The sequence below is a fragment of the Stigmatopora argus genome, chromosome 9 (genome assembly GCF_051989625.1).
Source record: "Stigmatopora argus isolate UIUO_Sarg chromosome 9, RoL_Sarg_1.0, whole genome shotgun sequence".
Classification (NCBI taxonomy): Eukaryota; Metazoa; Chordata; class Actinopteri; order Syngnathiformes; family Syngnathidae; genus Stigmatopora; species Stigmatopora argus.
The window spans coordinates 8900869-9412472 of record NC_135395.1 but is presented as its reverse complement, the minus strand read 5'-3'; the positions used below and the strand labels follow the sequence as shown (position 1 = coordinate 9412472).

The following is a 511604-nucleotide window of genomic DNA, read 5'->3' as shown; positions in this document are numbered from 1 at the left end:
TATTGTCACATATGTACGTGTGCGCTGCCAATTTTTTTAATGTGGTGCTTCCACTGTAGCTGCCAGGGTCCTTATTAACAGACACTTTTTTTTAGTTAGAAAATTATTGATTGATAAAAATGGATTGATGCATAAAATTGGAAGCTAAACTATCCATTCAAATAGGAAAATAGTTGGATTTCAATGTTTAAGGAGTGGAAAGTCCCTTGCAACCAAATGCCCGGTGGAGTATTTTATGTGAAGATATGGAATATAGCATCCTTAAATCAGAAAAAAAAGATGTGCATAAAATTATATTAAACACTATATTACACATTTAATTATATTACATAAACGAATGTGAATACTACTGGAGGATGTGTGGTGGGGGTTTATGACGAAAATATCAAATGTATATTGTGCATTTTTTTGTTTTTAGGAACAGATAGCTCTGAACAAATGGTTGCTTATTAACGCCCAACAAAACTACAAGAAAGGGATCATATATACTTACTTTTAGTCGACCCTGTACATGCTTGGGGTCAAAATGGTTGACACCTGATCTAAAAATTGTGCATAGACAGTAATGTTTGGTTGTTTATGTAATGAAGCTAGTTTACCTATTGCCCAGTCAGCTGGGAGTTGATCGTGCTCATGACCTACGATGAATAGAGCAGAAAATGGCTGGAAAAAATATGAACCTGATTTATTTTCACTGACATCTATCCTACATTTATAGCGAAATAAAATGGACATCATTTTTGTGTATATTTATGGTCTCATTTCACCATTCCAATTAATCATTATAATGAACAGCTTACTGCACTGTTTAACTGAAACGCCCTGCCAATTAACATCAAAACCTTAATGCATCGATGCCCAAAATATTATTTTACACTCATTAGAGAAGCTTGATATATTGAGTTAAAATTCACCCCTTGACTCCGAATTGTGGTGTCGAAGTAAAGAAGCTCAGATTGATTTATTGCTGTATAAAATTGACTGTCTGCTACTGGCCGGGTGACAGTGAACATTGTCTATTAGGCATTGCTTGATTTCATATGCACAAGCATGCCTGTGCAATTACAAAGTAAGCTCATAAATTAGCGGCAGAATCTGTTTTCAATCATGTGGGAACGCGTCAAACACTATCTCTCCCCATTCCAGACTTGTCTGTAATACAATAGTAGGCACTGATAGCTCTGAAAACCCTCAGGGTGGAGAACAAGAAGAAAAGAACTGAATTTTACAGTTTCCATCAGTGATTTGTCTTGCTGCTTCTCTGGACTCTCTCTCCTGTAATTAATAGATCCCCATCCTTAATCAGCATACCTGATTAGGCCCTGAATGTGAAGTTCATGATATAGAGGCTTCTAGACCCGCCGATGTATTGTGGAAATGTGGAGACAAAATGTGACAAAAGCCAAGTAGGATGAATTTCAAAGGGCCTCGTAAAAGCCTGTCAGATAAAGTGATACGATTTCAGCCTGTTCGACTTGTTCAGATCAGCCGCATAGCACACATGCTTTATCCCGTAACATCTTACATAAAAAGGGCATGCCCCGGTTTAATGGCATGCGCGTTAAGTTTTAACGAGGAGTATAAAAGAAATCCAGAGGTACAGGAAAATGGTCCTAGATATTAATATGGCAGCATACTTTTGACCACGGCCCAACAGAGCAGCTCTTTATTAATGCCAGAGCCTAATCTCTTCAGAAAGGAGATGGTAGCATGAGCCTTTTTTTTCATCTTGATATCTCCTGGGAGGACTTCCATTTTCTTACAAACATTCCCCCATACGCAGGTGCACATGCACCGGGGTGCTTTATAGGTCTGCGGCATGGCAAGGACAGAGGAATTAGCCTGATCCACATTCATTAACCTCGATCTCATTCTCCACGGCAACAGTGCTCTCTCGCTATCTGTCACAGCGGTACAAAAATGATGAATTGGTAATCAGTTGAGAGCTGTCAAGAGTGGCCCAGGAATACAAAATTTACACACTTGTTTGCCCTTGCATTAACCATTTGTAATCAAATCATTATTTATCGCGGGGTCGGTCAGGCATGTTTTATGGCCGCATGTTGCCATACAGTCGTAGGGATTAACGCTTGCTGCCAACGTTGAACTCTGGAATCTGGTGGGAGTGGTCCAATGTACATTTTGTAATGAGTTGACTATCTCAGAGGCTCCGAATGCAGAAACATTTCACGTTGCTGTAGTCAGGAGTGTTAACAAGTATAAAAATGCACTAAATACCGAGAACATATGGTTCAATTTTCGGTGAGTATTTTGTATGCGATGCATTTTTGTAGAAAAGACGCAACCATTTCAGGATGTACCCCGCCAACTGCCCATATTTAGCTGGAACAGGCTCCAGAAGTATGTATATGCTTCACTCCCAATTAAAGTGGAATCCGTTACGTCAATCAAACGATAATGTTTTAAAAGATACAGATTTGTAGTTGTGGATGAATATCAATCACTTATTTCATCCCAACTATTGAGCTTTAACATTCCAACGCAGTGGGAGGTTATATCCGAGCCACGGGCTAGTCTACCAACCTGTTGTCAATGGTTCGCTTTTTAAAAGTTAATGAGAGAGAGTTAAAAGCAGTATTAGCTAAAGGCTAGGAGGAGTTGAGCTATCTGGATTAACTTTTCATTACCTTCTCATTAGGTGGGCCTGGGGATTAAAGCGAGGCCCACCGTATGAAATCAAGCATGAATATATCCAAATGGGCCCTCGTGAAGCCGGTACGGAGTTAAGAGAACGTGGAGGACTTAGTTTAAGTGATTGAGCTTTTAGCCTCTCGCGTTCCTTTGAATTACTGAGAATCCCTCTTCAGTTAAAATGACACAACTTGCTCTTTTCTTGCCAATGAGAAGCTCGTCAGGGCATGAGGAAGTCTACCTGTTCCTGAGGAGGTGACTTTGAGAAGTGAACTGCTTCATTAAAAGTAGAATGAGAAGGCCATTATAATTCTAACACCGAAGTTGCCATTTGTTTCCATTGCCAGGTCCCCAGCGTACCAGTTAAATGTCACTTGCCAACTTTTAAGGGCAGTAAAGTTAAAGAAGGCGGCCAGAGCTGATTAGTGGATTTGACAGAAAAACTGTTCATATTCAAATCGAATACAAAGGAATGGACGCTCCCATAATTGTTGTTGGACAGTAAAAAGTGGGACACATACAGGTGGCTTCATTGCCGTAATAAAAAAATGGACATAAAACTACAGTGAAAGATATTGTGTGCCGTAAAAGGAGCTGCACAACAAGAGTAGACTGAGCAAAACCTATAAAGTTAGACAACTTAGAACAATGGCGGATAAGATCTGTGTTTTAGGGTTTTATGACTTTTTTTTTTACTTCTATTCAACTCAATCTGATGCTAGTGTATATGCCAAATCTGTTTTTACTTACTAGGTTTTAGTGAACAAGTAGTTTCAAAGCAGATACTCTAAAAACATAGTTATTAATCTAACAGGTAATTTAAATGGACGTTAACTGCTATTAACATAACTTAGTAAAAATTCTGAGTACACTTAAAACATTAATGGAAAATCTAAAAGACCATTGCGAAGCAACCGCAACATCACTGCATTAAACATACCTCAATATATTGTGCCTGGGGACACTGCAGTATTTTGAATGATGGATGAATGGTGACCACGGCGTCTTCCAGCTATGAGATAAAGGGTTCAATCCCAGGCTCCGATTTCCTCTTTGGATGTTCTCCCAGAGGTGTAGTATACTGTGTATTACCACAAAAAAAGGCTCAGTGATTTGCACATACTCACTCCTGTAGTCTGTGTGATGCGTGTACGTCCTACATTTACTAGAATTTGAATTTTCTGTACATCCACTTGATTCATTAGCATACGAGACAACATTTTAATACAGTGATTAATTCATTCAGCAAATCCAGACTGTGTTCACATCATGTTTGTATTTGTGACTAATCACTCATTTCATATTTGCCACTATAAATGGGCTCAATCAATTATTAAAGTCAAATTATAGATTAACATTGTCCAAAAGCATTTTTTTAATTTACACAATTTGTAGAGATGTCATTTACCAGAATTCACATGGACTGATATTTAAATTCTGTAGAGCAATGAAGCACTATCTAAATTTAATACTTCAAGCCATTTTAAATAAAATACCCACTGTCATAAAAATATATATGTTAATGGAGACTGAAGACTGATGCCAGATATCTGCTTTCTTAATAAGAAAAATGTTTAACCAGTTAGTTTTAAGCAATAGCCAGGCGTAGAACAATAAGCTGATGTGTTTTTGGAGATATACCATAGTCAACACATTTATCCTTCCACATGGAATCTATCCAGTGGATTTGTGATTGCTGTTACTGTGACTAGACACACACAAATAAAAAAAAAGTGTGAAAGGAAGTGAGAGGTGTGAATGTAATCTGAATTAATGAGGCAATATTACATGAGGGTAAGCATCTGAACTGACTGTCGGTGAATTCAAATCACTTGGGTAATTATGACGAATATAGTGTTGACATTTACCACACCTATGAGTGGAACGCTTATCATAATTGACATAAATGTGGGCCTGTGAGATTGTGTTTATGACTAAGAGCTGGTCTTATTGTATGTCATGCTGTTAGTGTTATTACAGCATCAAATGAATAGCAGCTGTTGACTATTTTTTGCTTCCTTCTCAGTGCATTGATGAAATTGTGACCTTTTGTTATCATATAAACATGTTAGCAATGTGCTAGGCTCTGGCTATATGATATAAAGCAGTGTCTATTATAAACATGGGCACACATTTGAAGATGTTGGACACTAGCATTGATAAGTTGCTCTTACCACTCGGTTACTACGGTAGAAGACCGAGTGCGACGCCATCTTAGTGGCTGATTTCCCTTGCCGGCCAATTAAGGAGTGATCTAAGAAAAGATGGTCATTGTACTCTTGTTTTCTTTCCAGTAGTAAAAGGGCATTATCGTTCTTTGAGCGACCACATCCAACAAACCTGTATGTTTTATACCCTGTGATTAGCAAATTTGCTCATGATATCTAAATAAGGGCGGCCCAGTGGATGAGTGGTTAGCGTGTCGGCTTCACAGTGGGAGACCTGGGTTCAAATCCAGGTTGGTCCAACTGTGTGGAGTTTGCATATTCTCCCTTGGGCCTGCGTGGGTTTTCTGCAGGTACTTCGATTTATTCCCCCTGATAGGACACTCTAAATTGCCCTTAGGTATGAGTGTGAGAGTAAATGGTTGTTTGTCTCCTTGTCCCTTGCGATTGGCTGGCCACCAACTCAGGGTGTCCCCTGCCTCTGGCCCGAAGTCAGCTGGGATAGGCTCTGGCACCCCCCACGATCTTAGTGAGGATGAATCATTTCAGAAAATGAGATGAGAGATATCTATATGACAAAAATGTCAGACAGCCTATTTACTAAAAATTAGACACTATACTATATTCACTTAAAGACTTAAATACACTTTTTTCATTAGCGGTAAAAATGTCCTGCTAAAAACAGCACAAGATACCAATCAATTATCTATATCCCCCACAAGTGTTATATATGGCACATTTGAAAGCCTGAGGCAAAATAAATGCAAGTGTTATATGGACATGATTGCAGTCTTGACATCAGTCAATCATTCCATTAGAGGCCGTCCGGAACTCTGTATCAACATGGCCGGTGGCAATGTAGAGCCTGAAGCTCGCAGAGCTAATTAGAAGATTACCCTGTGGAATTTTAACCATCACGTCCAATCAGGCCTGGCCTTTTTCTTCCAATTGTCAACCAAGTGTTGACAGTATCTTCTCTCTCTTCCTTGCTCTCTCAAAATCTTTTTTAAAATATTTAGTAGAGGTTAAGTAAGGTTACATGTTTTGTTTCTGTGGGGTAAAAAATGTGTGCAATTTGGATTTGGTCTCCAACCAATATTCTTTGCAGTAATCAATAGGGAAAATAAACTATATCTTACTTTTCCCAAATGGGGGCCTGAGAAACAACAAATGTAAGTTGTCCGATTTGATAGCACTCCTCCATTTCTCACGAAACTCATTTTTTACCCTTGTGTAAAAATAATCAGTGGTGGCATAAGATGTCAAAGTTGCTGACAGATTTGCCACGGCAGCCACCATTAACAGCACAATGCCCATAAAAAAAGCTAAGACCTTTGTGAAGGTGACATATACATACATATATATATATATTTATATGACTTTTAAGCACACAATAATTGAGAATGATGAAAACCTTGGCAGAATAATTTATAGAAAATAATGTGTCTGCCTACATATGTCTGGTAAAGCCTGAAATAAGATGGATGCCCCTGACCACTATGACTAGAAAAAGAAATATTGCATTCATCAAAGCCATGCCTGTTATATTTTGGAGCAGGAGAAAATTAACCCATTTGTATTTTTTTTCTCAAGCAAGAGTAATCAATAAATAATTTAGTAGCACTGAAAGTGTGTATATTTACAATGTGCTAAGAAGTGATGTACACTATATTGGATAGTGCTGGTATTGAACATGTATGCATGTCTTTCATTTGTCAGACATAAACACAGAGTGACAATTGCAGACACAGACAGACATTAAGACATTCACAAAGAACACTGAAAGGAAATAGAATAAAAACAGGAAATAGTTATATTTAGACTATGTGACATGAGTTGTTTCTGTCAGTGTCAGGTCTGTAGGCATCCTCTGGGGTTTGAGGATGCTTCTGTACACTTGCCAAAGATGGATAATTGGTTATTTTAAGTAATTTTTTGAACAAAGCTCAGCTGCTGCAGCTCAAGCTCAATAAAGAGCACACCTTGGGAATTGCCTCTGTTCAGCTGGTTTGCGTCTGCACATTCCTGTCGGCATGCATGTTTTTGTCTGCCAGATGTAAGGAGCAGGGCTAACCCTTTTAGCCTTGACAGAGCTATTTTGATTCCCTCTGATCTGCACGTTCAGATCAATGCAAATGCAGATTAGTACTAAAACAATTACATGGGAAAGCATCTATTCTGCATTCACGCTATTGCAGGACAGTGTCGATTAATTTACATTGACGGCATCCTGTATAAAAATACAGACAAGATAGTGGAGGGAAGTTATTCTTAGCGCGCAATTAATAGTGCAGAGCATAGATTAAATTTGGCATTTTACTCTATATTTTCAAAACCAGTCTATTTTGGAATCTGGAGAAGTTTACCAAAAAGTGCTTTTTAGAATATTACCGAACTGTATAACCAAAGTCTGAAAGTCTGAACAATATTTTTTATGTTTAGCCAACTATAGAGTTATAAGTGACAACAATGACTATTTCATCATTAACAAAATAATTTATCTCTGAAATGCCAATGACGCCCAACCCTCCAGTATTCCAACAAATTTCCCAACTTTCCCCAGGTAATCAACACCCATTTACTCAAGTGACATAAATTATAAGAACAGTTTTTGGGGCTTTTAAAGACGGTTTCTGCCTGATTCAGAGTCCCCATAATGTAATTGTTCAGGGCAAATGTTGTCTGAAAGAAAGCCTACTATTTTTCCAGTAACCATTCATGCCGTTTCTAAAGCCCTCATTCATACGAGGGTCACAATGGCAAGGCTGCTTGCAGAACTAGCGTCCGTACTTTATTGAGGGAGCTTCAAATTAACTGAGCCTGGAGCACATCCAAAGGGAAGGATGCACGGGGAAGACATAGAGTACTCAAGACACTTCTTTCTGGCTCTCGATTCTTTGGCTAAGCAACAGTTCAGCGGTAACAAGGCCCTACTGACTTGCTCAAGTCTTCTTCTTGTTATTTGGACGAAAGATGGCTGCCCTGTGGAGGAGAATCATGTCCTTCATTTCTAGCAGATCTTGTCTGGGTAAGAGAGTCGGACATAAATGTCTAGACAGGAGGTGTAGATTCAGAGCTGTGGACAGGGAATTTTAACAATAAAATGTAAGGGTTCACACGGATGAATTGAACTGTTTTTGTTTTGCATGTTCAGCTCACTTGCGTACCATTTTAGTTATGTTTTATGCATTTTTTTCCTATTAAATATTATTACAACTGTGGTAGGACCTATGTGCTCTGCACGGAACATAAGTCATGGGACATTAAATTTCAAACACTGTTGAAAGCGAGAAACCTCAGCTGATCTCATTATGGGAAATACTTCCCCATTAAAGTTTTCAATGAACAAATGCAAGTGAATAACTCTCAGGTGACCTCCAAGGAGATTGTGTATATGCTATAGAAACTACGGCTAACATGTTAGCACACTTAAACTGGCACCGTGTGACAGTGACTGTTGCATCTACTTTTTATTTGATTGAAATGACATTGAACTTACAAAGTCTAAGATATCCGAAGCATTAGCCTGAGTACCGAAATGTCTAAACACATTATGACACAGATGGAACCAGCTTAAAAATTCTCAGCACATCCGCACACGCAAATTAAAAGTGTTAAAAATCGGACTTTCTTGCAGCAGAGCTCGAGTCTTCTCCACCTGTGTGATTTGGCAAGGAACACGAGACAATTGGCAGCAAGATAAGAGCAATCATCTGTCATATGTGATATATTGTGTGTCTGCTCAAGTCTCGGCTCTTCACCTCCTTCCATTTGCACTTAGTCTAGATACGGCTCCACCCAGGGGAACTACGTTCTTAAAACATATCACAGTGGGAAAACACTGGTGAAATATCCTAGAAACCATAGTCCCACGTCGGGGGAAAGCATCTTTTCTGGAACTCCTACTGGCCATATTGTGACAGCTAATTAAAAGGATGATGAGTGCTACTTTACTCTGATGTGATACTGAGAAATTAAAGATAAAGAAGAAAAATGATGTTGCTATTTTTGAACGTTGCTCTTTTCTCACCTCTCGTCTCACACTAGTTATCAGTTATGAAGAAAGACAGCATAGTTGTAAACTAGATGCACAGTGATCATTTCACATTAGGTGTCACTTATTAGCATGTTATTATAAATGCAGTAATACCTCGTGGATTGCGGTCAATAGATTCCAAGACATCCCGCAGTAGGTGAATAACTATGATGGAGGGACAGTGGTTTTGTGGAGGCTATATCATAATATTTGGACGTTCTTCCAAAGGTAGACGGTCCTCTAGAGGCCAATGAAATAATATCCAATTGTGACATGCTTTTTTCCCCTATTTCATGTTTGTATTATTAGAATTTGTTTTTTATAACTTTCCATGTATATTTGCCGGATACTAGCCACAATTTGGTGAATCTGCGATAGTCGATCTGCGAAGTGGCATGGTTACGGTACACCACGTGTCAAAGTGGCGGCCCGGGGGCCAAATCTGGCCCGCCGCATCATTTTGTGTGGCCCGGGAAAGTAAATCATGAGTGCTGATTTTCTGTTTTAGGATCAAATTAAAATGAAGAGTATAGATGTATATTAAATTTCCCGATTTTGCCCCTTTTAAATCAATAATTGTAATTTTTTAATCAATTTTTTCAGCGTTTATAGTTCAAAAATCATTTTGTAAAATCTACAAATATATAAAAAAAGCTAAAAAAAACTTTTTTTAGATCCATAAAAAACGGAATATTCAGGGCTTTTAATCCAGTTCTTTTAATCCATTTATTGAAAAGAATCTAAATATTATATCTAAAATGGTCCGGCCCACATGAAATCGAGTTGACGTTAACGCGGCACGCAAACCAACCCGAGTCTGACACCCCTGCGGTACACCTCAAAACTATGCCTGGCTTTCCAAATCTTTATTTGTGCTAGGTTGCAAAGTTCTGTGGCAAAACAAAATACACAAGTAGCGGATTGTTTAGCGTGTGGATGCAGGAGTAGTTTGATATTTTCGTTCTGATTCTTTCCAGTGCACCCACACAAAACAATGTGCTTGTCATGTGTGGGCGCTTGGCGATATGTCATCTTTGAAATGAGCATGGCGGCAATGGAAGCAGCAGACCCAGTCACCCGTGGTATGTGAGCCGCATATCCGCAAAGCTGCCCGACCTTCATGTAAAGGACGGCCTCTGTAAATGTTTGCCTTAGTGACTGATTGAGATTTTGGCCCTGTGCCCGCGCATGATTGAGGTGTAATATTACGTTGTAATTAGTGTTCAAATTATAGGGAAAGAAAACACTCTGGTTTGTTTAAAATCACAGTCATCACACAAGTCAATCACTGACATGTTGCTTCCATTACGAAAAGCTCCGATTGCTCTTTGAGGCAAAACCACAGAGTTTAGTGAAATGGAAGACTGGGAAACTAACTGTGGTTAACACGTTCATACTTATTTAAAGACACCTTCTGGGAATGTCAGTGGCTCTGGACGTGACCGTGATTAATTTTTCAGGCCTGTTTTTTCCAGATAAATCTGAAGCCAGTGATAGAAAAAGGAGCTGTAGGGAGAAGAAAAATCTGAAAATCATTTCCATTCAAAATGCTGATTGACTAATTTAGCAGTTCTATTCTTTTGTCCTCTGTCGCAAAGACAACTTAGTTGTGTGGGAATGGACTGATTTTCCAACATGGACTCAAATGTAATCGGTAAAGAGGGTAGGGGGTTGCCCTTGGGTGCAATTTATCCTCCAAAGTAATTTCAGCATTTATGTGATTCACCTTCAAAATATAATGTGACACGCAGGCAAGGAAATATATAAAAAGAGAAAGTCCATGAGCGAAAAAGAAAATAGAATCCAATGAGGTTGTCGTGAAGTAATCTCTGCGGGCTACCAAATGAGCTAAAATCCTGCCACTGCCCTGTGCAGTCTCGTCAAAGCTAGGTTTGAATGCTTATAGGGTTGAACACAAATACCTTCTTCTCGGGCTTGTCTATACAATATAGAAATTTCATTCCATATGTATCTTATAAAACATAGCATCTGTTCACAGACTATAGTAAATTGTGTGCAAAGAGAAGCAGACTCCTGGGGCACATAAAGTAGGTTTGTCAGATTTACATTTCAGCAGGTAGCAGCAAGACTCGGACTGTCAACGGGTTTTGCTACTGTGCGAACCTAATGGTGGGTGACTGGGAGGCGGGGAGAAAGTCGGCCGTGAGAAGAGATGCGATTTTCCACTTGTCCAAACTGTTTTTTTTCTTCTTTTTTGTGTGTGAAATCACACAGGTCTGCTTACCTTCTTTTAGGAGAAATGCATTGCTGTGAAGCTACTGTGTGCAATGGAGGTAAAATATACCACCTTATTTATTTTACCAGTTTCAAAAAAATGCTAGAATTAAATTATTTTCTTAATACAGCAAGCATTCTCACCATTTCTAGCAGTATTCATTTAACTATGTATTAGATTCATTTAAAAAAAAACAGTCATACTTTAAAAAGACAGATTTATGCTGCCAACATTGTTGTCAGAAATAGCAGCTTATGTGTCGAATAAACAGTTGTTGGTAAGCACTTCACAACACCCAGAATTTTTTTTTTTGCCCGGCAGCTGATCAGAATTCTTGGCGAGTCTGGCTTTTCCTTCAAAAATGCTTTTTAAGGATTGCACCCCTTCTGAGCGAGTATTGTACCAGTGCCACTGTGCTAATCAATCACATATCGCGCTTTGTGCGGTCTGGTGCGTGTCTCCCGTATGTTTAGGAAGCCATGTTTAGCGGATATCGGGGTGATTATGAATAACTAAAAACGTCAAGGCTATTGCCAAATTACCCTTAAAATTGAAATGCGTTGTTCACTAAAATATGGCGCTGTCCATCATTTGAGGCTATAGTGCTCATGCCAGGATGCAGGATTATTTGTAGCTTGCAGGGTTGCGGCAGCTGCAAGCTTAGAGATAGACATAGCTCAAACGGGGGTGCATCTTCTCCATTATGTTGCCAGTCATGGAGACCAAGGGAGCCGTGCAGGGTAGGGGGGCTGTTATACCTATAAGCTTAGAGAAATTCCTTTTGGCACCCAAGTAAATAAAGTACTTAAAATTGAAACTGTGTTTACCTGGAGAAAGCTGTTGCTTTTGTCTACGTTTTTTTTCGCCAATCAAAATTAGATTGAAGAGAAATGTGATTCAAAATGGCCTGAGAAGGTGCACGCATGGAGATAGGGATGTTTGAGGGACCCGTTCTATTTATTCTTGGGCCTAGAGAGCTTCTTTTAATGCTAATTTCAAATTTACTACACCTTTAAAAGTAAAAAGTGATCCTAATGAGGTGTCTGTCAACCCTCAATTTGTTTCCTCGTTGCTTGCCTGCCTGCCTGAAATTTACTCCTTCAAATGTTATTGTTCGGAGACAAGAATTGAGCGGATAAACTCAATAAACACCGAGATGAAATTTGATTACTGGATATAATTTAAATTGATGTCAAATCTCAAAAAAGCCAAATCACAGCTTTGTAAAATGATGGATGAAACTGCCAACAATAATTAAATAAGCACGAGGCATGTCATAAAAGCATCACTTTCAAAAAGACAAAAAGTCCAAATCATGACATTATTATTATTATTCGAGTCTCATCCTTCTCTTCTTGTACAATTATTATCATGGAGCCGACCAATCAATGCAAACACATTTTATAGAACTATTGACAGTGGTGATATTTACTTTCTATCAAATGCTTGACTTTTTATGCGGGTTGAACAAAAGAAATAGGGAAAAAAACACAAAGTAATGATATGCATGTTGCTGTGAGACATTTGAGTGTTGCTTGAAAAAAAGAAAACTAAGAACAGTATTATTTCACCATAGCATAGTGAAGCATTGTACATGGACGAGGAGTTGGAATTACTGACCCTTATCTTGGAGAAAGAAAGAAGAAAACGAGTAAAGAGAGTAGAGAGAGAAATAAATGGTTCAAGATAAATTCTCGATCCGTGAGATGTCATTTGCAGCTTCATTTTTAGAAGTCTGCACAAACCCAAAGGGCCAAAATATATTACAAGCCATGTCTAATCATTTTAATGTATGCCCCTTTTTTCCCCACATTAGTTTGTTAGGAGGTGCCCTGTATGTCGCCGCAACGATGCATTATTCATTTCCCTCTAAAATGTGTGGAATAAAATTGCTCGAGATTCATAATCTCATTCATCATTATCAATTTAACCATGTTAGAAAAACTTGCACAAGAAAAATAGAAATCAAATATTGAAGTTTTGCTAAGGGTGGAGAAAAAACAACAACATTACTTTTCTGTGATATATATATATATATATATATATATATATATATATATATATATATATATATATATATATATACATATATATACACACACATACACAAATGTATATATATACATATTGTTTTCTTACTATAATTAATTTTAGAATGAAGCTGTAAATAGAGAAGCCTCCCCTTAACTTCAGAATACTTAATGGTATGGTGGTGTCATCCTACATCTAGTCATTTCTAACATGACTGACTAGTGAACAAAAGAGTCCTATAGTCTAAATAAATATCTAAATATGGTCCATGTCCCCTAAAAAAGACAGCAATTTAAATGCATGTGTTTTAAAATCTCATCACCAACCACTTTTTACATGTCAGCAAATGAGGCCAACACAATCAGCCATGACAGATTGAGAGCATGTTACAATCCCTGTTTGTCACAGACTGTACCTGTCACTAAACTACGCCCAGCCACAGAGGGAAGGAAAGGAAAGTGATAAAGGATTGGGGGCATGCTGTCATTTGCCTTTTGACTATCTTTAGGTAACCGAAGAAGAACAATTTCCACAATGCCCTGGGACTTCAATGGTGACCCATTTAAAAAGTTCAGAGCTTGATGGTTTTCTTTCTCTTTACTGTGTTTATTTGGAAATGCTCAAGGTACAGTATATGAATTATTTTTCACACAACTGCATCTACCCTCTATTATTATTATTGCATAGCTAGGTGGTCGTCCAATCATTTCAGTGATTTTGACCCAATGTAGTCCAGTCGTGAGCGCTCGCTAGAGCTTTTGCCTGCTTGGTGTGAGCAGACATGGATTGGCTCAGCGGGTGGCGAGATTGGTGTGTGGATGCTTCAAATGAGCAGTTTTAGAAACAAATGTATCACATCAACTTTCACCGGCAAGAACGATAATATTTGCTAGCTTCGAGCGCACAACGTAGAGCGTTTCATAAAACATGGGGCATCACTCTTTTAAATGGCACTCTTGTTGTCATTATTTGACCTTGACTCTAAATGAACAAGTCAAGTCGATACATATTTGATTGGAATGAAAGTACAAAGAATACATTATTTCAATTGCGAGTTGTCAATTCGCCTCGATGCTGGCGTTTTGACAGACTTAATGCATGGTGGATTAATGAGTGATTTGCAGCTCCTTATCAATTGTAGGACCAGCCGATGAATTTGTGACATGTAAGACATTTTTCACAAGTTTTTGTCCAACTTTACGTCTTTTTGAGTCTATCCGTTTTTGCTACCGAAACTCGTAGCTCATTTTGTGTTTTTGCTGCTTTTCTGTCTTAATGATTTGGTGATTCTTAATGATCCCATTGACTTTGATTTGCTTTGTACTTTGTGCTTTTTGCTTTGTTATTCTGCGGCCTTTTACTGTCTAACTTATAACTATGCCTTTTCTTGCTACTGTCACAATGAAATTTCCCGAATACGGGATGAATAAAGTTATCCAATCCCATCCAATCCAATTCCAGTGAGGCAGGGTGAAGTTGCATTTTCAAAACTCTATCCCTCTTTAAGTGGACAGTATACAAAGTGGATAGTATTACTTGTCTATCTGCACTTGTTGCTCTTTGGGGGAGAATTAGATGCAGATAAAGGGGACATTAATAGTGCACATTCCAATATTATTATTTAGAAGAATTAATATATTTAAACCCACAATATATACACCCTTTTAAGAAAAGATTGTGTGAACTGGAAAGCAAGCACTTCCACGATTTCCATTCCCGATGATAAGGGTCCATGTACTTGTCTCTATTTGTCCTTTTGCTGTGAATTGAAAATAGTTTTTCACGAGTAAACCATTTGAGAAGGTCGGGCTGGCAGCGAATGAACGCAAAATTTGTTCATTCTCTGCCGGTTGAAATGTATCTATCGTGGTGGTCAATAAGTAAATGTCAATTTCTACCATCTCTGCATCTCTCATACTTAAAAAGACCTCCCCGAATGGTGTGGAGAAGGCAATAGAGCAAGTCCACATAATCAGCTGCCACCAGATTAGCTCAGGAGCTGTCTCTAGGTGCTAAATGTGATAGCCAATGGCCCCAGCTGTCCCTTTCAACCATTTGGACAAGGCACTGCTGAGTACACCTCACCATCCAAGAGCCTGTCAGACAGGGTTCTACCAATTTGTTGATTTATTTCAAGTTCATCTATTACACTTTTAATGTGCTTATTTGACCCATCTGTTACCTAAAAATAATGAATCCACATCTTTTTTATTGTAATTAATGTTATTTGATACTGATAACAAATGTATGTATTTATTCAATTAGAAAGAACACGTAAGGTGGTTTTCCACCAACATTTAAACTTGCAGTTTGTTGTCCAGTGCGGTTTATTTATGGTTTTTCACAGATTAATAAGATGTCTGTCTTTGCCAAAAGTGCCTTATGGTCTTAAAATTACAATATATACCACAATTGGGTACTGGTTCTAGTGCAACTGAATATAACCAAGCATTTCAGTGCCTGACTAGATTTAGAAAAAACAAATCAATAAAAGCTGGGGTTGTAATCTTATTGCTATCACCAGATACGCTGATTCAGGTATTAGGATTGGATGAGAGGTAAAAGAATATGGATCGAAAAGCATCTCTAACTGAAAGTATATCATAATATTCAGTGGTTTATATATAACCAGAAAGGGTTTAATTGAGCTGCTGACAGGTCTTAACAGACAAAAATGAAGAAAGACATTTAGACAGTTTGAGGTCATTGAGTGTGAAAATATAGTGAAACCGACAGCGTCTTGTTTATTGTTTTTGACTTTTAACGAATGAGACAAGACAGATAAAAGGTTGATCAAGCATGTGCAGAGACAGAGTCCAGGCCATTGTCCTGCTGACATATATTTGTTAAAATCCATCAGTGTTACAAAAACATTATCCTTATTGATCTGTGTTTAATTCTAGAGGTCTGCCTCCAACACTCCGTCAGGAATTTCTAAAATAAATTGATTGCCCGCTCTATGAATATGCAGGGTAAATGTTTAAATCCCACAGTCAAAAAAAGACATATGTATATCGATCTCAGATCAAGCATGAAAGATAATGATTCCAACACCTCGCAATCCCGATAATCTCCGTGTATTGGTGGAGAAAGATTCAAAGAAAACCAGGGTGTCCTGCTGCTTATCTCCCAAGTGTGGTACACACACACACAGATCAAAAGCGAAGGACACAGGTGGAGACCTGGAACAGTGTCATCAATGCACAAATGAAAGGAAACTCTGGCCTTTTATTACAAGTTGGATTAGGCCGATGTGGCAAATGCCAGCCAAAAGCCTTTTGCTCTTTTTGATTGTGTGTGTCCATTACAAAACAATGCCAGGGGCCATCGTGCAGATGGGGTCGAGGACTAATATATTGGGGTTGGCAAGCCTGACAAATGGAAGGAAAATGTACTTAGCCACCTGCGGACGAACTGGAGAAGGCAAAAGTACTGCGAGTCTCTGCTGGTAAGGAAAATGGCAGCAGTCACAAACCTTGTAAGGATAAACAGAATGGATATACATTCATTCATTATCTGTACCACTTATCCTCACAACAGTCGAACATGCAAACTGAAAAAAACTGAGATCGAAGCCTCAATCTTAGAGCTATCAGGCCGACGCGCTAACCACTCGACTACCGGGCCGCAGAATGGATATTAATTTGCATATTTACTTAGATATATATGTAGAGTATTATGTATATCTGGTTCGCAGAATGAATCTGTTATTGATTAAATTAGCACTGATCAATATCAACACGTAGCATGTGGTGAATTTGTGGTACATATACTCTACATATATAAAGGTAGAGTATTACGCTCAAACAATTCTGTCAAAACATTCAGTTTCAATCACTAATAGAACATTCATTTTAACTCGCTATATGCAATTATCCGCTCCGCAGTGCCACAGATTCACCACATGCTACGTGTTGACATTGATCAGTGCTAATTGAATCAATAACAGATTCATTCTGCGAACCAGAGGCTACGGAAATCTTTTAGTAACTGATGGCTTATTTAATTGTGCACATTGTAAAAATAAAAGGCTAACGCATGCCACGAGGGATGGTAACAAACAAGCAACTGATTTGAACTAAAAACTAAAAAGGTGAAGAAAAGTAACACGACTGTCATTTTTGCCATTCTCAACCTTCCCACGAGAGCTAACTCAGAAATGCCTTTTTGCCTCGTTAATACTGGTTGAGCTTTGATTGTGTTCTGATATTCTGCAGTCCATTATTCTATAGCGAAAAGTCTCAAGAGAAACCTCTAATAGGGAGGACATTATAGTCAGTCCCCTCTGCTCCAATAAGTAAAGAGTAAAGATAATTAGGTCCCGATTAACAAGCGTAGATTCAAATTTTCACCCTTGGTGTACCTTGAAAATAATTTGCTCCCCGAGGGCTTAACATGCTTGGGCATCATCACCATGGATATCAAAGGCCATTTAAATGGTCATCTTCTGCTCATATTGGTTGACATTTCCACACTGATGGAGGTATAATCCTTTGGTTATTGCATACCATGTGCAACACCAACCGGCATGCACCGACAAATGCCTTCCCCTGTAATATTTGTGCAAGGTATAACGATAGGTAGGTCATTTGTTTCATCATTCCTCATGTTCCATCGGTCTTGAATACAGTAAATAGTTTAAAAGTTAGTATCCAGGACAAGTCTCTGCATTTTGGGGAAGTGGGAAATGCTTTAATACAAAAGCAAACTTTTTTTCAAGAGATCTTTATAAAACCAATAATGGTAATAATTTCCTCTTTTCTGACTGGCTCAAAATGTCTACAATGATGTGTATTGTTAAAAGAATTGGAGTCTGAAGAATACTGGACAAAATAGTGAAGGTGCACTATATACCATTGATAACCAAAATGACAGCAATGAAGATGCTCACATAATTTCCTGTGTGAAGAATGTCAAAGTAAAAGGTTGTTCCAGCTGGTGCCAATCTACACAACATTTGGACAGGGGAAAAAAGGTACACACTGCCGCAAGGTGCTGGCACATGTTGAAGTGGACTTGGCAGCATGGCTTGTGAACAGATGTTAATCCTGGACAGGTAATAACATCACTGAGTGAGCAGACATTTTCACACTTAATTCCAGTCTTTTAAAAAGTCTGACTTGTCCCTGAGGACAGAGAGAGTTGGCATTGGACCCAGCCCAATGAAACCCAGTCCAGGTTTTGATTGCTGGGTGTCAGTAGGATCTCATTAATTGTATTTTTTAATTATGACAATGGTATTTCGGGGAAAGGCAAGAGAATGGCCTGAAATTCATGAGACACATTCAGTTTTGCAGTTTCTCTAATCCTGTTTGCCATGCTTTACTGAACAAAGTATTACTTGAAGAAATCTTGTGACATGCCACCAAACAGAAATACTGAAATGACGATCTTGTCTCAATTTTCTCACAAATAGGCCGACACACTGTGACACCTGCTCCTGTTTGATTGAACACAAAGCTGCTATATACTCACAGGATGACATGACTCACTCGTATTGTGAACGGCAAAAAGAGAGAACACAGGTTTGATTTAACTACATTCATCTAAAGGCATCTTTCTTTTCTGCCTTTTACGATGCATTGGATAGATGAACATGGAAAAGTGTATTTGTAATGAATGTATACTACATAAATCCCTAGGGTGACCATACAACTGGATTTAGGCCAGCCTTATTTGCCCTCCTTTTGGAGTTGCACTGGAACGCAATTCTGCATAAGGGGATAATCTGCAGTTTTCCTCATACAGAGCTGATTTAGTCTCATGATGGTCCAAACAGCGGTGGGTTAAGTGCAGCGGGCTTCCCTCAGGTCTGAGGACCCTCGTTTGTGTGCTAACAGCTTTCTGGCAACTTTAAACTGTCGGTGTACTAAGTTCAATTTGTGTCATATTTTTCTATTCATCACTGACAACATTGCCTTTTAGCCAGTGCCATATTTTTATTGAAGGAATAGACTTTTTAGTGCTTCATAAGATATATATTCAGTAATGGCTGGTTTATCTGAATGTATTTATTTGAATAAGAAGTATAACATGAATTCTAATTAAATCTAGGTGGCTGAAAGGCCGCCATAGAAAATGAAGTGTGCAGAATGGAGGGGTGTTGAATTTCCAAAGAGCACTTTCTCATTGATTAGAGGAACATCTTGCTTTTAAATTCTTTAGGAAATGCCCAGGTTCTCTATTGATTTACTTATCTGTGGGCGGTTGAGAAAAATTGTGATTATTTTCATAATTTATGTTCTGTTTCTTTTTTATTGGCCTCCCTAATTTCACTTTTCTTTACTTTGGAATTGTTTTCCCTGTGTATGGAGTGACTACATATTAAGTATTTGTGCAATAACAAAATAGTAATTTAATGTAAAGTCATGTGAAGACTGCCACTCCTCCCTCAAAAACTCCTCTCCAACATGATACAACTACTGTATGGGTTGGAAAGCCCGTCAAGGAGATGGAAAATGAATCTCGGCAATTCAAAATGAGTGTATATCCTTTGCTGGCAGGGTCTCATTGGGAATTCTGATATGCTCCATGTGTTTGATCACTCATCAGGGAGCAGAGATGATAGGAGCCTGGAGCCGACTCATTTTACTATGCTGCTATGTATGCTGAAAAAAGTCAGAGAGGAGCAAATATAAAGTACATGCAGGAGACCCAATGATATGGAAGGGTGGACAATGTAAGCTTCAGGTAAGAACAGAGGATTTATTCCTCATCCTTGCGTTCTCTGTTTCTCATAAGACTACTAACCTGAGCAGCAACAATCATCAAATACAGGGATGTCAAGCAATCTGCTAGTGTTATGAAGGATTTTTTTTTAATGTGCAATATCAGATCACACACAGATTAGGTATCCACTTAGCTTTACACTTAGCCAACATATTTCTTGTACGGTAGAAGAAACAGGCTACCCTGGTGTAAGAGGCAGGCCAGGCCAATCAGGGGCCACTCAGGTCAGAAGAATGTAAAATGATTAGTCAATTTCAATTAACACCTGCCCCAAAAGTCAGGCAAAATACAACAGTTTGCCAACATTGTTTTCATTCATTCATCTCAAGTATGTTCAAAGCAACAATGCGCCTTCCACCTTTAATTGAGGGCGACCCGCAAATTGTTTTCACGCCGCCAGAGCATTTCAAATGCACACCACGGAGCAATCATCGATGAACTTCCTCGGGCTATCTTAAATGGAGGATCATCTGATCCTCTGCAGATGCATTACTCACTGGTGATGCCAAGCAAAGACGACATCTTTGAGAGAGGATTTAGTCTCATTTCTACAAGCATATGAGTCTCCTCCTGCCTAGCTCCTCCATCAATATATTCATCTCCTCGATGGAATTTCTGGTGGGAGGGGCCAGCATGTAAACAAAGGAGAGGAACTGCAAGAAAGGAATCTCATAGTGTCTGCCATATTTCATGTTTATCTCACATTCATTTCAAAAGGGATGACTGAGAGCACTGTTTAAAAGGATCCTCAGTATTGACAAAAAGGTTGTTTTACTCTTGAGAGGATGATGAGGAGGCATTATTATGCCACAGCAGATTGTAACGAGATGAATACTACAGCTCTTGAGCAAATATTTGCAGTACTGAAGTACTGAAGCAGGTGCTTCACATGGGGAAATGAGTAGTTCTAAAGCATGTGTACAAAATGATTTTTCTCAGTAACAAGTAACTGATTTACAGGTATACTTGCATGATTACAAGTAAAAACAGCATTTGCCAAAAAGTTGTGCTTTATGCCGACTTGGTCCAAAGTCGATCCTTCCGTGAGTGCTTTAAATTTTGTCAGAAAAGGCTTCAAATGGGTAGAAGACACAATCAAGCTTAATTTGAAGAGAACATACAGTAGTTTGCAGTTTGGATTTCCTCTCACTACACTTAATTGAACTTTTGAAACACTTTACAAAACGACATCCTGTTTTTGTGGGTCATTATTTAGGTTCAAGTGCATTAAAAGTTACAATGTTCAGATGGAACTCATTTTCCCCTCAAACTTGACATTTAATCTGTTTTTGTTGAATGCTACTTATCTAACATTGATTTCTTTTGACAGTTGACAAAAGAGCGTGACCTTTTAAGGACCCTGCCAACCCACAAAATATATGAAATGCTCATATCATATGTGATCCATAAAAAAGTGCAAAAGGTTTTTATTGTGAACCATCATTCACCGCTATGCAAAGACCAATTAATGAAAAATAAAAGCTTCTGTCTGCCATCAGGGTTCCAATCAACCCTTCACTGGAGCCTAACAGTTTAATCATCATAACTCTAGAGCGCAAGGCCAGTCCCCTAGTCGATTATTGCAATTCAATTTAGCGTATTAATTATAGCCATTGCCAAAGGGTATCTTCTTCCTCCCAACTCACGGTGAGCCATGTTCTCTTCCCCCAATATGTTTGCACATCTTTAGCCTCATTGTGTTTTAATGTGTATTAATTTACATCCCAGCGCTGCCCAATGGCATTGATAAGTATTGGACAACTCCCCAACGGTTAGGTTTCATTCATCACTGGGGACCACTTATTAGGAGCTACTCTGCTTAACATGAGGGCGCACTGTAGACGTGACTCTTGGTGGGAATGGAGAAGGTGATGGAAAGGCTTATCCTCACGAGTGTCACGAGGTTCTCGAGCGTATATAAAAGAGCAGACGGTGTACACAAGTGGTTGCCAGCCACCTTACAAGATGTAAAGGCTGCACTACGGTGTTCAGGTTATCCCTGTTCAGCTCAGCTTAGTAAAGCACCATGGCTGGTTTTGAGCACTGCTGGTGGCCTGTCGTCAGGAGCAGACCGCCCAGAGCTGTGATAAGGAGCTGGACGCCATTTTAGATAAAAGAGAGAACTGCATTTTTTTTAAATAGATTGAGAAAATGCTTTGTGTTGTTCTCGGCATTTGATGCCTGATGACCTGTTTTGTATACACATCTAAAAAACTAACATGCCCAGAGGCTAGTTCGTCCTTTCCAGCTTGCACTACAGCAACTTGTGTTATGAGGCCACGCCTGTTGTTGCTCTTTCCTCATTTAGGGAAGAGTGACAACCCCCCACCGTGACAACTTTCAAATAATCTGCCCTCTTGCGCCTGCTCCACTGTCCCTGAGCTCACAGTTCTCCCCAGGCTGCTGTCACATGCCAGCGAAGAGGCCGGTGGGCTTAGATTTACAGATACCTCACCTCTGACCTTAGTATCGGCTCGCATTCATTATTCATCTTCACGGAAGTGAGTAGCTGGAGAAGGTTACGAGCACAAAGAAAAGGAGGGCTAGTACAAGGTGGGGCAGCGGGTATGTACGTACTTTTCTCGTCAATCTGCCAGTTCACCACAGAATCCCAATTTTCCACAGTCCTCCATCCCATAACGAAGGCTTTCACTTAAAATAACGTCAAATTATTGTTTTGCTTCATCACCGATAGCTAACCTCAGTTGTTTATTAGATGCTTTAGTTTAGTATTTGTTTGATTATGGCTTCATCCACTGTCAAACAATAATAAAGATTTTACAATTTACTGAGTGACTATGGGGTATATGGGGTTCTGTGTTTTTTTTTCTTAATTCTCTAATGGAATTGAATACACAAACAACAAAATCAACCAAATTGTGATTCTCTTTGCAGACTACTTTTATAAAAAAATACATAAAGGAAAACTAATGTTGTAAATAACAAACCAATAGCTCGCAGTCAATTTCTAAGATGCAATATAATTGGGGGGTAAAATGTCATGACTCTTAAAGGCTAATCTTGTATTATATTCATGTTGGCGCACTAATCAACTTAGATTCAGCCATCAAACTTCCTCTGATCATTAGGAAGCAATTTTCATTGTGCTGAAGAGTCCATTAGTTGCTTGAGAAACATTAGACTCCAAATTGATGTTCTCAAATTGCACCGGACTGAATTCCAAACGAGCTGAGAAAATGGCATGCAAATTCATCCCATAGATTTGAAAGCCCATTGTCGTTTGCAATGAGCACTAACATCTTTGCATTACCATTACCTTTGTGAACGCATTCACTGCACCTTTCATTGTGTTTATGGTGTCTTGGGGCATACTTCCTCTAATGGTCATGGATGGAAATAGTGACAAGTGCACCTTGGTGAGAACAACACGACTCCCGGCCACCTCCACAAGGTGGGCAGAACAGAGGGGGACAGGCCGTCACATCCATGCCACGGTTCACTTGAGTGCAAGGCGCCACACAGGAAAACACGATCCTGCCAAGTGGCCGGGGAATTCAGCACAGCGGGACTCGCAGGGGAGTGGTTGCCTCATGAATTACTACTAATTACAGCTTCTATTGAGCTGCGATCCAGTCGACTCCGACCCACAATTCCACTAAGGTGCAAGAGAGACTTCTCTCCTACATACTTAAAAATCACTATCCACAAGCTGCACTGGGAGTATTAACAGCTTTTGGATAAGCATTTAATTGAGTTTTCAGTATTTGCGTGCAATGTATATATAAATCAAGCTGCAGAATATTTGGAATTTTCAATTGAGTCCACCATATGATTCAAAATTTTCTTGCAAATCATGACAAACTATGTTTTTTTTTTCCACAGGGACTAGCTGACTATTTTTGCAATCCACCTAGCCCGGTCTCTTTAAATGGAGGTGAAACAGTACTGTATTTCAAACCATGTTTGAATTGTTCAGATTGAACAAACACCACAATCTGACAGTCATTGTGTCCAGCTGATTGCTGCTCTTTCAGAGGCAATCTCCAAGGAAACCATTGTTACCATGGACACAAATAAAGCACTCCCACTTTCCCAGCATGGGATATTTTCATTTTCAAAAAAGGGGTTAAAAAAATAAATAAATCACTACGATTTCCACCAGCACCTCCTGCCCTTAGGGTCATGTAAAAACTGCCCAACGTAAAGGCCACAGAAACTCGCCGTGAGAACTGATAGCGCTGCCGCGGTGGCAGATGTTGGCTGCTGGAGGCGAACGCGGATTCCAATCTTCTCAGCCAGGGTGGCAGACCGAGCACACATTAACACCTGGGAGACTGGTAAGCCAGAGCTTTGGCAAAGCCTCTTAGAGCAGGCTTGTGTCATCCATTTCCTGTGGCACAAGGGCGATTCTACACTGCAGCTTGGCTCCTGCGTTGCACAGGGTTTGCTACATGCTCAGTAGCACTCCTTCTCTCCGATTATCTTCACTACCGTTTCGCTTGCTTTCGCGAATCAAAAAACGTTCAAAGCCATACAACATCAAGGGACTCGCAGTGCGGCTTGGGCGATGTTTAGTTTGATTATTATTATTAAACCATCTTGCAAATTAGGCCGGCTTTAACTATTAGCTCTCGTTTGCAGTCGTTAAAAACTTCCTCAGACTTTTAGAGAAGATGTTGACACTCAAATGACTGGTCTATTCTGAAACAGACTGAGATAAATTTATACAAACCCAGCATGAATTTGACATCCCTATCCGTAATAAAACTACTTTGTAAATACACTTCTAATCACAACTCTAAATGAAACTCCCCACAGTGACATGTCAAAGTGATACCTTCATCACGGTGCTTGTTGTTTTCGAACAAGAAGAAAAATAGCCCCCTGTGGTTTTTCCTTTAAAAAAAATCCATATTTTTTCCTTAACATGCAATATAAAAATGATCCAAATAAAATTTAAGCTTGGCCTACAGCGTATGGCTGGTTAGCACTCAAATGTTCACTTGCTGAAACATATGGCCTTTTTAAAGGGTATTGCTGGCAGTCTTAGCTGAACGACAATGGGCCAATAACATTGTGGTAGTGCTGACAGCTCTCGTAATGTATACGACGGTTACAGCGGCAGCAGCCGTGGTTCTGCAAAGCGAAGGTGAGGAAATATAAAATGGGAGGTGTGCGCGTGTAATTCCAAGGAACATACATGCCAATTTCGTTTGATCCAGTCACGAATAATGGTGTAGCAATTTTAATTATACTTTTAATTAATGCAGTTAAACATTTCTTAAACAAAAACTAAAAATCGGACTATGTGGAACAATGCACATGCATCCCTAGAATATACATAGCATATTTTATTGTGACCTGTCCATGAATAACGGAGTCACAATGTTATGTTAAAAGTGTGAAGAACAGAAGTCACACAGGGATATTTACAGTATTTTTCAAATTCACAGCACACATAAGGTGCTCCACATTATTTTGACATTTAAGGTGTGCCCTATAGTGGGCAAAATACAGTAAATATAATAGCAATTGTTATAAGAAATTGCAAGGTCATGCAACCCGGTAACTGCTGCACTGTCTCCTAAATGTGTGGGAGTGAAGAGCAATTCCTTGTCGATAATCCTTCAATACAAATAAACGGACTCCCTGGGCACGGTCCCTTTAGTGCCAGAAGGAAGTCTGTACTAATTAGTGAAGGAGCAGTGCAGGAGAAATTAGTGTTTGAGCTACAAACTCTGGCCTATACAGTACACCTTCTCTCACCACAAGAACAAGAGTCTAATCCATCCATTCCATTAGACAATCTGCAAGCATACGAGGCTTTGTGCACACGCATTTCTCTAAGAGCTTGTGTGAAGTCGGCACCAGATTGAAAAGGGGAGAGTACAGTTAATGCTTGAATAGGGTTATTATGGGGAAAGGATTCTGGAGAAAAGGTCCAATGCACAATGATGGTTGGACTGAGACGTTCGGGAAACACATCAGGCTAAAGTGTTTGAAAAAACACGGCATGTGTGTGGACAACGCGTGGCTGCAATTGTTTAGTGGTCATTATGATAGAATGGGCTTTGATTGATCGCCTGAGCCAGCGAGACCTCTAAAGCACCTCTTTGCCGTGAACCAGATTTGCGGTGGCGCTCATTGTAGACCTCAGCTGCATTTTCCACAGCATAATGTGCACGCATCTGCACTCTCTGCTGACCCTTACGGGCACACAGCTCGAAGCAGGAGGTACAGCTCCAATCCGGTGCCCTTGCCGCAATTACCCAGAGGAAGAAGCAAAGACCAACCGCTGGATCTACCGCCGCCTGGCCTCGTGCACTCTCCGGAATTCCACAGCGTCTCCGCGTGGAATCTTCTCACCGCATATCAACAAGGGGCAGACAAGCCAAAGGAATGTGATCTTCCTTGGATCTTGATGCAAAGACACACACTGCCACAGGCTTTTCCAGCAGGAGTTTACACTGAGGCCAATCTGATTTTGGCTTGAATGCCATAAGTAAAGTGATGCACTTAGTATGTATTTGACCACCGCCTCTGCCGAGAGCATCTTGCATATTTGATCAGGGCTCCGTTTTTTTGTACAAGCTTTTAAAATGTAGTCTATATTTATTTCATGGGGACAGAATGCATGAAAAGCCGTGATAAGTTTACCCTGTTGCACGCCGCCTCTTCTCTAGCACATTCATATTGAGAAGCACTTAGAAACAGAATACATTTTTGTTTTTGCCCCAAGTCACTGTAGGCAACTCTATCCTCAAGGGAAAATAAATAAATAGAAGGTTCTGGGCGGGAAGACAAAGCTAAGTGTTAGGTTTGGAGAAAGTACAGACTGCCAGAGCTAGTTCTACAAGTAGAAAATGCATAGAGTTTAATTACTAAATGAATTATTTAGGACTATCTTTTGTAAACTTTAAATTCATGGATGCAAAAATGTCACAACAATTTTTGAAAATATTGCGTCATGAGATTCAATTTCCCTTCAACATACTCAAAACAGCTTTCTCTATTGTGGAATGAATAAAAATGCTATTAATCTGTTCCAACTGCACAATATACAGTGGGTGCCCCTTTTTCACAGTAATGGGGATCAGAATCCACCGGGAAAAGTGAAAAGAATGCCAAGTAGGATTTGCAAAAATAAGACTTGAAAATAGCTGTCTTTCATGTTCATAAAAGGCTGTCTAATGGCTTCCAAAGGGACGAGGGGACCTTCTCGTCAAACAGACCTTTCAGCTGCCCGCAGGCTGAACTGAAAAAGCCAGGGGAAAAAAATCAAGTCAAGGAGAGATGGAGAAATGGGAAAAAAAACTGGAAGACATACAGGAGGAAGACAGAAAGGAAAGGAGAGGTGTTGTAGAGGAAGAACGGATGTCTTCATCGAGAGTGGAATAGAAATGATGGCCCCACTGAGGTCTATTAGTGAGCAAGTAACCCAATATTCGGGTGGTCCAGGAAACCATATTGTCTGGCAGATCTCCCACTTGTCACCTCGGCTCGGCGATTTTGCTACAATTATATAATACAACATTTCACAGCATTACTACCTTTTTACAATGGGCATGGTATATCATTTAGTTATAAAATTGTAATCAACTAATTTTGGGCTGAATCTTTGATCCCCAAAACCTTTCTGTCCTGCTGCTTAGACACAGTACTAATAATCACATAGTAGAACACCAAACTCGTAAAACAGTATACCTCTACCATTGCTTTTTAGAAATGTTTTTGTCACGAACATTAAAGAAGTCTAAAATCCCAGGATACAATTATTTTTATAACACCACCTTGCATTGTCATTGTAAGCCAGCTGTATACTCATCTATCATACGTACATTTTGGTTCCTCAGCATAAATAGAATGGTGGGTCGAGCTGTCTGATTAGATATGGCAGTACTGACTGTCACAAAGACACTTTGCTGTGACTAACTGAGCCCTTTCCATTGACTTTGCCCAACTTGCGAAAACTTTGAAGACACCCTGACATTATAACACAGCGGTCTGATTAATTGCAACTAAATGAATATTAACGTGATCGTTCATCACTGGTGACACTGCTCGTGAGGTTCTGACACCTCTATGAATTGGCTAACGCGTGACATGCCACACTTTGTGTAACCCAGTATACCCACATCAACAGAGACAGCATTTTTGCACAATTTAACTGGCGCCAACACAACTAACATTTTCAATTATGGCTGTTGCCACGGCACGTACATGTATCACGGAGATTTAAATTTCGTTCAATTAAGCCAAATATAATTTCAGCATCTGTGGCCAGTTTGTTGCTACTGTGACATTTATGCAGATATCCTGGGCCATATGTTACAACAGACTCTACATTGCAAGGCAATTGCGGTAAAGCTCGAATCATCTTAAAAAAAGTCTTAATCAAAAAAGAATGCACAATTTCTTGACAGATGTCCAGAGGCACAGACATGTCCACACGGAGGCCAATTGTGACAAAGCTTTAGGCAAGAACATTCAACTTTCTGTCCCGTTGACAATAGTCTGCGAATTAAATCTCAACTCCGCTTATCAGCCTTTAAAACTGCATCGGAAGGTCCCATTTATACTCATTAGCTTGATTGTCAGATCATGTTGATTGGACAGATGACAATATCTATGTCATAGAAAGATAGTTAACTGCCAGAGCCAATCCTCGCCATCAATTGCTCGACTTGATCATATGTCATAGAGCGAAAGCGGACAAATTAAGGTGCAGACTAATTAAATGAGCTTGCTCATAAATTATATGACAGAGAGTTTGAAGGTGTGGGCTAGGGTGAACTATACATCATTGTCATCAATCACTGTACAGCTAAACCTCTCATTTCCCATCACACAAAGTGTGTGAGTGCTAAAGTGAATCAAGGCAGGCCTGATTCTTTCCAACCCTACTGAAGTATTTTTCGCACTATAAGTCGCAGTAGCCAAATAATTCACCATGAAAACAAACCAACATATTGTCACACTGGTGTACAAGTTGTATTTTGGGGGTGGTTGCTTAATTTATCAGAAACAGAACAAACACTGGATGTTAATGTAAAAACTAACAAAACAAAAAACACTGGAAATTAACCCTCCCTGTAAATACATTTCCGCAAAACAACACTATGATCATTATTCTCCCCCTGTAAGATGTGAAAGCCATTTTTGTATCATTTATAACCTGAGTAGGCCATCCTCGTAGCTTGATTCTATATAACCTGTTCAGATTTGCCTCTAAGCAATCCGTGGCAGTCATGCATTGCAAGTGCAGTATCCTGAAGCTCCACAGGCTAGTTTACTCACACAAAAATAATGACTCAATTTCTGAAAAATACATTCAGCAAAACCTGTCAGTCATAAATGCAATCAATAAAAGCCTCATATTTGCTACCTTGATCTGCATCATCAAAAAGACTGGCATCATGGAGTTATTGATGGATTATTTACGAGTTGCCGCCAGACGTCCACTAAAGCCTCCAACTCTACGATCCTCCCACAGTTGAAATCAACAACCACGATAATCAAATGAATGTCACAAATTGGCTATTTGGCTGTAGCCAGACTCCAACATACTATAGTACAATACAGGCGAGTAAGGCGACTATCTGCAAATAATATCTCTTGGTATTCTTTAACTGTATTCTGTTTGTATTATCGACAATCATTATCATCACTAGATATTGCAGCAATCTGTTAGTGTGACTATAAAACACATTTAAGTGTCACCCAGCACACATTAAAGCTCATTAGGCAGTTTAGTCACTCTCTGAAACCGTCGCCGTTTGACGGAGTGTACGGCGAGATGACCCATTTAAATCTTAAAATGAAGCACATTAGTATAAAAAGTGGAGTCAATTGTCCTAAAAAAAGCATGTTCAACAGTCAGAGAAGAAAACAATGACATTTCATCATGAACCACAAATTCAATCAGTGACTCAGAGTGGAGCCATTCTTTTGGGAGCAAATTTTGCAATATTACATTATGTGGAAGAAAAATCTTTATATATTTAGTTTACGGCAATTTACAAGAAAATATATTTCGTATGTAAGACTCGGTTGAATATATATATATTTTTAAATTAAGTCTCAAGGCTTAATCACTAGTGTGAATATGTTGCTGCAAGCAAGCAACACAGTTAAATTTAATAAATACCACTTGTCCTTCAAAACTGCTATAATTTGTCAAAAGTAGCCCAAAATTAATCGACACGCCCCAAAGTATTTCCCAAGGCTTGAATGGGCAGGAATCCACCCTATCTGGCAACACTGGCTGAAATGTTTAGCCTGTTCATGCACATCTGCGAACACTGTGCTTTGTTCAAATACTTCTTATGATAGTTTCAACACACTAACAAATATATACTTGAGGCAATGTCAAATTTGAATCTAAAGTCACATAAAGCATAAAATGACACTTAATGACATCAATGAATGAATACAATATACAGTATAAAGCAACAGAAATAAGAGTAACTCACCAGGTTGAAAACCCACGTGTTGATGCTTGAGGGGGTTACGTTGATTGTGTCTGTGGTGATTTGGGGGGGGTGTTCAGGTGAACAGCTGGACTGTGGAGTACTTGGCGGGCAGTGACTACAAGGCACAGCTGGCTTTTAAGAGGAAGCGATCCCCAGGAGCCTGTAGCGGGTCACGCCCTGCTAGGCCGTGAAGCACTGTGGAAAGGCAGAGGGTCTGTGCCACTGCACGCAGATGTTCCAGCAGTTCTGCTGGCGGTCCTCAAAACACATTGCCATACACAATGTGCAAAATTATCCTGATGAAAGTCTTCCAAAAGGGTGCATTTCCCAAATTGACTTTGTCCTGCAAAGCAAAAGGTACCACCACTCTTGAGTGGTATGAACAATGGATACTCAAATGATATCCCCTAAATCTAAAAGCAACAGCAATAGATGATTGTGGAATTTGCATTTATTGTTCTTAAAAAGACAGAGAATGTACCCAAAGTGGTCCTCGAGAGCTGCAGCGGGTGTAGATTTCAATTCCAATTGATTAAGACGATACGTTTTCATGTATCTGGTGTCTTAAAAGTGTAATCAGTTGATTGCAGTCAGGTGCTGCTTGTTTCAGAAGAAATCTATTTGGTCAAACTGTCTATGCTGGATCTGTTGGAACAAAAAACTTTTGTAAAATAGTTTGGATACCAAGCAGGGAATTTTAAAAAAGAGAAAAAATATATACGCCCACACCACTTAATCTGTAGGAAAATATCAACAATTCCTGTCGCTTTGTTATATAAAATGAGTCCCGCACGACACGTCACAAAATAGTCTAATTGTTGATTTGTGTGTACTTTTTCACGCTTGGGTTCGAGTCCCACTTTGGATGCATGAGTTTTTATTTCAAAACAATGCTGACATATTTTATTGCAGAGGATTGGATACAGCAAGTAAGACATTGTTGTTTTTGTTCTTGCATTCAATCAGAAGCAAGTTATCTTACACATGATTTAGAAAAATGTTTTTATTTTTCAAAATACCCTGCTACATGTGGACATGGCCTTGGAGACTGCCGCTCTGTTCGAACAAAGGCATCCATGGAGTAGCAAATGTACAACGTGATGGAATGGCCATCACAGTTTTCAGACCTCAAGCCAATCACAGGGAACTTATAAACAAACAAGCATTTTTTTATCACAGTGATGTGGTTCATAATCAATATATATCACAGCACATGTTCTTTTTTAGTAATCCTAGGCCATTGTATTATGTGATCTGGGTGGGCGTTGGTGTGATGTGGATTAAGTGTGGTCTTTTGCAATGTGCTGACAAAACATTTAAGACCTTGACATTACGCAGGCAAGGAGTTTTATTTAGAACAGAACGCACGGCAGGAGAGATGGTACAATATAGGAGCAGCGGCAGTCATCAGACGCCCACATCAGCGCTTTGTTGACAGTGACGAGAAGGGAAAACGACAGTATGAGTGGCAGGTCCCTAGCGTATGACGGTATGGAGCTTTGCAGCATCCTCCCTCTGGTCTGGACCGTCTGTCCGAGCCTACAAACACGGCTCAACCCAGGGGACAAATTCAGTGGACAAGCACATCTGGCGGGCTGAGTTTTCCCAGTGGTAGAAGCAATCAGCCGCTTGATATTCAATGCTAAGTTGCGCACTCTGGCTGTAGATGGGTGCACTGGGTGCATGCAAGTACAGCAAAACCAATATAGAGCAGCCCAATTAGCAGTACAATAGCCAGGTAGGTGCATTCTGACATTGGCAGTGTTATTGTGATCTGGTGACCTGGTACACGGTCGATTGGTCGCCGGTCTTTTGGTCGCCGATCTTTTGGTCGCCGGTCTTTTGGTCGCCGGTCTTTTGGTCGCCCGGAAGGTAAGTGATTACCATTTAAATTGTTGCTCAAATTCCCTAAATACAAACTGCAAATTACTATTTAGTCATACTTAATGCCCCAGTAATTATTAGGCTAAAGAAAAGCTCCAAATTCCCCGGACTTTTATTGTTTTTTGTTGGAGAACTTGTTAAGACCCTGACTGACGTAGCTTCTTAAAGGGACAACGCATGTACATACAAACTCTTATACACTCACACGTCGGCTCAGTGAAACTGCTCATGGCCATTGTTGGCTTTTATTGATGCGTAGACCGTGTTGTTTTACCTTGTTTTGTCGCCGGTCTTTTGGTCGTCGGTCTTTTGGTCGCCGGTCTTTTGGTCGCCCGTTGTCGCGGTCGGGGCAATCAAAAGACCGCGACCAAAAGACCGCCGACCAATCGACCACACACAGGTGACCGCTACGCGGTCGATTAGTGACCTTATTGAAATAAGCATACCATAATGCTTGTATTATTTTGGTGAAATCTGTTTTCCTGACTATGTTGATAAATTTGTCATGTTTTTACACAACAATTGTGTGAAATTGTACTAAATTGTGTTCCTAATTGTTTTATTTCTTCATTGTCAACCGATGTAATCCAAGTCAATCAAAACAGTTATATACAAAACAAAATTGAATAGCATGACATGACGAGGTCAACCACAGTTAGCTCAAAATAAGGACCACACATTTACTTACATCTCTATTTTGTATACTCCCAGAATTTCACATTTTAACTTGTAAAGCTATTGAGCAGATACTAGCCTCTGGCTATAATTAGTGGTTTTGTTGAAAATTAAATATGGATAAATCCCGCTCACTCGCTGCAGATTCAATTGTGTTAACAAATATGTTTGGTTAAAAAAAAACAATTTAAATTTAATAATTCATCAAAAGTAGGGAGAAACCATTCACTATGGGCCTTACCAAGCTCCAGCTGTCAGGGATCATGTCTTCGCCCTGACACTGCATGCAAAGTGTGCAAGCTCGTTCATGCATTATTGAAAGCACATTTTGAGAGATTGGTGAAAACAAGTGCGGGGAATGATCCTCATGATGTATCGGAATGACCTGTCAAAGAAGAGACCGATACATAATAGGGGAAAAAAAGCATGTTCAATGTAGTCAAACATTCACTTAAAAGACAAGCAATCTGTTAAATTTTAAAGATCAACACAGGAAAAAAAACTAACACATAAAATGGATGAATTAATACAGGGATATACTGCAAAGGCTCAAGAGGTTAAAATCTCTTAGTGCCACAAGGTTGGAAGCTTCCCAATGGACTCAATCATTAGTCAACTGCCTCTTGTAGGTCATAAATCTAACCATAACATATTCGTTATTTGTCACTTTGAGCTGCGAGGAGGCTGGGAACATTGGCAATAACAACCTTAACCTGCAACATCCGCGGCCTTTGACCACTTTGTCAGCCCTCGGGGACAGAGCTTGACTTGACACTCTGTTAGCAATGGCATAGGCATCGTGGCCCGGACAGGAAGTGGTGACTGAAAGGCGTGACGGAGTGGAGAAGGCGACATGTAGAGTCAGGTGCATTGGGATTGGGAAGGGGGCTGTTTTGGATTTAAGAGCGGTGGAATGTTCACCTTGCAGCTGGCTGTCCACAGGTCAGCCACTCCAGCCAGACTCCATTAACAGATCGCCCTGTGCCACTTTACGCTCCAGTGCATGTGCCACGACTGGGACAACGTTACTCTCTAGAAGAAAGAGTAATTCCCCCGTCCAAACACCAAGAACAAAGAAACATTTGTTCAATAAAAGGCAGGGTCAAAGAAAAGTCACTACGAAGTGTGCTCCTGTCATGCAAAAACTTATATACACTATATATATATATATATATATATATATATATATATATATATATATATATATATATATATATATATATATATATATATATATATATATATATATATATATATATATATATATATATATATATATATATATATATATATATATATATATATATATATATATATATATATATATATATATATATATATATATATATAAAATATTTTTTAAGTTGAACTTTATCATCCAAATGCTGGTTGTGTGCCTCAAAGCAAGAGGATAGGCACAGACATCATTGTGTTCATGTGTTTTATGGCTGGGCAGCTGCCACACGCACATTGTTTTATGTGCTTTACAAAGCGGCACAGCACAGCCACCTGCTTGGCAGAATACCCTCACTGCTACACTGGCTTTTAAGTGCATGCCCCTGAACCAAAAATCACAAATGAAACCTCTCTGATGCTCTCATGATTATTCCTGCAAGCAACCTCCCACTGCTAGAGTACAAAAGGAAGCATTAATGCTATGGACGATAAACCACCCTCAAATGATTTTATTTATTTATATTACCAGTTGTCTAGGTTTTTATCATTGTCGAAATGATGGAACCTCGAAATAATGGAATTTTCCATTGACAATCCCATTTGTCAAGATGTTGTGAATTCAGGGTTGTTTACTTGAAAAAAAAAAAAGTTATAAAGCAAAGGTTAAAAAAATGTATTTACCGCAAAACCTTCCAGCTCTGCATAGTTTGGTTTAGAAAAGACGGCAGTTCCCTTTACATTCACAGCCAATCAGAGACAAACAATGACGCATGTGACACTGAAAGCTCAGTAGCATTCAAGCTTGGCAATGCATTGCTTTCCTCCGGGTATTGTTCGGGTCGCTCTTTTTGACGACTCTGTTTGAGAAGCTCCAGATGGCCCGCTGACTATCCGGCGACCCCTTCATGGAGCCGCAGTCACTGGGTGGGATTCGCAGATGATCACCCCAAGGATGCACAGAAGGGAGGTTGACTTGAAGGCTGCAAAGAGGAAAGAAGTCGAGTGGCACTTGACCACCTGCTCTCGAAATAAACACGTTCATGTTCTCCAAAGACACCAAAATGGGTTTTTGAGAGAATCCAGCATGTCATCTCTCGCTTTGCTTCTCATTGGAGCTCACAAAATACAAGCGGCAGAACAAAATGACTCCCCGCCAGTGAATAATAAGGACGTTCACGAATCGTGACAAATGGATGAAGCTCTCTGCGTGAAGCACCAATGAGAGAGGCATCCTAGCATGGTAAATTCAACGTCTCAATACCAACAATAACCTCCTGATGGCCCAGAAGGATGGGGGAAGATCGATAAAAAAGATATTTATTCATTACAAGGAGCCAAGCGGGGGCCTGTGAGCAATCTGACTCATGTGTCACTGTCCCCCGTGCTATGAGTCATAGTTGAGAAAATGACTTAGTGAGGCTGTGAACATGCAAAAATACTAAAATAGTCCAAAAACCACTGAAAGAAAACATGAATATGATTCCATACTAGTTGTGTCTGTTGTCAAGGTTTTGGTGTTAACAACACAATTCATAAAAGTTTCTCAAAGGTAAAAAAATAAAATACAACAGAGTGGTAAATAAGTACTACTGAATGCCGTGACCGGACGTTTGGTCGCCCGGGTGAATAGAATTTTGAGAGCTGGTTTCAACAGTAGATATTTAGATATTAAACTCTCTCTCTAATGAATATAATTTTGAGAGCTGGTTTCAACAGTAAACTCTCTGTCATGTTGTCAAACGTCCGGCGACCAAACGTCCGGGCGACCAAATGTCCGGGCGACCAAACGTCAGGGGGACCAAACGTCCGGGCGACCAAACGTCCGGGCGACCAAACGTCCGGGCAACCAAACGTCTGGGCGACCGAACGTCCGGGCGACCAAACGTCCGGCGACCAAATGTCCGGCGACCAAACGTCCGAGTACCACTGAATGCTGTATGTTGTTTGTTAACCTGTAACTTCTTCTCAAGACCCTAAAAGTGTAAACTAATGATATGAGGGGAGATTTGTCTTAAGAATGTTTACGCAAATATGTGATTCACAGGTGTTAAACATTATTGCAAGCTGTCCCAATTTATAATTGTTTAATAAATTGAACTTTTGCTGCAGTTTGCCGTCTCGCATCAGTTTCATGTCCAATTTGCTACAGCCTCCAGTCAGTCAACTAATACAATGAGAAAGAAAAAAAATAGACTGCACGGCTGACCGAGAAAGGTCCCTCATGTGAGAAATCGCACTTTTCACTCTCGCCATTAACTTTGATGGCCATTACTTCTCTTCTTCTTCTTGCTAGCCTGTGTTGTATTTTTGCCCCCAGCACGTCAACCATGCACATTAAGACAGGCGGCCGATAAGCAAATTGCTGGTAGAGTTCAACGCTTCAATTTTTCATGAATATTTCTGCGTGCTTGTTGTGTTTATATGTGTAGCGGGCTGTATGCGGGTTTGTGTGGTCAAAACCCTTATACTTGTCTGTCAGGAAAGAGCATTTGAGTGCTTTCCCCTTGTTTTCTTCCACGGGGACATTTTTGGTAGAGAGCAGAGAAACTCTGAAGAAGCTTTTAAGTACTTTGGTGCTAAAACCATCTTAGGAAGTGCTTTCTTGAATAAAAAGATGCTTTCATTCAGAAATTTCAAATAAGAAGAGCACTTACTCTCTAACCCACCGTTTCTTTTACTTGTTTTTTTTTTGTTCATGTTGTGCTTTGGGCAAAGACTATGAACTTAGTATAGTAGAGCCATGAATCAGCTGTCTATTTTCTGGCACTGTTGTTAACAAAACAGAAACATTAAAAGCCAATGATCATTTTTATGACTTAAGCTTCCATTTTTGACATTGATCATTTTTAAGAGATGACAAAATAGTCGTTTAGTCACTAAGCTGTCAGGTGAACCTGACCTCACAAAGTTTTGGTGGGAGAAATCATTCCTCCAGTGTTCATTTGACATTTTAGCTCCAAGTTTATAATAAATAAATGAAAAAAAAACATCATTGTTTGGGTTGATACTTTCACTATCTTGTCCAAATGAGGCCTCAGACTTCAGAAACAAAGGCTTTCTCAGTGATCTGCTTCAAACGTCAAAAAAATAGAAGAAATGAGAGGGAGAAGACTGATGGGTGCCAGGGAATGAGCACAGCGGTTAACAGAGGCTTGAAGGGCAAGATGCTTTCCCCCCATTTTTGCGTGGGTTTGACAGGTTGAAGTCTCCTTGGAGTGGACCATCTCCCAGTTGGGAGCAAAGTCTGTGGAACGAGACAAGCCTCCGTATCCAAGTTGGGTGCAGCCTCAAAGACTAGCTAGCTCAGTGGTACTGAAATTGTGTTACTTTACTTTGTGGAGACAGAAAATATTTCAATCTGGCAGCAAAAAAAATAAAAACATTACAAAAAACAATACAGGCCGTCAGTGATCAGCGGGAAAGATACGAACAAAAAACACAAAAATAAGTCACACTTGATTATGTGAAGCTTATGGTCCAGTGTGGTTTGTATATTAACAATTCCAGTTTTCTTGTCAAATTTGGTGAGTCTTATTGTCCTGAAATTGCATTGATTGACAGTGAATAATTCAGTGTCAATACATGGGTCTCGAATATGTGAAATCTTAAACCAATGTTGGTGGTTCTGGTTGGTCTTTATGTGTGAATAAATTGCACTAAAAATCCAGCAATAAACCCCCAAATTATCCCACGGGGGCTTTTGGTTATATGTCACTTTTAGAGTGCAGTGGCAAAATGTTAACGGCCAATTCATTTGGTGACATATACACTGTATCACACTCGTGTTCTGGCTTCTAAACATCATAAAGAAAATATGTGGCATGCAGGGAAATACCAAAAGGGAGCTTGACTAAATGCCGGCGTCTTATCTTGGAAGTGCAGCGTCTCTAAGCGAATATTCCCATTATTTGACACACTTTGATGCAGACAACAACAACACGGAGCCATTTATAGCATAGACAAACTCACACAGAGTATGCATGTTCTTTGAGCACATAGCTACAGAGACACCCTGAACTCATCTGTATATATCTATCTACATATATTAATATAGACAAAAAAAACTGAAATAAGCATAATTGTGAGGTGTGACTCATCTGTCAAAGGGTGCATTAGAGTCACACACTGGGTGAAAAGAAGCGGAGGTTATGTGTGGGCCTGGCTTATCTGTCAGCCTTGTGGCAGGGCCACTTATACGTAGAGCGAGCTCGCACCGGTGGAAACAGAATAAAACAAATGTGTGCTATATACACGCACGAGTGCATCCCTAAGCTCATTAGACAAGAGCGTCTTTGCAATTGCTCAACCAGATCATTGCAAAGCGCAGCAATGGCCTGACCCTGCGAATGCATCTTTTTTTTTTAATAGCACTAAATCACATGGCAAGTCAAGAAAACCTCGAGGAAGTTCTTTATAGTTACAAAGCAGGTGCCTTGTAAGGAAGTAGGTTGGCCTCCTTTGCTGTGTTTACTCTCAGCCAAGTACTAATTAACCTCAGAAGATCAACAAACTAAAATTAGGGTGCTGGATCGCATTTTATGGGGAGATGAAGCACCATGTGTTCGGATGAATGGAGGCACAGTCATTTTACTCAATGGGAAGAGATGTATTACAAATTCTCCCGGTAGCAAATAAATTGATGCTCAATTTTGGTCGGTTGTTATTGTGCTTTTTTGGTCATTGGTAAGCCTGGCATACACATTCATCGAATGGGGGGTCTTTGAAGTTTAGTATTTGTCGTCTACAGCCTTTGAATACTTTCTAAGCTATCAAACCTAAATTGATGCTGCATAAAATTGACTTTATTAGTCATGATTTTGTTGCAACAAGTCAAAATAGAAAATTGACAGGGGGCTGCCATCAGAAGGAAGTAAGTCCCGGAAAACACAATTCTTTAACCATTAGGGTTCAAACCGCCATAACACACACCTTACGAGCCAGATATTCCTAATAAAATGTCCAATGAATGGAGGGCATGGAACACAACAACGCAGAGACAAAGCATGACTTTCATGAATCAATTTATAAAACAAAGTGGTTATTATTTAGTATCATATTCCACGACATAGTCAGCGGAAAGAAAGGGTCCACAACATCCTTCTGTTTTACTCTACTTTGTCCCGTCCATGTTGTGAAGGATACAAATGGAAGGCTTGTACAGACAATCAAATCAACAAAGTCACAGACGACAAAGGTAGGCAGGCCAAGTGACATGTGCAGCAGCTTTATGACTAAGTCGCCACTAAACAAAATATGCCATATCTGGTTTGAGTGACAAACCAGGCGATGCGAGGCAGCTGGGAAGTGCTTGCCAATAAGAGTATTTCAGCAAAATCGTTAGCAGTGGGAACAGGAAGTTAGAGTTAGCTAAGCCTTTGACTTGCGAGGTTAAGTGATGCCAAACCACTCCTTATTCATTTTATGTATTGTTTTTTTTTTTTAAATTAAAGTGCTGGCCACCCAACATTCACGAAATGACTCTCCCAATGGCACATATTCTTTAAATCTTGGTGCTTCATTCACAAATTATACCAAATATAACTCCCATTAGTAATCACATAAAAGTTTCCAACCCTACAATGAATAATTAAAGAGTATGCAACTATTTCCGTCACACAATGAATGCAATAGAAAAAAGGAGTTAAAATCTGTGCATTATTTGCCAAACTGGAACTCATAAAAAGTTGTGCTGCTCATTCAAAATATAAACAGATTGAAGGATTTTGACATAGCGTAGATGTTTTGAATCAAATTTTAATTGGCACATTCAGAAAGACAACATTGCTGAAATGAAATGAAACAAACCTTTTATATCTGGGGTATTTTTTAAGAGGGCAATATGAAAGCCACACTTAAAAGAAAAAAAAAACAAATAATATCACGAGAATAAACATGCAGATTTACAAAAAAAAGTAATATCCCATTAAATAAAATAACTACGAAGAGAAAAAAAAAGTCACAATTGCATTGCATAAACATCTACCTTTGGTATCAGTTTAACAAACAATGCAATAGTCAATGTTTACGTAAATGAACACCATCCTCAGTATGCTGTTTTAAAGTGTTTGTGCAAATAGATTATTCCTTAATGTTCCAAGTTTACTCTTGTAATTGTATGCATTCCCCCTGAGAAAATAGTATTTATTTTCTTTAGCGTGGCCCTAATACTTTTGCTCAAGCGTTTTTTTTAATCTGGTGCTCAAAAATTCCTACTGTTTTTCCCCACCCAATTTAGGGTGTCGTCCGTCATTTGCTGGATTATGTTCCAGCACCCTACGACCCTGACCAGGATAAGCATTGTTGACAATATTAGACAGTGCACTGTGGATTTGTTGTGTCTTGAACTGCACAACTATCTAAAACGGCTTTACCAAAACACTCAAACCAACCATTTAGATCAGGGAACCCCAAAGTAGTCCTCAGCCTGTTGCTCCTGGTTTTTCTTACAACCGATCTACCACAGACATCTTAACCAATAGGGTTTCTGCTCAAAAAAGCAGCACCTGATTGCAATCAACTGAGTACTCACCAGATAGGTGAAAAAGTGCCGTCTCGTTGGGTTGGAATGAAATACTGCACGCACGAGGGCCTCTTGTAGAATAGTTCGGAGACCCCTGATTTAGACTTTCATTTCTAATCTCAACCTACACAGCCTGCAAAGTCAGGGAAATGCATCACAATCCAGATTTTTATTTGAGTCAAATATGATTGAGATTTAGCCAATCTATACTGAAAGCCAATATTTAAAATTAAGACTTGAAAAATTGCATGAACAACTCAAAGGTTTGATGACAGGATTCAGGAACTACGAAATAACAATGTAAATATTTAGTCTCGTGTGGTCACACCTTGATGTACACTCAAATTTAAATGTAAAATACCCATTTATTCGGGTTTACCTGATCTAATTTTTGGCTGATTTAATCAGTGGCAACTCCAGTGAGTGCGTGGTTGTTTGAAAGCTCACTGGCTAAGACAAACAGCATCTTGACTTTGGCCACGGAGTCATTGCTTGTTTTTCGCAGCATCTGCTTACGGTTGAGGGCTGCGAACGAGTATACGGCGCCACCCGAGGCATGAATATATGAATAAGCAGTGGAGGCTCCGTTTTCAAACTGCAACCACAAAGCTTGGGGCGACTTCTCCACCGATTCGAACACGAACAAGCATCAGACGTGTGTTTGTTTGAATGTTTAAAACTTCATTAGCTGGGAGATGCTACTGAGAAGCAGCAGCCACCAAGAGCCCACAAGGGAAGGTTAGCACTGATTTGCTGTCACAGACGCATTTTTCCTTAGTAGATTTTGCATACTTTATGTATTTGTCATGTTTTTAATTTATGCATAAAATATGACTTGCGGCTCACTGACGCCGAAAAACGGCGCATTTTGTTCAGTGGTATAAAATGCATTATATTCAAAGGCTGAATTACTGCCAGTTTTTGTTTCAATTTGATATTCCAATGGCCACAATGAGTGGGCATTGGTTTCAAATAAAAATATTACATAATAATAAAGGTTATACCTTACGGCCCTAATCGTCTAAAACTGCAATGGCACTGGCCACGTTTATTTTTTTTTGATGCAATAAAAGTTGTACAAAGTAGTACTAGGAGATTAAAATGATAATATTACAAAAGAAAAGTGATAATAGTATGAGATTATTGTCATTTTATTACTTATTTTTACTGGAAGTTGTTTGTTTCCACGAACTTTGACTGATGTCCGTGTGAACACAAAACTGCTGGTGATGTGCAAGGTGTTTTTGCGTGACAGTTTAACCCTGGCTGAATGCACCGTAATCATGTTTGAAAGGATTCCATCAAAATAAATAAAAATGTCAAAATAAAACCTCCCAAACAAACCACAAAGCCACTCTTGTCTGACACAATCTGACATTCTGGTTTTGGCCAAAATAAACTTTGTACTTAGTCCTATTATTTAGTCCAAGTAACTTTCGCAACATTATCATTTTAGCATTTGAGCAGGTAAAACACTGTCAGCATTTTTCTCACCTGACCACATAAATTAGACAATAGCCCACTTTATCAATAACCGTTTGTTATTGTTCTACTCATAATTGGCTAAACAACACAATGCTTATTCAAAGATTCATCATTGCATTGAAATTACCTATAATTTAAAAACTGCAATCCACACCCACCAGCTTTGACAAGAAACCTGCTTTTGTTCAGATATAGCCCAGACTACAAACCACATATTTCCATACTGTATTACTGCACAATAACAGAAAAAAATACAAGCAGTTAATTAGCTTATCAAAAATAAAATCCTTAAATTATAAGCACTGGACTAAAAGCCGTAAATTTCGAAGCAGTGGTTTATAGTCTGAACATTATGGTAAATGCAAAGAGAAAAGGCAGGGGAATTCATTTGCCCTCTTAGAAGAAACCAAAATAGTGTCAGAATAATCGATAAGGAATAATTGTGAAAAAAATAAGTTGTAAGTGTGGAAAGGAAAAACATTGAAAAGTGCTTCTTTTAAATGGTCGGTATTTTATATTTTGACTTACCACAGATGGGTCTCCAGAGTAAACGGATTGACGGGATTCAAATTTGTGACGTCAGAGCATTTTCCTAGCACCAGAGAGAAGCAAGCAGGTACGGTCTATTGGAAAATGAGGTTTTTCCAAACAATCACCCTCATTCGGCAGACTACTGCTTTTAGTCAAGAGCCTCACATAAATACTACATAAAACTGATCTGAAAAAGGATAGTGGAGAGGAATGTGTCAACCTAAAATGAAGATAGCACAGTAACAAAAAACAAAACAATGCATGGCATCAAACATAAATGATGAATCACAAGCAATGAAGTATCGATATGGACAGTTGCCAGCTCTCTGTTAGCTTTGCATAATACCTCAGGTATACACCTTCAAAAGACCGCCAGGATCTTGACTTTGCCTTTCACCAGCCTCTTTCACTGTTGCACAGTCAGATTTCTGCAATTTTCTCCAAAATACAGTCATTCCTAAATGGAGATGCTCCTGCCCTTAGTGGAAGTGTTTTCATCAGCCTATAAAACATCCTTGTGATTTAAAAGAGGTAAAAATGTAAGAATAACTGAACATATTTCAGGCATGAATGACATGATTTTTCCTTTTTTTTTTTTTTCTTTCTTCTTTTTAAAATTCTCCATGCGCGTGTGTTCAACACAATGAAAAGGATGGTCGGGTAGTCTTCCCGGTCGGTGGCCTTTAGCGCTCATCGGGCAAGCATCATCGCGCTTGATGGCTTGTGTTGTGGCGTGAGCGGGATCGTTCGAGGACTGCACGCCGGTTGTCTACCGGGAGGAAGAAGAAAAACAACAAATCAGAATCAGATAAAGTGTTGAAAGTGGTCAAAACGTGGAATAACCATTTTTCCTCAAACACTCCAAAACACAAGCAAATGCAAAGTGATGGCAGACAAGCAAATCAAAGCCATTCCCATCCAAATAGCTTACATATATAAACTTTGGAGCTTAAATATTTAGGAGATTAAGAAGCTTCAGTGTTGTTTTGCCTTGCAGTTGCATTTCATACACAATTAAACATCACTTGTGTTGTCGAGGAGACATGAAGATGGATTGATGAAGAAATTAAAAGTGGCCATAATGAACAAGGCTGTAAACTGATGTGGATGAATTGGGACTATAAAATGCAAAGTTGACATAAGAGTAGCACTATGTATAGAAAAGCTGTGAGAATAAACTTGCAGGTCCTTCTTGGATATGAATGCAGTTAGATTAGGATATAGCACGCAGTACACATTACATTCATGTTTCAATGTTTTGTAGTCCAGTTCAAGAAGTAATAATTCAAACTGTTCGTCCTTCCAAACAGAAAACTGGTTATTTTTCTTAGCACATTTACGGATATTTTTTTTTTTACTTTTAAGGTTGCTTCACTTTGGACACACATTAGAATAAATAATATAATTATTATCAGATAAAGGTTGAAATGAATCATCTTAGTAGGTGGTATCAGTCTCTGTGGAGGCAATTAATCATCTACTGAGTTAACTGTTGAATATCACAAAAAAATATATATTGCCAACTCCACAGTGTATGCACACATTTTATTCAATCTGGTAGTAAAAATTTATGAATGAGCCAAAGGCAAACATGGTATGAGGCATGCATTTTAGAGAAAATGTCAGGAACCCACAAAAAACACACAAAAAAAATGTGGCCGGCCGAAATAAGGAATGCCAGTCTGACTATGAGCCTATCTTTAAACTGTCAATAGCAGACATTTTGTGTTTGTTGGAGTAGATGTGAATAGCTTAACAAAAAAAGGTAAGCAAATCTATGAGACTATCATAAAATATTATTCTTCAAGTTGCATTGCAGAGACAAACTCCATTGGACACTCAAAGAACACTGTGCTATTCATATTAACACAAAGGAGAAAAAAGCACTCTCTTCAAAGTCAAGCTACTTCTACAATATATTGGGGTGCTTGTTTTCCGATATTTCCTGACACCTTTTGATATCTCCTTAACCTGCTTTCACGTAGAAGTTACCAAAGAAAAGTGAGTATGTTTCCTGTACTCGGGTTATCTTGCACTATATTAGGTTAGAATTCCAAATGATAATACAAGTAATTTATCAATTATCCTTTGGAAATAATCAACTACAGGGCATACTATAGAACCCTTTTTAATAGGCTTTTTAGGTCTCAACCTAAATAGCAATGCTGCAGAATATTAAGCGTTATCACCCAATGAATAAAAAAGATACATTATTTATTGTATTTTTTTCAGGGAGTTGGCAGACCTACACAAGGAGGACTGGAATAATATATAACAAAGACCATGGGACCCTTCCAACATAACTACAGCACCCCTGTGTATAACAGCAATTTTAAGTCTGCCGGCAAAGCCAAAACATTCTTGAGAGGTGAAGCAAGGTGTCATGAAATTGGTCCATACTATTCAAATAAACATAGCCAGATCATCAAAAGATTCTGTAGAAACTGTGTTTTGAAATGTAACTTCTGACTTCAGTGTTTGGATCAGCCCAATGTTTAAACCACACTTAACATTTTGGAACTCAGCTTTGTCAGGAAATGTAAAGACGAGGTTGGCAGTATATGTTAAACTTGAAACACAAAAGTAAATACAGGCAACACACAATTTGGAATTGTGTATTTAGATTCTGCGTGTAAATGGGGTGGCTTCGCACACAAGAGACAAACTCTCCCTGCATTGCTTTGAGAAAACGGCAAACATTGTGTTACGAGCACACGAGCGTATCCTCGCGTGTATATCATGATGATCCGTGCCACAAAGGAGAGGCTCTGAATAAGACAGGGGTAATAGAAGGAGGGGAGGATGCCGAGATTACTAAACAGGCAAGGCAAGAGCCTTAAGACGGCATAGTCAACCCGCAATGCTCTCAGGCCCCTTTTGAGACGTCATTTCATGTTACGACGGACCGTATCGAATCCCCGCCGGGCTGCCCCCTTCCATCACGCTGTCTTTTTTTTTGGGTCCCGTCATCTATGGCTAATTGCAAAGAGTTACATCATGATAAAACACTTTCATCTGTAAAACACGAGCTGGCACTCGTCCATTAAATGCTTTGAGCGTGGAATACCTAGTGGGATTACCCTTTAGTGGTCAGCATAAACAGGGAGACTTTGAAAAAGGATGATGTTGTGTTTATTTAAACATTATCTGGATAGTGTTTGGATATGGACTCCCAACATCACACTAACATGATTAGGAAACTGCTATACTATACTAAGAAGTGGGGGGGAAAAAAAAAAATATATATATATATATATATATATATATATATATATATATATATATATATATATATATATATATATATATATATATATATATATATATATATATACACATAGTATATATTTACATAAATATCATAATCAGTCAAAGCAAATTGTACGTGATTGCCCCTTTCCCAAATAAAGCCTGATAAAAAGAAATTGAAGGGCAGAGTGTAGGTGTTGCAGAATAAATGTACCACTTTCTGATAAAAAATTAAGGACATGATTTCGCTGTCACTTCCTTCCTATTTCTGACTCCCTCTCTTCCTCTCTCTCCCTCTCTCACCCTACTCTTCCCACTCTGATGAGGTGAAACATCATAAATTTGATTAAATCTAAGGCCTGACACGCTGTGTTTTGGCTCGCTGTCAAAAAGAAGAGAGCATCTCTAGCAACAGCAAGAGCCGTAACCTTCTATCGCCGCTTTTCATCTCCCTCGCACCTTTCCTCCTCCCCTCCCCGAGTTTCTGAGTAATGGAACTCCCTACATGGAGACAAGATACGGCGTATAAATGGGATGCAGGAGGAGAGGAGCTATTTCTTCCCAGAGAAAGTTATGGCCCGGGTATCGCAAAGCTACTGTTGCGGCAAACATAGCTACTGATTCGGTGGCGAGAGTAATCACTCCCAACAAGTATCGGGGATGGAAAATAGTTCAACTTGGGCTAAAAAAGGTCTGCAAAAGTGGTCTTTTTCCCTCTGGTATTTTTGTACTGCTGTGATTCATAGAGCCAAACCAGAATATGAGAAAAAAATATACAACACTGATACATATAGTTCATATGTTACTGTTGTCCTGATGATTCCAAATAAATACATTCATAAGGGGAATTTTAAAGTATTTAATCATCAAATTATCATGGCATATTTTTTGAAGGTTCCCAAACAAAGAAATCAAATTTTAGGAAACTGAGACATTGGTTGTGAATTGGGAATTAAATTAATGCATTAAGTTAGTAAGATTGAAAATCCATATTTTTAAAGGTGGTTGCAATTCAAATTAAAAAGCTGAGTCTTAAATAGCTACTTAAGCAGACTCAATTAAAAATAATATGAAAGTTTAATCCAAATTGAATATTACAATTGCAATTTACACAACTCTACATAAGGCATTATCAACATTATCAAGGATATTAATCTGAATATATATATATATATATATATATATATATATATATATATATATATATATATATATATATATATATATATATATGTATATGTATGTTTATGTGTGTGTATGTGTATGTGTGAATGTGCATATGCATATGCATATGCATATATATATATATATATATATATATATATATATATATATATATATATATATATATATATATATATATATATATATATACATATATATATATATATATATATATATATATATATAGAGAGAGAGAGAGAGAGAGACACTTTTTCCTACATAACTGAATTTCAGTTTAAACATGCACCAGTGTATTCTTAATTATGTAACGTTTGCTGACTAGCCTAGACATATTAGTTCATTATGCAGGGAGTGGTTTAAGATCCATTTTGAATGGCCATCTGTAAAAACGGATGAATGGTTTTTCAAGCTTTGTTGGCGCTCTCATCCCATCAAACCTTCTCCATTGGTAAATTTTCTTTTAATGCTAAAGTCATAAAAAAACATTTGCATGCGAGCAAGTGTTGTGATTCTATACAAGGCTTAGAAGTCAGCTGAAATTACCTTCAAAGCATGCTCCCTTTTCTCAATAAGTCTGTTGAGCGAGCACGTTGTACTGTGCAGCCCCGTTGCAGAAGTAGGCTGCATTTTTGCACATTGAGTCTGGCCATTTGCAAGAAAGGAAGCAAAAATTTGCCCTGACGTGACACTTTTTGAGTGGCAGTTCTCAGCCTAGTTTTTGACAAAAGCAACCTGGAACTCAAATGGAATCCAGGAGAGAGTCGGCCGTGAGATGCTGTTGTTGCGGATATGGGTTGGGGGGTTATAATGGCGGTGTTCACTAACTAGGTCAGTCAAAAGCATTGCCAGGCAAGCACATAACGGCACCAAGTGAGATAGAGTGGTGATAGAGACACGAAGAGATTAACCACATCCCCGCGCTGTCAAAAATGATTGCATGTGTTATGGTCACCGTGCTGGCTGCTTATCACCGTTTATCTCAACACGCTGTCAGCTAAACTCTGCTTGCCCCTTAGATGTGTGTACACAGTGTCAAAATGGGAACATGCATGCCAAGCCTCAATACTGGGATATTTTGTGCTTGTGTCCACTTCAAGTTAAATTTGTGTTGTTAGGGTTTTTATTGCTTTCTGTTCCCACTGTGTGGGCTTTTCAAATCACGGGAGGCCAGCATTTTTGGAGTAAACATTGGAGATAATGTCAGGACCAAGGGGGAGGTTAGGAGTAGGAAAAATACTTATTGGGGGGATGAAAGAAAAGGAAGCGGACAAAATGCAGGGCACCAAATGCCGAAAGGAGAGTGGGTGCATTTCAGTATCTTGCCTCAGCATGTTTATGCAGTCCTGTCTTACCTCTGACATGCCACTAGAACGCATCACACTCAAGGATTGCAGCCCCCACACTTAGTCGTCCTCTGGCATTCGTACACACCCTTAATATGTATAAGCAACAAAAACTGGCAGTAAACAACCACAATCCAAACGGAGGTGTTGCAGTAAGTGTAGTGCTAGCATACTTGAGCAGAACCACAAAAGACAGGATGGAAGGATGGATAGAAATGTCCAAATGTAAATTTTAGGCCAATTATGAACATGCACGTTTGTTATTCTACAATGAAATGTGGTATCTTTCAATGTTCCGAGTTTGTTTTTGTACATCAATACGAAGGGAAGGACCCCACGTGGATGTGTGTTTTGTATTTCAATTTATTTACCCAGATACTTTGAAGAATGGCTTTGCTTTCTGATATTGCAATGATAAAGGCTGAAAAAAAAAGATTTAGTATTTTGTTTTTCAAACGTTATGGATGTGACTATACACGACCGTAATCCCACGCATTCCACTAATATGATTCTTGTAAGTTATATTACAGGGGAGTTTTGCTGAGCAGCCAGTCAAGTCAGAGTCAGTTAAAGCTGTTTAAAGAGATATACACAGGCAATTTGGGTGACTGCCTTTGTGTTTAGTCAATAATTACATACATAGATTGGGCATTTATCACTTGGAAAGTACATTGCTGGCCTTTGATGCAAGACTGATTCATCAACCTTAAACTCAAAATACTAAAATCAGACTAGCCAAATTCATAATAGCCTAGCAAAGGAAGCAACATAGTAAATCAAATCTTATTGTCGTGCAATCTACCCACAATAGGTCAGTGATCTATTGGTAGATTGCAATTGACGTATGAAGAACCTCTGCCTTAGAGCTTTCCAGACCTAAGGAATACACATAGATGCTGCTGGTATTGAGGAAAATATTGTGTATGTTACTTGGGCAGATGCCTATATGAAAGACTTTCTGTGCAAAAAAAGGTTTTCTGGGCAGTCTGAAAGAACCTAACGATTCTATTTGAAGCATCAACACTACTCCTGTTGATGTTTGAAGAAAGAAAAAAAAAAGTCCCTGAACTCTCTTCACTTAACTGAGTCGAACCTCTTGGTATTCTGAGAGGGAGCAGAGGTACACATGGCCCAAGAAAGCATTATATAAAAACAATTTTGCAATCCATCAGTGCCAAAGGCAAAACTCCCATCCCGACCATCACGCTCAATGTTGTTATTTCAGGAGGTCGACTCCAAACTAAGAAACATAAAAGAGTTCAATAATCTGAATCGGAACTCCCCTCGCACCCCCCACAACCACTTTTGTTTTTCTCGACCTTTGGAGAGATTCTCCAGTATTGACTTGACTAGCAAATACAATGACAAGCTTGAACAAGAAACTGTAATTGTGCACATTAAAGCATCTTATAGATTCCACTTTGTTGGGAGGCTTTGGCGGCTGCCCGAACCAACGTATGACCACAAGGCACGGATAAGGCACGGACAGATACACAGATGGAGTGAGGCGCCAGAGCCTGCTTTTCTCTGACCTGAGCCAGGAAGAGAGAGTCATCCATCAGGCCAAGGAACACTGGTGCCTAGGGGGGGCTAGTCACTGATCCTCTAAGACTGATTGGGCCTCTGTGGGAGGCCAGGGCCCCTGACTACATTGACATCAGTGTCTGGCTTGCTCCATTGGGGCTTGAACTGCACTGCACAGAGCCAAAGCGGTGACCTGCTTCCGTTTGGATACTGCGAGGGAGCCATTTAGATTGCTGATAAGATAGCACTCTGCATGTGAAAGGGAACATGGAATAACACACACTGAACTCATAACTTCACAAAAAGTCACTTTTTTTTATATTCCTAACCTTAATACATGTAGCTTGCTGCTCAGAGTAAACTAGTAAAGTATGCTCTTGAGATCCAATTCAACATAACTGTTTGTTTGGATCGATGATAACCAAAATGCAATTTGGCAATGTTGAAATAATTGGGTTTTCGGCTTTGGCCCTGTATGTTCATTTTGGTGAGTTCCAACTGGAAATCTTTACATCTCATCCATCTCATCTCATCTCATCTCATCTCATTTTCTAAACCGCTTCATCCTCACTAAGGTCGCTGGGGGTGCTGGAGCATATCCCATAACCCAGCTGACTTCAGACCAGAGGCGGTGGATACCCTGAATTGGTGTCCAGCCAATCGCAGGGCACAAGGAGACAAACAACCATTCACACTCACACTCATACCTAGGGGCAATTTAGAGTGTTCAATCAGCCTACCATGCATGTCTTTGGAATGTGGGAGAAAACCGTGGTACCCGGAGAAAACCCACACAGGCAGAACATGCAAACTCCACACAGGTGGACCAACCTCAATGTGAATTCAGGTCCCGACGCGCTAACCACTCAGCTGCCGGGCCGCCTGGAAATCTTTACATGTAGTATACATCTAATACATTTTAATAGTATACTAAATGTGGCAAGATTGATTGGTCAGGCTGAGTGATGGGACCTATTGAAGTGTATTTTAGTCTTTGCAGCAAGGTAAACATTTAATGAAGGGTAAAGCGAAATAGGACTTGATGACTTCATCCCCAAGTGGCCCAACGCAACAGAGGCCAGCCGCATGATTGACAGGTGAGGGCATAGAGACAGCGCTTGTTCGACAAATGAAAAACAAGATATAGTTTGACAGACAGATGGGTGTCTAAATGGCTGGTTGGGCACGGTGATAAGGTAAATTGGCTGATGTATCACCAAGCCAATACGGGAGGAGGAAGGAAGGAAGAAAAAAACAAACTGAAGAAAAGCAAAAAGCCAAAGCAAAAAGCCAGCAGACAACAAATGATTGGCTGATAAACACAGATGGATTGTGATGTTACACGGAGAGGGGGTGTAACATCCATTGATTGTTTTTTTCTTTCTTTCTATTTGGGCTTGACCTAGTGGCGATATGATGGTGTCGCTATCAGCGCAATCTGTTTGTGATGCAGATGGCAAGATAGTGACACATCTCAATCCCAGAGGAGATTTGTTGTTGTTACCTCATCACCTTCAAGAAACTCAATGGGATTCAACTTGTGAGGAATCATACGAGCATTTTGTACTGACAAAAATCAGCCTTTTTTTGCTTAATTTTTGTCAGGATCACAACACTGATCATGTGAAGAATAACACATTACAGTGCATTCACATTTATCTTTACAACTATAAAAAAATAAAACGAAAAAAATAAAAGAAAGAAAACAAAACCCCTAAATTTCTATTTTTTTCTTAGTGTAGCTGTTTTGGGCTTAGCAACATTGGCAAATATAAACCTTGTTTTTTTTGCTACACTAAGTAATTTGTGAAATTAATACACTGCAGCTAGCAGTTTCAATTACTGTAGCTTAGCTAAGGAAGGAAGTAGTATTTGCTATAATCTTTTCAAAAATTGCCCCCATGCCCACATAGGACTGCACTTTTTAAAATGATGGCAAATACATACTATATTGTACATATACAATACATATCACATTATGTCTCAGACAACATACCCATGACTTGCTTACATGCTGTCTTTAGAGAAGAAAAAAAATCACAGTACCTTGTTTACAGGGAAAACCTGAAATCTAAGAAATAACATGCCTTAACTACTTAAGACATTTTCTGAGAAAATCTAAATTTAAGTCGAAACGGATTTAGGGATAATGACTGAGTGTTTTTAAAAGAAATTCTAGAATTCTTTTTCTGACAATCTGGTCCCTCATTATTACTGCTGTTGTTTATTTCAACAAAAAGGAAGAGAAGACTATTTGATATTACAGGTGTTATTGTTGAGTATGGGGCGCCGCTCACTGTGTCGGAAATACGGCTTCTCTTGGCGGATGCTTGAAGGATACGCGGGGGTGGTTGTCAAGCCCCCAATGAGTGCGGTGGTGCTTATAATAGACAGGAAAGGCTCAAAAAGAGCACCCTTTTGACAGCTTACAGGGCCTCGCCTTCACAATGACACCTTCACCGGCAGGAGGATGACAAACAAACACAAAACATACACTTGATCCTCTGCAACACAAATAAGTCTGCCAGCTCGTTTTAAAAATGCCCCACCACACACACACACACACACACACACACACACCTACACACAAACACCCCATTAAACATATACACCGACTCTAATCCGTTCGGGTAGGAAGACGATATACGACAGATGGAATCTTAGCATCAAGTTGACAGTATTAATACCAATAAAAAAAAGCTGGCTATAAAAAAAAAACATGCTGCATTCCATCCAAGAATATGTGTTAAGACCATGAAGTAGTTGCTCACAGTGAAAAAAAATGGTGCATCCTACATCTCTACAAATAGTATTGGATTTCTGTCAAAAAGTGTGTGCCAGTTAAATAAGATTGGGAAGCACACGTGTTGCTTTTGAAGATTGTGCTGCATGTGGCAATCCAGTGGAAAAAGATCAGTATACCTGTCCCACACACGTTGACATTTTTCACAAGCAAGTGAGGTTTCTAAATAAAGTCGAATCTTGTGAAGATGCAAATACTTCATATGCCAAACATGAGAGGCTTTCTACATGTCTCTTTTATCCACCCATCCCTTCTATTCATGTTTTTTCTTCCTCAGGTTGCAAGAAGCTGGAGCCATGACTGCAACAAATTGTTGTTTTTTTTATGGTAGATTGAGTGACAGTAAATGAGTGTACTTAAATAGCGAACCAATATGAAAGTGAAAAGCATACACACACACATTAAACAAAATGTGCACATTATAATTCTGTATATCCTAAGTCAAGGGTGTCAAACTCGGGTTGGTTCGCGAGCCGCATTAATGTCAACACCATTTCATGTGGGCCAGACCATTTTCGATCTAATATCTATATATATATATATATTTTTTTTTTTAATTGGATTAAAATAACTGGATCAAAAGCCCTAAATAGTCTGTTTTTATAGATCTAAAACAATGTTTATTTGAGCTTTTTTTCTTAGTAATGGATTTTTTAAATGTTTTTAATTTCAAATGGAAACAAAATATATTTTTAATGATGTTCAATATTAAAGTGGAAAACGGAAAATATTTGTATATTTATTTTTAGATTTTACAAAATGCTTTTTTAACTAAAAACACAAAAGAAAAAAAAAATGGAATAAAAAATTGTAATGATTGATTTTAAAAAGGGGAAAATCAGGAAATGTAATGTACATCTATCATCATTTGAATTTGATCCTAAAACAAAAAGTCAGCTCTCATGATTTACTTTCTCGGGCCGCACAAAATGATGCGGCGGACCAGATTTGGCCCCCGGGCCGGCACTTTGACACCTGTGCCCTAAGTGATATTTCAGGAAATCAGTATTTTCCTTTCACAAACATCACTTTCAACATAATACTACCCTACAAAATAATCCTACAAAAAAGAAGATTAAATCCCCCCAAATTGCCTGGAAATTCATGTATTTATTAATTACGCAGGTGTCGGGAAGGCAGCTGACGGATAAAAGGGGTGTTGGTAACTAATGAGGGAACCTCTCAACACTTTAGCAGTCAGCAATCAACTGGCATGGACTGGTAATTGAGCTGAAATCATGTGAAAACCATACTACTCTGCACAGATCATGTACTTTATTTGATCTAATTAAATTGCTATTAAAAGGATAGTGAATGATTATGAGAGAGAAAATACTACAAACAATAGGAAAGTAGGAAGAAGTCATTGAATTGAGGCATCAAAATGTAGAACAACGTGGCTGAACAAAGACTGGTGGATGAAAAATGAAGTACATAAGCAAATTCTAATAATTCCATTGAAGTAAAACACAAGCGTTATACGGTTTAGGGATTTGTCAATGGATAGCGATGATAAGCTTGTATACCAACTTTTGTATTAGGAACACTAATGCAACATAATGCAAAATCAAATCAGTACTGATATAAGTGATTTTGACTAATCCTTACCGGAGAACAAATTTAGCTAATAATTAAAAAAATACACGATCACAAAGCTGGTTGGCCAATGCTCCCTAATCAAATATTGATGAGGACACTTAGTTATTCTTATTAGCATCAGGTGTGACTGGTCTGCATGGTGGTCTTTACTGTTGTGACAACAATGGATTTCTATTACTGAAGCTCCAATCATCCCAACTCAAGATACTCTTGGACCACTTGCCAGTAAAGATTTACTCGTCTTAATAAAACATGTTGTTTTTTTCATTTATTTATTATCCTGCTTTTTGATGTCTCCCAGGGTGCACTGTGAGTGGTGGTGAGAATCATAGCGGGCGTACAGACGCACTCCTCACCATCAGACCCATTTGGCCAAGTGAGGACGCTCCCTTCTGTTCGCAAGGGACTTGCAATGCACGATGGGGCTCTCCAGAAAGACTTTTTCATTTTCTCGTCTCATTGCATATGAATCATTCATGGCCAGAGATGCTCCCACATGTACATAAAAAACGACACCCATCCTGTGATGGGCTACACTTTGCTACCTTCATGTTTTTGCTTGTGTGTCGCCTGGAAAGCTGTCAACACGACTTCTGGTCTACAAGGGTTCAAACAATAGTGCAAGACGCTGACTAAAACGACACCTGTAACCTCCAAATTTAAGACTTGACAGTTTTCACATTCACTTTTTGTCTAAATGTTCTTCTGATGTTTAACATCTCAATGGTTAAATAAAACAAACCCCTATATGATTCATACAGAACACTGAACGTGGGTCCATTATCCAATCAAATTTGCCAATGTATATAGTCCATCTCTTGAGTGCTATTGCATTGCCATCTTGCCTACCCAAATAAAAAATGATTAGCGCTAGTTTTGATTGTCTAATATAAACTTATAAACTATTTCTGGACAATAAGTCACTATTTATGTTCACTGACGAAGGGATTTTGTCATTTTGGGACTTTAGCGTAGCACCATGGAGAGCGACGATAAAAGCACCATGGATAGCGACAATAAAAGCACAATGTCACGCCATGACCTGTACATGGGGAGGCGACATTTTCGGTCAGAGCCGTGTGAACCGGTCTTTTGACACATAAATAAGTTAACTTACTTAAGATACCGATCGTTAACGTGTTCCTTACTATGAAATACATTCAACCAAGTTCACCAGTGTCAATATTGTAGGTGTTTTGTAGATGTGGAAAAACTAAAAAAAATATAAGATCATAAATAATTTAAATATTGCTTCTTAAAAACAGTTGTCGTGTATTGATATGTCACCATTTCTTTGTCAGAACTGTTATGAGTTTTTTTTTTTTTTTTTTTTAACTTGAGGATTGTGAGTTAGCCTAAATGCCACTGGTATTGTTTGACATTTTTTGCCATTGTCCAGAAAATATGTGACAGTGTCTTTTTTAGTACTGGACGGCAGCTCCAGTTGAAAGAAAAATATGCAGAGAAACTCAGAGCTCTGAGTACCTCGAGATACGAGCTTAATCCGTTCCGGAACTGAGCTCGTATGACGAGATTCTCGTAACTCGAGCGGACGTTTTCCATTGAAATGAATGGAAAACAAATTAGTTTGTTCCATTCGTTTTTTCTGTTTGCTGTTGTATTGCCTTCAAAATATTCCCAAAATGATGCACACAAATGTCCTCACAATAGGATAACGCACGACCACTTGCCAACGAGAAATAGTCTTTAAAGAACGATCACGGGAGCTTCTTTCCTTAGAAAGAAAAACAGGAAATACAATAGTTGAGCTTACCCACGTATTGATTGTGGGTAATGAAGTTTTATTCTGAGAAAGGTTGCCATTGCCTATGGGTGTTGTGTGCACGACTGTACTTCATTACCCAGAAAGCCCTCTTTTTGCATGCGCGTTGCGAGTTTCCTGGTCTTAGGAGAAACTCGTCTGAATTAATCGTTCCGTGCTCGTAAATATTGTTATACACGAAAGATATGCAAAAAAGACCTGGCTTGGTCGCATCACAAAATTTTGATCGCATGACGGGCGAATTATTCGATCGAAATTTCCGCCGTAAAACGAGAATTTTGTATGACGAGCGGTCGTATAACGAGGTACCACTGTATATGTATATAAATACGGTTAGGGTTGTAGGTTCATTTTAGTCCCCTGCAGCTTGACAACACCATGCCACAGAGCAGACATATGAGGCGACAATGGATTCTGTTGGAATGAAAAATTAATCCGTGGCCTTCACTTATTCATCAAGGAAGATGTTTTTTTTATTTAAGGAAGAGATGCCCTCTAGAGACATGACAGTCACATGCTAGGCAGTCCACCACTGCTACTCTGCCTACAAGCCTTTCAATAAAACAAGCAAACTGCACAATTCCAACACATATAAATAAATAAGCTGCAAATTAAGTGCTGCACGCAGACTACCTAAGTGAGGTCATTCATCACACTTTAAAAGGGAATAGAGTTAAGGAGTGCTATTCAAAGTGAAACGCCATCTATCCCTATCATTATTTTTCCCCACTATCTGTAAATATCCTGTTTGGACTAATTCAATGGGGCCGTCCGTGTTTGGAGACATACATTCATTCACCTGGCTCTGCATATCACCTCCTTTGTGAGTATGATATTTGGAAATATTCGTGGGTCTAATCCTCATATAGTACGTATCATGAAGTTTGAAATATGGAGACCCAGACTATTGAACAGCAGCTAAAGATGTGCATCAATCAAGAAAGGAACTTAATTCCACCTACCAAAAAATTAAAATGGGTCATTCATTGAGGGTGCGCCTTATAATACAGTGTGCCTTATAATACGGTGCGCCTTATAGTCGTGAAAATTCGGTAGTCTTCAGAGCCAAACATTTTCTGAATGTTGTTAAAGAAAAGATGAAACACAATGGCAAACTTGCCCCAGTTCCAGCTCTTTTAGAACATTTTTTAGCCATAGAACTTTAATTAAATGATTATTATAAAAACGAAAAAAAATGTTTGTCGAGTACTGTAAATATGATCTTAATGTGATTTGCACATCATTGTATTCTATTAGTTCTTATATTTAACACATCTGAATTTTATAGGAATTGGAGTTGTATATTGATTCAAATAAGGTTCTGAATTTAACAAATCAAAGGTTATTCCTCCAGGGTGCTATTTGGCTGCAATGTCCTCTTCGATTTTTTGTCCTCAGACTGGTGCAAACACAAGCTAACAACTATGCACTGAAAAACGTGTGCTGATTAGAAAAAAGTGGGTCGCTAGTGTCCTGCCCGATGGCATTTCCAACCATGGCCCTATGAACCCTTTTGTTACCCAGCATCCCTTGGTGTCCATAGCAGAGCAAGAACCTGGGGCAAGACACCTGTGTCCACAATACTGCACTGGGATCAATTAGCATAAAAGTTTCACAGTGTCTCTTCACACGCATGGAAACAATGAACACTTGGAGACGTGACAGCAGGGGGACTGAAAAACTGGAGAGGAAGCAAAAAAGGCGTGAAAGAAAAGTGTATATATGTAAGCAGTTGAGATGGCAGACAGAGAATCAAAAAGTCACGTCTGTCACTTATGCAAGAGAAATTAAATTCCTGATTAGATGCGAAAAGTCACAGAAATTTGCCTTAGAAGGGTGGCTCAGTAAAGAAAATATCCAATGCAGCATATTCATTATGCCATGGACATTTATTAGGACATAATATGAACATAATAGTCATAATAAAATGATAATGAGGATGGAATTGCCAGGGAACAGGCTAGAGGTCGACCTAGGAAAAGATACATGGATATAGCGAGGAAGGACATAAATGTGGCTGGTATAGGGAAGGATGATGCAATGGACAGGGCGAAGTAGACAAGACGGAAATGTATGCACGAGGTATCGTAAAAATGTGAATAGCTATATTTTATCATAAAAGAAATAATTATTTTTAAACTAGTAGCACAAATATTAAACAAGAAAATCCATGAAGTCTGGCTCACAAATTCCAGATACAGGTACACCTTTCTCCTAAGATTTCTTCATAATGGTTTTGTCAAGATTATTATCATTTTTTAAAGTACAATAGGAAGACTGCCAACTGCAACATGTGTGTGTTTGAGCATACTGTTTGAAGTGTGTGAATATGCTGCACATCTGGCTCACTCCATGCCAATACACGATCAAGAAGTAGGCAAAATTCTTTGTTTGATAATGACTCCCCAACACTCAGGCTTTTCTACTTGTCAGGACTTTCCTGTCTACCCTGTGTGTCACTTTATGGAAAACCTGGACATGTCCATGTGTGCATGTGCCAAAAAGGTAAAAGAGCACTGAGGGCAGATGTACCTGTGCTGCCTTGTGGTTGTCTCTTGACAGTGCCCTTCACATCACAGCATGGCCCGAGACATTAGATCTGACACAAATGACCTCCATGCCACATCACCCCCACCATCCACAACACAGCAGAGACATATTGGCACAAAAACATGCACCAGCACACACAATGAACCTTGGAAGTAACTCCCTGCCACGTAAAAGGATAGACACCTAAAGGACCACATACTGTATACTGTACAGTTGATTTTCAGAACTCAAACTCACATTATGGATTATAGACAAACTGTGCACTATATTTCACAGATTATCAGGATTAACCACTTTTCTGATTGACTATGTGACTAAAAAATCCAACCTGGCTTTTCTTGTTTAAAGATAGCAGTGTTACCATGTTAGCTTCCACAGATCCTTCCTCCCATCAGCTGTCAGGCTCTTTAACAAAACAAATGGCTGAGTGGTAAGACCTACCGTATGCATGCATGTGCATCTATGTGTATGTATGTATATGTCTATGTATGTATGTATGTATGTATATATATATATATATATATATATATATATATATATATATATATATATTAGACATAAGTAGATAGGTAATAAGTAAGTTAATAAATAAATAAATGAATGAATATATAAATAAATAAGCGTGTTGCTGAAAACAAATATATATATATATATATTCAGCAACATGCTTATTAATTTATATATTTATTCATGTATTTATTTATTAACTTACTTATCATCTATCTATTTATGTCTAAAATGTCTTTTGCTGTGTCTGTATTCTCACCCTCTTGCTACTGTGACAACGAAATTTCCCGAATACGGGATGAATAAAGTTATCCAATCCAATCTTATTAGCGTTAAAATAGAGAATAAACCATAAAACAATATAAATATTTTTTCTTGTATTCAGACACTGACAAAACATTGGATTGCTTTTTGAGACTCATTGAAGTCATGTAGTCAAGCTGAAGTTAATTACAAATCTAACTTTTGGCAGGTTCGCACGCTTTCATTGTTTTATTCAAACCCGTAAGTAAGTGATCACTCGTGACCTCGTATACATTTCAAGATGAGCAGATATATGCTTTTATGTTATAGTTATGTGAATTGTATAGTTTGCTTTGACACACGTATTGGGAAATATTTTCAATATTTTTTTTTTTTGGCTTTTCCCTAGGGACAAACAAATAAACTCGAGAGAGAAAGCGGTATGTTCTAATTGAAGTTCAAACCGAGATGTTCTTACGTTGTGGAAAATATGCCATTAACTTGTCAGGCTGCCGTAATGCTCGAACTTTGATTGTACACCCACACACTGCACGCCACTGAGCCACCTCTTGTGCTGCAGCCACAGCGATCAACGAGGCTTCCAGCGGAGCAACAGTCAGAAATGAGATTCTGTTCTTCTTTCGTAGAGGGGAAAAATCATTATCGAGCAATTTGTGACTCATTTTCAGGCGCTTTGAGTGGGAAGTTCTGTTGACACATACTGTGTTGAGACGGGGGAGATTGAGATGAAGCGAATGGGATTTTGGTGCGGGACTTTGACGTCCATATTTACAACACCAGGCTTGTTGTTCCTGGCGAAGCTGTTATTCTGTGGAATTGTTGACTGATCAGGAATTATTGCTGCATATGTCAACAGGAAGCAATAATTGATGGGATTCGGTGGTGAACAATTCACTCAGATTGATGGGGAGTGCTGCAAGTACTGAAGCCTTGCATTTTTCTCCTGCTGTAAATAACAAGAAATGCACAGGGGGTTTTGCTACGTTGCGCGAAATTCGGTTCGATGATTATATAGTTAGACATCTCTTTCCCAAACACTTCAATCAATACTGAGGTGAAATAGCCACTGATTAGCCTTATCTTACGCCCTATAAACATAACATCTTAACAAGCTAATCCATTTTCTCTGCAGCATTTTTCACTTGAGATAGCTACCTGGCCATCCCTTAGGCTTAATTGAAATTAAGTTAGGTGACCTTTGGGGTGCCCAGAAAGACCTGTGTGTTCTCCGACCCCCTTAACATATTTCATCCGTAAGAACCCCATAAATCAACTTGTTAAATTGGGTCGTAATGATGTTCTCGACCTTTCTCATGACATTTCCAAATGGCCACATCCACCACCTAGGATCATGGAATGATGAAAGGCACCCAACCATGCTGGATGACAAGGAGTCCACTACACCAGCATCGGGGAATGACCTACCAGTTTTCGTTTACAATTTTTGTTGACTTGTAGATGACTTATTTAGAGTAAACCTCATTGAAAACTTCCGAAAAAAAAGTATTTGTTCCAATTTTCTGCAGTAAATTGGGAACGATGGAGACAAATTTCAAGTCCAGCCTTGTTCTGAATAGACTATTTCAGTATGTGCGATGGATTGCGCAGACCGCAGGGAGAGAAATAAAGGTCCTCTTGTGACATGCCTAGTGGGAATTGAAACATCTGGTGGACCAGCTGCTCCTCTGGTTAACATGCTCATCCTCAGTGGCCCCCAAATGACACGCATCTTTTTTTTTCAAGTACTACAGCCACATGCACCTGTACAGGTATTTTAACGGCACGTCAGGTACATAACCATACGGTACCTGTGGATATCATGTACGTAAATCAAAGTTGTTATGATTAGAAAAATAAAATAAAATGGGGGGCTATAGTCCGTATTTTGCACACCCACACACACTCAAACAAATGAATTTTCAGGTTTTATCCAGTGTCTACCCCAAAAAAGGCACAAACCCAGACCTGGCTATTAATCAAGACACGACTCTAAAACTAACCACGACACCAAAATAGAAAGTGACAAATAGAATGCAGGGACACACAACTCATCTCCCGCTTGTCTTCAGCTTGTTATATCTATCTCAGAATCAAAACACTCAATGACCATGTCAGCTTGAAAAAACCCTTAGCTGAGCCTTGGCAGCCTACTTCACCACTTAAGATAATTAATGAACTTAGGACAATTGCAGAGTAGTCGCAACTTGTATAAATAGGTTATTTGGGGCCTAATGTCTACAGATTACATTAGAAAACACGGATGTTTAATGCGACTTGAGAAAGCACGTGGTTACTACTAGTGTTTGAAAAACAAAATATAACTGATTGGTGAAACTAAAACAGCAGCGAAAAAATAAAAACATTTTACAAAATAGCGCAGATGTGAAAACACCACTTCAGACTTATTGACTGGTGGGTTTTTTTCTCTTCTCATGGCAAAGATGGAGTGTATATTGATTTTGCTATTCAAGGAAAAACAAATCCTAAAACGAGAGGGACACAAATAAATACAATAAATGCAGAAAATCTTACACACATGGGAAATGTCGGTTAGATATATTGGTCTGATGTTGTGTGCAGAAAAATTAAACACATGAAGAATCATCCAAATATAATAAAATACACAAGGAAGGGATGGGGCATATAGATTGCACATTTGAAATGCTTCTGAAGAACAGAACATTTTTGTCCCACAAAAAAGGCAATTTAAATCCATCGAAATAATGACTTTTGTGAAAATGTTTGATCATTCTGGCTAAGTTTATTTATAAGGTGGTAATTTTAGTGCTGATTTTTAATAGGTTTCATCAATTTAAAAAATAATTTTAAATTAACTTCAAAAAGTGGTCCAGCTAACTGCAGTAATCGAACTGGGATATGTTTTGATAGAAAATGAAATGAAATAAAAAGAGTGATGGGAGGAATTCATTATTTTGCCAAATAGCAGTTGCTGAATGATTACAAATGACAGCATTGTTTCACATAGAGGTGGAATCACATACCATACTGGTACTTGCTGACACAGACTTTGACCTCAACTGATGAGGATGACAAAAGGAGGGGATGTGTTATGTTGGGGTGGAGGGGAAAGCAGTATGGAGGAGAATGAAGAAGACTGAGCATATGTTTGCTTGGTACGATGGAGGCCAGGAAAGGAGGAGGAAGACTGGGGTGGGTGGTGTGCTTAGAGGGGTGGGGGTAGGCATGCGACAAAGGACCGTGACTAGTGCTGCAGAACAAACCGGTGGTGACTCATGGGATCCTTCATTCACTAGTGAGATCAGATCCAGGAGGACAGCCCACCATATGGGATGGCACAACTTATTCATCCAATCACTTGGACTGCAAACAGGACCAGACGAGGACAAGGAAGGAGTGTGCGACTGTCTGTCGCTATATGTTGAACGCACAGGGCAAAGGCACGCTTCAGCAAGATGACAGACAATGAAAGGGGAAGTGAGGGGTGTGCTATATTGAGAATATTTAAGAAGAACAACCGTTTATGACAAATAAATATCATCTATGAGATGCCAGCAGCTTTTGCGCCCATTCACGTTTTGTTTGTGGGAAATTCTGACCATTGATCAGTTCAAATAAATGCCAGATTTTCTAATTCAGGGTAACGTGTGATTCAGTCAAAACAAACAAACAAAAAGACAAATATGGCTTGTAAACTGAGCCAGTACAAGACATTTTATCAGATGATCTTTCCCACAAAGGGCGTCTTTAGATGTTGATTGCAGCGAAATGTAAACAATGTAATGTTATTTGATTCCATCGTATGCACACCCACCCATTGAAGTGCCACGTGGTACCTGCCAAACTGAATTGACCGTGAATTGTCTGTAATTGAAGGACTAACAAGTGAAAAAGTCACCGGTTTAGAAAGGAGGATCTAAGAATAGAGAAGAGCCTGTGGCAAAGGGCAGCCGGAACACAATGGTGGCAAGATTGGCTGTGAATAGGACTCGCTGACAATGTGATAACGTTGGAACTAAACCTCTCGGGATGTGTAATGCGCTCATTTTCTATTAGCTAATGTTACCCTCTTGTCATTTCCACAGAACTGACTGTCACACTCACTATTTCATCACACACTCATATTTCAATACTTTACAAGAGGGTACCCAGACAATGGCCTAGAACAGGGGTGGCCAACCCGCGGCTCTAGAGCCGCATGCGGCTCTTTGGCTGATTTCATGCGGCTCTTTAAGCGATATTCTGGCGTAAGGCGTAAGTGTAAACCATGGTCAAACACACCGTAACAACCCCATTCAAGAGATTAATTTACCCGACCGCTAGATTCACGAGATCCACCAACTTCAGCAAATACCGCACTATCGCCACATACGGCGCTGTACGGAGCCACTGTCCGACCGCAAACGCCACTATTAGCCACAAATAATGCTCAGAATTGCACCAAACTTCATCAATAGTACACACAGGGTCCCAGCACGTAGACAGATATGCAACGCTGATTGAAAACTTGCACGAAAGCTTTGTGACCCGCTTCCGTGATCTACAACTGAAAAGACCACAGATTACGTTCCTTGTCGACCCATTTAATGTGGAGATGGACTGTTTGAAAATCCCGCTCGTCACAGATGAGGCTGCGGCGGAGTTGGAGATGATTGATCTTTGTGAGGAGGATCAACTGAAAGCTGTTTTCAGGGAAGGGACCATTGAGTTCTGGAAACGTGTTCCGATGGAAAAATACCCCAACATCAAACGAGCTGCGCTAAAGATCCTGTCGATGTTTGGGTCAACGTACGTCTGTGAGTCTGTGTTTTCCACCCTGAAACATGTGAAATCAAAGCATCGATCTGTTTTGACTGACACTCATGTGAAAGAGTTGCTTCGAGTGGCAACAACGGAATACAAGCCAGATTTGAGGAGGATTGTTCAGGACAAGGAATGCCAGAAGTCCCACTAAGCAGCATAGTAAGAGAAAAATGTCATTGAAAATTGTTATATTTTTGTTTGTGGACTTGCTTTAACTGAGAGTTTATGTGTGTGTGTGTGACAGTGCACACAATGTTAACTGTTGAAAAAAATAACTGTCATTATCTTGCTGTGGGTCATTTTCAATAAATCTGGCTGAGCAGAGGTCTGTGTGTGCCCATGTATGATGTGGCTCTTTGCAGTAACACAGTAAAAAAAGTGGCTCTTAGTCTCTGACTGGTTGGCCACCCCTGGCCTAGAACATCTCATAATACAAAATTTGGATGACATAATGGGACGACATGCAATGGGTATCCTGTTGAGAGCTGCTAAAATTAGTCCTCACACATGTAACACAATAAAGATCTTTTCAATTCAGCTCACCACACTCAAAAAGTGGAATTCTCAAGAGTTTCTTTTTAAAATCATTCATTGGGTCCTTAAGGCTACATTATTCTCCATCAGTGTCATAACCTTTGCACTAAAATACTCAACAACATTTTCTCATTGCATCCCAACAGTAGGCTTGACACGATCATGTTAATGATTTTACTTAACCTAGCAATACATTCATTAGTTTGCAAGAAAGAGAAAAGATTATGTGATTATATGTGGAATGACAGCATAAATCCCCCTATTTAACTACATGCATGCAGTTCCTATATGTAAACGCTGCCTGAAGCCTATCAACTTACCTTATTTAGGGCAGCAACATTTGATGAGGTTTGACAGTACTAAAAGACTGACCACGCCAAGAATAAAAATGATGGGAGATAATAAATGTTGACATTCTAGGTGAATAATAGTGTCTATAATGAAATCAATGCAGCAGAAAGGAGTCTTTCATTTCTTCATGCAGTGCCCCTTGTGTTTTGTGTATCATATTATTCACAATGTTCACACTGCTGATAACTATTCCATTTGCATCTGAATCATGGCTGCCTCAGTAACGAAGAAATTTATTGAAGTGGGTAAACTGATTAATATGACCAACAAAAACTAAAATGTATGTCACATCCTCTAGGACTGGACATAATATTGTGTGTGCCGCTTTAGCGATTGAGATGCCGACATACTTTTGCTTATTCTTGCCTTCCTGCATGAGTATAATGCTATTTTTTTCTCTATAATGAGCGTTTTCTTTCAATTTCCCCCTTCAAGGACCACATATCATTATTCAAATATAAAAATAAAGGTTTTGATCTAAAAGTAAAGCATGATGTACCACTACCTCCTGCCTCTAGTAGCTGGGGATTAGCGTCTCAAATGTGCGTCAGGTGGACAAACAAGTAGCTGTGCACCAGCAGTGACAAAACGTCTGTTTAGCCAGCAAAAAAGTAATTTCATATCACCAGACAATGTGTTAGGTACAACGCTAAAAAATGCATGAAGTATGTTTAAATATGAATGGAAGGAAAGCACAGAAATGGCAAAGTTCTTTCTAAAGCTCTAGGGTAATGCTGTTAATCAAGTTTGTTCGCATCATGTGCAAATGAACAAAGCGTGTTAAGTCACCACAAAGCAATATGTTTGGAATACATCATTGAATATTATATATTTATTCATGTATTTATTTATCAACTTACTTATTATCTATCTATTTATGTATAAAATGTCTTTCCTATTTCTGCATCCTCACCCTCTTGCTACTGTGAAAACAAAATTTCCCGAATACGGGTTGAATAAAGTTATCCAATCCAATCCAATCCAATCCAATCCAATAGCCTTACCTAAATGTTTACACTCACTTGGGTTTCTCATCTCTCATTTTCTGAACCGCTTTATCCTCAAATGCAAACTGGACGTGGCCTGGATTTGAACCCAGGGCCCCAGAGCTGTGAGGCCAACGCGCTAACCACTCGCCCCTCACTTGGGTCAACAAAGCAAATTTGGTAGACCTCAATTCTTACCACGACAACCATGTGAACGACATTTCACTGCTTCACTGCAAAGAGACAAAATATTGCTAAAGTATTGCTTAGCTTAGTTTAAAAGATTTACTATTTGTTGAACCACATTTACTAGTCCTGCATTCAGTCATCTGCATTTTTACAAACCAATGATTCCTTTAGTTGCAATAACACCTGCAGCGGGAGAAATTGGGATTGACCTTCAACTAACTATATACAAAAGCGATACCCTCCCCAAAAGAAGGTCAACAATTTGGTGTGACAACAAGATGCAAAGAAATGCAAATTCTTGTGAATTCATTGACGGGAGTCAAAAGGGTGGAACTAACAGGAGGGTGTGTCTCAGGATGGCTGCAAAAATATACCCTCAGAGATCAGGGGTGGAGACTTTTGTGAGCCCTGAAGGTTTGGTGAATTAGTAGGAGGGGATGAGTGAAATACATCCGCTGCTTTTGCGCCACCTGCCAGCCAAAGCCGGTGTTTATTAAAAATATTGTTCAAACAAAAATGTTTGGCGAATGACATGGTGAGTCACAGCCTGAATTATTAATGAATTGCCCTCTATAGACAACACCTGACCGTCAGTCTGTTGAAGACTGATCTGGCACAGTACGTACCTATGCAAGGAAAGTCAGAAAGAGGATTAAATGTTTATGGGCTTTGAGGTGAAGGAACATGAAAGAGAGAAGAGCAAAAACTGACCCCAGTGATGTGTGCCTGTTGCAGTCCTAAAGCAGTGTAAGCCCTAGGACGTCCACAGAATCCTTTATCTAAGTCCCACTGGTACATTCAAAGGTTTACGTCCACTAGTCCACTTTTTTTTGTTCTCTCACAAAAGACCCGACCAGAGCTTCTCTTATAAATGGAAGGCCCGTTCAAAATCAGATTACTTCTGCTGAAGTGCCCCTTTCTCCAACTGCCAGTTAACTATGTCAATGCCATTGTGCCATCAGTGAAAAACTCTCCAGTTTGGGCATAATGGAGGCAGCATGTGTATTATTGCATTTGCTGCTATTTATTATAGCAGAGAAGAGGCACAGCCCACCCTCACGCTCCTTCCTCCTCTCCTTACATTATTTCTTTGAAGGGAAAATCTGGGCCACATGCCCCAGAGGAACGCTAAGTGCTTTAATTCATTCGCACCTTTTCTCTCCGGCTGCCATTTCCAAGGCCTCCTTTTATGCCCAGAAGTGATTTTTTTTTTTTTTTTTTTTAGGTTGGACCATCAAAGCAATTACAATGTCAGCCAGCTTCCCTAATATGAGGAGAGATGACTGACAAGACAACCATTGCGCATTGGCGGAAAGGGCACTTGGCTTTAATTTATCTGATGGCAAAACATTCAGACAACGACATCCACTTCAAATAAATTTTAAAAAATCGTAAAAAAGCCAGCATGATTGTCTCCTACGAGTGAAAATCTAACTAATTCCCAACAACTGAGTTTCACAGTAGTCAACGGAGATTGAATGCAGTGTACAAGTAACACAACACTGCAGGCATGGGAGTCAGTAATGTGTAGCAATTAATGTAATGGACAAGAAAGACAGCAGCTTCCTCGCACTAATGACAATGTCTTATATTACAGCGTAAATGCACAGAGTCGCCATGGCTCTTATCATTACGAGGCTAAAGGAAGATGGCTCGCCACAAAAGGGGATACGCCATAAATGGATAATGTCGGACAAGAGAGCATAGCATGGCGCCACTGGGCCAATGTTCCGTCCAGGGGTAATAATTCTGGCCTGAGCGACATGGGGTCATTGAAATTGATGGAGACAGGATGGAATAAGTAAAACATTTCAGGAAAATGGGGCATTAAAGAGGAGACTCAGTAAGTAAGTAGTAAATATTCTGGAAGAAGCATTAACTAAAACAGATGGATAGGCGAAACGGACCTTTTCCACCATGCTCATCAGTTCTAGTGATCCTCTCTCAAAAAAAACTATTGAGCAACAAAACGAAACAAACACAAAAATAAATATGATAGCGGTCGAAAAAGTATAACTAGCAAATTGAATGTTAACATAAGGTGATCATTTACAATTCCAAGAATGTATGCACTGAGTAAAACTCTCGGGACATTAGTAGATTAAAATATTTAGCAGGTCAACGGTTAGAGAGGGAGGGCACAAAGATGTGAGGCAGTGTTCGTACAGACAGTAATGTGGCAATATGACATATTGTCTAATCAGTCTTCCTTGCTTTCACAAGCTGTCATCTGGGCCATCAAGCCATCAAGACCTCTAGCCGCTCTATGGCTCATTGACTTATTCCCTTGTTCAATTATTCTTGCTTTATAAGCACTATCCCATCTATTTAGCTTTCAGAAACTCCAGAAAAAATAATTATGGGAATCCTTCTTCACTGATATTTGCAATCATCAAAATTTTACACAAAATCTATAACTGAGACACTGTTGCCTTGGTAAACAAAACAAATTAAATAAAGATGCTTTTCGGTGCCAGGAAAGGATCCTGTCCAACAAGAGCCACTTCAATCATAGTGTATGACATTTTAATATTAACCCTGACATATTTCCATTTTTACTCACTGAATCAGTCATTTTGTTTGCTTTAATTATCGATTAACTTCTGTTTTAAATGCTGCAGAGCTGTGAAGTCAACACAAGGCATTTTTTTCCGAAACACATACAATTCAACACAATGTAAAGAAACACAAAGAAATTAACACATGAAAATAGTAAGATAAGTGCGCTTTCCGACCAGAATATACTAAAAGAAATCTAAAAGAACAACTGGGCTGCAGTATGCCTTGATCCAGCCTAAGGCACGAGTAGCAAAAGCAACCAAAAGGAAGTAACCTGGAGAGGAAGCGGAGGGCAGAAAAAAATAGTTGAGGTAATGCACTGTGTAGCCTCATCCTTAACTTAGCTGGAAATGCCTTCAGGGGAGATGAGCAATAAAGCAAACCTAATGGACGTTAGAAGGGAACCTTGGGCAGTTAACATACACTACAAATATGGTTGATGCACCATTTGTAAGTACAAAACAATCACATGGGCATGGGCACACACTTAATATAGAATATTGATGTCCTCACGTTGTAGTGCAATACAAAATGTAGCTTTGGGAAAAAATATGAAATCCAAATATTATCAGAATATACAAACATCAACTTTCTCTCACATGATATTGACCACAGAGAAATAGAGAAATACAACGTACAATGCGGCCCCGCCTCATACTAGTGTCCCCCTCTAGCAACCATTATCAAAACAGGCATGGATGGAGCGGAAAGACAATAATATGCCAAATCATCCCCGTGACTGGCCAATGAGCAGCCCGGGTGCCGAAAGGGGCGGGACTAACTCGATGTCGCATCCTGTTCACTAGGCTACAAATCGGTTCTGAACAATGTAAATTGCTTTTTTGCCACTCAATCGATGATTTGGTCTGCAACGTCACGTCCCGATCCAACACTAAACAAATCAATAAACTAACGAAAAGGCCGTTGTCAGTCAGTGATCCGCTTTGTCAGCGATTCAATACTCTTTAATGTGGACTCCATTATGTGCTACTTAAGCATACCAAACCAACAAGTGCCAACAGCGGGAGTTTTGTGTCCGATTAAGTAGATTGGGTAATAAGTGGAAATGTGACATACCGTGAGGGAGCAATACTTTCTCATCGGTGTAAAAACAACAACAACAAGAAGAACAAAACTATGCTTCAAAGTTTCCTAACTAGCATACTTTGAACAAACGTACGAGTGGATCAAAGGTCCTCTGGAAGACCTCTAGCTAGAAATATTGGATTCCAAAGCTAATGACCTTAAATTGCACACACGGGTCCTGTTAAGGTGTGCTTGTTTCTTCAGTAGCTTACAACAGCAAATATGTCACTGGGAGAATAAACAACAATTACACTCGATCCCCCTCTAATTACATCATATGTTGGCAATACCACTAGGGTGCAAATACGTGATTCAAAGCCACACAAAAAAGTAAAACATTAATGAAAGTATATAACCAAAATCATTATATATTAAAGGCAAATAAACTGAGAGCGTGGATAAACAGTGCAAGCAGTAAGAAACCCGCATTTAGTGGACAACTACGACATGAATGCATGCTTTAATTTGGCGCCAAATAGCATCAAATAAAATGGAGAAAGACTAAGAGATAGTGAATAGATATAAAAATACATTTGAGGCAAGACAGTATAGTCTGTTAGTAAAACGGCCCATTTAACTTTTCCATTACAATGAGAGTGGTTACCTCAAATAAGGGTGACAGACTTTCCATCTAACATCAACCCTTTCAGTAGCTTCTCTATTTTGAGCAAATTGAGTTTGCCTTCATATACTAAAAGAACATCAATAATTAAAATGGCTCAAATAAACAGATAAATAAATAAAACGGGACAGTCAGCTTAGTAAACATGCATCGGTTGTTTGTTGTCTTGGTCAACTAAAAGGGTGGAGTGCAAAGGGTTGTTGTGATGTATTGTTCCAATTTTAACTTTTTACTACTCCTGCTCAATCTTTAGCTTATCCCTCAGTATCAATACTCGCTGAAGCATGTGGCATCTGCTACGATTCACCAGTGTTACCTTCTTTTTCTGAGATACAAGTCTCTGCATTCAATACTTAACTACTTACCAAAAGCCCACAACCATTGAACTCCATATCAGTAAACATATCCCTACCATGTCGTTGAGTCACAAAGCTTGACAGACTATCAACAGTAACTCATAATTGGGTTACAACTGTGACCTCCAATCTCCCTTTCTGACATACAACATTTATCTGTATTGTCATTTTACTAAATTACCTAGCTGATGTATTTTAATGAGTTTTTTTACCTGAACTCAGTTATTTAGTATTCATGATTGTAATGTTCAATTTGGAAGACAATCTTCAATTATACATTTTTCACTTCAATCTAAAAGACTATTATTCCAAGCTTCTGTAACCCTTGAGAGAAGATCACATTCATTTTCCTGTCAACAGGTTCTTGTGGATTCTTCTCCAAGCAAAGAGCATTACATACCATGTCATTTCTTTGCCATTTTTGATCGTGGCATTCCTATTTCAAATGGCTAACCTGAATTCTTTATTCTTGAATAAGAGATCTCAATAGAAACACCACTCATCACTCATCTTTTAATGTTCTGTTAGATGATTTTAAAACTTTAAATCTTGCGCCATGACATTGTGTTGTTATTTAAAGAATCCAACATGAATTTGGAAATTAAATTCAGAACGGCTACATTGTAGGAATAAAGGCTGGAGGGAGAGTGTAAGGGGATGATCGGTTTCATCATTTTTGTTGTTGAGAGCATAAAAAAAAACAGGGAGGTAAAAAAAAATCTCCAGTCGATGAGCCCCCTACCCCACTGTATTCCTAATGAGCAATGCATTAGGTTTAATTCAAACAAAGCAACTTGTTCATCTTTCAACGCTAAGTATGATAGCTCAGGCTAGATTATATTATATGAGGGCTATTTATCAGTAAATGGGACGCTCTCACTGCTCGCCCTTTTATTGGGCATTTCCTTGGCTTTAAACACTCCAAATTTATAGCTCTAATAGGAATTCATAACAGAATGAACCATATCAATTCTATTGTGTGGAGGTGCCCTGGGTAAAAATAAGATAAAACCTTCCATTATGGGACTTCCAAAGTGTATTTACCCTCTGAAATTGATCCACGATTGACAATTTACACTTTGGGTGACCTTTCATAACTGCCCCCACACTTGAGAAGCAATATTGTTAAGAGACTGAGCAAGGCAAAAAGGCCCACTGAATGCACTCCAGAATATTATTGGATATCAAAAGCTAGTAGAAGCTAGTTCATTAATGGCTCTATAAGCAGTTGGGGTGCACTAGCTTTGACATCAATGATCCACTTTGTGGCCCGGAAGAATAATCATTTTATTACCCCTGCCGAGGAGAATTGTTTTCATTAAAGACTATTTGTTAGGCAAAAAAAAATCTAATGTAGCTGATAGTTTTGTTTACCGGTTGGGCTTGCAGTGCTGTAACATATTTTCATCGTATTTCTTACTTTTTGCATGAAGCTTAATGATCAGAATTTGAATTTACAGGGTGTAGATTGAGTACATGTCACTTTTATCCCTAAGAAAACATTTAAACAAGATTGAATTAGGAGTACTAAATTTCAAAAAATATTTTTAAAAAATATATTTTTGGGTCAGTGTTATGTTTGAAGGCTTTTTCTACACCAGAGGGCATCACCTCTTGAAAGCACGGTCAAAAATGTCTGCATATCTGTCTCACCTTTCCTTATCTATAGGAAACAGGTGATAGATTTCAAACAGCAACGATTCGCTCTCATCTTTCGTATTAATATCGTAAATCTGCTAAAGCCGTCCAAGTAAAAGCATGAGGCACTGAGTCCTAGGGGGCCTCTTCATCTGCAATCATGTTATCTCCATTTCCTGCAGGACTGCCTTAAGGGTCGCTCCGATGAATAGCATCTATTAACACCTGGAGTGGACACCCAGAGGAGGCCGTAGCACTCAACTCTTAAGATTTGACACAAAACAAGTCATATACTGTATATTCTTATTAGTGTGTATGTAGCAGTGTTTGGATTGGAGCAGGTAGGGCAACTGCAACTGCCAAAAAATTCGGCCTAATAATAGAAGTCAGGTGAATGTATATTTAAGAAGAAAAAAAAATGAAACAAAAATTGGGCCAGTGCAGAAGAAGTTATTTGGAATATAAACACAGCATCAGAAAAGTATGTATTTTAAAATTGACTTTGGTAAAATAAATCCCCGACAATCGTGTGACTATCGTCAAAACCATCTTTTCCATTAGATGCTCCCTCAGGCACAATAGCTTCTTCAAATTTGAATGAAAGAAGGCAAGTTACGTTATCTTCATTCTTAAAAAAAATATCTAATGGTGGCGCTTTATTTCTCATCTGACCATGTGAATTGAATACAGGGAGATTGAAAGAGCAGAAACTTGGGGTGAATTACCAAGACCCAGTTAAGTGTAAGTATGCTACATCTCTATATGAGTACAAGTTATTCCTGACCCCTGTTCAATGTCAAATAAGTCCTTAAGAGACTTACTATATCGAACTGATTCGAGGGACATTTTGATGATGGACTGGCCTGTGAAGGTGAAGTGGGATAAGACCACAATAAGGAATAAGGACTGGAGGCCTGGTTTGGGAATGTAATGATGTTGAAAAGACAGTAAATATATAAAATTGTCTGGCTGCTCTTTGAAACCTGATAGATGTGTCTTTTGGGATGCCCCTCACTATGAACGACCCACTGAGTCTGTGGCTTTCATCCCTGACCGAAAATCGATGGAGCAGGATGTATGAGAGGCTTGTGTTTTAAATCTGCCAATCTCCTGCCAGATACCTAGGTAACTGTCTCACGCCAGGGAGAATGGAGGAAATAGAAAATGAACAGGCCAACTTCATCCCAGCGTGGGAGAAATATTGCTTACTTCACCTACACACATGAAACCGTACGTCTTCGACTCAGCCATTTCAATGAACTATGTATTTAATGCATTATTTTCCTGAAGAGAAGACTCCATCAAATCATTCATTTAGCTAGATTAGGGCTGTCTAAGGTAATTGCATAACACGCGCATGGAGCCTCCAGGGTTAGCTTTTCCATCTCTTACAAAGTGGAAACAAAGAAAAGGGAAATGCTTGCGGAATGGAGCATAATTGTGACTGGCAGTGCCAAGAATTGCACCGATCCCTTCACTGCGAGTAGTCAGCTAGAAAGGGAGTTAAGCCTTAAAGACGACGAGAAGACACTTGCTGGTTTTAAATCAACTCACGTTGACGCAAGTAGAGAGAGACACTTAGTTGCAGGGGCTGTATAAAAGGATAAGCTAATAAAGGTTTAAAGCATCGGAAGATAATATTTGCGACAAGTGGGAGCAAATACAGAAAGCGAACTCTGGACTTTCCTTGGTGTGAATACACTCAAGTAATAAAGCTTAGACTTCAGTGCTAACATCACCATATACATATAAACTGGTAGCACTCATGAAGAAGGTGATCTAATTGTCTCGGAAGCTACCAGAACCGTAAAAATAATATCAGGGAGTGCAGTGTATCACCAAACCCACATTATTTAGTTGGACAAATGGTCAAATAGTCAGACTTGTGTAAAGCCAAGAGCTCAACATCTGCAAATACAACATCAAAAGTGGACCATCCATGTCCTGACATTCCCTATGTGATTCCATTCATGGGACTTCAAAAGAGAATAAAGGAGAAAGGGCCTCTCTTCTGTGAAGGTTTTGAAAATCAAGGTAAATAAGGCTTGTCATGAATGTTGAAATTGTGCGTAATAATTTCTTTGTGGTTTGTTTTAACATAGGTTTTCTGGAAAGAAAACTTTGACACTGGCAAAATATGTTCAAGGTAAAGGTTCATAATATTTTAAGTGCTGTGTTCCAAGGACCCCTAAGTAGTTGAACTAAATACAGCTAATTACTCCGAAAATGAATATGCTTGTTCAGAGTCGATAAATGCAATTTAGCCCAAATAAACAAGTCTATTTAAGATGCACACATATTCATATAAATAAGTACTTGTTCAGATGATTTCAAGATGCGAAGAAACAGAAGATAGAGAGAGTGCTTGGCCAGGTTGTTGTCAGAGTGAAACGGAAAATGAAAGCAATTAATTTGATTAGGAATGTAGAGTAAATGTTTTTGAAGGTTGCAAATACAATTCAGAAAAATGAGTCACAGTAGATGTTATAACTAGTTAATTTGTAAGAAAAAATAGTTTTAAATTATGTAATCTAACAAGCAGAATAAAAGAATAAGTCAAGGTGAAGTGTCCATGCTATGAACATTATGACAATGACCAAAGGTGACAAGAGCTGTGCTAAAATGCAAACAAAGGCAGTGATGTTATCCTAATATTTTCCAAGCGCCCTTAGTTCAGGTACCCGTATACGTCTATATTTTGATTGCAGCATTTTAAAAGAGCAAAACTCCGTAGCAGATGCTATGTGGAGAAGTTTGTTTTGAGCAAGTGAGTTGTGCAGCTAGGATTAAAGCAGGATGCTGTTGTGTGGAGATGAAATGTAAAAAAAGGACTTAAAACCGCACACACCTAGGGTTCTGTAACCATAGTTAGCAGTCGGCCATCGAGAGCCTGGACTTGAGGGACTTTGATCACCTGTAAAAATATTTTACATGGAGTGGAGGGGGATAAAGTAAGAGGAAAGAGTAGGAGTTATGTAAAAAATAAAAATACAATTTAAAAAGAGAGAGAGAGAGAGAAAGCAGCATTAGAGCAGATTTATATTCGGCAAGAATAAAATGCCATGAAACAATCCTTAGAAGTGATAAACTGCCACACCACCAATTCAAAACCGCAAGAAAGAAAGATGGAGTCGAAACAGTGCAAGGAAAAGTTAAACATACTGAATTCCCTCAAATAGTGGCCTTCACTATACCAGGTAATAGATTTTGATGCAAATCATATATATTTATATATGTATCATAAATATACCCAAAGGCCACTGTATGATAATATACAGTTAGTTTTACTTCATAATTATATATAATTCAAACAAGAAGAAATGCATTCAATGGCTTGCCCTAAATTGTCATTAACTCATTGTCAAGTTTAAGTTTAAGTGTTTAATTGGCCAGGAGCCAGCTTGTTGTATGACAACATCAAGATAAACCATAACCAATAAAATAGCTAAAGATCATAATGAGGCATCACTACTACTGTTTGCCCGGCTGTGACAGATGTATAATTGGAATCCCACTTTTAAAATCAATAAGCAAAAACCCCAACTCCAACAAATCACTTAAAACCAGTCAGAGTTTTAAGCAGATAGGGGGTTCCAAGGTTAAACCACCATGAGAAAAACTTTTCAAAATGCAACAAGCTAACATTTATATTATGTGTAACTACAGGCCGCATGGTAGCCCCCTAATGAGACTTTTATGGTCTGCGAAGGGAAACGTCCACTGGTAATGAGGCACTGTGGACACTTGTGTATGTGTCTTTGTACCATCCATGTTTACAAGGAAAAAAACACTTTAGCCCAGTATCAACTGCAACTCATCCAAATCATCAATTATGCTATGACATCAACTTTGAAGTCAGTGAATAAACAAACTTTACATTGCTCTTATATATATCAAGCAAACCAAAAATATGTTGTGTCCTACCATTGCGTGGTGTCCGTTTTCGCCGATCACGGAAGGCTGCTCCTGATTGCAAAGCTTCCATGAGACTGTCCATCACACCAGTTTCATCTCCTTCTGTTGGTCAAAACATAAACAAACATTAATATCATGACTACAAGTCTGACTGTGTACATATATTTATGGATATGACTTTTTTGGTGCAGGCCTGGTCAATCGTTATCAATGCCAACCAGCCAAAAAACACAAAGTTAGAGTCCTGTGACTAACATAGACTGGCAAGTGAATAGATCCACACTTCTATAAAAAATGTATAATACAGTTCATCATTAATGAGAATGGGATAAAACCCTAAAAGTAATTAGAAATGCTCACATACTACACAAAACTATTCTTCAATTACGTATTAATAAACATCTGTAAATTCCAGACTTCATCGAAAAAAGTCAATTTAAAGCCCTATTCAAAATCAATCACTGATAAATATGGGGAGCTAAACTGAACGAATACTCTATTCATCTATTAATAATTTTAAAAGAAATGTGCTTTAATTTGCAGCCGCACCTGAAAGTAAAGAAAAAGCCTCTGAGTGATCATATCATTTGTCAGTAAAAACTATCAAAAGGAGTAAAGCACATTTAAAGCTTAACGACTAATACAGCCAGGAGAGCCTCGAGACGAAAGCATCTACTGATTGTCACTGACATACCTTCTTTTTTTCGTGGCTAAAGCTGGGGAGCTAAGTGCTCTTTACAAAGACTTAATGCTGTACGACTCGATGCACTAGCCTTCTATCACTGTTGAGTTAATGACACCAAAACCAGCATTCAAAAAATACACCAAAGCCTTGGAATAAATCCAACTAGTAAGTTGACAATAGCTAAAGAGACAGGTAGGGAATGCTTGGAGCACTAGGTCGCATGCAGCATGGCGCTCAACAGATTAAAAAAAAGTGTTAGCTCTATATCTGGGTCATCTATCTTTACGCCCCAATACTAATGAGTCAGAGGACCAGCCTTTTCATCATTCTGGTCCAGAACAGGCATTATTTTAGGATAGGATCATTAGGGTGACTTATAGTGGTGGCAGGGAATTCAATTCATTCGCATATACATATGAGTGCTACTGCTCGATAGTCACATCAGTTTTCTTCGCATCTTCCGAAATGGTGAATCGTCAGGTGCTTCATGATGATTCTTGTACAATTAAGACTCGACCCAGTTGTTGTATTTCGGAGCAATAACTGAAAATCTGTTCTATTAGTTCATGTGAATGTCACCTTTTTTATTCATGAGAGAAAGTCTTGCGAGAAACTGTCCAATGTGAAATAATTCATGCAAAACAGGAGACAATAAAATAAATAGATTTAAAAAGAAAAAAAAGTACTGCAAGTCTATCGCAATTCCGGTAATTGCAAATCTTCACTTGAACCAATTTTGTTCTCTGTCTACCTCGAAGCATTTTTCCCAAGGGCTGTTTTCAAACCAATGTATCTGTTTATCGGTGAGCTGTACTTAACAGCAATCCCGATTAAATCAAGTTTAATTACACCAGCTTTATCAGGCAAAAAAAGGTCTAAACGAAGTAAGTGCTTATCTCAAATTGCAGCACTACAGGCACATAGCAAGCTCATTGAATCAAAAAGAGGACACGTGTCTTTAGCTTTAGAACAATAAGGAGAAGACACAACAGAATCAACGACCAAGATCTCTAGAAGCCTGTGCTTATCGTGTGATGCTAGCGAGGACACTTCATGTGTCCGGCGATGACGGATAAACATTTATCTATAACCACCAGACACAGGAAACTTTTTGACAGCTCCATCTCTGGAGCCTTCTTTTTTTGTCAACCAGACCACGGCATCGCAAAGGGGCACCTGACACTTTGATCAATTTGTCCTACTTCTAGCCTAACTGTAGCACAATTCATCATTCGTAATGGCCAGGACTTCAGAGCCTTGGTAGGCTGGGGTTCAGGAGGAGCACTGCAGACACACATAAACTAAATGACTAAAATGGGAAACATATTCCCATGTCACCAAATGGTGCTCAATTAACGAGGTCCTGTTGGGCTCTTACTTAAAAGCAAGCAGGCTGCAGAAAATTAGGCTTCGCACTATGAACTTCATAAAAAAAATTCCATGTGGACTCAAATTAAACTATATAAATTCAGCAGACAGAGAAACTTTTCATGGTACTGCTGCCAAACAAGCCACTTTTGACTGCCTTTAGTTAGGTAAATTATGGCGCCGTCAATATAACTTGAATAAAACAATGTTATGTTGGCAGCGTGTATTACAACTGCTGTGCCGGAGTTTAACTAAACAATACTAATAACTGATTTACCTACACATTTCTCAAATTCTGAAAGCGCACTGTGCATCGAGACATTTCACATCGCTGTGACAAGTGATCAAACTTGTATTAACTCACCAGAGGGGCTGCCACAACCCTGTTTCTATATTGTCAAATTATATTACTGTTCCACCGGTCCTAAATGATCAAAATATTTTAAAAAATCCCACTGCATCCGACTGTCTGATGAATTTCAAGTGTCAGACATGAGCATCCTCGTGCACAGGAGAGATGTCGACAATCCACTATCCTCTAAATAGCCTCATACTGCATCTAATTTGCTCTGTAATGAGATCTAATGAGGGGTTACAGGCCGTGTGCTTGATGAATTGAAACCACTGGCTGAGAGTTTAAGTTCACCTCAGTCAACCTCCTCCTTGAGCAAGGAGGGGAGGATGAAGTAGTACATAGGATGAGCAAAGAGGAGAGGAAAGCTCTACTTACACTTTAAAAAAAAATAGGTATGTGTGATGTTTTTAAGCACATTTATGTCCATCTGTTCAGCCACAGAAAGTCACTTGTGCAATTAACCTAGGCCATTAGCCATGAAACAAAGGCCTCACTGGGAGGAGGAGGGGAGATACCTTATGGCCAGGTGGAGTGGCATTCTTCTAATCTCATTCTATATTCTATTCTATAGAACCACCATTCAGGCTTGGTTGCCCAACTGCATGAGTGCTAAATGTGGCCAGGCTGTTCTAGAACCACATTGCTGTCCACTCTCGTTATTGTCACCCTTTTATCTCAGTCTTTGCACACCGTCCCTCTCGCTCATCTCTTTCTAGCATTCCAGCAAAAGATTGAGGGTACAGAATTGTGGCCTCTACTCGCCTTGCCAATATCAGAGAAAGATAGGTTGGGAGCTCGGAAGGTCTGCGGGAGGTGGGTGCAAGGTGAAATGGCGTACGCTGTTTGACATGCGCCAGGTAGCGAGAGCAAGGAGGGTTGGTGCATACCCAAGGGTGATAAATAACACCTGTCATGAGGGCTAGAAAAGCCACGGAGAAAAGTTGCATGTCAACAAGGAAAAGATGAAAGTGGATTAGCCGCCGCCGCGGCGATTTGCATTTCGTGGTGGAACGAAAGCCCATGTGATGCCCCGAATAGCTGGATGCATGAATAAGTAAACAAACAAAAACAAAAATAAACCCTCCATCTGGATGGATGTTGCCAGGTCCCTAGTGGGGAACTGTAAGGGAGGGTGAAAGGAGCAAACATTGGGGGACCAGGGATGCATGCAATGTCGCAACCAAAACACTCTCCTGCCTTCACTAATTCATTTTCTCCCCCGAGTGTCCGTATTGCTATTTCCGTCTAAATTTCCATGTGCTTTCAGAAAGTTCTACCAAGTAACACCACAACGAGGCATAGGAAGGCCCCTGACAGATGTTCGTTTGACATACTTTCCGGGGTCAACATGGCATGATGCCCAGCTGAGATGAATCCAGGGCAACACATTTTCCAGAAGTGAATGTTAGAGCCTGTATCATTCTATGATAATTAAAGTAAATGAGAAGTGATAAGTCTTACAAGTATATTTTTAGTTTGACTTTTAAAGACATGGCTTGGTAAAATTGTGGATGTTCGGTTTTCAGGTGCTTTATTCTGTAAATCAAGATTAAATGTACATTTGTTGATTTCAACTGAACATTTTGTTTTTGAGATTGTCAGGACTTCCTCAAAACTAAACCAATGTTCGATAGAATTGAGGACTGCTTTGACTCATGGGGTCATGGCTAAGGATAAACCAATTAAAGCTTTAGGCATCGTGATAACGTTGTTTAAACCCTCTGTTCTACATTTTTCTTCTGCACTCTATTGAGTGCCATTCTGATTTCTGGGACATTTTATAAACCCTAATGCAAGGTTTGCAGGACTATTATTATCATAATTATGATTATGTTTTTTCTCCCTCGGGTCATGATAAGAGTCCCTGTTTATAGACATTGACCCTTCAGAGAATTATGTGACATGTGAAAAAATACTCCCTTTAAAGTGTCACTGGAGTGGCTTGCTCAAGCTACTGGAAAATGAGCAGACCAGGACAGGTAGAGAACTACTTGATCCACACTGGTAATTTGGATGAAAGCAATGTCTGAACTCATTAAACAGCCGTGAAGTCTGGCTGTTATCTCCAGGCCAGCATTCGGAATAAATGTCACGTTTGGGAAGTGAGTGCCGGCTTTTGGAATACAGATTCGGATAACATGACTGACTGAAGTCCACTTGTGTTGTTTGCATCTGCGAAAGACAGTGATGCCTCTGAAAGCTAAACAAATGTGACAATGAATTCTGTTGAACGTAATTAAGTTTGATTGACTGAAAAGTGACTGGCGAAATCTACAGGTGGAGAAATGATTAGATACTTGAACCACCCATAAATTATGGATATTCAGTTAGGATTTTCAACATAAGTTATACATTTTCTATAGGTTTTCTAAGATCAGTGGTGATATCGTGTGAGGTCACATTTCCAAGAGGAGTTTGGGTGTTCTCCTTGTGCGTGTGTGGGTTTTCATCGGGTAAAGATTTTGACAAAACTGCTTTTGGCAATGGGCCCCACGGGTGTAGGCCCGGCCACCAGGCACTCCCCATCACGCCCCTCCTCCAGGCCTGGCTCCAGAGTGGGGCCCCTGTGACCTGCATCCAATAATGTTGCTCATCATAAGAGGCCTTTTGAGTCATGCTTTGTCTGGTCCCTCACCTCAAACCAGTTAGCCATGGGTGACCCTACCAGGGCCGCAAGGCCCCAGACAACATAGCTCCAAGAATCACTGGGACACACAAACCCCACCACCACGATAAGGTGATGACTCATCGGGGGGCAATTCAAAAGCATTTTATTTAATCATATCAAGCCGTGATCTCGTCAATGCAAATTTAGCTAGTGCACCCCTGCTTGTCAGCGTTCGCCTATGATCAACTAGCATGGTTGAGGCTGTGACACAGGTGCGTGCATGATCCTACGTTCCTACCCACAGTTGTCAGAGGAGCACAAAGCCATCAATCTTAAACCTTCCACCACCGTCACAGCTGACAGGAAACCGTCAACAACAAACAGTCAGTCAGCTGCATACACATTATGGTTTTGCGTACCACAAGCAGAAAATATTGGGAATGTGGAACAAATATAGATATCCTGTAGAATACTTTAAGAAATAGACAACTCTCACAATCTTCAAGCGGAAAAAGAACAGATAGGAAAAAAGAAGCAAACTGAATGGGAAAAAATATATTTAAGCCCATGAATCGAAACTTTTTTCATTAAAATGAAATGTTCCACGATATCACAAAGAGTAATATGACCTACTCTATTATTTTCTGTTGCTGTTTTCATCTCTATTTTGGGCTCGAAGCATATTGAATCAGAATACTGTAGGCCACGAGGTTTAAATCAGACTCAAATCTACTTCTGGCTATCTTAGCAATACAATAAAAAACAGCATGAAGGAAATATTCCTTCAACAATATTTTTTTATTCTTATATGAATGGTGTGACATTGCTTTGCAGTGTTTAATACGATACTCAACCTAAAAGGTTAGTTGCGCATATTTTGCACGCCCACTGTTGAATAATTGGAAGTGTAATGTGCTTATGTCAATTTGTTATTAACACTTCAATTTACCAGTCCTAGTGACGTTCACAGTCAAGTGGCAGGGGTTGCAGAACATGCCATTTAGCATTATCCGTCAATACTACTCCATTTAAATTTCTTGAAAAGCTCATTTGAATTGTTTTTACAAATAGCGTATTTTCTTAGTTGCTAGGAGAGTGCTGTTTCGCTATGAAATGCTTCCAAAAACAAATTTTGAGCCTCCTCTGTTGTTTGTTTATTCCTATGTGCCTCATGCCAAGCTGCATTGCAGTCAAAAGTGTTTCTAGCTCCGCGGCGCTGTTCAAAGCTTAGTAGTTTCGACTGAGGTACAAAGTTGACATGCGGGTGCAGACACTTGCCCCAGACAGGGGCTGTGACCTCGCCAATGTTCGCCGAGTGTGCAGCCTAGAGGGCCTGCTGCTTCTCAGAACCTGGGCCTGAGAAAAGATGGCCCACTGGCTTGACCCCGCACAGGCTTTTGACACACGCTCCTTACGATCATATGTTGCTGCACAAAAAAATACAACAAAAAAAACAATCCAGCCAAAAGGAAAGAAAATGAATACATATATATTTTTGGCATTTTCTATGCCTCTTTCCATTTCTATGTCTCTGGATTTGTTCAGCAGTGTTTAACATGCAAGTAAAGTGATCAAGTGCATGTTGAACATCTGGTCAGTTCAAGAGAATGTGGAAATCCACTTAGTGAGAATTAAAACAAATGGGAAGAGCGTATAACGGCTTCATAAGCAATTCACTACATTAAGACTTAAATTAGTCATTTTCAGAGAGAACTGATTTAGTAGCAAGAAAAGTAGTAATTGTATTCTTGTCTTATATGGCAATCATACGTGTTAAAAAAATCCCTCAATCAAAAAGTGCTGTATAGATGCTTGAGACAACTAGTTTTATATATTTCTAATGTGAAATGAAATGAAGTTATTTTGGGTCAGTTTAAAAAAAAGACCCTTCCCCCAACCTAAAGCTTGAGTTGAAACAAAATGAAATAAGCCCTTGTTCATTAATTGCACAATTCATAAATCAGTAGCAAGTGAAGAGGATTTGGTATCAATTTGTGAAATAGCATAGCTATCCCGTCTAAAAATAAATTAATTAATTAAAAAAAACACAAATGACATCAAAAACAATTGGATGTTCTATTGGAAGGTTTTAAAGCAGCAGGTTTAAATCACAGAAACCTAATGGAAATTGTATTTAAGGTTCTTATATAGTTGCCATATGTTTATACCATATGTTCACGTGTTTTGCAAACAATGAATATAAAATACAGTCGTGGTCATAAGTGTGATAAATAGATTAAAATGGATAATTCTTTGTCGTAATCAATCGATAAATACAGCATAAAAAATGAGAAGATAAACTGCCATCCTTGCATGCTGTAATTTTTTTTTTGTGCATCTAGCTTAAGAAGCAAGGTCACACTGTTCAGGACACTGCGAAAACGTCGACATTTTTTTCATGTGTGTGCGGGGGACAGTCCTCGCATCTCCACAGGCGATGTTGTCCATGTCATCTTTATGTTTTATTCATGCGACTCATATTATGGCATTCACAAAGTCAGATCAAAATCTGCTCTGGCAGAAATATTTAATATTATAGTTGCTTCTCTACCCTTCTCCATCTGGTTAGCCCGACTAAGAAATGAGCACTCGTCAGACTCCTTCACACACATTCGCGTTGGATTATTAAAAGTGAATCTTTCAAAGAGGTCACATCTTAGGGAAGAAAAAAAAAAGAAACAGTGTTGCATGCATCAATTATCTTGGAGGATTTGTGGCATACTGAAGACTGTCTTGTCAGACTTCCCCATATGGCTGTGAGGTCACTGGTTGGAAGTTGACATTTAGTAGCGAGTGAATTGTAGAAATCCTCCAAAACAGGGACAAAAGAGCAGACTGAGTGCTCACAAAGCGCCTTCAGGCTTGAAATTCCCTCTCAATGTCATTGGCAGCGCTCGACACAAGCATCTTACTTTGCTGCTCTTATTTCTAATGTTGGAGCAACACATACTGATCAATACGCCGTTTACCAGCACTGCCTCGGGTAAGGGGAAGGGGAAGCGTATATGGGAGGGGGGCAGGGGCAAAAAGAGTAATAGAAATAAGCCACTGAAATATAGCACACTTGGGAAACTGTGGATTGGAATGTTCTTTTTGCATTGAAACTCAATGAAAAGTCGGAAATCAAGATATAATATGTTTTGCTACTGGTTAAGTTCAAACTGAAAATCACCGGTTGTTTACATGCACATATTTTGGTCGATTCCTCAGTGTTTTGTCAACTTTATCGCCTGCTGTGAGGACGTGTATCATGTCAGGGCAGGGGTGTCAGACTCGGGTTGGTTCGCGGGCCGCTTTAACGTCAACTTGATTTCACGTGGGCCGGACCATTTTAGATATAATATTTAGATATATTTTTTATAAATGGATTAAAAGAACTGGATTAAAAGCGGTGAATATTCAGTTTTTTTTTAATAGATCTAAAACAATGTTTATTTTAGCTTTAAAAAAAATATATTTTTAGATTTTACACAATGATTTTTTAAACTAAAAACTGAAAAAAATGATTAAAAAAATACAATTATTGATTTAAAAGGGGGAAAATCAGGAAATGTAATATACATATATACTCTTCATTTTAATTTGATCCTAAAACAGAAGGTCGGCACTCAGGATTTACTTTCCCGGGCCACACAAAATGATGCGGCGGGCCAGATTTGGCCCCTGGGCCGCCACTTTGACACGTGTGTTAGGGAGTAATATATATATAATGTGCAAAAGTAAATTAAAAAAATATAATGCATGATTTCCAATATGACCTACATCCCTTCTAAAGCAAGACTCCATACAAGCAAGCCCCCATGCCACCCCCCTCCTTCCCTCTGCTTCCAAACTCCCTGCATGCCCCGCCAGCATCTTTGTGGTTAAGTGACGCACCTTTGTTGATGTCAATCAGCTTCTTCTTTTTCTGCTGGCGTTCCTGCTTCTCGCGCTCGGCTTTTTCCTTCGCCAGCCTGGCTCTCTTGATCTTCTCCTCCATCTCCCTCTTTTTGTGGTTCTCCTTCACGGCTTCCTGATGAGGCAACACACACACATATAAATTCCGACTTCTGCCACCGTTCTTTGACTGTCGTTGTCAGAAGCAGCAACTTGCCATCAGCGCAAAATTTGTATTCCAAGAAGAGCTGAAGATAAACTACTGGAATAAACAATAAATCATTTCAAGTGTATGAGCACTTTTTGGGGTGTGTGCGGGGGGTGTGAATTCACGGGTATAATGTATTAAGGCATCTGTGCATATTGGGCAAAATGGAGTAGACCAAATATGCACAATAAAGCGTTGAATACATATAATTGTCACCCGATATATAAATAAACCCGGCAAAATGCTTGTTTTTGGGGGGGTAGTCAGGAACTAACTTCTAAAAGTTGGACACACACACAGACACACACACAACACACAACACAAAGCATACTGCATATGAAAGAGTAGTTCACACTTTCGTAACAGGTTTCATGATTTTTACAACTTACAAACTCTAAAATGACAATTGTTGTTTAAAAATAAACAGTGTGACATCTGCAAAACAAATAATGTTCACCTAACACGACCTCCAGTATGTTACTTTTTAGGGTGTTGATTTATTTTTTACTGTGCGCCAGTTAATTTTTAGTATTCATTTCCTAAAAACATTGCCAGCAAGTGTATAAAGCTATAAATTAATAATATAGTAAAAGATAATGGTCTTTGTTTCATAATCAGTGCACTAAGTCTGTGGAAGAGGAAAGAAAGACAGACAGCTGTTGTAGAGAGCCAAGTGGTCTCTCTGGAGTGAGAAGGAGATATCATCCTGCTGCTCCTTCGTGACCGGCCCAAATGTCAGGAAGGAGTCAGAAGCAGCCAGATAATCAACAGGAGCAATTCAGCCTTTACAAATGTGTCAGTTTGTTCATCTGCCAACATGGAGGAAGATGCAACTGCGTGACCTTTCCAGGCAAACAAGACATGTTTGTTTCTCATCACGAACCTCAGCTGCTGGAGTGCAAAAACCGCACCCATAACAGTTTACAGTTCTGTGTTTGCCCAAAAAAATGCAGACAAAATATGTTGATTAATGGTTATCTTAAAATCTTTATTATTTACTTGGTATTATAGTTTTGGTTGGGCGTATAAATTGATAATGGACTCTTTTGAGGGTTAATATTGTATATCATGTGCTTTTTTAAAACATAATGTGTAAGCGACACATGATAAACAGCATGAGTTACCAGAATAATCAAATGAGTATAATTTAACATATTATTGCTATACATATTTTTAAAAGAAACATTTCATTTGTTTTTTCTCTTGAGAAATATGGCGTGATTATGAAGGCAACATATTCTTGATCCTGAAACATATTGTTCATCTTACCAAAATAACCCTTAAGTAATATTTATTGATGAAGTGTGACACACTCAAATCACACTTCCACCTTAAGGGGTACTTTACAGAATTTGACAGATTGGGCTTCAGTGAGGCGACATGTAGTCATTTTCTTGTATTAAAATGATACAGGTAAATAAGGGAATGAGGAAAAGGTCAGACGTTGTTTAAGTATAAAAGCCAAAAGATGTGTCCCTTGCGATAACCTCCCAAAGCTGCCAAAGTGATTTGTGGTCTCATATTTCCCAGAGGCCATGTTTATGACAAGTTATGTGCCCCTAGCCCTCTGATAGAATGAAGCTAAATGAGGTGCAAGAGGGCTGAAGTCCCAATTGCTCACACATCCTACGAATGTAGATGGAGGAGTAAGTAAAAGTAGAATTAGATGCCAGTTTTACATATACACAGACACACACACGTGTGTATATTGTAGTTAAGAAATCTGCACTGTGGCACCAAAAGTTCTATCAACAAAGATCTATGTTAATGTCATTTATTTCCATAATTCATTTGCTTCCCTGACCAGAAAGGGCATTTTTTTCTTCCTACTAGTATTCTTATTTCTTCCTACCTATCATTGAGAGATTATATTTATTTCCCCCACTTCTGATCTATCAGTATCATCGCTATAGATTATTTAAATATTTACACACTTGACCGTGCCTCATCTTTAAAATGAACATATGTTCATCAGCCATCTGTTTCCTACTCTAGGAGCCATCACGGATATAGTGTATGTTTGTGGGCTGGGATGAATATGATACTGATAAAGGGTGCATTCAAACATGACAAAGTGATGAAACACCTTAGCAGATAATATGAAGGACGTATTCCTTTGATTTTGTCTCATTTTAGGGCATTTTTGTGTTGGCAAGAATAAAATATTGAAAAGTAACAAGTCAATTAAATAAAATTGACTTGACTTTGCTTGAAATGGTATTTTACCTAAACAAAAAGTATGTAAATAACAGATGTTGTTCTGTTAGGTTTGTCAAGTCCTGATTTACAACTCGTGTTGGAGTGCTTTGCAGCAAAGTAGTTGGAATTAAATTAAGCACCTCTAGAGGTCTTTATCTTTTTTTAAAAAAGGGTGGAGTTCCCTGCTCTGGTTAGGGATGGGGCTCACCCCAGAAGGGAAGTCTGGAGCATGATATCTATAGGCGGATGTGTGCAGCGTCTGCAGTGATGTGGACTCTCTATCAGTCTGCCAAGGTGAAGAATGAGCCTAGATAAGAGGCGAAGCTGTCAATTTACCGGTCCATGTACGTTCCTATCCTCACATAGGTCACGAGCTGTAGGTTGTGGCTGTAAGAACAAGATGCTGAATACAAGCAGCCCAAATGAATTTACTCTGCGGGGTCTCAAGCGTGGTCATCCAGGCGGATTCGGAGTCAAGCCACTGCTCCTCTCCATTAACAAGAGCCTTTACTTTACTGTTTAATATAGAATTTTGCCTTGTATATAAAATATTACACAAATAATTTAAACTACAATACATTAAATGCACTTTTGTAACGGTGATCATTGCAGCAAATTTGACAAATGGGAGTGGGTATTTAACCCATCTCTTGAGGTTGAAATCCCATCTGTGTTGATGTGTCGTTGACAGACTCATCTTGACCATGATCAGTAGTCTCATGATAACGTGTCATAACGTGAAGGAATTAGCCATCTTTTAAATGGACGTCTCAGCATGGAATGAGGCATGGGGTGGATACATCAAACACAAAGCTCATCATTCTAATCTGTGCAAGATGCGCAAACTTGCTACTTTGTAAGCCCACTCTGGTTCTTTTGGACTTATTAGAAAGTCACTCAATTAACAAGAAAGACTGTTCGCTCATCCCAGCCCATCTGCTGCGCTTTGATAACTCATTAATGGGAAAAATCCTCATCCCCCAATGCTCCTGGTCAGGATTACACATGCAGACCCCGCCACTGCATTTCACTCGCTTCCTGAATATGGCAGCTGCATTAAATGAACAAATTCAGACTTGTGTGCGCTCGCTAGAATCAAATATTTCTTTGGCTGCACAGAGACAGTTGAGAAAGACGATGAAACAGAAGGAAAATGAAGTGAATGGATTCCGTTAACTTTTAAATTCACTTTGGTGAGGACTGCAGTGTAAACACTGCAAAGATTCTTGTCAATCATAAGCAAATTTTAGGGCTAAAATAATATTAAAACATTGTAGATATGCACAAATTGATGGTGAGCAATTATTTCAAAATATTTATCTTCACTAAATACATGAATCCATTTCTTGGTAAGTGACACACGTTTGACCCAGAACATAACCCTGTGGCCCATTCACTCATCTCCTCCCCTTATTCATTGCAGGAAAGTTTAAATCAGTAATGAAATATTCATATACAGCTATTTGCTTGAGAGAATAATTTATTTTCTTGGGTGGATGCCTCTTTTAGAGATGTGCAACATGGGAAGCCTTGAGGGAGCAGAGTGTTGTGTGCAGTTACACTTTGAAGGTAGAAAGGCAGATTGTCCAAGGGTGGGGGATGAAAAGTTGCTCTCAGATGGGATCAGAGTAAAGAGAGGAAAAGGAGCCAGACAAGATGACCTTGGCGTTCTTAATCGGGGGTTAAGACAGAATACCTTTTGGACACCGTGGCTTGCCTTTTTTGACAATTTCGGGATGGTACCGAGGCCATTTTGGAGATCCAATATTTAGTATGTTTCACCGACTTTTCAGTCAAGGGAAATTGTATTTTTAAGTCATGTTGTCTTTTACTCTGCAATTATGTCAGGATTACCGTGTTGAAAAATACTGTACAGTCTTGGTAAAAAAAATGAGACTATTTCACATTGAATGAATGATGGAATGTGTTGAAACCCTATTAATAATAATTAGCTTCCATTAAATACAATCAAGACTATTTGATTAATTGAATATTGCCTTGAAATATTTTGCAAATAATGTTAGAATTTTCCCACTTGCTTTCATCAAAATACATTGGAATACAGAAACTATGAGTCAAAGAAAAGTACACTTTTTGATAATATTTACTTACCAAAAAGAGTATGCGGAAGTTAGACAGGTCTCCAAAGAAGTCCTCCACGGAGACGACTTGTGGGTCAAAGGCAAAATAGCTGCCTGTGTTCTCGTACAGCTTCTGCATGTTCTTGTGCATGATGGACAGTTTCTCGTACTGTTCTCGTGAATGTTTGCAGAAGCCGTGAAGGGGGACACAGTTAAGGAAAAAAGGAAAATGACAAAACAATTTCATATATCGCAAAGGCGGTTAACCCCCCCCCCCGAAATCGGTTTGAAAACACCAAACTCACAAACTCAACCAGTATATAAAAATAATTAAATTGCAATTCATACCTAAAACTAGCACAAATCTTGTGACGATCACAGGGCAACCAGAGGGTTTCTACCTAGCCTGAACCACTAGCGAGTTGACACTTGGAGCTTTTTCTCGTTAAATATGTGAACTCAAATGTTCAAAAGAGTCATTGCGGACATTTAAAAAGATAACCATCTTATGTTCATCGGATTGTAATGAGGGAACATGTTTTACATAGGAATGTTGCGTGACCTTCAACTTTACAGTATTATTGTACATTGTACAGTTGGCATCTGTGTCAAGGTCAACAGAGAAGGGGGCATATATAAATAAAGAAAGTGTGTCATAACAATCATCCCATCATCACACTTTGGACTCAATGGGACACTGAGCCAATAGCTACAGTCCTGCACCATAGGAAAGGCTGCTCTTCGACACACATGGCTGCAGCAGAAGTTGATTGGACTCATTGTTCTATTGTTTCTCTCAACAACAGAGGGGTCAGGTTGTTTTGAACCTGGCCGCTCACGCCGCACTGTGTAATTTACTGAACAGGCGCGCCACTTTTCTCCCGGTGAATGGCTATTGACAGCCAACATCAGTTAAGCATTATCGCAGCGGCCACCTGACCTCGCCTAGACTAGAGCCCGGACACTCTGGAGACTAAAAGAGTTTGGCTACAAACAATACAGTAAATGCTTGAAGATCATCCATATGATGAAGATCACGATGCAAGCAGTGAGACAATAGTGAGATTGAGTACACCAAGTGATCATTGCCTCAAAACACACTATGGACACAAAAATAAGTCACTTCTACACCTGCAGCTACATCTGGCGATAGTAGGGCTGAGATTAACTTCAATGGGAGTTGCAAAATGCTCGGATAAAAAGTAGGCATAACGTTTTAGTGTATTGAATTTTTTGTTACTTCGTCTGACTTTGGGTTAAAAAAAACATACTATTGCTCTACTATTTATGGTTCGTTTGAGTAAGGGATTTAAAAAACAGATATTAATCATTCACAAGCATGCCTGTGTTCTATCTTACATGAGCCCTGAATGGTATGTTATCTTTGTTTGTGCATGTATAAAAAGGGAGTGCAGGTGTGCTGGATTAGCATCAGTTAAGTGCCCTAGCACAGGATGGTACATTCTAGGTGAACTCCTGCTTCTCCAGACATGATTTATCATCTCAGCTACTATAAACCCCTTTTATTTCTTACTTGGTAGACCTCTCTTAACCTTCACTTGAAAAGTTAAGAACAAGCAAAGTGACAGTGAAGTGCAGTCCTATAAAAACATGGTAAAGCAAGCAGGATTGTGCGGCAGCACACTACAGAATGAAGACTGAGACAGATAGTGAACATGCCCTCAACTGGTTAGTTCATAACTTGCAGCAACAATTAGTTCATTTAAAAAATTCAGGACCGATACATATAATTAAAAAATGGGCTGTAAGATGGATATATCCTGACCCATGCTTGTTGGCTACAAAGTCAGTAGACTATAGATTCACAGATGACAGACGATTAGGACTTCAAAGTTAAGTGTTCACAAGAAAAACAACAATTTTCAGAGTGCTCAGGTGATCAGGTAGAAACCTTAAATAATGTGTGGAAAAATGAATAAATTATTGTCATCCGAGATTCTTTTAACTTTCTTACTTATCTCATTCCCTTTGTAACTATTTATTTGTGTTCCATGAGGATATTATTTCAGTATAACACATGCATTATTGAATGCCAATGGCTTTGACCATCCATGTTCAGGTCACAGATGGAGCAACAACATTGAGGCAGTGGTTAGTTTTTACCGCCTGTGGCCTCTGGCACTTTATGTTTCTTCTCCTTCTCGGAATGTTGACTACACACTCTCCTCACGCCATATGCACACATATACTTGCACACAAACACTGCTGTATGCGTCCCATGGGGATTTGACTGGACTAAGGCTGCCTCGGCTTCTTGTATTTCCACACCAAAGATATGTCATAGTGATGAGCACGGACACACACAAAAACACCCACACAGTCACACACAAACAAACCCACGCACACACATACAGATACTCATGACTGAGCTTCATTTCTTTCATAACTTCACATTAATGTCATGTATATTTCACCAATATATCATATGTACATTTATATATATTCCTGATATTTAGCCCAGCAAACCTAACCAAGGTATTGACGATAGGGCCCATTGTTAAATAAATAAATAAATAAATACAAATGATCTCGCAAAAATAATAGGTCTGCAGGGAATTCTGTAGAAACGATAACATTAGGATACAATTACTACCTATTTTTCTCAACAGCTCATTTCTGTGTCTTGTTTGTTTATTTTTCTTTTCTACATTGGACAGTGAGTAAAGATAATGTTGCGATTAATTCTCTTATAATTGTATGTAGCTGTTTCATTTGCTGCTTTTCGGAAGCTAATAGGCTGGCCAGGATAAGCGGTGATGAAAACGAATGACTTATGTAAACATTGCTGCATGTCCAAAATTCTCACTTTAAAGCCTTATTTTTAACTGGAACGTTAATGTGCCACACATGTTGAGGGAATGCAATTAAAGCTGTTCATGGCATCAAAAAGAAAAAAAAGTCCAATTTAAATGTTCAATTTCTCGTACCAATATAGTTTTCTTTGACAATGACCACCTCAGAGGAAACAAACCATGTGTTACCTATATGAATTAGCAACTGATTGAAAATGCAGCATAATTAAGCAAAAAAAAACTACGTGGGGACCGGAAGCCTCCTAAATAAATCTCCTCCAACCCAGTTCCATTAATGTTTATTTAATGCTTTTTTTCCCGTGTGCTCACTGGGCCCTCCATCCATCGCCCCACACTAAGCCTGCTTAGAGCATGGCTGCTCCCTTTAGCCTCACACCGACTGCCAAACAGCCCCTGTGGGCCAAATTACACCGAGGCTGCCCACTGGCGATGCACAGTCCAGTGACACAAGAGCATGTGAGATTTATGATGGGATGCAGGGAGACGTACGAAAAGGGGAGAAATTCCAGGTGACTCAAGAAGATGTGGTGATTGAAGCTTAAGGACAACAAAGAGAGCCATTTCATTAATACTGTGATGTTAGCCTCACGTTGATGCAGATGGGATTTGCCATGTGCGAGTGTGTGTGGTCATACAAGGGGAGCGAGGTCTGTAGGGGAGGCAGGAAAGAAGCTGACAGTGTCCAGCGTTGGGAGCACAACGTAGACACTGGAGCTGTCACAGGGAATTAGGCAAACAGCCACATTCCGGAATTTGCTGTGACCTAGCCATGGAGTGAATGGAAAGAGGTGCTGCATGCACTATAAATTGTCTTTAAAAGGCTGCATAACCTAGTTTTGTATTCAAAAAGCCGCCAGTGAGTGTGACAGTTCATCTACATTTTTTTGTTGTTGTTATTTTTAATTAATACCTATAATGTAATTTTGACAGGATTAAATCATGTTTCAGGTCTTAAATATGTGGATTTATTTTAATTAAAATGGTAAAATTAACAGCAAATAATCATTGCTATTAATTAGAAATGAAAATACATTGATTGTGTAATAAACTGACACAAACCAATTTTACTAATTGCAAACCATGGCGTAGTTTTAAAGGTGAGGAATATATTTTCAGTGTACTGCAACTTCAAGGCCGTAGTTAAAATGGTCAAAAAATAGTCCAGTTTAAGCCTTAAAAAATCATCCTGTATGATGTTCTATTTACACAAACCCTCGCTAACCGTGGATCACCTTTAATGTAATGTAACCAGACAAGTTTTAAACATAAGATTTGATTGGTCTAAATTAATAAACAGTTTAACCCTAGCGGGCTCCTTACTACAAATTACTCACCATGTGTGTGTTAAAAAATGGAGAACATTTTCAGCATGAACATGTGAGTAATCTGCGTTTCTGTTTTATGTTGCTAATACAATAATACAAAATTTGAAATGAAGCATGTACTAGGCTAGACATGATTTAATATGTACAAAACCCAAATGCCTCAGTGGGCCAATAGTCTGCAAATTGCTGGACTTTGTCCAAAGTCGTCAGAGAAACTTGGATGGCAACCAACCAGAGAGATACTCCCGTTTGGCCAACCCATCTGCACATAATACACACAGTGCTAGATTAGAGAGGGTGCCAACAGGGTGGTGGTGATTAGTTGAAGCCACCCTCTCCATGTGTTGTAATTAATGCAGAGCATCAGCGCACTCTGCGGTTTGGTCACTCAAATGCTCAATCTTTTCATCCGATTACCCTCGATTGATGCAATGATACCCTAGTAAAAATTGAGCAACACTTTTGAATAGGTATTTTCTTGCTAGATGCTGGAAGAAGTCATTACATATTTGAAATTGTAACATTTTCCAAAGTTGTTTTTACCTTTTTGCAATCACTTCACATACAGTAAGTATATAAGTGATCTAGTCTCGACATCAAAACATTGAAGATACACAGCCAAGAACATCTCTACACAGCTGGAACAGATCATATTGGGATAGTTTAATGATCAATGGATTATGCCATTATATTGTAATGTAATCTTTCTGCAAAATGACCAATACCAATCCTATTCCTATACATCTTACTTATTTGAAAGCCCTGTTCTGCAGGGGTTATGATGCAATGTTCACCTCATTTTGAACGGGTGCATGAGCAAAATAGCCAAAGAGTTTAAGGACTATGTTCCTCCACATACAGTTTCAACAAATTTGGGGATTACATCATCTATGGTCCATGATACCATCCAGAGATTCAGAAAATCTGAAGAAATCACTCCACGTAGTGGAAAGATTGAAAACAAACATCAAATGCCTTCGATAGACCTTCGATACCTCAGGCGGAACTGCATCAAAAACCAGCATTTCATTTCATGTTAAAATTCACTTTGTGCCTCAAAATCCATCCAGGGTATGAATACGTTTGGGCTTAACTGTAGCCTCATATATCGATGATTTCACTTTGATAGGAAAGTACAATATCTCAAACCCATGCATACGAAATCCAAATGACCTTGATCGACTTTTACTATCCATTGTTTCTTTCTCTAACCGGAAAACCGAGAGCAAGTTTCACAGTGTGCTCGTCAATGTATTCCGGAGCCTAAAATATTCATACCGGTTGAGAGGAAGGCCGCCTTTGCCTTAACATTCAAAGCCCCTCACAACAATGCCTGGTCGCTGCCCGAACAATTCGATAATGACTACATGTGATAAAGGGAGAGATAGTTCATCCATTAGATATAAAGGGATTACAGCTGTGGGAATGACCTGTTGAGTAGTGAATCACAAATGGAGAAAATGTGAGGGAAGTTTGGCTATAATGAACTTACACTCGAGAGTCAAAGGCACACACGAGCACACCAGCATACAAACATTTAGAATAAAATGTTCATCTTGAATGCATGGTTTCGTCCAAATCACAAGACATCTCACACATTAATTCTGTCTCTCCTCGTGCCATCTCAACATACCAACAAACAGTGTCAATATGTATGTTTACAAGTCTGAGCCTTATCAAATCTTAAAAAGGTCAAGTCTCTTGCTTCCACCAACACTGATTTATGATATAAATATCAATCTCAGCCATCCTTGTCAGGCATGAACTGAGTGCTCAAGTACCATTGTATCATTTAGTAAGTCCACCTGCTAATCTTTTATCCCATATAAAGAAATAAAGCCTATTCAGATTAATGTAAAATTCACAATAGACACATTAAAGCATTGACTCAATCAAGACATAATGCACGTAAAGCCTTGTTCATAATTAGGAGAATTATGTAGAAGATATGATCCTTTAAAAATGTCATAATGTATTCATTTGACTTTAGCTTAAAAGGTGCTACACAATAGCCAAGTCACTTAGATGGTATAACACGTTGTCATGAGGATATGGTGCCTGTGGTGTTGCCATGGCAACGGCAGATCACCTACTCCATTGGTCCATATCGCTTTTCTAATAAAGGTTAACATTTTAATGGGTGACCATAATGACCATGAACCGCTGCACTAGAACAACATATTTTTATTCTCCAACTGAATTTGAAGGCTTCCTATTTGCAATTTTCAAAGTCCTTCATAGAGTAATATTAGCGTCTTTTAAAGTCTATCCAGCGTTAGTGACTAATCGTTTCTTTTCACCAAGCCACGGCTAGATGGTGATGGAAGAAAGATGGCAATCTAAATTGATAGAGTCCCAGAAGTTATCGAAAGTATATTGATCACGTTCCAAAGTTAGATCAGTCGGCCAGCGGTGTAGCCCTATTCAATATTTTTTATCAATTCCACAGAATGCAATCATTGGGCAGGTCAGTCTACACTGTGTGCGTGCCCCCTGGTAAATACGAGGGAATTTCAGTGTGCATTGGGGGGGGGTGGACAAAAAAAATGTAGCTAATACATTTCAAACCCTGAAGCTAATGAATCCCATTATGAGACCCTTTGCAGGACATTTCTTGTTCCAGTTTCATGACGTGTCTTAAGTGTAAACTGAGAACTTAAGATTAGATGTAACACAGTTTTTAAGCAACATTGATAACATTATCAATCGACACAGTGGCCCGTGAAATGAGCTGGTGGACATTTCAGAAAAAAAACTCCAGCCTATTAAAAGAAAAAAAAATGCAGTCTCAGGAAAAAAAGCCAATCTACTTTCATATGGTTTCTTATAATTGCCAGAAAGGCAAACGCATGGTGGGGAAATTCAAACAATAAGTGATGATGGCTAAGTAATTAGACTTATTGTACAGAAGGGATACCCTTCCTCCTTTATTAGATTACACTGATGTCGGCAGCAGACAAAGATTAAGCACAGGAGGTGGAGACGAGTGGGGAAACGAATATTGGAGCCGTCTCCATTGGCAACACGCAGACACCGAGGCTATTTTTAGCCAATTAATTTAAGGCTCTAAATAATTAACTGATAATTATCTGGCAATCAGCGGTGAGATTAAGCGATCACCCTGGGTTTTTTTTTCTCTTTTTTCCTGTGGTGTGTCTCAGCAGTTTGACAGAGGGCACTGTCACAAAATCAGTTGTCTGAGATAAAATGAATTGAATCTGAATGCATTCCGTCAATGATGGGAGCCTAATGACTGACAGAAAACTGGCAACCAGAATGTGGAGGAAAGAAAATCCATGTGTGTGGCAGCCATCTTCTTACTGACATACTCTCAACTAACACATATGTAAATATAGATATTATACTTGGAAATGATTGAGCTACCATCGTGAAGGAAGTCCAATAATAGCACGGAGTAGAGTGTTTTTCCTTCTACGTCAAACTACACTTGAACAGAGAGCAATGAAGAGTTAGTATGACCCACTAAACCTCTGGATATGACGGCATAGATTGTGTTGTGCAACAAGTCAACATGTTATCACAACAAAGCGCCAGTTAGAGCATGCAATTTAAATCCATCAACAGTCTAAACGTGAATATGAAGTAGTAGTATATTAAGAAGATTGAGATGAGAAATTTAGATTAAGGCAACAACTTTACGTGATTAGTTGATTGTATGTTTCATATTGCTGTCTTTGCAAATGGACTGCTGCAAAGAATCCAAAACCTAAATTCCACTAGACACAGAACCACGGCAGCACGGTGGCTGTATCAACTACACAAGCATTATAATCAATACCAAAAAATGCATTTAAATAAAGAAAATGTCTCTCTTTGACGGATGCTGCTGCAAAAAATGCATCACGTCTTTGCAAAACAACAGCACATCTGTGTCTACAGAATAAAATATTTGGTTGATTTTCAACATAAAATGAAGTCAACAAATTAAACTGCGCTCCAGCAGATAAAGGTGAGGCCAGGGCAGTGAAATGAAAGGACCCATTCGGGACCCTTCACGGTGGTCATTTGGATGTCATCCACACTTGCAAATCAATTAACCCTTTTTAGCTTTAGAAAAAGTGCAAATATCAGAAGGAACCAAGTCGGATGAATAGATACTTTTGCTTCATGACAGCAATGCCCTTCCCAGGAACTGTTAGATAAAGTGCTGGATGTTCAGCCTTTGTGAGTAGATGGATATCCCGGTGAAATGTTCTAAAATCTTAAATGAAATCAAAGGTTAGTTGATTTCAATTTTTCACTTCACTTGTAAGTCACAAATGGAAATGAGGCCATGCTACTTTTTTAAGATCTTTGGATGGGCACAGAGACAAATAGTTTGACCACATATTGTGGTTTAGTGCAAGCTCAGGTTGACAGGCCTACCTGGCCTACCCACTGAGCAACCTTTTATAAAATCAATTCCAGCACTAAACACAACTGCCCCGCGGAGCGCCGCCTTGTTACAGCCCTTTTCCTTCCACAAGAGGAGGGAAAACACAGACATACACGTGAATTACAGCCTCTCCAAATGCCCACCTCTCTCATCTCCCCCAACCTGTCTTCTCTTAGTATAAGGACGAGACAGCAGCACTGTCAACTGATATAGAACAAAAAGACAGCAATTCCACATTTAAACTGGGCATTCTCCTGCCAATTACTGTCCCATGGACAGGAAACGTGGCACTGTGTGTGGAAATCATTGTTATTCGCTTGATGGGTCAGTGTCTGTCATGCCAAAATGTTTACCTGGCTTTTTATAAAGACCAAAATGTCATTTTAACAAGGACATTTTGGTCTTTATAAAAGACAATATTTTTTTAAGCTAAACTGCATTTTAATTTTTTCACTTGTTATTGCTTTGGCCATGTATATATAATCATTTAGCAATTTTGTTGGTGTATTTTGCATCTCAATTGCAAATTTGTTGAAGCGGATTCAGCTAAATTGCTATGTAGGAGGAAAGGGCAGGGATTAAGGATGAAGAGTTCATGATAAAAACAGAATGTAATACAGGCAAACGTCTTCAAAATGACATTCACATAGTATATTAATCAAATATCATCATTGTCCTTAAAATAACCCATTCACCTATTGTTGAGTAATTTTTCCTCTAATCATAAACCTGTTCAAAATACATTTCGCTAGTCTGATGATTCTATTGATGAATATGGCAAGAGCTCAAATTATATACCTATAACTAAAACCTATTGGTATTATCATCATCCAAAATCAATGAAGTTTATCGTCCAAGACAGCGAGACAATCCCTTAAAGGATTCCAATGCAAAATAAAGATGCCTTCATAAAGGTAATGATGTCTATTGACAGTAATTATAGATTAGTTAGTAAATACTTAAACTCGTAAGATGATTTACAAAAAAAAAAAAACAATGGGCAAGAATAACAATCTACTGCTAAATTGTAAGCTTATATCAGTTTTGATCCATCCTCTACATGCCATCATACTTCATATTTACAAACCCATCATAGTAGTAGCTGTTAGAACCCTTGGTTTCATTAATATTCACTTAGTGTTCGCTAAATTTGAAAGCTATCAATTGAATTCTGGTGGAGTATTGCAAAGGAACAGATACGACCTTAGATGTAAAGTTCAGTTTCCTTATTGAGTTGCCTGTCATTCAAAATCAATAAGCTATTCAAATGTGGGTGTAGCTATTTCAACAGCCTGTCTTTATTCAACAATGAATATCTTTTTATATCAAGGGTGGGCTTGACTTGAATAAGAATATTGTTTGAATTAAAGGGTAACAACAAAGACATTATAGAGGCTTTTGAATCTGAGAAGCACGCAACATATGTATGTATGTCCTCACGAGTAATCTCACCACCCGTTCGGATCCTGGGAAAGAATTACAGTGCGTCTAACGGGCTTAGTCATTGTGAGGGAGCAGGAGGGAGATAAGAGACTGGACAGCTGCGATGAGGGACTGACAACAAGCAATCAAAGTAAAAGATGTCAGAGGGACAACGTACGAAGCGAGGGAGATATGGGTGCCTCATCTTTTGAAAAGTAGTATCACCTCTGTGGACAAGAAGGAGATGGACATTATGACTAATTTCTATTCTGCTCAGTGAAAAGATATCAGACATTATTTTTGCTACGGCAATGACAAAATCAAAAAATTGCCCCCTATAATGAATGGTATTATTTGACACCTGCGGTAGCAATAAATGCTTTCGTAGGGGGTTTAGGAACCATACTAGGGTTAAATAGATTGATCTTCCCTCACCAGTCTTGCATCTGTGACAAAACTTGAAACAAATCTGTTTCTAATCAACCCTAAGAAAGTAAAGCTCAGTATTAGGCTTAGTATTTATTGGAGGATAGTGAACGCCTGTTTTCCGCATAGTTCACATGTAATATGATAAGAAGATATTGTTGAGGGATTAGGTTAACTTCCCGGGATCTATTAGGGGATTTGTTGCACTGGATGTCTTTTGAGTCATTAATTCACCAGCTAAACTATACACATTCTTAGCTATCAATACACACAAGGTACAGCGACATCTTAAGAAAAGATCTAGGGTGCATAATATGACACCGGGGATTTCATATGGGTGTTGTTGCTGTGACTGGGAGGGTTAATGAGTGCCTTGAATTGGTTAGATGCAACATTTGAATTAAAAGTGAAAACAAATACCACAGAGACCAATCAATCTAATGAGCAACACAGTTTCAGTCAAATTGGTTCCATCAGAATGATTTTGTTCTATTAGCAGCATACAGTAACAGAAATGGAAGGAATTAACAGGATGGAAACTGAAAAAAAACAATCTGCAGAACAACTGGTCGAAAGCCACATATTCTAGTGGTATAATTCACACATTGGCAATTGCCAGCCTATCGTACATTACACAACACCCTGTAGAGCTGTCACAATTGTATTTCTCTTTAGCAAGGGGAGAATGCCAACAAGCCAAACAGTGTTTCTGCAAAGAGCCTAAGGGCTGACCAGGTGAAACTCAATCCACTTTTTTCTGCCTCCTGTTGGAAATCTATTAGAGACCAATAAGAATGTTAGAGCGAGAAGGTCTGAGATATTTCGGGTCAGCCTGGGAGGTTAATTGTTCAGTCGCCTGTCTGGTCAGTGAGGGGATCACTGTGTGAAACCAATCCTGAAGGCAGGGGATGGACAGGGAGGCTGGATAGCATTCGGCAGATTAGAACACTTGATGAGAGAGGAAGGGGGAGGGAAGGAGGATTTGGTGGTTTGAGAGAGTGAGTAGTCTTCGCTTTTAAATTGACACTTTCACAAGACAGCCAATGCTAATTGGCTCTGGATGCACAAGGCGCCAGTTTGGCTTTGGTAATGCATTGCCAAAAAGATCATTGAGGTTCGCTGTTATAATGTGGACATTAAATTGGACTAGTTTACAAAGTGAGCACTCTTCATCTCCATGTTTTTTTTTATTCTGCCTTAAAACTTTGTATTACTTAGTATGTTTCAATGCAAAAAAAAAAAAACAGCCGCCCCCCCACCCCTTTGCCCAGTGACCATTTGCCAAGAGACATCAATGGCATTCCCTTTAGTTCATGTTCTACATTTGGGATAAAACAGACCCAAACACGTGTAAACAGACACGCATATACACACACATGAATGCATGGAAGCGACAAGAGTCCCACATACAAAATGTCCCTCGTCACCTTGCTGAGGGATGAATTACTTTGCAGCTGTCCTCAATCATTTTAATCACTTCTGTGGAAAATGTCGCTTTATGTAGTGCCTGCCAGCTATCTAACATACACACATTTGTGCAATGCCATCTCGTAAATAAAATAATAAATATCTCGAAATACAATAACCAGGCCATTCTCTCGCCAGGCACACTTCCGTTATGGAGCAGGTTTATTTATTTTTTGCTCCCTCTATTGTCGACATCAATTTGTCTTGGCTACAAACAATGAAAAAAAAAAAGTTGAAATATTCCTAAAAAAACTGGAATACATTCACACCTCAACTGGGACAAGTGACACTTGTAGTGAAAAGTCATACGTCGGCAGTTGAGGAAAATTGATGGATTTGACGATATGGAGGCTGTGGTCTAAGACACGATAATGGATACACTCTACTTAACCTGATTTAGGGCTTTTAGTTCCCAGAGAGAAGAGGGGGGACACTACATTGAAGACATCAGTCAAAACTTGACAGGTAAACAATAACCTGTACAACGAACAACCAATTTCCTGTATTTATACTGCTCATTTCATCTGACTCTGAGTATAGACATTTCATCAAAGGGGAGAGTAGAAGCAAACCCAATAACTTAAAAATTATGAACAACCACAATGGGAGTACATTAAACATTCCCTTTCTCCTTATCTAAGCAGCTAAACAGGACAGGTGGAAAAAAAGAAGTCCCTACGATTAGCCAGAACAAAAAAAAAGCCCCCAAAATTAGAAAAAAATCGAAGGCTTTCCTGCAGGGACAAAACGTACATTTTTCCACCACTTGTGCCAGCACTTTATCTCACTGTGTTGGCAAAAGAAGACTTAAAAATTCATATTTGCTTGTGCAATAAAAAAAAATGGTGTGTGGCAAAAACACAATGCATTTTGTGGCATCCTTGAATGTGTTTTTTTTTTTTCAATATCTACTCATGTGAGGATACAGTTGGACAGTTTCACTTAAATCTGCATCACACACATTGAAAAATGTATCTCATTTACATTTACACACTTGGACTTGATCCATGCTGAAATCCAAAGAATATAATGTCACTGTGTTTTCATATTACTTCCCACAAACAATACACATCATTATGGCTGATAAATATGGGTGGTCAAACAACAACAACAACAATAACAAAGGAGTCCATTAAAGAAGGAGCTCTGTGGTCTCTATAGTTTCAGTGTTCTTTGACAAGGATGGAATTCTACAAGGCATCAGGACAAAAACCTCGGGGATCAAGCATGAGGCATCATGGAAAGTCAATTCAAGGTCGGCTTCTGGAAGATATATTGTATATCGCTAGGATTTTCACCCATCTAGACACGTTGTCAATCTTCGGTCATATGAGTGTCTTGTACAGCAAAAGTCTTAGCAACATCACATGAGCTCGACAACCCACATTAATTTGACATTGGTCCAATGGAGTTTAAGTATTTTACATTTTAGTTGAATGTAGGATGTTAGTATTTATTCAGTTTAGAAGAATTTGTACTTAAAGGTTTAATTGCAAGATGTAGTCATTTGAGTTAAAACAAAAATTCAAATTGTGGTTCTTTTAGACAGCTAGACCAGGAGTTGTAACTGTATTATACTCTCCGAATAACCACCTCATTAAGCCACTTTTCTTTATCAGACTCCCGTATGTTCCACTCACTCTCCAGTGTGACAAACAAGAATAGAGGCAATATTCAAAGCATTCTGACCTTGCTTTGAAACCATGTCACTTGACGGCGTGATAATAAAGAGCACTAGTCAGCCACTCATGGCTGCAGATATGGCTGTTAGTCTTTGAATAAAGGGATGGTCCCTTAATACTACTCACAGTGCAAGTAGCTATCATTAAATGACACAGAATGGAGTTCAGATATTCTAAGTTTAAGTGGTCAGCATACAATACCCCTTGAATCCTTCAAACTGAACAATGGTTTACGGCCAATGCGTCCTGGCCTTGAAAGGCACACAATGCAAGTGAATATGTGAAATACTTTGGGAGGGAAGAAATAACTTATTTTTCAACATGTCTCTCTTTTCCTTGGATGCACAACATGCTGCTCTCCTCAAACTGGGTGGGTGACTCTGACATCCCTACGCTCAGAACCAGCCCTCCGTGTGATTGATGGTCCTCATTTAGTCAATTAATGGAGACTCCCCCGTTGACTACACTCAGACTGCTGTTTGTAATTGTTAGTCTTTCTGACTGTCACTAATTCATTTTAATTAGCAATGTAGTATTTCTAGCTTCTCCACGCTGCATTGGCAAACTCGCCAAGTTGAGTGCAAAGTGACATCCAGTGTTAGTGGCTGTCATTAATCTGTTCATAAATGGGTGACGCTAAACTGCTTCATTCGAAAAAGGCAACTCGTTTCGTTCTTATAAGTGTATCTTGTACTCAATTAGCCAATGTGAGGCAATTAATACACTTAATCTGCATAATGAAGCGCTTAATTGCTTGCAACTGTGCAAGAGCAGTCGATAAGATAGCCTTATCATGGACATGGAAGCGCAGGGTGGAAGAGGGAGAAGCCACAATCACCACCCAGTTGTCAGAACACCTGATAGTGAAAAGGAGCATTACACACAAAAAAAAAACTGATTTCCACGAGCCCCTACTCATACACATTTAAACTTCCAGAATTATTCAAACCTAAGCTTAAATACAATGTTCATTGCTTAAACCATTTCTTTTTTTCTTATTGTTAGAAGGCACTTTTACTCCAAGACATTCTTATAATACAGTAAGCACTTTGTTCCCGAAAGGAGTGGCAATCGGGGACAATAATTGTTATCGTCCCCTTAAGAATCATTCTTTTGCTATCTAAAAGAACTTAGATCGATTATTTTTGGTCACAATATGCATGGACAGCCGTGTACATCTTTTCAAGCGTCAGTGTTTGAACTATTTTGGTCCACTATTTAACTTGAACCACCCTTTACTTTCAAATCCTTAATGCCTCGTATTTACTTTACAAATAACACGAGGACGTTCTTCTCCAACTAGCCTTCAAAAGGAATAATGAGCTAACAATTCAGGGATTTTGTTTAAACATCAAATGGGAGCAAAATCATGAGGCATGACGGCGAAGAGTGAGGATGGTTGAGCAGACCGACGCGCCTGGTCTACTGCGGGATTAGACTTAAGCAACAAGTGCTCAAGGGGGGCTTTGCATCGAACCCAGGAGCCTGTGACAAATGAGGGTTGCTGGGCTTCTGCCTATTACTATCCCAATAAGCTCAGGCCCTTTGGGGAAGCAATGAGGTACGCATTGGCTTCTGATTGACTTCTGCCACTAGGTCTTTTAAGCCCCACCAGAGCAGAAATAATCATCAGTTGCCTTGGAGTCCGAGATGTGGAGTGGATGCACTCCTAGTTACTAGACTAAGGTAACATGTTTGTCATTTGCGTTACTCCAAAACAAATAAACACAATGAAGATTATATACCGTTATTTAAGTATTTATGACAGGCACGAATCACATTAGCAGTTGATTGCTGAAAATACGTTAGACCTCAAACTGGCGACACATTTTGTTATATTTATAAAGCTCCAGCAAGACTGTAACCCTAATGACGAAGATCGATAAAATGGAAACTTCTTAATTTTCATTTTCTGACATTGAAGATTTCACTGTGAAGGTAAAAATCATAATCTTATAAATTAACCTCTGGTATTACCCTGGACCAAGCATATTGACGAACAGTACCATATTGAACCACAAGGAACCCTCCAGGACTAAAAGGGCATAGCGAGGGACCCAATAAGATCTTGATTCACAAATGGGTTAACCTCTCTTATGTAAACTTTCCATGCTTCAATGCCGTACCTCCATCTACCTTGGGAGCTAGTGGCTGCAGGGCCCATAATCAGGCTTCCTCTCCTGGCTAATGGAGCTGTCACATATGGCCCAATTGCAGAGCCTAACAAGACACTCATTGGTGAACACAGGAAAATGCTTATGTGGCTAAAGAGTGATGTGACACTCATGTAGCTGTAGGTGGGTTGCACAGTAGACAAGGGAATTGTAACATTGACACAAAGTGAAGTATATGTATTATCCAAGTTGGAAAGAATGTATAGGCCAATGCAGAAGAAAAAAACAAATTCAAGGGAGGAACTGTTGCCACCATAACGTTTTTAAATCTACAAGCAGTGTTTCCACTATTATTGGAAGTAAAAAAATAAATACATGAATAAATTGGACCAACCTATCATGAATAATCATGACAATTCTATGCCACGTAAGGGAAAACACTGTGCCAAGTAAGACATTACACAATAATTCACTTCAGAATAATATGCCTTGATGTTCCAATTAAGAATACAACATGACATTGTCCGCTTATATAATCACAGAGAACAGCCAGAACTGCATCATGTATCCAGTCTAATGCAAGTCATTAGCTTAAGTGGCAGTCTTTCAAAAGAAATGGCCAGCTGACTTCAGGCGGAAGGCACAATACACCCTAGACTGGTCGCTAGTCAGCTGTAGGGCACCCAAAGAGACCATTCACACTCAGTCATACCACCATCAGCGTGAATCGAGCCTGTGCCTACATGCATGCTAGAAAAATAACACATTAAAAATGGAAAATACCGTTTTCCCCAGCAGTATCAAAGACAACAGCAAATAGAAAAAAAAAAACAAAACGTAGCAAATATCCAATCTAAGTCAAGCCGATCTTCATTACAGCACAAGAGGTAATTGAATGCACACTTTCCTGCATTATTACACACAGGTGAAAATATATAAATGGTGCACTCCAGGGAGCTAAGTGAGAAAACAAGCATCTACTTTCATGTTTTGACTCGACTCACATGCACCAATTTGTCAAGAGTGCAACAAAATTATGCAATAAGGGCCACCATTAAACTACAATAGAAAACCTCATTTTCACTCTAGAAGCAAGCAAAGAAGAAAAGTAAGCTACAGAGGTTTGAGAACAACTGAATCAAGGGGAGGTGTATTTGGACTCTTTTAGGTCACGACGACGCCCCCCGCACGCCATTACTCTCAAGGGAAGAATGCCAGACACCGAAGGACAGCCATGCTTCAGTACATCTACACCTCTCGGGTTCCTCTCAATCAAACCTTCAGTTCTCCAAAGAGAGCTGCCAAATCAATACTAACATCAAGGGTGCAAGTACACTTTCCTGCCTGACTGCTGCACTGATAGCAAAGCACCACTAGGGAGGAGCCAGGGGACTTAATTATCAAGTGTGCTTATGCATATCAGTGTAAACATACATACGAACGTTTCCAGGCACAGTAAGGAATTAAGCATTTTGGACGTGTCATGCATTCACACAGTTCTAACAAAACAATGTGATCACACAGTGAAACTAGACACAGGCCAAAGTTCAGAAATTTTAGACCGCAAACATGCCCCATTTACTTCAAGTAAGTGTCACGATTAATAAATGATAAAAGATTGGAATGCCTGGTGTAAATGTCAAAACTGGTATACGGGTATGAGTATAAAGATAAATGTTTATTTGTGCTATTTTAGTACCAATTTTGTCAATTCGGTGTCATGAGATAAATTCGGCAGGCAATGTTGTGTACTGCTTCAATCAATTTTATCATAGCTAGAAATGTTGTTGTGTTGGATATATTGAAAGAGAAGACGGTCATGCGGCTAGGTCAGGAACAGATAAATTGGTGTGAGGGTCTGGAGTCACCATTAAACAGTCCCCCAGGGGACAGCCAGCCTTGGCTGACTGTAGTAAAAATAGCTGCAGGCATGATTTCACTCAAGGGAACTGGGAAAGAAGCGAGGAAGGTGATCTGATCAACATCTCAGAGCAATGCAGCCTGATCTATTCTCTAAAAGTCCCCCGGGGGCCACCTTTCACACCAAGTGACTTGAAGTGCTTACCGGAGAGGACGCAACCACGGTGTACATAGTCTGACCTCATATTGTACATCCCATACATCTCTATTTGGACACGTAGTGTAAAAGCCACTGAAAAAGGATATTGACATTTTTTCCACAAACTTATCTTGTGGGTCATCACTTTTGGGGAAGTTCTCAATGTCGTTTTCCAGCCTGACAATTTGACGCTCCATGGTGGTCAGACTGCCTTTGAGGATTTCAGCAGACACTGTTGATAAAACAAAACAAAACACATTATTAACATATGATACAGAAAATCATATTTCCAGTAGCCAATTGGCATTGACGGGTTGTTGTGACATCAGCATTACCCATTTCTGGCCTAGCAAGTAATGCATAAGGAGTCTATTATATACAGTGTAGGGGGGTGCCCGTGTGTGTGTGTGTGTGTTGTGGCTCATTAATCTGTTTGAAATCAGCATTTGCCGAGTTGTGGAAGTATTCACAGCCTCCTTTTCAAGTAGACACTTCAAACAGCTAGTCTTAGGGGATCAGATGGAACACAAGCATGAATGCACAACCTTGTTTTGGTGGATGTTCAAGGGTTTAAGCTCATCGACACGTGTTCAGGTACACACTTCCGGATATTAAGCAAGGAGTCTTTAAAGGAAGTACACTTAGTAAATTGACATTTGTAGCACGCAATACTAATACTATATTGTGGCAATAATCAATGTAATATTCAGATAATTTACCGACTACATTATAGCTCACCTGACAATATCAAATTTCACAAATGCAAACTAAAAGCATGGTTGAATGTCTTAACATGAAATTAAAATAATGACCATCAAAATAATTTAACTGTATTTTTTTATACATTTTTCTAATTGCAAATGTCACCAGAGTATACATGATATTATGTTATAACTGTAATATTAGTGCATACATAGCTGCAGTCAGCCAACCAGCTGCAAAGTCTTATAATACAAGTGACCTTAACCTTTTTGCTTTATTGTATTTCTATACTGCCACTAAAGCCATCACAGTGTTGACTGTTACCGTGTCCAGCAAGTGTGCCTGCCTGCGTGTTATGTGTGTGTTGGAAAGACCGTCCACTTCAGTTAGTGGAGCGGCGGGATGGTGTGCACACCAGCCACAATGCTGCCATTCAATTTTATTGTGGGAAGATGAGAACAAGAGTGAATCCAAGCTCCAGAATTGATGTACAGCAGGATGTGGTTGACCCTCGTGTGACTGAGGCCACTCTGCTTGTCAGCCAGTCTTATTTCTCCTCTCCCACTTCAATTACAGTGAAGTGGCTGGGCTAACCTTGCAGATGCATGGGGGCAATGTCGGTTAAGAAACATAACTCATTGAACAGTACACATTATTGGCACTGAGTTTTACTGATTTACAGGAAAATACAAGGGGTTTTACAAGGGGTACTACCTTTGTAACATTAGTGATTAGAAATTGGTATACAATATTGTTCCCTGAACTTGAAAATAATGAGTACAAACGTACTCGAGAATGTGTTTGAGTCCCAGACGTATAGACATATCTCTCATCTCATCTCATTTTATGGACCGCTTTATCCCCATTAGGATCGCATAGACATATATTGGAATATAATCATCATGACAATCAAAACCTAGCGTTGATCTACTTGTTTGAATGAATTTAAGGTTGGTAAATACTTTTCAAAAATACCCCAATCACTAGTTCATCCTTTAGTGCTAGAATAATCCTCTGTCTGCAGAATGTGGAAGTGCAGATTCATTTGGGATACCATTAGTAAAAAATGATCACCAAAATAACAACGCTATTTTCAGGGGACAAACATGACCACACTGTTATCTTCTGAATGCACACTTCAAGGAGATCAGAGGCGGAACAGAGGGGAATAAGGGGCTGTACACTGTACACAGAAGGGGATTTCGGAGATGTGTAAAATGGTTATAATGACTGCTGTCAGAGAGACCTACCAGGGACTTTTATTGATGCAAAGAGATTTGTTTTTTTTCTTCATGAGAATCTCTTTAGGTTTCCAAAGATGAACCTAAAACATTCATAAAAAAGCTGCTCCCCCTTTTTAATTGTCTGCTCTATTATTAATTACTGTTTTTCATATGGATGTACACCCATTCATATGATAAAATGTCCACGTAATTTTCTTTAAGTGACAGGTAAGCCCCCTTAACATGTTTAAGTGTCATCTCCATAGCCATCGACATGTTACAATGTGCAACAATGACCCACCTCTACTTGACTTCAAGCTCTGCTGACATTGCTTTTTATAGATGTCAGAGGCTGAGTGTGTTTTATTCACATAAATAGTTTTACATTGATGCTTTTCTGTACAAGTCAAGTTCATTTCCCACAAAGGCTGCAGTGTGAGCTGAGGGTCATCCCGACATTCATTCATCTATTCAACTTGCGACCATGTAGAAGAACAACCAAACAGTCGATACCACTGAGTAGTTTGAGTATGTATATGGCACACATACATTTGTATGTCACTGAACATATGTGAACACTATTTTTCAAATTTTACAAACATAACCACATACAACTTGTTTCTTATTGCAATAGACAAGTTGTACAAAATTGCATTAGGAACTCCTTTTGTTTTCATCAAGCCAATTTCGATGGTGGTACCCATCCGCTTGCCAGTGCCATTTTGAGTTCTATAAAAGTGCTTCTTAACCTTCACAAAGGTGTCCTTAAAAGGTAGAAGGTTCTTGTCAGTGTTTGACGAAGTTATCTCAGGGGCCAAAAAACTTGCGAGTTCCTTGCGTTTTTCACTGCAGAGGGCAAAGACTTCCCTGGGAATAGTCATCATCACCTACAGGTCAACGTCTAAACTTTCCCATACATCCAAATATATTGTAATTGACTCCATTTGTAATTCCTCAAGAGATCTGCCAGTGGGCTTCGAGCTATGGTGGCTGCCAAAACCAATAATGTCTGGGGGACATGACCTCCATTGTACAGCTATGAGGTAAAATAGTTTTTTTTTTCTTCTTAGTGGTTAGTGGTTACATTTTTGATCATATGATTTGTCTTTTTTTTAAATCAAGCTCGATTTTTCAAAATGTAAGTACAATAATCATGTTTATTGTTAGGTATGCATTAGATTATTTCTTTTTAATAGTAATTGCATATGCTCACTTATGTATTAAAAACCCTTTTGTTATTTAATTAATGCAGCTTAACCAAAGCAGTTAGAATCGGCTATTTTCACACTGGGGGGCTACTTTCATTATTTTAAGCTTTTTCTTTTTCCATAAATGATTAAGGTAAATGCACATTAAAAGAGGAAATAGAGCAAAACTAAAACGGACTGCCAATGTAATTAAAACAGTGACAAGTGAGAAATTATATGAATTCAGGATTATTTTTCACATGGTGTGGATAACGTCCAAGTGAAACAATCCTCAAAATGAACAATAGTAATTGTCTATGTTCTTCCATTGAGTGATTGTATTTTCTATTTGTCAGTGTACTATTTTATTCCCCATAATCAGATTTGTCACTGCAAAATGGCCTCTGCGTGACAACAACCTCAGGAGTTATTAATGCCAAAAATATGTTATGAGGCTGCAGTGGTCGTGTTCTGATTGTACTGCACCTCAAACCTCCTCATTTGCCACCTTTATGTCAGCCGTTTTTAACGTCTCATAATACCAAGTAATCAGAGGAAAAATGTGGCTGCCTTGTCACAGCAACACTATCAATTTCACTCCTGCAGACGGGCGCCTTTGATTCCCGCTGAAAGGGAAACACAATGACTTGTGTTTATCCTTTTGTCTGTGTGCTCCGCTCTCCTGCCGTCTGACTCCCACATTGTCTTTGATTTACATTCAGGTGGCTCAAAGAATGAAGGAGAGTAGGTATTCTTATTAAGACAACTTGGATGAAGACAGTGTAGACAAAGACAAGATCAAATTGTGTTAACGTGGATCATGTAAATTCGGATAAAGCTAAATAAAAGACAAGGAAGAATACAGAAAGGAAAATGGCATAAGCCAATGTAAATGGCTTAAAGCCATTGCAGGGAACTATGCAAATTAAGATGTTGGGGTGAAAAGGCAATATGACGAAGAAGCTATGTGGGAGATGAGAACAGTGTTGAGGACACGGTCGCAAAACAGAAGGCGGGAGAAGACAACACTGATGAACATAAATTGAGAATTGTAAGTGTGAAAGTGGCTGCAGTTTTATGGTGGTTTTGAACACCCAAAGAAAGAAAATTATTCACAAAATTAAAGTAAATTTAAGATAAAGAGTAATTCCCAGATATTATAGTGACTAATATATTCACATGGAATTCATTGTTCCAACACCTTTTGTGTCAACCTTATACTTAAGTCAACGTCGTTGTGCTGGAAGACCATCTAACACATCATTACCCCCACCCGCTATGTGACCTTGCCACACTGCACTCCAGAATTCCGACAGTGACAAAGGTCATCCTTCCATTATTCTCTATTTGATATATACCACCAATCAGAGCGTTCTCTCTCCATATTGATGGATTATAGATGGAAATTGTACATTTCTAGAAAACAACCATGCAATTCTCTCTTGATTAGCTTTGCACTGAGCACACGCCTCTATTAAAGACCGTTACCACCTAACGTGTCGATGAACTGAATGTTCCCCCAAAAGGCACGAGTGGGAGAGGAAGTTACTATTCAATGAGCTCACTGGGTGGAAAAAGCAAAATGGCCAACAAAGCATTTGGCAAACGGCAGCCAGAATGCAATATAAATAATTCAGTCGAAGGGGAGTCTTCAATCTAAATGTTGCAAAGGTATGTTATGCCATCATCTATCCTGTGGTGCGTTCAGCGTGGCGCAGCGACGGGGCCATCCGTGTCAAACTGTCAGATGAATTACAGCTCAAGCAACCTCACAACATTAAGTGTAAATATACAGTCCCGTATTTAACCTTGAAATACTAGCAATCTATGTTGAGTGATGTGTGATTGCCAGTTTTTAGAGTTTTTTTAGGCTTGGGGGATGGAACATGCCACTCATATGTTGATGTTACTTACACCTGTAGTTGTTGAGTGTTGTTTCAAATGAATTTATCTGTTTATGCTTGGATTGTTATGCCTCAACTTATATGTAAGTGCCAAAATCTCAACTAATTTTACCCCCTCAAAAATTGAAATAAATAACAGATGTTCAGAGATTCATATTCCTTCAGAGCGGTATGAGGTCAGATCAATGATTGCAGTAAACATATTCATCTCCATTTAACAACCAGACTTCATTAGGCAAAAAAAAACGTTCACAGACTATATAGACAAAACACACTGCATCTATTAATAAGAACCCAGTCAAGAGATAATTAACAAACAATGTTATTTTCTGATATTAACATTTGACTGGAATACGAAGTACAAAAAAAACAAGATATGTATTAATTATTTGATAAAAAACCCTGAAACATCTGTTGAATTATTGGTATTGACCAAGAATGTTAATCACTTTTGGAAAAAAAGATGCAGTCAGGAAAGTTTTTTTGCATATCCAAATAAATATACATGCCACACACAATCATTAAATTATCATCAATGATTGTTTATACGTATAATCTCAGTGATACAACAATTACTTAGATCAACACCAACAGTTCATAAATGTTGTGTACCTTTAATACCAACCAAGAATACTGTGTTATGGTCTTACTGTATTCAAAACTGCATCTTTACAAATGCAGGCAAATGAAGCATAGCATCTAGAGATAAGGGGGAAATTAGTCAATTTGTAGGATGTACTACAGGGTAGAAAAAAAGAGCAGTAAAAGACAAACAGCACAAGGGTATTTATACGTACAGTAATCATGTAGCCCAAAGGAGCCGTATGTAGGGGGTATTTTTGCTTGCAGCCAATTGTAAGATTCAACAGCTCTGGGCATAATACTATTCTCTAAATGTAGGCCGCCAAAGAAAATCATATCTGCACCTTGGAAGTAGCAGCAATACAGGATGTTTGCAATATGTACTATATCCTGAGGCCGATATATTATCAGAAAAAAGTGAGTGGATGTTGAGCCAGTTCTTCCACATAAGGTTTACAATGGCTACATTGCAGCGCTTCTTTGGGATATGTTATATATAACTTTTGGTAGAAATCTTGGATTTTTTCTAGCATACAGTAAGTACATGTTAACCTAAGAGAGGAAGTGAAGTAACTCAAAAGAATATGGTGGAATAATAATCTCAATAATAATAATACTTCTGTATATATGCATACATAGATGTTGCCAGATCATATGCATAGCTAGGAAGAATATTAGTGTTATGCTAATTTAAATATGTTCGGAAAGGACTAATTACAGTGTATAGTGAGTTGCAACAACAAAAAAAGCTCTCAGCATTGTATATAACTCATTAAAAGTGAGGCCCTCCAAGTGGAGAGCAAAGGTTGAAAACAGTAATGGCCTTGACATGAAACATCATACTCACTGCCTCCATTTGTATTGACAAGCCCGCTTGAGAATGCCCTAACTGCTATTATGACTTAAGCCATCAACATGGCAACATTGCACACACAGAAAAGGCCACCTGATGATGAGCACAGCAGACAGTGTCAGAGGCTTTATCTCCTAGAAGCCTACAACAATCAATTCCTCCTTACACCTGGTTAACTTGCAGGTATAAAAAAAGACAACGGTAAAGGTACTGGTCTCAGCTGCAATACAATGTCAATGCAAGCCACAAGACTGTTTCTGTTACCTTTAAAACAATGTGTGAAATTATGTTCATTTCGGAAACAATTGCAACATCTCATGCTAGCATTTTACTCTGCATGAAGTAGTATTCCCTAGAGAAAAAAAATCTATTTTGGGGCTATAACCAGTATATCCAGTTGAAAATGCACGTCAAAGTTTGCCTTTTGTGGCAGAAGCCGACATGCGCCACAGGTGATTCTAAACAAAAGCTGTCAACTCCTCACGGCTAAAAGTGCAGCCCATTTGCCAACGCACCCACACACACCATCAATACGCTGCATGCTTATACTGCATATAATCTAACCAACATTAGAATAATATAAACTACAAATGCATATCCTACAAGCACCTATACACATTGAAAAGTGATTTAAAAAAAATGAAAACCGGAATATGAATTGAATGGGTACTATATGTACATGTATATGTTCATTATTCACATAGGTGGTCTTAAGTGGTGTAAATAAAAAATGTGACAGCGATGGTAAATGTTGCAATACAGCCAATGAGTGCCTATAAATCTTAAGACAGTGGTGAATGTAATGGCATGTGATGCCTCCCAAGGGTGCCGTGTAGCCAATTCCTGAGGGAGCAGTAAAAAAAAAAAAAAAAAAAAAATAATCCAGATGAGGAGCTGCCTCCAGGCTGTGATTTTAAATTATGTATTGATGACAACCTATGATAAAAAATGACCCAATTTACTATCCAAAGTCAATTCCCACCTGCGTCCATAAGGAAGGCTTGGCAAAAGACACCCACTTTATGAAAACATTTAAGCCGCAGACACGTTTTGCGGCAAAGTGTGGTCAATAGCAGCAGTGAGCGAGTGGAGGAAAAGGTTTGGAAACAGCAGCACTTCTGCTTCTATGGCGAAATAACAGATTGGGCATGACGCACGCGTGTGGCATTTTGTCATGCTAAGCCTTTCAAAAATATCACTCTGGTTGCTTGAAAATATATCGCTGATTACATTTTTTTTGACTGAAACTTGCATTCAACAAACAACCATTGATTATAACAGTTTGCACCAGAGGTCTCCAAACTATTCCATAACTGACAAAAAATGTGTGACATACGCAATACCAAAGAAAAAATGTCACTGCTTCCTCAAAAAAATAAATTTAGAATGTCACTACTGACTATTTGCAATGCTCTCCCAATTCAAATGGATTTAAATGTTGTCAATGGCGGCACAAGAGAAAAAATCATTTCTAGATTCTAGTATTTCTTTTTTACTTTCCTTTCAAAAAAATTAATTAGCACAGACAAAGCCAGACTAGTCAGTCATCCTTGACTAATGAAATAAAAGTGACATTTCCACTTCTGGGAATTAGGAAATAAATCAAAAGTGCTTAATGGGAGGGGTATCGGTCAATTATTGACTATTCCTGACACATTGTACCTCTATAAAAATAATGATAATAAAGAAATATGAAATATGAGAAAACCTCCTAAGTATTGTTGTTAACTTTTGACACAAGCTTATCTTAAGTTGTCAGGGATCTCCCTTATGTCCTTCTTATTTTTTAAACCATTTCTCATCATTATCTTAGTTCTTATCGGAATTACAGTGATGTCTTTCTAGGAAAGTAATTTATAACAGTCACTGACAAAAAGTCATTCAAGTGATGACTATGTTTAAAAATTGGATATCTAAATCTGTATGGCATCTGTTTTGTCTAAATATGATGAATGTGTTGTTCTGAATGCTAACCAGTGCAGTTGTAGTTCTGCAAAATCAGCAAAGAAGAATAAACCCTTGACACAGCAAGGGAAAATCTGATTAGATTCAAAATCACATTCTTAGCCATTAGGCAAAATGTTAATCGTCACTGGTACAGTTGATCACATATTTGTGATCAGATCTTCTTTAATATGGTGGAGAACATTGTGTGCTATTTGAGGAATGTGAAGAGGGTTCACTCTGCAGCATGTTGCTTTTCAGGCCAGGCAGGTGTTGTAAATGTCCAGGCGGGAGAGCAGTGAGGCACCACTTATCTTCCCTGAGCATGTTCCCAATGTAGGACAGGGTTCTACTGCGCTTGGCAACAGCAGATTTGATTAAATAGGTGGAACGCTGTGTACAAGTCGTGGCTCAACAGTGTGAGGGTAAAGTCTCAGCAATGAACCTTGCTAGTTAATGATGATGTACTACCGACTCTTACTCAAAGCGGTCATGGCATTAGTTAATCCTGACAATTTGGGGGGAGAGTATGTAAATATTTACAATGTTAAACGTTTCCTCTATGTAGAAAATGTCATAATTGTGTATTAGCCTAGAGCGCTGCTTAGTTTTACAAAAAAAATCTAATATATTTAAGGAGAAATGGAATGAAATTATGAAGAGCAGAAACAAACAGGAAAATGATGTTGTTCCCGATGTATATAGAACTATATATATACTGATCTACTATGAAGACAAGGACAGGGAAGTCATCACTCATCCCGAGCTGGTGGAAACTAGACAGCTGGGTTTCCTAATATTCCTCATGACAGACTGTCCTTTTCCATTGCTGACCTCCCAGATCCTTCTCTATTACGACTTCCAGGGTCCAGGGACGAGTATCCCTCAGACAGCCAGTGAGGAAATTGTTTCCATTTCCAACCATGGCTCTAAGGCTACAATGAGTAATGGTCAGATAGATTTGATGCTTAAATGATAGAAAAACTTTAAGCAAAGTATCCTACCTTCAATTCTATGAGGGTTTAAAGTTCATTTTTACGGTTATAACCATAAAAATACATGTGCAATATTTTGTATGTATTTTAGCTCTACAAATACACTTATTCTCATGAGATATGTACATGGGCTGGAGAAGGTGATTTTAGAAGGATGTTTATTCTATGCTCAAAATCTTATTGTACATAAGTTTGTTTCATCAAATGTCAGCAAGCCCTAGATGTGAGTCCTATAAAACATAATAACATTGAACATAATAGAAAAAAATGTGACATTGTAGTTCCTGTCTACGGTTTTTCAAATGATTTTTCTTCAATTAAAAGTTTCAAGATTACATTTGGCTCACTATCGGTGATGTTTTATCCCAAATTAAGCCTTCGGCACACGGCCATGTGTTCAATAGCTTTTCAGCTTCAACACAAGAGGAAATCATCTCAACCCAAGTTCATTGAAACAGAAAGACAAATGATCTCCTCCGCTTTCCTGCTCATCCAGAAAGGCATTTTGTCTGAGTAATACAGAGCCAAGTACATCGATGGGTTTAAATAGAAAACGGGCAATGCTTTATTATGCTACATTGCCTTGAAATGAATGTGGATAATAGATATGTTCACAGCAGTATTAATATCCTCAAAGCCCCCTCCACACACACACACACACACACACACACACACACACACACACACACTCCACATTTTCTCTCTTCCTAAAGCACTAAAGTAGTTTGCCCTTGGCTCTGCCTTATAATAAATATATTTGTGACCATGTTTATGTCATAATTTCTCTTTTTTTTGGCCTTGTCACTGTGATACACAATGCACACTTCTGCATTTGGATCCTTGGGATCCACATTCATAAACATATTCATTATGGAGTGACATTAAAGAGTCATATTGACCAATAACACTTTCTGAGATCAAGGTGATATTAAGATGGGGTATTCATACGAAAATAGGGACTCCTTAGCTCAGCATCACATGATCATGGTCTAAATGACCAAGTGTAAATTAAAGACAGCTACTTGAATGGTGCCGTGACAAGCCTTCAATCAATAAAAATGGTGTTAGCCCGTATTATTTAGTCAATGAGCAATAAAAGCTTGGCTCTCGATTAGAAACAATGGCAACGTACCTTTGCTGGCATTCTCTACATGCTCCAGTTCCTCTGGAAACCTCAAAATCTCTGGGTACGTCTCGTCACATTTCTCAGCCAGGAAATGAAGCAGCGTTGTGTTCTGGGAGAGAGATTTGGTGTCTCGGAGCTATAAAAAAAGAAATAAATATTGAATAAACAAATAAAATGACCAATGACAAATTAGTATCACATGCACACGTCAATTTGAACAGCTTTTTTTATTACGATTCTAGCAGACCGTACATTGGTTAATTTATTGTAAACTACATAACAATAATAACGTTAATAATGATAACTATCATTTTAAAAATATCCAAGGCCTTTCATATTTTCATTACACCACTATTTGTATATTATGGAAATTTGCATTTTTAGACTATTCTGTTAGCACTTCAGCCTAAAATTGTATTTTGTCATTGGAAAATCTGTCTGCACAAAAAAGGAACCGTCTCTACAAGCTTGTGAAGGGGGAAAAAAAAGTTATGCCGTAATCAATCCCCGCAGTGATTGCCAAGCTCCTCCAATGGCATGCTGTGGGAAGCTAATTAGCACCACACAGCACTTTGTTCTCACACTGAAAGTATGCATGTTCCAGGCAGCTAGAGTTGGATTTGCCCACACACACCTGGCCATGCGCACAACACAAAACAACCAAAACAACAGCAACAACCCACGCACGCACGCACAAAATTGAGCCAATTTCATGTCATCAGCGAAACATCCTCACACATCAACATGGAAATACACACCTTGATTAAGTGAGAATCAATCATATGCTCATTTCACAGGCTTAGAATTGCAATGTGTTTAGTGTCATACTCCAAACTTCCATTATCACACAAAACTACCTTATTAATTGAACTCATTTTCATATAAGTAATGAATGCATGATGCTGTTTCCTCATTGCCTCAATAGTAGGATTATGAAACAAAGGGATGACATTCTCATGACAATTCAACAGAATAAATGCCTATGTCAAGTGTGTACGTAGAATGGGGAGCAATTAAAAGCTAACTGAATCAGTTCATATATCATTAAATTCATACTATGGCTCTCATAGCACAGTTGCCAACTAAAATGCAACAACAAAGATATATTCCCTATCATCAAGAAGGCTTCTTTAACTCATTTACCGCCAGCTGTTTTCAAAGCATCCATCTATTCATCATCTTCCGCTTTTCCGCGGGGGGTTATGGGCTTCCACCTCCCTAGCAACGTCATCCAGCTCCTCCAGGGAGATCCTGAAGTTTCCCCAGGCCCGATGGGAAAGATACAGATCCATATTGTGTTCGCATCACTGCAGACAAAGCAGTGACAAGCCCGTCCATCTCCCGTTGCGTTCTTTCTTCACTTGTGAAGGGCAGATACTTAAAAATGTGTGTAGCCCAGGTGTCAGGTGTTTTGAGTTAGTTTTCAGCAAAATTAAAACTTTTTGTTTTTTAAACATTTAAAAAAAAAAAAAGTTTGAATTTTCCCGATGAACAAAACACATCATTTTGAACATACGAGACACTGACTGATGGTGGGCTTAAAATCTGTTCTGATTCAACTTGAATTGAACACAAATCTGTTCCACGTCTTTAATTATTAAGCGATGCTGGCAAATTGTTATTTAATGCCGCTTGTTATTCCCTAAGTGCACCCGGGATGTTTTTCAGTAATCGAGCAGATGTTTTCATCCATTCAGCCAATATGTTGCATGAATACTGCGCACAGTCTCTGTTCATGTCAGTAGGCCTTTTTAGACAGCTAATAGATGTCTGTATTTCACCATGAAAGTCTGACATTGTTTGCCAACAATCAAATCATATTGATAATACTATTTTACACGCTATAATGTAGTGATAATAAAGCCACATTTCATTGTACTGTCTCCACTGATGAGGAGTGTGTGGGCGTTCACAATGTTATAGGTGATCAATCTCGTTCCTGAGATATGTCCTTGTGAGAGGGGTGTGTGCATGTGTGTGTGTGTATGTGTGCGCGCACTTGCATAAATCTCATTCCCGTCATCAGCCTCCTCCTCTCTGATGAGCCCATTAGGTACCCTAGAAGTGCCACCCAGGGGTCAATTCCTCTGATTGACTAAAGTGAGGGTTTTTTTTTTGCGCAGCTTGTTCATCAATAATTGGCCAATCAGCCCCCTGGGGCTTTAACCAGACTCTACAATGAATCAGATGGCACCTAAACTGTTTGATCAAAGTAGAAGAGCACCTTTTTCGATTCATCCGCTTGTCTATTTTTTTTTTACTTTTGTACATTTAATGCAATTGTCAAACAATATCAAACAGCTTTATACGTTAAAATAATGTGTCACGTTAACTACTTGAGACGAAAATGTTTTCTGTTGTGTTATGTTAAATATACCATTGATTGTAAGACATTGCCAGTAATTAGAAGAAACTCACAAATTAATTACTGCACAAGTTGTTGTATCCAATGATGATGACGCTTCTCAAATTTGACTTACTTTGGAGAGGAAGTTTATGTTGAAACCAAACGTCTGTGCATTCCTGGAGCCGGCGTTCATGTAGTTGCCGACCAGCAGCACCAATTCAAGCAGCTTCCTGAAGCCTTCGCTCTTCTTTACCTCTTCACAGGCAAATGTCACGTTCATGATGTCGGGCCGAATGTTGTTAACCTGCTCTTCAAACGTCAGTTTGAACAGGATGCCGTTGAGACGCGGGCGCAGGAGCTTGACTGAACTCATCTAAGGACACGCATCAGATATTGAGGAATATATTATGTCCACAGCAACCAAAAAAAAGTCCTGTCGCAATGCACAACGTTGCTTATATTTCAAAGATCATTCAGAAAACCCATTAAGTAATTACTGAGTTAACAAAATTAAGTTGATTACTTGATGGCAACTTTCCTCATCCAAGTAAGATTGTTTCATTAAGAAACGCAGATGCGTCTGGATTAAATGTTTATCAAACACACACATGCACTCCCACACTTGAATGGTTTCTCATACAATAGAGTTTAACATCTCTTATTTCCCTGGAGAACTAAATAGCTGTGAAGTTCCTTCATCAGCACCAAGGTATATGATCACTACCAGACAGGAAGATCATTTGGCAAACCTGACATCCCCACCGCTTCATTACACTTGGCCAACAACTTTCATTGAGTTAGGAGAGAATTAAGGAGATGATAATATGAAGTTTATAATGTGACAATGGGCTTGGAAAGTTTCACAAACATATACATATACACCTAAACATGTTTATACTTTCCCATTTCAACATTGTTGAGAGGAACAACGTTTGTCTATTTTGTGTATAATTGTACAAATTGTCTCACAACTATCAATCAATTGGACTTACCACAATTCCAAACTGTTCAGACTCCACCAGCTCGTCATAGTCACTCTTAAGTTCCGCTAGCGACGTAAGCTGGTTCTGCTCCGGCAAGTTTTTTATCAGGTTCTGCATAGAGAAGTAGACAAACGTAGAATGTGTGAACCTAAAGTGAGTCAAAATGCAAATCTAATTTTCAGTCCATGTCATCTCAAAGACAAGCAGTTGAGTTGAGTAAGACTAACCCATTAAAACAAGTTGTATCTGCTTCTTCAGACTGCTAGATTTCACACCCTGATGATTTTCTCATAGGCTATCAACTTGTAATCTAGATTGACTTGATGTAATCGTGAAATAGTATTTATAACTTCAAATTATGACACATAGATACACACACATCCGATTTATTAGTGTTTGGAGTGATGTCACATAAAAAAATAAAAGATTGCCTAAAGAGAGAAAGGCCAAATCCTAAGAATGTTTAGCTGCTGTTCTAGGTAGAACCACATTGATATCTTAGGCCACTAATGATGACATTTCTGTTCTTCCCTTGGGGGACGGAAGAGAGAGAGAGAAAAAAAAAAGAAAGCAATAAAGCAAGGCTTTGGACATGTTCATTGTGGGGTAAGTCATCATTGCAAATGTGTTTGCTGACGCTCCAATTAGTGCCTAGATAATGAGACGAAAGATCATATCTCGAGAAGCAGATCCAATTCCCATTTAAGGGGAAAAATACCTGTATGAAATTGATTTACAATTGATTTGAAACTACAATGTAATTATATGATAACAGGCTGCACGTTTTGTCTTGTCCCCTCCAGGGTTGAGAGTAATTCATACAATGGATTAAACATAGAGCTAATATACGATAATAACTCAAACAGAGCGTGCATTCCATATACGCAACCTGATGAATACACATGAAATCCAATGGGTTTAATATTGACGGAAATAGAAAAACCTCATTATGCGTGCAAAGAAGCCAATATGTAGCCAACTCTAGGGAAAAAATGCAGACACAAATTACATCTTTCAACGTTTTTTTAACACTTAAGGGGAAATAGATGCTGAATTAGTACAAGGTAATCAAAATGTTTTGTTTGTTTTAAAGGGGGGAGAAAACACTTAACAGTATGTGTAACGTAAATGTTGTTTTAGATTTACATTTAATTTATATATAGTCAATGGACAGAACTTTTTTGGTGAACTTGGAAAAAAAACAAGTTTTAATAAAATTTAGATTGAAACAGCCCTATGTTTGTTATGGTAGTAACCAATTCAATTACAACATAATTATATTTATTATCAGATACAATTATAATAACATGCACTATAATTGTACTTTTATACAAGGCACTAGCTATTATTTAAAAACCATTTTAGATAGCGTTCAAGAAATATTAACGGGCAATTATTGATTGAAAAAATACAAAACATTATCTAATTAAAAATATATAATAACCATGTGAGGTTTTCATTCAGTTGTAAATGTATTTATGTAAATTAAACACTACGACAAACCAATACACTAATAAATACATAGTAAAATATGATATACACTATCCAAAAATTCTAACAAAGCTGCTCTAAATTCTGAGGATGCCTTTTGTTTCTTCATTTCAATTAAAGACGTAACATAGACATGCACACATGCACATTCAAAACTGTGGCTATCAGTTATGAAAAGTGGAGTAGGAACAATTAATTTAAAAAAAGAAAAGTCAGACTGCTTCAGCTGAGTGCATGTGAAGAACAAACGCAGAAAGACGGAGCAGCGAATAATCAAATCCTGTGTGAGCTCCTCAATCCATTTGTCTGTTATCTTGGTAATTATAAGGAACCCCGTAGAGCACTGCTGACACAAAGGCAGCACCATATGTGACACAAAGTGGGGGAACCAGGCGACCGTGATGGGCCAGACTGCTCACCACAGGCCTCTAGACACACAAACACGTACACACATCCATACACAGCAGCAGGAAAGACGACGGCAAGCGCAACAAATATTCACTGAGGGCCTTGGCAGAAATCGTCCACAAATACGGTGAGCAAAGCCATCAAAGAAGCAAACAGTAAACAGCACAGTTTACAAGATATTTTCTACAGGAAAAAAAATACACCGAAACAAAGCATCCAGATGAAAGTGTGTGATTGAAGTGGAACCAATTCCACATGGGAAATACAAGCCCTCTTGCAAGAAACTTGATTGTGAAAAGAAGAAATAAAAAAGTGTGAATGCATGACCATGTCCAGGGTGGACTAATAGTGCCTTTTGAAAAAGTGCAGGGGACTTATTGTTGTGTTTTGCCTTGCAAATTGTGACTTTTTATCTAATAACTGGCGTGACATTGAGGGAAAAAATAATAAGTAAGAGAGCTGTGACTTTAGTTTAGAATTATTCTTCATACTGAACAGTAAGACAAACAGAAACAAAAATTTAAAAAAAAAATTCAACAATGGAGGGTCAAGAGCGCTATGAAAATCCATAAGACATTCACTTTCTTGTCAAACTTAATTACAACATTCCCAGAAGAAATAAGGAAAAGATGAGAATGGCCGAGGATCCTTGACATGCATTTCATACACCTATTTAATCGATATGTCATTTCCCAGCGCAACACATTCTTTATTAAGTCTCCTTGGATAAACCAATCAGAAGGATCTGACATCAAAAGTAGTCTTCTGTACCCTCATTTTTTTTGTTTTTCAGAAGGGGATTAATTGTTCAATTGAGCCTAGAAACACTTTTCAGACGTAGTGTGACATCAAATGTGTCTCTTGAAAATAAAAATTTGCCTTATACGTGCACACTGAACGCCAATTCTAGGGGAGCCGTGACAGAGAATTAAGACAACCATAGGATAAATACATATACACACAACACTAGTGTAGAAAATTGTCATAAACCTCAGGTCATATTGTCATTATGATTTGTTAAGCAATTAGAAGGATTCTGTTTTTCATGTGTGATCACTCAAATGTACATGAGGGACTTTGGGTCATAGCCATAAGCTTTAAAATACATTAGATTATGACATGTGTGTATTTTTTAATATACTTCCCTTTGTCTCCTTTCCATCCCAAAGAAAAATAATGTATTTATTTAATGTTGTGTGGAAAAAAATTAGCATTTGGAGTGTGAGACTTGTGCATGGCGTCCTAAAATAAACCCCAATTATACCAAAGGCGAAGTGGATGTCTCCTTCTTCAGCACTAATCCAACAGGCCCGTTGCACAGCCAGACTTATCGCCACGGCCCACATGTGGACTTGTATATCATGCAAATGATGCCCAGCGACATGCCAAGCTGGTGCAATCACCTGTTGTTACAAATGAGAACAAAGTCTGGCACTGGTCTCGACCACAAGCCTGCAAGGCACTGACTGGCCATCTATATTTAATGATGGGAGGACACTAGAGGGGAGGGTGATGGACCCACAGGGGGCATGCATATGGATGAGCGACATCTAGATGATTGACAAGAGAGATAAACAATAACAACACGCGAGACTGTTGCAACAGGCTCCCGCGAGACCCGGTAGGAAAGGTGGTTGCCATGGTGAAGGTGAAGGGAGGAAAGGTGAGGACGTAATATGACAAGCCTATGCTGACTTTACTTGGCAGACAAACAGCGTGTTAGGACTGTGCAGTCTGCTATGTCCTCTCCTTATCTTATATGTGTATTCTATTTTTATTGGAGAAACGTACGGCTTCATCTGAATAACTAAAGACTGAATTAACTCGGACAAGCAGGGATTAGTAAAGTGGGAGGGATCGTTGGAAGACAAACTGTGATCAGCAGAAGGGTATTCTTTTGCAACTTAATATGAGATTTATGACAAGGGGTAAAAAATGTCGTGTTAATACATAATACTAAGAGGATTCTGTCAGTTGAATGGTGCTCGCTAGGGAAGTAAAACGGCAAATGCTCTCACAAATTTTATTTTTAATCTCCATCTGGCCTGAGTGGATTGTTTTCACGTCTTATATGTAATTCATGTCAATGTCAACTAAATATTTTGTAGGCAGCATTGTGAGCCAGCTGTTGTCAATGGATTTTACTGGAATGTTTCCTTGGAGACGAGGATGAGTTTAATTTAAAGTGGCACACATTTCCCCTTGCACTTGTCCAATTATCAACTCTAAACCAATTGTCACACACAGATGATGGGATAAGATAGGCACCCTTATGGAAAACAAAACAATAATAAAAGGTCCCTAATACTGAAAGCAACGATGATAAGTCAATATAATCAATATTTAATAGGCGTAGTTAGGACCTGCTACACACACAAACACGCATCTAACTTTTAAGGTTTGAGTGGGCAATAGTACAAAGCCAAGTTGCACAATTTTCACAAAAATGGCAACAAATGCAGAAACATTGAAGAAAAAATTGAAATTAAAGCATGGTCATGCATCTGGTAGGGCTATAGTTGGAGAGGGAGACCATGTAAAGCAAGCAGGTCCATGAACCATTAAGACTGTTAGTATTATTACATATATAGCGTCAGACCATCCGAATGACCCCACATTTTCCAACTTTGAAATCACAGTAAGATATGACGCTATGTATGCAAGCAATGTTATTGCTGACCTGATGCGTAAAGGTGACCCCGTCCACTTTGATGTGCATCTTGTCGAAAAATGAGATGTGAGGGGTGTGCGGGACTTAACACAAATGCCTGCCGGTTGCTCATGTGCACCAGCCTTACGCATATTTATCACTCGGATGATAAATGACACAATTTGGCAATAGGGACCAGAGGCGTAGGGCGTAATTGACACATTCGTTCTATTTGCATGTAGTGTAAATATGTTTGTATGCCGGATGGACGGGGGAGGAGGGTGACGAGGGGCGGGAGTGGCATATGTGGAATTGCTAAGATTCAAATGGCGTTTGGATGAATGGCGAGGGCCCGAGAGTCTGTCTGGCAGCATTCAGACATGGGTACATCATCTCGGGAAGCAATGATGGGCCCTAATGCAGAATAAGGAGAGCCAATCAACTTCTATCTATCCATTCTGCCATAGTGACACATTGTGGGGGTACTTCAAGGCCAATGCACTGCCACATTCTGCTGACAAATCATTACATTAGACATGTCGCCAGAGAAGGAGGATAATAAGATTGAGTTACAGAGTTTTAGATGCATTATGAACACTCCTTGCTTCCTTGATTCCTTCCATTTTGGCTATTCCTTCCATTAATCAGGTGCCCGGCTTGCTTGTCGGGGAGCTGATAGCAGCTACTCTCGTTGCAATTTTACAACAAGCAAGAGTTCTCAAATGAATTCAGAAGGGTAATCATTTATTTTGTCAGATGATTAGGTGGGGCATATTTACATTTACTTGTGTATGTACCCTGTTTTTACTTTTTTTACTTGATTGAATGTTAGTCACAGAAATCAAATGTTTTGAGCTACTCGAACTTTGTATGATGAATAATATCACAAGGTCTGGGTTGCCTGGCAACCAGTTCCGGGTGTGTCACTGCTCATGCCCATATTTATTTTGGGTAGGCTTAAGCACCCCTACAACCCTTTGGAAGGAAAAGTGGCACAGGAAATGAATTCATGTTTTTTTTCAGACTAAAAGGCACACTTGAAATCACGTATTTTTCCCCAACATGAACAGTATGCATTATGTATAAATTATGTTTGTGTTTCATAACCTTGAACATAATTTGTTGGATAACAATTGTATTATACTGTTCTGGTGAAGTGCTTAAGACACACAATCATTCATCAAACCCATTAATTAAGACAAATAAAAAATCCATTAAGAAATGAAACAAAAATTACAATATCAAAGAGAAAGTTTGAATGACAAATGCAGTAAGTACATTGATGCACTAATGTGCTTTATATATTAGGTATAAAGGTTCAAGGATTCAACACCTTGTAATCTGAAGAACACGGAATAATAATATTCGGAATGAAAATAACAACGGATGGTGGAGGTGGCTATTTAACATAGAAATTATCCTTATTTTCTGCCCAATTACCGGCATGTTAAAAGGTTATCAGAACTCAACATGAAGACCCAGTAGGTATCGTCTGCGGATGAACATAAATTATGCCTATTGACAATTGCAAGTCTGAGATGATATGCATATTTTACCTCATATGGCCCCATCTGTTTTCAGTTTGGCAAATGCCAAAAAGAGCAAAAAGAGAGCAAACTGAAGTAGCCTTCAGTGAGATCATCAATCATGCTTTAAGACAAAAGCCTAGCGGAAAAGAGGCTGCAGTCGTGGAGCTTTTGCCAAGCCATGTCCTTCATCATCTATTATCAGGCGATAAATGTGGGGTCTCCACGGTCCAACGGACAATGAGGTGACCAGCTTGTGCCAAACGCAGATCATAGCACATTTTAAATAGAGTCGGTCATCTCGTGGAGGCCAGACACCATTTATTTTCACTCTGATATGTTGCATTGCCAGGGACGTGCATTGTGCGACGAGACGAGTATTGCGATAGATGCATAAAAACCCAAATTACACAATTTGCCTGGATGTTAACAAAACATGCATGATGTGATGGAATTTGAACTGAACAGCGATTTGCAACATTGAGAAGTCAAGTTTCCATCATATGTTGCTCTTCAAGGTTTAAATGACTGTTAAATATCCATCTTACCTGAATGAGTGACTCGCTCAGTAATTCCTCGTCCACCTGAAGTACGATGTCTCGGATCTCCTCATAAGGAAGCCGGAACGAACCCAAGAAAATAGCTGTCAAATGGGGAGAACGAAAAAAGAAAAGTGCAATTTTACATTTTTGCCCGAGAATATTGATCGAAATAATTGAACAACTAGAACATTGTGTCCTTAAAAGAAATAACAAAATTCCGAGCAGTTTCAGAATGCTCTAATAGAGAAATCTGCATTTAATTTCACATTGCAGGCCTTAAATGTCAAATGTCACTGGAGGGATCAAGCATCATGTTGCTTCACAATAAGTGATGGCATTGGTAAAATAGAGCATTGTCCCAGCTGGGAATGCATGACACCTGTGTTGTCCATATGTTCGGAACATATGTCAAGGTAGTGTGTCTTAATCACACCTTGGTAATATGCCAAACAGTTTCAACTGTTGGCTGGTGGGACAAAATACACTTTATATATATTTTTACTAGCTCTACATCGGCAAAATTGTTTCTTTTTGCATAATGACAGAAGAGGAATGTGTAGGAAATACCACAGTAATGGAAAAAAGAGGCCACTGGAGATTTAAATGGCAAACACGGAGCCTCAGTTATTTTAAAATATGTATATATTTTTAAAAATGTTAAAAAGCCCTAATGCACAACCAGCATTGGGGTGACTATTAACACCTGCCAAGGAACAAGTCCCCATAGGACAACAGCAAAAAAAAAACAACCAATAGAGTTCCCCAGCATTTGATAGAAAAGACAGCAGTACAGGTTATGTTTGAAAATATGCATATGTGAACTACTTACATAGATTCTGTGCTGTCTTTGCGTCCAAAATGCGAAGCTCCTTTGCCTTCTTTTTAAACTGTGTCATTCGGTCGTCAGTTTCATCCTTAGTATCCTTCCTCACTAGTGGGGAAGAAGAAAAAGAATATATATCAAATTAATATTTTTCTACAGTATGTTTAAAAGCTTCAATATGACACAAATTGCATTTTCTCTTTATAGTATGTTTGTATACAGACAATACTTCTTTGTTTGTTTGTTTCATAGGAAATTGTTCTTGTAATTATAGGAATTTGAGGTGTACATTGCAAGGAAATGAAATGAAATTAAAGAAAGAGTTACCTATTAATGCTAGTTTCCTTTTGGAAACAATTTGCCCAACATTGTTAGGAAGTGAGTGCACTTTTGAAGAAGTAACTTTTGCATTTCACAGCAACACGTGACATTTTATAGTCCTGAAAGAGGCCTATTCTGCTTCTGGTAGTGGCAGCAGATTTTGTTGATAATCTTAACTGCTCAGAAGGAAGAGTAGGGGTCTCCTAGGAGAAGTCTCCCAAGAATTCTAGAACAAACAACTTGTTCCCCGAGCGCCACCATCTTGTGTTTGAAGAAACAATCAAAGAGGCAGTATCTCGCGGGCAGCTAGATGAAGAGGCGCTGAAGGCACCTGCCTCGCTCCAACGCCTCACTGTCAACACGTCATGTGAGGGATATTAGCATTTATACAAATCAGTTGTGTTCCAAGGAATGTACAATTATGTGTGTAATTCTGTGTATGCTACTAAAGCATTTTGTATGCAGCTTCTGAATCGGATTGCTATCCATTATTCTTGGCCCAAGTATCCCGTTCATCATCAAAATATTATGGAAAAGATAAAGTATACGATACAAAATACATGTTTAATATTTGTTGGAGAAACATTTAATGTGTTGTTTGGTAGGAACCTTGGTTTGAGTGGCTACGCAAGTCCACCTGGTTGATGGTTTTTCTATTGAACTGTAAATTCTGATGTCAATAGACACAACATGAGAGGAATACAAAATGTGCTGTTAATACTGTGGCTAAGAGTAGTGGCACTTTAATAGGTACTCTGCTTTTCATCCTTCTCAAAAACATCAATCGATTCGACCAAAACACTCAAATTTTGTTACACATGTAGAAGTTATATTGCAGCAATATTTTTTACCACAATCGTCCACTGTAATGGATCTCATACTGTCCAAAGACACAAATAAACTTCCAAACTTTCACACAAAACTTTTGGATTATCCTCCCAAATATACATGACCCTCTACTTACTGTTTTGCCAATGAGATTTCCAACGGAGATGACCAGCAACATCTGACTAATGCCATTGCCAATATTTAAACGTGTTCAACAAGTTGCCAATGGCTAAAGTATAATACTGTGAAAACAAAACCATTCTGCCTGTTCGGATTTATATTTGCACAAATAATCCCTGTTACAAATCCATACAGCGGTCACTCACCAAGGGTGATTTGTGAAGTGGACAATATTTTATCGACTCACACACACTAAAATATTAATACTGCGAGCACAACTAGTTGAGTCTCACCAAAAGTTATATTTCTAACAGCACAAAATGCAGTTTATGAATTAAACAATCTCATAAAACTCAGCAAAGCAAATTTGTCAAGGTTGAAAATTCCACTAAGGAGGTCATACCTAACTTTTTATTTTGCTTGTTTATGTTCTGAATGACCATGCACATTGGAAAAATTAAAAAAATAATAAAACAATTAGGGTAATGTCCTGGTTATTCATTGATTGCCATGTTTTTTTTTTTCCAAAATATTCACATATAACGTAAGCGGTATGAATAATTCAAAATAACCCTGACAAAAAAAGCACACAAGGAGAATTCCCTTATGAGTGTCTAAAACCTGAAACACATCCTATTAACTGGTGGGAGGTAAACACTTTCCCCCATGCCAAAACAATCACTGAATTAACAAGGATTACATTGAGGAAATAAATGAACGTGAGAGCAAAAACACATTTGGCTTATTCAGGATCAATTGGCAACCGCGTTACGCCTTGTGGGTCTTGGACTGCGATTTTCCCTCTGGAGTATGTGTGATAACATGAGTTATCCAGCACTTGAACGTTCAGCACGTTCTGCTGGCCAACACTCAGCATCCTGGTTGCCGTCCATCTCCCACAAGACGTTCATTAAAACACTGGGCATTACTAAGCTAAACAGTACCACATGTTCACTTCCGGATGCCGCTGGATACCACGAAGAAGGCGAGGAAAATAACTTATCTCAACTGGCTAGAAGCAAACCACCACATGCCTGAGCTAATCAGGTCTTCAAAATGACATTCCGGTGTCTATCAGTAGTAGCCAGTGCAGCAAAACGGTCATAGCTCAAGTCTTAAAGTTGTTCTTTTTTTGGCTTCAGACTAATTGCGAGGGATTGAGGATTGTGTTACCGGCCTCGGGTCAATCAAGTGTCTAAAGAAAATATCCCAAGGGTGGATTTCTAACATGGCGATCCCTTGGACATCTGGTCTGAATAAGGCTTGGCAAACCTCACATTACCCTGGACAGCTTGCTTAAACATGACAAAAAGGTGATTTTACCCAAATCACAGCATCAAAGTCCAACAAAATACTGTTGGGATTTGCTCAAAGATGATTGCATGATATTTGATCATGAAGATACTTGCAATAACATAAAGCTAATTAGGGTATGTCAAATAATCAAATGTGCAGGGAAACTTAATGTAATTTGAGTCTGTCAAATCATGTAGCAGAAAAAGAACAAGTGTTGTAATTATGAGTGACATGACATGGAAAAATGAGTGAATATATACTATTATACTCCTAGAACTTGTTAGATAGATGTTATTTTGAGGAAGCTGAGGAAATATGGTAGTACAAATTGGATGAGTCTGGAATATACTTTATCTACTGTAATGTTTCTGATGTATTCTCAAGTTAACAAAATGTGACTTGACACAGAGAAAGCACATTAATTCCAAAGTGAAGAAATGAGTCTTAAGGTAAAATCCAAAACAATGTCAGGAAGACAAAACAATCTATTGAATCAATAATCCTCCACATTGTCTATGACCTGGAGCTTTTAACAAGTGTATTTTAGTCTGCCCTGCATCTTAACATGCCGCTTGCATGCTGTCAGTCAGAGGCAAGGGAGTGTGGGAAGGCTCTGACTCTGCCTCTCAAATTGAACCTGCTCCCGGAGCAGCAAATGGATTGATCCCTGCAGCCAATCATTCGGAGGGAAACACACTTCACTTGTGCCAAGGCATCTCTCAGCAACCGCATTGCTCTTGAGCGCTTCTGGGAAAGAATTTCACTCACTGGCCCTGAAGGCTGCTGCTGGTGTCTGTCAAGACCCCACCATGCTTTTAAGCATTCAGCAGATAATATCGGTGCACCGTCAGGATGGGATGACAAAGACAGATTTAACCTTAGGGCTATTCCTTGGACAGATGGCTAGATTACACATGTTCCCATGATTCTTATTAGAGAATACAGTCTAAAAAAAGTGTTTGAGTTGAGGGGCAGTTCAAGGTGTCAAAATAAGATGGTGTCTTCAAGGTTATTTTCATTTATTCATTTTCACTTGTCCTGACAAGGTCACGGGGGTGCTAGAGCCTATCCCAGCAAACTATGGGCACAAGGAGACAAACCACCATTCTTGCTCACACTCGTACCAACGGAAACTTTAGAATAATTTGTGTTGGCAAGGACTAAAACAAGATCCCTGATTATGCCACAGTGTTTCTAAAGAAAAACAAGCATGATACTGTATATACACATCAATAGACTATATTTTTGTTGATGATAAAACAGAAGACATGCCATTATGAGGTCAAACATCTATTTTTTGATTGCCTGTCTGATTGTATCTATCACTTTAAGGGCTACAGATCATCTCACACACATTCTGGCATTAAAAAATGCTGGAAGAATAACTTTTTTAGGATGTCAAACATGACCTTTAGACTTAGTGACAAAAAAAAAGAAAATAAAAATACATGCCGCTTCATCTGAAAGAGTGGAATTTTGTTCTTTTTTTATTTCATCTGATTTTTTTATTTTACAGATGACAGAAAAGACTCAACTTTCGACACCACAAAGTTTCATTTCCTGCTGTGGGAAAGAGCCTACCTGATTTCCAATTTGCTGTACTGTCTATTAGTGGGGATTTAAATAGGATGATCAGTGTGAGACACACAATCAAAATTAGTGTTCATATTTGTTGGAATTGCTATGACATTATAGTAGCTGCATATTATGAATAATTGGACAAATTTACATGGAAAATTATTTCAATTGCTTAAACTCGTTAGACCCATCGTGCCTAAATGTGTACTGCATAAAATGCTGATATCCTAAATTATGGTCTTGTTCATTGTATTACAAAAAGTGTATCTTATCATGGGTGTAGATTGTATTTATGCATGGTATATATGTATTTATTTATTACGTAGTTTACTGCATTGACATATTAACTGTTCCTTCTCCTCGATGGAAGGTTAACCGATAGGTTGAGCCATTTTTTATGCCAAGGCCCAATAGGACTAAATAAATACTTCACATGTTGGAAAATGTCAAGGTTCTTGAAAGATGAAGATGAAAGAAGGGGGTAAAATAACACTTTTGTTTGTTTGTTGCAGCCATGAGCCATGCTTCCAATCAGGTTATCCTTAGAAATCTCTGTTTCTATTGAAGTAATAACATAATTTAATTTTCATTAGCTGAGTAAAATACTAACGACTTTGCAGAAGAAAAAAAACATGCTAACAAAAACTAACCTTGTGGGTTTTTTTTAACAAAACAGAAGCCAATGGATGTAATACTGCAATTGATATGGATATAGTGAACAATAAACTATTCTGTCACATAACCTTTTGGTGATTAATACTCGAAGACATGCAAAACAAGTCATGAATTTGCATTTACCTAAGCAGAGTAGCATGAATGTTTAGGATTTCAATATTTATTATTAATATGCCAAACTGCAGTTTTTTTCCCCTTAGAGCAAAAATCTCTTCAATGTAGGTGGCCTTCACTTCCTAAATTCCGTCGAAAGATTACCGACCATATTTTTATTACGGGTATCTTTATTAGTTGAGTGCCTCGGGGTCTTTGTTCATTACTTCGGGGGCAAACAAAAGGAGGCGAAGGATTCCCTCCCACCGATCTCACCAGCCCAATACCTCTCTAACTAACTCTCTTCCGATAGCACGTCTTCCCATTGCCATTCCTCATGGATTTCAATCTCTTAATTTGAACTAATTACACAAACTAATTTGTTTTTCCGCATGTATCGGCATTTCTCCCAGTTTTTTGTTGTTGTTTTCACAGCGGGCTCATAAACACTTTGGAAATGGGCTTTAATAAGGCTGCCTTATGACGGTTTGGGCCCTCTAATGGACATGGGCTAGTTTGATAAGTCTCCACTTCATCACCACCTTTATTAATTAAAGTTTATATTACATTAGAAACAAAGCTATTCACACCTCCATTAACAGGTTAATAATAACGGCACATATATGGCAAATTAATTGGCATGCTACCTAACCTTGCTGGAATTACACTATTTTGACCAAAACTATTTGAGAGTTAGCAATTAAAATCACTCAGGTCAAGGAATGAAATAATATTTGCAGTGATATTTGAAAACTCGGCTATCATTGTAAAAATATAGATGAATATGGCACACCTCACAAGGGAAATATTACCTCCTCTCGGTAGCCTTGGCAGATGTCACTGCTCTCAAAAGAGGCCATCTTAAACTCAGATTCTCATTCATTTATTTAAATGTCTTTTATACCATAGTTAATTGAAATAGTCAAGGACCACCTTTATTTTCTAAGATACCAATTATATGTTCTAGAAAAACACAGACAAAAAAAAACGTCGCTACAAGGCATTATTTATATGTTTTTATACTGTGTTAATAACACGCACACACCCATTAATAGAGTATTTGTTTATACTTATATTATTTGTACTTATATTTCTAGATCAGGGGTGTCAGACTCGAGGTGGTTCGCGGGCCGCATTAACGTTAACTTGATTTCACGTGGGCCGGACCATTTTAGATATAATATTTCGATATTTTTTTATAACTGGATTAAAAGAACTGGATTAAAAGCCCTGAATATTCAATTTTTTTATAGATCTAAAACAATGTTTATTTTAGCTTTTTTAAATATATTTTTAGATTTTACAAAATGATTTTTGAACTAAAAACACAGAAAAAATTGATTAAAAATTACAATTATTGATTTAAAAGGGGGAAAATCAGGAAATTTAATATACATCTATACTCTTCATTTTAATTTGATCCTAAAACAGAAAGTCGGCACTCATGATTTACTTTCCCGGGCCACACAATGATGCGGCGGGCCAGATTTGGCCCCCGGGCCGCCACTTTGACACGTGTTCTAGATGAACATTAGGTTTGGTTGTATCATGGATAAAGTAGTATATGTAAAAATATGTTAAAATATGAGATTTACCCAGCGGACAGAAGGGAAAAGTGAATGTGGCAGCGTTATCTCTGTTAGTTTTTGCAACAAACAACAACAATCTGAGACTAAACCTCCCGCAGACAGAAACATTTAGTCATATATTAGAAAAGTCATGAAAAATACACGCAGATGAGTCCATCAAATGTGGCCCAAGTTGATAGGAATGATGTGGAGTGCTATAATTTAGCAATCCTTCAGTTTGCAGCCTGCACTTAGCCTGGATTAAAAAACAACAAGCAGCAGCCTTGGAAGTCATGTCACCCCTGTTTACTCCTTGTCAGACACCAATGAAGAGCGAGGCACCGCTAAAATGTGCGTCTATTGTGTTTCTGTCCCCCTTTGTGTGTTTGACAAATGAAGTCTATCGCCATAGAGGGTGGGAGACCAGAATGGAAGGGGGTGTTTGGTGGCACAATGCAGCAGGTGCACGAGAACGACTAATATTTGCACACCAAATCCTAAAGCAAACAAGCAACTCTGCTTCCAGGAGGAAAAAGAGGGGTGGCAATCTTCTCATAAATGCCTCTGTTAGCGTCACATAAATCCACAGCTCACTCTGCAATCCTGCCTCCAATTTTGTTCTTTTACTACACGGAAATCCCTCAGTGTGACACAATTGCCAAGATGCATCTTGGTGACCTTGTGGAGGTCGTGACAAATCCTCTGATGTGAATGTGGCGCGTATAAATGGGTGCTATTGTGAACACTATAGCCCCCAAGTCACACTTCACATTTAGCCACAAGTTTGCACTGATGGATGTTTCAGTAAAGATTTTTTTTTTTTGGTCAAGCCTGCAGGCAAATGGATTGTGTTAACATACAATGGACAAGTAAACATAGGTCACAGAAAGGCCAACACAGTAAACCAGACCCTCTGACACTAACTTTTAACACTACAAATATTAATTGCTAAAGGTTGCTCTTCATGTTTGGTTTTAATTGGTCTCGATTTTGAAATGTAAACAAACACAGCAACAACAACAAAATATACCTAGCCGTTTTACCTCTTAAAACAATAAGAGCATTTTGGGAGAACACACATGAAGTGTCAAAATGAAAGTTGTCAGAATTGGTAGCCTCCTTTCCATCATCGACATTTGCACCAAGCATTTTACATATGGAACCAGAGAGTCAATCATAGTCACAATCATCAAAACAATAATTGCAATATATTGGGAAAATAATTGCAATTCAACTATACCAGGAGCCTCCTCAACTGTGTCTATCAAACTCACAACCCTTCTCACTGGATATGTATTCCAACATTCACGCATAAATGCAAACATCAGAAGGTGTAAAATAGTCATTAACTTTCCAAGGTATATCATCTGACGGAATGTCTGTTATTATTGAACATAATGTACAACTCATCCACATGAATGCCAGGCTGTGCAGCGGGTAATGATTTGACTTTAGCCTATGAGAATGACATACAGGCAGATGGTCGGAGACTGCGGTTAGCAGCTCAATTTAGGCTGACCTTTTCTTCCAGACTGGACATGGGATTGGAGCAGATCCATGCAGGACTGATCATAGACTGACAATCATTGGCACTGGGGTTCCCTTTGGTACAGCATGAGAGACAGACACTTGAAATTGTCTGCCACCAAGGAACACTAAATGCTAAATTTAAGCAGGACAACACAGAGGTGCACTTGCTATACAAAGAGCGCTTAAATCAATACCAGACGAGCATCTTCTAAGCCTTCACGAGACCCAAAAAAATTAAAAAAATCTATGTGATGCAGGTAGGAATTGGCAGGTGAGGGGGACCAGCTTGGTCAATACACAGGCCAATGGCCCAAAGCAACAATCTGACTCCAGCTGCGAAACAAGACCACAGGCCAGTGTTAAACTTTCACTGCGTCGGCCAATGGATCTCCCACTGCTTCCTCCGCTTGCCACTCAGCGCGACATTCACCCTTTCTTCAGTCAAACCCCCTCCCACTTGATGAAAAATCAATCCGTGAGCTGGACCGGCTGGCACGGTTGCCTGAGGCAGAAGAGACGACTGCAGTCACATTTTTTTTCTCTCCATAGAAAACTGTGCCAGGGTGAAATTTACTAACTCGACTACTTTGTTAACTTTGGCCACCCGTGCTTAAAATGAGAGTACAAAAACCGTACAATAATTATAGTATTTAAATCGAGCTGTGTTTCATATAAAATAAAATGAATAGACTGATTGCTAAACACAATGCAAATGGTAATGTAGAAAAGCTACATTATCATCTAGTGCCAGACAACATCTTTTCAGTTTATCCATTTTCTACACCCAGGTCAAGGAAAACTAAGTTGTGTCAGAATTGGCATTAGACGAGAGGTGTTTCTTAGACTGTTTTTAGGGCCCACATACAATCACGTGTAGCCACATTAACACATAATGACAATTTGGAGTCACTAACATGAACCTATGAATTCAAAAGTTTACTTTGTTAAACTGTGGCCACTGGACTATAGAACAAAAGTAAATTATTAGCCCTATAGCGACAAAAGACAAATCTACAGTCAAAAATTAACCTCGGAATAACAAATGAGGAATGGCACCCTCAGGTCTTAATTGAATATTTTCTGGACCCTTTTTGTTGACAATGATGGATGTCATCAAAATGGAGGTGTAAACAAACCATTATTCATATTTTACCAACACATGTGACTTAGTTATTGATTGATAAGATGTTTCATTGTGGAGTCACATGGTTAAAGGTTCGACACATTCTAATCATGTTTAATAAATAAAAAAATAGAGCTACAAATTGTTTAAATTAAAAAAAAAAAATCCTTTATATCCCTGCATATTCCCTAAATGTTAACAAACTTAAGCTTTACATCATCACATCGAAAATAATACCTGGACATTTCTGTTGAAAAATAATTGGATTTAATTTGAATTGATCTTTCGCCTAAAATAAGCCTTATATTAGTGCATATTTTGGCCATTTAACTTTATTCAAAGTCATTAAGCCGTACCACAGTGGGAAAACAAGGGTTTGATTCAAATAACCTCGCGCCTCCTAGCCTCTAAAAGATCCATCAATCATCATTTTCTCCCAATTAGAGTTAATCTGGAACCCATCCCATCTGACTTTGAGTAAGAGGTGGCATACACATTAAACTGTTTCTAAATTGTAAGTAAATTGTGGTGCATAAAAAGTGTCAATAGAAACAACCCTTCAGAGACACAGGGAATGTTGAATACTGAAGTGTGACCTAAAAATTACAACACCCTCCCACTAGCACCAAAAAAAGAAGAGAAAAACATCATTTAAAAGAAATAAATACAGTTATTTAAAATGTTCCCAATATATTCCAAGTGGTTCTGGTAAAGTGTGTTCGCTTTTTAAATAAAAATGTCATTCCAAACGGCTGAACAGACTTAGGAATGTGTCAGAGAACTTGTTTCAGACGCTATTCCTGTGGGCAAGCAACACTAAGCGTGTTACCAGAATAAGACGATTTGGAAGAGGAGAAGTCACTCAAGGAAATAAGTCCGATCACAATGCCTAGGAGCACTTTAAGGACGTGTCAGATATGCACAATGTGAAGCTGATCATGGTGCTCGGCAGGGCTGATCTCTTTAAAATGCTGCTCTGTGAGCGTGACTGCACCGCTCTCTGCATCCTCATTCATGGGATTAAAACGGCAAGACGTGGCGCCTTAATTCCGCAACTCTTGTCACCAGCCGTACGAACGGTGCTGGCTGAGCGGTGCGTGTGTGCGTGGGTGAAACCTACAATTTGAAATACGTGGTTCACGAGGAAGAGGTTAGCGTAGCAAGCTCCTGGAATGTTGGATCAACCTAAGGATAGATTTATCCCTGTTCTGCAAGGTGAACACAATTGCATACGAGAAGAAATCATGAGAATGAAAAGATGTAAGCATTATAGTGAGGTAAGGTGTATGGATTGCAGAAGAAAAAGCCAATGCCATCGCAGGTAAAAAAAAAAGGTCATGACACAATGAAGAGGATAGGTATAAAAGTTTCTGTTTCTCACATGGGCCGTTCAATTATTCTAACCAACATTTGGGCAGGAATATGGGAGTAATACAATTTGTAATTCTAAAAGAATCCAAAACTTTATCGACAAGTGTGCTTCTTAAATTGAACAAGAACACAAGTTTCAATCATCCACAAGATGTTGTGTAAGGCCCCAGTTGAGCTTTACATTTTGTTATGTGGTATATTATATTCAGGCATTGATAATGTTATAGTGTTTTTAATATTTGAAAATTGACTTAATAATTACTGTATCAGTCTGGGCTAATTCAGTAGTACATAATAAACACTATTTGACTCATCTCAAAACTAAACATGATGCTTCTGGAATGAAGGCAAAGGAATGGAAATGTGACTATCTTGTTTTCTTTGAACAACGAGGCCCGTGTTTTAATCTCCCCCTATTCTTTAAACTGCTGTTCACCTTGATTTGACAAAGTAAGATAAAAAAGCAACCTCATCAACTCGTCCATGGCAAGTAATGACAATAGAGCATGAATAAATATTTTCCCACATGATTGAACTTGGGGGGGGGGAACAAAAACAAAAAGTGGTGGTCACGTGTGGATGTGAATTTTGCCTGTGTGTGTGCAAGTAGAAGGTTAGATGGCTCACCGGGATAAGAATGCAGCAAAAAGCTAGTAGATTAGGAGGTGAACAAGACTTTGCAAATTCTAAAACCACAGATTAAAATGTGATTTGGCTGCTTAAGACCAGTACATCTGTGATGGTGGAGTGAAGTATAGTAATATTTTGCTTGTACATTACATATGTGGAGCATGTTGACTAGACCAGTGTATTAATAGATTATTACCCTTGGCCAGGGGTCACCAACTCCGGTTCTGGAGGCCACATATCCAGTCTGTTTTCCATATGTCCCTTCTCCAACACCCCTGAATTAAATAACCAGGGTCATTGTCGGGCTTCTGGAGAGATTGCTGAGGTGTTTATTATTTGATTCAGGTGAGTTGAGGCATTGAAAAAGACTGGATTAGTGCCCTCCAGGATTGGAGTTGATGACCCTGCCCTGGGATAATTACAAAAGGTTTATTTCCTGATGTTGTATATGCAAGTTCAATGTGAGGATTTCCAGGAATATCCACTTCAGTCTTCTCCCATGAGTTTCATAGTTGTTTTGTGTTTTTTTTAAATCCAGTATAGCATGCAGTACTGTACATTAGAGGTCTAGTATGTGATGGCATGGTTCTCCAGCAAGTGGTGTCACCCAAGCAGATGGCAACGACCGGAAACTGGTGGGCGAGTCAAGAGGAGAGCAGCACACTGAGTGTGTCGGGCCATGTCCCTGGAATCCCATTGCTTTCCACTACACTGATCCCAAACGTACACCTGCTATGCTGTCTAGGCGTCTTTCAAACCTCGCATGTAAGACAGAATTGAAGATTTAAGGATGTTGTGCCAAGAGGACAAAACATCCATCAGTGCTTGAGCCTCAATTTTGAAGGAAGTCGCTAGGCGATATTTCTTATTTTATTTTTTTCTGAAAATAACATGCTGGAGCCATTCTACTGAATGCAATGATGGTAAACACATGGCGGCTTAGGTCACAGTGGAACTCCAGGCCATCTGCCTACTCATGCTAGATTGCGGTTAGAAGACTCTGGATTTCCTGAAGGCAAGGGGCAGTTACTCAAAAAGGTGAATATACTATTTGTTTGTGTGTGTGTGCGTGCGTGCGTGCGTGTGATATTTCAATGCCTGTGCTAACAAGATAAATCAAATTTCTCACTAATGATTTTCAACAGATTTAAGTGTATGGGCTTTTTATTTTTATTGATTTATTTTTCAGATTATGTTCATAGATAAATGGAAGAAAACTAGAACGTGCCAGTCCTCCAAAAATAAAATAAAGAAGAATTCTAGGAGAAGCGTTTAATAGTCACCATAAAATGAGTTCATATGTGAAAATGTACGACTTTAACTGACAAAGACTTATTTGTTTTGTCTTGCTTGTTGAATCAGCATTCAACTCAGCCACATCTCCTGCTCACAGGTCCACAGCTTTGGGATCAATTTAGAGCTGGTGTAATTGCCTCACAACTATTGTAGCATCATTAGGCCAAGAGTTCCAAGATGGCATTTTCCGTGAAAAAAGGGCATGGCAAACAGCTTCCCTATATCTCCAAAGGTTATATTTAATCATCCAATGAGGGATCCTACACAATCCCACTTTAATTTTCACTAGTTTGAGTCAGGGAACTTGTGTATCTAGCAGAAAATGTCTCTAGTGAAGAGGTCGGGTTGCTTTTTTTTATTTTATTTTAGAAAAAGTAAGAAGTGAGATTAAAAAAAGGCAAGTGCAGACAAGACTACTGTATGACAAAATTTCCCACCAAGGCTTTCCTTCCCCTTCATTCATTGAAATTTCAGAAAGTCCTGCGCTCATAAGCGGCATAATGAAAACAATAAAATGGATATGATATGCCCGCGGGGCCTTGCAGTGACTTTCCTGATGGACATCACTACAAAGGCAGTATGGCATTGTACTATGAATACAAAATTGTAAATGAATAATAATATTTTTTTTAAATGATAGATTTCTGTATTTTCTACAAAATAAGAAGCAATAACTTAAGCGATAATTTATAAAAGCCATTGTTACTTTTTTTAGAATTATGGAGATTTGAAAGCTATGATAGATTACTTACAGGTCAATGGTTTGGAGAGGCTGAAGTTTACAGGCGTATTTTGATAAAAATACGTAAAGACTGATATTTTAAGTTATTGATGTGGGCTAGAGACCACATCCATTTGGGGCGCATATTGATCACCATTGTCGAACATCAAGCCACATTCCATTATGATGGTATTTGCAGATATCAACACAAACATATACACCCAACCCCACTGCAACCAATGTGTCCTTATTTATGTTGAAGAGACAAAATGTTAATCCATACTGTATAAATATGTAACATTAGTCACTGCAAAACGCAATTGGAATGAATATACAATCTTTGCCACAATCCTCAGGTCCTTGTAAATGTGTATACAATGTTTTATGTGGCCATGAAGAGTGATTTTTAAGAAATTCTTCAATCTTCCACAGAGCAAACTGGTATCTCCTCTAACCAGGTGCCAACAAATTTGTTGCAGTTAAGGATAAAATACAGACATTGACTTTTTGTTGAGCAAGAGTCTGCCGTGTTGACTCCCTTCTCCACATCATAATCTTTCCAAAGCACAGGTTCAAGCCCATCCAAGAAATAGCAAACAAATTCCCTAAAACGTCCTTTCACTTCAAACAGACTGATGCTGGTCTTGATTTACACCAGGTGCAAAAACAGAGCCCTGTGTGGGTGTTAAATCACTTTAAACCCCACAGTGAAATGATTTTCCCTGCGACGCTCTACCATTTTGAACCTTGGTGGACAAGCACATCTCATAGAGAGCCCCACTGGCAGCGATGATTCCCCCTCAGTAGGTGAAACGCATTGCATTGATTTGCTGTGTGTTAAGGGACAAGGCATGGTGTTCGCCCAACTAATGGAAGGATCCAAAGCGAATGACCACATGGGCAATTCCAACAGCGAGTGAATTGGAAGACTGTTCAGATGATGAAAAAGCCTTCACAAAGGTAACAGGCTTGAATGTCATGCCTTGTTGTGTAAGTGACGTGGCGATAAAATATAGCAACAGGGTGTTATTTCTATCGCGTGTATAGTGCTTGTCAATCTCAGTGGCCACATCACACCCGCAGGGTAGACAACAAAGATAATTACCTTGCAACACCCACTAACCCCACATTGGCTTTTCTGTCAGGTCAAACCAATGTTGGTAGTCGTCTGATGGTAAGAATTTCAAGAAAGCTTTTTTCAAATTTTCTCAAAACAGCAGTCATTAACAGTTATTCCAAAAAATTCCAAATGTTCGTTCAGACAGAATGTTTCCTAAAGCTGGCCATCATGGTGGATACATCTAACAAAGGTAAAGTGGTTAAAGCCCCTACCAAAAATGGAACAAAAGTAACGTGTTTGACTCCATTTTTTTGTCATTTTTCTCCCTGTCTCGTGCTTGCCATTGTAATTGGCTTTACCATGAAAGAAGGTCAACAATGCCACACACACTGATGGGCACTGCATCCGATTGGCCATGTGCATGCCCTAATTATAACATAAATAAATAAGGGGCATGCATGGCACACACACTGATCAACTGGGCTGACATATCTCCCAATGAACACACATTGATTTCAGATAAAAAGAATCCCAGAAATAACTGAAGCGTTTCCATCCCCACACACTAAGCTGGTGTCCACTCATTATGCCGGATAATGGCAGCAAACGAAATAAATTCCTTATTAAGAGAAGAGCAACCTGCCTGAGGCTTTTAATTGGGAATGTAAGCAGGTATTGGCAATGCATCAGATAGAGAGGCTTGACAATAATTTTGCGGTATGATATGAATTCCAGGGGGTCCCCTCCAGCCGCTTTGTTATGTTTATTAGTAGTCCAAACAGATACCTAATGCTATCCTAATTGGAAAAGCCAGCAAAGGACTTGGTGACCATGTTATAAAATGTTAACACAGACCAAGATTACAACGTTCCAAGATAATGAATCAAAAACATGACTTTGGACATCAGTTATATAATTGAATTGTTTTTAAATGTTAATGCTATTTTAATTAAACAGCAATTTGTTATATTGTATTGAATTTGAGTCAAGTATAATCACAATAATTGAGTATAATCGTGATAGAAACAAAACATTCCACGTTCCAGTGTGTCAAACTACATTTTACCAAATAGCATGAAGACGATTTGTCACGCTTCAAATACGTCGATTGAGTGATTAGAAGTTTGACGACACCCGTGATGCTAATTACAGAATGCACCTAGGTTGAGCTTGTTCCTATAATTAAACGATTATATTTAGATATACATCATTATACATCATTAATCCTGTGGCCTGTTTTATTGGTATTATCAAACGAAAATTGACAAATAATATGGGATTTTAAAGAGTGAATTTTCATTATTTACTTTTTAATCCACCAAGTTTACATTAAAGGCGCCATGGTTTATATTTTATAATGAATACATGGGGAAAAAAGAGTAAAACAATCACATAGACTCCGTTGAAATCCTTGAACAGAATCTCAACCCCAGGACACATCCTAGTCAGTCTATGACTAACACAATCCCACTGAGGATGTCAGCACGGCGCCTCCCCTACACTAAAACCACATGCAATCTCCGGCCTTTAGTGCAGTGCCCCCTCCTGGCACAATTGGAACCAGGACAGAATACTTTATTTATTTGTCTTACTAATAAGATAAGGTGTAGGAGTAAACAGGGGAAAATGATGATTGACAGTTGATGAAAATAATAATTACACAACTATAGATTGTGCTTTTTTTCCACCCTATATAAATTCTACAACCTAACCATTTTTAAATGCGTTGTTTGTTTTATCAATGTCCAACATGCAAAGTGGAATGTTATGTGTATACTTTTTGGGGGTATTCATAAGAATGAACAGAAAAACACACGCACTTCAACAGTTTACACCCCAAAACTAATCCTGTTTTAATCTATATATTTCTCCAATGGTTGAAGTAAACCCAGTGTTTTTGTTGTTGTTGTTTTTTCAATAGCAAACTTAACATAAATGCATTTTTTCTGTTCTACGAGTGTTAAATGACGTTGTGTATAAAAAGTTGATAGGGATACCATACCATAAGGCTTTTTAAGAGGATGTCAGCATTATGATGAAGGTATACTGAATTTTATTCTCTCTTTTCTTCTTTATAAATGTGGTGACTTTTTTTCAAAGTTATGTTTTAATGTTTCAGACTGCCTCAAAGAATGACTCATATGAGCACAAACCTTCCTTTGAGTTCCTTTGTCAATCCAAATAATTTAAAATATCTTTTTTATGACCAAGTACTCTAGAAAAATTAAGTATTAACACAATGCTAATTATATAAAAGCACTTATGAGGAAACAAGAGGATAGCATGAACAAAATATTTTTTTAGATGAGGGTAAACTGGGGGGCATTGTTGATGCTCACTTGCAAATTCGAATAATTTGGAAGCACTTTGATACAAAAGTCAATCATCGGAGACAATGAGGAGGAGCAGCGGGTGAGCAGATGGGGGATTTTGTTGATGCGGGACGCTCGTAAGCATCTAAGCGGGGCGCCTAGACACTTGGGGATGCCACCAAGACACTCTAACGTACTGTAAAAAATCTTGTACGGTGAGTTGTCCTTACCTATTTACCTACAATTTGACTGTTTATAAAATATAAATTATATATACACCAACACCCACATGAAGGAGAATGGATATAGCTTCTACAGCCGATTTGGTGCAATTTCTTTCTACCTGCCAGATTTTTGAAAAACGTGGGAGTATAAAAAAAAAAGAAAAAACTCCACCACGTCATTAGTGAAATCAATGTGACAGAGCTCTGCTTTGACAATTACAACTCACTGTCGCTCACACGCTGGTATCAGCGCCCACCTGTGTCTAAGCATGTATCACAACCCCCCAGGGGGCGCCCGCAATGGATCGTACAGTGTTCCTTCCGCTGCCACCAGTGGAGCACAAAGCGGCCCTGGCTGCTCTGTTGTGGGGCCCTCAATGCGTCTCTAATAATCTACTCAGGAAGTGTTTATCTTTGGTGGACCAGGTTGTGTGGGGGTGGTGGTCGAGAACAAGGAAGGCATAGCAAACGAGCCCACGAATGAGGAGGCTGCAAATCCAGAGGGAAAAGCAGCTTTTGTAAGACTGTCTTCGCATCAACTTGTGTGGTTTGATCATTGTGATTTGGATGATTCTGTCTTCACGAGCGAAAAATAACATCAACACCGATGTGGGTTGGACTTTCAACAGGTACACTTTTCAATCTGGGTCGACTTGTTTATCTGGAGTAAGTCATCAGGCCAAAACTGACAGTCAATAAATATGAGCTATAGTATAACTAACACAATTATTATAGACACGTGTACAGCCCAAACTGCTTAATATACCACTACATCTTGTAATGGCTTTTACAGATTTAGTTTGTCTAAGACAAGGGTGTCAGACTCGGGTTGGTTCGCGGGCCGCTTTAACGTCAACTTGATTTCACGTGGGCCAGACCATTTTAGATATAGTATTTCGATTTTTTTTTTAATAAATGGATTAAAAGAACTGGATTAAAAGCCCTGAATATGATTTTTGAACTAAAAACAGCAAAAGGATTAAAAAAATACAATTATTGATTTAAAAGGGGGAAATCAGGAAATTTAATATACATTTATACTCTTCATTTTAATTTGATCCTAAAACAGAAAGTCGGCACTCATGATTTACTTTCCCGGGCCGCACAAAATGATGCGGCGGGCCAGATTTGCCCCCCGGGCCGCCACTTTGACACACGTGGTCTAAGACTTAAGAGACAAAAACCCAACAAAACATGCCTTTGAGAAGAATGATATCAAGTCAATCATCTATTAGGGCTTGGGCTTCTCCTGCCATTTTATGAAGAGTATGCATGTTTTTTGTCATTTCTAGTGATGACTAAATTTAAAATGCACAGTACCTTGTGATGAACAACCAGTTTCCCAAATGAGCAACAAGCAAGAATTAGTACTATTAGAATTGTATATCATTAAAACATTTCAAAGCAGGTATGAGAAGCATGTCTAGTTTGTCAGTGGGAAGGCATAGTGAGTTAATTCTCGGCAAGATGATAAGTTGGTATTATCCAGTGGAAAGGAGGGAAAATTGGTATTTAAATGGTTGGCTTCTTAAAGCACTGGCCTCACTCACTGCTTAACTCCAATCAGTGCCACTTTTCCAACAGTGTCAATTTCAGAATAACTTGACTTAGTAAAAAGTCAGTAAGTTTTGCTGCTCGGTGTGATTGAAATGAAAATCAAAGCGTATCAATCCACTCAGGTTAATTGGTCTTCCACAGTACATTTGTGGAGACTTCCCAATCCAGAATACGCCTGTGGCCTGAGCAAACTTTAATTAGTGGGTTTTGCCTCAGCAAGAGACGGATTGGTGGAGAGTCGGAAAGGGTGAAAATAAAGGTCAAGGAGAGTGAGAACACTTTAATGCAAATCTGCGCATACCAAGTATGATTTGTCTAGTCTTTAAAACTGCCGGTTCCTCTACTTAACAATTGCCGGCCATGGTTGGATTGCTACATTCTACGCAGCAAATCATTTATTCATGGTCATCGACTCAGTCAGCACTTGTACAATGATCTAGGCTCATATTTCAGTGTAAATTATGACACGACGACTGGAAACCGTTGGTCAGTGGCCAGGTTAAGTGTACTCACAAAAATACCAATAGACGTCGCATGTTTACTTGCATTGACAGGTTAAAAATGTCTATTGTTTCTCTACAGACTTCCATTTTCTACATTCTGTTTGTTTATGGGGCAAAGAGCAGACCCAGAGTAGACGCAGAGTAGACAACACATCACAGCAGAAAGCTAAGAGCTATTGTTCCACCTTTAACATCAGGCTTGCCTAAAATGCCTGCCAAATAAATCCGATTTCCCAAGTGTGAGGAAATAAAGTACAATTTAAAAAAAAGACCAGACCAAAGTAGTGAAATCCAGAAGGAACAAGCGGCACAGACAGTTGAGGAACAGGAAAACTAAAAATCCTAAATGTATTTTACTTTATAACTGATAATAAAAAGAAAAGACAACAAGCACATTACCCTCGTAGACCACGGAATACAGATGCATGGGGGTCCGCAGATAGACAACAGTAATCAGGGATAAAGACAAGCAGCTGGCAGGAAGGAAGGTAGTCAACAAAGCGACAGACTGAAATAAAATCTAGGTTAAAAAAAAGACATTCAGACAGTCATAAAGAAAGAAACAAAGAAAACAAAGCTTGCAACTTGCAGCGTTGTTCCAATGGGAATGGAAGTTTGTTTATAGTGGATATAAAAAAATAAGATGGTGACAAGTTATTAGACTGTCTTCTCGCCACTCAAATCTATTTACAGAGTTTATGTAAGTATTTGTATCTGTTTATAAAATACCATTGGTTATCACCAGAAACAATTCTCTTTGAAAATAGCTCTATTGAATAACAGAAGTATATACACCTCATTTCGCTAAACAAACTTTGTAGAAGCAAAAAGTCGTGCAGCTCAAAGTTGGCGCACCCTATAATGCATCATTCAAAGCAATAACAACAGGGAATTACCATATTGCTACCTTGGCTTCATTTTGGTTACAGGACCCTACAAATGACTGTTGCGTAACATTTCTGCAACACACTGAGCAGCGACAAATTAACTAGAGATCCGGAGTTGACTTTTTCTTTTCACAGCTATTATATTGTAATCTACACTAAATACATTAAACCACAAATGAAGAATTAGAAGCAAGACCGCCTGGACTTCGCCTCTTGAGTGCACCATGATGCCTTCAGGAAGATTCGGTCCCCACCCTCCTTCATCAATCATCTACTTTATTATTATTCCATATGTGAATAGGCCAGCCGATATCAGCCCACAAGTTAACCCTATGCTGGCGACTGTGTGGCTCACACCAAAATGGATATTTCCTATGCAGCTCCACTAGGACCATCATATATAAATATATCCAGAGTAAAATAAACAAATATGCAAATTGTGTGAGAATAAATAAATATACCTACAGTACCTCCCACACACTACCTTGAAGAATTCAAGTGGATCTACAGGTTTCATGACAACAATCTACTTCACATATGCACTGACACGTTTGAAATATATAAGCCTATAAAGATGAATTTGGATTCTTCAACATACTGGAACATTTCACAATCCCAGTGTTTACGTTTTTTTTAGTCAAACTGCTGTTTGTCTATCTCACTTTTAGGCAGACAGAGTCACAATTTGCAATCACATTTGGATGTCAACCTCACTTGCCTTCTATTTTTTTTTGTCTTACCCTGCCCTGGTTGGAAAAGTCATGATTGTTCAAATTCAAGGAGACCTCATCCTGAAGACACTTGAGACTTGATTGTTTACCCAACCGGCAGGTGACGTCACAGTTGTTCTCTTCCCCGAGCAATCCTTCTGTTTATCCTTGATTCTATTACTCTCGGCACAAACCAATTCTCGCAAAGAGCCGCCACGACAAATCAAATGTAATATCCTGTAACAAACCTGGCAGACAACTTGGTTTCTCAGTCTACCTGGGTTAGCCACCAGAGGAGGAGGGTTTGGGTGCACCTGCTGAAAGGTCTGGAAGTCACAAGGCATCATGCAATGCAAATTACTGTTTTTTTTTTTTTTAAACAGTGGTCTGTGCATTTTTTAGTTTTGTTTTTGCCTGCAAAAAGTCCATTTGACTTGCAACAGAGCCATGACTTGGCAACTCCGTCAACAACTTCACTCTGCAAAATGCGTCTCTTCTGTCCATCCATCACACAAAAATGGTTAATCAGACACAACTGGCCATCCATCAAGTATTTCCTATGCAAAAGGTGCCAATGTTCAAGTACTTGTGAGCTGCATTACATATGCGCTCCATAGTCTGCTATCTGGAACTATCGAGTTTATGAAGAAGCACCGGGGCTTTTCAATATGTGAAGCGCCCGTGACATTGTTCTTTTTTTTTAACAGGCACGTCTCATAGTTAATAGGCATCAAATGTAAAAGTAGGCCACACCAAAGTGCAAATATCAGTCGCACTAGAAGAAGTATGTGGAAACACGTTGTGAATGTATCATTTTCATGTAAATATCACTTTTGAATAAAACATGACAGCTTCTGGTTATGTTCCCTTATTTTATGGTGGAATACATACAGTATCCTGACTTTATTATAAATGTCATGGGATGGTAATGGAAAGGGAAATTGGTCAAGATGTGTTTTTTGTGACTTTATAAAAAAAAAGTTGAAGACGTAGCTAAATGCTACATTTACATTTGTCCTATCAAAGAGAATGAATGAGATATTTTGATCAAGAGTGGACAAATGCAGTCCTTTTAGATTAAAAACAAGAAGGGTTAGAGATAATAGTGTTAAAACAATAATAAAAAAGGCATTTCAAAATTACCATTTGGTAATGAGGTCTGGTGCATGCATATAATAATAGAGTGCATGCAGTAACCGCTGAATTAATGGCTCCTTTCACACCTGGGTTCCATTTGTTTTATTTTTTTTCTTATTTATTGGCTAAATCGATACATTTGTCTCCTTTTTTTGTGGCGTTTGTGTTCACGAGGCAAGCCGCCTGGACCGATTAACAATGCCAACAAATGTCGTTTGCAACTACAGATATCACACGTATACTAATAGGAATGGCATCATCACTTGACGGCCATTTTGCATCAAAGTCCTTCAATAACCATTGCATTACAGTCAACAGTCTTGCTAGCCCAGGAGTCCTATACTCCACACAATGCACTTTCCTGCTGTCCTCATTTTAAATTACATTTGTCAAGCCACCAGTGCGGCATGAGCAGCTTAAAACAACACTATAAAAAGATGACACATCCAAACCAGTTTGTTAAACTGCGTCAAAAGGATCACAAAGGGAGGGAAAAAAGCACAACGCACAGGGGATGCTTATTTTTAAAGCGACATATTTTGATGACTGAATTAGGGTGAATGAACAGCAGTATAGGCACACTGGGGTTGCAGACATGGAAGGGTGTCGGCAGCAGGTATCAAAGGCAGCTAATATTCAGAGGGTTGAAGTTAAAGTGCACCGTGAAAGGCAGAATGGCTCTCATCTGAGAGGAAAAGATTAAAATCAGTGGGACATCACAGCAAGGCAATATGAAGCTGGAATTAGAACAAATCTCTCTCCCTCCCTAACACAACCGCACGTACACACAAGGTATCTGACGATAAAGCAATTACTTGTCATTAATATTTAACAGCCTAGCCCCCATTCATTTGTGAGAGGATATATATATATATATATATATATATATATATATATATATATATATATATATATATATATATATATATATATATATATATATATAGGCAAGGTTGAAAACTGGACATTGAGATAATCGTGCAAAACTGAGAAAAATGAAGATCAGGCTGCTTTGTGTTGTATTAAGACAAATGTATCCAGCCTGCACCAGTAATTAATGCTAACTCATACAAATGAGGAGAACACATCCAAGAAAGAATGATGAAAACTTAAGTTACAGAGTTACACATTTACAGTTTGGAGTCAGGGTATTCAGCCATCAAAATGGTTAAGCAAATAGAACAAGTGCTATCATTCAGCGACACTGGAAGACACTTGACAGACTGGTACGCTAGCATGACTTTCTCCATATATAAGATGCATTGCGTCTGTGGTTGGGCATGCATTTCAAAATTAATGCTAATGAGCAAAGACTGAATCCAAAAGTACCAATCAAAGGCGAATACAAATGCCCATTTTATACTTCGTTTAAGTATGGCTGATGGCTATTTGATATTAAACAAATAGTAGCTTCTGTCACATCTTGTCTGCTGTCAATGTAGTAGTTAAAAAGCATTACATGTACATTACACTATTATTTTATGACAATGTAAAGCTTCTGTTGTTGTTCATGGAAGACGGCACTTAAACAACTCATGATATTACTGAATAAAGGTTTAACAGGATGAATATATACAAGTGACTATTACCGCTGCATTTTGTGAGGAAAAGCATTTGTCAACTGACTGGTGGGCTGTTTCTTATTCGACAACCCAAATGTCAGGTTACTGAGCATCATGTGTGGGGTTCATACCACGCTTGAGTGTGTTTGATCTGGTGGCACGATTGGCCTTGATGTTAACAGAGTTATTAGGAGGCTTATTAGGCCGGGTCCGAGATCAATTTTACCCACCCCTCGAAAACCATTTCATCGTGACTGCCATTCTGGCAGGGTCATTACAGCGGTGCTAGAACAGATTGAGGATTTGCTGGTGCCACTGTTGAGGTTCAGTATGTGTTTTTTTTTTCTTTTTTAAGGGGGTGCCACTGTGAAAATAAACTCATACCATGGGGCGATGCTCGCATCAATTGTGAGTGTTAAAACACACCTGTGACGCAAGATTTTAACAGCTACAAATCAGGGTATAAAAAGATTACTGTAATATCCGGACTGAAAGTCATATTTTTGTTTTCTTTTAATGAGAAAATATGAAGTTTAAATCCATAAATAAGATGCTTTGTTAAGATCTAGGCTACAAACTGAGTGAAAAAAGTAGGAAATAAGTAACCATTATTTGCCTGTCCTTTATTCACAATTTTCCTGAATTGACTTTTTTGTGATTTACGAAGAAATGAACATGGTCACTTCCTGTTTCCATTCTAATGGCAGCCTGTTTAGACAGCAAACTAGTCACGCCTTAATTAATTGAGCTCAATATAAGATGGCCAAGTTGTGCAATCCATCACTGCAATCAAGATTCAGCCACTACACCAGCATAACCTTATTCATAGGGAATGTTTGATCACATTTGTTTTTAACGATCCAAAATGATTAGATTTATCATCGCCAACCCTAATGGCTGTAAGAGGGTAATTGTCAGAATGTGGGCTGTAAACTAAAGAGCGATAAATGTGCCAGTTCCCAAACTCAACAATGAATGAACTACATGAGGCTGTGTGAGAACACAGCTGCTTAGTGTCTGGAGAATTTACAGCTATGTGGGAGCAGATTAATGATGTTTGCAAGAAGAATGGAAGAACATAAACAGTCTGGCGGTGGCACTGTGTGGGTAGAGCTTGAGGATAAGAAGAAATACCCAACCACGGGAAAGACGGGAGCGACAACTCAGATTTGGTAACCTCTGATGAACCAACTTGTGGCAATGTCTAAAGATTTGCTTGTTTACATGACCACATTTCATGACGGACCTCCTGCAAGACCAGCAAACCAAAGCCAGTATTTCAAGCAGATGAGAAGTGATCTGACAAGGACAGTCTGGTCTCCTATATGAATTATGCAACATTTTAGGTGAAGGGAGGAGAGGATAAAATGTGCCTCGCAACATCAACGAGCCCCATAATGAAGGCTTAAAGTCTGATGGAACGTATTTATGGCTACAACCTTACCGCCATCCTTAAAAGCTTGTATGTAATCAATATTCATTATTGCCAAATAGGTATAATGAATACATGAGGCATTTCAATTCAATAGATTCAGACTAGTGTATAAGGGATCCTTTTCCATCAATAGTTGATTGTGAGGCCACGGAACGGAAGAAACGTTTTTGGGGGTCTGGAAAGTTTACCAGCATCCATCTGATTCTAAATTGAAGAGCAAAAGTTCCAGCTGAATGGATTGCCTTTCAAATGCAGTGGGCCATGGCAACATGCGTTCAATCCTGGAGTGAATCTGATTTGATCCCGAGAGGCGCACAAAGGCAAAATCCACTGATTGATAAAGCCAAGCCAAACCAGAGGGGTGTGGGGGGTTGGAGGGGTGCGGTCAATGATGAAGAAGGGTGTTAAGAAGAAAAGCAATAGTGGTTTGGAAGAAGAAAAGAATAACGAAAGCAAGTAGTGACTGAGTAGTACGACTTCAATAAGCCACGGCCTGGTTGCTCTAAAAGAACATTCCGTGTGTTGTATTCATTTTGAAAAGATGAGGGCCAAAAGAGATGTGTAGCTGTGATAATGTGTCGTAAGATTGTGGATCTTGAGCACTGAATAATGTCAAGAGTTACAAAAACAGACATTGGATTTCCCATGCTTACAAACAGAGTACCATATGGGTTAGTCTACTGAGATATGAAGTAGAAAACACAGAATGCAAAATTTTTGGAAATGCAGCATCGTTAGTGATGAAACTACATTAAATTGTGTAACGACTTGAAAAAACAACAACATATAAATAATTACCAAATGTACTGTCATGGACTTTAATGTCTAAAATAATTCCTTACGTGGTTTGCCGGTGTGCTCGAAAAATGATAGATTTTGATGGTTTAGATCAGGGGTGTCAAACCGATTCCGCCGAGGGCCGCAGTGGGTCCTGGTCTTTGGTTAAAATGTCGGCACTGGATCGGTTGGAACAATCAGGTGTCTTCTAAAAGTAGCACCTGACTTTAATTAACTGATTACACTTGCAAAAGGTATCCTCTAGTTGAGTTGGAATGAAAATCTGCACCCACTGCGGCCCTTTGAGGACCGGTTTGACACCCGTGGTTTAGATGAACAAACGGGATCACATCTGCTCATTAAATGTGAAAGACAAAAATGACATTAGTTTTATCTTTGTCAGTTTACAGACTTCTATTTCACAAGAAAGGAAGGTTGTTGTGCTTTTCTGATTCTATTGTGTTGTAACCCTTCGAAATGCGGCTTCAACAGATGCTTTTTTACACCATTAACTGGGGGCAGCTCTGACGGGAATGCATTTCCACCTGCTTGCCTCATCCTTTGCAAGACACAGCAGCCTATGATGATTGGGCATTAATGCCATCAATTTTAGGATCCAATAGGTTTTCTCACTCACTTTCTTTTGTTTTCAACTTGATTTTTATTCTATTGAATAATAAATAATCAGGTTGTTTAAAAAAAAAAAAAAAAAAAAATCCAGGCATGAGAGCTTGCTGCAGGTGTAATTGATAGGGATACAGTAAAGTATCCAGCAAAACACCCAGGGGAAATGCTGGATTGTAAATGCTTACCAAGCCAGCCGGAATATGGCCTATGTATAGAACTGCTATTTATTTATTTATTTATTTTAAAGCGCCAAGGGAGAGTTTGTGGGTTTTAATGAATAATTTAAAAAGGTAAATTAATGTAGAATTACATTAAGAAATTGAAAAATTCCCCAACTCCTTGGGTTTGTGTCAGTTTTTATGTATTTATTTTTTTCTTGTTTAAGGTTCTGTCAAAACCTTAAAAGGACTTTCAAATGAAATGGAAAAACCATATCAACATATGAAGAGTCAAGAGTCAATTGAAGAAATTGAAGAGACCTTTTTTTGTTGTTGTTGATGTCAAGTGAGGTATGACCGGTGGTCTTGTCCCTGACACCTTATTAAGCCCCGATCCACTCTTTTCACTTTTCATCTGTATTATGTCAGGAAATTACCCTGTGGGCATTGAGGCTAAATGTCTATATATTTCACAAATGTACAGGGAAAGACAGATTGGATTGGTTTGAAAACCTGGAGGCTGAAAGAACGCCTTTAGTGTATTTTGGTGTATTGCCAAGGCTAAATAAAGGATTGGGTCTAGTTATGTTCGCATAGTCTGACAAAGCTCACATTTGACTGCTCAGAACTTGACAGGGCTTGAACTTCTCTCTCCACTGGTGTTAAAATTAGTGGAATGAACTGCATACACACACAAGCACAAACACACCCCAGTGCACACAGTCAAAGGAGGAATCACACACAACATTGCAATGAGGGTAAACTCTTTCCAGATACACAATTCCATACATAGAGCGTCTCTGTAGAGTTTGTGAGTTATTCATCAGACAGTTAGGAAGCCTTGCTGAAACAAACTGGACAAGAAAAATCCAAGAATGAAAAAAAATCACTAATCCAATGGAGGAATGGTTTGGTGGACTGGAAAAGGGAAGAAACAAACCAAGCATAGCAACTCACGGGTCAAACTTTTCCCTTTTGTACACCCACACAAAACGCTGATCAGAAAAACTAGAGTTTCAGCTACAAAGAGCAAATACAATGTGCTCATTACATTAACACCATGTTGCGGGAGCATTGCGATAATTAACTGGCACAAAGGTAAGAATGAAGTGAAATCAGAGACTGCTGAAATTGATATTTCAGGAGAAGAAAGTGTCGTGAAATGTGGGAGGTTTGTCATGTTTAGGCTGAACGGTTACAGGGGGAAATAAATTAAGGAAGGGGTGTGTTGTGTATTGGGGACTGTAGGCGAGATGGTATATATTTTCTTACCTTTACTTTGTGACGAGAAACAGTGGGAGAGCTGAGCAAACATGTCGAGATTTTCAAACTTCTCCTCTTTTACTTTGATCCAGATGCAATTCTCTGCCATTTCCTGGGGCACTATCTAAAGTGACACAAGGATTCCATTATCAAGCCAATCAGAAGGCACAAGAAGTGTCACTCAAAAAGATGTTGCTAGATACTGCGTGACTCTTCTGTGTAGTCACACAGACACGCACAAATGCTCTTGTTTTATGATCTGGATTTTCAGTAGCAAAATTCAATTGATAAGTGATGTTGTTGCATTAATGCAAATTCAATTTACTACGCTGCAATGGTTTATGCAAATATTGCATATATATTGAGAACTGAAGTGATGAGTTGATAATCCATTTTTACTACCACAGTAGGGATGAAAAATAAAATGATAAATTATATTTGGACAATTATCTTAATATATATACCCTTGTCAAACATCTGTATAACAAGCTTTTATCTTACCTTATGAAATTCCCAAATATCTAAAAAATAATGTATTTCTTGCTGATAACAAAGACTGTTTGTCTTGAAAGAATGTATGTGTTAAAATGTATTCATTAAGCAGTGCAAAAACAAGAAAAATAAGTCAATATCATACCCTGACAAAAAAAGTCACAGTCCTTTTATTTCAAGGTATTTTATCTTGCTAATGTTTATGTTTTTTCCAGCATAGGTGCGCTGATACTTTTTGCCCAAAGGGTCATATCACGACGAAACTGCTCTTGAAAATATGGTGTTACAATATTGATGAAAATAGAGGCTAGTGGGAAAAACAAAAAGTGCCGAAATAGTAGTTCTTTTACTACAGAAATACACGTTAATCACAAATTTTATGAGTTTAGGTGAACATAAAAAGTCAAAAGAAATGTGTATTTATCTAAATGGCATCTGTGAAATGTCTCGGCATTACAAATGACTTTTGATGTTCAATATGACCCTCATATATTGAACTAATAAATATTCCATCCATTCCGTTAGTCACTTCAATGCTATAAAGATTAGTACATGACTCTGCTTGTACTGACTTGAATGCATTACACATTTTTGCTTCAATTCAAAATATAATTGAGCCTTGAATTGTACTTTGACCTGAAATGTTTCTCATGATATTTGTATGCTTCCTCTTAGATGTGACTGGTAAATCAGTTCCAGCGCACTGCAATTTACTGAGCCAGGATGCAAAATTGTAAATGTAAAGAAAATAAAAATAAATGCAAAAAGCAATATATTGAAGTATTTAAATAATGTGCAGTATGATGTCAGTTGCTTTGTTACTTTTACTACTGTATCTACTAATGCTGTGCAAGTGAAGAAAACTATTCTACCAACAATATAAATCTAATATGTTTGAATACACACTATTTCTGAACATAGAGTAATCATAGTGACATGATCATGTATTACTGAAACTTTATACGGGAGGATAAAAAATTGCTATTGGTCTATTTCTTTGTGCCCATAAATAACTATCCTCTTGTTAGTGTACTGTATTTATAAGCAACCGACATATATTTGCATACATATTTTTTTAAAAAGGTCAACAGAATGCAACATAGTCGGAAAAATGAGTGTCTTATACAGCGTGACACTGACCTAAAGTTGAGAACATAGAAGTAATGCCAGAGGAAGTTAACAATGGCAGAGTATCGTCAAAAAAATGGAACTTGTGACTTTTTCCTTGTAATGTTGCTTCAATCTGCCAATTTTACACCAAAAGGAGTTTTATGTTTGCTATAGTCGTTGCACAAGGCTGTCACGGCGTCCTCTGCTTTTTCCCAAACCACCTCTAAGCAGTAATGGTAAGTTTAGCTTCTTTTTATTATTTTCAATATATTTCAGTTTTTTAATAGGAAGTATTTTGACATAAGCGGGATATGTCACTAGTGCAGGAATGGAACTCATTCGCACCTTGAAGAATCCCTATGATAATAGTTATTGTAATAACATTATTTTTGCTTACAAAGTTGACCACCATCTAACTACCAAGTTGCATAGTTATTTTTTGTTAAATCTTTATAATAGCCTCAACATACCTTATTCCAGTTAACTCTCTTCATCACTGATTCAGGCTTGTAAACCTTCTTGGGCTCAAGCCCATATGGCAACTTGAGGACCGGGATCGGGGGAGGTGGCGGAGGCCCACCTGGGCCCCCGAAAAACGGCGGAGGTGGTGGTGGTCCACAACCTGGCGGGGGTGGCGGAGGTGGAGGCCCCCCTCCTGGAGGAGGAGGGGGTGGCGGAGGAGGTGGGGGACCAGCGGAATGGCCAGGTAGAGGTGGTGGAGGTGGCGGTGGACAGCCGCCCGGTGGGAGCGGTGGCGGAGGTGGTGGAGGGGGTGCCGGGGCGCCCTTAGGTTGTGGTGGAGGTGGCGCTCCGGGCACACCTGGGCCTGCTGCAATCTGTAAGAAAACATTGGTGTCCGTGATTTATTTTTTTCCAAGTTGCCAAAAATGTTCCCGTTACGTGCTCTGATGTATTATTGCGTTGCCAAAAAGATTTAAAGACTTAGATCTTTGTTTGCTTTGCCAAACGAAGCCTTTATCTCTGCCTATGTCCCCTTAAAATATACAATTACAGGACATCACTACTGCAGCTGTGACAGAGAAGAGCTAACAGTCCCTAAGCATACCTCCACTGTCACTTTCATCACACAAACACAGCTAGTCTGAGGCAAAATACCTCTAGGAAATGAAAAGAAAATGCAAATATGGCAATTATAGACACCCAAACATGGCCGTAGTGTGAGCTTCTCAGCTTATTAGACGAGTGCATTGCCCAGATCAATTCGCCCTCCTGACCGCATCACTAAGTCACCCGATTCCAATTGCTTAGAATGTGATTGGCGTCTTTTTTAAAGAGTGTGATTTATTACACCACGACTGATTGTTTACCAGAGCTAAAAGAGCTCATTTCGTTGTCAATACAGATTTGACAATTATGTGTCTGTCAATCTCAAATCCTCTGTGGCCCATTTCCCCTTTCAGTGCTAATATAGGCAAATGGAAGGAAATTAACTGGCAAATTAAGAGTGCGCCTGGTATCCATATTGATGGTGAGCTCATATAGAAGTGTTCTGGACACTGTAGATTCAATGAGGAGGTTACTGTGGCAACTAATGAACTCTGAATACTATGTAATTAAATCCTATGTTCCAATCTCATCACTGATATTCAATTCGAAGGGGACGTGATTACTTATGAAAAGTGCACTCAACAACCAGGAAAGACAAAAGCATTACAGCGTGTTAAGTCTGCCATTAAATGTAGGTTTATTGACAGCACTATTTACATCTTTAAAAAAGAGGGGGTTCAACAGTCCTCTCGTGAGAAGTTTTCCAAATGGTGCCAATAAATGTATATCCATGTGGGATAGAAAAGCAGGTTTCTTTTCCTTAGCATGCAGCATTTTTCATTTGTCAACTTATAGGACTATTTGACTTTAGGACTGAAAACCCCCATAAACCACACAGACAGACTCCATAACCATTGTTTGTTACAGCGTGTCTTTTGTTTTCTAGTTCCTGCAAAGCTAATCGGGCCATCGGACTTCAAACACACTGGGGATATTATCAAGCAAGAGTGCGGCGACTGAAGCTTGTTGCCGTTACAAAAGAACAAGTTAGTCATGAGTGGTTCCCTGTGGGCAATGCTGGGAGAGCACAGAATCATGACTTGAGGAAGAGCTGTTCTCTCGAGAAGCCACCTGTGGCACACCATCACGACAGAAGGAATATAATAACAAAATAAAAATCCAGAGTAAACTACAAAAAAATAAAAATAAACATTACCACTTCACACAATAACCTTCCTTTTTAACTTCAATCATCTTTATATCCATTCATTTGGTCTCATTACTTTCAAGCCTAGTGTTATGTTGCAGTACTAATAAAGATTTTTTTGTCAAATACCTATTAAAGGTTTTTATTATCCCAGCACTCGTTCTGTGAACAACTACGTCGACTTCTTGAGAACGCCATGCTCTTTTACTAATTCCAAACCTCCACACCTGGCTTGATTACACCGCACCTTTCCATTCTGGCTCGAAAAACGTGTGACCAATTAATCCAAGAAATTGCTAATCAGATTTAGACGCATTTTTGTGTTGATCCTGGATTTCCTCATCCTGTATTTGTGCAATCTCACCCGTGGTACATTTTCTTCAATGCATGTGTGCAAATAGGAAATCAAAGGTTGGCCATTTCTCAGATGTTTAAAAGTCACATATGCAGGGAGTACACCCACCTTGGCTTCAGATTCCCTGATGAGTCTCTGAGCCTCTTTGAGCTTGTCACTTTCTATAGTTAACTGTTGATACCCAACACACACACACACACACACACACACAAAGAAACACATAGGCCATAGGCACACCACAAACATAGGGAAGCAAAGAGACACAGTTGGAAAGGAGGGTTAGAGAGACAAAGAATGAATCGTACGCTTCATAGGAGGGGCATGTATAGGACAGCACACAGAGCAGACAAAGCGAGCAGAGCCAAAGAGTATGGGTCTTAAACAATACCAGTGTATCGCATGCCAATTTTGCCTCAATGAGGGTGTTTGATGTGCAAGAGGCAGTGTGTCCTTAGGCTTTAAAACAAGATGCAATACATCATGTCATCTATAGTACCTCAAAGGAAAATCACCCCTAAGATGCAGGCATCCACCTTCAAAACACATCTCCCATTTACTATTTTCTTCAGTTGTTTTTTTCACTTTGGAAAATGTCCATGTTCTTAGGAGACTGAAATACATTCATTCAATTAATGTACATTACTTTGTTTGAAGGTGTACACCTTAGACAGTAATGCCGAGGGATCCAACAACTAGCCTCCTGCTATGCAGGGTTGGGTGTTATGGCAGCAGATTTAAGAGCTTCAGCGGGAAAACCTAGGCTAACCTTTCTCCAGCCACTTCATCCAGGGGAACTGGAGGCTTTCCTAGGCTATCTGAGAAACAGTCTTGGCGACGTGTCCTGTGTGATCCCTAGGATGTTGTCCAAGTTGTATTGTTTAAACACACATTGGAAAAATGTATATAAATTAACCTCCTCCGGTTTTACTTTCATTTTCAGGGACGACACCGCAAGACAAGCAGCCTTTAGCAACAGATAGTCATGCAAAGGACAAGCTTCAATGCCAAATCAAAGCACACAGAAAGCAATTCTATATTTGATCACTTAAAGGAGACGAACAGAAACATGAGTCAGTGTTATAAAGACAGCTACATCCTGCCTTTAATAGGGAAAAAGGGAGCTCGGGGATTGACACCTAACTACCAAAGACGCAGGTCATTTATTTCAAGTATGGTTTCTACCGAAAGCATTTGAGGAACTTAAATTATAGTTGGACCACTTAAAACCAATTAAAAATGTTGACTTTGCAAGCGTATTCTGTTTGGAAACGAGCAACTGATGAACAAAAGAGATTCATTTAGTAAAGAGATTTTTTTTTAAGATCATGCACCATACAGATTTGTAGAAATGTACGGGGTGATGGGGGGGTTTAACCGCTGTGGACCGCCAGCTCCTCCCGGGGGCCGATTGAGGTCAACTCCGAGTCTGTCAGCTTGTTAAAAGCTATTAATGGGATGGTGCAGAATTCCGCTGCGTACCACTGCACTACTACATTATTCATTCCTGCTCCAACCCAATTGCAGTGAAAAGCTTCCTTCTCCTAAGAGCAAACGGCTCAGCGAAGGACGCACGATTCCCCCACTTGTTGTGTTTCCTGTGTCCCTTTGTTGATGTTTATAAGCATGGGCACTTCTCCACTCAATTGAGGGATAATCAAAAAGGCACATCAAACAGGCTACTTGTTACAATGCCAAAGTTCCTGGTGTACCGTTGCTCATTAAATGTGTCTGGTTGTGGCAAACAAGGAGACCCGTGCATGCATGCGTTTTAATATCTGACAGGCGCCCTCTTAGGATGAAAGGTTAGCGTTAGTGTAGATTGCACTTTATTCCTGAAAAAGAAATATATAATGAAAAATAAAACTGCCTGTGATGGTGGGCTGGCTTTGATAGAAAGAGGCAAATGTATGATTTAAATGCTGCACGCTTGCAACGTTGATGGCTTTTACCGCGCCGTGTCGGCAGCGGATGAGGCGGCAGAACACGCTTGCAATCATCAGAGAGGGTGCTGTTGTGTTCACCGCTTGAGATAGGATTAAATCCTAACCCGCAGAAGATCAAAAACGGCACTTGGTTGGCTGTTACTGCTATTGCATAATTAAACTAACTTCCAAATGAACATGGATATTTATGGACCTTTGAAGAGACATTATTTTCTTTTGCTTCCCTCATTTGAATGGATGGAGATGGTAATTTGCACAATGAAACTATACTTTTATATATATAAATGTACATTGAAGTGGAATTTGTTCACTATTAAGTTCATGGTTCCAATATCTTATTTTCCAAGCTTGTGTAGGTTTTCTCTGGGTATTAGACTTAAATTTGTGTGCTCCAAAAAGTGAGTTCAAATGTTCTTGTTGCATTTTTTTAAACTAAAAGACACATCATTGTGAAAATAAGTGAGATTGGATAATAAGACTTTCATGAACCTTGTGTTTGTTAAATCGAGAAACTTTAGATTGTAATAACATCATCACAATGAAAAGGTGGAAGGCAGTAATAATGATGTGAGAGTGCTTCGGCAATTTGGCACTATGGGTGTCATGCTTTCATCCTTCAATATTGATTTACATTATATTCCATTACTTTTTCTTTTGTTCTCTAAAGACACTCCTAAAACGTTTTCAATTGTGTTAAAATGAGAACATTTTTTTTGGCGCTCAGAATGAAAGGTTTGGCTTAGGGAGAAATGTTTTCAAAGTTGCTTAAAAAGAAATGCTATCCACCTCCAAGATGATAGAATTACAGAGGAAAAGCTTCAATAGCGGCATTCAGCCACATTAAGAGCTTCGACTTAAGAAGATTGGCCTATTATTAAATGAAATGCTCCCACATCCACTTAGAGAGCATCTGTAAGAGTTTCAAAAAGCTCCACACGGCTTGTGAGTTGTCTTTTTTTTGTAGGATTTACCTGAGACTCTAAGGTGTGGATCCTCCCCTCCAACTCTTTGATTCTCTCCTCTTTCTTTTGAGACTCAGCTTGAGCCTCCTGTCGTGCACTGAACTCTTCGTCAAACTGCAAGAAAGAGGACACAAACATGTCAACGTGTGCACAATGATCAAAACAAGGAGGCGAAGGATGGCGAACGGCGGGGCGTCTCTGGAGAGTGGCCTCGGGGCACATCAACAGACACCAAAATCCAAGGCATTCTATTCATGGTCTTCATCACCCGGGAGTCCTGTTGTCCTTTATCTTTGTTTCAGACTTTGCTTTCATACATGTTGATGGTTTTAACCTTTGCATAATACCAAGACATGTCAGTGTAATAACTTCACCAGCCCAGCAGGGTGCAAAGAACTGGGCTCTTGCAATGCAACGTCGAAGAAAATTACCCTCCCCAAAAACTAATTTAAGAGTATGCTTAACTTGTGACCTCACCTTACATTAATTCGAAATTTTCTTACAATATGGGCCAAAGTTTTATATAAGTATAAGTCACACTTTTTTCATTGTTTGCCCTCCCCAAAAAATTACATTACAGTGACAATTACTTGTTTTATCCCCTCTTCATTGTGTATTCTTTGGCCGGTCCAACTTATACTCAGGTGCAACCAATAGTTCGAAATTGGCGGTATATATTTGATGAGGATTCTTTTACTGCCTATTTTGTCACCTTTAAAGTTATTTATTATTAGCTAAAAAACATATGGATCATCAAGTTGAAGATTAAAGTGTTTTTTTGGGTATATTCTATTAAATAAAGGAGTCTGATTTGCAAATAATTGTATTCTGTTTAGAATTGATTTATTCATTTTTTTAACAGGTCCAACTTCATTTGAGCTGTAAAACAAATTGGAAGCCGTCCAATGTAACAAAACTTATTGTCGTCGATTTCTACTTTACTAGTAATGAAATGTGCATTAAGGAGGCGTCTCTCGGAGCAAAGACGCATCAAAACACCTGCACAAAATGTAAGTGCGGCTTAGTACTGTGCACAAATCAGAGCCCCGCCATTGATTCTTGTAATGCTGATACGGATCATGTAGCGTCGCAGCCAGGTATTGATTAAAGCATGGAAAATCTATAGCTTGTCTGGGAGCAGTGTGGAACAAAAAGACTTTCCTGATAGGACTTGGCCAAGCAAGGGCCCTGTTGAAGTGATTAATGCCTTACCTTTTTGGAGTACTCGGCAGCTTTCTGTTCGCTCTCTTCTACTTTGGATTTGTCCACACACTGATCTGCAAATGAGAAGTGCACACACACACACGCCCAATGAATGCCTCAAACCCTTTTTTATTGTATATCATTATTCCTTATCTGGTACCATTCTTTCTCAAATAACTTGTTGCCTTATTTATTTCTGCTTTAAATAGGTTTTCCTGTGTATCTCCAGCTTAATAATGCTAAATAAATGCTCTCTAAAAATGAAAACATGCAACGAAAAGGAAAGAATACCAATCAGATGGGTGAAGTCCACATCTAATCGTCGACTGTAGCCAAAGTCGGGGTCCATCCCGTTTCGATGGAGGACCACCTGGGATATGCATTCTTCAATCACCTTGTAGTACTGCGGCCTGAGCATAAAGAAGAACAATCATAAGCAATGTATGATAGACACCACATCGACAGGACTAATTGAGCATAAATATGTCCCCCATCCGATTTAGAGGTCACAAAATGCCAAGTTGAGGAAAAAAGGGAGAGAAAAAAAAGTGGCTTGTTAAATTTGATCACTTGCTTCACTCCCGTCATGAAATGAGCAGATAATGGGTGCGCTGAGGTTGAGGGTGTGTTTGTGTGACCATTTCAAGGTGACAGTCAGCCCTTTCGCGTAATTTGCAATCATCTTTGCCAATTAGAACAACCATTAAAAAAGATATGTAAATCTAATCAGTGTAACGTGTGTAATTGAAAGCACAATGACCGAGAAAACATGTCAGCGAGATGGTGGTTAGTACGGCTATCCAGCTGCGTGTTTGAGTCCGCACGCGGGAACGGGCCAGCAAACCTGACCTTTTTGGTGGTGAGACTATCAACTTTAATTGCTTGTGACATTTAGCAAATAGATTGCCATTTAAGACGAGATCCTAACTGAGAAATAATGATTTTCTAAGCTCGACTTTGACCCAGGAGTCCATTTTGAAGTACCTCATGCTAAAAGTTTCCTGATAAAGAATTGAAAGTGAATACAATAGGAGAGTCAGACAGACAGAATTAACTTTGCTGATTATAATGTGGGAGCACAACAGTCTGAGCCAAAGAAAAATGCAAATAAACAGAAAGGTGATCTTATAAAAAAGAAAATACAAAATGAAAGAGGCATGGAATGTCTGACATTAATGCTTGAGCTGGCAGCTTCGCCCACTCGTGATTGGATGAAGCTTGCCAGCGTCGCCTTGCTTGGCTTAAGTGCGGTGCCGCTCGGCTTACGACTGTCACCCATGTACTGCGCAGTATTATCTCAATATGTCGCCCTATTTTCCAGCCGTCCTCCATCCTCTGCCACCGTCAAGCGGACGCAGCAGCGGCGCGAGTGACCCAGAACTGTCAGGCCCCCCGTCCGGTGGGCAGCGCCGGGTTCCAAGAAAGCGTGTATATAAGTCCCACTGCATCATTGCCCACCTCCTTTATTTCTTTATTTATTTATTCTGACTCTGGCACCTTCACTTCTTCCAATTGCCGCCGCGCGCCATCCCAGCCACTTGATCCAGCAATGCTCCACATATCCACTATAATCCCCATATCGTCGGGCTCCAAAAGAGCACATCTGCTCTATATTTACAGGGCGGGTTTGATGTGCTCCCATTCATTAGGCTTGCTCTGTGAGATTAATTATCAAAAATAAACCAAGCCCGCAAGGGAAGCGCAACAGCTCACATCAATGACAGTCGACACGACACTTCAATGCTTTTGGCCCAATTTAGACAGTGTCGCCAAACACATATACAATACCTCAGTTAAGAATCAATCTGTCACGTATTTACTAACTAGCAGCACTCGCTCGCATAATCTAGTCTAAATGACACCCTGACCCAATTAATATAGTACTTGTAATGTCCGTGTGCGGTCATTTGGTCGCCGGTCTTTTGGTCGCCGGTCTTTTGGTCGCCCGGACCCAAACAACGGGCGACCAAAAGACCGGCGACAAAACAAGGTAAAACAACACGTTCTACGCATCAATAAAAGCCAACAATGGCCCTGAGCAGTTTCACTGAGCGGACGTGTGAGTGTATAAGAGTTTGTATGACCATGAGTTGTCCCCTTAGGAAGGGACGTCAGTCAGGGTCTTAACAAGTTCTCCAACAAAACACAATAAAAGTACGGGAAATTTGGAGCTTTTCTTTAGCCTAATAATTAATAGGGCATTAAGTATGACTAAATAATAATTCAGTTTGTATTCAGGGAATTTGAGCAACGATTTAAATGGTAATTATCAATAACCTTCCGGGCGACCAAAAGACCGAGTACCTGTAATGTCACACCTCTAATAAAATAAATAACAACAATAAAAACCTACTGTAGATTGCACCACTGTTTATCACAAGGGACTATTAGTAAATTCCAATCTATTCCACAGTGACTGCAGAATTCCAATCCAACCAAACAAAATGACACTTTTTCACAAATCTGGTGTAATCTGTTGATTGTAAGCAGGTGTTGCTTGTTTTAGCAGAAAACGCATTGGTTAAACTGTTTGTGCTGAATCGGTTGGAACAAAAACCAGGACCGACAGCGGCCCTGGAGACCCCTACAGTAGACCATTAAAACCAAAACATGCTTATCCTACAGCAAAACCAATATGGCACCTGTAAAGCCCGACATTTACTGTCGACTGTAAAGTGTAGGGAAAAAAGTGCTGTTGTAAGCATTTCAGTAGACATTTATTCAATGCAAGGATGAAAATAAGAATCAAAACTAGAGAGTAACATCAAAATGAATTTGAATATGATATTCTGACGTTAAAAATATAACATTCAGCGAACTAAACCAAGACCCAAATGACAGCTTTGCTATAGCATATTATTTCTTTCAGAGATCACTGTTGCAAATGACTTATTGCTTGCTTGGAGAGAGGTATACGGCCACTAACGGCGAGGTAGAAGTGGCTGTAGCTTTTTAATATGAATCCATTTTCCTCGCTTCCTTCTCATAGATGAGTGATGCATTATTTATAGAGCAACTTGTCTATGATAAATTCATCTCCCTCCTCTCATCATCTGCTCGCACCCCGACATTCTTTTTATAAGTCTGCTGTCTGCGAAAAAGGCCTGACACAGCAGTGAATTCATCAATGTCACTCGATTCGGCCCGATGATTGACACGTTTTCTCTTCAAACGTTTTAGCGACATTTAAAATTTTCATTTTGCAACCCACCCTTCCTTGCACTTCTTTTTTAGTATCCATAACTAGGTTTTACATGTTCTGCACTGGCAACATGTGGCAATATAAAACCTATTTTTTTTCTTTGCACTAGCGAAAGTGGGAACTTCTGAAGGTGGAGGAATATGTGAAACTAAAATCCATAAAAACCACTGTAAGAGAATGCAATAGTTTGCAATTGCATGTGTTTCTAGGAGGTTTATTGATGTGTGATAATAACGTCAATGATGATGTTTATTAAAAATAAGTGGGTGAAAAAATGTGATCTTTATGTAGGTCATCTATTTGAGTAGGGAATAAGCAGGTGTCTATCACCAAGCAGTTTTACTTATTAAAGTGGGCAATAAACTAGGAAATTATGAGCAGCATGGAATTTACTAGGGGGTTTTTTTGGTCGCCAAAAAAGAAGGTTGTTTTTTTTTCTATTTTAGCAGAGAGGGAAGAAGGCAATTGACTATGGTGTGAAGTATTTTTGAGTGAAATCCACTATTTCAGATGATCCAATATCTTAGCAGGTCATAAAAAGGGCCTATTTCAGTTCAAAGGTTTTTTTTTTAGTTGCTGCTATCTAGTAATTGGGACAAGGCAGTGCCGCCATTAAAATGTGATATCATGGCAGAGTTATCAGAAAAATCAGTTGTAAAATGTGTTTACCTAAATGTACGCCAACACAGTCTATTCATTAATGTGTGGTGTCCACGAGAGTGGAGGTCACTATTTGAAGAGGTAGAATATTTTAGCAAGGCTTGTCAAAATGACAGGTGTCGCTTTGAGAAGAGCCATTTACATAATGGCACTGAAGTGGACACTGAAGTAGGCAATTTATTGCAGCAAAGAGTCTATTCAAAGGAAGATTTACGGACATAGAATATCAACGGGGGTCATTGAAAAATGAAGTGAGGAAATGAGGCTGCTGTATTACTTTGGTGGACATCAAATTAGGAAGTATGAGGAATTGTCTGTATCTTGACATAGGTCACACAAATGTCCTCATTGGGTTGAGTCATAAGATTACTGCTGATGTAAGAGTGTCTGTTGAGGTTTTAAGTTTTTGCGCCAAATCAGGCAACTTACCGGATGTAGTAGTCATTTCTGATGAGGAGTAGGTGCTGAAGGATAGACAGGAAGTAGGCCTCAGACCCTGTGTCTTTCACCATGTTGGATAAGAGATGATACACCTCATTCATGTCAGTAGAGGGGGCAAAGTTAAGGGAAACAAACCAAGGAGTACAATGCTTAATTAATATATTTATAACACCGTGTTTTAAACACCATTCAAACGCTCAGCAGCCGAGTAAATGGAAGCAGTTTGAAGCATTCTCGTTTTCTCTTCACACCTCCGCTTCCTGACAGGCATCATGGAGTGAAAGCAAACACAGATGTGATTCCTCTTATCAGTTCTCTCCAGAGACCCGAAAAGCCTGATAACAACGAACATAAAGGAGAGATGGAAGTATGGAAAAGAGAATAAAACAACTCCCTCCGGTTTACCTGTCACTCTGTTTTCAAAGTAGAAACAATTAATTAGACAAAAAAAGACATTCAACATTTAAGGCAAGCATAACGGAAGGAGAAGTGAAACCTTTGCAGAACAACAATTATGCTGAGAGTCGCTTTTGTCATTGAAAGTGACACTCTTCAGCCAAGAAAAGAAAATATACAAAACTCAGGTTATAAAATTTGCAAAGGGTATTGATTATGTGTCTTCTGTCGGCTCGCCCCTGGAGGGAGCACTGTTGGCTCGGAAAGCTTAAACAGATCCGTCATGTCTCAATCACTTTCTGCATGGGATTTTTGCATATTGACCCATTGACAAGGTTACTAAATAGATGTAAAAGAGCTTTTAAAGATTTAATTTGTTCTTATCAAACTTCTAATAGCGTTTAACAAGTTAAACAGTGATGTTGAATATGATGTGAAGCCTATGTAAAGTAGTTGTTTATGCCAACGGGGTGTCATTCTATTTTGTGGGGGGAAAAGTACAATCAGCTTTTCAATCATGTTATAAATGTGCACACTGACAACATGATGGAAATCTGCCATCGCAACTAAAATATTTACAAGGAACAAAGTGATGAAATGACCTGACAGTAAATGTAGTGGCACATAATATTCTCACATCTGTTTTAAGAGAAGGAAAATGGCTTTGAAATAAGAAAAAAGACATTTTATGATGTAACAACTGCTCCGGGCCATGTAGTATGACTATTGTTGAAAGTTTAAAGACCCCATATTATGCTCGTTCACTCTCTTTAACTTAAATATATGGAATTCTAGACAAAGGGGAACCCTTTAGAAGCCAAAGAACCACAAAGAAAATTGTGACAAAGCCTTTTAGGTGGCCTCCTATTGCTTTTTCAGGCTGAGAGGTGGTAGTGTCTTAGCTTATTCCGTTTTTTTGGCATCACTACAGCCCATAAAAACTGTCTTCTACGTTGTCCAACCTCTCACTTGATGTCCATACAGTAATATATACAAGTTAAACGAGTTGTGTTGGATCATTTAAATGACCCATTTTTTCCGATTTATTTTCCAATGTGTCTTTGATTAATATTTTTTTAATCAATCCCGGGAATAGATAATTCTCTCAAGTAATGTATATGCCCCCTACCTTGTATTATCAGAGCATGACACTAGGGAGAATTAGCAGCCCTGTGAAATTCAATTATGGCCTCACTAGTGCAACATTAGAGAGGACACAAGAAGGAGCGCAGGACTTGGAAAGAATCCAAGCAGCTCTATCTATCACTAAGCTGCAGACATAGACACAACGTAGAATGCCAATCCATTCAATGACCCCTCTTCTCTACCGCCAAATCATGAATAAACATTAGTGGCAGTGGGATGTAGGCCAGTCAGTGGTAGGGTCAATCAATCACCATTCCGCAGCTGATTAATATTTATGAATGTTTCACAGTCACCTCCTGGCACCGGCACCAGAGTCAGGCAGGGACGAGTGAGGTTTGTGCGGGTCAATATTCATGGAAAAACAAGAGGCATACTCAGGTAAGAAGAACCGCCGGGCTGGTTTTATTGTGTAGGCAAAAGGGGCTGGCGAGGCATTTAGAATGATACCCTGAAGCTCTGCGATCAATACACTACATTGTCCTGGGAAACAAACATTGGGCCATCTCATTTGTGAACCCGCTCAAGCACATCATTAATCCAAGTGCTGCCGCCCTTTTTTTTAACACACAGACACACACACACACGTTTCACCTGAGTGTGTCAACACAAAGTGTCACTCACCGCGGTGCTTTGTGTCAGCAGGACAAGTGTGGGATTTGCTGCAAGGAGAGAAAAAAGGCTGTGGACATCTGCATAACAATGTCAGGTGTCTGGAATGACGCCTCCCAGTGCCACTCATTCATACATAGCCCCGGAGAAGATTAGTGAATTATTAAAGGGTTTGCCCAAGAAGTTTCTGCGCCTAGATTGAATTATTGCCTTCTTATTAACTTCCTGGTAGATACCTGTGCAGGAATGTAGGAGGGCAATAGAACAGAAGAAACCTTAATAATTTTGAGTGGAAAACTTTTAGGACACGGGAAGGGGTGTTTTCAAAATTCTCCCTGCTTAGCCTAACTAAATGATGTCGCAAAGACATTTTGGGTGCAACTGTAGCTATGAGATTAAACTCTACATCAAGGGTGTCAGACTCGGGTTGGTTCGCGGGCCGCGTTAACGTCAACTCGATTTCATGTGGGCCGGACCATTTTAGATATAATATTTAGATTTTTTTTTATAAATGGATTAAAACAACTGGATTAAAAGCCCTGAATATTCAGTTTTTTTTTATAGATCTAAAACACTGTTTATTTTAGCTTTTTTTAAATGTATTTTTAGATTTTACAAAATTATTTTTGAACTAAAAACACAGAAAAAATTGATAAAAAATTACAATTATTGATTTAAAAGGGGGAAAACCAGAAAATTTAATACACATCTATACTCTTCATTTGCATTCAGTCGGCACTCATGATTTACTTTCCCAGGCCACACAAAATGATGCAGCGGGCCAGATTTGGCCCCCGGGCCGCCACTTTGACACATGTGCTCTACATGCTACTGCCAGAATTACAAAAGTATAAGCTTTTCAGTGCTGCTATAATCTGCCTTTCCTGCTTAAAATGTGTAAATACAGAGCTACAGAATTTAGTGTTTTAAAATCTTGCAATAGTGGCAGTTACCATTGGCTGGCCTCAAAACAGAACTATGTGCTTGCTATTGACCACCATTATAAAGCACACAATTTCACTATAAAATTAAACCAGTTTAATGTCTGGTATGAATTTTAAATTTGGACGGTGTGTCTATGATTTGAGACTAGCAGTCAGGAAGAATCACGAGACACCCTAAAGAACAAAACAAACATGAAGAATTTAAAAAAAGAACGTGAGGGGGTAGATAGTGAGGAGCATGAGCCCACCCTACCCAGCTGCAGAGAGGGAGATTAATATTGTTAGAGCCTCAAATCCCTGTCTAATGAAGCAATCACGGAGGAAATTCAGTCAATCAATGTCATCACGTTGAGTCATCGCTTGCTGCTACATTAGCATTAACGGCCATTCAGGTAATTCACACAGAGGGACAAAAGGACAGTTTGGGAGGAAAAAAGGATATTCCATCTCGGCCCGGATGTCATCCAAGCGATGAGAGAGTTCAATGGAGTCCTCTTCTTTATTCTCATTGAACACCTTGAGCTGGATATCAAGCTCCTCTGTCTCTTTGAGCTCCTAGAATGAGTAAGGTGAACTAGTAAATGCATGTCCATGACCATCACATTGGTTTTTGTCATAAAATGTTGTTTAGTGGTTTCAAAAATGCTGAAGGGACTTAACAAAACCTTATGTTCATGTTTTCAAACAGATTAATCAGATTACATAAGTAAGACCTTTTAGGACAAATGGCCATGTCATGTTCTTTGATTTCTCATATCTTACTGCAATTCAACAATGCAAATTTAATTTTAAATAACGCACAAGTGAATTTTGAGTGTTTTTTTTCCTAAATTCATCGTATAGTATGTTTGATGATGTGTTGAAAATGTGCAAAGATATATATATATATATATATATATATATATATATATATATATATATATATATATATATATATATATATATATATATATATATATATATATATGTATTTCAGCAACACACTTATTTATTTATTAACTTACTTATTACCTATCTATTTATGTCTAAAATGCCTTTCCTGTATCTGCATTCTCACCCTCTTGCTACTGTGAAAATGAAATTTCCCGAATACGGGATGAATAAAGTTATCCAATCCAAAATAGATATATAGAGTTAACGTTAAGAAATGACAGGTTTGAAAAATGTACAGTATAGGGTAAAAACAAAAAAACTCAAATTGTGAAAAATGGCCATGTGTAAGATAACCGACCCTTTGACCATGTGAATACTGCAAAATCTTTAACACCTGTTCCATTCATAGTGGCTTGTGGGAGCTCTCGTTTGAAATGTCAGCGGCGGAGCTGAAAACAGGACACAGTGCCAAATGTATCCTAATTTCTGCAGGTGTACACCAGCCGGCATCATGTTTTTAAAGCCCATCTGTCTGAAGCCGAGCTGGTTCACAGGGTGAGGGCTTGATGGCTTAAGGAGATACAGTGAATAAGCAATGCCCTTTTTATCTTATACTTTTGAGCCATAACCTGAAACATTTTTTTTAAATCAACTCATTACTGTATATAGCTAATATACTGCCTTTGTTTTAAATTCATGTTGTTATTATGTCATGACGGCACAGTGGAAAACTGATACTGTATATATTTGCCCACTGAAATGGTGTACTAGATAAAAGCATGATATAACTTCAATATTTGCATGAAAGTTAACTTTTCAAACTTTTACGTCAAGCTTTGTGCTATTTTTTTAAATGTAATATTCTGCAAATTACAACATGGAATAAAGCAGAGCAGCCTTAGATAAATGGAATCGGAACTAAATTATTGAGGAGTAAACAGGCAAAAGTTTACTGATGCATTGTTAGTCTGCAACTCCACTAATCTCCCTAGCAGATGTGCTGTAGTCATGAAAAATCATGAGGATTCCTTTCAAATCAAAAACTCCATCTTGAGTTATAAAGTGAAGACATCTATAGCAAAGCTGCAAACATGACTTTTTGAAAACTCACAGGCAGGATCTTTTTGAGGCCACATCTTAGGAACTCATTTCGCAGGTGTATTCGGAAGTCCAGGTCTTCCGGAGAGGTAACCAGCGCATTGATGAGTTGCATGCAAGCAACCTGGGGGAGTACACAAAAACCGAATTTCAACAAAACAAAGAACATGTGTTTCTTCTCGCCATTGTCACGGTGACAGATTAGGGTTCCACACTTGTTGTGTTGTGTGTTTCTGTTCTCTTAATTTGATCAATGTCAGTGAAAAACAAAAGTAAGAGTGGATGGACAGTGAAACGAGGAGAAGACGGAAAGGTGAAAAGTCTGCAGCTTGGATGTGCATTATTAATGGATTTATTGGGGGAGAAAGTGTGTGTATTGGTATGCAGGGGTTACTTGGAATTCACTGATCAATTCTAATGAGCAGTAAGGTGTTTTAAGGGAAAATACCACGGATAAGACAGTTTTCCTTAGACAGCCAATCAATAGCGGGCTGAAGAATTCCCATGGATGCTGAAAGTCCTCTTTGGAAAACCTTGACCTGAACCATTGACTTAGATATGCTGTTAAATAGTCAAAACTAATGCATACACTTAGCTGATGAGATGGGCCATCTAAATGCTATAATCTGTCAGTCAATGTCAGAAATTGGCATTTTAAAAGAAAAAGTTACGTTTCAAACCACCTTACTTCACTTTGCTGGGTACATTGTATTTTAAGTAGCACACGTCAGAAGGAAAAAAAAAGATCCCTTATGTGGCATACCATATTATTAAATGCTAACCATAAAAAAATACTCTCCAAAGATTTAATCCTCACATAATTGTTTATAGCAAAATGGAAGTATTTACCAGCTTTGGATCTTTAATTCTTGTAGTAGACCCATTAACTTTAGCTTTATAGATGCTGTGTTAGCTCTGCAGGAAATGTTTGTTGTGGCTGTTGTGAACACGCAGCTGTTTCATATATCATCATTAAAGTTCAGTCCAGCTAATTAGTAGCAGTAGAAGAAGGTGTGCATTTGATCACCATTGGTCAACTATTTGGACAGCCAGTACATTGCAGCCTTTAAAAATAGTTACGTAAATTCACATTTATCTTGTTTAAATATATTAATCACTGTATTTTTCACCCAGGTGACATGCATGAATGCAAATGAAAGCCATATATTCCTTTTGGATGAGCCCATTTGGATAGAGATTGCAGCAAAATGGACCACCATAAATAAGATCAAATAAACTACTTACTCTTTGCGTGCAGGAATTTTACACTTACTCCAATACACCAGAGAATGCGTACATAAAAGAGGCTCAACCATAAAACCATCACAGAGTTCATGTGAGCGAAGAAAGCGAGCTCATAAAATATTCTGTTTCTTGCTCTAGCATACAGATCCAGGCTCAAATATTCCTTGCCCATAAGTAGTACAGTAAAGTTTAAATGGTTTGAGAGTAAAACTACTTTTGATGAGAAATATATGTGTTGATGACAAGGATCTTTATAACACATTGCAATTAAACAGATCTGCATTTGGACCTTTTAGAAAAATATGAAAGAGCTGATATTACATTCATTAATACATATATATATATATATATATATATATATATACATATATATATATATATATATATATATATATATACATATATATATATATATATATATATATATATATATATATATATATATATATATATATATATATATATATATATATATATATATATATATATATATATATATATATATATATATATATATATATATATATATATATATATATATATATATATATATATATATATATTTAACGGTCATTCTTAAAGATATCGACAAGACAACAACAACATATCTAATTTTGAGATTTAGGACCTGAAGGGAGATAAAGATACCTGGATTCAATTGTTCTTTTTTTTAATTTGAATTGAATATGACAAAACTGAGGCTGAAAACTGAAACCAATTATTATTCAATGTTTTAAAATAGTATTAGTAATATTAAAATTGATGGTGGGACTTTAAAGGAAAATGTGGCGGTCAGCAATTTGCTATAAGATCTCTCCAGCTGTGCCATTTTTAAAATGCAGTCATTCCATAAGTAATTACCCACTTTGGAAATCAAGAAATATGTATTGAGTTGGTCTGTTATTTTTGTTTTTTGTTTTTGTGCTGTTCATCCTCTTTACTTCTGTTTGTGTACACTTGTAACACACATGACAGGAGTTCTATCTTTTGTTATGGTTTCAAACAAAGGTCCTCTGAGACCTTGAGTGAGGAACAAAGTGGAAAATAACGGAAATAGTTGTAAGATGTGAGAGAAAGTCATAAAGTAAGGAAGAAGAGGAGAAAGGATTTTAAAAAGTGGGATGCACCATAAAATATAAAAGGAAGGAAAGCTCAAGAAAGTATGTGGTCTTAATTAAAGAAGCATTGCCGATAAAGCCCTCGGCCTCATCTTTAATATTACCCAGCAATCATATCTATCTCATCATGTGCTCAAGGTGTCGTGTGCTAGCTCGAGAAGTAGACTGAAGACATCACTGCTGTCATTTTCATTCGTCCCCTTAACAGTGTCCTAATGACAAAATCAAACTTGATTTGCTGAATCAATATGGTGCAAGGTTCCTGCTGCCATTTAAATGTCAGAAAAAATCATATAATGGAGAGACTAAACTGTGCTATACTCATAACGTGCCAATTATTTCACATACTTAAAAAAAGAACATTCAAAGACTGACGTTCAAACATTTTCTGGTTCAAATTTAATTGAAGTCAGAAGTACATCAAGTCTTATATTTTTGTGTCCAACCATGTATATAAAGTTTTAAATCATGATTCTAATTATGACCGATTCTTTAAAATGTTTTGAAAGATGTTTTTTGTTTGTAGATCCTTGTTTTGCTTTGCCATCTTTGTGAAAATGTTGTCCTTTTGGGTTAGGATTGGAAAAGATGCCTGTTTGGAACTGGAGTTAATTTAGTTTGAAATACTGCAGATGGAAAAGTGTATTAGGCAGCTATTGTATAGCCTTAGTATACAGTATTTATGGGAATGCTAACCTGAAGTTGCTGAGCATCATGATTCTCCAGTCCTTCCACAATTGGGGCGAATCTCTCTTTATTATTCCGCTCTGCTGCAATTGTCATGGCTGCCAGAATCTTATCCAGGCTGGAAGAAAACATATGACCAGGAAAAGGCTGTCAAAAACCACTTTGGATCATCTCACTAATGCGTCATTTGCTGACAACCTTTATGTCAAAGAACATCCATTTAAGTGGGATCCCTTTTTTTAATTACATGCAACACCTTTACTGCTATGTTCTTTTTCTAAACCAATCATGTAGCATCCAAAATACTGCGAGTATAATAAAAAAGTTATTCTAGATGCAATTTAAAAGGCATGGTATGTCAGAGGCACACAACACTGAGAAGATAAACAAAGAGAAGGAAGCCTACTGCATCATTTGTCCAAAATGAAGCAGCCGCCTCCCTTAGATGGTGAGACGGCCTACCAGAGTACAAGACAGTAGGATGAGCAAAAAGCATCCCCATTTTTCTACAAGAATTTGGAACTCTGTGGGAGACCTTGGGAGGCATTGGCAGATATTTTGCTGTTTATCCCAAATTCCGCCTCCAATTTATTGCCGCGGGAACACTCAAGAGCATGTAAACACAGCAGAGATGGACCGCATCTTCTTCAAATGTGTTTGTCAAATATAATGATTTTGAAACCTTCTGCTGCTGTGGCAGTACTGACAGAAGCATGTTTTACACTAACGTGCCAAACAACTTTCATTATAATTTCCAATTTAAAAAAAAAAAACTTGAACATTTCACAGCTGGTTTCAGCACATTTAATGACTGAGAGATCACTGACTACATGACTGTATTAAATCAACTAAAAGCAACAGTAAACCCTTGGGAAAGCAACAACTTACAGTGTAAACAAACATGGATGAAAAACAGCTCTTAATGGCATTTGCCCAGAATTCTGCTCTGAGAAACAATCCCCCCAAAAAAACAATGAATTGGTCCATTGGGCCAGAGTAAATTTTGGAAGAGGTGATGAAATGGTTCCTCAAAAACATTATGATTGTTTCTCCAATTTATTGTTTATTTTGTTTTTAAACAGAGAGACCGTTGAAGCTAGATGCTGGCATACGCTGTGCAGAAACATTCATTTCATTTTTATCTGAAGGTCTTGAGTCTTGATATCTTTAAATGCCACACTATTAAGAAGGAGAGAGTTGTATATTGTTTTCTTTAAGGTTAAAAGTTTTGTAAATTTTGTGTATGTACGTCTTTGAAGAACCGGATGGTGAGGTCACAAATTTTTAGGTTAACTGTTGACGTAACGATATGCTTTCTTGTTTTGAAATCGGGTAAAATAAATTATTATTGTGGTTATTTTTGGTGTAGATTCACTCTTGTGAACCAGTCGTTTTTTTACAGGACATGATATGCAAATAGAGAAGAGCCCAATCTAAGAAAAACCTGTTCTCTTCCATGAACACCATGGCGTCGGATAAACGTAAAAGTTCATGGCAATGTCAGACTATAGAGTGTTGTTTCTAGAAGAAAAAAGCTTGTTAAAGAAGATATTTTATTTGGATGTGAGTTTCCTCTGAGTCTCATTAGATTATATAACCCTTTCATGAAGGCACCATTGACCTAGAAAATATTCTGAGGCATTGACTTCTAAGTTTCACGTCACATGATCTTGGGAAATAATTCATTAACGATCAAGTCAGATGGGACGAGCGATCAGGTCTTACATGTTTTCTTCACCAATGATACAGAAAGCCGACAGGATCTTGACAGTCTCGGTCATCATCCCCGTCTGTTTGGGGTCGACAGATCGTGCCAGTAACAACAGACTGCGCTCATCTCCCAGGATCCTTTGCAGCCCATACTGTCAAGAGAGTGAAAACAACGAGGTGGGAAATTTCCAGTGGTGTAAATTAAGTTGAGCTTTCAAAGATGTCAACTAGAACTAGACAAAATCCTGAAGTATAGCGTCATTCAAAAGTTAGAACAACTTGGGTGTGCACAACTTGTCTTAAGTCACTGAATGTATATTACTACACATTAAGCTAAGTTATAACAAGCCATTTTAACATACTAAAACATACATTCATTTCATTCAAAAAATGTGACTGGTCTGTCAATGTTAATTCAAAATCTTTAAATTTGTACAGACGTGTCCTAACACATTTTGAAATGACTAAATTATGACTTTGACTAGTCAATATTGATGAACTGATGTGAAGAATAGTATTTATAATTCATTTAGGGCACAATTTCTACTGGGATAAAAGAAGTAATAGAATAACCTACATAAACTTCATCATTAGGAAAAAATATGGTGGATGATAAATTGACTCAATTAATGACCAAACTCGCGGGACACACTCTTTTCTTTAACCTTTTTAATCCTTTCAACACTTAAGGGTCGAGTGACCACCGATGGGAATTAGGAACAGGCATGTCAATTGGTCAGTGAGCCTTGAAATGTGTGTCTCTACATGAGAAATGAGCAATGCCTTGCCAAAATGGATAATTAATTGATACGAGAGCTTCGGGAAAAAAATGGTAAAATTAGCTTTTCTATAATAACCCGTTATCTCAGACAGCCTCGTCCTCCAAAGAAATTCAGGCCACCGAGTAAAATATATATTTCAATAGTATTGTGGTTGAAATGGAAGACCACCTGACCACCTGAACAATTTTAAAGCAATTTTGGTTTGCTTTACGTTATTTCAACTGATATTTTGCATTATTATGGACTACCTGGGGGCGCCACATAAAAAATATGCACATTGTATGGTAAGCACGGATGGGGATGGCTGTAAAATTCCTCTTAATCTTAGATCATTATTCATACAGCCACCAGCCTGCCAGTTCACAGACGCTCTGTTTAATGTGTGATCCTACTTCGGACAACCCTGTGGAGCTAGTAAATGGACAAGTGGATGCTTATATTATGGATCCCCATAATATAAGACCATCCCTATTGCAGAAATGATATAAAATAGTTTCAAATGGCTGTAAAACATGTTTGGGAAGTTTTACTGATCTGAATCATACAAACCTTGTTGTTCATGAACGCCTTCAAGCATTGTATAAGTTTATGCTGATTCCGTTTATCAATGGTTTCCTGCCTGGGAAAGAAAACAGAGAAACTATTAGAAGTATTCTTGTCAACAAATACAAAACATTTTAAAGGAGTACACTCACTGTTTCTTATCCAAAAGCTTCTCCAGGGCATCCAGAAGAAGACCAAGACCCTCATGACCAAAGTTATTAACCCAACTGTAGAGAAAATAACACCAGAAAAGATCAACTCAGTATTATTCGCACAATATATGCACTAAAAGCCATTTTAATAGGGAGAGTGGATCAAACATACAATACTGGTTCAACCCTAAAGAGAACCAGTCATTCAATCTCATGTCATGGGTTTGACACACTTTGATCAATGGATTTGTGAAGTGGGTTTTAATTCCCCACACAACCCCAGCCGCAAAACCAAGCCATGGCCTCTCTGATACTGAATAAAGTTTGAGTTTAAACTAAACCCATTTAGGAGCAAATGATCATGCATCCATCTTCACTAGACTTCCCATCACCTAGCTGTTTGTATCCAGCCATGCCTTGAAAGCCACCATGTTCATCTGTCCAAAATTGAGCAATGCAAGAAAGAAAACCCTGTAATCAATACTGGGTTGTGAGAGATAATTGCCTATAAACCGCAAAATATCAGGAGACTGTAAATGATTCAGTGCAGATGAGCCTGTTTGTACAAGAAGGCAAGCGGGGGGAGTACTTGTAGTGGTGGAGGTGCGGGAAGTCGGCTGCGTGGTCACACCTAGATGATGCCATTAGTATTGCTTGTTTCCAGGACCACGGACAGTGGATAAAGACAGAATTTGTGGCACAATTTCCCAATGTAAAGAAGTATGAGTCAATAGTTTATCCCATATTTTTGACAAACATTCTGAATACTAACGGCTGTAGTATTTAAGCCGTTTGTATTGACTGGCCAAGTCTCAAGATCCCTGCAATTAAGAGGGAGATCTTCCCAGAGGCGATTGGTTAAGTGAAAGTATTATTTTGGTTTGTGACTATATTAGCACATGCTGTAACCCTCGCACTCCCACACAAATCTGAAAGTTACAATGGAACTATTCAAGAGAACAGCATATGATTTATATTCAGGAAATTAAAGGGAACTAGAGTACCCAGAGAAAACCCACGTAGGCAAACTCCACTCAGGAAGGCGAAAACCCAGTAGGGTTTCAATCTCAGAATTGTGAAGCGAACATGGGAATGCACGGCCGCACATAGGTCTAGATAAATTGCTACTTAACTGCACGTCATTGAGTATTTGTATTTCAACACTAATAAATCATACAGTTCTGTGAAACAGTATATTATACATCAAAGTGTATCAATGGAACAAACATAAAGCGCCGGTAGATTGGTTAGTTTCATTCAACGGTTCTATATTTCCTATTAAGTGTGATTTTATCAGAAGTAGGAGTGGAGCCTTCTTATGGGAAGCTTCTCTTTATTTTGTATTATGTTTCAATTCAAGTCCTTCGATTGTCCTCCTTCGGGAATACTGAATCGTTAAGTTCCAGAGGGTTTTAACAGCAAATGGCACTATGAGATGTAGCTTGAAACCAAGCACCATCACTGTCTGCTTTAGCAATTTAGCATGTCACACATTGCTATATTATATCCTGACTAAGAATATGGTTTAATGCATAAGCTGTTGGAGTAACAGTAAATTCATGGAGACAATGCTGCGGCACCTTTAGTATTAGATGAGTAGTAGAATAAGGTGTAAAATCAGTCATTTTACCCTGATCTCCAAATCATAGACATAACGTTCCAACTTTGTTCGTTTGATTTTGATTTAATCATTGTTTAAACAATTAATACCAGATTAATGTAGCGAGCATGTAACAATCCAGATTGTCAAGATTTGTTTTTCTCACATTCAAACAGGTTTCATCAAATCATTCAGATAGTTAGTGTAGGAAATAAGACACTAGCTAATTCTTTGGTGTGGAAACCATCTGTAATACATAGTATTGAGGTTAATGTTTCTTCTTTTTTCCAAACATCATTTTTCATCATGTTTAGCAAGCGTGTTTGTTTGCCACCATTTTTCAGTCATCTTCAGCCAACGGGTACCTTGCTATTAGTGCAATTAGACAAAAAGGTAGTCTAATGTGAACTTAGAGCTAGTATCGCATTGGCTATGGTAAATGAAAAGGGAGAAAGGAATAACAGGCTTGCTAATTGTCGAGGGAAAACCAAGTGACAGACATGGCAGCAGAAGAGAAGAAACTAAAAACAGTGGGTAGCTGACGCTCCAGGCGATTTCATCTGTGGGAGGCTGTGTGTTTTCCACATGCCATACACCTGTGCAGGACAGCCTGCGAGATAAAGCCCTCAGCAAAATGGCCCCACGGCCACCTGCACGACTAAGCAGGTGTGCAGCCTCACCAGTTAAACTATTAGACAAACACAAGCCTGTGGGAGCAAATTAGCAGGCTGCCCAAACACAAAGGAACAAGAAGAAAAAGTCACAGTAAGCTGTCCAAAAGAAAAAAGAAAAAGTTTTTAACCATGTTAAAACCCAGTTCTACTTTGAAATTCCAAAGCCTTAAAATGTCTACAATTTGTAGTTTGGGTGATCAGGACGCTATGTAATTTGTCAATACTTTTCAACTGACTTCATTTCAACCAGGATTAAAGAAATAGTTTTGCATGTGGACAACATGAATTTGAAATTGTTTGAATGTTACTTCTATCTTAGAATTAAACGCACCCAATTACAGTGTACTTCTAGATGAGATATTATGATGTGGACATTTGGACACTTCATATTAAAAAATCTGACAAAATAATCAATAGAATAATCAATTACTAAAATATTATGACAAAAAGACTGAAAGCCTTATTCAAATCTATAATAGTATGTTCAAGAAGCAGGTTTCCACTCATATGTTAGGATCAGCGATGTATGTTACAACCCCAAAAAAACAAAAAAAACATTTGCATTCAGACTCCACTATGATTAACCTATATCTCGGTTGATTTTGGAATGTGGGAGGAAGACTGAGTATTCAGAAAGCCCACGCGAACACATGGAGAACATAAAAAATCCATACAAGGACTGCCAAGATTCACGCCTAATGACTGTGAGGCAGGCGTGCTGACTGCTACGGCATTTTTCTGGCAGCCATACTGAGTCTTTGTGTATATGTATACATGTATGTATATGTGTATGCATATGTATATGCATATGTATATGTCTGTATATGTATGTATATATATATATATGTATATATATATATATATATATATATATATATATATATATATATATATATATATATATATATATATATATATATATATATATATATATATATATATACATACATATATATGATTTCAATTGCCACAATCTCAAGTAGTTGTATCAAGTACCAAATACCCTGTGGGGATAGTCTTATCAGAACCAATCTTTCAGAGTCCCTCAAGAACGCCGCAGCCCGAGCTATCCACAAGAGGTGAGCCCTTTAGAAGCACAATGCCCTTACACGCTCACGGGTCATTAGAAAACACCCAGAGGAAAAGTTCACTCTTACATATAGTGTATCAACTCAGCAGCAGCCAGCCTCTCCGAGTGGGAACAATAACTTAAATACTCCAAGAGGCCTTGGAGTTTTCACTTCACTGTGCTGCCGACATTTGTTGGGGTTAATTAGGTTATCACAGTAGAATAGTATATATTGAAAGTAAGGTTGGAAATTGTTGGCATGAGACCCATTCGATATATTTAGTTACAAGGGTTGCCTATAATCATTGCAAATAATGGGATAAAATATTATAAGCATGCATGATGAACTCACCTGACAGGGTTACTTGTGAGAGAAACCCGGAGCGACTCTAGGCAATTGAGAAGCTTTTCTTCTGTGATTCCAGAACGAAGCTCATGAACATATTCCTGGGATGAGAGAGTAGATTCATGCTTGCTGTTCCTCAGTCCTCCCTAGAAGCAAAACATAAAAACATACATGATGATGCTTTAAAACAAACCCAACAACTCAAATCAAACACACTGCTACCCAGCATTTAGTCATCTTAAACACTACTACCGTCCTCGTTTTTCAGAATGGAATTTTGAACAATAGCTATAAAAGAAACTTCAGACAAGCTGCACGAATAAAATGTTTTTACTACTAAGTGACTATTTTAAGTAACATTCAGGAGGCGGTTGAGTCAAGGTATCATAGACAAAGAAACAATCCCATTAGATATGCTTGGAACAAGACTGCTTTGTAAATCATGTGCACTCTGTTGAACCCCAAACTGCCCAACAAAGGCACCTGTGCTAATAGGCACTTACAAGTGGTGAGATAGCTCATTTATTTGGGCTTAAGATATATCCCTGCTGCTCTTTGATTTGTTTTGTTTCAAAAACTGCAAACACAATGTTACTGCCAATATCCGTAGCTCACCATGTGTGATCAGAATACAATGTGTCAAATACAGCCCTTAAAAGACAACTTCATCATCTATTCACAGTAAATTAGTCAGAAACACCCCCAAATATCTGGTGCACTGTCAGACAAATAGGTTTTCTGGCTTGGTTGTCACCCAGGCAGAGGAAGAAAAAGTAGGTACACTCATTATGGGGTCCAAATCAATAAAAAGGAACCTAAATGTGCAGCATGGTGGCTCCCTGCAAGGAAAGGTCAGAGCACTTATTTTCCACCTTGGGACTCTCAATTTCTTTTATTTGTAAAAAAAACTTGGCTCAAAAAGCTTTATAGCAGGAATACCACAAAGAAATGAACACAATGAAACACAAGTTTTGATACAAATAATAATGCAAGGAATATTATTCAGAAACAAAAACTAAATTCAAGAATTGAGGCAGACTCGACGGCTACAAAGCGGGACACGAACACAAATAAAAATAAATAAAAATGTAATAGTTAATGGAATGCTCATGGTTGTCCAAGGCACTTTGTCCACAGAATGTAAAATCATAGAAAAATTAATTAAGTGTAGTGCAATTATCGTTGGCTGCCTCAAAATAATTAAAGATGACAGGTAGCCGACCACCACATGAATAAGACAGCTATTTCATCATTATATTTATTGATGTTTCTTTATTATCATGTAGAGCAAAATGCTTTAACTGAAGCAAGCAAGATAAAACATACTAGCAATGCTAATACACGTGTGCAACAAGCATTGATCATTTTTGAAAAGATTGTTTTTCCATTTTTATATCATATCAAAGATTAGTTGGAGTGAAGGTAATTTCATATTTTTAAAAGGTTTTCATCACAAAAAGTATGATGTTCAATAAATTGTTGTCTTTACTGTTTCTTTCAGTTAAGAGCAAAGCGCAATTTGGCCCTAAAAAGCAATTCTTCTGTGATGCAGCAAGTTCTACAAACTGCATTATGGCACCTTTGTGTCCAGTTTACCAAATTAACTGTAAAACACTCCAAGCAAAAAAATAAATAAATAAAAAAGGCTAACTTTCAACTACAAAAAATCCAATATATGAGCTCTTCATTCATTAAATACGCTAAGATTAAAAATATATACTTGTTTCCACTACACCCATATAGAGAAAATATGTGTATATATTGCCTCAACACCCAATAGAATTGTATTCATACTTTTGCAGTAACACGTAAGATACTGAAAAGGAAACAATTCCCATCACTTTTTCACAACCTATTTTTTCATCTGCTTCACCACAGCTTCTGCCTGACCTCCAGAAACAAACTACAGACAGTAAACCATGACCCTGTCCCACAAAAGAGTCCTGGGACCACATCAGCACTGACACTCGGGCGGCAGAAATACAATCGTAGAGGAAGGATGCTGGCTACTGGGAAAAAGTGAGTTGTGCCCTGAAGGCTCACGAAAAACGGTCATCCAAAGCTTTAAACAAAAGACACCCATGAGAGAAAGGTAACGTGAGAACAGTCAGATGGAGGCTCACAAATAGAGTATGCAATGTGGACCAATATACAAAGCATTATGAGAGTCTGAGTTCTAAACTAATGGGCACATACACAAACCACCCTGCCTTTTGACCAGAGCCGAGCGCCTCATCTCCTGTCGCTTATTGAATCCCCTATTTGTCGATAACAGTATTTCCTGCCAAAGAAAATAGTGTGGGGGGGGGGATTACTTTAGGGAGGCTGTCAATTTCATTTTGCTGGGTTAGGGCAAGATTGAGGCACATTCTATCCTCCCACATAAAGGTCTCCCTTGTGTATGGCACAGGGCGTGACAGAGAGCAGTGCTATCTCTGGAGGGCAGGGCAGAGAGACAACGCCAAAGGGACTGCACCTCAACATGTCATCTTCACCTGTAATGAGGCCATAACAAGCTGGCGACGCACTCGGTGCCCAGTGCTCGGCACATTTGGGCAGACTGATCGATGCATTATTCAGCTTCTCTGTCAGCTTGCTGGGGGGAAAAAAACAGATGGTGACAATGTGTCTCGTCTGGAAGCCGCTACAGCGGGATTTTGCCTCTTCTATTCTTAACATTCTCTCGCTTTGAAAAATATGCACTTGCACCATTTGTCGACAACAGTGATTTACTCACAATGTGTTTAGTTATTATTCAGTAATGAAATGTTATGGTCTTGAATCCGATGCGAGGATTTTAGAATTCTGAATGTCAGTGAGGGCGAGGCGACTTGTTTATTTTAAATGATACCAGCAAGGTGTAAAGCAGAAAACTTTAACTGCTCTATGTGCATAGTATAGAATTGGAGTATTCCCTGTGTTTATAACAGGAATATTAAAAACTGACAATGATGCTTGCCCTGATGTAGCCACTCCACTCCATATCCATATTTGACTACAGTATACTGGTGGATTGCCAGGTTCATGCACAGTACAAAAAACATGTATTGACTTATCTTTCCAAATAAAATAAATAAATAGAACAGCACAGTATTTTAAGGTGTTTAATCCCATTGAGCGGGCTTTAATGAGGATGACAATCCCCTCATTTCATTTGCCACCTTCCAATTGCAGGATCTGACTCACTCGGTTGGAGAGCTCATTTATGGCAGGGTGCCATTGAGGGTGACACATAATAAAATCATGATGAAATAGGTAACAAAAATCCATTTCCAATACTTACAATAATCCCATTTTAGCTATTGCTCCCTCACATTGTTGTAGCCTTAGCCTGCCCATGTTAAATAAATAAGCAATGTTTACATTTAGCCCCATCTTAAATTGGCTGGGCATTTGTGGCAGCAGTAGGAAAAGGTCAGCGGGAACACGGATCAGTTGAGATGGTGGCTGGCTGGACAATGACTTTTCCCCAGCTTTCTTACTTTAAAGGACAGAGACCTGCCACCAGAAGATAAGGCATTTCATCTCGCCACCAATGCACATGGCTCCCAGCTCAGTGGGGGGATTTCCCAACAGACCATGCACCCAAGCCCTTCTTTCACCAATCATTGCATGTTTTTTTTTCTTTCCCTCCAAGACCCTGTCATATCTGGCAGACAGTTTCTGACTATGTCCACAGTGAGGTGTTTTTTGAACCCTGGGTGACAGTAGTCTATCTAAATGTACCAGCACTTCTTTGTTCTCTTTTCAATTTTCTTTCAGTGTTTTGCAGACTGAAATAAATGACAGTGTTTTGCTGTGTTAAAGGAGGCCCACTGATAATGCCAATGCAATTAAGGTCACCCACATTTAGAAGAAAAAAAATCAGGTTGGTAGTGTTACATGACACCACCAGCCAAGTGAGTGGGAAGGAGGGGGGGAAAGTCAATTGAAAACAATGAGACTTGAGCTTAGAAACAATGCCCGGAAGACTTTATAAGCAAGTGTTTTTCTTTTTTTAATGTGTTTATTGTGCGATTCTAGGAGTGTCAACAAGCACAAAGATATTAGATATGTCCGTCACAATTTATTTCAAGAGGAAAAGTGCTATGAGTTGCTCGTAAAGACCAATCCCAGATGGGCAGGTGGATACATCTTCTATATTTGTTATAATACAATCCTACTATCTCCAAAGTGTAAACCTGAATGTTGAATTTATGTTTTGTTGATGTGAGACGAGAAGTGTTTGTCCCCAATTTACTTGGCATCTTAAAAAAGGCTACTTTGAAGCAATTTCATTTAACTGTATCCTTTCAGCGCACATAACCACAACCTGAAAGCCAAACAAAAGACAATTTATCTTTGTAAAAGACGGCATTATAAATAGAAAGCTCTATTTTGATGAAAATTGTACTTTTGAACCATCACTTCACGGTAACAATTTGTCAACGAAACAATCACAGACTTTAATATAAAGCTCTTGCTATTATTATCTTAAATAAACATGATGAATTGTACAGCATAGCATCATTTTTAAAATCACCCTCTTGCTACTGTCACAATGAAATTTCCGAATACGGGATGAATAAAGTTATCCAATCCAATCCAATCCAAAAGTATCTTAAAGTATTCAGTTTCTTTGTATTTATTATTTTATGGTATTGCAACCACATTGAAACCATTAATAAGAGAGACGAGTGATGCTAAATAGTCGAGACATTTGATGATTTGCAATAAACCATAAGATTATGAATAATTCACTGCTGCAAGGTCAAATCTTAAATAGATTAAATAACTGTTCCCTCTCAAAGGGAAATTCCCGTACGCAATTCCACTTCCCCCTGACCCACACGAGACAGTTCAAGCTTCTGGCAAAAGACACACAAGAAAAAAGCACAACAAACATGTCCAACCCGACTGGCTGCGACCCAGATGAGGAGGCCAAGGAGAGGCCATACCAATAGACCTTGTCAGCACGCTTCTCTGGTTTTAATCCCGCTCTTGGTTGACCTTCAATGCAGTAGCAGAAGCAGCACCGTTTGAAACTGACTCAAAAATGTCTTAGTAAATTTGAATACCATTATATGTTTTATTGTATGTAAAATATAGATAATGATTGACATTGCCCAACCCTACACAAGATATTAAATCCAGTGGAATTTACGTTAAGTATAGTATAAAGGCTTTGAATATGATATTATTTCGGATTTTTACACAAATTAGACCAGTGCCAAGGTCATAACCCAAAAGAAAATAATTTAAAAATATATATAAACATGGGAGGCCCAGTGGAGCGAGTGGTTAGCGCGTCAGCCTCACACTTCTGGGGTCGTGGGTTCAAATCCAGGTCACGTCCACCTGTGTGGAGTTTGCATGTTTTCTCCGGGCCTGCGTGGGTTTCCTCCGGGTACTCCGGTTTCCTCCCACAGCCCAAAAACATGCATGCTAGGCTGAATGGACACTTTAAAAATTGTTAGATCAAGTAATGTGACTTCAGTGGATTAAAACTACACACGACAACAAATTTTGTCAAAGTTAAAGTACATCATTCCCCATGTTTTATATCTGCACTGAAGTGTAAATACTGTTTTGCTTTGTTTCTATTACTGCATGTTATAATGTATATATAGGATATGTTATAAGAATATGACAAGGTGTGAAAGCGCATTAAAAAATGATTGCATTTTGTGTATATTGTGGAGATAACACAACGTAAAGGCTGCGTGGGGCTGTAACCCGGGACTGTTGACTGAAAGGAATTAATGAGCACAGAGACAACTGATGCATTGTGGGTAGAGCGGGTGTCAGGTTTTGACAGAAATAATATAAGATTAGATTTATCTCGTTCTGCCGCATTGTTTTCCATCATGATTGAGTCAAGAAATTCAATGAAAGACCAGTGGAGCGCTCGTAATATTTGTAGTGAGGCTCTCATAAGATACTGCAACAAAATGTGATAGTAAAAAATATAGGTGTGCATATAAGACGTTTTATAAACAACGGACATTAGCGCCTAATACTACGAAGTGAATGTCCAACATGAGACAATGCAAGAGCCACTATGACACATTATGAGGTTTTTGTGGACGTACATATGGGGGGCTGTGTGAGGAAGCACTTCTGGAGTACTTACTCTCACTGCTGAATTTCAATGACTCCCTATAAAAGATAGAAGCAACTCACTGTCAAGTAAGAGAGTGCAGGGGGAAGAAGTGTAAATAAAATTGAGAGCGCACTTCCTGCGGAGAAATGTGTTTATTTGTAGCAGTGTGACAAAATGAAATACTTGGGCCAACTGACTAGAGATGAAGAAAAGGAAATATTTTAATGTGAAAACGACACAACAATATGACACATAGTGGAGTCTCTGAAGTCTGATACAATTCAGTACATGATTGTGGTTTTTCACTTTGGATGTCAAGCACTAATGGTGTGTCTCCAAAATCTAAATTGCTTCACCAATTGTTCAATACATACTTTTTTTCGTAATTATTTGGGTTCAACTCCACAGTATGTATAGTATGACTGAAGGGGTTTTAACGTGATGTTTCCTGTGCCTTAACTAGACATTTAAGTGTGTTTGTTTGAGTAAAAAGAGAACAAAAGAAAACAAAGGGATAAAAAAAGGTTTGTCATTTGTAAAAAACAAAGTACCAAGAAAATGAAGGCTTTTCTCTTTGTTCTGTCAAACTTCCTCTGAAAGAGACGATCGCCTGTGGCAACTAAAACAACGCCACAGGCAAGGCAATAAAACATACATCATCCCCAATTGGGCCAGTATATGAAAAAAATATGATAAATGATTGTTCATATTATAACGTCTCAAAGAATGACGTTTAACTTTAGTTGTTTCTCTAAGTTTGTTTGATCCCAGAACACAGCTATTGTCGGTCTCATCCGACAGCAAAAAGCAGGCATCATCCAGTGTTGGAAGGAAGTTGTAGTTTTACAAATCAGAACTAAATCTGAAGTCTCGCCCCTCAAGTCCCAAGTCAAGATTGACGATGGACGATTGAGTGGCAAAAACATGTATGAATCTTTTGTGCAGCAGATAAAAAAGGCATGTTCACACTTGAACTGCCTTTTCATTTTTACAGTAGCAATGATTTTACTTTCTTCAAAGTTTAGTTTGTGTGCAATCATTATAATTGGTTGATTGGGTGGGAGGGGTGCCAAAGCTGTGGGCAAACTATAGTCAGCGTCGGTTTTTGGAAACCCAACAATGAAAAAATGGGAGATTTTTTTGCAATCTTCTTTCACTTTCCCCTCACTCTGACAGGAGATTTTGGATGTTTACATCCACAACATGAACAGCTCCTTGACATGACATATGGATTGTTCTTCTGCAGCTTCAAGCTACAAATCAGGTCTTACGTGCAATTAATATGAATCAGCACTTTCCATTGACAGATGACCGCTATCCTGAAAGATACACCAAAAGATTTTTACCTTTTGATGCAATGGAAAGTTCAATTGTTTCCTGAATTTCAAGTCAAAGCAGAGCCACCTCACCCCTCCCCAACATACTTCAAGTGTTTTGGATCCAGGGATATGAATACAAGAACTGCTGAGCAGGTTAAGTCACACAGGATCTCATTTAGGTTTTCACTTTGGTCTGAGCTACATTGATTGCAATGTGAAGGCTTAATGAACTCTCGCCTCTAGCTCTGGGAACCTGGGTATGAAATCTAAAAGCTATAACTACACACAGGAAGTTTGGAGAGGCACGATGAAGTACAGGGAAAAACAACGCTTAAGCCGAGGTTTAATGAGGATGTGTACTGGCTTCAAATTTATTAGTATATATCTTTTTGCCCTTCCTCTGCCCTTTTCATTCAGCACTGAAATCTTACAAGATACTGCAATGCAACTTTTTTTTATGATGGTCAAAGGTCCAGGGTTTAATCTCTCAAATTTCAGTTTCAGAAGATTGCTTCTTTAAGAGACCATCACTTAATCTCATTCTCCCAAAGTAACTATCACCAGTCACTGCTATTGTAGTGCCTGGTAAATGTGCTTTGCAATTAAAAAAAATAAAGAAATAAAACTACTAACTAGGATTTGTGCTCAATAGCCACTCACGGTACTTATTTCTTACAGGACCAGAAACCCAGAACCAGTAAAAAAAGTCATAGCTTGTAGCTTTAACCAATCAAACTAGCGCTAAATTGTTCGCAGTCTTTGCAGGATTTCAACAATTATCTTCTAAGATTTTTCATGTAATTAAAAAAATGATTGCATTTTGTGTACTAAATATTATGCCTGATATGATATTTACTGACAGGTGAGTACAACTTCAGATCGATCCAATGACAACTGACAAGGGTCGAATCATTTTTTTTCCTCGCAAAAACACAGTTGGCAGTAGAAGAACTGCTTGAAAATATTCCCAGCACAAACGCCGCTCCACTACAGGAGCAGACATGACAACATAAAGTCGGAGAAAGAGGAGGTCTTGCATTCAAAGAAATAACGACACCGAGGTTACCGGCGAACAGTCTTTTCGTGCTCATCCTCAGTAATTGGAGAAACGGCTGCCAAAATTGTGCAATAAATAACAAAGAGAAGGAATAAAATGCAGGGTGACTGAGGACAAAAAGGAGGCTCAGGTAAACAGGCAATGATATTAATGACGTTCCACTGTCGATCTTCTCATGAAATATGACGCAGACAAGCACGATTACGACAAGTTTGGTCCTTGAAGAATTCTGGTGAGTCTTGCCAGGAGCATAATGACTTTGTGCGGGTGCTTGTGAGTGAAGATCGAATCCACAATTTGGATTGGGAATGAGAGGAAGTAAACAAGAATGGACAGAAATGAATAAATGTGCACACACATTAATATGTACATGAAAGCCTACATTGAAAGGAGGAATTCTGTCGTCTGATGTGGCCATTAACTTTTCAGTGGTCAGTCGCCGTATGCTTCTAATGTCTGAGCTTTTATCACCGCCTATAACAATAGACACGTTTCCTCTCTTCTTGGCTGCCGGTGCAATAAATAGAGGCTCTTATTGTCTGACGCTAGACAGTCGGGAGAGAAAAAATATTATCGAATAAATCTATTCTCTTGAAAAAGCCATACTGAGAGATTAGACAGTGACTCGGATAGATCAGGGTCACAGAGGTAAGCACTTTTCAGCGCATTCCCATTTAGGTTTAAAAAAATATGATACAATAACATATCACCATCAAGAGGCGGGCAGCCTTTATGGACATGGTATCTATTTGAAAGTAGGGCTCAAGTAACAACTGCTTTTGTAATTAATTTATTTTATCTTTTGATGAACCAAATTATAGGACATTTCAGGGAAATAAGGATCTCAGAAACTTGTTTCTTTGGGTGGAGGATGCCACAATAGTGATGCCTTCCCTAACTGTCCCCTACACAATATTTGACAGGTATGACCTTTTGGCAATGCTGATGGCGACCACTAACGTCACCATACGCTAGGCCTGGATTTGTCACAATCTCTGAGGATTGTGGCATCGTGCACGGGTGCACACAGTTAGGCTTTCTTCAGCATGGCCCAAAGGCCCGCTATGAAAAATAGAGCACCTAATGCCTTAAGATAGAACCATTCATCAAAGACACGAGAAGGGCTCCTTTGCTTGGATACTTTGTGTGCTGACTTCCCTTCCAGACTCCACTCAGGATGACAATGCACAAACAACTCACTTATTGGAGTGTAATAAAAGAGAGATTGAGAGTTATATTATTACCGCTGTAAACAATTTAATTATCCTACACCTTTTCTGGAAGAGTTTCTAGCCATTTTACAACCATTCGTATACTTTAGAGCTTTCATGTTAGGACGGTGATATCACAGGCTCAACTGTTGAATACAAGCTTTGCTTACATTGGCCATCTCGTGGACGACAATTACAAAGAGACCTGTGAGAATAGCAGAATGGGGACAGAAAAATACCCTGGGAAACAGTCGCCATGCCAACCAGCCACAAAGCAGCCGGACCAGTTAACCTATTCAGTGAACTGCTACACCCTGGGGTACGGCTTGGTAATGACATATCTTCCTGCACATCTTCGGCTCCATCCCACTACTCTTCTCTGTTGATCTTTCTGGGTTACCCAGGGATGCTCAAGTTGGGCAATGCCGATCAGTGTGTACTCATGTCGAAACATTGCAGAACAAAGTGCGACTGGATTTTTTTTCACTTATTCAGATTACACCTGAGCCAGCGAGAGGAAGGCACGATACTAGGAGGAGGCTGCTAACGGAAATATCAATAGATTAAAGGTCACACATTCTGGGACAGCCACTAGAATTGGAAAAAAATGTAACATGGAAAACCTGGGAAAGCAGAGACGTTGACGTCTCACAAACAGTGTAAGAACATTGTCATGGCGAGCACTGCCAATTGCCTTACAAATTTGAAAGATCTAAAGAAACCAAAGAAAACCGAAATACCTATGCATTAGGTAGAACCGTGGCGTTTAGACCAATCGTGATGTTATTTGACCTGGCTGGTATAAATGCTGAAGCCAATATGATACTGTAGATTACACTGGAAAGGGGGGCCTAACTAGGTTTTCATCTTGTCTTCAAAAACACATGACGCCACTTCTGCAACACAAAGGCTTCAGGTGGATCTTGAGGACAAGGCCTCCCTTAATTCCAACATGTATCTACTCAAATCCATGTGTCTGATCCTCATCTTTCCCTGTTTTAGATGGCCTCAGAACTGCTCGAGCCTCTGTTATCTGACAAAGCTTGAAGACAAAAAGTCACGTGTGGAAAATAAAGCAATCATTGAACAATGCCCGGTCAGAACAGTACAACCATCCTCTCTCGTCTACGTGAATAACCTAAAAGAAGAAATCAAAGGTGCAATGAGTAATTAGAATCAACATAGCACATTGCTTTTCATGTGTCAAATGCATCCGCTTGTTTAGATGACTGAGCATTGCATCAGGCATGCAGATTGTGTTTGTGCTTTGTTGTGTGCCCATGCAGCACTGTAGTTATGCCCAAGGGCTGGAGATCTTGGAGTGGGGGGTAAAATGCCATTTGAAAACATGGTTTAGTAGCATACAGGCAGTTCTGATGTAGGTACCTCAAAGCACAAAAGTCTGTGTTTGTGTTGTTTGAATATCAAATAAAAGTTGTTTTGTTTTGGCAATATAACATTAGAGATGAAACCAACTACTTTTCATTGCATTATTACACACAAATGAACGTATGAGGATATCGGAATAAAAATGCTGTAAAATGTGAACGTCATTTCTGCTCCGATTAAGAGCCTTTTATTTTCTACTTGAACGTTAGTGTCTACATTTTATTGTCAAAAAGCAAGCAAAACCAAGAGAACAAAGAAAGTGCCGTTTCTAGCGGTATAATACGGAACAGCCTTAATCACACCCTGTCATAACAATCCCAAGATACCTCGAAAATAAAGATGACATTGGGGAATAGTAAGTGTGGGGCTTGAGGCAATATTTATATATAGTTTTGTGAAGATGTTTTAGTTCGTATTCTGACAAAAGGGTTGTGTAAGAAGTGAGTAAGCATTAAACATCACTTCTGACACTGCAGAAGATCCTACTTTTGTTACATTATATAATGCTACAAAATAAGGCCTAAAATTGATTCGATTTAATCGGGAAAGTCAGGACAAAAATAGTTGCGATAACTCTGGTTTCTACAAGAAGCATGAAAAAAGGTTAACATCTTCCAAATGTGTCTTCAAAATGCACTTTTAGCAGCTCACCATGAATGAAGATGGGCTCAAGATGTATAATTTGATCGGAAAATTACTAGTTCTGCAAATTATGTGGTGACGGAATGTAATGATTTTTGGGTAGAGAAAACTTTCTGTTCTGCCTGAAGACTGAAAATGAATAGGAGTGAAAAGAGGGAAACCGCCAAGACGCCGAGGATAGAATTTCCTCAATCAAAATACTTTACTGCTCAGAATTGGTGCTCTAAAGGATATTATGGAAAATGTGAGAGGAAAACACATCGCAACAGTTACAATCAACAGCGTAGCTCTCAAGCCAGTGGAAGTAACTTCGTAAAGAGCAATGCCACTTAGCACGGCTGTAGCTTTAGCTGGCGAAGCGATGGCAACCCAGATGTAATCAGAGGCTACTGAGCACCACCGCCCTGCTTTGAATTCATCTTTCACGGGTCACGAGCAGCACACTACACAAGCCAAGCTCAAAGTCAATATTAATGAGAGGAGACACGCTCCAAATGGAGCTGGTGACAGCAGCCTTCCTTGCCACTATCTGCCCATCAGCGGGCGAACGTGGCCGCGCCGGAGATGAGGTTTCAAACAAATGCGCCGAGCGAGTATGACTTGCCTGTCGCTGCATCTACAAATACCTCAGAGAGTTGTCACAATAATGGAATTTTTGTTTGGAGGGATAGTGGTAGAAGTGGAGGACGAAGCAGATAAACAGGAATACGGGCTAAGCTGTCAGTGCTGATATGAAATGGGGCGGAAGATTATCAAATCTAATTCTACAAATGGTGAAAAGATGTCAGTGATGCAATGATATGTTCTTTTATTGCAGATCAGGGGCAAATAATTATCAAATATTAATGTTACACTCCAATCCGATTGATTTTCTGCTTGTTTCTTGGCTGTTAGTGTGCATAAAAGAATAGGCATAAAACCAAATGCTACAGATTTTTATATTAGTTTGATGAGGAACAAGTTTGTATTTTCACATCATTTATCAGCAACATTCACATTCCGTTAACTCTGTCTGCGTGCTAAATTCACACTTAAATCTGCAGAACAATAGAAAAATGAAACATTTATTGTTGTCAACAGTTAGTTCTGCTACACTGCTTGACATTTCATAACTATAAAATATACTAACAGTATTTATGCTTTTCTCTTTCAAAAAGACTTCTGGTGGAGTTTGCTGTTTGTTTGTTTTAAATTAATTTCATTAGTTTAAGAACATTTCTAATGCCCCAGTTAAAGACTGGTTAGCACATCAACCTTACAGTTCAGAGATCAAGGGTTAATTTATGGTTATTTGCTCACTCGAACAATTAACAAGAAAAATCCTCTATTTGTCTTATAAAACTAATACCACAAGTGGGATCTACGAGTTGTATAATCAACACTTCAAAGAAAAGTGCATCCACATTCAGAATAGGAATACCATTACCTCAGTAAGCCAAAAACAATCATCATATTCAACAATAGAAGTAAGTCCTGTGGTAATGTAGACCCGTATAAGCCTCATAAAACATTCCAGATAATGCCCGCCTCCTTATTGGGCAGACATAATGATCTTTATAGCATTGTAAATGCACACACAATTGCTCGTGTTTGGTAAAATACAAACAGTGCAAGACCGTTCACTCAACGCCAAACACCGTAGGAGAATAGCCCAATTAAAGTCAAGCATCCCATCATCCTCTCCTGACCTTTTTTTAAAACTGATGAATAACAATTGGAAATTATAATCAAGACTTTGAGGAATTTCTGACATTTGAGAGCTTTACTCTATTTTCCCAACAGGAGTCAAGTGTTCCCAAGTGCAAACCACCTAAACTTCTCAGTGGCAACACCCACAATGGCAACTGTTAATCTTATGCATGGTTCCTTTTTTACGCAGAACGGGGGGAAATTACAATGGCGAATAAACAAGTGCATGAATATTAATGTCACACTTAGCAAGAGAACAGGACTTGACCTTCACAACCACAGCATTGTTTGTTGACAGAGAAGTGCGATGGATTTGTGATGAGAGGGTTGGGGTATGAATTAATGGCTTTTTAATATTGGATCACATTGTGGTGCTCATGTTGAATAATGGCCATGAAAAACGATTAAAAGGTTCAAATGAATGGTATAATGTTGGCTGAACAAAATACTTACAAAACAAAGTCTTTTCATACTGTGGAGTCAACTATTTATTTTACTGATATTATGCATTCTAGACAAATCAAGACAAATATTGGGGGGGTCAAATGTGCCGTAAATCATAAGTATGTCGACTCATATTTTGGAGACTTTGGAAGGAATATTGATCAAGTCAATAAATAGAAAAATGGAAGCCTGTTTAAATTCATGTTGCTATGCATCTCGATTAACTTTTGTCACTGGCTGAATCAGTCATTTGACAAGCTATTGATCTAAATGTCGATATAGAGCTCCAATGCAAGCCTCAAAATTGCCAGCCACTTCAAAACTTCGATATTTTTGCAATACATGCTCAGTTATGGCCTAAATTGAGCTGTAGGGCTGCAGGGGAATAAAAGCAATGCTTCCTTCCAGATTCACTAAACTATGGAATATGGTCTGAGATTTTAATTGGCACTACACAGTATAAGCTCCCATCTTGCTGCTCGATGGATACTCAATTTGTGCACAGATTCCAATTTAAGAAAACCCCAAAACCATTATGAGCTACATGGATTTGAAAAGAAGACAGGTGGCTGCAGTGTAGTAGATCTTTTGAGACTTGTCACGGTGTTCCAGTTTATGAGCTCATGACAGGCGACACACACCCATCCACATCAAAGTTTATTACACTTCATCACCTCACCACCTGCAGCATAATGACATTTAGCCAATCCTATATATTAAAAAAAAATACATCCCAAGAAGCCCGTAGGTATAAATCAATGTTTTCCCACCTCTTCAGCTGCTGCTCACATTTATTATTCACGCGGCTCCATCATAATATATGAGATGCGCGGGAGGCACAGGTATGCGGGTACCAAAACTCGAGTTTGGGAGTGCAAATAAAGGTAGAGAGGACACACACAAAGCAACATATGACCGTAACACTCACGGTTCAATGCAAGTGACACTGAGCATCGGTGCTGACAAATGCCAGAGAAGATGATTTAACGATTGGAAACAAAGTATACTTGTGGTGTATTGTAGGGTGCATTGCATATATTCATGTATGAAAATATAAGCATTAAAGATGTTGTATAGGTACAGGCATAATATGAAAAGGGTTTGATGAGTGGTTCTTCATCTGGTCAGTGACTGCCCTCTAGAGGCGAACTGCATTGAGAACAGAAATTGGAGCCTCAAGAAAAGAAAAATACAGCAGAGCCAAGAAGATTTGGAATTGCTATGAATGTGAGTGTGAGTATGTTTTTGCTTAGATATGCCCTGTTATTGGTCCAGGTTCACAAAGTGCATTAAAACATATAGTAATAATACAATTTAAGGCAAAGACATTGCAAATCCAGTTCTACTGTAAACAATGTGTGATATGGATCCCCTATTTAATAAATTACCATTATTGATTTAAAAGGGGAAAAATCAGGAAATTCAATATACATCTATACTCTTCATTTTAATTTGATCCTAAAACAGAAAGTCAACACACATTATTTACTTTCCCGGGCCACACAAAATGATGCAGCGGGCCAGATTTGGCCCCCGGGCCGCCACTTTGACACATATGCCCTAGGGGTTTGAAGTAAAAAAGAAAGGATCTGAGAAAATTATATTTTAATTGAATTTGATCAGCGCTTACACTCACAGCTACTTGCAAAATAGCTCTGAATAAACCATTATGATTTCCCCCATTGTCTTACTCCAGAAATAAATGTTAAGTGAGTGTACTGGTGATCCAACAAAATGTGTTACATAGGATATTAACTAGAATGGATTTTTGTTGTTGTGATGGAGCCTTGAAAAGTGCTTCATGAACCCAATGCATTATATCTCATTTTCAAATATGTGTTCCAATAGCAAATCAGTCAAACTCCAGGATGCTAAATCCTAACAATAATTATATCAATTTTGAAGTGGCGGCTGCCGTGTGACTGAGGTCATCATGCCGACCGACATTGCGAGGAATACGACAAATTCATAGCCAGCCATTGTTTGGCACTGGCAAAACTAAAATTGCATGTCTTTCAGCCCGAGCAATTGACTGAATTGGTCTATTTGTTGCAAGACTGCACGTAGGGAAGTCGTGAGCACAAAATGAAATTGTTGACAAACAAGGAACTCAGCTTATTGACAGCGTTGCAGAAAAGTTACGTGCACAACGCGAACGTTTCTATCACGCCGAAGATGGAGGGGAGAGAGACACACGTCTCTATTCCCAATAGGTTAAACAATAGCAGGTGAAGTGCCTTTCCTGCCACTGCATATCAAAAAAGAAAAAAGACCGCCACTGCACGAGTCTTTTGAATGAGCTCTTGAAAGAAAACAGTCTGTTTCTTGTCATGGCAAACATCGGGAAATTATTAGCATTACTCACAAGTGAGGCGGGGAACGATAAATACTTGAGGACTGCATCTAAAAGGCGAAATATGTTGCGACCCTTTGCGTGAAACTGTGTTGCAATTTTCCTGCTTGGTGAAAACTGGAAGGAAATTTGTTTTGGAGTGAAGATGGTAAGGGAAGTGCAACTTAACCATTTGTGAGTGTGCACTATATCCTACGAGCACACCATTTTCCGCCTGCCTTGGCCCTTAACATTTGTAATATGTAAGGTCAGCTAGATGCTATGGCGCTCTCTGTTCTGGTAGAAGAAAGAATCAGCTTATTAAAAATGAGCTCAAGAGGAAGCGTTGGCGGTCCACCTTCCGTTTTATCAAGCTAATTAGATAGTTGGGCCAGTAGATGGTGTCAATGGAGGGAAACAACATATTTCACCCTGTCAGCTTCTAACGTTGACCTCGGCTCAAGTTTGCAAAGTCCGTGCCCTGAAATGGCAGAGTCCAATCAGCTTCTTATGAATAACTATGAGCCGGTGTCATCAATTAGTCTTTGAGTTAGCTGATGATTCACAAAAGAGGTGACCCAAAGTGAAAACACGAGTTGAGTGGCCTACCGTAATACGATTAATATTTACAAAGTAATAGTTTGATCAAGTGTGGGCTGATATTTGACCTTTATTTTAGGGTTCCTACTCAGTCCAATTTGACAATAGTTTTACCAACACAGAAACCTTTTTTAAGTGTTGGAATTTGGAGATGTATAGTGCTGGTATTTTGCCGGATAAATCTCAAAAACTGAAAACAATGGAGTAAAAGAATGAAAATGTCCTAATACATTGCTGCATGAACTCAGTTTCACGCTGATGAAAAAATATTTCAACATGAAAACAGCAATCGTGGAAGATTCCCTTCCATTGACATTCCACATATTTCTTTCCAGATGCAATCACAGCTAACGATCGTATCTTCACTTCCCACCAAAGACGAGAAAAAGAAACTCACGTCTCCATTATAGCCTTCCATCAATGCTTGCCTTATGGGACTACATTTTGAAGTGCATGTGTATGATTATGGCATTAGGTCACTTTCGACACATTTGAATTTGCAATCAAGAAATTGGCATTAAGGATCGATATGTTGCAGCACCTCATCAGTTGACAGGGAGGGCAGCGGAGATACTGCGCAGCGTGAGGGAAGCTTAGGATCAATTAGGAAGCAACAGCCATATCCAGACACTACATTTAATCTTCTAATGCATCGGCGCTAAGGCGTAGAGAACGACGTTTGGCAGCATCAAGAAGGAATCGATCCTTTCCGTACATCACGACGCTGGGCTGTGCCTGGCCATTTTAACAGCATTGCATGTGTAATGAATGGAAGGGGCTGAGATGTGCTTAGAAAGTGAACAAGCCCTATTTGATGTCATGCCTCTCAATTTTTTTTAATTCATTACAAGACCTGGTTAATCTCTCACATGTACTACATCCGCCCTGCGTATTGCTCTGTCATGCCATTTCATTGCACTCTTCAACTTTAAATGGCTCACGTTCTAATCTAACAGTTATACACTTCAAAATAGTGGCGCAGGAAACTACACCTCATTGAATGCATCAAGACTACAAGCATATTTATGCAAATATTTATATTTAATTTACAGATCAGGGCCGCTTCAACAGACTGGCGACCAGACCAGGTCGTAGTCCGCCTTTCACCCGAAGTCAGCTGGTGTAGGCTCCGGCACCCCGTGATCCTGACATGAGTAATCGGTGTAGAAACTGAATAAATGAGCTCAGGGCCTTTGTTTCTTCTCTAGTCTGGATATGATGGACCGCAATGAAACCGAGCACAGGTAGAACACTGAACGCTAGCGTTTGGGGTTATTTCATTTCTAGCTGTGCATGCGCAGATATCAGTGTGAGACTTCTGCTTGACTAACCGTGAAATATCAACACAGTGGGATTAGCTTTTTCATGCCTCAAAACCAAGCTGTCTAGGAATTAGAAATAGTACTATGTCACAAGTAGTAATGTCAATACTAGCAGAGCAATCGGTACTATATTTGTGTTCCTTTATTGCTTCCAAGTATTGAGTGTCTTTTGAGAAAAATGAACACGGTCTAGTTTGTTCTGCAGTAAATGTTAATAAAAGTACCTCATAACTTTGTCCGATAGCAAAAACTATGGGGATCATCAAAGTGGATCTACAGAACCAGCAGTGTTGGGTGCACACGCAGCCACAGCGCCTACCAAGGAGTCTTTATCAGTCCTGTCCATGTGGCTCATTCAATTAATCAGGCATCACTTAAACCAGCAGCCTTGGTGACAGGGGACCAAATCACTGGCAGGAGAGTTGGGGGTGGGGGGGGAGCCATTCTGACGTTCCCATTCTGCGTCCCTTGCACTAATGCACTGTGGCAACATTCTAACTATCCAATTCCAAGACCCGGACCCCTACAGCTTACACAGTCCCAATGCTTCTTCGCCAGCCATCGCGCCTGAGCTTTCATTAGACCCCACACCTCTATCAAAGGAAAGAACAGAGCTGGCCACTTCGTCTCATGGCGGAAAGTTGCCTCAGAGCAACGGAGAGCCCAGGCGGATTGGGGAGGAAGAGAGAAAGGGTGTGATGGAAAAATAAATCATACATGTATGGACATACTAGGTGTGTTTTTAACAATGGGGACAAGACTGAAACAAGTGGTATCTATATTAGAATGCCACAAATCTAACAACTTTGAAGTCCAAAGTCTTCTTAACCATGACTGTCTTAACGATGAATGATATTTTTGTTCACGAATGGAATTGTTTGAGTACCACCGTATTGACAGTTTTCTACAATACACATTTTCCAGTGTGTGTACTTAGTGTGAATTCAACTTAGCCTCAGAAACTAAATGTCACCACAATGTGAGAAACTCCTAAAAGCTCAATGTACTCAATTGCCTCAATAGCTGTATTACTAAACGGCGAGCCATGCAGGTATTATATTTCCTCTGCGGGTGTGTTCAGCCATCGGTGAAAGGAAAACTGCATCCACTGACAGACTTGAAATGGGACCTGAGCAGTGAACCTGAAGAGCGACTGGCTGTGCACACAAGGAATGATGGACAAGCTTGTAGGCGAGCCCGAAGCTTGCCAACATCCTCTGCTTTCTGAACAGTGTCAGGGACCAGCATAGCTGTAAAAAATAAAAGTGCAACTGAGATGCTCTAACCAATAGTGTGGGACCAAAAAACAACACACTCACACAAGTTATGACTGTGCAATGTGATAATTATAAAATGGGAGTCAAAATGATCAATGATACTATAGAGAAGATTTGCCTAGTATTTTGGTAGAAGGTTTGTTCTATAAAGCTAACACTGAAAATAACCCAACAAAAAAAGTACAAACAAGAAAAGACGGGCCTGGTTCCCATTTTGCTGTAATAGACTTTCTTTAGTGTGTGTGGAAATGTTTGTCAGATTGGACTCTAATAAAAGAGGAAAGGGGGGCTGGAGCCTATCCCAGATCAGCCTGGAATGTGGGAGGAAAACGGAGTACCTGGAGAAAACCCACACAGGCGAACATGCAAACTCCACACAGGTGGACCGACCTGGATTTGAACCCAGGACCCCAGAGCTGTGAGGCCGATGCACTGAAATGATATTTTCCTTTTAGGGGTGGCTGAGTTAACCACTAAAAGGAAAATATCATTCTGTATTTATTTATTTACGCTTTTTCAAATTATCTAAGGGTTTGTTTTAACATGACCCAAAAATGATGGTACCAAATTCTAATTAAAGTGGGAAAGTGTGTTAATCAAAAAATCAAAACTGAATACAATAATTTGCAAATTGTGGTTAACTGTTATGAATTAAAGACTGCAAAAACAAGATATTTAATGTTCCACCTGATAAACTTGATGATTTCTTGCAAATAAGGTCATCATATACAGTTAGAATGTAATGCAATTTGTGATATGCAGGACCTATCATTTGCTACTAAACTCTCAGGGGAGCAGTTTGCAACATTTAACATTCAAAATACCCGTGGGGTGCATCGTTTAGTGGGGATATAATGGGTGAAAAGTGTGAAATGAGGGATGTGCGGTCCGTGACTGTGTGTCCAAACGTCATTGTTAGCTTGTAATTTGAGAGTGCACCGAGTGAGATACAAATAACAGTCCCTGTGTGTCCAATCTCGACCCTGGAAACCCAATTAGAGGAGTTACAGGCCAAAGACTTTCCTCTGGCAAGCTACGAGAAAGTAGTTTGCAGACCACCCTCTGAGAGGGACAGCAAGAACGTATACTGCTGAAAATTTGATCGTAACGGGGCAGCATGTAAAATGTGATTCAATTAATAGTTATAATGGCATTGGCTAGTTTTAGTTGATGAAATTGTGATAACGTAATTATCTTGAATGTTTAGATCGTACATGACATTATACATGCAAAATTGGAGAGCCACATTTACGTAGAATTGTGAAGTCATAGCATGAAAATAAACATTAAATATACGTATGACTTTGGAGGAAAGGGCTAAGAAACAAGGAGCTCTGATGAATTTGGTTTCTGTGATCATCCGTAAAAGTTAATGAAACAGTCATACTGTACAGCCTCAGGAATGTTTTTTTTTCTCCCACTGACAAGCAAAAAGAAAAGCTTTGGTGTTTTGTTTTCTAACTGCTGACTTCATTAAAAAAAGTTTCCAATACAAAAAAATACTGAGAAATGAAAAGTGCTTTAATGAAGAGTATATTCATTCATTTATTCATTTTCTGTACTGCTTATTCCAAAAAGGTCGCGGGGGCGCTGAAGCCTATCCCAGCCACCTGTAGCCAGTAGGCGGAGGACACCCTGAATTGGTTGCCAGCCAATGCCAGGGCACACACACAACCATTCACGCTCACACTCATACCTATGGTCATTTTAAAGTGTTCAACCAGCCTACAGTGCATGTTTTTGGGATGTGGGAGTACCTGGAGACCACCCACGCAAGCCCAGGGTGAAACATGCAAACACCACACCGGAAGTACAGAACACATCTCGATCTCAGAATTGTGAAGTGGACATGCTGGTTACTCGTGCACCGTGTTGCTTAAGTAGTATATGTTTAGTAAATGAATAATTAATGTAATCCTCACCCTGAATTTCACGAATGTGTTAACATTATTTTGAAATAACATTTAGAAACCAGTTTAGAGGAAATAAGACATTAAACATTTGGCAAACTAATGTGCAGATTCTAAATGCATAAACAATAATATAGTAGTTAATACTGTGGTTTCATTAACTCAACTGCAGTGAGTATTTATCACGGGTAAGAATGGCTATTTTTGCACATGGGCATTTTCTTGTGAATTATTTAGTCATTTTCATATTCCCTCCACAATAATGAATTCTTTTAGATCCATAAAAATCTTAATAGAATATATAGAGAAAATATTATATTCTATAGTGGGTATCAATGCTTCTGCCTGTCTGGGTCTACTTGAGTTGCATCGCTTATTTGTGTGAACAAAGCACCTGGCAATTAATGGGGAATGGGGCATCTATTAACATGCCGAGCTCTTGATGAAATAGTCTATGGTAATCTGTGTCTTAACAATTGCAAGCATTGTTGAGAGGAGGACTAGAACAAGTGTTTGTGTTCCTTCCGCAATCATTCTACGTGTTAATGATTAAACCGCTACTCCAATGGAAAATTCCTACTCAATCATGGCTCTGCAATGTATAATTCGATGACTGCTGCCATGTCGCTACGTGCCTCAGCATGAGGTCCGTCCGTGTGACTCTTTGCTATCTGACTGAATTTGTCAACAAGTGCTCCCCGACACACCCCATAATTAATCACTGCAGTGCATTAAATTTAGCGCCCATTCCAATTTTTATGTGCAAATGGCAATTTGACACTTGCCTTGCTTGAAATGGCAGCAGGGTGCATGGCAGGAAGTGAACTTTGCGAAAAGGCTGTTTGATCACCGTCCCTAATTAAGTACGTAAAAGTGTTCAAGTTGTTTTCCTGGGAATCGGTGGGAGAATATGCAAATAGTCCCCACTGTCGTGCATGTGAATGATGTAGCCTGGGCAGGGGATTAAAAAAGAAAAGTTCCGTGTGGTGCCTTGTTGTTTTGAATTTCAAGAATAAAGCCATTCTCTTTATAACCCGGGCATGAATTGTGCATATTACAATCAATTATAGAGATCTGAATAGAAGATTTACTGTATCTACGGAGAGAACATCTGGAAATGAGCACTTCAATGAGACTATTGTATAAAGAAAAAAAAGGCATGGGGGGCTGAGGGAGATGGTGTGGAAATGAATATTTTGTGAATGAGAGTAGAGCTAACAAACATGCAGGGTTAGGGATGCAATTAGGACAGTGTGCAGCTTCCTGGTTGATGGCAGCGGACAATTCACAAACACTGGGCTAGCAGAGGAGGTTGGGTGTCCATAACGCATCATAAACATGCTGGGAAACAATAATAACTCCAGCGTGTCCACCAGCACACTTTCACACATACACCGACTTATATAAGCACACGAAACACTACCAACAAAAAAAATAAATCCTGCTCACTTTGCTAACTTTCCTCTCCACTAAAGTTCAGACACACACTAGCAGATTTAATAAGCAGAGTTACTTTTTGTCTGATTCTCTTCAATCCTCTAGGTCGCTCCTTCCCGTGTATGAAACCCCCAAACAATGAGTTATGACTTTTCCTAGTACTTCAGAAACTCAGGAACATATGGACGGATAGAAGAGGATCAGACAACTGTATTTTGTTTTGATATCATCCCTGCTCCTTCTGCCCTTTGAGGCTCATTTGCATGTTGGTTTTCCTCTAGGGAACATCACTGTTGCTATACGGCGCTAAAGGCGAAAACAGCAAGTGACAAAGGCACTTTTATGTTGGCACACTTGCTGCCTTGGTGAGCTTCTGTTCAATAATTCAATCGACAGACTCCAGGTGGCGGCCAGGTTAGCTTTGCCTCTTATCCATCTATGTAAGTCCATGGAGACACAGACACATTGCATTAAGTCAATCTTTTAACAGCAACTGCCAAAGTGTCGTTGAACCGTTTCCCCCTAAAAACACTAATCCGAAATCTTGCTGGGTCGGCAAACACAAGTCCAGGAACACTGACTCCCTATCCCTTCGTGTTGACTCTCCAGGTGTGGTCGAGGCACCGACGCTGCTCAAGTTTACTCAGATGTGATGGAATGCTCATGAAGTAAAACAGCAGAACGACTCTGAGGGAGCGGCACCGGTGGTTGAGCTCCCAAACACAAACAAGAACATCTGTCACTGCATCTGCACCTTAAAACCACCAGATAAAGATAAATCCCGTTCAGAACCAGTGCAGTCCATTCGTTGTTAGTCATTCATAGTTGTCTATGTATTGATGAAAAGACTCAATGGTGATTAAGATGACCCAGAATTAGCACCTAAACTAATTTAAGTTCACACCGCCACCACATCCCAGTGATAAGCATGCATAAGGTGATACGTGAGGTAGTAAATGTGGTCACTTTGGGGCGTTTCCAACTTTGGGAATCTTATGCTACTGGAGCCATTTTTTCGAAGTTTCGGGGAGGTTGGAGCATGTCCGTGCCAACTATGGGAAAGCGTGAATTGGTTGCCGTGACTGGCAGTATTAAAATCTGTAATGTTCAACTGTCTGTAGCCCTGACAGTCACTGTTCCACAATTAACTACAAGTTACAAGACATCTTTACATTTCAGATGGTAAATGAGATACACAACATCTACATGCCTACAATGGCATCATGCATCCCTGCTAGCTAACATACAAATTTGCAGTCAAATCTACAGTATTGAATTGCGTGACAAGAAAAAAAACCTCAGTCATAACCAATCAAAGCTAAGTAATTTGCATTTATTGAGCAAGTAGGGCTTAAAGAATCTGTGCTCAAGTATATAACTAACATGTTCTTTCACTCACCGGCATGAAAGCAGAAGAGAACAAACCACACACTAAAAGGTATATAAATAAATAAATAAACAGCAGGGCCCGCTTGCCATCTCTCGGCAGACAGGAGGAACATTCCTGCCACATCATCTCAGAGTGCTTTTCATCTCTGTGTGACAACATGTCAGCTCCAGTCCCTGTCACTATGCCACACTGCATTGATATTCACCAACTGTGCAGCAGATTGGGACACAACACAACCAGGCCAAAAATATGACACTGGAAGAAGAACTCTCGCTACTTTCGCCGTGCCACACGCACACAGACACACAATCCGTCAGTCCAGGGGAATAAAAATTCAAAAAATAAATAATTTGGACGAACACTTGCACAGATGTGTACTAATGTGCCAAGTCTTATATCTGTGGACACAGAAGCAAATATTCAAAAGAAACACCTGCAACAAAGTGGGTGTGTGACATTTCTTCAAGTACACGATGATTTTTCCTAATTTATATGCAATTTGGCAGGATCTACCTTTAAACATCTGTTGCATAGCCAGACTGGGATGGAATATCTTAAGTGGATACACTTAAAGTCAGACAATTTTGAATTCCACTCAAATGTTCAGGAAAAATATACCATTAAAGTCAGACAAAAAATTTTAAAGCACTGCGTGAGGGGCAATTTACAGTGTTCAACGAGCCTACCATCCATTTGTTGTGAGACTGTGGTAGAAAACCAGAGTACCCGGAGAAAATCAACGCAAGCATGGGATAACAAACTCCACTAAGGAACGTCAAGAGGGATTGATCCCTTGATCTCAGAACTGTGCGACGGACGTGTCAACCACTCAATCACCATATCACCCGACTTAAAACCCGGTAAAATCCATTTTATTTACTGTAGTAAAATGTTACTGTGCACTAATCAGAAGTTGATCATTGTAAAAAAGCAATATTTCTACCATACACGCTCTGATGTCGATATACACAACACATGGTGGTGAACAAACAGAAAATGCTCTTTCATTGGCACCCTTCAACAAATTGTTAGAATTCTGAACAGGTGTGAAATGCACTCTTCGTTCTGCAAACATATGCACTACGCAGTTTGCTTCTTCCCGATGCATCAATACCAAGCAATGGATCGTGGCGGCTCTATTTTATCCCCCCGAGGCAAAGAGTGTGAGTGTTGGGTGTCGGTGTCTTTATGTGTATGTAGCATGTCAGTTGCTATAGAAAACATCATTGATGAGGCAGGGTGTTACTATGAAATGGAATCAAGTACACAGTCCAAGTCAACATATATTGGTCACGCTAGCCTGGCTGTCACGCCAACACAACTCAAGTTCTGGGCTAGAAGGATGCATCCAGTGGAGCAATTAAATGTCCTAGTTTGTGTCTGCATAGCAGCCAAACAATCAGCCAGACTCCAGGAATGCTATTGAAGAGGAGAGGAAGTGTGGATTAATCCAGCCGAGTGTCAGGGCTGGACGTCCGCTTCAGCAGCCGGGACTTCGAGGCTTGTTAAAGTTGATTTATTAGACCACTGTTTACTCTGGCTTTCCGTGGCAAGGCAAGGTCAACAATAATGGTCTTCTGAATGTGAATAAATCTCAAGTTGGCTGCATGGTGCCCGCTGTTCAAATCGGCACTAACCCTATCCCACTCTTATGCGCAAACCATCCTCCTGAGTAGGGAAGACATGGATACACTATACAATTACCTTTTTTTTCTTTGTTTATTACCTCCGTCTTTCCTGTGCCCTCACTTCTTGGAGCACTTGATGGTACATCTGTTCAAGCATGTGGGAGTCAACAACCATTAAATCAATTAAAGGCTTCATTTTTACATACCCCAAGGTAAGGAGAAATGAGAAGCCTGATTACAACAACACATTTGCCTGCTGATAAAGCATTGCATTATTTTCACATTAAAAGTAACAAAGATTGCTCTGATTGCTCATTCTAAATCACAATAGATGCAACCTGGAAGCCAACTTTTATTGTTTTACTTCATCCCTACTGTATCATTGGGGAATTGTCTTCAAATGAAGAAAGAAATGAAACCTTTCTAAACTCACGATAGACCATTCTGGCAAATAGTAAGTTTTATTCCAGGTGTACATATTTCGAACGCTAATTTCCTTCCAGTAAATTGTCAGAAAATTTTTGTCTTCATGCCGAATGAAAACAAAAACTTTGCACGTGGCAAATCGTCTTTTAAAACGGCAAAATCTCAGTAGAAGAATCTCCAAAAAACGTGTTTCTTTAATATATATTCAAATATTTAATGATTAATTGATGTATAAATATCACATTATTCTCATTTAAGATCAAATCCATTATTTCCTTCATTGTTTGTTGATGTATTAATGATTTCTACACTTGTATTACAACTGATTAAGCTGTAAACATCAAAAAAAAATATTTTAGTCCTCACTTCAGTGTCTATTTATAATATTTTAGATGATCTAAGGTGAAGCTGCCAAGTGTCTTAAGGGAGTGTCATAGTGGATGTGTGACTACTTCCAATCTTTATGAAAAGTCAAGCAGTTTTTTTTTCTTTTTTAACCGTTGCAATTGTCATTTTCACTGTAGTTAATGATGCAGAGACATCACAAAGTAAAAGAAAAAAACCTGACAAATGTATCCTAGGTGATTTGTCAAGATTGTGACATGCCAGTACAGAGCTCAGCGCCAAGCTCTTTGATATCGTTGTTAAGCTCTCTGTGAGGTGGTTTGTGAAAAACTTTAACTTTAGCACCCAAATAACCCCCACCTACTCGGCTCCATCACACAACAAAGTAATCCAGTTAATAACAAACACCACAGCTACTTAATATTCCCCCTGCAAGTGGTGAAATTTGTCTGCAATGCCTCCGAGACATACCGGTGAGATTACCATAAACCAATGTAGCAATATGCTTTGCTTAATTTTAAGAAACTAAGAGCTCCAGCTCACAGCGTTCCTCCCAGCGCAGACAAATCGCACGACGCTGCAATCTAATTCAACAGCCACCACTTGCGCTTCAATCTAAAAGCTTATTGTGTATTTAAATGCCCCTCAGAGGAGATGGCAAGAGTAAGCAAGCAAATGTAACATTTTTGCAATTATTTCATTTTCACCTGCTGAAACATTCATAACTCAGTGGAAAAACTTGTGAGGGATTTTCTATTTAAGAGTACAACAACAGAAAAGTGGGGGAAGGATTTCAGTTATTCATAGACGAAAGAGAAGTGATAAGGATAATGTTTGGTTTATCTGTTAAGTGTCGTCTCGGTAGCGTGAAACTGTTGATTAATCGTGTCTTGAGAAGGAAGAGGACTACTTGCTTGCAACCATCACAGGGGTTTCTTATTCAAGCTTTCTCAGTTTGCTGTCTAAAATGTTCAATGTTATGGCAAATGTGAGTTTAGCTACCGCCATAGAAAGTTATTGTGGTCAACAAGATCCTGAGATTGAAAAAAAAAAGCCTCAAGCGGACTTGAACGACTTGACATTCTTGTTGATGACAGTAAAATATCAATGGTATTATGTGTCAAATCAGACTCAATTTAATTAACTTATGCTGTAGTCTTTGGTCATTAAATTGTACTAAATTACAAAGCTCCTGAAGTGAGTAACTCTAAGACACCATCAAATGTGCCACTCAGTCTGCTTCTTTTTATAAAGCCTTTGATATGGCTTCATTTCATTAAGCAGTCCAAGAGATTATATTTAATATGTGGGCCAAAAAAAGCATCCTAACTAATGACACTCTCAGAGGGAGTCTTTAACAATCATCCTTGCACATTATGCAATCAGTTGTCCCCGAAAGTTTTCATCTACTCATTATGGGAATCGACACATTCATTTTCTATTTTTATTTTTGTATTTGGAATGATTAAAAATATCAAACAGTTATTTAAAAAAGAACTATAATTGTGCAACAGGGAACTTTGTTTTGGAGTTTCTCCTATCTACTCTGATTTAAAAAAATAAAAATAAAAACACATACAAACACAGGCTGAAATAGGGCTAAATCGCTAATTATATTTGCAATATATTTCCGGGATGATATAATCTGCCATTTTGCAAGAAAAAAATTAAAAACTGTGCTTAGTCTGCCTTGCAGGGTGTGCCCAATTTCCAGGAGAAAAAAAAAATGAGACCTTAAGTCAAATATCAAATATTCAGCATTTGATCTTTGTTGCAGGGTTAAGATTTAAATAAAATCATTTTTAAAACAAAAACAGGCACACTCTGTTTGAGCGGTTACTAATGAAACAAAGACTGGCAATACAAAACCTTCCACTATTGGTATAAATCTCAGAGCAAGTTTTATTAACTTCCTGACCATGATCATGAACATGATATTGACTAGAAATAAAATGGCTCAATCTTTTGCCCTATAAATTAGAAAGTTGTGGAATTCCAGGCAACTCACAGAAGTAAACGCAATGGAGAATTTGAACAACATCTGAAAATGCCTCTACCTCTACACTCCTGAAATTGTGATGTATGTAAGAGTATTTTACAATTGAAAAGTCAGATAAAAATCTTTGAACAAGACCTCCACTAGTATGCAGATGTCTGCTTGTCACCAGGAAAGTCAACGGGAAATGAGTGAGGTGACAGAAAAGGAGAAAGCGATGTAGGCGATAAAGTCGAGGAGAAGAAAACATTAAAATTGAAAGGATTACGCTTACAATAATCAAGCAGCTGCACTGCTAAAAGATCCACAGAGGAAACTGCAGCGCATTAAAAGAGAATTATGATAAGGAAGTAGCAAGATTTTCTTTTTTTTTTCTTTCCTGGGGGAGCTCAACGTGTAATTGAAATGATGTTATTGAAGCAGACAGTGAAGTATCAGTTAATCAGCTTTCCCCAAAGGAATGTTGTCTACCTACAGTATGTTGATATATGTTAGAGGATTAATTCTAAACTGCTTGATACATAACACTCGAAGTTTACTTTCTTGCCTTCTGTATATCAGCTTCGGAAAATCTTTTCCATATCAGCCACTTATTTCTAACTGGACTTGCTCTGTAATGAATATCTGGGTGAGACAGGTACAGCTATTGTAGCATAATTAATGTGCTGACTCATTTGTAGGTAAATAAATGGCATATTTACAGAGAGATCCAATCAAATTGCCAGATGAGTGCAAAACAAGCCACATTTATGCTTTCCCAGAGTACCGCATCATCCCACAATCAGCTAATTTGATGGTATCAACTGCAAGTGTATGGTATGAAATACTCCATTGGTACTATTACCGCAGTATCTAGAGAAAAACCCACATGGGCATGAGGAGAACCTGTAAACACTTTAGACTAGAAAAGCCAGAACCCAGAATTGAACCACAGATCTCTATGAGGCGGACATGGTAACCACTCATCCACCATGCTGCCAGATTGAGAATTATCCTAGAGCAAATAAACTCTTCAGGTAATGAGTAGATTTTTCTGCCACAGTGATTCCCATTTTATACATGGCTAGAAGCAAAGGAAAGCATTTAGTCTTGGAGCCATCTTTATAAGACAAAAAAATCCTTATGATCTAATTAATCCTACCCATGGCCTGGGGTGGTTTTAATTTGGTGAAAATGCCATTAAAACCCAGTGTTCTCCATATAAAACAGGTTGTTTATGTGCTCCATTTTGGGAAGAACGAAGCAAACATCAAGAGAATACACAGTGCAAATGATCTAAATTTGACTGAATGAATTTACTACAGCCTAATCTAATTGAGAGTGATCAAAAGTTAGGTTTGTCAACTATACAACACAGTTGTAGAAAGAATGGAAAGGTGTATTTAGCGCATTGCCTGCCATAGCCAATGTTCAACAATCACTACTTTTCAAACCAGGAAGATTGAACGACATGTGGCAAAAAAATGGTTCATCTTAAAAAATTGATCTGCAGCATTCAAATAATTATTTTCTCTTCCTCAATCGAGAAGAAAAACGTCAAACATGTTATTGGAAACACCAGGATAATTTTCTCTATTAAGCATCATTTTATTTATGTAAAATACAATGTGAGAGTCATCGACTATCAATATTCTTTGGACATTCCAGAAATGAGATAAATGTTTTGCAATAAATAGTATTCATACAGCTCTCGTCAGGCTTGATGCCAACGATTAATAGCACCATTCAGGGGATTCATCGATGTGCAAAACAAGAAGCAATTAGAAATATGTAATTTCGAAAAAAATAAACTTGCACATATTTTACATCTGTTCTGGATAATAAGGCAAAGTAATGTTGCTTTGTTTTCCCATAGAATCCTGACTGTATTCTTGGATATTTTACCAATCATAGCAGCAATCTGATTTATTAGCATATGCTTTTCACACTGAAGCAGTATAGTCAAATTATCTGTGTGGAAGTTGTGGTTAAACACCAAGACAGGATAATAGAATGAAAACCTAACCCAACTAACTGCATAGTTGGCTAAAGGAGCCCCGGATGCCTATTTAAAGGGTTACAAAACCAAGATGAGACAGAGTGACCTTATCCTATTAGATATTGTGTGATCTCATATGGCATGATCGGCTTCCAAATTACCCTAATTTTATTTTTATTTTACTGTGCTTTATACACAAACTGTATGCAGTGTCTGTGAAGCTGAAAAATGGAAAACCCCAGTCTTTGGTTTATTCACAGCCTCTTTTTCAAAGTGGTAGGAAAGTGCAGGGACAAAGGTAAAGCTACTACTCCTTCCCTTCGCTTCAGTTCAATGCCTCCCAAACAGCCTTTCAATGCTCTTGCCTCTTTAAACAGTCTCTCCATTTAGTACCACTTACCAACTTCAAGGTGATATAAACGGCAGAGTGTTAAGTCTACAAAGTACATGAGTTTCAGACAGTGGGCGTGCTCTTGATCGAGAGCAGTGATGATGGTGAGTAGGGGAAGGGGGAGATGACGAAAAGGCATGAGGAACACCTTCTGAAGTGTCAGAAGATAGGTTGAACTGATAAAAGAGACAAGGAAATAGGAAAGGAAGTTACGGGAAGGAGGGCAAGAGCAAGAAAGAGCACAGAGCTGATGTCACATCTGAGGCAGTTCACAGGCTTTCAAGTCTCGAACGGTGATTCGGTATTCCGTAAAGAAACCATGGAACGGGAGGACGAAGAATGTTGGTGCTTGTGTGAGCAACCAGTTTGCTTGTGTTTGTTTAAGAGAAAAATAGGGTGTTTTATTAGTTGTATTTGTTGTGTGAAAAATGGAGAGGCGTTCAATTCTTAAAACAGCAAAGCTATTTGAAATCAAATTAGTATGAGAAGCAAGTATATTTTCCCCTTTCAAATACATGGATATTAATGATAACCAAATCTTCAGTCTTGCGACTGATTAAATAATTAATTAACTGCCAAGTTCAAATGTCTACTCTGGAAAAAATAAGAACGAAAGTTGGGTTGGAAAGTGCTATTCTTGTGTTTTTGTCTCAGGGCTGATTAATAAATTGGGGACTTACGTGTGTCAGTGGGTTCCAACTTAGCCAGACGGTCGTAGTTCATTTGGAACTTGTTTCCCAGGTGTTGACTACAGGTAATTAAAACTTGACAGAGAAAAATAGATGCCCTTTTAAATTGTGTGAATCCAAACTTTATCTGAAAGGAAATAGACAGAATACCAGCGTGGGCACTAAGAAAGGCTGTGGGCACCGACAAAGCCTTGTCAATGAAGCTGTTTTCCATCAACTCTGTTCTTTAATCACCAGGTCCTAATGCGTCTCTATCCGACAGACTCATTCCCATTCCAATATATCTAGCCGTATAGCGTCTTAAACAAACATCTACCTTTCTCTCTCATTCGGTCTCAGAGAGCTGCCCTCATCCATCTAAGCCAATAGCACAGGTCTTCATTACAGAGTGTGTGATGAAAGGGTTGAGGAAATTTGTCTTTATTGATGATGTTTCTATTGTCTTGTTCTCTTGGGAGAAAAAAAAATCCACTCCCGAGTAATTACGTTTTCTGTCTGCCTACTTTGTGGTTAAATCAAAGATTCTTATGTCATTACAAAGGCAATCATCTTGACAGTATGAAAGGCCACTGGTATAATACCTAAACTAAGTTACTTGGACACAGAGATGCTCTACAGCAGGGGTAGGGAACCTAAGGCTCGGGAGCCATATGCGGCTCTTTTAATTGGTGCATCTGGCTTTCCGCTAACCTGTGAGGTAAAATAGGGAAGTGGCGTTGACATTACCTCTAGCGTGTTTTTTGTCAAAATAATTCAGAGACTTTTTCTTACTTTGAAAGTGGTGAAATGACTAAAAAATGCACACATTTTCATATATTTATACTTCTGAGTATGGCTCTTAAGAAATAATATTTTAAAATATGAATTGTTTATGGCTCTATCCGTCAGAAAGGTTCCCGACCCCTGCTCTACAGTCTACAGTATACTTTATTACAATGCCATCTTGAGAATAAGTAGTACAGAAAATGAATGAACGGATACTAACTTGATTCCGCATTCCTGTACAAATAAGGACAAACTACAAAATTTAAGTTTGATTGAACAGACATTAGAGTCATATTTTCTAAGTGGGTCTCTTGTTCCCACAACTCTGCATCTGTCAAACACCAGCTGAGCAGTTACTAGAAGTAATGCTTTGCTAAATCCCGGTTCACCGTGAGGGAGAGAGTGGTATTAGTATAGCATATTGTCGATGAGACATTTTAACACTTCAATTTCCCTCTCCCGGCTGTTTTGGTTATGAGTAGATGGCAGGAATTAGGGCCATTTTCAGGAGCAGCACATTACCAACTCTTTTATTCAGAGATGTGTTTGATTTAGTGTGTAACATTGTTCCAATCCAAATTGGCATCTCACCAGTGCTGCGTGCGAGCACACCTGAGTAGTGTCAGAGACAAGAGCGGCAGAAATCTCATCTTGGCTGAGTTAATTAGCACTAACACAGTCAGCATTCTCAGGTTGAGTTTCGTAAGGACCTAAGGGAAAGCAGATTGTTCAATGGAGAAAATGGCTGTACTCCCCGATGAGCTTCCGTCAGCCGTCAGATCCTCCTGCCGCCCTGCCTCACTTCTCAGTAATAATTTGAAAGCTCTTGGCAAATGTCATTATTTTGCTTTGGAGTGTGAATCTTGCAGAAAATTACTATACTTGGTGAAAGCAAATTACATCGCCATCAACAGATGTTTTACTCCTCATATAGTTATAATGGAGTAAAACAAAAACACCTAGTCGCAGAGTGACTGATAATGTTTACAATATATACTGCTTCAACAAATATGGTAAAGCACACAGGTTTAAAGTATACAAAAAAAAATGCAAACAAGGCCTGCAGGCATTTTGTGAAATTAGAGTTTGGCAAATTTGAAAGGCACATCATAGGAAGCTCAATTGATTTTATGTTGCAAGTACTTTTTTTGATATTATTTAAGGCTAGGGCTTGATTTCCCGCTGGTGGTGGTATGAGTGTGAATGGTCATTTGTCTCTGTGTGTTCTATTGGCGACCAGTCTAGGGTGTAGTCTGCCTTTCGCCCGAAATCAGCTGGGATAGGCTCCAGCAACCCCCGTAACCCTTATGAGTATATGCGGTATGTAACCATGAAACTGGTTATAGGCACACAGCAATAATTAAATGCAACAAAATTAAACTAAAAAAAATTAATAAACAGACAGACAGACAGCCAGATAAGATAGACATAACATTACAGCTACTAAGGGAAAACAAAGCCACATAATTGGCTGACTTCTCCCAACTGAGCCTCGTGAAGCGCAGCGTTAATAACAAACTGATGAGAAATTCATTATGGCTCCAAATAAAAACAACCTCTCCTTGATAAGAGACCCATATATTTTAATGAGAGTATGCCTCTGTGTTTTCATTATCTGGCCAAGCCCCAAAAATCTTAAGACAAGAATTGAGAGAAGAATGCGATTAAACTCGGAATATTAACAGGAACAGAAGCAAGGCAAACAATAGTATACAATAGTGTACACAAGTAGGGAAAGTACCAACCAGGCAAAAGAGTGACCTTTCCTTCCTTCTCATTTTTAAAATATTCTGCAATAGTAAATTTTTCACAAGAACGATTCATGTGTATGTAAGCAAGCTCCCATTAAAACTTTTGTGAAACCTTGGAGAAAAATACTCTAATGATAAATAAGAATTGAATTCACCATCTGACTTTTAATATCCAAAATAGAAAACAGCACGATTTTAGAGTCCACTGTAGAATTTATCCAAGGTATAGACATCGATAAAGAATTGGGTTTGCTGACACTGAACATAAGCTCAATTTTGGCTAACTTATTCAGCAAACTGCTTGCCCACACTAAAAATTTACTACTAACAAGTAAAAAAAAAACTATCAACAGCTTTCAACAACTTGAACAGATGGATGGGTAAAAAGTACAGAGGTTTGACCTCAGGGGTGGAATGGAGCTATGGGATCACATTAAACTGGACCAATAATCTTTCTCGGTGTCATTAAAATGATCAATGCAATTCTAATGAGATAACATCTGGAACAAAGAACCCTAATAGCAGACAGCTGTTGGGCAATAGAAGCTAATTAGAGAACATTATGTAATGTTAAATAATGAAATATGAAAAAGAAATCCAAGATTTGGACACTAAAATACAACATTGTTGAATATTTTATAAATGGTATCATACAGCATATTTTTGGGTTTAAAAGGCACGCCTAAAATCATTTACTTTTATATTATATGTCCTCAGTATTTTAATTCATAAACTGTTTTTTGAGTGTAAGCCAATGGCAATGCAGGTCGGGCAAAAATGACAGACAATAAGTGTCTATTTGCACAGAATTGTAATAAATAAATAAAAGTTCCTCCTCAAAACACCGAATGAGCCAAGAAACAGGATCCAATTAGTTTTGTGCTTAGAAAAAGTAAATAATGAAGAGTGAAGTAAAAGAAAACTTTATAATAGGGTTTGTACAAGTCTTTGGCCATTATGGGAATATATAATTACAACGAACAAAGAGCAGTGTGTGGTCCAACAAAAAGCATTAGTAACATATAATGGAGGAACACACAGGATGAAAATCCTTTCAGAATGTCCAATCAGTGTAGCCCTATGAATGACATGGATATAAAGCTGTATCCACTCATCTTCATTAAGCAGAATTTCTTTTATCTTCTCTTTTATTTCCAATCTTCGAATAGTAAATTAAATGATACCATGGAAGGCACAGTGGTGCGTATGGTTAATGACTGCCTAATAGTGAAGAGATTCTCAAATTAGAATCCTCAGCTTTTCTTGTGTGGATTTTGCATGTGTGGGTTAAAGGTAAAGTCAATATTTTGGTTTGTGACAATATTACAACATATCCAACTATAAAGATTCAAATTCGTGAACACAGACAACCGTCCTCGTCGTCAATCACACTGCGGCTGTGCTGGGATTGATCCCACGTCCCCAGCGCCAAAAATCCTACTTTGCAGTTTATCAATGGTCCCAACTAACCACGAAAAACTAGGGGTCATTGTAAATATTTTAAAGTGCAATCATTAAAAACAATCTGCAAAGAGTTTAATGAATGCCAGTGTCTGAATTATTATTATTTCTGCATTTGACCTCAGTCATTGGCCAAGTGTGTTTGCTTCAAGGCTAAAGTGTGCATGTATGTGTGTCTGGTCATCCAATCAGCAATAACAACATAAGCTCTTAAGACCACTCAGAACATAAAGACACGGACCGGCCACGTCAACATGATTAGATATCACCTGGCATCCTACATCTTTGGCGACCCTCAAGGGCATCACTCTTTGGAACACTATAGATTGCTCATCAATCCAGCCTCTTCAATATACTCTAATTGTCGGAAACAACTCTAAGACAAAAGCAACAACAAATTAGGTTTTTTAATTCAAAAACATGGTCATGGACCAAGTTTAATTTGACTCCACTGTAACAATCTTTCCTGCCATGTGTTAAATTAAGTCAACCAATGTAGCACATTAATGTGAGAAAAAGGAGAACAATATGACTCCTGTTTAGAGTAAGTCTCTTGATATACTGAACACAACTGACTTTGCGGTGTGTATTTCATTGGTCTTTCATTATTGTCACCTCATAATCGCTTCAGCTATGTTGTACTTAGCAGCCATGGTGAAGACCAATGAACTATGAAACAAAAAACTATTTACGGTTGTGTGGATAGCATTCTTTTTCAGCAATTACTGGTACCCCCTAGCGTGGCGGCATCCCAAAACTACGCACCAAAAAAAAAATACAAAGAATGATATGGTAATCCTCTAGCTGCCCGCTGGGCTGAAGCTTACAACGAAAAAAAAAGTTTTGACAGCTTTGCTAAAGAACTGCAAGATAGGTCCAAGTTTGGACAGATTTGGGATTGTCTTTAAGGGTGGCTCTTTTCTTTCTACCTCAATCTAGTGAATGTTAATTGTCATTACGGAAAGTTTATGACATATTCCTAATTGTAAGACTTTTATATGGCATAGGTGTATTGGAGATTGCAATTATGAATAATGCAAAGTTGCAAGTGAAATCAGCATACAGTAACAAAATGAGATAAATGTGCCTAAGCCCTTGTTAAATGAGCATAACAAATGTACTGGTGGCAAGGGATTACATTTATTTGTTTTTGTAGGTCAGTCTAATAAATAATTCAAGCATGATTGCATAAAGAATCGGTCAATAAGAGTGGTTGTGTCAATAGCAGGTAGGGCAAACAAGTGCTTGCTTACTAGCCATGATGGAGGAAGGGAAATATTCCAAGGAAAATATCAAGTGGACCCTGGTGAGGTTGTCTGTTGAGCAATGTTGAGAAAATAGGAAAGGATTCTTCTTTTCTTAAAGCTCCCTATTCAAGTGAAAGAATTGGTCGGACAATCCGAATGAATGCCTTTGATCCATCTTACAGTTATTCTCCCCTTGAATGGATTGAAATAATGTGCAGACTGAGCAACACATAACGGTCATGTGTTAGGCGTGGGGGTGCATTCGTTCAGTTCATAGCAACACCTGGCATTCAGCACTTTGCGAGGGAAAAGCTGTCAACTCGGTGAGCACCTACTGCCACCAAGTGCCAGCATACATTACTACATTACTAGTTGGAGAACAACGTGGTGGCGAGACAAAAATCTCCCGAGAAAAAAACAAACCACCCTGTAAGCAAATATTAGGAACGTGAGCTCTCGTGGTTAGTGAAAGCAAGTGGGCCAAAGTGAATAGAAAATCTGTAAATTCTTCCAATTGGTTGAATAACGCATGAAGCCAGTGGCGATTGAGGCAAAACAAATCTAAAGGGTTCGTTCTGAGTATGTTTACAGATTGATAGATGCAGTGTTTAAGGACGTTTGGCCAAACAGTGTGACTGGTGATTATTCTGACAAATTTTGTGTAAACATATCAATCATGTCTCCGATTGTGACAAGAGAAGGATTTTTGAAGGAAGGAAAGGAAGGAAAGGAAGCTGCGTGTTGATTATTCATTGGACTTTATTTGTCTCCATTGGCAGGAAGACATGATACCTTATTTGCCCTCAAGTCTCAATAAGCCTGAAAAAACTCACACTTACACTTCCTGTAAATACTTCTCTTGTGTTTATCTACCAAATCCGGCATTGTTTCGGTCAAGATTCACAAATAACAGCAAGATTTAAGTAACAAGCAGTGGCTCACTCCGACCCCATGCGATGTGGGTTCCATTTTCACATAATGTAGCAAGCGTTTGGCAAAACTACAGACAGGAGTGTGCTCTATCAAGACCACCCACTACCTCCCAGCATTGTCCGTCTAAACCTACTCAGACACATTTAGTCGGCAACACTCCGAGCGTAAGATGGAAACGTGATCAAGATTAAATATACGCCGATACTGCAAGCGATATCAAAAAGTTACAGAGGCAAATAAAGAATTTCAGAGGAGCCGTTATACATAAACCATGGGGATACACAGAAATTCACAGCTGTGTGAACAGTTAAAGCAGATGCGACGGGATGTGATGGTGGATGCATACAGAGAGGTGGGCTGTAAAAATATGCAATAAACTTTATGGCGCCTAATGCGGCCCTGCAGCAGACTCCTGCTGGGCCAAGCATGTCGACAGTGACGCTCAGTGTGTAACAGAACCGTGGGGGAGAGATGTACAACGGAGAGCATTCACAGCTTCAATCCGTGATGTGCCGAAAATGCATCAAATACAGATATACAGTAGGCTGTGCTCGGATTCACATTTTTCATATCCCTCCTTTTTTATTGGCCACCCTATCAAACACTCTGCCTGCAATAGCTGAAGCCAAGATGTAATAGGCACATCTGTTGGACCTGCATGGAGGAAAAACAAATGGGTCGCACACAAACACCCCAACACACCCCGTCATTAGATTGTGCACACACACACTGACACAAGCATAAACAAAATCTAAAGCATTGAGAGACCTCGTTCAATCCAATATTGGTGTGCGGTGACCACTTTGGCTTTTTATGATCCCCTCAACATCAAGAGAAGCAGTTCAACTGATGGAAGAGCAGCAATTGCGTATAGTACATTTGAAAAGATGTATCGCAGAGGGAAAGAGAGAAAAATAGTAGGAATAAAATTGGAAACTCCCAAAAATTCCAATGAACACCTACAGGTGATCTTAAGCAGAAACAAATTCGGAAAAAAAACAACAGCGTTGGTCCACTTCACAGCAAATATCTATCCGAGACGAATTAACACGTCGCTGGCAATATTAAAAGATCATAATTTTAATCCGAGCACTGATCGGATTAAAGAATCTTTATCATGTAAATGTTGCCACTGTCACCAGAGGTTGAAGTTCTAATAACAGCTGATCAGCTACAAAAAGTCCCCAACTATAAATATAGAGGGTTCTATTTCTGTGGATGGTGCATCTGCAGTAGTGTGAGATTGCTGGCATTATCTAATTTTTATGCTCGCTTCTTATTTGCCAGTTTGGCAAACAGGACTGCGTCATGCTGGGCCTTGCAGTGTGGTGGTGTTGTGTCCTTGAAGATGTTCCTCGCATAGGAAAATATAGTATGTAAGTCAATCTAAACTTTTGACATTGTAGATAAGAAAATCCCAATTTTTTTAACAGTATGTCAGTACAGATGTTGGTAATAGACAGTTCAACAACTAATTTGGGCGGTATTACTAAAAGTAATGGGACAATTGGTTGCTCAGCTGTTTATGGCTTGTGCATTTATGGCTACCACTGGAAATGTATACTTTGATCATGTGAGTACTTCCAAAAGCATTGGGGTAAATGGTGAAGTGTTAACGTGAGCTGCTCCCATTCTGCCAAATATTCTCATAATAGAGTTGAAGCAAAGGTCTGGCACTGTATTACTAGCGATGAAACCCAGCATACGGGATTGGCACCTCCGGCTATCATTCACTGCAAAATATTTGCAACAAATTATTATAAAGTGACTGAGTTTTGATTTGTTTTTGTTTTTTAATCTTGTGTACTATTACTTTTGACTGCAATGAAAGTCCTGGACATGACTGGAGAAGGAAACTAGCAATTATTGTGTCCAGTTTTTCAATCCCTACATTTCAACAACTGTCTGGCCTGAAGAATGCTACAAACTTTTTCAGTTTATGAATTGTACTTTCACTCAACGAAAAACATTTCGTACCCTTCCAAAACAGGTTTCCTTGATCCTGATTTAAAATACCTATAATCTATGCAGCACACTGGTGCAGGCCATGTAGAACCACACAAATGATTATTTTTTCATTGAAGCGCTTTGAAAGGACCAAGGACATGAGCAACATTAAATCTGATCAACCCTCAGCACCCTGTTAAATAGCTTGCTTGAACCAAAAGGAAGAATCCTTTTGAAATGCCGTATTTCTCATTTTCTAAAGGTACTTTGAAAACTCATTTGGACTGTGAACAAGCATGTACTTAGAATTGATTTTTCAGAAATTCATCTCCTATAAATCATGTTTATATCTATGTATATATGTATAGTGAGAAAGAGAGGGGTAGGTAGGTTCTGTGTATTCTGTTCATCCATCACTCAATCTTGAGGTGGAAAGAGCATTTGAGACTTAGAAATGTTGCACATTTGCACGCTGGTCAAACTGGATTAAATCCAATTCACAACATTCTCTATTCCTAGCTCGTTCTCTAGCGGGAGAGCAAGGAATGTCAGAGAAATTTCATGCCTGAGACAGAGGAGTTACAGTTACTCATTCCCAACAGACAATCATAGCCAGCTCTCTCCCTCCAGCATAAGTGAGAGCGCTCTATCCCAATGACACACGCTGACAGCGTGAAAATGGGAATCTGCCAGCAAAGCAGGGAGTTAACTGTGACCAACCACCAGCTAACCAGGCTAAACACTTTCAGCTTCCTTTGACTCTCATGGCCCTATTATAGAAAGAAACCCCATGGTGTATTCAACAAGGCCCGAATATTTTTCACCTGCAATATCATTGGGTTCAAATGCTAACTTTAACATTGACATGTTGTTACATGTTAAAAACATGGTTAAAAAGGATGGTTTTGTCAGAATACATAGGCTGAGCTAGGTTGCCATGAACTGTTTTACCTTAATATTATATCATATTCGGCATTAGATGCTTCAAACCATCAAAAATATTTTGTTTATAAAAGCACTGAAACCAAACTGTCTCAAACTAACATTATGCTTGTGCCAAAATGGCTCCAAAGTGCATGAACTATCTACAACACTGATGGTAAGTTCAAAAACCAATAATCAATAACCAATAACAAAAACAGAATATACACAGAAATGGAAAATAGGCATGAATATGTACCAAAATTTAACTAGTTTTTTAGGTGTCTGTACACAAGGATTAAACAATTCAAGATACGATCTTAGATTATATTTGACTGCAGGGAAAAGTTCTTTAACAGGGCTGCACGCCAACATGTCATAGTGATACTAATGTAAATACTGTGTAGACATTTGCATCCGTGAATCTTTGTGTATAATTTAACCCTCAAAAAAGTATCATCAAATTATACATTGTGTTTTGCAAATGGTGTAGATTCCACATTATTAAAAATAAATAAAAACAGAAGCCAAATAGAAATGATGGACTACTTACCGCAACTTTGCTCCCAGTTATCTGCATGCAGCAGTCAGCGGAGAAGGTTAATGTGCAAAAAGACACAAACAGCAAAGTCATAAGTAGGCCAGACAATAACACATTGAGGCATGAGCGTTAACTTGTTTGATATTACAAATTGTCCATCTTACACAATACAGCTATGAATTCTTTAAATATAATATTGGACAAGAGGACAAATATACTAATAGAAGCACATACAAAGCAAAATGTTTTTTTTGATAGCTAAATATTTCCAGATGTTTCAGTTGTTAATAGAAGCATGGGGGGAAAGCGTCAGTCAGGCAAGCTATTACAACGGGACTCTTACTATTTGCACCTTTCTTAATTTATTCCTTAGAATTTCTATCAATTAAATGGCAACAACTGTGGAAAAGAAAAAAAATCCTATTTTTAGCTGATCTGTTATATGTACACATCCGTGAACCCAAAACAGAGTTACTGCATTTCTTGAGTCAAGATAGTGAAAAATATTCTACTGAGCCAAATTAACATAGACCTCAAAATTTGCAATAAATAAGAGATGAGAATATTTTTCATACCGCATCTCTCAAGAGGAAAACATGCAGATATAAGTACAATACATCTTTACAATGACAGTTGGAGGCCTGAAAGTGTGCCTTTCCAGCAGATAATTGTATTAAAATGAAGTTTCTCTTTATTGCATCTGAGGAAATGCCTATTGATTACATATCATCATGGAACACGCTGCTGCGCCTTTAGCTTTTCATCTCCTTCTTTGTCTCCTTCTCATAGCGCCTTACTCTCTAGCGTACTCTCTTCTAATCTTATTTCCCATGTCTCACTGTGATTGTTCCTGTCGCAGGTGCCATTAAGTCCAATTTACAGTACCTGCTGTGTGACATAGCTGTTATGAATCGGTCTTTGTATGCCGCTTTCCCACATGACACTCGTCAGACCAGCAATGTAGTATTGTGCTGACTAGGCTTACTTGTAGGTAGCTAAGCTCTTTTCCACAGTTGATGCCACCAGAAATGTACAAAAACTAGAAGCATATTAAAGAAGCATACATCCTTTGAGATGCACACACCGACTTGACAAGGCACGCAAAGGTGAGGGAGGAGCTTGACGTTAAAATTATGAGCAACATAGTCATTTAAGATGGAAGGATGGCTAAGTATTACAGTGAAATAATAAATCCTTATGACATGATAGGGAGTATATAGGATAAATAAAACCATTTTCTTGAGGTATCCAACAAATCAATACAATAGTATCTGCATTGAAGTGCAATATGGATGTTGGACACGTTGTCTTTACAAGCCACTCCCAACACACACCTTAAGCTTGAGGTACAGCCGAGTTTAAAATCAAACAGGAAATCACCAGACAAGCACAATCTCAGTGAAAGGAATTAACAGGGTTACAGGAAAAGTGGTGGTTTTTTTTTAGGTTGGTGAACATTAAAAACTGCAGGAAATATTGAAAGCATGGGAAAGACATGTTCATGCAAAGCTGATGGTCAACAGTGTCCCTAAGTTTTTAAGCAGAGTGAATATTTTAATGAGTCGGTCGGTATGTGGAAATTCTGCTATGCGAAAAGAGTTTTTTTTATGTTGGTAGGTGTTATTCGCAAGACAGTTTGAAATGTTTATCAATTCTGCCGGGCAATACTGAGATAACCACCCATGAGGGGATGGAGAAAGGAATAAATAAAACATTTATTTTGAAAGACGCATTACACGAGTAAGCAAAATATTCACAGTGATATGTATAATGTAGTGGATTTTTTTAAGTTGCATAGTATTTGTTTGTCAGAATATGGCTGTAAACCTCCCCGTTATTAAATACTCAATGATTATTTGAAGCCAAATAGATGCATCGTATGAGAAATACTGTATTTTACAGCAATTAAAAATAATAAGATTCTATCAGGACGTTGAAAAGCCATCAACAACTGAGAGGAAAATGCAAAAAAGGAAAAACCAAACCCAAACTGGACATACAATCAATCACCAAGCACCAAAGCAAACCAACACAGCAACATTCCTGCATTAATGCTTTTTTAAGAAGCCACTATTGGCCCATTTTCCAATTCTAATCTGGTCAATACCCTGATTTTAAAGTCAGTAGCTGTCATATTTAGACAAATAAAATAGTATTCATTTAAATAATCCAGTTTTCTTGGGTCTATTGAAATGCACTAACTGCCCCATATTATTGATGGTATGTATTCATAATTTAATTAATTGTATTTTATTCAAACTAACTGAGTTTCAGAAAATTAATATCAGGCCAAATTTATTTTGCAAAAAAAGTGCTCCGGTTGTCATGTCATAAACTGAGATCAAAGATACTAAATTTACCAAAACTAAACTAAAGTTGCTCTAAACGCCGACTAAAGAGAATCCACATGAATAAAGGCAACACTTTTCATTGCCAGAGGGTACCCCACTTTTGGCAGCCAATGATATGTCAACACTGGCATTCAAACACCCCCTCTTCAACATCACGTCGTAATGGCGGGGTGCTGTGAGACATGTTTTGTTCTCCTCTTTTGACTCCTCACATTATGTCAGTCATTTGAATAAAATATTGTTCGCAAAAGCATAATGGGCCCAGTGAGGAGTTCAATCATCTCGGGGAAAAAAAATCATCATTATCAATAATACCGTTTAATTACCATAACAATGAGGAGTCAAATAAATGATGATGCTTCACAGGTTTGGAAAGCAGAATCTAAATAATCACTCTATCCAAGATGATGGCTGATGAGTCACTAAGATTATGTTTTGGTGGTATGAATAATGAAAAACAAGGTTTGTTTCCGCCACTGCAAATGTGGCAGTGCTGAGAAAAATTTTCAATAATATTAACAGCGAATTACAATTCAGCACAGGAATGACTGATTAAAAAAAAAACTAAATATAACATACTACTTTTATGAAAAAATACAGTGAACGTCAAATGGTAATATTAACATGGAAACACACTAAACTAACACTTTAAATCACCAATGATCAGCTCCTAGTCATAGGTTGGCCAAAAGTGAGCCGGAAATAGGTGGTTAGCCTAAATATAAAGTATGAAAGAAACAAGTAAATCTAAAAAAAAATGTTTTAAAAACACAGGCACGTGTTCAGTTATGGTTTACTTGCATGCAAAAATTGCCCTGACTTTTTAAGTTAATGTTTAGTGCAAGACTGCTGTTGTACCCACAACCCCGTTCACATCATTTCCGCAAAAGTAGATAAATTTGTCAATAAACGTTCGTGCAAGTACACAGCAACCAAAAAAAACAACAATTGAGCATGCAAGTAAACAACTAAAAAAGCACTGACCATCCACCTAAGCATTGAGTGAGTAAGTGAGCACCTACGATTACCCAGTGATGGTGGTGGTGGTAGAATGATGGGAACAAAACAATGAGGGGGATCAGAGGCATAAATCAGACAGCAATCAGAATATTCAGAGGTGTGAAGCATGAAAAGTGCAGCAATGACAGGAAATGCAAGCAAGCTATACTGCAGAAGCACGAGAATCAGGGCTGAACTCAATCTGGAGATTCACAATAAGAGTCATCACGGCACTTCAACAGACCAACTAGAGTCAATGGGGAACCGCGCTTTCTTTGTAAGAAAAAAAAAAAAGGACTGACTCACAGATTTTGCAGTGGCTGAGATATATTGGACGACCATTTCCCTTTTGGTGCTTAAATCCTTCCCGCGAAGAGGCGCCTTTCGTTCTTCATTCAGATTCATGTCCTCCTAGACAGCCAATAAAGAGGAAAGCAGTGAGTGACATTTAACAAAATGGAAAAGACAGAACGTTCAAAGACTGTAAGAAAAGATTATTTCTTTACATATTAACTAAGCTTTGTAACACAATATAGATAAATAATGAAAGAATTACTGACATTCAGTGTGATCAAATACATATTTTGCACAGGTTATCCTCATTAAGGCTGTGGATGAGATGGATATTATTTATCTGATTGGAACCAGAAGTCGTTCTATGAAGCTGAACAGAATATTTAACAACACATAATCATTGAAATTAGTTGTTGTGTGGAAAATATTGTGTACATCGTGCCTCTCATATAATTATATGACACTCAAATGTGATGCCACAATGTAGTAAAAGTGTGTGATATTACGTTGCAACTGTGGTATTGCAATTTTATGACATCTTGATTTAAAAGAGGCTCTCAATGATGAATTAATGAACAAGTTGGTTAAAAAAGTAAGAAATCAAAAGCCTTAAACTTACTGTAACATGCCAGTTAACGTGTTAATGCCATGTCTACAAGTACCTTATCAATTTCACTCTGAATCTGTTAAAAATGCTCAAATTTCAATATTAATGTCACACCACTTATTAAGTATGATTAGTTTTCTCGTGTGGCTGGAATGTTTTCATTTCATTTCCCACCCTTGGAATTAGATCAGATCATTTTACAGCGTTTCATTTCAACAGGATTTCCAAGGTAAACCAAGATGAGGGGATAAAAAGGCAGTATTCATCCTTCCTTGAATAAATAAATGTTGCACTGCTATCTCAAAATTAGAAACTGGTCGTAGAGGACAAACCAATCAAATTATTATTAAAAAGCCTTGATCGGCAAGCCTATGCACACTATTGAGGTGGAGTATGTTTTGCTATTTTCATTCACAACACTGTAAAAAAGTGCCTTGAATTTGAAAAGAGACTGGATGGAGCAAAGGCTCAGCAGAGGACTAATAGCTACACAATGACATGGTGATTAGAATGGAAGTAAATGTTTATAAAAAGCACTCTCTGTCAGAAATAAATGTCTTGGTTTCAGCAGAGAATGAAAAAAGCATGCTAAAATCTCACCAGCCATTTCCAGAGCCTTGCTGCCCTCTATTGGCACAAGAAGAATGTAGTACTACTATTGTCAATTTTGTTTGGCCTTATTTTATTCAAGACATTATTCAAAATCACTCCATTTGCTTGGAGTTTGCCCCATTCATTTAAGATTGAGGAAAATATTACATAATGTGCAATAGCTAGAAAATGTGTATATATTTTTAGATGAAATGTGCAATATAAAAAAACTAATTCTTACAGTTTGATTTTTGATTGATCTACCATATGATATCAGGGACAATTGTTATTGTAATTGGGGTCATCTATTTTGTCTATCATAAAATGGCCACTTTCTACCACTATTTGCCCATCTATATGTAATGTTTTAGGACAAATAACTTATTTATTTTGCTTTTAACCCTTGCACAATGATATACAAGGCCATGCGTGTGTAGCTATTGAACAACATAAAAACACATTTTTGTTTCAACTCATTTCAATGACTTAAAAAGCTGATATGTCGCGGGATTTGAAATATGTACGACTTTTGTGGCAGATTCATCTTGAAAGTTCAACTTTAAAAGCTCCGGAGTCTTTGATTACAATCTGAAACCTTTTCAGATGCATTTTTATGAGCAGTTCAGTGGATTTAATGTATTGCATTTTGATGAGTTGCACTGGCTTCCCACTGGGTTCATCCGGGGGAAAAAACTGAGTTTAGACAAACAAGACTTTTTTTTTTTTTAAAGCAATGATGATGGCTAATCTTTAAATACATCCCATCATCGCTCTGTAGTAGTAACTCTTAATACCGTTTTTTTTTAATGACTCCCCTAATTTTGTCTATTCCTTCATTTCCTCAGATTTCCTTCATGTCCTGTCAATTGTAACCTTTGATTTTAACCGTGTGCTCTTAAGGCTTCACGATGTGAGAGGAAAAGCACTTCCCCAAAAAGAAAATACATTTTCATTTTCACCAGGTCATTAGTGCACAGCGGGGGTCCCAACTAATATGTACTCCCCTTTGAGTCCTGCTGGGCAGCTATGGCTGCAGTATGGCGAAACAAACAATAACAAAAAGGGCTTTCAAAGAAGCGCCAACTGAATTAGTTGTATGCATGACCATAAAAGATTTAAAAGTGTATAAATGTTCCAAAAGTGGGATTTTTGACAAACAAAATGTTAACTCCATTTTAGCTACACTGTGCAAATTGATAAATGTGCAAAACAGCTACTTAAATAACGCTTCAATCTATCATGATGTGCAGAATATTTTGTGAAACTTTAGGAGCATATTAAAGCATATTAGGAGCAAATACGAGATTTTATCTTATTCTAAGAGCTGAGAGGGCTTGAAATGAATAACCCTTTTGGATTGAAATTAATTATTGCTATGCCATTTTTCTGCTCAGGAGTCTGTCAAATGTCAACTCCCACGCAAAAAAAAAATCTACCTTCTGTGTTGTCTGTCAGCAGGCAAATTTCAGCTCGGGTTTAATGTCACGCTACTGCGAGCACAAACATTGTCACTAAGAAATGAACTGAGTGACAAGGATGGGCAACCAGGCAAGGAAATTCTCAAGCCCGAACCTGATTAAAAAATAGGAGCCGCAATCATATTCAAGTAGCGCCTGGTAAAAACGGGCATTGTGTAAAAAGGGAGAAAAAGGCAGACAGAGGTTTTATTCATAACACAACCAATACAATGAAGCTATAGGAAAATGTTCCTTTGTCAGTAGTACACTGACAATGCTTTGAGCCAACTGGGGAGTTTGACAATGTGTTGGTCCTGAAATTAGATGTGTGGGGGGCTTACTTCTGTAACATAATCCAAATCCCAATACAAATGTAGTCTATTTGGGGTCAAGAATTTGTATTGTGTGAAGCAAGTGTGTCTTAAAATAATTATGATTTAATTAGTGGTATCCAACAACTTTGACTATAACACCATTTGTGCAGATTGGGATAAAGGCAAAGTTAATTCAGGTCATTTTTAGCAAAAGAAAATTATGTTCTGTGATCAAAAACATGTAAAGATTAAAACATGAATCACTACAAGGTAACAATGACATCACACTTAATAAAATTAGAGCGGGTAGAAGGTAAAAGTAAGATTACGTCTGTCCTCTAGGTTGCAATTACTTCACCCAATTATTAGAAATACTTCAAGATTATTCTGCAAATCATATTTTGGCCCCAAGTGTTGTGATAGCCTTTACATGACAAATTACTTACCGCATTTCATATTGAATTAATTAAACAGCTGCTTGTGAGCACGAAGGAAAACGTCAAAATTTAATTTGCTGAATAACTACAAACGATGAAGAGTAAGATGATTGACTTACCATCATCTTCTCAAAGAGGTCAATGATCTCCTTTTCCGAAAGGTTCATGGAGCGGTCGTCGAAAAACAGCTGAGGAATGGGTAATTCAGTCTGGTTGGAAAAGGGGTCCATCGGATGCTGAATGAGGGGCTTTTCCTTCTTCATTCCCGTCTTTCTGAAGCTGGTGATGCGATCACGCTGCAAGAAAACACAAATTGCAGAAATCACTCCCAAAATTGATGCTATATTAACTTTCTGAATGAACTATCTTCAATACCAATTCACTGTGAGACAATATTTAATAGAGTTGTGCTATACGTCAAGTTAAATTTACTAACCATCAGCGTTTATAAAAAAAAACATTAAAAGCTAATCAGGAATTAAGATACTTTTTACCAAGTTACACCAGAAAACAGGAAAATAAATAAAAATGTGACCAAAAGACAACAATTTAGAAGAAGTAAATAGTGTATAAACCTCAAGAAATGCCACTTACCACCATACCCAATGATTATACAGTAAATATGCACAATTTTCTTCACATAGTCACTGGCATTAACATTATCTTCTACATATAGTATGGACCAAGATAAAACAGGGCCCCCAACACACACACACACATATGTAACTAATTGTGAGGATTAGTATGGAATGGGATAGAATGGAATGGAGTGAATGTGCTAGATTAAAAGGACATGCACAGTGGTTTTAAAAACAGTGAATCCATCCTCATCTTTTTAATGTGTTGTTTCATTTACATGATTTCATTTGAACCAGTCAGTGGATTGGCAAAGCAAACGTATGATTTGGCGCGTTCGGCACATTTACTCTGGCAGGAAAAAAACATCACTTGCCTTCATCTTATTTTGGATCCATTTTACGGTACTTTACTATTTCTAGTTTATTGGCCTAAAAAAGTAACATATTTTTCAGACTACAGACAAGCTAGAGGAGGTCATGATGGCTTTGCCGCTTTGGATAAGTTTTTACCTTGTCGCGTGAATGCTTTTTTTAATGGGACAACACTGAGATGTAGCAGTGCTTTCTGAGTGCATTGTCGAACATTCTGTTAGCTTCAAATTCTAGCAAATTCCCGAGGGCATGCTTGAAAGGTGAGTTATTTACAGGTGCACGCTGGCTTGTTGTGAAAAAAAGACTGGCTACCAATACAGAAGAACAATTTAAGACTGACTATTGGTCATTTTTACAGATATTCTTTTTCATAGAAAGGTAAAGAAAAAAATGAATACTAACACGGCATGGGATTAGAATTTATGCATAATTTTTACTTTAATATTAGTATTTTTATTATTATTAGTAACACAATGGTCTAAGAAAGTATATAATATATTAACCCGTATAAAAACATATTTTCTTGCTTTAAAAAAAAATCCATAATCAAAATCTCTAAACAACATTATTTGACTTTGTCCTAATGAACTGACTGGTAATGCATGAATGTTATTTTCATGTAAATCAAACAACCCAAAAAATGTAAGTATAAAAACAAACCAAAAAACATGATAATCACATGCATGATGTATTCTTGCTGAATTTTTTTAATGGATCAAACAAGCAGCTGTCACACAGTCAGAGTCCTAATGAAGGATTTCACCAAAGACTTAAAAAAAACTGCATTTATCTGTTTGCCACCGAACGCATGTTTGATCCATCTGTTTATTTCAGTCACATCACATGCAGGCAGATGAGTATGAGCAAAGCAACCCAAAAAAAGAACATGCCAAAGTAAAACCCAACACCTTACCATATCATCAGCCAATGTTTTAATGTGTATGTTCTGTTGAAAGGGAGGGAGGGCAAAGTGTAAATGACAGGAAAACACACAATGACTTGAGGTGAACCGAAGCCCACATCCATCTTGAATGCACCGATAGAGGTTTTTCACCATAGATAAGTATTTATTATAGGAAATATGTCTACCAATGTGTTCCCATCAGCTACAGTTCACGTCTATGTCATAAAGTTGGAGGATTATGGGATTTTTTTCAATAGTTCAATTCAATACCCACATTGTGAAATAGCTTGATTTATTTTGTCACAATATACCTTGCAGTTAAAATTAAAAAAAATTCAACTTCATCTCAAAAAAAGCTTATTCATACAACTCCAATCGAAAATTATGGAATAATCTGTTTCAAGGCCATTCCCTCAGTTCTTTGAGCATAATCATAGATCTAACACAAAGTTTGTTTGAATCATATTGAAAGTCAATTGGTGGAAACTTAGGATAATTTATAAAGTAAATGTTATTTAAAAAGTTTAAATTCATAATAATATAATTAATAAAAATAAAACAGTGAATCCCATTGTATCATTTTATTTTAGCTCCTGGTGGTAAAAGGAAAACATTTACACGTAAAAAAAAAAGTGTTTAGTGATAGCAATAACTGTTATTCCCAACCAATTTAACTGGGCCATCTGTATGATGTCATTTTAAGTCGCACATCGTAACAATAACGATAAAGTCAGTGGCCACAGTGCTGCTTTGATTGGATTTTAGAAACAAAGTCGCATCGACTTTAATGTCCTCTAATAATAACGGCCTAGTTTTAGCTTGCATCTGTGGAACACTATGTATACTCAAACTATGTATAATGGTCCTCTCTGTAAATGAATGGCCAAAGACTCAAGATTCCCCTTCAGAACCCTCTAACATAATTTGTTCGTGTGGACTCAGGCAGAATATACAGATGCCAAAGTAGTGTACACTTTGGGTTTCTGGCATGAGAATGCCGCAAATACCAATGGAATTACCCAATTACACACTGTCTGAAGAAATCAAGTCACATATTTTTCATACTGTAGTCTGAGGTTCAGGAAGAAGGTGTACACATGAGAAAAAGCTATATTGAAAGCATGAGAAATGATTCCATCAAGGAAACCTAATTTAGAGTTTGCTTGCAATTTGTGCATATATTTTTTTTCTGAACCGCTTTATCTTCACTAGGCCCGCGGGGGTTGCTGGAGCCTATCCCAGCTGACTCCAGGCCAGGGCGGGACACCCTGAATTGGTGGCCAGTCAATTGCAGGGCACAAAAGACCAACAACCATTCACACTCACTCATACCGAGGGGCAATGTAGAGTGTCCAATCAAAAAAATATTTTGGAAGTGTATTAAATTTTAAAAAAGTTTATAAACAGACTGCAATCTAGGATGAAGCCTTCGGATTAGTGCAGTACACAGAGTAAACTATGTGTGTAGGCCAGAGTAAACAACTTGGCACATGAATGTTGCAAGTGAGCATGCAAAGGCCAAGATTAAAATAAAAAAAAACTACTGGCAAACTTGTTCTCAGCCGATTTGCATGGAAAAAAAGAAGAGCAATGAGCTATGTAGATTTTTTTATAAACACGCAGCCCAGTAATTGCTTTAAAATAATAAACATTTTCTGTCTTTTTATGCAATGCCTTTAAATGGGCATGAGTGATGGAAGCTATTCTATTATTCCAGGCAGGCATGGGTCCTGTTGGTAGTGTCCTAAAACAGCAATCATTTGGAAGCACACAAAAGGCAGCCCGGGCCAACATGTGAATGGCTTTTCACTGGGCATTGTGACCATGTGACTGCACAGCCAGCCCCTAGGGTCATATCCGTCTATGTCCTGAAAATCTCTTGTACATTTCTCCTTAATACTTGCATGTCACACAGTTATAATGAATGGAGATTGTCAACTAACAATATTTAGTGAGTGCAGTTGCATAAATTCTTGATACAGTCAGGCCCAGAAATACTGTATTGGGCAAAGAGTTTTAGGATTTTGCCTTTGGAGACTGATTAATTTACCTAGGCATACCCTAGCGAAGTCCATATTTTTGGAATGGAGACAACTTAGTGATGTCCTGCATGAGAATATGAATGAGCCTGAGAATCAGATATAAAGGGGGTTTCTTCCGTTGTGTCACAAAAGCATTCTTTACTGCTTCCTCTCTCGCCAACTTCCTGAATGCTATGAGCACACTCCCACGTGATGCATTTCCTGTCTCACATGCTTAACACTGGACCGTTTTTAACATTTCCAAGTGAGTTTATTAAGCCTTATGTGGCAGGATGGAAAGGAATGCAATATTTGAGCATTTTTATAGGGTCTTACTCGAAAAAAAATGTTTGGAAATGATTTAAATTAATTTGATGGGGGGGAAACGGTTCAAATCTTGAAAACCTTTTATTTAGATTAGATTAGATTAGATTAAAGTTTATTCATCCCATACATCTCAAAATATACCATTTTAATCACAAAGCAAAGTGGCTCTCGTAGAAGATTATGCAATATAGTTAACTTTATCTCATCTCTCATCTCATTTTCTGAACCGCTTTATCCTCACTAGGGTAACGGGGGTACGGGAGCCTATCCCAGCTGACTTCGGGCCAGAGGCGGGGGACACCCTGAATTTGTAGCCAGCCAATCGCATGGTACAGTGAGACAAAACCATTCATACTCACACTCATACCAATTCAGTGTCCAATCAGCCTACCAAGTGTTTGCAATGTGGGAGGAAACCAGAGTACCCGGAGAAAACCCACGCAGGCCCGGGCAGAAGATACAAACTCACACAGGTGGACCGACCAGGATTTGAACCCAGATCACCCACTGTGAGGCCGACATGCTAACCACTCACCCACCGGGCCGCCCTAGTTAACTTTATAGACAATAAATTTTCTACTCAATTCTTGTTAGAGCACATGTTATGATCATGCCTATAATTTAAAATGGGAGAAATCAGCCCTATATTCATACAGATCCAACGGGAATGGCTTTTCCCTCATACAGCTTGGAGTGGCATCTTTTACTGTGGTATGTGAAAAGAAAACAGTTTTTTATTCCGTCTAACCTGGTCTACTGAATTCCTCTTTAAAGGTCCTTTCGTTCTCTCACGAGTTTTTTCCCCATAACATCAACAGAAAGGCCCTTGAATCTAACATTAACTTTAGAAGTGTTATTCCAGTGTCCTTGGCTAGGTTAAATATCTACACCCGGTCTCCAGAGCGAAATGGTGTATACGTGATGTAACCCTCTCTTCGGAATCGTAAATAGGCAGCGTTCCTCGTCTACATCTAACGCTCCAGATTATTAAAATATTTGAATTGGAAGCATTTTGGCCTGGCAAAAAAGTTTGGGATAAACAAAACATGACAGTTCATCGACCCACCCACCCAGAGGTGAATGATTACTTCCTCTGAGATTTCAGCAATAACTTATGAACATTTTGAGGACTAATTCTTCGGAGCATTGGACAGGGGAAAGGAAGGGGCTATTTGACTATCGAGACCCTTCTATGGAATCAGAAACATTTGCAGGGTGAGGTTATTCAGAGTCAAGATACTTCAGAGTTGCACAGTGAAAAATCTGGAGTCACGATAATCCAGAGTTGCACAGTAATGTCAGTATTGTTTATATGTCACTTCCCACTGTGATTTCCTGTCTTTCATTCACTGTGGTGGCACGTTCTCTTTAAAAAGTTGCTGGAACACAACCAGTGGTTACAAAGCCTTTGCAACACAGTATTTGGCCCTGGTTATGGGAAAAGTTAATACCATAGCAACATTCCCAGCTTGGTATAGCATTTCAAGTCTATGGTATCAATTGCGGGTTATTACATTCATTTCAAAAATGTGGATAATCTTTGGGGGGGAAGACAATGTTGACCACTAAACAATTCAGTTTGGTGAGAAGGTCAAAAATATTTAGCACATGAAAATTCCCCCTTTTTTCCAATGTGGCAGCAATTTTTTGGAACCACAAACTTCTTCCATTTGCTGTTAATGTGTTGCACATAGCTGCTCAGACACGAAAAATGCATTTGTAGTTTTATATTTCTCCACGTGAAAGGTACAGCAGCAGACTCTAAATAACCTCACTTTGAAAGTTTTGGGTATCATTAGTCATAACAGACAATATTTACAAAATAACCAGAAATCAGTGTGCAGCCATTTGACCTTTCAGTAAGAGGCATCCTGTTGAGCTTGATTAATTTGCCCTGCCAAAGTTATTCATTTTTTAAAATAATAAAAACAATAATAAAGGAGACCAATCATGGAACTCCAATTTTTCCTGACTATTTCATGCATAGGACAGGTAAAAATTAATATCTAACCTAGTTGAGGAGTGTCATGTATGCTCTTTGTCAATTGAATGCAATTACTTTCAACCCTCTCTGCAAATTAATTTTGAATTATTTGATGTCACAGTGTTGTCACCTTATTAGACATGTACCTGCTCATTTATAAATAAAGGCATGAATGCACTTGGTACTCTGCAGTTCAGTACAGAAGCGCCTAAGCCATTTATGGAGTATGATTCAACACGTGTTGTGTTCTTCACAGGTAGGGAGGGCCACGCCACAAAAGCAATGAGTCAACAAACAGTTAAGCAACTATTTTCAACATGAGACTTCAAAACGCCGACGGCCAACTATCAAAACAAGGAGGCTGTCAGCAGTACTTTTAGAGGGAACCAGTTGACAGTATGACGATCACTTGATGCACTAAGTGCAAAGCACAGCACAAGATAAAACACTACCTCCTTAGTGCAATCCCGAAATCTATTAGCTGCACTTAAACTGAGCACATCGATAACTTCTGTAAATGCATTAAAAACCTTGTTACATACTAGTTCATATTTCTTGGTTTTTTCCATATAACTGTGAGAAGCCAATGTTAGGTGCGGGGTTGGAAGTGTTACTTTTTTTCATGTGATACTTTCTAATGAACCTACCAGCTTTTTGTTTCTGCCTTCATCCTCGCTGGATCTCTTTTTAGAAGATTTATTGGGATCATCCCCGCCGCTGGCTTGATCCATTTTGCCTGCAAAGTGGTCGTAAGTTCCCTTCTCGGATGACTTGACAAGAACTCAGCCACTACAACAACAAAAAAGTTGGCAAACTTTACTCGCCAGCCCTCGTCAACACATCGCTCGGCAACACCATCCAGGTCACTTCTTGATGTCAGTATCCATTTGGTTTAAAAAGTAAAAGATTAAAAATATACATGGAAGTAGAAGAGTGGAGAAAAGTAGTATCCAGCTGATGAGCTGTCCCTCAAAAGAGGTGTGGTGTCTGTTCAGCAGTGATTTTTTCTCCGTGGCCCTCTAAAGCAACAAAAACACATGATCTTCATTGTTTTAGTAAAATGTCAAAAATGCTTCCTTAAGACACGATTGCTGTAAAACGAGTTTTCTTAAATTCCTTAGCTATTATTCAAAGTAAACCCAAATTCCGTAAAACAAAATTCCCTGCAAGGCAACTAATATCAAGTATTGTACCCCGATCCTCATAGTATTTCCGAATCCAATTCAAATAGTAATACTATAGTTAGTGATAACATATAATAACGGACATTAACCTTTATAAAAAAATCACGGGTAACCATAGTTTAGTCGTAGTTTTCAGCGTTTACGATCGAGGCTGTTAAACACTAAGATTCAATCCGGGCGATTGGATCGATATCAATACTAACAATAGTGTAAAATCACCGTTGTTCTCTCTAGAATACTTTGAAAGCTGTACATATAGCCACGTTAGCGTACATGGGACTTCGTCGCTCTAGATCGTCAAATGGTTCATCGCTTGCAGTACAAATGAGTAGACATGATAAAACAAATAATCACAATATAAAAAATACAAAATATAGTATTGTTTCCAGTAAAACTCACATTATGCCATCCTGGTAGGCATCGTGGCAATCAAACATGATGGTCAAGCCCACACTAAGCCCCGCCTACCAGCTCCCTATTGGTTGGTGGGCAGGGCTTGGAGTAGGAATCCATGGCAGCTATTTGCCTGGACTTACTGTCCGTTAGAACGTTGGCGTGGCGTTCAGTGTGTAGAGTCAAATCTGATTTCACAGGGAGTGGATCCCTCCCATTGAAGGAAAAAAAATGGATCTATATTTGTAGGGAATTGTGCGAGATGAGTGACATCACACCGGAAGTAACGTGGGAATCATTGACCACGAAACACATAACAACGTGTCCACTGTTTTTTTGTCCACGCACACACCCCCACACGTGCTTGTATTGCGTCATGATTGTGCAACGTGGCTTTCAAGAGTAAGTACTGATTTATCTACTGCTGAAATGTTTGCTGTTTTAAAAGACCTGTTTTGTGCTTTTTCACAAGTCTGAACAATAACAGATGATGTCCGTTCGGCTATTATATTACATATATATGTTCATTAATATGTACTGTCCCTTTATTAAATACAGCAAACTAAGACAAGTATCTTAGCAGCATAACTCTGGGTTACACACATCAATCATTAATTTATTCATTCATTCATTTTCTGAAAATGCTTTATCCTCATTATAGTTGAGGGGGTGCTGGAGCCTATCCCAGCTGCCTTCAGGCCAGAGGCAGGGCACACCCTGAATCGGTGGCCAGCCAATCGCAGGCCACGAGGAGACGGACAACTATTCACTCTGACATTTATACCTAGGGGCAGTGTCCAATCAGCCTACCACGCATTCGGAATGTGGGAGGAAACCAGAGTACCCAGAGAAAACCCACGCAGGCCCGGTGAGAACATGGAAATTCCACACAGATGGACCGGATTTGAACCCAGGACCTTAGAGGTGTGTGGCCGACGTCCTAACCACTCAATCCATCGGGCCGCGTTACATACATCAAGGAACATGAATTCTAACTATAAACCAGAAGAAAACCAGTAAAAGAAAGAAAAAAAAATGAGTAGTAATACATTTGAAAGATTCTCAATTTAAAATTTACATTTCATTTCATCTGATATGCGCATCAAAGACTGCACAATGTAAGAGTTGGTTTTTTTTCCCTTTATTTTTTATCCAAAAGCAATAAAATCTAATAGCACTCTTCACAGTAGGAACAAATTGCTCAAAGTCCAATGCATTTCAATAAGCCAATTAGTTAGGCAGAATCCCCTAATATCCAGATTTTTTTAAGTTATTCACCGCTAAGGGAACTAAATAAACTCTCATTTGTCATACACGCCATGTGAAATACAAAATATGATAACTAAATGTGTTTGAATACTTAAAAGTCAATAGAAAGTACAATTTTTTATTAATAGTATTATTCTACTGCATACGCATTGCCATGTGTTATATTGGCTGTTCATTTTTGGACTTGTCCTGTTTATACTTTGGTGCATCTAATTGAAGCTTACACAGTGACTTCCAATTCTACACACACAGCCATTGTGAAAGTGGAATTTGATGGATAACATGATTTGATTTCAGAAGTTTAACTTAAAACACACATATTGCACAGATGCACTGTAGTGCTTTAATATTGTCCATGCCATCTGTCCTCATCTTGGAGATAGATGACCTGCTGAATTGGTTGTTCTGGGAGCTAAGGATCAATAAAAACAAACCATATATATAAAAACAGCAGCAGCAAGGAGCAGACACAACCATAACCTTATTATATATGTTTTAAAGCCATTATTGCTTTACCTTCTGCACATATTTTTGGCATTGTCACTTAATACATCAAAAGATGGAAAGACAGGCGAATAATGTAATATGGTTATAGTATTGTGAACCTTTTTAATGTCTATATTCTGATTTCACTCAATCATTTTCTGTACCGCTTATCCTCACAAGGTAGGATACATTTTATTCTCTTTTCTCTTTCTCACATATTTATTATTTTATTTCTATATATTTTTTAACTTTAGAAAGTATGTTTGGCAATCATTTAAATGACCGCATAGACTAAGCCTCCATTGTGTTACCTTGCAATGATCTTTTCATATCACTACTACCAGCCCTCTCCCATCATTCACCTTATTTCCTGCAAGCATACGGGATATTTTTGTCAGCTTATCAGCACGGACCATTTAAACTGCTGCTTGTTACTCTATTTGGTTTTATGGTGGAACGGGAACACTGTGGTCAGACAGTGCTGACCTCAGAGGACATGTCAGGTGGTGAAAGGTTTGACCCTGGAAGCCAGTTTGGCTTTGCACCAAAACAAAAATACTACTCAACTCGGAACTCTACAATGTATTTTCGTGTGCCCGAGAGCATCAAGAAATGGTGAGGGTTTTTGCTTAATAACTATATCACACTATGTTTGCATAATCAGAGAAAATCTCAGTCATCAAGCCATATTGACGTGTCTAAAATCTGCCGACAACTCACTGGCATGACAATCATGCTCTTCTTCACCTTTTCACCAGTTATGAAAAGACTACGCCACTTTCCGACATGTGCTGAAAGTCTTTAACCGGGTCGCACTTACGTTAGAACGCAATGTGCCGGCTCAGTTGACTTGAACGTTTCCCATAAATTTAATCGCGTCCTAGTCACAAGTCCGGAACATTCCCTGCTTGCACTTCGTCTGAACGCAGCAGGTTATGTTCTGTGTCACCAGTTGATGACCGGGCTATCACATGGCTGTAATACTTCTCTTCATTGTTCTTCACCATAAAGACACGTGTCAAAGTGGCGGCCCTGGAGCCAAATCTGGCCCGCCGCATCATTTTGTGTGGCCCGGGAAAGTAAATCAGGAGTCCTGACTTTCTGTTTTAGGATCAAATTAAAATGAAGAGTATATATGTATATTAAATTTCCTGATTTTCCCCCTTTTAAATCAATAATTGTAATTTTTTAATCAATTTTGTCTGTGTTTTTAGTTCAAAAATCATTTTGTAAAATCTAAAAATATATGAAAAAGCTAAAATAAACATTGTTTTAGATCTATAAAAAACTGAATATTCAGGGCTTTTAATCCAGTTATTTTAATCCATTTATAACAAAAAAATCTAAATATTATATCTAAAATGGTCCAGCCCACGTGAAATCAAGTTGACGTTAAAGCGGCCCGCGAACCAACCCGAGTCTGACACCCTTGCCATAAGACAAAATAATCACAGAACTAGCACGAGAATTGAACTCATTCACAATACTATTCCTGAAGCCAAATTTCTAATTATAACTATACAAACTAAACTAAACATTCCATCCTTTATGCTTTGTCCATATAATACAATGTCATTTTTATGCATCTACCCAAACGAATAGGGTTTGTATTGAAGGATTGGAGTGAGGTGGATTACTTTAGATATAAAAAATTGAAGAATAATAGAGGGAACCTTGCCTCCTTCATTTTTTCCTTTTTAGAAATAAGTCTTCATGGAAGGGCATCAACAATTTTCTACTTGTGACTACAGGGGGCCCTTCCGGATTTTTGTGCGCCACTGCTGCCATTGCCACTTCATACCCAGTCGGTACTTTTACTGACACGTACTTGCACTGATTTTGGTAGCGAGGTAGGGGTCCTCATTTTGAAATGGTTGTGCAATCACACCATTTTACCTTGGCAGTTGTTAACCACACTCCCTGGATTTCCTTCAAAGCCAGTCAGGGGGAAATGACAATGGTCAGGTTTGTCGAGTCAGAACATTGAACCAAGCTGGGAGAAATAGCTTCAACTCTCAAGCCTTTTCAAATCACCACCAAAGGCACATAAATGCCACCTTGATGAGGAAAGAGACAGGTGTCATTTTTGGGGAGTGCTGAGTTCACAGAAGGGGGGTTCATTATGCTTCCTCTTGTTACTCGCAATGGTGATGTGAAGGAACAGCTTTCGAGCAGCAGGGCAAAGCTTTTATTAAAGCTCAAATGGAAGGGCATCAACACCACCCACCACAGACTTCTTTCATGGAAGGCAATCAGAGAAAAACAAGGATGGAAAAAAACAAGAAAATCAAATGAGTCCTTGAAAAGCTCATTACAGATCTAAAACAGCAGGTAGCCAATGGGCAAAAATCTGTCCAATTTATATAACAAGCACATCTTATTTATTTAGGTATTTTATTGTATGATGTAATGTCTTTGTTTATATACTAAGCATAAAACAACAACAATTACAGTGGTACCTCTACTTTTGAAATTAATTGGTTCCAGGACTTGTTTTGCAACTTGAATTTTTCGTAAATAGGACAGAATTGTATTATTTATTTTAATCACAGTGACCCCACCAGTTGTACACATTCAAGTGTAATTGATAATTTTCCAATAAAGCTTGTCATTTCCTATCACAGTTGCTTGGCAACAAAATGTCAATTGGGGAACCAAGCCAAATGGGGGAATTTCTTAGCAAATGACAGCAAATGAGTACAAAATATAAAAAATAAATGAAATAAAATAGAAAGAAAATGTGCATACACACATTAAAATGCCAAACTATTAATTTGATCCAGGCTTTAGAAAAATCTTCATCAAAAGAGAATGGTTTGATCTACATTTAATCAGAAATTGTCCCAAAAAAAATCTACGGTGGATAATCACTAAGAATCTCTATTTTCATGCACTTCAGTCTTCAAGCACTTTGCAACAGTTTATTAAGCCCCACCATCTTTTTTGATGAACATTCTCATTATGAGATGACATGTTTTCATTTTTCTGAAGATGACAACTTAATCACAGTGTGATTCTTGCAATTGGCTCAGAAGGAATGATGGCACATGTACACACTGAATAACATAATCCATTCAAATCCACCTGCCAGTACTTCAGCTCACTCTTGATTATTTCCTCTTTGGCTGACAAGGGGTGAAATACAATGACGCTGGCAGTTAATTCCAATTTTTAATAGAAGTCGCCTTCTGAGTTTGTCCCTGAAAATAGGCGTACTATCTCTTCTCTATGCTGGGTTGTGTCGACCAAAAGGCACTTGAATCACTGTAATGTATTAAAAGTTGAGTTTTTTTTGTATTTCTTAATTTTTACTTTTCTTTCTTTTTTATTAGTTAGCAGTCAAGGTGCTTAATATAAATGGTGATAGCTTGTCTGGCACACTGTGAAGGTAACATATTTATGCCTACCTGCACCTCCATGACTCACTCATGGATCAAAACAAATGAACAAAAAAAAAAAAACTTAAAATGCACTGCCTTCTACAGTTGCACCTTTACTTATGAATTTTTCTACATATGAAATATTTTCTTTTCATGTTTTGAGAATAACATAAAAAATACAGCTATTCAATTGATGGCCTCTCTGATTCACCAAAATTGTTGGAAAAATCAAAAGGTTTGAAAGTCAAGGTTTCTCTAGATTTTGAATGATATCACACCCATAATTACTTTGGCTCTAAGCATTTGTCTTGCAACATTATTGGCCTACACCAAGGGTGTCGGGTTGGTTCGCGGGCCACGTTAACGTCAAGTCAATTTCATGTGGGCCGGATCATTTTAGATATAATATTTAGATTTTTTTTAAATAAATGGATTAAAAGAACTGGTTTAAAAGCCCTTAATATTCAGTTTTTTTATAGATCTAAAACAATGTTTATTTTAGCTTTTTTATATATTTTTAGATTTTACAAAATGATTTGTGAACTAAAAAACACGGAAAAAAATGATTAAAAATTACAATTATTGATTTAAAAGGGGGGAAATCAGGAAATTTAATATACATCTATACTCTTTATTTTAATTTGATCCTAAAACAGAAAGTCGGCACTCATGATTTACTTTCCCGGGCCACACAAAATGATGCGGCGGGCCACCTTTGGCCCCCGGGCCGCCACTTTGACATGTGGCTACACGGACGGTACCCTTGAATATTCTAGCTGTTGTGCACAGGGTGACATTACTGCTTGAGCTCAGCCATGAGGCCATGTTTATTTTTTTGCCCCCTTAGTTTGTTTAGAATTTGTCAAAAGCTGTCTGGCTCAGAGAAGGTTAAGTGATGTTTTGCTTTCAGAGGTCTTGTTAAAATATATGTTGTTGTTTTTTCCCAAGAAAAAAAGTTCCTGCTTCATCTGTTGTCTGTGCACCAATGGTTCCTTTAAAAAAAATCATTCTTAAGTGTGAAAGTGTGCGTGTAAAACTGAAGGTCATGCCATAATACTGAACTGTATATTTGTTGTACCGCAATGCCATCATGTGGTAAACCTCAACCATTCCTCCATTGGTTTAATCTAGAGGTTTACTATACAATATGCCTCACAATTATATATACAGAATGCATGACATTTAACAACAAGTATTTTAAAATATTTAAAGGTGTAAGGGGATCTAGTTTCATTTAATTTGGAAGATTATTTCATTTTTATGGGGCATAAAACTGAAAGGCAGCTTTCCGCAGTTTTGTCCTCACACTTGGAACATTTAAAATGATTACTCCATCTTCGCCCCATATTTAAAAATCTATGCTTTCATAAGGATTCAAAATTTCCCTAAGTTGTGAATCTGTATGTAAATGATTGTATTTCTACATATAATAACAGTGTCATGTGATTTTAGTTATGAGTACCCTAGCCTAAGATTCTGGAATGTTGGCTTCACATGTAAAACACAAACAAGTCTGTTGATAAAATTCCCTCACAAGCACAAACCATATATACACATAATTTCGGCAGAAAATGTGTTATTTCACTAGAGCCACTAGAGAGCAGAATAAACCTGGACCAAAATTACTGAGCCCTCAGCCTTATGCTCATCACTCACATGCATAGTATTTTCAAAAGCTATTTAAAATAATATATTTTATGTTCAAGTGAGGTCTTGAAAGAGTAAAGGTGGAATATTTATTGATGTGTTAAACAAGCATGTATAACACCTTAAATATATATATATGAATGCATTTTTTTTATTTTCTGTATCAATTATCCTCACAAAGGTGGCGGGGGGTGCTGGAGTCTATCCTAGCCAACAATGGGCGCCAGGCAGGGGACACCCTGAATGGGTGGCCAGCCAATCACAGTCACGCTTATACCCAGGTGCAACTTAGAGTGTTCAACCAGGCTACTATGCATTTTTTTAGAATGTGGGAGGAAACCGGAGTACCCGTAGAAAACCCACACAAGCCCAGGGACAACATTCAAACTGCACACAAAAATGTCGTAACCCATCTGGGATCGAACCCTCAATCTCAGACTTGTGAAATTCTGACTTTAAAACTTTAAACTTGGCAGTCAGTAAATCAAAATGAGCAATTCTTGTAAAAACAAAAATACATGTCAAATGAGCCCTTCAGGTAAACTCGTGCATTTCTGAATTGAGCTATGTTGATAAATGAAGGAAAACAAGTTGGCAGTTTGTATCCACATAAAATGTTATTCGGAAACATTGCAGTTTAGTTTGGATTTAAAAAATATAAAGAAGTAAGGTCAAGGGAGCAAAAATGAATGGACGTGAAAGTGTGGAAAGAAAATTGTATGAAGGGCAGAGGTCCACATAACAGGCAGATATAGTGTATATAGTTCTGTATAAAGAAAAGGAGAGAGGAATGGGAATTGGACCATTTGGAGGAGGATCCGAGTGACAAAACCCGTGACCTTCTTTCATTCAAATAATCTCAAATACCCTCTGGGCATAAACTGAGAGAGCTCAAAAAGAAGAGTCATTTTTTACATTTTGCTCTCCCTATTCTTCGTCTCATGCCTTTTTTTACTTCTCAAACATGTTTCTTGAGCAATATTTAGCTGGAATAAATGTTAAATTCCCTTACTTATCCAATAAATCAGTGTTTGGAATAATTTGGGGGGGATTACTTAAATCCTGTTAATAAATCCTTGATGAGACCGACTTCATAATGTGAAGATTTTAAGTTAGTGGTGTGCCTTGAGATTTTTTTCAATGCAAAAAAGTGTGCCTTAGCTCAAAAAAAGTTGGGTAACACTGCAATAAATAACCAAAACTTGACTTTAGAACCGCCAGATCCCCAGGGTCAAGTGAAGATTGCTAATCAAGCGCTCTTTGCTTCACTTTTGATATGGAAGTTATTTAATGAGAATGCCTTTTGCCACAGGGGATGCTCCAAGGTTTAAAAAATAAACAAAAAAAGATGCTGAGCTGATGTTTTTAAAGTTAACCTAGACTAGTCTTTAATACATTCAAAGGCAGTTTGTTGTTGGAAAAAATAATGTTTGTGAGGAAGAGTCAACAAACTCAAGACGACATAAACCACTAGAAGTGTATCATGATTACAGTATTACATTTCATTTATTTATTTTTTTACAAGCAGACAGCAGACGATCAATAAAGTATGCTACCAAATTACGATAGACACGATAGGATTAGAAGGGAAAATGTCTTTCCAATACAGCGAATGGTCCATTTGTTAAATCCCTGAGGAGGGTGACAAAGAACACCAGCTATTAGTGCAACATTGAATCGACCATTAAAGCAGCATGCTGCCTGCTGGTATGCTTAAAGCACAAGTTTGTCTCATCCAGTGTGGAGCACTCTTGAGAGCCAGAGGGTTGCATCATCAATATGGAAATGATTGTGATTCAAAAAAAAAAAAGCCTTGCCGCATGCTCTGCTTTTGCAACATAGCTTTTAAGTGCATCGCATTTGCCAAATTATCTTCACTGTATTGATCATTGACGCTGCCCACAAGACACGTATTAAATGGGGCAAGTTTGCAACTCTGCATTTACAGTATTCGTGTAGACTTTTAAATAGTGTACACTGTAAAACTGTAGATATTGTGCATTCATTTGAATATTAATTTGTTATTTGGGGTTGTTGATTACTATATTTTCCATTGAGTTGACCCGATGTGATCTTGTGTCTCAGCCAATCCCCTGCCTTTCATGTCACCCACCTGTTTCTTATTGTCTCGTAAACCCTTTTCTATTTAAACCCCTTGTCAGTGTCTGATCATATTTTATTTTTATTCTTTTTTTAATTTTCAAGATATATAGAGTGTCATTCTGTTCATTTGCCCTTTAGATCCTCTGTTGTTTTGCTATGGACACCAGTGTGCTGATTTTGCCCACAGTGGGGAAAAAAAAAACGCTGCCAGTAGACTTAAAGTAGAAAAAGTGCTTTCCTAAGGGCCTCACCATCTGCTGTTCAGCATCTTCATCTGATTTTAGATAAATGTCTATAGCGTAGAAACTATTTGGGTAAAATGCGAAGAATGTGTTTATCCTAATTAAAATGATGTTGCTGTATGCAAAAATTTCCGCAAGGTCACATTTATCAAGAGTTTGCCTATGTAACGTAATGCGCATCTGTTTTGTGACAATGATCAGATGAAATGAATTATTAAGTCAGCTATCTTGTGTTTAATTTAACAGTATATTTTAAATCCATCATCAATTCTGCCCATTTAACCTTATTGCCTTACCAATCAAACATGATAATAATGACATTTTGCTTCATTAAACACCGCCCAGTCTTCTCATGTTTATTAAATAGATTGGTAACCTCGTTGTTATTCGTGAGCAGCGCACCACAAATTCTCAAATGTGACAAAATGCAAAAGTACTAGAAGTTGACGAGGATAAGAAGTATTACTGTGTACAGCTATGAGACATAGTGGTGCTTAATATGCTGGCTTTGCAATCAAACATTCATAACATCAGCAACCATATGCCCTGAGGGACAGCATGCTCTCTAATCACCATGCATTTTAATTAAGTACTTGGCAATTAATGCCACAATGGAAATGTGCTGGGATAATCTCCTTACCCTGTGGTAATATAGTAAACAAATATCTGGCAGGGGATGTCCATGCAACAGGCCTGTCCTAGATGTGCTATATTATGCCATAAGTGAGATTGGATTTAAAACATTCAATCCTTCCATTTCTTATCTATACTTACCTAGATTTTCTGTCATCCGCTTTTGCGGCACAGGGCAGCTGGTATCCATTAATGCACATATGTCAAAGTGGCGGCCCAGGGGCCAAATCTGGCCCGCCGCATCATTTTGTGTGGCCCGGGAAAGTAAATCATGAGTGCCGACTTTCTGTTTTAGGATCAAATTAAAATGAAGAGTAAAGATGTATATTAAATTTTCTGATTTCCCCCCCTTTTAAATCAATAATTGTAATTTTTTAATCATTTTTTCTGTGTTTTTAGTTCAAAAATAATTTTGTAAAATCTAAAAATATATAAAAACGCTAAAAAAACATTGTTTTAGATCTATAAAAAAACTGAATATTCAGGGCTTTTAAACCAGTTCTTTTAATCCATTTATTTAAAAAAAATCTAAATATTATATCTAAAATGGTCCGGCCCACGTGAATGCATTCTGCTGCAAAAAAAACAGGGCAGTGAAAAATCACTTTTAAGTTTTCAGTAGATTTTTTTTTTTCAAGTAGAGGTGAAGAAAAATCTTGACTCATTCGGCTTTTTCTGGTGGGGAAACATTCGCTGGTTAAGTCAGAGATGGTGACATCATTTTCTGCCTTACAATCAATAGGCCCCCCTCCAAAATAAAAAATAAATAATTTTTTTTTTTTTTTTTAAACAGCCCCAGCTGCAAGGGCCGACTGTCCACCATATAAACGTGGACAAGCTTTTGGGGTCTTTGGGGACGAGGTGATGTGCCACTGGTGTTTTGATCTTTAATGCGTAACTGTCATAGGACAAATCCCTTTAAAAATGTAGCGACGGCCAGCAAATGTCCATCGCCATAATTCAAGCTCATATTGAATTATTTTTCATGTGACATAAAGACAAATATGTCTGGAGATAGAGACGGGAGAGGGAAAATATAGAGACCTCCTACCTAACTGCTCCTTCAATGTGCTTTGCTCAGCAGTGTGGAAATGAGGGATGATGGCTGTTTCAGTTGGTTCAAACTACTCTTTCCAAAGCACACTCGCCGCACGATGTGACATATTTTATAGCTGATATTTCCCAGCTCGAATCCCGGCTGAGCCTTCTCACTTGGTTTCCGGTTTGTTTCTTGTTTTTGTTTTGCTTTGTTTTCATATAACATTTAGAAGTTCCTTAGGTCAGTCGGAAGGTTTATTGAGAAATAAGTGGACGTTTGAGAATGTCTTGCCTATAGAAACACAAAACGCATACAAAAATCAGTATGTAATCAGATTCACTTGTGTTTAGTTAAGTAAAGCTCTCTTAGATTAGATCTGGTTGACAAAATGGAGTGTTTTGGCCCGTTTTTCTTATTTCGCATCCAACAACATTTGGCAGTGCTACGCAGCTAAAACGGCACATGCACTACAGCTGCACCTCAAAAACCAACAATTAAACTGTATCTTTTCCAGGCACACAGCATACTCTCAGTGAATTATTTATTTCAAACAATATGTAATGTTTAAAATAATATAGGTTAGAATGTCCGAGTTTGTGAGAGGTTATTTTCACTCTCTGAGCACATTGCTCAAACGTAGTGAGATTCCCTATCGTCTAAGAATGTAAACATACTTGTTTGTTGGAGCTAACAACACAGGATTAGAACCAGAAGTAAAATGGGAAACCCATATTTACTGCTGTCTAAATTGTATCTCCTTGATTACAGGTGTCAAAGTGGCGGCCCGGGGGCCAAATCGGGCCCGCCGCATCATTAGTAAATCATGAGTGCCGACTTTCTGTTTTAGGATCAAATTAGTATGAAGATTATAGATGTATATTAGATTTCCTGATTTTCCCCCTTTTAAATCAATAATTGTAATTTTTCAATCCATTTTTTCTTTGTGTTTTCAGTTCAAAAATCATTTTGTAAAATCTAAAAATATATAAAAATATTTTTTGCTTTCCACTTTAATATGGAACATAATTAAAGAAAAAATTGGTTTCCTTTTGCAATGAAAAACAAATGATTAAATAAATGATTTTCCCTTACTAAGAAAAAAAAGCTCAAATAAACATTGTTTTAGATCCATAAAAAACGGAATATTCAGGGCTTTTGATCCAGTTCTTTTAATCCATTTATTTCTAAAATGGTCTGGCCCACATGAAATCAAGTTAACGTTAATGCAGCCCACGAACCAACCCGAGTCTGACACCCTTGTCCTAGATGAATATATAAGGTGGCCCCTTACAGTAGATGTTAAGTTCAATTGTTCTCATCCCTGTTCCACGCTGTCATTTGGCTAAATGTCACTCTGTGGTCAATTGTTACACTGAATATGGCGACATTTTCCTGAGATATACTAATCATCCATCCTGGAAACAAACCAAACTAAGAAATGGAAGGCGGTGTATGTGCTCAGCTCTGCAGGGTAAAATCAAATAAATAGAAGCCCATTTATTACATGCAATCGACCCACAATATTTGATGGACACACTCGGAACCGGTGGTCATATACAAAGGCACAATGATGAATCACAGTGGAATGACAAGAACAGATTGACTGGTAAAAGACTAATGGTAGTGTGGCTTTGACATCCAATGAGCTGTGAGCCAATTACAGCTGGTGGGGAGGGATGTTGTGCATGATGACACAGGCTAATGGAAGGATGCTGCAATGTAGCAATGGTTTGCCAGCATCATGCAAATATTTACCTTTCCTCTTCACTGGAGCTCCACCGATCTCATTTATATCACAACAGCAGGCAGAGTGAAGGACAAAAAGAAAATCCGTTACGCACTTTTGTGTTTTGCTTTTTTAGAAAAGCCATTTACACTATAGAAAACAACATGACGATGGCTCTACTTTATATTCTACTTGCAGGGCTTCAGGCAACAAATGATTCCAAGTTTTACCCGTGGCTAAGTTTATCAAACGACGCATCAGACTATGCAAATTAGGTGTACAGACACATAAAGCAACGCTTTGAATGAGGCATCAGTCGCCGGTTTGATGGGGCAGAGTTGAAAGAAATGCACTTTTAACAGCCAAAACCTTAATGAAGTCTTGAAAAATTCATGAAGGAGATTAACATTAAGGTTGAAATCTTCACCGAGGTTAGTCCTCCAGTGTGCCTGCCTTCTCCTTCAGCCTCCATCTTATTTATTCATAGGACCACCTGCATGTTTTGACACCCAAAAAAAAAACATTTGCACACTTAGAAATTGCCACCCTCTGACAACAATTGAGGGGAGGGCAACTGGGGAGGACCTTAATTAATAAAATGACCCGAAATTAACAATCGGGCAAATAAATTTGAATGTGTTTAGAAGAGATCGCCTGAATAAAAATGAAGGTCTGTATTGCACGACAACAATTCCAGTATATTGTGTGATAGTGAACGTGCTACTATTGCAGGTGACTTCGCTAGATTTGTGTAAAAGATGAATGATGCGGTGATTTTCAGTTGTAGATAAGATACATTATCCAAAATGTTCACTTTTTCCCTTTTATTTCTGTGTAGCCCATCATAGAAATAAGTATGGTTTATTTAGCCATGAATTAACTGTCTCTAACCCTCTATTGGTATGATGCGCAGGTTAATATTTTTCCGACACGCGTCATTAACTGTCACTTTCAGTCACGCTGGAAATGTACTTCAGGATTATTGGATGAACTAAGAGAATCTTGGCAAATGGGGGGAAATGTTTATCTGACTAAATTACATGTATCTTTCATTTTTTGTGTGACAGCTATTACTTTTGCATGAGCAATTATTTTTATTTTTTTCTCCTCTTTCTCCTTTGCCAATCAGTGTTTTTTTTTTTCTTGTTGAAATATGCTGTAGCTCCACCAAAATCCAAAGTGTCAATATTTGACAGGATTTGATGCTCAGAAATCATTAGAGGGAAAAGTGCATTTAGCAAAGCATCTTGATCAATCAGAATATTTGGCTCAATTTTTGCGTAACCATAACTGGAATGTCATGGATTCTATACAAAGACATTTGTTAGTCTCTTCTCATTTCCTTCAGAAATATTTTCCTCAAAGTTGCTGTGTTCCTTCGACATTCTTCCACTGAATTAGACTGGAAAGCGAATATCAAAAGTCCTGAGAGCCACTGGCATAGAAACTCCTCTTAAACACCTTAATGGTGGAAAAGCCAAATGGAGTTTGGTCATACATGAACACACACTCAAACATGCTTCGAGTATGAGTGGCAGCCCAATAAGGCTGAAATGACACTCGGCTAGGCTTGTTAGCACACCCTCTCTGACACCCCCACACAAGCGTGACTTGGCTTTCGGTCAAAGAACATTAAAAGATTTCACTACTCGGAGGCCTTCCTCTCTCTGCTCATAATCACCCTTCCATCTCCCCTCAGGATATTTGTCAGTTCGCTTTTGCTGCTGAAACCCCCCATCAAGGGTCCGTGAGGAACTCATTTTCTTACAATAGTAACACAGTGTGGGGGGAAAAACATTAGTATTTCCCTTTTATTTGTCTTGGTTACATGAGGTCAAGGTGACTGTAGGGTTGTACTTCCTGTGGCCACCGTTAGTTAGTATTTCCCCCAACTGGGTTGCTGTACCTGAAGGCAATCAAGACTCAGAAGACTCATAAATAACTGTAGTGGCATTATATACCTCACTCTTTATAGTCTCTGGCTTCATTTATACTGCATGCTACAGCACGAGAGCTGTGACATTCTCCAGTAAAAGAAAGTGTGGTATGATAAGTGTAAGAAGAATTGGGATTGCCTTTATGAGTACCATCGGAGTTATGCTTCAGTTTAGAGACAAGAAGAGGAGTGTCATTAGGGTCATTTGAATTAAGAGTATTATGGGAGTACATTAAAATTTCAACAGATTTAAAAGTGTACGTAGGAATAATGATATTTTACTTCTATTTGTTGCGTTATTCACAAATACAGCCTCCATCCCGAAAGAAATCAAACAAAGGTTCAGAATGTGAGCACTTTGAGTAATTCACCTCAGCCTGTCAGCTTCTCAGTGGCAACCCCTGATTTCAGCCTCATTTAGAGATAGTTATCCCCTTGTCAGACTGCTGACAGCACAGTGAGTAAAGTAGGTGGGTGAGGGAGTACGATGTAAAATCTGCCTCTACCTTGAGGGAGACTGCTCGCTTAATTAATTGAACAATTGACTCTGAGCAACATCGGGATGAGACACTCCAAACATATCGATTTTCTTCTCATTCTAAGATGAACACAATGGAACGGTTCCCTTTACGTGTCTCATCTGTAACATAGCGCCTGTGCTGATTAATTTTCAAGTGAGAAAACTTTATGTGAAGTGCAACTGGAATTATTAAAGCAAAGTAATGCCAGGCAGAACACATTGCACACCCCGGACTGGTTGACAGACAATGGCACTTAATCCATTTGTCGAATTTTAATCTTTCCACCATCCCTAATCTGAAATTCCCATTTCAAACACATGCATGCTGTCAAATGTGACAGGTTCAAATTAACAAAGTGATGTGGTGCCGCTCCACTCTTAGAATGAGGAGCAATAGAGCAGGGAAAAGGTATCGGTGGAGGTGATGGTGGTCAGAAAGGTGCTTACCGTGACCCTTTCTCCGTCCCTGGAGACAATAGGCAGCATTATTCTCTCACATGTACAGATCAGCCAGGTCAAAAGTTCCCTTTTCTTTATAAAGGACTAATGCCTTCCCCCTTTGAGTAGCCCCCATGAGGGCAGAGAGTAGAAAGAGAACTCGTTAATTGGGAATCCTGAACTGAGGTGCTGCGGCGATCCACAAAGGCTTTGAAAGAGAAACTTTTAATGTGAAAGTCAGTCCCTAGAACCAAAACATTGGGAGTGTTCCAATTTAAAGCACTCTCCACTCTCTCTTCCTTTGTTTGGCTTTCCATACTAAAGATAATATATTTGTCTACAAATGTGTACAAGAGGACATACCTGAGGGACCAGTTAAAGTGATCATGGTGTGACAGTGAAGGTCACTAATGAAGAACAGACGCCAACATGATGTTGGGCAAGAAACCACAATGAAGACAGACTCCATCATCACCTGACACCTTGTGAATCTGGGCCAGTGGTTTGCCTACTGTGAACACTTTCTACAGTCATCAGCCGCTGCGCCATGGCAGAATAAGTAGGCCTTATGCTTTGAAAGGGGTAAAAAAATCATCTTTGATGAAAAATGAGGCTTGAATTGTTGTTTCTCCGCCTCCAATTACCATCAATAGAATTTGATGGTGATTTAGTTTGCTCAATGGTCCTTATTTAATTTGCTTTCTAAAATGAGTCAACTTGAGCAGTTTAGAACTGCAGGGGAGGCAGCTGGACTTTCAGCTGATTCTGGCCCAGTACCATATGATCCAGGACAGCTGGCCGTACCCAAAACAAGTCCCCAGTGTCCCCCTCTTGGACGGAGACTCTCATGATTTCTTGGCTCACTGCCCAACCATGTACCACATCTGCAATGGGAGAAATAATGAATAGTGATATGTGGGTTACCCTGTGTAGATCCATGAAAGCATTAAACAAGTATAACTGCAAAACCACAAACCACTTCAAAAAAGTCGTTACCCCTTAAAACAAAACTGTCAGTATTTTACAGTAAACCTCAGGGGGTACTTCAGTCAATTTGATAGATTGGACTTCAAAGTGTGTTTTTTATTAAGAACATATTTGTAACTGACTAATCCCATTACTCTCCTTGTTTTGTCATTTTTTTGTGATGGATTTTATTGGTGTGAATGTAAAATTGTCACTAGTTAATATAATCTGAAAACCACCAACAACATAATTTTGTCTCTTCTTTAGGTCCACAGAAAATGGCTATCTTTGGTTGCCACCAGGTGTAACACAAGTCATAGAGGAACACACACCAGCAAGCTTAAAGTCTGTCACTTGACAAAAGGTGAGAATCACAGCGGGCTGTTTACTCTTTAATCGCTTCTCAAGGACAAAGTCCTTTATCAAGACTGACCAATGGCTAGTGCCCCCCTCCCTCACCTTTCTCTCTCTCTGTATCTGAGTTATGGTGCGCGTGCTGATACTCCTTAAAAGGCAGCGGGAAAAGAGAGAGTTGCGGCGTATGCTTAACACTAATCTGACGCCTTGCGACACCCCCATCCATCACTGCCTCACCCCACGTCCCCCGGCAACTTCTTTTTTGGGACTGTGATTCCGTCAGTCACTTGGCAAAGCTACTGACCATATAGTACAAATATACTAGAGATGCTCTTGCTCTGACTGTCAATTGAGAAATAAGTCTTCCGAATTCTAGGTTATGTGGCATTTTGGGTTGCGATATATAATAGATTGAATTGAGAAAACTGATTCTAACTAATTTGGTTTGACACATGGCTTCTTCAATTAAAAAGTAGCTTTTCAAATTACCGTGGCTAACCTAGATTATTGCTATTGTGAATATTGGATTTGATACCTAATATGTTTTGATTATGTGAATCGTAGTTCACTTTACTATTTTTTTTACACTAAGAATAATGCCAGAAGGTAGGTACCAATAACATGTACCCTCCTGCTGCATTTGTGCGAAATATCTGTGTTCAACTTTTAAGTTGCAGAGTGGTAAGTAAAATTGTGAGCAAACTAAAGCACGATCATCATTTTTGCAATTTCCAATTACTCCAAAAATATTCGCCTTGGTTCAATAAAGGTATGCAAACACTTGGCACTCAACAACCATAAACACAGATAGCACACTAATTGCCCAATAGCAATTTGAAGTAGGCTCTCCAAAGGCTGAATTTAAGCAACAAAGAATCATTCAAGGTTACACAGTACATCCTGTGCACTTTGCTTCTCAAGTGTCCAGTAGAATGTTCTCAGTAATTTATTTATCGCACGCGTTGCGTGGGCTTGTGGATATTACGACTCCATTTCATTGCAGCCCTGTGTCATTGGTACGCTCGGTGGCTTGGAGTCCTCTGGTCAAATATAATTTTGTCATCAACTCGGCTGGATGTCACCGAGAGCGATTTGGAACCTATGCCATTCCAAATGAGCTGGAATTAAGGGAATTACGCAATTAGGGGATATTTATTCACCACTGCATACTGCCCAGGGATGCAATTAACTTGTTTAATGCGGCAGCGTGAGTCAGAGGTGCTGGAAACATTTAGTGAGTCTAGAGTTAGTGACAAGGTTAAAGTATAGCTTTTATGTCGCTTGGGGAATTGCTTTGAAATGCAGTCATTTTTTTTAAAGATAGTGCTAGTTGAGGAGTTTTGACATCATTTCCCCCAATGGATGGAAGCCAAACATAAGATATAATGTAGTTTGTGTACATCTTTTTTTTACTTGTTGCTGAGACACTAATCCAAATAAAAAAAGGAAAAAAAAAAACATTATTAGTTACCCACTGGGGTTTTCTTTGGCAACACAAGCTTGGTCCCAAGCTGAATTGTTGTGCCACAAACTCCAATTAAAAAGTTTTATTCACTGTGTTGTTTCCTTGGCACAATGCATCATATACTGCAAGGCAGCACAATTTAGTCACAGCATCTGATTTTTTTTTTAAAGGAGAAAAAAAAAGTTTGCATTCGTGTGATTTCCTATTTTGTTTCCCTCTAAAATTGTGTTAATAGTCAGAATTCCTGGGCCACAACAACCAAATGAGCAAAATATAAAGCATCAGTCACATGTACAGAAACAGTTGAATCGTTTGTTAACAATTTATTTTAAAAAAATGCAAAACTTTGCATACTGGGCTGCACGGAATGCCAGTTTAAAGAAATGCTTCTGAAAGATTTGTTAGCTTTTCAGTCTTGTCAGGCATCATTTTGTCCCTTGCCAGCAATCACTGCTATACTTACCAGTCAAAATGAATAGGATGTCTATTTCCCTCTATGACTGACAATGAATTAAACATCACTTTGAGAATAAAGGTAGAGTAGGGTCACCCCTACTCTGAAACAATGTATAGTTGTCTGCAGGGGGTGAACAGATGACATCATCTTGTTTATTGTTAGCTATCTCATTTTATGACCGTAAATAATGGGATCTTTGTTGGGCATTTCTCCAAACGGATGCCCTATCATGACATCCAGAAGAGCAGCATTTGAATTCAAATTATTTCATCGCAGGGTGATTACATTACAGCACCCTCCCTTCACCTGCACTTACCTTCATTTAGCTGCTGTTGATATTCTGAGCCACTTGCCAGCTGCTGTGCTCACATGCATGCAGAGCTTGATGTGGGGGGGCTGGGTCAACTTGTAACTCTGTTATATTTTTGATTGAACATTTCAGTGTTATTTGCTCTTGCTGACCTGTTGGGAAAAATATTTTAAAAACACCAATGTGGTCATATTGCCTTATAATACGGTACAGTGATTTTGTGAGCTGGCTGCTGTGACGGGGGGCTCAAAAGCCAATGGTTGCTATAGCGACAAGAATAGAAAATGATTGGTGGAACTGATGCCAGTGTTCTACTACAGTAGTCCAATGTGTTGCTTTGCCCGCTTTTATTGCCTTCGTCCCTTAACTATGAAATGTAAATATACTCGTTTACATACGTGCATACATTTTCTCTAACGCTTATCTTCACAAGGATCGTGGGGAGCGCTGGAGCCTATCCCAGTGATATGACCAGTGATATAATATCTTTAATTTTTGGAGTAATGTCTTATGGTTCATGTGTTATATGAGAGTAACTAAAATGTATTAGCGAAAATACCCATCTCTAGTAGCTTCACACGGATTCTTCCTTTTGATTTAAGTTAAATTATTCACACGCCTTCTGGATTCGCTCTTTGTAGAGGATTTTTATTGTGTGCCACCCGCATATGCTGGCTTTGTTATGTTTTGTTGGCCAACAAAACTGAAATAAAGCACAGTTCCATTTAACGGGAGGTTGCCAGACTAGGAGTCAGACTGCCAATCTTTTGGTAGGGGGTTCAAAGATGCAAGCAGCAAGTGCTCTCTGACAAAACAAAACTGCATGCTGGCATTTGGCATTCTGCTCCAGGCCTCCACGTCTTCATCGTTGAAATTCGACTTCCCCTAAGACAGTATTTCTATCATTATTCTCGGCCCAAACTATAATTTGGTCAATAACAAATCGTGAACACATTTTTAATCAGTTTCATTCAATCCAGTGTTGTGAAGGGTCGGCACATTTGTGACAGGTAAAGCTATGTGGTAATTGATTTCAACCATTTGGAGCACATGGACCTCTTTTTTTATCCAGTCACGAAAATACTTTTTAGTATTCTGATGATGTTATCTTGACTGAATTTATTTCACACCGAGCAGGAATAAAATGTGACTTCCAAATGTAACACATTCTGCAAACTAAGTCCTACATGCTGTTGGGATGCTTGCAAGTCTTTAGTAGATGTTTATTTTCGTATTTATTCCAAGAGGAACATTTCTATTTAGGGTATGTGGTTCAGTTATTAAAATGGATGCAACAAATTAGGAAATGGGAGAATAATGTAATATGTTCAGAGATATTAGTCAGTTCAGTTTAGTAGTACACCACAACATGCCCTCTATACTGAAAACCTATGTTATGCCTCCTTTAAGAATGACAAATGACATATTTTATAGTTCATTATAATGTATCATTTCCATTTGTTAAAAAAAATCTTATATCAGGACAAGCGCCACATTCCTGCGTACCTGCAGAAGAGATAACTTGAGACTTCAAAGGTTTTTCTTCATAGCACAATCATTTTAAGCCTCCATTGGAATGCTGCTGGTCCCTCTTCTATCTCGATATAGCCATCACAAAACGAAGGGGGAAAAATGTCGGGACGTTATGTCCAATTAAAGGATTAGACCAATATCCCTCGGGCACATAGAAAAGCCCCATTTATTTCTTTTCGTTGAATTTCCATTTGAGCTCTTTCGATTTTATTTAATTTTGCACTTCAATTTGTACTCATTAGGAGGGGAAGGGGGGAGAGAGTTAGGGGCATCTAAAATCACAGAGCGAGTGGTTTTCGGAGCTCTACCTCAGCATCGATCGCCACCCCCGTGTGCGCATTATCATCGTAATCTTGCCACGCTTACTCCATCAAAGTAGACAGGGTACACATCCAATATAACTCATGTAGTAGTACACAGGCCTATGATGTCCTCAACATTACGTACACAACTCGGGCTTTGTAGAGGATTTCACGCTATCATTTTTCTTTGGATTTGAGTCAGGAAGACAGTAATTTGCTTAACATAGATGATATACAATTTGTGCTGTTCAGTGTTTGGATAAAAATAACATGGCGAGCTCCAGATAGAAGAAAAATCTTCTCACTGGAGAAATTGGTGAATTTCGGCAAAGAATGCCAAGATTGCTGAGGAAAGTCGAGGGATATTGCTGAGGAGAATGTTCGAGTTGAGCCTTGTGTAAGTATCGAGAGGCATGTGGGAAAGGGGTGTTGAGGAGTGTGAGAAAAGGGTCTGCAAGACGAATGTCAGAAAATAGTTTCAGGTATTTTTATATCCTGATTGAAGGGACGGTTTTATTTCGGAACGTAAACATTTGATCACATGTGACAGAAAGACAAGTCCCAGAGGACTGTTTCCATTTTGGTGATGTAAAAAAAAATACAAAGGCCTCTTTTTGAGCTAGCAAAATCACTGATGCGATTTTTCAAAGCACACATTTGATGGTAAAAGGCATTCTATTGAATGAAACCATTTCTTAAGGCATGGACACGAGTATGGGCTACCACATGTGGTAAGTTATTATTCTAATTAGATTCAGCAGCGTATGAATACAAAAGAGAAGAGAAGCAGTTTGTACTCCCTACTCCTCTAATAACTCAACATCCCATCAGACCAATTACCATCCACACCCAGCTGTGGAACTCAATGAAGAAAGATTCTTGTATTATTGTTTTTCTGTTGTATTTGCCAGACTATATGCCACACATTTTTCATAGTTTGGGTGCGCCTGCGACTTATGTATGTATGTGTGTATGTATATTTATATATATATATATATATATATATATATATATATATATATATATATATATATATATATATATATATATATATGTATGTATATATATATATATATATATATATATATATATATATATATGTATATATATATATATATATGTATATATATATATATATATGTATATATATATATATATATGTATATATGTATATATATATATATATATATATATATATATATATATATATATATATATATATATATATATATATATATGTATATATATGTATATATATATATATGTATATGTATATATATATGTGTATATATATATATGTGTATATATATATATATATATATATATATGTATATATATATATATTTATTTTCTCTATGACAACCAATTATGTTGCTTTTTGTAGGCTACAGATACCTGATCTGTTAACAGATTAGCCTGTTGTCCATTTTACTATTGTTCCTTTAACATGTTTCTTCTTGGTCTCTGATCAAAGAAAAAATTACCTCCCAAAAATGCTGTATATTTTCCTCTTCATTATGTATTCTTTGGCCGTCGCGACTTATAGTCCAAAAAATACGGGAATTGGAGATGTTAATGTACCAATCTAACAGCTGAGCTGAATACCCCAGCACTTGAATTATTTTATTGGACCATGTTGTTTTCCATGCTATTTTGCAACCACTTTTTTAAATTGGTAAATATGTTCTTTTATCAACCACTACTTTTTCAGCCTCATTTCGCCCGCCTAATAACTACCAATACTTATTTGATGCAGTCTATGAATGAGACTGTCATTCTTAGGAATGTAAAAACAACATAAATGGGCAGTGCTTCTTGTAAGTACCTAAAAACATCACTTGTATAGGAGAGAAGGAATATTAAGGTACCTTTACACAAGGTTGCATCATAGCGCAGATGGCAGGACTCGGGTTTTCTCTTTTGTGAAGCTGACAGTTGCGAAAAGTAGCAGCATTAGCTCAGAGAGATAAACGGATCCCTGTTGCATCAATAGCATATGTGAGCAAAACAAACAAACCTGTTAGGATTCAAACATCCAAGCCTCTCTGGGCCCAATCAACTCTATGCAAATCAACTTTTTCTTTTTTTCTTGAGCTTGGTAAAATATTCAGCAGGCCATTCATAGTGCCACTTTGAGTTTAGTAACATTTGCTTTAAAGGTAAGATTAATTTTTCTTAAGTAGATTTTGAGTTATGTGTTGTGAAGATGGTGTCAAAGCAGCTGCATTTTTCATTCATTTGAATTTTAAAAATCTGGAAATATAAACTGTTATGGGACTGTTTGATTTATAGTTCAACTTGCAAAATAACTTACTCAGAAAAAGTCATTTCAAGTGCAAGATTTTATTATCGCAATAAAATAAAAATTAATGGTGTGGGGAATGTTTAAACATTTTTTAACCAATGTACGTGTATAAAAAATTTAAACAAATCGGAACTATTTGGATGAAGAAGAATGTTCCATAGCCAATTAGGTGAATTGACAAAATGCTGTGGAGGCGGTGTAATGCTCCTGATTGCCGTAAAAATGTACATTTAAGTGCACATAGTTGCAGTTTCATTTCACCATCATATCTCCTGCACAATTGTGTGGGCTGAAAATCACATAAAAGTGATCTAATTAAAAAAAAAACTTTACAGCCTGGCCAGCAATATGGTATCGGATAATCGTAAAATCATTTGCATGTAAGTTCATTAAATACTATAAAATTTCCATTGGTGTGATTCTGAGTGGAGTTGTTTGTGAGTATGTTACTTGAAAGTGAACAGCTGTGCTGGTTCCAGCTCATCCACAATAAGAGGAAGAAGCAGCACTCTCGAAAAAGGAGAGATAGAAAATTATTTTTATATCCCATCAAATTGGAGGTCAGTCAGCATCACAGATTGGATTGTTAAGAGTTTATACAAGGGGACTTTCAGTAGGTTCATTTCGCAAGATTCGTACCCTCCTACTTTGATGGCCTCATAGTATGTTGGAAAAAAAACAACAACAACAACAACAACAACAACGGCTTCTCCAGGGCAGACGGCAAAAAATTACCGGCCACTCCTGAGCACCACAACAGTTTGTCAGTAACCTTGAAACAATGTCCCTGGTGACCTTTCCCTCAGTGGCCCATTTAACTCAAGTCTCTCAGACGATATTCATGTTTGTCATTAAGTTTGACATTTGCGCCAGGGTAAACTTGTGCATGTATCTGTGCCAGCGTTTCAAATAAGTCACATACGAGGCTAAGGGTGAGCGAGCCGAGCAGTTGTTTAAAAGCATCACGACATGACCTCTTTTCTCTGACAGGGGTTACTGATACCTTCCTACAACAAATCTACAGACAGGAAGTCAATGCAGCCAATGTATTTTTAGTCCAGTTGATGGAGACACTAGTGTTTTGGTGTTGTTTTTCCGTACTCTTTTTTTCAAGCACAAAATAAGTTGTGTAGACGGTGACAGCTATCCGTGACTGGAAAAGTTTGGTCAAAAAATGTTGCTCAATCGACTGCAACTGTTTGCAGATTATGTCTACCAAGAGTATTGCTTGGTACCAAAATTTTGTATCAATTTGGTACCGTTTCCAAAGCAACTCGTGGTAAAATTTCAGTGCCTGAATTTTTTTCCATAAACAAGCACTGCGAAGAAATATTTGTCCAGTAAATTTTGTTTCAAAATGAACCATGTTACTTGAATCCATAATCATTCTGCTCTTGCTACTTCCCCACTTCAGTTAAACAAATAGACTCCTCCATTTATAGCATAAATTGATGCTAACTGTTTTTGATATTAACTCACAACAACAGACATCACGCCTTGAAAACAGAGACTATTGGCAAATTATTTAACCTGCCCAACTGTTGATATGAGAATTGATGTAAATAAATTAGAAAGACATCGATTTAGATGTTGGCCTGCACGGGAACTGGCCTCAGAGCAGAAATACCAGATTAAAGTGAATTGTCCTTAAATGGTATTGTTTTCTCGTCCTAATTTGGAATCCATAGGCTCATCTGTTTTCCACAGGTAGTTGCAGGGTTATCTTGTAAGAGCACCAGCTAAGTTAAAGAAAATCGATAGCAAGCCATCACAAAACAAAACAAAAAAAGCCACAAGACAAACTGAACCAGACAGATGTAATGACAACAACATGCTGTTATTATCATTCCTCCGTCTCTGCGCGAGCCTGGCGGCAATGACGTCCGTGCTTTGGATTCCCAAGTGACTCTCCCGCTAAGACGAATACCACAGCGAGCCAATATTGCGCTTGTGTGACATTGTAATCTTCCAATGATTTGCCTGACTGACTTATCATTTGTGCTTTACAGCAAAGCACGTCTCTCGCTGTCAAAACCTTTTCTTTTGGACGGGCTGTTTTCCTGGCAGCCTGGACGGGCGCGCAAATTGAATAGACGTTGCGCGTGAGGATGGATGCTTGGCTCGGTTAGGATTTTTTTCTCCTTCATTTTATGTATGTGCCCACTCCCAAAGGATTTGTATTCAAATATATCATTACAGCTCTCCTTTTGACCGTCCATGATCCATATCAATTTCCCACTTTGGCATAAAGTAGTTTTACTTGAAGCAAAATCATTTTTTTAAAGAGTCCAAGATTCAATCTGTGTGTTATCTGAGTATTTGGAGAAAACCCACACAAGAACTGTGAGGACATGTTGACAAAACTGTAACAGGTATTTGGATTAAAGGAGAGGAGAAGGAAGTTACTGGAATTTTATCAAACGGACCCACACAGCACCAGCACAATTCTTCTCAGTATACTTAGTTTTAAACATTTCAAGGATAATCTGCCAGGGTGATAAACAGCATGGGCCACTGCGCAAAGCTTTTTGTACATTGTCGGACAGCAGAGAGTGTAAGTAAGGAAAGGACGAAGATGCCACAGGTTAAATCTCATAGGTGAAAATTGGGATGATAGTGCTGACCAGGATAAACTATGCTCAAACTTTTTAATGATCTAAAAGGGATGCAATCTGTCCATTCATAATAAAGAACCTCAAAGAAAAGAGGAATCAAACTAAGAACATTGACCAGAAATCTTCAACATTAAACCAAAAAAAGAGTGTGAAGTAAACCCTTTAAAATCCAATTGTCCATTGGTGTGACTGTGTGGTGTGGCTTTCTACAGCTTGCCAGTGAGAAAAGAAAGGAAAAGCCGTGCAAAAATGAATACTACATGGAAAAACAATTGTTAAACATGCATGCCAGCAGTAGGATGGAGTGGAAATCTGCTGTCACCATAGCAACTGTAGCATTTGGAGCTGTGACCTTACCAGAACATGATCACATCAGCTGAATGATAAAAGAGAAAAGGCCATTTTGTATTAAGATCCTTACAAGTAGACAAAATCTATATAAATAAGTAGTATACTATAGGTCAACAGAGAAGCCAGTAAATGTGTCATCCGTGGCAAATCGATAAATCCTGGACTGAAGTTACAATTTTCTCAACCATGTCGGCTCCATTTGGCTATGAGTACAGTAGACCGGAACAATCTGAACTTCAACTGATGTTTTCTGGAAATCCGTCTCAGAAGCTAAACCAAACTCCAGGTTTGGCCAATTTCTGTCTTCATTTACTCATTGGGAAGTCACTGTAATTAAAACCATGTATCGTGCTGCTTTGGGGCCATTATATTATATTATTTTCACTTTCCAATTGGAGTTTTTTAGTCATTAAAAACAACTTTGAAGTCAACCAGAGGCCAGAAACACATTACCATGTCCACCTTTTTTAATTACCTGGCTTTATATGTTGGCAGTTTGGTGAATCTGGGACTCTTCGGATGCTTCAGCTGGATCTTTCAGTGACGAGTCAAGCCATCCTTGGAGGACCTCACTGCCTGGATTAAGGAGACAATCTCAATTCTATTTAAAACCACTGGTCGCACCAAAAATGGGGAGAAGTCTGAAAAAAGCTCAGGGCTAAAGGTTAATCTTCTGCGTCTTGCCACAATCACTAGAAAAAGGTGAGTGACTGAATCTGCCATCCAATGCTGCGTAGAAATTACCTGGCCCAAGACAGATGACTGACAGGGAAGCAATTTAATGGCCTGACCGTGAGTGATGTCACACACTGTGTTCTTCCCTAACACATACATATTGATCTATAACCTGTCTGGTAAATCTGAAAGCCTATATTCATTTATTATCCGGCAGAGCTCATGTTCTAGCCTCAAGTACACAACCACACATTACACATTTAGAACTTGAGTCACTCTAAAACCCATATTACCACAGAACCGTTAAAGGGGAATTAAACATTTGTGTCATAAGAAAAAAATGAAAATTAAATCATTGGATTGGACCTTCCAGCACTTTGCTCCACCCCTCCTTGGTTCATTACCAGCCCACTGCAATTGTCTAAACTGCGAGATCTTTGCCTCCACGCTTGTTATATTGTTTTTTTTTCTGTTTTCCAAGGCATATTTAGCCTTGGGTATGTAGTGCCGTTTTTCACGCTGACCTCCAACCACACCTCTTATTTAAGGCTACCATATTTTGCTGTTTAATACATATAATATAAATGGCGCACAAACGGGAAGGTACGATCCACTACGCACTCTTTATGCCGTGACGGGGTGCATCATTGTTTTGCAGACTAAAACGACTTACTGCTCAGGTTAAAACTACTTACTGCTGAATAAAGTCTGACTTGGAATTTGAATGAACTTAAGTATCTATAATTATGCCCCCATGAACACCATACAAATCTTGCCAAAAAAAGCTGAGTTGCCGTTTAATATACCTGGGTATATTAAACGGCAGGGGTATATTAAATGGCGCACAAACGGGAGGCTCAAAAAAGCAAAAATCATTTTATATACCCGGGTATATTAAACGGCAAAATACGGTAGTTCCTTTAAATGTGTTATGCAATGTTTTGGAGGTTCCTAATGGATTGTTGGTGAATTATTCTCTTCGGTTACTTCCAGACATTTAGCATCACCAAGCCGCTGCACACCACCGAGACGCCAAATGACTGACAGCCGGCTGTCAGCCGGCCGCGCTCGGCTTGGGTCGGCCCCCCGCCCTCTCTCCCGGAGTGCGTGTGGGAGGAGGATGAAGTTTCTCCCCTCAACCCGCAAAAGGCGCGCTCATTCTCAGACGCGCTGAGACGAGGTAGGAAAAAAAGACGATGCCAGGCGATTCTCGCTCATACTTGCCCCACGCTCGCTGGATTTGCTGATTGGTGACGTTATTCCACTTAAGTTCTTTGGCGTGGTCGTGCAGAGAGGATGCTCCCACAGGTCATCAGGATCCTTTACGTCTTGTCGTTCTGTTTTTTCCAGGGAGGCTTTATCAGGTAAAGTGTCAGCATGTGTTCTACTTTGTTTGCTTGATTATTGTGTGAACTTTTTTTTACTCATGCCATTTTATATATAATCTATATATTTTTTTAACTTGTTTAGATTCTCCGTCCGTTTTATTCTCCATCTAGGCACAAATCCACGTCTTGCCTTTAACACAGCATTCAGTAAAACAAAATGCAAATTACAATTAAAGAATTCCTTCTGAGGCATCATGATAAATTATGATTAGATAAATCATAGTACAATAATCCCTCGAATATTGTGATTAATGTAGACCAGACATGACCACGATAATCAAAAAATTGCATAGTCAACCCTATTATATTATATTTTCTTCAGTTCTGAGTCCTAGTAGCAAGAATGGGTTCCGCTTGCAAGTTTCAGCGTGGATTTTCACATTTTTATGAACTTTAATATTTTTTTAAATAATTATTAGCAGAAAAAAATCGCAAAAAAGTGAATTCAAGATAAGTGAAGTTGCGATAATCGGGGAAGACTATAATCTCTAGATGTATGCATTTTTATATTAATTGGATATGGAGTTTCACATTACATGTGTCGGGTTGCTACAGCTCTTCAGGCGTCCCATGATTTTTCCATTTCATATCAATTATTTGTGATTTGTGAACCTAAATTTTAAATAATGTGTGAACAAATGTCTTATTTGCCTGGCGACTGGTTCAGAATGGTATGGACTTGAGTTCCAAACCCAGCCTAATGAGGTCCAGCTCTATAGATAATGGATGGAATTATCTGTAAAAAATGCCTATAGAATTTTACATTGGGCTTGGATTCCATTGTAGCACTCATTATTAAAAGCTACAGGTGCACTTTTCATCCACACAAATTTATCAGAATACAGAAATGCAGCGTTAACTCCAAAAGTTTGTGTGACTTTTTCTGAGGGCCGGATTTATTGCCACAGTTTGCACGGCTTTTCCTCCCAAATCTGGGCTCAACAAGCACTCACCGCGAGATGACTTTACAGTTGTCATAGTAACAAAAGCCATAAGCCCTCTTTACACACCTGTGCTGCGTGGTGCAAGCCAAAGCACCTGCTTTGCCTGACAGAACCAATGTCGGGGGGGTCATGTAGCCCCTTTGTAGGCTTGGCACTCAGACATCTCAAGCGTGTGCAAATTGCCTAGAGATCTCTGGCGATTGGTCCTTTTCGCCACATGTTACAATGACTTACCCGCTTTCCCAGGCTTGGTTCTCCAATGCCCCTACCTTTTGAAAATGAAGTATGTGAGCAATTGTCTACATCTTTATGCACTAGCTCAAAACATTATCATATGTCAGCAAACTCCTGGCCTGAAACTTCAGCGGTGGTAAATTTAGAGGTGTTGGAGTGTGTGGGTTGAGCTCAAGTTTAAAGGCAGACCCGCGCAAGGGGTAGGCGCAATAGAGTTGGTGCGGGCACAAGCCGTGTCAAGGAGTCTTTGGCCCAGTGGTGTGTTTAGCTGTGTCTCATTTGTATTACACAGGAATACCACCTCAAAACTGGCTGATGTAATGTTTGTGTTCGTGGCTTACCTTCTCTCATCCCCAGTCTCCAAACTTGTATTTGGATTGAAGCAGTGGCCCTATTTCATGGCCTGCCAAGCCTCTCAGGTAAGAATGGCAGAGTAATTAAGAGTCACATAATCCCACTGAGGAACAGTGGGTGGGGGGCCGGAGGGTCGAGGAGGAGGACGACTTGGGCACACTGAGCCCTCAAGAGCAGTCAAGTCACAGTGGAAATGAGATGCTCGATGGTGGCAACGCATGCTGTGATGAGGCGTGGCAGAATCTGATACACTGTGATGGAGAATATCCCAATGCCAGCTAAGAGATGGAGGGTGTAATTCGATTGGCTAGAAGCACTGGGGAGAAATGTTGAAATAGGAATGAGAAGATGAGTGGGGGTGATGTTGGGAATGAAGAGTGTCATAGATTAGGGAAATCGAAAGGATGATCGTATAGCCTGATTGATAAGATGTGGACTGGATGGTCACTGACAAGAGGAAATGAGAGCATGGAATGAAGAGTTGTGATATGAAGTTACTATCACTGACTGAGGCTGTGTGTGCTTGTGTGAGAAAGAAAAAGAGAGCGGGAGTTGTTTAAAAAAATGTATTCAGCATCGCGTTGCAATAGATTAGAAGTGTGGTCACAGAAAAAAAAATAACTTGCATCTAAAGCCATCACACTATTAATCTGCACAACTCTGCTTGTAAAATATGGTATAAAAATCTGGAATATGCACCATGTGGTCATGTGATGTAGTGTATCCGACATATGACAAAGGCAAAGTGATAAAGTGAACGGCATGGATGTAAAGGTCAAAGGAGACAAGCAACGCTATTTTGTGCCTGTAGTCAAAGATATGGCTAAAACATCATTTTGCTTCGTATTGATTTATTTGACAGGTCTTGCTATCCAGCACAGCGAACAAGTTAATAAAGCCTCAAAGCATATAGCAAAGCCTATTTAATTTTTTCATCAATGGTTTAAAAAAAAAATGGAATTGTCCCTTCGTCCTCTCATTGGACTCAGAGGAAATAATCCATTCTGAAGCTAGTTCATCATTTAACCATATGGATGAGTGCCTCCACTTTATTGCTTTATGTTACACTATGTCGGATCCACACAATGGCACAGTCCAATTAAGATGACATTTACCACTGTGGTAGTTGTATTATTGTAGCAAATAAAGGCAATTGTAACATGAACGCAAACTTTCTTAGGAACATAATTGATCACTGGTACATTGAACAAAGTCAATTTATTTAAAAAAAGAATGCATGTCGACCTAGAGCAAGACTGTAAATGGTCTATAGATGTGAATGTGATTGATTCTTTTTCTGGCCTTTTGATTATTTGGAAAATGTCCAGACTGGGCTGCATTTCATGCCAAATACAGTTAGGAGAGGCTTCACGTGCAGAGAGGAAAAGACTAACAGAAATCAATAGCACAATAACATGGAACATGGCTGCTTTAACATGACACAAGGGCATTGTTCTTTTCACATTATGTGACGAAAAGGCAGTGTTACACCTTGTGAAAGTGACAAATTGGAAATAGTAAGAGCGAGCTAGTGAGGGTTAGCTTCCCATTCTTACCCTGACTTAAATACTATCTTTTTACAACCAAAGTCCCCTCAGACAGAACACAAAAATATAATACAATTATTGAAAATAAAGTACACAGTGTGTGCATGTGAAACCAAGAAACCTGCTTTTTTTTCGAGCTTTACTCTTCCGTTATCTTTATGACAAGCGACAAGACCTCCACCAATAGGACGGGGTTTTGCATTTTGTTTGTTCTCATTGGTCACAAAGCAGGAGAGGCAGAGAATACTTTTTTATGGATCTTAATTGTTTTTTTTTCAGCTTGGCTGTAACTTATATTGGGACCCGAGACTTGATTGGATCGGCCCCATCACTACAAACGGCTATTGTCATGCATTTGACTTGGTCTGAGATAAAGCAACATGGAGTAAAGATCTAGACTCCTATTGCATCTAGAATGAAAACCGCCCTTTTGACCTAAGATATTCAAATGTATTTTCCCTGTTAATGAAGGCCAAATTGACTGTGAAAGGCAAAATATGCCATCCTTGAGAAAGAAATAGCCTTCTTTACTACCGCCTGCTCCCATATGCACAAAACCATGAGCTCCTGACATGCCTCCACCACCGGCTAGAATGAAAAGCCAAGCCCATGAATTATAAATGCATGGTGAAGTGTATTGCATGTGCATCAGCTTGAAAATAAACATTTCACATGCCGTAGCTCGCTCTGCTAAAAGTATATGAGAGTGGAAATGGGAAGCTCAGAAACTGGCCAGCCTTTGATATAGATTAGCAATATCCCAACGTTAACAAGAAACCAAGCAGTGACGTCTCCTCCAATCATCATCTTTCCCACTTTAAAGAAAAAAGAGCAAACGATCAGCTTCTTGTTTCCTTTTTGTAAATGGAACGTCAGTGTGTCTCCTGGCGTCCAAGGTGACTTTGTGTTGATACAATAAAGCGTCCAGGCTTTACCGCACAAATGCAAAGAAAGGGAAAATGGCCAAATATGGTAATGAATTGCAATTTGCAAAGATCTCAATTTGCAATTTGTACTTATCGATGAGAATTGTACTTTGGCTGAAGGGCTTTATGCTGCCGCGCTTTTTGCGCTCGCTCCGTTTAGGACAATGAAGAGGGGACGCATGATGGAACATCATGTTATTAAGTCTGACCAAGCAGTTCGAGCCAATTAAACTTCACTTAGAGTGAGAGAAACATCTGGCCTCTCTATCACTCAACTGGTAATGTGTGGGGGAGATCAAGACACCCAAAAATAATTTCATTTAACCTAATCTGGGACGTATGACACATTTTTCCCAAATAAAATCCAACTCACTATGATGTAAATCACCCTTGTTGTCCTCATTGGGCTCATAAGGTAAATGAAGCATTGTAAAACATTTTTCTTAAATAATGAAATGCAAGTTCATAAATTGATTTGTCGGAATTTTTGATTTGCAGTTTTTGGTTGCATGAATAACTTTAGTAATTAAAAACAAGCACTGAATCGTCAAAGTTTTGTATATTGGGAAACAACTTCTATATTGTGTGTCCTTGAAAGAAAAGATATCCCAAGACAAGTTTTTTTTTCCAAAATGGAATATCTTAACAATAACAAAGCAGCAATTGAGGTAAAAACGTTAGTTTTTGCAAAATATATCTACAATGACAGATCTGCCAGTTGTTGTTTGTTGTCCAAATACTTTATATTCAGTGTTATCCTCTTCATTGTCCTCCCGAGAAAAATACCGCTTTTATCGTTGTTTTGGTTTCTCCCTCAGCAATTGTTAAGCAAAACTTGTGCCTGAAGTCATAATCTTAAAAGCTGGTGAAATACAACCCCCTCCACACAAAATGGATCATAAAAACTTCAAATGTTTCATAGTACTCCAACAGGTAGCCTTCCCGCCAGACTATTTTCAAATGACTAACAAGTTAAGTCTTTTAACCTTTTCTGGATGTTGCATTAGGGCTTGTAATGTTTATTCTAGGTATTTTGGTGACAGCTTTTATGTACACAGTACAAAGTTATTTCAAGGATTAAACTCTGAAGATCATATAGACTTCCGTAAATGCCTTTTTTCCTGACCTCCAGTTTGCTGGCAGTCTTTTCTCCCCACATTAGTGAGATGACTGGTTGTCCTTGACAGGCAGAGTATTAAAAATGGAGAAAAGCAGTGGACAAATAGGCCTTTTGTTTTCAGTTTGGAGTTAAAAGGTGCTGTTGCCAGGTGCAAAGATATCTTGGTTTGGTCTTTGTTGCCTTGGAATAAAAGTAGAAAATACGATTTTGATCCAATTTTGGAGAAACATTTGATATCCAAACATATTCCATTTCAAGATAGAAGCTGGAATCAAATCACTCCAGTGTAATTGAATCTACCTCACAAGGAGACCGACAGAAAGTGCAACACTGTATGTCAAACAAGATTGTGGTTTAAAGCCTGCTTGTCTTGCCTTTTTTCCCCTCCCCTGAACAAGCTCAAGGATTTATGAAGCCATCGGCCTTTTGTTTTCCTGAAAAACTGCAAGACATGCAATGCGTGTTCCGCCCCCCGGGAGGCTCTCGAGAAAGACATCACCCCAGGGGGAAAGAAGTGCACAAAGCAAATTGAGCTGTTTCAGGACTTGTCACATGAATTTCCCTCAGTGAAAAGCTCACAGATGTCACAACTGCGGCGTTTAGATCTATGACAGCACAAGTGACGGTTTTAGCCTTACAACAATATGTAAAGTGGTTAGTAAAGTGTTTTGTCCATCGTTTTCTTGTTAAGGCTTCTTTTGCCATCGTTTTCCATCGAGAGGGGAAAATGTCTTTCCCCTTCATTTGTTTTGACAGTTTTAAAACATAACACTGACATCTACCATACTTAAGTAGTCTAGTTACGTTAATATATTGTGTGAGGGCTTACATTGACTTGACCCTACTGCAGGCGATTTACCAGTAGGGAGTGAGTTGGATGCTAATTGCCTCGGAATAAATTATTATTAGGACCGAAGAGGATTAAAAAGTGGAACATCTGTTTCTATTTAGCAAACATACAGTTGCAGTTGTTAGGATTAAGTTGTGGTTTATTTAGATTGATATTATTATTCATCTGTTTGCTGGTGGTTATGTTGTTAGGGGCCAAGGTGAACACCTGCAAGCACTTACCAAATATCATACATATGGTACTTGTTCACTACTCAGAATACCTGAAATAGTAAAACGCATTCCTCCGTTGAGGACCGCTAAATCAATGATGCTTCTCGCATGGGAGTTTATGTTTTCATTTGGGTCGGTTGCTTTTGTTTGCCTGTCATGTTTGTCTTCAACAATAATATCTTTTTGACGAAACAAGACGGCTTTCTAAGTAAATCTGACAATTCTTTTCAACGTTGAACTATACGGCCGTTCAATCAATGTCCATTGAAATGCTGATCATGTCAATGGATTTAGCAGAATATTGACAGACAAACCTGATCCAATGTTGGTTTGGTTCTCCATTGTTTGACTGCTGTTTCACCGGCCAGATTCAGAAAGCTTGTAATGTTGACAATGTCCTACCCAGCTAGAATCTTGGTTCCAACTTCAGAGTCAAGGTTAAAAAGTGAATCATACACAATGCAGAAGCTGGTGTCTGTGTGACTCCTTACCCTCTGAGCAGAAATCATATATCTATCCATCCATGTTCCATACTGCTTATCCTCTACGACCGATAAACAGTCACCAGTCAATCACAGGACTGACACGTAGACGGTCATTCACACCCACGGGCAGTCTTAGACTTTGGTCACACTTGACGGGTTTAGGTCAGGTTCAAATAACTGATGCAGATGACACAGACACTGAAGTCAGAGCTAGGGAACCAAAAGTTAAAGCAAAACATGAAAAGGCACAGTTCAATGCTAATCAATGCTTTGTGACTGTTGCAGGATACAGTATGTTGATCATACAAATACATAGGCCTACCACATAAGAAGACCCCTAAAAAATCCTATCGTTCTGCCCTCAGGGCTGAAACAATGGCTCTTTTTGGTTAAAGGTGCAGGTGGAATACAATTTCCCGCTTGCCTGTTGACTAATTAAGCCAACAGTGTTATGTGTGCATTTTCTCCTCACAGATAGAATGAAAATGCCATCTTTAACCTTATTCCCTCTATAGTGTAAGTGGCAATTCCTAGCATTTAATGGAAGAACAGTGCAGCGGAAGAACAGGCAAAGGATAATGCCATATTAAAAAGGGAAAACACTATCCCATAACTAGCTTAAAGTTAACACGTGGCCAATCAACATACAAGATTGTGGCAGCTGGAAATTGGTTTGTGTGAATGGGAAAAGATCATAAATGTTCTCAGAGGTTTTGATTCACACTGAGACTCATGGAATTGGACATCTCCATCCACATCAACCTTGCTGCATGTAAAAAAGGACATTAATCAGCAAACCTAAACAGTCTACTGATTCTAATTACATGTTCAATGTCGATTTTGTGTAATCTACTTCTCTTCGGCAAACGGGAGATTTCCCAGCGGTCTTAAAATTAGAAAATGATGGGGTGGTTGGGGGTGGGGGGGGGGGGGGGGGGGGGGGGGTTAGGGTGGATAGATGTTGTTGTATTTGGACCTACACCAAAACAGGTGGATCCCAGCCGCCCATTTCTGTCATTTTGTGTCCAGAAAATTCTGAAGCAGAAACTCATTTGGATGCAGACTAAATTTAATCACCATCCGCCACTTCTCAACTTACATTATTAAATCCACAGGGGTGATTGCATTGCTGATATTTGCAGGCTATATTTTTTTAGACTGGATTTATTATATTTTTAATAGGGGTGGTGAGGTAAATTCAAGGATGTTTCCATGCAGTCAAAATTTGAGAGTCCAATAAGCTTCAACAATCTGTCAATTTGTGTCAACTGACATTGATTTTCCTGTACTCTATAGTTGGGTTTTAGGAGTTGGCTCAAGGACAAAAAAAATGCTTATTTTAAGACCTGTTATAATAAGGAATTCCCAAAAACAATTTGAAAAGCTTCTGGAAATAAGGACCGGTCAGTCATTTGAGAATACTAAAGCACTTGTTGGTCTCAATACCTCAGCCGCCACATGAGAGCTGTCCTTCACTCTCAGCCAAGTTCCTGCTTTCTGTTTTTAGAAATCTTACAATCTTTGTGTGGTTCAGGCTGACAGGAGGCAGTGTGCACTGATATCAGATGTTAGGCCTGGGTGAAATGTGGTCTGAATACAGAGAGGGTTGTTGAGACATCTGGAGGATCATTTTGTCTGAGGACGATTCATCTCCTGTAGACCTGGCTCCGGAGGTATCGTAAAGATGGCTTACCATGGCCACCATGTACAGATATTTATCTTCCTATCTTTAGTTCTTATAGATATTTGATGGTGTGTACAGTAATTAAGAGTATCAGTGCGTCCATGTGACTGCAATTTGATGAAAAGCAATAACCCGACTATTGACCTTAGTCCATATATGGCCATTCATCCATTAAAGAGTTTATGTGCTTTTTTAAACTTATAATTCAATCCATAATGCATTTTAAAGGTTACAGAGCCTAGTCAAGTATGTAGACGCATGTGCTTGACTGCCCTACATATGGGGCACTCATGGTGTAGTCATAAACCATAGTGCCTTCAGTCATTCAGGAATCTTAGCTACAAGCTATCATTCCATTCCAGGCATTCCCTCTTGATATCATTTCATAGAAATTAGCAGTCATAGACTCACGTTGTTATCGTGTTGAGATCTTTTCTAATTATGCAGTGTTCGCTGCCCCAGCAGGTAAATCACCAAAAGCCAGATATTGCTTTCCACACAAATACATCCATGGAGTTGCCAGGCTGGAAAAAAGGCAGCCATGATCAGTTAGAGTTGAGCTGGAAAAGCCTGAGGTGGGAGTTGGCACTTAGAGTAAGAAACAAGCTATTGTGACCATAAATCTGTCATTGGACTTGGCTGCGATTGCGTCTTTCCGGTTATAGAACTCGCAAACATCTCTTGTGCAGGGTTGATATCAAGCTCTGGTAAGACTGACACATATGCTTCCCACTTGTAATATTATACCTGACACGGAATTGCAATTTACCTGCGCTTTCCAAAGTAGAGATAGAATAATGAATTTTGACAAGATAATATATTTATATTGCATCGCTTTCTGTTGGCTCAACCCGAACTAATTAGTTTCTCCATAAAAATAAAAAGATCAAAATGTGTAAGGAGGACAAAAATGATTCACTGTTGGAATACATAGAGCCAACCACATGAACACCCTTTTTTCCATCGAGTCACTACTAAAATCCTCGCAATATTTCTTCTTCTATTCTATTCTTTTGACTTAAATCGCTACCATTTTTCCCCCTGTCATATCCGTTGACAGGTTCCAGATGTCTAAATCACTGCCAGCATCCCCTATTTGTCCAGAGGTCATGCCTCACTCTGTTCAGAGATAGACTTTCCACTTCATGAACTAGAGCAATATACTTCAAAACCAAAATTGAAGACGTATCGTATACCTATAATTCATCATTTCTAGAGAGACCCCTTACTTGGCTAAATACATTATCTGATTGCCTATCAATCAGAAGGCACGTATAGCAAACGATTAGCACTGTGAATTAAAACCAGGCTGGTGAAAATTAATTTTGAGTTGTTTTACGTGAATTTACTTTCAAAATTTGGGCCTCAATAGTGAATAGTTTTGTAGTTGTCAAGAAACACAGGGGCCTTGTTGTCGAAAGAAACACAGCTGCCTTCAGCGAGATTTGTCAGTCAAGACAAATGAGGGTGCTAAATTACATCGTATTTCAAACCCCTTTCCACGTTGAGCTTATTGATCAGGGACAAGGCTGCAGAAACTAATAGGTCATTACATTCGGCAACAGCGTGAAGAGAGAGGCTGTGCCAATCATTAAAGAAAAAATCATGAAACATTACGACGTAGCCATAAAACGTGCTGTGCTTGGAGGTGTAAATAAAGCTCACAAGTCAATTGTTGGTCTGTGGCAGAAAGTTGACCCTCTCTGAGATGTGGAAGTCAAGGTATATTTGATGAGCGTCAAACTGAAGAGAAAAATGGGACTCCAGACCAAAAGTGGATATACTTTATAGCTGTGTGAGACTCTTTCTAATCATGTCTTCTTCTAAAATGAACGAATGAAGCACTGCGCCTATTGACCAACACGTTTAATTTCAACTATATGAGCAGCCGGACTTCTTTTTCACTGTCCTGTGGATGAACCCAGTGTGCAAGAACCCGGCTCTAGAAAACACTTTCCAGTTGAACCAGAACGTGAAAGCTGTGGTAGAGCTAATTTACATCATCTCAATTAACAACCATCTCCTTCTCTCTGTCTTTGTTCCATCCACCTGTCAGACTGAGCTCCTGTAAGGAGGAGATAAGGCCCCCCGGTAGGGCACCACAGCTGTCGCCTTCCGACTTCCTAGACAAGCTCATGGGAAGAACATCGGGATACGATGCCCGCATCAGACCTAACTTCAAAGGTAAGCATTTGAGCCAAGGGCAGACATGGCAAGAAACCACCACGAAAAAAAACAAGAAAAAAACATGTCCATTGCCCAGACATGAGGAAACAAAGTGGATCACACTCGAACATGCGCTCTTTGAAGGCTGAGACACTGATATAAACATTAACGAGGCAGCACAAAGCTGCACTAATCGGCCATATTGCCTCCATCCATTTCCATGATACTTGTTAGGGTAATGTATGAGCTATTACAGCCTATAGCTTAATTACTTTTGCTCACAAGTATTGACTGAATGTCTGCAATTGATCTAAAAATAGACAGTATTTTTCCAGTTAAAAGTTACAGACAGTACATTTTGACATGTCTATCTAGAATTCAAATGCAAACTCTATTTCTAAAACCGTACATTTCCCCTTTCAGGCCCACCTGTGAATGTCACCTGCAATATTTTTATCAACAGCTTTGGCTCCATCACTGAAACCACTATGGTAAGAATACGCTTTGTTTCAAAACGGAAAGTCAATGCCCTCTCATTAAATTCTGCTGGACTTCATATAGGATGGCGGATTACTATCGTTTTTGGTCGCATCTTTAAATAACAAACAAAAAAAATGCTTGCTTGCTTTCTTTCTAATAATTGAAGCCAGTTGCCTCATTTTTCTGCTTCTTGAAGCATAGCCGTGCGTCGTTCCAGGACCAGTGAATGACTAGTTTGTGGATAATGAAGTGTCCACTGTGCAATTAAAATGAAACATGAGAAAATGAATGTGGATGCAGGGCAAAGGGCTACATGGTAAACCGGCTGCCCTCAGGCGTTGCATCCACAGTGATTTAGCTGCTAGTTCAGCATAAGAGAGTAGGGAACTGTCTGAACGGCTATGACAAGAAGCCTTGACCCTTGGACTTCCTGTCAAGCGACAACAACAATTCTAATGGTACCATTGCAGATCATGCCAGAACAGTTCCTATTCTATATCTGTATTTTGAATAATCCAAGCATCCATTTTCTATGGTCAAGCGAAGTGGGATTGGATTGAGATGATTAATGTGATTGAGTTTTCCCTCTTTTTTGGAAGACTTATAGTTCCATTTGAAATGAAGGTTGAACGATCTGGCCATAATTGCAAAATGAATATCATAATAATTCATATAATTCCTACTGTGGCATAGTGATGCCAATTGTATGATGACTACTGTCCCTACCTATAGGACTATAGGCTTAATGTGTTCCTGCGCCAGAAATGGAATGACCCCCGTCTTGCGTACAGCGAGTACCCGGACGACTCGCTGGATCTAGATCCATCCATGCTGGACTCCATCTGGAAGCCCGATTTATTTTTTGCCAATGAAAAGGGCGCCAACTTCCATGAGGTCACCACCGACAACAAGCTGCTGAGGATTTTCCAAGATGGCAGCGTTCTCTACAGCATCAGGTAATGGATATGTGTCAAGGAGCAGATTGAAAATTGCTTTAACATGTTTACCTTCGCAAATAGATAGGCAAACAACAAATGGACAAGGTGGAATCATTTATCACAGATACATAGACATTCTGTCAAATAGCTGCCTCAAAATACATCACCTGTGGCACCAATAGTTTCACCTTTGGTCAGCGTACCTCGACACGCAATTACATAGCTCAGGGCACGGTCCCAAATTGCTCCCTCACCTCACCTCACCAGCGTTCTCGGCATTTTGACGCCACAACAATTAAGCGGAGATGCACAGTGCAATAAGCCTTCGATATTTGCTCTTTTGTTTCCTGTAATTAAAATTGAATATCATCCTCAAGTGGTTAAAATCCTTGGGTATGGTACATTATGTATTCGGACTGTTTTAATGGAAATTTAAAAAAAGAAAAGGAAACTTTAGGGCTCTCGCTGGCGTCGCACCCCAAAATACAACATTTATATTGTTTCCAGCTCAGGTCGGCGGTTGCCACTTAATTTGTTTACAAGCATGATGAAAAGGTGCAATTAAGTAAGCCAATGGCTCGTTTCCCAGTTTTCCTTCTGATTTCTCTGACTTCCTTATTGCCTTGCACTGTCCCCTGTCGCATCTCTTTCTCCTGCTTTTCAATCTGCTTCTCCATCTTAGGCTGACTCTCATCCTGTCGTGCCCCATGGACTTGAAGAATTTCCCCATGGACATTCAGACATGCACCATGCAGCTTGAGAGCTGTGAGTTTTCATCTTCTTGTCTCCCTCCTCTCCTCTCCCTTTTTGTGTCATTTTCGTCTGTTTTCCCTCTTTTTGCTTCACATACACCATAATGTGTCCAATTAGCAGAGTTTGGGGATAACCCTGCATTGCCACAGGAGAGTACATGTATTTTGTTATTGATCTTATATTCATTTAAAGCGGTGTCGTTGATCTTTTCTTAATTGCTTCCCCTGTGTTTTGGCTATTTCTGAATTTTGTACTTGCAAAAAAGACAGAATTCTCTTTGCATTAAGTCTGTTAACTACTTTATGATAAATCCAACTGAAGAAATATAAGAAGCAGATACAATCTGCCCCATGGAGCCAATTTCCACTATATAGATAATAATTGGCACAATGAGAATTGAATTTTTGCTGGCTGTAATGAAACATGACCCTCTCGGTGCCTGGCAGTGACCCATCCATTTGTCGTAAGGACAAAAGGTGTTTGTTGTCCCCTGTGGCCACACACTCACGCCCCCCAACACACACCCATGCACTCACACGCTCACATAAAGAAACAATTCAATCTGGACGCAGCAATCTCAGCCTGCCTGTGCTTATCTGATATTACACAAGCAAAAGGTATTGTTTTGCTCCTAGCTAGTTACGTGCTTTCCATGCTGGAGACAACATGATTTATTTCAGACACATCATAAAAAATTAAAATATTTACTAGTACATTTTGTCAATACAAAATAGAAAATTAGAAAGATGCTTAATTATTCAGTAGGAATAGGGCAAAGGATGCATATTTAAAGCAATAGGTTGGAATAATTTTCTGTTTCCTTTATTCTGATATTTAGCAGACCCTAATTCAATGGTACTCGGATTTTTCGTCAAAAGACGTTTGGTCCCCGGACGTTTGGTCCCCAGACGTTTGGTCAACCGGACGTTTGGTCGACCGGACGTTTGGTAGAACGGACGTTTGGTCGCCTGGTTCGCGAGTCCCGAGGTTTGAGTCACGAGACTTTCATTTGTTTAACCCTAACCCTATTCACTCAATGTTAAATAATAGTCATTATTCACCCAATGTTAAAATATATCAATTACATGCGAACCCGTTCTACCAAACGTCCGCTCTACCAAACGTCCGGTCGACCAAACGTCCGGGGACCAAACGTCCGGGGACCAAACGTCCGGGGACCGAACGTCCGGGGACCAAACGTCCGGGGACCGAACGTCCGGGGACCAAACGTCCGGGGGCCAAACGTCTTTCGACGAAACGTCTGGTCACAAATTCAATTGATTCACCTATATTGTTCAAAACTTTGCTTAGATTAGTTGTAGTATTCCCGAGACAGAAGGGACTTGTCACCTTGGCTCGGGTTGAACATCAAGAGGACGTGAGAGGCTTCACTGCTACTACCGTCACCATGGCAACATGAAAGCGAGTGATGGGGGGGAAAAACAGTCACCGTTGTAATAACAGTCGTTACCTTTGGGTGTGTAAGAACGTGACCACCAATGTTTTTCCTTCTTGCCTCTATCATGTTGGAGGTGGGAAAGACAGATCATATACAGTATATGCAAGAAACCCCCCGCTTAGTATGTGGACCCCTTACAAATCCCCTCTATGTGGTGGACACAGGTTTTTAATCTGAAGGTGTTTTTACAACAACAACAAAAACAGCTGGTCTGACAAAACTCGTCATCATATCTTCTGTATTCTAGCCACTCTCCGGTAGCGTTTTTATTGCACCTTGAACGCTACGTCAATTACGTCCTCTGAGTTGGAGGACAGGGTGAGAGAGGATGAAAAAATCATTGATTATCTCAGGCTGGTTGCCATTCCCATCGCTTCTTTCAGGAGTGGAATGATGGAGAAGTCCTTTCATGAACAAGATATATTGGATTTTAGCGGAGTTGTTTTTCCACCCAGTTGCTACTGGCGAGGCTAGAACTACTTGAATAATTTATGTCCGGCCTTATGGGTACACGCCGACATCAGTATTATTCAAATGTGGTCGGAGTTATGCATTGTTGTTGCATGTGGCATGCATTTTTAATACATTTACTGTATAATAAGGCAACGTAGATGTAGAAGTGTTCATGTTTTGTTCAATTGCTTCAAGCACATTTTCTTTTACATTTATACACAAGGCGATCTGCTTCTCGTGTTGCACCTCACTGTTCATTAGTGTTCATCGGCAGTACTGTTGTCACTGTACCATGTGACATTAACTGTAACAAGCGCCTTGGCGGAGGTCATGTCATCTGAAGGCCAGCATGACACTCTTCACTTCCCATTTGTCCCTGCTTCTAATGAGACAAAATGTGGCCCGGGTAGTGTTTGATGCAAACATGACAACGAAACGCAATGAAATACTGGGCATTTGATTCACTTAGTGCACAGGTGTCAAAGTGGCGGCCCGGGGGCCAAATTTGGCCCGCCGCATCATTTTGTTTGGCCCGGGAAAGGAAATCATGAGTGTCGACTTTCTGTTTTAGGGTCAAATTAAAATGATAGATATAGATGTATATTATATTTCCTTATATTCCCCCTTTTAAATCAATAATTGCAATTTTTGGAAACCCTTTTTTTTCTTTGTGTTTTGAGTTCAAAAATATTTTTGTAAAATCTAAAAATATATACAAATATTTTCTGTTTTCCACTTTAAAATGGTTTCCTTTTGAAATGAAAAAGAATTGATTAAATAAATGATTTTCCGTTACTAAGAAAAAAAAGCTCAAATAAACATTGTTTTAGATCTATAAATAACGGAATATTCAGGGCTTTTAATCCAGTTCTTTTAATCCATTTATTTAAAAAAAATCTAAATATTATATCTAAAATGGTCCGGCCCACATGAAATCAAGTTAACATTAATGCGGCCCGCGAACCAACCCGAGTCTGACACTCTTGACTTAGTGTGTGGCATCTTGGCTCGTGCCATCCATCAGTTGCTATTACGTATCTGTTCCTGAGAATCATTGTCTTCCGCCTTCTCTTCCCAAAGTTGGCTACACCATGAACGACCTGATCTTTGAGTGGCTCTCGGAGAATCCCGTCCAAGTAGCCGATGACCTCACCCTGCCCCAGTTTGTGCTCAAAGATGAGATGGATTTGGGATACTGCACTAAGTATTACAACACAGGTAAGGATTTCTTTGATGAATTCAAGCGTCACGAGCGGAATCTGATAGCGCCTTGATACAATCCAGGTAAATTCACCTGTATCGAGGTAAAGTTCCACCTGGAGCGTCAGATGGGCTACTATTTGATCCAGATGTACATCCCTTCGCTGCTCATCGTTATCCTCTCGTGGGTGTCCTTCTGGATCAACATGGATGCAGCGCCTGCCAGGGTTGGCCTGGGTATTACCACCGTGCTGACCATGACCACTCAGAGCTCTGGCTCACGGGCCTCCTTACCAAAGGTACATCAACAAAAAATTACCAAATACCAAACCACCACTATCTTATATTTTTTTCCAATACTTTTGTCTGAACTCTCAACTGTTGAGGTATATTTCTCCAAATTATTATTTGAGATAATGCAGTTTATGTTATGAGGTGTCTGAATTGAATGGATAATCCATTATTTTATTTACGCACATTTGGTGTTGTTTATGGATCAGGAAATAAAAATCAATACTAATTGCCACCAGCTTCACAGTACCGAAATTGCAACTAGTGTCTAACATCCTCACAGATGGCAGGGAAAAACATTACTTCCACGCCATTGGCTGTAATCAGGGTTAGTGACCACAAACACGACGGAGACACCTGTTTCGTTCAATATGCAATGACTACATCCATTTCAATTAATCGCTGCTGGAAGTCTGCCCTGGCGCTTTTATTCTCACATCTTTTTTTTATTTGTTGTACACCAAAAAACAACTCCAGGATGAGGATGAAAAGCAGTTTACAGCTAGATTTTCAAAAAGATTTATAGGTTATTTGGCCTGAAGCTTAATTATGCAGTGAAGCAAAGTGTTTTTTTTGAATGCGCTTTTGAAACAAAAACATTTGAATAATGCCATGAATAAAAATGTGGGCATAATAAAGATGTGGATATGTATTTATGGACTCCTTGAAACATTGATGCTTGAATGGAGGTTTCTTTTATCCTTTTTAGCCTCTTTGAAGTCAAATATCATCCTGCATGATACACAGCATTTTTTTTCTTGTCAGGTCATCATAACAGTACCAGTAACATGTAAATGTGATGACGACAGCAGAACAGGAAATGTTGAATTGATGTAGGAGCAGAGATGGACGCTGAACTGGTAATATTGCAAGGATCTGTGTTTGAAAGAGAATTCCGATGGTAGAATAAATGTTGTAAATTCTTTGGATAGTGTTTTGATAGCATCGCATTTGCAGCCATACGCAATTTAGAGTTTCCTTTAATTTGTGTTTTTTAGAACTTGCATACTCCACACAGGCATCAAATTGTGTTTTCAACTCTCTTAACCAACTGCGCAAGACAGTGACTGTATGCCATTTTGTGTCTGTAACAGTCAGCAAAGGGCGGCCCCATCCGATGAAATCTATTCACTCGCGTGCTCGGTGGCCGTTGTTGATAAGCTGTGACACTTCCAGTCGTGAGCAACTCGTCTGGGGGTTCTCCTCGAGATTCAACCGCGACCTCACGGCTATATGTCGACTACCCTAGAATCCCACTGACTCATTACCATTCTAGGCCAAGATGGAGAAGTGTGTCGAGTCGCACAGAATCTCGGAAAAACACACTGATTACCTATTTGGAAGGCTCGTGGCCTTACACCCTTCTGCCTATGTATGTGTTCTGCAGGTGTCCTACGTAAAGGCCATTGACATCTGGATGGCGGTGTGCCTTCTGTTTGTGTTCGCTGCACTGCTGGAGTATGCGGCGGTCAACTTTGTCTCCAGGCAGCACAAAGAGTTCATCAGGCTGAGGAAAAAGCAACGGCAGCAAAGAATTGTGAGTGTAAATGAAGCGCCCTTTTAAAACTTCCGTAGGGGGGAAAACAATGCAAACCTCAGACTGCTTGAAAAAGTACACGCTCCATAACTTATGCTGACTGTGGCAGTGAACAGCGAGCGGTTGGACAGTGGGATATATATATACAGAAAGTGACAACATTAATTACCTTCAATGGGCCGTCATAACGCGTGAAGAGGATTTGCTCTTTTAGAGTGCTTTGTTGCCATGGTGACTAGTGACATGTAAAGGGCTTTTTCCTTCCTTTTCATTTTATAAGGAGCAGCAGCTAACCCAGATGACCCTTGAATCGATACCACAAAATTCACTATAAAACAAGAAATTGAGCTTAATGCATCCTAGTGCTTCTGCACTGCCTGCTCGGAAAAAAATATCTGAAGTCAACACTAATAACAGCGAAAAGTGGGAATTGTCCAGCAAGCTTTATATGGTTTAGGGTCACTTTTCATAATGGCTAGAAACAACACAAAAGCACAACGTGGACTCGATTTATGATAGAGAAGCAGTCAGCAGGTTTCCCTTAATAAATGAGTTTTTTTTTCAACCAAGGCCCCCTGAAACATGCACATCAATATGCTTCTATGTACGTGTTTTGCGCTCGTAACTACAAAATGAAGGCCTCTCTAGATAGGAATATTTACGGTAGTGATGAAACATACGGACGACTTTAGACATTCCGTGCAACCTTATTCAGTACTGTTTTGAGTTAGAAAGGTTTCTTCTGTATGTTAAAAAAACACAAACAAGAAAAGAAAATCATTCAAACTGTTTCAGCCTCAAAAGAAAACCTCATTTATTTCCGACTGCGAGTTTTGATCACTTTTTTTTTTACTTTGCTGGCAAACACAATCCAAACTCGAGTGACTATTAATACAAACTGATCTCTATAATGCTGAACTTTGAAGCCGTGCACGTGAGGTGCGTATAATCAACTTATTTATTTTCTCCTCCAAAGCAGTGTGCGCTGCACAGAGTAATAAATCTTGTTAAAGTATACCAAAATGTCCCTCTGCAGGTCTCGCAGGTGACACTGTAATTGTAATGGTTTTTCCATTCCTTTGATGATAAGGTGACATTCCTTGCAAATTTTATTTGCGTCATGTCTGAATTTAAGAGGGAAACTTCTAGTGCAATTTAACTGACCTACTCATTTACCAGATTTCCCCAGTGCGGTCTTACTTTGACATTCTAATTTATTCCTCTTAAAAAGAAACATGAGAATATTCCAAATAATAATTCCAACTGTGTGTCTTGGAGGATCTCGCCTGTCCGAACGAGAACGGCGAGTCATTGCAGAACGTGAACGTCACTCCCGCTAATGATACCACCTGCAGGAATGTGACTGATCACTGCAACGCCTGTATCCGGGTAAAGCGTGAACCCCGTGTGGACCTTTCAGCCCTCACTAACAGACTAATTGACTTTGTGAGGAGAAACAGTGTGGCAAGCCCGCAATTTTCTCTTAATCCGACTTTTCTCAGCCTAATGCTTATTTTGCTAACCCGATAAATGTGTGCTTTTCCCATATGATATGGGTGTGTTGCCTGTTTGTAAAGATTGCCCTCTCTCCAACGATATGTACACCTTTTTACTCATTGTTTAATAGCATTTAACAGTATCAACACAGCCTTGACTGCCAAAGGAATCATGTGTCTATTACTTTGGTACTCGGACGTTTGGTCGCCGGACATTTGGTCGCCGGACGTTTGGTCGCCGGACGTTTGACAACATGACAGAGAGTTTACTGTTGAAACCAGCTCTCAAAATTATATTCATGAGAGAGAGAGTTTAATATCTAAATATCTAATGTTGAAACCAGGTCTCAAAATTATATTCACACGGGTGACCAAATGTCTGGCGACCAAATGTCCGGGCGACCAAACCTCCGGGCGACCAAACATCCGGCAACAAAACGTCCGGCGACCAAACGTCCGAGTACGACCAAACGTCCGGTCACAATTACTTCCCCGCCCCACAAAAAAAAAATGAGATTATGATGACTAGACAAATTCACATTTATGGCTGACAAAAGCAATTTTGTCTAATTTCTTTTTTGTAAACTTTCTTCTCGACTCCGTAGGACGAAGATATGTTGCGGGAAAACCGCGGATTTTATTTCCGGGGGTATGGATTGGGCCACGGCCTTCAATCCAAAGACGCAACGGCCGTGGAGGCCCCCACGGTCTACAGGCCTCCCGTGACGGTCCACGACGGCGAGTTCTTCCACAAGCGTTTCGTGGACCGGGCCAAGCGAATCGACACTATCTCCAGAGCGGTCTTTCCGCTGAGCTTTCTCATCTTCAACATCTTTTACTGGGTCACCTACAAAGTCCTGCGACACGAGGACATCCATGCCAATTTGTGAAGGGCAGGGAGTCCAGCATTCTAGGGATTTTGCCAGGATTTGCCTCCAGTGTAGCGAGAAGATGGTTCCCCTTGGAATTGGGAATAAAAACTCGCTGAGATCGGGAGCATCACTCGGTTCTCGAGAGCGTTCGAAGCCCAGAAAAAAAATCAAAAGTTTATCAGAGTAGATTCAGGATGCAGCTATTGCTTCCAGTTGGATTGCAAAAATGGATCCTTGACGGTTTATGTCACGAAACGAGGACTGATGAGACTTGAATTTCAACACTTTGCGTCGATGAATGTGTTCCAAAATTCTAATGGTTCAATGGTGGCTTTTTTCTACAATTAGAAAAGTTCTTTGATATTTACAAATATTCAGTAAGTGTTGACTTTAGCTACTTGTAATGAGATTATATATGACAGTGTACACATTGTATCATACTAGCAAAAAAATCCGTTGGCAAAACCGCACAAAGCACAAATAGGTTTTACTTTTATTTTAAAATTTAGTTGTTTTTATCAGACAAGAAAAATGGCTGATTTGATTAATTTTGATTAAATGGTTCATATCTGAAACATATTTGGTAAAATTTTAACTACACTATAATGGTTAAAAACATGGTTGAGCATTTTTTTTAAATTTGTGGGGTTTTTTTTTAAACTCATGTATTCCTTTTTTGGGTTTTTTGTGCTTCGGCCAAAGAGAATTAAAAACACGGTACGTTTTTGTGGAATATTGGTACAGAATAATATGCATTGAAGGGCTTTATTTGGACTGAAATAGTTTGCCGTCACATAGCATCTTAATACCAAGGAATTTGTAGCCATCTGGTGGCATTTATGGGCAATTATAAAAAAACTACTTGCAGGCGATTGCTCATTTTGGGAGGGCTCATTCCTTATTCCAACAGAAGGGGTTCACTGTCATTTATGTTCTAAGGTCCGAAATTAGGATTAAGGACAAACTGTCTCTTCACAGTTTGCTTTCTTGCTAGTGCAAATAAATGCAAAAAAAAGCACTAACAATTGAACAAGGATTGATTCTTCTTTTTCTGATTATGTAATTATTATTGTTTTGTTTGCCAGCTCCAGCCCCCCCCCCCAAAAAAAACAATGAGGACCGTAAAGATGAGGTGGTCTCTTCATCAAACCATTTGGACCACTTTGTATTTTAAAGAGCTGAGTGAATTGAGCACATAGAAGAAATTGGACCAGTCGGTATGTATGATGTTGTTTTGATCAAAGCATTTCACTGAATATTGGTAAATATACCTGGCAAAATCTCCCCGGAATCATGTTCTTTGAGACTTACCTCCTCCTCCGACCCAGTTTTAACGTCCTAACCTAACTCATTGCAGGTCTCAACTGCTTTTTTTTTCAATCAGGTCAAACGCCTTCTGTCGGAATCCTTACCTTCAATTACGCCGTTAGTTTCAACTATGCAAAGGCGAACCGTCACATGAATTATTTTTATTGTTCAATATCAATTGATCTGGATCAGTGTAATCATTTATGTTTTAATTGTCTTTGAGAAGGTCCTATCACTTAGTGCAAGGGTGTCAGACTCGGGTTGGTTCGCGGGCCGCTTTAACGTCAACTTGATTTCACGTGGGCCGGACCATTTTAGATAAAATATTTAGATTTTATTTTTAATAAATGGATTAAAAGAACTGGATTAAAACCCCTGACTATTAAGTTTTTTATAGATCTAAAGCAATGTTTAGTTTAGCTTTTTATATATATTTTTAGACTTTACAAAATTATGTTTGAACTAAAAACACAGAAAAAAATTACAATTATTGATTTAAAAGGGGGAAAATCTGGAAATTTAATATACATCTATATTCTTCATTTTAATTTGATCCTAAAACAGAAAATCGGCACTCATGATTTACTTTCCCGGGCCACACAAAATTATGCGGCGGGCCAGATTTGGCCCCCGGGCCGCCACTTTGACACATGTGACTTAGTGTGTAAAAACCCAAAACAGTTGGACTTTAAGTAGCAACTTGGAAAAGTCAGGCACATGTCCCCATGTACCTCAGAAGACCCTTGAAGAGCTGCCTGATAGACCGCTGCCTGGGGGCTTGTAATCAACACCCAGCAAAGGAAAACACTATTGATCCTCTTATCTTTAATGAAGCCTAAAGAGTCTAAATTAAAAGATAATGCCCGATTGAAACTGGTGACTTAATCGCCACCAGCATCGAAAATACTGCCAATAAAGTCATCTTGTTTCATTTAATTGTGCATTCCAATGCAGTATTGTGATTATTATTTTCATACTATCTTTAAATTGGCTAAGGATTGAGCATGCGGCTGGAGCTGTACCTACCATTCGACAAGGTCAAAAGATGGTTGACTTTCAATCATGATGACCACAAGGGTGCATTGGTGACAACATAAGAGGCTTTTTTTTTTTAAATCCACCAACCATGACCGCTTTCGCAGGCCCCTCGATTTCCGACCCATCGCCTTTACTGGAAATCAGCGTAACCTGTCAGATCTTATGTATCGCCTGATGACTGATGGATTCCAATAAGGCGAGACCACTTGCTAAATGACACACAACCTCCTAGGAATGTGATGACTTAAATAGATACGTTCTTATCCATGATTTCCCAATGGAAGTAGAGAACTCTAAATACGTATTGCTACGGATTCCAGTATTAAAATGACAAGTATGACAAGTCTTTCACATCGGAGATGGTCAACATGCATCACTTGGGTCGAATGTTTATAGCCTGTAAGGTGCTTTAATGCATTGGCATTGCAATTTCAATATGTATATGTGTATAGAACGGTTATAAAATGTATATTTTAGGGAAGTTTATAATTACAATTTTAGAAAAGGAAGGGCCAAAATTTAAAAGGGAATCATACCTTCACTTCAGAGTCACCAGATTGGATTTGTGTAAGTGTGCAGACTGTGTCCTTGTCCTGTCCCTAGGGGCTAATCAAAAGACAATAAAAAACCCACCCAACCAATGTTCTCTCTAAGCTGCGCGCGTGCGCAATTGCGCACTACTCTCGTCTTTTCTGCGCACAGCAAATCATATGGAGCGCACAAAATAAAATCCCAATTTTTTATTTATTTTTATTTTATTTTTTAGCTGTGAGGCCAACGCGCGAACCACTCATCCGCCGGGCCGCCCATTCATAGATATTAATCATTACATTTTATTATCACTAAATCATTTATGTGTAGTAGACATACACCTGCTTATGGCAGGTGTGATACTGGTGTGTGCCCATAGCGAGCAATGATGATGTTGCTCACACTGGTACTCAGTGTGCTCAGGGAGGTTGTCTTTCTGCCCAGACAAACAAAAAATTTGAGGGAACATTGCACCCAACCCCCCCACTCTATGTCCCACAACTTGCAGAGTCCAAATCTGCCTTTAAGACCTGCCGATCAATAACGCTTACACTTGCAGCATGCACATCAGCACATATATTCTCAGCAGCTCATGTTTTTAAGTGCAGTTTTATGTGTGGGTGTTTATGATAAATTGTGATTTTCTTCTTATTTTGCTGCTGCTGGACATTTTCTCTTTGTTCTGCAAAGTTTGTTTCAGTCGCGTAAAAACAAATCTGAGTCATCCATCGTTCGAAGCGCCCTCATTGCACTTTTTGTACCCTCGACGGCAGCCAATAACTCTTTTCTTCTTTTAATTGATTCCGGTTCTTGCATCTTTGAATTTTTTGGAAAGTGACCCATGGAGCACAAAAGTTTGGACACCCTTATTGTAACATTTTCATGCATATCAAAAAAGCAAAGTGGAGAAGAGAGGAAAAATTGGAAGCTTTCAAGAGGAAATTCCACATTTCAAGCATCACTGAAAAACGCATCCTTGCGTAAACTGATTGAGAAAGTCATCCATACATAGATTTCCTTCCACAAATCCCTTACTGCGCTACAGCATGTTATTTTTATATTTGTAAGAGAGGCCCAACACAGCTTGGAAGGTTGCAGTCAATCTTTTTGACTAGACACTACAAGACTAAGAAGGAATTAGAAGCTTCCAAATCCCTATGTCAGACCCTTTATGAATATGAAAGGCCACTTGCTTCATTGGATTGGATAACTTTATTCATCCCATTTTTGGGAAATTTCATTGTGACAGTAGATGAGGGTGATTAGACAGAACAACAAAGCAAAAGCACAAAGTACAAAGCAATTCAAAGTTAATGGGATCATTAAGAATAGGATAGTCAGTCTTAGCTTTCTAGTTGTTTCTTGTCCAATCAAAAAGGTGGCAAAGCTCACATTACTTTATTGAGTCTAATAGTAATTAAGACGTACACTTTTCCTCCATTCAAGTTGGATTTAAAAGTGGTAAACAATCTCAATGTTTATATACGAAGCTAATTTAGAAGGATGGCACATGTTTAGGGTCAAGTCTGGTCCTCTTTCCAACTGTTCGGTTGAGTCCAAATTAGAAGCAGAAGCCTAGAAAAAATACTGTGATGCTGTCTCATCTCGGTAACGACCTCCACATGCTGTTTTCGTCGTCCATTACACAACGTCCTTTTTATGCCTACTCAAACAATTAAACAGCCTGCAACAGAAGTCCCGATAATGAGTTCTACTATGGCATACAGTTTGCTGCTTCCTTCTTATCCTTCTCTACATCGTTCTCGGCATCCATTCCTGCTGCTATTTTGGTAAACACAGGCTTTTTCTCCACCCGCCTGTCAGCTGTCCATCACACATGTGAGTCGTAGTGAGCCTAATGCCCCCGAGAGCCGCCATCCCGCCTCGATGCTTCGACTCAACCGGTGGAGACGAGCCGAGAAGGTATTGCAGGCTTCCCCCAGGAGACCATGCCAGCACGTACACATCGTTCCGGATGTTGAACAATGATTAATTCCTCCTAAAAACTGCAAGAACAACCTCCTGCAGAGTTTACCGAGCTGATGTTTTTCGAACCTCGGATTTCTCGCCTTCTCCCACCTGAGTTTGCAAAAGTTTCAACGGAAAAATCCACAGAAAAGTCCGAAGATTTACGAATCGATTTGTGGGATTTTCAAGAAGAGATAGATCAGTCATGAAAATATTTTTTTGAAGATACTTGCCGGTTTTCCCTGAAGTGCCTTCGTTTCTGACCGCGGAGTTGAGTTTTAGTGAACGGCATCTGCTAGCATATTTGGAATAATAACAAGGCCGGAATAAAAAGTCTACTCTTCAATCTTCAAATGCCATGCTGAGAGAATTGATTGGAAAAAAAAACAAGAAGACCAAAACAGAGTGTCTCAAAAAGTTCTACAAATCAATTGAAAAAAACTGTGGGATAAACATGAGGTAATGTTGATGCATAAGTGTGTACAACCTCTTTAAAACTGGGAATTTGCCTTTGTTAGGTTGGGTTCTTTAGGGTTTAAGTTTAGTTTTTAGGATAGTTTGTAACTTCAGTTTTTAGTTTAGCTTTCTTATGTGACAACTTTTGCCTCTTCTGGGAATAACAGGCTGAAAATGATTTTTTTTTTTCTATTTAGGCATTATTTTAATTACTGTTTTGTATGTGTGTGCGTTTTTGGTAAAGCCACTTCTGGCTTTATTTTTTTAAGTGATCCATAGTAGATAGTTTTCTTTCATAAATGAGTTGTATATGCTAATGTTTTAGACTTGACATTCGTACATTGCACAAAAAATAGTTTAATTAAAAACTGAAATGACCATACATTTCAAGATAGTGTCTTAGACAAAAGTCAAAATTCTGGCAATTAAAATTCCACAAGGACACATTTGTCAGATTTACCGCCCAATAATGTGTCAGGATTAGAATTAAAACTTAGTTCTTGGCTCCCATGTGACAATAAGTAATAAATTAACTTTGTGGCAATTGTGCACCAAAGGTTTGACATCCAGTATTTTTTATATTTGATGCTGGAAAAAGAAATAGGTCTGCACTAAATTCCGGATTGAATGCTTTTCTTTTAATGGGTTCAAACTAATTAATCCTTTGCCACTGGCTTCAAGTGTAACATGTAGTAATGAGCAAAGACCCTCAGGTCTGTAAACAGTGGGGTGTATTTGTAGAGGATCATGGTAATGCTGTCATGGGATCTTGTTACCATAGTGACACTGGTCATAAAATCCTACATTTTTTAACAGAGAAAAAAAAAGACTAAGTGTATGCACATGTATGTTTAAGCCTTTTAAAACATATATAAGCTCCATTGGTTGCTTACACGATATATTATTTGCTATTATGATTATATTTTATATTATTTTGCTTCTTTTTTTTCATCCAATTGTGAAATTTTCTATGATTTTTTTTTATTTGAAAATGCAAAGATGAATGTGCACTGACAAAGAAGCTACGGTTTGTCTGTGAAAATAGATCTCAAATTTGACTACGCAAGCCAGCCGTGACGTTTTCTTCCATTATGGGTTGGAGCTCAAGAAAAGGGAAGGCGATGGATCGCTGTCCGTGGTCCTGAAGACAAACGTTGTGTGTCAATATTTCACCGCTTAAAATGAAGTGCTTAAAAAGTGCTGTGTTCTTCAAAAACAGCGTAACATTTGCTTTGTTTGTTTGTTTTACAAGCGCACAACCACACGGGGAGAAATTCCAGCCATGCATCACGCGGAGGCCAATATATCAAATTGCAATGTGACATTTAGAGCCCGCATGTCTTCACTCACTAGATCTCATATGAACTATGGCAAATGACAAATTGTTTACATCGAGCCCGTCCCTGGTGGAGGCCTTTGATTGGACGACATTTGGCTGAAATGTCACATTTGGTGTTCTTTTTTTAATAAGTTTTAAGCATCCTGAGCCATGGGCTTAAGTTCATTGATCAAATGGATTCATCGCCAAACCCGTCGACGCCTTTTATTATTTAAAAAAAAAGACAATGTATAGTAAGGAATTGTATTATTTAAAAAAGACCTTGTATAATAATGAATTTTATTATTAAAAAAACATGTATAGTAAGACTTTTTGTTAAAAAATGACCATGTATATTGTATAGTAAGGAATTTTATTATTTAAAAAAAACATGTATAGTAAGACTTTTTTGTTAAAAAATGACCATGTATAGTAAGACCTTTTGCTTAAAATATGACCATGTATAGTAAGCCTTTTTTTAAATGACCATGTATAGAAAGGCTTTTTTTCTTAAAAACAACAACATAGTATAGTAAGGCTTTTTTTTCTTAAAAAACGACATATTATAGTAAGGCTTTTTTCTGAAAAAAATGACATAGTATAGTAAGGCTTTTTTTCTTAAAAAAACGACATAGTATAGTAAGGCTATATTTCTTTAAAAAACGACATAGCATATATAGTAAGGCTTTTTCCTTAAAAAATGACCATGTATAGTAAGGCTTTTTAATGACCATGTATAGTCAGGCTTTATTTTTAAATGACCATGTATAGTAAGGCTTTTTTTAAATGACCATGTATAGTAAGGCTTTTTTTAAATTACCATGTATAGTAAGGCTTTTTTAATGACCATGTATAGTCAGGCTTTATTTTTAAATGACCATGTATGGTAAGGCTTTTTTTTTAAATAACCATGTATAGTAAAGTAAGGCTTTATTTAAAAGAAAGACCACATACAGTAAGGTTTTTATTAAAATGACCATGTATAGTAATGTTTTATTTTAAAAAAAAAATGTCCACGCAAAGTGAGGTTTTTATTTAGTTTACCATGTATAGTAAGGCTTTTAAAAATAAAAAAATATGACCAGGCATAGTATAGCTGTTTTAAAAAAAACACCACGTAAAGTAAGGCTTTACAGAAAATGATATGAGACACATATTGTTTTATGGGATCAAGACCAAAAAAACGACCATACTACGTCATCTTCAAAACATAGACATTGAGTTGGGAGGAACATCATCTTCAAAACATAGACACGGTAAGCAAGCCACCATCTTTTCCACTTTCAATATGGCAGGACAATATGGGCGTGGCCTATCGTCAATGCCGCTGGGTAAATGTCGCACATGCGCGATGCCTCGTCTTCTCCAACAGCCATTTCAATGCAGACGGGCGTCTAGCATTCCAATGAGGTAAGGCGTGGAGCAATTTACTGGCGTAAGTGCATTTTTATCACGCTACCGGCAGATTTTTTAGGAATCAATTGAGCTAAAACACCAACAAATCTGTTCGTTTAATGCCAGGTTGAACACACCGTCGACAATTTAACCCACCGGCTGTGTGCCGCATGTGACAAGCTATCTTAGCATTAGCATTAGCGTCACCACAGCGCTTTCCTACTGACAACGTCAAGCGTCGTCTTGATGCAATACTAAGAGATCTAGTCCGTTTTCTCCATTGTCGAGTCGTGTAGGAAGACTATTAATTGAATCAAACAAAATATATCAGTTTGCTGGTTAAGGCTCACTCAAAAATGACATTCAAAGGCACGACTTAGTTCCCGGTTTGTTGTATATGTTCTAATAGTTTTCACTGTGAGTGCTAAACACCCGTTTCCAAATTGTAATTGTTCTGTTTTCACACTAAAATCATTTATTCAAAAAAAATGGTTAAGCCTACTTATTCCTAGCTGTTAACGTAAGTCTGTATATTTAATCGCCTTGTTTTGAAAAGGGAAAATAGCACATCAGACTCTCACTTATTTACATTCTTTAGCTTGATCGTTTGTCACATTTCTTGTAAGATTTCTCTAACTGTATTAGTTGTTTGGCAACTCCCAAATAGCTTTGTTAAATGAAGTTTTCCCTGTTTAGCATCATCTTTGGTCTTCTCGTCAAGGTAAAACTAGATTTAACAACAACAAAAAACACGTAAGCCTATCTGTTGATATATACTAACTTTTGCTTTTTTTTTGCACACGTGTCCAGGTGATCTTCCTCGCAGGTTACCCACTTGAAGATGATGTCTCTCTTGCATTATGTGGCATCCCTGCACTTTAGAGAATGCTGGCAGTCTTCTGAGAGGTATGTTTATTGTAGAATATTCAAGTATTCATTCAGATCTTTTTTATTGACTAAAGTTGCAATTTACTTCCCTTCTTAGGTGGAGTTCTCTGGCTCATGGTGACCAGATCCTCAAGGAGGATGCTTTAGAGAATGCTGGCAGTCTTCTGAGAGGTTTGTTTATTGTAGAATATTCAGATCTATTTTATTGACTAAAGTTGCAATTTACTTCCCTTCTTAGGTGGAGTTCTCTGGCTCATGGTGACCAGATCCTCAAGGTAAGGAGGATTATACTTTTTTTTTTCAGTCAGACATTTTAATAAAAGAGATTTGAGTGTCAATTGTCTTTGTTAAAACACTTGGAGAAAAAAGACCCAAGACCCTTAATGGTCTTTTTTTTTCCTTTAATTTTTGGTGTTTTATAATTTAAAAAAACTTTTTTTTGCCTAAGTATTATGTTGAAATTTTTCTAAGTCTTTTAATTGTTTAAAAATTCTAAATTGCTTAAGTTTTTTTTTTCCCTGACTAAGTGTTTTGGTGAAAATGTTCTAAGTCCTTTTTTTTAATTAAAAAAAATTGTCTTGTCTACAGGTGGAGAGGACTGGCCATGCAAATGTTTACCTTTGAATAAAAACTTTCAAATGTCAAGCTACGTGTGTTTTTTTCTTCATATAACTAGCAAAAAAGATATGCATGTGTAGATTTCAAGAACTTTTATTTGTCCACATAAGCCATCCAGTATGTAAAGATGAGGTTGTATTGCTGTTCATGGACAAAGAATCTCTTCTTGGCACTGGATGGAATTCTGGAAAATAAAAAAAGAGGGTCAACACACAATAGACTAAGTCCAACATTAAAAAAAATAGGTTTTACCAACCTCAGAAAGGGCCTTCTTTCCATGGTGCCATCTCATTTCCTCAGTCAGCAAAGCCTTCATCCCACTGCAAAAGAAGGCACACAATATTAAAACCCTAGGAAGAAAAAAATATATAAATTTTTGACACCCCCATGGTGTACTTTTTGTCCACTGCAGAAACAGGGAGACTTAAAAATGAGCTGAGTCTTTATAAGAGGGATCTCCAACTGCAGTCCTTGAGGGCCCCTGTCCAGTTTATTTTCCATGTCCTCCATCACACCTTAATCAGGATCTTGATCATTTGATTCAAATGTGGTGGGAGATATGGAAAGCATACTGGATAGGGACCCTGAGGACCAGAGTTGGAGACACCTGCTCTATAATGACAAGTACCTGAGGGGATGTTGGTGTCAAAAAGTGTGCCGTCCACCAATGTCACCCTTTTTGGGGAAGTTTGTCTGGTCATCTTTCTTCAGCGTTGATTTGGTAAACTTGGGTGGACACTGAAAAGAAGCAAGATACAAAATGAGTACATTTAGTATACATTGGGTGAAAATAATAAAATAACCTGAAACACTTGGATCTTACCTCATCCACAACTTCTGCCTTGACTTTATGGTCTTCTCATCAATTTTGGCAGCTTTCACCTTTTCCACCGTCTTCGTGGCTTTACACCTCTACAAAAGAACAACAGTGTGATTATGAAAATGGTTATTTAACCATTTGGATGCACAAATGACCCACATTCATTTCCCATGTTAGTTCTTCCTGGATGTGTTTTTCAGTCAATCATTTCAAAACTGTTTTTTCTTTTTTTATCCCAAAAAGTCCTCATTGCTTCCGTGATTCTCTTTATACATATATTTTACCATATGTTTAAACTTGAGTCAAATATGACCCCTGCACTATTGTTGAATGTCTCACTTGGGTTTTGTCAAACCAACATTTAAAATTTAAAATTAAAAGGTCCAAGCCCTGAGGTCTTCCTTTAAGAAAGTGAAGAGAAAACAAGCCCAGGGTAAATCTACATATTATATAAGTGTACTATTTAGCCACTGATTGCACTTGTGTGGGTTATACACACAGATCCTTGCTATTAAAAAATTCAACATCAGACCAGTTAGTGTGTTTTGATTCAAAATTTGAACGTATAATGAATAACAAGCCAATTGAAAAAAAAAAAAACATTGAATACTGAACGCTAGCATTTAATTATTAAACGGAGAGAAAATAGAAACTACGTATTTAAAAAAATGACTCACTTTCCTGACATGCTGCTCCTTTTTGGCCGTTTTGGCCACATTCTTGATGTTTCCCGGCAGTCTGCGCTCGTCGAGGAACTGAAACACACAATGGAATAATTTATTTTTGAACAAAGAGCTATAGGTAACGCAATGTAGCCAATTGGTTTACAAACATTTCTGTCACCATCCACGCAGGGCTACATCACGACAACGAAGCATGCTACCGTCAAAAAGCACTCATAAAAGAGACATGGGGCTTCGAAATCCCCAAATAACAACATACCAAATGCGTTGCATTGTCATGTAAGAACTTTAACAGGTCTTTCTTCGGTAAATCGTCACTTCTGAGCTGCTCTGCGGTCCACTTCCGCACTGGCGTCTGGTTCATCCGCCATTTTGAAGAATGGAGGCGGGCATTTGAACTCTGACGTCGGTCATGCGCACTAAAAATAGACACAAAAATAGTTTCATAATAACGCGTATTAAAAACAGAATAAACTAACTTTTAAAGACCATGTATAGTTAAAGCTTTTTTTTCGGGGGAAAAAGACCTTGTATAATAGGGCTTTTTTTAGGCTGAAATGCGACTGGCCATTTCAAAACAAACTCTAATGTCATTGAGTAGACTGCACGTCAATCAACGAGGAAAGACTGGATAAACCTGTCACCAGGAAATGGAGCAAAGCAAAGCAGCCCCTCAGCATTTGTGTGCGTGACAAATTAAAAGTAGATGTTCCCGAATCCTGCTGCGTGGGTGGTGGTCGTCGTGGCTTTGTGGAGCCAAGCCGGGGCTCTCGACAATGGCCTGGCCAGGACCCCAACGATGGGTTGGTTATCCTGGGAGAGGTTCATGTGTAACACCGACTGCGAAGGGGATCCGGAGAACTGCATTAGGTATGGAAATTAAGGCCTGAAAAAGGAAGATAAAATTAAAATTAACAATCAATTTCAGCCGGCGCATAATTGCCCTAACAAACCCCAAAATATAAGTGTTTCCGCCCGGTTTCGAACCGGGGACCTTTCGCGTGTGAGGCGAACGTGATAACCACTACACTACGGAAACCGATAATGGTGCTTCTGGAAATAGTCTTTATAAATATCTTCTTCTTTACTTTACAGTGAGAGTCTTTACATGGAAATGGCGGATCTGATGACAGCCGAGGGCTGGAAAGAGGCCGGCTACCAGTTCATCTGCATCGACGACTGCTGGATGGCTCCGAAACGGGATGCCGGGGGACGCCTGCAGGCCGACCCTCACAGGTTTCCTGCGGGCATCAAGAAACTGGCCGAATATGTGAGTGACAAGTGTAAACAAAAGAGTAGTGAGATGAATATCATGCAGCACATGTTAACTCCCTATTCCATGTTCTATTGGAGAATAAGTTATTCCTAAAGGTAATAAAGTAAAGTAAGTGTTACATACAGTTCAGTTGTATTTAACTATTAACCCTCACAGTGGACAGCCTTTCAAAAGTTATTACTTCAACTCATTCACCACTAATAAGCTCACAAAGTATAAAATGTAAAAGACAGACACCAATGGGAATTTGTCATCGCAACACTGCCCTCTCGTGGAAACGATGTTTGTTGCAGGTGCATTCCAAAGGGCTGAAATTGGGCATTTACGCAGATGTGGGCCGAAACACTTGTGCCGGATACCCTGGTAGTCTGGGTCACTACGACGTAGACGCCCAAACATTTGCCGAGTGGGACGTGGACCTGCTCAAATTTGATGGCTGCTCCATGGATGTGTCTTTAGTCGAGCAAGGCAAGTGTGTCCTCTTGAGATTTTTAACAAGTGCCATCCATTGTGGTTGACATCAAACCAATTTTCTTCCAAAAATAACTACAAGTCAAATTCCAACTACCACATTTCCTTACAATTGTGTAAACAGATACCAATGAAGGCAAAATAATAACTATTTTGGCCCCCGTGGTCATGGCGATCTCATGCCATATTTATTTTGTTCAGGCTACGTAAATATGTCTAGAGCCCTGAACAGAACCGGAAGGCCCATTCTATATTCCTGTGAGTGGCCTTTGCACAAGTGGCGCTCCCAAACGGTAACACCAAGTTGATTCATAACGTCACCATTACTGGTCTTTTCAAGTTCAAATTTTTGTTGCAACGCTCCTAGCCAAACTACACCGCCATTTCCCAAACGTGCAACCAGTGGCGCAACTTTGTAGACATCTACGACTCTTGGAGCAGTGTCAAGTCCATCCTGGACTGGACCGCGGCTCATCAGGACATCGTCGTCCCCTCCGCCGGCCCCGGGGGTTGGAACGACCCAGATATGGTAGGACCGCCATCGGTTTAAGCCCGGCCACCTCTTGAGGCTTGTACTTGCATCAACTTTAGCTAGTGATCGGGAACTTTGGACTCAGTGGGGATCAGCAGGAGTCCCAGATGGCACTGTGGGCCATTATGGCGGCCCCGCTGCTCATGTCTAACGACCTGAGGTCCATCTGCGGGCGCTCCAAGGAGCTGCTTCAGAACCGCCAAATCATTGCCATTAACCAGGACGAGCTGGGCAAGCAAGGCTACCGCACGGCCACGGTGGGTCCGTAAGCGCACAGCAGAAATCGTCGTTTCTACTAAACGATTTGTTCCACAGGTGGATCATTTTGAGGTGTGGGAGAGGCCTTTGTCCAACGGCAGGCTTGCAATAGCAGTACTCAACACGTTGGAGATTGGAAGCGCACGGAAGTTTTCGTCGGAAAAAGTTCCCGGCTGGAAGTTGTGCACCCCGTTTTGCAACATTACTCAAATTCTGCCCCAATATGAAGAAGTGGGGGTTCAGACGGGGTACCGGGTCTCCGTTAACCCATCAGGCACCGCCCTGCTCATCATCGAGCCCATCGGTAGCCGTGGAAAAAGATACCATGGGATTCTACAGTCAGAAAAACTGACATATCTATAGATACATAGATATTAAAATGTAGGCTAATTGTTTGGGATCTCATTTTGGGAAAACTTGGATTCAAATCAAGTAGTGGTTTTAATAGTGAGCACCACAATAAGAGTATCGGGGAGAAGCGTGGTAAATTTGAACACATTTATTGAAAATTGTGACTGTGACAACTCGACCCAGAAGAGTGAACCGCATCTTAGAACTGGATGACCTGGCCCTGTTTGGAAAACAAAACAGACATGGCTTTAAGATTCATATTCATAAGTACTAAAGTCTTGGTCATTGAAGCATGACAAATAATGTATTTTTTTAAAACCGGGGTCATTAAACTTTCAATTCCACTTTTTCTTGTTGCCTCTGTTAACTCAGCATTTTTTTAAACTTTTCCCAGTGTTATTACGCGATCTAAATCACAATGACCAATCTGAGTGTCTCGTCCGTCATACCTTTCTCTTCTTGTCTCCGCCCAACTCAAAGTGCTTGCATCGCTTGATTGCCAGCATTCTCTTGGACCTGCAGTTTGCCTCCATGCACTCCAGCCTCAGCACAATCTTCTTTGTTGTCTTAGCCTTGAAACAAGGCCATTTTAATGCGCAACCTTCACAGAAGTGCGGCGTTGCGCTCCGAACCAGAGTTCAACTTACTTTTTTACGGAAGATGGGCTTGGTCTGACCACCGTAGCCGCTCTGCTTCCTGTCGTATCTCCTCTTACCTACGTGATGTGTACAGATCAAATTGTGTCACGTTATAGCATCCCAACACTGTTCATAAATGTCAATTCAAGCACCAACAAAAAAAGCATTCATTTAGTCCAACATTATTTTTTCCCATGCACCTTATATTCATGAGGGTGCTAGATCTTATCCTGGCTCACTGTCAACCATTTCCACTAGGTATCAAAACGAATCTCATACAGACTTTTTAACCATCCGAGAATAAATCATGGCTATATATTAACTTACCCTGAGCATAAAGGGAATCCTTTCCCTTCTTGTACTGGGTGACTTTGTGGGGTTGGTGCTTCTTGCACTTCTTGCAATACGTCCTGCGGGTCTTCGGGACGTTCACCTGAAGACATCGCGACAAAACAACGTCAACAATCCGAGGCGATCATATTTATCATGTACAAGAGTATTACAATTGTGTTATGTCACTGGCATGTCAAATCACTGGCCTACTGGGAAGCAGTTCAACACGCTTGAAAAAGTAGACCCAATCCATTTAGGCGCAAGATAACCAAACAGATCAGTCAACGCAAAATGGCAAATTCATACGTTGACTTGTTCTCATTCGATTTATAATTTTGACGCGAAATGGGAATATTTTACAGTGAAGAGGCCGGTTCAGCGCGACTAGCCAATTCAGTAGCGTAGGAAAAAGGCCGTTTCTTAGCCATAATCTCAACATACGTGTCAAAAGAGTGGCACCGGTACAAATATGGAAGCATGGTATCATTATGTGAATAACCAAAATACATCGATGGTTTATTTAAGTACAAGATTAACGTAGATTCTTTGCAGTGTATCTGAGTATTAATTTCGTACCATGTTTGCGTCCCAATGCAGAGCGAAAGAGGAAGCGCAGAACCGGAAGCACTAGTTTATAGTAAAGATTGAACCTAGTAACTACACTGCCCTCTAGCGTCCAACATTAGTACGGAGGTCTTTACATTAATTACTCCTTTAAAGGACTAGAATGTGTGGTGGTGTGTTTTTATGAATATATATTTTTATGAATATATATTTGAAAAATACAAATATAATACAAAAAACGTCAACCTCTAAATAATATTTACCATCGGGCCTAATTTTCAAAATACAATTAATTAAACATAAATACACAAAAATACTAATTCCCTAAAGAATTACCAAGCAGCTTTTTTCTTCAAATAAACAACTTAAACGCACTATCCGGACAGGAATGCAACACTGTGTTAATGTTTAGCCTTTATTTGTCAGACAAAAGTGTCCACGGGGCTGATATGAAAATGAGCAGTGAGAGAGAGAAGAAATGGGGAAGTAAGTGTGAGTTCCTCTGTGAGGCCCATTTTTTTTTCTTCTTCTTGCTCCTCACATCTCGAATGATACGTGTTTTCTATAGAATGCTATAAAGCTTTAGGTCACGACACCAGCAGTTGGTCATTTGACGCCTGGGTAAGTTGGTCACTTTCAATTAATTTGTCTGGTCAATAAACTTGATTTTTTTTTCTTGATTTATTTTTCCCCAAAACATATTTGTTATAGACGGCATGTAAACTAATGTGCAATATGGATAGGTGGATTAATGTATACATTTTTTTAATGATACACTTCATTAAAGTTAACTTGATGAGTTGAGGAATTGACATTTTCTGCTTTTACTAAATTTTATTGTTGTTTAATGTGTATAATATTGAAAACAAACACGATACAGGACAGTCAATGACAATACACACACACACACATTTGCTCACTCACCACACACTTATCTGGTAGGAAGCAACAGGAAAGAAAATGGTCTGGTGTACTATGTTTATGTTTTGCCAGAAGAACATGCAACACAAAAATGAATGCTTCCTTAATAAGCTATACAATAGGTTTGACTACACAGAGCATCATAATAAATGTTTGAGAATGAATTGAATAAATGCTTAGTATAATTATTTATAATTCGTCATGGTCCGCTTTTTTCTCATTGGGTTTCAATTGATTGCAATTTGTCCTCAAGCTACTCATTGTTTTTGTGTGTACTGTGCTAGTTGCTTCATATTATGAATACATACTATATATGTGAATTCAAAATGTTGCTATGACAATCTAATTGTCCGCATGGTATAAAAATATACAATATCTACCTATACTAGCTGGATGGATCTCCAAGTATACAAGTATCATATTCTTGGTATTATAGACTGACTGCGTCATCATTTTTTTTTGTAGCCCCAACATGACAACACAAATATTAAAAGGTACAAATGCTTGATGAAGCAAAAAATGATGCACTTAGAGGTGTCGCAAAATGGGTGCAACAAGTGTGCGCGGCTATTGAAGCTCTCATGAATCAAATGCGATGTGACACGGTCATATTTCAAGACAGATTAGATCTGTGTGAAGTCAAGTGGGGCGGCAAACAGTATCGCTGCCCTGTAATCGTGATGCAACTTCCCCATCGCAGTCTGCACTTTGGAGTCATTGTGAGTCATCTGCTTTTCATTTTATATATTAAAAAAATTGTGGAAAAAAAAAATTCAAAACATGAAAACAACAAAAAAACAAAAAAATCTACAAACAAATTATTTGTGTGCATCCTGGATATGTTTTGTTTTGTTTAACAGTTTCCACCTAATTTAGAACAAGGCGTCCATTACTCTAATACTTAATAGCTTTCCAAACATTGACACACACTGTACATAAATAAATGGTAAATATGGCAAAATACATGAATAACCTTAATGGCAATGCAAGTGTAGCTAATCTTCCCTGGCAATCAATAGAATGAAGAGTGGTGTTCTTTGTGTTTGCGTGAAAGATTGTGGTAGACTGACCGCACAGATGAGCGATACAAGGAAGTGCTCAGATGAGCTGCGCGATAAAAGGCCTAGCGATTCACACGCCAAAGTCAATAGCCTCTCACAATCTAGCCAGTCATATGTTGACCATTTCTTTCAGGTTAACCTCGACCGCCGTCAATCATGTGTGATAGTATTCTGGAAGACATCTTCATAAAGCGCTCGCAGCAGAGGAGGAAAACCTCACCTTTGAACTACAAGGAGAGATGGTTCATCCTTACATGGGACAAACTCTGTTACTATGACTACGATGCTGATAAAGGGGTGAGCTGCAAGTTGTCGTTTTTTTTTTTTTTAAACAAATGATCCATATTCATCTTTACCAGTTTCAGATTGCTTCATTTTTGTCTGTGTGTGAAAACTTCAACATAGGCATAGACCAGGGGTGTCAGACTCGGGTTGGTTCACGGGCCGCGTTAACGTCAACTTGATTTCATGTGGGCCGGACCATTTTAGATATAATATTTAGATTTTTTTATAAATGGATTAAAAGAACTGTATTAAAAGCCCAGAATATTCAGTTTTGTATCAATCTAAAACAATGTTTATTTTATATATTTTTTTATATATTTTTAGATTTTACAAAATGTTTTTTGAACTAAAAGCACAGAAAAAAATACTAAAAAATTACAATTATTGATTTAAAAGGGGGAAAATCAGGAAATTTAATAAACATCTATACTCTTCATTTTAATTTGATCCTAAAACAGAAAGTTGGCACTCATGATTTACTTTCCCGGGCCACACAAAATGATGCGGTGGGCCAGATTTGGCCCCCGGGCCGCCACTTTGACACGTGGCATAGACGAATCATGCAAAATCGGGCACTGGGTAACAATTTGGTCATATAAGTGACATGGTAAAAATCAGATAATATCTGAAAATGACTTAACAGGACAAATACTGCCATTGTTTTTTTTCTGTAAATACATTTCCAAAAACTGCCATTTTCCTAATCAGCATGCACTAAATTTAAGATTCTGTAGATGTCGCGGTATGACGCTGACAACTTGAGAGTCTGGGTACATTGCTTGCTGACATGCTATATTTATATAGAGAAAATGGGAATGCGCCTGTGCATATCCTGCTTAAAGCAAGACAATATTAGCAGTCGACGATGATGTTTTCATCTGCCATCAGTGGTGAAATGGGTAAAACGAGATCAGTTTTACATTAAAAAAACGTACTTAAAAAAATTCTATACAAAAGTTGTTATATGGCGTACACAATTTGAAATGATCAAAAAACGAAAAAAGTATATGTTGGCAGGTATGTGAGGACAACACTGTTCTCCTTTTCCCCATCTGTTGCACAGAAACGAAAAGGCCTGAGGGGCTCGGTGGACTTGGAGAAGATTAAATGTGTGGAGACGGTGCAGACGGAAGCCAACTGCCCACGGGAGCGCATATATGCATTCCAGGTATTTCAGGAAGTTTGCGATATTGGGAGTCAATTGCAGTTTAAAGGGGTATCAAACTCAGGGCTGCAAGTTTGACCCCGCTGGTTTAGAGTGAATATTTTGCACAAGTGCAAGAAGTGAAAGCAGCAGGCCAGATGTGCATAGGTACTTTTTTTGTGGTTGCCGGTGTAAACTGGAATTCTCCAGTTTTACCACAAAGGAAAGCAAGAGTATGAAGCATTAGCTGAAATACAAAACGAAACCGAATAGCATTTCCCCCCCCCTCAGGTCATTTATGACGAAGGGCCGCTTTACATCTTTGCGAAAACAGAGGAAGTTCGAGCTCAATGGATAAAGAAGCTAAAAGAACGTGAGCACGCAACGCAGACTGATATCATCACCATTCTCGTCACTTTGTGCAGGAAGCGTATGTTCATGCAAATGTGCTGTTTTTGCAGTGGTGCAGACTAACAAGGATTTGATGCAAAAGTATCACCCGTGCTTCTGGATTGACGGCACGTGGTTATGTTGCCAGCAGGAAGTTAAGCAGGCGATGGGATGTAAGGTTCTCAATAAACAGAACGGTGAGCACATCAATTACTTTTTAAATTTTGACTAAATGATTGATGGCTCGATTAACCATTTTGCGCACCGAGTATGCAAATTGCTGAGTTCGTCATCTGTATGTGAGTATTTATTATACAGGAACTATGAGTTGATTTTTTTTGTTTGATGTGTGTGGTGATATTTTTTTAACAATGCGGAAAATGTATACAAGTTGCAGGACTTTGCAAGACCTAACAATATTTCCGTGTCTTGAACAGGTTTCGCGTATGGAAGGGGGTCATACAAACCGTTGCCCCCGACTCCTTCGGAGGTAAACCCCCGTACTGAATTGAAAATGAAATGAAATTTACTGACGATCAAACAACAAACATCAATGAGAAAAGTCTATCCGCTTTTTATGTTTAGCTAATGTCATGAGGCTTTTTTTTTAAAGGAGAAGTCCAGTCCGTGGTCCCCACCTCAAGTTCCCGAGTCCGACAAACACCCCTCGGGTATGAAAGTCATAGCTCAGTACAACCACCCGGCCATGATGTCCCAGGACCTGGAGCTGCAGAAGGACGAGGAGTACACCGTCCTGGATACATCCAACCCTAACTGGTGGAAAGCCAGAGACAAATACGGGTTGGTGACACTACCCCACGAGTTTAAATGCCTTAAAACGGCTTGTAAATATATTGTATTTTCCAGAAATGAGGGTTACATACCCAGTAATTATGTGGTGACAGTTGGAAATGGCTTGGACAGACATGAGTGAGTATCTACGGCTATTTAATAATCTCTTTTCTATGGTATAAGAAGAAGAAAAAACTGAAATTTTCTTGACAACTATTTGTCTCTTTTCAAAGTTGGTACTGCAAGAATACAAACCGCAGCCAGGCTGAGAAGTTACTAAAGACTGAGGTAAATATCATCAAAAGCCCCCTGAGACTGGAGAATGGTCTGAGCTTTGATTCTAGCGAAACCCTCTTAACCGTGGGGCAGATGTGCTAAACACTGACTTTACACCTTTAGAACAAAGACGGAGGCTTCATGGTGCGAGACTCCAGCAAGCCAGGGAAGTACACGGTGTCTCTGTTCACTAAAGGAGGCGGGTGAGTTTCTTTCCGTGTAACACCACACAATTAAATCCAATATCTGCTGTATCTGCTGACCAGCAAGAAGTACATTAAAACAGGAACCGTGACTGTGTCACGTGTGTAATTTGTCTATGCAAAACTCCACTCTTATTTGCCTGAGTCTATCTGTTGATAGTTAAAATCCATACAACCATGTGACCATTTCCTGCCGTCCCTTTGCCACCTGCACAGGGATTCCGGTGGCAGCTGCAAACATTACAACATTTGCACCACGCCAAATGGGATGTTCTACTTGGCAGAAAAGCACAACTTCAACACCATCCCAGAGCTCATCAATTACCATCAGCACAATTCCGCAGGTTACTACTACGTCCTAAAACGATGAATATCAAGTAGCAGTAATTTTACGATTGCCCCCAATTCTTACGAACAACATTGGTCAATCATGATCTTGATTCTCTATTTTTAGGCATGTTCAGTAGGCTTAAATATATTGTGTCCAATCGAGCACGGCCTCCATCCACAGCAGGGCTTGGCTATGGTAAGGACATTGAGCGACTTATTTGAACTCTGTTAATGGACGATATTAATTAGAAATGTATGTACCCATCGTGTTTGTGTTCTTCAGACATGTGGGAGATCGACCCCTCCTGCCTCACGTTCATCCGAGTCCTGGGTACGGGTCAGTTTGGAGTGGTACAACATGGGAAATGGAATGGTCAGCATGACGTGGCTATAAAGATGATCAAACCCGGAGCCATGTCAGAGGATGACTTCATAGAAGAAGCCAAGGTCATGATGTAAGTGCCATCAATCAGTCCGGAAAGAATATGCCTCGTTTGGCGTACATTAGCTGTGTTTCCTTCCGGTATGGTGGATTGCTAGGGTTAATGAAAATGCAGCTACTGTGGTGTACTCTGGATAATGAGCCGTCCTTTTTTCAAATTAGGATGCTCCACCATGAAAACCTGGTGCAGCTGTACGGCGTGTGTACCAAAACGAGCAGCATCTACATTGTCACCGAGTTTCTGTCCAACGGCTGCCTACTCACCTACCTCAGGGAGGGTCTCAGGCAGCATCCCACCTCCGTGCAGCTCCTGGAAATGTGCAAGGACGTCTCAGAGGGCATGGCCTATTTGGAATCCAAACAGTACATTCACCGAGATCTGGTGAGAGGGCACAAATTGCATCAGGTGACTTGTTTCAGTGGACATTTTGAATACAATGTTTTTTTTGTTGTTTTCCATCGCAGGCTGCTAGGAACTGCTGTGTCGATGGCAATGGTACTGTCAAAGTGACGGACTTTGGCCTTTCAAGGTAGTAACCTCACCAATGGCTCACACCATTAAAACCTATATTTACAGTGTAAATATAAATAAATAAATTTGGGAGATTAGGTGTAAATTTTATACCCTAATCTCCCAAATGTATTTATTAGGAATAATGCCAAATCCGTTACACCGAAAAACAATTGAGCAGCTTTTGGACAAGGTGGACAATTTGTGTTCTTGCAAATAGTCCATTACTTGTGAATTAATTTTCCGGTCCTTATTATTCAACTGTAAATTTAAATGTATTAAACATAACAGTCATTTTGTAGCTGTATTAATAGGTGGATTACTGTTACTCCACCGCAAAATGCAGAGCCTACAATAGATATCAATCATAAAAATGTGAAACTAACCTTAAATGTTCTCAGGTACGTCCTCGACGATGAGTATACAAGCTCGGCGGGTTCCAAGTTCCCCGTTCGTTGGTCGCCACCCGAAGTTCTCCTCTACTGCAGATTCAGCAGCAAGTCGGACATCTGGGCTTACGGTGTGTGGTCGTGAAGACATGAGGGTTTTAAAGAACTGTTGGCAGAGAAATGAGTCTTGCCACCTGGCATAATACCAAGACTGACCTTATTTCCAGGGGTGCTGATGTGGGAGGTTTACACACTAGGGAAGCTCCCATACGAGCAGTTGAACAACAATGACATCGTGTCTCAGGTGTCCCGGGGTTTGCGACTCTACCGTCCTCAGATGGCTTGTGAGAAGGTCCATGGCATTATGGCGTCATGTTGGCTGGACGTGAGTATACAAATGCATATCAAGATAATTAAACAGTCCAGGTTGGTGTGAATGTGTTTCCTGCCAACACTGGATGGGAAAATCTAAACTTTCTACTCCAGTAATTTAAGCATTCATTTGCTGGTTTGTTAATTTACAGTATAAATAACATCTGATTAATTTTTGCCTTTGATGGTTCCTATTTCTCTTCATTTTAGAAGGCTGATGAGAGACCCACCTTCCAAGAGCTGGCCTTCAGTGTTCAGGATTTGCTATATGAACTTCAGTAGATCACACAGTAGCAGCGGCCTGAAAAAATGAATCCACACATTCAAACATGTTTAAATATTCCATTGAATGTCACCAGTTAGAAATTGCTCATTTGGATTTCATGTGGTATCGAGTAGCATTTGTTATACTAAAATATGGGAGTGGTGTATGAATGTAAATTACCCAAATGAATTGTCATTGTCAATCAACTGGGAAAAAAATGTTTGTAAAGTCCTATATATCCTGAATTGCATATTCACATGCGAGACAGGGTATCCGTGACGTCATTTGAACGCGTCGTGTGATTTGCCCATTTGCTTCTGGTTTACACTCATAGATATCCCGTACGTAAGGCTAGATGTCTAGAGCTGAAGTCGGCAGCTTAAGTAATTAGCGGCCATCTTGGATTGATAAACTGCAGTAAAGCGAGTGATTTTGAAATAATACATAAAAAAACCAGTCTCGCGAAAAGCGAGTAAAAGTTGACCAATTTATAGATATTTCAACGCTGTATAGACAAAAGTGATATCCCGTATTTCAGTAAAGGCTCCGACGCAAAATGGCCGTCAAGTGAGCACGCTCGTCCCCATTGGCTCCCAGCGCGGAGCAAACGTTGGCTTTTATAGATTATATCTATTGTAGCGCCTATACTACATCCACGTGAAGGTCAGTATTTGTGGCATAAGGCACTCTTTTGCCGTGGGTTTTCTCGGACTACCGTTGGCGTTTAATCAAATATGGACGGAAAGAACGCGACCTCGGACCCTCAGCTCCAGCAGTTCATCGAGATCGAGTCTCAAAAGCAAAAGTTTCAACAGCTGGTGCACCAAATGACGGAAGTGTGCTGGGTAAGTGTGGCCCTCCCCGGCTTAGAGTTGACAGAGCTAGGCGAATGAACGATAGTTAGTTCATTTTACAAATAAAAATATACTTAACCAGCCATTACAGCTCCGTGATCATTCGGGCAATCAAATGAAATTTAAAATACTATTGCTAGTTTGTGACAGCTTTCATGATGATGTGTTCAAGTACCTGTTCACGCGGCAGGAATTGTGAACCCCCTTTTAACATACCTCCAAACAAGGATGAAACTTCAACTTGTGATTTTATGGCGTTTATGTTTGACCAACCTTTGCCCCTGTATCACGCAGTGTAATAATTGGAAGGGGTTCTTTGCATCTTCAGAATGGATGCCGCCATTACTAACATTACTGTAACTGCTTTTCTAACATTGTGTTGTTTTCCATACCAGGAGAAGTGCATGGACAAACCAGGGCCCAAACTGGACACAAGGACAGATGCATGTTTCATCAATTGTGTGGAGAGATTCATCGACACCAGCCAGTTCATACTTAACAGATTGGAACAGACGCAGAGGAGTCGAGGGTCTTTCTCGGACAGCATGGGAGACTAGCATTGCCACGGAAGGACACGGACTAAGCCACACCCACGTTTGAATCTGACCTGTAAACTATTTGAAAAGTGTTTTGTTAAAAGTGCCTCAGATAAATGGTGTTTTGTTTCCCCCTTTGACTTGTGAGACTGTTGTAGCTGGCTGGCTTAAAAAAAAATCAGTTCACAGACCACATGGCTGTCAACTGATTTTACAAGAACAATTCAGGGGAAGTAAAGATGCACGACATAGAGCCCGCCACCCACAAACACTGCGAGTCAGTTTCTTATTAAGAAGACATATGGAGCCAGGATGTGTGCTTAACTGTAAAATGACTTGTACATAAATAATTGTTAAATGATTAGGTCTGGTGCTTTATTTTCAAAGAGACTGTCAATAGGAGAAACTTCTTTGGTCTTATGAGGTATTACTATTAACTATTAGTACCAATATTCAAACTTGAATTACACTGTCACAATATTGGCATATAAAAGCGAGTACAAGGTTAAAAGGTCCTATACGACCATTTCAAGGTCTCTTTTAGAATGAGCCAAATAACCATGTTTAGGGACGCATTCCACTTTTAGAGCTACTGTGGAGAACAGTTTCACAAAATGATCAGTTATGACTGACAATTTACACGAGAACAATCTACCTATGAAAGGAGATGGCGGTTTTACCTTTCTCGCTCATTGGGACAATTCTTTCAGTGGCATAAGTACCCCCAGCGTAGGCTTCAGGGTCCCTTCCTGAGGTAGAGGGGCATGGAGTCCCAACTGAAAGCAGTGTCCTTGAAGGCGTGCAGAAGGAAGATTCCCAGCACGATGGTGAGGAAGCCGCTGATGGTTCCCACGACGGCGCTGGGGCTCATGCGCAGCCATTCCTTGAAGAGAATGGCGGAACACGCAATGACGGACGTGGTGAAAAACACATAGTAGATGGGCGTGACGATAGAGGTGTTGAAGATGTCGAGGGCCTTGTTGAGGTAGCTGATCTGAATACTGACGCACAAGGCCAGGCAGACCAGCAAACTCCAGAAAAGAGGCTGCTTCAGCACAGCAGTCCCGGCCACAAGTTCCTTGATGCCAATGCCTAGGCCCTTGACGCAAGACACGGACAGGGAGCCAATGGCGGAGCAAATCATGATGTAGACCAGCACGTTCTTCTGGCCGAAGCGTGGCCCCGCCACAAAGATAAGGACCAGGCTGCTCCCCACGACACACACAGCGTATGCAATGAAACCTAGAGGGTATCATTAAACGAAAACTTTTCATGTCCGGCATAAATGGGGAAAACATTTCAGTGTAGATCAGGGCTGGGGTGTCCCAACATTCATACGGTTAAGAAATTATTGGGTGGAAAAATACTTTAGAATGGTTACACAATATTTGTATGCTGTTAATTATTACTATTTATTCTATGTATCTTCGCTGAGGCGATATGTGTGGCGTACCGGGGTCTTTGAGTTTTTCAGCCATGGCGCTGAGGGACACCACTTCCTCCTCCTGGGGGGCGTGCACCACCATGACGGTGGAGCCCAACACGCACAGCAGGCAGCCCGTCTTGCCGTGAACGTTCAGGCGTTCGTTGAGGAAATAAGACGACAGCACGGCACTGTTGACACACACGCACACGCTTATAGATGACATGAATCTGGCCTGCCAACCAAACCGAGTTCAACACCCCTGGCTTAGAAGTAAAAAAAATGGCGTACCTTACGAGCACACTCAAAGCTCCCAGTGGGGTGACGAGGGTGGCCGGAGCAAACGCGTAGGCGGCAAAGTTGGCCGCCTCTCCGACTCCCACTGGAACGTCACTTTGCGTTAATATTTGGCGTGCATGACGACCTGTTTCTTGCACTTTACACTTATTCAGGAATATGTCCTGCCCATATTAAGAGGGGTTTTTTTCTTAACAATGAACACAATGTCATGATGGTTACATTTACAGCTTCCTGCAAAAGCATAAAACCTTAACCATTGTTACTTACTTGAAAAAAGTCCCGCCCACCAGAGCCATTCTTTGAGATAAGCATAGCCACCTTGACCTGGACACAAAAGACGGAGAGTTATGCAATTACAATGAACAATAACTCAGAAAAAAACTGTAATCAGGGACCCTTGTACCACCGGCTTTTTCTTAGTAAAGACTCATTTACTGTTTTTTCTCTAAAGCAATATTTTCATGTAATTGGATAAGAAACTTTAGTGGGGATTTAATTAAAAAATGCAATCATTAGAATAAAGTAAGATTTTACAATTTTAATCAATTCATCATCACATAAGTGTGTCCAACCCATTTTGAATAAGGGGGCGTGGCAGTGATGATTTGATGTGAACACTAAATGATGAGCAAATACAGCCAGGCCTTCTATTTTAAACGAATTGGGCATCTATAATTGTCAATGGTGGGCATTGAGTAATAATATTGTGGTCTGCATGACCCAAAATTATGTGGACGCCAGGTTTATTATATATACGTATATGAATGGGTCACTTATCCCACAAGGTGTTAAACATATTTCGGTTTTAATGTAAATTTCTGGAGTTTTTGATTACCTGCCCTGGTGGATCCCTTGCTGGCCAATCGCAGGAGGCCTTTCTTCTTGAGAATAAAGCTGGTGCCGATAAAAAGACTGGAAGACACGGCCAGAGAGAGGCCAATGTAGAAGTCTACACGACCTGCTTCCATCTGAGACAAAAGTCGAGAACGCGCGGTGTTAAAGTAACGATCACGCACCCATTTAAAACAACTGTTTAAGCAGAAAACACTCCCTTCCTCCACTTCGACAAACACACAAAAGCTGTGTTTCCACATCACATGACAACCAGCCCTTCTCCGGCAGGTCGAATCGACTCAAACTACTTTTAGGATGGCGACTAGAACGTCACAATTGTACTTTTTTTTAAAGTTAATATACGTACTTGTAATTTTACTAAGCAAATTAATTTACCTCGTTTGTCACGTCGTCTCCATCCGTCTTCGTCTACGTCAAGTAGCAAGTGACTTAACACAACCACGGTGCGCTACTAGTGGGTGTTTATGTGACTCGTGACAGCTGGGGTAACTAGCGTTATAAGCTAACGACTTTGTTTATTACTAATAACATTATTATTAATAACCTGCGATCTATTGTGCCAAATCGGCTAACTTAGTTCAACTATTACCGTGTTTCTGGGGATACTCTGAGAAATATTATACTACTACTTACAAAAACAGAGTTCTTTTCGAAGACGTTGAATGGTCAATATGGAGTGTCAATACATTTGTTTACGTATTTTATGCTTATGATGACTTTACATAGTCATTTACTATAGTTTTTTTTCTCTACTTAAAGAAAACTTGACTTCTTGAGTCTTAAAAGTACGATTCATCTGGGGGCCTTGAACACGTCGCAGTTTAACAAATAACATTATGATTGGTGCGTTTATGGTCACAAGACAAATCGCCTATTGATTTGATTGGACTAACGCAACGTGACAACCCGGAAGAAAACACAACCTTCATGGGGCATTTACACGCCACGATCGAGATCGAGGGGAATTTTCTTCAACATTTACACACAACGATTATACACGTTACATGTTTACGATGTATAAAATACATTTTAGCATTTAGCCAAACACTTACGCAGTGCGATCACCATTGAACATGAGGGCCCCTTTTAGCTTCATCACCAGGAGGTGTCAAACTGTTGGCTGTTGGCAACAAATCGCATATTTATCACGGGTATCAAGTAATTCCAGGGCCAATCATACAAGCAGCGATGCTTGCAAAGAGGAAAGAAGCTACTACATAACCACGCCGATCTTCTATGTCAACGCCTCACCTCATCTTGGCCACGTGTATTCCGCAGTTTTAGCTGACTGCATGCACAGATACAAGCTTCTGCAGGGATTCAAGTCAAGATTTGCAACAGGTAGTTCATGGTTCTGGGCAAACTATTCCACAAAGGGCCGCAGTATGTGCTGATTTTCATTCCAACCCATAAAGAGGACATCTTTTCACCAATCTGGTGTCTCCTTCCAGTGCAATTAGTGGATTGCAGTCAGGTGCCCCTTGTTTTCTGCAGAAATCTCATTGGTCAAAGTGTCTCTGCTGGATCGGTTGGAACAAAAACCTGCACCGACAGCAGCCCTTGAGGACTGGTTTGCCCACCCCTGTTCTAAACAATCTATTGCTGCAAGGCTGCTACTCAACCACAGATATTCCCTGGCCTTAGCCTTTAAATGTTGGGTGGTGTGTGTTTCAGGCACAGACGAGCATGGTTTAAAAATCCAACAGGCGGCCGACGCAGCAGGAGAAGACCCCCTGACCTTCTGCACGGGCATCTCCCAGAGATTCCGGTCCGTCTTCGACAGCTGTGATGTGTCCTTCACAGACTACATCAGGACCACCGAAGAAAGACATCGGAAGGCCGTGGAGCACTTCTGGTGCACTCTACGCGACAGAGGACTCATCTACAAGGGCATCTACGAGGGATGGTACTCCACACCTGACGAGAGCTTCCTGACATCGACGCAAGTAGCTGACGCCGTTGACGTGAGAGGTCAGGCCATCACCGTGTCGCTGGAGAGTGGACACAAGGTGGGTCCACAAAGATTTAAGCGGTAACAACCCAAGTTCTACGGAATAACTTGACCTTATGCAATGGTTTTCCAGGTGGAGTGGGTGAAAGAGGAAAACTACATGTTCCGTTTGTCGGCGTTTCGGACACAACTGCAGGACTGGCTCCACAAAAACCCCGGCGCAATCCAGCCCGAGCGCTTCCGTCAGGATGTTCTCCAGTGGCTCCAGGAAGAGCTTCCAGACCTTTCCGTGTCCCGCCAAAGAAGCCGTCTCCGGTGGGGGATTCCCGTCCCAGGTGATCCCAATCACACAATCTACGTGTGGCTGGACGCTTTGGTCAACTACCTCACGGTGGTCGGTTACCCCGACGGCCACGGTCATTGGTGGAGCGCGGCTCGCCATATCGTTGGCAAGGACATCTTGAAATTCCACGCCATCTACTGGCCGTCTTTCCTACTCGGGGCGGGATTGTCGCCGCCTCGGTCCATTCTCGTGCACTCACACTGGACAGTCAATGGGACCAAGATGTCTAAAAGTCTGGGCAACGTGGTGGATCCCACTGAGCGTTCGCAGGATTTCACTACCGATGGCTTGAGGTACTTTCTCCTGCGTCAAGGCGTACCCGATTCCGACTGCGACTACACGGACCACAAAGTCCTCAAAGTCCTCAACGCGGAACTAGCCGACTCCTTGGGCGGTTTACTGAACCGCTGCACCGCTCCGGCGCTTAATCCCAACCAGACGTACCCAGAGTTCTGCCCGATGTCTTTTCCCAGCGAGCGGGGCGGTAGAGCCGTTCCGGAAGACTACCGCATGTTGGATGCCGTGCAAAACCTCCCCACGTCGGTGGCGCGTCACTACGAGAGGTTGAACGTCTACAAAGCCCTGGAGGCCGTCGCGTCCTGTGTGAGACAAACCAATGGTTTCGTTCAACGGCACGCACCTTGGAAATTGAACAGGACGGACGACGGGGACCGACGCTGGCTGGACGCGGTCGTCCACGTGTCCCTGGAATGTATGAGGATTTACGGGATCCTCCTCCAGCCCGCCGTGCCGCGACTCGCCGACAAGCTGCTGTCTAGGCTCGGCGTGCGAGACGACGAACGGAAATGGAGCGACCTGGACTTTCTGCCGAGCTACCGGGGGAAAGAGTGCCCCTTCCAAGGGAGAAGTCTAGGACCAGAGACAGGAGTGCTTTTTAAACGCCTGGAAAGTGCCAGTGGAGAAAAGGAAAAGACAAATCTAATGAAAAAGCACACAAAAACAAGACAGTTGAATAAATTTACAGTACGTTGACAAACATATCTCAAGACAATTTGCATAGAGTGGGTATGGAAACACACAAAGGAAAACTATCATTGATATAATTCTGAATCTCATGAAATATGATTATGGCAAAATAATAAATATTACATACTCGTTTCCTTTTGAGCCTTTCTGAAGATTTAAGTTGTGAAGATGAATTAGTCCATGCATTCTTTCTGAAACGTGGAGGAAAAAATGATTGCTGTACAAAAGTAGTGTTTATATTGTACAATTATACTAATGTAAATACTCACGTGTGACTTTTTGCAACAGAGTCTTCACCCACCCATGAGAGAAGTAGAAGAAAATGGGGCTATTTAAGACAAGAAACCATTTTTTTTCCTCTGGATTTTTATAAAAGTTTTCATTTCACATGTCTTTTTTTTTAAATACAGAATACAGGTAGCAAACAAGACATTACAAGACATAAGAACTTGACATGATTTAATGAGAAATAAAGAAAACCCCAAAAAAATTGTACAAAGTGAAATAAAATACTGGGAGGGAGGGGTTATTATTGTTCTCCTTTTAGGATTTTTCTTTCTTTTATTTATTTTTTTAAACAGCCTTTTTTAATGGCTATCTTGCCCTCCATATTCCAACAGTGCAAAAAGTGATGCGAAGACATTTTAGCGCCGCCAGCTTCGGACCTCCTGCCAAGTTTGTGCCTCTTCACATACTTGCTAACAGCACATTAGTGGTCAGAAATATGAATTGGTGCTCTGCCCGGGTTGTGTATCTGTATCCAAACAAAAAGTTGCTTAAGACTAAGTGTGAGAGAGGCAGATGGGAGAATAGGTGAAGGAGAATGGGACTTACTTGAGAGTTGTTGTTGGAGTTGTCTGACCAGAGCGGCCGTCTGCTGCTGCTGTTGTGTCTGCTGCATGCCTTGACGTGGGAACTGATAGGTGAGCAAACACATTAAAGCTTTTTAGTCGACTGAATAAGCACTAGATTCCACTTTCAATTTAAACAACTGCTCCAAATAATATAAAAAGCCACAAGATTGACAATGAAAAGAGCAAATTCCCAGTACACATTCTAAACCCCCCCTAATTTAAAAATAAAGATTATTTTCAGTTGATTTGGGATTAAAAAGGGGGAAAAAATCTGGATGTTCAATCTGAATATATTTAGCAAATATCTATACATTTCTTTTTTTCTATTGAATTTTTTTTGCCTGCAATTAATTTCAAATATTCCATTTTTTGATAAAGGGATGGGAACTGGTATTATTGTCTACTCTAGACAACTCTTAAATGACTCAAAATGATAATCAACAAGTTAACAAACAATTGTATTTGTCCTAAAATAAAGATAGGCAAGAATAAAACTAAGATGTACTTGAGAAAAGCAAAATACAAATATTGACAGAATAAGAAGGAAAAAAAACACATTTGTGTCGAGTCTTACTGTGTTGGGTCGTACCATGGGTTGCTGTGGAGGTAACGGCTGCATGCCTAGGCCCTGGTTCTGTTGCTGCCCTGGTGGAGGCACGCCTGACACTTGCTGTTGTGGCTGCTGTTGTTGTTGCTGCTGCTGCTGCTGCTGTTGTTGTTGTTGTTGTTGTTGCTGTTGCTGCTGTTGCTGAGGAACCTGCTGCTGAGGAGGGACCTGCTGGGACTGGACCTGTTGTTGCTGCTGCTGCTGCTGCTGTTGCTGTTGTTGTACTTGTTGGGCTTGCTGCTGTTGCTGCTTGGACACAATTGCACATGCTTACTATCTCTACATGAAAACATTTTTAAAAAAAAAGCCTTAATTGGAGAGCATTTTATTGGCTACTGAAGGACAGTGTCTACCTTCGGGAGTTAAATATTAGTATACAGAAAGTTTTTAAAGTCCAAAAAATATTAAGTAGACACCATGGAATCCAGTCCACACATTGAGCTTATTTACCTATTGCGGCAGGTCTTGCAACCTATTAGCCGTGATAAACGAGGTATTACTATATTGTGGAAATGGATAAGATTCCGTAAGTTACATACTCTGAGTGCTTGTCTGATGTACTGGTGCTGTTGCTGTTGTGCTGCTGCTGCTGCGGCTGCTTGTTGCTGTTGTTGTTGCTGCTGCTGCTGCTGTTGCTGTTGTTGTTGTTGTTGCTGCTGCTGTTGCTGCTGTTGTTGTTGTTCTGTCAGCAACTGATTGGGCCTCATGCCTGGATGGGCGCCCTGGCCACCCATGTGACCAAGACCGTGCATGATGGGATTCTGCTGGATGGGCTGGTGGGTAAACCTGAGGTTGAACAGCACAGGAAGATGACTTGCGTGAACACGCTTCAAAATGGAGGCAGTTTACGAGGGAAGCGGCGTGACCTCTGTGCATTCTGCATATTATGTGTATATCCCGGTGCCTGCTGGTGAACGTAACCACTGGGCCTCTGCTGCATCTGCCTCAGAGGATCCACCACGGCCGGGTTTGCCCCTGGGTGGGAGCCCTGAAAGTTCTGGGTCCCGTAGGAGGAGGGCACGATGGCACCAGCTTGGGACGGGTGCGGCTGCATCCCCATGTGTGAGCCGTATGATGTGTAGCCCTGAGATAAGTTCTGGTAAGGAAAAAATAAAGAAATCAAGACTACAATTGAACAGACAGAATCATATATGAAGATGGATCCACGTGGCCATACATTTTAATGATACACTGTATAGTATACAGCTCATCTCTCAACAAAGTTTAGCCTCAAACTTAAACACAGACATAGGGCCAAATCATATTAGAATGATGTGATTTTTCTGGCTGATACTGTGATTTGGATAGAATGGACATTTTTCTTCCAACCAAGCTTCAGTTCAAAACTCAGGATAGCTGTATTCATATGAAACTTTAGAGGGAAAAACACTATTTGAGGAAACGCGGTGTAATAATGTTACTAATTTAGTTTGTTAGTAGAAAAAACTAACTTGAGATGGCTGCATTGAAGTGTACGGTTGGTTGGGTGCCATCTGTCGAATCTGCTGCCCCATCATGCTGTGATTCTGAAATAACATGACACTAATAGTTTCAGTGTGTCCAAAACAATTAAAAAAGTGGTTTAGACTTATGGGATTCTTAAACACAAGGGGTCATTTTAGTTTTTAGGGGGGAAAAAAGCTGTATCAAACCAATTACACATACACAGTATACCACTGCGTAAAAAAAAAAAAAATACACAGAGGGAGTGTATCCAAGCGTTTTGGGGCATTTTCTACTTCTACATGATCTTACTTACTAGAGCATTGAAAGAACTCTACCTAGTGGGGAGCAGTTTGACCTGTCAGTGGGGCCTGACTCACCAGTCTGACCTGCAGCTGGTGGCGCAACATCTGGTTCTGCTGCATGTTAGGCTGAGGCTTGTAGACCATTTGGTACTGCTTTTCCAGACCCATCATCCCGGGCATGTTCCCCTGCATGGTGGGCATCATGCCCGGATAGTTGGGCCGTGGCGTGCTCATCATCTTGTTCATTGGGGGGTTGCGGGCAGGCCTGTAGGGGGGATCTAAACCGGGCCCTCCTGCAGGAGGAGAACCCACGTAAATGCATGCCACGGGATAATGAAGCAGCCATCATATTAAGTCATCCGCTGCCATTGAGGGCGTTACGCGTCCAATCTATTTTGACAGCGAAAGATGGCTGCTAGTATTGATATGCTGGTATTAAATACTGACCGGGAGGTAGAGGCTGGTTCTGTGTGTACATGCCCATGCCCTGCTGGCCATAGGGAAGCCTACTGTAAGGATTCTGCATGAGCTCCGGTGGCATGTTGGTCCCGTAGCTCACGCCAGAAGTGCGGTTCCCATAATCCTTTAGAAGAGATGTGAAGAAAGCTCCATAACTCATTTGTTTTTTTTTAACCATAACCACTGGATCCTAACAAAAACAGAGCACGCTTTTTCAAACCTCAGTCTTGGCCGAAGGAGTTTTCTTCTTCTTGTTGGGCTTCTTTTTGTTGGAATCCGAGGGCATGGTAGGCACGTTCTTCTCCGGCTTCACCGCTTCCATCATCTTCTTCTCGGGCTCCTGCGAGATGGGTGTCAACGGCTCCTCTTCTTCGGGTGGCAGTGGGAGTGGCTCCAGGTAGTAGCTACGAGGCTTGGGCTTCAGATGCGTGTGGTAGAGCAGGAAGCGCTGCTGCTCCTCGAATTTGGTCACTTTACGGTCCATGCGTACCGTACCAAACCAGCCCCACGAGAGAGGCGCCGAATGTTTGAGTCCCTCAAAAACGTCCCACGGGGAGATCTTCTGCTTGGTCGAAACTTGAAGCCCCTAATTGAGAATATATTGAGTCACAGTCAGTGTAGTCAACCATTTTGGAGAGCTTCATTGGAATCAATTATTCATTGCTTGGGATCTTACCTCTTTTTCAAAACCAGCTATCTTGTTCCCCTTGGTGTCGATGAGGGAGCCCTGAGGTTCGCACGTGATGACATCACGTGTTTGCTTGGGTAGCGGCAGCAGCTGCCGGACCTTCTCCAAGCTTTCCAGCTGCCGATCCCCGAGCTCTTTCTATGGATGTCAATATAAATGTTAGGAAAGGTCCCATGGGTCACGATTTTGTATGGATCTATTTAGGAACTAGCTTGTAAAAGTAGCTCCCTCTAGGTCAATAATTGTACTGTTCTTTATCTTGTCTAAGCTTTTGACAGTCACCTTCCCTTCCCACCCTCGTATAATTCTAATCAATGTGTGTGCACGCTGCAGACACCACAAATAAGTCTTGTTTTTGACAAATCATTCCAAAAAATAAAATAATAAAACGAATAACTACATACAGGTGTTGTTCTTACCCTGAGCTTCTTGACTAGATTCATGTAGGCTCGCTTATTCTCTTCCATGCTGCCCTGAGATATGCTGGACATGTCGGCGGCCAGCGTGCCATTAATCAGCACGCTCAGCATGTCCAGTACGGTAGTGAAGAGTTCGCTGTTGAGCAGGTCACGTTGAGAGCGAGTTCGCACGTTATTGACGGCGTTCTGAATTGCTGATAAAGAGGCTCGGCTTACTTGTTGGACTGCATGTCCACTGTTCCGCTGCTGATGATGTCGAGCAGGAGGACGGCCCACTCGGTGGTCTGCTGGGTGCTGCGCTGCACCGTGTCGAACATGCCTCCCACCTTGGGAGCAAACGGAAAAGATACAGTTGGTCGTCAAGCAATAGTGACAAAATGGCTACGCTAATGCAAACAATGCAAAGATTCAGTCTTACACAAGTGGTGGGAATGTATAAAATTGTTCTCTTACAAGATTGAGTCGCAGCTTTAGAGCCTCGTGCATCATTTGCTTGGCTTTGCAGTCGTCCTGGTACTGGTCGTCTCGCCAGTTGGTGACGATCTGCTGAACTTGGCTGTAGAGTGAGGTGAGAAGACCCTCACGCTGCTCATCCTGACCTTTCAGGCAGGTCAGCACCAAAGACAGGAATGGTTGCTGGCTCAGCAGCGACATACTTAAATGGATTAAAAAAATGGTAGTAAGTCAAGGATGATTCAAACATTCAGCGGAAAAAAAAGAAAAAAAATGTCCGTTACCTTTTCTGCTTCTGGCGATCCCTCTCCTTTCGTGATGAAGACCCAAGGTGCTGTCCTTTCTCTAGCTCCTCCCCAGCTGCCTTGAGGACGTGACCCTGAACTGAAGTTGGAAGCTTGGCTATCAATGGAGCCACCAGCCACACACCTGACCGCTCAGAAGAACTAAAAGAGAATGCACAAAAATAAGAACTTTAAAAAGTACATCATTGTCCCATTCCTGCTCATACCTTTTCACTTACATTTATCGCTATCTATAAAACAGAGCCCTAAACAAAAAGGGGGAAGTTTACTGTAACTATTGCCAAATTTGCTACTTTTTAATAGAGCTATTTAGGGTCCTTGTAGGAGGTCATCTGTAGAAATGATTATTTGGAGTGGGCCTTTGTGAGTTTAAGAGGTGAGAAAAATGAATGAATGGCAGGAAAATGGCTCTGGAAATAATGAAAATGAGGAATTATAGTACCATAAATAATTTACAATTTTAAGTATATTGCGAAAAGCACAAGGGCTAGATTGGCCCGAGATTGGGGCAGAAAAGCTTAATGCTTTTTTTGTTGTTTATGTCATGGAGCGTGGCAGTACTGCACTTACCTTAAAATGGGTTTTATTTTGCTGCTGGTGCTGCTGCTGTTTGATGCAGAGCCGCTTTGGAGGGCTGTGCCATTCCCTGAGGGGTTATTGGAGTTCATCTCAGCTGATTTCTGAAACACCTCGATCGTTGCCTTGGCAATGTTCTCTAACAGAGAATACAGCTCCTGTAAGGAGAAATCCCAACACTTTTATTTTAACATTCTGTCCCAAGATGGTTCTAATAATTCACATCGGTTCAGTATCCAATGAGAATCACTTGCATTGTTTGTGCTCTGTTTGATCATCAGCTGGAGCTCCAGAGATGACTGCCTCATCGTCCATTGGTCCATATTCTACGAGGACAGAGTTTTAGGAAAACCAATGTAGTCACTGCTGTTCCATTAAAACGAATATGATCATTTAGTAATAAAGAAGGTGAACCTGTAAGATGCGTTTAATGCGCTGCCTCTGAGGGTTGTCTCCATCGTCGCTGTCCAGCTGTCTGTGAGGGTAGCAAATGAGCTGCAGCAGCCTCTGCGCTTGAATGTTTACCAGTACCGGGTCCTGGAGGGCACTGCTGTCTTCAGACAGAGACTTGAGGCAACGCTCTCCCACCCACTCCTGTAGAGAGGTTGACAAACATCCAATCGAATTATATCTTTTTTTCCCCCACGTCACTTGGATTAGCTTCATTTTATTTACCGCTCAACGCTGATCTTGTATTTGTTCCTGATGTTTCCATATGACTACAATTACTAATATAAGTGTTTATGAGTGATTATTGCTACTGTGACAATTCCATTTCTCCATTTATACTAAGTTGATTATCTCAGCCAAGCAAATAGCAATTAATGGATAAACAGATCAGTATTTCTTCATATATTGGCCCCTATTTGTAAGTGAGATGCAATTAAAGTCATGCATTTGATGTCTTTCAAAGAGTTAAGAGTCATATGCTCACCTGCTGGCAGATGGTCTTCAGAACATACTTGGCATACACATCCAAGCTCGCCGTTTCTATGGAGACATTGCGGCCCTCCGATAAGTCATCAAGGCCAGCCGAGTGGGACAGTCCCGAACCCCTCAGCTCAGCATCACCTGCAACGACATTGCGAGTCGTGTAAAACGTGCACGTCGGAGCTGACAACGGGACTTCCCGTTTTCCTTACCCAACATGAAGACGGCTTTGAGCACGGCAAAAACGGCTCCCACGACGATACTGTTCTGCGAGGCCGCCAGGAGGTGGCGGTCACATGACGATCGGATGCCGACGGAAGATTTATCTACAGAGCAGAGCACGGCAGGCTTCCGTTTTTCTGTTCATCACACATGAAAATAGTTTTACCGTGTTTGTAATTACCCGACTTGAGGCCGTCTTGGGGGACAGGGTTTCGCTGTGGCGTCTTAAAAAGGTGCAGCAAAATCCTGCAGGTGAGTCGAGCTCCTGGCTCGGAGTCTTGCTCACTACAGGCTAAAAAGAGGAACAAAATGAGATAATTGAAGTTGTCAGAAACTCAAAATAAACCTCTCCAAGATCCAGCCATTTAATTTTAAAACCATGGATCTTTTTTATTGAACATTTATTTTACATACTTTTTAATAATTTAAGAGTTAAATAAAACGGGTCAGGAACCAAGTTAGAGTCTGCCATTTTGCAGGGTAGCCATCATATTTAGGAAATACAGTTATGGAGAGTATACCTGCATTGAGTAGGGATGGAATGGCCACGCAGCGAACGAGGTCCTCCAGAAGAAGACACTGTCTTGCTATGAGAATAGCCACAAAGGTCGCCAGGGAGTCATGAAAGGACAAATCGCTAACCTGAGGAACACAAGCGCAATATTTGAAAAAAGTGAGAGGGGCAACGTGAATTCATTACAGGGAAAAAAAATACAGGGGAGTACAATCATTGTTGTATAGTGTGTTTTGCTTTCCTTTTCTTTTTTTGGCAGATAGAAGTATGGACCTGCTGGCCAATAAAACGAGTGGCGTCATTATGGATACTGAACCAGAGGTGGGGCATCAAAGTCTGGGTAATGCTTTATTATGGCTTCACTTACCCTTTAAAAACCAATTGAAATTCAACTTTGCCAATGAGTTTGACTTGAATGTGAACTTACATCAACATTGCAGAGCAGGTCGTTGAAGCCGCAGTTGCCGTTGTTGGAGGAGCAGCACAGCGCCTTGAGAATGCCAAGCCATTCGGCACTCAGGGAACGACAGTACGCCGTCAGTTCGGCGCACAGGATGCCAATATCGTTCACCCTTAAAAGAGAAACATCCACCTTATCTCAACCACATATTAAGGAGCATTTTAAATCCTTTGGTATGGGAACGTCTCTCAATGCTTTTATGCACAATCCCTTAAAAATGTACCTCTCAGGGTCCCTGTGGTCGACACACACGTCCATGAGCACGTTGCATACAAAGCTGTAGCGATTGGCCGGGCTGTCGTTGAGGATTTTGCCCACCATAGAGTGGTTGAAGTTGTGCGCTGAAGGGTTGGCTATGGCCTCCATCATGAACACAGGGTCCCACAGCATGTTGGAGTCCGAAGGGTCAATGTTGCAGTAAATGGAGTTCTTCACTTTGGAGCAAAACTCACTGCAAAGAAAATATACGTGTTCAGGTATTCATTGTGGATTATTTAAAAATTGACGAGAAGTAAAATTTCCCGGGACTGCAAAAACGGTTAACCGCATATTCTAGTTTAATATTTTTAAAGATTAGTATGTGCATTCAGTACCTGAAAATCTCCCCAAATTTGTTCTTCAGATGACTGCAAGAGGTGTAAAGGTCGTACAAGTAGGCCAAGATGCAGCGCTCGGCTGAACAGCAGTCGGCTGGGTTTACACCTGACTTGACAACAATGCGCAGCCTAGAATATCAAATAACAATGTCAATTTTGGAGGCTGAAAAAAAAACAATCTGTTAAATAGGCTATTTTACTACTGCACAGTGCTATGAGTTGTCATAGTCTAATTTAATGATTTCAAGGGGAGCTTTTAATGCAGAGGAAAAACTTGGAATTGCTGCTCAAAAGGCGCTTACCCATCAAAAACCTGCGCAGTCTGCTCGGGGTTCAGTATGAGGCACGAGTGGTACCTCCTGAGCACAGCAACAATGCACAAACACAGGCTGGTAGTGTAGCTTCCCACCAGGCTTGACGACTTGAGCAGAAGCTCGGCTTCCACCAGGCTGAGCTCGTTTAAAAGCTACATTAAAAAAAATGGTTCATTCACGCTCAAATTTAAAAAGGTCTTCATCATCACATTGCACTCACCTGAATAGCAAAGTCAATGAGGCCACTAATGTTGAGGGAGTATTCCATGAGGTCAAAGATGAACTGAATGTGCTGGACTAGAGGCAAGTGATAGGACATCCCTAAGGCAAAGCTGGTGATCTGTTCCAAAACATTTCGGGACACCTGCAACCAAAATAAGAAATTGATCACTAACTCTGTGGTAAAAAAAAACAAACAAAATTCACTCCATTTGGTTACACACTCATGCCACGTGCCTTCAAACAACTTATTCTAACATCCCACTCTGTTTGAGTTGCTTGCCTAAATGACAGTGAAATGTTAACTCTACAGAAAATGTCAAAGTGCGAAGGAGCCTAACCTGCGAAGTGACCTGGTGCTGGTCAAAGTGGGAAAGGTGCTGGAACTTGGAGAAGATATCTTCAGCAGTGGGAAAGGCCTCTGGCTTACTTCTCTTCCTCTTTTGTCCCTCCTCACCCCCTGTTAAAAAAAAAAGGAAGCGATGTGTCACAAGATGGAAGTTCAGGCAGGGCAAATCAATCAAGCTGATGACATTTTAATTTTCGAAGGGAAAAATTCATGAAAATGTTACTGTTACTCTGTGTTAACTGATTCTTAACCACACACGCATAAGTATATGACTGTTATACTATCCAACACAGTGAGAATAACATTTATATTGCTACTAATAACTTAATTAAACAATCTCTTCACAAAAAATACCCATGACGACTGACAGAGAAAAGACTGCTTTATAATAAGCCCTTGTCAATTAAATATTATATTGTTATACGAGTATGTTTCCTAGTTCATCATATTTAATAATAAATAAATAAATAACGTAGGAGTCATTAACATGAACTAAAAAGGCATGAGGCTGGCACATCACACTCTAAAAATATATTGTGGCATACAACTAAGTCACGTACCCGTTTCTGCAGTGCTTTTGCGGTTGAGCACCTTCAAGATATCTTTGGTTATCTTCTTGATGGTGTGTCGGGCCTCGTCCCGTAATTTGCCCACTCCGTATAAGACCACGAGTCGCTGGTTGCACTCGTGGCTGGCATTCTCCTCCTGAAGCAAGGCAAATAATTTATCGGGAAAGAGATGGCCACGATAAACCGAGTCGCGGCGAACAGCCGTCAAATTTAATCTATTTCTTTCCGACTATGGCTACATCTGATATTCCGGGCCTGGGGGAAGCTCATACTGAGTAAATAAACGCGCCAGCATAGAGTGTAAAAAATATTTATCTTGACGGGAAAATAAATAAAACTAGGAAGCTTTCGCAGTGTTTGCCAAAGATTGAAAATACTTTTGAATCGTGCCGGGATGGGAAATCTAAACCTAATGGATTTTATTCAGATATGTAGGATTGTTTTCTTTGAATTGAAGTGGTTTTCTTCTCACCTGAGGAATAGGAAAGTGGGTGGCATATTGAATGTGCCGAGGCTGCTCGTAGAGCTGGGGGAATGCGGGGTCCATGTTCTTGTCTTTGCAGGTATTCTTGCAGTCCTGCTCAGATACAGATTTTTCAGGGGAGGGGCTGCCCTTGGACTCGCAGTGCATCGGAGGAGAGAACATCTGCAAGGTGGACAGTGGACAACTGTTGTACTTGTGCACAAGATTTTGTACTCATTTTTCCTCATTGCGTATAGTAGGAGCAAATGACAGCGACCTTTTTCGAAGTCAATTTTGCTGACAATGATCTAATAACTTGGTCTATTAACTCAATGGACTTCCTAGCCTGTCAGATTTCCAAGTAGCGCACCTCGTCAAAATTGGCACTGGAGTTGTGGTCGATTTCCATCGACTCTGACAGGCCGGTGTCCTCCATTTTGATCCCGCTGCCCGCATCCTGGTCTTTGCGATCCGACTCGTCCGAGGGTTCGTCGCTGGGGGAGCGTGGGCGTGGCATGTGACCGTCGGATGACAGGTCTCCGCGGGAGATGAGCGTGCACATGTAGATGTTGTGTGAGAAAACGTCATGGCGGATGAGCTCGCAGAAGAGGAGAACCAGGTTGGAGAATTCCACTCGCTCATTCTCGTTGCCGGGCTCGGCTAAAGACAGGAGAAAAATTGGCTCTGAATAATTTAATACTAGCTTCTCTCCATGCCTAATCCGCTTTGATACATGTACTTTGGCTGAGGAAGTAAGCGGCAGGGACTCACTAAGTGTTGGGGCCTGAGTATCTAAGAACTGAAGCAGAACATCTTGAAAGACGGGAAGCGTGGCTGCGGAAAGGGAGCCTGATGACACCGAGCCCTTCTCATCCACCACCTCAGATTCACCGCAGCGCTGCCACACACGCACACACACGTACAGAAAGAAGCCTTTGAATGCTAAAGTAAACGGGCACTCTAAAATAGAAAGTAGGATGATCCATGCTCCCTTATATCCAACTTAACCTCTTTCAAGTCAAATAAAGTCATACCTCTACTTACAAATGCCTCTAGGTACGAAAATTTCAGACTACGAAACCTTTTTAAATGCAAATGAGTGGCTCAAGATACGAAAAAAGATCCAAGTTACGAAAAACGTCAATACATTTCCAATATCCGTTATTTTATTTTGAAATTTTCATGGATGCACTGCTTCTTGCTTGACAATTTCCCTACACTCTATAGGGCTCTCATTGGCTGTCTCACAAAAACCCTCCATGTTTCTTTGATTGACGTTGTCTGCTTAAACTTGTGCTTGCCTAATGTTAGCTTCGTGACACTTGTGCACATGCACTTCAACATGAATAGATTTTGCATATTTATTCATTTTAATGGCTTATTAAATTATTTTATGATCATGTTCTCTCATTTTTGTGTGTCTTCACACTTTTCCTTCAAAATTGAGACACTGAGGAATTTCAAGGGTTTATGTAGTTGGTAGTTTTGTGGGGACTGTGAAATGGATTAAAGTATTTACATATAAAGTACTGCTCTACTTATGAAATTTTCAACTTACAGTTCTGGAACCAATTAATTTCGTAAGTAGAGTTACAACTGTACTTAGGAATAGCGACAACTTTAATTCAATCCAAGTTTAAGACTCACGCAGTATCACATTAAAATGTAAACGTGACTACATCTCCATGCTTAAATGACTTCAAAAATCCGAGTGCGAGTGGAAGCTGATCCATGAACAGGGGACCAAGGTGCTGCTTACCTCAGCTTCGATTTCAGCCTGCCGCTTCTCCAGCAGCTTGGCCACCACCATTGCCCTGTGTCTACCTGACCGCTTACAGCAAACAGCCCATTCACAAAGCAGGGTCACCACCGCGTCGTCATCTGGCGACATCTGCACCAAAGCGCACTTTGTAAGCAATATAATAATAGAGCATTTTCAGATTTGCCATCACATTGAAAATATACACATATATATTGCATGCTTGAGACCAAAAAGTCAAGTACCTCATGGCCATCCTTGCTCTGGCCTGAGCCAAATATCCGGTTGTACAAAGAATCCAGCGAATTATTAAAGTCAGACTTCTCGAAACTGTGGTTGTCCAAAACCTCTAGAGTGTGCAGCACTCTCCCAATGGTGAATCCTGACCACACAGCAAAGACATTGCCGAACAACGGTCCAGTGCTCCAAAAAGAAATCACATCTTTTAAACAGAGAGTGGCAGTTTTTCCAAACCTGCTGTGGTCTCCTGGCACTTGTCAAAGGACCAGCGGAACTCCACTGCTTGCCCTCGCTCCTTCACTTGCTCCTCGATCTCTCGCAGTTTTACACGGACCTAGCGTTGAAAAAACGGAAAATGAGAGCTTGTCGGATTGCGGGCTGGCAAGGTTTATTTTTGGACGACAACTCTAGGTACCTGCTGTGTAAAAGCGGCGTTTCCCCCTGGCATTGGTAAACTGGATGGGGCAATGGGCAAGAGGTCCAAAGGAGAACCAGTTTTGTTTCTGCTGTCTGTTAGAGAGTAATGCCAGACCAGTGCACTGGGGCAACACAAAACTATGCTCTGAGGGAGGACAAAGCACATTTTAGGAGTAAGAACATGACAGAAATAGAAAGAGAAATTAAAATGATTTGTTATTCTGATCATGATTTGTTTCAATTCTCATCCAAAATTATGACTGTGCCTGGTGGTTGATCAGCGTACCTGCAACATGCAGCTGAGGCCAAAAACTAAAGGACGGTGCTGGGGGCAAATGTAGAAGTCTGTGAACGGCGTCTGGGGCTGGTTCCCTCCTGCCGGCTGGGAGGTTGGCGTCGGGGGCAGGGTGTTGCCTTGTGGTGTCAAAATGCCATGCGCCTGGTGGCCGCCGCCGGCGCCAGGGCCCGAGCTGCCGTCGCTTAGCAACAGGTTGAGGCGGCGAGTGCAGAAGTAAGCCAGCCTGCGTGACAAGTAGGCCGACTGTACAAATTCCCCCGAGTACTGTGGGAGAGGAAGCGATGCACAAAGTCAAACACAAACACCTCCCGATACGCTTGTGAAATACAGAGTTGAAAGAAACAAAATGAAAGGCTCGTTGATGGATGAAGGCACACACAGCTGCTTCATGACAAAGTTTTGAGAGGCTGAGGTCGCCGCATTGGTGTGTACCATTGTGTGTTTGGGTGTGGCGGCAGCACGGAGAATGATGCAAGGCTCGAGGCGGGGCGTGTAATTGGGCGGTCAGAGGAAGGTGCGAAAGGCCTACCTGCAGTAAAAGGGGCAGCAGGAGTCTCAGGAGCTCATCCTCCCCAGGGCGGACCTTCTCGAAACACTCCAGCACCCATGTGAGAAACTCATGTCGGTCCAGCATTCCGTCCTTCATTGAAATTAAGAAATTGAAGCATTATTTTGAGTTCCCACCTGCTGTCCAATATCAATTTCATCAAGAATGAAACCCAACCGAGCTGGAAAACGATGCATTGTACGCCACCAAGTTTTCCCTTGTAGTGCTTTTGTCTTACCAAAGCCATCCATGCGTTCAGAAATACAGAACAATTTAAACCAACTAAAGTGACAGACTCATTCACTCAGTACACACATCTGTTTTTGGAAGGAATCCTGGAGCTATTATTCGAAAACTGAACTTTGCAGGAGACATGCCAACTCTTGGACCTCCATGCGGCCCTAAAGATAACTACATGAAAGTGAAATTTTGCTGTGGGTGGTCTTTCAAGTAGGGGAGGGTAAATATAATCTAACACCCTTCACCTCTTTGAAATGGAATCAATCTCATTTCAGAGTTTTTAGCCAGCAAAAATCCCATTAAAGTAAAATGCACTGACCTGAAACATGAACATGGCCAACTTTTCGTTGTACTCCCACTGCTTGATGGCCATTTCCACATCAGCAGGGGTGGCCGGGAGAGGCGAGCTGCAGCCTTGACTGGGGAACTGTCGGTAGAACTCAGCCACCTTCTGAAGTTGCTCCCACAGATATTTTGTAATGATCTGGGTCCATTCTATCCAAACATATATTTCATTGTCAAATAAATAGTCATGTCATGAGAAGGCAAAGCGCTAGGAAAGGAATCACATTCCTTACCTATACAAGGATCAATCACATGTCTCTTCTTGACTTTTGTTTCTGTGATGGCTGCATGATAAGCGCACGTCATCTTGATCATCCACGCAGAGCGCATAACAGGGACCAAGTACTTGGCCAAGTACCCGAAAACCTCCTCCTTCTTGCTGAAAATTGGCACCTGTGAAAACAAAAAGCAAGATGAAAAAAAAGAAAACATACAAGGCTGCGTTGAAGGGAATACTGAATGATCTCTGTAGCAGATTTTATATTTTCAAGGTAGACTTGTCTATCCAGAAAAGGCTTAATAATGAAATTAGATGCTAATGAGTCTTTCTTTCTCAGCTGCCCACCCACTAAAAAATTTGCCAAGATGTCACACTCAATGAGCTGTAGAATTTTGCAATCTGCTAGGATGTGATTCTTAGACGTTCTATTCTGCGATTGCTATGTGACTGTTCTGTCATTCTGACAACTTGTATACCTAGTGATCATCAATTCTGGCTGTGATGTCACAACCAGAATTTCCTGAAAAAATGGGCGTTCCCGATGCATTGTTTTCTTCATGTAAAATGAAACTCCTGCAGTCATTTTCATTTTTACATGGTCACCATTTCATAGCATCTTAAAGATTATTACACACATTTATCTTCCTAACCAAAGGCATCCTCATCTGCTGTTGACAAAAATTAATGCAGTGAGTCATTATACAAGCAAATTGGCTCTTACATGTCCTAGCATTTATTTACTTTATTGGCCAGATGTTACTCCTGCTGAATCGGGAACAATTGAGGAAAATTTACAGAACACCAGACGCAATAGATAAAGTAGCTAAAATTTTAGTCCGAGTTTGCTGCCTCTTAAAAAGATCCCTTAATGAGAATTCCAGAGACCTCCAATTAAGTGTCAACCTACCTTTTTGGCCAGCTGTGTTAGTGGTTTTGTGCCAGCCAAATCCGTGAACCAGTTATTAACAGAGCTTTGTGACCTGGCTGTGACCAACCAGAAATTATCCTTCTGGTTGACTTGCGGCTTGCGCTTGCCCGTGTCGGGAAAAGTGTTATAGCGCAGTTTCTCGGCGATGATGCTGCTGAAGTTTGAACTGATCTGTAAAAAAAAAAGCGTAGTACACAGTAGTAATGGAAAAAAAAAAAGTGATGGTATCTTTCTGATTATTATTATAATTTTGAATTTTGGTGGTTCGCTGGAATCTCAAAGCTTTGCAAATGGCTTGTTAACCTTTTTACACTGAATGAGCTCAGTTACTTTCTAATTTGTTCCCGAATGTCTTTAATTCTCAGCCTGATGTCCACCTTTTGTCAATCTTCTGGTTACCTTCATTCACATTGTCAGGCAAGCCTTATTAAAATAATTTCTTGAGTGAGAGCAGGCAGTATTTGTCTGTGTGTGGCTAGAGTTATGATCAACCCCAGTTATAATTATGTTTTAACAGTGGGGTAATCACATTTTCATGTTAGTTGGATTATTATTTTCTGCATTAAATCTGAACATTTATTAAATGACTGCATTCAAGGAGTTTAAATTTAAAAAGCATACCTTAGAGGGGTTGAAGTTGACATTTTTGGCACTGCCATGTTCGTCACCTGACACAGCTGGCTGGTTATTAAACCCTTGTTTCACATTCAATGCAGTCAGCTCATCCTATGAGAAAAACAAAGAGGAAATATTAACAATTTTTCACTCTACTCTGTACATGGTTAATGTTTATTTCTAGTTAGAACATCCAGTATTGTCCTTCCAAGTGGTGACAGATGAACAGTTACCAGTGCACATACAACGAAACAAAACAAAATGTGCACACACCGAGAGATTAATTCTCAACAGGCACATTATTGTCATTAGCCAACGAGTCAGTCATTGAGAGGTTATTGAGCAACTCAAGAACACTGTTTTATAACAGTAGGGCAGGGACCCGTCCACGGTTTCCCTGCCTCCATTGCAATGCGGTGTGGAAAATCAATGGATGTTTCCTTTAACTCAGCGGTCCCCAACCTTTTTCTCACCGCGGACCGGTAAAGCTCTTCCCGCACCAGCTAATGGGAAGGGCGACAACCTAAGACAAAATTGTGTGGGGGTGGGGCCGGTGCACAAACGAAACCCACGACGGCATTAAAAAATCCCAAGCAAAAAAGCTATTCTTTATTATTATTATTATAACTTTTCTCATTTCAAGTGGCAGGGCGAGATTGAAAACATTAATGTTTTTACTCCGACGGACCGGCACTAAGTGGCCCGCGGACTGCTACCGGTCCACGGACCGGTGGTTGGGGACCACTCCTTTAATTCATTCACAGCCAGCCCAAGTATATGTATAGTATTCGAATGCTATATGCGGTGGTAGTTAGTAAAATCTACATTTAAAAAAAGTGATTACTGTGCAGGGAGGGGCTGTCTCCCGGCCCAGATGCATTGCTCAAAGGCATCCAAAGAGCTGTTCGAGTTGCTAATTATCTTAATCATATCTGTTGATATGTTGCAACGCGGCCGTCATCTTAACATCCAATCATGTTTGCCTTTCGCATCAACGGATAACCTAAGGGTAATAATAGATCAGGAGCTATTATGCAAGTCCTGAAAGCTAGGCCGAGCAGGCGGTCAAAGTAAATGAGTTAAACAGTACGCTTGGCTGCGCACAGTTAGACAACTAACAAGCCGATGTTTAACTTTTAAACCCCCTCGCTAAACGCAACGCATTTTATTCGCCTAACAATAACGTCACTCCCCCACAAAATGCACTGCTTTCATGACGATCTAGTGAAAGGGTGTTGTTTTAACAATCGCGTCGTTGATGTCTGCGAGGGAGTTCGGGAAGTGACAACTCTCCTGCGGTGTTGTTCATTGTTATTGCCCAGGCCCGAGTCGTCTACGGAGGGGCTAGCTGGAACGGGCTAGCCGCCGCTAACTCGGCTTAGCCTCGCAGCTAACACAGCCGCTTCTACCACGAAGTGCCGTGTCCACTTAAAAGCGAAGGCCCCGGTTAATGATCTGACCTCCTTCTGCTTGGGATCTTGCGGATAGACGTCCGGAGGCCCGAGTCGGGGCCGCTTAAGCGGCCGGTGTTCGTAACTGAGGATTCCGAAAGCAGCCATCATCCAGCGGCATCACAGCCAGTGCTTTGCTTGCCTCCTCCGTGCCGTCGGAACTCAGTACTGAGAAGGATCAATACTTCCGGCGAGATTGTGGCGTTTCAAAGTAAGAGACAGGAGTTATCGCGGTAGTACCAACAAAATAACGTCACATAACCCATTTGCACTGGGAGGGCGTGGCAGCGATCATGGACACGACGATTGACCCCCACCACCTCCGAATCCCCCCCGCTCACCATCAATGAAAGTGAATACATAACAAGATCAAAATGAACTACGAGAACCCGGCTCACTCCCTAAATGGCATTGGCCTTGAGACAGATAAACACAACAAAGACCTCTACTTGTTAACCCTAAACCCATGAATAATCCAACCCACCCAAAAACATTTTTAGAAAAATGTACAAAATCAGGATCAGCGATGTAAAAAAAGGTTAAATAAATACTTTTTGTACCAGCAAGAAACCTACTGGTGCTTTGTTATCACTACAGATGATAGTGCCATAAAAGGCATTCTCCTGAAGTTGATTATTCAACTCACTGTACATTCTCCAGATTCTTGTATCTCCTGACTAAATACAGATGACCATGTTTCTCCACAGAAGTTGAATAGTTATATGTAAATGGTATAAGAGAGCCCCTTCTAACAATTACAGATTGACATACATTAAAGTACTTATACTTTTTATTGCCAAACAAAACAATTCCTCTTAATAAAATCAACAATTTACAAAAAGTACACAAGGGAAGTTTAAACTCTCCATGTACAAAAGGCAACTTGGAAAATGCAGCAATGTAATCCAAAACATATTGCACTCGCCGTGATTGTTAAGCGCAATCATACATTATAAGGCATACGACAACAATCCTCGGCTTTTGTGAAGACACATTGACTCGGCTACAGAAAACGGCAACGTACCGATCGGTTGCCTTACAAACAATAGGTGCATAATTTAATTTCCAGCATCTAGATTACATAAGAGGAAGAATTTCAGTGTACAGTACCCACATGCAGTGTTGTAATGACACGGCTAATTGCCTCATGTACATTTGCACAACTCTAGGCACATATTAAAACAGCTAAAAAATAAAATAAAACAACATTTGAATGCCTTTAAAATGCCATCAAAAGATAATTCCTAAATATATGACCACTCTAAATAAAACAATCATTATTGACATGACCTTTTAAGGAAGGTTCCTACACAGTGACAAGAAATAAGGAGCCGTCCTCACGAAAAGAAACGCGTTGACGTGAATTTAATAAAGTGCCGTAGACGGAGCTTTCGCTCTGTTTCATTTGCAGTGAATCATTTGGCTTGCAGTTGTGGTGGAGGTCGTCCTTTGCACCATGGGATGGTGTCCAGAGAAACACGGTTGCAAGATCTTTGGTTTTTGTCGTCCGTCACGATAGCAAGGCTATTTATTCTAATGGCCTACTGGTTGTTTGTTTCAGTTATTGTCATTTTCTTTGTAACAGCATGGTACGTTGGCCAGGTTTTTATTTGCTTTGGTTTTGAGAGGCCTCGATCATGGCTCTGAATCTGGAGTTTTCGTTTGAAAGCAAGGTGCTGGGGTGGTCGAACTCCAAAATCTAGGAAATAAAACAGATTTGGAGAAAAATCATTATAACCAGCGTGCAAATACAAAGCAATTCGATTGATTCACTGTCTGAAGTAGTGATTAACAAATCTTGAGCAACAATTGAATTTGGAGATGTTCATATTTTAACATTTGACGTCATGTAAAGTTAAATAATATTTCATCAATGTCTGGCATAAACATTATACAGCATGTCCAAATTGTGTGCGGTCGATTGGTCGCCAGTCTTTTGGTCGCCCGTTGTCGTGGTCCGGGCGACCAAAAGACCGCGACCAAAAGACCGCGACCAAAAGACCGCGACCAAAAGACTGGCGACAAAACAAGGTAAAACAACTCGGTCTACGCATTAATAAAAGCCAACAATGGCCATGAGCAGTTTCACTGAGCCGACATGTGAGTGTATAAGAGTTTGTATGTACATGCGTTGTCCCTTTAAGAAGCTACGTCAGTCAGGGTCTTAACAAGTTCTCCAACAAAAAAACAATAAAAGTCCAGGAAATTTGGAGCTTTTCTTTAGCCTAATAATTAATAGGGCATCAAGTATGACTAAATAGTCATTCGCAGTTTGTATTTAGGGAATTTGAGCAACGATTTAAATGGTAATTATCAATAACCTTCCGGGCGACCAATCGACCGTGTACCGTCCAAATAGGGCAATCCTTTTTCTTAAAAAATTGTACAGCACTGCATCTACTCTGCTCTGATTTTTTTTAGTCATTCACTGAGCTGAAGGCTCAAACATGTCTCAGATTTGTTTTCCCAAAATATAATCACTGCAGCATAAAACCTCTGATGAACCTTTGAACTCAATCCACAAAATGTTTAGCATCCAGACCGAGATAGCTGCTTGATCACATCAGATGTGAAGCGTCCATTCCCATCAGGCTTGTTTTTAATGCGCTAATGGCTTTCTAAAAAGGTACCGCACCTGGCCGTTCTCCATGACCATGACCTTGCTGCAGTTCATCACGGTGTTGAGACGATGGGCGATGATGAGGCGTGTACACCTGCTGAATTCGGAGCGAATGGTCTCCTGAATGAGGATGTCGGTCTCGGTGTCGATGGATGCCGTCGCCTCGTCCAGAACGAGGATCTGTGGGAATGTGCTCAATCTTTAGAGGTAATAAAATGATTCAACCTGGACCTCAGAGTGACTGAAGTGTTGTGTAATTGGACTAAATACTAATTGGGAAAAGCTGCAGCTACAATGCCAGCCACTAGGAGCCAATGTTGTTCTAGCCTTGTCGCTCACTCAGTGTGCGAGTATTATTTATTTATTTTTAATCATGACTCTCTAAAATAAAACGGCCCCCTGACTACTTGTACCAAGCGATGGTGGAGCAATGGAAAATGGAATATAAGTGAACAATCAGCACCTTGCTATTGCGCAGCAGCGCTCTGGCCACGCAAAGAAGTTGCCGCTCGCCCACTGAGAAGTTCTCGCCGTTCTCCGTCACCTCGGATTGGAGGGAGTGAGGGAGCTGACTCACCTGAGTATAGATGAGATCACACGGCGTCAGTATGAACTGTTTTCACATTTGCATGCCATGTCATCACCTACCATCTCTTTGATATGCGTCTTCTCTAGGGCTTCCCAAATTTGGGAGTCTGAGTACTGATCCCATGGGTCTAAATTGGTCCTGTCAACATTCAAATAAACAAAATGGTGAGTCTATTTTCATCACAGAGAAAAGAGCAGATATTATGGAGTACCTCACCTCACAGTCCCGATGAAGAGTACAGGCTCTTGAGGGATGATTGCCAGTTTTTTCCGCAGGTCGTCCAGGCCAATTCGGGCGATATCGACTCCGTCGATGGTCACAGAGCCTTTTGCCAGCTCCACTAGTCTGAACAGCGCCAGAGCCAGAGAAGACTTCCCTGTGGGTGAGAAGATGTCAATACAATGGCAGTGATGGACTGAAAAAAAGCCAAAGCCGCGGGTTAACAACCTGATCCTGTGCGACCCACAATGCCGATGGTCTCCTCGGGGTGGATTGTGAAAGACAGATCCTTCAGCACCAACGGCAGGCCGTCACGGTAACGCATGTCCGCGTTGTGAAAGGTGATCTTCCCTTCCTCGGGCCAGGAAAGAGCAGGCGCATTGGACTGGATTTTGCATGGTGCTTCGCTTTCTAGAGACTGGCAAAAAATAGTCATGGATGTTTACAATCAAATAATAAACTCAGTGAATGTTATGTAGCGTTTTGCTCATCCACGGTCCCGTTGGATTTTGACATCCATCGGTATTATATCTGATTTTCCCACCATGGCAAGGTCATCCCTAAATCATGTTGTATTCCCACTTGAAAGCGCAAAAAACATTGTTTACATGTATTTAATGATAACTAACCTGACATATTTTGTGACTATCTAATCACTGGGCAGAATTTGGACTAATATTTTAATAAGCCATGCATGTTAAGTGTGTAATCCTGCAATTACTAAAATAGGTACTCGGACGTTTGGTCGCCGGACGCTTGACAACATGACAGACAGTTTACTGTTGAAACCAGCTCTCAAAATTATATTCATGAGAGAGAGTTTAATATCTAAATATCTACTGTTGAAACCAGCTTTCAAAATTATATTCACCCGGGCGATCAAACGTCTGGGCGACCAAACGTCCCGCGACCAAACGTCCGGTGACCAAACGTCCAGTCACGACTAAAAAAATACCAAAAAAAGATGCTAAAAATACAAAAAATACTAAAAAACACTAAATACAAAAAAATAATAATATATCATTATATATATATATATATATATATATATATATATAAATAAAATTTAAAAAAAAAATACAATTTTTGCTTTGTTGTTCTGTATTATCACCCTCTTGCTACTGTCACAATGAAATTCCCCGAATACGGGATGAATATGGTTATCCAATCCAAAACCCCTTTCAGCTACTTTATGTAGAAACAATCCAATAGAAGCACGTGTGTCGCTTACCTTTATATAGTGATTAATCCTCTCTACTGACGTGAAACGAGCTTCCGTTTCTGTGAGGAGCCTTACAGTGAATTGAAACAAGCCAGTAAGCTGTAGGTGAGATGAGGTAGGGAGAAAGGAGAGGGCAGGGAAGTTAACGACTGCCTCATTGCGGCTTTAATTATTAATTAAAGACACTCCAGCTACCCATCAATTAATCGGGGAGCACAGTACAATGGCTGAGTTGACTGTAGATGGACAATCTCTGACAGGGCTTACAAACCTGCACTGCGTATGATATGGCCAGGCCGGCATAAGCAGGAGGAATCTGCTGGTGCATGAAGACAATGAAGAGAGCTACTGCAGTGATGAGCGAGATGCTGATGAGGTCGAGGCGCACGGCCAGCCAACGCATGGCGCAACTAAAGAGGTAGTTGGAGGCCTGGTTATTGTCCAGCAATTCCTGATATCTGTCAAACAAAAGAAACAACTCCTTTAATCCTTGCGCGCCGTGGGCCAATTCCCTTTTATCAAGACGTTTGGGGAGCTCCCTAATTTCATTTGGTTCCTGTACTAACCTTAGAGAAATACTACCAGCTGAGATAAAAAGGAAAATTTTAATGATCTCCATTGGGGGAAGATGTGGATAAAGGAAGTAAGCGTGAGTCAGCTTGGCAGACATTAGGAAATAAGATCACCTTTGGAGGAAGTCGCGCTTTCTTCCATAGGCGTGGATGGTAGAGAGGCCCTGAAGGCTGCTGGTGATGTGGGAGGTGAATGGCGACTGGCTGATGTTCTCAAGTCGTTTCAGCTCACGAATCAAAACCCTAATTAGAAGAGAACATACCCTTAAGTAATACATCATTTAGATATCATTTATTTTAAATGAATTGACATTCAGATGCTGTTTCCTAACCATTGGGCTAACGTGAACAACATGTGCATCCCGTTTTCAATGGGTGTGAACATATTTTTCGGATTACAAATCACACCTGAATATAAGTCGAACCAGCCAGAAACCATAATAATCATATCGTAAAACATTCAAATGGAAAACAGGCTAAATAGGCAAATGTTAACATGAACTTAGTCAACTAACAAAAACTTAAACAACCCCATGTTAACTTTTACGAAATTCTCAATCCCACTCACGCTTCACTATAAATTCCATACATTTTCAGCCTATAGTGCCTTTCTCGCAATGCCCACTTCGGAATAAATCACTTTTTTGTGTAGCCGTTCCATTTATGCTAATTGCAGTCTGAAAGTAATATGCCCGCAAGTTTTTGCACTGTGAGACAATGCAGTGTTTACGAAAGTAAACAAGGTCCCTCCGGGGGTTCTCAATCGTCACGCTCGTTTGAGGATTTTATGCTACCAGAGACAACTTTTTTTTTTAACCTGATAGCTTCAGGTGCCGTCTCAGAAAGGGAAAAAAAAAGATATTTTCTGCTTCTTCGTCTGCCATTGCCCGTTCACATCTGTTGTTTGTTTTGCTGAACAGTATTTCACTCGTTAATGACATTCCGATGTATCTGCGCTTATGCTACAAAGGCGCTGGGGGTAGATAACTGCTTTTTCTCCACATGAGTCCAGGTTGGATTTGAATGAAATCAGATGTGTTGTATTGGAGAAAATTGGATGGAAATTGTCTGAAAGTAGTCTGCTGAACCATGGAAAAAAAGTGTGACTTATCGGCCGGAAAATACAGCATATTGAAGAACACCTCCATTGTCATATTTTTTGGGTCACAACTAAAAAACTAAACCTCAAATTACCACATTTCTAAGAGAGAGTGGAACCAAAACGTAAGATCTAAACGTCACGCCTTTCTGGTGGAAAATATCTGATTGCCCAGCAGGGTCTGAAAAGTAATACAGTGGTACCTTGACATACGAGTGGCCCGACAGACGAGCAATTCGAGATACGAGTAAAATTTCGGGAAATATTTATCTTGAGATAAGAGACAACTTTTGATATACGAGCAGACAGCGGACGCGAGATGCTGCTCATAAGAACATCAAGAATCATCATTTTTCAGTGTTTTCCCCCCGTTAGTCAGTGCGAATGGCGTATATACTACTTCTCGTTGGCAAGTGGTCTTGCGTTATCCTATTGTGAGGACATTTTGGGAATATTTTGAAGGGAATACAAACTCAAACAACCCTCAATATTGACTGAAAGTCACTGTGGAGGCAGGGCAAAAAGAGCCAACCCGGGAGAAGAAAGGTATCAAAATGTCAAACAAAATTAGAATTAAGTTTAGTGTTAGGTTCGATTAAACTTATTTTTGAGTGTCTGCATCGTAATCCAAGTTCATTTAAATTTGTTTATGTTATTTTACCAGCGCGTTGCTGTGCAAAACGTGCATTTTTTCCAATCCAATATCCTGTTTTTGGTGTTTTTTCAGAGGGTTGGAACGAATTAATTAGTTTTTAGTTCATTTCAATGGGAAACGTTCGTTTGAGATACGATAATATCGACATACGAGCTCAGTCCCGGAACGAATTAAGCTCGTATCTTGAGGTACCACTGTACAGACCTATTGTCGGCACACCAATGGCAAATGAAGGAATTGAACTAGTAGGAATGGCAGTGGAGTTTTTGTATTGCTCGATGTTTTGCTGGTTCGTTTCCACTATCATGTTTTAATTGAAGAATCAATAAACACAGATGGCCGAGTACTTGACGTCCAGAGGGAAAAGGACACCACGTGAATATAGTTTGATGACTAAAATGGGAGGCGTCTGTCTACTTTTTTGAGGGCGGCTAGAGGGGACGGTGTGAATGGGAATTCACATATGAATCATTTGCTTTTACTCATCAAAAGCCGTGAAAAGAGAAGCAACAAACTTGACACTTTGCCTCTCGTAAGCGTTGATCCTGACAAACATGTTTATGCTCTAGGCACTTTCATTTCAAAATTTCATAAAAACGCAGCTTTAAAAGTGGGTAATTTCAGCGGGAGTTTGATGTTACACGGCCACTCATCCCGGGAAGATCACTTTCCAAATCGCCAAGGGTAATCATTACTTATTTAAAAGTTGCGATTTCTCTTGAGTGCAGCACACTTGAAATAGAAATCAGTCCGTCGCGTCAATTTTTAATTGAAGTAAGGATGACTCTATCAGGCCTACGTGGGGGGTAAATGTGGTTTTTGACAAGTTATTCAAAGGCTTGCAGACTGATTTGGAGCTCATGGATTTAAACTCGGCATGTTGACAGCCGTTGGCTTCGACTTATGAGATGGCATTTATAGCCCGATGCTTATCTGCTGATACAAAACAAGGTGCCGTGAAAGGTCGCATTGTAAATTTGAAGGAATGAATGCCCCCATACTCGTTTGTAGACTCGAGACGTGATTGGCCTTTTCTACAATCACCCTGTGTGCCAGGCACAATCAATGAAAAAAAAAAACTTTTTCCTCTGGGACCTTCTGTCGCAATCGATCATTTCAGGCAATACACATCTGCACTATCGCGTTGGGAGGAAATCACCCTAGATTGCCTGAAGAAATAAATTAAATTGATCATTTGTAGATTAGTACAAATGGCAAGCATTCCAGTTTTAACAAAGACAGAAATAGGCTTATGAGTCATAATGTTTTGACTCCGAAAGGGCAGTGGATCTTAGTGATGAATCAATATCAATAATGTTGCACATTTTTACAGCCTGTTTCAGTCAAGTTGATGAGGAAAGTTTAGGAGAAGTCGCTGCTGCAGAGCAGTATTTTGATTTTAAACACATCCTCACAAAATATAAATATGCAATTTGGATTAGTCAAAATAATTGTTAGTGATGATCTTTTATTTAGGGGCCTTATTAAAAGACTCAGAAAGTGTGTAGCAACTGCATGCATAGTGATTGTTTTGCTTAAAAATACATGTGATTGCTGTTTTAAATTAAATATACATGTTTTCTGATTCAAGATTCAACCCTGCAGTGTCATAAATAAATTGTAAAGTCATCATGATTTTTTTATGTTGTTTACAAGACTGACTTGACGCATCTAATGACCTATTATATTCTCATGGTCACATTGTCTAAATGAGCAAAATAATGGATGGATTGAAATCCTTAAATGTCTCCATAACACCAAATCCAACAGCCAAGGTTAATATGTAATTTTCGTTTATCTCCTCTATTCTTTTCATCCCTTTAATATCTTTTGAGTTTTTTTGCTGATCTTAAACTGGGCCCTTTTACATTATAATTTTTCCGTTTGCTCTTTAAATGACATTATAAACCGCTCAAAACAGGTCAAAACCTTTTAAAAAATGACATCAGATACAGACACCATCTACTTCAAAGACATTTTGACCTTTTGCTACATTATTGATAAGTCTGCTATTTTGGGCTGTGGTCAATTTATTACTGCAGGCCAGGTAGGGAGAAAAAAAAATATCATGGACAGACCGTAAAGAAAAATAATGGGCACTTTTCTTATGTACTACGGAATGTTCTTTGATTTCCAGCCACACAACAGTTTTACAAACCATTGCATCTTTCCAAAGAGATCACTTAGCTGTTGATGAACCTGAACTGCACAATTGTGCAGAAATAGAGAAGCGTCCGCATGCTTTAAATCATTTACAACATAGGGGAAGCTTGGAAAACGGAAACCATTTTCTGAGAGCAGTCTGCATGCTCGCAAATACAGATAACGACGCCTTTACAGCACATTTCACTTCCTCAAGGGAAGTCGCTTGTACAAGCAATGTGTATTATCTAATCCATAATCATGAGAGAATACTCTCGGGCAGGCCGAATTTACAAGGTTTTAACATTGTCAAACTGAAAGATTGTAAGAGGAAGAGAGGTGAGAATGAGAGGCTGACTGACCTGGAGACACGGTTGACAAGGCAAAGGAAGGCTCCCAGGGGCAAGATGGAAATGAGAAACCAGGGGAAGACGATACCGACCATTGCCAGACAAAACAGCACCAGGGTGAGGTTCTGCAGCAGCATTTCAGCTTGCATGGTCAAGCGCACATCCACTTTTAAGAGAAAACATCAGAGGTGTAAGGCATACAGAAGCAAAAAAAAGTCAGCTCTAACCTGTAAAACTTTATGGGTGGAGAGACAAATGGATGTGATTCAAAGGAGAAATATTGGATTTTCCGCACTATAAATCGCACTTTTTTCATAGTTTGGCTGGAGCTGCGAGTAATACTCAAGGACGACTTATGTCATTTTTTCTCCCAGACCCCCAAGTTATGTTGTTTTTTTGGTGCTAAAGTTATCTGAAAAACCTCAATAACACCCTAAAGATTTAAAAAAAATATTTCTTTGTATGAAATTCAAAGTGAATAGCCAATCACGGAGAGTTAAATTCAAAGTGACATCCTCAGTAATGATGGCGAATGATGCCCTTTCTCAGAGGTCAACAAAGCCTATGTCATGACGGCCATATTGGTAGGGTCAAGATTCCCATTTGAAAGCAATTCACTGACATTGCCTATTTTGATGTTGAGTTTTACCAAATGGAACAAAACAAGCAAACAAGAAATGCTAGTTATCTGAAAAACCTAAATAAAATTCTAAAGATGTTTAAAAACTATTCCATTGTATGAAATTTTAAGTGAATAGCCAATCACGGAGAGTTAAATTCAAAAGTGACATCCACAATCATGACGCCCTTTCTCAGAGGTCAACAAAGCCTACGTCGTGGTGGCCATATTGGTAGAGTCAAGATTCCAATTTGAAAGCAATGCTCTGACATTGCCTATTTTGATGTTGAGTTTTACCAACAGGAACAATACAAGCAAACAAGAAATGCTAAAGTTATCTGAAAAACCTTAATAACATCCTAAAGAATAAAAAATATTTCATCGTATAAAATTTAAAGTGAATAGCCAATCACGGACAGTTAAATTCAAAGTGACATCCTCAGTTATGATGGCGAATGATGCCCTTTCTCAGAGGTCAACAAAGCCTATGTCGTGGTGGCCATATTGGTAGGGTCAAGATTCCAATTTGAAATATGACATTGCCTATTTTGATGTTGAGTTTTACCAACTAGAACAAACCAAGCAAACAAGAAATACTAGCCAGTCTTACCCTCATCCATGTCCCTGGAGAAACGGGTCAGGATGCGTCCTAACGGCGTGGTGTCAAAAAAGCGCATAGGGCTGCGGAGGAGTCGGAGGAACAGCTTGTCGTGGAGCGCAGAGGCCGCCTTCACCGTGCACTGTCAACGCAAACACCATGGCCATGAGAGGCGAGGCGTGAAAGTGCGTAGCTTAAAGAAACATACGCCTTCACCGTGCACCGTCAACACAAACAACACGGCCATGAGAGGCGAGGCGTGAAAGTGCCTAGCTTAAAGAAACATATGAACCCGGTCGGCTTGGGTTGACACACGGTTTATCACATTCATCACACACAGCGCTGGTGCGTAAAGACTTATTGGATGTCTCAAATAGTCATTGTTAGGCGAGTGTGTGTATTTTTTTTATTGCTGTCAAATCCTCTTCCACAATGACTAGAGATGATGCTGACATAAACGTGGTGACTTTTGAATCAGGGGACATTGCAGCACCTCAGCAGATTGTACTCATATGTGGCAGTGGAAAATGTTTTTTTTTTTAAAACAGAGTAAGGAACACTACTAAAAAAAAAGTCACCCTAGGTCCGGGTACATGACTTCACTTTTAAAAATGAGCTATTTGAAGTGGCATACATTGGCAATTTAACCTCTTGCAACAGTGTCAGGATGGGTTAGCTGGTAAAAAGGGACGAAAAGCACAAAGGTGCATAAACTGACACATCAATGGCAGCTATAATAAAGCTGTGAAACATGGTTTTGGACAGAAAAATTGATTTAGCCCACAGGCATTATTCCTTTTTCACAGGGACAGAATTAATGGGGGTTTTTTTGTTGAGAAAATGACACTTGCTGGGCAGAAATTGACATTTTTGCTATAGCATCAAAATGAGCCTCCAATTCAAAATGCTAGTAAATTCTAATAAACAGGTAATATGAATTCTATCTACTTTAGTGATTCCACCCTCTGCAGTATCCATCCATTAATGAGACACCGGTCAAAAGTTGCGGGGGTCCTGGAGCCCATCCCAGCAGACTTCAGACAAAAAAGGCAGAATATATCCTGTACTGGGTTTTAGATGCTATTAATTAAAAACAGCCCAAGGCTAGAACAAACCTACAGTGACACAACTCTATTATTCTCCCGCTGATAGCTTCATCATCCCTGGCCTATAATATATAAATGCATAGTTGTTATAAATTATAATCATATTAATCAATATCTTATGTGCTCAGAGTCCAGTTTGAACAATTAGCAAGCAAATGCAGAATGTTTCTTGCCCTTTTAAGTCACTTTCTTGTCCATCTCGAGCTTTTTGCATTTTTTTTTAATAATCAGACTGTGAAATATTTGGAAAAAGCAGCACAGGGCTGTCTTACCTTAACAAACACCAGGCCTCGTATGGTTTTGAGGAACAAGGCGGCGCCCATGGAGATGACGTAAACAGTTGAATAGAACTGAATGTGAGGGTTGAGCCTCATGCTGTCCTCGGCCATTGTTTCATTCTGGGAAATTAATGAAGGATTCTGTGGAAGTGAAGTCATATGGAGCAAGAAATTAACAAGGTTCAGTAAATTAAAAAGGAAAAAGTAATCCCTTTTTCATCCAGTGATGTGAATTTTCCCCTTAATTAATGGAGGAAAGCACAGTTCTGTCAAAAAATCCCATTACCATCACTCAGCGTTGCATTGTTTTCATTTGTGGGCGCATTTCTCAAAAGCCGCCATCTGCTTGCCTGCCACTTGTTTTTAATTGCAGTTATTGTATTGTCGTTTTCCCCCCGCCCATGTTCATGTTAAAGCTTATAGGAGCTCCTTTGGCTAACTGAGCCAACAGCATTGTTATATTTATCCTGCTAAAATAGATGACGGTCCCCGTTTTCACCTGGAAATTTAGGATTTTTTGACTAACATTTATCTATGCTATGAATGCTTATTTGTGCACAAGTGTTGTTTTTCCTTTTCCCCCCCAAATTGATGCCAAAGCCCTTTTTGCACATGTGCAAACGTTCCACACTAATGCTGAAAAGAAGTTAATGCTTTAATAATCTCTCGGTTGGAATGTTTTAACACTCTAGGATCAGGCTGACGCAACAAGTCCTCGAAGATTCTCGAATGTTGCTACGATTGTGAGCGCACGCATTGGCTGAGAAAAAATTGGGAATTCAATTCGTGGCTGTCAAACATTTTATTGTCAATTGGTGCTACATCTCTGTAAAGTTTTAAATTGAATGCAAAATCTATAAAGCTAAGTTAAATGGTCAAATGCCAAACAGGTCACACTGCCTTATCTCACTGCAGACACAGCTTAAGCATTCGGATTAATGTTCGTTCGACTGATGTGGCGGTTTAATGCAACAGTTTGGATTTCTTTTGCATATTTAAAATTCTATACAGATTTTTTTTTTTTAAATGTGGCGAGGTCAAAAATATTCCAAGTTAGTCAGTTGAAGGAAGAGGGCAGTAACTAATTAGTTTTTACAATTTCTGACTAAAACTCCTAAATAGTATATAGCAAATATTTTACATGATAAATGAACTAATGAATATTTTTTGAAAAACTTAAGGTGAAGAAATGTGGTGGTGGGCCATTTGTGGCCATAATTAGCTTATAAGTTTATATTGGAACCATGCATTGTCTATGCATTAAAAATGATAAAGAACTAAAAAAATTGAATAGGCATTGAGTAAAAATGACTGTGATTACATGCAAAATTTGTCAAGTTAATCATTGCTAAGTAAATTATCCCCACACTTACCCCGCTGCCCTGCTGTATCCAATGACTCAGCCACCAGTTGTTAAAGGCGATGGTGCCCGTGGTGCTGAGAAAGAAGAAAGCGTTGAGGACGAAAATCACCGGACCTCCCGCCGCCCTGATGTAGGCAGCGTATACGGCACAAGCAACGGCGCCGGACCCCTTTTCTTCGGCTTTCATCAGTTGTTCTGGACAAAATTGCTAAAACTTGAAGCGTCGAGCGAATGAACTTAAGTCGGTAGCCCTCAAGTGTCCCACGTGTCTCACCTTTTTTGCTCTGTGGCTTTGGTGTTATCTTTGCGATTTCCTCAACATGGCAAACTTGCACGGCTGTTACCTTGTGCTGTGTGTTTTTTAAATTCTCTCTCACCAGATTCTACGGGAATGAGAACAGAGGAAGAAATGAGGCGTGTGACAAGTGTACATGGCAGGTGTGACAAAAACATTCTTTTGCTGGTTTATATCAGTGACAGGATCTTTAGCAGCCCTCTGGTAAATCAATGGAGCTCTAAATAGGGGAAAGCCAGAGTCCTAGCTATTGGATATGTCTTAATTGTGCTAAAAAAAGTTCCTGGTTTGTGTTACCTCCTGTTGCATGCTTCTGAACAGAGCTGCATATTCCCGTTCTTTCGCCATGAGTTGATCATGAGTGCCATGCTCAGCTATCTGCCCGTCCTTCATGAGGATAATATCATCGCATTCTGGCAGGTACTGGAAAAAAGGCAGAATGTAAATTTAGCATTCATTTCGATGATTAAAATCATCCCTGAGGCAAAAGGAGAACAAAGTGCCATATGCCAACGGTCTGTCCGGGAATGCAATTGAGTTTGGAATGGTTCCCGTCCAGGTTGCTTCTTCCTCACCTGCAGCTGGTGGGTCACAAACAGCACCGTCTTGGCTTTTGTAGCCTCCTGTATTGCCTTTTTGAAGATGTGAGAGCCCACGCAGGTGTCGACGGCGCTGAGAGGGTCATCCAGGAGGAGTATGGGGCGCTCGCTGTAGAGCGCCCGAGCCAAGCTCACTCTCTGACGCTGGCCTCCGCTGAGATTCGCTCCTCTTTCGCCAATCTGCGGTGAAAAGGAAATTCAATCCTCTTCTGGCATTGGCACTCCATTTCAAATGGGAACTCCAACTGCTGACTCAAGGGGAGAATTTCATATGGCAGAACAACAAAAAAAGCCGGCAAATACCTCTGTCATGTCTCCATACGGCAGCTCCGTCAGATCTGGTAGAAGACAGCAGGCTTCCAAGATGGCATCGTATCTGAAAATGAATCAAAGATATTCCATTAGTGATCACTGGAACTGCCTCTTGAATTTTATGCCTGCTCTCAAAGTTTACTTTTCCTGATGAAACTCCTTGCCAAATAGAATGTTCTCCTTGAGGGAATCATTGAGGATCCAAGCTTGTTGGGACACGTAAGCAAACCCCCCACTGGCTGCCACGTTGCCTTCTAAGAGGGTCATCTTTGAGACAGGTTGGAGGTCACGGTGTTAAACGATTGAATGACTATTTATGAATCATACCATTTCAGCATTAAGATCTTACTTGTCCCAGTAGTGCCGTGAGAAGGGAACTCTTGCCACTTCCCACTCCACCGCAGATCCCAACCAGCGAACCCTACACAGCCAAAAAGAAATACATTTGGGACTCAAATCAATTGCCAAAAAACAGGCCAGATTATTCCCACCATGTCATTTTTTTGCATCCCTAAAAGCTCACCACAAATGTTCCTTATACTTCAGCTTAGCAGCAATTACCGTATTTTCACGACTATAAGGCACACATAAGTCTTACATTTTCTCCAAAATAGACAGGGCGCCTTATAATCCAGTGCCCTTTATATATGGACCAATACTAAAATTGTTATCACGATAAAATAAAATAAATCAGTCGATAGGGTACACCATCCTCTACAGCTCTCACAACTACGGCAAGCAGCCCCCCTGGAATAGTTACGCTAGCTACTAGCTAGCTACTATTTGCGAAAGGATTGTGGCCGCCTGGACGAACGTATAAAACTCAGCGTTTTCAATGACTCATTTGGATAATTGTTCAATTCGGACACAGAAAATGAGGACTTTGATGGATTTGTGGGTGATGATGACGTGAGTACATTGTAAAATGGCTAAATAAAGTACAACCGAGCTCAGTTTTGCTTCCGTTGCCTTTTTAGTGTGTGGGTGTAGCGTGTATGTTTAAGCTGGTGTATGTTTTGCCATGCCTGGCTGCGTCTATAAAAACGGTGCGTCCTTTGTGTGTGTAAAATACAGAAATAGCACTCGTTACTGACACTGCGGCTAAAAATACGATGCGCCGTATAGTCGTGAAAATACGGAATGCAAAAAATAATCAAACGCTATTATGTAACATGACATTACAAAAGCTTTGTCATTCACAAAGACAGTGCAGCTAATCTTCTGTCTTGGAGCATTGAAGGAGAAAAGAGTACTATTTTTTTATTTATTTTTATACTGCCATTATTATTATATCCTCCAATTCATGAAAGAAAAGAGATTGGCTTGCATTTTTTCCTGACTGCACCGTCTCACGTGTACAACTGAGGAACTTAAGACCAAGCACTTGATGGCAAAAATAAGATTACCACCAGACTAAATCAAGACAGCTAATTGGATGTGGTCATCATACCCTCTTAACACGCAGGTCGATACGGTGTAGCGTCTTGTGCAGCGGAGGCCGAATGCTTTTGGTGGAGGAGATGGTACTCTGTGGGCTCTCCTGCTCCATGTTAGTGAGGAGACTCTGAGCATTAGGGCCATCTTTGCATTCCTTGCTTTCCACGGTGGAGATGAGAAGGTTCAGCTTCTCCCGGCGTAGCACGCGTTTCATCCCCCCTCCCTGCTTTTTAGGGGGCGGCTTTGACTTGCTGGCTGGGGTTCGTGCCTTCTCCCATACCAGCGTGGCGTCCTGGAATTCTACCGCGTTGCGAGGGTCTTGCATTTTGATCAACACCGTTTCTCGGGCATCCATTGTGAACAGCCTCTGTGGAGACAACAGAGCTAAATGATCCATTTGTAAAGAAATATACATCTATCAGCCGGGTAAAAATAGGAGTTTCTGTAGGGAGAGGCGGAGCTGATGTCATTGCTGACCTGAATTATAAAAATCTAACATAGAATGTGCTTTCTTGCATCAAGAATAGATCACCATTTTTTCATATCGCCTTATCTAGGTTCTTTTCATTTTTTTTCCCGTTTTATTTTAACTGGTAGAGATGATATACAAATAAGAAATACGAGAGTAGCGAACCTTTTTTATTCAGATAGAAGCAAACGCAAAATTGCCTTGCTCTCGGTAAATGACACATCTCGGTCAATATTTGAAACATTCATTACTAAATTCATTCATAGTCTGTCCCGCTTCTCAAAGGTGCTGGAGGCCATGCCAGCTAGCGCTACAATCAGAACCGATTACTAGTCAATCTAAGGTCTTTAAGCAGGCTGTTATGCAGGTTTTGGGATGTGGGAAGAAACCGAGAACCCACAGAAATGAGATTCTAAGTCGTCTATTATGTTTTTTTTTCCCAGTACGCCAACATGCATTTTTTTCATATATGAGAGAAAGCACAATGAGAAACCCAACACCAGAAAAGGACAAACATGCTCTCCTGTTGACACCCTAACTAACTAACTTGCTGTCAATTTTCTCCAGGTACATTGTGTCTTCATCATGCAACTGCAGATAAATAGAATGTCCTTCTGGTGCGTTTGCTTACTTAACCATTGCTGGCTGGATGAAAATATGTGCCACTAACATGCGATTTTTACCAAATATTTGTAATACGGGCTGAGGAGGGGTGGATTGGTTTTTATCGGTTCTCGGCATCAACTCGGGGAGTTTGTGAGAGATGCTTCAAAAAAACAAATAGGGAACTTCCTGCCCAGGTAACGCAGAAACTGTATATTTCTCACCTGGAATCTCTTCACTGCCACGGCACCTTCTGACAGGGACCTCACAGCCAAGGGTGTGACCTTCAGTGCAAAAGTCATGGAGTTGAAAACGGCAACTACAGTGAACGCCTGTGTGGGAAAAAAAAAAGAATAAAAATAAATTATTCTCTTCATTTTCTCCTGTCATTTTTAACTCCATCACGATAACTCTTGCGTTAGCTCGTATTGGAGAGTAAAGGTGTATGCAAAGTAGAACACGATGGGTTGAAAGGTCTTTAGGAGCAAATACCTCTGCTGCAGTTAGGTCATAGCCCAAGGTCATGTGCAGGGTGAATGTGCAAACGCTAGCGATCACCACGACGATCGGCGCCACGCCCACTGTGAGGCTCTGGATGAGACCTGCTCTTTCCAGTATTCCTCTCTCCTCTAACCTCACCTCTGTTGATAGGACACAAACTAAAGTTCAAGTCCATCCACTCAAGCATTCATTTTTTACACTGAATCCTGTAGTTGTCACCTCTGGAACACGTCATCGCTGTAAGACAATTCACTTGCTCATCTCTACCAATGCAATGTGAAATTAGCCATCAAGCTATGCCTACAAGTTACATTATTATTATTTTCCCTGGTGGAGTCATTGCTTTAGCAGGACGATTTTAATTAATGCGTAGAACTGCATATGTGACGGAAAATCAGGAAGCCGTAATATCCCTTAACGCAAGGGTGTCAGACTCGGGGTGGTTCACGGGCGGCGTTAACGTCAACATGATTTCATGTGGGCCGGACCATTTTAGATATAATATTTAGATTTTTTTAAATAAATGGATTAAAAGAACTGGATTAAAAGCCCTGAATATTCAGTTTTTTATAGAATAGATCTAAAACAATGTTTATTTCAGCTTTTTAAAATATATTTTTAGATTTTACAAAATGATTTTTGAACTAAAAACACAGAAAAAATGGATTAAAAATTACAATTATTGATTTAAAGGGGGGAAAATCAGGAAATTTAATATACATCTATAATCTTCATTTTAATTTGATCCTAAAACAGAAAGTCGGCACTCATGATTTACTTTCCCGGGCCACACAAAATGATGCGGTGGGCCATATTTGGCCCCCGGGCCACCAATTTGACACATGTGCCTTCACGCACAGCTTTGCATCAAACAGTTAGTTTTTAAAATTTCGAAACAGCCTGGTAAGACATTTTAAGTAATAGGCAGATCTTCCATGGTTGCTTAATTTCATACTAAATGGGTGGTGACAAATGTGCTTTATTTTTGTGCTGCAATACTCCAAATGTCTATGCAAACATTGAAAAAGTAAAAGGTTATCATACTTCATGACACTGAACCCCAGTGGCGTTAGGTGGCTTCTAGGCCGCACGGTGATGAGTCATTATTCTAGCTGGTAAATAGTGCTAAACCGAGCCCCAGCAGACTAATTTAGAATAGCATTTAAAAGGGGCAAACGATTCTTATCAATAACCTACAGCAAAGGCCGTGATGGAAAAAGGCCGTCGCTAATTCACGCGCAAGCTGGGCACCGTCTACATTCATTGGCTGTATCATAAGGCTCCAAACCCCATGCAAATTAACCTTGAGGCCAAGGGATTCAAACTGGCCTTTCCGATAGCGGACGATTTAAACGGGCTAAGGAAAATGGATTTATGGTCGGGATTATCTTGCCGCTTCACTTAAGAGGGTATGACTTTCTTTTCCAGGTGATAAATTAACATCACTTGCGACCTTGGAGGATAGCTACTGGAATTATTTGAAAGCTTAATTAGCACGTGACAGCACGCATTTGCCGGGGCAGGAAATCATTGTCGTACGATGACGGGAAACTCACTGTGGATGTTCTGCGCAAAGGCATCTTCCCAACAATACATCTTGATGAACTTTATGCAGCCCAGGATTTCGTTCATCAGTCTCACGCGCTGGTCAGTCACCGTCACACACTTCTTGCGGAAATACGCCGTCAGTCTTGACGCAAGCATCTGTCCAGACGGGAAGAAAAGGGTGGCGGTGGTGACAAGCAAAATAAGAAGTATGAGAGGAAATGAAAGCAGACACAATCACATTAAGCTGCACTGCAGGTTCTTCTGCAGGGCCTAGATGGATAAGTGAATTTTACATCGATATCTGTGGTGTCTCAGTCTGAGTACAAATGCAAACATAGCTACATTGACTGGAGAAGTTATTGCATCAAAAGCTAATGCTTTCGATTTTGAAGTTGAGTATGTAGGATGAAATGAGATGGAGTTGTTAAACCAGACCATTAAGAAATGGGGTGATAGCTTTGGCATACCATGGTAGGATAAAAGATGATGAAAATGGCTGATCCCAGTAAAGCAGTGGGACCCAGGAAGTAAGTGGTGTAGGTCAAGCCGAGGATGCCCACCAGGGGCCCCCCAGCTAGCAGGCAGCCCACTGAAACAGCCTCATACAGACGCTGGCCATCGCTGGAACAGATGTTAATCAGCTGGAGAAGAAACACAGTTGGACATTTGATATTCTGGTTAGGAATGACATTCAAGTGAAGAATTGCATCTACGACAGTGAACTGCAATAATACACCACGTGAGGCCACGGTGCACTTTACTTGAGCAAGCACTGTGCTAAGCCGTATAGCAAATTCTCCGAGAAGAGAAAGATCAAGAGTAGAGAATAATATCCTCTGAAAGTGGACTCATTTAAAGCAGAAATAACTATGGCGTAAAATGTTAATTCAACCATTGCCTCATTAAAGTTTTTATTCAGGCCTCCGCACTTCAAGTTCTATTCATGCCGATGACAGCAGTTGTGGTCACGGTGCAAAGTAATATTACAAAAAAAAAAGAATGGTTTATTCATATTCCCAAATGTCAATGTTATATGAGAACTCATCTAAAGCTTAGACGGCCTGAGTCCTCCCCAGTGACCGAACCTAATATGAGTAGAAATTAAATCCGCCTCAGTCATCTTCCTTTGGTGCTCTACTGCGAGAGAAAATGTAGTGATTCTGCCTTACCTCGCCGGGACTGATGTCTTTGGTGCTGCGAAGGCGGAGGATCCTGTTAAAAGCGAACGTGAGAGCCGCCCCGCGGAGGCGAGTCGCAGTGCGATAGTTGACAGCCCACATGAGCGCCAAAGACCAGGAACGTATCAACTCCATGGCAAAGATCCCGCCAACCAAACTGAGGCCGTACTTGATGCTGCGCTCGGAACTCTGGGAATATTCCAGTAGGGCTCGAACCAGGATCGCCTGGGAAAAGGAAATCCAAATGATAGTCCCGGTGCAAATAAGAACGATAACATAGTCAAGGATATCGGGGGGAAGGGAATCTGATATTATCAACCGGCATAAAAACTGTCCGTTTTGGAATATTATTCTCAGTGGAAGATAATATCTGGTAAGCTACAGCAAACATATTTAGTCCAATCTTGAAGCTAGACAATTTAGTCCTTATCTTAGAACTGAAAAACTGTTAAAGGCAGCAAAAAGGAGCCAGTTTACACATGATGGACTGTGATGAAAAAAACTGTTGGATGTTCCGTGCACAGTACAAAGAAAATTATCAACTCAGTGATACACTGATATATGGTACAATTACAGACAGCAGTATAAGATTGATGTGTTCACGTACCTTATTTTCCTTTTCAGGGTCACATTTTTCAAGCACCAAGAAAATAACTGTACCCTGCTACATAAGCTATTAAGGTCACTGTATACTGGAGCTAATATAGACGTATTAAATGTCTGAAGTGTATTAGCCATATAGAATGACAAATGGTGGTTTCATTTTCTAAAGGCTTGATCACCTGCTAGTGTGCTGCTGTCTGTTGGCTACATAGGAAAGGATAATTGGGGGGAAAACACAACAACTTGGGAAATTGGAAAAGCCAAAAAATGCGCTAAAGCCTGCTGGCCGGATCAGGGGAAGTATCGGGGGATCGGAGGATTTGAGCGGTACTTACGGGCCCAACAAAGCCTGCCACCATTGTGAGGAGGAGGGCAAAAATGGCCACCAGCATTCGGGTTTGGCAGAACCGCATAAACACTCTTGTCAGGGATGCTCCCTCACGCCCACATCGTTTCAGTTCGTCATGCCACAGGGATTCCAGTCTGGAAAACACAACAAAAGCACTCAAAATTCTGTTCATCCGAACCAATAAATGACCATCGAGGCTGAAGAACCAAAGTTATTGATCCTAATGATGAAGTACATAACATGAGCTAATGAAAATATTGGCTGCTCGGGCTCCTTTTTTTCTTTATTATGGACTATGAGCATTAATAACTTAATTACATTAATAACATAATTACATTAATAGTTTAAAGCAAGGGTGTCAGACTCCGGTTGGTTCGCGAGCCGCTTTAACGTCAACTAGATTTCACGTGGGCCGGACCATTTTAGATATAATATTTAGATTTTTTTAAATAAATGGATTAAAAGAACTGGATTAAAATCCCTGAATATTCAGTTTTTTATAGATCTAAAACAATGTTTATTTTAGCTTTTTAAAAATATATTTTTAGATTTTACAAAATGATTTTTGAACTAAAAACACAGAAAAAATGATTAAAAATTACAATTATTGATTTAAAAGGGGGAAAATCAGGAAATGTAATATACGTCTATACTCTTAATTTTAATTTGATCCTAAAACTGAAAGTCAGCACTCATGATTTACTTTCCCGGGCCACACAAAATGATGCGCCGGGCCAGATTTGGCCCCCGGGCCGCCACTTTGACACGGGGCTTAAAGCATTTGTCTTCAGTGTTGCATGTCGAGATGATGAAATAATGTGGTAGGTTGTACTACTACTAGCCAACCCCACACACTTAATAGTTCATCAACCAATTTAATTTTCTGCCTTGTAATTTCTGGAAAACAAGTTAAGATGGTTAAAATCTTCAACATTCCCAAAAGCTGAAGCAATAGGGGACCTGCTAGGGTTATAAGGCAATCACACAAAGCAAAACACACACAAGAGAAATTACAGCAATTATCTAGAAATTAACATAAAGTTGACCCGTACTTTAAAATCTGACTTCTGTGAGTGATGAAGCATGTAATTAGACTTTGAAAGCTACACGGTAAAATATTAAAGACGTGTCTAATGCACTTTTATTGCCGTGTAATGCTCTGTAAAAGAGTGTGGAATATCATGTTGGCCAGGTTACTAATGACTCACTCAGGCAGCAGCAACTGGGCCGCCACAGAGCGTAATTTACGCCCTAACGACGTTATTAAAAACCAATCAAAGAAAAAGAACATTAAACCAAGCCGACTCTTGTGCAGACAGATAATTACTATTTGACGTCTAACGGCTCAAAAGGACAAAAAAAGATATTGCGGTCGCTTTTGCTGATTGACACACAACATATTTATATAGGATTATTTTAGAAAATGTCAAAATAGAGTGGAAGCATAAAACATTTTCTGGAGCAAAATGTACCTTCCAATGGAGAAACAATTCTCAAAAGATTTACATACTCCGTTTGCCCAATCACATCTATCTGATCTACCATCATCACGTAAAATGTACGGTATCAGAGTCATGATTACAATAATCTGAATGCCAAAGAGCACTCGGGCAACAACATGGTGGGCTCCACATAGGAATGATTGGACAGAAATGTTCCGGGCAGGCCCAAACCAGTTGAGCTGATGTTTTGAGAGGCATTTTGGCTGGAACGCGACATCCAAGATTCACACCTCGCTGGGCACCAGCAAGTGTCAACTCTCCCAGGGTGAGTTTTTTCCCTTCTCCCCCCCACCTCGCCATCGTCTCTGCTGAGCATCTGGGTTGCATAACTATTCCTGCTATGGCAACACAAACTAAATCCTTCCATGCTCCAGCACTCCCGCATGCCAACATCAGCCAACCCTGACCATCCGAGATCTCTAAGCCCCTTTCTATTAAACACACACGTTAGGGCGACTAATTCAAAAAATTCAGTTTTTACAGACTGTTTTGATTGACTTCAACTGGAATGTGATTACTTTGGAACTTTATGTTGACTCATTTAAAATTCCTTCATTTTACGATCCACCGATTTCCGCTCATGGGTGACGGAAGCCAGAGCATCAGAAGAAAACCCACACTGGCACGGGGAGAACAAGCAAATTCCACACGGGAATGTCGGAAGTCAGCGGCGATTCACGTGTAAAATGCAAGCAGAACGCGTACGGATTTTATTTGGGGGTGCAGCGCATAGTAGGCTGAGTAGTTAATGACATAACTGCCAAAGTCAGCCTCTAACTCTGGCGCTAATCTCTAATCGCTGTTATTCTTAGCTTCCCGGCATCTCTAGGCGAGTGCTACAGTGGGACTGGATGTCCGTCGATTAAATGTGGTGGTGTCAAACCGAGCACACAGAGTGCAAAGCCATGCGTGGAAGCAAAGAGTGGAAATCTTTCCACTACAAAGTCCCACTTGCACCTGTTCTTTTTTTTTTTTAGCCTACAGCCATCCATGTCACTCTCTCTCTCTCTCTCACTACTGTCAATATTTGACCAGCACAAGCAAGCGCCTTCATCTCTCGACTGGGAGAGCACAGTGCCCTATCTTTCAATATTTGTTGAAAATGGAAAAAAAAACGAACATAAATATCAATCCTGCAGAGCTGACGGCGTGAGGTGAGAATCTTGGTGCGGATAGGTGCTTCATCCCAAATGTGATACACTGGGAATGGAAACTAAATCCTTTTCTCATCAGTTTTCTGTATTCATTTTGGAAGTAAATTCTATGACTAAATTGCAACTGGCTATGCCAATTCATGCTTCATTCTGGTGCTCCGTAAAGCAGCTTTTATCCATTCTTGAACAATACAATCTATTCTTGAAATAAAGCCCTGGATTGTGTAATGTCGGCATTTTTGCAATCTGGAACCTCGTGATTTTCTAGCACATGATGTCAGCATGACGCATCAGTTTAAAAAGACAAAAAAATGCAAGTGTATTGAACACCAAAATGTCCATTTCAAATTTTCCATTTCAGACAAGGGCATTGTTACTCATCGTCTATGATCCCAAAATTGCCATTCACATGGAATATTTAGTGATATCATTTCACTTGGCAGTCACTAATAACTTATTTCTTTTAACCTCAATAACAGCATGCACATAATGATACAGGTAGAAATCCTGTCTAAACTGGTTGCTATCAAAACTAAAGCATAAACCTAACCCATTCAAAAAAACCTCACATGCAACTTCAATCTGTTTACATCCACTGGTAAACTGTAAAAGGCAATGAACTTTATTGAGCAAATATTTTTCTCCAGCAATGTGCAACTAGGTCAACACTGGTCTTAAGAACGGGGTGATGTTCCACATATTGAATGTTCAAATAGTGAACTTTATCTTGTAGCTATCCATCAATCACTCATACTCACCTGCATGATTTTGGACCCATCGAACATGGTTCCATAGCACACTTTACCTGGAAAGGTCTAAATCCAGATTCAAACCGAGAACCTTGTAACTTTGAAGCCAATGTGATAACCACATTTTTTGGGGACCTTATAATTGTAGGATTATGTCGTTGTGTAACTTTTCTTCAGTGAGCCCTCTTTGAGTTTACCTGCAGAGCATTTTTCGCTTCGCACCCTTGTGTCAGTATTTCCTATTCAGTGCCAGTGCTCACCTTTGGCAGTTGACTTCAGACGCTTCATGGCAGGACAGCCCCCACACGTCGTCTATGGACAAGTTGGAAGTCTTATAAGCTCTTAGGGCCAGCGGCGAGAGCCAATGCAGGGTCATAAAAGAGAAGAGACCGGCATTGTCCACTGGGTGCTGGTGTCTGGAAGAAAAAAAACCAATGGCGTTGGGTCAAACGCTCAAATGAACACGTGCAACACCCACACACACACACAAAAATTGTGTGTGTGTGTGGGTGGGGGTGTTGACCTATATTGGCATTTGAAGAAAGCATTTGAGTTTGAGGCAAAGATTGAGCAGTGGTTTGCAGGCTCCTCATAAAAGAGCCACTCAGGGTAAGATTACAGTTAAACATACAGAACGTTCAGATGGAATGTTATCTGCTACTTGGGGATAAGATTTTATTTGCTATCGTGGCTTCTTGCAATACGCAATTAGCCAGAATAGGCATCTGTGATTGTCTGTCTAGTTGGTGCGAGTTGAAATGTGATTAAATGTGGCAAAAAGCTGCATCCCATGAGACTATCGAAATGTTATTCCTGTTCAATTCCGAACTGTTTGCATTAAAACAACAGTTAAATTGAAGTGGAAAGTCCAATTTGTGACACCATCTGTGTCTTTTTTTTCCCTGCGGTAAGAGGCTAAATACTTGGTTATTGCGTTGATTTTTGTGAACCCTGTGCCCGTGAAGCCTTTTGCACTCATTTAAGATTAAGGACTGTATGAATACACTTAACCTTAATTATTCATTATGGTGAACTTCTTTTTGTAATAGGATTACAATTAAGATGCATTCACTGACATTGGCAAAAACAGATGTTCAATGCATTTGATCTCTATGGAATGAATTAGTTAAGTATGTAAAAAAAAAAACACGGCATGTGACCAGTACATGGGATAAGGACAGATATATGATGGAATGATGGCGCTTACTTGTGTGTTATTCTAAAGGGCTTCAGTAGTTGTATGCTTTGCCGGTAGCGGCCCCGTTTCTTTGGACCTCGCTCCACAAACACCTGCGCTTCTTCTTCTTCCTCCTCCAGCTCGGACGATGGCTGGAGGGAGGCCATGGGCAGGCCTTCCATCCGCCCGGCCGCTTCCAGGGCATCGGGAAACATGGTTGATTCTATGAAAAGACAGGAAAGTTGTGACAGGCAAAGTCAAAACATCTTCACGTCACTTTCTTGAAGAATGTCTTGTTCCTTTTGAAAAGCCTGAAATTACCCTGTTGTGATTTTTGATTGTATTTGGTGTGATTCTAGTTGTGACTTTCTGTCATTAGTTTGCATCATTACACGAATAATTATAGGGCAGTCAAAACTCTTGAATCCGATTGCCTCCAAATCAAAAGAGCTAATTATTTTTAACGGTAATGAAAGCTTTGAGAAGTGTGAAATAAACAGTTTGGTGCAGTTCTGAGGGGTTTTTTTTGGTCACGTACAGATTTTAGCGGCAGGAAATAGAAAAAGAGTTTCCTTGTAAGCCTCGAGTAGTGTTGCGCTGAGTCAGGCTGGAGACTTTGAGGAATCACCTTGCTCAAGGGTCACAACGGCTCTTTGGCACAAAACTTAAGCCATTATCTATTTAAAGGTGTCCTGAGAACGGTACATTAGATCATAAGAGACAATTGAGCTGCTTGTGTAAGAGATGGCGTGCTTTTACCTTAAATGACGGAACAATTTAAATCACAATTTAATGGAAAAGTACTATAACAAGCACAAATATTTATTTTTGAGCTAAAGAAGCATTTTTTTTAATTATTTCATTACCATCTGTCAAGAAAAACAGAAATCATTAATTATGGGATATTGTTGCAAGTAAATACTGGGTGGAATTATTCTATGATTTACATTATAATCTCCAGATCCCTAAAGTGGAAAAATACATTTTTAAAAAATCTGAATAATACTATAGAAGAGGAAAAATTTAAGTGGATTTAAGTTCAAGAAAAAAATGCACATTTAACTTTAAAGTCATATCGTACAAATCAATCTTGTCTGAATGATGCTTTTTTTTTTTTTAATAAAAAGTGTCTGTTGGTCACATCACATGCTCTCAGGAGTTCAACCTAACCCGCAAGTCACAAGTCTGCAAATTAGTTACCCACCCCGTTCTAATAACACTGGAAAGTGGAAAACCATAATACTAATTACATAAAAAAATATTTTAATACATACGTGAGGCTGGAGTTCATAAATAGACGCTTTGTGTTTTCTTTATCATGTGAATGCTAGCCATTTGCAAGCCATTTTTCTAAAAATCTATTTTTAAAATGCAAGAATGTTATCTGAAGATACCGAGAGGGCCCCACAGCTCACCCGGCAATTTCTTTTGCGGTGTCAAAACCAAGTCAGAAAATGCAGATAGGTTTACGCCACGTGTTGATAACAAGAAAAGTTCATGATATGGTCATCAAAACGAATACATTGGACAGTGGGGTAACACTGTTAAGGTACAGGACATTCTATAAGTACCTATTAATCTCAAGAGTATGTAATTTTTTTATATGTACTATGACTTCACCCACAAACATCATCATCAATTTAACTGGGCAAATATGAAAAGCAATATGGAAAAGGATAGATGATACTAAGTACTTGTGTTGCATTTTGGGGGGGAAATATGTATGACTTAGGCCTGCGATTGGCTGGCCACTGATTCAGGGTGTCCCCTTTAGTTAGCTGGGATGGGATCCGGCACCCCCTGCGACCCTTGTGAGGAAAAGCGGTTTGGAAATTGAATGATTACTTAGTAAGGCCATTGCCAAAGAGTACAAAAAGGTCAGATACAACTTTGCCATCACATTAGCCTTGAGAGTCGTTTTATGATGAAACATATTTTGATTTTTAAAAAAAATGCATTTTTTTTTCACTTCGGTGGAAATGAAAGATCTTAGTTTAGAAATATCACTTCGACCTTGTCCCACATTGAAGGAGCTAACCCTTCCTTACACACGTGTTTTTTCATATGTAAAACCCCAAAAAATGGAAGTGAAAATGTCAACACGACATTATACACTTACGTGGATGTCGGGATGCTCGCTCAGACTTCTCAGATGTATTATTTACAGACAGCAAATGCGGATGAAGATGACCATGTTTGCTGTTTTACTAGCTTTTGGCTGATGGGACGTCAAGGGAGCACACTGCAACTCATCTCCCGGCTCGATGATGGTAGCGGCAGAGAAGGAGGCTGCGGCTACTGCGGCGTCGGCGTCGACCGAAGGATGGAAGTGCGGCCCGGAAAACATTGTCAACTTGTCCTCCCCCGCTCACGTGGCTAGAGTACGTGCTGCTTCATTCCAAAGCTGCGCTTCACCGACTCACGGAGCTCCGCGGGGAGAGGAATTCCCTACATCACGCCAACGTCACAGAGTTGCAGCCAATTGCTGACGGCTCTTCGACGTCACGCTAATGAGGAAGTGGACGCCGGAGACAGAGGGGGCGGGGTCACGACAAGGGGAGGGGCACGTAATCACGAGTAGGAGGGCGGGCGCTAGCTGCATTCTGCAATCCCATTGGCTTCCCACTGCTTCACTCACAGCAAGATTGGTCAGTATCAATATTCAGTGATGAAGTTTAACATGACTAAACATCATTAGAAACATGGGGATGATTTTTTTAGTCCTTTAAACAAATCACTATTTTGGTTCATTTATTTAAAAATTAATAAATAAAAACCTGCTTTCCCTAAATGTGGACATCACATTTTTTTTACTCATGTAAGCCATACTATTAAGTCTACACATAATAGCCAATTTGACCCAAAATGTCATTTCCACTTCAGGGGTGGGCAAACCGGTTCTGTGGGTGCGTTTTTTTTGCAACCAATCTGGCAAAGACACTTTAACCAATGAGATTTCTGCAGAAAACAAGAAGCACCTGACTGCAATCCACTGATTGCACTTGTGGGACACCAGATTGATGAAAAGTTGTCCTCTTTTTATAGGTTGGAATGAGAATCTGCCCCCACTGCAGCCCTTTGTGGAATAGTTTGCCCACCCCTGACTAATGAGGACGCAAGAGCTCAATTATATTATGTTGATATAAAATGATAAATACTAATTATCCAAATTTTAGGACAATGGAAAAGTTGAAATTCTATGAGAAAACCTTATTTCTTGGGGTATATAACATTGGTGGTGATGATGGTAGGGTCTATCTTTTCAAAAAGTATTGTTCATCCCCAGTCGAGTTCCTGGCCGTCAATTGCCGTACATTCTCCCTGCTGAGGTAATAAATAGTCATCTTCCTAGTTTCCGCCAAATGGCCCGCAATTCTAGCAACAACAGAATGGAGAAAAATACCACTATGGACCTATGTTTACACAACACGGAGTCATACAAAGCCTCCACTTTGGCCAATTCCACCAATTAACTGTGATGGTAATGCTGGTATTCAGTTCAAGTGTGAAAGTGATCAAACTGGTAGATTAGAGTATGGCCAGAGGGTTCCTTATTAGCATGAGAACTGCTTTCCCTCCATGTGGCTTCAAGCAAGCCAACCGCTCTCTCAAAAATTTCTCTCCCCGCCTAGCTTCATTGCATATTGAGGAATCTCAACACTCTCTATGCCGCTGGCTACACTCTTATTGGTAGTCCAGATCGGTAGATACACAAGAGAATGTACACTGCCTCTGCGGAAAGGCCGAGGAGCACCAAAGTTCTGGGGCCAGAAGTCAAAAAATACCAATTTGCTGGCCACGAACGCTGAGATGCACCTTAACTTTCGTGAGGATAAGCGCACAGAAGATGAATAAATGACTGATTTTGTAAGAACATTTGACCAGGTTTCTGTAACAATAGCAAACAACTTGAATTACTCAGATGACGTCCTGGCTGCACCACCATGGCAACACTGATGTTTTTTTTTTCTCTCACCATTAGTACTCGTCTGTGACATCCACGTTTTCAGGTACTCAATCTTTTTTCCTGGAAGGCGAATGTTTCACTTTTCAAAATTTCTTAGAAGCTCAATGAATGCAGCATCCCATAGCAACAGCTGTTTGACTGAGAATTTCACAATGAGAGTTCTCTTGTGATGACACCATCAAGAATTTAGCCAATAGTGCGCCAAGCTTGTTTATGCGGCGACATCAAATATTAAAAACAGTGCATCGCTAAATTATAATCATAATATTCACATACAACCAGTGTTAAAAAACACAAGAGTAAAACGTTTGAAAAAAATGCAGTTTTTAGGAGGGCTTTTGACCTTGATTAGTTAGCAAGAATCATTAGTTTTTTTTTCCTATTTTACTGTCAGAGAAATTATAAACAAATCCATAAACTAAAGATCATCATACAATACTGTTTTTGAGATACGAGACAAGATCGTGTGAGTATTCATGTAATTTTTGGCATCATGGATGATTTAAGAAAGATGTGGCCTTGCTATGCAGTATGTATTACAGAGTGTAATATTGAAATATAAAATATGGATTTTTGAGGATAGAAGAAAAGGGTCGAAATCATGTGCGTTGCAAGTCAAACGCAATAGGAGGAGCTGTTGACCCACCACCCTGTCATTTAGCATCCTTGTTCTTTTGGCAGAAATGGGATATAAGTGCACTGTCTACTTATTTGCTCTATGTGAGACTTTTCCACTTTCCAATCAAACTAAACCCACATTTGCTTGCAGTTGATACATTGAAATCATGCATACTTACCCTGCCTGTGTGTCATCCCTCTTGAGCTCCCGCTCTATATTGCTGCCATTTGCCCTTTAATCAATTAAAATATGTCACATCATTTTCTTTGCTTGTTCAGTAACATGACTTTTTTAGTAGTTTGAAAATAACAGCAAGAAAAAAAGAGACACACTGTAGCTATGTGCAATTTCTTCATGAAGTAATATTTGAATGACAGGAGGAGGAATTTTATGTTTTCTGTTTCCGATTGATAGCAGTTATTTTTAATGACTTGTGTCCTTCTGCCAATTTTTCCATTAAAAATAATGCATTTTTTCCTATGGATATTAGAGCCGAAACAGACGGAAAGCCAAGCATGTGAACGTTGCAATGTGTTACGACTAGCTCGGCCATGGAACGTAGATGGACCCAAATGCAGGGAGTGCGCTATTAATAACAAAACTATTAAGAAAATGTGGCAAGGGTATCAAGAAAATAACAATCGAATACAATCGAATAATAAAACCAAACCTGACGGGAAGACATAGTGAAACAAGGAACATGGCATGGTAATTTGGGATGATGCAAAAAAAGCAGACCATCCGACAAGGACTCACAAGCACACAGGGTTTAAATAGACAGACAGATGATTACAATTAGGAACACCTGGCTAACACAAGAGGAAGCAAGCAGGGGGTGCAACAGGGACAGAGAAACGAAAGGTGAACACAATGGGCAATCAATCACTCACAGGACACACAGGGAAAAAAGCATAACAAGTTTGGAATGTTTTTTTTTCTTCAAACTAATTCAATAAAATTTTTGGTTGCCAATTTCAAATCTTCCATGAGTCCCCCCACACTGTATGCTTTACAATCAGCATTTTTGATGTTTCATGAGTGCCTGGACACTTAGTTGGGTTCTGTTTTATTAGAACAGCTGGATACATTTGCCAGCTTTGCAGGATTTCTAGCCCTGCCTTGTCATTTGCGCTGTGGTGATGGTTGTTGTTGGTATTCGGCATCCGGTTATGCGCCTGCCAAAGGAAGGCGGTCATAATGAAGTAGATGAGGATGGCGTCGAGACTCAGCACGAGACGGGGAGGTAATTAAGGCTATCTCCCGCATCACAAAATCACCCAAAGGAACCCCGTGCATCCAATTAAAGTCATCTTCAGCACGGAGAGTGTGCATTTGGAAAAGGGAAATAAGCGCACGGGTGCCCTTCGTGGTGACATTGGAATGCACTGTCTGCGGCTTGACACCTTTTTAATGGCTCTAAATGAACAAACATCAATGGCCTGAGAAGAGAGCAGCGTTCCAGGGAATTTTAATTAGTCTATTTGCTGCATTCCCATAGAATGCTTAGCTTTGGTGTACACCGATAGGCATTTAAAAAAAAAGCTTTAAATTGGCTCGTAGGCTGTCAACCCAAACGAGAAGACACCATTAGTGGGCTTGTTTATGCCAGGGAGACGGCGGTCGTGATGCAAGGCGCGCGGCCTCTCGTTAGGGCCCCGCACACGACTGGTGATGCTTTGTAATGAATACAATACACAAATAGTGTCAAACCTCTCATACGAGTGACTCACCGCAGGTAACGCCTGCCAGAAGAAAAGACAGAAATCAAAAGCTGTTTCAGCAAATTTATATTTTCGTATTATACGTAGATAGGAGCAGCAACATTTACGCAAATGGAAAAAGGCAGTTCATTAGAATGGAGTTTCATATGATATTCATCGATGAGTTATATGGCCTATAATAAGTAGGTGATACTTTTTTTCTAGTTTGGCTGGCTACATATTTTTTGTTCCCTTTTATTGGACATGCTTCGTCTGGTGCGACTTATACTCAGGTGAGAGTTGGAGCCGGAAAAATATGGTAATTCTTCCTGGAAAAAAATGAAAACAAAGTGAAACCCCATAAAACTGAAAGTGAAAAAACCACATCAAAACAGAGGCTTATTCAAATTCCCTTTTTATAATCAAAAATACAATTCAAGCATGTACAGCGTATAACAACAATTCTATGCAATTCTTCACAGGCTTTACATCAAATGAGGAAATATATGATCTCTTTTTTCATCATTTTAGAATCTGTGTTCAAACACGGAAGGACAACGTAAAATGAAATGAAAAGAAGAGGCGGGCGGGATGGAGGCCGCAGGATTTCAGAGGTTTTTGAGAGTTCAACCCTGATGACGCCGCAGATAATAGCCCAGTGAAGTCCTGCTCCCTCCCACCCGAAAGGCTCAGAAAGCTTTGAGGCCTGACCGACGTGAGTCGCTCGCGTACGAATCCAGTGAATCGTCTTCCTCGACTCGCGGAGAGCCGCGGCCGTGTCAAGTAAACATTCCTCTAACTGTGGAGACGGCGTCTTGACAGCCGTGGAGGGATTAGGCGTTCCCTCCACGCGCGCCCTTACGTGCTCTTAATGCCCTGGAATCCGCAGAAGTTCCAACGTTTCTCCAGACTGGCCCCCACGCCCGTCAACTCCTGCCTGAAGGTGCAGGGCAACCGGGAAAGGAGAGCCTCCACCTCGGTTGGGTTGATCTACCAAAACACAGTGGTGTTTCAAAATAAAACAACGCAATTCTATCATTTGGATAATGAGATTGCTCGTCCAATGGTGCATGCCGGCCCGCTTTGTCGTGACATGCGATAATGGCGTCTGGTGTCACAAGATAAGCAAAGTGGACCTAGCTTCTGTTTTTTTTGTCCACCTTCTATTATTGGTTCTTGCAGGAGTTGTTCAGCCCTAGCATATTGACAAATGTGGGTGCATGCTACCCTAATGAGTGTTGTGCACCAGAGAGAGCGTGGGGAACTCAGACAATACGTGGGCGCCAGCGTTGCGACGAACACGACAAGTCGCGAGATCTTTCTTCTTTGACATGTTTGTAACAATGGGGTAGACTACAAGGCCATTTCTTGGAGCGACTGGGTCAATATTATTTACAGACAATGTAAAACTTTATCATATGTGGCGTATTTTGGAATCAAATCCAAACAGTGATTTCATTTTAAAAAACGTGATTTAAAAAAAACTGTCTGTTGCAGGTAATGACTGATGTGAACTCATCAAATGCACGTCAATATTTCTTGCCGTTCGCGTCTTAGATATATTGACCAAATGTTGTCCCTATCAAATGTACGTCATTTCAATTGACTTTAAATGGTTAGTATGGATTTAAAAGACAAGTGAATTGAGTTATAGGTATTATGACAGAAAAACAACATCATTAAGTAGGGGCACACCCATATCCATGAATCCAGAAGGCGAGAATTTGGAAAGCCAGCCCGTCCGTGTGAGTGCTAGAGTAATAACGTGTCTTAAAACGTCACACGCAGACGGAAATAAAACTAGTCGACCAGACGCAGACGTTTGATTGATGCGGCTGTTCAGCTTGCGGCGCCTTGGCCGGCGAAGGATATGTTTTTAATATGTTCTGGCATCGGAAAAATGGACCGACCGGGCAGAAAGAGCGAGATATGCACATCATGACATTTCCGCGTGGGAAACAGAAAGCAAGTGCCCGACAAAGTTACCCTTTTAAGTTCTTTCTATGAACATCTATTCACAGAGAGCGACCGAGTCGGAAACATTGACTGTTTTACACAAGCAATTATAAGACGTTTCCTAATGAGCAGTTCACTGACGAGGTAAACAGTATCAGGCATATGCTTTCTTAAGGAAATCAATAAGCCTTTTGGCTTTGTGAGTTTGTCAATTCGACTTCAATTCAGCACCATCACAACATAAAGGTGCACCTCGTCTCTGATCATGTGTTTTTGTCAACTCATTGAGGTCTATAACCAACGTTTGAAGGTTAACAATTCTGGGGGTATTGTCTTGTCATGTCTTGGATTTTCTATGCCTTGTTTTTATTTGTAAAAAAATGTTTTTGTATGAAAAATAAACGTAGTCATCCCACACGATTTTAGCTGAGATTTTCTAGCCTTTTTTTCTATCACGGAAAATGATTTCTTTGTTCTCTAAAGTTTCTTTCGGTGTCACTTGGCTCGGGGTCTTTCCCTGAGGGGTTACAGTGATTATAGCGCAGCATGCTTTTTTCAGGTGGCATATCGTCATTCTCTAAAGACTCATTCTTTTGGTAAATTTGACAAAATTGTTCATTCATATAAACAAAATCTCAAATATTTCCTTTTTCTGTTTCCTGAAAATATGAGAAAAATGACTTTGGCTATTATTTTAAGTAGGCTTTGATATGAATTTTTCTTAAACACACTTGTATCCTTTTAACCGCATGAAGATACCGTTGAAAAGTCTATTCTTTTCTACATTAAAATATTCCAAAACCGTCACTTTTCCATGTTGCCATCTTACTGTTAGCTTCCCGTGACAGTTCAAAGAACATTCTCCAACCGTTCTTGGTTGTTGATGTACTTCCCAAGTATTTGCTGTATTGTAGACCTCGCATATTAAAAATTTAAAACATGAAAGCACATGATTGGATCAGAAACATCCCTACTTAAGACCTTCAAAACAAAAAAAAAGAAAAAAAATGCCACTATTCCACATTTCGCCTGCCTTTCTAATCCCTCAAAACCCTGATTAGCGCTTTTTGCACTCACTTTGTAAACGTCTAATGTGTTAGCATGTTCGCAACGTGATGAAACGGTACCTTGGCATCGAGGCGCTGCAGGTAGGAACAGATGTACTCGATGCTAGCTCCAAAGGGATGCACGTGCAAGAAAGTGGAGATGATCCCTAAAGGGAAGACACGAAAGATTGTGCATTAATATAAATCATAAAAGGCCTCATACAGTATGTTGTATGTGATAAGGTGGCACCACTTCATCTCCAGTTGAAGTTCCGTTTAGAGCGAGTGTTTGACAACGTTTTTTTTAACTTCTTTTTAGTCAAGGCCTCGTCAAAGACAACCTCTCCCCCAAGTGAAAGTAACCATCTGCTTTCTGCTCACATACTGGCCCCCGGAGGGCTATGATACACCCTCTCTGCTTATACCAAGCACCTGCACAGCACCCAGAGATCGACCCTGATGGTGACTACCAAGGCTGCCGTCATTGCTTGAGGCTTTTTCACTCTCTCTCCCTCTCGAGGAAAACACTTAGCGTCTCTTAGAGCCAATAGCTGAGCAGGAGCAATGTGCTGTGACCAGCAAACAAGTGAGAACGCAGACATTGATGTTACTCAGAGTAACTCGGCGCATTCAACGGGGGCTTTCAAAGGAAAATGAATGAATGACAGATAAAAACCTGCTTTTCAAGTTTGCTCCAAGGTCAACTTCAAGCACTTCAATGATATATATCTTTAAAAAAGGGAAAATATAATGTTGCATCCATTTATCATACTTGTTTTGGTACCTTTTAGGGGTGTTTCAAAGTTAGCCGGCGTAGGCTCCAGCACCCCCGCACCCTCGTGAGGGTAAATGAATGAATGACCAAATTTGATATATCAGAATGATAGGTCTTCATGGGTTACATTTTTTTGCTTAATGAGCAAAAATAGTTATTTTAAAGGCCTCATGTAATAGATATATTTTTTTAAATTCTTTTAAATGTATCATCGCATTTTTCACTAACAAAACAACAGCATGAGGAACCAAATTAAAATGCTAAACACAGTTTAGGCCTCAATACTTTTAGGTGAACTCTGACACTGAGGTCACGTCAGACAACCCAATTATAAGATTGACTCTTGGTTCTTACCCACGAGCAGAGCTTCTCTCTCGGAGTGGACGGGACTTTGTGACCTTCTCTGTGGTGGACCTTCCCTCTCCTGATTGCAAGACACTGTCGTACTTTCCTGTATACACACCAGCACAAAAACCCACATTTGAAATTCACCATATTATGCAAAATTATGCAGAATTCGCCTTCGGAGGCACAGCGCCTTAGGCTCCTCCCCTGGTCGTCTTGACAACGAAAGTCACATTCAGGCTGACCTTTGCGGTATTTAGACCTGACCAGATCGGGAAGATGTTATTGAGACGCCGGGGAACTGTTTTAAATTAAATAAAGTATGCTGCATTTACGACCCCATTTGCTTAAGAGGTAAACAAACCAACGGGATTAGAGCAAAACAAAAAGAGCCAATCAGCATGATAAATGAAGGGAAAAATAAAAACATCATACATGGAGAGATCAACCGGGTGATGAGGCAGTACTTTGCCCGGAGCGACACACAGGCAAAGTATACTTTGGAAGAATGATCAAACCGTTTGTTCGGGTGCAGTGACTGGTGGAATAATGTTTATGTCAAATCAAAAATCAAATCAAAAAGCCTTTTTTGTCATCATACACAGCTGCGTATAACGAAATTGGTGGTGCTACTCCACAAAGTGCGTTTCCCAGTAAAAAAAACATAAATAAGTAATATAAAAATATAAAAAGTCACATCCTAGCAAGGTAAATTCTAAAATATTGTTTAGCGTCCTACGTAATATCGCACGAGTGCTATTCGCGTCGTCTCGACTCCCCCTCCCTTCGCTACCACACGCACGCACGCACGCACGCACGCACACACACACACACACACACACACACACACACACACACGAGTATGATTTTATTGTTTGGCTAGTAGGAATGATGTGTCAATGTCACACAAGGGGAGCGAAGGAAATAAGGCTGCCACCTACATTGGTTAGATTAGCTGCCTCCTCGCTGTCTCTGTCGTCGACTTTGGCTCGTTCCGACTGTAACACAAGAAACAGGAAACGGCGATGAGGAATTGGATGTGCACTCTGTTCAGAGTGCCTGAGTATTTCCAGGGATCCATAATAGGCTTGGATGAAAACGTGAGAGCTTATTGGAGGGTAGAGTGCTTCTCTTTTGATGAGAAAGCTTTCCACCTAATGTTCTAAATATAGATAAGATAGGTCGTTGGCTGATTGTGGATTTATTTCAGCGTGACAGACAGGATTGGACAAATAAATGGTGGTTATTTTGTTATTATCTGTTGCACGGCGCATCGCTGCTTAGCACTGCACCTCACGGGTTTGGAGATCAAGTGTGCAATTATGGGCTTTCTTGTGTTGAATTTTAAGGTTCTCTGTGTGCCTGTGTGGTTATTCCCTGGGTACTGTAGTTTTTTCACATGAACATGCGGTACTCGGGCATTTCGTCAAAATACGTTTGGTCCCCGGACGTTTGGTCCCCGAACGTTTGGTCAACCAGACGTTTGGTAGAACAGACGTTTGGCAGAACGGACGTTTGGCAGAACGGACGTTTGGTAGAACGGACGTTTGGTCGCCGGGTTGTTACTGGTGAAACCAGCTCTCAAAATTATAATCATGAGCGAGAGAGAGAGAGTGAGTTTAATATCTAAATATATAATATCAAAATATCAACAGTAAACTCTGTCATAATTTGACAGCGAGCGAACCCGGCGACCAAACGTCCGTTCTACCAAATGTCTGTTCTACCAAACGTCTGTTCTACCAAACGTCTGTTCTACCAAACGTCTGTTCTACCAAACGTCTGTTCTACCAAACGTCCGGTCGACCAAATGTCCGGGGACCAAACGTCTTTCGACCAAACGTCCGGTCACGGAACATGCATAGCAGGTAGGACATAGAAGTTGAAAAAAAAAGACAAACTATCATATGAAATGGCTAAAAAAAATCATTTTGTATTCAGTCTGACTGTAGCCAACCTCTTGGTATCGAATATTTACTGACAAATATAAATACCTACGCTATGAAGTCAAATAGTCTTGGTTAACCCAATGAAAGCAGGTCGGCAGTATGATACGAAAGCGCTAACGTATGCTTACGCCATGATTACTGGCGGGAATAGCAAGCGAGTGGGAGTCGGTCAGTCGATTGCTGGAAGAGATCTCGTCAACGTGACAAATCACCCGGCGAGTGTGGCTAATCTTGAGGGAGACGCACACCCAGAAATGGATTTTTCTGTCTCCCATTAATGAGGGTGCCTCTGACAATTCATGTTTGCCTCCATGCTGGAATTTAATTAGCATATTTCTCCCTCTCCGCTGCATTTATTATAAAAGCCATTGGCGTTAATGCACTATTGACATGTCTGTCACTAGGCAGGATCGGGAGGAGGAGACTTGCTCAAATCCATCTCTGAGTGGATGTATGCTTCCAAACATGGACAGTAATAATATCAGTCCTTGGGCTCGCTTTTAACAAAGTCCATTCCTCTCGCCCGCATTAGCGAGAGGGCAACATTGGGAATATGAGCCGGCAGCACCTGAAATCGATGGACAAAATATTGAGCTTCATCCTCTACTGACGATGCGGGCCGTCGCTGATCGATATCAAGCCCTTTGGATGATAAACACGTTCGAAGGACGGGCGCTCGAGTAACAAAGGCGATCTCCAGATGAATAATCATGACATGAAAGATGGAAAGTTTAAACACCACGAGTCTTGTGACATAACGATCAGCCTGATGATAGAATTTAAGTTTACTTTGCATTTCATCTTAACTTTGACAGACAGCAGCCTTGTTTGTTCGTGAGAGATACATTCCAGACCGCCCCGAAATGGGTGAAAAGAACATTTACGCCTCTCATGTTTTGGTGTAACATTTCTGTAAGTAGCTAATATGAAAATTCCCTGAAATATCGCATTACGTTTCCTTGGTCTCTAAATTCCGACATTCAATTTAGGGCATTTTTGGCAGAGGAAACAGCTCAAAAGGATAAATAAAGCAGTTGAACAAGGCCACAACAATTTCAAAGCGCCCCTTAGCGATCGTTTTCAAAATGGCACAGTCGCTTGGTTACGTGAGCTACGTGCTCGATGCGATGTGGCCAAATGAATCGGCTCATTTGGTAGCAAAGTGCGGGAAAATGACGTCCCATTATAGAGCGTCTTTGAAAAGAAAAAGAAGAAAAAAAGTCCAAGTGAAGCTCATTGGGAGGGAAACAAGAACATTAGAAGACTCAAGCGGCAAATCGGCACTTTTGCTGGGCTTGCTTCAGTCGTGCAGCGCACAAAAGGAAGCCAAAAGAAAAATGTTTTTTTTTTTTATTTTAGGAACAAATGATGGTGCCAGTGTGAGTTTATTCAAATAAAGCAGGTAAAATATGTTTTAAAAGGTGATTGTTATAAACTCATTCTACATGTAGTTGGAAATACTAAAGGGAAATATGGTTTTGGACTGTGTGTGTTACCTGTGTCTTCTGTAGGTTTTGCAGTCCTTCTTTCAGTGTGTGAACTTGATTTTTGAGTGTCTGCCGGTCCTCCAGACTCTTCTCCAACTCGCAATCCCGTTGTTTCAGCTCATCACGCATCTTCAGGAGTTGCTGCGATGAGAACAATAAGAGAAACAATGTGGAAATTTGCAAAATAAATACTTTGCATTTTCAACCAAAGTGAAGCAAAATGTGTTTGAAGAGCAACCTGAGAGTGTGTTACAGCAACATGGGAAAATTGAAAACAAACAATGATTTCTTCTCCCTGATCGTGAACAAATATTCTAATCGGAAGAATAAAGAGCCCCCCCTGTGGTGAGCAGACGTTTCTGAAAACAGTTTAGTGTGGTGGGGGGTCTTTGCTAGCGCTCTTGTACGCTCACTAATTCACCAGGAGGAACGTGAGCGAGATGCGTCTGGTCGGCACGTGGACGCCCTGGCGAGGGAGACCAGTTTGCAGCCTTCTAATTCATTTATTAATCCATTCACCTGCACAATATAAAAGGTAATTGCCTACTCTGCGAGCGGACATGAGCAGCAGGACATGAATGGAGTGTCTGCTTTTAAAGCATAACACAGTGAGACTAAGAAACCAGTGATGGGAGATGCAATTGATGAAGAAAAAAGGAGGTCTTGTGCTTTAGACTATTCGCCTTTATGTTCTTTTCAGGGTATTCTTTCAATGCCAAGACAATGCGGTTTAAAATTAATTCAATATCTCCCCCATTAAGTAGTAATTATCTTGCCTGGGCTGCGCTTCCTTGTGTCCATTTTGGCATCGTTTCAAAAGAAGCATATTAGGACTCTAAATTGAATAGTCAAAAAGGCACGTCAATGAAATAATGTGCCTTTTTGCCTTTTCTTCTCTCATTCATTGAATAGGTTTGCAAATGTCTGAATTGGAGCCAATTAGAGTTGTCTTTGGCCGACAGCCTGACCTAGTGCTGTACGATATGACGATATATATTGCATATTTTCAGAACGATATAAAGCTTTCAATCGACATTTCAGATGTCTGTCGTCATAGCCGTCTTTTTATATGTTAGTTTTTATGAAAAGCGGTGCAGTGTAACCTGTCTGACACCTTAACATCTTCATAACGTGCGTGGGTTTTACCTTCTGCATGCCTTGCAGCGCCTGCTGCAAGAAGCTGAGCTGTTGAGTGTGCGTGCTGTCTTCCTCGCTCCTGATTGGTTGATTCTTGCCCTGTTCCTGCTTGAGTAGCTCCACCTCGTTACGGTAGGCGTCCAGCTGACAGCGCAGCGAGTCGTTCTCCTCCTTCAAGGCCTCGGCTTGCAGCACGCCTGCGGAAACGTGGACAGGAAAATGCGAAAATTACAAACGGTCAAATTTCAAGTTATTTCAAAACGTGGGCGAGCTCAACATTGTCATTTCTATATACAGTAATCCCTCGATTATCGCCTCTACACTTATCGTGAATTTTTTCTGCTATTCATTATATTTTTTTTAATTAAAAGTTCATGAAAATGTGAAAATCCACGCTGAAACTCATAAGCGGAAGCCACTCTTGCTACTAGGATTCAAGTTATAATAGGGGTGACTCTACTTCGAGATTTTTCGATTATCGTGGCCATGTCTGGTCTATATTAACCGCGAGATTTAAGGGATTGCTGTATTTCTAAGAATGCCTGGTCACCAGACAACTATTAGGAAACATTTAAGTGCCTCCTGTGAACATCTGCACAATGTTTTTTATAACAGTTATGCAAAGTCCATCTTTCTAGTGTTCATTCCTTTGCTTTTAAAGAAGACACAGTGAGCTCAAGTCTATCCTAGACACCATTAATTCAATATCCTTCACAACCCATGATCAACAGCAGATTAGCGCCTTCTGAAAAGACGGGATAATCCCAGAGCGTTTTGTCCGCCAGATCTCCCCTGGACATATGACCTGACCTATCGAACAGAGCCAAAAGACTTGTTATTGTGCGCCCATCTCCGGGGAAGTCAACTGGAAGAGGGGGCGCAAAGCTCTTTGGGTAAAGTAGTGCAACATGCTGAGGGGAGATAAGAGCCATCGTGAGAGTAAAAGTGCATGCTTTGCCGTGCGTATTTATGAATTTTGTTTAGAGCACTGTTAACAAACATTTACTGGGGACGATTGTTGTGTTCTGGCGGGTTTGGAGGTGAGGAGTATTGATCTGAGGTGTCAAACACGTGATAGGATTTGGCCCATTTGATATTTAACAGCTGGGCCTTACGGATTCGCAGGCATCCGTGATGGAGGGAGTTCACGCTGCATGCACAGGCGGCACAATCTTTCTTTTTTTTCTATTCTGGAGTCTGACGCATCATTGATCGAGGCCTAACAAGAAGGCTTGTTTAAAGGTCAAGGGTGGAAAGTTGACTAGTGAGCTCACGGATTCTAGCCAGATTGACAAGTGCTGTCAAATCAGTAAGCAAAAGAAATAATGACCATTACGTTGCAGGAAGGAGTTGCAGAGGATGCCCATATAAAAAGACCACATTTTTTCCTGCCTGAAAGTGAACGCAGGTGTAAACAAGTGGGACCAAGTGGTGGGGCTAGGCAATCCATTTTGACTGGGAGAGGCTGGCAGCGATCATTAGCCTCCCTCAGTGAAAATGGATTGGACGGCGAACGTTGTTAATGGCAAGCAATGAAAAACTTGGAAATGGTTTGTAAAGAAACCACAGTATTAAATAATTAAATGAAACTGGTAAGACATTTTGCAAACCTAACTAGTTTGTTGCCCGAAAAGCTGCGATAGGAGACAAATTTGGGTTAAAGGAAGCATGTTTGTGGGGAGGAAAAAAAGTGTTGCATAATGGATGAACCAGTGTAGCAACCACCATGTTAATTAGCCTAGCAACGCGATCACAAAATGGAAAAATCAGGACAACGATAAGGCCAGAAGGAAGTGAAAAGCAGTAGTTTGGCCGGTAGGTATGGCGATGCAGTTCCATTTTAGTGACTTTAGAAACAGTCTCCTTGTTCTATCCTGAAATCCAATCAAGTGAAGAGACACGGTTTCTCTGGTGCTGCTGCTGTGGCTAGCAACATAGTTTAAAAATGGCACTCATCCAGACCGATGATTACGTGAGTTCACTGAAAGGTTCACCTGAGTCCTCTGAATCTTTGCTTTCTGGCGACTCCTCCATGTCGTCGTCGGACATCTCCATCTCCTCCTCGCGCCGGATGTCCATCAGCTGCTCGTTGTGCATGTTTCGAATCTCCTGGAACACAAAGAAAACGGCGGCGTCAAGTCTCGCTTTGACAGCGCTGCCATTACAGAGGAAAGAGAAGCGTTGATGGCAACGGCTGACTCTATTTCAGCTCTGCAGAAAACTGCCAGAGACCATGCTCATTTTGAATCACAGATATTACTTTATGCATAGTCAGAAAATTCAATGTGTCTATCCTCTCATGTCTCATCCTAAGTTCACAGCAGCACCAGTTTTATTCAAAAACCAGTAAATGGCAGCAATAGCAATCATATTGCTGTGTTTAAGCATCACAGTATTAAAATTTTGTTCACAGAATCGCATGGCAGTTGAATAAAAATGTTGGGACCATTGGCTCTCCACTTCTGCTCTGTGGGGGACGTGCATCTATGACTGATAAACACTGAAAAACAATAACAAAACACAAGGTGACATGATCCCTGTGCCACTGGCTTAAAGGTGCTATTAGAGGGTCGTGACATGACGAGCGATGGCAGTGAACTGTGGCGATAAACGGCCCTCCGTTAAGGGGCTATCTTCAACACAGGCGGGGAACTGATCCTATGCCCTCAACAATCAGACACAAATGTACACATTTGTACTATTCACTTGCTCGTCTCTCTGTTCTAAAGAGAGCAACAAGGGGAGGCTTTAAGTTTTAATACCGCTGTCATAAAGTCAGATGGGCTGTGGCCTCAGGGAAATGGATGATTGGCCTTGGCCTAGCTGTGCGTATCAATCTACGGTATGGCTCAAGCACACCTCTATCAAGGGTTAATAATAAAAGCAAATGCAGTCATCGTCGTAAAAATCCACAGACTGGAAAAAAACTTTTCTCCCAAAGTGCCAGATGAGGGTTTAAAAACAAAGTGCCTGAGAGTAAATAAACTTGGAGCCATCTGTGAGCTGGCATTTTTCAGACGGAGCCTGATGGCAGAGGTCACGCACAAACACCTGCAGACACACACAACCATCTGCTGTGTACACGCATACCCGCAAAAAAAGCTAGCTGAGGAAGGCAAGTTGTAGTCTTGACTGTGCCCGAGAGGACGGAGCGCAGCTTTCAAGGCCACAAAATGGCCGCCTGCGTGACGACCAGCTGACTCACCTTGCCTTGCCGCTGTGTTCTCGACACGGAATGTATTAAACCAGTCAAACACCAAGCCCGTCTGTCCCTTTGCGAGTATTTGGCTCTGGAGCGCCGCAAAACGCTTCCACAACGCCAACTTGCATCGCTTAGCAGGAAGTGGCCTGTCATTTTCTCGCCTTTTATTTTATACGTGACGGAATATCGGCTGCAAAAGTGACAAGCAACACTGGTGGAACCGCATCTGGCTTCAGTGAAACCATTTGTACTTGTGAATAATTTCCTTTCAAAAACAAAACAAAACAAATCAAGTCTCCATGGAAAGGCAGTAAAATTTAATTTACACCCTCCATTAAAATAGATCTGTATTAAAAACAAAAACATGATCTAGAGATAAAGTGGTTGGACAGTTTTTTTTCTGTACAAACTGTCTGTCTTTAAAAGGCGTTTCGTTAAGACACCGATTGTGATTCCGTTGGATTAAGTCTGCGTGTGAGCAGCTGGATGTGAGTTGAGGCCTACAGCTGCTTCTCGCATCTGTTCTTGTTTGTATTTAACTGTTCACCCCCTCAATAAATATTTAAAAGTAACTGAGGCCCTTTTTTCCCAAGAGCATATCTGGAGCTTTTTCATATATCCAAAACAACCCTAATTGGAGAATTTTTTAATCAAGATATAAATGTATGAGGTAAAGACTTACCAAACCGATTTGAACTTACACGGTCCAGGCTGCACCAAAATCCGGATACTACCATTAAAAAATTAGCTAGAAATTATCTAAATCTATCTATTTGGCAACCGCATCCAGTCATGCTACAAATGATTCGTTGAAAAAAAAAAGTTTAACCAATAAAAGTTTTATTACCTCACTTTTGGAGTACAGCTAGTCGCTTGTTCACTTCATTTGGGAGGCAAGTGATGAAACCTCAAGTGTTCTAGGACATCTCGGCCTTTTTCGAGTACTTACTGTCAAACGGAGTCTTTAAAGCTCACCTGTCTGATTTCAGTCATGCTTGATTTAACAATCAATTCAAGAAAAAAACATCTTTCCGGCACATGAGGAAGAGGAATTGCATCAGTTTGGTAAAAAAAGTAAAAAAAAATAAAAAAATTATGTATGTAGCACCAACCTCGGCTTGCTTGCGCCACACGTCCAGGTTCTTGCGCTGCGCTTTGGAGAAATGGTCCCATGCCTTTTGTTTGGAAGCGGCTTGGAATACAGACACAATCTGCTCAACTGCGGTGGGATGCAGAGGGTGGTGGGGGGGATAGGATAGCAGAGACCATCCAGAGATCACAGAGAGAGACAGAGAGAAAGGTGGGAGGGAGCAGAGGAGCGAGAGAGTGGAGTCAACTATAGGGGTCTTAAAAACTGACTGGGTGTATGCGTGAGTGTGTGTATAAGCATTTGGTCTTCTCACCTGTGGATGTTGTGCACATTTTCATACATTCTACGTGGGTAATTGTATCGGGACAATCATTAAATCCCCCTAACTTTATATTTGGATGGTTACCGTAATTCTCAGTAAATTACGGTATATGCATCTGGTTTAAAAAAACATCCAAATGAACCTGAGGACAATTGGGAAACATCAATGAGCCTAATGACTATGTATATTTTAACCCTCAACCCCAATCTGAACATCAAAAATGTGTGGCTAAACTAGCATCGGATGATGAAATTCTTCTTCAAGATTGAAACCTTCAGTCCTAAGATTTTAAATGACACTACACCCAGAGAAGATGACAGAAAAACCGAGCATGAGGCAAGGACACAATTTGCTGTCACGCTGGGTGGTCTCGGGATCCCATAGATCCTGATGCATACAATAGGGAAGTCAAAAAGACCACCAGATCAGAAGCCCGTGTGCACATCGAGTAGCGAGAGAGAAATCAATAACATCGTCCCGTGCACTCTGGAGTTTGATGGAAGTGATCGATGTTGAAGGCGGAAAGAGTGGGTGTGTGTTCACCCTTTCATGCGAGTCGAGTGAAAGGCCGTTAGACTCTTTTTGCTCGTGCTGATTAGGACTATTTATCTTCTAGGAAACACACGTTGCTTTGGAGACTTTTTAATTGTCATTTCATAGCTTGTTCATTAGCACAAATTGTATAACCTACAATAACAACGTGCTCTAGTGCCCTGCTGCAAATACCAGCTCTGTGTGAAGTAATTAAAAAAAATTCGAACAGATGGAGTTTTGTACGCCCTTACAATCTTTATTTGGACAAATGCGTTTTTGGAATGCTATGAAACTAAATTACCATTTAAATTTGTACTAAGCGAAAGTCAAGTTTAAAACTCAGTAAAAGAATTCTGTGGGGGAATGGGTTAGAAATAGAAGAAAAAAGGAAGGTAAAAATCACAACATGGTGGAATGAGTCCACTGAATGTAATGTGCGATCGTTATTAATACTGGACGGGAATCGGACTTGCAACATGCAATTAGCCTAAATTATTTTTCTTGGTAAGTATTGCTAATTTGGGTTTCCAGTCCACAATATCTCTGAACATATTGAATAAAAACAGAATCTACGGGAGAGCTTTTACAATCCTTTAAAAAAAGACTGTATATAGGTAATACAAAGCCACTGGACACTTTGGGCCATCTAGTAAATGTTTAAGTGCAAAACATTACAACAGCACGGTTGGGGAAAATATTTATGTTACCACAGGAAACACTGGGAAACAACAAGCTCTAACGATAAAAAAAACAGACTGTACGGAGTAATATAGAAGCTATGAAGCTGGGAAAAGGCCTTATAAAGGCGACAGTGTCATTTCAAAAGTGCGTTTCAGTCACAGTGATGCAGCGAAAACTAATGTCAACCAAAAATGAAAAGCATTTGGGATCCTTGAAAAGAATGCTCGCTGTTACCTGCTGATGGTCAAACTTACCGTCGTAGAGTCACCGTCTCCCAACAACAAGTAATGACACAAATAAAATGACTTACTTCTATTCCAGCATCCAGAGCTTCAGATAGAAATGCCTCTTAATCAAGTAATCTTTCAAGATTTTTAAACCAGTATGCCCTCCATTACGTAAGCCTCTCTTGTCCGAAACTTATACATCAAATCGGAAACCAAGAAACAGACTGAACTTAGTCAATTCTTTTCTGTCTGCAGTGCATATAATTTCAATCATTCATAAAGGGTTTGTCACTCACACTGAGCCAATATGCCGGACAGCGCCGTCTTGAATTTGTCCTTGGCTTCCTCCATTTCCTTTTCATGTTGACTCTTCTCTGTCATCAGGCGGCGGATGTGGCTGTTGGACGACTGGATCATGGAGTAAAAGTTGTTGGCGTTGCGGCGGTTGACCTCGCCTCGCTCCAGCCACGTCAGCAGCACGCGGACCGCCTCGGCAAAATTACTATCATCTGGTTAAAAACAAGGCAGTCAGGTGTAATTAGATGACAAAAGTTTTCACTGCTCACCGGAGAACGATTTTTCTTACCAAACCCCCATTAGACAGAAAATTAAAAACAATAAAACAATTGAAATTAACAAGGGCCCTACTGGGCAAGCTGACCTTTAAAGTCAATACAGTTCTTGCTTGAATACGGAACAAAACACCCCTGCGGGTTTGAAGAGCACCGACAGGAAATATGAAACAAACCTGCCGGGCGACCTTCCCTATGTCAAAGTTATTGCGCTTAAAAAAGAAAATCAATCAACTGGGTTGGCTCTGATACAGGCCAACAAGTTTGATGAAATTCTGCAGCTGTCGGCGACAACAAGAGCGAGAGGACGGCTCGAGGAAAAAGATGAAGAATTAAACCAAAACCAAAAGGTAAGAGAGTGGAAATCTAGCCAAGGGGATGAAAGCGTAAACACACGCATGACAAATGACCTTACACAGACAAACAAAGAAAAAGGACGGGGTGAGATCATCTATAGACTGTCAAGTTGTAAAGTGCCTTTGTGAGCTTGTTGCTATCAATAGCAGGGATTGTTCTTTGGGGGAAGAGGAAAAAGGAATTCCCCTGGCGAGCATCCACCCCGCTAACTCGGGGAACGCTTCATTTCAAGAGCCGGTGCCAAGCGATTAAAAATAAATCCTTGCCCTGGGTCGAGAGTTGAGAGCCAAGAAAGACACGATGATGGAGAGCACCTTTCAAGTAAAAGAGTGTTGTGTTATCAGGTATCCCGGTACTGAAAGAGAGCTGAACGTGTCGGCCCTCATTTGTGAAACAAGTTTGTTCAGCCTGAAACACAGAGAGGACACTTCAAGAGAGTGTAAAGAGGAGGAGACAGGCTTGAAAGGGCTTCTTTTAGCCCGTGATCCAACTTGATGGATTTCACCTTTCAGCATAGGAACTTCCAGAGGGGCTCATTTAAAAAAAAAAACTATTACAATTTGGAGTTTTTCAAGGGAATGTGATGGTTTGAGTCTGAACCCAGCCAGAGCTTAGTCAGCAGAGGGTGTGCAGACTTATACAGCATTCCCTCTCAAATAGATTTTGAAATTTGTTTTGATATTTGAATGTTTTGATCGAACAACGTTGTAGAATTTTCTTTTATTTCATATGATACTTAACCTTTAATCTTATCGCCCAGCTGGCTGCACTCATGTTCTGAGAAGTGCACGATGGGAGGAGGCGAGGGCGGTCGGAGGCGGTCCTCCTCCATCTTGCGCCGGTGCCGCTCCTCTCTGGCCATCATGCGCTGGCGACACTCCCACTCGTAGAGGTCGTCCCGGGCCTGGGCGAAGTCCACGTGCAGGCGGCCAGTGTCCTTTTTGTCCGTGCTGGATCCCAGACGGATACGATAGCCTTGAAAAACAGCAGAAAAAAACACAATGTACTCTACAGAACACAATGCAAATATGCTCGTGAGCAGGAAAAGTAACGGCATTGAGCTGGGGTGTCTAAAATCGAATTGGATAGAAAATTACACTGTCATTGTTACATTGATAGTGACAGAAGCCTCGGTTTGGACAGTGGGTGTCATTTTTGTCCATGCAATCAGACTTGCATCCTACCTATAATTCACAAATATATGAATCTTGAACTGGACCGCTCCTCATTGCGGCAATATCATTCCACAAAGTGGTAAGATGGAAAAGAAGACATGAAAGAGGCCTTAAGAGACTTACTCGCCATCTCGCGTACCTTCCTCCACACGCAATACACCTCAGATCATCTTCCCTAATTGTGTTTGGGACATATGATACTATTGATTAATTCCATTAGTCGCCATCCTTTCTGCTTGATGGCTTCCTTTGTTTCTATAGGGTGAACAGAGTAGACTGCGTAAGAAGGTACACAGTGGTTGTATAGAGGGGTATGGAGTATCAAGAGTGTTTTTTGGTGAATTGAGTCTGTAGAAGGGGGACACAAATGGGTTAAAAAGATATATAAATAGGTATCGATACATACTGGAGTGCAGGAGGAGTAAGGAGAGTTATCCTCAATGCTAGTGAGATCACACTTGACACTGGGGATTTGTTTATAGAGGACTTTCCCAAAAAGGTGCATGGTTGTGGTCCAACTGCTCTAAATGAACTACTCATTTACAGTCATTTTCATTTTCATGGAAACTAACAAGTAGATTTAAAGGTTCATTTTGTGAATGACTCCTTTACCAAATGACACAGAGTGTATTTTTGTCGAGCTACCCTACAACTCAACACTGCGGCGGTGTCCAATGTGTGTGACTCACTCTTTACTCACTCATCACAAGTGACGGTAGAGGTGGTGGTGAGAGAGGTTTGTAATGGGCATGGGGATTGTGCAAACAGGAAAAGAAATGAGCCCAAGTCCGAGGGCTCCAAGTCGATTCTGACGTGCAATCGAGCACCACTTCAATATTTCATGTCTTGAAATCTCAGAGTGTGAAGGCTAGGGTCTATGAAATGTGTGTACGTGTTTCCAAACTACTGGCTAATACATGATCTGCAGCCCCACAACAACACTACAAACCCTCAGTCAGTTCGTTACATAACCACACCCTCAACCATGCTACAGATCTGCTGCTCTCTTGAGTTGAACTATATTGAACCAGACTAGAAAAATAAACACCTTCCTCAAATATACACCTTCCTTTAACTTCACAAACACCAAATGGGAAATGTAATTAATTCATATAATGAAGCCTCTGTTTTGGCGCATTAAACATGGCGATTGGCATTGCACATAAGACAGCGCCCGTGTTTATGATTAAATGACTGTTTAATTCCATGCCAATTTACAGTCAAGATGAAAATACAACAAAGAGAATTACACATCGTGCATCTAAAACAGCATCTGTTTTAGATACGTGACACAAGAACGTGCCAAAAACCAAGTCAACGGGAAAATAGTGACTGGTGTCGTGTTATGGGTAATGCTGGAAGATGTATATGTGAAACAATAATATTATATAGTGTTTCAAGCTCAGTGTGTGATTTGTTAAAAATTTGAACGGTCTATTTTGGTAATTACCAATTGCATTTTTGTTGTTGCCACTCACAGTAAGGAAATATATCATCCCGCTATCCAATTAGGAGGTTTACTTGGTTTGTCTAAACATTAAATAAAACTCCCTTGGGGGATCAATTTTTAATAATTTCAGCTCCCTAAAGTTAATGCTCCACGAATCCCACCTCAATAGTTTTGCAAGACAGATGGCACGGGGTACTACAATACTCAAGCATCTCGATTACCGTTCGCTGTGCAAAGCCAGGTGTGACTCAGCATTGCGGCAAATAGGCTGTTTATGACCCAGCTGGTAAATCATTATCTTAGTCACAGTTAATAATGCAGGGCATTGTTGTCGTTCACATTGCCCCACAAGCTGATACAATTGTGAGTTTTACATTATCAAAGAGTGCATTGACATTGAAAAACTATTTGGATTAAGCCATTAATTAAGCCTATTTTCTGTGGTGCTTTTTATTTAAGGATGAGCTGGAGACTAAACTTCCTGACTTTGGTCAGGAGAGGCACACCGTGGATTGGTTGCCAGCCAATTGCAGATCACATTAGACAAATGATAATCACACACACCTTCAACCCAAGGGCAATTGAGTAAACAACCATGCATGTTTGTAAAATGAGGTGAGTGTACTTTGAGGGAAAAAACACCCTAACTAGACTCAAGTGCCATGAAACTGTGTTTTATTCAATTTCCCTGTCTCCCTCCTTCCCAGGATGTTCTGGGTTTAAGTGTCCACTATGCAGGTGTCATTACCGATTTTCAAAAAGTTGGGCCAAGTTTGCGTCAATGGGTGAAGGAATAACAGCCCAATATTAGAGAGTGTTAACACAAGAATGTTCCTTACCTGACAGGAAGAGAGCCTTGTCTACCGTGAACTCTTCGGCAAATCGAATATGACAGAAGTTCTTCTTGCTTTTGCGGATAGCCGTGATATCACCACACTGCCCGAAGACTTCCATGATAAGCTGTTCGTTGGCGTTCTCGGGCAGGCCACCGACAAACACCGTCTTACAACCTGGGGGGCGCTCTCTGGTTGCCGGAGGGGGGAGATCTGTCGGTTATAAAGAAATGGAGTGTAAGCCAACATGTTATTCTTTCGATTGACACGCGCCAAAAAAAATTAAATATTTAGCCAAAGCAAGAACATTCTGTGACAATTAAATTGTTCAGGCAACTTTTTGGCAGATAATAAAACCCAAGTCACAACATTATTTTGTTATTGAAGCAGAGGAGGGAGCAGTAGCGACAATTGAAAAATACTAAATAATTTAATACGTGCTTGAAACCCCTACATCTGAATAATGTCGGTTCTATCGGGCTCAATAAAAGAAGACGATTAAGTGCTATAATACATCAGACTGAAAGGGGCAAAAAAAAGATAGCTGACTGTTATGGTGAAGAATCACACAAATCCATTAAGTTGTTCAAGCAAAATTTCCAAACAGGGAACAATAAAAAGGAAAGAAACTAATATAAATTATCTGGTTCTCAAGTGTGTCGCCTGAGCAAACACATATCGTTATCAAAAGCAAGCACATGAATGGTTATGACTTTGGGAGCGATAGCTTTTTGATTGTATTTGTAAGATTAATGCGACTAGTAAAGCATCCCGTGCATGAAAATGAACCAAGTATAAGGTTTCTTTCCATCGCGGCAATCACTTATCCAAAGGAGAGGAGTGTTGACTGATCTCATCTCCAACAAATCAGCCACAGAGGATACGTATGATTGGAGAAATTGATGACAGCAGAATCAGATCATCAAAGCCACGTCAAGGATGCTTCTTGTACTCTTGAAGAAGCTTGGCGAGGTTTTAGACAGTCTGATTTGACTATTTGAACATTTTTAACAAGAACTGCAACTCTTGATTCACAGTTGCAGTCAAGAAAGAGCCTTCACTTAAGGACACTATGCTTTGAAAGGCATTTAAATATGCTATTCTACAGGTTTGATGGTTAGTTGATGTCTAAACTTACCCATTATAGCATAGCGTATTAGATACACATTCAAATAGAGTTAAATTCCTGGAAGCTTGCGAACAACGACAAAAAAAACTAAGGCTCGAGATTAAAAACATATCACAAACATGCCAGGGAGGTTGCTTGAACACTCTAAATTGCCACTAGGTATTGGAGCAAGCTTGAATGGTTTCTGTATCCTTGTGCCCTGTGATTGGTTCTCAACCAATTTAGGGTTCCCTCCGTCTGTTGCACAGTTTTCTAGTTCCAGCATTCCTCGCGACTCTTGTGAGGATAAGCAGTACGGAAAATGAACGAATAAATTGAAGCTAGTATCTGGAAAAACTCAGCCATTCGTATACATTATCAAGCCAGGCCTCTGTTTGATTGTTTCAATGAATTTCTGGGTTGAACAGTTGAAATATCCCTTGTTGAACTGGACCAACCCATCAACTCACATGCTATCATGTTGGAATAGGGCCAATCTGGAGTAGGCAAAAGGGTCTGCATATAAGGGGGATGGGAGGTGGGGTATTTTGAGCAAAGGTGAGATGGAAGTCACAAGAAAAGAGGTAATGCACACCGACAGTTAGGTTATTCACAGCAAGGAGATTGAGGAGGAAAATGAAATCTTCAACGGGAGTCGGAGGAAGGAGAAAGGGTTGAAGGTTTTTTTCACTCAGCTAAAGGTCAGTCAGAGGGGACGCTGTTCGTGGTGTTAAGGGGGGCTCTGATTTAAACCATATGCACTATTGTAACCATACTAGAGACCTAAAGCTTTACTAAACAGAGCAAATTTGTGGGAGCAGAGTTATTTCACATTCACTTGATAATCCTTCACCTTTCAAATTAAAATTTCAGCCCACTATTGCAGTGAGAGTAGCGTGTGCTCATTTTATGTTCACATTATATTTTCCTCGCTTAAGTTTGTGCTCACACACAACCCCCTTGACGAAACACGTGGGGTATAATTACACAGCTCCTCCAACAATGTTACTGTTGCTTATTAAATCCTCAAATCTAACATTTCATTTAGAGCAAGAGCTGTCACACTCCTTTGCTTCAAGTGCTCACCAGTAATTTCAAAATGTCAGACATGTAAAAACGTTTCAACTAAACTCCCAAAAATTGTTAATCTAATTTTCTTCAACACAACGGTAAGGTTGATGGAGAGGAAAATAGTGCTCTAGTTAGTTAGTAGCAGTAGTCATTATAATTCTGTAAATAAATGGATAAGTTGTCCATTATTAATAACCAGCATGCAGGTAAAGGTGTCCTTGGGCCAGCCTGGAATGTGTATGTTTGTGTCTATGAATGTCTATTAGAGGTCACACTCCCCTGACACCTTCTCAGAATTCCTGCTTTTCAATCTTGGGTACGACGCTAAACCCATCCAGGATTTCCAGGAGGAATGTGGTCAGCATTTCGATGGAGACATCCCGACTGGCTCATCGAAATGTTAAAAAGCTACCATTTGCTCTTGAAATGTCCTCGAATGAACTCTGGGACTCTGGCTTGACCTTCAATCATGAGCTCTGAGAACAGAGCGATGAGAAAATGGGATTGACTTACAACAAAAGGTCTGGAGATCCAATTGAACCCCTAGACGCTGCAGTATGCATTTAAAGCACGGATCTACCCCAACAATTCAACCACAGGTCATATATCAAGACTGTAACACTTTATTATCGTCAATATACCCCCACTGCTGATTTGTGTGGGGTGTTTGCATATTCACAAGACTTTGCTCATTGATATTCAAGGAGAACGGAACCCTGCAAGTCCCACCTTGAAGAGAGGAAGAAAAAAAACGAGTAATCTGGAGAAGGGGGTCTGTGCTGTTTGCCAAGGTGACCGCAGATCATCTACTTTAACGCTTTGTGATATTTGCGGACCACCCTGCGACCCTCTCATTTTAGTACTACTTTGAGGGCTGCTTTTATGTTGGATGAATTCCTTCCAGTTTCGCATTGGTGAAGAGGACGGGGAAACATGAAAGATCGACAAAAGGCTAATTATGTATAAATGCTGAGCGATTGAAAGACTGTGATATTCTATAGTTTCTTCGAAATTAAATTTGCACTGGATAGCATTATGAAGAAAACACATCTGATTGTATTTGTCAATCGTTATAGAGGATTTTATTTCCATATAACCCAAGACCGTCTGAAATATTTGATTGAATACTGATTTACACTCACATTAATACAACAGACTATAATATTGTATATTAGGGAGTATTTATAACAAACACAGAACAGTATTTTTTGCTGGTACAAAAAAGAAAATAACTAAATCAGTCATGCCTCATATGGAAAATACAAAACATCCGTGCTGGCTTATGAGTTAAATTGATAGCAGAACTTGGCTACCCAGACACAAACCAACCCTATCATCTGTTTTTTCAGATGTCGTCTTGCCGGCAGATTAAGTGCTTTAAATGACATATTGCGACGTTCTAAGCGAGTTGGGAGCAGAGAAGGAAAGCAGAAGCCAAATAAGAAAATGCGATCGAAAAAATGCCCATAATCAGAGCAATAAATAAAAGCACAGGTGAGTGAATAATAGACGACAGCTTATGGCAAAAACTGATTTTGTGAGATTTTAAAGTGCTTTGAGCAAAAATACTGAGTTCATAGTAACATCAGGCAAAGCTACTTTTACTTCTAAAAGCAAACCACCATTAAGCCAATGTGTGTGCTTATTTAGCTTGAACGCTTAAATGTGACATTCTCAAGAGCTTTTTCTCTCCTTGAAGACTATAATAGCAAAGTCCCAAACAGAAAACTTTTTTCTGATGACAAAGCCAAGGTTCTACCATTGACAGTGTCACGGTTGCTATTTGCAATAATTGGGAAGGTGGCAAGGAGATCAATAGCGCTTCACTCTTGTTATGTGAATAAACAAATGTGACCTGAAAATATCAGGCGCTTTCTTTTCTGTGCGAATGTGAACCCTCATTATGGATGACGTGATGCTGAAAGAACAACTATATATATATATATATATATATATATATATATATATATATATATATATATATATATATATATATATATATATATATACACTATATGAATTCAGAACGGAATGAAAGGGACACTTATTTGAAATGTTTAACAAGCTGGCTATTTCTTTCACCTTCAAATTATGAAATGCTAGCAATCACGACTGAAATACTGCAGTTATGGTCCAACATGACTTACTGGGGTTAGGGGGGAAGAGGGTGCAGGTCTTGCAGTGGATGATCTCCTTGACGACAGGCACATCATGCGACAGGGATGCGGGAATCATGCCGAGGCCCGGCATCAAGGGGTTGATGGGAGTGATCCTGGTCATCATACCCAGGTTGGGGTCAAAATCTATGACAAAGGGGAAAAAAGCAGGGGGATGAGCTCCTGTGCCAATTTCTCGCACACTGACACTTCATCATATATTGATCATATCCTCCCACACAGTTAAAAATTTTATTGAGAATTGATTGTGTGGTTATTCTCATTCATGATTAAATAATGGTGTAAACAAAATCCATTATTAAAAAGTTAGCTTGGTGAATCCCTTGAGTGAGACCTTGCCCTCTTTTGACTGTTATTGTGACTGTTGGGAGCACTCGTTTCAACAGCACAGAAAACAACCATGGAACAGATTCACAGCATTTTTAGTTTTCCACATTTAGTTAATTTATAGCCTCATCCCAAAATGGAATACGTTGTTCATCCTCAAAATACAAGATAAAAAAAACAATGGAAGAAACAACGTTAAAATAGCTTGGTGTTTTTCTATTTTTAAACATTTAAAAGAAATAAATAATCCAATAAAATGCATTCTCAGTTCCAAAAAAGAAAATCTCTGCCATGCTGTATTTTAATTCTACTACTGTGACAGAAATACTCACGGTCTCAACATTTAGTATTTGTACCATTACAATGCCAAATGTATACCTTCTATTTCCAAGCAGACTCATTTGAACGTGCAGTAAATCTCACAGGCCAAGTAACATACACCGCACTAAATAGGAATAGATCCTATAATTCCTTATAAATGAAGGGAGTAGGAGAATAGAAGCATTAGCACATTAAAGATGCAGACTTGGAATAGATCCCTGGAGCCAGAGAGGATGTAATAAATACGCAAGTTATAAAACAAGCTGCAATAATGAGTGGAGAGAAATAGGGTGGTGCGCAAATGGTATCAGGCAACGGCGCTTTGCCAATAAATCTTTTGGAATTGAATTGAAAGAGACCCTGGGAACATGAAAGAAATACAGCAAAATATATGTATAGACTTAAAAAAAAACATGTCCAGCAGAGCAATACGTTACAGCACCTTGAGGAAGATGTGTAGCATCTGTACGTAACATATGCTGCCGCCCATCAAGGGCAATTAAGGTGATTCGTCCCAACGAGCCTTGCTCATTTACATTTGTGTGATGAAAAAGCTGGCATATGCTTTACACCAGTATACCGGTACTATTATCATCTTCCCCTCCTGACTTATTGGAACATGCAGTATGCTAAGATGTATACATCACACTGCGTTTCTTCTTCTGGATGTCTCTAGCAGGTTGTAATTTGCTCGATTTTAAGTCATAATCACCTTGAATTATTCATTTTTCATGCAATAATATGTAAAGCAATACGTTGCTATTCCCTCTGATATTGTGAATGCAGGGACAGAATGTATAAAAAATTATTAAAAAATGTAGATGAAAAATTTCAGCATATCATAGCAAGATGGATAACTTCCAGTGGCACAAAATATAAAATAGCAATTAAAAAAACATTACAATAAAATGTTTTCTCAAATACTGGCTCACGATATTGTCGTCTTTTTTTAACATTGACACGGGTATAAAATGCTATTTCGATTTTTGTCGGGAGCACATCGTTAATACAAGGTATCATGATATGTCACAATATCGAAATATTGTCACAACCTCGTCCAAACATGGCTTTGGTATACAGTTATTTTCAATTAAACTTGTTGTCTTCCTCCCGTCAACACGTTGGTGTGTATGATGGATTTCCTCAACTCATAATAGTCTGTAAGCATGTAAGAAATCACTAAAGAGAAGCTTGTTATCTTTGTAATAGTGGAAAGTCCACAGGGATGGAAGCACATGAAATTGAAGACTAAAACTGATGATATACCCACAACCCAACATACATGACTGATCCCTTTTACTTGGCTTATCTTTGCGCTTCAGACTGCGGATTCTCTTGTTTCCAGCCAACAACATATCCCTCACTCATGAGCGACCACGTTTCATCAAACGCCCGACAATGTGCATCTTTCGACCGTTCGTTCTTCTACATTCTGGAGGTTTGTTCAACATAACACGACTCAGGGCAGCCCATCCATCACATGTGAAATATGAAAAGATGTGTGAGGCTCACACAACCGTTCCTCAATCCTCCCACTCATTTCTCCTCGTGCATTTCTGGATTTAACCCTCGTCAGAACAGTTGGCAATCAGGGGATGACATGGGCGGGTCGATATAATATTCTTTAATGAGGCGAGAAGGCCCTGCCACCTGGACCACCAGCAGAGTTGTTAATAATGCTTCCCTCAATCTGTGACACCATCATTGAATTTCTATATGAAGACACCAGCCTTCATTATCTCTCCTCCTGGCCACAATCAGCAGCACCGGCACGCTAAAGAAAGTTATTTCATCTCGTTATCTCGTTTAAAAAGGATCCCCACTTGACCTTTTTTTTACCTTCTGATCTCACAGCTTTACCATCTAGCTAAGAAATAAAATCTTTCCATCAAAGGTACAGTTTGGGTATGATATTGTACGCTCTGGGACACTCCAAGTCCTGATCTGGTTTACAGTATGTTTCCAAAAGTAGGCTGACAGATTTGTGGCAAATTCCCACTAGGGACACTTTTTTGTTCCCTCCATGATTTGGTGAATGTATTTTAAGAGTCACATTTTTGAGACTTCCACTGACAGAGTGTCTCGAGGAGTAAATCCTAGGGGGCGATTTGCAGCCCTTCCCCATCCCAATTCGGTGAGTGCAGAAAGTTTGGGTACAACTTTGAACACAGGACACGCTATGATAGCATTTACCATGTAGTCAAAACCATAAAACCCCTCTAGAGCTATTTTCCAATTATGTGTTGACCAAGAGATTCCAAAGAAAGAATACTTTTCTTACGTTACTTCCCTTCCCTCCAGCCATCTTTAATCCTTGCAGAGGTTATTCACGGTCAAGACATGGATCTCACCCCAATCCCCTCTATATTAAATATGGCTAACTCCTATCACTTGTACACCACCACCACAAACTCATGCAACACAACTATTAAAAGAAAATGTCAAGCTGCTAAAAGGAACTGGAGAAAAATGCTTAAAATTGATTTTTAACACAAACTATCCAAAAGAAAGAAATATAGATGTAAAGAACCACAATAGTGCATGAATGATATTTTCTATAATGGCCTCAGTCTTAGACATCCCATGGCGGGTAATTGTTGCAAAATGCAAGGATATCGCAAATCCTTTAAATCACAACATTAAAAAAAGGCCAGCTTTAAGTCCAAACTAAGTTTTGATTCATTTGCACATTGAATTTATGTGAGGTAGTCTGATTTATTTTTGAGGTTGAGACGCTGAAGAAAATTATTTCCCAGGTGAAGACCTGCCTTTTAGATCCATTCCCAATCCCATTAAAAATAGGTTTGTGGCTTTCTGGCTAAGGATGTGCTACTCATGTTAAACTCTTCCTTTTCAGACAGCTTTTTTTTCTTCCCATTTTGCATTTAAGACAGAAATGCTCTTGTCCCTTGACTGACAATTAACAGTTTTTTTGTGAAGCCCCTAATGTGGCTAAGAATAATAGGATCAAAAAACAAAACAGGATTTATATTACAGTTTGAGCTTGGGAACAAATTAACCCGTTTAAGACTTAGTTTAGCACAGCATAATTCCCAGCCGCTACTCACAACAAAACCGAGTCAGAAAGAAATCTTTTGGCCCTCGTTGGGTTTGACAATAAACATGCAAAGCAATGTACACACAACGCTAAGTGGATTGAAGTGCATTGCTTAATGCAAATAACTTCAACACACAATCCACAAAGAGAAAAGGCTGTCATAAAGTCCATTTTTAGCATTGCTACACCCAATGCTCTATTTTTGATATAGCAGCAAATACAAGGAGATTCACAAAGTCTTTGCCTCTCTACTCTGTCCGCCTCCACACTCTGCCTAAACCTCTTGGCACCTTCCCAACGCTGCTCCCAGGCAGTCAGCAGAAAGAGACACTGCAGTCCATCCAAAGATGGGAAATACGCTTACGGCAATACAATGACCTCCCAGATAATGTGTGATGTTAATCCAGGTGAGCGACAAAAGCCTCACATTGTGCTTCACATTCATTTTCAGGAATGGAAGTCAAATAACGTCTTGTGAGATTTGACATATATTCCACTACAGTATACGTATGAGCGTGCTTGTTTGTTTGTCTTTCGCATGTGTGTGAACGAACGTTAGCGAGGGGATGAGGACGAGTAGGAAGCAGCAGACAAAGAAGTAGTTGTTTATTCAAGGAACAATCGTTTATCCCTGGAGCCTGCTTATCTCGTCTCCGCAGTGCATTTGAGCATAAGTATGTGCATCTAAATGAAGCCTGATAAATTTGCAAATGTATTTGTGTAAATATGAAAATACTTCAGCTACAGGGAAAGAGAATTGGTGTGTGCAGGATGACTTTGTTAAGACTGCACATCGGAAAATGTCAAACGCATCATTTCTGGTAAATTGGACACCTCATGTTGATCAAAGCAATCTGGGCGCTTTCTATGGAGAATGCAAGACATTTTGAAACTGCGAATTATTTATACTTTAGGCTGATGTTAAGAGGACTGGCTAAGCATTGCTGGTTCTGCATAAATTACTTTAAGGGCTTATCTTGAGGAGAACTAAGTTGGAGTAAGAATCTGTTGGTCAGACCAAATAGTAGTGACTTGTAGGGTTCCAAAGGGCTCTGTCATAGTACCCCTCTTGTTCACGGTTTTCATGCTGCCCTTGTCCGCAACTCACATAAATAACGTGAGCTCAGGAGTCTAACATAATCTCATATGGGGGACTTTGATAAAATACATTTTTAACAGTAAACTATGGAAAGAGCTCTGCATGACATTTCCGACCACATATGCTGACATTAGGTCGCTTTGATGATGTACGTTGCATCTGGATTTTAAGGTACTGTGCTCCAGTCTCCATTTTGAGGTACTTTGATCTCAGCCCCCTTTAAAAAAAGGATATTGCAAAATAAATGGGTTTCTACAACCTCCGCAATTTACATCACATGGGATGAATTGCACTATTTTCTCCAATAATGGCGTTCCATACCTCGAGTACATTCAAGAAAGGTGGTTGGTTGTCCAGAGTATGCTTTGAAGCTGCTAGAGCTAATGGCAGCAGGCTTACATTTCACAAGCAAAGGTATCCGAAAATGACCCTCGTTTAAGATGCCTGCGAAACTGTAGACTAAAATCTATAGCAAAGATGACCATCTGGCTTCACTTATAGTCTGGATGTGCTTTGGTGAACACAGGGGGAAGGATGGATGGGTGAATAATGTGTACAGCTCCTGGAAGAGGATTTTTTTTAAATGTCAGATGTCATAGATGTTGGAACCAGATGTTTGGTCTTGCTGCTCATTTTGCCAGTAATGCATAACAAAGAGTTGCAGTACTTTCAATTTCCCGAGGATATTTCGCACATTTAGTGTTGATCTTTATGGATAGATGACTTGTAATAGAAATTGCATTATTTACCATATTTCCTTAAGCAAGAGCCTATTAATTGCACATCAAATTTATCATATTGAGTTCCAATTAGCATTCACTCACAAGGTTACCTGTTAACTTACCTGTCTTCTAAGCTCGAGAATAACAAGCTTCTATAGCCAGGGGTCAGATGCTGGTTGCCATGCCAACAAATATCTTTGAGAGCAGTTGCTTTAACTGCACGAGTTAGGACATATAGATTTGCATGCAAAGCATTAACAGATAACTTCATTTTAAACACAGGTGTCAGTCATATCCTAGAAAGTCACAAAATAACTGGATTGCTAAGCGGTGAGCAAATAATTTTGGATCCACAACAAAAGAAAACATGGCATTAAATGTGAAATAACAACCCTGGCTAGTTTCAGATACGAAAAGATTCCTTAAAGGGAGATCAATCACGGTACTACGTTGTATCTAGACACTGCCCGTCAAATAACACCAATCCGTTCAAAGAGATTCTTACAAGAAAAGGGGATAATATTCCCCTGCCAGAAGATTGGAGCTGCAATAAATATGAAGGTAAGGGATACAATCAATACAATTTCTCAGCCATTGCATTCAACTGGACACAATAGGACACAAACACTGCTCACATTTTTCATTTTGACCTCGCCAGTTGTATTCCTCTGTACTTAAATAAAAAAAATCACAAAGCTTCTGCTACATCTTTTGTTGGTAGAGTTTCAAATTCTATTTAAACCTCGTCACCCCGTTTAAAGGTTTATCTTCACTTTCTGTGCTGCCACCAAAGCAGTAAAAGTGTTTTAAAAAGCATCAGCTGACACAGAGAGGCAGAGATATACCCCAGATCTTTTCTATCTGATAAAATGCCTACTTCTGCTTTGTAATGAATAACTATTTAACATAATGTGAGTATTTTCATTTACAGCCAGAGCAATTCTTTAAACGTGTACAGTACTTCTGCTTCATATAAATTGACTCCATTCAAAACGTATTAAAGAAGCATGAAAGCCAAATGAGGTCACAATTATTTCAACTCCGTATTAAAATAAATTGCTACCTTTAATTAAAGTCCCACTGTTGCCTGAATTAAATAGATTGGACTTCACTGAGCCAAAACCCGTCGTCATTTTCTTTGTGTAATTAAACCAAAAAGCACAAAAAAATCTTAATCCCATTTTGCTGTTCGCCAGGAAGCCAGAGTCAGTAACCAGAAGTGATATGGGCAAAGGTGGGCTTTTTTTCCCCACACAGGGTCCTCATCCATTTAGTTTCCATGACGCAACAGCCAGAGTTTACGTTGTCTTTTATATTTCTATAACCTTCTAAAGTTTCTTGTTATCCAATTTACCTGTCTTAACCACTCTTCTGCTTCGTTGTAATTGAATCCTTAGTTCTTCTTTTCAGAACCTTTGCAGTTTAAAAGCATTCACCACCCCCTTTTTATTATTATTTTGAATGCAAAACACCCCTACTTACTGGTAATAAAACTGCAAAACAACTTCACACATCTGATCTAATCCCGACAAGATATAACAACATTACGGAGTTTAAACCTAATCCATTGCTGCCTCTGGCCTGGCTCCAGTCTCCTCCTCTATCCAAACCTTTCACTCATGAAAACATGTGCTCCAAACCTCCTAACAGACACAAACGCTGGCAGCCCCATCCGCAGGAATAAAACTGTCATCATTGCCTGCTTTATAAAATGCTGAAGTGAATTGGAGGCTTTGCCCTCGGTGGACCGTTTATTCAGCTGTCTGACTGGACACATGCGCTTGGCCGGAGACGCCGTCAAAGAAGTACAAGGAGAGACAAAAAAAATACAGACTAATACTGGATGAAATGGAAGGCAAATGTTTAATAAAAGCGGCTAGTCCTATGACAAATGAGAAAAGGAAGTTAAAAGGTATATACGTCGAGGAAAGCCGAAAACAAACATGAGGCACTTTAAAGAGAGCAAATGGAAAAGGACTGCGAATTGTCTCACGGGTGTTTAGAGGTGAAAAGAAAAGATGATGTTCAGTCATGGAGAATCAATAGCTAATCCACCTGGATTAGTTCAAAGTCACAGCAGTGGCTCGGGACTGGGTGTGGGTGTGTGTGTGTGTGAGATGTTGATGGGAAAATGTGTGATGGCAATGTACGTGCAAAGTAGTGTGCAAACACGGAACTAGCACGGATATATTGCATGTTTTGTCGATTACATTTTCATCTTAAAGTAGGGATCGATATGAGCAACATCAACATGCTGTGGTGAATTATGCCCTATGAGCGACCACCCTGAAATTGGCAAATGTAAATGAACTATTGATTGCAATTTATGATTTTCCAGGCATCCATTTGAGCTATTTGAAGGCACGTTTTAAATTCACTGGGGACTTTAGAAGTACCATCATTTGGTACAAGATGTATTTTTCCTAAATAAAGTGAACTTTTCGAGTGGCCAGACGGGGGACATAGTTTTTCCGGCGTGTCCTGGGCCAACCCCGAAGCCTCCTCCCAGTGGGATCTGCCCAGAACACTTCACCTAAGGCATCCTAATTAACTTTCTCCTCTCAATGCAGAGGAGCAGCAGCAGCACAGATGAGAAAACATGCCAATTGCCGACACTGTGTAATTTATAGAGATGTTAAGTATTCTGTCATCGCCTTACATCGCTAGTTGGAAAGTAAAGTAACGACCTTGCATATAGTCAAGGATAGACACAGCTGCAGGTTGCACTTTCAATCGCTATATTGACAAACAACTCAGAAGGATGTCCATGCATCGGCTGCTGAAGGCCACAATTCATGTTGAGTCACTCAACAAGTAGATTACAAGTTACACTCTCCTTTTCTGATGAGCACATAACTCAGAGACCAGACCCCGTTTATTAAAGCCAAACACACTCAAAACAACACTTATCACAGTACAATGTGAGGATGCCAGCAAAATGCACATCATGCTAGCATCATTGCATTCAAACATGTGCAATAAAATAATGCCTGCAATAGTTGGTTGTAGAAATATTCAAGAACCCTGCGTACAAAGTGCATTTTCGTGCTCTACTGTGCCCTACCAAGAATGCGACTATTTCCTGAGTGGATAAAATTTTCTGGGATATTTATCATTTGGATGCATTTTTTTTTTCAAAACATCATTGGGAATGGAGATATTTTTAAGAGCTCACAATGGGGAGACTAATAATGTATTGACCAATGACAAATGTTTAGCAGGTGAGCAAATCAGTCTTTGTTCCCATTTCATCTTTCAATTGAAGTGTTCTCAACTTGATGCATGACAGTGTGTGAATGCATGTCATACTTAAAATAGGATTGTTAATTTTGCCTGATTAGCAGTCTTGTTGAGATTGCGTGGGTGTGAACACAATGTGCTTGTGCGGCACGCTCCACTCTAGCATAATTATCCCTTTCCAACTTGTGACTGGATTTCAAAACAAGTTGGATTCACAACCAAACACAAAATAACCAATTCTTCATTACTCATCTTTACAAATCCTCTCCATATCTTGTTTCGCTGTTAGTATGAACAACCCAAAACTATATCCTGTTTATATCACTATAAGTAATAAACTACTGTATCATTATATTTTTTACATACACAAACATATACTGCACTTGTGTACACTGAACACGTAAGTCACAGAATATTCTTTCATTTTCCATACCACTTATCCTCACAAGGATCACGGGGTGTACTGGAGCCTATGCCAGCAACCCTCAATTAGTTGCCAGCCCATCACAGTGGTGGCTAAGGCTCCTGGTTGGATATTTGGAGACCATTTTTGATTGGAAAACCAAAACAAGCAAACAAACAAAAAAAGACAAAACAAACAGCTGTCGCCATTTACTATGCTAACTGTTACGATGCATTCAGGTGTGCCGTGCCGTAACATGCTCCTGCAGTGGCACGGTTTAATGATGTACTTTGGAGTCATCGCTAATGTAATTAGTGACACTTGTTTGGACGGCCATTAACTCTTACAAGGCTTTCTAGTACACAATAAAACCCTTTAGGTTGATGAGAGAGGGAAGTCAACACACCTTCTGACATTAAGGTTGAGGTGAATTCCCACTGCGCTTCATTTATTTTGATATGTATCTACCTCTTGCTTTTGTCTCCATGCGAGTTCAGCGATTTGACCCTTAGACCCTTTAAAAAAAAGAATCCTACATTTTTTTGGATAATTTTTTTCCCTAAATGTGAATTTATCTTAATACTTAAATATTTCATCCTACATGGTCATATTTTGTTTTTTTTCCACTGAAAAAGCTCATGTTCCAAAAAAATCCTTCTTGCAAGAAAAACAACACGATTGACTTAGCAACATAAATTGAAAAACATTGGCACTGCTAATGCAAGTTACCAAAATATGTTATCTCCCCCCAAATTTCCACTTTTAATAAATTAACATTTTAAAACATGACCAATTTACATAATGAAATGAATAAATTCCGCACCCTGCCAGCTTTTTCATTGTCTTTTTTGTGAGGTAGGCAACCTCAGCAAAACGTTTGTCGGTTGGAAGCACATGCCTCGGGTCAAAAGTTTCCAACATGTCGATAAATTACTTCTTTTACAGCGTATGACCCGGCACTTTATCGGCATGGTCACTCGTGCTGACTTTATAATTGCCTTCTAGCGGTCTCCTTTACTTTAAAATTGCAAGAATAAAAAGACCTAACCCTAACTCAGACAACAACAAAAAATTAAATAGTTGAAATATTAATGAATCGCCAAGCACTACCGCTTGTTATTTTTCTTTTGGGGAGAATAACGATATAAATGGTCGCCATTTGTGATTAAAAAGTAGTGTCTAACGTGCTGTGTTTAAATAAACTAACGAAAACAATACAAATCTGAAACATATGACAACAGTAAAAGTTAAAGGCGAATACTGCAGTTGCTGACTGCTTTTACTGTAGAATAATGACGGCATTTTAGCTGACTTAGCCAATCATTTAACATTCATACCATGCCCATTGCAACCACACAGGAAATGAATTCACTTCTCTCCCCGCAAAGGAAAATAAAAGCTGTCTGACCTCAAGAGCAACTCAACAAAGAACTTCTCCTTTTACAAAACTGTTCAAAAGTAGACATTCACAAACAAACAACAAAAGAGGACAGGCAATCTGATTCATTTTCTGAGGCTAAATGTTAATGCTAATCCATTTTAAAAGTCTCTTCAGTGAATCATCCACAATAAAAAAGACATAAGGACAAATCTATGGGCAAAAAAAATCATTACAACTTTGACAATGGAGAACAAAGCCTCTCTCGTCACCTTCTTACGTTAAACATTGCTTTGACCATTTGAAAAGAAGGAACAAGGTTATTTCATTTCCAATCAATACCCGAATAATGGAACTGAATCTTGCAATCTAGAACAGACGTTTGCATTGTAATTGTTGTATTATTGTGGTACCTGGCAAAAGAGGCTGTGCTGTGATTCCCATTGGAGGCATTCCAAGGTTATTCATAGCAGTGGCCCAGGCGTTGGGGTCTGACATGGGCATAGATATGGAGTTGGACTCCATGGTCATGTTGTGGATTCCCTCTGAAAAGAGACAAAAAAATATAGGTTAACACAAAAAAAAGGGGAAAACGCAAGATGATAGACATTTAACAAGAAATATTCAAAGGCAGGCATGATCTTCAGCTCAATGCATTTGCAGCAAAACTAGCTGTAAATCCTGACAATGTCTCGAAACATGACCTTAAACAGGTCACATTACTTTCGTATGTCTTACTGTTGTCACATTTTCATGGTATTTTTGTCGGAGAACAGTCTGCAACGCCAGAGCCAGGCAGTTGTCATGGCGTCACCAATCATATTCTCTTTTAGAAGAGAGCTGAGTGCCCTGGTGTGACCCTGCAGCCTCACTCAGAACACACTCAACAAATGATCCAGCTCAGTGCAGTCTCGGTGTGTTGTGTTCCCCAAACCTGGGAATGAGCAGCGTTCCACACATGTAGCGATAATGTCGACAGTCAACCTCCACCCGGTGACAAAATATGATTACGGTAGTGCTGGGCAGAACTGAGACTTTGCAGCTAAAACTGGGGGAAATCAAAGGCTTGTACAAATAGGGTCCGATAGTAATAGAAAACCTGCAGACACGTCACAGCGGGCAGACGCATCACGTGTGCTCGGCTGGTGGCCGCGGTCCATTTCACTCCTCTAAAGCATCTTTCACTCTCTCCTTTGCTCGACCTCTGTCCGTGTGATGGAGCAGCAAATTGCCGCAAGAGCCAAACTGCCCCCTCGTCGCCAGGTGACCACACACGGCTGTTCATCCTGCACTGCCAAAGCTGTGTGTTCAACACAGGCAGGATGTAGTACAAGCAAACAATGAGTTTTTCAGAAAAACTTCTCTCACAGGGCTGCTTATGAGCTTTTACCAGATTGGAGACTAAAATCATTGACTGTAATTTAGTGAGGCTGAGAAAACTTTGAATGGCAATAGCATTTATGATCTATTATCTATCCATCCATTTTCTATAATGCTGGTCTTCATTTTGATTGATTCTGAAACACAAAAGTTAAAGATCTCTAACATTGTGCGAGGAGTTCTGTTTTTCTTGGGTGAGGGAGCTCAGCTGCAATGTACAATATAACGCTGAAAAATGGGAAAATATGATGGACACTGGATGCATTCACAACAGAGAATTTTTAATTGAAGTTTTTTCTAGGATAAAAACTCTCAATGAGAAGTTCTTAGAGAAAAAAATATCATCCACGAAAAAAATAACCCAAATAAGTTCGTTTTAGCGCAACTTAAAGAGAGCACATGCATGCGGACTATTATCCAATTCTAGTTATGCCATGAGCCCACACAAAAAGAGCACACAGTATCACAATCGTCAATCAAAAAATAAATGCTTCAATGAATTCAAAGACACACACTCATCTATGAAACACTGCTTTCCCATAACAGCTATCCATTTTCTATTCCCATTTATCTTGTTCAGGGTCATCTAATCAGAATTAAGGCTAAAAACAAAGACTAGCGTCCTAAATGGTCACCACATTTAAAGACAGACAGCCACTAAATGTTCATATTTACTTCTGTGAGACCTTTAAACATTTTATGAACATTATAAATGTATGTTCTTTCCTCCTAGCTTCCCCCCTCAGCTGTTTTTGCACCAAAGCTCAAACTAATAAATTTGACTGCCCCCACCTTGGTGCTATTGAACTATGCTGAAGTGTGTTTAGGATTTTCATGTAGAGATTTGCTTCCCCCCATGAAAGACGATCATTTATAAAATTTAAAGCATATAGTGATGGTTGTAGATGAGATGATTGACCTGAGGAAACGAACAAAGTGAATGCTTAGTGTGTCGTTCACTCGGGGGTCTCGGATTGACCGTGAGGAGTCGGAGCTTTACTGGAGTGCAGTGGAACTAAGCAACATAAGTGTCATCAATATATTGAACTGAGAAGCAATGTCTGCCTGAATGGGAAACGCGCCTCTCAGAACTCAGAGGAATCTTGTAACCTCTCTCAGAAAACCTGTAAAAGAACCTGGTGGGAGGGAATCGATTCCAGCATCAAAAGTAAATGATGAAATCTCTCCAGTAAAGGATGCGGATTAACGCCGATTACCACAACCTCCCACCATCTGAGCCTTTGCCTCGGCAGCGCCCTGATACGTATTAGTGTGCATTCTCGCCGCGACAATTAAGAGCGTTTGGATGAACTCTCTGGGGTTGTGGCCTGAAAGCTCCCCCGGCAGGCTGTTGGGGAAATTAAGTCATTTTCAGGCCCGTTGGCCACAAGCGCCAACAGTAGGCAGATGGCCGCCAAGCTCAATTAATGCAATATTCATGTAGTTTAAACAGCAAACTACTGGTTTACCCACACACTTGGGGAGGTCAATTATAAGATGAGGGGACAGAGAGCCAAGGATGACGACTAGGTTAATAGACACAAAACACAATCATTGAGAGTGCATGAAAGCACCTCACATTGGATTTCAAAGCGATACTTGCGCGCGAGGACTTGATGACAGTCATTACCGTTAAGTAGACGCGAGAAAAATCTCTAATTAGCACGCAATGTAGTGCCGCCATTGAACACAATGCAGCCAAGAAGACAGGCGAGTGTACAATGGAAAACTGGAATAAAAACTATAATTGCAGCTGGCTGCACTCAGAGTCATTGTTCGCAATACAATGAAGGCTCCTTTTTATTTATTTTTTATACATTCTTTTGTTAAAAGCTAAAAAGCCAGTGCTCTGGGAAAAGACCAGGCTCCTTTGACCTGGATCTACTTATAAATGCATGCGTATGGAACTGAAAAGAAATGTCACTCGCATTAAAAGATGTGCTAAATCTGCTGGGATAATATAACTTTAGTTGCCAGATTCAAGATTTTAGATTTGCTATTTTTAAAGCAATCATCAACACCAAGTATAAATGGAATTCATGTTAAAAAAAGGTGCACAATGTGTCCATTAAAGTAGGATGGACAATCTGAGTTACACTTGACTTGCTAAAACAGTACTGCCATCTTTAAAATGACTGGAAACCGATATTCCGCCTAATTCTGAGGATTTTATTTTCATTTTTCTTCACTAAAGCATGTCGGAAAAATGACATTCTTTTTTCAAACGGGATTCTTTCCACAGGAAAGCACAAGATCAAGGTGTGTGGTTTTTTTGTATCCCTTTAAACCTATAAAAGGCTTGGCATATATTTGGCCCAGTATTAATAGAAGAGGGAAGCAAAAACTACATTAAACATCATGCAATAATATGTGTAGTCTGTGTGACAATTTGTGTTTTCTATTGCCTTATCAGGCCTAGGAAAAGAGGCACTTGTATTGGTGCCAGTGTTGTCACAGTGGAACACCCATGGCCAGACAAGAGCGTGATTCTTTGGTTTCTTATCAGGTTCGAGAGGCGCTAGACAGGAAGTGACACTGTGATAGAGGGAGGCGGAGTGCAGAAAGGAAAACAGCGGATAAGAATGAGTGTGAAAATGAAGTTAAGCAGAGCTTTGACCTAACCCTTTCGATAATAAGAAAGGATTGCAAACAATGTGATGCAGTTGCGATAAAGGACAAACATGTCGTGTGTGAGAGGAACTTTGTCAACGGTATGATTAAATGCAAGCCATAGTTGATGAGGTTTCGGCAAACGGGGAGAGAAAAATGGGAGAAAATATATGCCTTTTTTCATGTGGTCTATGGTTTAAGGTAAATAATGATAAAATTACTACTACGAGACTTTTGGATTGTCTCGTGAGGGAAGTTTTCCACTTCAAATAATAAAATAAACTAATACAATACAAAGAAAGCTGCAGTAAAATCAGCTTTTCTTCAATACGTTTGAAAAAATATTCAACGGAGGGTGACAGGTCATTTCTACATACACTATAATCATAGAAACAAATAAAAGGTGATTTGTAGAATGCAAAGAATTTCCCCTTTGAGGATTAAGATTGGGCTAGCATCACAGGGTAAATGGCAGCAACATTTGGGATTTGCATGCTGTCAACACAACACGTTGCATCTAAATATGTCACCTCCAAGACACTGAGTCTAATAGACTTCTCAGTGCCACCATTCAGAAGTTAATCCTCTGGAACCAACCGCGTGATAGCGAATATTTTGGATATGAACTCCACTTCAACGCTGTTAACTGGGCTTTATGATGAAATATTCGACAATTAAAGCAACCCCAGAGAGAGGAACAAAAATAAAATATCAAACAATTACTTTTTCCTTTAAATTAGATTAAATGAACCAATAAAAGCCACCACCGGGAGTGAATTTTACATTTCTAAAAACAACGATTGAACCCACTGATTTCATTTGGAGAGAGAAGTAGAAATGCCTCCACTTTTTGTGTGTGTGTAAATAATTTATTCCACTCTAGTTGAGTGGGTAAAAGTGCAATAGGCATGACTGTGATTTTGAAATATGACGATGATGCCATTAGTAAATAAGAGCGGTGGGACTATTCGCTCTCACCCGTAGACGCACACCGACACACAACACACGGCGGGCAGATGTGAAGATGCGAGAGTTCCCGTAGAGGTACGCATTCCGCACGGGAGATGTGTACTAATGAGGTAATTGCATCGTTACAAGTCGGTGTTGCAAAATTCATGTGCAAAAACTATTTATTTACAAAATACAAGACAACACATATAGAAATGTACAACCCCAATTCAAATGAAGTTGGGATTTACCAATCACATTCAACATATTCAACTAAATACTCTAGCAGTGGGGGTCCGTGCATTTCCTAGTGACGCCTTCAGCAAAAACTATTTTATGGCTATAAAACCTCTACTGCAGCTACAGCTGCGACACCTAAAAATAATCAATAATAACCTCATACAATTGAAATATTATTTAGGAATATAGCCATATTTTACTCACCAAAAATCATTTTTAACTATACACAATATCCATCCTCCTTTCTTTCTTCCTTCTTTTCTATCGCCATCGAAGCTAACGCTGAAAGTCGAGCCTGTCCTGTCGTATTTCTGGCATACGTTTTAATTCGATTTAGTGCTGAAAATGTTCGTTCCCGTTTGTGACAGGCTTGCTTGCTTTGGAGTTGTCCGACCTTTCGTAATGATGTCCAGCTTTTTTTTCTTGAAAAGTCCGTCTTAAAAATGGCTTTAAATCAACACAACAATATATTTGCTTGTGCAGCTCGCTCCAGATACAGTTTGGTAGCTCTGGCTAATCACTAGCCAATCATAGTTGGTGAAAGCGATGACATATCCCTACGCCTGCGAGAAGGCATTGTGGTGTTGCCAACTCGAAATCTGATTGGTTAAAGCAACAGTCTTATCGACGCTTGTTTAATGCAGCAGAGCCTGCAGAACTGATTGTGAAGGCCTTGAGGCAGATTTCTGACCCTGGCAACAAATAATGGCTGAAATGTAATTGGTTAAATGCTTCAATATGAAAACACACATCTGGAAGCAGTGCAACCAGGGGGAAAAGCAATGAAAGAAAGCTAACAGACAATTTGGAATTATTTATGGACAAAATATAATTAACATCAGTCTGTGATTCAGATATTTCTTAGGCCAGCAGAGAAGGCCTTGAAGGCCCTGACTGCCTTTGTAGTACAAACTGCTACTTTGTAGTACAAAGTAAAGTTTTGGAGATAACAGTAACTGGCAAAATCAAATCAGAAATCAAATTTTAACATTAAATACCCAGCCAACCAGCACTAGAATCTTTTATTTTTCACTCCCTGTCAACAGAGCAAGTAGAATGTAGTCATGATCTCTGAAGCAAATATTTCTAAATTTTGTAGAACAGTGCGGTCTTTATAATGGTTACTAAATTATCAGTGCATATTAACATCTCAGAGGTGAGAACTCATCCCTTTTTGGCCAGTATTTGCATATGTCCTACTGCTGTTTGTACTGTATTAGCATGACTACTAAGATTGGGAATGGAAGCGAGTGTTAAAAAAGTAATTGCTAAGTTTCCTCGGAGCGCCGAGCGATCCCACAGTGCAGTCATTTTGAGGAAGACATCCAGTATTAGCAGTAATGGAAAAAAGAAAATTGTCGGGAACGTTAAAACTTTCATATCTAGAGAGACTTCAAAACTCAATGCTGAAGCAAGCTTGACACGGCAGTGAATTTAGATAAACATGAATCTTAATGGAACGAGACGTGTGCGCACATGCTATATTAATCAACTCGGACTCATCAATTATGCATTAGTCTGCAACTTGACTTATCATGAGCAATTTGTACCAGTACTCCGTCGCCGCGGCCGTCGTCCGACTACACTGGCGGGGATGATTGCAATATCTGGCTACTTTTAAATTTGTTTCGACATAAGAGCAACCTGATGATGAAACCTGAAACTAAGCCCAATTATCCTAGAAGAAATACAATTTGAAACTTCACATAGACAATGTACCATTTATAAATCGTAGTGTGTCATCTTGATCTCCCAAGGACAAAATGTGAACAGCATATCAATGAGGATGGTTCACATATTTGGCGTATCAAGTTTTACACTCTTTTGTAGATAGTATGTTGCTATTCTTTGTGAAATGTTGCAGCAGAATAAAGGTGATTTTCCTAGCTTTGGAAATACATAGTATCCTATCTCTTAAAATATGAGATCTTGCCTGGATGAAAAGTCATGGTGGAACATTGCAACAGGGGTTTAAGACCATAGAATCCCCCACACCCTTTTTGCACGTTACTGTTCTGTGCGAAAGAAAAAACCCTCGGCTGACCCGCCACTTTCCAGCTTTTGAAGTAAGTGGACTCGTACAAGAAGAAACATTGAAAAGCCAGAACAGGATTTCAGGAGTTTAACACCACACTTGCTCTGCTCTGTGTGGTAAGTACTGAAATGGACTAGACAATTTAAGGCAACCTGCCAATTTCCCAAGTTTGGCGAACAACCGTAAGGAGGGCAGGACCGTAAAAAGAATCTCTGTCAAAGTGGATAGCAAGAAGTCAGATAAAGGAAACTTGTCCTCTATTGTTCCCTCTTATTACGGATTTGTGCAAAAGTTAGTGGCAAGGAATACAAATTTGTGGCTGTCCCACAACCATTTTATACATCACACCAGATGCCGGGTTGCTTAAAAAGGAGTTATAATTCTTAAACTTCTTTTATAACTCTTGTGAAAAAGAGCCTGGAAGAAAATGTCATCCAAAGGCAAAAAGAAAAAACTCCCTGCCTCTCCCGGTCCCTGGAGGGCCCAAGTATGAAGTATTCTAAGCGTCTGATTAATTTCTTCCTGGCTGCTGTCAGTAATAACGTCCTTCATTTTCCCTCCACGCAAGAGGATATGAAAGCAAAAACATTCATTTATTGCTTTTGAATCCATGTATAGGAAGTTATGACAAGGGTAAGAAAAGTCTCAACAATGAAAAACTATATAAAGAGAACCCTTTCAGCTTCCAGCTACTGAAAAGCAAGTTAGTGCTTACGAACTTTAGCATCTTGTGGCCATTCTTCATTCTTGCACGGGGTGCTGTTTAACAAGTTGTCACCGCTTTGTACTCCAGTCACGGCGATTCAATACATCAATTGATGCCCAGCTTGACATCCTCCAAAAAAGCTGCATTCTATCTTTTGAGCTCCCCCAAAAGATGAAGCAAGGAAAAACAGTTCACTTTTTCTTTTGTATGCATAGCCGATTAACGACAAGCTAATACCGTATCGAGTCTTCGACGGCCACAGCTGGAAATGTCCTGAGGCGAACAGTTAATCAATTAAGGCTGTGAAAGGAACAACATGTTACACAATGACTCAATCACTTAAAACACTATGTAAGTGGACAGCCCTGATTGATTTAATATCCTAATGAGTACTATTACTTTACCACGAAAAAACTAGGAGAAAAAATGTTTTGATTACAGTGGAGTCCACTTTTTTTCACAGTGAAAACTGTGTGAATTTATTTCAGCTTTTTTTACGATAGTAACTCCATCTATTTTTTTTCTATATGGTGTGTAGATATCAGTGTTGTGCAAGCTGGAGCGGATCCAATCTGACTCGGCAAAAGGCTAGGTACACCTTGTACTGCCTGCTACCCAAATGTAGAGTAAAAAAACATCCAAATTCACACATTTGCACAATTTTGAATCTTCAATAAACCTAACAAGTCTTTTCTGCAAGTCAGAATGAAGGCAGAGTACCCGAGAAAAAAAAACCTCAGATTGAACATGCAAATTCACACAGGAAAAGCAGAGCAGAGATATGAATCGCAAATTTTAGGATTGTGATACAGATGAGTTCAAAAGGAAGGGTGCAAATTAATGGATATTTTTAGTACTGCAAGCCCTGACAAGGTTGGTTGGGATAGGCTTTAGTTTACATTCGACTCAGATGATAACAAATTCTACCGAAATGCTTGGATAAATCTTAACATAGAGACGTTGGATAGTGAAAACCTTCTTGGCGTTGAATAGATTTTTTTCCCCACAACTAGGAAACACTTTAAAATGTTGGACTAAAGCTTGGACATTTTGACCAAGTATTTCCAGAAGGGCAAATAATTGACCTCTGGAGTTTAGCTGTTGAGGTTGAACAGAGTATACAAAACAGCATGTCCTTGAATTTCAAATCTGATTTAAAAAATAAATAACAAAATAAGAAAGTATTAAGGGTTTCATCGACATAGAGGTGAGCCGAGTGCAACTTCTTTAGAAGTCACGGCAGTATTTCCAAATAACAACTCAAAGAGACTCAAGTAGATGTTTGACCGCTGAGAAACATTTGTTAAATTAAGTACGGCCTGCAACTTGACAAACTGCATCCAGTGATTTTTGTTGAGAAAGAAAAGAGCTCTACTTTGAGCAAGGTCAGCTAAAACACAAAGCCAAAACCGGTCCACTGGAATTATAAAGAAAGCGATGATACTCCTTTTGTTAATTCAACTCAATAGATTAATACAGAAGCAAAATGTTCCGACAACTATGCCAGATGAGAAAACATAAAGAGTATGTACTTGGCGGATTTGCATGGCGGACTAGATCAAATACACTTGCTCACCCACTAGACACATGTTTGCCACTCCTGAGCGTTCAGGGGGAAAAACTGTTTTGGCTTTAATATGCAAGACAGATTGGACTGGAGAAACCTTGCCAGGGCGTCAGTGTCAAACGAGGTCTAGTCACTGGATTCCGCCCCTTCTGCCTACCGTTGCCAGAGCCGCCGTCAGCTCGCCACGCTGCTGACAGCATCTTATCAGCGGCTGCCAATTACAACATGGGTGTCTTATCTGCATGAGCCAATTAGAAGCAGGGCAGTTGCTGTGAAGAAATGTCAACAGCTCAGTGAACTTGCCGGGGTTCTTTATTGGAACCCGCCACTTTCTACTGTCACACTAAAGGCTACTGCAGAGCAATGTTGTGTCAAGAAAAGGCTGCAGGTATTTCGCATGGAGAAAAGAAAGACTTGGCATGTGTTACAATATGGATTTTTTAACTCTGACAGTTCATTGCAAGGAACACGCGCACACATACACTAAATGAAAACACCAACCATGTGCAGGCATATCAGGATGATGCAATGCAGCCCTGCAAACAACAGACATGAAAGGAAAACAGGCTTCATTAAAATTATTTTAGATATGTTTTGGCTAGTTAGGGCTGCCTAAAAATCCTTCTGCTGACTCTGCTGACTTATTCACCAAACTTCACTTACATTAAAACAAAATGTTGATCCACATGACTTTTTTTTAAAGAAAAAGTTTAGAGTAGTTTCGAGAAATTCATAGAAATAAATGGAAGAAAATATATACATGGGAATTTCAATGATCAAAAAGTTATGGCGTAAAAATATTTGGTAAAAGCATGAAATGTTTGATGGGATGTGAAGAAGTGTGTAGATTTCCTTTAACTGCCATTGCCAACAATAGATCTCCAATTCATTGAAACAGAGAGAAATGGCTGCTTCAGGCTTCACTGATGCGATGGTTTGTAATTTTAGGTCTCTGTTTTTTGTACATTTTTCACTAATGAAAGCCCTCAAGGATGAAATTAATTTGATCTTTATCGGTTTCATTGGCAGTCAATTCAGTTCAAACTGCCGTTATTGTAATAGTCAATATCATTGACATGATTTGTTCAAGTTTGACAGGAAAATACAGTTAGAATCTAATTGTTGAAATGAGAAATTTCTTTGTATTAACAGTGTTTTGACAAATGCAGATATTAGATAATCCCTTTCTCGAGTTTTTATCTTTCTTTCATCTATCAACCTACTGAGCCTCAGTATATTTTGATGTTTTTGTTCATAAATACCCCAAATGAATAGGAAATGTCGACTTTTAACTAACAAACTATAAAAGTCCGCTTCTTGACTTTGAAAGAATAATATGCTATGAACATAATATTATCTGTGTCATAAATTGCACAAGAATAATAAGTGTCATTAGGTAAGTAGCCCCGACAAACAGCCTGGTGACCTGAAACAACTAACTAAACGTCGTCCTTGTTTGTAGACAATGGGACGATAACTGCAGTTTATAAAAAGCTCTTCCGTGGTTAATCTCAAGCGACAACTACAAAATTTTACAAAACTGAAGAATGTATTTTCATATGTACTTTGTCATGTCTCTAGGCCAGAGCAAGGAAAATTGAAAAATAATTCAAGGTCTTATTTTTCTACTCTTCTAATCTCCTCCACACTGTAGCAGTCAAGGTAGTAGTATAGGAACAAAGCGCGACAACATTATCCGGGTTGGCTGTGATCAAACAACTTGAGGCAAAAAGCACTTTTGGACCGTTACAGCATGCCGAGCTGGAGTCTGTCTGCAGGCTTTGCCATTAGCCTCAGTGAAGGTCTGCCGAGTGCCTTCTGGCACCATTCATTATTTAGCTCTCACATGTTTGTAGGCTCTGCAAGATGGGGTGAAGTGGCCATAAATCTTTGACCGCCGCGGTGCACACAGGAGCGACAAAGCAAGAGAAAGAAAAAAAAGACACATTTACGGCATTGTCGCTTATGATGTTCGGTTGCTATATTTTATCCGGCTGATGCAAGGAGGGGATATTTTTTGGGCTATGCTAGACCATAGGTCTTAATGAAAAAATCATTTTTTTTATGTATCTTGTGTCATAGTTCAGACCACCACTTTGTTTTAAGTAAATGATTAGTGTCTGTGTATGCTCAATTTTTTTGGCATGCTGATAGCAACTTTCATGAATAAAGTTCTTATTAAAATTGTCCACGCCAATTATACAAAAATAATTGTTCTCACCAATAGTAGGAATTATGGCGTCGCTAAAGGAGGCACAATGTGTAACTCAGTGGCGAGCCGTCAGGGCCTTCTAGGCCTTCTCTCCTGGCCTGAGAAATATCTGAATCATTTATTATATTTTGTCCATCAATACTTATTAAATAATTCCAAATTGTCTGTTAGCTTCAGAAATCTGCCTCAAGGCCTTCAATATCAGTTCTGCGGGCTCTGCTGCATTAAACAAGCGTCGATAAGACTGTTGCTTTAACCAATCAGATTTCGAGTTGCCAACACCACAATGCATTGTCGCAGGCGTAGGCATACGTCATTGCTTTGTTGCAGGCGTAGGGATACGTCATCGGTTTCACCAACTATGATTGGCTAGTGATTAGCCATCGCTACCAAACTGTATTTGGAGCGAACTGCACACGCAAATATATTGTTGTGTTGATTTAAAGCCATTTTCAAGACGGACTATGCCAGAAATACGACAGGACAGGCTCAACTTTCAGCATTAGCTTCGATGGCGATATAAAAGAAGGATGGATATTGTGTACAGTTAAAAAGGATTTTTGGTGAGTAAAATATGGCTTTTCCCGTGGAAATCACCCCCTGGCTTGTAATGTCTGAAAAGCTCCAGTATTTGTATTTAATCAATAAATGCTGCTAGGACGTGGATTTTACCCGTTGAAGGCGCTACGAGAAAATACACGGACCGCCACTGGTGTAACTACATCATTTGAATTTGCTGTAATCTTGTACATTGTACATTTAACATCATTTTACATGGAAAAGGCAAAAATCCAAATGCATAATATGTTACATTGTGCCACCATTGTTTGATCTTGCAATTAAGAATAGGTCCGACACTAAAGAAAAAAAATGCATGTTTAACAATGAACAGTGGGTGTTGTACAAGAACATGTCCAAAAGAAGGAAAGTACTTAAATGTTGTAGAGGGCAGAGAGTGTGTGCATTGGAGAGTCAGTCAATGCACTTCTGTCTTTATCGCCGCTAGTGCAGAAGTGGAGTTAACTTTCGTGTCATGGCACACAAACGCAAACACACACACACACACACACTCACAAATCCCCATGTGAGTAAGACGGCGAGAGGCAGGGTCCTCCTATATGCCGGCTGCTACGCATTTCAAATCACTCTTGCACTTCTTCATCACCGCTAAGACGGCACTCAAGATGCCGGCGGCCTTTCCTCATAAACTGCATATTTAATTGCAAGAAAGTCAGAAGCAAAACTTGAAGTACGTTTGTGCTATCCGAGTTGAGATTCACAACCAGCTTCCCAGGTGCAACCGCATTAGCATAATGGTGTATGATTATAATAAATCTCCCTTTGTTGGTGATGCAAATAAAGATATTGATTTGACATTTCGCTCCACGCACTTAAGAGCAACATTTGCAACCGAGCGAAAGGACAATCAGGCTCGTTTGTTTGGACAACCTGACAAAAACAATAAAATCAGAGAAATACATTCATAGGAAAATGTCTCATTTCAATGTTAATGGTGAGTTGCCCATTCTATTGCGAACCATATTTATGATGTGGCCCACATTTACAGTATAGATTTGAAACAAACGAAGAAAAAAGGAAATACAAAACACATCCTATTGTCATGGGTCCAAAAAAGCAGACTGAAAGAGAATATTTTTCAAACTATTTTACTTAATCCTTTTTTGCTTGCCTCTGCAAACAGCCAGATTCTTAGTAATAGATCTCTGACTGGATAGAATGTCAATATTGAATGTTTAGATGTATACTTTTTGCTTATTGGCTGTTGCCGAGCGGGTCTGTCAGTGTCACTGTGAGATATGCAAACCATGTGTGCTTTGTGCTAGCTAGAATTTTCTGTTTATTTATTTTTAAATGTTCTCAGATGCTTTTTATTGGGCAATAACAATCTGGTGAAATACCAACGTGCAGCGAGGTTCAATTAAAACCCCCAAAAATGCCGGTTTCAATGTCCAATTTTTAAAACCTATTTTGTGGATCCGGATTTATGTTAGCCTTCATTTGACATGGGAAAAGCGGCTTTTGTTTACCATTGCACATTGTTTTTCCTCTGCATGTGAACTGTTGAACCCAGCACCGCTGTGCCAGGCTCCCTCATTTCGTGCACATCACTAGCACGACACCTATGGCTATTGCAGTAATTGCGGATTTAAAAAGAATATAACAATATCATAAGGGAAGATGTCAACAACATAAGTTAATTATTTATTGATTTGTTTCCCCTTTGCTATTTCAAAAAGGGTTCTTTAGCAATAAGGCTTCAGGAAAAGTGATGATCACATTGGTCCATGTTGAGAAGATTTTATGGTTCACCGTAAAAACAAAAGGTTTTTGTCAGACAGGACATTACACCAAACTGGCACGTATTTCCAGATGAGCATTTACCAGAGATTCACTGACTGGCTCCAATCATTGGAATCATTGTCTATAACCATTCTGTCCAACTACCTCTGTATTAAAACGATGACTTCTTCACAAACATTAAAAGTACGCTAGCAAACTGACACCGATACAACTGATACTCAGTTCAATCTTGTTGTATACTATGCATCTCAAAATCAGCTCTGGCTCACCACCTGAAGCTCATGCTCAGCAGGGCTCAGGGGAAAATGAGCATCTCCGGCTCTGTAGTGAGAGTGATCAAATCAGAAGCGGAGGGTCTTTTGCCTTGCGGCTGTTAGCCCCCCAGGTATTGCTTATCATCTGGACTTTCAGATGGTACGAGTGTGCATTTAGAATTAACAAAAAAAGAAGCTCTTTAAATGGTGAAACATTTCTACAAAAAAATTGAATTTTTATAGCTATAATGTCCAAATAAAATGGTAATGAAATATAGGCTTTTCACTTGTGTCTTGTAATATTATGAAAACATTGTTCATAGTCAAACCCGCATAATCAAACTGTAACCAGACTCGTATTCTGTGAACTACATTTTAAGTTAACACAAAAAGAAATGATGTTAGGACCAATTAGGGCAGGGAAAATACCTTGACGAGGCCCTCCAGATGCAACTCACACATTTTATTCCGGTTCAAGCCGGTTGGCTTTTTTACCTACTTTTCCACCCACTTCATCTTGTTACCGCAATGAAAAGTATGTAGCCACTTACCATTTATTCGAACATGCTATTTGATGATGGCAATGTGTATGGAAAACGATGTGGAGAGTGGTAAAAGGAAAATATTGTGTGTTGCTTTGGTACTTGAAAATCAAAGCATAAGGCAAGGCATTTAGCGGATCATGTCGACATCTTGACATTTCTTCATGCTAATAATGAGCTATTTTAAAGGCTTTCAGTTGTACATTAATGATTCATGACGAAGCACATAACCTACTCACCTAAAACAGGTTGGGCCATTGCTGCAACATGTCTTTATGTCCGTGTTTGCTGTAATGTGTCTGGCAGAACTGTCACAAGCTAAGTTTAGGGCTCAATTATTCGTTGCAATACTCGGTATGATCATTGAATAAAAAAGCCTTGGTGGGTAAAAGCGCTATTTAAAATATTTAAAACGACGATGACATTTCTAATGCATAAACATAGGAAGTAAAAATGAACACCATACCGATACAAGGTCAAACTCTTCTGCAAAATTCTCTTTGGTACCACTTTGCCTCACAGTTCAATCTTGCTAGTAAGAAGGCTATCTGGTCCAGTTGAGATTCTGGATTATTGGTTACGGTATCATTCTGTATGTAATGTGCTCTACACAACAGCTATGGGAACGGACAGCAAGTTTTTCTCTAGCGTATATATTTTTTCTAAATTGGTTAAACTGTAAAAAATCGGAACAGACAGCAAGTTTTTCTCGTGCATATATATTTTTTCTAAATTGGTTAAACTGTAAAAAATCAGAACGTGTGTATCGGATTTGTTGCTGACCAAAGTATTTATTTTTTGCTTACTTGCTTCTTTTGTGACTACCCTTCTTTTTCGTGGGAAAACTTTTGGTGTAAAATGAAATAAAGTCAAGTGACTTGAACCGACATGAGGCACTGCTTGAAAAACAATTTTTATGAGCTTTAATTAAGGCGTTCGACACTGGATGTCAAAGTATAAACTGTTGCCACATCTGTGTTTGTGTCTTCTTGGCTGGCTAGTTGAAGTGTTGTAAATAATCTATCAGCAGGGAAGCATTAAGTCTGAAAAGAGTCAAATTCTTCCCGGGCTGCATCAGACAAGTAGTTTGTTTTGCCACGCTCTTAAATTTACCCCTAGTTTAATGAAGTGAAATTGCAGCTGAGCAATGTTATTTCAGCGTGCATGTTGTTGAGGATGTTTGCAAAAACACACAATGGAGCACAAAATAAAGAAAATCTATTCGTGTTCCCAAAAATAGAGTAAATCAGAATAGATGCAATTGAGAGCAACTGGTACCTGACATCACCCAGTTGGAGTGTGTCACGCATGAGACATCCAATGAAAAGAAAATATGCAGAAACACCCAATGTGATTGGTTAGCCTTTTCACAATGAGGTTTTGCATAGTGGTAAAGGAGAAGAGGAAACCTGTATAAAACATAAAGACCAACCTTCTTATATTCCAGAGGGGGGAAACAGGCTCACATAAAACCACTTCGGGCTATGTCGTCTCCTGTGAGACAAATCCTGTTATATAAAAAATGACATGTCGCTCTTCATTACTCTCTATAGGGACAGTAAACAGTGACTATATACCGAAGCCAAGACCAGAACATAATGTGACAGGATGACATATAAAATACTCAAGGATCCATTGCATTATACCTAAAAGCTTTTGGGCCATTCTGCATTATTTAAGAGTAGAAACATCACCCTGCATGCTTCAAGTCATATAATTCAACTTTTTTTTCCAATTAAAAAAGTGTCACATTGGTGAAAATGGAAAACTGAACACAGGAAAAATCAGACAACCGATAGAGTAGGACCCATAATTAATATGTATATCCATTGGTAATCACAGAAACAACATGGCTTTGAAGACATTGTCTTATTGTTGCACTCTGCCACTTAAACAATTTAATGATTACGGTGATTAGAGTCTTTTTGACCCATCCTCCATTATCCAATTATCACTGAACATGGAAAAGGAATTAACATTACAAAGCTAGGAACAGAAAGCAAAAAGAACGGCACTTCCACGTCTCAAGGACTTGTTCTTTTAACACACAAAAGCAAAGCGACCTTTGGCTATCCAAAACACCAAAAAAGTATCCATGTGAGTACACACACAAGCTCAACGCAAGGTCACGTAGCGTGAGGAGAGCAAGAAACGGTTACTGCCATGTTGATTGGCAGTTGGTGTTGCCATGGCAACAGACAGTCAGTCAGTCAGTCAGTCAGTCAGACACACTCTCAACGGAGCGCTCAGAGATGGACAGACAAGCTGAGCCGGAGGACAGACCTAGCAAGAAGCAGACTAAGCTGCTCTTTTCCGTTATTGTGACGCCAAATAATCGGATTTGATAACAATTCCTTTCCGGGTGAATTTGCTTCACGAAAGAAGAAATAAGACGGGAAGGGTGAAAGAGAAACCACGGCGAATCACATGAATAATTTGACGAGGTTGGCAACATTTGACGCAAAAGCGCGCCACAGTTGAGTCAGTACCTGGAGGCTGGCTAGTTCGTTTCCTCTTCTTGCCGTTTTCGGATGCGTTTTCCAAAGGTGGACACTCGGTCAAGAGCGATCCGCTGGAGCTGTTGAAGTGGAGGGGGTCGTTGTTGGCGGCCGGATCAAAGGGCAGAGCATTGAGTCCTGCAAGGGTCAAACATAGAGGGTAAACACATTAGTCAGTGAACATCGAGTCGACATCGAAAAATCACACATGTGGACAGATCACTCAAATATTGATACTTCCATGTTCACTGTTACGGTGATGGTACATGGGTACATGCCACCATTGGCGTAGGAAAATGGTTTAACTTTTCTTCCCAAGATGCTGTGCCACATTGAAAAATCCAGGATTAGTCAACTAATTGATTATGAAAACCTGTTAAGACTGATTGTTGATGAATTTATTAGCCAAAATTAGTCCACTCAAGGCAGGTGTTTCAGATTTGCAGCAGATGCTAAATTCTAATCGCCTCATTAATCCACTTTCCCAATGTAATGGCCATTTTAATTCAGAAGTACCATTTTTCCCCCTTACTAAAATTCATTTGCGCTTGAGATGATTAAGGGCACTACTTTGTTTCAACCTACAAAGTTGGTAATTCACTCATCTACGCGTAGTGTTACAGCGAAAGAAAGCCAACAGCAGCTATAGCCTTCGTTGACCCTTCTTGGCAGATTAATATGACAGAGTTCAGAACTTTAAGAGAAAGACTGCCAGGCCAAAAACACGCATGGAAAGTCACGATTTATCCTGGCGAGTCAAGTTAGTGCATCAGTCATCTCCGAATTACTTGAACTGCGTTTACATTCACTGAACTGACCTGTCAGACGCTATTTATGCTGACAAGCTCATATTTCATAACATGCAGCCGAAGACTGTAGGGACATTATGGACTTTATGTTCTCTTTATGTTTAATAAGAGGAGCCCAGCTCCATGATGCTTCATTTTCTTTTGCAGCACACTGACTGTTCTTAATATACACCAGAACCTAGACATTTTACTAGGGTATCAAAATTAATATTTTCCACACCCTCATGAGTGAAATTCATTAATGAGTACCATGTGAAATATTATTTTTAAATGGGTTTAAGGACAGTGTATATTGGGTTTTCGCAGATAGTGATGAAAACCATTTCAACTTGGATTTTTTTTTAAAGTATACTATGTGACCTTTAACCTCAGCCATTTCTGCAACTGTGGATGTCCTGAAAATCCTAAATTCCCTGAGTGCCACCTTGCAGAAAAATAAAAAAAACCCTATCCTTGACACCACCAATTTGTGAGCTGAAGCTTTTCTATTTTGCTCATTTAATCTTTACACTAACAAAATCCATCCGCAGGTAATAAATAAGAAGGCCTCCATAAGTAATGTGAGAAGAAATTCTCAAGGGGCTCACTAATGAATCTTACTTGATTTGTTTTGGATGTTTCCATATATCAGCACTTTTGAGTTCAATGCAGGCATTCATAATTCACAGTCAAGTCCTGCAGAAGCCGGTTCATGAAAAATTCATGGCCATATCTTTCACGTTTACATTTTTTTGTTTTTGCTCTTTGCATATTATCAATTAGTATTAACCAAACACTGACAAAGACCTCTTGGAGTAGTTTGCAATTTGATCAGGATCATTTTGGAGGTTGCATATCAATTTTAGCAAAGCCAACTCATCGCTGGTTTCCAGGTCACTGCAGTATTAAATTTGCAGTGCACGCTGAACATACTGTTTTAAAAGAAGTACTAGTAGTCAAATTAATGTTTGTAAAATTATTTTTGTTGTACGACTGTTAAACCCCTCTCACACTGGCGTCAACATTTTCTCACATTTCTCTAATTTCAAGATTCACACACACTCTTCATAGATTAAACTAATAAATAACACATCGTTATGGAATGAAAGCAAAAGATCAAAATACCACCCCACCCAAAAATAGCGAGGCTGGGAAAAGTGAAATGCGAGACAGTTTTAAAAAACTGCACTTACCCTTTGTAAAATACTTTTACTCATGTTGTTAAGCAGAAAATAATGTAGCGGACAAACAACCCTTTCATGCATTGCTCTCATACATTCAAGATGGTTTAGCGGCGCTTAGACTGAATTTGACCTTGATTGTTCAACAACATAAATAACTGCAGGGAGGAAAAAAATCTTGAAAAAAATCTACAGTATTTTTCATTTCTGCTGCAACAAGGCTTCAACACTACAGAAAATGTATAAACGGTTCAGAAGTAAGGGTCACAGAGCCACTGTGACAAATAAAGCCTATGAACACATTTAACAACTGCATGCGTCGATGTAGGGCTGGAAAGTAGTTGGGTTTGTTTGGTTTATAAAGGGGAGTATTATTTTTTATTGATTTTTTTATATAACTACACACCTTGAACCCTGAATTTTGAACTTCTGCTCGATTTATTTCCCCGAACACTAATGAAAACAGGAGAGTGTAGACTTTTTAAAGTCATTGTATGTCAACACTTTGAACAAAACGTTACAAAGTGGATTGGGATATACTGGCAATCCAGGTTCAATTTAAGCTCGGACTCAATTACATGTGGTCAGCATGGAATCTGAGTCTTATGATATCTTCTACAAAAGCCAAACTATTTGAAATACATGACTAATGTGGGCCACAGGCTTTCTTCTGATAACAAGACCGGCTCCCATGGATCACTGTACGGTGACAGTTACAGGCCGAGCTGTATGACAGCTGGCAGGACTAAAATTAGCCTCCAATCACCTGAAAGATTACCGATTCGAAAAAGAAAATCATGGCTGAAAGGATCTGAAAGATTTCAATGAGAGTGGGTAGTCAACAACATATATTACTTCAAATGATACCCATAAAACATTGTGACAGTTATTGAAACTCACATACAGTACAGAGTTCCCATTTGGCCATCAGGAAAAAAAACTTTTAGCTAACTGTATCAGCATAGCTGAAGGGCGAATGTCAGAGCCTGTTTAGCCCATCATCCATCCCAGGCATTTAACCTTTGACTGTCATATGACAGCTAGTCTGATCTTGTTTTTGATCAAGTTACAACACATGCACATCCAACTTTGTCTGCCAATGCAATAGTACACTGCCTGTATGCAGTAAACATGAAAGTGAGTGTCTAATCAGATAAAACTGAGCAAATTAACCACTTGCATACAAGTTTTTTTCTCTCCATGATGTCATATTGGGTACTTTTGGACTTTTCAACACTATTACAACATATTAAGAGTTGAGACAAAGAAATTGAAGTGGAAGTGTAGGCACCATGTACATGTATACCAGCCCAAGAACATGTCATGATGTGCAACTCCCTCATTCGAACTCCTTTGTCATTCTCCTAGAAACTGCACTGAAGGTTAATTCATTTATATATCATTTGCAATGATCTCTAGTCCTCTAAACTCATTTAGAATATTTGTGGTGGCAGCCTAAACGACTTTTAGCTGCCAGGGGCATATGCCGTTACTGCAATTTGCTGTGTAAATGGATACCTGTTAATGAGATGGCACATGGTTTGATAAGGTCATGTTGGCTTATGAGGTTGTGCTCATTGACATAGTTGGGCCTATAAATTCTTCAAAACAACATAGGGGAGGGAATTGAGTCTGCATTAATCCTGTCTCGGGACTCACCAGCTGTGCTCTTCTGCTTTAGGTGCCTTTGAAAAATAATTCAATCAATGCGCAATATTAAGTCACATTAAAAAATAACGATTTGAATGGAGTATGCAGGCTGACACATTAACAAAAGGGGACCCCGCCCGCACACCTTGAAATGAAATCGAAGTGAATTTTTCTCCAAACTGAAACCCCTGAGTGACGATACGAGTGAGCTCTCCAGATGGAGTATGCAGGCTGACACATTAACAAAAGGGGACCCCGCCCGCACACCTTGAAATGAAATCGAAGTGAATTTTTCTCCAAACTGAAACCCCTGAGTGACGATACGAGTGAGCTCTCCAGATGCCCACTTTCAAAGACTAGCTCGGGTCTTTTGATGCTATTTTTGGGATGTATTTTGCTGCACGGGTCTATAGGAAATAATGAACAGATGGCTATTTGTCATTAAACACGAGGTTGAGGTCTGAATTGTGTTTCGGGAAGCTTTGAAGTGTAATGACGTGATGTGATCAATGCCACAAACACTGCATTAGCATAACGTGATGCGACTCCATTTTCCATCATGAGCATGAACATCACCAGCCTTGGTAGATGTAAAAGTCAGTAATTGCAGATTTAGATTGTACGATGACCATCAGGCTTTTGGCTAAATGTTTTAATACATTATCACTCACGAGTATTTGGTTGAAATTTCAAACACTGGCAACATTGCGCTTCGAACTTAGGTAAAAACAAATGGTTGACTTTTATGCAAAAGATTTTTGATTTCATTTCCACAATTTATGTCTGCCAACGGCCATCATTTAGCATGCAAATCTGTCTGGCAGATATTTGTCAAGAGGGAAGTTAAGTGGTGCTGATTTAAACAGCACGGTAAGGAGTGAAAGCCATCAGCTACGAGCTGTCAAATGTATTTCCAGTATTAACTACTTAGTAGGTGATAATTATTTCCAGAAATCAATCAATTTCTTTGTATTTAAGATATGGTCTTTAGAAAGGAATTTTCTACTATAAAAGTAAATTAAAGCGGAACAGAATATTAACCAAATCTAAGTCTTTCACAAGCCAAGTTCGTCTTTTTCGTTCATATGTTGCATCCTCATAATTTGTATGGATATATGCATATCTTGTAAGAGTTCCAATGCATTGGAGCAGAGTGTTTGCAAATCTGAAAGAATCATAAGGTTAAAAAGGCAACATATTTAAGAGTCATATGGAAACACGGCAGCCCACTTCATGAAGATTAAGTTACCATACTCTGTTTTGTCAAATTTACTCATGTACAGTATACAAATTTGAACACACTATTATTTGTTCTCAAATGTCCTTTTTGGGAAGAAAAGGCAGCAGCAAAGGTCACTTTAAAGCCATGATTGACTTTACCCTTTTAGCTCTGCCCTCTCTTCGGTTACATGATCCAATGGTGCACTTTAGAATGCATCGGTGAAAAAGCCTGTTCTTTCTTGAATAAATCACAGAAATCATTTTGCTCCTAAGTGGGTATTTACTTGACTGAGCATAACCTATTGTGACCCACACACTCGCCAGCCTCCCTGAAGTCAAACAAAGATGTTGTGCTGTGCTTCCCCGCCCCAGTTGGGATTCGCCTTATTCATGCCAAGCATTTCAACATGGCAGTTCACGGAATAGAATCCCACAGACTTTCCCTCCTCGTCACGGCGTAGCGTGGCGTTGCTTGACTGAATAATGCCTTCTGGCACTTGTGAATCCTCTTTGCCACAAACACCTTCGCTCCGTTTTGCTGTGACAAAACAACAAGCGACATCAAACAATGCGGGTTGACATTTTGCGCCACAGGCTTCATTAGCTCACTCATGTATGACTAAAGATTGTCTTTTGTGTGCCTAGCTCCACATGTTAGCATGTAGAAAATGGGGCACAGAATACTCAGCCACCATGGATTGCGCTGGACTGTGTATCATTTCATTGGGGCTGTTATTTTACATTCTCCAAAAAGGTTATCAAACTGGTTGAAACGTTTAAATTACATTTTTGTGGTAACATAATTTAGAAGGGTACAAATCTGCCTTTCATTTTGGTACGAGACATTTGAATGAAATAGATTTTTTTTAATAGTGCTAAACCGACACCTATTAAAAAGGGCCTTGATAGATTCCGTGTAATTTGAATTGTTGGTCGTCCTTCCAAAGATTGCCGCCTGTTAAAAATGCTGCTGAAGAAGTAGTAAGAGAATAAGAAGTGTTTTCAGCATAGGAGAGTTACTAAATTGAAAAACTCTATAAAAATAAAACAGTTCAAAGTGGAGAAAATATAGTAATTATATTTTTCAAGTCAGAGTTATTGCAGTGATTGCTGTTTCTTTGACTCAGCGGGGGTATTATAATTTTGCTCATAATTGAAATTCAAACTACTGTAAATATGAGAACATTAAAGGCACTAAAGTTTGTGCGATCATATACTTGGGCAAACATTTTTATATTTTCTCTGAATGATAGGGTCAATGTCTAAAAGCACTGTTGCATTCCCAGCTGTTTGCACATTCCAGACTAAGTCCCAAAGGATGGCAGAGCACAGTTTACCATATACAGTCAAAAGTTAATGCTAAAATTGAGGAGAAATGCTTATATTGAGTGTGGAGACTCTCAGCTGTGGCTGTGAATTGAACTCTTGGGTACTTTGGGACTACCACGAAGAGGAAATGACCTTTCCAGAGTAAATGGCCAGCCATGAAAGTGATCTGAACTGAGGAAATTAAAGCAATTCAAACAGCAAGGCCATAGAGAAGGTGGCTGTTCGCAGAAACCAATCCTATGAAAAAAGGTCTAACATCCATTGATAGGAGTATTAAAGAAAATGTTTTTTCATTGAACTGCTATAAAACCGTAAAATTCAGAGCTTCAGGCTTCAGGTACCACTGCATTGAAACAATCCAAAAAACTGTTTGTCTAACTTGAATAACCTACAGACGTTGTTACCTTTGAGTTAAACACTGAGCTCAATTGAACTGTTGCGAAACAAAAAGCAGAACCCACAAAGGCATGTAAATGGTCTTCTTTATGAATGAAAGTGTGGATTTATACCAAAGGTGTAGGCGGATTCACAGTGTTGTATAAAACATATATTACGAAGGAAAGCATCATTAACCTTCGTTAGCATTCTCAACTCAATTGACGTGCGGTGGTTCCACAATTTGTGCATTCAAGTTTATGCCAAGAAGCTTCCTGACACGCCGTCTACTGTGGTTCTTGTTTTCAAGTACATGGCACACATCAGCAGTTACTAGAACTATTACATCTAGCAAGGCGAGGCGAAAAAAAACACCTCCCTACGTTACCATGAAAGGATATTAGCTCTCAGAATTCATTATCTGTACAATTGCTCCGCAGGAACATCATTTTCACGGCTGTAATTCACCAATTTCACTCTCCATCTCAATCAATTTCAATTTCTTTCTCAATCAATACCACCCTCTTCTAACAGTGCTGTCAACAAGCACACTATTCCAGGAACCCTCTTTAAGAAACATCTGAAGTTGTTCGACAGGGGAAGAAACATTTTCAAATAGACCTACGTATATTTAAAGTTCTCAGTATGAAAGTATAGTTTGACAGCGATAAAAACACGTTAGACATTTAAAAAAAACTTTTTTTTCATATTTTGGGTCAAAATGGTTGCCATGGAGGCTTTTTTAACCTGAATATTTTGTATAGAGAAGCATTCATAAGTAGACGTACACTGTATTTCCAAAACAATAAATAGTAACCACAAATTCAGAAACATATATTGTTAAGTTCTTTTGTAGCTTCCAGATTCAGTATATAACTGTTAAATGTGACCTCTGCCCATCAAAGAATTCAGACTTATAGTAAAAGAAAGATGAAAAAACATCCTAAAGGCTTATGGATATCAGGTAAAATGTGTTGTGACATAAAGTCTGGCAAAACAGAAAAAGCTCCTGAAATTAGAGGAGTCATGCTGAGGCAAGCTGGTCTCCAATTCGTCTCTCAGATGTGCACCGATGGGGTCACAGTGAATTCCGAGGAAGACAAGAAGTATAAATCATATAAGAGGCTCTATTTATAAACTACTCATGAGCAACGTCGCTAGTCCTTTTTGTCCTGCCTTAGTACTTTACAGACACTAACGGCTACTTTTGGAGACAGAAAAATATTCCACTTCTATCCCACAGTGCTAAGTCACATCCCGTGTTAGGGATGAGGGGCATAAACCAGCAGTCTTCCAAGTGCCTGACACTCACCTTTAACCACTCATCCATGATATTTTGAACGAATTACCTCACATGAACACGTCTCTGTCACTCCATTGGACATTAAATTGATTTACAACAGTTTCTAGCCAATGTTTGGTAATCTACAAAGATGTGTCTGAGTGTTGGCTCTACGGTGTCATTATGCCTTTTGTTTTTCAGATGGGAAGAGTTAAGGACATTTATCTCACTGGTGTCCAATGAGGAAAGGTGTATTACTAAGAGTATTTGGTATTCTCTCACTGGACAAACAGTTTTCCCCAAAAGCGAGAAGGGCATCGTCTCTCATTCCAGCCTGTTCTTTTGGAGGCGGTGCTGGCTAATGAGTGTCTGGTCAGAGGGCTGACAGCACAAGCGCTTCAAAAAGCCTTTGTCAAAATATTGCTCCGGGAGAGATATGGTGAGCTAGCTGCTCACAGTAACACATTCACCTTTGCCATGGGGTAGGCTGTTATTTCCCCGCTGCTTTGTTCACTATGGGACAGCCAAATAATGTATGTGGTATCCAGCCGGCCAATACAAAGGAATATGCGGTGTACTTAGCACAGGCATTGTTTGCATGGTCAGGCACAACGGCGTTGCAAAGTAATGATTAAAATGCACGGTTGTCGTAAATACTTGCTGAATGGGCAAATGTGTATTCCTCCCTTGATGACAATACTCACAACAAATGTTTTCTTAACTCTACATTGCTAGGATGCACTGTAAAAACTCGTCCATTGGTCTCACTCGAGGTACAAACTATTCCCACATAATGTGCCAAGGAAATTGATCATTTTTCAAGAGTTTGGCACAAATATTCATTGAATACAACTAGCGATAAGGGAAAATAAGCAAATACTGCTTAATCAATATGAAATGATTTGCACTCTGAAGGCTCACATATCAAGTGTTAATATTTTGCATGAAAACATTTCATTTTTCTTAGGTGGGAATATATTCACAACATTTTTCCACTGCAAATTTTGTGAGCAGGAAGGGAATGAATTTTTCAGGTAGTATAAGTGTACTTGAAACTAATTTGAGAGACCATACTATAAAAACTAAGTTTTATTTTTAGATACTTGATGGTCTACGATAGGAGAGGATGTGGATGACTAATGACAGAACATTCAGCACTAATAATAAGTCTGCTTTCTTAAGGATAGTAGAAGGAGATTTTAATAACATCTGAGAATGTTCATGTCTGATGCAGTGCCATTAGACATCTGACACATGACTAACAAACCGCAAAGTGCCCTGGTCATAATGAAATTCAGACAGGGAAGAAATAGGGAAACAAGAGCTAAACTAAGTAAACAAGAAAAATCATTTTTATAAGGATTAGGACAGCGAACCACCTTGTCATTTCCCCATTAATTAGGCAGTCTGTGGGGATTAGTTAAGGGGATGGGGACCGTGCCAAAGAAAATCCACTGAGTGAGCTTCTCCTATTTAAATACTAATAGTGCTCAAACAAAACCTAAGCCCTTACCTCATATACAAAATGCTATCTCCAAATATGATCATTTTGTTTATTTAATTTACTTGCCATCTATCCTAAAGCCAGACCTTCATCAGCTCTATTCTTTTTGCATTATTTGAAATATCTACAGCCAAATGAAACTAAAGCGCTGAATAAAATGAAGTGTCAAAATTTAAACAAAATTCAAATAAATTAACGCACGCTGTCTCCTCGCTCACTCATACACAATGAAGTCAACGAAAAATAATGGTCTTATGTCATAAGGTCAAGCAAAAACTAGTGTAAAATGTGCTTCCAAGAGTCAAACATAAGTAAACTAAAGCCATCGTCATACAAATTAATTTAAGATTGATAGAGCGAAATATTGGATAGGCTAAAAAGCTGTGTTCACTTTTCCATTTTGCAGCCATTAGCTTCGGTTCACACTTTCATTTATCTTCATTAATTCAGGAAAGGCATTGAGCACAAGCACTCTTTTCCAGTGAAGTCCTGATTACATAACACAACAAACATCAACAACATATACAAAACTGTGTTTTTGTTAGACGATAATATGCACAGGATTATAAGTGCCTCAAGGTATAAAGCGCACCTGAAGGACTTCATTCATAAGATGCTACTTAATACAAGGCACAAGTGTAACAATCTACTGTATTTGTTAGTTGTTTTAATATATTTTAGACGTATTGGGGGCCGTGAAATCCGAACAAACCTGAAAGTTAACCAACTTAGTTTTCAGTGGTATTTCACAAAATCACAAAGCTTAATGGTCTAACAAGAATGTCCATATGAGTTAAATCTTAAGGAAAGAAATAAGGAATGTGTTTGTCTATTTGGTAGTGGCTTTCATTGAGGAATGTGCTGAATGAGGACATGGTGACACAATACAATGGAAATGAAATGCCAGTATCATTCAGCGAAAAGCATGGTGAAATGAATCAACTGTCTTTTGAGTAATTACGGGTAAATGCACCTATGACACATACGACACGCATCAGGCTACGAAGCAATTGTTTATACAGAGGGAAGGAAGATGTACTGATGCCTTTGAGAGCACTTAACTCAATACCTTAAATTGGAGCCCATGAGACCATTGGTAAGTGATAGTGAGCCCAGTTGCTAAAGCGCTACGTCTCAGCATGTTGCCTCTGCAACTCCGATAGTTTCCTCACAGCCCAGCTTTGGTCCAAGGACTGCACTAACAAGCCAGGGTTCCACGTTCATCAGGAAGGGGAAGAACATTTGCAGGACAGCTGATAAAAAATGTAGCTGAATTGGCAAAGCCCTCAAGCTGGGCACAATTATGAATCTTTATATCGATCTAGCTGGCTGGCTTCTCCTGAGACAGGCTCATGGAGGATGACTAAGAACCTGTCCTTTGCTTCACATTTCACTGATTAAGTTGGTGCAAAGGGTTGATCCATCTTTCCTACACTTATGTCCATGCACCCTATACAATAGACGAAAGGTAGAGAGCTTTGAGATTTAAAGGGGTACTAATGGAATAAAAAGTGCAAGTCCAATTGAGTCAAATGATTGTTCTAATGCCTATACAATAAATACCCCTGTGGTTTGCAAATACATTCAACCACAATAGAGCCCATATTACATAACATGGTAAGCTTCGAGACCATGATCTGAGGTGATTTAACCTAGAACAGGAAACATTCTATCATTACTTGATGAAAAGGGCCAGAGGCAATTGTGGTAGAACATCTGTCTCAGGATGGAGGTTCTGCTTCCCCCACCAAGAGTGCATTTACATTGCATGTTTGCATTGGATTTCCCCGAGTAGTGTACCTTTCGCTTACATTTCGATAAATGCATTACAGGTGCACTGAACTCTCAAACTGTCCATTGACAAAAATGGGAGGGTGATCGATTGTTTGTCGATGTGTTCCAAGCTTATTTTTCTTTGTTGTAGCATTAGGACTGCCATTTCTTATATGGGACCAGTCGTTAGTGTCTGGAACACTGTTGCAAATATCATGTCATCTGACGCTGCGAATAGACAAGAGGAGATGCTCACTTTGCAGCACTTTCTCATTATCACCAAAAGCCTCCTGTGACGAATTGTGGGCAAGTGTTTGAAATATAACCTATACAGTGCAGGGCCATTGCAAACCCGAAGCATAACAGGTTTGTAAATCCAATTACCACGCTATCTGTAATGGCTGCGTTCACTGTCATGATCTTAATTCAGCTGTTGCTGTCCTTCAGGCCACAGGCTCGCTGATGACTGACATTTAGCATATAAGGCGGATCATTGAAAGACCTCCAGTTATGTGAACAATTGCCAGAAAGAAGTGGAAATGGTGTGTAACTGTGAAAGATCAAATGCTGAAATGTGAGGCAGCGAATTGAGCTAGGGGGAAATTTATTTCTGGCAAGAAACACACGTATTCCGATTGTATTTTTTTTCCTCTTTTGAGCGCAATTTAAAGATTTTCTGAAACCAAAGAAAATGAAGAAAAAAGATGTTATAGTGTCAGAATGAAGAATAGCATCCCAGAAAGGCACAGACACAGTTTCACTATTTAAACTGGGGCAACACAGTGGCAGTTTGCATGACAAGAAACTATGAATCTGGGGCACTTGGTCCTTTTGTTTTGGAATTTGTAAGTTGTTCCTGTGGTGGCAAGCTTTGTGCATCAGCTCAAAGCTCTACACTAACATTCATTCTCAACACTACTCACCCTTGACAAGGTAGCGGGGTGCTGAAGCTTAACCCAACTAACTTTGGTCAAAAAGCGGACTATGTAGGTCTTAGTGAAAAAGAGACAGACCACCATTTGCATTCACATTCACACCTCTACCGAGTAGAAATCGAACCCACGCAGCCTGCACAGAAATCAGGCAAAACAACCAATGGGTCTACACCACGTTGTAAAATGTATACGAGATGACCAAGATCAACAAATACGGGACCATTACAGATGTTTTTTTCCATCATTACATCAAGGCCAGCAGGGTAGACATGTGTTAGTATTATAAATTTGCCAAAGGTTGACTTCAGGCAACGTCTCAAAGCTCGGAATTATATCTTCAATTTAAAAGGAACGCAAAATTATGGCTCATTCCAAACCGGCGCTGGATGATCTTCTCCTAAGTGCTGACCTGCTATTTCTGAGAGTGGCATTGGGAGGGGAAACCAACAGTAGCCAACTGTAAGATGTGCTGAGCGTTACTTGAAAAACCTCCGTGCTGTAAACATGCATGTCTGCACAGAGCCTCCTTTTAGCCTGAAATTTCCAGATTGTTTATTTAGTCTAGAGTTATGCAAGTTTCTTCACAAAGACAATCCAATGTTATGAGTTTTGTTGGTAAACTTAAAAAAAATCAAAATCGCTACTCAAATGTCTCATTCAAATCCTGGATTATCTCCCAGTATCTGTTCTACAGAGGCCCTAACAGATGGTTATAAATATGAGGGGAGTGTTCAGGCAGACACATCGAATAAGCAAAATGTTATGTTTTTAGGCAGGGCTGGGCTACCTCAAGCTCCGAGCCATATAGTACATCTCAAAAGAGCATTCACTCTGTCGCGTAGTGGAAGTCAAAAATCTTCTCATGGTAACAAATGTGCAAATTTAAGGTATAAGTACCTCATGTTTTAAGGCCACTTTTGATTAATTTGATTAGTCGATATTGTCGCAACTAGTCGACTATCGATATGCAGACAGCCTGTGTGTATGGCCCTTAGAGGAGTACACAAACAGAAAAGGTCTATCTATAAACGTACCCCCCCCCCCCCTTTTACTGCATACATAACTACCTCCATCGGTTAAACTGCATTCTTTGTACATGCGCTGTCAATTGTTTCCGTACCATGTATCGTTTTCCACCCGAAACATTTAATTAGCACTACATAAATCGGAACCCTCTGTCTCAATTAGGGCAAGTGATGGCTGGCGTCCAAACAAGCTAAATCTCGTGACTCCCCAAGTTTACAGGTCCAGCCCGCAGAACCGCAGCGTCTGCTATTGCAATTATCTCCATGGAAGAAATGTTGAATGTCTATTACTCTTTGGGGGGAAACTTGGATTTGAAGCCAGAATGAGCAAGTCCTTCAGAATTGTATATTATGACAAGCATTTCCCAAGGTATCAGAGGCATGTTCCACAGGATGTCCTCAGAGTTTTACAGACGGATTTCCATTTACACAATACAAAGTAACATGCAAGATTGAAAATGTTCAACTTGAAATCTTTGAGAAATCCATGCACCAGAACCCAGTCGCAAATCTTGTAACTGAGCATGTAGCTGCCTTAATGAATGGGGTGGAAGTCATTATAAGACCAGACTACTCAAGCACACGAGTCTAGCATGCTGTGGACTTTATTTACTGGGTATGATGATATCCTATGTGCAAGATTATGTTTGTCATGACTGTGCATTTTCATTTAAAGTTCTTATTCATGATTTGCAAGGTGGTGGTAATCATTCATGCATTGTAACAAACAAATCATGACAATCATTTTATAGCACCGCTATATTGCACATAGGCCAGTTGTACCAAGCCTGACAGAAGGGAAGTATACATACCTTGAGCACTCTTCCACACACGAACACTAGCCAAACATACCGGACGTTAGGTGTCAAGTGGGCTGAAGCGCAGCCCAGATTGGCTAGTGCAAGTACACTACTAGACACCTCATTAGGAAGTTAAAAGAGTGAGCCAGTTATAAAAACCAGAGCCAGGTCTGGTGTATTTCACGGGTGGGGTGCTGTGAACACCAGAAACATGGGTGTTTTAATACCCCTTTATGGAGAAGGCAGCTGTATTGATTAATGTTATACAAAACCACAGTATGAACAATTGCTATAGTTACATTCAAAGTGAAAAAATGGGGCCAACAGTGAATAAAATTCAGTGGGTCCATTCATCACCTGACATTAAGGCATTAAAGAATTACTTGAGGCAGTGACATGCATTGGTTTCTTTTGCAATGTACATCAGCAAAATCCTGAATTCATGTAGTGATCCATCATATCTACTTCTATAGGATAGGAAAACAATCTCCCCGAATGGCACCCTGCCGAGTAGGTGGCACAATTTTACAAGCGAAGTGGGACACAGGCAGCTACAAATGTGTTCCTGCACGTTAGATTACAGCACGTAAAAAAGTAGCCTAAAGACAAAATGACATCAAAAAAGACACTAAAATAACTTGTTAGGCAGAATGCTGCTCTTTTTTTGAGAGAGCTGTTACGTAGGAAGTATGATTGACAGGCAAAGAAACTTCTGAAAAATACATATAAACTACAGGCAAATGTTTGTGTTTCATTTCAAAAACAAACTGTGTAAATAAATAAACTATCTCCTTCCGTTACATACCTGACACATCATTCAATGTTTTGAAGGGTGTTGTCATTTTAAAGCCTGTAAAAGTTGATCGCCACCCACAAGTGAGTGGCAAGAAGATTTATTAGTGTTGTCAAACAGGGGAAATAACCATCTGTTTTCTATCCTTTGCCTTTGCGCACTGAACACCCATCTTTGTACAGAATATGAACACGTCTAATATTGCAAAAATGCCAATTATATGCATTCATATGCAAGGAAGTTTTTAAATACAAACAACAGTGTTCATTTCCCCCCGCAAAAAAGATTACCATGATTACTATGAAATATGGTTACGGAATTACGCTCAATCCAAGTCTATTAAATGTCAAATTATCCAAGAGAACTGCCTTTAAATCCATATCATACAACAAGAGCAATAAACCACAGTTCTAGCTTGATTATCTTTCGCAAACGTTGTTAGCTGATGCAGGAAAATAGATTGCAGTCTGTTACAGCTCAATTTGGCAACATTCCAAGCAAAAATAAATTTGATTTACATGGAAAATGTTCCCACTACGATTAATTGTATTTGGAGCAATATCAGGCAAAATTCTTGCAATTGTATAACCATGAACACTAATGTAATGTTTTATGTAATCTAGCTGTGGTTTGTCGAAAATGAGAAACCGATGAACTAAAATGCACTACACTAGTTACAAATCCTGTAATCCTGTTTTCCTAAAAACTTAGAACATTTAAGTGTTTCTTTTTAAACATGACTAAAATGTCCATTTTTTTCAGTGACGGTGTGTAAGACAAATTTCTAAGACATTTAAAATTTGAGTTTGTCTTTTAAAAATTTCAAGAGTTCAAACTTCTTGTCAACCATTCCTCATCTGAAGTCCAACTCCTCCTTTAGTTTTGTTGTCCATTCCATTGCATCTATTCAAATATAGGAATTTTTTTTAACTCAGAGAATGTTACAAGCCAGGGTTTTCAGAACGCTGCGACTGTATTCCGCTCAAAAGGACTGTCAGAAGGGTTTACTTCAACAAGCCAGGAAAGCAGTCAGTCGCCATCCCGCCTCAGTTCTTCAGGGAATCAGGATGACAGCTGACTACGTCTCTTGCGAAGCCCCTAAAAATGCGGGGCCCTTAACTTCAATTTCAAGGTTCCCTGCGTGGTTCCTTATCAGGAAAACGATTAAAGCATGAACGAGCTTGAGTTGTATCGTCAATATCAGTTCTTGTCATTCGGCTGCTGAGCTCTTTTAACGATTCCGATTCCAACAGCAGGTAGAACCTGATCGTACCGGTCGGCTGTCACAATCGAATCCACTGAGTCTGACTCTGACTTTAAACTTCTTTGTCAACCATTTGATGTTTGCAAGACTTCAGCACAGCTCTTCCAATTCATTAGCTAAACAATTGTAAAGCAGGCTTGCTGAGGGGCATATGCGAGTGAGCAATAGGCACAGGAATGAACAACAATCATTACTTTTGATTAGCATGCTAAGGAGATTCAAGAGTGGCGATGCAAAAACAAAACAATCACATTATTACCTCAAACAGCCTTTGACTACTGGCGTGTGAAGGGAAATGGAGTTTATAGCTCTCTTGCAACCTGAAGGATGTGCGGCAGTGGTGTCATCCCAGTACATAAAAGGCCTTTTTTAAATGCAGGATGTTATGACTATCTAAGTTGGATTAATTGTAGCCACAGAGACTCAACTGAGTCTGAAACCTGGTGAGTCATGTCCACGGAATATGTCGTATTTATGCTTCCTGAGTTTTGGGATAAACAGCGTGTCCTGACTGACTCTAAATTGAACTGTTGATCATTAACTCATATTAGACCAAACAAAAACAAATCTTGTGTTTTCATTTCATTTTAACAGTTGCCATTCTCTGCATTTTTCTGAGCCTCTGAAAAACAAGCCTAGTTAAACAGGTTACATTTATTATCTCCATTCAGTATCTTGTGTCCTTCAAAATACCCACATTCATTTTCACCAGAAGTCGATGAAAGAAACCGAGAAGCAACTTGCCTAAAGACTCAATTAATTGGGTTACAAAAAAAGTGATTCACTGGAAAAGGCCCGTTGTCAATATATCATAATTTTATCCAAGTCAAATAGTCAATGTGATTCAACAACATTATCAAGTCAATTGTAAATGTTTAACATCATAGCTGAAATTTCCACTAGGGGGTGGGGGTTGTTTTTTTTCCTTTTTCAGTTCATCCTATAAACAGCTTCACCATGACTCTTACAGAGATGCCAAAAGAATAAAATAGGGAATGTGTGTTTTAACACTACATAAAGTCAGACAGCATGTTACTACTGGCTGGTGACCGGTCCATGTCTATGTGACCCTGAGGAGGGTAAATGGAACAGAAAATGGACCATTCAAACTTTTACTGTTATACTCTTCTCTATACATTTTTTCCTTCACATTCATATAACATAGTTGCAAGTCCTTCAGAAAGTAAATTGAAAAAACGTTTTATCCCTCTGGAAATGGAGAAAATAATGTTTAAGCACGAAAAAATGACTTGCCAGAAATATTAGCGTATATTAGCATATTTTCTCCAAAATTAGACATCCCAAAAAAATCTAATTGTGCGTATGTTTTTTTTTCATGAATTAAACAAGATTATTTCTGACGGAATATAATTGTGTTTTGGGAATAACCGTAAATGACGCAATTCAATTTATAAAACACAAGTAAAAAAAAAAATAATAATAAAGAATTGTCAACATTCCCAAAGCTTTCACGTCTCCTGACGTAGCGTGCTAGCGCAAGTGGTCCGCTCTGCATTCAGCCCTCATTTGTTCTGCGGCACTATCATCCTCTGCCAGAGATAAATATTTAAGCACTCCCTCTCAAGCAAGCACATTGCATCTTTAAAAAAAAAAAAAGCAACAACCCCCTCCACTTTCTTCCTTGTACCATTAAAGGCCGGCTGATTGCATGCTGATGGATCAGAGAGTATGGATGGTAAAATGGGCCTTTTTCTCTTCCTCTTGTGTGCACAAAGGCGCTCAGAGAATTTATTCATTCAAGCGGTAGCGATGAAAAGAAATATTTCTGCGAGCAACTGCAATAAACATAACTGTGAGCTTTGATTGCATTGAAAAGCAAGGCAAGTTGCGTCAAATATAGAATGTAGCTTCTGTAGATTCCCTCTCAAGGATTGGAGAAATACTCAAATGTTAAAATCAATGTACATATTCTACTCAATGCATTTGTCGTGCGGCTCCGTTTTGAATCATCGACGTGAGGCTTCAATTTATGACGGACGCCGCAGCAAAAAGACACCAATCCGTGCTCAGAATAAGCCACATCAGAACTTGTAAGCAACTACAGAGTAATATATCGGTTTGAGTTTCAAAATAAAATTAATGAAATATGTTGAACAGTACCTTGCCCACTCTTATTAACCATGACAACAATTTGGCGCATATGTGGATGATTAGACAAGCATCAGTTCTATTATTGCATTAGATTGCAGAAGAACACGCTTAAAGACATTCCCGCTAGTAACAGCAATAAAGTCAAATGTGCACTTTGATTTCATTGAAAAGAGGAAGGGAACACTGAGCCAAGTGATTGAAATTTCACCATCCGTTCTAGCAAGGTTCTGTTAAAGAACCGTGAAACAACACAGAGCATGACAACCTTATTCGCCGAAAAGATAATGGGGCATATGGTGTACATTAACCCCAAAATTGTAAACATGAGAACCACTTTTCAAGCTATTACTGCTACATGCAACAGACATTTACGTAAGTTTAGCATTGCTTGCAATGCAAAGATTCACACTAATAGACCAGGCCAAGAAAAGAGTCAGAAGGTCATCAAAAGTAGTAATGGTAAAAACTTGGACAAAAAGGTTCATTCAAGGTAGCAAAAGAGATAGTTTAATCACTTCACCCCAAAAGATGTGGGTCAAAAACATTGCTTTGAAGGACAGTAAAACAATTCAACAAGAGCTCCCGTTATTTGAGCTCAAATGCTATTGGATGTCAGAGGTGATGATAAAACCCAAATGTATTGACACATTTGAAATATTTATTCAAAAGATAACTAATGGATCCGTTTGTCTCTCATCCACCGATTAAAAGGCAGCAGTCATGTTTTCCAAAAACGCTGTGGGATGTCTTGAGTAGATTAGAGTTAGATTAAAAAATAATGAAAAAATAGAAGAAAAAAACCAGCTGGAATCACTTTTAAGACATTTCTATGAGTATTATCAAAGTGTCCTACAATGAATACAAAGAATGTCTACCTCAGAGGTAGAGCAAAGCAATTCCACCAAGGACATACGAAATATGTCAAAAATCCTGCATGATCACGAATGAACAAATGATAACCTTAAAATTCCCCAAAGGTCTTAATAGCCAATCCGGTCATTCAAGTGCCGGCAATTGCAGAGACTGACATGGAGGTATTTTTCTGCTTAAAAGGTAATTGCCCAACAATGTTTTGCGATCCAATGATAATGGGAAGTTCACTCCAATCACCAAGAGAAATCTTGATTCAAGAGTTACTGAAACAACGACAGATGTTTTGCAATCCAATATAATGGGAGGTTCGTTCCAAACACCAAGAGAAATCTTGATTCAAGAGTTACTGAAACAACGACAGATGGGAAGCACTTTTTCCTTAAGCGCTTCCCTGCCAAAATCGCTTTGGGACGTCTACTAAAGTCTTAACACAGGAAGTCGAACACAGTAGAGCAGGTTAATGGGAGCACTTCAAAACAGTACCACTGCTAATGAGATCCAGTGAGACCAAACAATAATCGGGGCAATTCATGCATAGTAAATAATGAGTCCGATACACGAGCACCACATTGCAACCAGACAACACCTGATACACGGTGTGGAAAAATCTACCAAGGATCCAAGACTTGATGCATTAAAAGAAGGCTGCAGTGTCAATCAGGATCACACTGTAGTGCGCTAACAAAACGGATCATCAGAACATAACGCATCTGCGACACGGAAAAAAAGAAAAACACTAATAAATAAAGACAGATTGCCAGAAGAACCAATAGGCGATCTCCGATGAGAGCGATCAACGCACCCTGAAGTGGTGCAGTCAAGAGGGGCTACAGCCCCGCATACATCACCCAGGGGACACGCCAGAATGAAAGCATTGAAAAGTTGTTAATGTGTACCTGTGTACTGCAAAAGAAACATTGTCCAAAGTGTCTCCGAGATGCGGTTTGTTTTCCACCCCTTTTTTGTGAGTGTCCGTCCTCTTGCAGCCAATAAATCCCGGGATGGAGACGTAGGGTCTTCGTCTCCCTGTCGCTCCCGTCCACGCTGCTCGGCAGGCTGGGCTGCAATGACAGCACAGCAGCCACACCGCAAACAGAAAGGGACTCTTTTTTTCCTCCCCTTACTCCCCTCCTCTCTCTCTCGTTTTTAAACGCTCGTCCCGCCCTCACGACTACGACGTGCTTCGGTTTCAGTTCGTGCTCATCCACCGGGAGAGAGAGAAGAGAGAGACAAGAGAGAGAGAGGGGGGAGTCAGGCGAGTGACGGCCAAGGCTCTTAACGCGACTGGAGGGGAAGGATGCACAGACGCTCGCCCTTCCCCCTTTAACTGAACTCTTTGGATTCTTTGGATCCGATGTGTGAGAGAAAGACCAGGACGTGGCCTTTAACTGCGTCAAATGGAAACAAAAATCTGTTATTGTTTGGACAAAATTGGAAGGAATACAAACTTCCACCATTGTCTGTGTTGATCAAACGCACAATAAAGTGTTTAAAAACTTTTGACACAATGATGTGTCGTACCTCAAGCTGCCAGCTGGGGGATCTGCAGCATGCGGATGCCAACGTACCTATTTTCATTCATAATTGGTCATCGACAAAAAAAAATGTCAAAGACAGTGAATAGGCAGGTCAGTCGCGTATGATGTAACAACTTATGTAATGTACAGTTTATTAAGATTTTTGAAATGTGATCAGTCTAAACCTCAAAATATGCTGATCTGTGGTTTAGAAATGATTGCCTAGGAAGTGACAGATGTCAGCTTTGGCTTACCATTCACTATGTGGTTAGTTCGCTTTTCAAGTATTCTTTTTCTCAAGTATGCCTTTTTGTATTTTGCACTCGTTTCCCACTGTTGAATTCATTCAGTCAAGCATTGGCAACAGTCCACTTCCCCTTTTTTTTCCTATTTACTTCACTCAGCCGTAATAAGAAATAATGGGAATTTAATTAATCCGTTGCTTGGCTTTAGTAAGTAACCGAATGGAATAACCAGGGTGTTAAGTAAAATTACATTGTTTATCGTAGATATTATACAAGTTTAAACTAAAGTTTACTTAAATGTGAAAGCATTGTTTTGTCATGTTCTACCGCCTCCATCTTTAATCGGCTTGCCAATACATAACAAACTTTTTGACACACATCTTTTGAACCAAAAATGCATGTATACTACCTTATGGCTCTCATGAACATTTCTTCTCTGGCATTACAACAATGCCAAACGAAATGTAAGAAATTTATATATAATCATTTCTATCATTGAGTTGATTTTGTGTATCAAGCATTTCGTGCCAATGCAAAAGCATTTCCATCATTTTTTGTCAACACTACTACTCTCCGTCATGGCGCCCAGACATCTTACAGATTACAAATATGTCATATGAATGGAATTATTTTTGTTTTTTATTTATTTACACAATCCTAGGATACTGAATCAAAGCAAATGTAAGGCTCATGTCATGCTGTTACAGAGAGAGTGCCTGGAAAGACTTCAGAGACATCACAACGTAACGTGAGGACGCAGTTGACAAAATTTGGAGACAGCCTTTGCTTTTGAAATATTTTCGATGGACGCGGGTGTATTTTTCATATGACGTGCACTTTTAAAAGGATTAACTCAAGGGGAAGAAAGCAAACACGGAACGAAAAACACATTGCATACAATTCTAGTGGTACTTTAAAAGTGAGGTCTGGATTTTCTTTGGAAAACGCCCCTTCTGTGTGGCCTGTTAAGTGTAGCAAAAACAGACCAACAGGACGCTAATTTAACTCAGAAGATGAAAGCCTGGTTTAAGTCGGAATGAGCGAATTCAGAGAGAGATGGCAAACAAATAGACAAAATACTGCAAAATAAAAGTATAAAAATCAACTGTCAATTGCGTTTTATTGTTATTAGTTGAAAATATTATGATGTCCTTAAGAAGAAAATGATAAACCTATACAAATATTACTGTTCACTCACAGGAATGTCTGAATAATGCATACGCATATAATACGAATACATTCCACTGTATTCTTTTACTTGGTTCAATTTGAATTCTTATGATGTAAAAACTACATTTGTGCCATTATATCAAGCCAATGTCGGTATTTTATTGCTAATGATGCAATATAGCGTTGCTGGAGGCTGTTTTGTGCTCTACACTGCCACAAATAACCAAATACCTTGTCAACTACTTTTTAGAAGAAAAATAGCTAATAAAAAAGAAAAAAAGAAGAAAATAAAATCAAATTTAACTGCCACTAGAAGGGAAGTGTTTGAAATGTGTCCCAACCTGTCGTTCTTTTAATTGGCAACATAACCGTGAATGTTGGTCAGCGAGATGCTTTGCCATTTACAGCATCATAGTTGTCTTATAACGAGCCATTAGTACTGTTTTTTAATGTTGTTTTTCCATCATATTCTGCATATCTTGCTTCTCCGTGAGCTGCACAGCTGCACACATTCACTGAAAAAGCATTTCTCCGTTGTCAGCAGATAAGCTCCATGTTAGTTAAGTCACTTTTGAGTGTATGACTCATTATGACACAGAGAGCTGTCGCAATTTTTTTATAGGGCACTAAAAAAAGGCTGCTTTATCCTTTTTAACATCAAAAATCTTGGTACTGGGATATTGTGCAAGGCCAGAAAGGTGAACCAATTCGGTAATTAGGTGGCGCCAACATTTAGTGAATGAGCGTTAAGGTTTTCATCCAACCGATGAGCAAGATATACTTACGATTATCTGGTGTTTTAAAAGTCTAATCAGACGATAGCAGTGAGGTGCTGCGGATTCAGTGGAAATCTTATTGGATAAACTATGTGCTGGATCGGTTGAAACAAAAACCTGCACCCATTGCAACCCTTTGAGGAAAAGGTTGGACATCCCGTAAAAAAAGTATGCTTTTAACGCAACATTTACATTGCAAGATGGCAAATTCAAGACAAACAGTAGTATTCCTTCCGCCAATTTTGCACTTAATGTAGCCCAGTTAACCATTGGCCAACCTATTTATTGTGTGTGTGCTGCCAAGGAGCCGGGCGACGCGATAGTTTGGCGTGCATGAAATGTCTGCTGCTGCGATAGATGCGCTTGACTTGAGTTCTCTAACGACAAATCTAATAGAAGAGACAGTAGCACAGTGATGTCAGTGTGACAACAGAAAGGCATTTGGTGCGCATCGCTAATGTATAAATGCTTTACCATGACAGTGAAGAGGGCACGGCGTGTTTGAGATGTTGCTTGGAATATACCACGACGGTTAGAAATGGTAGGAACTTGTGGGCTACCTTGGAAAAAATAATAAACACAATTTCTTCTCTTTTAGCTCATTGTAATCAAAGTCAGTCGACCTCACCTCCAAACCAGGTAAAGGTGCCAGTTTACTCTCTGTCCGGTTGCTTAGCAACTCCTACCAAATTTGGGCAGCCTTACCTCCGCCGTTACTGCTTAGTCATGCATCCTACCGCAAATTGAAAATCACACTGTAAAGCGAGTGTAATGTACAGGGCCCTTGAGACTTAATGCTGAGGATTCTTTTTGTTGTACTGCATTTTACACTTTTCCAAGGGTTAAGAAATCTTGACGCATGAGATGGATTATTTTCAGAAAGCCTTCCTCTCTACTTCCTCCATATGCTTCACCTCTGCATTGAATCATCCAATGATGATTGGAGTTGTTTTACTCTTGAGTTTTATAAATAAGTCGCTTGCTCTAAAATGTAAGTACACAAACAGATGGCAGGGCTGACTCACTATACTTTACAGAATAAAGCAGAAACATACTATATGTAGTGTTGACTTATATCATTTTTACGCAGGCCAAAGCACTCTACGTGAGTAACTGACACATTCCCACACTAAGCATTTAAAGAGTCTTTTCCAAATTACAGGGTTCACATTTGACTTCGTAAACCTGGAGTGGTGAAATAAATATGCTCTTACCAGTAAAACAGAGCAAGAGGGGGCGGGCCTTGGGAAAGGTTCTACACATTTCAAATCAACTGCAGTGGTATTTGTTGTAGGGTTTTCAGATGGATGACTGTTGTGTTTGTTGCTCAAGTGAAAAATGAGATTGCCCTGATAGGATCCATGGCGAAATGCACATCTGTTTCCTTTTGACCTCTATCATCCTAAATCCTTCCTTATCTAATTGCCTACTCTTTCCTCTTCAAGTCCCCCGCACATTGACGGATGGCGAACAGAAGACCATCCAGACGAGGAAAAGGTTGAGGTGACTTCTCGGTTTAAGTCACATCTCATTAAACAGGTTTCCTAGTGTCCGGCGCAGTGCCCCGACCCGGGTGCAATTTAATGACTTGTGGCGCAGTAACGAGGCGTCATAAAGGCTGAGCTGCGGCACGGTGTTTGCCCCCCTTTTTGCGGTGAAAGAGACCAGGGACGTGCTCCAGCTCTACGATGACAACAGCATCTGTTCTGGAAACTGGATTAGGCGAAATCCTAAAAGGAGGACAGCCCTTCCTGGGGAAGTTGTCCCCAAGCATGAATATTGATGCAAATGGATCTCAGAGAAGACTGCGCAACAGCTGATAACCCATAGCCCAAGAAATGTGCGACAGCGTTATTGCTTTGTGGATAACCTTCCTGCAGCAGTATAACCAAGCTGTTCAAATGTTATGACACAAACAAAATGCAGCTGTGTAATTTGGCCGTGCAAAAATCACTTGTGCCAGTCCATAGCAGGAGGCTGTTGGGTGTTCATATTTGGAATATTTTCACATCAGAAAAAAAATGGAAACAGCAATAACCTATTTCTGACTCAAACCGCTCACATTTTAAAGCTGCTCTAACCATTTATTTATTTTCTACACTGCATAACCCATTTAGAGTTTTGGGGAAATGAGGCCTACCTGCATCTGAATTTAATCTGTGTTGCAATGATACCATCAAATAAGTGCATAATTTTTGGCATGCGCAGTCGTCGCTAAACCACATGAAGAAATGTATTTTTTCTCATTAAGAAAAAAGACCAGCTGGATCGGGAGGGATTTAGTACCATTATAGTTATTGAGATAGACAATTACATCAATTGAGATATAACATTCTGGATCCCTTCATAAGTCAAAGTCAATGTCATAGTGGGCAACTGCCAATATTAGACAAACATAAATTTGTCTCATCCCATTAAAAATGGTCAGCCTATGCACATCACTAATGACAAACTTAATCCTTCCATAATGTGTTAGTTGTGCAAACAACTGTCTGAATTCTAGAAACATTTGATAAAGACGGACACTCAACAGCATTAAGCAGACTCACCTGAAATGAATATAAAAGCCTTACCTTTCACGAGCAGGAGCGCAAACAGACAGCCGGCTAATTAAACCTGACCTGGCGAACGCAAATGGCATAAAAGTGCGAAGAAAGCAAGGAGGTACAAGAAAGCAAGTCCAGCAGACTAGCAGAGGAGCAAGCGAAAGAGGAAAGGCCACGAATCAGACAGAGCACTCATTACCGCCACCATATTGTGTTGCGTAAGAGTAATGGGAGAGGACACAGTCATCTAGCAACGAACAACGAAAGGGCGCCTTTAAAGTCTTCATACTCATTGTTTCGATCTGTCTCAGTCTCAGACCAATTTTCTTTCTTTTTCTCCCACAAAACAGGATAGTGTGTAATGTAGTACTTTCTACAAAGGACTACAACAATAATATATCATATCAAACACCATTTGTACTCAAGTCAACCTGTATGTTTAAACTACGACATAAATGAAGTTTCTCTGCTCAACAAAAATGATGTGAGCCTTGCCCATCTCCTGTCCGGGAGGGAGATCCCAAATAGACACCAGATTTTTTCCAGATTTTTCCCCCATAACATTCTTTTGAAAAACAGTCTTGAGAGCGCCCGGAAAAGCCACAACATTTAGTGAAAAGTGAACTGTGGTCAGCATGGTGCAAGGAGTCCTAACTGGGTACTTGCATGAGACAACCCCTATCTCCCCCGACTCTATTACCCATGAGAAAGCTGAAATTTACATGCAGAACCATTCAGAATAAGAAAAAAACACGCACCGTGGCTTCTTACTTGTGACTCTGGTTGCTCTGGAGTCTTTGTACATGGCTGGACCTGAATTATCTTGTTTATTTTCAGCCTCGTTAACCTGTTCCTGAAAAAACAAAAACAAAAAAATCATACTTAGGATGAGCCACCATTTGTTCAGACACATTCTCATACATTACAACTCTGCATTGCAGTGCAGTTGATCTGCAGTCATCCAAGGCCACACGGGTGTCACAATAAAAGGACTTTGTCTCGAATAGCTCAGAAGACAAAAAGATGTAATTCCTCAGCTCCTCCGTGAAGCACTATGCTCCAAAATTACTATTGACATGACTATTAGCACTCCAACTGGGGGATCAGCGAAGGGAAAATAAAAAAACACTGGCAAAAGAATACTGTAATGCATTTCATTTCATCAAGAGGCCTCCTGAAGGACGACATGATGACCCCAGTAATTGGCTCTCTCTAGCAATGATAAATCTGATTCAGACATCCCATGCCAACAAAGCTCTCGGCCTACTAAGAAGGTCACACTGATCCTTAAACCTCACCCTACTATCATCTCAGTTGTCCCACAGCTGGTGCCACAATGAGTAGGAGCTTTGCACTTTTGAAAAGTTACAAAAAAAGACTTTTTTTTTTGCAAAAGTTCATTCTCAGGCCAAGCTGTCAAGTCAATAGCCATAATCTTTCATTAATCAATTGTGTGATATAGAATAATTGCATCTTAAAACTAAAATAACGAGCACTACTTGACTGCAATTTATTCTCAACTGTCTAAGTACATCAAGCAGACATCATTTCTGAGAAATTAAGGTGCATCGACACTGACAATTTGGGCACATTTTAATCCCCCATTAAGAAATATGCAGGATTTGTAGGAGGAACAAAAGTGACCAAGCTTGACAAAATGATTTATTATGGATGTTTCTTCTGTTTTGTACTTTTGTGCGTGCATGGTTATTATAGATGGCGGTTGACGTTTCACCGGTAAATCAATCAAGCAATATATGTAAATTTTACCATCTGGCGATGTAATATTTCTTGCACAGCAATATGAGCCTAATTTAGTTTTGCATGTATGTCTATTTGCCCAAATATTTGAGCATATTACTCATCTTGATGAATGGAATGCAGCCAGACGCTTATGTCTTGCTGTGATTAGAGAAGCCCTCCCTCTGAAGAGAGTTGTCAGAGTCGGCAGCTCCTATAGTGATGGAATAGTACAATAGCCCAGCAAAAAAAGCTCCACTCGCCAAGTTCATCATTCTGTCTGCAATGGGAACCGCAGAACTCGAGAAACAGTCCAGTATCGGATTAATCATAGCAACTTCACAAGACGTCGTCGTGACTTAAGAGGCAGCTCTTGTATACCTTTTCTTTAAAGTAGTACTCCCTTAGTCTGTGAGAAAGGGCCTTAACACCTACGTGGGGGTTAACAAAAGCACGCTTGAGGTTCTTGGATTGATTCATATACGTTCCCAGAATATAACTATCAAATTCCATTCTGAACTGTCTTTTTAAACGGAGTACTAACGTTAATACTGAATAAAATAACCGGTAATTTATTTAATCAACCCTGACATTGAGGATCAATACTTATATATCTCTAATTTATTCAAGGAATTATTCATTGGCACCCGCCTTGAATATTGGAGGACTGGACATTTTAAGTGGGGTCGTATTAGGGTTCAGAGAATTGCCTACTTCAAAATTGGGCGGTCATAGTCTGAGATTGAAGCACCGGACTTTCGGTCTCTGGAGAAGTCAAGCTACCCACTACACCATGGCCATCCTGGTAGTTCAAGGAAGTGTTTTTTTTTTTTTTAATTTTTAGAACTACCTGTGGGCAGTCTGAAAAGTGCATTGAAGTTCAAGTATTTGTTCAGTGTGATCGTTGGTTTTCCTTCATACATATTAATTGATTTGAAATTAAATTGCTAAAACGTGTATCATGTTATAACGTAAATGTGCGATGTTTCAGAAAATGTTGGCAAAAAAAGCTTTTTGTGTGTTGAGATCGGGCCACTAACGAGGCTATTGATGAAAATTCTATCTCTTTGCCTTTGAAGAAGTTGCTTTCCCACTGCGCTCACTTACTTATTGAAGGCCAACACATTCTTCACTGGCCTAATTCATTAAAGCATGCTGAAATCTTATGCCAAAGGGAGTAAGACCCACATACTACAAGCATACATAAAATGCTGACTAGCAAAAGAAAAAAAATATCTGTGCACCCTTAAAATTAATGCTGAAAGTGTCCATCTTCGATCGTTTTTATTTTAAATTCGCTTCAGCCGTGTAGAAAGTATCAAGTAAGTACTATCAAACGTAACAGGAGACTGCACGGGTGTAATAGTACATAAAACCAAAGTTAATAAGAGTAACAGTGAAGTGCTTGCTAGGTGAATTACCAACATTTGGTCAAAGGATTTCTTGTCATGAATGTCCACTTCCTCGCAATACTAACACATTCTCTGACCAAATACTAACATTTTCACAGTTTGTTTTACTCCATTTGAGAGTGGAAGATTTTGTAAATCAGCAACTGGAAAGCTACATGTCACAAAGGATGTTACTCAAAATATATCATATTAAGGACACAAAGGCCAGAGGGGCTGAGTGGGCCAAAGAGTGCTTCCTCCACGGTATAAGCAAAGCTGAAAAATGCTGAGCACAAAAACAATTTTACATGGCTAGAGGACAAATAGAGTACCATTTTTTTATCTTGGGAAAAAAAATACTATTATATAAAGAAAAAATATTTTCAGAAAGCCTACAGTAAGTAATGCAATGGTAATGCATTGCAAAAGTGAATAGTTTCTATAATAACCAATGCAGGCATTACACATGTTGCTACCCATTTGTCAAGAATTTAATAAACACTATTGTCGTGTTTCCACTGCACAGTAACTATTCAGCTGCATTTTCTTTGACGCAATTCCATCAAAAAACGTTACTACTGGTCTTCTCTTGATAAAACCGACGGGTCTGACAGCCGTAAAATACGTACTTGTATATCGTTGCTACACCTCGCTCACTCGCGTCACGCCAGGCTAAAAACAAAACAACACTGTACTGCAATTTAAGTGCTAGAGCTGAGCTTCCACTATCACACCCAATAGAAATGCGTCCAAGTTCACACCCTACACAACGAACTGTGGGGAACATCTTCTCCTTATTTTTCACATATGGACAAAGAGAACAAGTATTATTCTTTTAGTATGACTTTGGCATAACTAACTGCATCAACAAGGTAGGTGATTATAATGTTATTACAGAATGAATTAGGTCTCTTCCATTAATGTGGATAATGCTCATGAGGCAAAGTAAGACAAAGAGGTTTGATTCTGAAAGGCGATCATAATTACGATTGGCTTCCTCTGTTCCAGTAAAAGTCAAGCTTATTCTATCTATTAATTTCCATGAATACCCCTCTAAATTAGGGGCAATTGTTTGATTATAGTGTAAAATCAAAATAAACATTGTAGATTAAGCTCATTTAGCGCTGTCACAAGTACTTAAATCAAGTAGAAAAGCATGAGAAGAACACAGCAACATAGAAAGAACATGCTGAGGAACTGCTACTTCTCATTTGCAAGTGTGCAAACTAAATTGGAAGGCTGAAATTTGATTGCCATCAAATGTAACACTCTTATGTTATGATCTGGTATAATTCCGGTAATCCAGCGTGACCTTGCCAAGACCCAACCAGAGTGCAAGCCCTGTGCTTAAATACACGCCTCTTCAAAGCAGAATCCTCAAACTCCAGCTGATTATCTCATTTCTCTTCCAACCCTGATAAGTACTACGAGCTGCTTAGAAGGAAAGACTATCTGCCCGTGAAGGAAAATGAAAAGATGGATATTTATATAGGGTGAGTTTTAATTTGGTGTAAACACAGAAGATCTATTTATCCATATTATACACCACTTACCCTAATGGAGTCGACCCCAATTTTTTTCTTTTGGGGCCATGTTATCGTATATCATATCACCACAGCCAAAGATAAATTATTCACAACAATATTTTCAACACTGACTCTAGTTAAGTAAAAGCAATGCTAATAATAGACATTTTACTACGATAAAAAGTACCTAGACATTTTTTTCGTTCCCGTGTAAGAGAGAGATGATCCCTCAAAAATGGATGCACTTAAGTCAAGTGATTGGCTCAGCACGATGACAGTTGAGTGTTCAAAATGTGTATGATAGAATTCTTTGGGCAATTGTTGCCAAACGTCCAGACTTAACTAGCTTTTAAAAGGCTTTGACAATTGATCTGACACTCTATTAGCTTTCTTGTCCCGCAGTCACTAAAAAGACTCCTGTACTTCTACCACAATTGACGCATGGATTTTCAAACTCGCCCTGCATCAGCCAAAGCTATTAAGTGGTGTGCTGAAGCGAAATGACTTGTACTGTTCCCACTGTACAGCATCCGGCTAAGCAATTCCCTGTTGCTATTATCTCAGGCCACTGTGACAAAGTTAATTTCTTACAAGACAGCACAAATACTACAACAAAAAAGGAAAGCCTAAAAAAAGATATAGTTCAGTGTTTTTGTTTCTTTGGTGTCTTTTTTTGACAACACTATTTGTCACTTGCCGCAAATGGTCTGTTCTTAAATGCCTATGCACTCGTGATCTATTGAGCTATTCAGAAAGTAAGAACTACTGAAGATGGCTGAGCTCAGTCCATTTGGACAGATAAGCATTCGGCTCTATAAATCATTATTTGCTACAAAAAAGGGCGCCTCTCAACTTTCACTCTGGTCCCCTCCTGAGTTAAATATACATTATTACTGATCCTACCTGAGATTAAATGAATAAATCTTAACTTTATATGCTCGGCGACAAAATGGATGATTCATCTTCTCACATTGTGTGGGAAGTCTCCAGAATGTGGATATACACTATCTTGCGACTGCATTAAGCATTATTTGAAAGTCAAACAATTGAAGTTAGTGTACATATGAAATTTTAAGTATGGTTCAGAATTATTGATGAACAGATTATAGGGCTACTTTGTTTGGATGTTGGTTCTTAGCAGCAATACGTGAAGGTAGCAACCGCAAAGTAAGCAGGGTTAATGATAAGGCATGATAAGGGATCAGATTTACCTCACATTATCGCCGATTTTATCGCCGGCTTATTTCTTGAAATGGTTGACTTTCAAAGGTCAATCAGCAAACCTCATGAATGTCAAACATGAATCAGATCATCCTGTCTTATCTATAAAACAGTGATTCTTTTTTAAGGAAGGGGACTGCAAATATTAGTCAGTAAATATGCTTTTTAAAATCTTTTTGTAACAGCAACTTTAAGAGTAATAAAACTATTGTGCAATTAATAATGATGGTGATGATTTTAATTATGAACAAATGTATTTACTTTACAATATATTTAGTGGGGAAAAACCTTGAATATGTGAATGTATCTGAGGATACAAAACATTTGCAAGCCTAAATTTTCCCCATAAATTAGGCTTGAGAAATGTCTTGACTTGCCATGATTCATAGCCTTGATATTAGCACAGACTACACAAAGTCTGGGGCAAAAGGTAACATCAAACTGGGTTGAACTGCCAAGTAATATTAGTCATTTGCACATTGTTGTGAGCAGTGGTCGAGGTGTGGTGCTTCTTTGTCTCGGGGGGGTCTTATCTACACTGCGCCTCGGTCTCTTTAGCATGGTGATGGTACCTAGGCCTGCCAACACAGATAAAACTCTCAGGCCTCTACTCATAATTTCCAGGGGCTTCTTTTTTTCTGTAAGAAATGTTAGCATAGACCTGACAGGTAAAAATCTTTTTCCTTCTACAATTATTGGAGAACCAAGTCTTTTGTCCTAGGCTATTGTTCATGTAATGATCAAAACATGCACAAAAAAGAACAGACACCCTTATGACGTGAATTTAGTTGGTGAGATTAGATGCGAAGCAAACAAGAATTAAAAGATAAATGCGTATGAGTGCAGCACTTGTCATCGATGGTTTCAAGGATTAAGAGATTTGACAAAACAATGCCACCATCGTATTAATATACAAGCTGCATGTTACCAGGTCACGTGCCCATTTTCTGAGTGCAATGTTAATGTAAGGAGCAAATTGCTGCCACAGCAACTCTCCATGCAGAAGACAGGACACCAAACAGACAGCCCCATTAGACCACCAAGGCTGCCAGACTGTCATCCTATTTATATCCAGGACAATAATTAATATAGGGGCTGCCCAGAAGTAGTAGAGTCCCCAAGAGCTAGGAGAAAGACAGCGATTGGACGTTCCCAAAGGGAAGACAACAAGTTCTTTTCTAGACTCTCTCAGGGGAGAAGACGAATGACGGGCTCCACCGGTTCGGCATCAAACATTTGAAGTGTGGACAGCTAACATGTAAAATTAACGTTGACCTGCGAAGTGCAAGTGAAGAAAGTGCGGACAATAACAAACCAGACTAAATACTGCAATGCAGTGCTGGCAGGATGATGGAACTGCTTAAGAAAAGGCTGCAGTTATTTGAAAGATGATTTCAAATGAAAATGAAATTCGTAATACATTAACATGATGTCGTTTTACAACTTCAACACACTGAAGATGGTTATGAAGTGCAATGTGTTTTATTCACATGAAAAGTGGAAACGTCAAACCCATCTGCACCAAATCAAGTACTAAAGCATTAACTGTATTTGATCTTATTCGCTGTATTCAATAGTAAATGGAGAGGAATTGTAATATATTTTATTTAGTGCATCTCATCAGAAATAATCTTTTTCGGGAATTGGAAAAATTACAGAATTTATTTTTTTCCCCTGCATAATAGTGTAGAAAAGTCAATAAAATGCCGAAATTTCAAGGAGGTAAGCAAAGTTTAAATGACAGGAGTGTTTTAACCAATCAAATATGCGCAATTCAGATCTTTATCGCTCATGATGCTAGAAAGATATATATACAAAGGCCAGTTTGATTTAAAATTATTCTGTAAGGATCATGTGTCAAGTAAGACAGTATTCATTAATTTGAACAATTGATGAATAATTGTTTACGTATCATTGATTTTCATTGTAAGCACATCTGTTATAGTGCTTGAACTTTAGAGAACAAGCAATAGAAGCAGACTGAGTGGAAAACAACATAAAAGGAGATTTCACACTTTGGTACGGCTATTATGTTATATGGAGCGAGGGTGGAAATAAAGCAAAAGAGGCCAAGGATTGGCTTTTTGGTGCAGGTGATACAATGTGGAGCCGTATTTCAGAAGTGAAGACAGACTATGACAAACAACATCAGGAAATTAAGCATTTGTGGGGCAAAGAGGATTTTTGATTGATTAAAAGAGAAAGATCTCTCATTTGTTTGGATTTCATCATACGCTCACTAAAGAAAATGTAATAAAATGTGTATATAATGTGGTTAGTAACAGACCTGAAGGTACCTAAAATGTGTGTTGGCATTGGATAAAGTGCTGAAATGCAGGCAGGTGCTCTAAGCCAAGCCACTATCTTCTCATCAGTATTTCTTTTGAAAGTACAGGAGGCTTGAGTGAGAGATAAAGTTCAAGGTTTTGTAATTAGCTACCAAAACCAAAGAAAGGACTTTTCCTAAAAAAAAAAAAGTCAAACAGAGACATTTTCGTTGTTTGCATTTGAAGTCGTGGTATCAGATACTTTCGGCGGTAATCTTTTCTTCAAATGCCTCAAAAGCTGAGCACTTCTGCTCATGTTCTGAAAGTGTTTGCCTGCGTTTAATTTGGAATCTGTTCTGGTTAACTTGGCAAATGTCAATGTGGATTGGCTTGGAGTGGACAAAATTAACAGAGAATGTATAACCTCAACGTTATCATTTTGTCCGGCTTCAAAATCCTGTTTGCAATGACTTTTTCAGTTGACCTGTCAGTCATTAAGTTAGTTTTAAGACATGGCTTGATTAAATGCCTTCAATGATTCCAAAAGCTAAATTAGAGGAAATTGGGCAAGCATTTATTCTAATATTGACTAAGCAATATTAAAATGCTGATCTAAACCACTCTTTCAGACCCCAAAATACATGGGTTTATATGCTGTCTCGTCAAAAAACACAAAAAAACTCTTTGCTTTTACTTCCAATCCCTCAACAGAGGTCAAGAGCAGTCGACACGGTTGTTGAAAAAGATTAACGGCGGTTACTAACCTCGGCAAACTCCACAAAATATATCACCATCTAGGGCACCAATCAATAAACATAACCTATTAATCCCTCTGCAAATAATGGGGAAGCGTCCATTACCGTGTACAGTATACAGGTAGAAAGGCTAGGAAATACCAACAGGGAAGTAGAAATAGTGGGTGAGTGATGCACATAGCACTTGACAAAAAATGCCTCCATTAGGACGGTGAATTCCAAATGGACGGCAATTTGTTCTAAAATGAAAAACGTCTTCACAAGTGGGAAAAAAAGACATCCTCCTCTTTCCGAACAGATGGCACAGTTTGAGTTGTCAAAAAGCTTTTCCGATAATACCCAGCAACCTTGATGAACATTCTGCTCGATTCCTATTGCTGCTCTCAAGTGATTGGCTACAGAGTGCTCTCTTGTACGGTAAAAGCCGCGCTCAGACCTAAAGGTGGGATTCACGTGGGTCCTAAACGGGACGTGATGTAAAAAAAGAACACAAATTCATGTGTACAAATAGTTTGTATGCTAGAGGTGCATATTTGCCAAAGTTGTCGTTGTTCATCCCTGTAAATGTTTTCTATGCGTTTTTTGACACGATGCTAATTTTCGTCAGCATCTTTCAGGGAACAAAAGAAAGTGAAGTGTGTTTTGTATTTTAATGCACACACACGTTGAATGTGGTTAGTTCTTCAGTTACCCTCAAATTGAGTGTAAAAAACATTTTTAAATATCAACAGCAGAGTTTTTTTTAAGGCATCTCGATCTTTCTAACCTGATTAGAATCGTTTGAAAGTAATCAAGCCCAGTTTTAGATCAAATGGTCTGATAAGGACATTGGATTTTGCTTCCTCTTATCTTGATTTTTTTTTGTTTTTTTCAAGATTGTAAAATATAAGGGTAGAGCCAAATACAATATCAGCATATTTAAATTTAGAAGGGATCCACCAATCTGAGCTCACAAATAGATGAAGGCACATGGTGCAGTTGGAGGTATCGATTGGGTATGCAGCTCACATCTGCCTCCCCCTTTAGTTATTTTGTAGAGAACAGGCAATTAAAGCCACACCATGGCTCCTGAATCCCACAACAGCCTGAGAGGGAAGCAGCATAACTTCTGTGAACAGGTTGAGTATATCCAACTTAAACTGTTTGTTTCCCTCCATGCCCTTCACTCTAGTAAAGGACAGTTTTGACTTGATCCACTTTGGGGGTTTTGTGTACGCAACGAAATCCAGCCGTTACTGCATAGCAAGGCAACTGTGTGGGTAGTCATTAGAAATGTGAACACTCACCCTACTAATTGCACTCCCACGAAATAACCTTCAGAAATGGCAATAGGTCCTTTTTTCCTCTGACAATATATCTCGTCTGCTTAATTCCCCCTTGTACATTTTTGGATCCAGCTAGGTAAACATTGAAGTACAAAGATCATACTTGTTAGATTCTTTCATGAATTAGTATTATAAAATCATGTGAAAAGCAAGCTATTGCAATCTACCAAGTACCTTTGAATTTCCCTGATAAGGTCAGGCGCATAGCAAGTAACACAAGCAAAAACAACTGAACGTCAAAGATTGCACACTTTGATAGGTAACGTTGGTATCGATCATTAGTGATCAATAGATAACAGTGGATTGCTGTATTTTAAAATGTCAAGTGCCAATAATGTCACTGCCATGTTGTTGATGTAACAAACAAATATGGATAAGGTTTCAGAAAAGCAATAATATTTCTCTGGGTCCGAAGCTAAAAGCAAAATCCTGCCAGCCAACGACACTTGGACACCCAAGCCAAACCAATAAAATAACATTTTTAGACTATAAATCCATACTTTTTCCCCGCTTTGACCCCTACAGTAGTATAGTTTATAGTCCAGTGCGGCTTATTTACAGATTTTTACAGGCTAATGAACTGCAAAGGGCCATAGTGGCTAGTTCCTATCCATTCGAACATGTAAAAAAATGTGATAAGCCCCAAAACGATTATAGGAACTACAAAGGGTCCTTGCACTCAAAAAGCTTTTACTATATGTCTTGACGGGCCATCATAACTTTTTGCTTCACAAAAAAAACAGTATAGGAACCTCAAAACTTTGTTACATATTAGATGAGTCCAAGGATATTTTCTAACATGGAGATGAAGTATGAATACTGATGGCGTAATTAAATCCCCGGAGACACATTCTTGTATTTTCATCTTGGCAAGTTCAAGGTGTTTTGCCACTTCCTGGTCATAGTCAACTCGGATAGACTCGCACTCCCACCACATTGGTGAGGATAAACGTTAAAAAATGTTATCAGAACACAGAATTGTTTTTACATCTCGCCATTGCCGGTGAAGGAACTGAATACTGCTTCTATACACTGGAATGATGAGCAGATTGTATTGCTGTAATCCCAGAGCAAAAAAGACGCAGAGGCAGCAGAGAACAGCAGTCCGTAGAGACAATCTTAAGACGAGTGCAAAGAGAATCCTATAACCCCAAAGAGACACGGCTTCTGGGGGTGATCACCAATTAGAAAGAATAAATGAAGCTCCATAAGGTACTAGCTAGTCGAAGGCAACGTACAATTAAAAGCTTATGTACAGCAGAAGAGTGACAGAGCATCATTAACTTCTGCTGAAATATGAATATTTAAAAGCAATTCAAGGGTTGGCTCTCATACTCCTGCACTTACTGCCCAGTTGGCTAAGATCCAGCACCCTCAAAACCTTTGTGAGGAATGGTACGGAAAATGAATAAATATCTAAAGTGACAAGGCCAATATAATAGATTATGACGATGTTGACAAAATGGTATGGTAACCATCGATCCATTTTGTATGCCAAGTAGTAATAAATATATATATTTGTCCACCTATTTGCTTCAACAGAATCGCCTGTTTGTCTCCATCTTTGATATTTTGTCGCATATCCAAATTTGCATAAAAGTTTATACATTCAGATAACGTTAATTTTTTTTGTTTAAGTGAAAAATGTAATTTAGTTTTATCTGCAGGTATTCATGGGTTTTATGATGGCAATTATTCTTGTTTGATTAATCGCTGATATTAAATGTCAACATCAAGGAAAAATAAAACACTGTTGTAAACAGCACGGCTGTTTAATTTTACATATAAAAATATTTTGTCCGTAACAGTGGTGTCTTTTTTTTTGTAGGAAAAGGATCCAAATGTCTTGTTGGGCAATAAAGGTTGCCAAACAGGGGCCATAACACTTCCAACAAGCCACATTAAATGGTCAATTTACGCGGTTGTTATATCACACACTTTCCCAACAATACTTCGCAATGGCCAATCAGAGTAAAGCATTTAAAAAAAAATTGTACATAGTTAAATTTGCTTCAGTCAACCGTATTATCCACACATTAATGAGAATCTGACCAAGTAAAATTTTGGAAAAGAGCAATCAAAAGACATCAGAGATGATTGAAAAGAAAAATAATCATGTGTATATATATTTAAAAAATAATAATATAACATGGTCCCCTCTAAAACCTAAAGTTTATAGCAACTCATTCTTCAGTTTTTGTGCCTAACACCATCATTCACCCGATCCAGGTCAAAATAAGGATGACTGTCCACGTTTCTGAAAATTTTCCAAGCACCACAACATCCACCTTCTCCTGCAACTTTCAACAAAGAAACCATTAACCGTAATGAGAATCGATGGGGGTGTTAAACGTATTGACAGCCCTGTGCCGTTGCAGCTTTGGTGTTGTCTTTATTAGTTTGGCAAAGGAGCACAGCTCTCTTTAGGACGGCGGCACTAAAAAGAAGTATTGATCACAAGGTCAGGCCAGATGAAATTCAAATCCTTCCATTCATGCCACTCCAAATTCTCCTCCTTAACAACTGTCCATTATCTGAGCATAAACCAAGGGCAGCATCCAATGCAATAACGATCGAAAGATGGTGACCTATGCTGACCGTTTGTGTTTATAAAAAGGCAAAAGATCTCAACTTGACATATGTCGCTTTTACCATGTCTTTTACAAAGGTCATGGTACCCGTAAATGTGTTCTTTAAGGTTAAGGAGGTAGATTAGTCAGTCGCATGGTTGCATTTCATTGGTGATAGGGGAGTAGTTAGTTGGATATTAATTAGATTGGTCTTTGTTTATCTGCTTATAGAGTTTTTTAAATAGTCTATTTTAATCAAGGATTTATTTTTTTGTGATTCAACTACTTGTAAAGTATTAATTTATGTTGCGCCTGGTTGACACTAGACCAGGGGTGTCAGACTCGGGTTGGTTCGCGGGTCGCTTTAACGTCAACTTGATTTCACGTGGGCCGGACCATTTTAGATATAATATTTAGATATTCTTTTATAAATGGATTAAAAGCCCTGAATATTCAGTTTTTATAGATCTAAAACTATGTTTATTTTAGCTTTTTTTAAATATATTTTTAGATTTTACAAAATGATTTTTGAACTAAAAACAGAAAAAAAATGATTAAAAATTACAATTATTGATTTAAAAGGAGGAAAAATTAGGAAATGTAATATACATCTACACTCTTCATTTTAATTTGATCCTAAAACAGAAAGTCGTCACTCATGATTTACTTTTCCGGGCCACAAAAAATGATGCGGCGGGCCAGATTTGGGCCCCGGGCCGCCACTTTGACACATGTGCACTTGACTGATATGCAGTTGTTTACAAGTATAATGTTTAGGAATGTGTTGGTACAACATTCAATGTTGGTGCTTTGACTTTAATTAGGAATCAACCAGACATGGTCATTTTATAATTGTATGCAGTTAATATTCTCATGTATTTTGGAAAATATTGAACATACTCATAAGAAGCATGTTTTTGGGCCTGGCAGATGGATTCAAGTTTTTACAGTGCTTCATCTGATTCCAGCATTTCCTTTGAGGCAGGAAAAGCAGTCAAATCCTTTCACACATTCATCCAGATGTCTCACCCACTGCAGCCATCCTGATTTTAGAGCTTGGAGTCTTTTCAAACGCATTGGCAGCAAATCAGAATCCATCTTTCATCAAAAAAGTCGGAGTGACACCACTGAGGATAGATTAAGCCGGTGGGTGGAGGCGGGATGAAGTGGGTGGGGGGGTGCTTGGAAGGTGTTTCAGTTGTGCACTTGCTCGTAAACCGCTATTGTTTAGAAGAATTCACGGTGTGAGGAAAACAGGTGGTTACCTGCTGCAAGTCAGATCTCATTCAAGAGGCGCACCGTGGAGAGACGAGCAGTGAACGGCGGCGATGCAATGATCTATTTGATAAAAGGTTGAATGCAACAAAACTGAAGTAAATCCTTTAGAATTCAGTTGCCAAAAAGTACAGTACTGATAACATCCCAACAAAACAACACTGTATTCTTAGAGGCAGACAAATGAAATGCAGATCACATGGTGATCTTGTATGGCGACATAAAAATACACATATACTTCAAATCTGTTTTAGGGTCTCAGATTCACATACTTTTCAATGTAAATGGAGTTCTCTAATTTACTGGGCTGTATTTTCAATTTATTTAAAAAAATGATTGGGTCATGCATGGCCTGTGTTTACAATTTAACCATGTCTAGACAATTGCCATGGCAATATAGAAAAATAGAAACGCAGACAACTGTATCAATTAAGCTAAAAAGAAACAAAACTGGTCTGAAAGCACCCTTAATTTTCTTTTTCTGCATTTGTCTATCCCTGAAAATGTGAGGACTTACCATTTAGCAAAGAAATCCAGCACTCTTCAATTAAATCATGGAAATTGATCAAATTTTAATTTGTTGTAGTTATAAGTAAAACATCGAAAAACATTTTAAAAAATGCTAAATACGTCGGAAAAACTTTTACTGTCCCCTCCCCCTTATAAAATTGACTCTTCCCTCTTGCAGACTTCAAGATGGCAAAAAAATACTTGAGTGCATGGCAGTATGTGGCAGAGTTAAGTAGCGAAAAGAGGAGAAGGCGCGAGGAAAGAAGTGTTTTAATCAAAACCACTAAAAGTTTTAACCTTTAACACGGTGGCGAACATGGGTAACCAACAGCGACAAGTGTCAGACACTCAGATGTAACACTGCCTTTAGGTGAAGAAAACACAGTAGAGGAAAAAGTGTAAAGTGACACTTTCATCATGAAAACGTGCTATTGAAGCAGTCACGCCATCACATCAATAATAAATGTAGAATAATGATATTATAATTTACAAGAAAGTTTGATGACATCATCTTTCAACAACAAAACTTATGAATTCAATTATTTTACTGTTTTGGAGGTGTTGTGAGCAAATTCCTGCAAATGATATCTTGACATAAATGAAAAAAGGATAAAGAAAAGGTTCTGCATCAGTTAGTTGGCTGAAATAAGATGGTTAAACTACAATTTATAAAAAAGACAACATGGCTTAACTGTTGTTTGCTTTTCCTTTGCACAAACTGCTTGACTTGGAAACCACCATCAACAAGACAACTGCCTTTTCTCATCCAGCATCCCCCCCCCTGGAAAATTCCCCGAGGGCTCCATAAAACATTGCATATGTCGCATCTCCTCACAGGCAGAGGGGGTGTAAAAAAGAGGGTTGTAAACAAAGCAAATATTCTCTATATGGTTTCAAGCAAATGGAGAAAATAAGCCAAGTTTAGCTAAACGCCTCAAGCGTCAAAGTTGAGTCACCTGGATTGAACCAGAAAAAAGATGCAAGCAATCCTAACAGTCATTGGAGTCATCATGTTGACTTTTGGCTGGCATAAATGATACAAAGCCTTTTCCAAGCTGTTCGACATCCAGATGGAGTTGGCACAGGCATAAGAGGCTTTTGACAGAGAAAGTGTTGCCTTAAAAGGAACGTTCAATTCATTTTGACTGGAAGGAGGCCAAATAAACATTCACCCCCCTTCCAGTTAAAATGAATTGCACGGTTGGCGCTGTCAGTGGTGCTGAAATCAGAACATTCACAGACAGTCTTCCCAGGTAATTGTAAAGAATTAAAGAACTACTTACCTGCGATGAAAATGGCAAAAGGAAAGGTGTGCAGAGGACTTGATCACTAGACAGCACACCTTAATAATAATCTGACATTACAATAGTGTCCAGACTGTGAGGTAAAATATTAAACTGCCACATTCTTGGAAAACCTGCAGATGACAAATATTCCCCTATTAGCAACAAATTGGAAAGAACGCGTCAATCTACTGGGCTAATAAGTGATTGCCGCGGTAGCCTGACTCGAATTTAGATCACATTGTGGGAATCGTGGCCGTGCACAATTGTGCTTGAATGAATAAAGGGTGAAAAGGCGCTCAGCAAATGAGGGCTCAGGGGAAGTCAGACATTGAAGGGATTAACATTTGGCAACAGGCGGGTTTCTCTTTGCACAAACAAATGTCAATATTGACCGCTAGGAAGAAAAAAATACTATCAAAAAAGTGCCACCACCAAGACTGCAATTCAATGCTTTTGATTGACAATATTGGTGTTATTTAAAGTATAAAATAAAGTGTTTATTATTTATTTATTCTATCTCTAATTTATTTATTTCTAAAATTCCAATTGCTCATGTTTTCTGTCATTATAAAATACCAAGCAGCACAAATAATGTTCAAAGCAAGGATTAATATTATTTATCATAAACAGAATATGTATTCAACAGTTGTGATCTTGTTATTTAACCTTAGTTTCCCGTTTTTTTATAGTGCACATCATGTTAATACTTATTTTCAATATTTTCACAATTGCATATCCATGTTATTTATGTATTATATATTTTACTATGGACTAAATGAAATTCCCAGGTAGTGACGTTTTATTTTGGTGTGGTCAAAATACGCTAATTTATTAAAACCGTAACGATCATTTACAATACATTTTTTCGGACAGTCCATAACTTTGGCATTTTTAACATCACTTATAGGTAGATTATAAAAACATAAATTTTATTTATGATCAATTGCCTAGATTCATGGATTCGTTTATTGTACACTCACTAATCGAGTGTCTTATGAAAACTATTAATGAATAAAGTAAAAACCCAAACAGCAGCACGATGATTAGAAAGATTACAAATGCATCCCTGGATCTTATAAATAATTATTAAAATGTAAAATACTTCTTTAGCAGTGTAAGCGCAAAGCTAAGAGTTAGCTCCATTGATGCCCAAACGATAAAAGTATGCAAACCTTGCGACGATGGCTCCTTCTTTGATGCTATCTGCTCCACAACGACTCTTCTGGATTATACATTCGAACACTGAACAGTTTCATTTTTAAGATATTCTTGATATTGATTTAAAACAAATGAGGGGCATGGTATAGTGATTCCAGAAGTGCCAAAGGTGGCGGAAATGAGTACGGCAAGCGAGAAGCATACACGTGCGTATGTTGACGTTATTTTACTCCGCCTACTTTCAAAATAAGAGTCTACTCATTCTGTTAACATTCCAAATTAAGGTGTGTACAAAACTACTGGTTTGGTGAACAATGTTCAGGTTTTTTTCCATATGAGTCGATTTTTTTTAAAAGCAACTTTATATGAAAGAAGTTTGCTCAAATTTTCAAAATATGTGATAAAGAGAAAAAAATAATATTTAAGCACAGAAAATGATACAATTGTAGATACTGAACACCCAAGTTCTTTTGGAATGGATGTGGTTTAATATATTTTGTGCCCACGGCGAATTTTTAAAAAGTTCCTTATTTCTAATGAAGAATATTTTCTCAAATGATGGACACACCTGATCAAAATCTTAAAACCAGTTGAAAAATAGATTGTATGTGTTTTGCACATTTCTCTCTTAATGAGGTTTTAAGAAGGGCTAAAATATGCAAAAGCAAGAAGGAGGCGTGTGAAACCACTCTGCGACGTAATTTATTCAAAACAACAGTTAAACTCAAACTGTTTATCAGTTCATCACTTTGTGATTTTTATAATAAACTAACCAAGTTGCATTTCTTCTTTAAAAAAGCAGAATACACACTACAGTGCACATTCAGTCATAGTAAACACTCCTTAAAATGAGGTTTAACTAGTCTTATTTATAAATAATACTGCCTGACCCCTGCCAAAAAAGCTTTAAGTGATTTACTCCTACTACTCTAAAGATAGGAAGCAAAATTCAGATTTGAGTTATGCCTTAGCTCTGAGTATACTATCACAAAAAACATTAAAGTAATGTAATGCCCTCAGGTGTAAGCAAGAAAAGCCACACAACCATTTATTGAGAGGGTCAGTGAAAATAAGCAATGTAAAAAGAGAGCACTCACAATGAGCTTGCAGTTATATTACCTCAAAATAGTCCCTGAAGACTAATAAACTCATTTCCACAAATGTATTTATGTACTACTCCATGATTCATCTCTTTAAAAGCCTAAGCTTTTGATTATGTTGCAATTGATGATCAACGTGAGCACAAGACTGGGATGCGACTTGACTGTGCTATGGCTACAGTTGTTCCCGTAACTGCACAGCCTTCACGTCTCATTTTCATCACTGGCAGCGGGCTTTGAACGCTTGCCTCGGGGCCAACGTCAGCCGCAAGAAAGCATCATGGGTGTACAGGACGCGATGCCCATTCAACACTTCCTCCCCCAGCATCGCCTTCATTCTCTCCACGTAAAATCAGACATCTGCTCAACTCATTGAGCTAAGCTCTAAGCTTAAAGCAATGCAGCATTTTTCATCATTTGTGCAACTGGATGTTGAATTAGCAACAATAATGAAAAAAAAGTATCAGAAATAACTACCAGGGGCTTAATATGACATGTTACAGTTTCAAATGGCATTGGCCTGCAATTACCCACAAAGAACAATGAATTTCTGCAACATCAAAAACAATTACAATCACATGGAACTATGTGTTGGCATGACAACCAATATTTAAATTGGTCGTGTGTAAAGCGAGACTTAAAACAAGTAAAAAATATGATTAAATAAGTATTTTTGCAATATTTTTAAATGAGTCTGAGTGTGAATCTGGGTTCGTCTCACGGTGCTTTGCGATTGGCTAGCAACTAACTCAGGGTCCGCAGTTGGCTGGGTGAGCTCCGGCACCCTCTCCACCCTTATGGCAGTACATAAAATGAATTTATTTTAAATACACCAATTATGAAGCATTTCTGAAAAGTCATATGTATCAAAATATAATTGCAAGCATGTGTTTATGTGTCTGCAAGAAAAAATATGACAAGACTGAAATAGAGTAGAATTAAAAGAATGCAGTACTTTTCTACTATCACATAGTTAAAGAGTATATAAAGATGCAAAACATTTTTCCATGAAATTTTTAAATGCTATTTGACCTTTAGTAAGAATACACAGTGAATAATGTAGAACAATTGGAACAAATGACGGTAGTGAACAAAAAAACCAAAAAATATAGATAAAAGTTTTTCCTTTCAAGACTACCCGTGAATGCAGTAAGTCAATGTTCTGTATATGTTTATACTTTGTGTGTGGGCAGACTACCTACGGATTGTGTCAACACACATTCTGCAAAAAGATTTTCTTCTATTCTTTGTCACAAGCCTGCAGCTGGCCTAAGGGAATGTAGGCGCAGTCGTTTTTCATGACCAGAAAGCATACGTGGACAAAACAACAGGTTCTTTCAATTTACACTTTCCAAATATATGTACATAAAGAAATGATAAAGTTGGAATATTGCTACATTCACTTTTATGGATGTGCAGTGCTAGCATTATACCCGAGGATTTATTATAAATGAAAAGGGGTGTGGGGGTTGGGGGTTATCTACAGCATGCAGGCAATTATTGTTCTACTCTGCATATTGACGTCTATTATGTTCTTGCGGGTCTTGTGATTTTTGTAATTGCCCTTGTAAGCAATTTTTTAGAGGGGCAGGGGGTGTGATTTATCAGTGACAAGTCTTGCATATTAAAAGAAGACGATAAGCAACTTGTTTTGTACTAATCTGACTTGGAGAAGTTATTTAAAAGATTAGATGACTTTGACCTAGTTGTGAAAATAGTTGTCATATTTAAATACTGATTTTAATGGGGTCTAAACAATTATTTGAGGGAAACAAAAAAACACGGCCTTGTTTTTTACTTTCATTTTATACACTAGTCTTGTTAGTCAAATTTGTTAAGTCGGGGTGGGCAAACCGCTCGAGGGCTGCTGTGGGTGGAGGTTTTTGTTCCAGTCGTTCCAGCGGTTTCACCATCGGGGGTTGTGCTGAAACAAGAAGCACCTGCCTGCAATCCACTGATTGCATTTTAAAAATTCCAGAGTTGTGGGAAGGTTTCCTCTTTAGAGGTTGGAATAGTTTGCCCACCCCCGAGTACATGATTATTATTTTTTTCCTAAAATGGGCTAATACATTTTATTTGGAAAGGCCTGCTTTTTACACATGCAATTGACATTAATGGTAGCATTTCATCCTTGGAATTGTTTACTTATTATATATTTTTCTGGCTAGCTAATTGCAGGGTATAAGGCAGATGTGTCAAAGTGGCGGCCCGGGGGCCAAATCTGGCCCGCTGCATCATTTTGTGTGGCCCGGGAAAGTAAATCAGGAGTGCCGACTTTCTGTTTTAGGATCAAATTAAAATGAAGAGTATAGATTTATATTAAATTGCCTGATTTTCCCCCTTTTAAATCAATAATAGTATTTTTTAAATATTTTTTTCTGGGCTTTTAGTTCAAAAATCATTTTGTAAAATCTAAAAATATGTAAAAAAGCTAAAGTAAACATTGTTTTAGATCTATTAAAAAAAACTGAATATTCAGGGCTTTTAATCCAGTTCTTTTAATCCATTTATGGAAAAAAAATCTAAATACTATATCTAAAATGGTCCGGCCCACGTGAAATCAAGTTGACGTTAAAGCAACCTGCGAACCAATCCGAGTCTGACACCCTTGGTATAAGGAGACAAACAACCATTCATAAGTTAAGTCAGGAGTGGGCAAACCGGTCGAGGGCTGCTGTGGGTGCAGAATTTTTGTCCCAATCGTTCCAGCACAGTTTAACCATCGGGGGTTGTGCTGAAACAAGAAGCACCTGCCCGCAATCCACTGATTGCATTTCGAAAATTCCAGAGTTGTGGGAAGGTTTCCTCTTTAGAGGTTAGAATAGTTTGCCTACCCCCAAGTACAGGATTATATATTTTTTTCTAAAATGGGCTAATAAATTTTATTTTGAAAGCACTGTTTGTTACATATGCAATTGACATTAATGGTAGTATTTCATCCTTGGAATTATTTCCTTATTATATATTTTTCTGGCTAGCTAATTGCAGGGTATAAGGAGACAAACAACCATTCATGCTCACACTCAGACCAATTTAGATTTTAGACTATCCAATCAGCCTACCATGCATGTCTTGTGGAAGAAAACCAGTGTCCGGAGAAATTCCACGCAGGCCTAAGGAGAAAATGCAAACTCCGCACAGGTGGAGCAACCACAGCTGACACTTTCCACTCATCCACCAGGCCACCCCTATTATACATTTTATCATCTTAAAAAGTATTTTAGTTGTTTGTGGAAAATTTTATGTTGATTTACTTATACTTAAAACAACGTTTTATATGTTTGACCACACATATTTTGTTTTATTTTTCATAATAAATGATGTACATTATAGGGTGGCTCTGTATGCATTTTGGTGACTCTTCACGTGTCTCTATGTGAAAACTATTGATGAATATTATGCTAATTCCCACAAGGGCTTATATTTGACTAGTAACTGTTAGTATTTATGTCAAAATGTAAACCAATGGATGATTGACTGTTACATTCCAAACGTGCTTGTGCATGCATTCATTCATTTTCTGGGGGCCCTCTAAAATGTTTTATTTTCAAATATGAATTTAGGCTCATTTTTCACTTATCTTTGTATTTTCCTATATCCAAGATGAGGGTCCATGTTCAAATGGTACCTCATTTCATAGTGGCTTATAATAAAACCCTGCATGGTTGAAGAACTATGGTTTAAAAAAAAAGGTTTAATCTATCTATCTGAACCTATCTATCATTCAGTTTCACTTTAGAAAGTTACGTCTTGCAGTGAAATAGTTATCTGGAAGAAGAAAAAAACGGTAGCCTGACGTCAAAATCCGCAAGTGCGCGGCCCGTGGAAGCAGCGTCTCACGGTTACGTCGCCCCGGATGACGTCATCGCGAAGAGGTCCGCGCGATGACGTCGTGCACTCGAGGTTGACGTCAGCCTTTTGGCACTACGCCGCCCGGGGCTTTGTCTAAAAGGAGATGAAAGATCATGTTTGGCCAGGTGGGAAGGACGTGTCTAAAAGAAGTCCCTGAGGTCCGGGTTTGTGTGGATTCGGAATTTGCGCGGATGGCTTCACGGCGAATCGGAACCGCATGCAACGCCCCTTTTTCTTTTGGGTTCGGACGGATGTAGGGGTAAGGGGGGCAGAGAGCCAAGTCAGCCAAGCCAGCCAGCCAAAGCAGCCATGGAGGACCTCATCAAACCGGAAGCCATCGTAGAAGCGGTCAAGGCGCGCGTCAGCCAGATCTCCGCCACCCAGAGAGCCCTGCTGGTGGCAGGCACGCCGGACTCGGAGACCAAGGCCATCCTGGTGGACACCATCACCGAAGTGATCCAAAAGATCACGTCCGACGTGGTCAAGCACCTGCAGCCGGTCTTCATCGAGCACCTGCGGGGGCACGCGTCCCAGGCGCAGGTGAACATGGCCATCGACCTGTGCAGCCCGAGACTGAGCGAGTGCATCACCGAGACTTTCTCGGCAGCCCTGGACAGCCCCCCGCAGAAATGCGAGGGCGTCATGGAGCTCACCTCGCTCATGGAGTCCGAGGTCAAGCACCGGGTGAACTCGGCCTTGTCGGTGGCCAAGAGCACCACCGAGTGGCCCTCGGAGCCCACGCTCCTCATCCGGGGCACCATGTCGAGCGTGGCCAATCTGGCCTCTATCTTCCGCAAGGCCCTGGAGTACTTCAGGCACGTGTTCTCGCGGGCTCGAACCCCGCGCCAGCTGCTGTGCGGCAGTTCCGACATGAAGGTGAACGAGATGACCGACTCGGTGCGCCGGATCCTCCTCAAGTGGTCCAACCCCAAGGAGTCCAAGAGCTCCGAAGTGATCGACCCGGTGACGTTGGAGGACGCGCAGCTGGCGGCGCTCGACATCACCAAGACCATCACCCAGGACTCGTACGGCGGCTCGGGGGACGCGGGGGTACGCGGCGAGGCCCGCATCACGCGCTTCAACCTCAACTGGAAGCTGATCTTGAAGAAAGTCAAGAACTTCTTCAAGTCCGTCGAGAGGCAGAGCGGCCTGGGCTCCAAGAGGAGCCGGCGTTCTCGCTTCTTCCACTTCGCCCGCATGCAGTTCGCCCGGATGCTGGGCTCTCTCAAGAGCGCCTTCAAGAACCGCGACGCCTGCCTGGTATCGCTCACGCCGGACCGCCGATCGCGCTCCGAGGACGGCGGCGGCGGCGGGGGCGGCGCCAGCCCCTCGCGGGCGGCCAGCGAAGGAAGCCGGGCGCCCGACCTGCGGCCCGCATACCGCACCAGCACGCTGTGCGTCCGCCAGTCGCAGGACCCGACCTTCGATTTCGAGTCCATCCAGGAGAGCGTGGACAAGCTGTACACGGAGTTCAACCAGATGGATATCCCGGATCGAGCCGGCAAAGTCAAACGATATATCGACGAGAAAATCGGGAGCTTCTCAGAGGGTCTCACGTCCCAATTGTATGCTTACGTCATGTCGTGCCAGAGTGACGTGTACGAAGTGCCGTCCGGACGTCCGCAGACGCCTTTGATGGACACGGTCCTCTGGGGACGACGGGGTAAGCTTTGGCCACCTTTCTATGGGGGAATTGATTTGGAAGGAACAGCGTAGCTTGCCAGCCTGCCACTAATAGAACATATTTTGGATGAAGGTGGGGGGGCTGAAATATTCTGTCATTTGAAAACTCAATCCAGACAGTTTTTGTTGTTGTTGTTGCTCAGCCTCAAAGACTAATCCATCCATGACTTATACTTCTGTAAATAAAAATAGCCATGCATTTAAAAGGCAAAACAAGGTGGGGCCGTCCCCCCAATCCCAGCCTGGGAGTCTCAGTCAAGGCGAATTGGACGTCCCGTGCAAATCTTACACACTAAAAAATGTTATATTCCCAAAGAACTCACACACTAAAAAATGTTATAATACCAAAGATCTCACAAACTAAAAAAATGGTATATTCCCAAAGAACTCACACACTAAAAAATGTTATATTCCCAAAGAACTCATCTAATATTGTATGCATGAGCAACATGCAAAATGGGATTATCCTAATATGCTTGAATATGGAAACTATTTTCAGTTGAAATGTCATGTACATAAAAGTTCAATGAAAACTAAATGGTTCTAAAGGTAATACACTAATTCAGTGCATTAAAAAATAGAAAATACTATAATGCACTCCCTGTTTTGCCAACATTTTGCAGTATGAAACCATTCATTTTAAAATTAACTATTCATTTCCTACCATTTTGCAATCCTAGGCAAGATCCATTGGGATGGCCAGATCTTCTCCCCAGAGGTACTGTACGCCATGACGGAGGACGCTGTGTGGAGGTTCCTGCAGCAACTCTTCCTCTGGTTGGAGGTCGAGCCTGCCAACGAGGAAACCTACGCGGACGAAGTGTCCGGCGCTCTCACGGACATCAATCAGCTGGTGGAGAAGGCGATGACCCCGCAGATCAGCACGAGCGAGGAGCTTCACGTGGAGGAGCAGATGATCCCCAAGCTCGATTTGGAGCAGTCCTCAGAGGCTTCCGCTTTATCGCTCCGCACCACCACGCCGGAGGTCCGCACCCGCACGTCGGAGCGTCGCACCAAAACGCCAGATTTACGCTCCGGCACGACGCCGGAAATGCGAAGGGGCACCTCGGGCGACTTACGCACCGGCACCACGCCAGATGTGCGCACTCGCACCACCGAGGACGATCGCACCCATACCGACGAGTCGATGTCAGAGCCAGAGTTTGAAAACATCCCGGCACTGCAGGAGAAGTTGACCCGCCTGCTGGTCTACACCCTGATCACCCAGCTGGGCAAGAGGCTGCGGAGCAAGCGGAAGACGGGCGTTCGCATAGACGCCCTGGTCCTCGTCATTGAGCGGCTCCTTTACCGGGCCTTTGAGGAGATCACCCCCCGCCACATCAAAGACATCCGAAACCTGGCCAGCATGGACAAGGTCGTCACGCCGGTGGTGAAGGAGCTCATGGTGGAGTTCGTCACCCCGCACAGACTGGCCGAAGCCGTGTTGGCGGAAGACCCCGTGTTTGACGATGCGGTCTTCCGGCATCTCAAGGTCTATATCTGCGCCCTGAAAGATCCACCTAAACGAGGTAACATCTTGTCGAGCATAAACAAAGCTTTGGCCATCCTCCGCTTCATGGGGAGCTCCTATTGATGTCACTCCAGATGTGGAAGTCACTCACTGGCCAATACATTGCGTAGACCTGGAAAATCTTAGGATTTACGAGAAAAATGCTCAATTCTGATTGATATGGGCAGAAGTGAACAATTCATATTACAGTGAAGAGTTGGTGCAGTGCATCATGGACAACTTGACGTTCGACACAGCCCGCAGTGTTGTGCAGTAATAGATATTTTAAGTGTAAAAATGCTCATTAGAAATTTGGATGGATGTATCATCTTTTTGATAATGTGTATGAATTGGAAATATCATATTTCTCCTTAAGGCTCATAATGTGTATTTTATCCTTTGTACGTTTATACTGTGACACTTTTACCTGAGTACTCTAGGAATTTAATATGCTAAAAAAAACTACATTTAGAACACAGTGATTAAAACGATCAATATCATCGCAAACTGTCCATATGCTTTAAAACCTTTAAAAATATGCATTTTTTTTCTGCATTCCAATGATTAATTTTGACAACAATGCACTTTTCATTCACTATTGTCAAAGTAAACGTTCAACTTTAAACACACGCAACATTTTGGGCTCATAATTTCCCAGTGTTGTGGACAGTGAATGCTTGAGCATCCATTTATGAAATATCTTTATGAATTGACATTTTGCATTGTCAAGACTTTACAAGTCACTCTCCTTGTAATTTCATAGAAGTCTCTGTAAATAAGTGTATATACACAAATGTATATACTACAGTATAAATATATATACAAATAAAGACTGCAAATACCAAGCAAGTGCCTAGAAAGATTTTTTCTTTTTTTATGGCGGTAGATGTTTCCAGGTGTGTGGTAATGTCCCTACAGGTGATATTAAATCGAAGGCGCTTTGAATGCTGGGTAAAAAGAGAGCTCGGGGCCTACTGGGCTGCTAAAAGTTGATGATAATTGAGTTAATTTTTAACCAGCAGCTGTTTTTTTCATTTTAGCTCCTCACTGGAGATGCGAGGATCCATCTGGCTGACAGAAATGAAGATGAAATTATATATTTTTTTCCTAAACCATATATCTTACAATTATACCCTTATAATAGTATGCAATACATATTCACGCACCTTTTGGCAACCAATGTCCTCAAACATCTTGACATTTAACTCAATCACAGACATCTGTCAAGAATATAAATTAAGTCTGGTTTAATCCAATGGATATAATGACAATTGAATTGAGCCAAAATGGATTCCGGAGACAGAGACACTAGAGCACATGTGTCAAAGTGGCGGTCCAGGGGCCAAATCTGGCCCATCGCATCATTTTGTGTGGCCCGGGAAATTAAATCATGAGTGCTGACTTTGTGTTTTAGGATCAAATTAAAATGAAGAGTATAGATGTATATAAAATTTCCTGATTTTCCCCCTTTTAAATCAATTTAAAATTTTTAATCATTTTTTTCTGTTTTTAGTTCAAAAATCATTTTGTAAAGTCTAAAAATATATTTAAAAAAGCTAAAATAAACATTGTTTTAGATCTACAAAAAACTGAATATTCAGGATTTTTAATCCAATTATTTTAATCCATTTATTTAAAAAATCTACATATTATATCTAAAATGGTCCGGCCCACGTGAAATCAAGTTGACGTTAAAACGGCCCACAAACCAACCTGAGTCTGACACCCTTGCACGAGAGAAATGGTTAGAAAATTATTAATTTAAAAAAAACATTACACAGATAACATTTGAGGTGACTTCATTAAACCGAATCCTGCGGTGTAACGAACATACACACCTTTTGGGAGTTGTAAAATGTTAGTTATACCTCAACCTGATCATTAACACACTTCACTCTTATCGTGTTAACGTTGATTGTTATGTGTTGTGAGATTGAAAGGCTTTGTTTTTAATCCGGGGGACTAGGGGGGTAAAAATGTGGTATTGTCTCACAGTGCAGCGCAGTGTAATCACTCATCACACCTGCCCGTCGTAAACAGGTAATGTTCTTTTCCTTTGGCAACTCTTCTGCCGCCAACCATAAATATATCTGTCGCTCGGGTGAACGTTAGCAGAAAACACGATTTGCTCAAGATTACATTTTTTGGGATGGCGCCGAATGCAAATGAAGTCATGTAGCATCGGCGTAAATAAACAGCGACAAAAGCTGAAAATCATTTTCTGCTTTTAACTTTAATCAAACTTTGTCTGCTGGTGTGTCATCCATCGGCAAGTTTAGTTTCCATAGGATTACATCATCGCCTCCTACTGCTGATTAATTATGGGAAATAAATGGGGGTGCTATGCATTTATTATAAATAAAGATAGTGGCATTATAAAATGAAAAAAGACGGTTTGCCTGTGTATTATTAGCGAAGATGTCTAAAATTAAATGGGCACAAAAAATTCATAGGTACATATAAAAAGCTTCAGTTATCAATCCTGTGTATGCACAGCTGCAAGTGTAATCTGCGTTGAAGAACATTCCCACGCAAAGTATGGGATTAATTTATTTGCTGGTACATGTGCGACTGCTGTCCGCATATTTGATGAATATCAGTTATGAAATTTTGCTAGTGTTCATTTAATATAAGATAAGAGTATTCTTTTTTTATTTGTAGTGTGCAAGTACCAATTCCAATTCTACCTGCATAGAGCAATGTTTTATCTTCACATGAATTCTTAACATGTTTTAATCAAGTTTCCCGGACAGAAATATATTGATTTAAGATGACATTATGTGGAAAACGACAATTAGACTCGAAATAATTCAATGTGCTGCAAAGTGGCAAGTCAAAGCAAAGCCTTGAAAATATATTAAAAAGATGTGTAATCTCACTGCCTGGATGTAGTAGCAATTGTGTATTGTTGGAACATAGAAAAAAAGCACTTTGTCAACATGGTTAATTCTTATCAGTTTTTCTACGGCAGACAAACCCCAAAATGATAGCATCAGCACGCCTTTACACAGAGGGGGAAAACTTGCATCTCAATAGGAAAGAAAACAAAGGTTATTTTCAGTTTGGACCTCTTTGGTGCCAGGGCGGCTTGGTGGAACGAGTGGTGAGCACGTTGGCCTCACAGCTCTGGGGTCCTGGGTTCAAGTCCACCCCTGCGGAGTTTGCATGTTCTCTTGGGGCCTGCGTGGGTTTCCTCCGGGTACTCCGGTTTCCTCCCACATTCCAAAAACATGCATGGTAGGATGATTGGAGACTGTAAATTGCCTCTAGGTATGAGTGCGAGTGGTAATGGTTGTCTCTCCTCTGACCCGCAGTCAGCTGGGATAGTCTCCAGCACCCCCCGCGACCCTAATGAGGATGAAATGAGACCTCCTGGTGCCTTGTGCCAGTGGAAACCGTTCTGAATGTATACAAGCAATCTGGCTCAATATTATCGGGCAGGTGCAATCGGGGATAAGCAGTGGAGCACAAAAGCTGCTTATCATATTATTAAAGCAAAGTTAAAGTAATTCTCAAGAACAAATGAAAATTCTTGCGGGAACATAAAAACCACAAAACTGAAACTATAAGGCTTTATACTTTGGAATTAAGTTGCAACCTTACAAAACAGAAACATTTTTTGATATGTCAGCGCCAGTTTTTTTTAACTTAATACTCACCTATTTATTCATCTTCTCCTGATTATCTTTCACAGAAATATTTTTTAATGAAATTTATAGTGTTTTGTATTATTGGACAGTGGTGGCAACTCCAAATATTTCATGGAAATGCCATAATTATAATGTTTAAAAACTACATGTATCCCGCTTTACACAATCAGTATCAAAAATCAATTTATAATCATAATGCTTGCTTTATGTTGTTGCAAGATGCTAAATGAACAAAATCATTGCTTCAGCTTGGCAGCTACATCTTGCAATCTAATGCTAATATCCGTGACAACCATTCAATCCGTTTTTAGCTGGCTATGTAACTATGTGGCATCTAACCAGTAATTAACAATTACACTCTTTCTCCAACTCCAATTCAAAAGGTTCTCATTTATTCAAGCTAATTAGATATCTAATCAGGTTGAAGCCACGCCGGGTAGAGTGAGATGTCAGAAAAGTGAAACTAACAAATTGGAACGCTAATGAGATTTCCCACAGCGACGACAACATCAAAAAGAAGTGTTGAACGATTAGCCAATCAAGGTGTCCGGGTGTACATATGTGTCTGTGCTTACCCGCATTTTAAAGTTAGGCGTAACTGTGCTCCAAGTAAATAAAAAACAACTGCATTTGTGGTGTATCGAAGTGATGGAGAAAAAAATGAAGAGCATACTTGGTGGTGATCAGCACAATCACAGTTGATTCAGTCTTAATGAGTTTGCCGTCAAAAGAAGTCCAACGTAATGTCACTCATGGGAAGTCCACTTTAAATCAAATCCTCCACGCGCCATTCTTCTGCAACGGCATGGAAACAAGAGGCCGGAACATTCACAATGAACATTCTATTAAAAGTTTAATTAACAATTAAATCGCAATGATGACCATTTTTTTTGGGCCTCATCAGCATCTTTTTCGGAATACTATTCTATGCAAATTACAATTAAACAATTTCATCCATCCATGTCTTGCAATTACCATCAAGAGATTTAGTTTTCAAACATCACGGTTCCGGTTCGTGGGGTTGACACGTCTCATTAGTTGGGGGAGGATCCCAAGACAGTCGGGGGGGAAAAAACACAAACCGCTTTCTTCTTTAATTTGAGCCAGCACGACTCGGATGAGCGAGAACTCACTGGGGAAGTTTGTGAAATGTCAGCGAATGACAACGCGTGCTTTCAAATTACAGGCAGCCATCGGCAGGAGTGTTTTTTTCTGCAGTGTTATACTACAACCGACGCATCAGTGACTCTCATCGGCGATGAAAAGTGCAAATGTCTGAGCCGCAAATAGAGATGGCTTGCAGATTTGATGCAGCTCGATGCTCTTCCAGACGGTGCGACATCATGTGGAAGAAGATTTGGCCATTCAAAAAGAGTGTTGACAGGGGCACAATCTGAAAGTGATGCTAGCTTACAGTCAGCTGAATGTATTGCTAATATCCTGACTGATGTCCCCGTGTAGATGAAAAGTATTCAGTTGTCACCACCGCCAAGCGTTCTCCTCCATCAGTCCAAGTTCTGCTTGAGCACCGACTACAGGAAATCATCCTTCCCTCATTCATGAATCTTTTTCCTCGGCAGCTCTATATTAAGCAACCTTGTGCCGGTGTACAAGTTCAAATCTGAATAGGTTGTGAAGGCTACCGTATTTTGCTGTTTAATATATACCCCCCCCATTTAATGTAACCGGGTATATTAAACGGCAGGGGTATATTAAATGGCGCACAACCGGGAAGGTACGATCCACTATGCATTCTTTATGCCGTGACGGGGTGCATCAATGTTTTGCAGACTAAAACGACTTACTGCTCAGGTTAAAACTTCTTACTGCTGAGTAAAGTCTGACTTGTAATTTTAATGCACTTAAGTATCTATAATTATGCCCCCATGAACACCATTTAAATCTTGCCAAAAAAAAGCTGAGTTGCTGTTTAATATATATTAAACGACAGGGGTATATTAAATGGCGCACAAACAGGAGGCTCAAAAAAGCAAAAAATCATTTAATATACCCAGGTATATTACACGGCAAAATATGGTACTCTGGATTTCTCCACTTTTGAATTTGAACTGCAGATTCCTCTGACATGAATTGTAAATTTGAGTTTGTTTAAATAAAAGAATGCCTCGCCCTATAGCTGGGGTGTCGACTCGGGTTGGTTCGTGGGCCGCGTTAATGTCAACTCGATTTCATGTGGGCCAGACCATTTTAGATATAATATTTAGATTTTTTTAATAAATGGATTAAAAGAACTGGATTAAAAACCCTGAATATTCAGTTTTTTATAGATCTAAAACAATGTTTATTTTAGCTTTTTTAAAATATATTTTTAGATTTTACAAAATGATTTTTGAACTAAACACAGAAAAAAATGATTAAAAAATTACAATTAAAGGGGGAAAATCAGGAAATTTAATATACATCTATACTCTTCATTTTAATTTGATCCTAAAACAGAAAGTCGGCACTCATGATTGACTTTCCGGGGCCACACAAAATGATGCGGCGGGCCAGATTTGGCCCCCGGGCCGCCACTTTGACACATGTGCCCTATAGGATTCATCACCTCATCTGTTGTTGGCTAAACAAACCCTTCTGGCCGACGTCATAATAGACGATCTTGCGCAAAAAATAAAAAATAAAACCAGACTTTGCTGGGTCACTCTCTTTTCCAGTTTCCTGTCTTAGCGATGGACCGCCATGATTGCTGCTGACCTCACTTAACCGCAATCTAATTGACAGCTGCTGGAGTGAAAATGCAGAGAAGCGCAGTGAATTAGCGAGTGAAATTCAACCCTGTCCGACCTAATCAATCCTCTGCCATTTGCAGCTGACAGACAGGAAACTGAAGAAAGGGGTGGAGAGCTGGCTTGTCACCCAATCAATAGTTCCTTGCAAAATCTTCTCATGGACCAAGGTGTCACTTTAAATACAAGGCAACAACAGCCAGGCATTTTTTATGATGTAACATAACCACACACACAAATTCAAGCAATGCCGTTCTATTGTATCAAGCCAAAACCTTTCTCGTAATTGGTGTCCTCAGGGTAACCAGGAAAAGATGTTTTGATTTACATATTTGTTGGCTAATTCAATAACCGTGCCCTACTGCTTGGAGATTATAACTAACACGAATGAAATGTGAAATATGAAAATAATGAAAAAAAAAATCCTTTCTCTGATTTTTCTTTACTGCAGGTTGTATTATTTTATAACCCAGTAAGAAATTGAAGGGAATGCTTTACTTTGTGTCACTTTCCATCCCTTGGCTTCAGTAGCAGACTTGTTGAGCAAGAGTGAATGAGAGCAACACAATCACTTTGAGGGCACACAGTGGTCCCGGGGAGGATAAATCACAGTGACGTGCACTGACGTTCTTTTGGTTCAGAGCCGGGGGAGGATTATAGCATCATCTTTAATGCACGAGCAAAGCTGCAGTAAGAACATAGATGTATTGAGCGTGACGGGCGTGTACGCCAGGGATTCTCTTGATGGATGCTTGTTTGCCCTGTTGTTATTTTTTTTGTCCCGGGATCAAGATTTAAAGGGGAGAAAATCTACATTTTATGTTTCGTCTGTCTCCTTTTTTAATATCTAAGAGAGCTTTGAAAGTCAACTATCCCCAAAATGGAAACATTTCGTGTTAAAGTTTTTTCTACAAGCCACCTTGCTTGGATCGATTCCAGTCTTTTCATTACAGTCTTGTTCATCCACATCACTCACTGGGTACTGCTAGTATTACAAAATGTTTCTCAATAAAAAGGAAAAAGCTTATCTTCAAACTAATCGTGCCTTTAGAAATTAGCTGAAGACTCACGTCCAATCAACTCTTAACATTTTACGAAACTGTGGTGGCATCTACAGTGTTTTATGCAGTGGTCTGTTGGGGATGCGGGAGCACGGAGAGGAACAGGAACAGGCTGAATAAGCTGGTCAGAAGGGCCAGCTCTGTTCTGGGCTGTCCTTTGGACTCTGTGGAGGAAGTGGGAGAGCGGAGGATGCTGACCAGGATGATGTCCATCATGGAAAGCACCTCCCACCCCCTGCATGAGTCTGTGGAGTCCCTCCGAAGCTCTTTTAGCAATAGACTGCGGCACCCTCATTGCAGGAAAGAGCGCTTCCGCAGATCCTTCCTCCCATCAGCTGTCAGGCTCTTTAACAAAAAAATGGCTGAGTGTTAAGTCCTACCGTATGCATGCATGTACATCTATGTGTATGTATGTATGTATATATGTGCTTATATATGTGTATGTGGGTATGTATATGTGTAGATGTATATATATATATTTCAGCAACACGCTTATTTATTTATATATTTATTCATGTATTTATTAATTAACTTACTTATTGCCTATCTATTTATGTCTAAAATGCCTTTCCTATTTCTGCATCTCACCCTCTTGCTACTGTGACAACGAAATTTCCGGAATACGGGATGAATAAAGTTATCCAATCCAATCCAATCCAACATCAAGTTTTCCCAACTTTCAGCCTGAACTTTTATCTGAATTTTGTTCACTACTTTGCAGTATTTCATGGCTACACATTTGGCGTCAAGTATGTTGGATAAATTTTAATAAAAAATGCAGTATTCCCCCTTTAAACTGAAATGTGTGTCGTGTATGAATCTGTACGATCAAATAGTCCAGACGAGTGGATGAGATGACTTGTAAACTCTAATGTGTTTTCAGCGCCATTCCGATTCACCTCTGCATCTATTAATTTCCCCTGTGCCCTCACTGATGTCAGCCATGACAAACACTCTCCTTAAACTTCCTATCACCTTTAAAGCCCACATTTTATCTTCTATTTCTTTTACCCATCTTCCCAGTGTTAATAGATGGTCGCGTGATCCATATTCTCGTTTCAATTTGCATTTGATCACCTCCCAAATTGGCTCCTTTTACCTAATTTCTCTTTCATAATGCCCCAACGTTCTTGCACGCTTTCATTAGTGACAAAAAGTGGGCCACTTCGTCTTCCACAATGGCCACCGCTCCCTCATCAATAAGGCAATCCTTCAACTGCCGACCAGGCACATGCTGATATACGTACTAATCACGCCTGTCCAATGGCAAATCGCTAAGATATTCATCACATTTATTATATTGAGGTAGACTAAAGAATGCGCTTAACTATCACCTAACATTTTATTCTGATTAATAAGTGGTAGCATGATGTAGAAAATCCGCAAAATGGCTTTAAAAAAAAAAAAAAACTATTGGAACCTTTATTTACCTGCTTTATTGGTGTACATTTCAGTCTAGTGAGATAAAATGAAGCCATAAAAAAGATTGTTCTCATTTGATGAGCACGACAACTAACAAAATTTATTTGTAAACGTACACACAAACGAATAATTCAAGGTTACTGCGCATTGACTTTGGCCCACACGGTCATAAATTAATGACTGCGATTAAGGAAAGTCAAGACAAAATGAAAATGTTCTGCACTTAGAATGAATGAATCGTGACGTTTTAAGACAGCACTGTTGACAAAAGGAGGCGGTTCTAAGATGAGTAAGGGTCACAAGGGTCTTGTGCAAACTCAGCAGGGTCCGTAAATGAAGTATCGTCATTAAATGTTCGAAGACGCCTACCACAGGAACATCCTGCAGACTGATCGGCGTCAACTTGATTGATCAATATGGCTTGTCAGTCACAACAAACGGATTTCGGCGTTGACAACCAAGTGCTTGTGTCGCATATCCATGACTGAGAAATTGAAAGTGACAATTAATCCTGCCAAGCGACGGATCTCCCGCAATCAATTAGGGAGCACTGGAGCTAGTACTGCATTTCTCTCTAGTGAAAAAAAAGGAATTAGAGTAGAAAAGAGTCATGGGAAACTCTCAAAATTTCCATGGCTCATTTCGACTGGATTTTACTCATAAAAATGAGTAAGTAGATTGACAGGGTGCCAATTGGACGTTTAGTCTTTAAGTGGCGCATCACCCACTTGTTGTTAGACACATTACTCTTGTGCGGGTAGATTTTGGTGTTTGTGTGTGTGTGTGTGCCTTGGGCGGTGGGGGGGTGAAGTAGTTGTTTTCAACCACCTCTGCTAAAGGGGGTCACGCTTGACTGTTTGCATGCAGTAAACTCCAATTCAAATGATTCCCAAGGGCAGTTATGGTTTATATTGGGCTGTAATCTCTGAAAAACTGTAAATAACCAATTTTTGTGTGTGTGTGTTTTTTGTTTGCTTGTTTTGTTTTTGTTGTTGCTTGAATTAGATTGTGATTACTGGAAAGGATCCAGATGGTGGCTACCAAGCTTTATTGCTGCTGGCTAAATCCAGCAGGAAGAAACAGCAAATTAATTTGCTGCAAAAAAGTGGTTGAAAAGTAAATACTAAACAGGCAGACATGTCTATGGATTGTAAGACTTATTACATGCACACTCGCTGGTCTAGAAACCATCATTTTTGGCATTGCATCTGTAAGGTAAGGCAAATAGGATTTAGTCTGTGGAAATATTTTCAGATTAAAAACTGTAGAAGATAAATCACGATTTGCACAGTAATGAAACAGGATTATGGATTTGGGAGAATGATTTTAGCATGCCACCAGAACTGTGTGTGTGTGTGTGTGTTTAGTAGAACAACGCTCAGAAGAAAAGAAACTCAAAAATGTTCATTTTTTGAGTGACATTCTCCCTCTTTTATGGAGATTGTCAGTCTGGAGCTGTCAAAAATAGCACCGCTTTTAGCTTTGTGATTGACGTTATAACTTCCCAGATTGACTTTATAAAGAGACACAGTAAAGAAAATAGAAATATAGTCAATGTATTCTTCCTTCCGTCTGATTGTCTGATTATCGGATTTCTTCAACTTCCCCAGGGGCCTTCCCACTCTCTTCTCACGAGGCCTTACGGAGGCCAAAACACTCGTGAAAATTTGGCGCCAGGCGAGCCAGGGTAATTATTTTGAGCTTGCTGGGCATTTAATGAGCTTCAGCATGATTTATGTTGCCTTTATGCACGGAAAATAGAATCGCGGGCCAGGCATATTGGCCTCGTAAGTGATTAATTCCACACTGCATTTTTGGCCTGCATACGTTTCAATATTATATCGACACCACCGTGATTACACTGTGAATTATTTCCTTTTGTCGGCGCAAGGTAAAAAGTTTCCCGTCGACATCTTTGGGTCATGTATCAAGAAGCGGCGATCATTTTATTTACGCTCCTAATTGGACATTTACACCATAACTTATATTCGTCTCAGGCTATTTGTTTTCAGTGAGGCTGTTGTTTTTTTTTTTAGTGGTAAAGAGTTTCATGCTGCCTCAAGGTCCATTTTCTTCTCATATTACCACCTGCTATCTGGCTCACTTGGCGGAAAGCGGGTCGACTAGCTGCATTCTAGCCGTTGATGAAGCTTGTGTGCCCAAGGGAATGATGGATTATCTGGTGCTCGCTGTGCTACTTTTCCTTTCTCAATTTATACACCAACAAGTCTATCTACAGATCAGTTAATAACATGGCACTTTACCCCTGCCAGATTGTTTGCTCTATTTCAATTAGACTCGCCCATTTTGATCCCCAGATTTGGTGGAAAAAAACAGGCCAAAACAAAAAAATAAGTTTCTGTTGTGACTAATCTCAGCAAAAGTCTCATAGTAGATAATGTTTGTGCTACTGATTGTTTTGTCACTGCCTTAAATGTAGCGTAAAATGGGGAATTTGAATAATTTTGTGTGTCGAGATTTACTGTAATTACGACAATACTTGCTGTTCTTCATTTGTTTGGATTTTTTGTTAGTTGGAAAATCCCTTTCCTTGGAGACAAACTGCTCAAATGGCAGTAAACGCAGTTGAAGATTAACTTTTGTTTGGCTGGAGGGCTCTCGGAACGGTTAGAATGTAATTTACTCTAAAAGGCATGTAGTCATTAGAGAGAGACAAACTGCCATTGTAACTGTAATGTAAATTTACCAATCTAGCTGCAGCATACGGGCAGATAATGTAGCCCTGCTAAGAAATGCAGCACACATGTTGGATTCTGAAGCAGCAAGATCAATACGAAAACACAACAAATCCAGCCCAACCAAAACAAATCAAATCCAATGATGGCTCTCACTTAAATTGTCATTAAAATGAATCTGAAGTTTGACAAAAAAGTGCTTGGGCCCCAGCTTTGTCAGCCTCATATAATTAATTCCATTCCTCTACATTCAAAGTGCTGTAGTAAAATGAGTGATTACTCCTTATTTTTTTCTTCTGACATCTAAACTAATGTGTATTTTTTATGTCATGGCAGTTACAACCACATGGATAACATGTGCTACCAGTAGGGATCCTTGCTCATCATCACGCGGCCAAAAAATGTTGAACTGATCCCCCCAACTGCACCTGCCAGCAGGCAAACAATGTATCATCATCATGTGCATAAGCTCTGCAACCACCAAAGGACGTTATTTTATACGGCGCTGCCGATCACCTGCTTTCACTCAATCACCGACCGGTCTTTCCATTACGTCGGTCACACATTTCTCCCCCATGGCTGACTTTGACTTGACACTGACTTAATTTGAAGACGGAAGCAGACATACGAAATGTCTCCTTGCCCAACAGTGAGATGTCTTGAGTTTCTTTCCTCCTTCTCATCACTTTAAAAGAGCGTAAGGTGAGTGCTATTGACAGACACACAATGACAGAGCGTCTGACACCGTGTCTGGAGAGGTGACAGGAAGCAAATAGTCCTGGCATGAGGCACACAATGAATCTCTCGGCGGTGCGGGAGGAGGTGACGCTTCCTGACACCGTCCGCCACGGCGGGCAGCCACCCCATTCGATAAGTAATTACAATGTCCTTAGCCACCCCGCCCGTTCCCTGCTTGCGCAATGCTTTCCTCTTTTCAAAGGCGAACCAAAGGACAGGATGTCTATTAATTACAAAGCCTGGCAAATTGAAACTGGAGGAAAGAATGGCCTGTCTCTCACTGACATGGTATGTGCTGAGAAAGAAGTCTGTCCACCTGTGAGAAGAAGATCAAGGCAATATGATGGATTGACAAAAAAATGGATGGATCTTACACCACATTTTTTGAAGTGTCAGAGTGTGGAAACAAAAAAAGACAGCTTGAAATGTTGCGGGAAAGCCTTACTTGACTACGACAGCAGGTCATCGACACGCACACACTTGTTTTGCCCGACTTTGGAGAAAGTGTCTACCCTCTGGATCTCCTTGTCAATGATACAAAGCCGTGGTGGTGGAACATGACAGGTCCAAGTATCAGAGTATGGCAGGTCCAGGTGGTCTTCTCCTCCCGATACCGTGACTTCGTTTTTCATGCCAGATTCACGGTGACCGACCAGGTGATCCCCTGGGGACTTGAAAAGATGCTTCAAATCCCCGCAACAGCCGTCTGTGTTTATTTTCTTGAAGCCGCCACCGGCTTAAATGAGCAACTCGGCTGACATTTACAGTGTTTTTACAAAGCTTGATTCTTTCTGTGAAATTGCTGGTATTTCTGTGGATTATTAATTATTTAACCGGGCTAAATGTATGCCATAACGCCGTGTTGCTCTTTCACGTCAATGATTGTGGTTCACGCTGACCTTTTAATTGATTACCTGGCTGATTGGAATTCGGTACGCGGCATATTTTCTTTCAATGAAAAAGGTCACAATTTTGCATTGTTTAAACATGTTTATAACACCGGAAGATGTCAGATGTTGAATTATGGATGCACTGAGGCTCGGCGCAAAGCAGCTACGCTACGAAACACTCAAATAGGAGGCAGAAAATTGAATGTTTACTCCAACAGATGGCAAGCACCATTTTTTTTGGTGTGCTGATCATGTTAAGATTGCGTTACTTTTAGATCTGCTACTCACCAAACTTCTCAAGTGGACAATAACACAAAGTTTGTATTTTGTTTTTATTCAGTAATACAATTCTTAGTTTTCTGTGCCACTTTTAAAATACTTGACGTATTGTTTATTGTTGAAAACAGTTTGAAATTTGACAAATCAAATCCTGTCATTTCCTCTACAGGTCGAATTTTAGTGAGTCGTACGGTATTGATAAGTTTCTCATCGAAATAGTCTTTTTTTTTGGTGGGGAAGGAAAAGGTCTTGTGAAAGACAATGATTAGGATTCCCCTTTTGCCCCTGCTTTTTATTCTCTATCCAATTTCACTCTGTCTTCCCCCATTACATCACTTAGGTGTTTTATAGTTATAGCTTGCTCTGGACCAGAACCCAGTCGGAGAATAAGTGTTTTCCACCTTCACCTCAATTCTCTCATTTGATTGGCTTCACTGCGATTACACAGCCAATATTTCTACAGGACGGGCAAGCGGGAGCTAATTCAATCCATCGCAGAATTCCGCTTTTCTGCTGCACCACTTTTCTTGTCCTAAGACACGTTAAATTTCTCCACCTGGGGCACTTGAAGTTATTGCGACTGTATTTTCAACGCAGCTGTGCCTTCCAACAAGCTAGGATGGCTCTAAAAGAATCATGAATGTCACAGACATCGGCTGGAAATGTAGAAATCTGCGGGGGTTCCCCTGAAGCGGCAATACAGTACTCTATATAGGAGCCATTTTATCATTTTGATGGTACACTGGCTTGTAATAATGACACTAGTGCCACTGTGACCTAAGATCATCTATACGTGCCGTATTTTAAAAGGACCTCTCTATTTTTTTAGTGTTACATTTAACTGTAATTATTTAACTGTCCGAATTCTCTGCAATAATGAAGACTGATTAATAGAACTGGGCAATATCATTTTGTGATATGAAGGAAAACAATACGTAATAAAGGGTTTGGTTTCCAATACGTTGAGCAAATATCCATTTGAGAAATAGTAGTTTATGATTATTATTATGTTAATTTATTTTTGGTCAAGGTTACACGCCTCGTTGAATTTGATATGCCAAATGCAACTGGAATAATAATGTCATGATTTTGTTTTAAACTGAATATTCACATGGTTGTTATATATGTTAAATATGTAGACCCCCCACCCCCACCAATATCTGCAAATGTTCTCTAAATACAATTTTTTAGTATTCAGAATTGACTTTGGTTGGCCTGACTATAAATAAGCATGGGGAAACTGCATACAAAAATGGATGTGTCTAGCCTGTGGTCATTGTGAGCTTGATTGGAAGGCTCAATAGTTCTTAATTACATTTGAAAAATGATATTTTCTCCATTGTGCATACATTGATTTCCCAATCCCGTTGTATTTTAGCTCACTTCTTCCTCGCCTGTTTACCCGGTACCTTCCATTTCCTCGCTTTCAATCATTTATCAACCTCGGGCATGCGGGGCTATCGTATTGCCAGGAGGTGCGAGGTTTTCTAACAGTTGTGAGCCATTTTTAAAGGCTCCCGCAGCAGAGCGGAAGCTCGGCAGCCTGCAGGGAGGCGACTAGAAGGCTTTATCAGGAAAGGCAGGCCTTCCCTCAATCAACACACCCATGTAGACAATGACAGTGAGCTGGGCGCTCTGCAGACCGATAAAACCCCCAGACGAAACCCGACAATAAGGGTGCGGGGGACAATCCGAGTTTCTACGTGATGGCCAACTTTACACCTGCTGCACTTTTATCCCTCCCTTGCTATAATCCTCAGTTAATTTCCCCAATGGCCTAAGCTATTTCATACAATGACCATTATGGTTATTGAGTTTTTACACATGGAGAAATATAGTGGTATTGATCCCATTTCTGAATATCAACTTACTTGGGCACTTGGCAAATTAATAGTCTCAGGCAACTTTTGATTTCGATTGCCTTGAAGTAAAATATACTGTCAAACAATGCGGCACGCGTAAAGCATCCAAAAATTCAAACACCTCTCATGTATACATACGTAATATGTACATATTTTCCAAGGTCTTAAGGGGAAACTCAGGTGTGTTCTTTATAAGGAAATGCAGTTTTGTGTCTTGCCAACCATGTCTCGCACGTAAATCACGCAGATCCAGTTCCTTTGGGCCATTCCTGCCTGTCACCATGAATGTAAATACCGCCTTTTATATCCCCAGTTTTAAATATGACCATGAATAATGGAAGAAGCAGGTGGAGGCAGGCATTCAAGACACATCAGCGTTCTGTTTTTTATTCCACATTGATATGAAGTCACGATGCCACTGAGTCATCCAATCTAATTTACCGCTGAGCAGGAATGGTAATCAAAAGATAAACAACAAGAACAACAACAACAACAACAACAAAAACATCAGGAGAGTTCCCACAAGTGATGGATTAGGCCCCCGGATTCTTTAGAGGTGCATTCTAAGACAAAAAGCTCTTCAGAGCGGCCGCATCATCTTGGAAGACCACGAAAAGGCGCTGTATTTATATTTGTCGAGCGTGTCGGCGTATAACGTGTTTGGGCTTGTCTTGCAAGAAATGAACTTAGTCTCACGGCCCAGAGACAACGGCAGGCGAGCTATCGTTGAACCGTACCAGTGAAGAAGCTCGCTCCAGCAGACCACTTAATAGCTTTGGCTGACGCGCAACTTGGTAATGCATCTGTCAGCCGGGCCACAAAAGATGATGATGAGCATCCTGCTTGGCTACACAACCTGTGCACCGCTACTCATCCAGATTGGAGAAGATTCAGGATTTACATGTGTAGTGCTACCTTGAATAACAAGTTGAATTTTTCCCCGTGAGTGAGTTCGCAAGTCAGTTTTCTATTTTCCGAATTTGGAAAGAATATCATTAAACCATGGAGACATTATCATGTAAAAGATGCAACAATGTCCCTTGTAAGACAATTAAAGTTAAAAAAAGAATAAAAAATAACATCCTCCCGTGACCGGACGTTTCGTCGAAAGACGTTTGGTTGACCGGACGTTTGGTCGACCGGACGTTTGGTCGACCAAACGTCCGGGGACCAAACGTCTTTCGACGAAACGTCCGAGTACCCATCCTCCAGTGCCTATGTCAAGAAAGTAGGCTATTTTATTTGTTATCATTTCCTACCATATACTTAATTAGTAATAGTTTGTTTTTTGTTTGCGGATGTGGTTAACTTGAATCGATTCTTGTATGCTGTTAAATTCAAAAACAATGTAATGCATGTCACTTTAAGTATAGTGCTTGATGTCCATCTTTGCCCCTGTCTAAGTTTTGGCAGTTTGCTAGAGATGTATTTTTCTGGTTTACATTTAAACTGGACTCTGGGGTTGCCAGATGGCAAGATCCTAGTCTGTGAAGCAAAAACAACATGTCATTCTATGATTCACAAGTCGGTTGCCCCACTCTTGCCTCAGCCTTCTATTAAAAGAGACTGCAGGAAATGTTTCTGGAACAACAAAAAAATCCTGTTCTTTTTTTTCTTTATTCACAAATCCACAAAACTGACAAGAATAATTTGCTGAAAAACAATGCCGGGCAGAGTCACGGCCAGGTGCCGACCAGGGCAGACCAGGGCAGACCTATGAGGGAACTTAATTGAGATGGATCCAAGTAATTTGCTCTCCATCATCACTCTGTTCCACAAGCATGCACATCTGCTCTTAACGCAAACGACCCGTGATTTGACCTCTGATTGCCCAGCCTGGACATGCCATTAAGTAATCAGTCCACTTAAATGCAAAGCAGCCTTACTCTAAAAAGCTCGCCAACAAACTTTCCTCGTTACACTTTCTTAAAGAAGACAAACAACACCTCTATCACAAGTAACCCACCCACAGATCATTATTTTTTTCTGAAATGTAAAAGTATACGAAAACATGAATAGAAGCCGTCATATCAAGAAGAGCGCACCTGCAATCTTAAGCAGTGTCATTTTTTACAGATTGAAGGGCTGTCAAGGTTCATGTTGTTGTTGTCAGGGGTGTGCACACTATTATTATTGAACCAATCATAATGATATTTGGTATGTATCTCCCCGGGATATGCTTATACAAATCGATTCTCAGAGCGTGATCTCTTTTCATGGCTTATTTAATTAATTGTGGATTTATTGTCGCCCATAGGTCCGGAATTAGTCATTAGAAAGCATGCACTCTCTTCAGCTTGTGGCTTAGCACATAATAAAGCTAGTTGTTTTGAAATGTGATCAACTCAATGAACAAAATTTAAATAAATTCACTATTTGCATACAACTTGACAACTTAAATTTGGACAGGCAGTCAACTGATTAACCGTCAGTCATGTCACAAGCAAAGGGTTGAACATAAAACCTTTGGCAAGAGAGCAAGATTATAATTAAATCATATATAAAAATGCATTGTTGTCTGTAATGTAATTAAACTCCTCAACTTGAAGATGTCCATGACAGTCAACATTTCATTTCTAGCTGGTTCATAATAAACATGGTCGGGGGGAAAACTCCTGAAAACATAAGCTGTATAGTCATTCCATCCATCAATGCACCCCCTCACCCATCCATCCATCCATCCTAATTCCCACCCAATCCTGACAGTCACCAACCAAGTCCTCAAACCTCGAAACCCAGTCCCACACAATAATTTGTTCATCCGCAAGCATTAATCTATAGCCGCCCACCCATCCAGCATGAAAAATGGCCTTACAGTTAATATACCACAGCCTCACCTATTAATTCACACATCCATGTTCTTGATATGTCGTCCATCTTATGTGGTTTGAGGGAATGTCTAGTCAATACGAAATCAATATTCTCTCCAAGATTAAACATACAGCCCACTCGTCCACCTCTGATTCATAAAGCGATCAATCTCCCTGTCAATCATTTATCTAGCCACCCCGGTCCACTCAATAAATTGAATCCCAATCCACAGCCAACTTTTCTGAGGCTTGAGGAAGACCAAATGACCAAAAGCTGGTCTAAAGCACCCTTCTGGCTGGCGCACACTCTAGATTTAGATTGTGAACAAACAAAAAAGATGGCCCCAGGGCATTTTGGAGTGCCAAAAGCCTCACCTGGATGTCAGCTGTTTAATATTGTTGACATATTTGCACCTGTAAAGAACCCCAGGCGTCCTACTCGGCCTTGATGGCTACAATCGGGCAATAGGAAATGTTTGGTATTCATTGTTGTCAGTTGGAAAAAGATGAATTATTTATGCTTTGCTCAAAGCAGCCGCGGGAAGCATAAAAATGATAACCGAATTCCTTCTTTGTAGTAGCGTATGGAAAGCGTCGCCACGCAATTTGGCCTGCTTTTACGACAAGGACGGCCGTGGGTAAAGTGAATGGCGGTGGCTGCATGTAAACCTACTTAATGTGTACATGTACTCTATAAATTTCTACATAAGGAAAGCAGCAGGAATACTTTGATTCGTGGAAGCAAACGTTGGTGAAAACTGATTTATGGTAGGAATCAGGGATTTCGCGGTGATCGTAAATTGGGTATTCGTTTACATTTTTAAATATTAACTTGTACGCTGTCATTGTCGACGTGAGACCTCCAATCCATTATGACTGGGAGAGCTGTCAGTGGTCGAATGATTGTCACATTGATGAATGATTATTAAAATGCATTGTTTAAACACTTTTTGCAACCTTATTCTGGTCCTACACAACTGATTTGTTAAAAAGGGATTTTTTTTAGTTTAATGTTCTTTCAATCAAATCACTGTTTTATAAGATTATAAAGTAGTGATCACTTTGTACAAATTAGGAAGAAAAAGACATTTAAAAGTGCCATTTTTCCCTCCTTGATACATTTTATCGTTATCGGGATTCACAATCCATATGAGGTGAGTTGGACTCACATGAAAAAAAAAATGTGGTAGAGACATTCTTGGTACAAATACATAGAAACATAATTAGCAAGCACCTCCCCCACTGCTCTCATCAGGCATCTTGAATTCCAGGTGAGTGGCCCTGATGAACATTTGATTGCCCTCAGGCTTATTTCCTTCCATTTGAAAGAGAAGAAAGAAAAAAAAGGCCTAAACGACCGATTCTTGAAAAGAAAACCATTGATTGCGTGATCATGTTCTCTGTAGTCAATCCAATCTAGAGCTGTGATGCAATAAAGAAAGATCTTATGCACACACACTATCCTTGATAAAACTGTTACATAAATGTAATACTCACACTTTATTTTTATTTTTTTAACAATTCAAACCGTAATCAAAACATGGGGAGTCCTATTAACCATTTGCGAAAGATAACATTTCATTCATTGATTTTCTATACCTTGTATCCCCATAAGAGTCGTGAGGGTGCCGGAGCCTATCCCAGGAAATGTGGGCAGTAGCTGGGGGACACTGAATCAGTTGCCAGAGCACCACAGATGAAAATTTTAATTAACAATTTAATTAATCTTTTTTTTTACATGCTGGATATTATTTTTCTGATGTTACTTTGCATTTAGCATGATGAATGTTATTGTTTCCTCTATGAAATTGCACCTAACATCAAAATGAACAAGAATAAAAACACCAGACGCCTCTAGTATCCATTCAGGCAACTTTGCTAATTACCATCACTAATGAATGTTGTTTTTTTTCTTTCATTTTTCATATTAAAAAGGGATGCTCCAAAGCCACATTTGAGACATCCCTGGTACACAAATGGCCGGCAGTAGGTGGGTGGGATATGAAATGATGCAATTACAGCAGTAGTCACAATGTTTCTGTTACTTTTTAACAAGAAAAACAAGGTCATGTAGTAGCTACAAATATAAAAATAAAAATCAGTTTTTCTCCAATTTTGTATTGCCTAATAATTAACAATTTCTTTGTATTGGTCACTCAATCTGTTCCATAACTCCCTATACATAACTTTTACATCCTTTACTCACTAGCCCCCTTTACATTGCACTTGTATTTGTATATTTGTTGTACCTTTTATATACATATTCCTACATAGTTTCAATTGTTTTTCTATATTTCTGACAGTATGCTTGTGTTACTGCAACACCCAAATTTCCCTTAATAGCGATCAATAAGGAATCATTTTATCTTATTTAAAAGTAGAGCAGGTGCACACATTAAATGTCTGTATTAACAGAATGAATTTATTTACCGTTAAAAAGTTCCTTGGCTTTTTTAAAATGGCATTTGCTACAAGTTCAATTAGAGCTGATTGAAGTGTCAGACAGAAGTGAGAGCCCATGGAGACCAATCATGCACCTTACTTCTAATGAGATGTTTTTTTTCTTTCTTTTCTTTTTAGTACCAAGAACTCATTGTTCTTTGCCATTTTCCAGAACAGTTTGAAATAAGACATCAAGAAAGGCCTTTATTAGAAGAGGAGTCCCAGCATTATTTATTTATATGATTATTTCTCATACAAAAACTGCCAGTATCAGTGGAGTAATAATAGAAGAACAAAATAATTAAAAAATATATTTTGTATTACATGGCAACCTATTTGCTCCTCTGGAGCTTAGGAGGCATTTTAATTAGTTTAGTCATTATATAAATGAACCAAACCATGACAATTTAGTTCATATGGTATTTGTAATTGAACATTTAATGGCGACATAAAGAGAGAGAGGACCGCCCTCATATGCAGATGGAGGCGGGGCTATATATGAATATGAAAAGTTAAAAGGTAATATAAAAACAGTGAAATTAATTTGATGAATACCTTTTTTTATCACTGGAAGAACACTACCATTTATATATATTTATATTTCATTGTGATGCAGCTCTTGCTAGCTGTGCAGCCGAATTTCTAAGGGTTGTTGATTCCATAAATGGACGAAAGCGCCGTGCGCCCGTTGCCCGTCACGCATTATACATGTCACCTGGGACTCATTAGCTAAACAAATGTGTGCCATCACCTTGTTGTCAGTTGACTCGAGTGCCAGCCTCACTAAACAAGAGAAATTATAAAGAGAGCAACTGGTCCATACAAAAAGCCCTTTTCACTAAGGATGGATAATAGGAGGTGCTCAGGTGACCCCTAGGCAGTTCCGTCCCTATACTACGGTACATTAAGTCTACAAAGTATGTGAAAAACAAGTGACTGATTAAGCCGTGGTTGAACTTGGCCGCAATTCCCTCTCCAAATACCCCCGCAACCACAACGGTCGGCAAATGTTTGCTTTGCCTAAATTTAGTGAAAGCCACGGGATGAAAAGTTAATTTTTGCCCTAAGTTAAAGCTATCATTATATTTAGAGTAATTAAATCGGCAGTTAATTGAAAGCAACAAACTGGCATGCTCATCACTCAAACTTTGTAAATCGTCGGATTATGAAGGCTAAATTTGAAAGTCCAAAATCAGATTTAAGCAATTCCACGAGAAAAAAAATGCAAAACAAGCTTTTTACATATGGTTTTCCATTTAAGAGCAATTCAGCGCATCTCATGAGAACATTTAAACACGTACACTGAATTAAGGTTCTTTGTTCCATCAACTTAAGTCTCAGCCTTCAGGAAGCAAAATGCAGTAATAATTAATGAAGAGCAAAGAGTTCCCAGACTGCACTAAATCAAAGCCCACGTCGTCCGTGCGTGGAATCATCAGCAATTCTTTTTCACGCTGCCTCTCATTGATCTGGACAAGGTGCTCCATCACCGATGATAAGAAATCAGGCCGAGGCCCAAGCAGACGTTGGGGTAAGAGGTAGTATAGATTGCTTCTGGTAGAGTTCGCCAAGACTAATCCAAGGCAGAGGGAATTTTTGCTACCCTCGCTCTGTTCCTCCCGGCAATGCCCGTGCTCTCCCGCCTGGCCAAGACGAATGAACTCACATATATCACCATGGAGTATCTCTCCCCCATTAGGACTCTTGCACGAGCAGACTTCTTGTTCATTTTTAAATCCTGCCAGGTAACACGGGGTGAGCGTGGCAATTTGTTGCCTGTTTTGCTGGGTTATGCCCTAAAAAACTCAAGGCAGCATTTCATAGAACTAGATTTAAACTACAAATTAAACAGGAGCCCATTAAAACTAGGCGTTGTTAAGGATGGAAATTGAAAACTGATTATTATGAGAACCAGTGGCGGTCCGTGCATTTTCTCGTAGCGCCTTCAACGGGTAAAATCCACTTCCTAGCAGCATTTAATGATTAAATACAAATACTGGAGCTTTTTAGACATTACAACCGGGCCGGGGGGTGATTTTCCCGGGAAAAGACAGCGATGAACGTCAATAGCGTACTGGCAAACATTGCCCGAAAATGGGGTAAAATCCAGCCTAAAACAGCATTTATTGATTAAATACAAATACTGGAGCTTTTTAGACATCAGAACCGGGCCCAGAGTATCATTTCCCCGGGAAAAAGACAGCAATGAACGTCGATACGTCTATATACGTCCATACGCGTCACTGACATATCCCTACGCCTGCGACAATGCATTGTGGTGTTGCCAACTCGAAATCTGATTGGTTAAAGCAACAGTCTTATCGACGCTTGTTTAATGCAGCAGAGCCCGCAGAACTGATTGTGAAGGCCTTGAGGCAGATATCTGACCCTGGCAACAAATAATGGCTGAAATGTGATTGGTTAAATGCTTCAATATGAAAACACACATCTGGAAGCAGTGCAACCAGGGGGGAAAGCAATGAAAGGAAGCTAACAGATAATTTGGAATTATTTAATAAGTATTGATGGACAAAATATAATATATGATTCAGATATTTCTTAGGCCAGCAGAGAAGGTCTTGAAGGTCCTGACGGCCTGCCACTGATGACAACTGATTTCCAATATCCCGATATCTAACAATGCTTGTTGTATTTCCCCTTTGTAATTCCTCTAACTCTGGAAATCATTCCTATCAATGATCGTTGGTAGCATCGCTCCTGCTCACAGATTTTCTGTGAAGCACTAATATGAGCACACAGATTTATGTCTAGGTACTTTTCTCTAGGACATTAATATGCTTTTAACGGTGTGTTACATCACACCAAAACCTTGAAGCTAGTGTGTAAATGTTAGCAGGAATGGTAAATCTCGAATGTTTGCTTACAGTTTACGGGCGGGATGGATGACGACTGCTGTTTGTTGTTGAATGATGACTGGTGTTTGTTGTGTGGGTGACTTTTAGAACAACAGCAAAAAAATGCATCTGTCAATTTGTCAAAAGTGTGATATTCAGAGTGCCATATGCCACCCTTCTTTCCCCTAGCTTGCTTTTTACAACATGGGGGGGATGTGTGAACAGGTGTGTGAGGATGCGCATTTTTTTGAAATGTTTGTGGCATTGTGGGCTTTGAAAGAAAGCAGATGTGCAACATCTCCAGCATAATTCGCGGCAAAGCTGCTGCTGGTGAATCAACAATGCATTCTGCATTCATGCATACAGCAGAGCGTTATACACGTGTCAATGCTTCATTTGAAAGCTTCTCATTATGATGTGACACCCATCATCAACATGAATTAAAGTCATTTAGTGTTCACACCCTTGACCAGTTCCTAAACGCTTATATTTGAAATAATAATAATCAGCTTGGCATCAAAAGGGACATAGTGACACTTGATGACATTTGTTATTAACATCCACTGATATCCATGCCTTATGTCTTATGAAACATTAAAATAGCATCTAGTGAACAGTAGGTTAACTTTTTGGGGCTAAAATAAAGCAATCCTCCCTGCGATGAATGTGGCCCCCTACTCTTCAATTAGTTTCAATTAAACCCGAATACAGGAGGCCAAAACTGAAAAGAAAGTTACTTTATTTTCGGTAACTGTTGCAGTACACTTCAAAACAGACCTCGAAGGCTACGCCATAGCCCAAAATAAGCTTGTCATGTGGAGAAACTATCTAAAGCTGCCAACTTTAGGCTTCCTCTGTGGTAATTAAGTCGAAGACCATCATATTACCATTGCATGGCTGTCTTACACAGCACAAAATTCTGCTCCAAGTGAAAGAGCCACCAATGAAGCGATTTTTTTTTTGCACCCACTGGCATGCCCTCCACCTGTCACTGTCCAATTAAAAAGGTAAGCCCACCGAGCAAGAACACAGTTTTCTTTCCACTGTCTTTCCAGTTTAATTATGTCAAACTCCCCAAAGGCCACAAAGAGGACACGGTCCAATTAGTCGATAGAAGGTGATGAGATCACCTACGACATCTTTTTTTAAAAAAGTGTCAAACAATCCGCTGTCTGTATTGAATGAAAACAATGGTCTTAATGGAGGGTTTTTGGGGGTGAATTCATCGAAGCGGATGAGAAATAGATGACAGATACAAAGGTAAACTCATGTCTTGGAATTTTATTTTGGGCGGACGACAACTTTCTCTCTATTTTTGTCTCCTTTCAGCACTGGTGCTTAGCATGTGGCCTCTGCTTGACAGTCCGTTATTATCACGCCAATTTCTGTCATATATTTTGCAGCCTACCTAAAATATTGATGTCCCCAACACCCAGTAATTTTGTACTCACTTGTGGATGTACGAGAAAACTGGATCGTTTTGCCATAGTTTCTTTTCTGGCAAAATGTAATCTTGTAATATCTAACTTTCATGTTCACTCAATGATCATTCTGAGTTTATACATGCATAACATATGCTTTGCTTTCGAAATTATCCAATTTTCTACACGCTGGGGAGCAAACTAATAATATATCATAATCACTGCAGAGGAAAAAAACATAATGCATCTTGTAAATAATAATTTGCAGCTCCTGTGTGAGTAACCTGAAATTAAACATACTGTAGTTGAACCTTCAGAAACCTCAGAAGTGTTAATCAAACCTGAAGTCTTTCAAGTGAATATCCATATCTGTAGGCTTCAAAAAGGTTAAGAAGTGCAACCTTAATCCTTCTCAGGGGATATTGCTTTTATCTTGTTTATTTTATTCCCATTTAATCAGTAAATAAGACCGAATAAACAACAGTATTTGGTAAGTGAATCGTAATTGGAGGAAATATGATTCTCTAATACATTAATCACAAAAACACCTTTTCTGATTTAACATCTCAATGATCAATAGAAAAAAAATATTTGATCATGACAACCCTAGCGAATGATTAAACCAGTAAAAGGTAAATTTGAGAATACACTGTATGCACTACTGGCATACTATTGGCTGCCTAAAGTGTGATTATAAACACTGAACCCAAAAAAATAAAAAAATAACGTAAGGCAATATAGAAAAGGCTTTGGTTTCCTGGTACAATACGACCGGATCAATCACAAACACCACATATTGCATGTGTATAGAAAGAACCATTCACACTCACAATCACACTTAAGCACAAGATTGTGTTCTGCTTTGGTAAGTTTGACTGTTCTCTTCTCTTCTGCACTCGGCAGTAAAAAAAGCAAATGGAAGTACTATTTTTTTTAGGTTAATGCTTCCGAATTTCCAGAGGGCAATCCACCAAAGCCGTGCTCATTGATCAGAGCGCAGTGAGCAGGTAAATGGCTGTCACGGCTGATGATGGACCTTTTTTCAATGCACACTTGCTCCTGAGGCCATTCAAGCCTCCACTTACACTGATGGATAGACACATGCCAGCCCCTTGCATTCTTGAAAGGCCACTGAAAACTTTGTTCCTTCCCTGGAGAAAGGAGGGACCGCTGGGAAGAGTGACCGAAAACAACACACGGACTGGAACTCTGCTTTGTGTTTTTTTTTCCTGCTGTGGTTTTAGGAAACGTTACAGACTCTAGTGATAGTTTTGGAATAACTCTGCTCTCAGCTACAGGATCCTGAACATTTTAACCATTGGGTCCGAAATGGAGAATGGCATATTGAGTTAATCTGATCTAATGGTTTGTGATAGGCTAAGCTCATATCATAAGGGATGGGTGCTCACTTCTGATACATCTATGGATCAGATGTTAGATTGTATTGATTGTTGTGGATGGCTTTATCAAGGACAACTGATTTACTGGCCTTCACTAAGCCAACAGTCTCTCGGGCATACTTTACTGAGAATACTCCATCTAGTCAGAGCTCAGAAGCTAAGCAGAAATGAACTGTTTGTTATATCACTTGGCTGGATGAAAATGGCCAACTGAGAAGCTGGACTTAGACAAAGATGATGTCTTGGACTATCTGTTTGATACTTTTATTTGGGATCATTTAAAGAAGTCGTGCTAGGTTACCTTGTATTTGGAAAATACGACATTTTCTGCTTTTTGTATGTCAGCACAAAATAGAAGAAGGTAGTGCCTAATTATATCCGGCTGGGGTGGAATATCTCATCGCTAAACACTTTATTAAAAAGCAGCACCATAATCAAATCATGACCCCGAGGATTACATTTTCATAATGAGGGTTTGGGACGGGGTAATACGTCTTTTGTTGCGAAATTTACACGGTTTATTGGAGAAATAGACAAAAATATATATATAAGCAATTTGTGAAATGACTATTATTTTCATGAAGTTTGATTCTGTGAAACATTTTCAGATTTGTTTGGGTTTTATGGCATTTTTTGCAATTTTAAACCCGTGCTGACCATTTGCAATACACATACTTAGTAGTTCCTACAAAACATTGACACTATTTAATAAAATAATGTGTTCTTTTCCACAAGTTATTGACATGTTTCCCCGAGACGTGATAATAAAAAGTATAGATGTAGTTCACTGCATCTGACCCAGGCAAAAAACAACAACAAAAATACTGCTCCACTGTGACATCTCAACAACTTGGACACCGATGCCTCCAGGGTCTATGAGGAGTTTTTTTGTTTTGTTTTGTTTTCGTTTTTTTGTGGAAGGGGGACATTGAAGATTGCATAACATATACATACACACACAGCATAAATAGAATAAGTTCAAAAAACATTGTGGACAAGATGCAGACCTTTTGGGGAAGTAAACACACGGCGCCGGATGAATCCAGTCCTTTGGGGCAATTTGGCATTGAATGAAGTGCATGGCTTGAATATGCTTCAATGAACAAGAGTGTCTTTTCTCCCCATGGTAACCACCTAAGACTGGGAGCTTCATTTATTCTGGAATTACTCAAACATGGAAAAAGCCAAGCTTGCTTGCTTTCCATTCACCCTGAAAGGGCAATTCTGGGAATCCAATATTGGAATGTTTGCCCTTGTTTGCCGTAAACATCCTCGCCGTGAAAGACTCTCCCTGTGCCAATCTATTCCAAAACATTTACATATCTGCGAGGCAATGAAGCTTTCACTCAACGTGCTTAAAAAAAGCTGTGTGCTGAAGTACATCATAGAGAGAACAGTGTGTTGGATGTCTTTATTTTCACAGTCTTATTGGGTGATGGAGCATGCTCAGCTTTTTCAAGTGAGTGCTGGTGTAACATTTCAAAAATTGCTTTCAAGTGTCAGATCAATAACCAATCCTGTTCACAAAGAATACCCCTTAACCAGGTAAACTTGACTTCAGTTTTCCTGCTTGTTTGGTACTACCAGTTCAACTTAGCTTCCCATGTCACCCAGAATACAGAATAATAATAAGCATGTTTTTTTTTCTTTTTAAGATATTGTTTTTTATTCCTGAACCGTCAAATGTAGCTACCAGTAATCCATTATCCTCAGGTGCTGCCATATTCCACACTGTAAACCTACTTTATATATGGCCAAGGTAAACCTGACCACCTCTTAACAAGAACGAAACTGCAACATCAATAATTGAACAAAAATGATCAGAGAATTTTTTTTCCAAAGGTTTAGTGGACTAATGAGATGAGAGCGACTCTTATGTGATCTAAAGAATGGCCACACTTAGATCAGTAATGGACACAGAGCTCCACTTTGGCCCAGATGCTGGTAAAAGCATTCATAAAAATGTGCTGGTTGGACCTTTAGGGGGTAGAACATTGACTCCGAATCAACTGTCAGAGTTAGAATTTCTTCAAGCTGCAAAAAAAGGAAAATCTGCACTCTCAAGATGAAGTTTGTGCAAGACAAAGCTCCAAGATGCATCAAATACTCTCACCATCACTGCTTGGCTAGACAGTAAAAACCTTAAGGTCTCATTTGCCTGTCTTGGGGCTCTCCACCCATGACTGTATTGAAAAGAAAGTGTTTGAAACCCCTTTTCCAGTCCAGTACACTCTACAAAATAGATGGCCTCTTAGTGAAACGTTTTTTGTTGTTGTGTGTGGACTGGGTTTTTATATTGCATTGATATTCCCACTGTAATTCAGCTGTAGGCCTTCCTTGCTGATCATTATTCTTCCCTGCTTGTGATCTACAAGAAGCTTCAGACATCTGATAGGCTTTCCATGCTCATTAAGCAAAGACCATGACACATCGGGTAAACACGGTTAAGCCCAAGCATGTTAATGGCCGCCGGTCAACTTTGTGGCGCCATTAATAATCTGCTCATCTAGTTGGAACGATGAGATTGGACAATGCAACACAACAGGTGGCAGACCAGAATACCTCGCTGCCTGGGGGTCTATGAACTTTTCAATTTGGCAAGCAGTAGTTACAAGAGCACAAGAAAATAATCAATATTTTTTTTTACTGCAGACCGTTTTGACCAAGTGACAAATGAAGTGTTTCCAAGGTATCTAGGTGTTTTATTTTTTATGCCCCACATCTACAGTGGACATTAAGAGCGCATGCGCCATTTGCTCTTTCATTAATCACGCTTGCAAAAGTGGACATATTTGGATGGCCTTCAGAAAGGACATTTCTCATTCAAGTTGTTGAGCAAATGTGGCACAGCCACAACATATGAAGCGACTACACACATTGTGCTGATGTATGGCCATGATGTAGTGGACACAGTCAAATAAAATATGTAGCAATGGACGTGAAGCATTTATCTCAGAGCTGTCTAAAAGCAATCTGCTCTGCAAGGACAGGCAGGAATTATAAAAGAGAAAAGAGGATAATATAAAAATGAAAATAGCCTCAAGGGAATAAAAGACATACATACCTTGGCAGTTTCAACCATTGTCACATTTTCCAAGTACATAGTAGTGTTGGTCTTAAGACCTCACCATTGAAACACAAATCACAGAGCAGTTATGACTGATGGTAGGTACCAATTTTCAGCCAATTTAGCAGTAGGGAATGACAAAGGATTTCTGATAAACATCACAAAAACAGATTAATAGTATTTTCTTTGATTCCAGACTAATACTACTGTTAAGTCATGCAACAGGAACAAAACAAAAATTATTTATTTTATGTTGATCATTTTGAGGGCTCCTCCCATTTTTTTGACTGTTTAAGGAACAGACTGATGTCAGGGTCGCAGCTGTTCTGTTCTTTACAATTAAGGCCATTCAATTACCAGTCCTCTTTATGATAGGGCAAATATATGCACATATATACATATATATATATATATATATATATATATATATATATATATATATATATATATATATATATATATATATATATATATATATATATATTTATATATTTATATACATATATATATATATATATATATATATTTATATATTTATATACATATATATATATATATATATATATATATATATATATATATACATACATACATATACATACATATACATACATACACATACATACACACACACATATATATATATATATATATATATATACATAATACATACATAAATATATATATTCATATATATACACAAAACACACTGCATTTCAGCGCCTATTCTCAGACCATCCTAATAAGTAATTTCGTTGTTGACACAAGACTATTCCAGACTGCAGCCTGATGACCAATACAATTCAATTTTGTCCAATCCATCTGTAGGCCATGACTCTAATCAGTCTATTACTTTATTTGAAAACTTCCCGATTTTTATAGGAAATAAAGAAAATGGAAAGGCTCGTCCTTCGGGCAGCAGAGGAGTGGGCATCCATGTCATTATGGCAGCTCTGTAGTCCAACTCTGTAGACTAACACACTGCTGGCACATTTCAGCCAAACATATGGACTCTCGACGGGGTCTCCATAAAACAGACTGCTGTGTTTGCCCCAGTGCACACTAAAAACAATTAATACTCATTTTTCTGCATAGCACTGAATGTTATTTGGATGCCCGACAGCGGCACGTCGAAATACGGCAAAGTGGGGAACAGTGAAGCTGAAGACGACACTTTGGCTCGGGATCTTGTTGTTCCTGTTGATCCTAATAAGCCGTCCCCGCGAAATTGAGTTCCACAGGAAAATGATCACACAATTACATTTTTTTCACTCAATTTGCCAGCCACTTTTCAGCAGTTTTAGTAGAATATCATTGCTGCAAGTAATGGCCCTCGTATCCCATTTTAATGGTGTATCCTCGAAATGATCATCTGTCCACATTAGATGTAATTTATCATTGTCCATCTGTCTGAGATCCTTAGTTCCAACTGGGGATTATGGGTTCTGGAACTCCTTTTATGACGTGTTTAGCCAGCTTTGTCGATCAGTAAAATTGGGATGGGGAAATACAAAAAAAACGGGACAAATACCAAATAAAAATATGCTAATCATAAATGATATGATTGAAGTAGAACACAGAAATGCAATGCTTAGTTAAAAAGATGACCTCACAAAGTATCCCATGTGGGCAATAGGTAGTATTCTGTGTAGAACATGATGTCATGTGTAGCTTTTCATCAAGAACAGACGGACATTATTTTCCCACTAAACACTAGCCCAAAAATTTTAAAAAAAACCTAAGAGCATAGCCACAATATTCATGATAATATCTGGTATATTTGTTTACATTTTTTAAAGCAGTGCAGATGGTTGTCTTGTGAACATAAATGCTCTAAATTGAGAAGGTAACAATTTTTTGGGTTTAACCTCTAAATCAGACCAAAATAAGTGGACCATAGGTCTAAAAGAACCCTTAGTTTAACAGCTTGATTCTACACTGACCCAACACTAAAAAGACGCAATAAAAGTCAGCAACAATGTCTGACACAGTCAAACATTAAACGAAGGACCCGAATGTAAAATTCAAGGGACAAATCCTTACGACCAGTCATCATTGCTCATCCCCGTCGTTGTGTTCATAGTGAAAAACAACCAAACTAACAATAATTCAAATAAAATCAGTTCAAACTGTTCCATTTGTAACTTGATACAAGGCGCTAACAAAACCTCGTGACAGTGACCAGAACATAAAAATGAAAAAATGAAAACCTTCAGCTATTAGGATGGTTATGAATCTATTTTACATCTGCTCACTAATTGTCGAGATCAATGCTTAGGTGTAAGGACAGTTTTCAACTGGATGTAGTTTCTAGAACTAGTTTACCCCGCCAACAGTAATCCTGCAATGTATTTGATGTGTCATTTGTTTCACCCAAATGCAAAAATGAGGCCTAAGTTGGTGAACTTCTGGCACTGCCGTGCGACAATTAGCTACCATCAGCATCGTGCTGTGATGTTGTGTTGACAGCCTCGTGGAGAGAACACAACAGTTGGCATTGCTTGACATGAAAGTGAGACATGCAGACTCGCTGCTGACAGTGAGATAATCCTCTGCTGGACTCGTTGATGAAAGTCAAGGACCCTGAGGACAACTGGAGGGCTCTTTAAACAACAACATTTAAAAATTTGCTGCCGTTTAGTGAAAAACGCGGTACTCGGACGTTTGGTCGACCGGATGTTTGGTAGAACGGACGTTTGGGAGAACGGACGTTTGGTCGCCGGGTTGTTACTGTTGAAACCAGCTCTCAAACTTATAATCATGAGAGAGAGAGAGAGTTTAATATCTAAATATCTAATATCAAAATATCAACAATAAACTCTGTCATAATTTGACAGCGAGCGAACCCGGCGACCAAACGTCCGTTCTACCAGACGTCCGGTCGACCAAACGTCCGGGGAACAAACGTCCGGGGAACAAACGTCTTTCGACGAAACGTCCAGTCACGGAAAAACGCTAATAACTAAACATGGCAAATTTCATGTTTTTAATGAGACACTACTAGTATTGGTCTGTCCTTACTTTGAATAACTGTATGCAATTTTTAAAAATGGCTTGAGAACATTACTCTTGAACAGTCAAAATGTCTGAAGTGTTAGATTACAGGTTTCTAAGGGGTTGATTTCTGTAAACAGCAGGTTGTGAAACCAGCCACAGTGTGATGTCACACCGTGCCTTATTATCAAAGTAACTTTGATTATTATAGCTGGAGTTGTTTGAATGTCTCTTTACCCGTGGTTTAGCTGTGCTCAAGATGTTGTTCTGCCCAATTGCAGGATACAGTCCACTTAAATGTTATGTTTTTATTCTACTTTACCCTCGTTTGGATACCCGCAGGCTGGGAAAAATCATCAGATAGAGCTTGTGAACGCTGGGAGACTTTCAGCTTAGCCATTCAAAGCCAAAGGGACGGGTGGTCGGCCCAAAACAGGTGGAGGTCTCCTCGTCCCGGCGACGCAACAGAATCAATGGAGGGTGCAGCCGACAGCAAAGTCCCAGCGGGAAGGTGTCGGCATGAGGAGCAACAGAAACAGGACGAGGAGGAAGGACCGGAATATTAATGAGACTTACACCAAGTCGGCACACAGGTGAATAAATGAGGCTTGACTGAAACCATGGAAGCAAACGGCTTCCTCTGTAGTCTACTCCAATGAAACAGAAACATCTTTAGACCAATGCGTGAAACGAAAACAACGAACCCATACTCATTACACACACAAAGAAAAAACAAAACCGGCAGCCTACCCAGCTTATTTCCGGCAACGGCAGACATCGCTAAACGCCTCTTAACAGCTGACCACTGTAATCACTGTTATTGCGCCAGCATCTGTGCAACGTTGCCATATTGACACAACACATGTCCACGAGTCTAAAGGTTTTTGTTATTATCCTGATTAATTCATTTTCCCCTCCTCCTTGGGGTAGGGTGCAAAAGTGGCTGTACAGTACTAGCTCAATTTTCTTTCCCTATGATTAGTGGCCGTGTTTTTGCATATCTAGCTCCTTTAAGAGGAAAAAAAATGCATCAAACAATTGATACGCTCCAAGGACAGTGCCTGGTAAGAAGAAATATGTTGAGACGTTTGGTCATGTTGACTTTTGCGGTGGCCCTGAACACGTGCTGAGGTCTTTGATAGAACACAGATTACACGGCAATGCAAAGATTTATTAGTAGAGTTTAATGGAATAGAGATGGGTGGAAGGGGGGTAGGGTCGGTACTTAAATAAATTAACCTTCAGAGGATTCCCAGAGGCCTCTGGGACTGACAGCAGGAGGAATTGTCCCCTTGTCGTTGAAGTAATGAATACTAATGACATGTTGGTTCCCCCCAGTGCACTTTGTTCTTATTTAACTGGGTATGTAAACACGATCTGGTGTGGATGGACAGGATTTAAGAGGCAGAGGGTGGGGAACAAGAAGAATTTTAGTTCTCAACTACTTTGAACTGGGACAAGCGAAAATATATCAATGTGGAGGAAAATATCTATTTTTTTAATTTTGTAAAAGTGTCTCGACAAGGAATGAACATATTTCATGCTATGAAGTAAATCTGATGTAATGAACCGTTGCAAATCAGTTCGACTGTCTTTGATTGCATGAATGCTCCATGTTGGATGTATCTTAGTAAGATGGAACACAGTTATAAATAACACATTTGCAAAGGGAAAGCTGAATTCAGGTCTTCTGTCTTTCTTCATCTTTGGTTTTGCAACAAATGCACATCTGTATCATTGTCTTGCCAGGAGTTATCACGAACTATGGAATGTCCAATAGTTTCACAGTCCAACAGCGTTACAGAAAAGGCTAAGAAAACAAAACCAGCAGCATCGTGTGCACTCCGAGCGGTTTCACCTGTCTGAGCCCATTTTCACCGAAAGCTATCTGTGTGATAAGTCGTCTCGAGCAGCATTGAAGATTTGCAGCCGTTTTTATGTTTGCTCACAAAAGTGCATGTGGCCTGGCGTGATAGGAGCACAACAAAGCTGTAGGTGCGCTACGTGTGTGTGTGGAGGGGGGGTATCTTTTCCAGTCTCACCGCATGCCAACAACATCGCGCTGACAGGAGGCACAGCTGAGGAACCTCCATTTTTCTTTATTCAAATCTCCGTGGAAAAAGCTCAAGTAAACAACAGCAGCTGGGCTGCCTGTCAACATAGGTTACAGTGTCGCCATGGAAACCTGACTTTAGGTCTGCCCGTTTTGTAAGCTTCAAGCGATGCGGGACTTTATCGCCGGGAATCCTTTGATGTTTATTGAGCGTTTTATGGCTTTACATGCTACACAGAAAGAGGCATTTTGGAAAGTTCCATTGCTAGAACTCAGGATTTTTAAACTGAAACTTGGAGTAGCTCAATTTAGACTAGAAAATAATCCCTATGCAATACAAGACATATTAGAAAATGACATTTGTGCATGGAAGGATGTGCTACAATATCATATATTTCCAAAATTTCATGTATTTGCTATTCCTATAGAAATTTAGTCGACGTTGTGGGATATAATTATGCTTTTGCTCTATGGTTTGATGCAGTATAATACTAGTCTTATTCAATTACACATTACAAAAATGTGTTGTTTTAAATGGGAGTTAACAATAGATTCCTATTTCAGTGACAAGTTGTTTTCGTAAACAAGTGATTTGAGCAGCAGTTGTCTGATGGAAACCCGTAATCAGACCTGTCTCTAAATTGAGCAGAAAAGTGACCTCATCAGTGACCAATGAAAATCTCCGGTGCACATTCTCAAGCCAAGATTAATGGGAGCCACCCCATCAACAACAGTATCCACATTCAACCTGAGCCTTAAAAACTGGAAACGTGACTTTCTGTGGTGGCGCTTTACAGAGAACATTTATACAAGAAAATCTCGCTAAAACAAGCAATTTAATGATTTTACACAGTGTTGCTGCCAAAAATAAGGAAGTGCTGAAGAAACCCTGCAGTGATTCAGCTGCTAGTGCTCATCTGTCATTGACCATCATTAACACACTTGATCGCCAGTTTAAATCTGGTGCCCAGTGTCTGCCTCTCCCACTGCGTCCATTCCATGTCCCGACTGGTCACTCTAGACAGAAGCACATGACAACAAGCTCGTTCTACAACTATCGTGATGTCCTTAGCTGGATAAATGCGAGCGATGACCACCTCCAGGGTGATCAATCAAGGGCAGACAAGACCATTTGATAATGTAGAGCCTTTTTTAGGACTAATATTTTTTTTTGCCACAAGCCTGACAGCGGTCAGCTGGATTGGATGTCTTTGTTCAGCGGGCAGGAAGCGGATCATTCGTTTGATGACAGGCAAGGTCACACATGGCCAACCTCATGACAAGAGGACTTACCGTTGCCATCTGAAAGATAACCTAAAGTGAAAAGAAATATTTTCTACATGCCTTCAAAACAGATGGTGCTTTAATGCTTGTCCTAGTATCGATTTCCCAAAGAAAGAGTTGGAAATCCCACTTTTGAAACAGAACCAAACATCATGAAACAATGCTTTATTCAAGAGTTATTGGTTCAAAACTCCAGGGAGAAATAGTTCAGTTTTATGCCTGGTAGACAAAAAAAGATGTCACACGTAGGGAATACACGACACTAACAGAGTCTTAATTACACACATTGTATTTGCAATTGTAAATATTGAGCAAGATTAATATTTGAGAGTGTTTTTCTAGCCAAAGGAGACAGAAAAATCCTGTTCAACACACTTCACACGTCATAATCATTTAGGTTAATATACTTGAGCTAATATTTGACCAACAGGACTTTGCAGCGTTGATCATTTGGTCTTAGTATTTTGCTAATTGGCCCTCCATTTAATATAACAAATAGCTGTCAATATGCAAATCAATAAATTGATATATTGGAAGAAGTCAACACATGAAAGATGATCACTATGATGCTTTTTTTATGCCGATTTTAATAGATGCTACCTTCAAAATGTGCAAATAACTTTTTTGAGAACCATTTTACATCATTTTGATGTTATTTTAATTACCTCTTCCTACTTTTAAAGTTGCCTAACACTCTCATGGCATCAAAAAGAGTTGGATTTGATGAAACTCTTGCATCAATCCATGTAAAGCAACTGCAGGTTTTTGCTCCAAAACGTCATTATTGCCAAGCATTCCCGGTTCCTGCAATTTAAAAAAAAAATGATACGCTGTACCAAATTTCAACTGCAGTTATTTTTTTAGCATGATTGGCTTTAAGAGTTTTGCAAGATGTAACTCTCTGACCTTGTTTTTGGTGGTGCAGAGTGAATTAAAAATTGGAAGAAAAAAAATCTATTGACGTATTCACCTAGTTAACGTCATCCTTACCATCAATCAACTAAAGCAAATCTGAAGTCATTGAAATGATTGGATAAACTATTTTGATGGGGTTGCACTGTAAAATGAATGATTTAAAAACTATATTTTTTAAAATATCCAAATATATAATCACCATTCCTCATCAAAGAAATGTGTTCTTAGGATAACTGGGATGGAAGAAATAATATATGTTTACCTATACATTATTATGGATGCATGAAGTTATAATATAACCTTTTATTGTCTCTGATTGCTGTGTATTATAAATTGAAATACTATAATATACATGGCGGGAGCAAATCTATGTTGACAGTTTGTTATTATTGGTCTCTGCACTGTGAAATATTATCCCAACTGTCTTTTGTTATCATCTATGTCATAATGTAATTAAATTTAAATGCCGTGTATATTTATGAGGGTTGAGGCTACAATGACATTTATTTATGTGACACATTCAAACACCAGAGAAGTTTCCACGTGTTTGTTTTGTGTATAATACTATAATTGGCATGTCCTGTGTGTCAAAAAAATAAAAGAAAATAATTGAGAACAGATCTAAGGGGAAATTGTGTTTAAAAAATGGATGTTGGGTTATCTTTGATGTCATAATGTGCTTCCAAGGGATTAATGTATCATTTACATAATCAGGGGAAAGCCAAATAGTCTCAAATGGACTGCAGATGTGTGCCAGACTCCTACTGTTTGTCTTTTTAACTAGAACAAATGAGCAACTTTAAAAATGTCCACATTTCATTTACCAGAAAACAAAATAATATGAATGTTGTAGGGAAAATGGCCCTGAGAATTATAATGCTTACAGGACATTCAAAATATATTGCTGAGAGGCAGAATGTTTCATCACCGTGCTTCATCCATTGGGGAAATAAATCCAACATTGGCCGCTTGGAAAGTTACATTTTCATTTTGATTCATATTTTTCATTTTCCAACCAGGAAAGCTGCCATTTTATGAGGTTGCGCGTAAAAGGCTGCTTCACGTCGCTATGATCTTATCGTGCTGCCTTTTCACTGATTTCTTTCTCTCGTAGAAAACGTCAGAGAAGCCGGCAGGGGGAAACTTCATATTAGGCGGTATATGTCGTTAGCACGTCTGCCTCACGGTTCTGAGGTCCGGGATTTAAATCTCACCACCTGGAGTTCTCATTTCTTTTCATATTGCAAAAAAAACGTGCATATTATGTTCAATATAAGTGTTTGAAAACTTTTTCATCGTGTGAAACTTTTTAACAATAAATGTTAAATGCTACCCACTCAAAGGGGGGTTGGTGACTGAAATATTTTAATATTCAGAAAACATAATTATTGCTCTGCATATCAACTTCCCTAAAACCGGTGCCCTGGTGCACCCCCAACCGGTACTCGGACGATTCGCCAAAAGACGTTTGGCCGACGGACGTTTGGCCGACGGACGTTTGGCCGACGGACAGTTCGCCGAACGGACGTTTCACCGAAACGGGATTCGCGCGCTCGCCCCGCCCCCGGATCGTATGTGAAACGGGATTCGCGCGCTCGCCCCGCCCCCGGATCGTGAGTGTACTTGATGTAGAAATATGTCCAGCGGGGGGCAGTACATGCCCTTGTTATTCCTAAATGAACATTATCTGTAACGGGACGTATATGGCCCGCGGGCCGAGGTTGAAAAACATGTACACACACGATCCGGGGGCAGGGCAAGCGCGCAAATCCCGTTTCGGTGAAATATCCGTTCGGCGAATTGTCCGTCGGCCAAACGTCTTTCGGCGAATTGTCCGGTCATGCCCACAACCCCCCTTACTTCCGCACCTGCAGTGAATGACCAATTTTCTTTTCAATTGAGAGCGGTTCAATCCATGTCAATGTCAAAGGCAGCCAACATATATTGCACATTAAAGTTTAAATAATCTAAATTTTTGCTAAAAAACAAAACAAAAAATATATAATTTAGATCTTAAATTAAATGACTTAGAATTTCAAAGCTGCACCATGTTCCAAAATAACAGCTCCTGGATTATTTGAACCACATTTTCATGACCTTTTCTTTAAACAACATTCAATAAACGTTTAAGGAGCTTCGTCTTTGTGGTAGAAATCTTTCCCATTTGTGGTGGATGTCCAGCTTCAGCTGTTCAGAAGTCTGGGCTCTCATTTGCCATATTTTACACTCCATAATGCATGACACATTTTAATGGGAGACAGATTTGGACAGCAGGCATATCTCTCTACTAAGTGCACCTTTTTCACAATAAAGTGAGTCAGGGTAAATCCTTCTATACACAATCATGCCACTCACCAGTTCCTAATCAGCTTGATTACCTGAGGAATGTGCCAAACAGGTTTTTAACGAGCGTGCCTTCATTATCTGAAGAATTTTTGCCATATGTCCCAACTCTTTTGGAACATGGTACAGCCATAAAAGTCCAATTGTGTGGTTATTTAATCAATTTGAACATTAAATGATAAGTATTGAATTAAATATAGGTTGAACATAATTTGCAAATCATTGTATTGTGTGTTTATGTTCAACACAACATCCCAACTTCACTATAATTGGGGTTGTAATAAAACATTATGATTCTAAGAATTGTTTGAATTTGGCTACCGTAATTTCACGACTATAAGGCACACTTAAAAGTCTTAAATTTTCTCCCAAATAGACAGGGCGCCTTATAATTCAGTGTGCTTCATATAAAAAAAAGTGTCATTGATTGAGGGTGCGCCTTATAATGCGGTGCGCCTTATAGTCATGAAAATATGGTACTTTTATCAAAATTCATATGTCTTGACACCTGAAGCGAGCTAGAGTTCATTCTCAGGCGATTATTCATAATTGATCCTCAGCTACATTATGTTCTGATCGTGCATGTATCATTTTATATATCTCACAACTCCTTGGAGCATCTGTACAAAAAAAAGCTGTGTTACATTTCAGAAACTGTGATCCCTTCCCCCGCTGAGAACGTTGACGCCGATCAGCTGCTCGACTGACAGCGGCAAGATCAACGGGCCGATAGACGGTGACACTTTTTGTCGAGCAGGAAACAAGAGAATTCACCAAGATCCAATATTGACGGCTGCAAACATCCAGGAAAGAAAAATAAAAGTCCAAATAGATACGCACTTGTTTGATAGGATCACAGATGGGCTATTTCAATGTTAACTGCCATTAATATTCAAATGTTTTGAAGTATAATGGCATCTAATAAATCAGTGTAGATCCAAAAGAAAACAGGATTTGAAGGTAAACATGACAATAGATGACAATGTAATTGCTCCAAAACAGCAATGCAGATTGTTTCATTTCTTGTTTTGAATCGCTCTTTGTTTTGTTAATTCTCAAATTATTGGCATATTTGTTCCCTAAATGTGCAATTAGGTGGCACAGCTGCGATTGTGTTTATTCATATGAGGTGGCGCGCTGCAATTTTGATAATCACTTTGCGTGAAATTACTCACGTTTCCATCTCATGAGAGCCAGCGTTTATCTCAAAAGTAATTTATTTGTTGAGGGGGGCGTCTGTCATTTTCATCTTCATGTTACAGGAACAATTTTCACATGTAGAGGATGTGTAAACTTGATGTAAATGCTTCCAGAGTACTCACTTGCAAACTTTTTGGTTAGGCCTTCATATTGTATGCTTATGAGTTTGCAGTTTAATTTGTTGAATATGTCAAATTGCACATTTCAATGCAATATATGCCTTCTCCAGACGACATAATTTTTTTGTGTGTTTTGCCCTACGTGGGTTGGACGAATGTATGTAATACATAAAGTTTTTTCTGCTTTTGCTAGTGACTGAAGCACTCATAAATCCGAAGGAGATAAACATCAGATTTAACTACAATCAATCCACAAATAATGAAGGAGCAGCAAATTTAGTTATTGTTGTCAAGAACAAAAGCAAAGACCAAAAAGAATGACCTTATGAGTCTTCACCCGAGGGCTCAAAAACCAGCCAACCTATCACAGATAGACAAATAGAGCAGACATGGAAATAAAAATAAACTCGACACAATTTTTTTAACGCCTAGAATTCGCTCCATTTCAGACAGATGGACCTACACAGGTCAGCTACAAGCATGGGAACAGACAATGGAGGACATGACAGATTGTAGAAAGACAATTCCCAGAAAGGCCCAATCTGTTCTTGTCTAACGGTGAAAAGGGAAGACGCCGGCTTGAATGAAGGCGTCTATTAAAAATCCCTTGTAAACACATTACGGGCCAGATCTCGTGCCGTATAAAGAGACGAGTGAGGGACGTCGATATGGAGAAGAAGGACGCATCCATAAATGCATGAAGTCAATCAGGCGTCGTGTTGACGCTTGCTCGATACTTTTTTTGTATTCCGATGTTCTTCGGTTCGCGGGGGAGACTGTTGAGAGCAAGTAAAGATGTGATCGGCATACCATGCAAATTTTAAGACTATAGCGTCCACTTCCAAACTAATTAATTACATAAACCTCTCAAGTCTTATTAAAATAAAAAACGGAACATTTCTGAACTGAACAGACCCAGTTTTTACCTATTTTGTCAATTGTTTTGTTACTTTTTGACTACTCTCGACTTGGAAGAAATTGTGAATGTTTTGTTTCGTCTTTGTAAGAATTTCTCTTCAAATGATGACGGATTTAAATAGCCTTTAGAAAATGAAATGGTAAAACCTTTTTAGTTTGGTTATTTTTTCATTTAAACTTCATCAATTTATGTGACTAAATTTAACTTGACCTCTATTCCTCTTGTTACCGTGCGAACCGTCGAATGAAAAACAACATGGCGGGAGCGCAATTAGCTAATTAGGTTCCCTGCGCAGGTTTGTTGCCGCACGTTAGCGGTGACCTAACACGCAGTGTTTAGCTCGTCCATATGCGCCTCTTCCAACAATTTAAAACGCCGAGCAATTAGCGTCAGGCCAACAGATGAGAAGGAGAAACAACACGGCTGCACTCGGAGAGCCCTCTTCTGTTTACTGCTCATAATGCAATTAACCAGAGAGCACCTCCATAATTGGAAAATACACCGGCACTGATTAAATTTCTGCTCATTATGGGCTTATTTTTACGCTGCATAGAATGCTTTGGCTCAAAAAGAAAAAAAATGGAGACAAATGAGCACCAGGTTTGATGGATTGTTGGCTGTTACGGATCTGAAATCAGTCATGCCAAGTTTTTGACCTCCACAGGCAGAGGTAGACTAATGCCAAATTAAAAAAAACTCAATAATACTCTAGCTTTTTTTCCCACTACAAATGGAAGAGCGATGATTGCGCAATGATTGGGTGGAAGTCCCTTCTTCTTACTGGTGGGCGTCATCTCTCCAAGATGAATGTCTGATTTTACCAGTGAACGTCTGTGTTCCCTTCCCAGGACGAACGATGGAGTGCCGACTCATTAGCGAGCATGTGGACTTGTGT

The 511604-nt window shown here is 39.5% G+C and overlaps 13 protein-coding genes, 2 long non-coding RNA genes and 1 other non-coding gene across 37 annotated transcripts; 7 read left to right on the top strand and 9 right to left on the bottom strand.

The window, feature by feature from the left end:
- Positions 1-37327: 37327 nt before the first annotated feature.
- Positions 37328-239742, bottom strand: diaph2 (diaphanous-related formin 2). Of its 8 annotated transcripts, XM_077608607.1 has the most exons (32): positions 239646-239742; positions 238982-239081; positions 238710-238851; positions 233740-233772; positions 231996-232172; positions 228483-228587; positions 224839-224859; positions 183713-183852; positions 180018-180092; positions 179872-179941; positions 178556-178692; positions 176840-176948; positions 173794-173904; positions 172252-172364; positions 168703-168819; positions 164703-164821; positions 164421-164485; positions 163218-163322; positions 160412-160474; positions 158204-158569; positions 156141-156255; positions 128776-128877; positions 127953-128047; positions 121339-121440; positions 120480-120719; positions 118006-118135; positions 107591-107715; positions 89790-89954; positions 85271-85406; positions 76388-76480; positions 75312-75377; positions 41673-43322 (listed from the first exon to the last, which is right to left on the bottom strand). In XM_077608607.1, the coding sequence occupies exons 3-32, from the start codon at positions 238791-238793 to the stop codon at positions 43258-43260; spliced, it is 3444 nt and encodes a 1147-aa protein (XP_077464733.1). In that variant the 5' UTR covers positions 238794-238851; positions 238982-239081; positions 239646-239742; the 3' UTR covers positions 41673-43257. The 8 variants fall into 8 exon arrangements, with proteins under 8 accessions (XP_077464734.1, XP_077464733.1, XP_077464736.1 ...); XM_077608608.1 differs by having other exon boundaries at positions 37328-43322; positions 238710-239081; XM_077608610.1 differs by having other exon boundaries at positions 76388-76477; positions 238710-239081.
- Positions 239743-239809: 67 nt separating this feature from the next.
- glra4a (glycine receptor, alpha 4a) lies at positions 239810-288847 on the top strand. 5 transcript variants are annotated; one of them, XM_077608616.1, is made up of 15 exons: positions 239810-240041; positions 240428-240563; positions 256292-256388; positions 266215-266383; positions 266457-266511; positions 267388-267758; positions 278195-278322; positions 278728-278795; positions 279517-279740; positions 280405-280487; positions 283468-283605; positions 283672-283886; positions 285266-285415; positions 286694-286804; positions 287517-288845. In XM_077608616.1, exons 6-15 carry the CDS (start codon positions 267691-267693, stop codon positions 287799-287801), a joined length of 1470 nt encoding a protein of 489 aa, XP_077464742.1. In that variant the 5' UTR covers positions 239810-240041; positions 240428-240563; positions 256292-256388; positions 266215-266383; positions 266457-266511; positions 267388-267690; the 3' UTR covers positions 287802-288845. The 5 variants fall into 5 exon arrangements, with proteins under 5 accessions (XP_077464742.1, XP_077464741.1, XP_077464744.1 ...); XM_077608615.1 differs by having other exon boundaries at positions 266215-267574; positions 267665-267758; XM_077608618.1 differs by having other exon boundaries at positions 266215-267574.
- A 6780-nt stretch (positions 288848-295627) lies between these two features.
- On the top strand, positions 295628-297112 carry LOC144082555 (uncharacterized). Its single transcript, XR_013303277.1, has 3 exons — positions 295628-296703; positions 296783-296856; positions 296924-297112. It is a non-coding gene; the product is annotated as an uncharacterized LOC144082555 (long non-coding RNA).
- A 268-nt stretch (positions 297113-297380) lies between these two features.
- LOC144082911 (peptidyl-prolyl cis-trans isomerase FKBP3-like) lies at positions 297381-299753 on the bottom strand. The gene is made up of 6 exons (XM_077610397.1): positions 299066-299753; positions 298801-298878; positions 298127-298215; positions 297932-298041; positions 297560-297623; positions 297381-297487 (listed from the first exon to the last, which is right to left on the bottom strand). The coding sequence occupies exons 1-4, from the start codon at positions 299168-299170 to the stop codon at positions 298011-298013; spliced, it is 303 nt and encodes a 100-aa protein (XP_077466523.1). The 5' UTR covers positions 299171-299753; the 3' UTR covers positions 297381-297487; positions 297560-297623; positions 297932-298010.
- On the top strand, positions 299432-302038 carry gla (galactosidase, alpha). The gene is made up of 7 exons (XM_077610392.1): positions 299432-299676; positions 299902-300076; positions 300376-300550; positions 300755-300846; positions 300921-301082; positions 301145-301342; positions 301401-302038. Exons 1-7 carry the CDS (start codon positions 299513-299515, stop codon positions 301704-301706), a joined length of 1272 nt encoding a protein of 423 aa, XP_077466518.1. The 5' UTR covers positions 299432-299512; the 3' UTR covers positions 301707-302038.
- On the bottom strand, positions 299773-299845 carry trnav-cac (transfer RNA valine (anticodon CAC)). Its single transcript has one exon. It is a non-coding gene; the product is annotated as a tRNA-Val (tRNA).
- rpl36a (ribosomal protein L36A) lies at positions 301828-303339 on the bottom strand. The gene is made up of 5 exons (XM_077610396.1): positions 303242-303339; positions 302660-302765; positions 302342-302409; positions 302144-302266; positions 301828-301914 (listed from the first exon to the last, which is right to left on the bottom strand). Exons 1-5 carry the CDS (start codon positions 303242-303244, stop codon positions 301894-301896), a joined length of 321 nt encoding a protein of 106 aa, XP_077466522.1. The 5' UTR covers positions 303245-303339; the 3' UTR covers positions 301828-301893.
- A 367-nt stretch (positions 303340-303706) lies between these two features.
- btk (Bruton agammaglobulinemia tyrosine kinase) lies at positions 303707-310812 on the top strand. The gene is made up of 18 exons (XM_077610390.1): positions 303707-303850; positions 305345-305508; positions 306560-306664; positions 306932-307013; positions 307102-307227; positions 307468-307520; positions 307644-307831; positions 307898-307960; positions 308056-308110; positions 308222-308301; positions 308518-308645; positions 308756-308827; positions 308915-309086; positions 309236-309455; positions 309539-309603; positions 309986-310104; positions 310201-310358; positions 310556-310812. Exons 2-18 carry the CDS (start codon positions 305368-305370, stop codon positions 310625-310627), a joined length of 1899 nt encoding a protein of 632 aa, XP_077466516.1. The 5' UTR covers positions 303707-303850; positions 305345-305367; the 3' UTR covers positions 310628-310812.
- Positions 303981-310936, bottom strand: LOC144082913 (uncharacterized). Of its 3 annotated transcripts, none has more exons than XR_013303397.1 (6): positions 310791-310936; positions 310576-310646; positions 310190-310352; positions 309971-310098; positions 309338-309452; positions 303981-307804 (listed from the first exon to the last, which is right to left on the bottom strand). It is a non-coding gene; the product is annotated as an uncharacterized LOC144082913 (long non-coding RNA). The 3 variants fall into 3 exon arrangements; XR_013303395.1 differs by having other exon boundaries at positions 309971-310093; positions 310791-310935; XR_013303396.1 differs by having other exon boundaries at positions 309342-309452; positions 309971-310093; positions 310791-310935.
- A 193-nt stretch (positions 310937-311129) lies between these two features.
- On the top strand, positions 311130-312362 carry timm8a (translocase of inner mitochondrial membrane 8 homolog A (yeast)). Its single transcript, XM_077610398.1, has 2 exons — positions 311130-311455; positions 311860-312362. The coding sequence occupies exons 1-2, from the start codon at positions 311345-311347 to the stop codon at positions 312019-312021; spliced, it is 273 nt and encodes a 90-aa protein (XP_077466524.1). The 5' UTR covers positions 311130-311344; the 3' UTR covers positions 312022-312362.
- LOC144082909 (magnesium transporter NIPA2) lies at positions 312348-315989 on the bottom strand. Of its 2 annotated transcripts, XM_077610394.1 has the most exons (7): positions 315830-315989; positions 315631-315698; positions 314559-314691; positions 313991-314047; positions 313715-313805; positions 313454-313614; positions 312348-313242 (listed from the first exon to the last, which is right to left on the bottom strand). In XM_077610394.1, the coding sequence occupies exons 3-7, from the start codon at positions 314689-314691 to the stop codon at positions 312737-312739; spliced, it is 948 nt and encodes a 315-aa protein (XP_077466520.1). In that variant the 5' UTR covers positions 315631-315698; positions 315830-315989; the 3' UTR covers positions 312348-312736. The 2 variants fall into 2 exon arrangements, with proteins under 2 accessions (XP_077466520.1, XP_077466521.1); XM_077610395.1 differs by lacking the exons at positions 315631-315698; positions 315830-315989 and adding an exon at positions 314954-315233.
- On the top strand, positions 314868-318123 carry mars2 (methionyl-tRNA synthetase 2, mitochondrial). Its single transcript, XM_077610391.1, has 3 exons — positions 314868-315919; positions 316253-316587; positions 316663-318123. Exons 1-3 carry the CDS (start codon positions 315652-315654, stop codon positions 317863-317865), a joined length of 1806 nt encoding a protein of 601 aa, XP_077466517.1. The 5' UTR covers positions 314868-315651; the 3' UTR covers positions 317866-318123.
- A 68-nt stretch (positions 318124-318191) lies between these two features.
- On the bottom strand, positions 318192-335863 carry med12 (mediator complex subunit 12). Of its 4 annotated transcripts, none has more exons than XM_077610387.1 (42): positions 335674-335863; positions 334220-334324; positions 333578-333769; positions 332684-332843; positions 332425-332600; positions 331848-331958; positions 331307-331582; positions 331019-331165; positions 330838-330937; positions 330609-330745; positions 330364-330510; positions 329376-329502; positions 328975-329264; positions 328614-328787; positions 328133-328277; positions 327565-327683; positions 327225-327368; positions 326993-327156; positions 326688-326819; positions 326318-326545; positions 326062-326206; positions 325642-325762; positions 325302-325412; positions 325111-325224; positions 324903-325039; positions 324383-324562; positions 324223-324294; positions 323963-324126; positions 323372-323533; positions 323088-323289; positions 322851-322960; positions 322635-322770; positions 322204-322353; positions 321748-322113; positions 321516-321651; positions 321144-321361; positions 320772-320846; positions 320187-320416; positions 319860-320106; positions 319303-319566; positions 318694-318775; positions 318192-318613 (listed from the first exon to the last, which is right to left on the bottom strand). In XM_077610387.1, the coding sequence occupies exons 1-42, from the start codon at positions 335773-335775 to the stop codon at positions 318576-318578; spliced, it is 6636 nt and encodes a 2211-aa protein (XP_077466513.1). In that variant the 5' UTR covers positions 335776-335863; the 3' UTR covers positions 318192-318575. The 4 variants fall into 4 exon arrangements, 3 of the variants coding, with proteins under 3 accessions (XP_077466513.1, XP_077466514.1, XP_077466515.1); XM_077610388.1 differs by having other exon boundaries at positions 321144-321346; XM_077610389.1 differs by having other exon boundaries at positions 330364-330495; positions 335674-335862.
- A 573-nt stretch (positions 335864-336436) lies between these two features.
- LOC144082279 (ATP-binding cassette sub-family C member 5) lies at positions 336437-364042 on the bottom strand. The gene is made up of 29 exons (XM_077609315.1): positions 363692-364042; positions 361603-361795; positions 360656-360811; positions 356977-357124; positions 356030-356263; positions 355328-355501; positions 354869-355016; positions 353304-353452; positions 353036-353143; positions 351753-352106; positions 350652-350723; positions 350445-350569; positions 350294-350366; positions 349967-350170; positions 349689-349814; positions 349371-349479; positions 349107-349291; positions 347728-347874; positions 346362-346491; positions 345145-345298; positions 341001-341129; positions 340586-340772; positions 340324-340413; positions 339321-339510; positions 339090-339249; positions 338933-339011; positions 338748-338861; positions 338300-338464; positions 336437-337363 (listed from the first exon to the last, which is right to left on the bottom strand). The coding sequence occupies exons 2-29, from the start codon at positions 361785-361787 to the stop codon at positions 337271-337273; spliced, it is 4188 nt and encodes a 1395-aa protein (XP_077465441.1). The 5' UTR covers positions 361788-361795; positions 363692-364042; the 3' UTR covers positions 336437-337270.
- Positions 364043-368256: 4214 nt separating this feature from the next.
- enox2 (ecto-NOX disulfide-thiol exchanger 2) lies at positions 368257-461602 on the bottom strand. Of its 5 annotated transcripts, XM_077609809.1 has the most exons (17): positions 461412-461602; positions 460237-460370; positions 445145-445226; positions 419206-419352; positions 402314-402445; positions 391323-391478; positions 387003-387209; positions 384280-384513; positions 382906-383118; positions 380868-380974; positions 378548-378662; positions 376563-376750; positions 375426-375557; positions 372922-372978; positions 371990-372086; positions 370942-371027; positions 368257-368848 (listed from the first exon to the last, which is right to left on the bottom strand). In XM_077609809.1, the coding sequence occupies exons 3-17, from the start codon at positions 445176-445178 to the stop codon at positions 368717-368719; spliced, it is 2037 nt and encodes a 678-aa protein (XP_077465935.1). In that variant the 5' UTR covers positions 445179-445226; positions 460237-460370; positions 461412-461602; the 3' UTR covers positions 368257-368716. The 5 variants fall into 5 exon arrangements, with proteins under 5 accessions (XP_077465935.1, XP_077465936.1, XP_077465934.1 ...); XM_077609810.1 differs by lacking the exons at positions 460237-460370; positions 461412-461602 and adding an exon at positions 459910-459918; XM_077609808.1 differs by lacking the exons at positions 460237-460370; positions 461412-461602 and adding an exon at positions 458434-458489.
- Positions 461603-466474: 4872 nt separating this feature from the next.
- On the top strand, positions 466475-470387 carry LOC144082563 (uncharacterized). Its single transcript, XM_077609801.1, has 2 exons — positions 466475-468012; positions 468713-470387. Exons 1-2 carry the CDS (start codon positions 466659-466661, stop codon positions 469624-469626), a joined length of 2268 nt encoding a protein of 755 aa, XP_077465927.1. The 5' UTR covers positions 466475-466658; the 3' UTR covers positions 469627-470387.
- The last annotated feature ends 41217 nt before the right edge of the window (positions 470388-511604 follow it).

Bases quoted from the DNA above. Each gene is read 5' to 3' on its own strand.
- diaph2 (XM_077608608.1), bottom strand. From the start codon at position 238,793: ATGGATCAAGCCAGCGGCGGGGATGATCCCAATAAATCTTCTAAAAAG. The intron at 178,693-179,871 runs GTTTGTATGATT...CTCTCTTGACAG, and splicing joins AGGCGTTCATGAACAACAAG to TATGGGCTGCAAAGGATCCT. The intron at 85,407-89,789 runs GTAAGTAAATAT...TTGCCTCATCAG, and splicing joins ACTTCCGCATACTCTTTTTG to GAAGCCGTGAAGGAGAACCA.
- glra4a (XM_077608619.1), top strand. From the start codon at position 267,691: ATGCTCCCACAGGTCATCAGGATCCTTTACGTCTTGTCGTTCTGTTTT. The intron at 267,759-278,194 runs GTAAAGTGTCAG...TCCACCTGTCAG, and splicing joins TTCCAGGGAGGCTTTATCAG to ACTGAGCTCCTGTAAGGAGG. The intron at 280,488-283,467 runs GTGAGTTTTCAT...CTCTTCCCAAAG, and splicing joins CACCATGCAGCTTGAGAGCT to TTGGCTACACCATGAACGAC.
- LOC144082911 (XM_077610397.1), bottom strand. From the start codon at position 299,170: ATGAACCAGACGCCAGTGCGGAAGTGGACCGCAGAGCAGCTCAGAAGT. The intron at 298,879-299,065 runs GTATGTTGTTAT...TGTGTGTTTCAG, and splicing joins ATGACAATGCAACGCATTTG to TTCCTCGACGAGCGCAGACT. The intron at 298,042-298,126 runs GTAAGATCCAAG...GCTTCTTTTCAG, and splicing joins AGGCAGAAGTTGTGGATGAG to TGTCCACCCAAGTTTACCAA.
- gla (XM_077610392.1), top strand. From the start codon at position 299,513: ATGTTCCCGAATCCTGCTGCGTGGGTGGTGGTCGTCGTGGCTTTGTGG. The intron at 300,077-300,375 runs GTGAGTGACAAG...TGTTTGTTGCAG, and splicing joins TCAAGAAACTGGCCGAATAT to GTGCATTCCAAAGGGCTGAA. The intron at 300,847-300,920 runs GTAACACCAAGT...CAACGCTCCTAG, and splicing joins ACAAGTGGCGCTCCCAAACG to CCAAACTACACCGCCATTTC.
- rpl36a (XM_077610396.1), bottom strand. The intron at 302,410-302,659 runs GTAAGTTAATAT...CACATCACGTAG, and splicing joins GGATTCCCTTTATGCTCAGG to GTAAGAGGAGATACGACAGG. The intron at 302,267-302,341 runs GTAAGTTGAACT...CCTTGTTTCAAG, and splicing joins AGCCCATCTTCCGTAAAAAA to GCTAAGACAACAAAGAAGAT.
- btk (XM_077610390.1), top strand. From the start codon at position 305,368: ATGTGTGATAGTATTCTGGAAGACATCTTCATAAAGCGCTCGCAGCAG. The intron at 306,665-306,931 runs GTATTTCAGGAA...CCCCCCCCTCAG, and splicing joins AGCGCATATATGCATTCCAG to GTCATTTATGACGAAGGGCC. The intron at 309,087-309,235 runs GTAAGTGCCATC...TTTTCAAATTAG, and splicing joins GAAGAAGCCAAGGTCATGAT to GATGCTCCACCATGAAAACC.
- timm8a (XM_077610398.1), top strand. From the start codon at position 311,345: ATGGACGGAAAGAACGCGACCTCGGACCCTCAGCTCCAGCAGTTCATC. The intron at 311,456-311,859 runs GTAAGTGTGGCC...TTTCCATACCAG, and splicing joins AAATGACGGAAGTGTGCTGG to GAGAAGTGCATGGACAAACC.
- LOC144082909 (XM_077610394.1), bottom strand. From the start codon at position 314,691: ATGGAAGCAGGTCGTGTAGACTTCTACATTGGCCTCTCTCTGGCCGTG. The intron at 314,048-314,558 runs GTAATCAAAAAC...TTTTGTGTCCAG, and splicing joins CAAGGGATCCACCAGGGCAG to GTCAAGGTGGCTATGCTTAT. The intron at 313,243-313,453 runs GTACGCCACACA...GATACCCTCTAG, and splicing joins TGAAAAACTCAAAGACCCCG to GTTTCATTGCATACGCTGTG.
- mars2 (XM_077610391.1), top strand. From the start codon at position 315,652: ATGAGGGCCCCTTTTAGCTTCATCACCAGGAGGTGTCAAACTGTTGGC. The intron at 315,920-316,252 runs GTAGTTCATGGT...TGTGTGTTTCAG, and splicing joins CAAGTCAAGATTTGCAACAG to GCACAGACGAGCATGGTTTA. The intron at 316,588-316,662 runs GTGGGTCCACAA...ATGGTTTTCCAG, and splicing joins CGCTGGAGAGTGGACACAAG to GTGGAGTGGGTGAAAGAGGA.
- med12 (XM_077610387.1), bottom strand. From the start codon at position 335,775: ATGATGGCTGCTTTCGGAATCCTCAGTTACGAACACCGGCCGCTTAAG. The intron at 331,959-332,424 runs GTCAGTGCATTT...ATTTCAATGAAG, and splicing joins TGGCCATGTTCATGTTTCAG to GACGGAATGCTGGACCGACA. The intron at 323,534-323,962 runs GTAAGTGCAGTA...ATTCTCTTTTAG, and splicing joins AAAATAAAACCCATTTTAAG to TTCTTCTGAGCGGTCAGGTG.
- LOC144082279 (XM_077609315.1), bottom strand. From the start codon at position 361,787: ATGTTTCCCGATGCCCTGGAAGCGGCCGGGCGGATGGAAGGCCTGCCC. The intron at 357,125-360,655 runs GTGAGCACTGGC...TGTGTTTTCCAG, and splicing joins TCTGAAGTCAACTGCCAAAG to ACTGGAATCCCTGTGGCATG. The intron at 338,465-338,747 runs GTGCTGATTGTT...ACATTCCCACAG, and splicing joins CGCTGCTGCGCAATAGCAAG to ATCCTCGTTCTGGACGAGGC.
- enox2 (XM_077609808.1), bottom strand. From the start codon at position 458,454: ATGAGATCTGACTTGCAGCAG. The intron at 402,446-419,205 runs GTACTGACTCAA...GTCTCTTTTCAG, and splicing joins ACGAACTAGCCAGCCTCCAG to AGGGAATCCACAACATGACC. The intron at 368,849-370,941 runs GTACCGTTTCAT...GTGTTTTGGTAG, and splicing joins TGCAGCGCCTCGATGCCAAG to ATCAACCCAACCGAGGTGGA.
- LOC144082563 (XM_077609801.1), top strand. From the start codon at position 466,659: ATGGAGGACCTCATCAAACCGGAAGCCATCGTAGAAGCGGTCAAGGCG. The intron at 468,013-468,712 runs GTAAGCTTTGGC...TTGCAATCCTAG, and splicing joins GGTCCTCTGGGGACGACGGG to GCAAGATCCATTGGGATGGC.